The 483,162-nt window shown below is 42.8% G+C and overlaps 3 protein-coding genes and 5 long non-coding RNA genes across 29 annotated transcripts in view; 4 read left to right on the top strand and 4 right to left on the bottom strand.

Annotated features, from left to right (window-relative positions):
* Positions 1–877: 877 nt before the first annotated feature.
* LOC123569846 (uncharacterized) lies at positions 878–292,075 on the bottom strand. 2 transcript variants are annotated; one of them, XR_006693670.3, is made up of 5 exons: positions 291,791–292,075; positions 255,966–256,038; positions 245,823–245,937; positions 13,502–13,661; positions 878–2,378 (listed from the first exon to the last, which is right to left on the bottom strand). It is a non-coding gene; the product is annotated as an uncharacterized lncRNA (long non-coding RNA). The 2 variants fall into 2 exon arrangements; XR_010582471.2 differs by lacking the exon at positions 245,823–245,937.
* LOC107127983 (uncharacterized) lies at positions 46,335–51,213 on the top strand. The gene is made up of 3 exons (XR_001486460.2): positions 46,335–46,513; positions 49,575–49,705; positions 51,124–51,213. It is a non-coding gene; the product is annotated as an uncharacterized lncRNA (long non-coding RNA).
* Positions 292,076–320,291: 28,216 nt separating the features above from the next.
* On the bottom strand, positions 320,292–322,058 carry LOC123569845 (uncharacterized). Its single transcript, XR_006693669.3, has 2 exons — positions 321,944–322,058; positions 320,292–321,758 (listed from the first exon to the last, which is right to left on the bottom strand). It is a non-coding gene; the product is annotated as an uncharacterized lncRNA (long non-coding RNA).
* A 136-nt stretch (positions 322,059–322,194) lies between these two features.
* Positions 322,195–392,418, top strand: TMTC4 (transmembrane O-mannosyltransferase targeting cadherins 4). 7 transcript variants are annotated; one of them, XM_045377335.3, is made up of 19 exons: positions 322,319–322,397; positions 328,405–328,620; positions 332,952–333,067; positions 334,100–334,316; positions 340,727–340,814; positions 355,079–355,179; positions 358,237–358,410; positions 359,062–359,154; positions 359,381–359,545; positions 360,352–360,554; positions 361,877–362,048; positions 362,442–362,573; positions 371,169–371,248; positions 371,427–371,534; positions 371,644–371,785; positions 381,520–381,634; positions 384,071–384,183; positions 389,924–389,993; positions 391,202–392,418. In XM_045377335.3, exons 2-19 carry the CDS (start codon positions 328,459–328,461, stop codon positions 391,348–391,350), a joined length of 2,400 nt encoding a protein of 799 aa, XP_045233270.2. In that variant the 5' UTR covers positions 322,319–322,397; positions 328,405–328,458; the 3' UTR covers positions 391,351–392,418. The 7 variants fall into 7 exon arrangements, with proteins under 7 accessions (XP_005586237.3, XP_045233270.2, XP_045233266.2 ...); XM_045377331.3 differs by lacking the exon at positions 358,237–358,410 and adding an exon at positions 326,647–326,845; XM_074021345.1 differs by lacking the exon at positions 358,237–358,410 and adding an exon at positions 326,647–326,922.
* Positions 392,419–408,055: 15,637 nt separating this feature from the next.
* Positions 408,056–465,656, top strand: GGACT (gamma-glutamylamine cyclotransferase). 13 transcript variants are annotated; one of them, XM_045376856.3, is made up of 4 exons: positions 408,056–408,103; positions 412,809–412,980; positions 462,498–462,574; positions 463,252–465,656. In XM_045376856.3, exon 4 carries the CDS (start codon positions 463,262–463,264, stop codon positions 463,721–463,723), a length of 462 nt encoding a protein of 153 aa, XP_045232791.1. In that variant the 5' UTR covers positions 408,056–408,103; positions 412,809–412,980; positions 462,498–462,574; positions 463,252–463,261; the 3' UTR covers positions 463,724–465,656. The 13 variants fall into 13 exon arrangements, with proteins under 13 accessions (XP_045232791.1, XP_015294968.2, XP_073877439.1 ...); XM_074021338.1 differs by having other exon boundaries at positions 408,062–410,146; XM_074021337.1 differs by having other exon boundaries at positions 408,062–410,146; positions 462,493–462,574.
* On the bottom strand, positions 433,681–462,254 carry LOC141408903 (uncharacterized). 2 transcript variants are annotated; one of them, XR_012426485.1, is made up of 3 exons: positions 462,119–462,249; positions 460,795–460,886; positions 433,681–434,811 (listed from the first exon to the last, which is right to left on the bottom strand). It is a non-coding gene; the product is annotated as an uncharacterized lncRNA (long non-coding RNA). The 2 variants fall into 2 exon arrangements; XR_012426486.1 differs by lacking the exon at positions 433,681–434,811 and adding an exon at positions 457,119–457,702 and having other exon boundaries at positions 462,119–462,254.
* Positions 465,419–483,162, bottom strand: part of PCCA (propionyl-CoA carboxylase subunit alpha) — a 436,745-nt gene continuing 419,001 nt past the window's right edge. For both annotated transcript variants that reach the window (XM_005586175.4, XM_005586176.4), the window contains 3 exons: positions 479,692–479,832; positions 468,077–468,154; positions 465,419–465,738 (listed from right to left, as the gene is read on the bottom strand). In XM_005586175.4, coding sequence (XP_005586232.3) covers positions 465,670–465,738; positions 468,077–468,154; positions 479,692–479,832 — 288 coding nt within the window. In that variant the 3' untranslated portion in view covers positions 465,419–465,669. The remainder of the gene's footprint in view (positions 465,739–468,076; positions 468,155–479,691; positions 479,833–483,162) is intronic.
* The window catches only part of LOC141408905 (uncharacterized), a 5,100-nt gene continuing 2,117 nt past the window's right edge, over positions 480,180–483,162 (top strand). The window contains exons 1-2 of the long non-coding RNA XR_012426488.1: positions 480,180–480,306; positions 481,571–483,162. The exon at positions 481,571–483,162 is cut by the window's right edge and continues 2,117 nt beyond it. This is a non-coding gene — a long non-coding RNA (uncharacterized lncRNA). The remainder of the gene's footprint in view (positions 480,307–481,570) is intronic.

Below are 483,162 nucleotides of genomic sequence, written 5' to 3'. Positions count from 1 at the left end.
AGGTTGCTGGATTTAAATATTCAGCATGGGGAATGGTAGGAAAAATTGCAGAAGATTCCAGGCTCTGCCACTTAAGAAGGATGTGCCTCAGAACAGATATTCCTGAGCACCTTCCTGAATATCCCTGAGAACTGGTACAACTGGCCCAAGATAAGTGTTGAAACTGAGGGTTGTTTTGAGTGCTTAATAAGTAAATAGATGTGGAACACTTTGTAAAATAAAAGGTGCTAAATATTTTTAGTATTATATAGTTGATATTTCATGATCATTAATCATTAATGCTTTGCACAGTGCTCCATAAATTCTACATATTTTACTTTGTCTTCATTCCTTATAATAATTGTTAGTGAAGGTGTGCTATTAAGTAAAACAGCAACTACCCTGAACTTTGATTCAGATATGACAGGTGGCTGGTCCCATAAATCACTTTGTGATATTTTAAATCTAATTTCTTCATCTTCCAGTTTCAGGTCAACATAATTTCTACAATGAATTCTTCAGAGTCAAAGAAAACATTTTAAAGAACTTTACTCTTTTCCTATGCAAAGTTGGTCTTATGAAAATGACTTTGCTCTTATCATATAACTTGCATGCTGGATTTTATCACGTGGTGTTTTGGCATCTATATGAAATTTAAAGGAAATTATTTCATTCACCATGAAATGTCTCTGCATACATCTCATATAAGAGGCTCCCTAGAATTAAAATACACCTGTGAAAAGAATAATTGCTCCTTCCAACACCCTAATCATTCATAATATCAGGTCACTGAATGTTTAGAAACCAAGTTGTAACTAGCTTGCAATCCTATGATCTTTGGCATGGCTGACAACAGGCCTTTTAACTACACATCCTACAATAAACAAGAAAGCAGGCCTCATATGTTCCCTAAAACTTTATTATTGTGCTAACCTTTCAACAAGAAATGGCATTTTGGAAATGCCACATGCATTTTAACTCTTGTTCCAGTTACTGATGGCAAGAATGACCTACCAACAAAGATAGAGGATCAAGAATCTCATCATTACTCACATACTAACCACAGTCATTCGAGGTCATTACAACCCCATTTTTCACTCAGGAAAATGCCATTTTATTTGTCATATTGCTTTAAGAAATATTACTTTATATTACTACCAGAGAACTGGAGTGTCCTGGGAGAGTTTAAGTTATAAAGTCCTATACGGACTTTATTTCCAGTATCTTCCTGTATCTCTTTTGTTAAATTTTCTCTTTTCAGGTTGATCAACAGGAATTGCTCTAAATGTCCAAGCCCAGATTCACATACGAGTGAAGGAAGAATGGAGAATTTTTTTTTCTCCTCAAATATATCTTCGAAATATCTGCAGAGATTCTAAAAAGAGGGGAAATCTTCTTGTCTATTCTAGTCTGAAGAACAATCTACAGGCAAGAAAATCTACTCCCCTGGACCATGCAGATTGGTAAGGATGTAATTAGCATAATAAATAGGTTCAAAAGACTCTTGCTGAATCATTCAAATTAGCCAAATCAACTCTGACCACTAAACCGGATGATAGTTGAAGCTTCCAATGTGGTCAGCATTCGGAACTGCCAAGGGTTCAAGTCCAAGGGCCCCGTTTTAATAAATACTCTAGCAAATGCATTTATGTTTTATTCATCAAACACCAATTGAGATGTAAATATTTATGTCAACCATGACCATAGGTTGTAGGAACAACAGTGAACGAGACACCAAGTCATTGCCAAGTCAGTTCCCATTCCTGATGGGGCATAGAGATCAATAAAGGAGAGCAAGGGGCTTTGGGGTGTTTCGTGTTAGAGGATGTTGTCATTTTACACATGGTGGTCACAGATGTCCTCTGGGATAAAATGACACTTCAGTAAAGACCCAAAGGAAGGGAGACAGTTAGCCATGCGAATGATGAATTCAGAGCAGACATCTCTCTTGCCTCCTTACTTGTCTTTAAAAGCAAAGTTTCTGTCACTTTTGTTTATATTATTTTGATATGGAAAATAGAGGATAAGCTAAAATAATAATTATTTTTCTTCTACTGCATCCATTTTTAACTTTCAGAAGCTAATTGCCTATTTCCATCTTCTCACTTCTGCTAAGTCACCTTATGATTCATCACACACAGAAAACGTCAACGACAATCTCAGTCTTTGAGAGGACAGGCCATTAGGATCAACTCAGCGGCTGTGTGCTGTGCTCCAGTGAAAAGCTGGATGAGAAATGCATGAGAGGGACATGAGAACTTACTGCATTTTCTTCATGCTTTTCTTGAAGCCTCTTGCCATAGATGATCCATTTAGTTGAATCTCCACACTACACATGCATCATAGAACCAGGGATGACAGCCAGCAACCCTTCTAGGGGCCAGGACAACTTTTCATTTCTTTTAAAATGAGAAGAAAAAAATGAAATTTCAGTTTTTTCAAGAGTCTTCATTTGGACACTTAGTTCTGATTTCGTGGTCCTCTTCCTTTCTAATGCAAGCATTTAGGATACAGCCATCTTTCCAGTTACAATTTTAACTGCATCCCATGAGTTCTGTTCTGTAACACTGGTGCTGTCATTCACTTCCAGATATCTTTAGATTTTCATAATGGACTCTGCTTTGACCCTTGAGATACTTAAAATTGTGTTTTAAAATTTTAAATTGTGGATAAGGATTAATATTTTATATGGCTTTCTAATTTGATTGCACTGTGGTATGACTACACTGAGGAAACATGGTATGTTTGATATTCGTTTTTGGCATTTATTAAAATTTGCTCTAGTGTCACTATTTAGGAAATTGTTTAATGTGTCATGAACATTCAAGAATTCTTTACATGTTGGGAACAAGGATGTGTATCCATTATATCAAGCTTTCAAATTTTAATCTCCTATATCCTGTCTAATATTTTTGTTTATACTATGCATTACTGAGCACAGCATGTCAAATCCCTCATCATGACTGTAGATCTGTCCATTTCCAAATGTAATTTAAAATGTTTGCATCATATAGATCCAAGTGGTAACATGGGGGAACACAGGTTTAGAATTCTAGTATCTTACTAGAAATTTTTCTTTTTTTCTCTTTGTATAGTGATTGTCTCTATCCTAAATTTTGTTTTATCATTAAAGTCTGTGTGGTCTGGCATTAACGCTGCCAGTCACTCCAGCTTTCTTTTGGTTTATATTTTCCTGAAATACTGTTCTCAGTTTCAACTCAACTTTTTTCTATTCCATATTTTAGGATTAATTCTCACAAACAGCAGTCATAGTTAACTCAAAACAAAACTATTATTCACTGGTTTTTCTGTGCCAAGTACAGTTCTAGGCAAAGGGAGAACAGAAGTGAACTAAACAAAGTCCCTGCAATCAAGGAGTTTACAGTCTGCAGGGGGCAGTCAGAGGGCAGGGGAGGAAGAAAGACAATAACTAACAAGGTAATACAAGAGGTATGAAGAAAAACAAATTAGAGTAAGAGGGTATGGGGGAGTGGGAGGGAGTACTGTTTTGTGGAGGGTAGTCAGTGAAGAATTTGCAGATATAGTGGTATTTGAGAAGCCAGGGAAATCAGGGAGCAAGCCAGGGAAATACCTAGGAAAACAGATCCCAGGCTTATAGAAGAACTGGGGAACAAGCCCAGTCAAAGCAGGCTTGGGCACACTTGGAGATAGCAGGCGGCCAATCCCACTTCTGTAAGTAGAGTGAAGAGTCACAGGGAGAGCACAGGAGAGGAGGTCAGTCTGGGGTGGACCAGTGAGATGGAGGGATAGCGCCCAAAAGGGCCTGAGGTGACAATAAGGATGCTGGACTTTCCTCTGACTAAAATGGAGTGCACGAGTGACCAGATCTGATTTCCACTGAAGAACAGATTATGACAATATTCCAGGTGAGAAACTTATATGGATGGCAGAGCAAGGGTGGGCAGCACTGAAAGCAGGGAACCATGGTCAGATTCTAAATGTATCTCGAAGGCAGAACCAAGATGATTTGCTGTTGGGTTGGATGTAAGATGTGATGGAAAGGGCACATCAAGGATGATTCCAAGTTGATGAGAAGAATTGAATAGCCATTTTCCGAGATGCAAGACTACAGGAGGAGCAAGTTTAAGAAGAAAACCCAGAGTACAATTTGGAAATCTTGTTGGGTTGACAGGAGGCTTAAAAACCAACACCTCAATTCCAATTTTGGGTTTGAAACCAAAGGCTTCTAGGGTCAAGCAGAGAGATCAACCATCACCTTTCCTACTAAAGATGTTTGGAGAATATGGCTTTGTTGTGAAAGTCAGTTGGGCGGGTTCTCTCTCTCTCTCTCTCTCTCTCTCTCTCTCTCTCTCTCTCTGTATGTGTGTGTGTGTGTTTCTCTGTCTCTCTACCTCCACCTTCCAGTCCAGACCTTAGAAGAGCACACCCAAGGAAAAGTTGAAATCTAAGGGAAGACATACTTCCCCAGTATTTCTGCCTCATACAGATCCAAGACAGAGAGAGAAGAAAAAAGTGGATTTCCAGGCTTTGCAACATTTCATTAGATTAGTTAGACTCACTCAAGAACTCCTGAGCCATTGGTTATGGGAAGAAGCCATAAGCACTAGGGCCAAAGGCTAGAAACACTACTGTAGTAGGCCTCTTGACATGGACACATGAAGAACCGGGAAATAAGTTTTGTTTCCTAAGTTTGAAATGACCATCACACACTCAAGTGCAACATATTTACAGATTTTGTTTAACCAATCTGATTCTCTCTTTTAAAAATAGTGAGTTTGTTTACATAGATCATAATTATTGAAATTTTAATTTCTAAAATATTTTGTTATTTCTGTTTATTATGCTTTTATCTGCCCCTTTCATTTTCTCTTCTCTATATTACATTGGCCAAGTTCTCTTTATTTCTTTTTTTAACCTCCAATGATCTGGAAGTTTTATTTTTTAGTGTTACATTTAACAACCCACACACCTCACTAACAAATATCTCTGATCATCAGAGAAATGCAAATCAAAACCACAATGAGATGCTATCTCACACCAGTGAGAATGACTATTATTAAAAAGTCAAAAAATAACAGATGCTGGCAAGGTTGAGGAGAAAAAGGAATGCTTTTACACTGTTGGTGGGAGTGTAAATTAGTTCAACCGTTGTGGAAGACAGTGTGGCAGTTCCTCAAAGATCTAGAAGCAGAAATACCATTTGACCCAGCAATCTCATTACTGGGCATACACCGAAAGAAATATAAATCATTCTATTATAAAGATATATGCACGTATATGTTCATTGCAGCACTATTCACAATGGCTATCAATCTAAATGCCCATCAGTGATAGACTGGATAAAGAAAATGTGGTACATGTACAACATGGAATACTATGCAGCCATAAAACAAAATGAGATCATGTCCTTTGCAGGGACATGGATGGAGTCAGAAGCCATTATCCTCAGCAAACTATTGCAGGAACAGAAAACCAAACACCGTGTGTTCTTACTTATAAGTGGGAGCTGATTGATAAGAACACGTGGACACATAGTGGGGAAAAACACACACTGGGGCCTTTTGGTGGGGGTTATGGGGAGAGAGAGAATCAGAAAGAATAGCTAGTGGATGCTGGGCTTAACACCTAGGTGATGGGATGATCTATGCAGCAAAACACCATGGCACATATTTACCTATGTAACAAACCTGTACATCCTGCACATGTACCCCTGAACTTAAAATAAAAGCTGAAGAAAAAAAAGAAAACAAAATCTAATCAGTAGTTCAATTCTAGTCAGAATGGCTGCAAGAAACTTTTAACTTTGATTATCTGTTTCTGATCTTATATATTATTACGGCCAGCAATTTACCTCTATCTTTTCCCCATAATCTGGATCTGTTATTCTTATTTTTGTTGTTCTGTGTATTTATTGTTTGGTTAGATTTCCCATATACTTGTCTTTTCCCCGCACCTCACCATTGGTTTTTGCAGCTCACTTAACTTCCTTCTTCCTGCAATATATTCTTCAGAAGATTTTTTTTTAAGTCTGCCTGAAAATATCTTTATTTTTCCTTTGTTCTTGAATGATAGGCTAGCTATGCAGCATGACAGTTATTTTCTCTCAATACCTTGACAATTCTAGTGCTTTTAGTTTTTATTTTTGCTATTGAGAAGTGAACTGTCAATCTAGTTGACAATTAATCTGTTTTTGCTTTTTTTTTTTTTTTTTTTTTTTTTTCTGAGACAAGGTCTCTCTCTATTGCTCAGGCTGGAGTGCAATTGTGTGATCTCGGCTCACTATAGCCTCCACCTCTTGGGTTCCAGCGATACGCCCGCCTCAGCCTCTCAGGTAGCTGGGATTACAAATACATGCCACCATGCTTGCCTAATTTTTATAGTTTTAGTAGAGACCAGGTTTCACCATTTTGGCCAGGCTGGTCTCAAACTCCTGACCTCAGGTGATCCACTCGCCTCAGCCTCACAAAGTGTTAGGATTACAGTCCTGAGCCACTGTGCCGGCCTCATCTGTTATTTTCTCTGCTTTTTAAGATTTGGGGGGTTTATTTGTTCTAATCTTCAATTTCACTCTGATATATCAAAGAATACTTTCACTTTTATTCACTCTGCTTGATAGTCTCTGGATTTTCTAATGTACACATTCATATCTCTCATTAATTCTGGAAAACTATTAGCCATATTTTTTCCAAGCATCATTTCTTCTCCCACTCTTCCTATCTTCTCTTTCTCCTCTCTCCTTTTGACATATGTTGGAGCACCTTGTTCCTTTCCTCCAGGCCTATTCATCTGTTTCTTATTTCTTATCGTTTTATCACACTTTGCCACATTTTGCATTCCTTCAAACCAATCTTCCAGTTCACGAATTGTCTCCCTAATTGACCTTAAATACTAATGAGTCCTAAAATTATGTGTCAGACAATTGTCACCGAAGTCAGACATTGCCTCTGAACTTGAATCCCCCATAACCAACAACTAACCTGACATCTCCACTTGGATGTGTAATTAGCATATCAAGCTTTCATGTCCAGAAATAAACTCTTGAACTGCCCTATACACCCTGGCCCCTCCCACATCTTTCTTCTCTCATTGAATGGCAACTCCAACTTTCTAATTGCTCAGGCCAAAAATCCGGAGTGGTTGTACCTTTAAGTCTTAATCCATCTTGAGTTAATTTTTGTATAATAGTGAGAAATAGGAGTCCAGTTTCATTCTTCTGCACATAGCCAGCCAGTTACCCCAGCACCTAGAAAACCCCATAGTCAACTTTGTCAAAGATCAGATGGTTGTAGATGTGCAGCTTTATTTCTGGGTTCTCCATCCTGTTCCATTGGTCTATGTGCCTGTTTTGTGCCAGTGCAATGCTGTTTTGATTACAGTAGCCTTGTAGCATAGTTTAAACTTGGGTAGTGTGATACCTCCAGCTTTGTTCTTTTTGCTTAGAATTGCTTTGTCTATTTGGGCTCTTTCTTGGTGACATATGAATTATAGAATAGTTTTTTCTAATTCTGTGAAAAATGACATTACTAGTTTGATAGGAATAGTGTTAAATCTTTAGATTGCTTTGGGAAGTATGGCCATTTAATGATGATTCTTCCAATCTATGAGCATGAGACATTTTCTATTTGTTTGCATCATCTATGATTTATTTCAGCAGAATTTTGTAGTTCTCCTTGTGGAGATCGCTTACATCCTTGGTTAGATGTATTTCCAGGTTTGTGTGTATGTGTGTTTGTGGCTATTATAAATGGGATTGCATTCCTAATTTGGGTCTCAGGTTGAACGTTATTGGGGTGTAGAAATGCTATTGATTTTTGTACATTTATTTTTGTATCCTGGGTCTTTACTGAAGTTGGGTCTGTTCCAGGTTTTATCTTCCTTAGACTTGGGAGGTTGTATGTTTTCAGGAATTTGTCCATTTCCTCTGGATTTTCTAGTTTGTTAGAGGTGTTCATAATAATCTGAGAATCTTTTATATTTCTGTAGGATCAGTTGTAATTTAACCTTTGTTGTTTCTGATTGTGCTTATTTGGATCTCCTCCCTTTTTTCCTTTGTAAATCTAGATAGCAATCTATCAATTTTATTTATCCTTTCAAAAAAGCCAGATTTGGTTTTTGTTGATTCTTTATATTGATTTTTGTGTCTCAATTTTGGTCAGTTCTGCCCTGATTTTAGTTTTTCTTTTCTTCTGCTAGCTTTGCAGTTAGTTTTTTCTTGTTTTTCTAGTTCCTTCAGGTGCAATGTTACATTGTTAATTTGAGATCTTTCTAACTTCTTGATGTAGGTGTTTATTGCTATAAACTTCCCTCTTAACACTGCTTTAGCTGCATCCCAGAGATTTTGGTATGTTGTGTCTCTGTTTTCATTTATTTCAAAGAGTTCTTAAATTTCTGCCTTAATTTAACTGTTTACCCAAAAGTCATTCAAGAGCAAGTTGTTTAATTTCTATGTAATTGTGTAGTTTTAAGAGATCTTCTTGGTACATATTTTTGTTTGTTTGTTTTGTTTTGTTTTTGTTTTTGTTTTGAGATGGAGTCTCACTCTGCTGCCCAGGCTGGAGTGCAGTGGCGCGATCTCGGCTCACTGCAAGCTCCGCCTCCCGGGTTCCCGCCATTCTCCTGCCTCAGCCTCCTGAGTAGCTGGGACTACAGGCGTTGCCACCACGCCCGGCTAATTTTTTTGTACTTTTAGTAGAGACAGGGTGTCGCCGTGTTAGCCAGTATGGTCTCCATCTCCTGACCTCGTGATCTGTCTCCCTCGGCCTCCCAAAGTGCTGGGATTACAGGTGTGAGCCACTGCGCCCAGTCTTATTTGTATTTTTATTCCACCGTGGTCTGAATGTATGGTTGATATGATTTTAATTTTTGAATTTATTGAGACTTGCTTTACGACTGAGCATGTGGTCAATCTTAGAGTATGTTCCATGTGCAGATAAGGATAATATGTATTCTGTGGTTGATGGATTGAGTGTTCCATAGATGTCTCTTAGATTCAATTCGTCAAGTGTCAAATTTAAGTCCAGAATTTATTTGTTAGTTGTTTGCCTCAATGTTCTAACACTGTCAGAGGGTTTCAAGTCCCTCACTATTATTGTGTGGCTAAGTCTTTTCATAGATCTAGAAATACTTGTTTTATGAACTTGGGTGCTCCAATGTTGGGTGTGTATATATTTAGGATACTTATGTCATCTTGTTAGATTGAACCCTTTATCATTATGTAGTGCCATTATTTGTCCCTTTTTAACTGTTGTTAAAGTCTATTTTATCTGATATAAGAATAACAACCCCTGCTCTTTTTTGTTTTCTGTTTGCATGATAGATCTTTCTCCAGCCTTGAGTCTGTGAGTGTTGTTATGTGTGAGATGGGTTTCTTGAATACAACAGATGAATGGGTGGTGGTGGTGGTGGTGTTTTTTTAATACAACTTGCCACTCTGTGCATTTTAAGTGGGGCATTAAGACCATTTACATTCAAGGTTAATATTGATATGTGAGGCTTTGATCTTATCATGAAGTTACCAGCTGGTTGTTTTGTAGTTTCTTTTGTATGTTGCTTCAAAGGGTCTGTGGATTATGTAGTTAGGTTTGATTTTTGTGGTAGCAGGTGTTGCTCCTTCATTTCCATGTTTAGAATTGCCTTAAGGATCTCTTGCAAGGCTGATCTAATGGTAGTAAATTCTGTTAGTGATTGTTTTTCTGAGAAAGATTTTATTTCTCTTTTGCTTATGAAGCTTAATTTGGTTGCGTATGAAATTCTTGTTTGGAGTTTCTTTCTTTTTTTTTTTTTTAAAGATGCTGAAAATAGGTCCTCAGTCTCTTCTGGCTTATAGGGTTTCTGCTGAGCTCAAAGTCTGCTGTTAGCCTAATGGGGTTCCCTTTGTACATAATCTGACCTTTTTCTCTAGCTGCCTTTAAGACTTTTTCCTTAGCATTGACTTTAGACAATCTGGTGACTATATTCCTCGGTGATGTTCAGATTTTTATAGCATCTGGCAGGTGTATTTGGAGGTGTATTTCTAGCCAAAGAAATTCAAGAATACTCTTCTGGCCTTATACCTCCACCTCCACCGTCTTTTCCAGGGTTGTTGCTAATTCTTTCACATAATACCAGTTCTTTAGGCTTTAAGAAAAGCCAGTCAGCATCTGCTCTGTCTTCTCTCTTCCTTGGTACTGTCACCACCCATAGAGGCCACCCCCAGAGATGTTGGTATTTTCACTGAAGCGGTACATTAACATTCCTTTTCAACTTCACCATGCATTCCCAGAAATTTGCTTTCTCTGGATCACCATGCATTCCCAGAAATTTGCTTTCTCTGGATCAAAGTGAGGAGAGATTCTGGGGTTTTCTTATTATTATATTACATTTATGTTTTAAACAGTATTTATTCCACAATTAACTTCTTTAAAAAACCAAGTAATTAATTCGAAGCCAAGAATAACCAAGTAATTAATTCTTAGATTCTTTACTTACTCCTAAAGTTATTACGGAATGGCATACAAGACCTGAGGAAACCTGGAAAATTATCAGTTTGTCTTTAAATTATCTTCGTCAGACGTGCAGAAAATATATGGGAACTGAATAAAGAAAGAGCTGAGAGCTGGATAAAGAAATAGTTGAGAATAGCAGAGGGACTAAGAAAGGTTCTTCAAGCTTGGCCTTTTTTTTTTTTTTTTTTTACGAGACAGAGTCCCCTATGTTGCCCAAAGCTTAGCACTATTGACTTTTGTGCTGGTTAATTCTGTATTGCAGATGTTTAGCAGTATCCCTGGCCTCTACCTAAGAGATGCCAGTAGCACCCACACACACCAGCTGTGATGACCAAATGTATCTCCAGATGTGGCCAAATGCCCCCTGGGAAGGGTAAGAGTTGATCATCCCATTGAGAATCACTGGCCTAGAGGTTCAAAATCCATTTTCACCACTTACAATCTGAATGATGTTATCCAATATCCATTCTTTCTATCCTTACTAATAGAACCCCAAATTTGATCAGGTTTGCTATGTGCCCAGCTAAAAAAGTTAACATAGTTCTGCCTATTGAGACCTAAGCTGAAGTTTTCTGGAAGGCTTTTGTTGATCTGATCTAGGCGACACTCCTTTTCCTTTCACCCTCCCCTTTCTCTTTGCCTGAAATGCCAGCACAGTGAATGGAGCAGCAGCAGTCACGATGTGCCCATGAAGACCAAGTCATGCACTGAAGATGAGAATGTAGGAAGGTGGAAGGAAGCTAATACAAAGGCCAGCAAATCCAGCTTGCCTGTTTTTATACAGCCTATAAAAAGAATAGCTTTTACATGTTTTAATGGTTACAGGAAATTTTTTTAATGTATAATATTTTATGACATAAAAATAACATGAAATTTGTATTTCATTGTCCATAAATAAAGTTTTATTGGTACACAGTCATTTGTTTACATATGATCTGTGCTGCTTTTGTGCTCTAAAGGCAGAATTTAGTAATTGCAGCAGAGATGGTACAGCCCACAAAACCTAAAATACTCTCTGACCTTTAACAAAGTTTATCAACTTAGACAGAATAACATCCTTGACAACTCAACTCCAGACTTTTTGTGAGAAAAATAAGCTATTTGCTTATATAATCCACTATTTTTCAGGCTTTATGTCACTTCCAGCCAAAGGCAGTCTAATTGGTGCACAGCTAAATGAGATTTGATGAACTGGAAGAACCAAGGGCAGCGTAATGAGGACAGTGTCTGGAGGACATTCTGCAGATGTCAGGACATCTAATTTATTTCCCTATAATTTCCCAGGGATTTTAAAGCTTTTGTTGGAATAGACTGTTTCTATAAAACTGGAGAGGAGGGAAAAGATGAAAATTTTAATGAATGAATCTTTATAGAACTCAGCAGACAACTAGGTGCACAAAGCAGATAAGAAGGTGCAGTAAAATAATAATAACTCAGTGTATTAGTTATGTATTGCAGTGGAACAAATACTCCTAAGCAACAACACTTTTATCTCACATATCCTGTAACTCAGGAACCTGGCCATGGTTTAGGACTTGCATTTGCTGAATCACAGTGACAGTAGACTGGAGCCATCTCAAGGCTCAATAGGAGCCACTTCCACACTCACTCACAAGGTTGTTGCCAGAATTCAGTTCTTTGCTAACTGTTGGGCTGAGACCCTCTGTTCCTTACAGCTATCATCCAGAGGCTGCCCTCAGCACCTTGCCACACAGCCTCTCTGCAGGGCAGCTGGCGATGTGGCAGTGGCTTCACCAGAGTGGGCAAGTGAGGATACAAAAAGGAGGGTGACCCAGATAGAAGTCACAGCCTTGTACAACGTCATCCAAGAATGACATCCCAGCACTTCTGCTGTATTCTGTTCGTTAAAAGTGAGTCACTATATCCAGTTCCCACTTGAGGGGAGGAGATTAAGCAAAGGTGTGGGTACCAGGACATAGGGTCATCAGGCACCTGTCAGAAGCTCCCTACTACACCCAACCAAGTGTTCAAATTCATGGATTATTTTCACCTGGATTACTTTTGCTGCTAATCTTGGGACCTTCTCTGAAAAGCAAAGGAAGTGGGCCCAGGCCCACGAGCAAGTCTTTCAAATGTCATCCCTGTGTAAAGATTTGTGTCCTAAATAGAAAGAGGTTCCTGCTCCCACCTCGCTCCAGCCGACACGTAACCATCTCCGCCCTCTCCGCTCTTGTCTTGGGAGTCTGTTATGTTAGCCAAACACCAAGAGAACAATTCTAATCCTGTCACCTAGAATCTAAGCATTTTTAGGAAAGTGTTTCCCATAGGTAGTTTACCCTTTATCTTTTGTCTTAAAAGTGTTTGTTGCTTTTCCCACGATGTGAGTTCAGAAATGCAGGCTGGCTTGCTCGTGAGTACCTACCTGCCAGTAAAGGCAAACAAGGCTCCCTTGGCTTAGATCTTCTTGCCCTGCGGTCTTTCCCACTCTCCCTCACTTTTCCTCCTTAGCCTTCCTCCTCCAAAAGAGGGCTCCCTCACTTCACATTCCCCTCTCCCAGTGGGAAGTGCTGTCTGAAACAAAGAAGCCCTTGCCTATCCCTAAGACGGCTCAAGTGGCCACTTCTGACCAAATAGGCTTCAAGTTGGTGTTACAACTAAGCACCGAGGGTCTGTGAATTAGACCCTTTAGTATGTGCAGTGCTGCTTTGATCTTGGCAGACAACAGCCCTCATCTGAATGCCCCCTACCTCTTCTTCTAAGCGGACACTTCAGCTTCAGCCTCCCTTTGCTGAGACAAACCAAAGAGTTAATCAAACTCCTGAAATGAGTCCCGGGGAGTTGGAAACATGGCATCTTGCCCTGTCTATTCTGCAAATTTAAAAACACTGGGCTTCCAAAGAGCTGATACTTGAGGGTCTTTTAAATGCCTAGAATACTAAACGGGCTGGGGGTTTTCTGTTCTTAGGCTAAAACAGCTGAAAGAAGAAAGAAATATAAAATCCTTTATTTTCACCTTTTGGACAGATCCATTTTTCATTTAAAAAGCAATAAATCAACAGATTCAAAAAGGAAAATATGCATAAATGTATACATACCCAATAATTACACTCAGTTGTTTGCAGAGCTTTTTACTTAATTCATCTTTTTCTTTTCTTTAAATGCAACACAGTGGGAGACCTTTCCTGCCTGTCCATTCAGAAGCAGGTCAGTGGGGCAGCCACCAGTAGACCAGCTTGCATGAGGATGCCACTGCCCCTGGGAAAAACAGAAACAGTGAAAAAGATGTTGAGGACTGATGGGATTAAGACTTTCAGGAAGGCAATAATGCAGACATAAATTTTACCCCCAAATCTCTGGAAGAGGTAACCCAGGAGGGCAGAGGGCTCACTCCCAGGTAAGGAGGGCATTGAATTTCCTGGCACTCATCCTCAGGTACAGGTTTATGATCAGCAAGGATGGAGGCTTATTAATATGAAAGTGAAGGAAGCCAGTCAGCTGTCCTCTGCAAGGAAGGACGGAAAGAGTCTATTTAAAATAAAATCATCATAAAAATGAAGAAACAAATGACAGACTGAATGTATAAATGCACAATCCCTGGACCATCTAATAAGAATAGAACTATCACCCTAAATCTGCAGCAGCCTGCTTAGGAAACCAAGCCCCTTATCTATGATAAACAGCCCAGGAAGACAGCCTGCTAAAGCCAGACTTGCAGGAAGCTAGTCTGCTATCTTTAGTGATAACCCAGGAAGCTGAACAATAACTTCTGTAACAAAAGACCCAAAATGTTCAGGACTTAATTAATAATTGTATTAGTCAGGAATCTCCAAAGAAATAGGACCAATAAGGACCAATACATATATTACATATATATATGTATACACACACATATATATTACATATGTATTACATATACATGTATGCCTGTACACACATACATACATATATATGTGGATATTTATTATGGAAATTGACTCATGCCACTATGCAGGCTGAGCAGTCCCATGATATGCCATCTGCAACCTGGGGAACCAAGGTCGTGGTGGTTGTATAATTCAGTCAAAAGCTGAAGGCCTAAGAACCAGGGGAGCCTTCCCCACCTGCCAACTGCTGGAGTAAGTCCTGGAATCCAAAGGCCTGAGAACCAGAAGCTCTGATGTTTAAGGGCAGGAAAAGATGGATGTCCCAGAAGAGAGAACTTTCTGTGTCCTTTTGTTCTATTTGGGCCGTCAAGAAATCAGATGATGCCCATGTGGGTGAGGGTGATCTTCTTTACTCAGTCGTCTCATTCAAATGCTAATCTCTTCCAGTAAAACCCTCACAGACACACCCAGAAATAATCTATTACAAGCTATCTGGGCACCTCTTAGCCCAGTCAAGTTGACACATAAAATTAACCATCACAGTAACTGATGGCCTCCCTAATTTTTGTGCCTGCTTCTAATTTAGGACCAACCAGAGAAAGCCAACTATGGCCCCAACCAATCAGATAGGCTTCTGTGCTCCAGGGTGGCCACCCTGGGCTACCCCAGGCCAACAGCTTCCAATAAGGGCACACCTGAAACCATCCCTTTTGCCCACTGTAATGCTCTCCCACTCCCCTGCCTACCTTTGAGTCTCTGCCAAATGAAAGTGATGGTGGCCAACTCCCTTGCTATGGCAAGCGCTGAATAAATCACCTTTGCTTTTCTCATGTGAGTGGCATTCAATTTTTTCTACACAGGCAACTTAAAAGGACTAAGGTATATTTCAGGAGTCTAGCTTTTAAAATCTCCAGGAAGACACCCTCCAGGGTGAGGCCTTGGGTAGAAAACAATGTTACTTTCACTGTCACTGTTATCCATCCTTTTCTGTGTCCCCCAAGCCTGAGGCAGCCTCAGAAGGAAACCAAAATCAAGTTAGCTCCATGAGTTCAAGTGCTGATTCCTCACCTTGAGTTAGCTTCAAACTTTTCAGGCAATATTTGGCAAGTCTCAAAACTCCTTAGCCCCTCTTATAACAATGCGCTTTGAGTTCTGAATATTAATTTACATGATGTATGTACTTTATTCACTTATCCTTGTTTTCATTTGTTTCTTTAGTATATTCGTGTAGGTTTATTTTTCCTCTTCAGTTAGACAGCTCATCAACCTTTATCTATGCCTATCATCCCTACCCAATACCCTTAAAAGTGCTTCACACATGGAAGGCTTCTGATCACTAACATTAACTGACTTTTAGAAATCTTGTGTCTTTCAAAGATTTGAAATAAATGACTCTTGTAAATATTAATACATAGACCTTTGTTTGTTTTAACAAAGGTGAATCTAAAATGGCTTGCCACTATGAATCAAATATAATTTCAGTACACATTAAATATATGCATATACTGGTTCAATGTTTTAGGTAAGGAAGAACTAGCTAAAGATATAACAGATAAAACGCTAAATCTTAGTGGCTTCAGAGAATAGATACGCATTTTGTTCACAAACGTTATTCCCTATCAGAGGGCAGATCTCCAGTGACTTAGGGACCCAGGCTCCTTCTGCCTCACAGCTTCGTCATCTCCAATGCCAAGTTCCTCAGGTTACTACACTTGTCTGTATCAAGCCAGAGGGGAAAGACCATGGGGGGCCATACTGTGAAGTTTTTATGAGCCAAGCCAAGAGACGTGAACACGACTCTTAGCACATTCCATCAGTCAGATCTCAGTCACGTGGCCACACCTCACCACAACAGGGCTGGAAAATAATTTAACTCTGGGCTCAGAGGGAAGATAAAATGGCTTTGGTTAAGAACTAACCAGTTTCTTTCACACTTATCAAGGCAAAAAACAAAACAAAACAAAAAAACTCTGCTGTCAAGACCTCTTTAGAAATATCACTCCCCTAACCCAAATGACTGGCTTAGTCACTGGAAAATGTGCACAGACTAAGCTCTAAATTGGATTCTTCATACATCAAAGGGTACAGTAAAGCTCCTGACAGCCCCTGCTTCTCAAACATGAAGGACAGTTCACAAGGACAACAGCAACAACAGAAAGCCCTGCCACTTCTCCCTGCCTTTTTAAGAGAGTGCTGTGGCTTTAATTTTATTGCTTCTAGAAGCATTGCAGCTTTTCATGAGCCAGTGAACTAGCTAATTGGCTAGAGCAAGGACTGCATCTTGGAAGGTGGCACTTTACAAAACAAATATTAAGAAACTATGAATCTCTGGAGTATGAGCTTTCAAGGGTGAAGAGTATATCATGGGTCAACATGATACAACACGTGACAGTTAAGGACAGGGAGGAAATGACACCTTAGAAAGAGAGAAACTCAGTGAGAATGCCTACATTTGTCTCACATTGAGAGTCATTAAAACCATAAGCTCCTATATAGCTGATTTTTTTTTTTTGGCTGCAATTAAAATATAAAGAGCTGATTTCTTTGACGTTCTGTGTCTGCCCTTTTTTCCCATTTATGTATATATACAGCCTAAGCAAAACTGACAAAAAAAGTAATCGAGATTTTGGTTCTGATGCAGATCTTGATTTATTTTGACTTATACACAGGGTCTAGTAAAATGATGCATGCCTTCCTACAGAAATGAGATGTCAAGCTGCAAACAATGCTGCCTCCCTTCAACAAGCAGCACAACCCATTCCACAGCCATCTTATCTGGTGTCCCTCAAGGGCAGTCAAGATCTCAGCCCCTTCATCAGACTGACACCTGCCAACCTTTTTGTCCATTTCTGTAAGAGTCAAAGTTGAAGGCCATGCTGAACTTGAATTTTCCCTGAAGTTCAGCAGAAAAGTAAGATCTACTTGCAGGTGATTCTTGCAGAAAAATAAGTCATAGACTAAAAATAGTGCAGCAATTTTTTTAATGAGAAAATGAACAAGATACGTGAACACGGCTCAGATATACCCATCTGTTTTCAATTGTAGTTGGCGGCAAATCAGCTCTCAATTTTCTGCTTGTTGTGCTTTCTAACACAGCTTCCCCTGCATTTGCCAATGACCAAAATGCACAGCAACCCTAGGTAATCTTGCTCTACCTCTTTCCTCTTCCCAGACCACAGAACATCCAGTTGAATTGCAACATTATTAGGGCAGATATTTACACATTTATAATCTTTTTTAAAGTATGCATATGTTGTCTTTTTCTTGCATTCATCTCTTATTATTTGCTATCTTGTATTGCCAATGCCTCGTCTCTCCTCCATTAACACTGATAAATCGCAGTTGATTATAGTTTAGTTCCTTTTCTCGTGGGTTAAATGCAGTAAAATGAGCTGAAAAGTAGGAAACAAGGCCTCAGGGTGACATCAACACCCTATAATAGCTTATTTTTACCTCTAATATTTTCACAGATGATTCTGCCTGAAATTCTCCAATTTGGGGTAATGATGCTGAAAGTGTGTAATATGAGATTTTGGAGTATAAGCAAACAGATGATGATGATGTTGACAGAAGGGTTATGTTTGGATAAAAAACCAGCTCTGTATGAAAGGCTGGTCAGGGCTAATAACCCAAGAGCTAAGATGAATCTTGATTCAGTGCTTCCATTAGTAAAAAGAGTATGTTTGAAGCTTACCTTTTACAAAATACAAAGAGCATATCTGACAGTGTATTTAGAAATGAGAGACCTGACACCCAGTTTAAGAAAAGTATTCTATTCACAGGTCTCTGGTGGCACAGGGCTCTTGTACTTGGAGTAATCGACCTTTGTAGAACCTCTTTTTTGGCACTGGAATATTAGGCCTGCTGTCTTGAACCTCTTAGAGCTAATGGGATGTCCAGATGTAACTCCATATCTATATAACCCTGAGGACTGCTATACAGCTGCTACAGAACATGAGGGGCTCATCTCTGTATTGAAAAAAAAAATGCCCCAAGCTTTTGTTTCCTAAGGTAATTTTTGTAGAGAAATTATAGCCATGATGACATGCTCACTCTAGGATAGGGGGAGTGAGGCAATTAAAATTTAGAAAAGACGTGAAGTCTACACCAGGTGGCACAGAAAGTGTTGCCTGGCTTCTCTCCCCTCCCCTGCAGAGATAAAACATGGTACCCACTGTCCTCAACCCTTAATCCCTTGGACCCTCTCTAAGTCTCCAATTTTACATGTCCCACTGTACTTCAGTGAATTTCTGCCAAACAACTTTGGAGACTGTGTGGGGTTACCATGTACAGGTCCTTCACAACACCCTGATACCTCACCCCTTAGAGCTTTACTTATGCCCAGCATTGAATGGGCAACCTTCCTGATTACTTTCCTTTGGTTTCACCCTGAACTCCAAAGCACTGCACCATAAAACCACAGTGGCATTCCTAATGGAACCCTGTAGCCATTCATGCAAAACTCTCATTCCTATCTTGTCTCACAGATATGTCCTCTGAGAACATTTCTGTTAATCCCTCATGCTTCTCAACTCCCACTTCCACACTCACCTCCTACACTTTAATATCCCAAATGGACTTAGACACATATAGAGCCTCAGTATCTTTCCTCCCATCCCTGCCATTTCTAAGGAGAGAATCTGATCCTCTTCTAACGGCCCACACTTTCTACTTTTGCCCTGATCCCATCCTCACACCTTCTCTAGGACTTGGCTGCACCATTATTCCTCACCTATACTTCAGACTTCTCCCCCCTTGATCCCTTTCTGTTCTTGAGTAATTCCCCACATTAAATCAAAAGGAACAAAGTGAAATGAGATAAAAACCTCTTTCCCTGGCCCATCTATGCTTAAGTTCCTTTTTAAAAAATTCCTCCTACTGAGCTAGACACAAACTCTCATATATCCTCCCCCATCTCACCAAAAAAATTTACAGTCTTCTCTCTGCAGAAATTATCTGTCAAACACCACTTTTTAAAACTTTTCCAAGGTCAGATTATCAGAATATTATATTTTACTGAATATCATTACTTAGGTTTACCTGTGAACAATTAGCAGTTCCAATTCACAACTCCCAAAAGCAACACTTCTTAATTTTGATTGCTTTTTAAAATTTGTACTGAAAAGCAATATGCATAAGTGAAACCTGCAATGAATGTGCACAAACTGAACACGTCTTTGAACCAGCACCCAGACCAAGAAACAAAAAATTACCAGAATCCTGGGCTTCCTGCTCATCATATACAGTGAAACTAAGTAGTTTAGAATGGATGAGGCTAGGCTGTGATAGAGAATAGAATCATGAGGCTAGAAACATATATTGAAGGGCTTCTATATCTTGCTGAGAAGCAACTGAAACAACAAATCAAGAAATCCATGAACGTATTGGGGTAGTGCTGTCTAATTTACTGAAGAGATCGTGTCTGAATATGGGATTCTATTTTAGTACCCAAACTAAGACAGCCATATGTCCTGGCTTTTCCTTGACTCCACTGATTTAAAATATTTTGCCTTATCAAACCATGTGTCAGAACACAGCCCAACTTAGGGTCAGGAAAATTTTGTTACCATAACCTCATTCCATCCCACACACCCACACACCATATTGTTTTTCCAAAAAATAGTATCATTGCTTCTGGTTGGTATCCTATACAGAAAATAATTTGATTTGTAGGCTTGCAAATCGTACTTATAAATATTCAAATGCACAGCTCCAATTAAAACAAGAGCCAAAAGCCTGTGCTACAGGCAATGAAAATATTCTTCCCATAGCTACATTTACTTTATTAACAGGCTGTAGCCTAAATGCCTAAGGAAAAAATTGTTATAGCCTTGTTATCTTGCCTCTAATTGAGTGATTTTGTTTCTTCTTTTCATTTACTGAAGTATTACGGACTTGGCTACCATAATGTATGAAACTGTAGTTACTTTGACCAATTCAGACCTAGCTCTCATACATTTAAGGGCTTCACACGACTCAGTCCCTGCTGCGAGTCAAATGCCAGGAAACCCAATTCAACCAAAAGGAATTAAAGAGGAATTCCAAATTTTAGGTTTACCTACAAACAATTAGCAGTTCCAATTCACAACTCCCAACAACATCACTTCTTAAAGCTCCTGCCCCTCATGTGCAGCTTCCTCTCCTGCAGTGGCCCCAGCACCTCTCTCTTGCCAATCCCATGACATTCTTCTTCTCTCCCCAGTCCTACATTTTTATCAAGATTGTTGTCATTCTTGGCTTCATTTATTCTTGTCTAGAAGCATTTAGCAAGGAGTCATTCTAAATAAGTTCAGCCTAATAAGGTTTTCTTTTTTAAAACAATTTTTAAGTAATTCTTTATAAAATACATTACATACTTATATATTAAATCTTGTACACAAGTGCAGGAGAAAGAGACCTGGGGAAAGGCGAACAGATTTAGTGAATATATGATAATACTTATGAGAGCAGATTTTCAGAATGAGAAGAGAGATTAATTTTAAAGATTCTGAAACAAATTGGTAATAGGAAATAAAGGAAAGTTAGTCATGCCTAAACTTAAGATTAAGCTTTAAGTGGTTCCAGGTTCAAACAGTAGCAGGAAGAAAAAAATAAGTCACTCACTGAGACATTGGTTACGTTTCTTAATTTAGTCATTCATAAATGGAAGATAAATCATATCTACTTTATAGAATTATTAAGAATATTAAATGAAATCAAATGTGCTCATTTTTAAAAACAGGTATTAGAACGAAGCACACACTCATTAAATTCTAGTCATTCTTTCTACTCAGGCTTCTACTGACCCTTAATAAGAATGTTATTTGGAAATTCCAGGCCTTTTTTGAATATATTAATTCTTGAAGTTGCACTGTGGTAAGCAAGAGAGGCTTGGCCAGCAAAAGCCATTCCATAAGACTGTAGGGATTATTTAATTTTATGCATCCATACTTTTGCCTGGGCATCCAAGAAATTCTGAGCTAAAAGTAATGTCATAGGAAATAAAGAGGCTTGGGGTTTTGGTCCATTTATTTTCCTTCTAACTGTATGATAATACTTTCGGTTTTTAAAAGTTTTGCTAATATACCAGCATCAAACTGAAAACTTTAATTTTCACAACAACCCTAGGATATAGGTACAATTGTTTACATGTTTTAGTTTACATGTAAGAGACAGGGACTAAGAGAGGTTAATTTTCCTAAAGGTCCCTGACTTCAAAGCCTGTTGTTTATAATATTACCTCTACTACACGGCTTTTAACATCTGACTTCTATTTTTAAGGAGTTATTATTTCATCTTTTACTGGGTGCTGCTCAATTCCTTTTAGGAAGTGAAAGTGATATCAATTATAAATAAATGTTTCCAAGACAAATCAAAGATAGAAAACACAAGTAGGCAAATGATGAACTAGGCCTAGACATCAAACGCACTTACATGAAAATACAACCTATGGAAACAACTGTCAGTCAAATGCCTAATGTGTACTGCCACAAGCTATGTTACTTATGGAAAATGATATGGCACCTGTTTTCCATCCAAAATAGCATGTAGGGCTCCCATCAGATACCTAAGAATGAGATTTTTAAAAAGGAGAAACTTGAGAAGTGAAAAAGATATACAAAGTCTGAAAAGACTGGAAATAGCTCTCAGATTCTGTCCCCTGAATATGACAGTATCTAGAAGGGCCATCTGCCTTATCCATCTTCTTACTTGGCTGGTGACAAAAATGATATCATCTCATTTTTTTCTGCTTAAGACCCTGATCCCTTCTAAAATAAAAATAGTCCTGGGAGGGCTAACAACGTTTCTATCTGTCATTGAGAACTTGATGATGATGACTTTCCATCTCTCAGAACAGAGCAGGCAGAAATGGGCATGAGACACCGTGCGCCTCAATTTAGAGACAGGAAAAAGCCAGTTCTCAATTTTGCCTGGAGTAAGCTCAGAGATACCTTTGCCCTGTTTGAGCTGACATTCACCAATCCTTAGGGCTTCTATGAAAATAAGTCAATGTTTTTAGAAAGCTAAAGTCCTCTTATTCACACAGCAAAATGCTGCCAATAACCTTAGTTGTGAGTAGGATGAACACAGTGATTTGCCTTTTTCTCTGTGACATATTATTAGATGTTTGCAGACTGACTGGAAAGGGCAATTCTACAGAAGTGGCCACAGATGTTATTACATCCAGTAATTCTGCTACATCTGGCTCAAAAAAAAAAAAAGTCACTAAATGGCAACATAAATGCACTTCAGCAAATTTGTTTAGAGTAAGTTTTAGGTGGGTTTCCCAAAAATATGATTGCAAAAGGAGAAACAATTGAAAGATAACACATTGAAGTACACTACAGGAATAAAATAATTGGAACATAGCTTCAAGAACTTTCACGACTGACAAGTAGGCCCATAAGTGAGAAAAATAACTGCTTGGTTGTTTTAAGTCACTGAGTAATAGTGCAGTTGGTACACAGTGTTACTGGAAAACAAAAGAAAGGATCAAGAAAACCAAAAGTTGGTTATTTGAAAAGATCAACACAATTGACAAACTTTTAGCTAGACTGACTAAGAAGAGAGAAGAGGAAACTAAAACCACAAATGAAGGCAAGAACATTACTACCAACTTTATAAAAATTAAAATAATTATAAGAGAATAATATGAACAATTATATGCTGTGATATTTGTGTGTGTATATGTGTGTGCATATATGGGTATATACATATATGAGTGTATGTGTGTATGTGTGTATATATGTGCGAATGTGTGTGTATATACACACACATATACACACATATGTATGTATGTATGTGTGTATGTATGTGTATATATGTGTATATATACATAGAATGTGTACATGCATACATGTGTACATGTATGTGTACACATACACATACATACACACACATATGCACATATATACACACACAAATATATACACACATATACACACACACACAATCTGGACAGGTCTTGCTAGGTTTAGAGCATACCTTTTTTGTCCGATCAAATTTTGACATGGTTGTCCATGCTTCAATCATGCCTACATGATGAAGCTTCTATAAAAACTCAAAAGGACTGGGTACAGAGAGTTTCTGAATAGCTGAACACAAGGAGGTTCCTAGAGGGTGATGCACCCAGAGAGGGCATAGAAGCTCTCCACCCATTCTCTCTTACCTCACTCTATGCATCTCTTTATCTGCATCCTTTGTAATAGCCTTTATAATAAAAGGGTAAACATAAGTGTTTCCCTGAGTTCTGTGAGCTGCCCCAGCAAATTACTCCAAAAAGGAGATCATGGGAATCCAAACTTGAATTCAGTCAGTCAGAAGTTCTGGAGACTTAGATTTGCAACTGGTGTCTGATGGGGCCTGAAATTTTGGGGACTCAGCACTCAGCCTGTGAGATCTGACACTATCTCCAGATAGATGGTGATGAAATTGAATTGGAGAACACCCAGTTGGTGTCTGCTGCAGAATCAATTGCTCACTTGGTGGTGGGGAGAATCCCACCCCCTACATTTGATCACAGAAGTATTATTCTGTGTTGATGATTATTGTGGTATGAAAGCAGAGGAAAAGTAGTTTGAGTTTTTTCCAAATATATGCCAACAAATTAAATCTAGATGAAGTGGGAAAATTCTTAGAAACACACAAATTACCAAAATAGACTCAAAAAGAAATAAGAACTCTCAACAGACCTATGACAAAGAAAGAGACTGAATCAGTAATCAAAAACCTTCAGAGAAAGGCAAGTCCAGGACCAGACAATTTCACTAGTGAAGTCTATCAAATATTTAAAAAGGAATTAACACCAGTACTAGCCAAGCTCTTCCAAAAAAAAATGACAAGGAAGGAATACTTCTTAAAATATTATATGAAGCCAATATTCCCTGATACCAAAGCCATACAAAGAAACCACTAGAAAACTAGAGACCACTGTCTCTTATTAATATAGATGCAAAATCCTCAGCAAAATACTAGCAAACAAAATCCAACATAACATTAAAATCACCATGACCAAATGGGATTCATCTCAGGAATGCAAAGATGTTTCAACATTTTAAAAATCAATACACTATATTAAAAGAACTTCAAACAAAGGGAAAAAAACCACATGGTGATCTTAAGAGATACAGAATACGCTCTTTACAAAATGCAGCACCCTTTTATGACAAAAGCACTCACCAAATTAGGAGTAGAAGAGAGCCTCCCTAACATGATAAATGGTATATATGAAAAACCCACGGCTACTATTTTCAATGGTGAAAAACTGAAAGATTAGGATTAGTAAAAAGACAAGAATACCCATTTTTGCCACTGCTATTAAACGTAGTACTGGAAATCTTAGCCAAGCATTTAGGCAAGAAAAAGAAATAAAAGTCATCCAAGTTGGAAATAAAGAAATAAAGCTATCTATATTTGCAAATGGCATATTCTATATATAGAAAATTACAAAGAATACACACACACAACATACAAACTACTAGTGCTAATAAATGGGTTGGGCACGGTGACTCATGCCTGTAATCCCAGCACTTTGGGAGGCTGAAGCAGGTGGATCATCTGAGGTGAGGAGTTCGAGACCAGCCTGGCCAACATGGTGAAACCCCGTCTCTACTAAAAATATAAAAACTAGCCAGGTGTGGTGGTGGTGGGTGCCTGTAATCCCAGCTACTTGGGAGGCTGAGGCAGGAGAATCACTTGAACCCAGGAGACAGAGGTTGGAGTGAGCTGACACGATCCACTGCACTCCACCCTCGGTGACAGAGTCAGACTCTGTTTAAAGCAAGCAAGCAAAAAGGGAGGGAGGGAGGAGGAAGGAAGGGAGGAAGGGAGGAAGGGAGGAAGGGAGGAAGCGAGGAAGGAAGGAAGGAAGGAAGGAAGGAAGGAAGGAAGGAAGGAAGGAAAGAAGGAAAGAGGGAAGGAGGGAGGGAGGGAGGGAGGGAGGGAGGGAAGGAGGGAAGGAGGGAGGGAGGGAGGGAGGGAAGGACGGAAGGAAGGAAGGAAGGAAAGAAGGAAGGAAAGAACGAATGAAGGAAGGAAGGCAGGCGAAGTCAGCAAAGTTGCAGGATACAAGAACAACAGACAAAATCAGCTTTTTGTACACCAGTGATAAACAATCTGAAAAAAAAATTAAGCAATCAATTCCATTTACAATAACATCCAAAGAATAAAACACCTGGAAATAAATTTAACCAAGGAAGTGAAAGGCTTGACCACTGAGACCTACAGGATATTGTTGAAAGAAATCAAAGACAATATTAAGAGAAGACAGCCCATGTTCATGGAATGAAAGCTTTAATATTGTTAAGATGGAAATACTCCCCAAAAGTATCTACAGATTCAATATAATCCCACTAAAAATTCTAATGGCCTTTATTGCAAAAATAGAAAATATAATCCTCAAATTCACATGAAATTTTAAGGGACCCTGAATAGCCAAAATAATCCTCAAAAAGAAGAATAAAGATGGAGGACTCATACCTCTCAATTTCAAAATTTACTGCAAAATTTACAGTAATCAAAATAGTGTGGTACTTTCATGAGGACAGACATATAAACCAGTAGAATTGCAGTGCAGAAATAAACCCAATATCTATGGCAAATTTATTTTTGACAATGTTTCCAAGACCATTAAATAGGGAAAGAATAGTCGTTTCAACAAATGGTGCTTTGGCAACTGGATAACCACTTGCAAAAGAATAAAGTTGGACCCCTACCTCATTCACAAAAATTAATTCCAAACGGATCAGAAACCCAAATATAAGAACTAAAACTATAAAACTCTCAGGAGAAAATGTAGAGTAAATCTTCACAATTTGGCAATAGATTCTTGGATTTGACACCAAAAACAACAAAAGGAAAAAAATAGATAAATGGGACTTCATCTACATTAAAAATAGATGAAATTGACATTGTCGAGAAAATGACAGACAGCCCACAAAGTGAGATAAAATATCTGCAAATCATATATCTGATTAGGGTCTAGTATCCAAAATATTGAAAGAACACTTTCAACAAAAGACAAAAATTCCGATTAAAACATGGGCAATGCATTACTGGGTATATACGCAAAGGATTATAAATCATTCTACTGTAAAGACACACGCACACATATGTTTATTGCAGCACTATTTACAATAGCAAAGACTTGCAACCAACCCAAATGGCCATCAATGATAGACTGAATAAAGAAAATGTGGCACATATACACCATGGAATACTATGCAGTCATAAAAAATAATGAGTTCATGTCCTTTGCAGGGATGTGAATGAAGCTGGAAACCATCATTCTCAGCAAACTAACACAGGAACAGAAAACCAAACACCACATGTTCTCACTCATAATTGGGAGTTGAGCAATGAGAACACATGGACCCAGGGAGGAGAATATCACACACAAGGGCCTGTTAGGGGGCGGGGGGCAAGGGGAAGGATAGCATTAGGAGAGATACCTAATGTAGATGACGGGTTGATGGGTGCAGCAAACCACCGTGGCACATGTATACCTATAGAACAAACCTGCACATTCTGCACATGTATCCCAGAACTTAAAGTATAATAATAATAATTTTTAAAAAGGGCAATGGACATGAACATACATTTCATGTACAAATAGCCAAAAAGCACACAAAAGGTTAATCAACTTAACTGGTCATTAAGGAAATGCAAATGAAAACCATAATGAGATACCACCTCACCCACATTGGAATAGCTATAATAGAAAAAATAAAAGGAAATAACAAGTGCTGACAAGGATGTAGAGAAATCGGCACCTTCATGCATTGCTGGGGGAAATGTGAAATGGTGCAGCCACTATGGAAAACAGTTTGGCAACTGCTCAAAATGTTAAACATAGAATTATCTTATGACCCAGCAATTCTACTTCTGGGTATATATCTAAAAGAAATGAAAACATATGAATACCAAACATGAATGTTTATAGCAGCATTTTTCATAAAAGCCAAAAGGTAGGAACTACCCAAATGTTCCTCGGTGGATGAATGGATAAACAAACTGTGCCATATACATACGGTGGAATATTATTCAGCCATAAAAAGGAACAAAGTACTGCTACATGCTACAAGTTGGATGAATCTGGAAAAGATTATGAAGTGCTCACTGTAAAATGGTAAACCGTATGCTGTGTGAATTTCACCTCAATAAATATGATCATATCATTACAGAGATGAAGATAGCCAGTTAAAGGAGGTAAAAAGTGGTTGCTTCTGGAGACCAGGACTTGGAGTGGTGGAGAGATTACCAGTAGGGAACTATCACTTCCTATTTTAAGTCTTTGCATATATGTATTGATTGATTTGCATATTTCCATATTTTTATTTTAACTCTGTGCATGTATTACTTCAATGAGAAAAGTTTGAATTATTTTTAAAAGACAAGTGTTCCAAGATGCTGGAAGTACTGGCAGTTCTCTGTGATCCTCAGGAAACACCTGAGAATGAGCCCTTCTTTGACACACGTAGAATAACCACTCTCCAGAAACCTCTGCAGAAGTGAAATCCAAGGTTGGCATTTGGCAGGCAGGGGACTGTAAATGCCAGATTGTGAGCTGGAATTCAAGAGGTTGATGAAATCAGATCCCCGAGGCTTTTGTCCCATGGCGACCACCCAGCTAAAGCTGCTGAATTCATCATGTCATCGTCCTCACTGTGAGTCTGGATTCCTTCCTGACGTTCCATTAGGTGTCCTCTTGTAGTGTCTTTTGAGCCTGTTCCAAAAGTCATCTCAACACTTTCTGGATAATAAACTACACACCCAATACATCAGCAAGACTTGCCAGTTTTACTTCCAAAATATGTGTCCAGCGGGCTCTGTTTTCACCATCTTCACTATCAATTCTTACCACTACTGCCACCACAAAACCAAATTATTTATGTTGGGACATGTGCAGAAGCCCCCAAGTGCTGCCCCCCCCATCCACACTTACCTCCAGCTCAGCCTCCACTCACCAACCATAGTGATGCTTTAATAAAACTGTTATGTCACACTCTCGCTGGAAACTTTTCAATAGATTCCTCTTCTTCTTCAAATATTCCCAAATTCTACCCGTAGCTGACAAGGCCCCACATTATTTGGCCCTCTCCAGTTTATTCTCTCTCTCCTCCTTGGCCCTCTCTTTTTTCCTACTCACCCCAGGACCATCACTCACGCTCTTCAACTCTCCAGGATGCAGGTTCATCCCACAAACACCTGCCCCGTTCTCCCCTGGCTGACTCCTTCATGTCCTAGGTGAAAAGGCACGTGCTGGGGAGACGCTAGCCCCACCCCAACCAGCTCAAGTCTGCTGCTGCTCAATGTACTGCTTTTCCTTAGTAACAGCCTGATATTAATTAGATTGTATTTAATTACTAGTCTGATTTCTCTCTCTTTCACTAGACTACACACTCCATGAATAAGGGTAAGGACTGAACTACTGTTCTTCACCCCTTAACACAGGGTTTGGCACATAGTAGATGCATCAGAGATGCAACTGAATTAATAAATGCATGAATGAATGAGTAAAGATTACTTCTCCCTCTTATAAGGAAAAAGACATTTGTGGTTGAATGTCTACTACATTTACAAGTAAAATTAAAATTTTTATTTATAAGCTGCTTATAAATCTTAACCAGGATGAATAAAGGCATATATCGTAATGCCTAAAGGTAGGAAACTCATTAAAAATGAGGAAAAACACTTTAAAATAGGACTCTCACAATTGTATGCACCAGTGCATCTGTTCCAATCACAAATCACCAGTTTGAGAAAGTGACAAGTAATTCTGATGCAAGTATTTTTAATAAAAAAACTTATTCAAAAAGGTTAAAACCCGAGGTAGCAATAGTTTTGGACTTCAGAGAATAGTCACATCATTAACACAAGGTTGGGTCACAAAGCCCGCAGTGAGTTGCTGTGTGATTTTAAATAATTCAAGGGGCTGCTGTATCATTCTGGTTGGTCACTGAGAATGCTACACATGTAAAGCAAAGTGGAAAGTTCCCATCGCAATGACTTTTTGCCAGGAGCGTTTACCATTATGGCTCCCTCATCTTTTCGTGCTCCAAATTCTTCCTGATACAGTCAGACTATAGCTACGTATTAGCCTTAAGTTAGAATTTGACAAGAATTTATGATGCTAACTTTCCAGAGGAGAAATACTGAGCCCTGGGTGTGCAGCCAGGGCAGCTCCAGGATGAGGCACAAGCCCACTGTGCCACTCACACCCTCTGCCACGTGTGCCCCGAACCATGTTATATTTGCATAGTGCACATTTTGGAAGGTTTTTAATGTCTCCCCAAAGTCAGGAATTAGGAGTTTCAGACCTCACCTCTCCAAAAGCGAAGAAACCAAATTTCAGAAGGTTGAAGTGTCTTGTCCACAATATCCAATCCAGGTCTGGAGCTAGCTAGGACATTCAGCTTACTCATTTATTAAGCTAGTAGGTAATGGGTGCCTACTAATTCCAGGCACTATTCTAAGTTCTCAGGAACACATCAGTTTTTTTGTTTTTGTTTTTTTAAAAGACAACTATTTTTGCTGTCGTGGAGTTTATGTTCAAGCAGAAAAATATGCAGGTTGTAATTTTATTTTTTTGACATATCAAATTATTTTGAATTTTATTTGAATGCAAAATTCCATGGTTAATAAGTAAAATTATCTTAATAAATTTTCAATTTTTAGATTCTAGAAATCCTAGAGTTTCAATTTATGATGGAGAAGTGAAATAGAATACTTTCTAAATTTCAAATACGGAGGTCAAGATAGGCCTCCGTGAGAAGAAGATATCTGAGTAAAGAGGTGTGAGAATTGCGCTGTGAAGATCTCCGGAGGCCCATCTGAGCGGAGCCATAAGGCCCTAGTTCAGACATAATAACTGAGGGGTGGGAATGAGGATTACTGACAGTGAGGTTGGTGGAAAAAGAACCTGCTAGACACATATTTTGGAAGTAGAGCTGACTTGTCTCGTCAATTAATTGGACTGGTGGTTTGCACTTTCTCCAGAAGGTGTAGAGATGTTTGAAACAGGTTCAAGGCACTAGATGGAGACACTTGATGAAATATCACTAATGAATCCGGACTCAGGCCAACATGGAGCCGTTTGGTGGCTGAGAAAAGGAAGGAAGCCTTTGCTGAGCAGAAAGAGAGAGGGAGAGAGTCGTAACAGGGGAGGCCAGAGAAGGAACAGGAGCTAAGACTGCAGAGTTTTGTAAGCCACTAGAAGGCCTGTGGCTTTTATTCTAAGGGAAATGAGGGGCCAGTAGAGAGTTCTGACAGAAAGATGCATGGTCTGCCTTTGGTGTTCACCAGGCTGCTAGTCTGATGTCAGTCTGTTAAGGACAAGCATGGAATAGGAAATCCAATGAGAGGCAGCTGCAGCAATCCAAGCTTGAGATGATGGCGGCTTGGACCAGCATGTTGGCAATGGAGGTGATGAGAAGTGGTCAGAACTCAGATGTATTGTGTTTTATGGAGACAAAGGCAACAGAATGTGGTGATGGGTTGGATGTGAGAGAAAGACAGGAATCAGGGATAGCCATAATGTTTTTGACCTGAGTAACTAGAAGCATGGCATTGCCAAGCACCGAGGGGGATAAACTGAGTGGGCAGGTTAGGGGAGGAGGAACAGGAGGTCAGTTTTAGACGAGTTAAGGTTAAGATGCCTGCCTGAGAGATGTCCAGGATACTGTTGGATGTACAAGTCTGGGCTTCTCCAGGCACCCGCTGGCTGAAATGCTAATTCCTTGTGCAGTGCTCATCTAAGCTTGCTATACTTCTCCATAGCCACAGCTTAGATTTCTCCAGAATGAGAAGCACCGTAGTGAAGCTAAATTGTGCTGCTCTCAAATCTGCGCTGGCCTTATTTCCAAGAAAAATAACCAGTCATCCTGCATTTCACCTAAGAAGACCTTTAATCAAGGAGACTCCTGCCCACCTTAGTATGGCAGAAATCCATTTGCAGAACTTCAGACACAGTGAGAAATGGAACTTAATACACTGGCACTGTAATTGAATGTGGTACCATTTCTCCAATACCTACAGTATATTTAATCATTTTCCTACTCTATCAGGAGGATGAAATTTTGTTTTTTGTATCCTTGTAAGACAAAATTTTAAAAATCTGGTGAAGATCAAAAGTAGCTGAGTTGATCCAAAAGAGCCACACTCAATGCATCTAAATAACCTCGTCTTTGGTTAACAAGGAACTGATGCCAGTGGAATGATCATATTTTAAAACTTCCCCTATAAATGTGACATATGCATCCCCATGTGTCAGCATAATCTCTGCTGAAAACATTTCAGTGAATGACGAGTTGATTGGCCCCAATTTGAAAAGCATAGTGTATAAAAACATAATTTCAGGGGGCCAACATTATGACAGATTCTATATTCTGCTCATACACAGAACTGGTTTGAACTGTTTTGAGGATTCTGATAGTCTGTAAATGCCTGCAGCCAAGAAACTTGGCCAGATCAGAGAAGGAGGAAATGGAAGGAAGGAAATTCACAACTGTTGGGCAACTATTCTCAGCCAGGCAATGCTTGAGAGAAAATGGCAGGGCAAGGGGACTGATAGATAATCATTGTTTTCACCACCAAAGGAACAGCAGCATAGAGATGAAAAGAACACTGGTTTTGTAAATGCAGACCCCTCGTGCAAATCCCAGCTCTTTTTCTTACTGTGAGATGTCAGACAAATTATGTCACTTCTCTGACCCTTGACTTTTACATCTGTGAGAGGAGGGTAACAATAGATGCTTTCTAGATAGCTGTGAGAATTGAACTAGGTTTTATTTGCATATTCTCTTTCTCTCTCACACACACAATGTGCTTGACTTATTTCTAACCTCAATGTATTACGAATGGCATGTTAGTAGGGCTCCAATATGATACGGAAGATATCTGAACCACACAGAAGGTGTACACCACGGTGTAGAGGACCGAAGAAAAAATGAAAAATGCAGGTCATTTCTGCTAAGATGCCATACAGGGTATTGTCAGTCAACAGCTTAGAGACTTGAAAGAATAAACAAAGCCCAACACAGGTCTTTGTTTTCTGTCCACTATACATGTCAGCCACGTTGGAGCTCTCTCCTATGGTCTCCTCATTCATTCTAGTTGAGTGTGTCTCAAAACCTATGGCCTCAGTTAAAAGCCACCAAAAGAAATTCTGATTTAAAATGTATAAGATATATCAGTGAAAAGGTTTCCTGATTATTTGGGGGAGTGGAAGACATAAAAAAAAAAAACTTTGTAAAAATTCCTCCACAGTTTTCTATCCATAAACACCTTGTCCAGTATTAATGAGAAGCATCCTAAGAGAAGTCTGCTCTGCAAATTGCTGATTCATAAGGGATTTTAATTCCTTTCTTACTTTTTTTTATTTTATTTTATTTTGTTTTGGCCTGCTGTGAAAACAGGAAGGACAAGGACCAATTCCAAATCCTGGATCACAGCAGAAAGTCCAGAAAAATGGATGGCATATGGAGGCTGGGGATTAAGCAGGAAGGTGAGAGGGTAGCGAGAATCAGAACCCTGGAGAGAGAGAGAGGAGGAGCCAAAAACGAAGTAAGTTGGCTTGCCGATCCCATCCCAAGGGGACCTTAACTTTCAAATGAGAATGATGCCTCTGATTTGCTCTTTAAGCAAATATTGATTGGGTTTTTCAGAGTGACTCTAATGTGACAAATTCCATGACTCTCTGCTAGAAGCAAAAGTGGATACATTGGCACCTTTTCCATTGAATTTGCCATCAAGCCGGATGAAGAAATAAACAGCAACAAGGGAGGGGAGGAAAGTCATTGCTCAACTCTTCCACAATTTTTTTTTTTTGCACAAGTCTTCTCTTGCATAACAAAATCATCTCAAGAAACAGCGTCTGTTTTGGGGGAATTGAAGAAAGAAACCCAAAATGTGAGACTGCGGCATACTTGCTGAGTATGAAGTGCTTTCATTTTAAAACTCTGATCTACCTACATACGGTGAACCTCCTTGGGAAAGATGGGACACATCTTGTATAACAAGGAGGACCTCCACCGGGACCCACGCAATGGCATGCACTGAGCAGAGGGACAGCTCAAAGCCGCATGCAGGCACACCAGTGAGAGGTACGCTGCAATAGATCAAGGTCAAGGATACAGGTCTGTGGTGCTAGCGGCTCCAGTTTAATCCATGACCAGAGAAGGCATTCAAAACCTGGGCTCTATGCAGTAAAGTCTCTGTCATGAAGCAACCTCAAGCTGCCTCCTGCCTGGGAGAGGGAAGGAAGCACTTAGGACAACTTTGCTCTGGGCCTTAATGGACAATACTGTTTGTCATTGGTGTACTTTTCCTTGGTTTCATCTTTTCCTGATTCTTTTGTCATCAGAGAGTTAAGATTCAAGAGTAAGATCAGGTGTGAACTGAAGGAAAAGAAGTCACTTATAGCCTGAGTCCCATGCCAGAGAGACAAGGGTAATCCTTGTGACTCACATGTCCCCAGCCCAGCCACCCAGGGCTCCCTGCACACATGGAGCAATGCCCCATAAGGGGCACGGGAGAGAATCAGAATCTCCTGGGGAACTTCTCTTGGCAAGGAAGGGAATGTATACTTTTCACTTAGCAAACTAGCTGCGTGCACACACACACACAAGTGTGTGTGCGTTTTCGCACCTTCTGTATCTTCTACTACAAACATATTATTTTGACATCATAGAACCACAACAAGTGTTATAAAGTGAAGATGAGCACCTAAAACACTTAAACCCTAAGGTATACTGACTTACTCAGCTAACCACACTCAATAATTTTTTGAATTATCTCTCCCACTGTTTCTGAGGTTTGAACTGTTCAACGAACAAATGCTGCTCACTGTTCACTGTAAAATATTCATTTATTACCATTGGGTTCTGAAGCAGATGCAACCTGTCTTCACATTACCACATCCCTTACTATGGATCCATTGAAAAGCACTACATAGTTGCTTTTGTTTCATCCTACTTAAACCCTCTTAAAGCAAATGTCAAAAATTATTTTGTGAGTTTAAAAATGCACTGATGGGTATATACCCAAAATAACTGAAAACAGGGTTTCCAAGGGAGACAGTTGTACACCCATGTTCATAGAAGCATTGTTCACAATAGCCAATGATGAAAGCAATACAAGTGCCTGCTGACAGATGACTCAATAAACAAAATGTGATATATGCACACATGAGAATTTTCAACTTTTGAAAGGAAAGAGATTCTGACACATGCTACCACATGCATGAACCTTGAGGACATCATGCTAAATGAAAAAAGCCAGTCACAAAAAAAGACAAACACTGTACCATTCCATTTGGATGAGGTACCTAGAGTAATGCCATTCACACAGACAACAAGCAGAATGGTGGTTGCCAGGGCCTAGGGGTAAGGGGGAATCAGAAGTTTTGTACAATGGGTGCAGAGTTGCAGTTTTGCTAGATGAAAACAGTGCTGGAAACTCATTGCACAACAATGTAAAGGTACTTAACACTACGAAACTATATGCTAAAAATGGTTAAGATGGTAACTTTTATGTTATGTGTGTTTTACCACAATTAAATTTTTAAAATTTAAAATGTATAGTACAGGGCCAGGTGCAGTGGCTTACACCTGTAGTCCCAGCTACTTGGGAGGCTGAGGTGGGAGAATTGCTTGAGCCCAGGCAGTCGAGGCTGCAGTGAGCCCTGACTGTGCCACCACACAGTCTGGGTGACACAGCAAGACCTCATCTCAAAAAAAACAAAAGTAAAAATAAAATGTATTGGGCCAGGCATGTTGGCTCATGCCTGTAATCCCAGCACTTTGGGAGGCTGAGGCGGGTGGATCACAAGATCAGGAGTTCGAGACCAGCCTGGCCAAAATGGTGAAACCCTGTCTCTACTAAAAATACAAAAATTACCCGGGCATGGTGGCATGCGCCTGTAATCCCAGCTACTTGGGAGGGTGAGGCAGGAGAATCACTTGAACCTGGGAGGCAGAGGTTGCAGTGAGCCAAGATCGTGCCATTGCACTCCAGCCTGGGCAACAAGAGTGAGACTCTGTCTTAAAATAATAATAATAAATAAATAAAATGAAATGTATCATATAATTTATCATTCTATTAAACAAAAAAGACTTTAGGAAAGAGGTAAAATTTCAGCTGGTACCCTTGGCAAAGAATGGGGCTGGGAGAACAGAAGTCTTGGGAAGGGATTCAGAGGCAAAGGGAGCAACACTGAGAAATCCATCTGGAATCCACTGGCATGCTCCCAATCGATTTTTGATGGAGTGAGCGTCTCTAAGGGCTGGGAACGTCCTTGTGTGAATGTACTGTCAGCAGAATGCTGGCTAGGACTGGAGGGGAAAAGGCTTTTGAGGGAGTGAGGGTCTTGAAGCTAAGGGGATAGTTTTAGGTGTGGATGGACATGAGGGGTGATAGTGACCGTAAGGGTTGGATGAGAGAGGTGACGCTGTCAGAGCAGCAGGTGAGAAAAATGAAGTTGGCAGCTGCATGAAGGATTGACTGCAGGGAGCCATGCCAGAAGCGGGAAAGCCGGTGAGGAATGGATTGTAATTATTGGTCTTGGAACATAAGCATTTCCTTGCCATTAAATTGATCTGACCACAATAAGTCACAGTATTTACCCAGTCCTACAATAAAATGGTACAGTATTTTACAGTAACAAGTCTCCAAGGAAACCCCAATATTAAAGTCCCAACAGATGCAAAAGGAAAATATTGAAGAAAGGGAACCTTGGAAGAGGGTGAAAAATGGAGGAGAAATATAAAGACTAACATATAGGGAAATATATTGCAAAACCACTTTGTATTGGCAAACTAGAAATCCCTTTTTTTTTTTTTCCAAACACAGCTGAACTATGTAACACTAGCTAAGGCAACATATTAACATATCACACACTGATGAGTATTTCTTCTGAAGATTGTGGAATAAGCAAAAACTATAATAAGAGAGAATCATGTGCATTAAAAAGAAGCACAGAAGAAAGAAAGCATCAAATATTTCATGGAGGAGTAAGGGTCCCATTCCTAGTGGAGCATGGGGTATGAGTGAGGGAGTGGCAGGGAAAAGTGTGTGTATGTACATGCGTGTCACACACATGCTAGAGTGCTACAGGGCTGGTGGCTGCATATGGCAGAAAGTACAGGGTAGAGCCCCAGACCAAAGGACAGTGCGATGGTGCTGACTTACATATAGACCTGATTGTCAAAGATATTTGCTGGTGAGAATGAGCTTATTAAAGAGTATGGATATGGCTAAAAATAACTTGTATTTAAACCTCAGTTCAGAACACTTTTGCTGTGCCTTGGACAGGCAACTTAACCTCATGAAGTCTCAATAAATACATGTCTAAAACAAGATGAATGCACTTAGTTGAGATGATTAGAAATAATGTACATAGAGTGCCTGGAATAGTGCCTGACACATAGTAGGTGCTCAAACAAACAAACAAAAAAAAACGGTAACTATAATGAAAATAATGTGGTATTACTTATATATGCATATATAAACTACTACTGATCATTTCAAGGAAATTTACCTTGTCATATGCCTTTTCAACAAAACGCATTTCCTGAGCATCTGTTGTATAGAAAGTGTTAGGTGCTGAAGGGATGTAGCACATCTCCGCCTTTCACAAGCTTAGAATGTACCCTGATATACCAGTATATGTACTCTTCAGAGCCTCCTATGTGGATACCAAGATGGTCAGGTGCACAGGTGAGAACCTCAGCTGATGGAGGATGGGAGGACTCGAGTCACTGTCTGCCACAGGCCCAGGCCAAGGTCAAGGTCACCCTGTGATGTGCAGTGCTGCCCCTACCGGAAGGAGGGCTCGAAGACCCTGGGGCCGCAATTCCCACAGAGTCAGAGATGGACCCACTCAGACTGCTCAGCCACCATGCTTCAGAAAGTGGAAAAGAAGAGGAGCAACGTGAAGAAGTGAGTCCTCAGATGTAGGAGGGGCGGCCAGCTGACCCACAGAGGAAGGCTGTCAGCTGGGTCTCTCTTGGCAGCACCGCCACATCCCAAACCCACAGGGAGTTCCCGGCCACAGCAAAGAGTCAGAGGCCTGAGGGTGCTGCTACCAAAAGAGAAGATAGTTGTGAAGAATGAGTGAGTCTCTCCATCCCCACGGCCCACAACACAGTCATTTTGATCTCCTTTTTCAAACAGATATTCAGCAACCTCCGGGGGCCTCTCTCATGGACCGTGTCGCAGTCAGCCAGCTATTTTCATGTTCTGCAGCTGCACGAGCTCACCCCTGTCGAGCTCACTCCCGTCACGTTGGATGCCCCCACCTCTGTGAGGGAGGGCAGAACATCAGGGAAGACAGACATCGAGCAACACAGAATGCCATGTGGTGCCGCTTGGGGCACAGTGACATTCAATGGGGTGGCACGGAAAGTCATGAGGATGGAGAGGCTGGAAAGAGGCTTCAAAGGGAAGATACTCACAGATGAGGGGCATGAGTAGAGAGGGCAGCAGGAAGACTGCTGGGGGTTCATGTGGAGGAGGAGGTGGAGAGGGAACAGAAGAGCAGGTCAGGAGCCAGTTCTCGAAAATACAGAACATCAGGCCCACTCTGTAGACAATGGGATTGTTCCTGTCACACAGAAAATGAATGCAGGATTATTCATTTGGCAACTGCAACTCAAGATGCTGCAGGGGAATTCTTGTCTCTCCCCCATTCTATATGCACCTCTGCTTCCTGAATTCTTGTCTCCCCTAATGATACCACCACCCACCCATTTCCCTACATAGAAACTCGGGAGTCATCCTTCACTCCTCCTTGTCCTGGTCCCCTACATCCATGTAGACACTCATCCCTCTCTACACCAATTTCTCTAAATAACTCTCAGCATCCTCTCCTCTTCTCCACCCCTGCTGCTACTATGCCCATTCAGGCCCTCACCCCTTCTTGGGTCAATTTGCCTCTAACTTCAGTGTTACTCAGTGTATTCTCTGCATTGTCCATCTCCTGCCACCAAGCTGGTTGCTCTCAAATTCAAAAAGAGCCAGGATGCCGCCATCTATTCACGCAATTTCACCAGCTCCCTATGGCTTTCATAAGAAAGTCCCGGCGTGTCTTGGGAGACCCTTCAGGATCTAGTGCTCACCTATCTCTCCTGTCTCATCAACCATTCTCCCCGCCCCCAGACACCTTGTGCTCTGGCTTTATCAAACTCCCTGCTGCCTCTTATACCAAGAACGGGCCAGGTTGCTCCCACCTCAGGACCTTTGGCTTGTGCTGTTGTTTTCAGACCAATGTCCTATTCCCTCCATAGTCTTGATTCACTCAACAAGTATTTCCTTCCTCCTGAGGAAAGGAATCCAGACACACACACTGCCTCTTACATGAAGTGCCTCTGACAGCTCAGGCTGATTTAAGTTCCCCCCTTCTCTCTCTCTGTGGTGTACCCTGTGATCTTCATAACAGCATGTATCACACTGGGCAAACCTGTAGACTAGCCTGAGAGCTTCCTAAGAGCAAGGACTGTTTTATCCAGCCCCATGTCATCAGCATCTAGCAGGGTACTTGATTCATGGTGGATGTTTAATAACTGCTTTGCATTTAATGTATGAATAATGTAAACAAATGATAAATACTTGTGCCAGGCAGAAAGAAAGCTTGGAATACTTGGGTTTTATCATCTGAGCTTCCCTCTAAATGGTAATTTCTAGAAGTAAAATAGAGCACAACATGAAAAGAAGTTTCACTGAGGCCTAGGTGATTTGGCGTATTGTACATCACCACTTTTAGGGTCAGATTATAAAGGTGGAAATACTTATGTGCCCACATGTATTTGAGTTCAATCTGGTCTCACCATTCTCCGTGTTATTGAGGTTAGTGTGCCCCGCAAGTATTTCAGTTTGGCATCTGTGGGAAAATTGAAGTTATCTTGCAAGTAACCCAATATGTCTGCTCAACGTCTTTTGTCTGTTCAAACTGGTGCCCCATTGAGCCCTCTCTCCCACCATTGCCACCAAATGCCCTTCCCATCCTTGGATGTAGAAATACACCAGAATGTCAGGACAGATCCTCTCCTACCATGCCAGGCTTTGAGCCATCCTGCAGTCTTTACAGAGCCAAAGGGCTCCCTGGATTGCCTCAAGTGCTTCAAAATGAGCCCAGAAAGACGAGTGGAGGACAAACATAACAAAAATATGCACCTGTAAAAATAGCCTTGTAATAACAGCCGCCCGTGAGTGAGGTGGAAGCGGTAACAGATGGCTACGTCTGTCTAATTTTCCAATCCCTGAGGTTGTACCTCTCTGCTTCCTTTCCATCTCTTCTCCTGGAACACAGTTTTGGCAGGCAGTGGGTCCCTTAGAATCAACAGTATTATTCAAAGTCATTCCAGAATCTTACAGCAAACAAGGCCAACCTACATGCAACGTGGAATCAGAAACTCCAAGTTACAAACGTGAGCCATGCCCAAAAGAAGTCAGTGACCTTGTTAGGATGTCCCTTGCAATTTAGCAAAGGACATTCATTGAAGATCAAGGTGCCTTGTGAGTGAAAACAGGAGAAACTGCGCTCCGTTGAAAGTCAAGAAGTATTTAGGCAATATTATCTGCTGATGACCTGCCAGGTGACTGGGCTCAGATTGGCCATGCCGTACTAACTCCCACTGCTGCGTTGACCCACTTCTGACCCCCACCAGGGCATCACTCGTGGGCCAATCCGTCTCCTCACTTTGAAAACAGTCTGCAACTTTAGGCAAACATTGACTAAAGCTCTTCCTCCTTATCAGTGTTCCCTAGAACAGACTCCCAGTGTCCTGAGAGTTATTGATATTTATAAATATTTCACAGTGAATACAAAATGTAAAACACAATGTTTTCAGAATCACTCAAAATTATATTTGAATTCTATTCTTACAACTTCCTTGGGCCACTAATTTAAAGAGGTCTTGCTTTGAAGCATTATACAAATAAAATATTTAATATATTTCTTAATACCTAATTTTCTTTACCACAATTATATAGGATAAAGAAAATGGGTTTGATCTTCTCACCAAGCACCACACTGATGCCCTCACATCCCCGCCAGGTTATCCATACAAATATTATCACTTTCTATGAGCACCAGGAGGTAAACAAATTTGGGAGGTAACAGTCTAAGGAAATTGGAATTAATATGTCAAACATTTGATGTGCACTTACTAAGAATGGTGCTAGGTCCTCTAGGAGCATGTTATATTGATAAGGGTATTAACCCTGCACTCACAGAACTGCCCATCTAATGAGGATGAGGAAGCCAGTAGCCCTAGTGCCCAGCAGATGCAACGGGTCAGGGTGAACTTAGAGAACACGGAGTTCATGTAGAGAGTTTCATATTCCTCCTCCCCATCCTCACCATAGTCCTCTGATTTGGGTATTATTACATCTCCAAAGGTGGGAGAACAGAGGCCCAGAGAAGTGACTCAGCCAAGGTCACACAGACTAAATCATCAATTGTGCATGAGCCTGAGTCTGCCTGACTCTATAGAGCCCACAGTCTTTCTCCTAAACCAGTTCTCTGAACCAGTTACTTCTCAGAAAAAGTATTATAGTAACACAAAATGCTGAGGCAACTAAGCAAGAAGGAGAAATCCATTTCATTGAGGTTGCTGGTATAGGTATCAGAGAGGGCTTTGTAGAGGAGGTGGCGTTGGAGCTGGGCCTTGAAGGAATAAGAGTTCAATCCAAAATTCATAAGAAAGGTAATTTCAGGCCAAGGAACCTGGAAGGGTGTGAGGTTAGTGAGCTAGCAGTTAATATGGTATGTTTTTGAAATGCAGGGAATCTGGAGGGATGGAGCAGGAAATTAGCAAAACAACACTGCCTGCAAAAGGCACAATGCACCAGTGATGGTGTTTTCTGCCTAGCAACCAGGCAAGCACATCCATCCTCCAGCCCTCCTTCACCACAGACTCTCCTCTAGCTATTTACCACTAGTTCCCACCTTCCTCTTGCCAAAATGTTTACCTCTCATCCTTTCTTCCTATTCCAAGCGATTTAATGAGTGTGTAAAAATCAGAAGTCTTTAAAAAAGAATTCAGGCCAAGTGCAGTGGCTCACACCTGTAATCCCAACACTTTTGGAGGCTAACAGGGGCGGATCACTTGAGGTCAAGTGTTTGAGACCCGCCTGGTCAACATGGTGAAACCCGTCTCTACTAAAATTACAAAAATTAGCCGGGCGTGGTGGCGGGTGCCTGTAATCCCAGCTACTTGGGAGGCTGAGGCAAGATAATTGCTTGAACCTGGGAGGCAGAGGTTGCAGTGAGCCGAGATCGCACGACTGTACTCCAGCCTGGGCGACAGAGACAGACTCCATCTCAAAAAATAAATAAATAAAGTTAAAAAATAAAAAAGAATTCAGTTGAACTTGCATAGCATTTTTTTGTTGTCAAGCCACTCAAAACCATCTGTCTCTAGCCATCTGCAGCAGATACTTTCAAACTCCTGGAGGAGCCTTGGGTCACTGTGACCTTCTGCTCTTTCCATGAGACACACATGGGGCCCAGACAACCTGTGAAGTCTACCACAGAGATAAGACTGGGCATCTGCTTTACAGTTACATAGAACATATGGATCCAGGCACAAGAGAAAACTTCCATCCTCAGGTCATGACTTAGGGGGGATCTTGTGGGAAGAAGGCACCCAAACGCACTCTTTTCTAGATCTTTGCCAAGCTCCAGATCATTCCCAAAGAAGAAGCAGGGATTGCCGTAGTGAGGCAAACCATACCATGTGCTCCAGATGAAAACAGCAAAAAGAGGCGGGTAGGGTGGGTGGGTGGAAATAGAAAGGCACCACCTCCTGAGAATGATACTGGTCATGAAGGTATAGGGAAGGTAAAAGCAAATGTGTGGCTACTGGGCTGGTTTCCCTGAGAATTCTGGGTCTTTGTACCACTCGGTTCTTAGGAGAAATCCAATAAATAGATGGAAAGCCTTTGCTTCTTTAATTCCCCAGAGTGGAGCTGAGACAATGGCCTACATGCACTGCAACCTAAATTATTCATCAGCCTAAGAGTATTTGGTTCCAGAAAAGCAGGGGTCTTTAGTGTGGTGGGGGCGGAATGAGATTGTAGAGGATTTCAGAATGAACAGGAGTGAAGGCATTCAATGAAAAACATGTAAAAAAAGGAAATAATTGAGAGAAGAAATAATCTAAAAGAAACATTGGTGAGAGGGTGGGCTTGAGGGTTTGTTTTCCTTTTTTTTTTTTTTTTTTTTTTTAGCAACTGGAGAGGTTTGATCATGTTTAAATACTGATGGCAAAGAATCAGTAAGAAAGAAGCTGTGGAAGCCCCAGGAGCAAGGCTGCCGGATGGAGGGAACCCCTGAGCAGGTGGGAGAGCACAGTGGAAGGTGTGTGCTTATGGAGGAGAAGGGAAGGACAGTCCACACCACATTGAAATGACTGAAGAATGTGAGGATGGATGAAGACAAGCTGATGGACAAGTTGAAGACAAGTTGAAGATAAGTTGATGTGAGGATGGATGAAGACAATGGGAGCCTGGACAGTTGAGCCAATTCCCATCTGATATCTTTCACTTTCCCAGGTAGGTCAGGAGGCACAGGGAAACTAAGGAAGCCTTGAAGTAAATACGGTGGCAAGTGGAAGAGAGATGACTGAGACTCACAGAAGAATGTTCGCCCTCAGCTGAGGTTGGGGATCATGGACTGGTAGCAACTGCAACCCAAACATTGCATGATTTCCTCCAGCCATGCTCAGCAGGCCAGGTTAGGGGCAGGAAAAGGAGATGCAGATTGACCAAGATTGGCTTCTAGATGGATGGGTGGAGAAGGCATTAGAGGGCAAGAACACTGAAGACATTGGCAAGGGAATTGTTGAAATGTCTTCACTCATTCAACACGTGTTTACTGAGTGCCTGATACACGCCAAGATTTAGCCTGAGCATTGGAGACACAGTGGTGAGCAACACAGGCAAGGATTGTTCCAGTACTGTGCAGTGGAGGCAAACAAGAAACAAGAAGATCAACAAGGAAATCAGAATTTCAGATGGTGGGTACGGGCCATGACAGACATGGTGCGACAAGGAAGAGCCTGCTGTGTTTGGGGTCATCCAGGAAGACCTCTCTGAGGAGGCTGAAGTGATCACCCCTAAGGTATAGGCAGGGTGGGGAACAAGGGCAAGTCCCTAGAGGCTGGTAGGTAAGGAGGCTGACAGTCTTGCAGTGGCCCAAGAGAGTGGGGACACTGGAAAGCCAGGAAGCTGAGGCCAGAGTGGTGCATTCATTGTACAGTCTCAGCAGTTGAGCTGTTCCTGGACCTTTAGTTGAAAGGATGATACTGGGGCTTGGTATGTTTTCTCTGCTTTTCTCAGAATTGCAACTAAGGCCCAAAGCTGAGCCCAAAAGTCCTAAGAACTCAACATTTTAAGTTTAGAAAAACTTTCAGTTACTGCACAGGCTTGCTGAGACATGTCCTTGCCAAGAGGGCAATAACAGCACAGAGAGCCCAACAACTCTGACAGCTGCTGGCTATGAGGCGGGAGACATCTGCCTTGTCACCTTCATTTAGTTCCACTCATCCCTGCCCCATAGAGGGGAGAGAAGACTCAGAAGAGAGAACCACAACTCTCCTCCATTCTAAATGGGGACCAGCCTCATGGGCTGGCCTATGCCAGGTACCAAGGAGTCCTTTAGAGGGTAGACAAAAGTTTAGAAGAGATAGGACTGGAATGAGCCCAGCCTGAGACCTGAGAGTGACTGCACTGTTATGAGAGTCATGCCGAGAAGGGGCGGAGGAGGTCCACTCTTCAGTGGTAGCACTTTGGGAGAAGAACTGCTATTTTATGTCTCTAGCCCAACACGTCTGGATGCCACAAGGACTTATTTTATGGCTTTAAGACAAAGTGGCTGGAGAAGAGTGAATTGGCTACCTTGTTCCTTCATCATCCAACAGGGGTTTATCTGGCACACAGGATGTACTCAGTTCTACAGCAGGCACTGAGGAGACAGTGGCGGGCACGGCACGCAGATCCCCACCTTCCAGGCACTTAATGGAGGACAGAGATGCTAACACACCCAAGGAGATGATAATTTTGGTTCTGATGTGTGCCCAGCATCAGGATTGAGAGTGGTATTGAGGACAGGGAGAGGAAGGAACTCTTGTAGTTAAAGTGACCAGGGCGAGTTGGCATTTGAGTGGGGAAATGGATGGAGCAAGGGGTGAGCTCTGTGGATGACTGAAAGAGGAGCTCTCTCTGGAAGAGGATGCTGTGGGGGAGGGAATGAGCTTGGTAGAGTTGGGGATGGCTGGAGTAGCCTGAGTAAGATGGATGTGGTAGGAGATGAGGGCAGAGAGGGGCCCACCCCCGAGGCCTTTCCAGACATGGTAAGGCTTAGGAGTTCAGTCTTGGTATGAAGAAAAGTCCTGGAGGGGTGACACAATGTGACACTTTTTTTTTTTTTTGAGACAGAGTCTCGCTCTGTTGCCCAGGCTGGAGTGCAGTGGTGCAATCTCTGCTCACTTCAAGCTCTGCCTCCCAGGTTCCCACCATTCTCCTGCCTCAGCCTCCCGAGTAGCTGGGACTACAGGCACCCGCCACCACGCCCGGCTAATTTTTTGTATTTTTAGTAGAGACGGGGTTTCACCGTGTTAGCCAGTAGTCACGATCTCCTGACCTCGTGGTCCGCCTGCCTTGGCCTCCCAAAGTGCTGGGATTACAGGTGTGAGCCACCACACCTGGCCAATGTGACACATTTTTAAGACATTCTTCTGGGTACCATGGAAGATGGATTATGCCATATAGGGCAAGAGCAGAAACAGGAGGCTGATTCCCAAGGCTGCATCAGCCCAGGTTGAGGACTGTTGGGCCTGGAAGCAGGAAGGCAGAAGAAGCGGTCAGATGGGGGATAGATTGGGATGGTGAGTCCTGCCATGTCCTGGTCTGTTGAAGTAGAAAAGAAGGTAAGATCCCAGGGTGGAAGGTGAGTCACACATGCTTGAGACAAAGAGACGGGCAGCAGGACCAGGGGCTCCCTGAAAGAAGGGAAGTGACCAGGAAACATGGTGAATGAGTGAAGATCTGCAAGGGACTCTGAGAGCAAGGAGGACCCCAACCCAAATGAGAGCATCCACTTGAGAGCAAAGGTTTCAGTGAGAGCCAAGAAATGGTGAAACTTGCTATAACTAGGTGAAGAGTGTGCATGAAATTGTTTGCAACTAATAGAGGTTCCACAGAGCACAGCGGAAAAGTTTAGAAGAAGAAGAATTATATCAGGTCCAGGGAGAAGGAAACACATGGCCACGTGAAGAGGACAGTGACCAGAGGACTTTGTTCAGCTTGTGTGAAAGACATGGATGAGTCATGGGGGAAAGAAATGACCTAGAAATGTCCACAGATCTGGACTCTGAAGTCTCTGATGGATTGGAGGAATTGGGCCTCTCTAGAAGAAGCCGGCTGCTCCTGGAAATCCTACACCAGGTGGGCTGGCAACAGGATTAGTTGGTTCTCAGGAGCTACCCTGAGTGCTGGAAATAATATTAGCTCCAGATGGATGGGGGCCTTTCTGGATGGAATCCTTCACAGCTTGTCTTAACTGTGACTCCAAGGGAATACATGGAAAAATGGCATCATGGATTCTAAAATAACTCCAAGTCAGATCATTGTATATACTTTCTCTTTCCTTTACACAACCCTTACTCACTTCTCAACCCACAGAGATATGATTTCTGCTCACTCCATTTCACCAAAACAGCTCTTGCCAAGTTCTCTAGTGGTCTCCATATTACTTGAGCCAACAGACCTTTTTCAGCCCTCATCTTCCCCAACAACTCAGCCCCGTTGGCCACACCCTTCTTGGTGAAATACTTTCTTCCTTTGGATTTCTATAGTGATGTCACCCTCTCCTAACTGTGCTCCTGCCCCCAGCTACTCATTGGCTCTACGTCTCAAATCCTCATTTACATAGCCTGTAAGTGTTGGGGTGCCTTAATGCTTGATGGTAGGCCCTCTACTCTTCTCAATAACCTTTCTCCGAGGCATCTCAATCAGATCTGTGGCCTCGACTGCTTAATATAATAGAGGCATGTAATGAGTGCTGCAGGAGTGTTCAGTCGAGTACTTGACTATGGCATGTGAAAAGTAGCTTGATTTGGGGTCACTGTTATTCAGTGGAAAATGTAACCTTGGGACAGATAATGCAGCCCACATTTGAACTCTGAAAGACCATTCACTGGATTGAAAGACCGATAGGTACCAATAATTGCTGTTTATCCTTCATCAAAATTACCATTATTCCACAAGGTAAGTGCTTGTCTATACATTACAAGCCCTGTATGTATTGCCTATGCATTCACTATGTATTAGCATTCCCTACATTCTATCCATTCCCTTTATTCAAAATATTCACGCTTACCTTTTACTCAGCAGTCCACCAGGCTTTCCCATCCTCAGTAGCGTTTATTGATTGCCTTCAGGATCTATAGTAATGTTTAAAGCACTATAATCCATCTCTATCCTCAAAGATCTTGATGGAGTATTACAATAAGCCTATTACTTATTGTTGTCAGCTTTTCTATCAGCATCAATTAGAAAGGCATGAAGGGACCATATGTTGATCAATTACTTTATCAAGGGAACAAGTATGGAAGAATCACTTGCAAATTATCAACAATCATTAATGCATGCAACTAAAAGGAGTATGTTTTATTTTTATTTTATTAATTTTTTTTTTTTCTGAGGCAGAGTCTCACTCTGTTGCCCAGGATGGAGTATAGTGGCACGATCTCGGCTCACTTCAACCTCTGCCTCCTGGGTTCAAGCGATTCTCCTGTCTCAGCCTCCCAAGTAGCTGGGATTACAGCCGTACACCACAACGTCCAGCTAATTTCTCTATTTGTAGAGACGGGGTTTTGCCATGTTGACCAGGCTGGTCTCGAACTCCTGACCTCAGGTGATCCACCTGCCCCGGCCTCCCAAATTGCTGGGATTACAGGTGTGAGCCACTGCACCTGGCCTGTTTTACTTTTTAAAAAATCCACAATATAGCCAACTCTCTTGTATACACAAAAACAGTGATCTGCGGTGCATCTCATGGCAACCATGCTGTTCAGCCTACTGATATTCTTTATTGAATTGTCTGCTTTGTTGACATTTGCACTCTGCAATTCCAGAATTGATCATACATTTCCCTCATAAGCCCACCTCCTCATTTCCATTAATTTTACATACTGTCTGCAGAGATAATCCGCTGTAAAGGAGGTAACACTCACCTCGGAATCAGAAGTCCTGGGTCCAAGGTCTGACCTGTAATTCACTGGGTCATGCAAAAATCTCATTTTCTTCATCGCTATATCTGCCTGAATAACCCTACTGTCTCTCCACAACCCTCAAAATAGGTAGGTGGTAAGAGTTATTACTTATTAGAAGAAGCTTTAGAAATCCAAATATTTCACCATCGTCCTTGATCAATGGAAGGTTTAAGAGAGACAGAGTCATCTATTCTCAGTAGCATGGACTGCAGGGAACTGCCTCACCAAAGACCCTGTTGATTTATTACATTAATTTATTCCAGTTTGTGTGCGGAATATTAGACATGCCTAGCTTCAGGTCTCAACCTGAAGCCATGTTTCATCCAACTAGATCTTCAGAATTATCCTATGAGATAAGCAGGGCAGGTGGTACTGTTTTGATTTCACAAATGAGGAGAGGTTCAAAGTTTAGCAAACTGAACAAGATCACACAGCTAGAAAACGGACAAACCAGGGCTTCATATTTCAAGCTTTCTAATCCCTAGTTCTTCACCTTCCAACACTTCTAGCCAGAAGGGAGAAAGCAGTTCTTAAGTCCCTTTTCAGTGCAAAGAATGACAATTTAATAACCCGAGAGAGTTAATGCACCTTCCAAAAGATTCATTTCTCCCGTGTTCACAAAGAGTCAGGCAGAAATTGATTTAGAACAATCAGGAGAAGACTCAGTAAGCTTCATCTACACAATAAAAATAATACACTTAGCATTCTCATGTAACTTCACATTTTGTAGTTATTGACAATAAACAATTAAAAATTTACCTCATAGATAACCAGGTGGCTAGTATAGTTATTTTACAACACAAAACACTTAGACAGGCTTCCTTTTTATTGGGTAGAGATGATTTAAAAATCAATTTAACAATGCCACTTTAAATGTACAGAGTTTCAAGCCTCGTGGTGGTGGGATACGTCCTGGAAATTTTGGGCATTTAATTTACAATAAGCCTCAATAAATTGCCCTCATGAGATGTCCCTCATGACCAGAGGTCATACATACAGGCTGAAGCTTAGTTGTAAACAGACTTCACCGTACATTCTAGCCATTTCCAGCTTGAGACACAGGAAACTCCTCTTATCATAACCAAATGCTGACAAGTCCCTTTGACTTAGAAAGTGACATACAGTGAAATGGACCCCAGTTTAAATTCTTCTCAAGTTTGCACGGAGAGAAAGCAGTTCCAAAGCAGCCCATTAGAGGTATTTGTCTGCATGCATAAGACATTAGGCAGCCTGACATGACTCGATGTTTGCAAAGGGAAGGATGGGTTTGAGGCAAGAGGATTTTGTATGTGCAAAGTGGTACAGGCCAAAAGAGCCACACATGTAACTGCTTTACATACAGCTGGCCAGGTCTTTGCTTGGCTGCAACTAGCTGATTTTTTATGAATGTTAAGTTCATGGGCAAATGAATAGATGATCCAAACCTACCTTTTTAATTACAAAATGCTTTTTCCTCCCCCACAATCAGAATTCTACTCATTTCAGCACTGAAAAAAAAATGTAATCATCGTAATTCCTAGTAGCTTGCTTCTGTTTCCGCTTCAATAGATACCCCGTAGATGGGAAGTCACATAACAGCTCCATGTCCTATCAAGTTGCTTCCACCCGAAAACAGCTGCAATGCTTATCTAATTAAACCCCAGCACCAAACTGTGAGCTTCTGCATCAATCATTAATATTGTATTTTGGATCATTTTAAATTCTGACTGGGGTAGGTGGCTCCCCACGCACTGGTCTCTGAAGGAGATTTTTCAAATAATCTTTAAGTGGCATTGAAAAAATAAAACAAGCTTCCTGCTGTTTGAGGAAAACTCTGCCATCCTGCTGCACCCTGATTAGCTGTTAACACTAATTGAGAGATGAATATTGCTTATTCCAAAAATGCTAAAGATGGGTTTTTTTAATTATGAAAAGGAAAACGCAGTTCTCCTCACCTCAAAAATGTGTCTGTGGCTCCTTGCCCAAATTCTAAACAGCGCCAAAAGAATGGTGGTTTCTGGGTCTCTGGTCTACAGTTTGCAGAGTGATTATCCCGAATCACTTCTTTTCTCTAGGTGGCCCTCCAGAGTTAGTGAACCGTGACCTCCACGTGGGATTTGCACATGCGAGCCCTGCATCTGGAATGCAGAAACACTCTTCACAGAACTCTGATGGCCCAGAAATATTCATGGAAATCTCTGTCCTGGTAAGGCACATGTTGATGTACTTAGGCTTAAGCTCATAAACCGAGAGGAACAGTTTCCTACATCCCTCTTCTAATGACTAAAGCCAACGGCCTGAGCCAAATGGGACAATTTAGAAAAAGAGAGACTGGCGAAAACCAAATGAATCTCTGCTTCCTTCTAGCATTCTAGGAAAAATACCAAGCGGCTGTGCCAACGTGCACTGCTTGTCTTTGTTAGGAAAATACACTCAAAATCAGGGGAATCAGTCAGTCCCAGGTTCAGGAAAGATGTATGCAAGAGGGACTCCCTGATGAGGAAAAATCGACTACAAAAACACAGCATGCACCCAGCTCAGCATAAACACAGCTTAAAAATCACAAGGAACTAGGAAGACGTGCAGAATCCCGAGGTTCTCATTCTTGTTCCCATAAGCCGGGATTGGCTGAGACTTAGCCAGGATACCACCTGGCAATACAGCCACATCAGCTAAAGAGATGAGGAACCTGAGAGGAAACAAATGTGAGGAAGAGGATGATTCAAGAGGACCAGAAAAACAAGGAAAGGACAGAGGTCCTAGGATATTCACTGCAGGGAAGACAGGCTGAAAGATTTAGGAACCAGTTGAAAGTCAACATGCTGGAGCCTCGCGAAGGGTGCAGTCAGGGATCTCTCCTGCTATTATTGTATCAGCAGCCTCACAGCTACCCTCAAACCTGAAATTTGTGTTAGATTTATACACAGTTGATAGAGTCCTGCCCATGCTACTTTCCTACTATCTCTGTGTTTCCTAGAACCAAGGCACACCCCTCCTCATGGCTCTCCCACTGCCATCACATTCTAAGCATATGTCCAGTCCTAGGGAGCTATAAGACCTTGAGTGTATTGGTGAAACTCTCCAAGTCTCATTTTCCTCATCTGTAAAATGAAAATAGTGGAATATATTTATTCTACTAAAAAACTGACATTTTTAGTACTTCCTACATATCAAGTTAAATGTGTAAATGTGGGGGGTTTTTTGTTTTGTTTTCTTGTTTTGTTTTTTGTGGGGTTTTTTTTGTTTTGTTTGTTTTGTTTTGTTTTGTTTGAGACAGAGTCTCACTCTCTCACCCAGGCTGGAGTGCAGTGGCGCAATCTCGGTTCACTTCAACCTCCATCTCCTGGGTTTAAACAATTTTCCTGCCTCAACCTCCCAAGTAGCTGAGATTACAGGCACACACTACCACACCTGGCTAATTTTTGTATTTTACTAGAGATGAGGTTTCACCATGTTGGCCAGGCTGGTGTTGAACTCCTGACCTCAGGTGATTCACCCGCCTCAGTTTCCCAAAGTGCTGGGATTACAGGCATGAGCCACTGCGCCCAGTCAAATGTGTTTTGATATATTAGTATTATTCTTGTCCTACAGCACAATGTGGAAAATGTTATTTCCATTACGCAGATGAGAAAATGCAGGCCACAAAACTTTCCCAACGCTCCCAAAGTCATCCAGCAAGAAGTACCAGAATCAAAATCTTCTTATCCTTGCCAAAAAAAAAAGAAAGAAAGAAAACATAAATAAAAGTGGAACAATAAGAATAATAAAAAAGAGTGAGGGAGACAGAGAGAATCTGGAGGTACTATAAGAAGAAGAAACCTAAATCTAATTTATCTCACTTTGAATAAAGGACAATTTGTAAAATTTAGCAGTAAAGACTGTAATATGCTTGAAATTTAATAGACTTGAGAGATGTAATAAGAACAGCCTTTTTTGCAAGTGTTTATTTTCTAATAAACAGGAATCAGGAAATTTGCCTCTGGGCAGTTTTTCCCCACAACTAGTAATTGAAAATGTGAAGTTAGCAAACAATTCCTTTACAACAAACATTGCTCTTTTATTCAATTGTTCATGAAAGAGAAACATCTATTGATTCCCATCTATGCGCCAGGCATCGTGCACTCCATTTGCCAGGCATGCAGTTTAGAGCCAGACAGTCTGGTATCTGAGCTTTAAAGGCCAAGAATCAAGTGTTTATGTCTGGCATGTTGTAATTAATTAAACCATTTTTCTGCAATAATTGCAGGGTCTCAGAATACAATGCATTTGGTGACAAACTCACTGGATTCAAAGAGAAGTTGCTGTGGGATTTCTGCAAGACCAGAGTCTTAGAGGAGACGGTGCCCAAGTCCAACTTGTTCACTCTTGGAATGCCGGGCACCAAACATGGTGCCTGGTCCACTGCAGACAGTTGGTTCTTCCCACGTGCCATGCATTTGGCTCTCTTAGGGAACTCCTTTAAAACAGAGGTATCAAGCACCCACTCCTTCCCAGAAGATGCTCATCCTATTGGTGGAAACAGGACCATGATGAGATTTGTTTGTATTCTCCATGGGTGAATTTTTTTTTTTTTTTTTTTTTTTTTTTTGAGATTGAGTCTCACTCTGTCACCAGGCTGGAGTGCAGTGGCATGATCTTGGCTCACTGCAACCTCTGCTTCCCAGTTCAAGTGATTTTCCTTCCTCAGCCTCCTGAGTGGCTGGGACTACAGGTGCGCGCCACCATGCCCAGCTAATTTTTGTATTTTTAGGAGAGATGGGGTTTCACCATGTTGGCCAGGATGGCCTTGATCTCTTGACCTTATGATCCGCCCCCTCACCCTCCCAAAGTGTTGGGATTACAGGCGTGAGCCACCACCCCTGGCTATACATATCCAGTGACAAGAACCACTCAATGTGAGCTTTATGCATATTTTTCAATGTATAAAAAAGTAAATCAGGCCAGGTATGGTGGTTCACACCTGTAATCCCAGAACTTTGGAAGGCCAAGGAGAAGATTGCTTGAGCCCAGGAGTTCTAGGCTACAGTGAGCTATGATCTTGCCGCTGCACTCCAGCCTGGGTGACAGAGTGAGATCCTATCTCTAAAAACAAACAAACAAGAAAGAGTGAACTAGCATTATTAAAGTAGGTAGATACTATACTTTTTAAAACCATGTGACACCCTTATGGGTATAAATTCTAAAGCAAGAAAGGGATAGGAGGAAGTGTTGGATTAACATTATGTGTAGGGGCAATATATACTATAATAGGATAAAAATCTTACTAGAAGAGGGAAGGAACATGGAATCTCTTAGGGTGAACATGAGGACCTTTTTTAACACCTAAAATAAAAGTTTAAAATAACATTTTTTTGGCTACGATTAAAAAGTCAAAAAAAAAAAAAGCAAACAAACAGATGCTGACAATGTTGTGGAGAAAAAGTAATGATTACGTGCTGTTGGAGGCAGGGGTGTAAATTAGTTCAACCATTGTGGAAGACAGTGTGGTAATTCCTCAAAGACCTAAAGACAGAAATATCATTCGACCCAGCAATCCCATTACCAGCTATATACTGAAAGGAATATAAATGATTCTATTATAAAGGCACATGCATGTGTATGCAGCACTGTTCACAATAGCAAAGACATGGAATCAACCTAAATGCCCATCAGTGGTAGACTGGATAAAGAAAACATGGTACATACACACCATGGAAGACTATGCAGCCACAAAAAAAGAATGAGGTCATGTCATTTGCAGGGACATGGATAGAGCTAGAGGCAACCATTCCTCGCAAACTAATGCAGTAACAGAAAACCAAACACTGCATGTTCTCACTTATAAGTGGGATTTAAATGCTGAGAACACATGGACACATGGAGGGGAACAACACACACTGGGGCCTATTAGAGGGTGGAGGGTGGGAAGAGGGAGATGATCAGGAAAAATAACCAATAGGTACTAGGCTTACTACCTGGGTGATGAAATAATCTGTACGACAAACCCCCATGACACAAGTTGACCCATGTAACAAACCTGCACATGTACCCCTGAACTTAAAATTTAAACAAAACATTTCTTAGACCCCTATAGTATAGGTAGCATTTATGTTTATTTTCTTTGTATTAATAGATAAAAACATACCTCTATGAATTTGATAATGCCTTTAATTAATTTGAGTTCTATTAAGTGTCTACTTACATTTTTAAAATACTAACTCATACATGTGCAAAACGTTATTTATTCAGCCTACAGATACTGCTTAGTAGGCACGTGGACTCAAGAAGAAACTCATGATACACATGGTCTGCATTTCACAAACCACAGACGTAGACCATCTAACTAGTAGTAAGACTAGAAGGAAATTTTTCAACATGAGGAAGAGGCAAAATTAGACTCTTTAGTGGTAAGGAACATTTTAAATTTCTATGTAGTGGCAAAATCATTCGCCAGGACCAAATGCAAAAATGTGTGGTGTTTTCTTATAAGTTACCATTTTATAGAATAAGTAATTTTAGCATGCCTAAGGAAAAGAAATAAATTAGATAAGATTTGGAGCAATAAAAACAGGATGCAGAGAATAACTGAGGTAGAACAACTTTGCAATATTTGTAAGATTTTCTCAGAATGGGATTAAACTTAACATGATAATATCTGAAGAGACAAGGCCAGGGAGAGAAAATCCATTTGATTATTCCATTTTGGGAAGTGGTTAGGGAAGTACAATCAAATGCATAGCTAAAAAAGTAAAAAAAAAAAAAAAAAAAAAAAAAAAAAAAAAAAAACACACACAAATCCCGTAAGCCAAAAGACCTTTTTATAAAACTTACTGATAAATGTACACCCAACATCAAGATCAAAAAGAGGTTCTTAACTAGAAATCATTTGTTATTAACAGGCAAAGTAAAAGAGGCTGTTATATAGAAAACAGAAAAAGCATCTTTTATCATTGGATGGATAAGCTGCTGATACCTGAAGGTCACATAAGATCAAAATGTAAAAATAGCAACAAATGTTGCTGGACTTCCTTCTTTTCCAGGTTTTGCAACTTAGCCCTCAGTTGTTCTCAGGAAATTACATTTCTCTAAAATAAATATAGTGATAAGATTAGGATTCAACAACACCCAAGGCTCTCATATTACTATTACACCTTTCTCTGTGCACGCCTCACAATATTATTGGCCATTTAAAATGGATTCTCTTTTAAGGGGGCATATCTAACATTCTGCAATATCTGCCTGTTTATATGGACTCCAAATCACCAAAAATCCCAAGCAATCAGACTCGTCCTCATTTTCTATTCAGCAACAATCCCCAAGTCTTTTTCTCTGAATGTCGGTCAAGATGTTCCTCAAAAATGAGGAGAGGAGGGACTATGATTTGGATAATTCGCATCTTGAAGATTCTCAGAAATCCTACATTGAAAACATCTGTTTAGCCTTGTTCGTCCCATTATTTCTCACATTTATTTGACCTCAGAGGCCCTTTATCATGTAACATTGGTTAAAATTCCACAGAAACAGCCTTCCAGGCACATACTTTGGACAGTCTAACTCTTTATGACCCTGAGACACTCTGAAATTGACTGCTCTGGTCCACAAATAGATGCTGAGCTTCGACATCGCCCAGGAACTGGTCGAGCTGCTGGGGATACTGCGGTGAACAAGATGAGCACAGTCCCAGGTCCCCCTGGAGCACACTTTCTAGCATATGACGGAGTAAATGCACCTGACGGTTTCAGGGGAATCTGAGAATAGTGATTTGAATGGGAGCAGGATGTCCCTTTAGACAGGATGGGCACAGAAAGCTTCTTCCCGAGGTAATGTGTGAGACCAGATCCTGATTCTGTTCACTCTTGTTTTAATACTAAATAGACTTTTCCAGTTGTTTGAAAATCACTGATTGAAAAGTAGTAATGCAAGATTTGTGTTTTAGTAATTTTCTGTTAATAAAAAAGTCAATTAAACAACGCTCATTCCCCATCCATCCCATTTAAATAGGCATGCATTGCATATGGGTTAAAAACGTGTGTCTACTGGGATCTTACACTCAGTTCTCAGAGCAAGTGCACAGGGAACATCTCCGAGTCACAGCGTAAGTGGTAAAACAGTGTTTCTGACACAGCCCAGAAGTTCATCCACACAGAAGGCACTGAAACAATTCCCCCTTTTTACTCTTTTTTAAACAGGATACACACAAATAATTGGACACCAGGAAACTCCTGTACGGCACATTGACAATGAATAGTTGTCTTAGTGGCTTATAATTAAGGAGAGTGATAATGCTGGGAATTTAACTTTGGTGATACTTAACTCTGAAATACTTTCCACTAGCTCGATCCCTGCTGATTGCTTATTAAAATGACTCCTGAAACTCCCAGGAATATAACATGGAAGGCTGAGTAAATGCTTTTGTGTTGTGAAGATACTCTTTAATGAAATACTTCTTCCCCACAGCAATAGACCTACTCTATAATCCAGGAAAATGGTTTTAATAAATGCTTCGATAATCATCCTCATAATGATCATTGTGTTATTGGTTAAAATGGTGTTGCATAATAAAACCCCCTTCAAAAAGGTTCTAAAAGACAAGGTACTAATTCAAAAGAAGGTGGTGGTGGTTGTTTTTAATTCCAACATGCTTCTGGGAGATCCACTTAAACATTTGCAATAACAGTGGAAAATCTTTAAGCAGACCAATGAAAATTTTCTTCTTATTGTGTTTTGAGTAGTCAAATTGCACCCAGTATTGTAAAATCAAAGTGCTTTGTTGCTAGGCAATTCCATGAATCATCCCAAATCAGGTTTTAACCAGATTGATAAAAGTGTTACCCCCTTATTTTGTCTTTTTACTAGAACACAGTTTTTAGCTGAGCAACAAAATATGTGAACTGATCATATGGGAATAGAATTTTTATAGCAATAAATAAATCTTGCCCCAATGATAATATTTAGTGATATGCATAATTATTGTTATAACGTATGGGAATCAGATAAAAATGATATAAAGCCCGAGCAATGATTGCATTTAGCATTCTGTTGACATTGCAGATAAAAGCAGCTTTGAGATCAGCATGAAGGAAGAAGGAATAGGAAGAAGCTGCTCTGAACTCCCTCCAGAAACACCTACATTCACGTCCAAGGCACCAGCTGTTGAGTTTCCCTGACTTGAGAAATGACATCACTCTTGACTGACATCTCCCAAGGAGACTAAGTAGAATATTAATATATTAGTAGAATATTAATGTTAATATATTAGTAGACTATTACTAAGTAATATATTAGACTATTATTAATATATTAGAATATTATTAAGTAACATATTAGTAGAATATTAATATATTAGAATTAATACATTAGTAGCATATTCATATATTAGTAGAATTAACCAATTGAATGGTTTGTAAATTCTAATATATTTATTAAAGTTTAATCATTTCATTGATAATTATATCTGATAGTAAGAAATTCATCACTTCATTTTATTTAATAGAAGAATAAACAGATCATTAAGCACACTGAATTTAGAATAAAGGTGAATCTAACAGAAATATTATTGGTATATGAGTATTTATGGAGTCTTCATATTCCTCACTACCTACCTGCAAAGTTGAAGTGTTTATTTGAGGATGTAGACATGGAGATCCACACAAACAAGTGAAGAGCTATATATTGAAGACAACAGCCTTCAATCTTTAAACCAAATACAAAGCTCTTATACATTTATAGTATGATATAGCTCCTACTATTTCTATGTTTATGTCGTATCTCTTCCATAAGCAATTGGTGGGTCTGAAACCTACTTTCATTGAGATACTTACTTGAAGTCAATACAAATAATCAGTGAGGATCATTCTGCCCTTCCCCTGAAAACACAAATGGAGCTTTAAAACAGGCTCTCACACTGGATTTTAGGTGGATTTGGGTTTTAACTCTGGGTGTCTATCAACAATAAAAAAAAAAAAAAAAAAAAAAAAGAAAAACCCACAGCAGAACAATTTCCAAGGATATTAGAGGATTTAATGAACAAGGACCACATTTAAGGCAACCGGGGTAAAGAGAAGCACAACGAACTTTTCCTGCTTTTTCCTGTGAGAAGTATCATTGTAATTACGTATGTATCTAAATTAAAATTGCATATTCATGTTTTGCATTTTCAACTGGCCTTGTATAATTAAAACTGCATCACATTTGATGGATTTATAATTATGGCTAAATGGTTATGTTAATGTTCATCTCTTCCATGCTGAAAAACATTAAAACACAAGAACGTTTCTTTAACTTGTTTCTTACCAGAAATTCAATCTCCAGATACAATATTCAATGACCACGTGTCCTGAAAATAAAATATCTTTGAGATCAATAGGCACAGCTTCAAGTGTGAGATCCAAAAATCCTGATGCTTGCAAAGCACAAACCCAAACTGCTTTAAAGAATAATCTATAGAGGAAAAAAATAGAATGAATTGTAGAAGGTCTGATTAAGGTCTTATAGAAGATACCTTACTAACTTCAGTGAATTAGCAGGAGACAATCATATCTCCTCAGGCTATAATCATTGTACTTTAAATCCCCAAATATTTCCATTTAAAAAAAAAAGAAAAAGAAGGAAAAAAAAAAAAAACTGTGTGCTGCAAGATCAGAGCTTTCACTTCTGAATGTAAAAATGGTGACTACATCAAACACCCACTATTCATTCTTTACTGGGAAACTCTTTCCTAACTTTTCCCCATGAGGGAATCACAAAAACAAAAGCACAGTAGATGATAAAAGTTTATGTCGGAAATAGAAACATGTTATTCCGGGTCTCTGTCTTGGCTGTTGGGAACATTTCAGGTTCAAGATCTCCTGAACAAACATTTAGTGCTTAGATATTGCTATAAGTTGAATTGTGTTCCCCCACAGTGTTGAGCCCTAGCCCATGGAATCTCACAATGTGACCTTATTTGGAAATAGGGTCATTGTAAGAGATAGGAAAAACCAAACTGTTTCTACTATTCTCACACTCAACGCAACACAGAACCTTCTGTGACCAAAATGTATGGGGGATTTTCCCTGCACTCCAAGCAATTCTCCAAGCAGACACCAACTGAGTGTCCTACAATTCAATTCAATTCTGATGCTATCTACCTAGAGGTGATATCAGGATCTACACGTGAAGGGCTCAGTCTCACAGACTGCCCCCGACTTCAGATGCCAGTCACAAGCCCCAGCTGTGACCTGTGCTTCTGACCAACTGGCTATAAATTAGAGTTCCCAAGACCCGCTCTATGGGTTTGATTTATTTGCTAGGACAACTCATAGAACTCGGGGAAATGCTTTACTTACATTTACTCATCTATTATTGAGAATATCACCAACGACACAAATGAACAGCCAGATGGAAGAGATGCATAGGCAAGGAATGAGGGAAGAGTGTGGAGCTTCTGGCACCTACCAGCACCTCCTCAAATTCAACAACCTGAAAGCACTCTGAATGCCGTCTTTGTGGGTTGTTACACAGGCGTGATTGATTAAGTATTGGCCATTGCTGATCAACTCAACCTTCAGCCCCTCACCACTCCCCAGAGATCTCAGTCCCCAGGTGGGACTGAGAGTTCCAACCCTCTAATCACATAGTTGGTTCCTCTGGCAACCAGCCCCCAAACCTGAGGCTATCCAGGAGCCCCCAGCCATCAGTCATATGCCTAGAATACACAGACACATATCACTTTGCAGATCCCAAAGATTTTAGGTGCTATGTTTCAGGAAATGAGAACAAGAGCAAATATGTACACAGTCCCAACTCACGATGGGTTGACTTAGAATTTTGACATTTTGACAATGTGAAATGACACGATGAAGTGGAAACTGAACTCTGAGTACCCATGCAATCATTCTGTTTTTCACTTTCAGTACAATAGCCAATAAATTACATGAGATATGAGAAAGAAAAGACACATAATATCGGAAGAATGCAAGCCCCCTTTAAATGATTGGGCCCAGAGAAGTGTTGGAATGGAACAGCAGTCACGTCCCACCCCATTCTGACCTGATCTCTTCGAGGTGCTTGCCACATTGACTCTAGACTGACTGATGCCAAGTAACTATAAATTACCCTGACAATGCTGCGCACTGGACACCACAACTCATAACCTACAGTTCAACCATGTATAGCCAATCACTAATCAATGTTATTTCTGTAAATCAATATGAATTGTATCAGCCCATGGCTTGTCCACCTTTGCCCTTAAAAACCTCCTTGTATCAAAGGCTGAAAGGTGCACTTCTCAAGGCAACTTAGAAGTATTTCACGGGCAGTTGTTCTCATCTTGGCTCAAGTAAACACTTTAAAATTATATTTTGTGCCTCAATTTCTTCCTTCAGGTCAAAATAAATTCAACACCTTATTTAAAAATAGGCTTTGTATTAGATGATTTTGCCCAACCACAGGCTAATGTAAGCGTTCTGAGCATGTTTAAAGTAGGCTTGGCTAAGCTGTGGTGTTCAATAAATGCGGTGTATTGAATGCATTTTTGATTTACAATATTTTCAACTTACATGGGTTTGTCAATTGACGTAGTTCCATAGTAAGTCAGGCAGCTTCTGTGTACTTCTGGTTATAAATCACAGTATCACAGTCATTAAAAGTGTAATTAGTTAGATTAAATGGAAGCTATACTGTAGTACGTGGATACTGAATCCAGTGTAACCAGTCTCCTGATAAGAAGAGGGAAATTTGGACACAGAGACAAACAGGGAGAATACCACGTGAGGATGGATGCAGAGACTGGAATGATGAGCCTACAGGACGAGAAGCGCTAAGGATCACTGGTATGAAATAAGAATGAAATTCTATGCCTGGGCAACATAGCAAGACTTCATCTCTACCAAAAACAAAAACAAAAAAAAAGTTGTAAGTAGCCAGGTGTGGTGGTGCATGCCTGTAGTTCCAGTTACTGAGGTTGAGGTGGGAGGATCACTTGAGCCTGGGAGTTCAAGGCTGCAGTGAGCCATGATCAGCCACTGCACTCCAGCCTGTGTGACAGAGAGAGATCCTGTCTCAAAAGAAAAAAAAAATGTTCTAACCCCCTACAAGCAACTTGACAGACCTCTCTTGGCCAAGGGGACCCCAGAGAAACCTTGAAAACTGAGTTCCTGGTCACAGTGAGATGGGAGGTCAGATACGCCTCTTTATACCCTCTCCCCAACAAATTGCCATTAGACTTTCTTTCCCTTTCAAAAGACTTGCTCCACCACTGATTTTAACCAATCACTAGATGCCATACCCAGACTTTCTACTTTTCTGTGGTTTCAGCACAGCAGGTAACAAGGACCACATCACATTCCTCCACAGACCATGGACTGGTTCTAACCAGTCTACAGAAGCTGCACATGGATGCCCTGTGTCCTCCATTTCATTTTCTGATGCATAGAGGCTGCTTTTAATGCATTTAAATGTTGTCTCCACTCCCAAGTGAACGTGGGATGTATGCAACATACATTTTTGCCTATTAAGCATGCATGCCCCCTCTTTGTGAATATTCATAGTTCCTCCTATAACCTGTTGAATATGTCTACTTAACCAACCCATTCAGCATCAATTCCTGTCTCACCCTTCCTCCTTCAAAGTGCCTGCTTTCAGTCTCTGCCAGGGGCTGTGCTTCTCAGCCTGCAGCATGGCCAGCTTGCAGGTTGCAACCCTTTATTAAAAAACAAAGCTTTCTTCTCCAAATGTATGGATCTCATGATTTTAAGTCAACATCAGCAACATCAGAAGCTAGAATAAGAGGTAAGGGGCCAGGCACAGTGGCTCATGCCTGTAATCCCAGCACTTTGGGAGGCCAAGATGGGTGGATCATGAGGTAAAGAGATTGAGACCATCCTGGCCAACATGGTAAAACCCCATCTCTACTAAAAATACAAAAAATTAACTAAGTGTGGTGGTACACACCTGTAGTCCCATCTACTTGGAGGCTGCGGCAGGAGAATCACTTGAACCCGGGAGGTGGAGGCTGCAGTGAGCCAAGATCTTGCCACTGCACTCCAGCCTGGCGACAGAGTGAGACTCCATAAAGAAGAAGAAGAAAGAAGAAAGAAGAAGGAAGAAGGAGGAGGAGGAGGAGGAGGAGGAGGGGGAGGAGGAGGGGGAGGAGGAGGGGGAGGAGGAGGGGGAGGAGGAGGAGGAAGGACCCCTTACCAGAGCTATCAGAGGGAGTGTGGCAGCCCTGGCAATACCTTCATTTCAGATGCCTAGGCTTCAAAACTGTAAGAGAACAGATTTCTGTTGTTTTAACATACCCAATTTGCTGTACTCTGTTATGACAGCTCTCAGAAACTAATACAGATGTCTGCAGAACTTGGAAGATTATCTTCCCAGAATTTCAACTTGTATCCACGTACTGCAAGCTGTGTGAACCAATGTCTTGATGTTTTATGAAACTGAAGCTTCTGGCTTAGAATTCCAGCTTAGAATTCTTTTCTTTCCTTTGTTCTCAAAGAAACAGGTGAGGAAATGTTCTCCTTGCAGAGTTTATTCTCCAGTGCTAAGATCACTAGCAGTACCTGCCTGCAAGGTCTCTAGGTTTGAGCCATGGGAGCCAGGATGTGGTATTGGAGGCAGCAGTGAACCTGTGTTCGCTGCCCCATCTCCCTTATAAGGGCCAGAAAATGCAGCCACTCAACAGCAACATAGGTACAAGACACTGGACAGACAAACGTACCTAGGTGTCTGGCAACCTTTTCAGACTCCCACATCAAGTCTGAGGGAAATTGTCTTGTGAAATGGCAAAGAGAACAAAGAAAATAAAATCTTTAACATGAGTATCCATTCACAGACATTAATGCAGACTAGACTGTGATCTGGAAACAAGGAATCCAAAAGAACCACACAAGTTGTTCTTGATTACTATGTACAGATCAACATATTGATCACTCGACCGGCCGTCAGCACCTCTTACCTTCCAATATTTTGTTAATAAATGTTGTACAGCAGGTACAAAGAGAGGCTGAATGCACAAGCCTATATTCTAACACAACCAGGATGCAGATCAACAGAGGCTTTGCGCAGAACGTGGTATGAATCACAGTTTAGATTCTCTAGCACTTTTCATTCTACGACTCACTTTAACAAACATTTCTGGGTTTAGTTCTCATGTGACCCTGTTAATTTTAGAAGTAGATAGTCAGAAAAGTTAAATGACTTCCCCCGGTCACAAAGAAAGTACAACTCAAGCCGTTTCTTCTGACTTCATATCTCCTGTTACAAATTCCCTGGAGAGAAATTTTCATTTACAGAAATTTTCATTTACAGTGGATCAAATGTCCACCCCTGGTCCATTGTCCGCAGCATGGTCTAGCCTGGAGCATACTCACTGCCAGCTCACTTGCTGCTATGATCTGGAGATCTGTCCCCCCAAAATTTATATGTTGAAACATAATCCCCAATGCAATCATATTAGGAGGTGAGGCTTTTGCGAGGTAATTAGACCATGAGGACAGAGACTTCATGAGTGATATCAGTGTCCTTATAACCGAGGCCTGAGAGAGCTTGTTCGCCCCTTCTACCATGTGAGGAACCAGCAAGAAGGTGCCATCTGGGAAGCAGATAGCCCTCACCAGGCACTGAATCAGCGTGTGCCTTAATCTTGGACTTCCCAGCCTTCAGATCTGTGAGCAATAAATTTCTACTGTTTATAAATTAGCCAGTCTAAGGTATTTTGTTACAGATGTGCAAACAGACTGAGACACCTGTCCTCCTCAGAATTGTGACATAGCACTGTTACTGCAACACCACTTCTGGTCACATCCTTTGCAGGAAATTTTTTTTCGACTTCAAGATCATCAACAAACAGTATTTTTTCCTGCCCCGATGAGTACATTTTCTACTGAACTGTTTTCTCCTCAAAGTAATGTTCTAGGCACCACTATTGTCTTCATTTGTACAGCTGCCTTAAATAAAAGGCCATAGACTGGGTGGCTCATGAACAACAGAATTTATTTCTCACAGTCCTGGAGGCCAAGAAGTCCAAGATGAAGGCACCAGCAGATTCCCTGTCTGGGGAAGGCCCTCTTCCTTGTTTATACTCAGCTATCTTCTCCCCAGATCTTCACGTGCCAGAAGGGATGAGGGATTTCTCTGTGGTCTTTTTTACAAGGGCACTAATCCTATTCATAAGGAACCTACTCACATAACCTAATCACCTCCCAAAAGCCCCACCTCCTAATACCATCACTTTGAAGGTTAGGATTTTGACATATAAATTTTGGGTGCACATAAACATTCAGTCCATTGCAACTGTATTAGTCAGGGTTCTCCAGAGAAACAGAACCAATAACCAATAGAATGGAGATATATATGGGTGACCAGCAAAAATATGAAGCATATATATACACATACAGAATATATGTATATATATGAATATATATGTATTCTCTCTCTCCCTCTGTGTGTGTGTATGTGTATATATATATATAATTTCTCTCTCTCCCTGTATGTGTGTGTATATCGATATACACACACAAATATATAGATATACACACACACATATATTTGTGTGTGTATATCGATATACACACATATATATCACATACAGAATATATATATACACATACAGAATATATATACATACAGAATACATGTATATATATGAATATATAGTATGTATATATTGTATGTACATATATGTACATATGTATATATGAATATATATATTCTGTATGTGTACATATATTCTGTATGTGTGTATATATATTCTGTATGTATATATATATTCTGTATGTATATATATATTCTGTGTGTATATATATTCTGTATATGATATATATATGTGTGTGTATATATACACACACATACACACACACACACACACAGAGGGAGAGAGAGAGAAATTATTATAAGATATTGGCTCAAGCAATTATGATGGCTGAGAAGTTCCACGATTTGCCATATACAACCTGAAGAGCCAGGAAAGCTGGTGGTATAGTTTGAAGTCCTGAGAGTCAGACAGCTGATGATGTAGATTCTAGCCCGAGTCGGACAGCCTGAAAACCAGTAACACCAGGGCCAGGAGGTTGATGTTCCAGCTCACGCAGTCAGGCCAAGAATGATTTCAACATTCCTCACATTTTTGTTCTATTCAGGCCCTCAACAGATGCCGTGATACCCATCCATATCCCATGACACTGTCAAATTGACACATAAAATTAACCATCACAGTCACTCTCACAGAACTGTTTCTAGAAGAGGGAAATTGGAGTTTTAGCAGCCCCCAGCCCTACAGCAATACTAGATGTCACAAGAAGGCACCAGAAAAAAAACAGAGGTCCACATGCTTCTATTTGACCATCCTATAAAACCATCCTAAAACCACGACCATCCTATAAACCAAAAGCCTTCAAACTTCATTGCTCACATACCTCTTTAAATTATTTTGAAAAAATTATGTACCCCTGTGAACACATTTAAATTGACATCTAAACATTTTCTTTATAAACTTAAATAGTTGTAAAGAATGTGATCTTTAGCATATTGTAAATGTTGACATTTAAAAATTAAAGTTACAACATCCTTCTAAATGTATGCAATGGAATCTAAATTGCATAATGGTTGGAAAGCCATCTGTTGGAAAACAGTTGCCTCTTCTTGACACTTCTGCCTCTGATGATGACAGTATCCTGCAGAAGCCGGAGTCCTTCATCCCAGAGGTGAACACACACATCTGGCCCTGGAGTCAGAGAAACTAAAAGAGGATCTAGTGGGAGATGGGATACAATACCTACAGGCCCAGTTACTACCTCACATCAACAAGGTGAATCAGTAGATCAGGAACAATGAGGGTCATCTACAAATGGCTGTGACTTCCCTTCAGCCCTGCACATCTTCCATATCAACCAGAAAGACACAGTACAGGGAGTTCTGGGAACAGTTTAGCCCTAGGCAAATAGACACAAAGCCTTGGCACCGTGGACCTTGCCGGGCATGGGGAGCCCAAACATGAAGCTCATGCTGTCTTCTGTACCCTGAATAATGAAGTCTTATGTCCCTAACCCAGGAGTCACACGTCTTCTACCAGCATCCATGAACCTGTTACAGACTAACCTACTAGGTTGCAATGAGGGTAAAATCTCAGCCTCTTCACAGTTTTTGGTAATACTATTATCAATTCAACACTCCATGAACTAGCTCTTTCTTGACCTTAGAAATGTTTACATTTCCTTTCCTTTCTTTATTTGTTTTTTCATTACTCTTCATTCAGACTTGTATCTTCAATGCTTGGAAGTCTTCTACTGATCCCACTACCACGGTTTACTCAATAAAAACATGTTTACAGAAACCTAAACTTTTTGTGTTTTATTTTCTATAATCATGTTTCAAGCATTAAAACTTCTTTCCATATTATATAATCATTAAAATTATTATTAGTAAAAAACAGATCAAAAACGTAAATATATTAAATATCTGAATAAACAAGTATTAAAAGAAATTTAATTATTGGAAATTAGTCATCTCTTAAAGCAAAACTGCTAAAAAGCAAATCCATTCAGAAGCTACCATATATATTTTGTTAACAAGAAGTTGAAAATATTAAATATTTCATAACATGAAGATTAAGACTAATTATACTTAAATACTATATATATAATATGACAAAATGATTTTTAACTACCTAACTGGATAACATATCCTAAATCTGAAAAAAATCACATAAAGATTTAGCCAAGGGTTTTATTTAATGTATCCTAAAATCTTTTGTAGTTTTAGATGCCTTCCAGTGACATTTAAAAGATTCTGCAATACTAACCTACTGTTAGCTTCTTCAACAGTCTCTTCTTTCCAGCTAATAAAACAGACTAAAAATGAGTCCTAAGAATAGCTGAAAAGACTTGCTTATGGTTAAATGCATGAAAAAGGTCATTTTTAGCACTCAGTATTTTTTAAAGTGCACTTTGCTTTGCTCTCACAGAATTTTACATTTTTTTGGCAAAAGGAGGGGGATGGAAGAGATAAAGTCATTATTAAAAACGTCTTAACTCCCACTATTCCTATATCTGAACCAGAACATGTAACCCAGAGCTGGAACACCAAATTTCACCCTTAATTGCACAGTGATTAAGACAGAGAAATACAGGGAATCTCTATGCGTTCAATATGTCTTTACTAACGTTTAAAGGAGGCCGAAGAGATTTTCATACGTCTAATCTGTGGATAAGATTTGAGATGCGTTAGGGGTCGCCTTTTTGTTTACCAATTGGAAGAAGAACTATTGTGAATTCAGGCAAGCGCACCAGGAATGAGGTTTAGGAAAGAGGACCTATAGAATTTAGGGACCTAGACACTGGTTTCTTCAAAACTCTCCATGTTCTTACACCCCCTACAAAGCACATTCCAGTGGAGACCATTGTATAAACCACCTTGAGCTTCCCCCAAGGTGAAGCTCCTTCTCATTTTCATACGGCCTCCATCCTCTTGAGGTGCAATTTCAACTGTTTCCCAGAGCTATGTATATACTATAAATGCAAAGAAGAGCCTAGAAGGATGCACGCCAAAGAAAAATCATTGTGATAGAAAGTAGAATTGGGAGGAGGGGATTCATATTATTGTTTTTGCCAGAAAAGTATATTTATGCATTGTTTGATTTAAAATAAATAAATAGCACAACAGGGTAACTATAGTCAATAATATAACAATTGTACCTTTTAAAGTAACTAAAAGGTTATAGTTGAACCGTTTGTAACACAAAGGATAAATCTTTGAGGGGATGGAGATATATATCTATATGTAAAATATATACTATAAGTATTATATTATTATATATGTAAAATATATGTATTATTTATGTAAAATATATGTAAAATTTATATATGTAAAATAAAATGAATAATTTTAAAGGAAACATAAAGCAAAACATTTACAACTGGGAAAAATGTAAAATGTTGGGAATGAGGAATTGGGGTAGGATCAAATGTGGTGTATAAGGAAGTAAGATAATGGCCAGGAGCAGTGGCTCCCGGCAATCCCAGCACCTTGGGAGGCCAAGGTGGGTGGATCACTTGAGGCCAGAAGTTTGAGACCAGTCTGGCCAACATGGGGAAGCCCTGTCTCTAATAAACGTACAAAAATTAGCTGGGCATGGCGGTGCCTGTAACCCCAGCTATTCCAGAGGGTGAGGCATGAGAATCACCTAAACCCGGGAGGCATAGTTTGCAGTGAGCCAAGATCACGCCACTGCACTCCAGTCTGGGTGACAGAGTGAGACACCATCTGAAAAAAAAAAAAAAAAAAAAAAAAGAAGGAAGGAAGACAATGAAACCATACGGCAGATTTGCAGAGCTCCAGAGTTTAGACTAGACAAGCCACACACCAGAGAATGATTTCCTCAGAGTATTTTTTCAACATTTTTCTCAAAATTCTATTTATTATGTACAGTTTCTAATCTCGTCATAGTTAAAAACTGAGTGCTTGCATTTTAAGTGCAGCATCTGGGTGTGATTATATGGTAACCCTAACCCTAAGTCCCCCACAAATAATAAAAAGCCAATATAACCAGGATGACTTAAACAATCAGAAATGGTAGCTATTGAGCAGATGGAGGCAAAGACAGCAGCCCTGCTGATATTTGCATCCTATCCACTCCATAATGAAGAGGAGATACAAATTCTGTTTTCACAAAAGCCTTTGGTTTGGTCTTTATTTAAAATATTGATACTGTGGGAGGCCAAGGCAGGAGGGTTGATGGATCCCAGGAGTTTGAGACCAGTCTGGGCAACATAGTGAAACTAGGTCTCTACAAACAACAACAAAAAAAAATCTAAAAAATACTAGGCAGGCATGGTGTCACATGCCTGTAGTTTCAGCTGCTGGAGAGGCTGAGTCAGGAGGACTGGAGGATTGTGGGAGCCCAGGAGGTCAAGGCTGCACTGAGATACGATTACACCACTGCACTCCAGCCTGGGCAACAGAGAGAGACTGGGTCTTTGGAAAAAAAAAAAAATTGTGGAAAGTCAAGTGTGCAGTGGTGTTTTCAGTGACATTTGTTAATGCTGATGCGTGTCCTTTTACAAACACCGAGACTCTGAAACACTAGATGAAGTTGAAACTCGGAGCCCTCTAGCAAAGTGTCAGAAAGAACTTCATTAAAGGACGCCCAACAAAAGAAATGTCCAGCCCAGAATGACCCCTTCTTTCATGAGACCTACCTGCAACCCAAGAGGTGAGGGGCAGAAGCATCGGTACCTCTTTGAAGATACTCAGGGGAATTGTGAAGAAAACGCAAAGGAGACCATAGCTCTGTACCTGTGATGCCAGTCGCATCACGTCAGCTGCAGAGGACAATAAATTGGGTGCATTGAATGATGTAACAACTAAATCACAAGCGATAAACAGTTTTTAACAATCAAAAACAATTTAACATCATACTATACATCTGGCATTCGTGCTGGTGATTTGAAGGCGCATGACCCTTCCGAATTGTTTGTATAAAGTAGCAATTACAAAACAGAATGAAGTGTAAGACATGCAATTATCGGAGGGATAAGTGTTCCTGTATCTCCTGGACCACAAAATTGTTTCAAAACCATTTGTCTCCAAAAACCTTATCTTATTGCGTGATAAGGGAAGTGGAAGAAATAACAATATTTTGAGTGGCTGAGAGTGATGTGGATGTGTGCTATATCTTCAAGCTCAGGAGTGAAACCAAGAAAAAAAAATGCCCTAAGGTTTTCTTCCCTGCCCACATTCCCTCAACCCCTACTAAGCCCTCAAACTCTGTGCTTGATCATCCCACTCTTATAACCCCCGGATTTTGTGCCAACTTGTGGCCCTGGACGCATTGATTTCCATCAGAGATGACCAAAGGAGTGTTCATTTATTCATTCAGTATGTAGGGAATGCCTTTTACGTGCTGTTTTTGGTCAGCTCTCCTAGAAAAGAAGTCTGAGACGAGGACTCACTGGAGTGATTTATTGGGTGACAGGTCACCAGAGGAGCATGAGAATAGTGGGATAGGACTGAAGCATAAAGAAAGCAAGGATGCAGCCATCTGAAGCTGGTAAAGAGTGGCTCTTGGTTGGCCAAGGGCAGCTGTGAGCTGTGGGCACTAAGGCTCCCAGCAGCTGGGGCAAGTGCACTAGCTCAGTGACCAGATCTGGGTGGGGCCCTGACTGCACCCACTGCACATCCATGACCTGGGCTCAGATGCACTCAAACAAAGGATGGATACATGCAAATAAAAATCCCCCTTAGATTTTTTTTTTTAAACAATGCTCTTTCTGCCCTGCTCTTCAAGAGCAGGCAGCATATCTTTTATTTTATTCAATAAACATCTGTCCACCCACTGTTAGTCAGGCACTCTACTCAGAACTAGGAAAGGATCATAAGAGAAAGCAGCTATAAAAAGGAATGATTCATAGAAGAGAGAATGCCTGCTCAGAAGGGTAGAGAGAAGAGGAAAATCAGGAGAGAGTTTTAAAGGATATAAAATTACAGCTATGTAGGGAGAATAAGTTCTAGCGTTCTACAGAACTAGGATGTACGCTGACTGTAGTTAACAATAATATATTAATTATAGTTTCAAATAGCTAGAAGGGGGATATTGAATGTTTCCAACACAAAGAAATGATAAATGTTTTAGATAATGGGTAGCTAATTACCTTGATCCAATCATTACACATTATATGTATCACGACATCACTATGTACCCATAAATATATACAATTATTATGTGTTAGTTTAATTTTTTCAAGGAAAGAAGACAGCATGGCTATCCCAAGCAATCTTTACCATCCCCCACCCAGTACCTGGCGTAGCGTTCCCTGCTTAACTAACATGTGTAAACTAACCTTGTTCACTTGCTTACTGATTTTTTTTATCCATTTGTACCATGGTAAACACATTGTAATGAAACATATATAACATAAAAATTTATTATTTTAACCATTTTAAGGTACAGTTCTTGCTTATTCCTTCTAAAAGCAGTGTTCTATCAAGGGTTGTACACGTAACGTAGGAAGAGAGTCAGATGACCCTACCTTTGGCCTTTATGGGGAGAAAAAAAAAAAATCCCTTAAGCTCTGAGTCCTTACTATAAAACAAGCTTTCTGCAATGTTACTAGCTAAGATATTTGGCACTACCATCTCAGGCATTCAGCATTTCCATGTTCATAGGGGGAAAAAAATGAAATTGCCCCTCCCTGGGCTAAACAACCTTGGCACTGCATTTTGATCCTTAAATCTATGCACATGCTATCACCAACAACAGATAGGGGTTCTGTTTGCTGAAAGAATATAAATAATTAAAATCCTGCAGGGAACAGATTTTTATTTACAGAGCTCCATTGTCATTCTTGTACCTGGTGGGGGTATGGTCAAATTACACGAGTTTATTAAAAAACAAAAATTGATGGTTCCGGCTCCATTCCTCTACCCCATGGAATGAGATCAAATAGAGGCTGCACAGAAGCAAACACTGTCAGTATTTAAAGAGCTATCATTGGAATGGGGAGGGGAGCTAACTAACATTCGAGGGAATGAGTTCTCAGATGCGTGAGCTCCCTATCGCGCCCAGGGCTTCCTGGACATCACCACATCTTGGAGTTTAGATGTTCATGCTATGAAACATTTCCAAGCCCACCCTTCGCCCTTGTTGGATGTTCCGTTTTATCATTCCCTTTTTATTTATGATTCCCCACTTTTCCTAAGATAAAAGCTTACACTGCAAAAACAGTCTAAAGCATACCCCCTACATACAAACTGATCTCCAGATTTCCAGCGAAATTGCTGCCTTTGTATACTTATGGACTGACATGATAACTGAAAATAACTTCCATTAGCAGTATAAAAACTCCAGCTGATACCAAATGAATTTCATTTGATACCAGCAGAGAAAAATATTGGCTACTGAGATATTCTTTGTTCATGGTTATTTACAGTTAGCTAGAATCCATGTACAATTCAGCCAGCCAGAAGGCCCCAGATGACTCCCTTTCCTGGAGGACCTTGTGTGGAAGTTCTTCCAAGAAAACTGGCTCACCTTCATTGGGTGAAATACAAGGACCGCTCATCTCACACCTGGTCTACCACTACATGGAAATGTCTGGTGATTAAATTCCTTGGAGTAAGAAAGATGTCAACAGATGTTTGAGAGATATGCATTACTTCCCCTTCCACCTCCAACCCATCACCAGGCTATCTTGTAAATGTTGGAAATGGTCGACTAAATTATCAGAAAATTTCCCCAAATCATAGTCCTGGTGATTTCTTTAATGTTAATATTTCAAAGTTGCTTGTACCACCGCTAAGAATTATGTATCAATATTTTGTTAGGTTTCCTTCAGAACTTTGACTTTTTAAGAAACATCACATGCAGTTAAGGCTTCATTTCACTCTTCCCCTGTCCAGTAAAACCACTGTCTTGCAACTATGTACACCCTGGGCACTCATGAGTTATACTTTCAATACATAGGCATGTATCATAAACAATCTTAGATATCCTGAAATATATATACCTGTCTTTCTACAAATTTCTTTCTCCACTCCACATTATGGATTTTTAACATTTTTATTGTAAATATACACAAGATATCTATTTTAACTATTTTTCTGCATCCAATTTAGTAACCTTAAGTATATGCACGATGTTCTGTAACCATCATAACCATTTCTAGAACTTTTTCATCATTCTAAATAGAAACTCTGTACTCATCAATCAACACTCCCCTATTTCTTCCCTCTCCCTAGCCCCTGGCAATCATCATTCCACTTTCTGTCTCTATGAATTTGACTATTCTAGGTGCCTCCCATAAATGTAATAATCACACAACTTCTGTCCCTTTGTGTCTGGCTTATTTCACTTAGCATATCAACATTGTTTTTAATATCAACCCACATTGGTACATACTGATACACATCATTCATCTTAAATATTGTATAATAGTCAGGAGATTCTAGATAATAATTTATCCTTGACTATATTGGTGGACATCTAAGTTCCAATTTTTTGCTATAACAAAATCCATTTTGCAGTGAGCATCAGAGGCACTCAGCTGAAGTAGAAATGCTGGGTGTGTACATCCTCCGCTTTACCAGGAAGCTGCCCCATTGCTCTGTTAAGTCACAATACTAATCAACAGTCCTGCCAGCAGCAGATCTGAGTCCCTGCTTCTCCGTGTCTTTATTTGTACCGACAAATTTTCCTTTTTAATGTTTGATAATTTGATGGGTGGGAAATGATATCTCAATGTTTTCTTACTTGACATTTTTTCAATGAGCGGTGAGGTTAAGCATCTTTTCACGCTCATTAACCATTAAAGTTTCTGTTTACGTGAAATGCTTGCTAATAACCTTTACTCTCTTTTATATTATTTTTTGCTTTTTTATTGATTTCTAAAGGGGAGAGATACATAGATACATAACTGCATAGACACCTAGATATTCTGCATAATAGTTATTTGACCAGCATAGTGCATTAATTTCTGGTTGTATCCTTATTGTATTTTCCCTTCTGCTTGGGTTTACTCTGTTTTGTTTTAGTTTGATTTTTTTTGTCTGTTTTCTTGATTTGGATACTTGTTTGTTTTATTTTTTGTTTTGTTTTCTAACTCATGCATGTAAGGCTATAAATTTCTCTCTAAGTAAATGGTTTATCTCATCTCACAAGCATTAACATGCAATGCTTGAATTTAATTTAAAAGATTGTGCAATGTTCCTTCTACAAACATACAGCCTTTGTAAGTTCCGTCAGAGGAGACTGGACAAAGCACATTTTCTTTCTCTTTGTAGATATGAAAGTGTCTAATTTTGCCTTAACTCTTGAATTACAAGAACAATGTGTGTTTTTCCTCAACCTCTTAAAGACCATTTTCACCCCTCCTGCTGCTGGGAACAGCAGCTGTCCCTGCAGGCATCTTTCTAAGTCATCAGTCTTCTTTCTCAGGTAGAGTGGAGGATGTTCTCTTTGTCTTTGATTTTTTATAATTTAACTTTGATGCATCTGGGATTACTTTGTTTAATCTTTTAGGACAGTGTTTCCTTTAATCTGAGAATTTGCATCTTTCCTTGATATGGAATAATCCCCCATTGCATCTCTCCTCCATTCTCTCTGTTCTGTCATCCAGGAATGTCTATTAGGCATATCTTGGAACTGGCTTACTCTGCCCCAAGCCCTAAAATGATCTCAAATTTCCCATCTTTTGGTCTCTCTAATTTACTTTGCAGAGTTTTTATTCAGTTCTCTTTCAAATCTTGTCACAGTGTCATGTTCCTACTCTGGTTCCTATCCTTCATTTAAATCTTTGAATGTTTAAAACACACTTACTTTTAAGTTGTCTTTTATACTGTTCTGTTTTCTTTTGCTTGGGCCCAACCCTCCCTCCCTTCCTCATACGATTTGTCATATTGGCTGCAAACTCATATTCAGAAAGCTTTCAAATCCATGGGAATCCCCAGAAGCTAGTTACACAGGAAGCTCAGGTCACCTCCAAACGAATTAAATCAGAATCTCTGGGGATGAAGTCCAGACACGAGTACTTTTGGAAGCTCTCCAGGTGATTTTAACGTGCAGCTGAGGCTGAAACCACTTCCTATAGCACAGAGCAGCCTCCACCTGCCTCACAGCCTTATAAGGCTTTTCACCCACCCTCTTCGTGCTGCTGCTAATTCTGTCTTCAATTTTGACACCTATGGATTTCCCTTTCTTGTTTTCGGTTTAGATATATTGGGGGGAGTTCCTGTGATAAAATATACCTAACATAAAATTTACTGTTTTAATCATTTTTAAGTATATAATTCTGCAGCATTAAGTCCATTCAGAATGTTGTACAACCCTCATCACTGTCCATTCCCAGACATTTTCATCATCCAAAACAGAAACTCCATACCCATTAAACAATAGTTCCCCATTCTCACCACCCTTAGGGCCCTGGTAAACTCTCATCTACTTTCCATCTCTATACATTTGATTATTCGAGGATCACAAAGGAGTGGAATCATATAGTATTTGTCTTTTCATGACTAGCTTATTTTATTTAGCATAATGTCTTCAAGGATCATTCATGTTACAGCACTATCAGAATTTCATTTATTTTAAAAACCAAGTAATATTCCATGTCAAGGATCTCCCGTTCATCTGTTGCTAAACACTTGGGCTGTTTCCACCATCTGACTATTATGAATACTACTACTATGAACACGGTTGTACAAGTATCTGTTTGACTCCTTGCTTCCAATTCTTATATAGCAGGAGTGGAATTGGGTCACAGGAGTGGAATTGGGTCATAGGGAATCCTATGTTCACTTTTATAGGAACCTCCAAAGTGCTTTTCACAGAGGTTGTGCAATTTTACATTCTCACCAGCAATGTATGAGGGTTCCAGTTTCTCCACATCCTTACCAATACTTGTTATTTTCCTTCTTTATTTTAAATAGTAGCCATCCTAATAGGTGTAAAATGGTTGGGTGGGTGGGTGTGTGGGGGTGTGTGTGTGTGTGTGTGTGTATATATATATATATATATATATATATATATATATATATATATATATATACACGTATACATACACACATTTTTTTAAGATGAAGTCTCCCTCTGTCACCCAGGCTGGAGGGCAGTGGTGTGATCTTGGCTCACTGCAAGCTCCATCTCCCGGGTTCATGACATTCTCCTGCCTTAACCTCCTGAGTAGCTGGGACTACAGGCGCCCATCACCATACCCAGCTAATTTTTGTATTTTTAGTACAGACGGGGTTTCACCATGTTGGTCAGGCTGGTCTCGAACTCCTAACCTCTTGATCCACCCACCTCGGCCTTTCAAAGTGCTGGGATTACAGTTGTGAGCCACCTTGCCCAGCCTATTAAATAGTTGTAATTGTTACCATATTTCATCCAGCATCTCTATGTATCATTGAGGAAAGCGACTTTGGATCACCCAAGCCAGAGTCTGCATTTAGCTTTTGAGTTAAAATAACACAAACAACTTCACATGAAGACCTCTACTATAAGTTAAGGGATTAATTACCTCTCACTCCCCTCAGGGACTCCAAATGGCCATTTTAGGGTCAACAGGGGATGGGTCAAAGCACATGAATAATGCCAGAAGTTAGTTGCAATCAATTTACTTGTACCTTGAATAAGTAAATTCAAGAATAGAATTTTATAGTGTGATATATCAGTCATGATATTAACCAAATGGCACACTTATAACAATTTGCAGAAGCTTATTTAGAAAGGGTCTGTTTACCAAGGCCTAGGTGGGGAGGGCAGTGAACGGCAGAAGATAGTACAGTGACCTGGTGTTAACAACCCGAGCGCTATCACCATACCTGGGCCAAAGAGATGGATGGAGAGAGCAGTGACATACACCTAGAAAATAGTTGTGCTTAGAATATCACCTTGAAATAAGCAACGACCTTTGACCAAGGGACACAGCCAGCCTGAAGTGACCTCACAGGGAGGGTGCCAGTGGTTTTTAAAAACTACTCTAACTTCATCCTCCTGCCTCCCTCCAGTGTCCTGCCGGGATCTCCATTGGTTGGACCCAAGTGGAAGTCAGAGGGCAAGGAAGAACTTGATGTTGAACCTGCAGGTCAGCTGTCCAGGGCTGAGAGCGTGGCTAAGAGGAGGACCGGTCTAGACGAACAGAAGGAAAATATGCATTCATATATTTATCTTCTTGAAGTAGATGAAGCTCCCAGTGGATATTTGAAAGTGTCTGCTTTCTATAAAACTGTAATCGCGGAAATTAAAAACAAATTGTCACATCTGAATTCTGCATCTCTGAGCACACATGAACCCAGCTCATATCCCATCACTTTATAAAGACACAGGAAATGCTGTGCTTTCTTGGACTAAGTCTCCACGGATCTCAGAAAGCTTCTTTGAGAGGGGATCAGGAGACATTTAGACATTTTGTTGGACGACATAGTCATTCTCCATAAAATTACTCCCAAAGTTTAGAGCTAGGCTCTCCAGTCATCCACAGCATTGATAGACTCTCTCTTCAACTTTTGTCTTTTGAGTCATGTAATGTAATCAATCGGTTTTCTTGAATAAATTAATAGAAAGACCATTTTTTTAATTCCTAAAAAATCCTTCTCTCTCCCAATGGACAATTCCTTTTACCCCCAAATTCCCAATGTGGCCATGCAAGAAGAGATGCCCAAGGGACCACATGCTACCTCATAAGAAAGTTTTTGTTATTGTTGTTATGGTGCATGACAGAAAGGAAATTCTGAACTAGTAAGTAGATGACGCATTTCCCAGGAAAGGGACAAAGTCTTGTACTTCTCTTAGATTTTCCATTTATCAATAAAGCAGTAACATTCTTCCCAAAATATTCATGTCTGGATAGTTGGTACCAGTTGTCAATGTGGTTCCTAAGAACCTGACCCAGTACTCTCAGACACATTAAATTAATAACTAAAAGATGAACAAGAATTTTTTTTATTATTTCCCAAAAATTTATTATAGTGATCTTCCATAAATTCTGATTTTGAGAGTCTGCAATTTGTTCAATTCCCTGAAGCCAGAATATTATGGTATAATGTTCTCATAAAAGGTGATCTTTGCTTTCAATTCTGCACATATTTAATGAACTTTTTGGAACTGTAAAATAAAAAGTCATCACGAATTGGTAGAAAAACTGTGCGAATGTACAAAATGGACTCAATTTCTCATCAGAAATAAGAGGAAGAAATGGCAAATAGCTAACTATATTGGACTAAGAAGCTGAAAAAAGATCTTCCCTAAAGTCTCCTGTTTAGAAGATTTCTACTCTGAAACATTTTTACATACAGGGCCCCAGCATGTTTCATATCAGCGCTTTAACTACAGTAAGGAAGACAAGATGCATTCCCTGTCCTCAAGGAGCTAACACTCCGGGTGGTGAGACAAAACCTGCAGGGATAAAGCACTAAACGAGAGGAAATGTCTGATGGCACGCAGATGAGTGTTGTAAACAACAAATGCCGCAGTCACTCAGCAGGGAGAGAGATCAGGTGCATTAGTTTGTTCTCATGCTGCTAATAAAGACATACCCGAGACTGGGTAATTTATAAAGGAAAGAAGCTTAGTGAATTCACTGTTCTACATGGCTGGGGAGTCCTCACAATCATGGAAGAAGATGAACGAAGAGCAAGGGGACGTGTTACATGGTGGCAGGCAAAAGAGAAGGACAGCCAAGCAAAAGGGGTTTCCCCTTACAAAACCATCAACTCTCATGAGACTTATTCACTACCATGAAAACAGCATGGGAGAAACCACCCCCATGATTCCATTGTCTCCCACCGGGTCCCTCCCACAACACACGGGAATTATAGGAGCTACAATTCAAGATGAAATTTAGGTGGGGACACAGCCAAACCACATCACCAGCAGCCTAACAGGTAGAGCCAAGGTGAAAGCATGGAGTGTCAAAGAATTATTCATGATGCTTTTTTGCTCTGTTTATTTAAATAATAAATATTTGTGGGTACATAGTATACACATGTAAACATGTATACAAGTGTATACTATGTATACATATAGTACTATATGGGTATATATAAAGACATACCTGGAATGGGTATATAGTACTATATGTATATACATTTATGGGGTACATGAGATGTTTTGATGAACGCATGCAGTGTAAAAAAGCGCATCATGGAGAACAGGGTGTCCATCCCCTCAAGCATTTATCCTTTGAATTACAAACAATCCAATTACATTCTTTAAATTATTTTAAAATACAATTTAGCTATTATTAAGTTATTATTGATCACAGTCACCCTATTGTGCTATCACACAGTACGTCTCATTCATTCTTTCTATTTTTTAACCCATTAACAATCCCCACCTCCTTCTCAACCCCTCACTACCTTTCCCATGCTCTGGTAACCATTCTTCTACCCTCTATGGCCATGAGTTCCATTGTTTTGATTTTTAGATCCCACAGGTAAGTGAGAATGTACAATGTTTATCTTTCTGTGCCTGGTTTATTTTGAGATACTTTTTAAAGAAATGTAATGCAGACTTTATTCAGGACCATTGTGATGGGTATAAGGATCCCTGCAATGGGATTTTGTGGTGGGACAAATATTGAGCTCAACTCTGAATACAAGAAAAAGTGGGAATTTATAGCCCAGGAGAACAGTAGGGGTCGGGGGATGGAAATTACTAAGAGGAAACATCACGGGGAAGGGAAGATTCTGGCTAAACTCACCCAGCATGATTCTTACTGCAGACAGACCAGGGCAATCACACACAACCTGAGGGATGGCAGTGGACAAAGAACCCAATCAGATATCAGGGTGCTCAGATATAGAGGATGGAGGATTCTTGCTAAACTGACATAGCAAAATTCTCGACAAAATTGGACACTGACCGCGGAATTCAGGAATTAGTGGTGGAAAGCGCTCAGAGGAGCCTGGGTAGAGTTTAATGAAGAAAACAGTCTTTGTCAGGAGTCAGGAAAGAACACAGCACTTCAGGAAGCTGATGAGGATACCAACTTTCTGAGAGCAAGAGATGCTGCAGGGGTGGGGGCAACGACACAGCCAGCCCAAGGACTGAGAGTTGATACTTCTGTCCACAGACTCTGGCTCATGGCAGGAATTATTTGAGTGGGGCAATAAGCAAACTACTATTTCTATACCTACAGCAGATGAAAGACTTCTATCCTAAACATATAATGAACTCCTATAGCTCAACCACAAAAAGAAAAACAATCCAACTTATTTTGATGGGCAAAAGACTAACTAACACATCACACCAAAAATACACACACACGCGCGCACACACACACACACACACAGCCAGTGGTCACATGAAAAAGTGCTCAACATCATTAGGGAATTGCAAATATAACGGATAATGATATGCCACTAGGCACCCACACCATGGCTAAAATGAATCAAATGACAATACCAAGTGTTGACGACTTTTGTGAAGCAACTGGATTTCTCACACATTGCTGATGGGAATGAAAAATAGAAAAATCGCTTTGGAAAAAAGTTTAGCTATTTCTTTTATAAAAGTTAAATATACATTGATTTTGCAACCCAGATATTCTACCCCTGGAAATTTTCTCCCAAAAAAGAAAGAGAACATGCCCAGAAAAATCTTGTACATGAATGTTTATTATTAGTCTTGTATATGAATGTTTATTACTTACTAATAATCCCCCAAAACTGGAACAACTCAAATTTCCATCAATAGGAGATTGGATAGTGGTGATATATCTGCCTAATAGAACACACAGTATAGAAAGGAACAAATCCCTGTACAATATAGAAGAATATCAAAGATATTATGCTTAGAAAAAGAAATCTAGAGTAGGCAGTTACTGATACTGTTCAACAGTTCGATGATTCTCATGGTTGGTCTCTTTCTTTTTTGTTTCACCACCCTTATCATCCTGACTTTCAGCCTCATGGCCACAAAAATACAGACCCACACATCATATCCATGCAAAAGGCAGGAGAAAGAGGGCAAGGGAAGTACCAGTTCCATCTACCTACTTCTTGTCAGACTTGTACTTCAATATTTTTTGCCAGAACTAGGTCACATAGCAATCTCAATGAAAGCTGGAGTCAAGGATTTCAATCTTGATTTAGACCAATTTTGATTTCTTTTCTTAGGGCTGGGATATATTGCTGCCCAGAGCAAAATCGGAGTTTTGTTTTGTTTTGTTTTGTTTTGTTTCCGGCAAGACAGGAAGGATGGTTATCACATAGACAACTAACAGTGTCAACCACACAACTTAAAGTCTAAAGAAGCCCTTGTAAATCCCTTGGGCCTGAACACACAGAAACAATGAGCATGAATGGCTTAAGCCATGTTACAGGAACCCACAAGGAGTCAAGGTACTTTCTCTCAAGTAGAGACTAAGAACTTCACTTAACACCAAAGGAAGAAAACGAGTGGCATAGCCAAATAAGATGTGCTGAAATAGCTGCCGAGAAATGAGAAGCAAAGATTAAGATGCTGGAAGTCCCACTGCTAACGGCATTAAGAAAAAGTTAGGTCCAGGAACTTAGAGAAGAAAAATAAGGATTATCAGCTTTGGTTGCCATAACAAAATACCACAGATTGGGTGACTTAAACATCAGAAATGTATTTCTCACAGTTCTGGAGGCTGAGATGTCTAAGATCAAGGTGCTAGCCAATCTGGTTCTTAGTAAGAGTTCTCTTCCTCGCTTGCAGGTGACCACCCTCGCCGTGTCCTCACATGGCAGATAGAGCAAGCTCTGGGATCTCTTCCTCTTCTCATATGGACAATGGCCCATCACATTAGGGCCCCACTCCTGTGGAACCTTCACCACCTTCTCACAGGCCCTGCCTCTAAATATAGTCACAGTGGGGGTGAGGGCTTCAACATATGAATTTGGAAGGGTGGTAAATACTCAGCCCATAACAAAGAGCAAGCAACTATTTGGGAGGCTATGTCTCATTTCCAGTGAACCCATGACCATGGACATCAGAACATCTCTCCAAATTAAACTTCTAAGTCTGTTGAGAGAAAAACCACAAAAGCAGCACCTGGGAGGAAAGAAACCCTAAATTGTTGTTCCCCACTAGAGTCAGCAGGTTTGGTCTGAGGCATGGCCCTCATGTGTTTCAGACACTCAAGATGCACATCCCAGCATTAACCAGGCTGCTATGCACGACCACAGCCGAGCTCCCAATCCCTGCCTGCAGCAGATGTGTTGTTTACAAACAAAGTACACTGGCTGGCACATAGCAGCTGTGATTAAGTTAATGACTAAGTGCTGTTTTAAGATGGCAAATATCTGAAACCCACACATCTTGCATGCTATTATTTGGTTCTGTAAATGTTTAGACAGCTGGTAGAAGTTTGCCCTGACACTGGCATTAAAACGTATGTTCATAAAGTCGAGTGCACTGTGCATTCCTAACAACTAAGATTCTGTTTCCTCTCTTATGTATGAGAGATCCGCTGTTCTGAGGCAAAGCCATCCAGGATTCAACCCCCCGTGCCCCATGAGTCATTATTTATGTTCCGTACAACGAAAAGACGATAACAGTGTCCCCCTCATTATTGCTTCATAAGAAAGAACATGGACATATCTTAGCTGAAAAAGACTTAATGATCTTCCAGGCCTCAAACTCCCATTAGCAGCAGAATCCTGTTTTGAAATGAAATATTCCATAAATTCCCAGTAATTAAAAGAGATAAAAGGAGCAACGCTTGGCTAAAGCACAGATGTGGGTGATGTTCACAGCACTCCGGGGAGACCCTAAGTGCCTTTTCAATACCTTAGATCTCAAAAGAGCCTGGTTTAAAAACTCTTTATCTGGTCTGTTTCTGAGATTTCTAGAGCCTCTTTTGACACCTTATACATCTTGGGAAATAGAATCAGGCCCCTCCTGCCAATCTTCAGAACCAGGAGCCTAGTGGGAAAGACCACGCAAGGGAAATCAGGACTAAACATTTCCCATCATAGCTGGAACAAGTTGTGAACTCTGTGTGCTAAGACAGTTGAAGGGAAAAACAGAACCTGTCATTCCCAGGGAGCATGTGAACATTAAAAACGAATAAAAACCAAATAGGTATCCATAGATTACCAGCTAGAATGGGGCAGGTGTGTTCCAGGTTTGAATCTAGTGAGGTACCCTGGCTGAAGAGGGTCAAGGGTGAGAGGCCTGGGACCCTATTCCCTAGGTGCCACCCCTACCCACCAGGGGTAGAAGTCTCAGAAACATCCTCCCTGAAGGCCAAGGCTCCACAGAACACAGATTGAAATCTGCCATTCAATGCTATTGCCTGTAGTAATAATAATGGGTGTCATGAATTACCAGTAAAAAATAATGCTTCTAAAAGGACCACCTACAGAGATTCAAATCCAGTTTGTTTTTAGCATTCTTCACTCACTCCTTCTGCCCCTTTGCCCACTCCCCAAATACAAAATATTCCCTCCTGCCAGCGAGAAAAGCTACAAGATCAACTCCTTGACACTCAGAGGTCTGGGGCTATTGTGGCTCCCCTCTCAAATGTCACTTCTAGAGAGGCAAGAGGAAAGAGAGAAAATCTTAAAAGAAGTAAAGTAAGGGTTTATGAAGAAATTGAAAATATCACAGAGTGTGAAAATTCACAATTCCCCTCAAATCACAATAGGGGAGAGAGTTCCTAACTTACGGGTAAAGTGGAGCTGAAGAAGCTGGTATAAAACAACCTCAAGGAGATCTCTATGCACCTAGAGTTTAATCAAAAGTTCAACAAAGATTTATCAAGCACCTACTAGATGCAAGCCACTCTGTTCACACTGGGGAGACAAAAGTTAAGGATGCTGGACCTTCCTTAAAGGAACTCAAAATCCAATGAAAGAAATTACAAAGGAACAAAAATTATTAAAGGAAATAAAAGGTAAAGATAAATTTCTAAAGAGGAACAGTAACTCATTCAGGGAGGGGACAGGTGAGATATGTCTTAAAACCTTTATTTATTATTCCAAGTTTAAGTTTAAGGAGACCAAGGAAGAAAGTCTATTCAAGGCCCGCACACATGTACAACTGGGAAGCTTTTGAAAGCATGAGTGGCATGCTGTAACCCATCTTCCCAGCAGAATGTGGAAGATGCGTGTAGGATTGTAAGAACACACCTGGGTGCAAAAAGCCTGGTTGGAAAGTGAATTTAATAGTGCAGGCAACAGGGGATGGAAGTGTGAGCTAAGGCAGGAGCAGAGCAGTTGGCTTCAAGACACATTTAAGAGATGAGATAGAAATAATTTGATGACCAAGAGGGTATGAGTCGAAGAGAAACTAACAATATCTATGGATATCTCCTCCATCTTCCCATCACACCAAATTACTTTTTATTTCTATGTCACTGTCTTCATTTGCACACTGTCGCTCACTCAGTCCCCAAGTTAGAGACTTGGAGACATCCTTAATTCTTCTCTTTTCTTCATTCTGACATTCAATCTATCAGCACAACCTGTGAACCTACCTACTGCTGATTATTTCTTAAATAAGTTTACTCCCTCCAACCCACTTGACAATGGTGAGTTTTACTTGAGTCCTGTGCTTCTAGAGAACAGTGGTGATTAAGAGATTTCCTATTCTTTTGTGTTCTAGAAAATTACTTATTGCAAAGGATTCCCTTCCCCATATAACTGAAGACCCTCAGATACCCCCCATCTTTGTTTACTATGGCAAAGTCAGGCTCAGACCCTCCAATTCCAGTCTTTGCTTCATAAACCATTAGATGAACTGTGTGTCCCCACTGATCAATCAAAATAAGATGTCCATTAATCTTATTTGGCCAAACTTTAGTTAGGTTTCTTTCTTTCCTTCAGTCCCTAACGTTGACCCACCCTCAGCCTGAGGAGTGTGGCTCCAGCTTGAAGGCTCCTCCTGAGAACAGGCTGACCCCAGGATAAAGCATTCTCAGATTTAATGTCTGATGCTGCCACCTGCCCCAGTTCATCCCACTTCCCCCACACCCAGTTCTTTTCAGCCTTATTCACTCCTCCCTACAAAAGAAAAGCCTTTTTCCTGGGATCCACTTACATATCTCATGGTCAGAGCACTCTCTCTCTTTCAATAGTTTTCCTCACCGCCTACTGCAATCATCCTTTTCAATAAAGTCCCTCCTTACCTAACTTAGATTTGTTTTTGTTTGGTACACTGCACCACCCTTGGTCAAATCATCCTTATCTCTCTTCTGAGGTTCCACAGTGGGCTCCAAACTACTCTCGCCACTTTCCTTCTGACCAGCTTTCAATTCATTCTCCATACCTGCACACAAGACTATAAACACAACTCCTGCCTACCTCTCCAGCTTCATCTCTCACCACTCCTCCCTTTGCTCTGTCCATGCCAAGCTGCTTTCAACCCCTCAAACACACATTTTCTCTTGCCCTTGGGTCTTTGAATGTGCTGCTTCCCATACCGGACTACTCACAATGGCCAACTGGCTATGACTTATCTTTTAGATATGAGTTTTGAGGTCAACCTCCCAGAATTGACTAGGGTCCCTGGTGATATATTCCCATAACTCCCTTTAATATTTGTTTATACCACACTAGATTGCAAACTCTTTGAAGCAGGGATCATGTGTATCTTTTTTTTTTTTTTTTTTTTTTTTTTTTTTTTTTTTTTTTTGAGACGGAGTCTCGCTGTGTCTCCCAGGCTGGAGTGCAGTGGCGTGATCTCGGCTCACTGCAAGCTCCGCCTCCCGGGTTCACGCCATTCTCCCGCGTCAGCCTCCCAAGTAGCTGAGACTACAGGCGCCCGCCACCACGCCCGGCTAGTTTTTTGTATTTTTAGTAGAGACGGGGTTTCACCATGTTAGCCAGGATAGTCTGGATCTCCTGACCTCGTGATCCACCCGCCTCGGCCTCCCAAAGTGCTGGGATTACAGGCTTGAGCCACCGCGCCCGGCCGGGATCATGTGTATCTTATTCCCTTGTCAATTCCATCTCAAACATAGAGCTTGTTAAGTATTTGTTAAAAAGATGGAGACAGAGAATGGGAGGATGGCTGAAGAATAAGAAAAACGTTATTTGGTGGGTTGGGTACAGTGGCTCATGCCTGTAATCCCAACAATTTATAAGGCTAAGGCAGGAGGACCGCTTGAGGCCAGGAGTTAAAGACCAGTCAAGGCAACATAGCGAGACCCTGTGTCTACAAAAAATTTAAAAATTACCCAGACATTGTGCCACATGCTGTAATCCCATCTATTTGGGAGGCTGAGGCAGGAGGATCCCTTGAGCCCACATGGGTTACAGTGAACCATGATCACACCACTGCACTCCAACCCAAGCAACAGAGACCCTGTCCTTGGGTGAAAAAAAAGAAAGAAAAAAATGAAAGAAAATAAAAGAAGATATACGCCAATTGGAGAGAAAGAAACTATTTCCCTGAGAGGAAATGGCTACAGAGATAGGAGGAAAACCAAGAAGCCAAGGCATGGAAGAGTTTCAGGAAGGAGGTGGTGTTCAACAGCATCCAGTGATGAGAGGCCAGGTGAGATGAGAATCGGAAGTAAATTTTGAATAAACTAAAAGATAATTAATGAACATGGTGAAAGGTGTTTCTGTGGAGTGTAATGGGATAGAAACCAGGTGGAATTGCGTTGGGAACTGAATGGGTGATAAGGAGGCTTTCAAATAGAGCCTGATCTACCAAATAGTGCAGATGGCAAGAACAGCAGAGAGAGATAATATGTCTGGAAGAAAAAACTTCCCACCTACCTGCTGCCCAATCCCATGTACTACTGTCCTGGTATGGACATCCTCTGGATAGACTATGATTTGGAGTTAAACATGTCAGAGTGCTTATTTCAGACCTTTCTACCCATGGGAAAGAAGTCTGCACAGCTTTCAGGTGAAGCCTTTGTTGTGTGGCCCCGAGTTCAGCAGCAGCCCATCACCAGAGCACTGCAAAGGCCAGAGTTGTCCAGGATCACTGAACATGCACCTTGCACTCTTCTTCCCCATCCCTCAGCCTAGGCTGATGACACTGGCTAAGCAGAAGGCAAGAAGCACCTGAGTTTTGTGTCAGTGCTTCTGACCCATGTATGCAGTTGACTGCTAGGAAACTGACAACAGGGACCCTCTTCCAACCAATAACAAGGCCAAGATATGAACCTAGACTTTTATTTTTGGTGAAATGGCTAAGTAGGTAGACTGAACAACTCTCCCACTGAAACCACTAAAATAAAGGTTAAGGCTTGCTAAACATCTCTTTAAATGAGTTGGCAAAAGGCAAAGAATCCACAACGATCAAAAATAAAATAAAAGCAGGAACCCTGAAGACAAGAAAATACCAAAGCTACCTCTTTCTTTGTGAAGGTTTCTACTGAACCCTGAATATATTGAATTTACACTCTGACGATGGCAAGATGAGACAGAGGAAGAGATGAAGCCTAGGACTCACCAAATATCAGGAGGCTAAAAGAAGAATCGCCGTGAGACATGGAAGAACTGTGCCTGATGGTAAAGACGGAAAGAAATAAACTTACCATCTAGAAGAAGACATCAAGGAAATATGTCTTTGGTGCTTGGTAAAAGAAGGAAGAAACTTCCCCCGAGAATGCATAATCAAAAAACAAGCTCTCATGGGCCTGTGATCTAATCCACAATAACTGAGAGTACAAAAACAAACTCAAACTTATTTTCAATTCATCCCAGGTTGACAGTATCTGCAAGAAATAAATGCGAAATTACTCTGAAAAAACACAATTTCAATCAAATTTTCAAATTAATTCCACAAATGACACTCCAAGGAAAAAGACCAGCCAGCTCGCAGTCAAAACTTAGAAAACACACATGAAAATAATATCATGAGTGAAGCAAAGACAAAAATAGCAGAATCAGATCAACAAAGACTTCAGAATTTTGAATTAACAGATGCAGAATGTAAAATAACTATTACGAGTGTTTTTAAAAAATTGTTGTTGAGATAAAATTCACATAACAAAATTCACCATTTTAACCATATTAAAGGGTTTAACCCTATTAAACATTTCAATGGTTTTTGGCATGTTTACAGTATTATGGAACCATCAGTGCTGTCTAATTCCAAAATATTTTCATCACCCCAAAAAGAAAACTCAGATATCCCAAAGCTCCCCTCCCATTTACTAACAACCACTAGTCTTTTTCTCTCAATGGATTTGCCTGTTTGAACATTTTATCTACATTGAATCAATACGTGATTTTTTTATTCCTAGCTTCTTTCACTGAACATAATGTTTTCAAGTTGTAATTTGCATCCATATTTCATTCCTCTTTATGGTTGAATGATGCTGTATTGTAGGGATATATACATTTTGTTTATCTCTTCATTGGTTGATGAATATTTGGGTTGTTTCCACTTTTTGGACATTATTAATAATGCTGCTATGAACATTTGTGTACAGATTTTTGTTGGAAGATGTTTTCAATTGTGGGGGGCATACACTTAGTAGTGGAAGTGTTGACTCATCTGGTAATTCTATGTTTAACTTTTTGAGGAGCCACCAAACTGTTTTCCATAGAGGTTGCACCATTTTATGTTCCCACCATCAACCTATGAAGGTTCCAGTTTCTCTGGATGCTCATTGATACTTGTTTTCTGGGTTTTAGTTTTGTTTATTATTTAGCCATCCTAGTTGGTGTGAGGTGGTGTCTCCCGGATGTTTTGATTTGCATTTCCCAGATGACTCACTATGCTAAGCATCTTTTCATGTGCTTGTTGGCCACCTGTATATCATCTTTGGAGACATGTTTATTGAAATTCTTTGCCCATATTTATTCATAAATTGGGTTGTCTTTTTGTTGTTGAGTTGTAAGAGTTTCTCTATATATTCTGGGGATTCCATTCCAATTTGACTGAACAAGAACAGCTCTGGTCTGCAGTTCTCAGCGTGATTGATGCAGAAGACAGTGATTTTGGCATTTCTAACTGAGGTACCTTCTTCATCTCATTGGGACTGGTTGGACAGTGAGTGCAGGCCATGGAGGGAGAGCCAAAGCAGAGCAGGGCATCGCCTCACCTGGGAAGCACAAGGGGTCAGGGGATATCCCTTTCTAGCCAAGGGAAGCCATGACAGACTGTACCTGGAAAATCGGGACACTTCCACCCAAATATTGCATTTTTCCAGTGGTCTTAGCAAACAGAAAACCAGGAGATTATATCCCAAGCCAGGCTCAGCAGGTCTCACACCCATGGATCCTTGCTCGCTGCTAGCGTAGCAATCTGAGATCTACCTGTGAGGCAGCAGCCTGGCAGGGGGAGGGGCTTCCACCATTGCTGAGGCTTGAGTAGGTAAACAAAGCAGCCAGAGAAGCTCAAATTGGGCAGAGCCCACCACAGCTCTGCAAGGCCTGCTGCCTCTGTAGACCCCACTTCTGGGGGCAGGGCATAACTGAACAAAAGGCAGCAGAAACTTCTGCAGACTTAAACGTTCCTGTCTAACAGCACTGAAGAGAGCAGTGGTTCTCCCAGCACAGTGTTTGAGCTCTGAGAATGAACAGACTGCCTCCTCAGGTTGGTCCCTGACCCCCATGTAGCTAACTAGGAGACACCTCCCAGTAGTGGCCAACTGACACCTCATACAGGTGGGTGCCCCTTTGGCATGAAGCTTCCAGAGGAAGGATCAGGCAGAAATATTTTCCGTTCTGTGATATTTGTTGTTCCACAGCCTCCACTGGTGATACCCAGGCAAACAGGGTCTGGAGTGAACCTCCAGCAAACTCCAACAGACCTGCAGCTGAGGGACCTGACTATTAGAAGGAAAACTAACAAACAGAAAAGAATAGCATCAAAACCAACAAAAAGGACATCCACACCAAAACCCCATCTGTAGGTCACCAGCATCAAAGACCAAAAGTAGATAAAACCACAAAGATGGGGAGAAACCAGAGCAGAAAAGCTGAAAATTCTAAAAACCAGAGCGCCTCTTCTCCTCCAAAGAATTGCAGCTCCTCACTAGCAACAGAACAAAGCTGGATGGAGAATGACTTTGACAAGCTGACAGAAGTAGGCTTCAGGAGGTCGGTAATAACAAACTTCTCCGAGCTAAAGGAGGATGTTTGAACCAATCGCAAGGAAGCTAAAAACCTTGATAAAGGATTAGACAAATAGCTAACTACGATAAACAGTGTAGGGAAGACCTTAAACCGACCTGATGGAGCTGAAAGCCATGGCACAAGAACTACGTGACACATGCACAAGCTTCAATAGCTGATTCGATCAAGTGGAAGAAAGGATATCAGTGATTGAACATCAAATTAATGAAATAAAGTGAGAAGAGAAATTTAGAGAAAAAAGAGTAAAACGAAATGAATAAAGCCTCCAAGAAATATGGAACTATGTGAAAAAGACCAAATCTATGTTTGATTGGTGTACCTGAGAGTGAGAGGGAGAATGGAACCAGGTTGGAAAACATTGTTCAGGATATTATCCAGGAGAACTTTCCCAAGCTAGCAAGGCAGACCAACATTCAAATTCAGGAAATACAGAGAACACCACAAAGATTCTTCTCAAGAAGAGCAATCCCAAGACACATAATTGTCAGATTCACCAAGGTTGAAATGAAGGAAAAAATGTTAAGGGCAGCCAGAGAGAAAGGTTGGGTTACCCACAAAGGGAAGCCCATCAGACTAACAGCGGATCTCTCGGCAGAAACTCTACAAGTCAGGAGAGAATGGGGGCCAATATTCAACATTCTTAAAGAAAAGAATTTTCAACCCAGAATTTCATATCCAGCCAAACTAAGCTTTGTAAATAAAGGAGAAATAAAATCCTTTACAAATAAACAAATGCTGAGAGATTTTTGTCACCACCAGGCCTGCCTTTCAAGAGCTCCTGAAGGAAGCACTAAACATGGAAAAGAACAACCGGTACCAGCCACTGCAAAAAAAAATGCCAAACTGTGAAGACCATCGATGCTAGGAAGAAACTGCATCAGCTAACGGGCAAAATAACCAGCTAACATCATAATTACAGGATCAAATTCGCACATAACAATATTAACCTTAAATGTAAATGGGCAAAATGCTCCAATTAAAAGACACAGACTGGCAAACTGGATGAAGAGTCAACACTCATCAGTGTGCTGTATTCAGGAGACCAGTCTCACGTGCAGAGACACACATAGGCTCAAAATAAAGGGAGGGAGGAAGATCTACCAAACAAATGGAAAGCAAAAAAAAAAAAAAAAAGCAGGGGTTGCAATCCAAGTCTCTGATAAAAAAGACTTTAAACCAACAAAGATAAAAAAAGACAAGGTGATTACATAATGGTAAAGTGATCAATTCAACAAGAAGAGCTAACTGTCCTAAATATATATGCACCAAATACAGGAGCGCCCAGATTCATAAAGCAACTCCTTAGAGACCTACACACAGACTTAGACTCCCACGCAATAATAATGGGAGAATTTAACACCCCACTGTCAATATTAGACAGATCAATGAGACAGAAGGTTAACAAGGATATCCAGGACTTGAACTCAGCTCCACACCAAGCAGACCTAATAATAGACATCTACAGAACTCTCCACCCCAAATCAACAGAATATACATTTGTCATAGCACCACATCACACTTATTATAAATTTTCCACATAGTTGGAAGTAAAACACTCCTCAGCAAATATAAAAGTACAGAAATCATAACAAACTGTCTCTCAGACAACAGTGCAATCAAATTAGAACTCAGCATTAAGAAACTCACTCAAAACCACTCAACTACATGGAAACTGAACAATGTGCTCCTGAATGACTACTTGGTAAATAATGAAATGAAGGCAGAAATAAAGATGTTCTTTGAAACTAAAGAGAACAAAGACACAACATACCAGAATCTCTGGGACACATTTAAAGCCGTGTGTAGGGGGAAATTTATAGCACTAAATGCCCCCCAAAAAAGCAGGAAAAATCTAAAATTGACACTCTAACATCACAATTAAAAGAACTAGAGAAGCAAGAGTAAACACATTCAAAAGCTAGCAGAAGGCAAGAAATAACTAAGATCAGAGCAGAACTGAAGGAGATAGAGACACACCAAAAAAAAAACCTTCAAAAAATCAATGAATTCAGGAGCTGGTTTTTTGAAAAGATCAATAGAATTGATAGACCGCTAGCAAGACTAATAAAGAAGAAAAGAGAGAAGAATCAAATAGATGCAATAAAAAATTATAAAGGGGATATCACCACTGATCCCACACAAATACAAAATACCATCAGAGAATACTATAAACACCTCTATGCAAATGAACTAGAAAATCTAGAAGAAAGGGATAAATTCCTGGACACATACACCCTCCCAAGACTAAACCAGAAAGAAGTTTAATCTCTAAATAGACCAATAACAGGTTCTGAATTTGAGGCAATAATTAATAGCCTACCAACCAAAAAAAGTCCAGGACCAGATGTATTCACAGCCGAATTCCACCAGAGGTACAAAGAGGAGCTGGTACCATTCCTTCTGAAACTATTCCAGTCAACAGGAAAAGAGCAAATCCTCCCTAACTCATTTTATGAGGCTAGCATCATCCTGACACCAAAGCCTGGCAGAGACACAACGAAAAAAGAATTTTAGACCAATATCCCAGATGAGCATTGATGCAAAAATCCTCAATAAAATACTGGCAAAATGAATCAAGCAGCACAGCAAAAAGCTTATCCACCATGATAAAGTGGGCTTCATCGCTGGGAAGCAAGACTGGTTCAACATACGCAAATCAATAAACATAATCCACCACATAAACAGAACCAACGACAAAAACCACATGATTATCTCAATAAATGCAGAAAAAACCTTCAACAAAATTCAACAGCGCTTCGTACTAAAAACTCTCAATCAACTAGGTATTGATGGAACGTATCTCAAAATAATAAGAGCTATTTATGACAAACCCACAGTCAATATCATACTGAATGGGCAAAAACTGGAAGCATTCCCTTTGAAAACTGGCACAAGACAAGGATACCCTCTCTCACCACTCCTATTCAACATAGTGTTAGAAGTTCTGGCCAGGGCAACTGCAATCAGGCAAGAGAAATAAAGGATATTCAATTAGGAAAAGAGGAAGTCAAATTGTTCCTGTTTGCAGATGACATGATTGTATATGTATAACTCCCCATCGTCTCAGCCCAAAATCTCATTAAGCTGATAAACAACTTCAGCAAAGTCTCAGGATACAAAAGCATTGTGCAAAAACCACAGGCATTCCCATACACCAATAACAGACAAACAGCTAAATCATGAGTGAACTCCCATTCAGAATTGCTTCAAAGAGAATAAAATACCTAGGAATCCAACTTACAAGGGATGGGAAGGACCTCTTCAAGGAGAACTACAAACCGCTGCTCAACTAGATAATAAAAAAGGACACAAACAAATGGAAGAACATTCCACGCTCATGGATAGGAAGAATCAATATTGTGAAAATGGCCATACTGCCCAAAGTAATTTATAAATTCAATGCTCTCCCCATCAAGCTACCAACGAGTTTCTTCACAGAATTGGATAGGAAGAATCAATATTGTGATAATGGCCATACTGCCCAAGGTAATTTATAGATTCAGTGCCATCCCTACCAAGCTACCAATGACTTTCTTCACAGAATTGGAAAAAACTAAAGTTCATGTGGAACCAAAAAAGAGCCCGCATTGCCAAGACGATCCTAAGCCAAAAGAACAAAGCTGGAGACATCAATCTACCTGACTTCAAACTATACTACAAGGCTACAGTAACCAAAACAGCATGGTACTGGTACCAAAACAGATATATAGACCAATGGAACAGGACAGAGGCCTCAGAAATAATACCACACATCTACCATCATCTGATCTTTGACAAACCTGACAAAAACAAGAAACGGGGAAAGGATTCCCTATTTAATAAATGGTGCTGGGAAAACTGGCTAGTCATATGTAGAAAGCTGAAACTGGATACCTTCCTTACACCTTACACAAAAATTAATTCAAGATGGATTAAAGACTTAAATGTTAAACCTAAAACCATAAAGACCCTAGAAGAAAACCTAGGCAATACCATTCAGGACATAGACATGGGCAAGGACTTCATGACTAAATCACCAAAAGCAATGGCAACAAAAATCAAAATAGACAAATGGGATCTAATTAAACTAAAGAGCTTCTGCACAGCAAAAGAAACTATCATCAGAGTGAAAAGACAACCTATAGAATGGGAGAAAATTTTTACAATCTACTCATCTGACTAATAACCACAATCTACAAAGAACTTAAACAAATTTACAAGAAAAAAAAACAACCCCATCAAAAAGTGGGCAAAGGATATAAACAGACATTTCACAAAAGAAGACATTTATGCAGCCAACAGACACATGAAAAAAATGTTCATCATCACTGGTCATTAGAGAAATGCAAATCAAAACCACAGTGAGATACCATCTCATGCCAGTTAGAATGGCAATCATTAAAAAGTCAGCAAACAACAGATGGTGGAGAGGATGTGGAGAAATAGGAATACTTTTACACTGTTGGTGAGAGTGTAAACTAGTTCAACCATTGCGGGAGACAGATTCCTGAAGGATCTAGAACTAGAAATATCCTTGGACCCAGCAATCCCATTGCTGGTTATATACCCAAAGGATTATAAATCATGCTACTATAAAGACACATGCACACATATGTTTATTGCAGCACTATTCACAATAGCAAAAACTTGAAACTAACCCAAATATCCATCAATGACAGACTGAATTAAGAAAATGTGGCACATGTACACCATGGAATACTACATAGCCATAAAAAAAGGATGAATTCATATCCTTTGCAGGTACATGGATGAAGCTGGAAACCATCATTCCAAGCAAAGTATCACAAGGACAGAAAACCAAACACCGCATGTTCTCACTTACAGGTGGGAACTGAACAATGAGAACACTTGGACACAGGGCGGGAAACATCACACACAGGGGCCTGTTTTGGGGTGGGGGGCAGAGGGAGGGATAGCACTAGGAGAAATACCTAATGTAAGTGACAAGTTAATGGGTGCAGCACACCAACATGGCACATGTATACCTATGTAACAAACCTGCACATTGTGCACATGTACCCTAGAACTTAAAGTACAATAAAAAAAAAAAAAAATTCTCTATATATTCTGGGTAGTAGGCTCTTATCAGCTATACTATTTGCAGATATTTTCTCTAAGTCTGCAAGTTGTCTTTTCACTTTCTTGATCGCATCATTTGATAAATGAAAGTTTAACTTTTTGACAAAGTATAACATCTCTTTTTCTTTTGCTGCTTGTGCTTTTGGTGCCATATTTAAGAAACCATTGCCTAATCAAAGGTTGTAAAAATTTACACCTACATTTCTTCCTAAGAGTTTTATAGTTTTATCTATTACATTTCAGTCTTTGATTTATTTTGAGTTAATTTTTGTATATGGAGTGAGGTAGAAGTTCAATTTCATTCTTTTACATGTGGTTTTCCAGTTATCCCAGCATCATTTATTAAAGATACTATTCTTTCACCCACTGAATGTTCTTGGCACTCTCACCAAAAATCAACTGATTATAAATGTATGGGCTTATTTCTAAATTCTTGTCAGGCCTCTGAGCCGAAGCTAAGCCATCATATCCCCTGTGACCTGCATGTATACATCCAGATGGTCTGAAGCAACTGAAGAATCACAAAAGAAGTGAAAACGTCCTGTTCCTGCCTTAACTGATGACATTACCTTGTGAAATTCCTTCTCCTGGCTCATCCTGGATCAAAAGCTCCCCTACTGAGCACCTTGTGACCCCCCACCCCCCCCCCCCCCCCCCGCCACTGCGTGCCAAAGAACAATCCCCTTTGACTAATTTTCCTTTACCTACCCAAATCCTATACAACAGCCTCACCCCATCTCCCTTCGCTGACTCTCTTCGGACTCAGCCCGCCTGCACCCAGGTGAAATAAACAGCCTGGTTGCTCACACAAATCCTGTTTGGTGGTCTCTTCACATGGACAGGAGTGAAAATTCTTAATCCTATACCATTGATCTATATGTCTATCCTTGTACTAGTTTAACACTATTTTGATCACTATAGATTTGTAATAAGTCTTGAAATCAGGATGTGTAAGTCCTCCAGTTTGTACTTTTTCAAGATTGTTTTGGCTATTCAATGGTCTGTTGTATTTCCAATGAATCAAAAATTCGTTTATTCATTTCTGCAAAAAAAAAAAATTGGGATTTTGATAGAGATTGCATTGAATATGTAGATCAATTTGGAGAATATTGCATTTTAACAATATTAAGTCTTCTAATACATGAACACAGGTAGTCTTTGTTACTTTTGGTCTTCTTTAATTTCTTTCAACACTATTTTGTAGTTTTCAGTGTACAAACCTCGCACTTACTTGGTTATATTTATTCCTAAGTATTTTATTATTTGGTGCTTTTATAAGTGGAATTATTTTCTTAATTTCATTTTCAGATTGTTTATTACTAGTGTGTAGTGATACAACTGATTTAGAATCTGTTGACAAAAAGAATCAAACTGTAAAATATTTTAAAAGATTTATTCTGGCCCAAATACGAGTGACATACAGAGATTTTAAATATTTTAAGAGACTAATTCTGACCCAAATATGAGTGACACAGCCCTCAGGAAGTCCTGAGAACATGTACCCAATGTGCTTGGGGTACAGCTTAGTTTTATATATTTTAGGGAGGCATCAATCAAATACATTTAAGAAATACATTGGTTTGGTTCAGAAAGGCAGGACAACTCAAAGGAGGGTGGGAGGGGGGTGGGCGGTCACTTCCAGGATACAGGTAAATGTAAATCTTTTCTGGTTGACAATTGGTCTGAAGACCTGGGATCTATAGAAAGGAAATGTTCAGGTTAAGATAAAAGGTTGTGGAGACCACAGTTCTTTTGAAGTCTTACAGTGGCTGCTCTTAGAGACAATCGATGACAAATGTTTCCTATTCAGATCTTTAAAAGGTGCAAGACTTTTAGTTAATCTATTCAGGATTGGGAAAGCCTGGAAAAAAACAATCTAGCTATGTTAGTAGAGATCCTTTACAGATGCAGATTTCCCCCCATAAAGGATAGCTTTGCAGGGCCATTTCAGGATATGGCAAAGAAACGTGTTTTGAGGTATTTTTATTTTCTTCCTTGTTATGCCAGAGTCAGAGTCAGATTGGAAAGTAAGTCATAATATACAAGATTAAAAAAAAAAAAAATTCTGATGAGAACTTATGGTTTGTAGGGCATGACTCCCCAGACCCCTTAGAAATTTGGGCAAGATAAAAAAAAATCAGAGCTTAGTCCTCAAAACAAAAAACTAAAAGTTTAACTAAACCAGAGACTTCCAGTTTCAGCTCTCACATGTGAAGATCTTAGAAGCTGTCACCCCCATCCTTACAGCGAGAAGCTGGGCAAACTGGAAACCAATATTGCTTTCTGGCCTAACAGAACTGAGCTCATTGGCCAAATCAACATCCCCAAATTAGGAGAGATAGGCACATCCAGGGATAAACAACAGAGATCTTCTGAGCTGGAGAAGAAGCAACTAGAGCCATGACTTGGTAGGAATACTTACTTAAATGGCAATTGTGACAAACTTCTGGAGGTTCGGTGTGAACTAGCACAAAAGTGAGAAACTCCTGGATACCCTGCAGCTCTAGGAGGACCTGCAGGCAAGTGTGGGCTTTACCTCCAAGAACCCTACAAGGCTCTTCTTACAGTGAGGACCCAACAAAGATCTTTTCAAGGCTCTGTCAAGGGGAGGGGAAGAGTAATCACTGTGAGATATGCCCAGAGCCTTCTCCATAACAAATTGAGAGAGCCAGGTAAAAAGGGCTCCCTGCAGACCTTCCCACTGGCCTGTGCACTGGGAGGAGTGCACATGAGGGTAGAGCCTTGGGAAGTCCATGTCGTTATTTGCAGAGGGGAGGAGACTGGCCTCTCCTGGTCTGGGTGGTAACATGGAATTCAATCTGAGAGGCGAGAAAATGGTTAGCAGGATTCTCACTTTGCTGAGAGTCCCTGTTTCCCTCTCTTCTTTCCTTTTCACCCAATAAATTCCATTTTTCTCACCTTTCAAAGTATCTGCAAGCCTAATCTTTCATGGCCGTATGACAAGAACCTGACTTTTGGCTGAACTAAGGAGAAAGTCCTACAACAAAATGCTTACCCTCCAGGTGAAAGGACTTGGCCAGAGCACAATTCTGATATCTTATCCCTGATGGGGGAGGGAGATACTCCCCATATCAGTGCACTCTAGCCTTCCTGTCTCACCTAATGAGGGTTAAGGCAGAAAGCAGTCAACGAGGGTTAAGGCAGAAAGCAGTCAACAAGGGTCAAGGCTTCAGAGAAATTGTTCAGGGTGCTGCAGCCACGAGATGGAATAGGGGGAAGGGGAAGAGGGCAAAAAGCTACACCATGTGAGGAATACTTATGAAAGTCGCAGCTCCAAGACAAAGGTCCATCAAAACACTGATGAGTAATTGGAAAATTATAAAACAATCTCCCTCTCCCACCTTCTACCACCACACCAACAAGGCTCCAGTATAATAACAGTGGATTATAACCAAAAGAGACACAGACTGTCTTTGAGGAGAAGCACATAGGTAAACCCAAAGTCAAGAGGAGAGACACAACAAGGACTCGGAGGTACTAAACGTCTATGGTGCACACAGCCGCAGCAGACATTAAGCACAGCCCAACAGCAAGTTCAACATATTAATCCTCAAACAAATAGCTTATTTACCTCCATTTCTACCCAATACAACACATATGGCTTTCAACAACATATTGCAAGGCATGCCAGATGGCAGGCGAAACAGTCTCCAGAGAGAACGCAGTTATGAGAAACATACTCAGATTTTATTCAGACCTTGGAATGATTAGGGAATTTTTAAAAATGATTATTAGTATGTTAATGGTTGAAATTTAAAAAGTAGATCACTTGGAAGAGATGGGGAGGTAAGCAGAGAGATGGAAACTCTAAGGAAGGAGGCTACAAATCGAAAACCCAGTCACAGAAAGGAAGAATGCCTCCAGTGAGCTCACTGGTAGATTGACAAGGCCAAGGTAAGATTCGGTGAACTTGAAGACAGGTCAACATAAACTTCCTAAACTGAAATGTAAAGACAAAAAGAAAAAAACAGAGCAGAACATTCAAAACTGTGTGACCATATCAAAAGGAAATGATATATAGATAGGTACAGAGATACATAGATAGATCTGCAATATATACATAATTGGAATGCCAGGACTAGCAAGAGAAAACAAAGCAAAAGAAATATTTGAAGTAAAAATGGCTGAGAACTTTCCAAAATTCATGAGACCCAAAGCATGGATTCAGGAAGCTCCAAGAACACCAAACAGAATAAAATACAAAAAACAAACAAACAAAAAAACCTAGCAATGCCTATGCCTAGGCTTATATTCAAACTGCAGAAAGCCAAAACAAATAATACTGAAAGAAGGCAGAAGAAAAAAAGTTACCTACAGATAAACAAGGACAAGAATTACATACAAGCAAGAAAAGAGTAGAATGAAATATTTAAAGTGTTTAGAAAAAGAAAACACTAACCTAGAATGCTCTATACAATGAAATTAACCTATAAAAGTGAAGAAAAATGCATTAACAGTGGAAATTTAAAATAGTATAGCACCTGTGGAAAATGGTTTGGCAGTTTCCCAAAGAGTTAAACATAGAATTACCATATATTCCCAGCAGTTCTACTTTTAGGTATATACCCAAAGGAATTGAAAGCAAGGTCTCAAAAAATACTTGTATACAGTGATTATAGTAGCATTATTCACAATAGCCGAAAGGTAGAAATAACCCAAGTGGCCATCAGGAGATGAAAGGATAAACAAAATGTAATCTGTCCATACAACAAAATATTATTCAGTCTTAAAAGGGAATAAAATCCTGATGCATATTACAACATGGATGAAACTTGAAAACATTGAGCTCAGTGGAATAAGCCAGACACAAAAGGACACATAACATGAATGATGCTACTACACACCTACTATCATAGTTAATATCCAGAAAACTGACAATGATAATTGCTGCCAAGAATTCAAAGCAGCAGGAACTGTCATTCATTGGTGTTGTGAATACAAAATGATATAACCACTTCAGAAGACAATTTCATCAAATGCATAGTATTTCACAGTACAAAGAAGGAACCTTAAGTTATGCAAATTTAAAAAATATTATTTAGAAGGTCAAGGTATCTCAGGGTGGAATGGAGACAGAAGAATCTAACTGCATTACAAATGTATGAGAAAACCTCACAGAAAGAGGTTGTGGGAAGGGGGAGTGGATGACCTAAATAACTTTGGAAGTGAGTGTAGAATACAAGACTGAAGACAAAAGAAACTGTATATAAGCATGGTACTCTCCTAGATAAAGTTTTTCCACAAGTTACAGGTTAACAATTCTGAAACCATGATATATGTATAATGGAATTAGATAAGTGGATGCCTGACGGTGGGAAACAGCTTTCTTTCTGTTGGAGTGGGAGATTACAGATAAGCAAAAGAAGGTGGCTAGAATGATCCATGTAGTGATCCATGTAGTAATCCATGTGAACTCATGTTTAGCTTAATATACATACAGATGGATACATATAGAAATATTTATAGATATGTGTATACTATATACATGAGTTAGCATACCCACATATATTTTCTTGCTCTGTCAGTTCAGAGGGCCTAGAAGCATTAACATCCCAGTAGCAATGAGCACATCTAGTTCCCAGGTCTTGGTTTCTAATTCCATTCTCCAACAAAAGGAGCCATGGTCCCTTAGAGAAATAACTGATTCTAGGGCTGGGGCAGGACAATAAACAGGAGGAGCCTGGAACATCTCATGATGCCAGAAGGTAAGAAAGGGCTCAAGAAACCAAAATGATGTTGAGGGGGCGGAGGCATGTCAAAGGGACATCAGAGCCAGCCTGAAAGAACTATCAATAGCTATAGCTGGAACAATGTAAGTAACAAAATAATGTAGTATTAGATTCTAAAACCAAAGTATCAAATAAATCTCCACGAGTCCAGACTTATATAGATGGGGTGAAAGAGACAAATCTTCCATAGAGATTAATTTCAAATAATTTATGTCTATATCCTCCTTTCTAGGAGGTGGAGTATAACTCCTCACTCTGGCACAATATGGAAAGTAAGAAAAAGAGTAACTTTATAGCAGAGAAATCTAATAAATACTACCTAAGCCAAGTGATCAAGATTAACATCAATAGTGGTAATATATGCTGATAAAATGCACTAATATGCAATTTATCTCTGTGGTCATCCTTCCAAAATCCCAGTTTAATCATAAGAAAAACATCAAACAAATTCCCATTGAAGAATATTTTATAAAACATCTAACCAAAATTCCTGAAACCTGTCAAGGTCTTAAAACACAAGGAAAGTATAAGAAGCTGTCAGTCCAGAGGAGCCTACAAAGACATGACAGCTGAATGTAATGTTGTATTCTAGATGAAATCCGTGAACAGAAAAAGGCCATTAAAGGTAAACTAAAGAAATATGAATGATGTGTGAACTTTAGTTAATAATAATGTATTGATAGTGGCTCACTAATTGTTACAAATGTACCATAGTAATGTAAGATGTTAATAACAGAAGACAATATGTTGTGTATATGGGAATTCTCTGTACTCTCTGTAACTGTTTTATGAATCTAAAACTATTTTTAAATTTGTTAAAATTGAAATAAATAACAAAATGACTTGGGATATATTTAGAATATAAAGAACATACTTTAGGCAGAGAAAAAATAACACTAGATTAAATATCTGAGATGGAAGAAATAATCATGAAGAAAATATAGATAAATATAATACAAACAAACATCAATTGTATTCAATAAAATATCTAATATATGAGAATAGAACATAGAAGTATAGATGGTCATAACATAGGACTTAAAAGAGTTTAAAAGAAGTTAAAGTATTCTAACATCTTGAATTATTATAGAATACAGTGAGCATGTGATAAACTTTAGACTTTGATAAGTTGAGTAAGCACATTAAAAAAAGTTACTGTGAACACTAAGAGACATAGAGCATCATAATCCTATCAGTTCTTCAACATTTATCCAGAATCTGACCATTTGTCTTCACCTCTCTGCCACCTACTCAGGTCCAAGGCACTGGATTCTCTCACCTGGGTGAGTGCTGCAAACTCCTAACTGGTCTCCCTGCTTTTACTCTACCCTTCTTGAGTCTACTGTCAACACAGAAACTCGAGTGGCCCTGTGGGAACATAAGCTAGATCTTGGTGTTTCTCTGCTCCAAGTCCTACAATGACTTCACTTTTCATTCAAAGTAGAAGCCAAAATTATCACAATGATTTGCAAGATCCTGCATTAACTGGCTCCTAGTTACTGCAATAACCTTGTGTCCTACCACGTTTTCTCACCTCCCCTCCATTCCACACCCTCGGGCCTCTAATGTCTAACATTCAAGACCCACTCTCACCTCAGTCTTCACACTTCTGTCTGCCCAGAATGCTCTTCTCCATGGCGTCTGTATGAGTCATTCCTTGGTTTACTTATATATGAAACATTCCCTAACTACCCTATTTAAAATGAAACCCCTTCACCAGAATTCACTATCCTTCTTCCTTGGTTAATTTTTCTTTGTCACCAATAAACTTACCACATAGTTTAGAGAAACTTTGTTCTCTAAGATCATAGACTATCAAAAACTTTGCTGTTTGAAATTAAATCAATATGAGACATTCTTCTCTTGACTGAGGATCTAAGTGACTTTGACACAGAGCAGTATTCTTGATTCACAACTCAGCTATAGAGCACCAGATAAAGGATTTCTGGACTCAGTCTTCCATATCTGTCTTAACTTTGTAGATTCCAAGGAAACAGGACCTTGGGTTACCTGATGCTGCTTTGAGCCTAAACTCCATCCTTCCCCCAAATCCTATAATACTTCTATCTTTTCCTTTGCTTGGTGAGACATCTTATGATTCTCAGTGTGTGGTTTTCCTCATTGCAATGGGCCAGTGAATCTGATTTTGTCAGACTAGAGCTCACACAGAGAAAATTCTAAAGTGCTGGTCCACAGGTGTTCATTTTATTGTTATTCTTTATACATAGATATTTTATTGCACTCTGACATTGAGGTATATTGGTTATATCAGTAAACTATGTTATCTTTCATTACTAAGAGAAGTCAAAATTAAAATGAGCATCTCTCTAAATTAGGTTTTCAATTACATTATGACATATCAAGATTTCCTAATGATTTCCTATTTCATTCTTAATTCATGGAATATCTGACACTCCCAAAGAGCAGTGCCTTCTTCTTTTGCTGACATAATCTGACTGCGAGTGGCCAAATCACACTGTTTGGTTCAGCTGCGAGGATGACAACATCCTCAAGTGGGTATTTTCTCTCCTCCTGAAGCAGGTGTTGAGGCTGTGGGAACTTGGCCCCATCACCTCATTCCTTCCATCATATCCTTGCCAGATGTTTCTACCAGATTGATAAGGCTTCTCCCATCCCTCTTTTTGTCTCATATTTCTTTAGTAGTCATTACACCAACCTGTCTACTTTCTGGAAAAAAAATTCCTATCATTAAGAGCCCAGACATTGTGTACTTATTACACACAATGGTGTCTCAAAGACAAATTAGGCACATTAAGTGTTTTTCCTGTGACTAGTTTATTGAGCCTCTGTGAGCACTAGTGACAACATAACAGGGCCATCTTTTAAATGAATCACTGAATTGCTGAACATCTGTTGAGTTTAGTCAGAATTAATCATTTGATGTCCTAGTATATGTCCTATATTTGTAATCTTTCTTCATGTTTTCCTCAGAACTTTTTGACATGTTTCAATATGTAAATTTCAAAGGTTTTTTCTCCCATGAAATAAAAAGCTGTTTCCTTCCAAGAAGAATTATAAATTTGACTAAGTATTTTTACCATTTTGATTCTTTGTGAAAATTTTCCATAGTTTCCTGCTCTCTAACTGGAGTTATTTAGAAACCCTATTAAAAATCCTATTTAGAAAGTGATATTATATATCTTTGTTCTTTTCAGTAGTAATTATTAGTATGGCAATAATAATAATGATGTGTAAATACACTTGCTGTGAATTTCCTATGTGCCAGCTAGCTTGCCTACCTTCATTGTCTCATTTAATCTTTAAAAAATCCTGCAGATTTAGTATCCTCATCCACATCTGAGGGTAAGGAAATGGTAGCTAAGAGAGGCTGAGTGACTTGCTAAGGGCACAAAGCTGAGTCAGTATTTGGACCAAAGTCTGTCTGATCCAAAGGTTACCTACATTCCAATATACTCAGCCTCCTGCACTGATGGTGCAGTTAATTAAGAGGGTAATTAACTGATAGCTAAGCCTCAGCCTCCCTATGTAGAAACAAGACTCCATTTTAATTTTTTATTTTTACTGTCATTAGGACATTCCCAAACATGCACATGATAGGACTTCTGAACTATGAGTTAGAAAGGCAAGGAAACCAGGACCGAGCTGATGGAGAGTGAACAACCACCCTGGTACTAGGAAGACAACTCTTTCCAGTGTTCAGTATCTAGTATAGAGGATGAAGGGGGAAGATAAACAGGCTTCAGTCAAGGAAACCCAAAAGGATAACTGTGATGGCTAATTTTATGTACACCTGGCTGGGCCTGGCTGCCCAAAGATGTGGTCGAATATTATCCTGGATGTTTCTGTGAGAGTGATTTTGGTGGAGATTAACATTTAAATCAGTGAACTAAGCAAAGCAGATTGCCCTCCATAATGTGAGTAGGCCTCATCCTGAAGGCTTAAAAAGAGCAAAAAGCTGACCTACCCCAAGTAAAAGAGAATTCTCCTGCCTAATGGCCTTCAGACTTGAAATATCAGCTCTTCCTGGGTCTTCGGACTGGCAGCCCACTGGACAAGCTTTGGACTTGCCGGCCTCCAGAATCACATGAGCCAACTCATCATAAATCTCTCTCTCTCTCTCTCTCTCTCTCTCTCTCTCTCTCTCTCTCTCTCTTTTTCTCTCTCTCTTATTGGTTCTGTTTTCCTGGAGAATCTTAACAAAAACAGCCACTTTGGGTTTAGTTAGCATCTCCAGGACAGCAGCACACAATGCTTCAAGTCAGATGGCAGCACAGGGGCTCTAGGGCCTCACAGCAGCTGGAGGGCATGGGAAGTAAGAAGCAGCCCTGTAGGGGCACCAATAAGAAGCTCGGGAATTAACAGGGTAAGTGAAGGATCCTGGTGTTGTGACTGGATCTGGCCAGCAAGAAGCTCTCAACGGGCTCTGACACCAGCTGGTGCACTGAGGCTGCTGCTCACTTCCTCTGGTCAGAACTGTTCAGGAAGTAGGCAGGACAAAAGCCACAGGTGAAAGACACACACGACTTGAGCCTGGAAGGGGAGGAAGGCCAGCAACTGACCTTCGGTGGGGATGGATGGGGCAAGTCTTTTGTTGTTTAACATCTTGGAGGAGAAAAGTTTTTGAAACCTAGTGCATCAAGAAAACACCTCAGACCCCAAAAGGCAATGCGCTAGGATTTGAGAAGACTTTCACCTCCTCTCTCCCAAGCATAGGAAGTAATGAAGACCTCTTCCAACCCGATCCCAAGCCCCTGCAGTCTGCAGAGCTGGTTTCAGGAGACTATTACATCAATTCCAAAACAAGCAATCACTTTCAGAATTATTTTTCATCCACAGAAATGTCCATGAAGTGAAAGTTTCCATCAACTCCCACAATCTTTCCCAACTCCACCTGCCACCCTCCAAACACTTCAGATCTATTAATGAAAATATTTTTTCTAATTTTGATGTGATATAAATTCTAAGTCTGGGAACAAAAATACAAATATTATCATGTTGTAAATATTAATACTTCAAAAGACCATCTGGAGGATGCTCCCTTGAATGCTCTGAAAATCACAACTACTGATAACTGCATTGTGCATAATTACCACATTTTATGAATAATCTTTTATTTATGTGTCATATCATGGGGGTCAGTTTAATTATTGTTTCCTCTTAACAGAAAAGAAAAACTGTCTCCAGAGGTATTTACTGACTTGCCCAAGTTTCATGCAACTAGGAAGGTCAAGGCTAGTGTATAAGTCCCAGTTCTCTGACTCTACAGCTTATACTATGTCCCTTCCCACCACACTACACTACCTCTACACTTCAAGAATCTCTCTTCCAAAGAAATAGACGTCAGGTTACCATGTCCACTGCAAGCCCACTCTTCAAGATGTGGCTCTTTGCTTGGCATTGAGCCACCACCGCCCCCCCCAACTTTGGTACAACTGAACAACTTGTTTTTGAAGGTCCTTCAAGAAAAGACTAATAAGCCCTATGGCTTAGTTAAGACCTAAACATGATGTGTGAGCTATCAAAATTACTGTTCAGCCTCAAAAAGAAGCATATTTTATTTCAATGGTGGCACATTCATTCATAGATCACACTCCTCTGGTCTGGTGTGTCATTCCTTTTTAATTTCCATGTAAATCGCAATGTCACAAACCACAAAAACTGTGAAATTCTGAGCCTGCCATGGAAATATGACTCCTAAAGTATGTCAAGGGAAACTGGCCAAATCCAGCAGGACTTCTTCCAGGGGAAGCTTTGCTCTTTTCAGCCCACTGTTTTCACCTCCATATCTGCAATGAACACAACGTTGCGGGGTAATGGTTACTTTTACTTGTGTTCATTAAAGATGCAACATTTATCTATCTGCATAATTTGGGTGTAAAAGAAATTACTCTATTCAAGATTCTCTCTTCAAGAGTTTCTTTCCATTACATGTGACAAACTGCAAAATTTGTCATTTTTTCCTCAACGACACCATAAAATCTATTGTCTTTTTTCATGGTTTCCATCTTTCCTTCCTACTTTATAAATAAGACAGACTTTTTAAAGGAATATTAACAATTATATCAGTAGCCTAATGCATAATTTAATGCCTTTGGATAAGGAAAATGGCTAAGATAGGGACATGAAAATATTTCCCTTCCCATTAAGGTGCTTTGGCCCAGGGTGAGACAAAGAGATCACTGATTTATAAAATATACAGTCAGATTCAACCTGAGAGGTCCCAGGAAATTTTAGGACCTACTCGCCAATGAAAATCAAATGGTTCAAAGACCTACCCTTGATGGCAGCTGAAAGTAATTTGTCTCAATGCACATTCAAGACTGTAACTACCCATATTTCAGTTATGAAGGATTATGTACAGGATGCTTCTGCCTTATCTAGGGTAGTTCTGGCACCAGACATGGACCTTAACCTGAAAAGCAACCCCACAGCTTTCAATGATTGATTGTCAAAAGGTATTGATTACAAGATAAGGACTTAGGTCACTTCTATGAGTGCTCAGGGTAAATTGTCATTTCTGCCATAAGGTAATTTGAGAGATCAGGTTATAAAAAGACCTGCTTCCCTCTTGAGTGCCCTCCCTTGCTCTCATTTGCTTATTCTGAGGGAAACCAGCTGCCATATGGAGAGGTCCATGTGGCAAGAAATTAAGGGAGTTCTTCAGCCAACAGCAAGCAAGAAACAGGCCTCCATTCACCAGCTAAAAGAAACTGAATCTACCAACAATCCCATGAATGACCTTGGAAGCAAGTTCAACCTTCAGTCAAGCCCTCAGATGAGAATACACTCCCAGTTGACACCCAGATTGCCGCTCTTGGGGAGAAGCAGAGACACCCAGCTAAGCTTCATCCAAATTCCTGACCCACAGATATTGTGATATAATAAATGTTTGTTATTTTAAAGCACTAAATCTTAGGTTAACTTTTTAATGCAACAATAGATCACTGATACACACACTCTTATCTTGTCCCATATCAGACACAGGCATCTCACATACCAGCCCTGACCTAATTCCAGCTCTCAGGCTAGAATAGGGGCTAGTAAACCTTGACAAGCAGTCCCAGTACTACACGGTCCTTCGAAAAGACTGAAGATGGTCCAGGCACAGTGGTTCACACCTGTAATCCCAGCATTTTGGGAGGCCAAGGCAGGTGGATCACCTGAGCCCAAGAGTTCAAGACCAGCCTGGGAAACATGGTGCAACCTCATCTACACACACACACACACACACCCCACATACACAAATGCACACACAGAAGACTACTGACTGCATCTCACATCCTATCCCCATTTCTTGTAGACTCAAGCCTCCAGGGCCAGTGGAACCTTGTAGCAAGTATCTGAACCTCCTAGGGTTCTCTTCATCCCTACGTTACTTTTATAAAGAATCAGATCTTAGAACCACTTTCTCTGTTCTTCTTAGCATTTCTAAGGCAGATGGATAGGATTCATCTTGCAAGATGAATCCACAGAGTTTCAGAGTCAATTCCCAGAAGCTTTTTTTAATGTATTTTCATGAAGTTGAGAACCTTGTACATTTCTAAGATACTGTGGTAAATATAAAACCAAGTAAAAATACCATTGTTTCCATGCAGGAATTCATGCTCTTTAAAAAATAAATAAACCCAAAGTCATATATGACAAGGAGCAAAGCATGAACTGCAAAGACAGTCCCCCAGGAAGAGCATAAGTCAGAAGGTGTAGGTGTTTACACGACGTGGAACTTTAGTGTTGGTGGGCTTCACGCTGCAGAGCAGACTGACTTCTATGAACATTACATCTTATCCTCCTACAGGAACAATTCGCCAACCATATAAAAGTGTTTGTGCATCCATTAATGCATTACTCTGTCTGAAAAGCCCAACTACAACAAAGGGAAAAGCTGAAATCTCATCTCACCCTGAACTCAGCCACTTAGTTAGAGATGAGAAAATAGAACTTTCTTTATGCCAGTGCAAGGGAGAGAGCTTTTTATACTCGTATGTAAGAGCAGAATCACAAAGAAGCAGAATAACAGTTCCTTTTGGGAAATGATGTCTTTTACCTAATGATCACAATTGTAAATACTAGGTCAGGTTCCATATCCCATGCAAGGCCCAGACACAAAGTCACTGAGAGTCGTTGAGAGTCAACAAGAGTGAGAAGCTAGCTACTCTAAAAATGCTATAAAACAGAGTTTTCCTCCATTTGCACTGCATTCTCCTGGGATAGCTAAGGCAGCTTTGTCCTCAAGAAAGAATGGTGACAACTATGTGACCTTTATCAGAAACAATGTGTTTGTGTTTTATGAGAACACAAAGGGTGACTAAGCAAGTTGGGTGACCCTCAGTCCTACTCCTTCTAGAACTCATGTCCAGTTGGGAGAGAAAGGCTGAGACACCACCATGAAATTGCTTGTCCATTTCTAAAGCATACACAGGTAAACTACCTATCTCAAACAATGTTTTGCAGGATCTGAGATTGAACAGAGGCAGCGGTAGAACAAAATCCAAGGCTCAGATAGTCCAAAGTTCCAACCTTAAGAAAATGAAAGGAAAGAAGCCGACTTGAAACCTTTGTCCCCTGAGAGCCTGACACTGCAATATCCCACTCAATTTCTGGGTCTGGAAAGGCTGACAGGGCCAACAAAGAGGGTCTTCGATGTTCCATAATATGTGGCCCTCTCCCCCAACTAAAGCTTGCTGTTCCTCTTGGGCTATTCATTACCTCTGTATTCTCTTCTTGCCCAACTCAAACACATTCCCCCATCACACATACACACACACACTCTCTCTCTCTCTCTCTCTCTCTCTCTCTCTCTCTCTCTCTCTCTCTCTCTCTCTCACGCACAAGCCCCAAAGCCTGTTACAGACCCTTGGCTCTCTCAAATCTAACCCAACCAAAAGTAAACATGCCCTCACCATAGCTAACTACACAAAAGCATCAGTATGTTGGTCTTCATGTCTTACTTACACAAGACACCTTGAAGCACAGGGATCACTGACTCCAATTCCCAACCACCCAATCATTTTACAATTTTCATTCGATTAATCTCTAATAGTTCTTCAAGCCAGGAGAAAGCAGTGACCTAAATAGTCAATTAAACCAAAATACCATCTTTTTTGTATTTACTTATTCATAATATACATATTTGCAATTACGTATTTTTTGCATTTCTGCATTTATTTATTTGCACACTGAATGCTCAGGCAGCCATGTTCCTCACCATGTGAACTTCACCTTTCCAAGATCAGTATCTTCATCTGTGAAGCTCTTATGAGGACTAAATGAAACAATGCACATGAAATGCTGGCCACTTCCTGGCATGTGCAAAGTGCTTGGAAAGTGACAAAGCACTGATGGCTTCAGAAATCCTTGACTTTGATAGAACATGGATATAAACAGCAATGGCACTAAGAAAATAATCTCTCGGGATGCTGCAAATATCGATCTTTGTAGTTTACAAGCAGCTCAATATCAAGGGAATCACCAGTCATCATGGATTGAAGGAAACTTGAATAAATTATGAATGGTTCTGTTGACAGACTCATACGTTAAACATCATACTTTTGAGAATGAATTGACACTATGGAGTAAATAAATCTTTACAATTTTTTCCAAAGAGTGTGGAAAATTGAGAGATAACCTTTAATTGCAAAATCATTTAGGTCCTTTACATCTCTAGCATCTAATCCAGCCACTGTGCCTTATTGGATCATGGCTCACGGTTTATTGGATGAAGCCAGATTTCTTTTTAGCTTCCTCAACCAAAAATGGAGGATTCTTTCACCTATCAAAGGGGACGTTCTGGCTGAAGGCTTTTTCTTTACTTTATGGATTTTCTGACACTGCTCTCTTTTTACCACTCTACACAGTGCAATCCAGCAAACCAGAAAATCAAAAAACAAGAGTAAATGTTGTGACAGGAAAAGGAAATGTATGTCAGGGCACAAATATTCTGCTGGTAAGAGCATCAGTGGTCAGGGGATAGTGTTCTGGTGTCCTTGGTTTTTTTGTTTTTTTTTTTTTGGCGGGGAGGGTTGGTTGTTTTTGTTTTATTTTGTTTGTTTTTGAGAGAGAGAGAGAGTTTCACTCTCGTTGCCCAGGCTGGAGTGCAGTGGCGTGATCTTAGCTCACTGCAACATCTGCCTCCTGGGTTCAGGCGATTCTCCTGCCTCAGACTCCTGAGCAGCTGGGACTACAGGCATGCACCACCATGCCTGGCTAATTTTGTATTTTTAGTAGAGACAGGATTTTGCCATGTTGGTAAGGCTGGTCTCAAATTCCTGACCTCAGGTGATCCTCCTGCTTTGGCCTCCCAAATAGCTGCGATTACAGGCATGAGCCACCACGCCCAGCCTTCACCTTATCTTGAATGTGCTCACTTACATCCGCCAAAGAGGGCAGTACCTTAGTGCAGTCTGTAATCACACCAATATTTCTAGGCTAAGGTTGTTCAAGCTAGTTGGCCCAAGCTCTTCCCAATCTTCTGGTCCCTGGAGAAGTATGGATAAGGGGGAAGTCAGACAAGCAGTTTCCAGTGAAAATTTAGAATCCAAGAAATTACCTATTTGACCTCCCCCTTAATCCTCCCCTTTTGTCCACTGTAAAGCTCTCCCACTCCCCTACCTACCTTTGAGTCTCTGCCAAATGCAAGTGATGGTGGCTGACTCCTTCATCCAGGGAGACTGGGTATCCGGTTAAAGAGCAGGGTGGATGGAAGTGACTCTGTAGTACAATGCACTTGAATGAATTATCACAGGATGCTCAAATGGGAAAGACTGAAGCAAAAACAACCCTCAAAACTCATCAGGGATGTGGTCTGGTAAACCCTACCCTGAGTCCCCTCAAAGCCTTTTATATCCTTGGATGATGAGGAAAAGAAAAGACAGGGAAAGCCTGCTATCCCCTAAGGAGGAGGCAGGGATGTGAAAGACAAGGGAGGACCATTCCAATGGGTTAATCTGGCCTGGCTGCTGCTTGGCCAACACCCAGCAGTGATAGGCATTGATGCCATGAGGAGCAAAATTGAAAAGCTTCCAAAAAGGGTGTGGGATGGGGCAGGAGTGTTGAACACAGCCCTTCTGTGAACTGTGAGTACAGGATTGGGCATGCTGTCTACAGCCTGAGAGATAGTGGGCCATGTGGGATGGAACTTAGCAGAGAGCATAGGACTAGAAATCCATCAGTTTCGATGCCTGAGCTCTGAGCAGTGCCTTCTGTTTTCCAACTACACTTACAGGCTGGTAAACCCTAGAGAAGCAAGATTCAGTTATTACTCCCTCCAAGAGCACACACCTAGATTTAGCCTTGTATGGGGAGGAGCTAAGCATGGCATGTGGATGCTTTAGTTTGACCTCCATGTATATGCAATGCCACATCTCAGATGTGATCCTGATTTCACTCCTCTAGGGCTGTAAGTCTCAATCAGAGGTCAGCACCAGAATCATCCAAGGAGTTTTTCCAGTCTGCAGGTATCCACTTCCCATCCCAGACCTATAGGAGCAGAAACTCTGGGGGTTGAGCCCAGTAATCTGGGTTTAACAAGCCCTCCAAGTGATTCTGGAGTTCATTAAAGTTTGAGAACCACTGCCTTAAAGAAATAGTTTAAACTTGAGGGAAATTCAATAGGACCAACGTCCGGGTCTCACTCAACAGTACAGCCTACCTAATAGGAGTTTTATAAACTACCCAGATGTCTTTAATATGCAATCCAGGTTGAGAACCTCTGCCTTTAAAAGTCTATATAAATGGATTCCTCATTTATGAACTCCTTGAAACAGTGTGTAAAATTGGGTGTATATGTATATGTGTATTTTTCTGGGAGAGAATCCATAACTTTTATCAAATTCTCAAATGGGTCTGTTATTCCAAAAATGGTTAATAATATGAAGACTTAAGACAGAGCATGCATTTTCCCTTATTTATTTTGTAACTGGGACACTTCATGAAGAAAGTGGTTCAGATATTAGTGTATGCCAAAGATGATAAATAAACATGAATTAACCTTTTTCAATCAAGTACAATATGGTTTCATATGTCTTAGAGCAGACAGGGCAAAGGAAGGATAGCTGTTATTCCATACTGGTCTCTGTCATTGTCATCATTAAAATTTATTCCCTGCCCTACAGACGAGCTACCATATTGCATACAATTTTTCTCATTTGATATACATACAACCCTGTGAACTATGCCAGGCAGGTAATAAAATCCTATTCATAGATGAAAGGTGAAGTCATACAATTCTTAGTAAAATAATAATTTAAATGAAGATCTCCATTAGTGTTTGGTCTTAACTATGGGAGACTAATACAACATGAAGAATGGCTAGACCATCTATAAAAACAGAACTCTGACTTGCAACTGCAGCAGCCTGCCCAGGAAACCAACCCCTTGACTATAATAAACAACAAAGGAAACCAGCCTACTCAAGCTAGACTTGCGGGAAGCCAGACTGCTATCTGTAGTAACAATCCAGGAGGCTAAACAATAACTTCTTCAACAACAATAAAAAATGTTGAGAATTTGATTAATGAATGACAGTTTCCCTAATTTTTGTCACCACTTCCAGCTTAGGACCAGAGAGAAAGCCAAATATGCCCTCAACCCCTTACGTAGACTGTTCCGCTCCTAGTTGGCTGCAGCCGGCTTCCCTATGTCAACAGCCTCCAATCAGGACACACTTGAAACTGTCCTTTTTGCCCACTGTAAAGCTCTCCCACTACCCTGCCTACCTTTGAGTCTGCCAAATGCAAGTGATGGTGGCTGACTCTCTTGCTACCTCAAGCTCTGAATAAATCACCTCTGCTTTTCTTATTTAAGTGGTCTTTATTTCCACAACTAACATTATGGGCTCACCCTTTATAGTTTCAAAAGCAAGGAACACCACTACTTATTGCTAAACACTGCATATACCTTCATACAGATACACTGATGGGATGATGCCTTTTCAAGTTAGCCCAGGGTAGAGTTTTTCCCAGAGAAATATCTACAGACTCTACCAATATGTGAGTCAAAGCGAAAGACATCCATGGAATAGATCCTCATCCCAACATGGCTTCCAGACTGATGATTCAAATGGATCTGGGATGAATATCTTAAGTGACACCTCCCTCCCCCAGCCCAGGTCATATTTAATTCTGATCTTCACCTTTGGATCTAGCCCTAAAGCATGTATTGGTGATTTTTAAATAATGTATTAAAAACTGTGTGTTTTTTCTCTTTTTTATACAAAGTATTATTTATGATCATATCCTCTCATTGAGTATGAGCTAGGTGGGGAAACTGATCTACAGAGAGATCGCATGACTTGCTTGAGGTCACGTGACCATGGCCTCAGTCTCCCAATATGGCTCTGTGTTATCCCAAAACAGGATATGCAGGACACTGCTGTCATCCCATTCAGGAATGCAGGACACTGCTGTCATCACATTGCCAGCCCATATCTTGCTCATGGGACCCTCCTGACTCCAAGGAAAGGCACTCTCTGCCTTCATTGCATGCTCACCTTGTCCCAAGGGAATCTGGAATGAGTTTCCTTCACAGCCTTTTAAAGACACAATGGGGTTGAGAAAGGACATTGCTGAGTCATTTCCAGCCAAAGGAAAGTATTATTTATAGCAATCTGCACAGACCAACCTTGGTAATAATTGAAATGACTTCCTTCTGGCACAGGGTAAGTACCAGGCTAATTGTCTCCCATACCCTTTAAAACAGCTCATTAAGTATATATGGGCTGCTAATTGCCTCCCCCAAGTTTTCCTATCTCTCTACTCCGGACACGGTCAGGTTCTTTAGCCTCATGGGCTGCATTTATACAGCCTCAGAGGGTTGTTCTTCGAATGTAATTTAAATCTATATTGTGCATTTTTGGCAAACTTTGACTATGGGGGAAAAACTGAAAATTTTGCAGGACTTCTATCACATCAGTGCAGTCTCTATATGTTTACCTTTTATTATTGGAAACTCCCTGTCTTGTTTCCTATCACTCAGCTCTTTGTGTTGCTTTTTTTTCCCTTGCACATTACCCTCCACTATATTCACCAAGTCCTTCATCTTTCCCATAACCAAACTGACGTTGACAACTCATTTCTTGTCCTTCCGCTTCACACCAAAGTGTCTACTTGAAATATATGGGCCATAGCACAGTGAAAATTGAGCATTGGCAAGAGATCTTCCTTGACATTTACCATATTACTCAGATGATTCCTAATTATGTATTGTCTTGCATTTTACCTTTTTATCCTCATATGATTTGTATGCCCAGAGAGACCATAAACCAAGACAGTACCACACCTTCCACTTATATTAGCCCTGTTAGCCCTCACCATATCAGTGCCCAAATAATTTGGTTGAATCAATGTCTTTCTTATACAGCATGCCCAGGTCCCAGTATTTAGAAAATAAACCTGCATTTATTGTTTTAAAGATTCAAATAAAATCTCTTGTACCACATGTCAAGTTTCTCACTTCGCTTATTCTCAGATAGAAAGTAAATAGTAAGTTTAAATGTTCTCTCAGTACACACATATACTCTATGTGTGTATACGATATGTACACACATATTTGGAGTACACATATAAGTACATACAAGTTTATATACACATGTAAACATGTGGATATGTGTACTCCAAATTTAAATTAAACCTTTGCTTGAGATTTCAAGCATAGCTAAATGTTTGAAACTCCCATTTCTACATTTGTAGCACAAACGCTACAAAAATTACTCAGTAAGTAAGACTGCCCTTCTAAAAGAAGGAAATGATCATTGAAATGAGAATCTACCTTGGATAGATTAATGTTTGAGGTCTTTAAAATATTCAAATAAAATGTTAAATGGGAGTAACATGGAATATGTAGGACACCACATATGGAATAATATTATTTGTCCTATAACAAATACACAAACATACGTATGTATGCATACAGATGTATGGAAATTTACTTTTACTTTTCACTTTTTTTCCTGAAATTTTACCATAATCATTAACCACATTTTAAGAAAAAAATACTAGCTAAGGCCAGGCACGGTGGCTCATGCCTCTAATCCCAGTACTTTGAGAGGCCGAGGCAGGTTGATCACGAGGTCAGGATTTCAAGACCTGCCTGGCCAAGATGGTGAAGCCCCGTTTCTACTAAAAATACAAACATTAGCTGGGCACAGTGGCAGGAGCCTGTAATCCCAGCTACTCGGGAGGCTGAGGCAGGAGAATCACTTGAATTCGAAGAGTAGAGGTTGCAGTGAGCCGAGATTGTGCCACTGCACTCCAGCCTGGGCAACAGAGTGAGACTCCATCTCAAAAAAAAAAAAAAAAAACTAGCTAAAAAATTACTAATATCTTAACATATTTTTCAAGATTAACATTTTCCATATGTGCCCAATATGAAGTATCTCTAGATTGGCATGACTGCTTTTGCCTATTCTCCATGGGTCCTACTCCATTGAACATTGATCTAGACCAGGGTTGACAAGCTTTTTCTAGAAAGGGCTAGATGATAAATATTTTAAGCTTCACGGACTAGTCTCTGTTGTAACTATACAACTCTGCTGTTGTTTAAAAGCAGCTGCAGCTACATGTGGCTATTTAAATTTAAATGCAATAAAACTAAATACAATTTAAAATTCAGTTCCTCAGCTGCACTACCTACATTTCAAGTGTCCAGTGACCACATGTGTCTAGCAGCTACCATTTCAGACACCACAAATAAAGAATATTTCCATCATCAGAGAACAGCTAAATTTACCTCTCAAGATCTTCAAACTACATTAAAATTCTTTGGAAAAGAATGGGAAAAAAACATTTCATTCCCTAAGCTACTAAATCCTAGTCATTTTTGACACTTACTCAATGGGAACGATTTATAATAGCATCAAATAGTGTGAAAGTTTCATATTTTGCACAAAATTGCCATGGTGTGATTTTAAACAACATTTTAATTTTCACCAGAGATGAGGTGTTAAAAAGTAAGATAGGAATTGTATTTAGAAGAGTTAAGAATGGAAAGCCAAAACTATCTATACAATAACAATGATGGGGCTGGCCTCCATTTATTTTTTTAAACATCTTATAAAACTGAAATCCAAAATACAATCATTTTAAATACATCCAAAAATGATGAGGAAAGAAAAAAAAACAGGTAAGAGAGAAAGATATCAAGCAAACCTGTGTCTAGGGAATGTGTCATTTAAAGCTACCATCTGCTTTCAGCAGTATTTGAAAGGGACTTTGTCCAGTTACTACTTCCCATGATATGGCCACACTTCTATCCCGAAGCTTGTTCTGGTTTCCTTAGAGCATAGGAGTCAAATATGGACACAAGATGGGACACAGACACTTTCTTTTTAAAAGCAAGCACTATAAAGGTTGCCAAATGATGCAAAACTAAGCAGGACATGAAGAATAAAAGGAAGAACTTTCAGAGAAAATTGCACCTAGCATTTCCAACTTGTTATCGGATTTGCATAAGCTTTCATTTTCCCCATGCATTTCTTGGTGGTTTAGGTAGACACACTATTTATTGCCTACCTGCAATTCCCTCTGTATAGAGGGAGAATTCACATTCCAAGAAAACCAGTGGAAGAAAAAAAAAAAACCAATGGCCTGAAAGAAGCGGCTCACATTCATCTACTCACCAGCAGACAGATGAGCTTTGTCTCTTCTGCAGCCCATTTGAAAGTGGGTACAAGAGCAGCTGCCCCTAGCAGCAGCAATACACAACTGTCCTCAAAAAATTATGACCACTGACAGCAGAAGAGAGGATGGAGAGTCTGAGAACAAGGCAGTTTGCTTATTGATTTTGAAGTCCACAGTGTGACAAGAGACCAGACAGAAATGTGTTAAGTTAAACTTGGCACAGAGAGGGGCCAACAGCCACATTTGAAACTGCATCATTTTATAATTAAAGATCAGCATGCTCAAAATAAATAGAACAACATTAATCAAGTCTTTAAGAGGCCAGTGTACAAATCAGCCTCTTTCATGGCAAAGAAACTTCGACAACTTTCAGACGGCATCATCTTGTGCAAATGGCACACTATATTATAACTGTTTAATTAGCTCAGGTATCAAAAGGTACGGCTGAAATGGGAATCCCAACGTTACATATGGCAACAGTAGCCTGAGCACGATTGTGGTCGTATTCTCTATGCAACAGTTCTCCCCAGTCCTCAGCAAGCCCTTTTTATTCTCCAACTCAGTTTTTCTTTATAAAATGGTCAAAATGTGAGCCTACCCACAAGAATTTGATGAAATTTTATGTGGTTTCCAGAGACACACTTTGAAGCTGAAGGCAGCGAATTTTATATGAACAAAGAAGAGCTGTGGTTTTTAAAGCAGGGCTTCTCAGACTTTAATGGGATATCCATCACCTGGGGACCCTGTGAAAATTCTTCTTCAGGAGACCTGGGTAAGGTCGAAAATTCTGCCCTTCTAATCAGATCCCAAATGATGGTCCACAGACCACACTTTGGATAGCAAAGCGAAGTAGCACATTAATTCTCCATGATCAAAGACTGCTCTTTAGGCTTGGGATTGACAGAGGGTATTAGTCTTTAAATTCAGAGTTCTAAAATATTAGAGTGACATAGGACCTAAGAGATTATCATGAATAAACTCTTCCCCTGTTACAAGCACTTAAGGGACACACTCAGTTACACCACAGTGTGGCGGCAGTTTCTGGACCTGGCTTCTTTTTGACAGCCACAATAACACATATCTCAAGCCCTGTGCAGTAGAAAAGCATGTTCACTGTGACAGAGAAGAAGGAAAAGAGGGAAGGAAGAGAAGAAAGAGGGAGATGGTTTATTTCTCACATATCTGTGTAACTGAATTCCACAAAAAGCATGGTGCACGACATCAAGAATCATTCGGAAGAGTTGTAGGCCTAATGAGGTTCCAATAGAATTAATCAGTTCACAAAGACTTTATCATTCCTATCCAAACCTTTCCTTGTAATCAATACTATTGCCTTCTGAAAAACCAGGTGAGGTGATATGGCTCCCATCCTAACTGTCTTGCTTCTCTCCACCAAAGCTTTTATATAGCCCCTATTCTGTACCTAACACACTGCTAGTTTCTTCATGTATGGTATCACATTCAGTTCTTGCACAAATCTGTAAAGTGGATAGAATTACCCCTTTTTTAGATGAGAAAACTGAATTTGATAGTGATTAAGTACCAAGTATGTGGTAATACAGCTAGTAAGTGGCTCAGCTAAGATTCAGAGTCATGGCCCCTGTTGCAACCCTGAACTATTTCTTTGTTTTCAAGCCTGAAATCATACCAGGCCTATAGCTTAAGTCAACTTGTAATTAGTTTACAAATTTATTATGTTCCGTTTGAAAGCTAGCGTTACTTCTAAAAGAAACTAGCTGTCCCACATTGCATCAGTTTGTAAATTTAGGATTTTTAAAAGGTAAGGAATAGCTCAACTCCTTTTTTTTTTTTTTTGCCTTTAGGACCTCAAGAACAGAGATTTGAATTAATCATACGTATTAGTCAGGGTTCTCTTAGGGGGCAGAACTAATAGGATATATATATATATACACATATATATAAAGGGGAGTTTATTAAGTATTGATGCACATGATCACAAGGTCCTACAATAGGCTGTCTGCAAGCTGACAAATAAGGAGAGCCAGTCTGAGTCCCAAAACTGAAGAACCTGGAGTCCAGCATTCGAGGGCAGGAAGCATCCGGCATGGGAGAAAGATGTAGGCTGGGAGGCTAGGCCCGTCTCATCTCTTCACGTTTTTCTGCCTCCTTTGTATTCACTGGTGGCTGATTAGATGGTGCCCACCAGATTAAGGGTAGGTTTGCCTTTCCCAGCCCACTGACTCAAATGTTAATCTCCTTTGGTAACACCCTCAGAGACACACCCAGGATCAATATTGCATCCTTCAATCCAATCAAGCTGACACTCAGTATTAACCATCACATCATACCTCTGGATTTAGAACATGCTAAAATAATCATTTTGTACAAGGACCTACTCTTCTTTCGTTTTTCCCTGCAACCCTCATCCCTACCTCTCTCCTCTCCACAGGTTTCCACAGTGATATGTTGGATATGCATCTTTGAATAGTTGTACAGATACACACAAATTTTAATTTGCATGTATAATGCTGTTCTATTTTTTTAAACAAATTCTCTCCAAAGGTGTTTCACTTACTACTGCAAATGCTCCCAGGAAGCAGTTTTAGGTGTTTCAATTGGGCAGCATGTCCCTGAAAGGAAGCAGAGAAAGGCTGGCACTCAGGCATGGAGAAGAGTCTGGAGAAAGGGGCATTAATTTCCCTCTCTACCCAGTTATGCCTGGTCCTCAGTGTCTTCCCTGTGGGAAGGTTTATCTGAAGACCTCCTAGAGATGCCAAAAGTGTAGATGCAGCCAATGGAAACCCAGAGATGGATACAGGGGAAAATTCTGTCCATAATCCAGGCATATAATTCAGGCATAAGAAATAATCATAACTGATTTATTTTACTCCATCTATTTCAATTTTTTATACTTTTAATATTTTCAGCATGAGGGCCATTGATATTTTACCTCTTTTCACTTAAAGAAAAGTCAATTATAAAGACTCAGGCCATAATTTCCCAGGAAAGTGTCGGGATGATCTAAAACGAGTCCCAGGCCTTTCCCATGAAGCAGACTCTCACGGATATTATGAAATCAATATTTGAACAATGTTTGCACATTCATTTCTCTATTGCTTCGAGGACATTCCAACCCAGGAAGGCAGATGGGCTTCTGAGTTTTGATCTGTGCCAGCAGCTCTCACTCTTGAGCTGGCACAAGAGCCCCCAGAGGGCTTGTTAAAGCTGGGCCCATCCCTGGAGCTGCTGACTCAGTAGGGCTGGGGCTGGGGCCCGTCAGTCTGCATTTCTAACAAATTCCCGCGTGGCACTGATGCAACTGATCCAGGACTTTCACGGCAAGAACCACTGCTCTACGCGACGTTAGGACCAGATGTTTCAAAAGATCAGAAAACGAACTGGGATTCTCAGTTGACTCTGTTCAGTGTCTATACAATGTGTGATAATTTTTATTTTCTCCACATATGTCTTCTTGTTTCTTAAATCCTCGTGATCCTCTAGATATATATTTGGAGCACAATTTTCACTCAGTGCCCCCAAAAAACCTGTTATGGTTTTCAAATACTCTGTATCTTCATTTTCTGTCTACTTGATCTGTTAGTTTCTAAGAGTATTAAAATCTCTCACTATGACTATAGATTTTCAATTGTTTGCTTTATTTATATGTCAAAACTATGATGGATACTGTAAATTGCTTTATGATTCTTTTATCTTCATGGTGTGTTTTTGATTAATATAAGGCATCTTTTCTTTTTCCTTCTTAATGCTTTTACCCTTGAGTTACATTTTGTCATTTTGGCATTATTACTTCTGTTTTCTTTTTATTAATGTTTGCCTGGTTTGTATTTTTCCTTCTTTTTATTTTCAACCTTTCTGTCTCATTTGGTTTTATATTTACCTCCTGTAAACAGCTCATAACTGGATTTTTTATTCAATCTGACAAAGCTGTGTTATTTGCATAGATTGTGATTCTTGACATGTTTTTCCTTTTTGCAGTTCTGTTTCGGTTTTCTGTTTATTGTGCACCCTTTTTATTTTTTTCCCTGTTTCTTGTTAGTAAAGTTTTCTTTATTCCATTTTTCTCCTCTAATTACTTGGCTATTACCTCTATTACTTCTATTCTCTAAATAATTACCTTAAAATTTTTAACAGGCATATTTAAACATATTTTCCAACACTGAAAATTATTAGTTCATTCAACAAATATTCAATGCCTGCACACCCTGTGTGAAGCATTGTCCTGGGAGCGGGGGTTCCACAGAGCAGGAACAATAAGCTCATGGAATTTTCATGCTGGTAGGAGAAGCAAGGCACTAAGGAAAGTAAAGCTCACCTGCGGATATTTGCAGAAGAGCCAGGAGGCAAACGTCTGGAGCCACTGAGCAAGATGGAACGCCATGGGAGATGACATCAGGGAGGTAAAGAATGTTGCCAGGGCTGTGTGAGTCAATGTGAGAAGCTTGGCATGTTATTATTGTCATTGTTGTTTTTTTTGTTTTGGTTTTTTATTTGTTTTTGTTTTTGAGACAGAGTCTTACTGTGTCGCCAGGCTGGAGTGCAGTGGCGCAATCTCAGCTCACTGCAGCCTCCAACTCCCTGGTTCAAGCAATTCTCCTGCCTCAGCCTCCTGAGTAGCTGGGATTACAGCCACATGCCACCACACCCGGCTAATTTTTGTATTTTTAGTAGAGACTGGGTTTCGCCATGTTGGCCAGGCTGGTCTGGATCTCCTGACCTTGTGATCTGCCGCCTCGGCTGTGCTGGGATTACAAGCATGAGCCACCACACCCGGCTGAGAAGCTTAGTTTTGCACTAAGTTGGGAACCACTGGAGGATTTTGATCAGGGAGAGAACCAAACTGACCTGGGTTTAAGCAGGTTCACTCTGGCTGTGGAGGTGAGAATCCAATGACAGAAAGCACCAGCAGAAGCAAAAGCTGTTAGAAAAATCCAGTGAAATCCAGTGGTGGCTTGGATCAGAGTGGCTGCAAGGAGTAGGGAAGTGGCCACATTCTAGATATATTTTGCAGGTACAGTCAAAAGTAAGATTTGCTAAAAACCAGATTATTGGTGTAAGCATAAGAGAGGAGATGAAGTTAACAGCAGGATGTCTAATCTGCAACACCAGAGGACCAGACGTGCCATTCAGCAGAGCAGAAACTGGTTCCTGCAGGGCAGGGTGGGAAATGTGGGGGCCACGTGCAGGTCATGTTCAAATCTGAGGTATCTACTACACATCCCAGTGAGACAGAGTGTGCAGTTATAGAAGCGACTGCAATTGATGGGAGGCAGAGTCCCCGACATAGGGATAATATTCAGACAGGAACTTGGATAAACTATCCTAGGCAGGCAGAGTAGATGGCAAAGAGAAGAGTTCCAAGAAATGAGTCTTGGGGCAGAGACCATGTAAGAGGCCAAGAAGAGGAAGAGAAACCTGGAAAAAAATAAAAGAATGAGAGAGAAAAAAAGTGAGAATGACTGCAGGAAAATCAGCTGAGATGTGTTCAGGAAGCCAGGGGCAAACTGTTTCCAGGAGAGAATGTCAATTTCTGTTGATAGGTCAAGTATAATGAGCTTGGAGGTTAACCACTAGATTTTTCTAGGAACAGTTTCAATGGAGGCAAAAACCCGTTTGGAGTATTTTCTAGAGAGAATGAGAGGAGAGGAATTGGTAGCAATTATAGATGATACTTTGAAAGAGTTTTGTTGCAAAGAAGAGATGCCCTTGGTAGCCTCAGTCAAGTCAGGTGAAAAACTTTTTTAAGACAGGAAAAATAATAACATGTTTGTATGTTATGGCACAGATTCATTTGAGAGGTAACAACTGATTTCTGCAGAAGAGAGAGGAAAGCATTGATGGAGAGCAGGTAGAATACATGGGCGCATCCCTTTTTTCCCTTGGAATATATCTGCTAAAGTGGCCAGACCACTTATCCTGTAGAGTTTCCTGAAGTCTGGTTGTTGCTCACTGCATTTTCATGATATAATTTAGAATGTTCTCAATGGTTTCTAAACATAACTTTGTAATAACAAAGCTTTTTCGTAAAATCAAATTTTATCTGGAAGCACAGTAGAAAAAGCCTCAGAAGGTGCAGCTTGCATGTTGGAGTGGGGCCAATTGGACAGTCCCAAACGTGATCCAGTGGCTCCACCACAGCTCTTAGGGCCTTGTATCTGAACAACTATGGAATGGATAATTAGTAGAGAAACACAGATTTCTGTTAAAAGGGAACTTCTGAACACCTCCACTTGTTCATAGCATTGAGCCCAAACGAGACCAAAATCTTACCTCTTGAAATAGCCAGAATGCAGATTTTCCATTTAAAGCTATTGTCATGACAAGAGATTATCTCCCATAAAGTGAAAACTATAGGCAACCATGCTGTTTGGGATTTGTCTAGTCCTTTGCATTTCGAGAGTTTTTCACAGACATGACATCCCTAAATCCTAACTGCTGACCCCCTGAGAAGGAAGCTGAGGCTTGAAAGGTCAAGGGAGGCCAATATCATGCAGATAAGTGGGGTTCTCTCCATAGACTGTTCTCTCTGGGTTTGGAGATAACAGTATTGACCACAGACGTCAATAGGCCTTGCACTCTTAAGTGGACTGGCCAGAAGTGGCAATGCCCAAGTGTTCAGATATTTGGTTTCTTTAATGATGAAGCAGACATGTTCTCTGAATGACTTTGCAGAGCCAGGGACACAAGCAGTGATTACTGAACTCAGCCAAATTAACTGGCCCTTGGGAAAGTCAGAACGTGGCCTCTTCAAGGGGCCCTCACTAACTCAGCTCACCAGCCTGGGAAGCATTCTAATTCAAATAATGTTAAAAAGGGGTGTTTTTCTCACTGGTTGTCCATTCCATGTGGGACATAGAAACTATATATTTATTTACTATGCATTTTGTATCATGTATCATGTTGTTCCCAGTTAGAGCATATCTCGGTTCTGCTGCAGCACAGCTTTGGGGTTTACTAGAAAAGTAATGAAACATGGGAATCAAACATGTCAAAAAGGAGAGGCAATTTAACAAGAACATTTCCATGTAGAAACAAAGATCTCCTTTTTTTTTTTTTTTTTTTTTTAGAACTGTGAGTTTCTTGTCTTTTCCAGGCTTATGTAATTGCTAATTTGCAATCAGGACTTAAGTTATTTTCACACCCTCATGTCAAAAAGCAGAGAATTCATAAATATTTACCAGATAATTGCATGTGACACATAATTTCTTCTCTCCCCATAAATTATGAATACATTTGATACATTGCTAGGAGGAAAAAGTTTAGGAAGACAACAAACAAAAATGGTCATTAAAATGGCTGGTCCCACTTTGGTGACCTGTCCAATTCTTTTTCCTCATAAAACCCCACTACAGAAAAAGAAAGATTCTCAAAATTCCTAAGGCAGTGGCTTAAATTAAATATCCACAGTCCAAGATGAAGCTGATTGATCCAGGTGACTTCCTAACTCAGTGTTCTCACACTTACAAAGGTTCCAATAATCAAACATTAACTACTGTAGCTCCCTGAAGTAAGCTTTTAAATGGCCAAAAGTCACATTTTCTAGTTTCTCCTCTAATACAGAAATCTTCACATTGATTTTCCTCTTCTCATCAATTCTAACCCCAACATCCCAAACTCATTTTTATTATCTTAAATAATCAAAATAATCTCCAATAAGACATAATAGCCAAAAAATAACTAAACTCTTAAGCTATAAAGGATGCATTGCTTGAATGCTACAGCATAAGAGATTAAAAAACATACAGATTAAAAACCAATAACTCACCATTGCAATCTAGCTACAAACAGGTATTGTCTATCTCACACAGTGTTTCAAAATGTTTAGATGATTACCAACATTGACAAACTGGGAGACTGACTATAAATCTGCTTTCATGGCTCAATCTCAAAATTTGGAAAATCTGGCAAAATTGGGTTCACTGATTCTCTTGGGGTCTCCACATTGCCATAGTTCCTACCATTCCCTCCTGCCCTTATACTCAATCTGTTTCCCTTTGTAAGCATTTGAGCTTGCAATCCCTTTCCAAATGTGATCCCTGTCCAAATGCACCCTGCTTTAGTAACAGAGGAACCTCAAAGACATAAGAAGTAAAATACCCTTTTTTTGTCCTATTTTGTTATTCATTGATATTTATTCCAACAACAGCATGACCTCTGCTAGACTAGAACTTTGAGGATATTAATATACATCTAAAAGAAAGACTAACATCCAAAAATTTGACAGCATCAAATGCTGGAGAGGATGTGGAGCAACAGGAACTCTCACTCATTGCTAGTGGAAATTCAAAATGGCACAGACACTTGGGAAGACTATTTGTCAGTTTCTTATAAAGGTAAATATAGACTTACCTAGCAGTGAATCTGGCTCACAGTTGAGGTACAATAAATAGGTTTGGAAAGAAAGGAGGAAGGAATGAATGAGGGAAGAAAGAAAGGAAAGAAGGAGGACGGGGGAGGGGACGAGAGGAGGAAGGTAGGAGATGGAGAGATATGGGAGGAAAAGATGAGGAAAGGGAAGGATACACATTCTGATAGAACAATCATCATGGGATGAGGAGGATTTGACTGTACAAGTTTGGGTTCTCAGTAGAGCTTACATATGAAATAAGATTTGAAAAATAAATAGGAATTAGCTAAGCAAAAAGGCAGATAAAGCAGTCCGATGAGGTACTTAGTAAACACATTTGCTCTTTTCCTGGGCACTTGAGTAGTCATAAATTCAGTTGTGGTTGGATTCATGTGACCAAATTTGGCTATCACAATATGAGTGGCTAATAGAGTGAGTTGCCACTTGGTTTGCCCAGGAATTTTCCTTTTCAGTGCTGTAAGTCTGACTTGCAGAAAACTCTCTTCACAACACAAAGAGTCTGGATTTTTGGCAATGAGTGCACAAGTTTGGGACGAGAAGTACAAACCCCCAATGGATAGGGTTTGAAATTCCTGGGCAAACCGGGGTGGTGACTATACGTTGAGTCCTTCAAAAAATAGAGGCTGAAAGCAACCCAGTTTTTAGTGGCAAAAAGATATGGCAAAGATTATCAGCCTTCCGTAGTTGTCATCACTGTTTTTTCCCCCAACCACTGATTTGACAACCTCATTTGTGGTTCACAGTAATAAGTCATTCATCTTTACAACATTTTGACTGACATGACTCAAGTTTGCAATTTAAGTGCACTGTAATTGTGAACCTTCACAGTCCTACTTTGCTGTGAATTACCTATTGTGCCTTGCATCAAGATGGTGGTATTTTACTATTTAACAGTGTGAATGTCGTGATTAGGATTAGAATTAACTAGTTCCATTGTTGTGCATGTTTTCTAATAGTTCAGATAATGAAAATGAGAATGAGTACAATACCAACACCAGCGTGAACCAGACATCACTGAAAACAAGGCTAAAAGACTGTTATTTTAATGCCAGTTGGAAGGATACATAGAACTGAATTAGCAGGTAAACAATCAAAAGAAATAACAATGCACAATCTGTAGAAAAGGATTTGGAATAAGATCTGGTGGAGAAGAGAATAGGAAAGCATATTTGAAGATGGAATCTCACAAGTTCAGAGGGACACAGGCAGATATTTCTAGATCAATCAGAAGTTGTCTTTTCTCGCCAAAAGACACCAATTCCCTATCAAAAACTGTAGCTGCTAAATTAGCTAGTGTGGTAATTAGTGCTAATGCTCTAAGTTAGGGCATAACACAAGAATGAACACACATACTGCATGGTTCCCTTGATTGCTCTATGGAACTGAACAAAGCCAAACTTTCTGATTCAGAGTTGCAACTAGACTGTTTCACGGATGAACAAAGAGGAGAATTTTGATAACAGATGTGTTAGCCTCTCTGAGTAACGGGCTGATTCTGTCAGATCTTACGAGTGATCATATTTTCTATAGTAAACCAAGTGATGTATAGAATCATGGCAACACAAAAATGTCCTCTTGGATCTTAGATACTTTGACATGAAAACATTGAGTTTCAAACCAACTTCTTGATTTCTTTGAAGACATTAAGGAAACCACAGGAAATACAAAACAAGACGGTTGATATATCGTGTCCGAATACAAACTAGGCTTTGCTCATCTGTCTGCATGTTCCGGAGACAGTGCAAATGTAAATTTGGGAAAATTCCATCCAGTCTGTAAACTTCTTACCAAATAAAGTAAAAAGATCTGACTTCTAAAGGTCCTACATCCTTTGTCCATGACACTGCTGAAAAGAGGTATGATTTGCTTACCTGGAATACTGAGGCTTTCCTAATCAAAGTTTTTGGCCACTTTACAATTTACTCAAAATATGCAAAAACACTTCATGAGACTTTTTGCTTTCTGGAAAAGTGAAGAGATTACTTCCTAAAACATGTCCTACAAGATGACTATCACTGTGCTCCACCATAAAAAAGATGTTAAAATGTTGGCTTTCCATAAAATCATACTTTCAAAGACTGGAACAAGAAGAACGTCCTTGTCTAATTTGGAAATACATCAAGGATAAGAATAGAGAAAAAGATTATAATAATACAGACATTTATTTGCTGTTTCTCCAAAATTGTTTGATGACCTTTAGAAGAGGCCACAAGAGTTTAGAAAGAGATGAACTCACTGTATCTGAGTTGTTTGATGCAATGTGTAGGTTGTAACAAAAATTCATACAGAAAAGAAACCACAGACTTTTCTAAAAGTTTGTTACCCTAGGTGGAAGTGATGTTTGCCACTTCTAGCCCAGCCTATAAAACCTCCCACAGAATCCTCCATACTCCCAGTTTCCTCATCAAGTGAGTACAGTGATTGGCCAAAGGGGTTCAAGGGCCTAGGACATGGCAGAGCCACTAAATCTAAGGAAACTGGATCCCTGAAGTTCTGTGTGGAGCAGAGTTTAACTGCCACCCTGCAATGGACCCTGGCATGTGCAAGGCATTAAGACTCTGAGACTCTGGGGCTGTTCATTACAGCGGTTGGACTGCCCAGACATAGAGGGTGGCATAATGCTGTCTCATTCAGGACTGAGAAGAGGAAGCCACAGCATGAACCCTGAGGATGTGAAAACCTCGGTGCCATCAGGAAAAGTGCTTCAGAGCAATTACTTCCCCAGGCGGCAGCAGCCAGAGCCAAGTCTGTAGAAGAGGCAGCAATGGCCCATAATTCAGGGCCTGTACACCCGCCATGGGGGACAGGAGCACGCAGAAGCTCTCCCAATCAGCCCTGGGGTGCTCCCCAACTCAGCAGCCTGGGAGGAGCAGCACGTTCTCTTATTTGCTGTAGCTTGAGCAATGGGAGCCATTGATGGAACCAAAACAATTTCTCTTTATTCTTGTCATTGTAGGAGAGGTGGCCAATCTCATCACCCTTCTTGGGATTTAAGGTTTTATGAGTAAACGTCTGGCACCTGGAACTTCAGGGACCCAGAAAGATTTAGCAGTAAGGCAAATCAAGCCAAGCCTGCTGTGTGGTGTTTACATCAAAAGAATGTTTACATACGGTGAGGACAGAAAACAGTAGGTGGTGAGACAGTCCCTCTGAAACTTCTTCATCCTCCCTCCCTACTTTCTAGCAGGCCACCTTGCCTGACTGACCAAATAAATGAATTAATAAACGTCTTCCAGGTACAATTAGAAAGGGCTTTCATGGGGGCTGAGGAGGAGTAGCATGAGAGTAGAGAAAAAAATGGTGCAAACTAAAGGAAACAAAAGGGAGGAAAAGTAAACTTACAAATTATTTTTATGTTGAAGGTAAAGGAATAAGAAGGATAGAGGAACATAAAGACTGCCTCACAATTTTCTGCCATTTCTCGCTCTCTATTTTATTAAAATAAGTTTTCTCTTGGCAGCACACAGCAGCTCATGCCTATAATACCAGCACTTTGGGAGGCTGAGGTGGGAGAAGCACTTGAGCACAGAATTTCAAGACCAATATGGGCAACATGGTAAAGCCCCAATTCTACAAAAAATACAAATATTAGCCAGGCACACACCAGTAGTCTCAGCTACTTGGGAGGTGGTGGTGGGAGGATGGCTTGAGCCCAGGAGGTGGAGGTTGCAGTGAGTCGAGATCACACCATTGCACTCCAGCCTGAGCAACAGAGTGAGACTCCATCTTAAAAACAAAACCAGAAGGGAGGTTCCAAGATGGCCAAATAGGAACAGCTCCAGTCTGCAGCTCCCAGCAAGTGAGCAACTCAGAAGACAGGTGATTTCTGCATTTCCAACTGAGATACTGGATTCGTCTCACTGACGCTTGTCAGATGCCATGGAGCAGGGCAGGGCATCGCCTCACCCAGGAAGCACAAGGGGTTGGGGAATTCCCTTTCCTAGCAAAGGGAAGCCATGACAGACAGTATGTGGAAAATCAGGTCACTCCCACCCTAATACTGCACTTTTCCAATGGCCTCAGCAAATGGCACACCAGGAGATTATATCCCGCGCCTGGCTCAGAGGGTCCCACGGCCATGGAGCCTCACTCACTGCTAGCACAGCAGTCTGAGATCGAACTGCAAGGTGACAGCAAAGCTGGGGGAGGGGCATCCGCCATTGCTGATGCTTGAGTAGGTAAACAAAGCACCGGGAAGCTTGAACTGGATGGAGCCCACCGCAGCTCAAGCAGGCCCACCTGCCTCTGTAGACTCTATCTCTGGGGACAGGGCGTAGCTGAACAAAAGGCAGCAGAAACTTCTGCAGACTTAAATGTCCCTGACAGCTTTGAAGAGAGTAGTGGTTCTCCCAGCATGGAGTTTGAGATCTGAGAACGGACAGACTTCCTCCTCAAGTAGGTCCCTGACCTCCGAGTAGCCTAACTGGGAGACACCGCCCAGTAGTGGCTGACTGACACCACATACAGCTGGGTGCCCCTCTGAGACGAAGCTTCCAGAGGAAGGATCAGGCAGCAACATTTACCATTCTGCAATATTTGCTGTTCCACAGCCTCTGCTGGTGATACCCAGGAAAACAGGGTCTGGAGTGGACCTCCAGCAAACTCCAACAGACCTGCAGCTGAGGGTACTGACTGTTAGAAGGAAAACTAACAAACAGAAAGGACATCCACACCATCCAAAATCCCATCTGTACGTCACCATAACCAAAGACCAAAGGTAGATAAAACCACAAAGATGGGCAGAAACCAGAGCAGAAAAGCTGAAAATTCCAAAAAATCAGAGCACCTCTTCTCCTCCAAAGGAACGCAGCTCCTCACCAGCAACGGAACAAAGCTGGACGGAGAATGACTTTGACGAGTTGAGAAAAGAAGGCTTCAGACGATCTGTAATTACAAACTTCTCCAAGCTAAAGGAGGATGTTTGAACCCATCACAAAGAAGCTAAAAACCTTGATAAAAGATTAGACGAATGGCTAACTAGAATAAACAGTGTAGAGAAGTCCTTAAATGACCTTATGGAGCTGAAAACCATGGCACGAGAACTATGTGACAAATGCACAAGCTTCAGTAGCCAATTTGATCAAGTGGAAAAAAGGGTACCAGTGATTGAAGATCAAATCAATGAAATAAAGCAAGAAGAGAAGTTCAGAGAAAAAAGAGTAAAAAGAAATGAACAAAGTCTACAAGAAATACGGGACTATGTGAAAAGACCAAATCTACGTCTGATTGGTGTACCTGAAAGTGATGGGGAGAATGGAACCAAGTTGGAAAACACTCTTCAGGATATAATCCAGGAGAACTTCCCCAAGCTAGCGAGGCAGGCCAACATTCAAATTCAGGAAATACAGAGAATGCCACAAAGATACTCCTCGAGAAGAGCAACCCCAAGACATATAATTCTCAGATTCACCAAGGTTGAAATGAAGGAAAAAATGTTAAGGGCAGCCAGAGAGAAAGGTTGGGTTACCCACAAAGGGAAGCCCATCAGACTAACAGCGGATCTCTCGGCAGAAACTCTACAAGCCAGAAGAGAGTGGAGACCAATATTCAACATTCTTAAAGAATTTTCAACCCAGAATTTCATATCCAGCCAAGCTAAGCTTCATAAGTGAAGGAGAAATAAAATCCTTTACAGACAAGCAAATGCTTAGAGATTGTGTCACCACCAGGCCTGCCTTACAAGAACTTCTGAAGGAAGCACTAAACATGGAAAGGAACAACCAGTGTCAGCCACTGCAAAAACACGCCAAATGGTAAAGACCATCAATGCTAGAAAGAAACTACATCAATTAACAAGCAAAATAACCAGTCAACATCATAATGACAGGATCAAATTCACACATAACAATATCACCCTTAAATGTAACTGGGCTAAATGCTCCAATTAAAAGACACAGACTGGCAAACTGGATAGAGTCAAGACCCATCAGCATGCTGTATTCAGGAGACCCATCTCACATGCAGAGACACACATAGGCTCAAAATAAAGGGATGGAGGAAGATCTACCAAGCAAATGTAAAAAAAAATAAAAATAAAAAATAAAAATAAAATAAAATTTTAAAAAAACCGAGGTTGCAATCCTAGTCTCTGATAAAACAGACATTAACCAACAAAGATCAAAAGAGACAAAGAAGGCCACTACATAACAGTAAAGAGCTCAATTCAACAAGAAGAGCTAACTATCCTAAATATATATGCATCCAATACAGGAGCACCCAGACGCATAAAACAAGTCCTTAGAAACCTACAAAGAGACTTAGACTCCCACACAATAATAATGGGAGACTTTAACACTGTCAACATTAGACAGATCGACGAGGGAGAAAGTTAACAAGGATATCCAGGAATTGATCTCAGCTCTACACCAGTAGACCTAATAGACATCTATAGAACTCTCCACCCCAAATCAACAGAATATACATTCTTCTCAGCACCACATCGCACTTATTCCAAAGTGACCACATAGTTGGAAGTAAAGCACTCCTCAGCTAATGTACAAGAACAGAAATTATAACAAACTACCTCTCAGACCACAGGGCAACCAAACTAGAACTCAGGATTAAGAAACTCACTCAAAACTGCTCAACTACATGGAAACTGAACAACCTGCTCCTGAATGACTACTGGGTACATAACAAAATGAAGGCAGAAATAAAGATGTTCTTTGAAACTAATGAGAACAAAGACACAACATACCAGAATCTCTGGGACACATTTAAAGCCGTGTGTAGAGGGAAATTTATAGCACTAAATGCCCACAAAAGAAAGCAGAAAAGATCTAAAATTGACACCCTAACATCACAATTACAAGAACTAGAGAAGCAAGAGCAAACACATTCAAAAGCTAGCAGAAGGCAAGAAATAACTAAGATCAGAGCAGAACTGAAGGAGATAGAGACACAAAAAACCCGTTCAAAAAAATCAGTGAATCCAGGAGTTGGTTTTTTGAAAAGATCAACAAAATTGATAGACCACTAGTAAGACTAAAAAAGAAGAAAAGAGAGAAGAATCAAATAGATACAATAAAAAATTATAAAGGGGATATCACCACTGATCCCACACAAATACAAAATACTATCAGAGAATACTATAAACACCTCTATGCAAATGAACTAGAAAATCTAGAAGAAAGGGATAAATTCCTGGACACATACACCCTCCCAAGACTAAACCAGGAAGAAGCTGAATCCCTGAATAGACCAGTAACAGGTTCTGAAATTGAGACAATAATTAATAGCCTACCAACCAAAAAAGTCCAGGACCAGACGGATTCACAGCTGAATTCTACCAGAGGTACAAAGAGGAGCTGGTACCATTCCTTCTGAAACTATTCCAATAAATAGAAAAAGAGGGAATCCTCCCTAATTCATTTTATGAGGCCAACATCATCCTGATACCAAAGCCTGGCAGAGACACAACAAAAAAAGAGAATATTAGACCAATATCCCTGATGAACATCGATGCAAAAATCCTTAATAAAATACTGGCAAACCGAATCCAGCAGCACATGAAAAAGCTTATCCACCAGCAAGGCTGGTTCAACATACGCCAATCAATAAACGTAATCCAGCATATAAGCAAAACCAAAGGCAAAAACCACATGATTATCTCAATAGATGCAGAAAAGGCCTTCAACAAAATTCAACAGCCCTTCATGCTAAAAACTCTCAATCAACTAGGTATTGATGGAACCAATCTCAAAATAATAAGAGCTATTTATGACAAACCCACAGCCAATATCATACTGAATGGGCAAAAACTGGAAGCATTCCCTTTGAAAACTGGCACAAGACAGGGATGCCCTCTCTCACCACTCCTATTCAACATAGAGTTGGAAGTTCTGGCTAGGGTAATCAGGCAAGAGAAAGAAATAAAGCGTATTCAGTTAGGAAAAGAAGAAGTCAAATTGTCCCTGTTTGCAGATGACAAGATTGTATATTTAGAAAACCCCATCATCTCAGCCCAAAATCTCCTTAAGTTGATAAGCAACTTCGGCAAAGTCTCAGGATAAAAAATCAACTTGCATAAATCACAAGCATTCCTATACACCAATAACAGACAAACAGTCAAATCATCAGTGAAATCCCATTCACAATTGCTTCAAAGAGAATAAAATACCTAGGAATCCAACTTACAAGGGATGTGAAGGACCTCTTCAAGAAGAACTACAAACCACTGCTCAATGAAATAAGAGGACACAAACAAATGGAAGAACATTCCATGCTCATGGATAGGAAGAATCAATATTGTGATAATGGCCATACTGCCTAAGGTAATTTATAGATTCAGTGCCATCCCTACCAAGCTACCAATGACTTTCTTCACAGAATTGGAAAAAACTACTTTAAAGTTCATGTGGAACCAAAAAAGAGCCTGCATTGCCAAGACAATCCTAAGCCAAAAGAACAAAGCTGGAGGCATCATGCTAACTGACTTCAAACTATACTACAAGGCTACAGTAACCAAAGCAGCTTGGTACTGGTACCAAAACAGAGAGATAGACAAAACAGAGAGATAGATGGAACAGAAGAGAGCCCTTGGAAATAATACCACACATCTACCATCATCTGATCTTTGACAAACCTGACAAAAACAAGAAATGGGGAAAGGATTCCCTATTTAATAAATGGTGCTGGGAAAACTGGCTAGCCCTATGTAGAAAGCTGCAGCTGGATCCCTTCCTTACACCTTACACAAAAATTAATTCAAGAGGGATTGAAGACTTAAATGTTAGATCTAAAGCCATAAAAATCCTAGAAGAAAACCTAGGCAATACCATTCAGGACATAGGCATGGGCAAGGGCTTCATGACTAAAACATCAAAAGCAATGGCAACAAAACCCAAAACTGACAAACGGGATCTAATTAAACTAAAGAGCTTCCACACAGCAAAAGAAAGTACCATCAGAGTGAACAGGCCACCTACAGAATGGGAGAAAATTTTTACAATCTACCCATTTGACAAAGGGCTAATATTCAGAATCTACAAAGAACTTAAACAAATTTACAAGAAAAAATCAAACAACTCCATCAAACAGTGGGCAAAGGATATGAACAGACACTTCTCAAAAGAAGACATTTATGCAGCCAACAGACACATGAAAAAATGCTCATCATCACTGACCATCAGAGAAATGCAAATCAAAACCACAATGAGATACCATCTCACACCAGTTAGAATGGCGATCATCAAAAAGTCAGGAAACAACAGGTGCTGGAGAGGATGTGGACAGGTAGGAATGCTTTTACACTGTTGGTGGGACTGTAAACTAGCTCAGCCATTGTGGAGGACAGTGTGACGATACCTCAAGGATCTAGAGCTAGAAATACCATTTGACCCAGCCATCCCATTGCTGGGCATATACGCAAAGGATTATAAATCATGCTGCTATAAAGACACATGCACACGTATGTTTATTGTGGCACTATTCACAATAGCAAAGACTTGGAACCAACCCAAATGTCCATTAATGACAGACTGAATTAAGAAAATGTGGCACATATACACCATGAAATACTATGTAGCCATAAAAAAGGATGAGTTCATGTCCTTTGTAGGGACATGGATGAAGCTGGAGACCAGCATTCTGAACAAACTATCGCAGGGACAGAAAGCCAAACACTGCATATTCTCACTCATGAGTGGGAATTGAACGGTGAGAACACCTGGACACAGGGTGGGGAACGTCATACACCAGGTCCTGTCATGGGGTGGGGAGAGGGGGGAGGGATAGCATTAAGAGATATACCTAATGTAAATGATGAGTTAATGGGTACAGCACACCAACATGGCACATGTGTACATACGTAACAAACCTGCACGTTGTGCACATGTACCCTAGAACTTAAAGTATAATAATAATGATATACCTAAAAAAAAAATACGTTTTCTCAAAAACTAAACAATGAGTACATTCCGTTTTATTACTCATTAATTCTTTTAAAAATACAGCTATTATCAAGCCATGAAAAAACATGGAAGAATTTTAAACGCATATTACTGAGTAAAAGAAACCAATCTGTAAAAGCCACACAGGCTGTGATTCCAACTATATCATGTCCTCAAAATATGGTGACAGTAAAAAGATCAGTGGTTGCCAGAAGTGCAGGGACAGAGAGATGAAGAAGTAGAGCACAGAGGACCTTAGGGCAGAGAAAGTGTTCTCTGTGCTACCAGAAAGGTAGATTAAGGCGTATGCATGCCATTATACATTTCTCAAAACCCAGAAAATGTACAACACCAAGAGTGAGTCCTAGTGTAAACTATGGACTTTGGGTGATAATGACATGCCAATGTAGGTTCATTGATTACAACAAATAGACCATGTGGTGGGGGGTGTTGGCAGTGGGAGATAATTGGCAGGGGGTACATGGGGAATCTCTGTACCTTCCTCTCAATTTTGCTGTGAACCTAAAACTGCTCCAAAAAGTAAAGCCTGGATTTAAAAAAAAATACTTTTGACTTTCCAAAATATAAAATATATTGTATAACATTAATACAAACATATACCACTTACACACATATACATTTTCATACACACAAAAAAACACTTATGCAAATGTAGTATGTATATAAAATGTGTACAAAATCTCCTTTCCAAAATATCACCATCAGACAGGGTTGAATTTGTTTCTTTGTGTTTGTTTTCTTTTGTTTACTTTTTTACCCTTTAAAAACAACACTGCAAACTGTAGGTCCAAAGGTTCATGGAATCCATACTTGGCTGAAAGGCAACATTTTATTTCAAAGTATGCCCATTTTTTAGTGATGTTGCCAGTCACTTTATATATTTCCTATATGTCTCTACATTGCAATTAAATCTTCAACAGATACAGTTCAACAACATCCTGGGGCCGGAAGGGATGAACTGACTCCTAGGCAATAAAAATTCACAGTAAAGCCACAGATGTAGCAGAGTGAGAATTACGGCACCAGCAGGAACTGAAGATAAAAGAGGATTACACAGGATGAAATACAGTAATTGACTAGAAGTCACTGAAAAATACCAGATGGATGTCACTGCTCTATATAACTCTAATGTGCCTGTAGGCTTTATTAAGCATCACTAGAGATTCACTTTTAGTATTTTCTTGAGTGTAACTGAAGTTTATTGATACGCTCTTATTGCCCAGTTTAGATGTGACCATAAAAAAATACAGTTTGATGTACTTATATCGCCAGAGAAATCTTGGGCTTTGCAGCTTAAAATAAAAGCTCATAGTAATAATTGCCATAATATTTATTCCTCTTCCTCCATTAGTCCTGTACGTAGAATATGGACGGTAACTGCTCCAGATAGCATTGAAATTGCAGGGATATTTTCAGGAGTGATTGGTACATAAAAGATCAGACATGCAATTTTGGATACTACCAAGGGAGACTTACAAAGGATTTTTATGTTGAAGGTAAAAGAAAACAAATGTATGTGCTGAAATGAGTTGCCATAGGTGGTGTGGTCCCCTATTAGACTTCATGGGTTTATTTCCCATTTAGTTTTCAACATAGGAATGGGATAAAAATAACTGTCCATCCAAGCTAGCATATTCATTCTGTAAACACAGAAGTCTCAGATCTCAGCAAAAGACCTCCCAGCACAAGCAAAGGCCATTTCCCTCAGCAACAAACATTTTAAATTAAGCTGGAAATAATGGGTGCGAAAACTAGTGTTTCTCAGAACAGGAAAGAAAACCTCTTCCTGGGAATTCCAAGGACAGCTCGAACCTTATCACTGACAAGGTAGTCTAAACCGGTAAGAAGCTGCTGTAGGCCGAAGTCAAAGGGCCAGGCTGCTGGATTATATTTTCACAAGCTGAAAATCAAATTCCGTTAAGAAAGGAATCAATTTAACTCTGAAATCTGGTGAGCTGTATCGAGCAAAGTAAATCCAGGAAAGGAAGAACGCAAACCCTGGCCATTGGAACCCAGGACTTCTCAAGGAAAAGAGAGGCAGGGAAGGCAGATCCCAGCTGAAAGAGATCCCTTTCATTTTCCCCACAGCGCCCCCTCTCCAACCCATGCACACATACTCCATTCCTATGGACATGCCCTATAGGTCCTGCCCCAAACATACTTATTTTCTATGGGCTGCTCAACTTCAGTGTTAAGAGCAATGTGCTAATATGGCTAAGGTAAGGACCACTCCCTCACCTGTACATCCAACCCTACAGTAATATTCTCAAAGGGTATTTGTCCATGGGCCGCTTGTATGGGGATCTCCTGGAGTATTTGCTAAAAATTCAAATTCCTAGACTCCACACAAGACCCACTGACTCATACTCTCTAGGAATAAAGAACAAGCAATCCACATCTTTAATAAGCAACCTGGGGAAATCACATTCACAGAGAAATTTGAGAAGCATTCACTTAGAGTTTACAAAGACCTGTAAAGCCAAGTAAAAGGAAGAGTTGGTACTACATTATAAAAAGGAAAAACCTCCTAGATATATGGTGCCTGACTGTGGATCTGGCACATAGTGGGGTCTCAATATGTTGAATACTAGATGCATGAATGAAAAACTTCAAAAGAATAAAGGACTCAGGATAGAATGTCAGCAAGATAGTCAACTAGAAGCTCCTATCACTCTCCACCACCACCCCCTCCAGCCAAAAAAAGTTCAAAACAATAAATAAACAACTCCATTTCAACAAATAACTAAAAAAGAGCACAAGAGAAGAGCAAAGAAGCAGGAAAAATCCTTCAGAACACAGAATCACGTGGTGGCCACATAGCAAAAGAAAGGAGGCACCTCTCCTCCACCACCCCAGCCCACAAGTGGGGATCAGCCTGAAACCAAGAGGGATCCCTTCCTGCAGGGGAAAGGTTGGCAAGAGGACCTCAGCAGCCCCCATCACCAATGTAGACACCTGCAATTTTCACTCCTGGAGACTCCTGCAGTCCTCACAGCCTCAGAGCCCCATTGAGAAAGCTCTCTGGAGCCCACACACTGAGGTACCCACAGAGAAGGAGCTGACACTCTTCCCTGCCCTTCCACCATGGCTCATGCTGTTACTATACTGTGCCAGCTTGGAACTGGAGACACGCTACAGTGCACCCTGCTCTGGGGGTGAGTAGCTACTGAATTCTTCCATCCCTCAGGCTCAGCCACCAGTGTGCCATATCCACTCGGTGCCATCCCAAGCAGAGCTGCTGCTACACTTTATTCCCTAAAATCAAGCTATTGAAAAGCTGCTACATCCTCCACATCCTAGTCAGTGGTGCATCCTCCCCTTAGGGCTAAGTGGAAATGGTGTTCCACCACTGGGGACCCGGAGCCTCAAACTACCAGAGCAATCATACTCCCTGGCACCACAGTTGAGGCAGCACCCCACCCCCGAAGGACCTCAGGCCTTCCACACACTGGAGCTGTCTTGCACCCCCACCCCATGCCACAGGTGAAGCCGCATTCTACCTCCAGGGGCTCTAAGTCTCCAGCACACCAGAGCAGCCGCACCTCCCAGAACTACAGCTCATCCACATCTACCCACAGGGATCCAGAGGCTCCACTGACCCACAGAGCTGCACTTTTTAAGGCCAAGTAGACACAATGCCTCACGTCCCAGGAAATCAGAGCCTTGGCTGAGTTGTGCCACCCTATCCTCCAAATACCCACAGAGCTCCACCTACCTAGAACTGGACTACCCCCGTCTAATCCAAGTTGCTGAGGCTCTCTGCCTCTCTGAGGAGCGGAGCCATCATTGTGCTGCTCCCTGCCTCCTAGGACCCAAGCCACAGTGGCATCTTGCCATTCCTAGTTCATTCCTTCTGCTATACCTGGCCTCACAGAGCCTGGGATACTGCTGTATCAGGGTCCAGAGATACCAGTGCATGGTATCTTATACCCCAGAATACAAGTTGTCGTGTCTGTTGGCTGTGGGTCACAAATTGCAGCTGTGCCCTGTTCCTCAGGGCCCAAGCCTCCAGAGTATCTCTTATTTCCTGGAGCCATGTCAATACTATATATACCCGGTCCTTAAGGGTTAGAAGCATAGTTCTAACCCTTAGAACTATGCTGGGGTGTGCCTCAGAGCAACAGATCCTGGCTTGGTGAAAGAACTGCATTCACTTATGCCTTGGAGAGTGAATCTGTGCCTGACATCCCAGGAGCTATAATAGTTTTTCAAGACCCTCAGCCCAAGAACCCAGCTCCACAGCCCCTCTGAGCACCTGTGTCTTGGATTCCAGGGCCACTGCCTGTGGCTGCCTGTGAGCTGTGTCAGACCCAATACTAAGAGACATACCCTCAGCTAAGCCTCCCCACTTTGAGAAAGACAGTAACAGAGGATATTGATATTATCTTTGAGAAAGGCAATAACCGAGGATTCCCTAAAGCCCTTGCCCTGATAACCTATGCAGCCACAATGACTGCCACAAACTCCTGCAGCCTAGGCCACTAAGGCACCTGCTGTCATTGCTAACACTGATCACAGCTGAAGAATCTGCATGGAGACTACAGCATTATACTCACAGTGAACTAGAGTCACCACATTCTGCTCAACCAGTACTCTCAGGCCCATCTGCAGGTGAAAGTCTTCCCCTACAAAAGCCACTCTGTAAAGTTCAGAAGAGGTGCACCACCAGGTGCACAGACATAAATGCAGAAATACAAGAAACATGAAAAAGCAAGAAAACATGACACCACAAAGGAACATAATAATTATTTTGTAACTGACCCCAAAGAAATTGGGAATATTTGAGGCATAAATTTATGAGTTGCCTAAAAAATAACTAAAAATAATAATTTTAAGGAAACTCACTGAGATATAAGAGAATGCAAATAGACAATTGAATGAAATTAGGAAAACAATTAATAATCTGAATGAGAAATTCAAAAAAGAGATAGATATCAAAAAAGAACCAAACAGAAATCTTGGATCTGAAGAATTCAGTCAATGAAATAAAAAATTCATTTGATAGCTTCAGCTGCAGACTGGATCAAGTAGAAGAAAGAATTTGTGAACTGGAAGATAGGTCTTTTGAAATGACTCAGTCAGAGGAAAAACAAAAAAGAGAGAATGAGAAAGAGTGGATACAGACTACAGAATTTATGGGACACCACTAAGTGAACGAATATTCACATTATAGAATTTTCAGAAGGAGAGGAAATAGAGAAAGCAATAGAAAGCTTATGTAATGAAATAATTCCTGAAAAGCTCCCAAGTCTTGGGAGAGATATGGACATCCAAAGGTTCCCAAATAGATTCAATCCAAAGAGGTCTTCTCTGAGGCACATTATAATCAAACTGTCAATAGTCAAAGAAATGAGAAAATTTTTAAAGCAGCAAGAGAAAAGTGCCAAATCACATATAAGGAAATCTCTGTCAGACTATCAGTGGATTTCTCAGCAGATGCCTTGCAGGCCAAAGGAGAATAGGATAATATATTTAAAATTCTGAAAGAAAAAAAAATACTGTTAGCCAAGAATACTATACCAAGCAAAGCTATCCTTCAGAAATGAAAGACAAAATCTTTCACAGACAAGCAGAAGACAAAGGAATTCATTACCATAAGCCTGCCTTACAACAAATGCTTAATGAGATTCTTCAAGCAAAAACAAAAAAAGGAGAATATTTACTATCATGAATACATATGAAAGTATAAAACTACTGGTGGAAGTAAGTACGTAATCAAATCCAGAGTACTCCGATACTATAACAGTGGTATATAAATTACACATATCTCTAGTATGAAGGATAAAAGTCAAAATGGTCAAAAATAACTAAAATTACAATAAGTTGTTAAGGAATACACAATATAAAAGATGTAAATTGTGACATCAAAAATATAAAGTGTGGGAGGGCAGGGTAGAATATAGAGTTTTTTATATGATGTAAGTTGTTATCAGCTTAAAATAGTAGATTACAACTCTAAGATGTTTTATGTAAGTCTAATGGTAACCACAAAACAAAAAGCTACAGTAGATATATAAATGATAAGGAGAAAGAAATCAAAGCTTACAGAAAATTATCACGTCAAAAAATAGAGAACACGAGAGAAAGAAAGGAACAAAGGAGCTACAAAACAACCAGAAAACAAATAACAAAATGGCAGGAGTAAGTCCTTACATATCAATAATAACCTTGAACGTAAATACATTAAAATCTTTAATCAAAACACATAGAGTGGCTGAATGGATTTAAAAAATTAAAAACAAGGCCCAACTATATGCTACCTCCTTACAAGAGACACACTTAAGCTTTAAGGACATACATAGGCTGAAAGTAAACCAGTGGAAGAAGATATTCCATGCAAATGGTAATTAAAAGAGAGTAGGGGTAGCTAGTCTAAGTAAAAAAGAGAGAAGACTCAAATAAGTAAATCAAAAATCAAAAATAAAACTGAAGAAATTTCAAGACACCCCAGAAATTTAAAAAAGACAGTAAGGGACTGTCATGAACAAATACATGCCAACAAATTGGTATGATGCTGCAAATACATTTGACAAAGCCCAACAGGCTTTCTTGATAAAAGCTCTCAACACTTTAGGTATAGAAGGAAAGTTCCTCAACATAAAGGCCACTTATGAAAAACCCACAGCTAACATTATAAGCAATGAGAGAAAACTGAAGGATTTTTCACTGTGACACAGTAGAAGGCAAGGATGCCCATTCTTGTCACTTCTATTCAACATAGTACTAGAAGTACTAGCAAGATCAATCAAACAGGAAAAAGAAACAAAAGTAAAATGATCTCTATTTGCAGATGACATGATCCTACCTGTGAGAAAAAAATGAAGAGTCCACATACAAAAAAAAGAAGTTAGAAATAATACATGAATTCAGTAAAGTTTCAGGTTACAAAGACAACATGCAAAAATCAGAAGCATTTTTATATACAAATAACAATCTAACTGAAAAATAAATCAAGAAAACAATCCCATTTATGATAGCATTTTTAAAATCTAGAAATAGATTTTACCAAGGAGGCGAAAAATCCGTACATTGAAAACTATAAAACACTAATGAAAGAAATTGAAGAAGATACAAATAAATGGAAAGACAGCTCGTGTTCATGGATTGGAAGAGTTAATATTGTTAAAATGTCCATATCACCCAAAGCAATACACAGATTCAACACAATCCCTATCAATATATCAACGGCATTCTTCATAGAAATAAGAAAAATATTTCCACCATAGTGAGAACTTGTCTCTACAAAAATTAAAACAAAAAGGCCAGCCATGGTAACTCACACCTGTAATCCCAGCACTTTGGGAGGCTGAGGCAGGTGGATCACAAGGTCAGGAGATCGAGACCATCCTGGCCAACATGGTGAAATCCCGTCTCTACTGAAAATGCAAAAATTGGCTGGGCATGGTGGCGTGTGCCTGTAATTCCAGCAACTCGGAGGCTGAGGCAGAAGAATTGCTTGAACCAGAGAGTCAGAGGTTGCAGTGAGCCAAGATCACACCACTGCACTCTAGCCTGATGACAGAGCAAGACTCCATCTCAAAAAAAAAAAACTAGTTGGGCATGGTGGTGCATGTCTGTACTACCAACTACTCAGGAGACTAAAGTGAGAGGATCACTTGAGACCAGGAGGTCAAGGCTGTGGTGAGCCAAGATTATGCCCCTGCACTCCAGCCTGGGTGACAGTGTGAGACCCTGTCTCAAAAATAAAATAAAATAATATAGCAAAGCTATAGTTATCAAAATAGTATAGTACTGACACACAGTCTAGTAGAACAGAATACAGAGTGCAGAAATATATTGAAATATATACAGCCAATCAATTTATGGCAAAGACACCAAGAGGACACAATGAGGAAAGAATAATCTCTTTGATAAATGGTGCCGGGAAAACTGGATTTCCAAACGCAAAAGAATGAAACTGGACCCTTATATCATACGCAAAAATCAAGCTGAAATAGATAAAAGACCCAAATATAAAACCAGAAATTATAAAACTCCTGGAAGAGAACATAGAAAAAAGTTTTCTAGATATTGGCCTTGACAGTGATTTTTTGGATATCACACCAAAAGCTTAGGCCACACAAGCAAAAATAAATAAATAAATAGGACTATATCAAACTAACAAGCTTCCACACAGCAAAGGAAACCATCAACAAAATTAAACAGCAGCCTACAAATTAGGGAAAGAATATTTGTAAAAGATATGTATAAGAAGTTAATATCCAAGATTTATAAAGAACTCATACAACGCAGTAATGGGAAAACAAATAACTGAATTTAAAAATAGGCAGCAGACCTGAATGGACATTTCTTCAAAGAAGACAGAAAAATTATCAATAGGTATATGAAATGGTCCTATTATTTTATTTATTTTATTTATTTATTTTGAGATGGAGTTTCACTCTTGTTGCCCAGGCTAGAGCGCAATGGTGCAATCTTGGCTCACTGCAACCTCCGCCTCCCGGGTTCAAGCAATTCTCCTGCCTCAGCCTCCTGAGTAGCTGGGATTACAGGCACCCACCACCACGCCTGGCTGTTTTTGTACTTTTAGCAGAGACGGGGTTTCACCATGTTGGCCAGGCTGGTCTTGAACTCCTGACTTCAGGTAATCCACTTGCCTCGGCCTCCCAAAGTGCTGGGATTACAGGCATGAGCCACCACACCCAGCCCTCACTATTATTAATCATCAAGAAAATGCAAATCAAAACTACTATGAGATACAACGCTAGATGGCTATTTTCCAAAAGTCAAAAAAACAAATGTTGGTGAAGGTGTGGGCAAAAGGGAGCTCTTGCACACTATTGGTGGGAATGCAGATTGGTATAGTCATTATAGAAAACAATATGAGGGTTTCTAAACAAATTAAAAATAGAACTACCATATGGCCCAGCGATTCTTCTTCTGGGAATATACCCAAGGGAAATGAAATCACCACCTCACAGAGACATCATCTGCACTCCCACCTTCACTGCAGCCCAGATACGGAAACAATGTAAGCATCCAGCAATGGAAATGGATAAAGAATCTGTGCTACCTATATACGATGGAATATTATTCATCCCTAAAAAAGAACAAGGTCTTGCCATTTCCCACAACATGGATGAGGCTGAAGGACATTACTCTAAGTGAAATAAGCCAGACTGAGAAAGAAAATATTGCATTATATCGCTTAGAGTTAAAAATAAATTCAAATATTCAGAGATAGAGGAAAAAACAGTGGCTACTGGGGACAGGGGAGGAAATGGGGAGATATTACGTCAGAGGATTCGAAACAGCAGATATGCAGACGAGTAAGTCTAAGGATCCAATGTACAACACAAGGACTGTAGGTAACAAAGTTGTGCTAGAGATGGGACTCATGCTAAATGAGTGAATTTTAGCTGTTTTTGCCACACACGGAAAAACAGGGTAACTATGTAAGAGGATGGAATACTAATTTGCTTCATGATAGTAACTGTTTTACTATCTATATGTATCCTATAATAGTCTGTAGACCTGAAATACACATGATGAAATTTGTTTTTTAAAAAATAAAAGAGAATAAAATATCCACTTCTTTCATGTCTGCATCAACATATTTTTACAGGTCAACTACATCTGCTCCTGCTTATCTATCTTGGGGAACATGAAGTCATATTTGTAACTGGTTGCTTACAAATTCTAAAATTCTAAGAGTAGAATAGCCACAGGCTGGCCCAGCACCTCTGTGCATCTGGCTGGACTGGGACACCCAGCACTAGGGTGGGCAGAGGAAAGCAAAAGAGATAAGCTGTGGCTCAGCTCGCCCAGCTCTCACAGCACGGGCAGCTGGGGCTGTTTGGCCTCCCAGGCGGAGGCCATGTTTTCTCCCTTTGCTTTCTATCACATCGTGGTCTTGATTACAAAACAAGAATCATAATATGTATGTGGACAAATTTCCATTTTACAACTTTAACAGCTATGAGTATTATGCAAACAACAACAAAAAGACGTATATCATGACTGTTATTGCTATGCGCCAGCGTACCTATTCCCATCTGGTGTGTCTGTCTCGTCTCCCCGTTATCCTCATTTTCCCATACGCACATTTTCACCATGGACCCTAGATTTTACTGTGGGACTGAGGACCTATGTACAGTGAGCACAGAAGCAGAAACCAGATTTGTCCTTATTTTTCTTTTTCCCTTAAGAATCAAAGGTTTTAAGCACTGACTTTGGTTCTACATGAGGTTCTGCAGGTACCCAAGTGCACGAAACACAGTTCGTTCCCTCAACGAATATATACTAGTCAGGGGACTGCTAGGGCTGAAATATGTCACCCCCAAAAGTCACATGTTGAAGTCCTTACTTACAGTAACTCTGAACATCACTATGTTTGGAGACAGGGTCCTTAAAGAGAGAATTGAGGTAAAATGAGGTCACTGGAGTAGATCCTAATCCAACAGGACTGACTTCCTTCTAAGAAGAGATTACAACACAGAAGCACACAGAGGGAGGACCATATGAACATGCAGGAGTAGATGGCCATCCACAAGCCAACAGGAAACCAACCGTGCTGATACCTGGATCTTAGACTTCTGGCCTCCAGAATTGCGAGAAAATAAATTTCTGTTATTGAAGCCACCCAGTTTCAGGTACTTTGTTATAATACCCCTAGCAAACTCATACAAATGCACTCAGTCCTGTGAAGTGACCTCTGTAGATCTCAAGGAAGAGGCTGCAGAGGTCACTTTATAGGACTGAACACTTCTGCATTCCTTTGCTATGGCATTATAACAAAGCACCACAAATCAGGTGGCTTACAGCAATGGAAACTCATTCTCTTACTCAGGGTACTGGAAGTCAAAGATCCAGGTGTTAGCAAGGTGATGCCTCCCCTGAGACTGAATAGGATGCAACCTTGACTCTCCCGGCTTCTGAGGGTGGCCGGCAACTCTTGCAATCCTTGGTTCGCAGCTGCATCACTCCAGTCCCTGCCTTCATCATCCCCTTGCCTTCTCCCTGTGTGTCTCTGTCTTCATGGGACTATCTTCTTATAAGGACACCAGTCGTATTAAAGCAGGGTCCACCGTATGATGAGTATGACCTCACATAACTCATTACATGTGCAACTACCCTCTTTCCAGATGAAGTCACATTCTGAGGTACCGGGGGGTAGGGCTTTAGCATGTCTTTTAGGGGGACACAATTCAACCCACATCAGCTTATTGTAAACATACCCAGTGAGCTGAGGTAGAAAGAGAAACTGCTCCATCGCAGGAAAGTCACCTTAAGCCCGAGTTTTCCTGACTCTCAAAAGACACGACAGAAGCCACAGGCAAATGAGAAAATGTTTCAGTGTCCCCTGAGGCTTCACAGATTCCAATGGAACCCATGTCGCATTCAGTTGCTCTCCATTTGCCTTCCATGATGAGACTACAACCAGGGTAATTTAACTTCACCCTGAGTTTGAAGCGACTCCCTTGGGCAAAGGAAGTGACTCCGCTTCAGGAGCAATGGGGCCGCATGGCTACTTCGTCCAGTGTGGCCAGGAGAGCAGGTGGCACTGCCCATCTAATGCAGAGTAACCTGCGTTGAAACACAAAGCTAACCAGACCCACTTCAAAAGGTGGTTTTATAAGTGATCTGTACTAAAGAATCATAATTGCTAAATGTATGGCTCATTTAACTATCAGAAATTTTTGCCAGAGGCTGAGGAAGGAAAATGGTGTCATCTGCCAAAATTTACACTCCTAGAAATATTGTTCACGTATATATGTTTAAAGAGTTTTAAGAAAGGAGGAAACCTAAATTTATATAGTGAAATGCACAAAAGAGAAGTCTTTGTCTTTGCAATAAGCTGCGTTAAAAACTAAAATGATATTTAATCACACCTTCAGTCACCAAATGAATGCCAATTAATTGTATCAAATCCCCCTCCTATTAAAGATAACTACAGAATCCACTTTGGGTGCTTGGAGCCAAGGCTAATTATCTGCAAACATCAGCAGCCATGGTATTGGCCATTGGATGATGACTCTACATGTGGTTAATTAGGATTTAGGGAAGAGAGAAAAAAAAACAGTTGAGCCCACCCAGTCCTTGAATGGTGACTGCCTCACGCACAACCCCGTTCCAGCAGCACTGGGCCCCTCTGATGCAGATGGGTCATTCTCAGGACCTGCACACATGACCAGCTGGTGCTTGCCTGCCACAGTTCCAAAAATCAGAATCTCAAGAGACCAAAATCTATGTCCCTGGTACTGAGGACAAGGCTATGTGGGTTGCCTTTCTTGAGAGTTGTGAAAGGACATAGCATGTGGTCAGAATCAAATTATTACTATAATCTTTTACAATTATCTCCAGGGTCAATTTGTTGCCTAAAGCGTTTAAGCATTTATGGACTTAATGAGTGTTTATGGGGTGCCTGTTATTTTTCAGGGACAGGCATTTGTAAGTTTCTGCATTCATCCTTTCTGAGTGCCAGGCACTGTGATCTGCACCAGGCATTAAGTGGAGGATCAAAGCTGTGGCTGTTGTACTGTTTTCCTGCTACTGATTTTCGTGAGGAAAATACCCCAAACACTCCTGGTCTCCAGCACACCACTAGCTCCTCCTCATGCAGGTAGAATGACTTACCTGGTTGGTTTGGTTCAAATTCTCCCCCGTGTGAAGCTAAGCTATTAAAGATTCTCATCAAGCCGGGCACAGTAGCTCACACGCCTGTAATCCCAGCACTTTGGGAGGCTGAGGTGAGTGGATCTCCTGAGGTCAGGAGTTCAAGACCAGCCTGGCCAACATGGTGAAACCCCATCTCTACTAAAAATACAAAAATTAGCCAGGCGTGGTGGTACATGCCTGTAGTCCACCCATTGGGTGTGAGCTTCCTTGGCAAGGCCTCTGCACCTTCCATGATAATGTCACTCAGGATTTATAACGATGAAGGTGACAGAGTAACTCCAAGTTCCTTGATGAATTCTGGCACCATTGTAGCTTCTTATTTATCTTGTGTCTCGGGTTAGACAGAAATTTATGTTTTGATTATTCCCTGATAATTCATGCCATAATAGCAATAATTAAAACTTCACAGTTACAGCTATTCCCTTCTTCAGCTTTCAATTTCACTACCTAACAAAAAGTTTCCATCTTTTGAGGATTTCAGGCAAATATGGTACAAAAGCCATAAAATATGGGTCCTCATCTCACAACAACTTGGGATGCTAAAAAACAGGGAGAGGAGAGGTTGAAACAGTAGGACAAAGCAGAAACTAAAATTTAGGAGATTGCAGAATCACACATAAAATCTGTGGCCCTGCTTTCAATGTTTTTACTATAGCTCTAATCAAACTCTTTAGCAGACTGCTCTGTATATGATGGGCATCATTTCAGAGTCTCTCTGACCAAATCTCTTTTTACATTGGGAGAAATGCTGTGTTGACTAACTCTGGGTACCAGACTGTGGTCACATTAATGCTCTTCCAAGTGACTCATTTGAAGAACATATCATGTATTTAGCGCTCTCTTAGCTCTAAAAAGATATGAATTGCCAAGACCTCAGCATGATGATCCTGGTTTTCATGATCATCTAAAGTATTAGGAACATTCCTAGATGAAGTCAGTTGAATGTGTCAAATTAAAAAGCAGTAGAGACATGCAGACAAGGACACCTGGTGTGTCATTAACTGTCCTCACCTATTCAGTCATATTTGCCAGCCTGCCCTGCTCTACACGCAGATGCACACACGCGTGCATGCACACACATACACAACGCACACACACAACACACACAGACACATACACAAAGACTCATCTGCCACCCTGGCCCCCTAAGGCTGCAGTTGGCTGAACCAGAGGCCAGGCAATAGATCCAGGCTGGGGGCCAGGGTCCCTTCTCTGGAATTTGGAATTGAGGAAGTGAAAGAGTGACTGGGACAGAGACACACTGTGAGGCTGGATCAGAACTTGGGAGGTCTTGGTCATCTCTGCTCTCCCTGCCCTGAAGGCAGAGCAGTGGGGAAAGCCATTCTGCCAATAGAAGAGAATGAAGCACTCACCACAGAGGCAAAGAGGAGCCAAGAGATGAGCAGAACATTCCTTGGGTTTTTATCAAATTTCCAGTTTCTTTAATGATCATTTCTGAATCCCAGTGCCATCCCTGCCCTCAAGTTGCATGAAACACACTACCTGTGTCCCTAATAATGAACTTGTTTTTGTTACTTATAAACAAAAGAGATGGATACGGTGCAGAGCCACTGTAAAAAGTCCCTGGGTGCCCACGTTGTAGCAAAAGTCACAGTGAACCATAACGCCTTGTATATACCTGATGTCACTCTCCCTTGTTAATTCCCTTGGGCATAAGAATAGTGCCTGTATGCTACTCATTTTCTGTCAACAAAGACATTCTCAAACCCCTAATCTAGAGCCCTGAACCCCTTCTGGAAGACGGAGCTGGTTGACAATGCCTTGGATGTGCCCAGACTCTGCAATTGCCCTGAAAACAATGGACCGGTACCATGCAACTCAGATTACCAAACGAGAGGTTAAGTGTGTCCAGCCCAGATCATCAAAACACAATGGTAATTATTTATATCAGCCACAAGTGGCTCCACTTAACAGCTTTTTTGGAGGAAAAAAAAAATGGAGGGAAGTAGGGAGAACATTCTTGCTACTGCATTGAAAAATATGAGAATGATCATTTGGATAACGTAGCTTCTGCCTTAAACACTAATATGCCCACAATGGAAGTAGAGATCAAAATAACAGCACTGACAAACAGTGCAAACATGTCTCAAGAAGCACACTCAGGGTTTCATTTTCTGATTAACTTAAAAGGCTCATGGGTTGCAAGCATCTTTCCTTTCTCATTTCCAAAGCCTATGTTTGTCATGCCTGTTCTGGGCCAGTGTGACCGAGCCGGGTCTCCACTGCCCTCCTTTAAAGTATGCATAAAGCAGAGGTGCCCAGAGCTGTACCTAAGCACCAGACCCAGCTGCCACAGCCCTGGAATGCAAGCCACCTCGGCTGGGAGTGATGAAAGCCCAGGATCAGCCATCTCCACCGCTTTGATTTGCAAGAACAGCTTGACATCCATAGCAACATGGTTAACGTGAAAAACACAAGATAAAAACATTCCATTTAATTAAAAGCCCACAGTTCAATGGTAGTATAATTATTACAAGTGCATTTTATGGCTGTCTGCATTCATTTTGGGTACATAAATTAATATGCAAATTACCAGCCCCTCTCGTGTTCTTAAGAAGTCCCCCCATCAATCTTTTTTCCAACATGTCAATTGGATAAAGCATGGCTTTTTAAATGCAAAATAAAATTCACATTTATGGTCCTTCTGAAATCTCCCTGTGCTGGCATGCTTTGTTTTAGATGAAGAGTGTTTAATTAACAGAGTTCACCTCTCTCTGAGGGCCTTCAGGACAACAGAGAGGCCAAGACATGTCTATGGTCTTTGGGCTAGTCAGGATTAGAGACGATTTTCCATCTCAAGGACCACCTATCAAGGTATTTGTGATTCTCCACTCAGCCCATCAAGGACTTTGTTATGGGAAAATATTGTTCTGATTTGCAAAAAAGCAAATTCCCAACCGTAGACAGATGAGCTTAATATTATTCACCAGGGAAATGCTATAACGAATTATTTAACAGACGGTTTGTGGATATTTAGAAAACATTCTGCACACAGGCAGCAGACTCTGAGAAACAGTATGGGAAAGAATGAGATGGGCCGATCAGACCTCATTTCCTTCTTTGACAGAGTTGCTAAACTGGTTCATAGGAGGATCCCATAAGTACAACGTCTCCTGCTGTAAGTAAAACTTTTGGAAAAATCCTTCATAACTCTCTAGGAGATGTACACAGTGGATGAATCCACTATTGGAGCAGACACACCTGCAATGTATTCAAGCATCAGGGACTTGAATGTGGGACCTTGAGGTATTCGCTAGAGCCCCAAACTTGGTGCTATTCTGTCAATACCTCTAGTGTTCACCTGAATGAAGCCAGAAAAAATACGCTTGAATAATCCACAAGGGTCTCAAAGCTAGAAAGAACAACTAGTATACTTTTTGTCAGAATTTTGCAAAATGAAGGCAAGGATTTTATCTTATTTGCTGCTGGTGCCAAGCACAGTACCTAATGCTAAGGAATATTTATTGTCTCAATAGCATAACATATTTTCCATCCATCTTTTTTACTTATAAATGAAATTTGCACGGATTATAGAACATTTGGAAAGTGAAGAAAAACACAGCTACCCTTAATCCTGAAATCATCTACATTAATATCTTAGCATATTTCCAAGTCTTTTCTCTATGCACTTTTCACATGAATTTATTTATATTATAAAAAATTATTTTCTATACTATCAAAATCTTTATAACTGCAATTTATATGGGTATATAACAGGTGACTTTGCCTATGTAACTTGGTTCCCTTAGCTGACAATGTCTTGTTGATTATTTATGCTGCTTCCAGATGTTTTAAATATTTAAACTGCTGTGATGAGTATCACTGTGCAAAGCTTTCTCTATATTTCAGAATGAGTAAGAACTTTCTGGCAGTTGGATATGTCCCAAGGTAAAGTGAGTTCCCTGATGAAAATTGCCAAGGCAATTGCCCTTCCTAAAATACAGTCCTGTCAGGAAAATGTCAGAGAAGATAGTTAATTTTGGTGAAGCATGAACTTTGGAACCAGAGATTTCTGCCTGATTTTTGGCTCTGCCGTGTACCTGCTCTATCACAGATTGGGCAAGTTTTCTTGCAGTCAGGGCTATTTTCGGTTCTACAAAATAGTCGTAACGTGGACTTTGCTGGGTTGCTGTGAGGGAGAGAGGAAACTACTGCCTAGTTGCTCTTGGTGTAATAATTTAGCACAAGGTGACGACTGTGACTGAGCACATACTGACGGTTGTCACTGCTGCTTCTGTTACCGGCGTTATATGATTTGCAGGTGGATTCATTCTATTTCAATTTGGACAGGCTTGACCCTACAGAGGCCACTAGCAGGGATGCTGAGTAAGATTGTACAGGTAGAACCAGTTACAGAATTTGCAGGGCCCAGTGCAGAATGAAGATGCAGCTCTTCTTGTTCAACATTATTAAGATTTTCAAGACATCACCAGCAGAGCATGAAACCTAAACACAGGGGCCCTGTGGGATTGCACAGGTCACACATGCATGAGGCTGGCCCTGTGTAGAAGCTGCACGCAGTCAGCTCTGGGGCATGCAGCAGCTCTGATGGGCTCCTTACTCTGGGAGCCTGCTATCCACAGTGAAAGAGGAGCTCAGTGGCTCCACATCATCATTATTATTATTATTATTATTATTATTTGAGATGGAGTCTCACTCTGTCACCCAGGCTGGAATGCAGTCACACGACCTCAGCTCACTGCAACCTCTGCCTCCCGGGTTCAAGCAATTCTCCTGCCTCGGTCTTCCAAGTAGCTGGGATTACAGGCATGTGCCACCACACCTGGCTAATTTTTGTACTTTTAGTAGAGATGGGGTTTCACCATGTTGGCCAGGCTGGTCTTGAACTCCTGACCTGAGGTGATCCACCCGCCTTGGCCTCCCAAAGTGCTGAGCTTGGAGGCATGAGCCACTGCGCCCATTATGTTACTGTGAATGTGGACATGACTATCCAAGCCTCAACTGGCTCTTGGCAGAATCCTGTAACTTGGCCTCCTAGAATACATACCCACTCACTGTTGGGCAGAAAGTTCTTCCAAGTCAACTGAACAACCAGAAAAGCTAAGAACAAACTCATGGGGAGGTGGGGAGATGAGAACCACAAAAAAAGGCCATCTCTGACTTAGGGGATTTGAAAACTTCTAAATTCATCCTGAACTATGCCTCTCCTGACAATCTCCTACAACCTTCAATGGTACAGTATTGTGAGTCCTAAAATTTTCCAGAAGGTTCCAAAATAGTTTTAGAAATCTATTTATTTCAGTCTGTTCAGGCTGCTACAACAAACTCCCACAGACTGAGTAGTTTATAAACAACAAAAATTTATTTCTCACAGTTCTGAAGGCTGAAAAGTCCTAGATCAAAGCACTGGCAGATTCGGTGTCTGATAAGAGCCCATCTTCTCACTGTAACCTCACATGATGGCAGGGCAGAACTCTTTCATCCCTTACGAGGGCACTAATGCCATTCACGGGGGCTCCACCTTCATGATCTAAGTACTCCACTTCCTATTCCATAACCATGGAGATTAAGATTTCAGTATGAATTTTGATGGGACTCAAACATTCAGTCTATAGCAATTTTCCTATAATTGCTAATAACTTCAATTCAGTCAAGAAATCAGAAGGGACCGGTATAGTGGCACACACCTGTAGTCCCCGCTATTTGGGAGACTGAGGCAGAAGGAACCCTTGAGCCCAGGTATTTTGGGATCAGGCTGGACAACATAGTGAGACCCCATCTCTAAAAACAACTGAAAAACAAAATATAAAAAGAAAAATAAATAAACCAGAGGAGTTTTCTCTAAACTCTAAACGAATATTGTTGGGATTATGTGAACAATAGGTAGTTACTAACATCCAGCAGTTGTTGTAAGAAGAATGGCTAATTATCAACATTTATAGCTCTTTCTACATTTCAGAAAAACTACAATACCCTTACATTTTCTTCTTCCAAGACTTTATTTTCCAAGTTTTTCCCCATGTTCAATGTTTCTTTCTAAAGAGTCCACTTACAAGTATTGCTTCATCCATCAAGTTATTCAGACTCGAACTGGATCCATAATTCCATGCAGGGCCCCTGCCTTGCCACAATCCTTTTTCCTATCCTTCTTCTAACCTGGGTCTTACTGTAACTCTGTATCCCTGAGATAAGCTGAAAAATAGTCCCCAAAGGTGCCCAATCCCAATCCCTGAAACCTTTGAATAGTACCTTATATGACAAAAGAGACTTTGCAGTTGTAATTAGGTTAAGGATCTTGGATGGGAACATTATCCTGAATTAGCCAAGTAAGCCCTAATTGTAATCACAAACGCCTTTTAAAAGGGAGGTAGGTCAAAGGAAGGTCAAAGGAGAGATCAGAGATATGACAGCAGAACATGAGGTCAGAGTGATTTGAGGAAGGGGCCACAAGCCAAGGAATGTAGACGGCCTCCAGAAGTGGGAAAAAGCAAGGAAACAGATGTTCTTCTAAAGCCTCCAGAGGGAACCAGCTGACTGACACCTTGACTTTAGCCCAGTGATCTGGGCTTGGACTTCTGGCCTCCAAAACTGTATGAGGATAAATCTGTGTTGTTTTACAACACTAGTTTTGTAGTGATTGTGACAGAAGCAATAGGAAACCCTTTGACTATGCATTACCTTTTTCCCAGAAAACCTTTTCTTCATCGCCTATCTCCTCTCACCTCCTTCTTTCATCAACCTCATGAACAAATTTCTTCTATAGGGAAAAGGAATTCTCAAACATCTTTTTAAATAAGTTTTTGTTGTAATTTTTAAAGTATGTACAAACATTGAACAAGTAAAAACTCCTGTGCATATAGCTCTTAGACAGCTCTACCACCAAAATAAGGTTACAAAATAAATACGAATAAAACTACAGCCCCAATACAATTTTTCAAAAAATCATTACTGTGATGAATGGTGTTTACAGAGAGCAAATCACTAACTCTGGGTTTGATAGAAGAAAAAAATACATATATATACATCCCTTTTGATTTTGCTGATTATTGACTTGCTTCTTGCGACTTTAAGCAAGACAGATCATCAATGAAGCTCTCACTGTTATCTCTATTATTTTTCCTTTCTAACACTAAACTAAAATTGAACCCTGAACCATTTTATCGATAGGCCATGCAATGTAACAGTATACTCCAGAACAAAGTAGTGTCATCTTCTACGTGGTCATTTAAAGAAAAAAATCATAATTTCATATTTAACACTACAATTGCTACTAATAATTACAAAAACTTATGTACATATTCAGGTTCAGAATAATATCAATCACTACTTTCATGTGATGGTTCTTTTGTGTTGAGCAGCCACATCCCATGTGTTACTTCATTCGGCCTCCACTTTCTCCATAATTCAACTGCTATGAATTACTTTTTCATCCAGCGTCCTTTTTTTTTTTTTTTTTTTGCTTCCAGTTATCACAAATATGAAAGTAAATAGAAGTGCAAATGCAGACCTGAAATTGCCCAGCAGTACCCAGTTAAGAGATAGTCATCTGTCACCCAGCATATTCTTCAGCAAATTTTTCTTTAGCTTGCCATCAAATGAAAATGGTAAAGTCTCATAAAACTCATGGGCCCTGGAGAATATAACCATAGCCCACAGAGACAAGAAAAGCCAATCTGGGAAATTTTAGTCTAGCCTTTGCTGATTTCTCTACCCTTTTTGTTCTCTACTTCAGTTGCTATAATTAATTTGTTTCCATAAATTTCCTTTTCTTCCCTAAGGTAGTCCAATCTGTTTTACTTCCCTCTCTCTTGTCTGATAGCAAATCCCACAGCTGCTTATCTCCCACCTGGGAATCCTGTCCTCCTTTTCTCTGGTGGAGCCCAGGCCACCGGGATGAGCAGATGCGTTTGATAAGCCAAGAGTTGCCTCTGGGAGGCGCCATTCTCATTTTCTGGCTTAGAAAATGCACTGATGCAATTTCCTTTTTTCACTGTGCTCCCTCCACTTCGATTGCTTCCAGGGCCGTTAAATGACTTACACCACATTACTGCCTAATTGTGTTGATATAAATATACTGACTCCTTGTCAGGGGACATTCACTGTGGCATGTTCTCATGCCAGTCTCACATCAGTGAACATCTGCTGGTCTTTCCTTACCTCCTGCATGACCTGGAATATCTCCTGAGAGAATCTATATCCATAAAGCAGCAGCGACAGGTGCAGTGGACCTGGGGCCTCGGCCTCAGTGCAGTAAGCTGTGTCTCCCGATACTGGGTACAACTCATACCAGGTTGTGATCATGTGCACACAACGAATGTGATTGCTAATGCAGTTGTTTCAGAAAATAACTTTTTGGCCTCTTGGACAAGTATGCTGTTGCGCATTTCAGCACCTGAACAAAACTACTCAATGCTAAATACTCAGAAGCAAAATAAATATTCCATTCACTTCATGTCAAAGAAACTCCAGCCTGAATTTATGCACCCCACTCTTGGGATAGGCGGCATTACTGTTCCCAATTCTTCACGCCTCCCTGTGACCACAGGCTTTGTCTTGTGACTCTGCACTTCCTTCTTCTGGAGGGGGAGTTTATTTCCTGTCCCATGAAACTCAAGTTTGACCATAGGATTCGTGGTGGCCAATGGAATGTGGGTGATAGTGATGGTGTGCAAGTTCTGAACCAAGGCCTTGAGAGACATTGCATGCTTCCACTCACTCTTCTGGAAGCTTCCAGCTTCTCCCATCAAAGGAATACACCCTAGCTAGCCCACTTCTCCAGAAGACTGAGAAATGTGAGACCTGCCAAGCCCACCAGAACCCAGTTTAAATCTACTAAACCCCATCTGTTATAGGATGAATTACTTCCCCCACCAAAATTCATATGATGAAGCCTTAAGCCCCAGTACCTCAGAATGTGACTATTTGGAGACAGAACCTTTAAAGGGGCAATTAAAATAAAACAAGGTCATATGTGTGGACCCTAGTGCAATAGGACTGGTGTCCTCACAAGAAGAGGAAATTAGGACACAGACGTGTCTATGCACAGAGACCATCTGAAGACGCATCAAGGGTGCCACGATCTGCAAGCCAAGGAGGAAGGCCTCAAAACAAACCAAGCCTCCGACATCTTGATCTTGGGCTTCTAACTTCCAGAATGATGAGAAAATAATTATTTTGTTTAAGCTACCCAGTCTGTGGAATTTTGTTATGACAGCCCTACCGAACGAGTACACCATCCAACCACAGGGTAATGAAAAATACAGATGATTATTGTTGCAGCCATTCAGTTTTGGAATGGTATGTTACCCAGTATTATTGTGGTGACAGCTAACCATTACACGAATTTCCACTCTTCATCCACATTATGGTCCTTGTAGTTACAATACAAATGTTTTGTTTATACAACACAAAGTCAAAAGTTCCTGAAAGGCAAGGACCGTCTTTCATTTGGCTTTGTGCCCCTGTGTCTGGAATGATGCCTGTTACAGACCAGGCGCTCAGTGAATGATGGTGGAATGAGTGAACAAGTGAGGACTAAGGGGGTACACAATTAAATGGATGCTGCTCCTAGCTTTGAAAAAAAAATGGAGGAAACATAACAGATGAATGGTTTTGAAGGAAATTCAAGGGTAAAACTTGGAATATGTTTTACTGTCTATGTGCAAAGAATAATGGGGGGGGTTTGTTTATTTGTTTTTTGGGTTTTCCCCTCTCTGACCATGAAATTGCACATCCAAATCTGTTTTTCTTTACTCCAATACTACCTAAGGAGCAATTAACCATTTATCAGGCAGGAACAGGAGCAAAAGTCCATGAAATACATGCTCATGACCCCCCGAGACCTTGATCTGTAGCACACATCATAAAGGAGTCTAAGGTACTCTCCATCAACCAGGTGCTACATGATGGCAAGAGCGTATTTCTGGGAGAAGGGAAAATGAATTGACGACATTGAATGTTCACTGAGGCCATGCATATGACTTGTGTCTTTTAAAAATCAAGACTGGCTAGGCACAGTGCCTCACACCTGTAATCCCAACACTTTGGGAGGCCCACACAGGCAGATCACCTGATCTTAGGAGTTCAAGACCAGCCTGGCCAACATGGCAAAACCCTGTCTCTACTAAAAATACAAAAATTAGTCAGGCATGGTGGCACATGCCTGTAGACCCAGCTATTCAGGAGGCTGAGGCACAAGAATCACTTGAACCCGGGAGGTGGAGGTTGCAGTGAGCTGAGACTGCACCACTGCACTCCAGCCTGGGTGACAGAGTGAGACCAAGTCTCAAAAAAAAAAAAAAAAACTCAAGACTGAGTCCCTCTTAGTTCAATAGTCTCCAAATGGTTTCATAAACTCCATAGTAATCCTCATAGAAATGGTATTGTAGCAGTAATAAACTCACAATTATGTGTGCTGATGATCGAAGAGAACAGACTAATAGATAATGCAAGAGTAGTTTGTATTTTATAGTTGGCAGGCAGTTTGGCATAGTGGAAAGCATGCAAAATTAAAACAGGTCTACGTTTGAATCTCCTATCACTTAGTAGCTGTGTGACCTCAAAAAAGTTATTTCGCCTGAGATTTAATTCCACATCTTAAATGAGCATAGTAATGCCCATGTCCTACCAGGCACGTTATCTGGTATTATACTTGGGGCTTAGTAGGCACTTAATAAATCATAGCTTTTATTATCACTCCTATCATTATTCGGCTTGCTACATAAACAGAACTAGTTAGCACAATACAATAAATGTCCATTTTGCTACCAAACTAAAACCTCCTCAATGTTTAGGGATCATCATTCATTCAGTACATTTTTATTGGTGAGAGGATTTTTATTGGACATACTCGCACTCCTGCACTGTCCACAGAAAACAAGCTGCTATCATCACTGGAGATAACTAATGATGCAGACAACTGACTCACAGAATTTCTTCTGTTGGTAGCAATGAAAACTTTGCCAATGAAAAAGCTAATGTTATGGAATGCATCCAAGAGGGACATTTTAGAAGTATTGGGTAATTAATTCATTTGAGATTTAAAATGAGTTATTTATTGACTTTAGCTAGATAGCTTTGTCTTTTTATTTCTGAGTTGTTGGTTCCCTCTTCACAGTCTGATTCAGGCTGCATGGCTGTATTTCCCTAACTTGCAACGTTCTTATGTTAAAACCAAATGCTGGGATTAAACTTAAATTTTTCCATTTCCTTTATGGCAGACAACATTAACATATCTTCCACTCCCACCAAGGTTGTCTAACAAGACTTTATTACAGTATGAATCTAAAACTTGTATTTAACACAGGTAATGGCAATAATTGAATGTTTGGAAAGAGTATTAAGGGTTTAGTCAACTGTTTCCTACCTTCAAATTTGTGCTTATGACTTTTCTTTCCTCCTTCTTCATTTTTTTTTTTTTTTTAGAGACAAGGTCTTTCTCCATCACCTAGGCTGGTGTGCAATATCATAAACATGGCTCACTGCAGCATTGACCTTGGGCGCAAGCAATCCTCCCATCTCAGCCTCCTGCATGTTGGGACTACAGGTGCATGCCACAATGCCCAGCTAATTTTTTAAATTGTTTTGTGGAGACGAAGTCTTGCCATGTTGCCAAAGCTGCTCTTGACCTCCTGGGCTCAAACAATCCTCCAACCTCAGCCTCCCAAAGCGCTGGGATTACAGACCTGGGTCACCACGACCAACCTATACTGACAACTTCTTAAGATATGGAGAAGTTGTTGGGGGAATCCTGCTAAAGCCTTCTGTGTCAGGTATTACCCTAATCTATTATCTGAAAAATAATTTAACTTCACTTTATTTCCTACCACCAAATTGAGGTAGAATATTGAGCAATGAGCAATATTCTGTATAATAGTGCTTTGTTTTCTAATTTATTTGTGTTTCTTTTTTGGAGACATTGCAGTTTTTAATTGCTTTATGTTATTTTTAAATTTTGTAAGTAACACATGCTTATTACCTTCCCAAAATACAGAAATATTTAAAGAAGGAATAAAGATCACCCCAATCCACAACGTAGAGTATTAACTGCAGTCGATATTTCAGTCTGTAACCTTCAGACTTTGTATGTGCCTATATCCATATACAAAAATTGATTTTTACAAAAATAGAGTCATAACTGCATGCTGTTGTGTAGCCTGCTTTTCCACCCTTAGTAATCTACTGTAGATATCGTTCATGCCAATAAATATAGATCTATGTCATCATTTTCAACAGCTTTATAGTATCCCATGAGAGAGACCAGAGATGGACAAACTACTTGGCAAACTAAGTCCCAGGGGCCAAATCCAGCCCTGCCTGTTTTTGTATAACCCATAAGCTAAACATGGTTTTTACATGTTTAAATCCTTACTTTTAAATTATATTAGTGCCGACATATATCTTCAATTTTGCCTCCTGACCCCAAATATTTTGATCTCGTCCTTTAAGAAAAAGGGCTGACCCCTGTTATAGATATATCATAATTTGCTTAATTCATCCTAGACTGATGGAAACATTGGCATTTATAAGATTTCTCTGGGATAAACACCAGTGCAAGGAACAACCTATGTACAGCTTTTATCGCTGAATCAAAGTTTCCTTTAGGATAAAGTCCTATTACTGGAATTGCTGGAGCAAAGTAGCCTCTTTGTTAAGGTTTGGAAACATAACTACCTCATTGTTCTCCAAAAAGTTGGCCAAAGTAGGCTCTCATCAGCCTCTGCAGTACCTGAAGTGAGGACATTCCCTTCCCCCTCCCATTAGCCTACTGGGTAATAACAGATCTTTCCAGTCTTTGCCAATGTTACATATGAAAAATGATCCCACGTTTTCCCTTTAATTTTCATTTTTCCTGATTCCTGACATTGACCATCTTTTAATCAGGTAGAGCAACCATTAGTTCTTCAGAGAAAAATCTGTGTTCATCCCTGGCCCATTTGTCTTCTGTGGTGTGTAAAACACCTTTCTCTCTACTTTAGGGCGTTATTTCATCTCCTTGACCTTGCCTTGTGAATAATTACAGAGCCTTACTTATAAACCTTCTTTTCTAATATTTTAATCACTTTGTGTTTCTTCTCTGAATCCTTTCCAGCACTCCTTCTCCATCCGTAGGTCTATAGACAGGTGTTTTAAAAACCACTTCCATCGTGTTAAGTATTCCTCCTCATGGTGAACTTTCTCAGGCAGGTCAGGTCTCTCCTCCCATGCTCAATGCGGGCTCATGGCTAGACCCACTGCCTAGGCTCAGTTTCTGGAACTAGAGGTATAAAACCATGCAGCAAGAGCAGGGTGAGGCTACTTCACTGCATTTCCGATCTGAAACCAGCTCCAGCAACTTCAACAAACCACACCTCCTACTATGAAGATGAAGTGTCATTCCCCTTAGAAATTTTAGCCACAAGAAAACTCAAAGAAGTCTTATTAGTGTCGGCTAATTTTTACTCTTGGGAATGAGGGTGACTCTTTCCAGAATTTTCTGCAACATCTAAAACTATAAAGATTTTATTCTCTCTGCCTAGTGAAGGATCAGTGCATTCTCCAAATCTCAGAGTTCATTTGAAAACAAATTTCCACGTCAAATTACAGTATGTGACTCTCTAGCCTACTCGAATGACTATGGTGCATGTCTGATAGGGAATTCAGCAGCAGTAACAATTCCCAGACTCTACTGGGAACTGTCAGTTACAGCCCTCGAGTGTCATGTTTCACAGGAATGTTTGCACACTAAATATCTAATCTTGGCTAGAACAGAAGTAGTAGCAAGAAAGCAAATTTCCAATTACACCTACCTATAATATAAAAAGGTTGACTCCTGAAAGATGTTGTCAAAGAGCTTAAGGAAATCAGAGCATCTCCTCTTCCCATCTTCACTGAGGGGCTCATATACCTACCCTGCAAAAGCAAAGTCTGAAAAATCAATAGCTGAGGAATTAGTAGTCATTACCTGTCTGCCGTGCTTGAAAGACCAACCAGAATTTAGACAATAAACACCAGGAGATTTCACACACTGGTACTTTATTTTCAAATGAGGTCCCGTTAAAGATTGAGCTATTTTCAGAGTATTAGAGGAAGCTGCTGCAGCTTCCTTTATTCATTGTTTTCATTTGCTTCTTGACTGTTTTGCTTTTATCCAGTATATAAGCTGTTCATTTGTTAATTCATTCAATAGGCATTTTTTGAATCACCAGGCAATGGAGAAAAGCCTCTGTGCACCTGGATATAAGCCCCTGGTCATTTGTCATTGGCTCTTCCAGCCTCAGCAGCCGCCTCCCCATGTTTCTCCAGAGAACCTCCATGGCATAAGAATGATCTGTCCAAGAGCAACAACTTGCCAAGGGGTTGAAATGTAGAGGGAGGAAATCAATGAAAAGCTGGAGAAACTAGAGCTCAGTTTCCTCACCTATAAAATGGGACTATTACTTCCTACATCTCGGATGCCCCATGCCACTACGCCTCTGAGTCGGGACAATTCTCTTCTCTAGGTTTCCTACTAAGACACCTGTGCACACTCCCACTCCTCTAGTCAAATTTCCAGTCACGTACAACCTATAATGCTGGGAAATACCAACACAAAAAAGCCCTGATTCCTGACTCCAAGTCGCTTACAATCTAGAGCAGGGAGATATTCAAGTAAATTACGTACAGCAGCCCCATGTGGTAAATGGAACAACAGAGGCAGGCACAGGGCTGATGGGCATACACAGCCACGTGCCCAATGCAGACAGATGTGGAAGCCATGGGCAGGGCCAAGGAAGGCCTCTCTAAAAACAAGTACAACAGTCGCTATTTTACTGAACACTGAGTGCCTCCAGACCCCGTGCTGAATGCTTTATACGGATTATCTTATTGAATCCTATTAAATTCTATTCCTATCTTCATTTTATAGACCAGGACCCTGAGCTTTCAAGAGATTACCCAAGTCACTCCACGGGACACACCAGACCACACCAGGGACAACACCAAAGCTAGAATTCAGGCCTGTCTAGACCCAGGGCCCATCCATACTGTCTTCATGCCACACTCCACTTCCTTGAGCAGGTGACTCTGGGCAAGAGCAGTCTTGAGGATGGGCAGCTGTGGGTCCAAATAAGACGAGGTGGGGGACCCCATGGCAGAGGCACAGCCCTGGGGAGTAGGGAGGCAGAGCCGCTGTCTTACTCTGAGTCAATTCACTAATTAGCATTGGAGGGCTCAAAAAACATTCCAAAAGAACTTCTTTGAAGTTAAAATAGATAATCCCTCCAGTGGTAAAATATTGATTTTGTGAGTGTGGTGTGATACCCAGAGGGCTGGCCAAAGGGTCAGGAGAACAGGATTCTCGTCCTGGCTCATTCCCTGATTAGCTCTGTGAATTCTAGCAATTCCATTGTATCTTTGGGCCTTGGATGCCTCACCCAAGAAATGAGAGGCTGGACTAGATGGCCATAGGATGCCTCCCAGCTCTGACATTTTGTGACCTCTAACTGGTGGTTCTCTGTGGTCAGGATGTGCGTTGAGTCCACCAGGCCTCTGAGTCCGGACACTTCTCTTCATTACGTTTCCTACTAAGACACCTGGGCACACTCCCACTCCAGTTACTCTTTGAGCCGTTTCATTGACTATTTCATCTTTTCTCACTTTGGTTCCCTGGTAGGTTTCCCACTGCTGCTGTAACGAATTACCACAAACCCTGGGGGTTACAAACACCATGCATCATCATCCTACTTGAAACAGTCTCACTGGACTAACACCAAGCTGTCTACAGAGCTTTCTTCTCCTTTTCAGGCTCTAGTAGGGAAGCCATGTCCTTGCCTTTTCCAGCTTCTAGAAGGTGCTTGCATGCCTTGGTTCCCAGCCTTCCTCCTCTGTCTTCAAAGCCAGCAACAGCAGGTCAAGTTTTTCTCACTGCCATCTCCCTGGTTCTCCTCTGCCTCCCTCTTCTCCTTGTGTGGCCTCTTGGGATTACACTGAAACCACTTGAATAATCCAGAATCAGCTCCCTTTTTTTTTTTTTTTTAGAGTCAGGGTCTCACTCCATCACTCAGGCTGGAATGCGGTGTTATGATTACAGCTCACTGAAGCCTCAAACTCCTAAGCTCAAGCGATCCTCCTGCCTCAGCCTCCCAAGTAGCTGGGACTACAGGAGTGTCTCGCCACACCTGGCTAATATTTGTATTTATTTTTTGTAGGGATGGGGTCTCACTATGTTGCCCAGGCTGCTCTCAAACCCTTAGGCTTCAAGTGATCCCCCTGCCTCCCCAAAGTGCTGGGAATACAGATGTGGGCCACCATGCCTGGCCTCCCTATTTTAAGGTCAGCTGATTAGCAAACTTAATTCTACCTGCAACTTGAATTTGGCGTGTAGCAGGTTCCAGGAAGGATGAAGGGAGGGCCATGACTGCCCCCACAGTCTCCTGCATCCTTCATGTATAGTCTCTGTGCCAGTTTCACCAAGTAGTTTGGACAACACAAGAGTAGCTGTGGAAATAGCTGCTGCCAGGCCAGTCCTACCCAGTTAAATATCAATTTCACATGAGCAACACATAATTGTTTTAGTATAAGCATGTCCCATTTAATATTTGGAACATATTTACACTAAAATATTACTTGTCTATTTGTATATCGCAGGTAAGCTGCCACCTTCCTCATGACCTGTCCCTGAGGTTTGCCTGCGCCCCTGTGATGGGAGAATATGAAAGGTTCACAATGCTTTAAGAAGAAGACTCGGTATGGGAACTGGAAGTAATACAGATTCACATGGCCCATTCTTGCACTTCTCCTTTTCCAGAACATGGTGAACAACGCCCAGGACACTGTTCGGGCCTCATTCCCACAATGCCTTGCTCTGAACTAGGACCTATCAAAGCTACTATTTCCCTATACATAATGGAAGCTTAAAAACAGTATGTTAATAACTGATCTAAAAAACTAAAAAAATCCCTTAAGAAGCACAGGAATGAATTTAAAGTAGATCTTTTAGATAAAGGATACGGTTCCTTGTGTGTAGGGTTGCAACATAAAATATAGGATGTCCAGTCAAATTTGAATCTTGGACAAAAAAACAAATAATTTTCTAGGCCAGGCACAGTGGCCCACACCTATAATCCCAGCACTATGGGGGGCTGAGGTGGGAGGATCACTTGTGCCCAGTAGTTTGAGACCAGCCTGGGCAACATGAGACCCCATCTATACAAAAGTTAGCTAGGTGCGGTGGTGTGCACCTGTAGTCCCAGCTACTCAAGAGGCTGAGGCAGGAGGATCACTTGAGCCCATTAGTTTGAGGCTGCAGTGAGCTATGATCACACCACTGCACTCCAGCCTGGTCGACAGTGCAAGACTGCAACTCAAAATAATAATAATAATTTTTAGTCCCAAATATTGAATGAAATATACTTATACTAAAAATGTATTTGTTGCTCATCTGAAATTGATATTAACTGGGTGTATTGTTATTAGATAAATCTGACATACCTATCTACCTGAACCCAGTCAAATTACACTATACAAGCAGTTCCGTATTTCTCCCATCCAAAGGCCAGACATGTTTCCAAGGTCCACTATTCCCCAGCCCGGCAGAGACACTTCATAGAGATCTGCAAACACTAATAATTGTTACCAGTAATTTTTAAAGCCGTCATGTTTCATGTGTTATTTCCACATATATATTATAATCCTCCAAATAGCGCTGCAAGGAAGAAACTCAGTCTCAGAGAGTAACTTGCCTATGGTCACCCAGCCACTGAAATGCAGACTGAAAATGGAAACCTAGGTCTGTCTGCCAGCGGATGCCAAAGTCATCCCCCTCCCCCACCCCACTCCCAGTCATGCCCATGGGGTCCAGGTCTCTCGCACAGGGAACCAGGCCTCTGCCCCTTCACGAAGTTTCCATGGTTTCGCTGTCCACACATTTGCATTCTCGGTGCCAGAGTTCTCTTTCTCTGGCATTAATAAAGTCATATTTGATGATTATCAAACTTGAAATAAATGTACCTGTGAGCCCAGGCAGGAAAAGATGAAAAGCACAACCAGTCTGTAGGACAGAAGGGAGTATTTTCTGCTGTCACGCGGCACAGGAGCTTAGCTATTTCTGTATTTACAGACATTTCCTAAGTTGTTTTTAAAGTTTGAGGTTTATCGTTTACTAGGCCACCTTTGACTACATTGACAGGACCAACTTTTATTTAATTCCATTTGATACTAGATCTGCTCCAAAGCTCACATTTGATTATCCGAACTAAAGGAGGGTATTGGAAAATGCAAGATAAGTCTAAAATTAAATTTGCCTTCAGCATATATTTCTGCACTTACATTTTGTGTAACACTGCAAAGCAGAGTCAGAGGCTGCCCTGCCTGAGTTCTGCCTAGCTCAGCCTCTTCTCTCTGTGTGTGAGTAAAGCCCCCAAACTAAGGAATGGTCACTGTGCTGTGGTCTTTCCTCAAGAGGCAGGGATAGGGTTAAGCATTGGGTCTTCTGACAGTTGTCCTATTAGGTCACAGCTGAAAATGACAGTTTCATCTTTCAGGACTACAGATCTAGGCCTACTGTCAAGTTAAAGTGCCTCCAAGTGATGAATGAACTATAACTCTATGCCTACCATTGAATGATCAATAGACACCATTTGTCCTTTCTTTCCTTCAACTGTGGTAGGTGCTGGGAATACAGAGATATACTATACGTTATCTCTGTGCTCTGGAAACTCACAGTGTTGAAGGGAATCGGAACAAAAATACAATGTAATGTGAATGGGTAAACAAAATGTGGTATATACCTACAATGGAATATTATTCAGTTTTAAAAAGGAATGAAATTCAGAAACATAATATAACAAGAATGAACCTTTAAAACTTTATGCTAAGGGAAATTAACCAGACACAAAAGGGCAAATATTGTGTAATTCCACTTATATAAGGAACCTAGAATAAGCAAATTCATAAAGCCAGAAAGTAGAAGTTACCAGGGCCTGGGGGAAGGAGAATGCGAGGTTATTATTTCAGGGGCACAGAATTTCCATTTAGGAAGATTTTTTAAAGCTCTGGAAATGGATAGTTGTGATGACTGCACAATATCGTGAGTGTACTTAATGCCACTGAATTGTACACTTATCAATGGTTAAAATGGTACATTTTATATTATGTATTTTTACCACAATTTTTTTCACCAAACTGAAAATTCCTCTTAAGGTAACCAATAGGCTTATAAGGACAATTAAAAGCTGGTAATTTCCTTCCTAAAAAAAAAATAATAAAATACAATAAACACTATAATGCTAGAATTAACATACAAAAAAATCATCTAAAGAAATAAAACCAAGATGGCTACTTAATTCACTAGGAAGCCATATTAATTTGCTTTGCAACATTCAAAATATAGGAGATGATATCTTTCTTTTGCTTGGCAAACAAAATAGAAATGACTCAATTGCAACCTGCTACAGTTGGATGAAAATCCGGGCTCAAACATTTTGTGAGGGGGTTGGTTGGAGGGAGGAGCTTTCCGGAGATGTGGTGGGAGCATGGTGAAGTTAGTCTTGCCCTCCAGGGAAATCTGCTGGAGGCTGGAGCTTGCTGGAGGGTGGAGCTTACTGGAGTGTGTGGAGCTTGCTGGAGGGTGGAGCTTGCTGGAGGGTGGAGCTTGCTGGAGGGTGTGGAGTTTGCTGGAGGGTGTGGTGCTTGCTGGAAGGTGTGGAGCTTGCTGGAGGGTGGAGCTTGCTGGAGGGTGGAGCTTGCTGGAGGGTGTGGAGCTTGCTGGAGGGTGGAGCTTACTGGAGGGTGTGGAGCTTACTGGAGGTTGTGGAGCTTGCTGGAGGGTGAAGCTTGCTGGAGGGTGGAGCTTACTGGAGGGTGTGGAGCTTGCTGGAGGGTGGAGCTTACTGGAGGGTGTGGAGCTAGCTGGAGGGTGTGGAGCTTACTGGAGGGTGTGGAGCTTGCTGGAGGGTGGAGCTTGCTGGAGGGTGGAGCTTGCTGGAGGGTGTGGAGCTTGCTGGAGGGTGGAGCTTACTGGAGGGTGTGGAGCTTACTGGAGGTTGTGGAGCTTGCTGGAGGGTGAAGCTTGCTGGAGGGTGTGGAGCTTGCTGGAGGGTGTGGAGCTTGCTGGAGGGTGGAGCTTACTGGAGGGTGTGGAGCTTGCTGGAGGGTGGAGCTTACTGGAGGGTGTGGAGCTTGCTGGAGGGTGTGGAGCTTACTGGAGGGTGTGGAGCTAGCTGGAGGGTGTGGAGCTTACTGGAGGTTGTGGAGCTTGCTGGAGGGTGGAGCTTGCTGGAGGGTGGAGCTTACTGGAGGGTGTGGAGCTTGCTGGAGGGTGGAGCTTACTGGAGGGTGTGGAGCTTGCTGGAGGGTGGAGCTTACTGGAGGGTGTGGAGCTTGCTGGAGGGTGGAGCTTGCTGGAGGGTGGAGCTTGCTGGAGGGTGTGGAGCTTGCTGGAAGGTGCGGAGCTTGCTGGAGGGTGTGTAGCTTGGCTGTTTTTTCCTAGAATATGCACTCCCTTCACACCTAACTTAGTTACAAGGACTATCACTAAGATGCTAGAATTCAGCTCTCAGTAATATATGCAGTGACCACACATCCCCCCAAACTCTTGCCATGATGATCAGGAATTTTATTTATTTTTACATATTTATGCAATATATATATATATATATGCATACACATATTGCTGTACATGTTCTTTGTCAATAAAATCTAAGGTGAAACAATTTAATTTATTTTATTTTATTTTATTTTTGAGATGGAGTTTTTTGTTCTTGTCACCCAGGCTGGAGAGCAATGGCGCAATCTCAGCTCACTGCAACCACCACCTCCTGGGTTCAAACAATTCTCCTGCCTCAGTCTCCCAAGTAGCTGGGATTACAGGCCCCACCACCACACCCAGCTAATTTTTTGTAATTTTAGTAGAGACGGGGTTTCACCATGTTGGTCAGGCTGGTCTTGAACTCCTGACCTCAGGTGATCTACGCCCTTCGGCCTCCCAAACTGCTGGGATTACAGGCGTGAGCCACCGCGTCTGGCCAGATGAAACAATTTAAATATATGTATATCAACAATACCACTATATTATATACAATATTGTATATATTACACATAATGTATCTAATGTAATGTATATACCATATAATGTATATTATGTCATGCAATACATATACAATATTATACAGAGAGAAGTATTGGTGATATACATATTTCTAAATTGTCAAATCTTATATTTTATTGGCAAAAAACATGTACAACAATAAACATGCACGTGTAGTTTCCTGGTGAAAACTAGATGTTAAATATAAGTAAAATTCCATATGGCTTTTAAATTTCAGTTTGAGTTATATTATAAAGGAATTTCCTGTACAAGAGAACACGATATTCCTTTGTACATTATATGCAAGATATGGGCTCACACTGTGAGTCATCACAACACAGGACTCAATTCTCAATATGTGTGAAAATGATACTTGCAAATGGTAAGACAAAATTAGAATTCATTCTTTTAAAAAATCTTCAAGCATGCTATCAAGAAAAAGAAGTATAACTGAAATGATACTTAAAATACCATAAAAATAAATAAAAATTCTACTCAATACTGAATTTCTTGCAAAGCAAGATTAATGTCCTGAAGACATTGGATAGTTGTATATGACAAATCACTGGGCCTCAGTGATTTTTTTTTTAAAAAGTTATTAAAGATAAAAGCAAGACATAGTGATATATACTGCCTGTCTTTTCAGGAATCCACAATGTTGTACATTCTCTCCCTTAGTTTTAATTTTATCACCATGCTTAACATAATTTTCTTATTTGCAATATGTGTTAAACTATTGTCCTATTAAGGTTGACTTTATTAAATGTCAGGAAGAAGGATGTAAAAAATGATTAATTAAACTGATTATAAAATGCTTGCAAAGTATCACAGATTTTCCAAGTAATTAATTCAAAACACTTTGCTGCAATGTTAAATAGGATAGACACGGCAGCCTTTTGCTAATCAATGAATAGCTTACCTTAATCTGAATTTATTGAGAGCATTTTTTCCCAATTCAGATATGTATATTCAGGTCCCTGGAGCGAGATCAGTCTTGAAACAATCTGACCCTTTCTCAGGAGTGGGCACCCCACTCTGATTTCAACTGTGAGAGTACACTGGCCACGTTCCCTTAAAAAGGAGATTCCTACCCCAAAGGGAAGTTGTAGTAACATCTGCTGATAATACCCATATTGTTGATATCAGTCAGGATTATTTGTTGCATCAAATTTTTGTTGCAGAATAATCTCTGTCTCATTGAAGTAAGAACAGCATTTCTGAAAGAATATCAAGCATTTCACAAAACTGCCAGAAGGCTGCAGAATTACCGTCACACTTTTTGTTGTCTAAGACCATTGTCATACTCTTCTTCACTGGTGACATTTGTAGAGGCTTATTGTTCTAAAAGGTTTACAAGAACTAATTAAAGTAAATCTCACAACAATCCTATAAGGCAATATAGTAGGCTGAATAAAGGCCACGCAAAATATTCCACCCAAGAATATTACTCCTACTCCCCGGAACCTGTAAATGTCACCTTATACGGAAAAAATGTCTTTGCCGATGTGATTAAGGACTTTGGCTGGGGAAGGTTATCAAGGATCAAACTAAATCCAATCACAAATGTCTACATAAGAGACATTTTTGTAGTCTTACGTAGTAGGGAGTAGTCTTATGTAGTAGTCTTTTGTAGTAGGGAGAGGGAGATTTGACATACACAGAAGAAGACAAGGCAGAGATTCGAGTGATGTGGACGTAGACCAAGGCACACCACCAGAAGCTGGAGAGACAATGGAGGACTCTCCCCTGGGGCCTCTGGAGGGGGCATGGTCCTGCCAACACTGTGATTTCAGATTTCAGGTCTCCACAACTGTGAGAGAATCACTTCCTATTGCTTTTCTAAGCCACTAAATTATGGTAATTTATCACAGCAGCGCCAAGAAACTAATACAGGTAGATACTGTTTCTATTCTAATTTTGCACTGGGGAAACTAAAGCATGGAAAGATGATGGACCTTTCCAAGGTAAGTGGCAGAGCCAGGATTTGCACTCAGGCAGCTTAGTTGCAGAGCAAACCCAAATGCAGAATAAGAATCCATTCCACTGAGGACAAATCACTGCCATCTCCACAATGCAGGCAACCATCCACGAAGACACTGGCCCCCTACCCCACTTCCCAGTCCCCAGGATACATCAGAGGCTCTGAGCTGGACACTGCTATTAGCAAAGTGGACACTTGGCAATGGGGGTAGCCAAGTCACGACTCACCTTTTCCATCAAGGGCATTTCATCATGAGCGTTTTGACCAAACACCAGAGCTGCTGCAGAAAGACGCTGCCTGCTAGACACAAAGCAGGTCCTTCAGCCTCCCAGCTCTTGGGAGTCCACTACGTATTGGTTTCCTGGGGGCTGCCAGATCAAAGTACCACATACTCAGTGGCTTAAACAACAGAAATCTATTGTTTCACAGTTCTGAAGGCTGGAAGTCTGAGATGAGGTATCAGTGGGGCTGGTTCTTTCTGAGGGCTGGGAGGCAGAGTCTGTCCCATGCCTCTCCCATAGTTTCTGGTAGTTTGCCAGCAATCTTCTGGCACTCCTTGGCATAGAAGCATCAGCCCAATCTCTGCCTTCATCTTCACGTGGCTGTCCCTGTGTGCACGTTTGCCTCCAAATCCCCAGTTATATGGGATCAGGGCCCACCCTGATGACCTCACACAAATTTTTGATTTTATAGAGAAAGATGGGCTTTGCCTACCATCAAATTTCAACCTGTGGGAGATTCCTTAAACATAAAAGAGGATTCAATTTCTAGACGGCTGAAAGAAGAATGAAAAAGACATTTCTGAAAATGCTGGATATTCTGGCATCTTTTATAGGGAACATCAACCAGTCTAAGTAGGGTATATAAAAATACAAAGGATCTCTTTTCCAATTAGGAGGTGATATGGTTTGGCTGTGTCCCCACCCAGATCTCATCTTGAACTGTAGCTCCCATAATCCTCACATGTCGTGGGAGGGACCCAGGGAGAGAGAATTGAATCATGCTGTTCCCATGGTAGTGAATAAGTCTCATGAGATCTGATGGTTTTATAAAGGGCAGTTCCCCTGCATATGCTGTCTTGCTTGCCACCGTGTAAGACGTGTCTTTGCTCCTCCTTCACCTTCTGCCATGATTGTGAGGCCTCCCCAGCCATGTTGAACTGCGAGTCCATTAAACTTCTTTTTCTGTATAAATTACCCAGTCTTGGGTATTTCTTCATAGCAGTATGAAGAAAATGGACTAATACAAAAGGTATGCCTTCTTTGAGGCCACTGGTGTTGACTGCATACAGCCCAACACTCCATTTCTTCAGGGTGACTACCTTTCTGTAGTTGGAATATGACAAGCCGAGGACAGTAGGCTGAAGTTCAGTACAGAAGCGGGTCTTCCTGAGCTCATTACCAAGGAAGAGAGCCAGGTTCTGAGGCTGCTGAGATGGGAAGAGGCTCTAAGCATCAGAGGAAACTGTAAGCACAAGATTGTTTGATTGTAGATGAATGTTAGAATTAAGCCACTGCCACGAGAACTACTGCTCTGGAGACTTCAAGTCCAACGAGGACCTAGAGATGGCATCTCAGGAAGGGATGCAGCAAAGCCAAGGATGTGGAGGCACATACATGGTGCCCTTGACTTGCTAGTGACTACAAACAGAAGTACTGGAGCTTGAAAGCCCTCCCAGGGTGTGGATGACATGTGGTCAAAATATATCGAGTTTCAGTTTGTGTATGAGAATGTTCTGGTAGAGGTCTTTAGCCCAACACACATAGAAGAGCTTCCAGAGAAGAGGCTACGTGTGGAATGCCTGATAAGGCATCAGGAACATGACCCCCTGAGAACTATGGCTTATATATCCTTGGAAGTACTGATATTGATGGTGATAGTGACCTCACGGGCTTTAGAACTCAATGTGGGACTCAAGAGGCACGAGACAAGGTCAAAAAATACAGCACACAGTGCAAGGGTCTAGATAGATCTGTGGGCTTTGATAGAATGTTGGTGGTCAAGCTATCCTGGCTAACACGGTGAAATCCCATTTCTACTAAAAATACAAAAAAAAAAAAAAAAAAAAAAAACTAGCTGGGTGTGGTGGCAGGCACCTGTAGTCCCAGCTACTCAGGAGGCTGAAGTAGGAGAATGGTGTGAACCCAGGAGGCAGAGCTTTCAGTGAGCCAAGATCACGCCACTGCACTCCAGCCTGGGAGACAGAGTGATATTCTGTCTCAAAAAAATTTTAAAAATAAAAAAATAATAAATAAATAAAAATAAAAAAGAATGTTGGTGGTCAAGGAGCTAGAAATAATGAGCCTGAAACATGACCATGACTGGTTCCTTTTAAGGATAAGTAGATAAGAATAAGATTCAAATGCAGGTCTGACATTGAAGATCAGTCCATGAGGTAAGGAGAAATGGGATGCAAAATTTGCCAGGTACAGTGGCTCACGCCTGTAATCCCAACACTTTGGGAGGCTGAGGTGGGTGGATCACCTAAGGTCAGGAGTTCAAGACCAGCCCGGCCAACATGGTGAAACCCTATCTCTACTAAAAATATAAAAATTTGCTGGGCATAGTGGCAGACACCTGTAATCCCAGCCTACTCGGGAGCCTGAGGCAGAAGAATCGCTTTAACCCAGGCGGCAGAGATTGCAGTAAGCCAAGATCAGGTCACTGCACTCCAGCCTGGGCAACAGAGCGAGACTCTGTCTCAGAAAAGAAGGAAGGAAGGAAGGAAGGAAGGAAGGAAGGAAGGAAGGAAGGAAGGAAGGAAGGAAGGAAGGAAGGAAGGAAGGAAGGAAGGAAGGAAAGAAAGACAGACAGAAAGAGAGAGAGAGAGAAGGAAGGAGGGAGGGAGGGAGGGAGGAAGGAAGGAAGAAAGGGGAAGGGAAGAGAAGGGAAGGGAGGAAGGGAGGGAGGGAGGGAGAAAGAGAGAGAAAAAAAGAAAAGAAAAGAAAAAGAAATGGGATGCAAAACTCTAAACCAGCGCAGAGACAGTAGGCAGTTAGAGAGGCCCACATGGCAAACAACTGGTGGAGACCCAGTTAGGTGGCATTCAGACTCCAGGATGTCTAACCATTGAGGGGGGCTGAATTCTATACAAAAGCAATTCCCTCATTTAAGAAAAGGGATAGAAGAAACAGTTGTGAGAGATCTGAAGTACAAAGCAGGCATCAGTCACACTGAAGCAAGGCTAGATCTTGGTCACCATGTTTTGTATCATGTGATTTCATTTGCCCCAGCCATGTTGATTGACTCAGAAGTAAGTAAGCACCTGACCTAAGGGCAGCCAGTCCAGATATTGGGCAAGGACCAATGACACAGTCTAAAGTGAAATAATGAGCTGAGACCCTTGAATTCTCCCTCAGTGTATCTTAGGAAACATGGAGAACTGGGGCCAGTTCAGAGGCAGCTAAAGTTATGGGAACAAGAGATGGGCCAGGGCAACCACAAAGGGGAACATTCAAGCTGGAATTAAGAGAAACAAGAGTTATGTCTTAGCAGCGAAAAGCCACATGGTGAAAAGAAGAAAGAAAGGGACAGACAATGGAGCAGAAATGCCTGGAGAAAGAGAAGCTGTGTGGTCTGTGAGAGTCATACACAACTAGTCCTGCAAGCTGCCTTTAGCTTCAAATATGTCCTTAATAATAAACATCCTTTTTCATGAGGTAACTCAAGGGAGTCTGTTTCTTACAACCCAAATCCCCAGTTAAAACTGTAGAACCTAGGCCAAGCATGGTGGCTCACACTTGTAATCATAGCACTTTGGGAGGCTGAGAAGCGCAGATGGCCCAAGCCCAGGAGTTTGAGACCAGCCTGGGCAACGTGGTAAAACCTCGTCTCTACAAAAAATACAAAAATTAGCTGGGCATGGTGGTATGTGCCTGTGGTGGGTGGTAGGAAAGATTAAGTGAGCCCAGGAGGTTGAGGCTGCAGTGAGCTGAGATTGCACCACTGCACTTCAGCCTGAGAGACAGAATGAGACCCTGTGTCAAAAAAAAAAAAAAGAAAAGAAAAAGAAAAACTGTAGAACCTAGTGTCAGGGACCTTCTGACCAAGAACTCCTCCTACATTTTTATGATGTGCAAGATGTGCCTGGGGTCAGGGTGGGGTAACATCCAGTGAAGGCTGAGTGGCCCTAACTTCAAGGTCAAAGGGCTTAAGAAATTGCAAGTCAAGGAGGTATAGTTGATTCACATTATTTGCAGATTCTGTATTTGCAAATTTGCCTGCTCACTAAAATGTATTTGGAACCGCAGGGTCAATACCTGTCACTCTTTCCTTGGTCATTTGCAGATGTGCACAGAAAATCTGAGACACGTTCCCAACAAGTCAAACAAGTTCAACTCTTTGCCTTCTCGTTTCAGTTCTCATACTGCAAATGTGTCCTTTTCACGGTCTATCCAGTGCCACCTTTTTCTTACTTTTGTGCTTTTTCTTGGTGATTTCGCTGTTTAAAATGGTCCCCAAATGTAGTGCTGAAGTGCTAGCTAGTGTTCCTAATCACAGGAGGGCCATGATCTGTCTTATGGAGAAAAGATGCATATCAGATAAGCTTCATTCAGGCATGAGTTACAGTCCTGTTGGCCACGAGTTCAATGTTAATGAATCAAAAATGTCTATTAAAAAGGTGTCTTTAAACAGAAACACACATAAGGCAAAGTTATGGATTGATCAATTGATGAAACTATTATGACCAGAGGCTTGTAGGAACCTAACCTTGTATTTCCCCTAGGAGCAATGGCTTAGTATTTGCTAATTCAGTGTTTTTGGTGACTTCATCAAACAGAACTACCTTGAACACCAAAAACTGACTGTATATTACTTTAATATCTTGTTGGGGAATGACTCCATCAATCATACTCACTGCTGTATCTTCAGTGTTAAACATAGCACCTGGTACACAGTAAGTATGCAATAAATATTTGTTGAACAGAGGAATAAACAAAGGAATTCACTCACTAAGAATCAAAACAACCAGCAGCCTGGGTCAGAAATTTTCTTTGCTCTTGAGAATCAGTGGCAACGAGAGTCTTTCTAAAAATGATGAGCATCACCTGCATAAGAGTGATAACCCTGGGGGTTTTTAATTATGTCCTATCGTTACTACTGCTGCAAAACCCCCCAATCTGTACTCAGTGCTTTCATTTCTAGAACTGTTGGACAAGGTTTCACGGGCATCACATAAGCTTCAGACATGGCTTGTTGGTATTAGCTGTTGCCTCTAGAGGGGGAAACAGACATGATGAATCTCATCTGCTTCTATGGGGTCAGCAGTAACACAGGATTTGAAGCCCCTGGTGTGTGTGTCATGATCCTTAGCCAGGATTCATTTCCTCAAAGTGAAGCCATTTTCTAAAGAGAATTATTTAGCATTTTGGTAATTGGAGGTGTCACTATAGCCAGAATTGTAATTTTAGTGCTTCCGTGTTGGGGCAATTTGGGACTTAAATTTTACTTCATTATGTTTCATTATAAATATTTCCACTGTCAAAACAGAGTTCAGTTGGCAGTCTTTGCCCAGAAGCATCTCAGAACTAATTTAGCGTGAGGAATTTAAAGCTGTCTTCCTCCAGCCTTGTTTTCTAGGTCGTCCTGGAAGCAACAAGAACAGGAGGATGGAAGCACACAGCATCCACAGCTCCCAGCATGCACTTTAATCTTCTCCCCAGCACAATTATCTTACTAGGCATTGAAAAGTCTATTACCCCGATTTATGGCAGCTCTGGAATCATAAGAAAGCACAAATTGTTCCCATTTTGATTGGAAAAGATAAATTGCAATCACTTCGGAAGGAAGTTTAACACTGGAAGCTCTTGTCAACCAGTGTGATTTCAGTTGGAGAATAAAGAGCTGGTCACCGAAGACAGCAGAGGAAGAAACAGTTTCTAGGGTATCACGGTTCTGATCACAAGTGAGGCTGTACATGCTCACTTGCACAGGCTGGGCTGGAAGGAACATCGCCAAATGTGAATTTAGCAAGATTAATAAATGACTCATATATTGTATGCCATGTTCATATTAGCGATAATGAAACAGATTGCAAACACCAAGTAAAGTGATTAACACAATATTTGCCATGCCCAGAGAAGCCAGAAATAATATTAGAGTTCTCTCTTTGATTTTAAGCTTGGGTGTTAAGAGTACAGGCTAAACCATTAAGCACACATTTGCCCCATTCCAGGGCATATGGCTTAGGGAAGGGAGTAGCAAAACTAGAGAAGTGTTAAGTGCTTCAGTCTTATAGGAAGACAATTTGTAAAAAAAAATTTTAGAAACAGCCTGTTGCCCAGGCTGCAGTGCAGTGGTGCAATCATAGCTCACTACAGCCTTGGCCTCCTGGGCTCAAGTGATCCTCCCTCCTGGCAAATTTTTAAAAACATATGTTTTGTAGAGACAGGGTCTCACTATGTTGCATAGGCTGGTCTTAAACTCGTGCCCTCACGCAATTCTCCTGCCTCAATCTCCATATTAAGCACTGGAGTTACAGGTGTGACCACAGCACCAGCCGGAAGACAAATTTTAGAGTAAGCAATGGAAGTTGCAGAGAATATTAAAGAGAATACAGAACTAAGAGTACAAGGACCTAGGCTTGAATATCTACCTGTCTATCGAAAATGGCTATACCACTTGAAACAAGCCATTTGGATTTTCTGGGTCTTAATTTTGTCATCAGTAAAGTGAAGATAATTTAAAAAAAACTTTCCTCTCCATAAAACAAAGTTAGAAAAAAATGCTGGAAAACCATGTGCAAGGTTCTCAGAAGTCTGCATATTAGCTTCGCATGACATTTAAGGATTGGAAGAAAGTTATCTAATGTAAATTTAATTTTTTATAAATGCATTGTTCATAAAGAGACTGTTCACTCAGATTCTTGCCCTGTACACAGTCGAGGCAGTTGTGCAGGCAGAATACATAGTGAAAATAACTAGATTCAAAGTCAGGACACCTGAATGACTTTCCGAGCTCTGCCACTGACTAGCGGTGAAGTCTGAGCACATCACAGCCACTTCAGATATGAATTTAGTCATCTAGAAAATGAAAGAACTGGACTAGGTGGTTTCTGATGCCCTTTCCAGTTCTAAGATTTTATAGAGGATTTTTTTTCCATCTATTGTTCTTAGTCACAGATTCTTCCAATCCTTTCTCATGTTCAGGGATCTTGTTTATTTCAACTCCACTGGAAGCAGCAGGGCAGAGAAGACTACTGAAAGCAAAAGAATGAGTTTCTTTTCTTCTTCATTTCCGAGGTGCTATTCATGGGACGTGAAAAAGGGGATAATTAAATTCAGGATTTCTGATTTCTTGATAGGAAGAGTATTTGGAAGGAAAGTTGAATTTGCCATGTGTCACAAACTCCTGAAAGTGATCATATTTGAGCTGAGTGATTGTATAAACCTGTGTTCAATAAAAGCATATCGATTGGGCAAAGTAGTCTTCCAGGGCTGAAAGAAAGGATACAGTGAGTATCAGGCGGGGTAAGAGCACTCCTCAGACTTCAATAATGTATTGTTAACTGGAGTAATCTTCTGAGAAAGTGCAAGACCTCAAATTAACAGCACTGAATTGAGTCTAATAACTACATTTCACAACATCATATCTACTCCTCAATCAATACTTAATTTTCTCATACAGCCCTCGGCCTCCTGCAAGCTTATATTGTGTTTTGCAGAGAATAGCATTGACCTCAAGGAACGCCGGTCACCTACAACCCTAATACCCCCAAAAGCCAAATGCATCTTGAAATATTCCTGAGACAAATACAGTCTAAAATGCACACCCAGGATAAAAATTGTTCTACCCCATTCATTTCCACATTGTGTCAGATCTGTCTGATCTTCATCTTACTGGAAGCCTAAAGTGACTCAGGTTTGGAAATCAGCCTGCACTTTTAGAAGTAACTTTAAGAGACTTGGCTTGAAGTCACATGAGTCAAATCAGCAAATTCCTACTCTGAGGTTGCTTTTTGCTGCCTAAATTTCATATTCTACAATCCTGGAGCTTTGATGACAGAAGTTCAGCAAGTCTCGAGGGAAAATGACTGTTCCCATTTCAATTAACAAAGGTTACTCTGGAGTGTGACAGGAGGGTTAACTCTGAATCTTTGGGGACTTCCTTAACATTTTGCTCCAGCATCTCATTGTTGTACATTACATAGTACAGGTATTATTCAAGATAGGAAGAGGATTTTCCAAAATAAACAATCTTTTTTTCTACTTATTCAATTCATAAATCAGGTGCTGAGTTGACATTCCTTCCAAAGATAAATAATGTGAAGGGGGCAGCTATCTCTTCACATTTCCCAAAATGTTCCTTGGCTATAATCAAGTGTTGCTCTTCCCAGGGTCTGGTTAAATACCGCTTTAACATTTCTATTTATATTAGGTTTCTGTTGTCAATATCACAAATTACTACAAACTTGTCCACATCCAGCAGGAAAATGGGTGCATCATTGTCCCGGCCTTTGTAGAATAATTCTTAAGATTCATTATGATTAAATTGGCTCAGGTTGCACGATCCCCCCTGAACCAGTCTCTGAGAGCAGGGTAGATGGGTTAACCTGAGCCTCATGTTCCAATCCTGGATCCAGACAGAAAGCACAGCTCTTTCACCAAGATAAGTGTGAATGGATCTTGGGTAGCAAAAACATTGTGCAATTTCTGGATATCACTGTATTTAAAACTTTTCACCAGCTTCCTTATAAACTTATGAGTGCATTATATTCTTAACTATTACCTCATTGTTGGACATTTTAGATTGTTTCTCGTGGCTTATGATTAAAAAGTAGTCACCCAAACAATAACTTTGCCCTGGAATATTCTTTCTATTTGAGATCATCTTTCTAAAATATATTTGCAGCAACAGAACTACTGAGTTAAATAGAATAAACACTTTCAAGTCTCTTAACACGTATTGCCAAATTTCTTTCCAGCAAGCATTCTTCACTTTTTTTTTTTGCTACCATTCTGTGAGAATTTCCACATCAGTGCCCTCTTTCCCAACATGAAGCATATTCGTCTTCCTTCATCTGTGCCAATTTGAGAGGTTCAAAGAAGACCCAGAGGGAGCTTGATAAAATCAACGGATCTGATCATGTGACTTTGCTGTATACAGGATTTCAATGACATCCCACTGCCTTGAGGACCAAAGTCCAAACTCCCTGGGATGATGCACAAGGCTTTCTAGGATGTCAACCCCGATGGGCTCCCCACCTTTGTCTCTGCCGCTTTCCAATCCATCCCTGCAAAACTGAACAACTTAGAATTCCTCAGACTCTGCATCTACATTCATATTTCTACGTGTTTGCATACACTCTTCCTTTCTCTCCGTATCATTGTATTTCCAATCCAAGAATTTCCTCAACCTGTATATAACATCTAATTCAGGTCTCGATCACACAGTATTGCATTAACCCTTTGCATGATGACCCTTTCCCCACATAAAAATATTTTCTGTGGTGGGGGCCAAAAATATGTATTTTTATGCAAACACTAGGCCCTGGCACAGTGTCTGGCACCAAAAAAAAAAAAAAAAGACATACAGTAAATAATAGTCGAATGAATCACAAGTGGTGATGGAAAGAGAATGGATATTGACAAAAAAGAGTGAAAAGAAAATTGATAAGGTACAAAGAAAATCTGCATTTGTCCTCTGTGATCTTGAAACAACATCGAAGTGCTCTGAGCTTCCTTCTTTACAATATTATTTTAAAGATCATATTGAGTCTATCAAAGTGCTATATGACTCTCAGATGGTATAATAAATAATACATTTTAAGATATTCTTTAGGGTTTTGAGAAGCCCTGGCTCTGCAATGCTTCAGGAATGTCCCAGTGTTTTGTCACCTTCACAAACCTCACACAATCATATGGGGGAGGAAAAAGTGGCAGGTGGGAAAATAAAGAGTATTTAGGAGAAATTACAAGCAGACAGCACTCTGGGGGTTCTAGGGTGAATTCCAGCTTTTCTATATAGAAAGCAAATCTAGAGTTGTAGTAAACAGTGCTGCTGAAAGCCATTAACTCGACGTGCTGTTGGGGTTGAAATGACTAAAAAAGACATTTTACGCTCTCTGGATCAGGGTTGCATAGAAAATGGAACCCTGGAAAATGGAGTGTAATCAACAATGCAGCCAATGTAGAAAGGCTGCGTACCATCTCACAAAAAATAAACCCAGAAACGAAGCCAAGAAGGGCATCTAAGTGATCATAGGAACGGACCAACATCTAAGGCCAAAAAAGATTCATTTTGAAAGATAAATTGGCTGAAAGACTCCGAAACACGCCTCTACCTATCCGCAGGCTCCAGCCCTAATTGAGGCAACAGAGCATTATGCGGAAGAATGAATATTCAGAAGAATGAATATGCAGATTATGCATATCAGAGCTGATTGATGGCTTTTTGGCGCTTCAGCTGGCAAACGCTGACCCTGGCACCCAAGAGAGGCCATTTTCACGGCTTCTGGAAAGAGAGGCTGGGTAAGACAGCTGCTGTCACTTCCCATAAGCCACTCAAGAAGAGTGGCCACACACACCTCAATGGGTTCTGTCGGGCAGAGGCAGGACCTGGAGCTTGTGGACATTACCAGGATGTACAGAGGATTAATTAGACCATGTCTCTAAAGTACTTTGAAATCCTTGGAGGGAGGTCTTTTAATTATAGTATTGGCCGGGAGCAAGTGGAAAAACAGATAGGGAAATAATACCAGTTTTGTCTGGGTAGGAAAGAAGAGTCACCATTTGGATAATTTTCTTGCCTCAAGTAATGTATCTCTGTTCTTCCTCCTCCCTATTCTAGAACCTAGATATTGCTTGGATGAGACACAGTAACGTTATGTCTCCATTTGCTCATGGAGGGTGCTGTAGCTGTTCTTTTTTTTTGAGACAGAGTCTAGCTCTATCGCTCAGACTGGAGTGCAGTGGTGTGATCTTGGCTCACTACAACCTCTGCCTCCCAGGTTCAAGCTATTATTGTGCCACAGTCTTCCAAGTAGCTGAGATTACAGGCATGAGCCACCACACTCAGCTAATTTTTGTATGTTTAGTAGAGACGGGGTTTCACCTTGTTGGCCAGGCTGGTCTTGAACCCCTGGCTCATTTGATCCGCCAGCCTTGGCCTCCCAAAGTGCTGGGATAGTTGTTCTTTTTGTTGATATTATTATTCAGGTGTGTTCAAGTCAATTCATTTTTTAAAATCGCCTTTTAAGAAGCAAAGAGATCTCTTTTCTCTGCCCATTTAAACTTTATATTAGTTGTTTAGAAAGAGCATATTTACCTTCATTCAGTTACAAGGTTTGGTTTTAGATGTAATTTGTTTGCTGTTAAATTTATTCCGTATCGAGGAGTAAATACTGACTAGTAACTGCTTGTCAGAGGCACAAGATACTGTCTAAGTTTCTAGGAAATTAAGTTGTACTTCAAAATTCAAATGAGAAAGCCAGGCAGGGCTTTTTAGTTGTGACAACATGAGCAGGTCCGATTCTAAGTTTAAGGAGTTCGTATTGAGACATCCTCCAGAAGAGACTGAAGTAATCCGAATTTTGGCTCACAGAGCACTGTGCTGCATTTAGTCATTTGTATTTTGGAAATAGGAGATTTGACTTTGTTTCCATTATCATTTCAGGATTAATCATTTAGGATGATTAATCATTTAGGTTCAATTAATGATATTAATTAAGAGGAAGGAATTAAGACTTTCTATCATCTAGACTTAGGTTCTAATTTTAATAAGTTAAAAAATAATTTGGAGTGATGGGTCCTACCTTGGCATTATGGGCCTTAGAATTCAGAAAGCTGCATCGAGTTTCTCCAGGTTGATGTGCTAAACAGTGAGGGTGAAAAATGACAGGTGCACACTGGACTTGCAGGTTTGCACAGTGCTTGGCACAGATATATGCCTCTCATTCCCTGCAACTTGCCGTTAAGGCAGGAAAATGAATGTGGGTTGAAAGTGGATGAACGGAAGCTTGGAAAGGGAATAAGAGAAGCCCAGGGCATAGTCACTTCCTGTAGCTCTCCAATTGAAAATCATCCCAGGTGTAAGCCCACAGTTCAGGTTACGGCTGAGATGAACTACCAGGGAATTAAACTGCAGCCAGCTGCCTTCAGGCATCAAAGGTCTTCCCCTGGGGTGTCCAGAGGCCCTGTCTACATGTTAGTAGCCATATACCAAACTATGTGTGTCTGTTTGGGAATTATATATCCCCGGGGGCATACCTAAATGCAGGTGAGGGTGTCCAGCCAACGTTTGCAAGGTCTGCTCAAGGGACTGTTTTCCTGGCACTCTGCAATGCAACACAGGAAAATTTTTATCCTTAATTATAGAAGAAGCAACCTGAATGAGAGAATTTAGACCATTTGACAGATCAATAAAGAAAAATGAAATCTCCACAGGTCAGGGATTTGGATGCTTTTGCCTTAATTGCTTGAGGATCAATCTTTCTACGAAGCTTTCCAGAGCCCTTGTCAGGCCCTCATTATGGCCCCTCCCACCTGACCCTCTGGGTCAAGGGCATACAACACTGGATTGGATGATTTCCAACTATGGATCATCTTTTTCATTTGCGTTATGATTTCATCTTTGATCCATTGGGCTATTCAGACATGCAGTTTAATTTCTAAATATATGGGGAGTTTTTCAGTTTAATCTTCTTGCTATTGATTTCTAACCTAATTGCATTGTGGCAAGAGAATGTGGTCTGAATATTACCAGTTCTTTGAAAGTAATTGATAGTTGCCTATGGCCTACTATGTGGTCAATTTCAGTAAGTGTTCCATGTGTGCCTGTGAAGAATGCACACTGGGGCAGAATTCTACATATGTTCAATAAATCAAACATGGTAACTGTATATTGCAAATTTTCTTTTCCATTTTTCAGTCTGTTTGACATATCAATAACTGAGAGATGTGTTGGAATCTCCCACACTGGGGGTAGGTTTGTCAAATAGTTCTTCTATTTAGATCTGTCAATTTTTGCTTTATATATTTTGAAGATATTTTATTAGGTGCATACACATTTGAAATATTAAATCTTTCCAGTAAATTGAATCTCTGTTATTAAAAAGTGATCCTCTCATTCCTCAATAATGCTTCTTGCCTTAATGTCTACTTCGTTTGATAGTAATATGACTGTCACAAATTTCTTTTTAATTGTATTTGACAGGTATATATTTTTCCATCCTCTTTCAACTTTCTGTTCTTATAAGAAATATTTCTTAGAAATGTCATTGCACTAGATCTCTTTGTGTTTTTCCCCAAAATCTGTTTTTCTGGCAATCTCTTTTAAGTTGTAAATTCAGCTTATTTACTATTTTTTAGATAAATAACATACCAAAATTTGTTTCTATTATCTTATTCCTAAATTATTTGTCTCTCCTTTTCTTTGCCTCTTTTATTTCCCTTTCTTAAATTTTAATGCCTCTTTTTTCTTTTTTCTTGGTCTTTTGGGATTGACTGAAAATTTTTATTTGTTTTATCATATTTTCCATTTATTCCCTTTACTGGCTTGGAAATTAAAGCACCCTAAATCTGATATTTTACTGCCTTTGAAATTGTGCTATACATCTTTAACTTAAAGTTTAGTAATAGATTATATCTTAATCTCTTTTCCAAGGAGACATGGACTTCAGAGAACTTTTATAGAACCACTATTCTTTCCCTGACAAAACTGACAAACACAGTTGACAAGTGCTTCCTTTCTGGGACTTTTTTAACGACAAAAATGAATCCTTATTCTCTAATCTACAAACTCTTTGCTTCAGTGTATGTATTTGCTATTTTATTGGCTATGCATTCCTTTTTGCCTCTGAGACTTTCCTTATGTGATTTTTTTTTTTTCTTTCTGAAATATACCCTTCAGAGGGTTGTCTTATGCTGATTTGGAAGTGGTAAATCCTACACACATTTATCTAAAATAAAGGTCTCTATTTCTCTCTCACTTTTAAAAGATAATTTTTCTAGATAAAGAATTCTAAAATAACATTTCTTTTCTCTCATGAATATATTATTCCACTATCTTCTGTCTTCCATGTGACTATTGAGAAGTCCACTCACTAATTGACATCCTTCATAGGTGACCATTTTCTCTGACAACTTGAAAGTCTTCTCTTTGGCTTCAGTATTGTAAAGTTTCACTATGTTGTGTCTTGGTATGGGATCAATATATTCATCTCTTTCAACAGTCTTGCAGTTTCCCAGCAGTGATCTCTTCAAATGTTGTCTGGCTTGATTCACCCTATTCTCTTTCTGGAAACTCTTAGATTTTTGGTATACCTTTTCATTCTGTGCTCCCTCCTAAATTTTATGTTTTTCATCTCTCTTCTCTGCATGTACTCTAGATAGTTTCTTCAAATGTATCTTCTTGTAATTCTCTTTTTAGGTGTGTCTAATTCACTGTCTCATTATCCCACTAAGGATTTTTTTCAACAATTATAGTTTTTATTTTAAGAAGTTCTCTTTGTTCTTTTCTGAGTTTTTTTGGATCATCCTGTCTCCTGTTGCTGGCTCATGTCTGTGAGTTCATCCTCTATGAGTGGTAAGGGTTAACTTTCCAAGACAGACACCCTGAAAGTTGGCCTCTCAGAAAAGAACTTGGCCTCTTGAAAAGCTCCATGGAAACCAGCCATAGTTCAGTGCTTAAGGCAATCAATCCTAGTCAACCTCAAAGGTTGGCCTGCAGCCCTCTGGCCATGCCTGGGGATACGCTGCACTTCCTCATCCATGAACACTGAGTTGGCAGACCAGCGCTGAAGCCAAAGTTCTGCCATATCATACTGCTGTTGTATCTCTTCCCAACCAATGCAATCTAAAAGCCCCACAGCCCAAGGTTAGGGTCCTCCTGTGGACTCTGGTGTCTGCCTCTGTACCACCCTAACTCAGTGCATTTTACCCAGTAAACACTATCTCATCTCCATGAGTTGATGCCACATCTCAGTTTAGTACCAACTTCCAGATCAAGATGCTGCTGTTGGCATCTGCTCCGAAGACAACCCTTTCCTCCTGCTAGCTTACTGCTCAAGTCAGAGGTTAGCGTCAGTATTCTCCCTTCCATCACTTTCTCACAAAGCATTCCATCACTGACATGCTTTGTGAGTAAGTTGCCCAAGAACTTTGGAGAATGCTAAGAAAATGCTAGGATCTAAAACATTGATCATAGGCAGTTTGTTCTCATCCCTGCCTGCAGGTTAGAATCACTTGAGGAGCTTTTAAATATCCCAGTGTCCAGGCAGCACCCAAGATCAAGTATATCAGAATCTGTGGGTGTGGAACCCAAGCATCAGTATATGGATGCAAAGATAAATAATTCATGATCTCTGTCCTGGATGAGCTCACAGACACATGAGGAAACAGATAAGCAGACTATCAAAACAATGTGACACAGGCCATACTAAAGAGCTGAAGTGGATCAGAATATACCACCCCAAGATATGCCACTTTGGCGTATGCATTATTTTGAGCTGAAGGCAACTGAGAATCAACAGATACAGAAGGAAGACTTCTCAGAGATTTTCTTATCTGACTAAAAGCAGAAACTCCTGAGAAATGAAGACTGCCATAAATCCTCTCTCCAGCCGTTTTATAGCCATGAAGAAGATGTAAAGTCACCAAGATGAGTCTGCAGAAATAAACCTTACTAAAATAACTCTTATCCTCCATGAGTTTCTGCACATACATTCACCTTCCCACAATTTACCACCACTCCAGAGCCTAAACCTCCTTTTCTTTGTCTAGTCACTTCTCCACAATGTATTACCCTTTGTTAAAATGGTATATAAGCTTCCAATCTAAGTACTTCTTTGGGTTTTCTCTTTCTTGTGAAGTTCCTGTGCACAAAACATATTAACATCAATAAAGAAACATAACTTTTCTCCTGTTAACCTGTCTTTTGTCAGTTAATTCACAGTCCCCAGTTACTGAGTCTGAGTAGAGGAAACACTTTTCTGCCCCCCACCCTCAGATATGTGTATATGTGTTAAGAGCAGAGAGAACACAGTTTTGGAACAGGACAGGTGGTGTGGTGAATTCACCATCACATCCTTATCTCTAATGAAGAGTCAGGGGGCAGGGCAGGAATTTCGGGGACAGATTCACAGAAAAGGGAGGGGATGCCTGTGCTGTGTTGAAGGTTAAACAGAAATTTGGGTTAGGTGCAGTGGTTCATGCCTGTAATCCCAAAACTTTGAGAGGCTAAGGTGGGAGGATCACGTGAGGCCAGAAGTTTGAGACTCACCTGGGCAACATAGCCAGACCCTGTCTTAACTACATATACATATATATATATATATAAAAAATTAGCCAAGCATGATGGCATACACCTGTAGTCCTAGCTACACAGGAGGCTGAGGCATACTCCATATCCTGTCTCTAAAACAAATTTTAAAATAAAAAATAAGAATTTGCCAGGTAGGAATAATTCCAGGCAGACGGAACAGCAGAGGCAAGGCACACAGGCACAAGAGAGTGGAACGCCTCAGGCATTTCAATACAGCTAGAGAACAGGCAGTGTCAAAAGCCTCTTAGAAAGACAGGAAAGGCCTGATCCAGGAGCTCAGCCTTTTTTCAGAAGGCAATGGAGAGGTATTGATGGATCATAAACATTAATTACTTGGTTAGATGTGCATTTTAGTAACAGGGAAGGAAACTACACCCCCGCTACTGTTCATGTTGCCGTCATAAAGAGGCTGGACTATCGTTTTCAGGTGTGGCTTTTGGATGTGCATGGAGACCACAGGGCTAGGCCACACCCTTCTGGGTAAGGAGTGTGGTTGCCCCTGAAGAAAATAGAGTACCACTATCAGCCCCCTTAGGAAGATTGGAGATCCTAGGACAGAAATGGAAATGTGATACCAAAGGGCAGGGAGATCTCTATAACTGCCTAGAGGAGCTCCCTGCATGAAGAGGACACATGGTCTCTGCCATGGTGCAGCAGAGAAGAGGCTGAGCAGGGAGCATAAACACGTAGCAAGTACCACCCCCCAACCCCTGTCAAAGCATCTCTGAGCATCTCTGGTAGCAAGTACAAAACAGCTCCTTGTATTGTCATTCGCTGTTTTTCTCACGGAGACAAAAAGGCTTTTTTAAGTGCTTACATGCCAGATCTGGTGTCAGCTGTGAGATAGGAAATTAAAGAAAAGGGTCTATGTCCTGAAGTGGCCACGGGAAAATAGAGCTATAAACGCCAGCAGAAGTAGCAGCCATGAGTAATGGCATCCCCAAAGACAGGCTCGATCTCAAGGACAGGCGCAGGGAACATGCGGTCCAGCTGACCCTCCCACCCGCAAAGCATCTTTTCCACCATCTTTTAGGTAGACTGGGATGTCAGGTCATTAAGAGAGCCCAGGGGTCCTCAAATATAGTATGGGCCAGGGACCACAGGGGAGGAGACTGGAGGCAGGAAACTGTTAAGAGGATCTGTGCCTAGTTAGGAAATGACAATGACCTAAGACAGTGAGGATGGAAAAGATGGGAGGAGAGACATTTAGGAGGCAGACTGGCCAGGGTATAATAAAATAGGCCAGATGCTAGGAGCAGGGGGAGAGTAATGATCTTGCAAATGAGAATAAAGGGAGTATGCGTGAGAAGCAGCAGGGAAACTTCCTGAGGAGTGTAGCAGAGAAAAAAATTAAGTTAACTGGGATGCAGCCTTTTCTAGTTCAGAGAGCCAAGCTTCAAAAGTAAGGGGGCAGAGACTTGGCAGGAAATAAAGGATTCTACTCCTCTAGACAATGAAGACAAAAACCATGCCCTGTCTTCTCATCTGACAGGTCCCAGCTTGTGGTTGAATACGTGTTTAATGAATGAACAGAAGAAACGAAACCTTTAAACATATATACATATATTAGCAAATGAAAACGTATCAGTCTGGCAAAGTGAGCCTGCTACATAGTAAGAGTTAGGATTCAAACCCAAATTAGTCTTGTTCCAAATCCTGTGTTCTTTCCACCATGACATCCAAGGCGCTAGGGGAACTTGGGGCGGTTTTTGGTTTTCCATTTGTTTTTTTTTTCACTGAGAATGTGTCTCAGCTTTGTTCCAACAGCACAGCTCTCTTCATGAGGGCCACGTGCCCCATGCGATGTGACGGCCATGATATGTGTACAAGGAGATTGAACCACAGAGGTGCCAGGTATCACTCAGCTAATCAGGATGTGAAGCTGAATTCACACCGCCGGTCCTGCTCCAAAACTGTGTTCTTTCCACTATGAAAGGCAGATTCAAAGCCTGCCTTGGCTTCTCAGTGGTCATTTTCTCAGCCTCAATTTCCTCATCTACTCAACAAGGACACCACAAGGCCTGACTCACAGGGCTGCTGTGCAAGCTGAGTGAGGGGTTGCATGCAGTAAGCAGGGTGCAGCCCCTGGCACAGAGCAGGTGTTCTCACTACTGTCTGTCTGCATGGTGGGCAGAGTGATGGCCCCCAAGGACCCCACATCCTAATTCCCAGAACCTGTGGATATGCTAGGTTGTATGGCAAAAGGAACTTGGCAGATGTGGTCCACACTGTGGACCTTGTGACAGATCTAGAGGAGCCCGGATTATCTGCGTAGGCCCAATGTAATCACAGGAGTTCTTCAAAGTAGAAGAAGGAGGCCAGGCACTGTGGCTCATGCCTGTAATCCTAGCATTTTGGGAGGCCGAGACTGTCAGATCACTTGGGCCCAGGAGTTCAAGACCAGCCCAGCCAACATGGTGAAACCGCATCTACTAAAAATACAAACATTAGCCGGTGTGGTGGTGCATACATGTAGTCCCGGCTACTCGGGAGGCTAAGGCAGAAGAATTGCTTGAACCCCGGAGGCGGAGGTTGCAGTGTGCTGAGATCATGCCACTGCACTGAAACCTGGACCACAGAGCATGACTGTCTCAAAAAAAAAAGGCCAAGCTACTCAGGAGGCTGAGGCAGGAGGATCCCTTGAGCCCAGGAGGTCGAGGCTGCAGTGAGTTAGGACTACACGACTGCACTCCAGGCTGGGCAATAGTGAGACCCTCTCTCAAAACAAAACAAAGAAAAAAAGTAGAAGGAGGAGGAAAAAGAAGAGAATTAGAGAGAAAGATATAAAAATGAAAAAAGAAAAAAAATGTCAGTGAGAGACGACGGACACCACGCTGCTGGCTTTGAAGATGGAAGAGGCAGCCATGAGCAGAGGATGGCAGGAAGTCTGGACGCTGGAAAAGGAAAGACAACAGATTCCCCTAGAGCCTCCAGCAAGGAGGCTGCCGTCAGTAATTCTAAGCCATGCTTGACTGCCAACCTGCAGAACTACAAGATAATAATTTGTGTTGTTCAAGCCACCACGTTTTTGGTAATTTTCCCGGCAGCCATAAGAAATGAACACAGTCTGGAGGAGCTAAGGATGCTAGGCTGTTAGTTGCCCTGCACGCCAGAGTCAAGTTTCTTCAGAAGTTTTCTAGGGTAGACGACAAGCCATTTCAGGGCGGGACTATGGATGATATCTGCAAAGCTCTAGGAGCATCAGTTGATTCTGCCTGTGCAACTTCCTAGGAAATTCTGCCCATGCATCAGGCCGCTAGGAAATGCCTCTAAGGGAAGAGCCTGTCCCCTCAAGACCACTCCTCTGTCACCCCACCATCCAAATACAGGAGACTTGGATTCTAGCAACTAACCTCGGGCTCTGTCAGCAACTCAGAGCTCGTGGCATATGAGAGGATGATGGGCCTGCTAACATGTTACATACCTTGCACGTCCCTTGGGCTATGAGATGTGAGCAGGCTTCTTGCATCCCTTCCAGGAGTAAGCATGTAAGGGCCTGTGCCTCTGTCCCCCTGGGACAGGGGTCATTCAGGGTGGCTGCAGGAGAAAGACAATTCCCAGCAGCAGTTTAACCTGATTAGCAAAAGGAAAACTTGAAACAGCTGCAGAAGCTTGGGGTTAAGACTTTGAACAACCAGGGTGTGGGTCAAGCTAAGACTAAGAGCAACTAGACCCAACGTGGCACTGGATTGGACCTAGGTTTCTCCTAGGAGTTTGTGATAAACTCATTAAGACGCTAAATATATTAACATATTAAACACAGCCAGTGCTGTGACCATTCCGGGAAAACCCGTATTTGGTGTAAAAATGGGTGGCACCACAGTTCTGAGAAGTCTCCACCTTTTTCCAGGAATTGTCCTGAATATTCCTTTGTTTAAACAAACACACAAAGGCAGCAGCCTCAAACCTCCTGGAGCCTGGCTCTCTCTTGAGTACTCCTGCACTCCCCTTTCTTGAGTATATACTTTTCACTTTGCAATAAATCTCCACACTTTCACTACTTTACAACTCATCCTTGAATTCCTTCTCAAGATGCTGTCAAGAGCCTGGATACCACCGGCTGGGGTTGAGGCCCCACTACTGTTTGGGGACACCTCCCAGCCCCCTGGAATCCCTTTTTTCCCCACCTTGGAGGCCTCAGAAACACACATGTGTTACTACAATTGAAAAAAAAAGATTAGGTCTCTATTTGCCTGGTGCCTATGGACCCTGGAACATGCAGCATGAGCTAGAAGTATAGTTCTGCTGTGTTAAGCCGCTGAAATTTGGGGACTGCCTGCAGTCTTGATGCATTTTATTGAATGGGGGTAGAGTCAGCTTTCATAATCTCTTCCAAAAATTCTACTATTTAACCACAGTTAATACTGTCACTGCTTAATTCTACCACTTACTGGGGATTTCAGAAATAACTTAGTTAAGGAGGCTGGCAGTTTGGAGCTCCATGTCTCTCAACAGTAAGTAGTAAGGCGCTACTACAACATCAAGCCTTAAGTGCACGTTCTGCTCCAATGTTTATAGACCTCTTTTCCCCATGTTTGTAATGTGACCCACAAAATCAACCTGAGCTAGGAATCGTTCATTCTGTCCTCATCTGAGAGCTAAGAGCACAGCGGTTCAGAGAGACCATGAAGTGATAGAAGTAGGACTAGAACCCAAGTTCAAGGGGCCCAGAGCCCCCTCCTCTTACCCCACTAAGAGTGAATACCTCAAGGATTATGTTTTCATCTCATTTCTAAACACCAGTGCCCTATACTTAACATAATAAAACCAGTGTAAGAACTAAAAGTGCTTTACACCAAATTATAGCAATATATCACAAAGCTTAGCATAACATTACGAATAGCTCATTGAACCAAAGCAGTTTGTTTGCAGAGTAAGCAAGCAGATTTTCTGCATAATATAGCAGTGCAGCTGGTAATAGCAGCCACTGAAATAAAAGCTGGGGCCGGTGGGGGCAGCCTCATTTACGGACAAGTAGTAGACCCTAATGAAATTGCATTTTGGCCATATCATCCTCCTGAGAAAATTCCCCTTGAGGTTTCCATTTGAATCCTGGGCATATTTATGAAGATCAAAGTAATGGCTTTTTAAAATTAATTACATGAATTTGTAGCTCAACAACATTGAGTGAAAGGCGGGTGTTGTACCCCAGGCCTTGTTACAGCTGTACATCACACACATCAAAAGCCCAGGACGCCGCAGAGAGCACGTTCCCGACTACATCAGCCCCCAAGCTGCCGGGACGAACGTGGAAAGAGTACAAAAGATCAGTCCCCAAAGTTGTTGTGACAGCTTAATTGTATTATAGTGCTCGGATAATTCCCATTTATTTGGCTTTTTCCTCAGAGCAAATGCTGGCCCCCCAAGCATAGCTATTACCGGGAGAATTAAGATTCACAACTTTGATGGGTCTTCTCGCTCGCTCCCTCTAATACCAGCCCTACTCAAAAGTCCTGGTAATTGTTCACCCAGATCAGGACTTCCCCCAGCCTTCAGCCTGCTGAGACCCGACAGCAGCTAACTAATTGCAATTAAAATCTGCCACGTGAGTGGAAGAGAATAACATAAATTAATCAGTACATTAGCAGAATTACATTTAAATGTTCAAATGTGCATTCAACATAGTGGGACATTTTAAATTATAATGCAAAGTGCTTCATTATGGATGCTGATATTTTAATGAGGAAATGTGATGTTTGGTTAAATAGGAGTACAATATAGAGACTTCCTTAAAATTAACATCAATGATGCATTTTAATTCAAAAAACAAGTTGTGGTCTGTGTAATTCCTGCATATCAATGTGGAAAAATTGCCTGGAGCTGTGGAAACAGTTGAACATCTCATTCTCTGAAGAATTAATAATTTCAGCTGTACTAACTAGCACTTTATGTAAATTGTCAGATAAATCACAGCAATAAATAAAGGTTTTAGAAGAACAGAACAGTGTGCTTATCCTTAATTTATTCAATCATCAATTCATGTACACTGAAGCTAAGGGATATGAAAGATTCAACATATCAGGCAAAAAAAAAAAAAAAAAAAAAAAGGAAAAGAGGAGAAAATGTCTTTTATAGCCACACAGAGACTCCATCCAATTTTACCAAAATCTTGCATGTAAAAATCACTCTAGGATGCATGCAAACATAAAAGATAGATTAAAATTTATATTAAGTTTATTTTCAAGTACAGATGGTCAAGGCTTGGTAATCAACATGTACACTAGAGGTTCAAAAGTCCTCCTTATGAAATAAATATCTTATGTAATTGCATGAACATAGAGCCCAAACAATACATGTATATCAAAAGGACTGTGTCAGGCTGTCTTTGTCATTTCCATGAGCCATTTTTGTTTATGATGCTGCAGGCACAAATGCTAAGAGACATGGTAGAAGCTGACCTAAATTGGTCTGCCATTTCTGTCACTGATTAGAGATGGGGCAACCTCAAAGAAGACAACATCCTTTTCTTCTTCTTCTGGGCCATCTTCTGATTTTATTAGCAGCAAGACAAATTCTTGCTGGGTTTTGTGATACAACAAAGCCAGGGCAGGGCAGGATAAAGCAAGGAACTGCTGCTGTTATGGTACACACGAAAGAGCCTGGATTTATTTACAAGAAGTCAAGTGAATGTGGATCTGAAATGATCATAATTAAACAATACAAAACAAGACCAAATGTTAATGCAAAGAAAATCTGTCTTCTAGGATACCCATTGGAAAGCCCACACACGGCCTGTTTAAGTCCTGCTGATAATTCTCTATTACAATTGCCTTATTACACACAACTTTGCTCTTATTCAGCAAAGAACAGAAGGTTCTGGTATGTTCCTTCCTTGGGTTTCAGGAGAGAGAGTTTTTCTCTTTCCAGAACAATTTTTCTCCCTAAATAAACTTCTGTGGTTCCTCGTTTGGAAACAGATTCTCTCTCTTGGTGTCTCCGTGCTATGCGTCATCAGTCTGCCACTGCTGGTGGGAACCCACCTTCTCCCAGGGAAACTGGAGCATGACTTGGCACCCTGCCATGTATAAAGACACCAGTTCACTTTGTGAAAGGTGTCTGAATCCAAATCCTGACAAACAGAGCCAGGCAAGGCCATAAAGAAAGGGTTCTCCTACTACAGGCCTGATAATGAAAAAGACCTGGGTACTGTGCTTATTACCTGGATGACAGGATCAGTCACACCCCAGACCTCAGCATCATGCAATAGACCCGTGAAACAAACCGGTGTGTGTACCCCCTGAATCTAAAATTTTAAAGTTGAAATTTTAAAAAAAGAAAGACTACAAAAACCACAACCTTGCATAAAGGCCATCACAACCGTACCCACAAAAATACTACTGGAAGGACATGTGCCCAGCAGCTGCCTGTCTAACCCCGCATTGGCATCACCCTTGTTGATCCTTGTAGCCAAGAATAATTCTTTCAAAACAGTAATGTAATCCTCTTCATTTTTTCCTTTCAAAGCTTTTGTCTTCCTCTGCCTCCCTCAATATACACATAGTGTATTATGGCATTCATATTCCCGTTGCAATGCTCTCTTCCCAAATAAACGTCTTTTCTTTTGGAGAACCACGCTCTGTTATTTAGTTTAACAACTTCTAAGCATGGCCATTGACAATGTTGAATTTTACCTGAGCCCGCTGATTCTGCAAAACAGGGATGGTTAAGAAATCCCCTTACTCTCTTGTGTTCCAGAAAACAATTGCCTGCAAAGAACTCCCTGTCCCCACAGGACTTAAAGAAGACTCACGAGTGTTCCCTTTGTTTTACCTAGGATGACACAACACAGACACACCAGGTCCCATTCTTGGCCTCACAAAAGATTAGCTGAACTGCTTGTTCCCGTGAATCAAGCGGAACAAAATGCTTTTTAACCAAGCTTGAGTCAAGCCGCTCGCCTTCCACAGGAACTTTGACCCACCCTCAGCCTAAGCAGCACAGAGCCACCCCTTAGAACAGGCTGACCTCAGAGTAGAACGTTCTCTGATCCACTAGCCTAACACTTCCCACACCCACCTCCTTCCAGCCTTGTTTATTCCTCTCTGTAAAAGAAATCCCGTTCTGCCTCTCTCTTGAGTCGCCTGCCGACCTTATGGTCATAGCTTTCTCCTGATTGCAATTATCTTTTCTTCTCCCCACTTTGCAATAATCCTTTTGAAATATGGATTTGTTTTTTTTTTTTTATTTGACACCATCGACAGCTGGTGGTATCTAAGTGCTGCAACTCTAAGCATTATCAAAATCTATGCAAAGACATCTTATCTCATATGAATTAAGAGAACTCAACCCCAGAAGGAACTGAGGCTACTGGAAATTGGTACCAACAACAGGATTTTCTTTAGGTACCATCAGAGCTAAAAGCTTAGCGTTTTCTTGGTCTGCAAACACAGAAGCCAACTAATTGCACCTATGCCATTCAGTCTCCACTCACAATTGGACTGGGTCTGGTCCGAACAAAGAAAGGAGTGAATGCGCCTGTCCCCTCCACAGCGCCTGTCAGAGTAACAATGAATCTTGAACGGTCAGAAGGGCAGTAGGCACAATAGGGCTTTTGTATAAAAATATGACAAAGCCCCGAAGCAGCTGGGGGAACAATGATGTTGACAAAAGCTATCATTCCTTAAGGGTCCTAGGTCTACCTATTAAAGTGTGAGTTACTAAACTTGCATTCATGTCTGCATTCATGCATGTTACATTTATACATTATGTTTGTGTTTATTATATTGTATTTTTACATATTATACAAATGTACATAAAAATCTTCTCAAGAAATAAAATGACAGTATTAGTCACATCATTTTAGAATGGAGTAGTCTATCTCCTCCAGAAACAGCCAAAAGGGAATGAAAACCAAACCTAAGAATGCTTTTCATACAGTGACTTGGACGATGACTGTGTCCCCTGGTTTGGGCTTGATAATGTTATATCATTTTCCCCCAAGACTATATTTATTACGAGCTCCATTTCGCACCAAGAGCAAGAAATAATATTGAGCAAAGACGAAATAAGTCACGGCAAAATTGAAAATGGAGAAGTCTTGGTGTAGTTTATCTTTTCTCATCTTTCCAGTGGAAATGTTCTACCACATAACCCAGTTTAATAATCCAAAACAAAACCCTGTGTGGTCAAAGAAACACAGGGAAAAAAACCACTGGGTTGCATTTTCAGGACCCAGGAGAATAGCAAAAGAGACATGACTGAGAGCTTCAGAATCTAGTGACAAATTGGCCACAGAGAGCAAAACAAGGCAAATAGTAAATGAGAATCAAATATCTAAGTAAAGAAACTTTTGTTGTGTGATGCTGAGAAAAAGAAGCACTTCATGAGACCATTTTACTTTAACTTCTTCTCAATCATTAAACTTCTTGTTACTGTAGCCATTTTAGTGATGAGAGTAATATTCATTTTCTCCTCTCTCCTTTTGTTGGAGGAATAGGTAGTTGCTTGCAGAGAAAAGGATAGAACTCTTTGATCTTTCTCAAGATTTGGAAAGTACCTAGTTTTACCCAATCAGGCAAGAAAATTTTATAAATAAGATGCCAAATAACCCACAGAAGTGCAAAGTCCTGGTGATGCTGGAGACCCTGATTCTAGCTGGTCCCCTGTCCAGATTATGGTCACATAAACCCTCTTGCTGGGTTTAGTAATCAACATATACACTAGATATATGTGTATTTCTCCTCCGTTACATTCCACCTTTTGGATAAACTGATTCTACCACTTATGTATGCCCAAGAGTCCTCATGCATACTTGCTGCATGATCATTATTATAATGATCACCATCTGCTATCGCTTAGTAGGTTCCAGGCACTCTACTAAGTGCTTTTTATACACAACCAATCAAAGGGAGGTCTAGGCCAGGCACAGTAGCTCACACCTGTCATCCCAGCATTTTGGGAGGCCAAAGTGGGCAGACTGCTTGAGCACAGGAGTTTGAGCCCAGCCTGGGTATCATGGCGAAACTCCCTCTCTACAAAAAAAATATAAAAATTAGCTGGGTGTGGTGGCATGCGCCTGTAGTTCCAGCTACTCTAGAAGCTGAGGTGGGAGGATCACTTGAGCCCAGGAGGCAGATGTTGCAGTGAGCCAAGATTGCACCACTACACTCCATCCTGGGTAATAGAGTGAGATCCTGTCAAAAAAAAAAAAAAAAAAGAAAGAAAGAAAAGAAAAGAAAGAGAGGTCTAACCATTCCCACTAGGAATCTGAGGCTTAAAAGAGGTTAAGTATGTTGTTCAAAGTTACACAATTTATGAAGGGAGTAACGATATAAACCCAGGATCATCTAGCCCTTCACATTCAGCTACCCAGCTTCCCAGGACCAGGTCTGGGACCTGCAGATGCCCAAAAGATGTGCCCTTTGCTGTCCTCTCTGCTCTCCCTTTACTCAGCTTCCTCGGCTGACTAATCCGTCACAGCACTTACACACACACCATGTGCAGCAGGTTGCATCAGGTGAGTCTTAGATTAGGATCTGCCTCGACTCTTGGGTGGACTTTACACCGCTCTGCACTGAGCCATTAGGTATAGTTTAGTGGTCAGAGGACACTTCCCTCCCCTCTATTTGTAAGTTCTTGCTATAAATACCTCAAGGTCTTTTCCTTGTGTTCTCTATAGTAATGACGCAGAGAAAAACAACAGTAAGCAGAAAGACTACTATAAACAAGCTATTACAGATTGAACTGTGTCCCCTAAAAAGATATGTTGAAGTCTTAACGCCCCGCAAGTGTGAATGTGAGCTTATTTGGAAACAGGGTCATTGCAGATATAATTTGTTAAGCTGAGATCATACTGGAACAGGGTGGGTCCATAATCCAAAATGACTGTGTCCTTATAAGAAGAGGAGAATGCCATGGGAAGACCTCAGAGACACACGGGGAGAGGATGACCAAAGGAAGAGAGAGGCGGAGGCTGAAGTTATGCAGCCGCCAACTGAGGAACACGTGGAGCCACCAGGAGCTGGAAGAGGAAAGGAAGGACCCTCCCCTGCAGGTTTCAAAGGGAGCAAGACCCTGCCAGCACTGACTTCACATTTCCATCCCCCAGAACTGTGACAAAGAAATGTCTGTGGTTTTAAGCCATCAAGTTTGTGGTACTGTGCTGCAGCAACTGCTGGAAACCAACACACAGAGTGACCCACAGAGGTTGGAGGCAGATAAATTGGTTTACAGGCTTTTGTCTTTTGTAGTTCCAGGCTAAGAGGCCCCCAGTTCTGGGCCAGGGTGGTTGTGGGTGGTGAAAGCAGATGACCTGTTGACTAAGAGGATTTCTTCCCATTAAATCATTAAGGAAAATCTCCTCTTTAATAGTAACAAATAGAAACTGACAGGAGCAAGCACTCGAGTTAAGAATTCCCTGGAATTCAAACTGGAGAGCTTCTGTCAACTGCTCTCTATCTGCAAAGATAAATAAATACTGCATTTGCTTAGCTTCTGTTCCCGAAGGAAACATAATCATGCCCCTCAACGCATGAGATTCTGATAAAAGTTTAAAACCAAAAGAAATAGAATCAGAGGGATTAGGAAATTCTATCTAAAATTCTTGTGTATAATAGTGACATAGAATAAGACCCTGAGGAGTTGGGTCTCAAAAAAGTTCACCAAGCCAGACGGACACAGGGCAGGTCGGCCTCCAACTCCAAGTTCAATGCTATTCTTAATAAACAAGAAGAGGATTTGAAAATAGAAAAGCATCAGGGTAGACCACCAGGCTTTATCTCAGGGTGAGACAAAACTTACAGAATTTCCTTGCTCTAACAAGAAGTCCCTCCTCACTCTCCATGGATCCCTGGAGGGAAGGAGGTGAAATAACTCAGGAGGAAGAAGCGAGAAGTATTCTGTTTCCTTTGGGATAGGGGAGTGACTCTCACTATATTTTCAGGGGAAGTAGTAACACCTTGTGTTTCTAACGTGTGTATGTTTTAGTTTAACCTTTATTATTCAGATATGGTGAAATTAACAGACTAGGAGATGATTACCATTGAAAAGATTGTTATTCTCCCAGTTCCCAAAAGCTGGGGGCACATCCTACCATGTGGGATCCCATGAGAAAGCTCCCGGGTTAGCAGATGGAGGGATGGAGGGGAAAATGTGAGCAAGAGCCTTTCTTGTGTTTCCTGAGGGAAGGACCACGCAAGGCGGAGTAAACGACCATAGGGTTGGCTAGTTTGAATTGTTTTCAGCAGGCTGTGGGTCATAGGGGCTGTCCCTAGTCCACTGTCTGGCCATGGGTAATGAGGGGACAGTGATCCGCAGTGTGAGAGCTCAGGTGTGGGGATGTGGGCTCTGGATTGGTTGGTTGGCCTATGGAAGGTGCATTCACAGGTCAGTCATTTGCCATCTCTAGGAATTGGCTCACCCTAGGAGAGGCAGAGTCAGTGCCTGTTATAGGAAAGGGGTCCCAATACAGACCCAAGAGAGGGTTCTTGAATGTCACGCAAGAAAGAAATCACAGTGTCTGTACAGTGAAAGCAAGTTTATTAAGAAAGTAAAGGAATAGGGCCGGACGCGGTGGCTCATGCTTGTAATCTCAGCACTTTGGGAGGCCGAGGCAGGGGGATCACAAGGTCAGTCCAAGACCAGCCTGGCCAACATGGTTAAACCCGTCTCTATTAAAAATACAAAAATTAGCTGGGCTGGTGGCGTACGCCTGTAATCCTAGCTAGTCAGAATGCTGAGGCAGGAGAACTGCTTGAACCCAGGTTGCAATAAGCAGAGATCACGCCACTGCTCTCCAGCCTGGGCAACAGAACAAGACTCCGTCTGAGGGAGGGGGGAGAAGAAAGAAAGTGAAGGAATAAAAGAATGGCTGCTCCTTAGAGCAACCCCGAGGGCTACTGGTTGCCCATTTTTATGGTTATTTCTTGATGATATGCTAAACAAGGGGTGGCCTATTCATGCCTCCCATTTATAGACCATATAGGATAACTTCCTGACGTTGCCATGGCTTTTGTAACTGTCATGGCACTGGTGGGAGTGTTAGCAGCGAGGGTCGCACAACCAGAGGTCACTCTCGTCGCCATCTTGGTTTTGGTTTTGGCTGGCTTCTTTACTGTGAGCTGTTTTATCAGCAAGGTCTTTATGACCTGTATCTTGTGCCAACCTCCTATCTCATCTTGTGACTTGGAATGCCTTAACAATCTCGGAATGCATCCCAGTAGGTTAGCAATGCTCCAAGATGTCAAAACTTCAAAAATATAGAAAATAAAAAGGCACGGTTAATATAACCATCTAGGCCCTTCCTGATGGGCCCTCAGGCATCAACCACTTGGCCAACCTGAAAATAAAGTGGGGGCTCCAAGGGGAGCAGTGAAAAGTGAGTCAGGAAAAGTAGAAGGCCCTGAGTCTTTGGAAGCTGGACCCCTCAGCCTCATCCTGAGAACACTCCGGGGATGGGGAAGAGCAGAGCCTGTGTAGGAGCAAAGGTGTGCAGGGCAGGGCAGGGAATCCTGTGGGAATCCGGGTCTGGGTGACAGAACTCACCCCAGAGCCCTTGGGAATAGGGAAGTCTGGGAAACAATCAGGGCTGACACCCTACAATTTGTTAAATGACTCAGCACTATGGTGAGAGGTGAAATGATTACCAAGGCAACCATCTGAGAACTCTCAAGTCAAAAGAGAAACTGCATCCCCCGTATCACTCAGTACAGGTAAAATGGTATTAATATGAACATTTTCACTATCATAGGCCCACCGGGATGGATCAGAGCAATCACATAATGAAACGTAAAAATTCGTTCATTAATGATTAAGAAGTTGGTTTTTAAAGACTTTGCTTCCTCAATTTTGTTTATTTTTCTTTTGTGAGACAAAGTCTCCATCACTCAGGCTGGAGTGCAGTGGCATGATCTGGGCTCACTCCAGCCTCGACCACCTGGGCGCAAATGATCCTTTGGCTGGGATCATAGGCCTGTGCCATCATGCCCAACTAATTTTTAAATTTCCTTGTAGAGGCAGGATCTCACTATATTACATAGGCTGGTCTCAAACTCCTGTGCTCAAATGATCCTCCTGACTCTGTCTCCCAAAGTGCTAGCGTTACAGGTATGAGCCACCACACCCTGCTCGTTCCTCAATTTTATTTATTTATATTTATTTATTTATGTATTTATTTAAACAGAGTCTCACTCTATTGTCTAGGCTAGAGTGCAGTGGCGCGATCTTGGCTAACTGCAGCCTCCACCTCCCAGGTTCAAGCGATTCTCTTGCCTTAGCCTCCCAAGTAGCTGGGATTACAGATGCATGCCACCATGCCCAGCTGATTTTTATATTTTTTTGTAGAGACAGGGCTTCACCATGTTGGTCAGGCTGGTCTCGAACTCCTAATCTCAAGCAATCCACCTGCCCTGGCCTCCCAAAGTTCTGGGATTATAGGCAGGAGCCACCGTACCCAGCTGGTTCCTCAATTTTAAATACCTTTGTATTTTAAATATTTTTTATTGGTTGGATTAGAAAGCCCTGGATAATTGTCCATATCCTTGACATGGACAGGAGATGAATGTTTTTACCCTCAGGATAATCAGCCATTACAAAATCCTCAAACACTGTTCCTGTACTCATACAAGGAGCTCCACTCTCCTCCACTCCCTTACTGCTGGTTACTGTGACCTCCCATGTGGCCCGAAGAACTTACCAGAACACTGTGCTAAGAGAACTGACCACATTTTAGCCTGGCCTCCACCTGTACCAAGTTGTGTTCCTGAAGGTGACCCCAGCCTCCTATGCTGAATTTTTTGCTCAAGCAAACAAAATACTGCCAAACCATGAAATGCACATAATCCCAATCCACATTGCCAAACCACATTCAATAATTCTCCACCTACCCTTTCTGAAATTTTCCATTTCCTCATAGTCCCCCCAGGTCTCTTTTTTGTTCTGCCTTTCATTTCTCTAGAGTCCCCTTTCATTCCCTTTCTGTTCTCCATTTTCAAATCTCAGTCACCTTTGTTTTAGCTACAGCTCAGCTCAGCTGCTCCTGGAGTCTCTCTCCCCTACTGTAGTCTGAATAAAATCTGCCTTGCCCCCTGTCACAAGTGTCCTGTGCTATTTTTCTTTGACATTACTGTAGCAAATTAACCAAAATCATTCAGTCTTAACACCAGAAGTCACCTCCCCCTTTTCCCTTATTCTTGCCTAAAGACCCTTGCTACAAGCTACAGATCGGGAATTTAGCCTTCCGGAAGAAATATCAAAAGAATGTTAGCCACAGTAGAGTACAGTTTTAGATATGGAAGGAAATCAAAATGTTTTGCATCAAAATGTATTTCTTTGACACATTGTGAGATGGCTGTTCAGAGAGCCAGCAGGCAGAAGTCATCTTGCAGAGCTGTGTTTTGTGGGAGAGATTTGCACCGGCAGAGAATCTGCGTTGATGCAGCTAGGTCTTCCTGTGTCCGCATCTAGGAAAGATTAACTGAGAGTCTGATACCTTGAAATAACAGAAAGAAACATTTACCATCTATTCTCTCTAAGGGCTGCTACCTGTGAGGTTTCATCTATACAAGACCACCTTTGCTGGCCAGGCCTCTTCGTCTCCCCTTCCCATGACGTGTCTTGCTTCTATAACCTGACTTACCACCATAACAAAACCATGGCATGGTTTGGGCCATGCTCTTGTTAAAGCAAACTAAACATGGCCTAAGAAGCTAAATATGGCCTGAAAAGGACTCCGTACTTCTACATTTGAGTCCTTGTGGACGAACTGTAACATAGCTTAATAGGCAGACAAGATTAAAAACCTAAGTTAGGAGTATGCACCTGTAACAAGAGCTGAGTCTTGGTCAATCCCAGGGCCACACTTCAATCACTCATAGACTGCTAAGTGTTCAAACTGCGTTCAGATAAGGCAAACGCTGAGCTGTAACCAATAGAGCTGTTTCTGTACCTCACTTCTGATTTCTGTACCTCACTTCTGATTTCTGTACGTCTCTTCCCGTTTTTTGTCTATAAATCTGTTCTGATCACAACACATCCCTGAAGACTCTCAGAATCTGCTGTGATTCTAGGGGCTGCCCGATTTGCAAATCGCTCATTGCTCAGTTGAACTCCTTTAAATTTAATTCGGCTGACATTTTTCTTTTAATGCTTTGAACCTCCATTTTTTCTGTAACCTCGAGATGGCATATAAGTTTCTGCACAGCCTTGGGGCATTGGGGTGATTACTCTGTGATTCTCCCCTGTGGACACATTAATAAGTTTGCATGCTTTTTCTCAGTTAATCTGCCTTTTGTACATTGATTTTTTCAGCAAACCTTCAGAGGGCACAGGGGAAGTTTTCCCTTGACTCCCACAGTATTCACAACTCCCACTGTGAAGTGACGTCACGCCCCGTCAGCCTGTGCCGGAAGACTGAGGCAGGACTCCCAGGGATCCTGTGGCCCAGAAGCAGGTGACTTTTTACAGCCACCTGCTGACCCAAGCCCCCGCAGAACAGGAATTAATTGTGTAGGACTAAAGTGAACTGAAAAGAATAATGTAACTGTGGTTCATGTCCTTTTTCTTATGGGAGGCAGAGGAAATAACTTTTCTTACATCTTGATCTATCTCTTCTTTCTAGAATTTAGCAGACTAATCCTATGCAAATTGCAAGAACACACTCATTGGATGGTATGTTGCTCTAAATCTTACTTCAGAACTCAGGGGAAATACCCTGTAGAATATCTGGATACAAATTATAAGCTAATGAATCAGCAAGAACTTTAGGATGATGGGTGTATAGCAAACACTGGTAATGATTGCCTTTGTCTGCAAAACTGATCCAAACAATCAAAGTGCCTTCACTAAACCCTTTTACTTTTCACAGCAGTGTAGTTATTTGCATGGGTTCAATAAGAATCCATCTTTGGGCCAGGCATGGTGGCTCACGCCTGTAATCCCTGCACTTTGGGAAGCTGAGGTGGGAGGATCACTTGAGGCCAGGAGTTCAAGACCACCCTGGGCAACATAATGAGACTCCATCACTATAAAAAAACTTTTAAGTTAAATTTAAAAGAAAAAAATCTGTCTTATAATGATATAATTGGATAAACCAAACTTGTAACTGTTCCAGAAACGTCTCAATTAAATCTCATTTAACTGAGTTTGACCAGCCCATTACTAATGAGGGAGGAAAAGGGAAAGAACATAGTCAGACAGGTAGTTAGGGTGGGTCCTCAGTTGATGTCTTTCAAACAAAAGAATAGTCTGCAGGCACAGATAAGGGAATTTGCACAGAGGGGCTTGCCTAAGACATTCCCACCACTGCACAGACAAAAAAGGCTACACAGGGGCCAGGAGTGGTGGCTTAGGCCTGTACTCCCAGCACTTTGGGAGGCCTAGGTGGATGGATTACCTGAGGTCAGAGTTCGACACTAGCCTGGCCAACATGGTGAAATCCCATCTCTACTAAGAATACACAAATTAGCTGGGCATGGTGGCAGGTACCTGTCAGGAGACTACTCGGGAGGCTGAGGCAGGAGAATCACTTGAACCTGGGAGGTGGAGGTTGCAGTGAGCAGAGATCGCACCACTGCACTCCAGCCTGGGTGACAGAATGAGACTCTGTCTCAAAAAAAGAAAAAAAAAAGGCTACACAGGTGACTTGCCCAGACATCATGCCCACAATGGAAATTTCCATCCCCGACACATGCACAGTAAGGGGAACAAAGCAATATGGAGTAACTGAAGCTAAGGACTCACGTGATTACTAGGAGGACAGAGTGGAACTACCAGAAATTTGCACCTCATGCAAATGAGATACCCAGCCCTCACTGGTTTCCTATCAAAGCCTTTGCATTCAATTGTAAAAATGGCAACCCTCTTCCAGGTCCCCTCTCCATGGCAGAGAGCTTTTCTCTCTTACTTATTAAACTTTGTTCCAACCTCTCCCATTGTGTCCATGCACCTTAATTCTCTTGGTCATGAGACAAAGAACTCCGGGTCATACCTCACAATGAGACACTGCTGCGCACTGGTGAGACTGTGACATTAAGGAACAAGGACTGTATACTTCATGTGGAAATGATACCTACAGAATCCTCCTGGAAGACTACTCTACAGCCTTTCTTGGGGCTTACAGAGTCGCACCCTTACAGGAGGTCAAGACTTGTACTTCTTGGCCAGCCAGGACAAGTAAACATGAAGATTTCAGAGAAAGAAGATAAACTTTACAGTTAAAGGCACTCCAAGGGGAACCTGAATACATGTTTTTGGTTCCTGAAATGGAAATAGATGAAATACTAAAGGCAAAAGAAAATATTTCTGGCATAATAAAAATGATCAAAAATATGAATCTAGGGGCTTCATGAAGGAGTCACAGACACAAATTCACTCCTTAACTTTAATATCTTATGACCAAGCATACATGGAGGTCTTTATGTAATAACCACTACTTCTTTCTGTCCCTGTGTAAGTAAAACCAACCAAATAAAAAAGAACAAGTTAATTATACTAGATCAGAAAATCTAGAACAGACATATTTGGTCAAATTCATGCCTTTGGGGTAGAATTTGCTCATAAGACAACCTGAAAAAATAAAACTGACATTCTCATCCTTAGCTTAGCCCTGTCTGATACAAGAAGATGGCAACTACCAGAACCCAGGAAAGATTTACATTTTTAAAAGCCAAGCATTCCTGGAGGTAAGTCTTGAATTACAGGCCATTCTAATGCCTTACAGCCAGAGATAAGTTGTGATCCTTTTTCCTATTAGAGACAGGACTTTAAATCAAAATGAAATTGTCAACTGCTATATAATAACTTGAACTATAAATACAACCTTCTCTCATTATTCTGGGAGCCCAGTTGTTCTGAAAGCTTGCTTTAGGCAAGCAAACCTCAACTAGATCTCAAATTGTCTGAGTGGGATTTTTACTGGGGAGAGGAGGATAGATTTCTTTTAAAAAGAAACAATAAAAATTGAGTTAGGAGAAGTAAAAACAATTAAAAGAAAGGGAACTGCCCAGCTGTCATCATCAAAAACTAATAAAAGTTCATAGAGCTTTTATTACAGTGTAAAGAAAACCAGAGCTGCACCAGTATTAAAGCAGTAAAGACAGATTTTATTCAGGAACTACTACAAGAGGGGGAAATAATACCGGGGCAGAACTGGGCTCCATTCCAGATTCAGCATGGGCAAGCGGAGGCTTACAACCAAAGAGTAGAGTCAGGGTCAGTGGATGGAAAATTAATAAGAGGAAACAGGGGGGTGTCGGGGTTGAGGAGATTCTGGTTAAACAGACCTAACAGGGTTCTTGCTGAAGGATGGGCAGGGTGACCAGACATCCCCTGGGCGATGGTGTGGGATAAGGAACACAATCAGATATCAAGAGTGATCAGATAGCCATCTCCTAACATAGCAGGACTCTTTAAAAAAAATCTTGCTCTGTCACCCAGCCTGGACTGCAGGCTCAAGAAGTCCTCCCACGTCAGGTCTCGAGTAGCTGGGACCACAGGCATGAACCACCACACCCAGGTACATTTTATTTTGTGTAGAGATGAGGTCTCACTATGTTGCCCAGGCTGGTCTCAAACTCCTGGACTGAAGCCATCCTCACACCTTGGCCTCCCAAAGTGCTGGGAATACAAGCATGAGCCACTGTGCTGGGCCTAGGTTTCTTGTTACAACCAGATTCTTGAGGACAAGGCCTGAGGACGGGACTTCATCAATGAAGGGCTCAGGGGACCATGTCTGGAGCTTGGCCAATCAGAGCCTCGTTGTAGGCACCCAGCATAACTGGTGATTGCCCTCAAGGCATGGACAGCCAATACCAGTTAATCCAACAGCAAAATCTCCCACACTTAGGAATTTCTGCCATCTGGAATGGGAAAGGTCATACAGAGATGTAAGATTGTTCCCATCTCCCTGTGGTTCTGTGGTGTAGACAGGTAGACTCAGTAAAGAGGTGACATTTTCCAGTCAGGGAGAACCAAGAACAGGATAAAAAGAAAAGGAAACAGAAGGGAGAGCTGGGAGGACCCACAAGGGGAACATTAAGCTGTCAGCAGGAACGATGGGAGCCTGTTGGGTGTCGACCACTCAGTCACCTTCTCTGTTATGAAAACTGATCTCAGGGAAGCCTCAAACCTGAAAATCTGCCTTCTTCAGGGCAGCTTTCAAAGCAGAATTCCCTCCTCCTCTCTCCTCCTAACTCAGCAAAACAATTCCAGGGGGAGGAACATCCCAGGAGGCCAAAAACATAGACTAACACCCTGCCTCCCTACTCCTCCAAGTTTTGACAGCCCTCAAGGGGTAGACCGTTGGTGTGGCTTGTCCCCACCTCTGCCCTGAGGCAACGGACCCTCTCTGCTCTGCAGAAACCCAATGGATCCAGCCTGGACAGCAGATACCACACATACTCCAAAATGAGAGCTCTTAAGAGAAATAATTTTCTTCTTGAACCAAGTGGGGACCCGAATGTTCAGCTATGAAAGGGTGAAGCAATGTAGATGTATTCGTTCTTTTTCACACTGCTGATAAAGACATACCTGAGACCAGGCAATTTATAAAAGAAAGAGGACTTACAGTTCTACATGGCTGGGGAGGCCTCACAATCATGGTGGAAGGTGAAAGGCACGTCTTACATGGCAGCAGACGAGAGAAGAGAGCTTGTGCAGGGAAACTCCCCTTTTTAAAATCATTAAATCTCATGAGACTTATTCACTATCACAAGAACAGCATGGGAAAGACCTACCCCCAGGATTCAATCACCTCCCACTGGGTCGCTCCCACAACATGTGGGAATTCAAGATAAGATTTGGGTAGGGACACAGCAAAACCATATCAATACACCATCTTCTGTTGTTTGGAAAACAAAAGCTAGCAACCAAAGGCAAGGCATTTTGGAAAGATACGCAGACCCAAAAATGTAACCTTTAGCAATTTCTGAGTGCAGTGGATACTTTCAAGTAGAACCTGGTCAGTCCGAGGCTGCCTGGCTTTCCTGCTGAATCTGGATATTGGTTAAAACTGAGTATTGGTAGTTACCAGCTAATATTTATTAAATGCTATCAAAGAAACAAATCAGGACTTAGTAAGGAGAGACTTTTATTCAAAAGGATTCTTGCAAGGGAGGGAATGGGACTATTGTAATAGAGACAATGCCCTGATCATAACATTTGCAAGTGTCTCAAAATCAAGCTGAAAAGCTTTTGTTTAATAGGATGAAGGAGGTGGTAAGTAGAGATTAGCAAAATCTTTGGAGAAAACTGGACAAGTCAGGGGAAATGACCCATGGAGTTTGACTGGAAAAGTTGGGCTCACTGTTCTCAGCTAATTCCCAGGAGAAACTGACTGGGAACATGACAGGGTCAAGACAAAGCAGAGGGCAGGAAATGAGCAACTATGAGTGCCTTCCTGGGGTTTACTAAGTGGCAAGCATAGGTTAAAATTCCCATGAAGAAGGTGCTATTATTTTCCCCATCTTGCAGAGGAAAAACAGACTTTGAATGGTTAAGTGTGACATTAAATAATTCAAACTTAAAACCGTTGGAACTTTGAATTATTTTGAGCCTTGAGAGGAATGTGGCTATATAGCCTGGGTCCTGTAGCATGCAGCTGCAACCTCTGCTTCCCCAGTTATACATTAACTCCCTTCCTTATTCTGGTAGATCAGTGGTCCCCAACATTTTTGGGACCAGGGACCGGTTTCATGGAAGACAATTTTTCCATGGATGGGGGATGGGTGGGAGGGTGGTTTCAGGATGATTCAACCACATTACATTTAGTGTGTACTTTATTCTATTACTAAATTGTAATATATAATGAAAAATTATATTAATATAACTCACCATAATGCAGAATCAGTGGGAAACCTGAGGCTTGTTTTCTTGCAACTATACAGTCCCATCTAGGGTTTTTAGGAGACGGTGACAGATCATCAGGCATTAGATTCTCAGAAGGAGCATGCAACCTAGATCCCTGGCACGTACAATTCACAATAGGGTTTGTGCTTCTACAGGAATCTAATGCCACTGCAGATCTGACAGGAGGCAGAGCTCAGGTGGTAATGCAAGTGATGGGGAGTGGCTATAAATACAGATGAAGCTTCTCTGGCTCACCTCCTACTGTGCAGCCCAGTTCCTAACAGGCCCAAAACTGGTAAGGATCTGTGGCCTGGGGGTGGGGGTCCCCTGCTATAGATGATTAGGAAAGAGATCAGACCCCCTGGAGTCCATCTCTCCTCCTTAGGGGATGTTAAAGCAATCTTTCTTGGGATGCAGCAAACTGTAACCAATCAAATTACTGTAACATATGTATCGGCCTTGGGCAGAAATAAGTTTCAACTCTTAAATTTCTCTGCTTCTGGCTGTATAAGTTAAACCTTAACTTCCTTGCTTTGGGAAGTTAACTCTCCTGCACTGATTCCATTCTTTTGCAGTCTATGTTACGTGGGTAGCTATGCTCAAGATTTGCTCTCAAATAAGCTCTCTACTTAATCATATTTTCTGAATCTGATTATTTAAGGCTGATACAAGCAATTTTTCAGAGTCACACAGGTGGTAAAATTCATGTAGACTCTTGTTACCCAAAAGAGAAATAATCAGAAATACGATATTTTAATGTAAAGTGGGGGAGCTGGACCTTTTCTTTAACCCCACTCTCCGTGTAATGTTCAACACATGCTTTGGGGGTAAATTTGTGAATAGGGTTGGGAGGGTTATAATCTATATATCTATCTCCCACCCCACTTAATCTCACTGAGTCCTTTGATAACTGGGGTCATGCAATTAATATTTTTGCTGTCTTTTAAAATCTATATGCCTTTTAAATCTGTATGTCATTTTAAATCTATATGCCTTTCTCATGAGCTTCCCCAGGGAGGTAGGAGGGGGGTTAAGAACATTTCCCTGCCAAGTCCACCCTGTAAAGAACTGTGCACCCAGCCAGTGAATGTCCCAACCGTGTGGTGTCAGCTGCTGACTTCTATACTCTTGATGGGCACTTTAAAATCTAGATGTGCTTATCTTCATAGCTAGCCACTTGTTTCACTGCCAACACCACTGGGAGCTCCTTAGAGAGGCATCTGCAACCTTCCTTGCCCTGGGGGTAGGCTGACCTCTATCCCAGTAGACCTGCATTAGTCTGTTTTTATGCTGCTGATAAAGACATATCTAAAACTGAGCAATTTACAAAAGAAAAAGGTTTAATGGACTCACAGTTCCACGTGTCTGGGGAAGCCTCACAATCATGGTGGAAGGTGAAAGGTACATCTCCCGTAGTGGCAGACAAGAGAAGAGAGCTTGTGCAGGGAAACTCCCCTTTATAAAACCATCAGATCTCATGAGACTTATTCACTATCATGAGAATAGCACAGGAAAGACCCACCCCCTATGATTCAATTACCTCCCACTGTGTCCCTCCCACAACACATGGGAATTGTGGGAGCAACAATTCAAGATGAGATTTGGGTGGGGACATAGCCAAACCATGTCACTACCCAAATCTCATCTTGAATTGTACTCCCATAATTCTCATATGTTGTGGGAGGAACCCAGAGGGAGAGAATTTAATCTTGGGGGTGGTTTCCCCCATACTGTTCTCATGGCAGTGAATAAGTCTCACGAGATCCGATGGTTTTATCAGGAGTTTCCACTTTTGCATCTTCTTCATTTTCTCTTGCCTCTGCCATGTAAGAAGTGCCTTTGCCTCCTGCCATGATTCTGAGGCCTCCCCAGCCATGTGGAACTGTCTAATTAAACCTCTTTTTCTTTCCAGTCTCAGGTATGTACATATCAGCAGTGTGAAAACAAACTAATACAGGTGGGGACACAGCCAAACGATATTGAGACCCTAGCAGTCTCTCAGTTGTTTCAATAACCGCTTGGTTTATGACAGTGAAATTGAGCACACCTCCCCTCGTCAACGTGCAGTAAGTACAACCCTCTGTGCAAGTGCCAGTTAGAAAGAAATTAGATCCAGAGCTGATACAGACACAAAACCCCAACTCTGGTTCTTGAAAATCTCCAGCCCAGAGAAGGACAATACCCTCAAGCAAGTAAATCAGAATGATAAAGTCTTATCCCTTATGCCCTCCCAAAAATAATCTCACAGTCAGAAGGGCGTCGTTCACCAGCTGCCTTTACACAACGTCTAGCACCTCCCAAGTTTCTGGCTGCACAAATGCCCCATGGAAGCTTCCTGGAGTTAGGCGTCCCTCACGGGGTGCCTTTCCTCAGCAAGTCAGGCAGCTAAATGTAAGTGAGGTCTCAGAGACCCTGGATCACAGACAGATACGAATCAATCTGAACTCTGCTTAGACTGATAAATAGGAATGTTCATTATATATTTTTTTAAATTCATTTTGAGATGGAGTCTCACTCTGTCGCCCAGGGTGGAGTGCAGTGGTGCCATCTCAGCTCACTGCAATCTCTGCCTCCCAGATTCAAACGATTCTCCTGCCTGGCCTCCCAAGTAGCTGAGATTACAGGCACCCACCACCACACCCAGCTAATTTTTTGTGTGTTTTTAATAGAGACGGGTTTCACTGTGTTTACCAGGCTGGTCTTGAACTCCCGATCTTCAGTGATCCGCCTGCCTTGGACTCCCAAAGTGCTGGGATTACAGGAGTGAGCACCCGGCCCAGGAAGGTTAATTATACCAGCTCCTACAAAACTATAAAAACTCTGAGGATGAGACCAGATCCACCTTGCTCACCACTGTGTCAACAGCACCTCTGGATGTGCCCAGCATACCACTAGCAATTAGTAGGAATTTGTTAAATAAATAAAATAATGAAGGAATGAATGCATCCTGCCTCATTAGGCTTTTGTGAATATCAAATAAGATCATGTATAACTTATAAGCTACACTTCTCTGCAAATAACAGTTAAAAATAAATTAGCTGTTATTGTTACTCTCAGAGGTCTCTACTGAAGGCATGGTTTATCATCACAATTAAAATGAACCATATCTATAACGGAAATCATTCCCCAGAAACAGCATATTTTTCTCAAATGATAAAAATTGAAGAAATTTCTTATTTTGAAAGGTTCAATATTTAAGTCACTTGCATACAGTAATAAATAAACACATGTTATATTAAAGACATAAATACTATGTACAAAAACATAAACATTAAAATTAAAAGCATTTTCAATCTTTAGAATCAGTATAGAGAAATAAAGATGATAAATGTCATGAATAAAAAACTGGCCATAATTCTTCTCTCCTAAACAAACACATAAATAAACACACCCCACACACAAGTCAAAAAAAGAAATTCTGTAAGCCATTGTTAGATGCTACGAGTTGGGAAGCTAAATTGTTCTTTCAGAATGGAGAGAGAGATTACTAGAAGCAGCTAACCATGGCTACAATTAGCCATCTCTTAGGAGTGCAAACAGGTTATTGGAAAAAGAATAAAAAAGGCAGGGGAATTAGCCATGTCCAGGAACCTCCCCAGAAACAAGCCATTCCACAGTGTGATGCAGAGAAAATTGACTGATGACTTGGGGTGTCCAGAAGTAGCCGATGTAAAATGTAACTAAAGTAAATTTAGCTGTCCTCATAACTATGACACACAGGAAGTGAGTGACCCTGAAACCGCAGGTTTCTCTAAGTTGTAAGAAATGTTATCACAAAAAGGAGTGTTGGGGCTTAGAATTTCTCAGCATTATGCTGCACAGTTTCAGAAAGGAAAACTTTGTGCCTGATGGTCATTAGGTAGGTGGTGCTATCATAAAGTAGAGGGAAAAACCTCAAGCAGCCAACAGAATCCTCCACCAAAACATGCACTGATTCCACGCTCAGCAAGTGACTCTCTTGTAGCTAATTTCCTTCACCAGGTTCCTTGATACTGGGAGAGTTCCCTAGATCTTTCTTCCTTCCTGTGATGAAGGGTTTTTTCCTAGGGCTCATGCTTGTTGTGTAGCAGGCGATATTATCACATTCACACTCTCCTTCCTGGACAGATCATATGGCCAGTGCCTGGAAACCAAGGAACAGAGAGGCCACTTGTTGACATACAGCCAGACACTCAAGAGCAATTCATGCCTCTTTCCTTGACCTTCCAGAAGGAGAATGTCTCCTCTCCACATTCATCTTGCCCCAGCTGGTCTAGGACTAAGATCTGGAATTGTTCCCAGATCAAAGGGGTTGGTTGTTATGGGCTCAGGAAGGGGAGGTTGTGTGTGTTGTCCCCACTTCTAACCACTTGCCAGAGCTCTGACAAACTTACTCTATTCTGCCTCCTCCCTTGGTAGCCCAGCCTTGCTGAGATCTCAGGCCGAGGACAGGTTCTATTCACAGCAAAGGTAGATTCCTCTCTGCTAGACAATTATTTCATAGGCATTTTCCTTTAATTACAATAATTTCTAATTTCTGGCACATATTCTTTAAACTATAGTAGTAGGCATTTCCAAGTTGTAGGCAATCCCCAACTTACATGGATTGAGTTCTCAAACTTTGGGAGTAAGTTATTTGAAATTCCTCACAGGAATTTAATTTAGACCAATAAATAAAGGTAAATGAAACAGAAGCACCTTGTAACTTCCGAGGTGTCCAAAAGAGAAAGGACTCTGTCTTCAGAGACAAAGGACTTCCTGTCACCAGAAGAAAGAGCAACCACTCAACAATGGGGTGCCCAGATTCCTGCAGTGGTATTAGCAGAACTTGAAGCAAGGCAGGACAGAAGAGATGGCACCTGTATACATGCAAACCCTTGAAGAGAGAAAACTTTTAAATCCTTCTTTCTGTTTTACAGGGATTTCTAGAAAAACAGCATCTCTTCCTCTCTATTCTCCTAAGGGAAGAAGCCTTATTAAAACAAAATCCAAACCTTCAAATTTAGCATTTAGGAAAAAAGTTAAAAGTCACAATGGAGAGGGGTAACTGACCTATGGGATTGATCCTAATTTCTGAGTCCTTTTCCTCCATGACCTTAGCCACCGGCAGGAGCAGGCTGCTCCCTAGAGGGCTGTTTCCCCACTACTGGCTGGTTTAGCTTGCTGTGGTCACTTTCTACAAGCTGAGATAAGCTAGACCATTCAAAGAGAACACAGGTAGCATGGGACCTGCCCAGTTTACCAAGTGCAGATTTCTGATTCTACCACATTTAATCTCCCCTAGGTCTAGCAAGTCCTTTTCTAGTCTACCTACTAGGTAAGCTTTCACCAGAAGAGCCAAGAAGTGAACAGCTTCGGGCTCCCCTACATATTGCCCTCCCCTGCCGGTTGTGCATCTGCTTATGATGCTTATTAGTTTGTTAGGGCTCCCAAAACAAAGTACCACAGACTGGGTGGCTTGAAAATTGAAATGTCTGTCTCATAGTTTTGGAGACTGGAAATCTGAGATCAAGGTATCATCTGGGTTGGTTCCTTCTGAAAACCATGAGAAAAGAATCTGTTCCAGGCCTTGGCTTGTAGATGCCATCTTCTCCCTGTGTCTTGACATCATCTTCCCTCTGTACATGTCTGCATCCAAATTTCATCTTTTTATAAAGACATCAGTCATATTAGGTTAGGATCTATGTTAATGACCTCATTTTAACTTAATTATTTCTGTAAAGACTCTATCTCCAGATACAGTCACATTCTGAAGGAGGGTTAAGACTTTGTCTTAGCCCATTCTCTGTTGCTATAACAGAATACCCAAAACTCGGTCATTTAAAAAGAAAAGAGGTTTATTTCGGCTAATGGCTCTGGAGGCTGGTAAGTCCAAGATCAGGCAGCTGCCTCTGGTTGGCTTCTGGTGAAGGCCTTGTGTTCACTAGAAATGTGGCTCAGAAGCAGAAAAGGAATCAGGCACGTGCCCAAAAGGACAAAACATTAGGGGCAGCTTCACTTTATAACAACCCACTCTCACAGTAACTAATCCAGTCCTTCAAGAGCACACTCACTCCCATAAGCATTACCCAGTCCCACAAAAGTGGTATTAATCCCTCTTTCAACCTAACCACCTCAGAAAGGCCCCATCTCCCAATGCCACACGGGGGACCAAATTTATAACACATGAATTCTGAAGGATACACTCAAACTATAGCAGACTTTAGCACATGAATTTAGAAAAGACATACTTCAACCCATAACAATGCTGAACCTAGGAGCCCCATCCTGGACTTCCTGACACATTCACACCTGGTAGAAAGAAAGGAAAACACAAAAGAGCGGTTTTCTCTCTGCAGCCTACTGATGGTACACCATCCTTTCTAGTCACTGGGTGAGAATACAGGCTTTTCCTCAGGACAACCTTTTACGATTAAATAGCCATGCTCTCCACACATGTTAGTAGGCCCAACAGCGTAGCCAAAGCCTTCATGAGGCAAGAATTATTTATCTAAGTCAGCAAGAGAATGAGGTCCTCTTTTCCCCAAAATAACCGAGTAACCAAGTCAGTGACATAAACACAAACCTCCTTCAATCAAAATTAAATAAATAAAAACTGAGGCCTTAATTCAATGATGGAAATGGAAAGCTATCATGTGAATAGACAATAACCTTTAATACCCAACTCATTATTGATAACCTTGTTGAGCCCACTTATTTAGCTGGGAATAGTTGAGAGAAAAATATTGACAGGTTATAGACAACACAGGCATAACAGGCTCACGACCATGGAACGGAGTTTAGACATCATACAGTTCAAGTCCTACATTCATACCTCACCCTAAACAGTTGTTGCTTAATACTATTTCTTGTTGTTGTTGTTAATGTAGAGGTTGTTGTTTTTTAAGACTCATCTCCTTCCTGGAAAGATAAGTGCAAACCCAAAATTAGATACGGTTTCAAGTTTTTCCTTTAACATTATTGACATATTTCCCAAAGTATTTCAGCCAACATGCAGTAAGAAATTTCTCTCTTAACAATTGTCTTTGTATGTTCCCCTCATTTCTACCAGATTTCTGTCTCTGAAGGTTGAACCACAAGAATAAAACTCTTCTTCTAAAGATGGAAAAGCCAAAAGAGACTCAGAAAAGCCCAGAGACAAGCAGGAAATATGCAGTTTTAAGCAGGAGATAAGTGCAGGTTCCTCTTTAGAAGGTAGGGTCAGGTCTGATTCAACTAAGCACTTATGTTTTTATCTGCCTAAATTATTGGAGTCTGCTGAGTGTTTCATTTGAATATATATACTGAAAAAATATATATACATACTGAATATATATATACACACATTGAATATATATACTGAATATATATTTATATACTGTTCCCAAAGGATGGAAAAAGTTTGAAGGAAACTGAAATAGTCAAAGTCATGTTATAGAGTCACTTAATTTCATATTGTTCAATCACCAAAACATCAAATCAGATGCAGACGAGAGAATACTACTACCTAGGAAGAAAAAAACACAGCTAGTCCACAGAGAATAGCACAAAGGGCAGAAAAGAGACTTCTGCTCTAGGCCCAGACATGAGGATTCAGCCAAGAGACCACAACAACCATCATAAGACCCCCAAATTCCCATTTATTTCTATGCTCAATGACAGTAGGTGCTCAGAACCAAATTAGAATTATCACTGGTTGTAACCAAACCAGATATTTGGGTTTTCTTTTGTTTTCGTTGTTAAAATTTTTTTTTATAGAGACAGGGTCTCACTACATTTCTCAGGTTGGCCTCGAACTCCTAGACTCAAGCGATTCACCTGCCTCAGCCTCTCAAAGTGCAGGGATTACAGACATGAGCTACTGCTCATAGTCCCAAACCAGGTATTTGAACATGTATTTAAACATGAACAACTTAGGGATCTAGTTATTTACTCTGGACTGGCTGGTACTGAAAGAAATAAGACAATTCTACAGAATTTATTAGGTCAACTGAGAAAATCAAAATATGAATGGGGGATTACATACAATTTTTATGTCAATATTACATTTCCTCTAATTGATAAATTTACAGTGGTTGTAAGAGGATGTCCTATGTGTCATAGACCTAAAGGTAAGAAGTAAAACTATAAAACCCTTAGAAGAAATCTTCATGAACTTAGATTAGGCAATGGTTTCTTAGATATGACACCAAAAGCACAAGTGACAAAAGAAAAAAATGAGTACATTGGAGTTTATCAAAATATAAAACTTTTATGCTTCAAAAGACACCATCAAGAAAGTGAAAATTCAACCCACAGAGTAGGAGAAAATATTGACGGTCTGGGCACGGTGTCTTACAGCCATAATTCCAGCACTTTGGGAGGTCAAGGTAGGCAGATTGCTTGAGCAATACAAAATTAAAGCAAAAATTAGCCAGGTGTGGTGATGCAAGCCTGTAGTCCCAGCTACTCAGGAGGCTGAGGTGGGACAATCACCTAAGCCCAGGGAGGCTGAGGCTACAGTGAGCTGTGATCACACCACTGCATTTCAGCCTGGGTGACAGAGTGAGAACCTGTCTCAAAAAAAAAAAAAAGAGAGAAGAAAAGAAAATATTTGAAAATCACATATCAGATAAGGGATTTGTATTCCAAAAACATAAAGAATGCTTATAAATAACTCATCAATAAAAAGAAAAATAACCTAATTTTAAAACAACAAACAATTTGATTAGACATTTTTCCAAAAAAGATAATAAATGGCCAGAAAGTACACGAAGAGATGCTCAACATCATTCGCCATCATAAAAATGAAAATCAAAACCACACTGAGAGAGGCCAGGCACAGTGACTCATGCCTGCAATCCCAGCACTTTGAGAGGTTGAGGTAGGCAGATTGCCTGAGTCCAGGAGTTTGAGACCAGCCTGGGCATCATGGTGAAACCTCGTCTCTACCAAAAATACAAAAAATTAGCAAAACATGGTGGCATGCACCTGTGGTCCCAGCTACATGGGAGGACTATTTGAGCTCCAAAAAGTAGAGGTTGCAGTGAGCAGATCACACCACTGTAATCCAACCTGGGTGACAGAGGAAGACCCCATCTCAAAACAAAACAAAACACATTGAGAAACCACTTCACAGTCACTAGGAAGGCTATAATAAAAAAGATAGACAATACCAAAGTGTTACCAAGGATGTGGAGAAATTGAAGAATTGGTGTGACTGCTTGGAAAACTAGCAGCTCTTCAGATAGGTAAGCAAAGAGTTACCATATGGCCTGGGAATGCCACTCCTAGGTACGTAGGTATGCACCCAAGAGAATGGAGAACGTACGTCCACACAAAAGCAGTGTACAAATGTCCAGAGCAGCATTACAGTCAGTAAGTGGAAACAAGCCAAATGTCCATTACCTGATGAATGGATAAATCAAATGGGGTAGATCTGTGCAACGGAATGTTACCAGGTCATTAAAAGAATGAAGTACTGATATGGGCTACAACATGGATGAACCTCAAAATCAAAGACACACACCATATAAGCCCAGGTGAGATGGCTCATGCCTGTAATCCCAGCAGTTTGGGAGGCCAAGGGGGGCTGATTGTTTGAGGTCAGGAGTTCGAGACCATCCTGGCCAACATGGTGAAACGCCATCTCTACTAAAAATACAAAAATTAGCAGGGCATGGTGGTACATGCCTGTAATCCCAGCTACCCGGGAGGCTAAGGCAGGAGGATCGCTGGAACCCGGGAAGGGGAGGCTGCAGTGAGCCAAGATCATGCCACTGCACTCCAGCCTGCGCGACAGGGCGAGACTCCATCTCAAGAAAAACTAAAACAAAACAAAAACAAAAAGACCATATAGTGTATGTTTCCATTTATATAAAATGTCCAAAATAGGCAAATCCATAAAAACAGATAGTACATTAGTGGTTGCCTGGGGCTGGGGAGGGCGAGTGACTGCTAATGGGTATAAACTTTCTTTTCAGGGAGATGAAAATGTTCTGGAATTAGATAGTGGTGATGAATGTACAAGTCTGTGAACACTCAAAGCTGCTGAAGTGTACACTTTAAATGGGTGAATTGTATGGTATATGAATTACATTTCAATAAAGCTGTTATAAAAAGACAGAGAATGCCCTTGTCCTTGGGTGGTATCCTCAAAAATAATTAGAGGTAAAGAGCATCATATCTTACAACTTACTTTTAAGTGGTTCAAAATAAGGTAAAATATGCATATACATAGAGGGAAAGCAAATGAAAAGCAAATGGGGCAAAATGTTAACAGTTGGTACCTCTGAGTAAAAGGTATATGAGGATTCTCTGCACTGCTCTTGCAACTTTCCATAAGCTTGAATTTATTTCCAAATACAATGTTTTCAAATGCTTGACAGAAATCCATTTTTATTTACTGCACAAAGTTGAATTTTTTCTTCAGTTCACAAAACTTCATTTTTGCAAAACTAACTTTCTACTGCAGTTCAGTTCAACAACCAGTATTTATTAAGTCCCTTCTGTGGGCCAGGCAATATTGTGTGTTCCATGTTGGAATTCCAAAGACAATAAAGCTAAATGAAGTCCATCCTTCTAAAACATCAGTTACTTGAAGAGGAAGATTCACCTGAATCCTTCATGCAGCCTACTTATAGCCAAACTTATCTAATTTGTTTTTGTTCTACTTCAAACAAAAGGAAAAACACATAGACGGTACGTGTGTGGGTGTTTTACTGTTTAGCAGATAAGCAGATCAACATTCACTGCTTATTTACTAGTTCCTCCTCTGCTTCCAGTATTTGACTTGTCACAGCAGAAACCTTCATTTTAAAAGCCTTTAGGCAAAAGCCCTCCTAAGGAGAGAAGAAGAGAGAGATTTGGCAGATTTTAGAGGTCAGGCATTCTTGCAGCCACACTGGAATCTTCGGCTGGGTTATATACCATAGACATTAGCCCTGGACTTTCAGGTGAGAGTCACTCAAAGTTGCTGGCCAGCCTCAAAGCAAATACAGACCCAAAAATAACTGCTTTGAAAATGTAATCTTTGGGGCACTCTTGTATGCTGATTAATAAGTTGGCCTAAAATCTCTTCTCACTATGGCTACATGGTCATATTTAAAGGAAATGTTGCAATAAAATGTTCTTGGAGCATAAAATTTTAATTCATATTTTATGTCACACCATCCCAGCTTACAATGATGTAATTCTCAGAAGATAGAAAGCAGATACTATATTCCTCCTTTGTCATTGGATCACCAACGTGATGGCATCTTCATGAATATTTATATCTTTCCAAATTCCACCTGACTGCCATGAAATATAAACAATTCAGCTTTGTATCAAGCTGCATAGAATAGGTACCTTGATACTGATGTAGAACTATGACAAAGTCTGACTATCAGACATCATAATTTGCCTGTCTTTTTCTGATCTGAAAACCAGGGAATATCATGAATATGAAGATTGTTTCACCCTCCCCGAGTTGGAGGTTTGAAACATGGGAAATACAGGCAGAATAGGAGAAGGGAACTAGAGCAGAGATCAACAAAGCCCAACTCAGACAGCCAAAGCCTGCCCGCAGCCTGCTTCTGTACAGGTTTTGACATGTTTAACCATCATAAATGAACAAATAATATGCCACAGAGACTGTCTAGGGACAGCCAAGCCTAAAATACCTGCTATCTGGCTCTTCACAGAGGAAGACTGTCAACCCCTGAACTAGAATGTCAGAGAATAAAGGTGTAACCCAAATTCCCTCTGCTACAGATAAAGTTGATGCCACTCACATTTCCAAAGTGAAACATTGAATCAACTCGCCTAAACAGATGGGATAAAAGGACTACCAGGAGATAGGTATATATAATAGTCATTAGTTATTGACACTCTGTGTCATATTATGTGTAAATTGCACATAAAAAGATGTTATAGAGGGGAGAGGAACCTTCCCCACCATACCCCACCAAGAGACATCACATTCCTCCCTCATCCTAGTTGTAGCAATCCTGTGGCCACTCGAGAAAATAGCCCCTTGTCACCTGTTTCCTTTTCTGCAAGCAATGTCTCAGATGGAAGGAACACTCTCAAGGCTTTGGTAAAATCCCTGGCCTCTTGGGATTCTCCGAACACCATGACAGTTAGATCTACAGCCAGTTGTCTACTTAAGTGCTCTGATCTGAAAGGAAAATAAAACATCTCATCTCCCCAAAGGTCAAAAGATTAAATCCTGATATAGACACCTAGGTTAATTCCAAAGGTGCCTGGGATACCAGAGATTTATCTTCTTAGATGAAAGGTGTAAAAGCCAAGTCAACTGGGGCTACTAGGCACCTGAGGAGATTTTATTTACATGGCAAAGGCTGGAGTTAGGATTTCTTTCCTTTTTGTTTCCAAAAAGAGCCTTTCAGAAGGCAAGAGGAGTATCTGTCTCCTTCCCTTCACAAGCAGAGCAAATAGTTTCTCCTATCCCCTCACCTAGGGAATGTCCACTACTTACACCGGGAAAATTCCCATTGTCTCTTACGTGTCACCCAGGGGTAAGCACTGGGGCAAGGGGGTGACATGTTTATTATTTACTGAACTGTGATAAGAAATCTTGTCTCTGATTCATAATGCCTCATGTTGTATTCAGGATAAAATTAATTAAGACGAAGTTTAGAAACCCTACTGATGCCGAGGCAGGTGGATCACCTGAGGTCAGGAGTTCAAGACCAGCCTGGCCAGCATGGTGAAACCTCGTCTCTACTCAAAATACAAAAATCAGCTGGGCATGATGGCACATGCCTGTAATTCTGGCTACTCGGGAGGCTGAGGCAGGAAATCGCTTGAACTCAGGAGGTGGAGGCTGCCTTGAGCCAAGATCGTGCCATTGTATCCTGGCCTGGGCAACAGAGTGAGACTCTAAAAAAAAAAAAAGAAAAAGAAACCCAACTGACACCTTTTAACTGTCTCTGTTTCAGTCATTTTATTCAATTTCCAATATAATGAATCCAAAAAGGACCAAGTTTCTGCCCTTACTACTAACTTTGATATTTACTCAGTGAAAAAGCCCAAAGCAAAGATGGTTTGGTGAAACATCATAGATCTAAAGTTTTCCTAGCCCATTGTAAAGAACCTTTATTCCCCTCTAGGTTTCCAAGGAGACTTCTAACATAAAGATTAATATAATACCCACAATCTTGACAGCAATAGGGTTTTCTTTTTTATTTGTTTCTTAAATATGTGCATTATGGTATGTTCCAGGCCTTCCCAGTCTGCTGGGAAGGGCCAAAGCTATTGAAAAATATAAAAATAGTGACATGGGAATCTGGAGGCTAAAATTCCGCTGGAAAAAAATGTCCTCACCGAGGGCTTTTTAAATGCTACTTTAGTTTCATTTTCAAATAATGCTTTCCTTTCTCTGGAGAAAATTAGAAACCAAGAGTAAGTAAATAATTACAGAAAGATTATCTAAATATTCTTTGTGTCTCTCCAGGAAAAAAAAAAGCGGGGGGACTATGAAACACAAAACAGTAGGTTTTTGGTATTGGCATGAAAGGCCATGAGGGCAGCAATGAAGATTCTCATGTGTTTTCTCCAACTGATCTCAAACTGGGTCCTATTAGGTTCTTTAAGCCGAAGGCCATTAGGAGCCAAAACCCATAGTCCCCGCCTGTGCTCAGCCACCTTCACCTCTCCAAAGCGGACACATGAAGGCATTTTCCTTATTCCAGAGATAACGAGGATCTTTCTGGAACTGAGATGCGGTCTTCCTGAACCTTTGGCTGTATTAATAACCGCTGTGACTTTTTGGGTGCCGGCTCTATGCCAAGCCTTCTAGGCTATGCTATTTCTAATCCTCCTAACAACTGGCTGAGATAGCTATTATCATTCTTATTTTATAGAGGAGAAAACTGGGGATAAATAACTAATATTGATGAGTAAGAGCATGAGCTAAGATTGGGATAAGTGGCCTAAATCCATACTCTTTCCTCCATATCCCTTTTGTGTGGAAGTTTTATGCTTAGAATACCATCTAGCTAAACCAGGTAAGGCTTGCTGGCTTCTCGTTTATGTTTGATTGTTCAGGATATTTAATTTTTAGGATATTTAATTGGTGACACATCTATAATATAATACAGCCATTCAAAACTTGGGGGCTCTAACATAAAATGAAACTTCCTTTATGACAAAGCAGCCCTGAGGAGCAACAATAGTGGGGCAATAAATGGTGGCAGGTCAGTTGCACAGCCCGATGGGGAAAAGTGAATCTGTTCCTCTACCTCGCCCCATATAAAAAATCCTTCACAGGTGCCTCTAAATGTGAAAAGCAAAATATTACCTTTGTAAAAGATAACAAGGAAGAGTATATTTATTGCTTTGAGGTAGGAAAACTTTTTTTAAAACAGGACACGAAATGTTCTAACTAAAGAACTGTATTTGATTAATAGAATTAATATATCTTGTGATTAATTTTTATTAATCAATTAATAAGAATTAATAAGACATTGCAAAACACAAATTCTTAAATGAGTTGAATAGGCTTTTTACAAGAGGATATTCAAGTGGCCAATGAACATATCAAACGAAGTTTACATTTCTTAATCATAGCATACCTGCTATAAAAGTTGAAATCCAATAGAATCACAATATTGAAAGTCAGCAAGCATGTGGGGCCACTTGAGCACTCATATACTGCTGATTAGGATATAAATTGGTACAATCTCTGGAAAAATGTTAATGTCCAGCAATGGTGAACCTTTGCATATGACACAACAATTCCACTTCTAAGATCTGTCCCATAGAAATACATAAGAACTACAAAAGACATATACAAGAATGTTAGGTACATATACTCAGAACACTCAGATTTGGATACTCAGAGCCAAAACTGGAAACCACCCAAGTGTCTGCCAATAGTAGAATTTGGAAGTAAATTTTGGTCTATTAGTTCAATGGAATATTATACAGCTATGAAAATGAATGAACTACATACAACAAGCTCATAAAAAATCTTAAAAACCAACAATATAATTTCATAGTATATCATTTTATTCATGCAAAGTTCAAAAACAAGCCAGAAAAAAAAAATTGTGGCATTGAAAGGATTTTGGTTACTTTTAGAGAAGAAGATGAAGATAGACTAGGAGAGGGCTTCTAGGGTACTAGGAAGGTTCTGTTTCTTGATTTCGGTAAGGTGGTGTTATGATCTATACACATAAATATATTGGTTTTCATCCACAGTTCCTGGCTCATAACTCATATAACCCTTGTTAACAGTCTTTTGTTATAATGTTGGGTGTGTCAGGCCTCAGGAAACAGAATCTCTCCAACCTTCTTCTGCTCTTCTTCTGTCCCAATTAGGACTCTAATCTTCCTTGACTGTCTGATGGCGAGTCATGAGACCCAGCCTAGAGAGGGTCCCACCCTATACCATGGGGGAAGGAAAGCTGATGCCTTGAAGCTTCTTTAAAAACCCAAGAGGACTGGGTTCAGACAGCTTCTGGGTAGCTGAATACTTGCAGGTTCCTGTGTAACTGCCCAGTGGATTCACCTTGCCCACTGCCTAGACAGAACTGATTTATCAAGACAGGAGAATTGCAATAGAGAAAGAGGAATGCACACAGAGCCAGCTGTGTGGGAGACCGGAGTTTCATTATGACTCAAATCAGCCTCCCTAGGCATCTGGGGATCAGAGTTTTTAAGGACAACTTGGTGGGTGGGGGGAAGCCAATGAGCCAGGAGTGCTGATTGGTTAAGTAGGAGATGAAATTATAGGGAATTGAAGCAGTCTTCTTGTGCTGAGTCAGTTCCTGGATGGGGGGCAGGTGAGCCAGTTAATTGATTTGGTGGTGCCAGCTAATCCATCAAGTGCAGGGTCTGCAAAATATCTCAAGCACTGATCTCAGGAGCAGTGATGGAAGGTCAGAATCTTGTAGTCTCCAGGTGCATGACTCCTAAGCCATAATTTCTAATCTTGTGGCTAATTTGTTAGTCATACAAAGGCAATCTAGTCCCCAGGCAAGGAGGTTTGTTTTAGGAAAGGGCTATTATCATCTTTATTTTAAGCTGTAAACTATAAAGTTCCTCCCAAAGTTAGTTCAGCCTATGCCCAGGAATGAATGAGGACAACTTAAAGGTTAGAAGCAAAATGGAGTTGGTTAGGTTAGATCTCTTTCACTGTCTCAGTCATAATTTTGCAAAGGTGGTTTCACCTGGAGTGTGGTGCATCCAGGGAGGGCATGGAAGCTCCGTGCCCCTTTGCCCATACCTCGCCTGCACATCTCATCATCTGTATCCTTTGTAACATCCTTTATAATAAGCCAGTAAACCTAAGTAAGTGTTTCTCAGCGTCCTGTGAGCCATTCTTGCAAATTCGGCAAACCCAAAGAAGGGGTCATAGGAACCCCAACTTGAAGCCTGTCAGTCAGAAGTTCCAGAGGCCTAGATTTGCAACTGGTGTCTGAAGGGGTGGTCAGAGGGAATCTTGGGGGCCTGTGGGATCAACCTGTGGGATCTGATGCAACCTCCAGGTACACAGTGTTGGAACTGAACTGGAGGACACCCACCTCCTGTTCACTGCCTGGTGATGGGGCAACCTCCCATACATTTGGTCACAGAAGTCTTGTGTGTCGATTTTGACGGTGTGAGAAACAGAGGAAAAACATGATGCGAGAGTTTTTTCCTGAAACAGGTGAAATTTTCACTTTGTGACACTTCTCCAAGCTATACACTAAGAATATGAGCACTTTTTGGTAGCTATGTTATTCTTTAGGAGAAGATTTATTAAAAACAAAAAGAAGCAAATAGCTATGGCATAAGTAGACAACATTATAAACAGGAAGTGTGTGGGGGACAAACAAAGGCAAAGAGAAAGATAAGGACAGAGGCAAGGCCACCGGGAATCAGTGTGACTTGGAGAATGCAGTCAAGAGCCAACATTAGAAAATGAAGAAGGCAGCCGGGCACGGTGGCTCATACCTGTAATCTCAGCACTTTGGGAGGCCGAGGCGGGTGGATCACCTGAGGTCAGGAGTTTGAGACCAGCCTGCCCAACATAGTGAAACACCACCTCTACTAAAAATACAAAGATTAGCCAGGTATGGTGGCGGATGCCTGTAATCCCAGCTACTTGGGAGGCTGAGGCACGAGAATCACTTGAACCAGGAGGCAGAGTCTGCAGTGAGCAGAGATCGTGCCACTGCATTCCAGCCTGGGCAACAGAGCGAGTCTCCATCTCAAAACAAAAACAAAAACCAAAAAAAAAACAGAAAGAAAGAAAGAAAGTGAAGAAAGCAGAAGGGAGAAAGAAAATGAAATACAGGAAGTAGTAATGACTGAGGAGAGGAAATTAAGCCAAAGGCTCCAGTAAAGTTTGTTTTTTAAGATGAAAACCAAATGTATCTGGAAACCAAGAAGATGGAGGTCCCAACCCACTGATGAAGGAAGGAAGAAGGAAATTAGGGGTAGATGGCTAGACAAAGGAATCGTCATTTATTGTGGGCTTACCCTATGTCAGACACTGTTATTAGAGAACTTCAAGTGAAAAAGGAAAAAGAAAGGAGAAGAGAAGAGCAGTTTTGCTTTTCCAAAATGGTCAGGCTGCAGACCAAATCTATGAAGCCTCAAATGTTCATCATCTGTACAGCTAGCGTGTCAAGCTAAATCAAACTTGTTACCACAGATATAGCAAAAACCATCTTATCTGTAAGATGTACACGAGGGACCCACTGCCTCTGAGATAGCTTGGGGCAGACTCCTCTCGTAAGGGTTAGATTCATTTGCTCAGGCTGCTATAACAAAGTACGACACATTGGGGGACTTAAAACAACAGAAATGTATTGTCTCACCATTCTGGAATCAGTTGTCAGCAGGGCCACGCTCTCTCTGATGGCGCTAGGAGGGAGCTTGCCGTGCCTGCTGCAGCTTCTGCTGTTTAACCACAACCTCTGCCATTCTTTGGCTTGTAGATGCCACTCCAAGCACATGGCCATCATGAAGGGAAAATATCTTGGGCCCCCAAAATCGCTAAGGAAAACACACTGGAAACTGCGTAGGGCAAACCTGCCTCCTATGCTATTAAAAGTTATTCCTCTGCCCACCGAGATAAATGCCTGTCTAATTGCCTCCTTAAGAAAGGCTCATCAGAAACTCCAAAGAACGCAAGCATTTGTGTCTCACTTATCTGTGACCTGGAAGCTCCCTCCCAGCCTCCTGCCTTTGCTTCAAGTTGTCCCGCCTTTCCAGATGGAACCAATGTACTTCTTACACATATTGATTGATGTCTCATGTCTCCCTAAAATGCATAAAACCAAGCGGTGCCCCGACCACCTTGGGCACGTGTCGTCAGGACTTCCTGAGGCTGTGTCACAGGTGCGTCCTCAACGTTGGCAAAATAAACTTTCTAAGTTAACTGAGACCTGTCTCAGATGTTCTGGGTTCACACCATCTTCTCCTTGTGTGTCTTCACATGGTCATCGTCCAGTATGACATGAGTCATATTGGATTAGGGACCCACTCTACTCCGGAATAACCCCATCTTAAATTACATCGGCAACTGCCCTATTATCAAATAAGGTCACATTCTGAAGTAGAGGGGGCCAAGACATCAATACATCTTTTGCCGATGAGACAAAATTCAGCCCATAACCAGGGTACACACCAGGTTGCAACAAACCAATAACCAAACCTTCTCCTAGGAGCGTTGTAAGGGGTACACGATCCCAGCGTGTACTCCCTGAGCCATGCTGGACTGCATGTCCAGATCACTCTAACCCAGAGTACATGTTAGTATCCAAAGAGCCAGGACCCAGCGCATCCAAGAGTTAGATAAGGCAACTCACAAGCTAACCCAATTTTGTGTATTCTTGTGTTGCAGTTGCCTTGGCTGCAATATACAAGGCTGTACATTGCATATTGTATATGCACATATGTAGCTGTATAACAAATGATCCCAAAACTTCATGCTAGAAAATAATACAAATATGCTACACATTCTATGGTCATTAATTTGGATGGTCACAGTGGGGACAGTTTATCTTTGCTCACTATGCCTGGGGCTTCAGCTGAAAGACTAAGAGGTTGGGAATGAATCCCCTGAAGGCTTATTCACTCACAGGTCTTGTAGGTGATGCTCAGACTGTCAGCAGAAACAATACATTGCTCCTCCACACGGCCTACACTCCCTCATAAATGGTGCCTGGGCTCCAGGGATGAGTATGCTGAGAGACTGAGAGAGAGAAAGAGAGAGACAGACAGACAGACACGAGAGAACAGACTACGTAATGTCATATTGGCCTTTTATAACCTAAACTCAGAAGCCATGCAGTGATAGAGTCTGTCTGTATTTAACATTTTGATATTTTGTTTATCATGGAGTTTTTGCATTAACTTTGATTTTTTAAAATATTATGTTAAAATATTATTTCTTTTGTGAAAGGAAAATATCTTGGGCCCCCAAAATCACTAAGGAAAACTCAAGCTGGAAACTGCTTAGGGCAAAGCTGCCTCCCACGCTATTCAAAGTTATTTCTCTGTTCACTAAGACAGATGCATATCTGATTGGTTCCTTTGGAAAGGTTTATCAGAAACTCAGAAGAATGCAACCTTTTGTGTCTTACCTGTCTATGACTTAGAGGCTCCCTCCAAGCTTCCTGCCCTTGCTTCAAGATGTCCCACCTTTCTAGACCAAACTAATGTGCTTCTTGCATATATTAATCGATGTCTCATGTCCTGTCTAAAGTGTATAAAGCCAAGCTGTGCCCTGACCACCTTGGGCATGTGTCTTCCTGAGGCTGTGTCACAGCGCATCCTCAACCTTGGCAAAATAGACTTCTAAATTAACTGAGACCTGTCTCAGATGTTCTGGGTGCACAATGTCTATGACTGAGTTTTTTAGTATCCCCTATGTATGGCATCCAAGGAGAGACAATGTTTCACTCATGTCACCCTAGTCCTGTCCTGTCCGGTGTCTTTTCTCCCATATTCTATTTGTAGAGGTCACAAAATCCTGCGCAGTTTCAAGGGGAAGGGAAAAAGACTGCAGCCGTCAATGGGCCCCAGAAATATTACTATGGCTACTCTTGGAGAATACAATCTGCCACACCTTGCAGTAAAGCAACTCTGAGGAATCTGACTTAACAAGTACAATAGCTAAATTTTTAGATTCCAGGATCCAAAAGACCAACATGTCAAGACAAATATCCACAAAATTTTTAGAATTTTCCATAGCCTTATCTTAGTAAAATTTTTACTGACTATAGGCCGGGCACGGTGGCTCATGCCTGTAATCCCAGCACTTTGGGAGGCTGAGGCAGGCGGATCACAAGGTCAGGAGATTGAGACCATCATGGCTAACATGGTGAAATCTCATCTCTACTAAAAATAAAAAAAAATAGCCGGGCGCGGTGGCGGGTGCCTGTAGTCCCAGCTACTTGGGAGGCTGAGGCAGGAGAATGGCGTGAAGCCGGGAGGTGAAGCTTGCAATGAGCCAAGATCACGCCACTGCACTCCAGCCTGGGCGACAGAGCAAGACTCCACCTCAAAAAAAAAAAAAAATTGTTTTTTACTGACTATATTGTTTTTAAAAAGTCATCATTTCCTCAGATGTTCTATCACAAAGCAATGATCAGTAGAGTAAGGGCCTTGGTAAATATTTGCTGAATTCATTTGCATTGGAAATCTTGTGTTTGGGGATTTCTTTCAGGCATTATGAAATATTAAAAAGGAAAATCTCCCTTTGTTGTCTAGGAAAATATCATAACCATTGTGATTTACCAGGTAACATTATACATATAATAAAAACAAATAGATTCCAAGATCAATTTAATTTGTGTTGGTAAAGATAAAAAGGCAAAACATGACTTTTCAATAGGCATTCCAGTCGTTCTCTATTCAGATGCCTAACTGTGCGAGAATTGGAGATAGTGTGAAAAATAACATCTCCTACTCATTAGACACATTTTAAAGTTATTCTGTTACTTTAGAATGGAATTCTCTTGTCATTTGCTATTTATAAATCAAAAAAGTTGAGTTTACAGCATTAACAGGAGCAAAATGTTCCTTGGTAGTTTAAGAAAGAGGAGAAAAAGAACATCGAGGAAACAAATAAACTTGAAAACCATCCTAAGCAAAATACTTAAGAGCTTAAGTTTTGTCTGTGTGTCAAGAACTGTGAAGGGCGTGAGATTTGACCCCATTTAGAAGCTAACAAGTTAGTCTGCCACCGTTTCATGGAGGCTAGTAGAAGACACAAAATTTCTGGGTCAGCAACAGAGGAGAGTTTTTACTCAAAGCAGTAGCAGGAATTGGAATATTGGCATTTTAAGTCAGCCCCCCAAGCTCCAAATCCCACAGGGTGATGTGAGGAGGGCCAGATGCCACTTGCACGTGTAGTAGGTTATGTTTCTTGAGAAGAATGCTGAGTTTAGGGAATCCGAATGGGCAATAAGCATGCCTGCCCTCTGTTCCACAGGGAGACACCATCTCCCTTTTCCAAGACTGTTCACCATATAAACATCCTTGAAAAAGATAATCAGAAACAAAGAGCAGGGTGCGGTGGCTCATGCCTGTAATCCCAGCACTTTGGGAGGCCGAGGTGGGTGGATCGCCTGAGGTCAGGAGTTCAAGACTGGCCTGGCCAACATGGTGAAACCCCGTCTCTACTAAAAATACAAAAATTAGCTGGGCATGGTGGCAGGCACCTGTAAATCCCAGCTACTTGAGAGGCTAAGGCAGGAGAATCACTTCAACCCGGGAGACAGAGGTTGCAGTGAGCTGAGATCATACCACTGCACTCCAGCCTGGGTGACAGAGCAAAACTCCAACTCAAAAAGAAAAGAAAAAAGAAAAACAGAAAAATGACTTAGAAGGTGGAAATACCTTTCCTGTGCACTTTAATATGGTAGCCTCTAGTCAATTAAATGTAAATTAATTAAGATTAGAAACACTTTAGGATTTTTCCATATTAGCCATATGACTAATGTGGCATTAGCCATATTTCAAGTACCCAGTAGCCACATGTGGTTATTGGATACCACATTGGACAGCACAGATATGGAACATTTCTACCATCACAAAAAGTTATTCTGGATAGCCCTAAATATAATTCAGTGAGCCATAAAAAATGTAAATATAGATACAATTTGGTTATCCAACCATGTTTATTTAATTCTTCAATATGCCAGGGGAAAAAAATGTCATATTGACTTTGTTCTCTATAGTCTTAAAGTCTACAGTAAAGCAAGGAAGACAGACCCTCTTAAAATGATAACTAAATACAATAGTTAAACAAGTTATTGCAATTAAAGGAGACCTGACTTAGTATGGAAGATCTGGAATAAGTTTCCTGGAATCAGAGATATTTAAGGTCAGACTTTAGTTAGGTTAAAAAATATATATAAAGGAAGGAACGGAGACTTTTCCAGGTAGTTGAAACATTGTCAACATGTAGTGGCTGAAACAGTAGCATATTTCAGAAATTAAGAAGACTCAGGATAGGCGAATGCTAGATGTGGTGGAAAATAGTACTAGATGAGGTATGCAGAGGCCATAGTCATCTGGGTTTTTGTAGACCCATGTTAAGAACTTTGGACCTAGTTCTAAGGGAACTAGCATATTTCTGAAGGGTTTAAAGCAGGCAAATGATAGAATCAACTTGAGGATGATGAGTGATCTTGACAGAACGATACCTGGTAGTGGGACAGGAATGGATTCTTGAAGGCTCTTTCAGAGGGTTAGCTCACAAAGGATGACTGAGCACCTACTTTAAGAAAAAATTTTATTTTTTAAATAAAGGAATTTATTTTTGTTGTTCATATGTTAATGGATATATAATAGCTGTACATATTTATAGGGTACATGTAATATTTTAACATATGCATACAATGTGCAATGATCAAATCTGGGTAATTGGGAAACCCATCACCCCAAACATTTGACATTTGTCATTCCTTTGTGTTGGGAACATTACAAATCTTCCAACTATTGTGAAATATATGATAAATTATTGTTAACTATAGTCACCCTATTGTGCTACTGAACACTAGATTTTATTTCTTCTATCTAACTGTATTTTTGTACCCATTAGCCAAGCCCTAAAAAAGAAATGTTCAAATAATAGTGACAATAAATTCCTAAAAGATGGATCTAAGTAGGGTAAGTTTTATAGGGAAAATCAGAGTCCAAAAGAAACTGAAGAAGCTTCAAAGCTGGAGCCAAGGATCCAAACAGTGCAAGGGTCCGAGCCAGCTTCAGGGAAATATTGACAGATCTGTGGCACTCTCTCCCCTACCCTCAACCTTGGGTGGCTATCGCAGTCATTCAATTCAATACCTTGCTGGATCCCCCAGCCTAGAAAGGTGTCTGGCAAAGAGTTGTTGCTTGCTGAGTTTGAATGAATGAATGAGTATGTGCATGAGAGCAGAGAGGCAGGCAGGACTCACAGAAGGAAGAGGGAGCGCCCAAAAGCAAACGACAAACTCTCCAAATAATGCACCATCACCACCCAGGGTGAGCTGAAGTGAACCAAGCGGGCAGCATAACAGAGAATCTCAAAAATAAGTAGTTGAAATCCAAGAAGCAGCAGACATGTGGGGAAAACCCAACCTGTGAGAAAGTGGAGCTAAACTTATTGAAGAGCATAACATAATTCTAAAGAAACACAGTTAATGGAGTAAACAGAAGACTGAAATATGTATAACTCATAACCTCAAAGATGCTGAGATAAGATTATGGCAGGAATCACAGACAAGATGAAGGAAGCCTGGTCAGGGGTGATAGCAGTGGGGATAGAGAGAAGCTGTAAGATTCTTAACTATCTTTAGAGGCAAAATTGATAGAAATTGGTAACTGATTGAAAATGGAAAGTTACAAAGATGGAGGAGATTTCTGCTTACGGAATTTGGTGGAATGCAGCATGTTTGTTGATGCTGGGAGTGCTCGAAAGGCAGATTCCAGAGGGGCTACCATCAATTCCGTTTAAAGAATGTTCAGTTGGTTGGCAGTGCCATTAGACATCTTTGGAGAAACTGAGGGGTTACTGGCTATGTGTGGTTGGAGCTCAGGAGAAAGGTATGAGCTAGCTGTGAATGAGCAAAATAATCTACCTAGGCCATAACTGAAACCACATGCTTGGGAAGTGAGCTAGGGTGAAACTAGCAGAGGTCACAGCACAAAACCCCTGGTTTCTTTTTTCTTTTTTTTTTCTTTTTTTGAGATGGAGTCTTGCCCTGTCGCCCAGGCTGGAGTGCAGTGGTGCGATCTCGGTCCACCACAGCCTCTGCCTCCAGGCAGTGATTCTCCTGCCTTAGCCTGCCAGGTAGCTGGGATTACAGGCATGCGCCACCATACCCAGCTGATTTTTGTATTTTCAGTAGAGACAGGGTTTCACCATGTTGGCCAGGCTGGTCTTGAACTCCTGACCTCAGGTGATCTGCCCACCTTGGCCTCCCAAAGTGCTGGGATTACAGGTGTGAGCCACCACACCCAGCTAGTTTTCAAAGAAGCTGTGGTCAAGGGACAGAGTTGTTCAGGGGGAAAACAGAGGCTCCGTGAAAAACTGAAATGACTGCAAAACTTTTCTATTCTTCATGTTCTATTTTTCTTTGGTGGAGTCCATTGGTTCACATAACACACTGTAAAATGGGGATCATAATAGTACCCGTCCCAAAGGGTTTGATGTGAAGATGAGAAATGATGTGCTGTGACCACTTAGCTCAGCAGCTGACACATAGGAACCGTTCCACTAATGAGTTACAGTATAATCAAACAAATCTGACAGAAGGAGAAGTAAAATTTTCCCCAGGTTCTCCCAGAATGCCTAATAGGACTGAAGATATTTTTCTCAATATTTTATTATAGGTTCATTAGGTTTTTAAAAATTATGATTGTAAAAAAGTTTGTTTACTTATGACATGGAAATCTAGTATGTACATTTTGTATTGTTTAGCTTTTGCTTTGAAAGCATAAAAAAACCATGAATTAATCTTGTGTGAAATACGATAAACAGAATATCTGCAACAGCGAATACTCAATCGCATGTCCCAGCAATAACTGGTACAAAGTGTACTCTACCTCACCTGTCCTTAGGCCACAGCAAGTGCCTCCTCTGTTCTAGACGCACTCAATAAATGCATCTTTCACTAACTCAATTACGAGGCCCGTGTAACGAAATCACAAGCAACTAGGATTTCCGTTGTTTTTCTGACAACTGTTTAGCAGAATCCTCAGATTATATATAGACTGCATGTTTTTGCTTGCAATCAAAACAAATAGATAAAGGGACTCTGGAATCGGGCTCTAAGCATAAAACAGGAAGGTTTCTACACTGCTGGGAACAGTCAGTCCCATGAACAGCACGATGGAGCCATTTTCTCACTCCATTTCCACACCACAAAGCCAACAGGACACGTTCAAAACAACCAAGAATTCTTTTTTTTTTTTGAGATGGAGTTTCACTCTTTTCGCCCAGGCTGGAGGGAAGTGGTGTGATTTCGGCTCACTGCAACCTCCACCCCCCGGGTTCAAGTGGTTCTCCTGCCCCAGTCTCCCAAGTAGCCAGGATTACAGGTGCACGCCACCATGCGCCACTAATTTTTGTATTGTTAGTAGAGACTCAGTTTCACCACGTTGAGCAGTCTTGAACTCCTGACCTCAGGGGATCCACCCTCCCTGGCCTCCCAAAGTTCTAGGATTATGGGCACGAGCCACAGAGCCCAGCCAAAAATCAAGAATTCTTTTGAAAGAATGCACAAACCTGCACTGTCATTTTGTCTACTACCTCCACATGAGGGCCCTGCCTTTTCCAAAACTGGTGTGAAAAGAGAAGAAACAGAAAAGGCCAGAGGAGATGAACCCTTTCTCTGGGTGAGACGTCACCTTAGCTGAATTCAGAAGGACACACCGATTAGACTTACAAAAAGAAAAGTAGCAGCAGAGGGTAGTTTTTTTTGTTTTGTTTTTTGTTTTTAAAAAAAGAAAGTGACTGGATTTTAATTCCCTTACACAAGGTCCTTCTTCCTTTTTCGTGTTCACATTAGGGTGGTGTGGCCCATCTTGGCATATCCTCCTTTGCCACCCTGCCCTCTGCTTCTTTCTCCTGTAATTCAGTTTATAAACAGAATCACCTTCACCAAGAACTGCTTATCTCCTAGACTACACTACTTCCCACTGGCCTTTTGAATGAAATTGAAATGTAAATCAACTCAGATTTCCTCTTAATACATATGATCATATTAATGAATGTGAAGTCTTGCCCGGGTTACAGTTCTTTCTCCTGGCCATCCCAAACCCTGAGCCTAAACAACAGCCTAGTGACAGGCTCAGGACTTGGTTTGCCAGGAGAAAGAACTATAACCCAGACAAGACTTGGTTTGCCCTTAAGCTTGTTTTCCCTCACCTGCCTTCACCCCATACCCATTTGCTCATATCTCCCCCTTCAGAATGACTGATGTCATCCCTCTATGACTTAACAATATATATATATTTTTTACTGAAAAGCAGGATGCAGAACAGTATGTACAATATGATCCCATTTTCTTTCTTATTTTCTTTCTTTCTTTCTTTCTTTCTGATCCCATTTTCTTTCTTTCTCTCTCTCTCTCTTTCTTTTCGACAGGGTCTTTCTCTGTCACCCAGGCTAGAGGGCAGTGGTGTGATCACAGCTCACTGCAGCCTCAACTCAGTCTCGGCTCAAGCAATCCTCCTGCTTCAGCACTAGAGTAGTTGAGACTACAGGCACGTGATACCACGCCCCGTTAATTTTTTTTTTCTCTTGTTTTCTCTCTCTTTTGCAGAGACAGGGTCTCCCTATGTTGCCCACGTGGGTCTCCAGCTCCTGGACTCACACAGTCCTCCTGCCTCAGCCTCCCAAAGTGCTGGGATGACAGGCATGAGCCGCCGCATCCAACCCATCCCATTTTCATTTTAAAAAGTTGGAAAAAATACATAGTTGTCAGAGACATTTGAATTAGAGTGACTCCATCTTGAACAAGGGATGGGTACAACAAGACTGAGACCTACTAAACTGCACTCCTAGGAGCTTAGGTGTTCTTAGCCACAGGATGAGATAGGAGGTCAGCACAAGATACAGGACAAAGACCTTGCTGATAAAACAGGACGCAGTAAAGAAACTGGCCGAAACCCACCAAAACCAAGATGCTGACGAAAGTAACCTCTGGTCATCCTCACTGCTCATTATATGCTAAGAATAATGCATTAGTATACTAAAAGACACTCCCACTGGTGCCATGACAGTTTACGAATGCCATGGCAACATCAGGAAGTTATCCCATATGGTCTAAAAGGGTGAGAACCTTCAGTTCCAGGAATTGCCCACCCCTTTCCCAGGAAATTCACAACTAATCCACCCCTTGTTTAGCATATAATCAAGAAATAACTGTAAGTATACTCAGTTGAGCAGCCCATACCGCTACTCTGCCTATGAAGTAGCCATTCTTCTATTCTTTACTTTCTTAATAAACTTGCTCTCACTTTATGGATTCACCTCGAATTCTTTCTTGCATGGGATCCAAGAACCCTCTCTCAGGGTCTGGATCGGGACCCCTTTCTGGTAACATAATTAGATATGTATTAAAGAGGTGGGGCTCTCTGCACGTCACTATTTTAGGGGGTGGTAATATGGAAGATTGTCATTTTATCTTTTATATATTTATGATATTTAAACTTTATATTTATGTATACATCTCTCATCATTAAAATAAAGAGCGATTATTCTAGGACTACCTTCTCTATGACATTTTATCAGATTACTCCTTTCAAACTCCACTCACTCCCATTCCTTGGATAATGCTTGTAACAGCTGGATATTTTTACCACCATTTCTATGTGCGCATATATGTATCTGCATGTGTTTATACATGTTTCTCATTTTTTTGCCATGTGGATGGCCCTCTCTTCTCCCTTATATTAAAAATCTCCTGAAGGTAAGTTTTACATCGGATAATAGACATGACCGTCTACAACCAATACACACTCTTTGTTGAATAACTAAGAGTGAATCTAGTCATGAATGAGTCACATTAGCCCTTGGACTGTCGTAAAACCTGCTTTACTGCTCACTTGTTCTTCAGTAGTTGTATATTTTCCCCAAAACGTGTATAAAATGTACTAAGTTATACTGGCCCCACGAATACCTGCAAACCTTTTCTTTGTCTGCAGCTGCCAACAAAATCATGAAAGTCAGATTTTTTTTTTTTTTTTTACACCAATAATTTCAGTCATTCCTGACAACTGGTTGAAAACCCAGGCCCCTTTTTAAAAGATCAAAAGATGTGGCGACTTAAGAATTGCCATGCTAATGGAAGCTCAGTCGGGGTCAACAGTGATAGACTCCATTTAGCCTTCTTGGACCAGATGAAACAAGATTTTACAGTTTTTTATTAACGCCCGGCTTTTCCAGCCTTGTCTGTGTCTATCAATATCTAATTGTACTTCCAACGACTGGAGACAAACCATCTTTTCTTCTCTCCAAATGAGAATTTGTAGGGGTTTTCTGGTCCCATTTGCCACCAAGTGCACATCAGAAGATGAGTCTCCTAGCAGGAGATCAATGATAGCTAAGGAAGAAAGAGGTCTGCTCCGGGCCCAGTGGCGGCGCCGGCAGAAGGGCCTTCCCCAACTCGAGTTGCCATGGCAAACTGACTAATGAAAAACGCTTGCATTCTGAATTCATCACTGGAGGGTGATTAGAATGTAAATAATGATGAGATATGTCGGTGATAACATTTCTCTATTAAAAGAAACGCAAAGAAATGCACATCCCTGTTGGATAGTCAGTGGCAGTGGGTGTGGCTATGTTGATCACACGTGAAAACCATGAAGCCCTTTACAAAACCTACTGTTTTCCATCAGATCTTTCTGTAAACCTCCATTCTATTGCACTAGAAATACGCAGCAATTAAAGCAAGTTAAAATTTAAATGGATTTTGGGCAAGTAGAGTGAAGTGTGTCATTTTTCTCACTGTAGGGTAGGTGCAGTGTTTCCGTTAGCATCTGTTCTCAGTAATTCCTCCAATTCAATTATAACACATTTGGAAACTGCAGAGATATGCAAGGCATTATTTGAATCACAATTTATCTTTTTTTTTTTTTTTTTTTTTTTTTAGCTGTTTAGGGTATACATTGCTAACAAAAAGTGAACGTTTTACATTTCCCTTCCCATCCATAAAATGCCCCCAGCCTTGAACACCACATGGCCCATTGCTATAACATAGCTCCCTTGCCAAAGCTTTTGCCTTTGAAGCTACTCAGACACCTACCATAAGGATCTTTCTTCCACAGTGGGAACAGAGAGACTAGAATTGTACTTTGGCACGGAGATTAGGTGAGCAGAAGTGACAGAGGCACCAGCACACTAATCAATCCAAACAGAAAGAGCTCAGGGGCCGGGGGTGCATTGGCTCATGCATGTAGTCCCAGCGCTTTGGGAGGCCAAAGCAGGTGGATCACCTGAGGTCAGGAGTTTGAGACCAGCCTGGCCAACATGGTGAAACCCTGTCTCTACTAAAAATACAAAAATTTGCTGGATGTGGTGGTGCATACCTGTAATCCCAGCTACTCAGGAGGCTGAGGCGGGAGAACCGCTTGAATGTGAGATTCAGAGTTTACAGTAAGCCACGATTGAGCTACTGTATTCTAGCCTGGTTGACAGAGCAAGACTCCATCTGGAAAAAAAAAAAAAAAAAAAAAAAAGAGCTCAGGGTTTATGTCTTCCTGCATGAGTTTGTTCAGTATTTGCTGAGCACCTACTGTCATTGTCATCTGTACATGGACCAGAACTGCCTGTGTCACTGAAGTCTTGCGAGCATGGCAGAAAGTGGGAGGTACTTTCTTTCTTTTTGTAAGACACTATAGAGACTTATGAGGCACTTTCTTAAATCTTTCACCATTCTTTGTCCAAGACCATACAACAGGTAATAAATCTCATTATAGAATTCTGCCAAAGTGTCACAGGGCAGGGGAGCCCCAAAATCGGAGCTCCACCTAGAAGGTTCCTGGCTTCCCCCAGGAAGGAACTCAAGGGTGAACCAGTGGTAGAAGAAAACAGCTTTGCTGGGGCGGCAGAGTCACAGCTCCGTGACTGCTCCTGCAGAACGGGGCTACCCCATAGGCCGTGCATCGAGAGTAGCAGCTCAGGGGCAGGTCTGCAGTCACAGCCATACCCACTTATAATTACATGCAAATTAAGGGACAGGTTATTCAGAAATTTCTAGAAAAAGGGTGATAACCTTCGTGTTTTTACCAGGGAATGGGTGAACTGTCATGGCGCTGGCGGGCATGTCAGCCAGTCTTCAATTTGGTCGGGAGTTGAGTCCCACCTCCTACCTCATATGTACTTATTTTTGATGCCACAAAATAACTTTAGTTTTATTGTTTCATTTTATCCAAGACTGCCACAGTGGTCACTGCCAGCATTGTGTCATATTTGTGACAACTAGAAAATGGTGCTCTCTGAGTGACCAAATTAGAAAAGCCATCCCATTCTCAGGATTTTAGCCCCACCTGCCCCCTCCACCAGTTGACTTTGAGCATGTGCTTTCTGCACATCACCCAGGGAGGAATACTGATCCCACCCAGTGTCACCTACTGTCCCAGGCCTGGGCCACCTTCCCTGAAAGAAGTCATTTCCAGTATCTCTCATGTCTCTGGGGACTGGTACTATCCTGACTGCCCTACCCACACCCACACTGGCTGAGCCAATCGCTGGACTGCCCGTGGCTGCCACATCCCTTTGTTCCTTGGTCCAGAAATATTCCTGGCATCCCAGATATTTTCTAAAAAGCATCTTAGTTGATTCCTACAATTATTCGCTAGTGTTCTCTTCAATATTCTTCTATTCCTAGTTCAGAGAACCTCTGGATCCCCAAAATGCCTTGAGTTTTAAGAGTGCCAGGCCGGGCATGGTGGCTCACGCCTCTAATCCCAGCACTTTGGGAGGCTGAGGCGGGTAGATCATGAGGTCAGGAATTCGAGACCAGCCTGACCAACATGGTGAAACCCTGTCTCTACTAAAAATACAAAAATTAGCCAGGCGTAATGGTGGGTGCCTGTAATCCCAGCCACTTGGGAGGCTGAGGCAGGAGAATCACTTGAACCTGGGAGGTGGAGGTTGCAGTGAGCTGAGATCACCTCCACTGGACTCCAGCCTGAGCAACAGAGTGAGACGCTGTCTCAAAAAAAAAGAAAAAAAAAAATGTCAGTGACCTTGATTCTTTATGCAGCTTGCAGGATGTCTCCCTCACCCCAATCTTATACTTCTCCCAACTCTATTGATAGAAGGTAGAGCATTCCATCCCCGAACATGACAGAAGAGTAACACAAAACACACTTAGCACAGAGTTAGCCTATTTGCCACAGAATGCCCACTATGCTAAGAGCATGGGCTTGAGAAAATTGGGAGAAGATGGTGGTAGGAGCATATGTCTCAGATCCCTTCTCTGACTTAAAACCCAGCACTAATCAAGCTGGAAGGGCCTGGAGGGTTCATCTGAGGTCAAGGTCTCGCAGCATTCCTGGAGGAGAGGGCAGATGTAGATTCTCTTCTGGTTGGCATCTGGGGAAAGCTAAGGAGCCTGTGGCTACAAACAAGGGCGTGCAGCAACTTCAGGCCCTAGGCATACTTGGATTGCTGAGGACCTCAGGCGTCAGAGCCTGTGATTGTTTTCAGGAAAGCTCTTCCTCTGCCCACCTGTGACCCAAGTGGCTCTGGACGGGCCTGCCCATTCCTGTTGATCCCAGAAGGGCTGAGTTAAATTGTGCACACTGTGCAGGTCTGTGGCAGGGGAGGACCATCATCCCCACTGCACTCAAGGGGAATTAACAGCATTCCAGTTTTCTCACTGCGTGTTCACCAGCTTGCTACTGCTCAGGAGGCCTCAACATCCTGGCCAATGTGGGGACTAAAGGCACAACCAAGTGAGTAGGTTAAAAAAAATACACACCTGCAACTGTTTAAGAGGACTCAGTGCCCTGGGAAAGACAGAGAAAGAGACAAGGAGGAAGAGCCGAATATGGAACAATTGAATAAGGAGGCTCCCTTTGAGGGACAAATCAGGAAAGACCCAGATAATAACTTATAATAGAGAACTAATGAGAACCCCCAAGGTGATTTAAGTAGAGCACCCATAATATGTTCTAGAAGTTTAGGAGAAACAAACAAAAAAAAAAACTTGATGCTATGGACTGAATTGTGTCCCTCAAAATTCATGCGTTGAAGCCCTAATTCCCAGCGTGATGGTGTTTGGAAATGGAGTCTTGGGAGACCGTTAGATTTAGATGAAGTCCTCATAATGGAATTAACCCCCTTAGAAGAAAAGACATCAGAGATCTTTCTGTCTTTCTCTCCCTCCTCCCCCATCTCTTTCTCTCTGTGTCTTTGCAGAAAAGAGAGTCCTCACCAGAAATGGCTACGCTGGCACTTTGCTCTTGGACTTCCAGCCTTCAGAACTGCGAGAAAACAAATTTCTGTTGTTTAAGTCATGCAGTCTCTGGTATTTTGATATGGCAGCTCATGCTAAGATACTTGATATCTTTATTTTAAAATTCATTGTGAATTGAAAAAGAAGGTGATCATGGCTGAGAACCAAGTTAATAACCCAAAAGACCAAAAACTCACAACAAAAAGCAAAAACACAGTAAGATGAAAATCCTAAGGGGAAAGATCAGAGGTTTAAAGGAAGTTTATCCATGCTATCGGGCCATGAAATCTCTTACTCTCTGCCTATATGCAAGGATTCAGGATATCTTAATATCAGTGTTCCTAGCCAATGAAAATAGAAAATAGTTAACCAAATGTCAGTTGACTCAGACCAGACACCTGAAGACAGGAAAAGATCAGGGGAAAGGAAATGGGGGTGAGCAATGAATCTTTTGATCTATAGCTACACCAGATGGACCGTAGCAGTGTGTCAGGGGATCTACAATAGAATAGTGGAGAAGAGTATTTCAAATAGAAGACATATACTTATGGAATTGCAAGAAAAGCTTTTTTAACATTATAAAAGGAAATTTCAATACGCATCATTCAGATTTTGACAAAGCAAGCAGAGAAAAATCAGTAATGATATAGAGGATTTGAATTGTGTAATTGACAAGAACAATAAGCATGGAGAGAGAGCTGTGTTTCCTACAAGCAGAAAATACATCTTTTGTATCCATGTTACAAAAATTGATTGCGTAGGCTGGGCGCGGTGGCTCAAGCCTGTAATCCCAGCACTTTGGGAGGCCGAAACGGGTGGATCACGAGGTCAGGAGATCGAGACCATCCTGGCTAACACGGTGAAACCCCGTCTCTACTAAAAAATACAAAAAACTAGCCGGGCGAGGTGGCGGGCGCCTGTAGTCCCAGCTATTCCGGAGGCTGAGGCAGGAGAATGGCGGGAACCCGGGAGGCGGAGCTTGCAGTGAGCTGAGATCCGGCCACTGCACTCCAGCCTGGGGGACAGAGCGAGACTCCGTCTCAAAAAAAAAAAAAAAAAAAAAAAAAATTGATTGCGTGCTTGGCCATCAAGAAAACTTTCCCAAAGCAGAAATTTTAGAAGGCATGTTCTTGGTTCATACTCTAATAAAGGGAAATAAGCAATGAAAAGATAATTTCAAAATTTACATTAGAATTAAGAAACACTCCCTTGGTTGAACCCCTTATTTAAAATACGTCAAAACTTGTTTGTAATTTACCAGGAAATGCATCCAAAAACCAAGCTGGAGTGTGGGATGAGAGAGCTGGATAGTTAGATGCATAGGTGATTTGATAAGTACAGCAAAATGTTCCTTGTAGAATTTAGTGGTGGTTTTCCCTGTATGATTCTTTCAACATTTTTACAGGTTTGAAAACTTTTTATAATTAATTATGAAGAAATATATCAAAAACTGAAATAAACAACATCTACAAGCTATTGAAAGGAACGTTTCATACCAAAACCACAGTTTAAAATGTATTCAAAATTGTTCTATCCTTAGAGCTTACTGTTTAAAGGAGTTCATTTGTTTTCTTTCTAAAACTATTTATCAAGTAGATACTATATGCCAGGCATTGCTCCAAGGGCCTCTGTGAGGTCTGAATCAAATGTTCAAATGTATTCCTCTCCAGACTGGTGCTGAATTATTGTTGTCATTTTTGTTTGTTTATTTGGTTTGGTTTGGTTTTTGAGTCTGAGTTTTGTTCTGTCACTCAGGGTGGAATGCAGTGGCATGATCTTGGCTCACTGCAGCCTCCACCTCCTGGGTTCAAGAAATTATCATGCCTCAGCCTCCTCAGTAGCTGGGATTACAGAAGCGTACCACCACGTTCAGCTAATTTTGTATTTTTAATAGAGACGGTGTTTCACCATGTTGGTCAGGGCGGTCTCGAACTCCTGACCTTAGGTGATCTGCCCACCTCAGCCTCCCAAAGTGCTGGGATTACAGACGTTAGCCACCATGCCCAGCCTGGTGCAGAATTATTAAAAACTCACTCTGTACCTAACAGTAGCATGGCTCAGTCCAAAGTTTCCCAGCCTGATGATGAAAACATCATGCGGAAAGGCTCCAGAAGCCCAAATATCCTTTATACATGCCTTGTGTTACTCAGTCCCGCTCTCCCTCACAGAAATAAATTCATCTGCTCTGACATGTGCTACTTCACACAAAGCCAGCTCTAATTGTTCTGTACCCTCTTTTGCTTTTCTGGGTGATTACAAACCGATTTTGGGGCGATGCATTCTAGTCATTTCCAGGTACATCAGGTAAAGCAAGCTGCTCTGTAATTATTAAACTATCCTTTGTCCTTTTGAGAGATGGGCACAATAGCTGTCTCCCTGTGTAAAGGGAATTTCCCCCTGTTCCATTAATTCCCATGGTTAGTGGTTTTCACAATAAAATCCATCAGTTCCGTTAGATGAGTTCTTTCATTCTTGAAAGAATAGGCCCAAATCATGCCAGTCAAAGGTGCTGTAAATGAGAACATCCTTGGAAAATAAATGTTTTGTGCAAATGTAAGCACCCAGGGTGTGTATTTGTGTTCAAGCCAATGCAACACATCTATTGAGGGTTTACGGTGTTCCTGGCACATCACCACAGAGAAAACTGTCCTGCTGCCACATTCCCAGAAGCACTTACATTCAAGCTAGCCACAAAAACATATTTCTGGTTCTAACAGCAGATGTGAAACTGTGAAACACATGCACACAAAAGGCAGGCAGCTTGAGGACCTGCGTGGTGGTCTAGGGACGTCCTAGGGCTGCCAGAGGGATGGAGAGAAAATCTGTGATTGCTGCTCTCATCCCTGGGGAACTGGGGAACTCAGGCAAGAATTCTGACTCGCTCCCTCTTGTCTGTGACTGCAGACTGAAAGCAACGTTTCCAACCCAATGACACGATCATAAGGCTCTGTTTAGATAAAATGTTTTATCTTCTAAAGATGATACTTACATTGTCTACTATCCAATACCAGAGGCCAGCAACAAGGCTTTACAAATCCCACTTTCCCAGTTCCCAAACACTGTGAGAACACATGGGGAGCACAGTTTAATTTTTGATAGAATAAAAACACCTTGCATGCTTCCATATTTCTAGCACATGATATACTGGAAATAAAGTGGATAGAGTAAGAGAGAAGCTAAAGCCATATCTTTCTGGGGAAATGCCTCTGGAAACTGTTTTCTTCTGGAAATACGGGCTCTGTCTCCAAATGCCAACTAAAGTGAGTTAAACAGTCATGTATCTTAGTCAGCTCAGGCTGCCATAACAAAATGCCATAGACATGGTAACTTAAACAACAGAAATTTATTTTTCTTTGTTCTGGAGTTGGGGGAGCCCAAGACCAAGGTGCCAGCTGACTCAGTTTCTGGTGAGGGCTCTCTTCCTGGCTTGTAGATGGCTTCCTTCCCTAGGTCCTCATTTGGCACAGAAAGAGTGCATGAGCTCTCTGGTATCTCTCCTTATAAAGACATAAATCCTACTGGATTGGGGCTCCACCCTAAATGACCTCATTTACCCTTAATTCCTTCCTTATTTCTAATACATTGTGGGTGTGCTAGCTTACACCTATAATCCCAGCAGTTTGGGAGGTCAAGGCTGGAGGATCACTCAAGCCCAAGAGTTTGAGACCACCCTGGACAACATAGTGAGACCCCATCTCTTCAAAATAAATGCAAATATTAGCCAGGTGTGGTGGTGCACACCTGCAGTCCCAGCTACTTGGGAGGCTGAAAGAGGAGGATCACTTGAGCCCAGGAGATCAAGGCTACACTGAGCCATGATCATGCCACTGCACTCCAGCCTGGGTGATCAAGTGAGACTCTGTCTCAATAAAACAAAAAACAAATACAGTCACACTGGGGTTTAAGGCTTCAACATATGAATTCCGGGAGGACATAGTTCATAGCACCATATAATTCAAGGTTCCCAATTATTTCGACCAGAAAGAAATATCCTGCTGGTTGAGCAAAAGTGTTTCCTGTGAGTTAAATAATGTAGGTAATTTCCTCAATTCTCTGCTACATTTAGACTCTATCGACGCCATCCAGTTAGCAATGTGTGAATTAACGAGAGCTTCAAGTATATTGGCAAGGCAAAGGCTGTTTTCTGTCCATACCAATCAACTCCAAATTCTGCATTACGGTCTCGTCTGCTGCTGCAGGGAGCCCTGCAGTACTGGAAAACAGCCAGCAGCTGTCACGGGTGCACCAGCAGCTTCTGCTTCTCCATGTAATGCATGTCCCCCGTGCCCCTAGCTTTGGGGACTTGCCGTTTGCCCCAGCAGCGGCTGGCACATGGATGTGTCTGTGGAGGGGTCTTTGCTAGTGCTGCCCTCGCGGCAGGGTTTTGGATGATGGGATTCTGCACACACTCATCTTTCACTTCGGGGCATGTCATCCTGCTAAATGAAGAAGCCAGACAACCTTTGGGGTTCCTTAAGTCTCCAGGACAGAGGAACACATGTATTCTCACCTTACATGGCTTTGCCTGGCTTACTCAACAGCTGCTGCCCAGTCGCAGGAACAGCCCAGATGCCCTGGCAACCCAGAGTAGCAGTGGGCAGCAGATCTCAATGCCCCCCTGGCCCCCGTGGAAGGTTTGGAGACCTCTTCAGCTTGAGACCACCAGCAGAGGCAGCTGAGAGATGAACACCCAGCCAGGAGCCAGGAGCCAGGAGCCAGGAGGCACAGGGCATAGCACTGATGGAGAGTCCCGCCAAGGAAAATGAGAAATGATGTTTCCCTGACCTTCGCCCTGCCCTTGTCCATTGTCTTGGAGAAGTTCCAAGCTTTCAGCCTTCAGAGGAAGCTCTGGCAGAACCCAAACGTGCTCTGCATGTTTCAGAAGTTCACCAAAGTCCTTCTCGCCTCAAAGTCCCCAGGCCCCACGGAGCGGGAGAGGGGTGCGGAGGGGTGGGGTACAGGGAGGTTGGAGGGTGATGGATGGACTGCCAGGGAGGGACAGGAGAACGCAGGGACGGCAGTCGGGCGGGCCAGATGGAGCGCTCACCATTCTAGACCTTCACCCAGGCCAGAGACGAATTTCTTTCCATGTGTGAGGGGTCAGGGACATGCAGGATTACGGGGAACTAAAGGAGAACAAGAAAATATGATTACCGTCATTTATTTTGTCCAGATTCCACCTGGTAGCAGCAAGAGGCTCACGGAAGGCTACAGACTTGTTCCTCCACCTCAAAACCCAGGGGGGACATTTCGATTCCTAGTTGAAAAGCTAGCAGAAGAAAGAAATTTCCTTTTTTAAAAAAGCAAAGCAAAACAAAACAAAAAAAAAAAAGGTTTTTTAAACCTCTTTTCAAAGCAAAAAACCTGAGGCAGGGAATGAGGAACACATTGCTGTCTAATCGAGCCACTGTGATGGCTGACTGCAGCAGCTGAGTGCAACAGTGTGCGTATGTTTGTGTGTGGGCTTATGTGTGTACATGTATGTGGTTGTGGTTGCCTGTGTGCAGACGTCTGCTGGCAGGAGACTAGAGGTAAGTGGGGAACAAGATAGTATCTTTGTTAAATAAGATGATTTTCACATATTCGTCATGGGGGTAGGAGAGAATCTTTGTTTCATATTTGGGTGGTTTTCTCGCTTTCATGCTTGTGGAATCCCGGCAGTGTGCTACCCAGACCCCACACGTTTGACTATGCCTCATCTGACATGACCTAGGAGGGACACTGCCTCTCCTGGGCTTCCACCCCAACCTCTCCAGTCCCCAACAATATTCTGAGCAACACACATGAAAAGGCTTAGGAAACAACCTAGTCTAATGTACACTTCTGTAAAAGATGCTTATTCCACCACAATACCACACGTCCCTATAGGCCCTATCTCCAAACACAGGGGAGTCAGGGCTTCAACATATAAAGTGGGAGAGGGACAACCAGTCTGCAGGTGGAGTCCGGGCATCTGTCGTTTGCGATAACAACTCTCCCAGGTGATTCTGCTGTTCATCCAGGGCTTGTGCCTAATGGCCCTGGGTTGGAGAACTCTAATTCCTGCTTTACTTCCCATATGAGCAGCACAGGCTACCCGTGGGCTGCCCTGCCCAGTACCTGGCCTTGCTCACTCGGCTGTGTTTGGTCATGGCCTAACCATGGAGTTCCAGGCTCTGCTGCTGCCAACCTACTATTTACCAGCCTTGGAAAACTGGGCGAGTCATTGCCCTTCCTTTGGCCTCAGTTTCCTCATCTGACAATGAGGGGCTTGCACAGAAGAGTCTCTGTCCCAACTGACACAAAACTCTGATCCTTAATAGTAACATTCTAGGGGTTCCATCAGGCCCAATTCAGTTTTAGTATGGAATTTTAAAAAGCATTCAGGGCTCCTTACTCCATCCCAACTAAGAATACACTATCTCCCATGCAAAATGTCCAACCAAAAAAGTACCTGGCATGTCGCCATCCTGTGAAATCTAGGTGTCAGGGAGATCAAAACGGAGGTTGTCCTTTTTCTTTGAAGTCGGACATGCCATGTTCTTACCATGAGTCAAAATCCTTTCCTTATTCAGTTCAGGACACAGGTTTATCTCTGGCTTCCTGACTCATGGATTCTCTCCCCTGAACAAAGCATAGTGCTTCTCTACAACCTCTCCAGGCTCCTGGTAGAGATGCGACTTTGAGAAGGATGTTTAGCGGGCATGGGTAAGTGACATATAAGCCCTCCACACCCAGTATCGAAGCCAAGAAGCGGCGAAGGGGGAGGGGAGTGCACCTCTGCCCTTGCCGCCCTGGTTAGCTTTGTCCAGCCTCAGCAGACAAGACCCTTTCACTCCCTTTTGTCTTCCTAGGCCGCTTCCCGCTTTGCCTCCTCCTCTGGTCTTCTTGATGTTTGGAATGCTGCTCTCTTCTGTCTACCTAAATATACTTATTTTCCAAAGCCTAAAGAGTATATATGAGGGACCAGGGAGAGTGAGAGGCAGAAGGAGGAAATTCTCTGAATCATTCCAGCCTACGTGATCTTCCTCTGCTATAAATTACTGTTGCACTCATGATCCTGACCATTGGCATCCCCTATTCCAAGCCCAGAAAGGCAAGCACTGTGTAGGTTCTGCACAGCGCTGAGTCCCTAGGGTCTGATAGCACTCACCTGGCCCAGAGTGAGTGCTTGGTAACTATTTGTGAAGTAGGGGAATAAGGGAGCCCCACGAGTCATCGTTACCTTACAGTCCCTGCCTCCTCTTGCAGTCTTTTCAAGGACTGTCTTCACGCCTTGGTTCTAAGATAGACACAGACTGTTTGCTTTTTTCTTTTTATCTCCAGAACCTGCAAGGAGCCTGGTCCACTGTATGCACTCAATGAATGCTGGAGTGAATAAATGAAGAGCCACGTCTGAACTGGCATTCAGCACTGAATGGGAGACCCTCCTGGGGAGGTTAACGGTGGAAAAGCAAAAAGGTGTGGAAGGAGAACAGGCACCAGTCCACATCTAGCCACCCAGATGTCCTGGGGTGGTGTGGCCTCCATGGGAGGGCTGCGATGGAGCCTTCTTCCAGATAGTGTGTCAGCTGGCTTAGCAGGCACCTCCGGTGACCCCTGCTGCAGCTGTGGACAGCAGTTGTGTGTCGCTTTTAGGCTCTGCCCAGTATATCTGCCTTCACCCACACTGCTCTGATCCTGCCATGGGAGACCTGGGAAAAAACCCACTCCCTCCATCTCCACGCATTGCTTGAGAGTTCTAGGAGGAGCCACAGCTCCTGGAGCAACACAGGAGAGATGCCTCTGTAAGACCACTCTTGGGTGGACAGAAGGATTGGACAGGATGGAGTCCCCTTGCTGACAACAGTGGCCTGTCCTGTAACCACCCCTTATACTGACTTTTCCTCCTTCCATCTCTCTCTCTCCCTGTCCCCTCACATACACTATTTAGGCTCTGAAAAATAAGTACATTTAGGTGGACAGAGAGAAGAAAGCCACATTCTAAGCATAAAGAAAAGCAGAGGAGAGACAGAGGCAAGGAGCCTAGAAAGAGAAAAGGATGAGAGAGGCTGCTTGCTGCAGCCACCTGTGTGGTTCATGGTGGGGCTTGTACGCTAAAAGGGTCACAGTCTGCAGGACAATCAGTGCAGGTACCAGACCCATGCTGGTTATCAAAAATACAGAAACATAGCAGGAAGGGCAGGGAAGAGGGAGAGTCCAAACTCGCCTGGGCGCGCGTGTGTGAGCAGCAGCCCTGGCAGAGGAGGCACCTCCACAGGTTCCCTCCATTTAATAATGTGAGGCTGCATTGCCAAAGCCATCCATTCCAAAGCCATCACTTGTGGCTTTCAATCAGTTTTAGATTGGCTTGATCAATCCTAAAGAAGAGGAGCACCGTGCCATCTTTGTGATGCATGGACTAAGACATAAATATGTAAGCAGTTCTATATTAACATTAATTAGCAGCAGTAGCCTGGAAGTGGTTAGCATAACACTGGCAATCGCTAATGGAATTGTGTATCTTTTTCCTGCACCATGAGCAGTCAAGAATCATGCATAATGTAAAAGCATAGATTGCAGCTGGTAGCAGCAGGCTGGATCACAGGAGATGATTTTGACTTGTTTTTATGATCATGCAGAACTACCTTTCAATCAGGCCCCCAAAGCACATACTAGCCTACAGTCCCGGGAGTGCAGAATCACACTACATAACAGTAAATAACGATCCTGCTCAGAGGCCCAAAAGCTGGGCTTTTTATTTATGTTCTGTTCATATTTATAGAGTCTAGAAGGAGCGCAGGCAGAAGTGACAGTAAGCAGGTGCCACCTGACCATATGGGAGGCTGACTGAGACACGGGAAATGAGCTCAAGTTGAGAACAGACAGCTGAGTTCTGGCTGGGCAGAGGATGGTCAGCCTGGAAGCATCATGGACGTGCCGCCTTCTATACAGGAAAGAAGAGCTGCTGGAGAAGCCAAGCCTGTTTAATGGTTTCAGCTCATCTCCTGGTAATAGGGCCTCATCAGTGGGTTAGAACAAGGAAAAGTGGGGAAAATTCTGGCAGACTCCTCAATTTAGTCTTTTGGTTGCCGTCACCTGCGTTTTCTCACCCACTACAATCTATTGCACGGTTTTTTTCCAAAAGCGATATTGAGACATGATTCACCTACCATACAATTCACCCATTAAACATGTATAATTAAATGGTTTGGCATCTATTACATTATTGGCAAAATTATGATGAAATATACATAACAAAATATACCATTTTCACCATGTTTAAGTAGTATACAGTTCTGTGCATTACATACAGTCACACTGTTGTGCGGCCATCACCACCATCCATCTCTAGAACGTTTTCATCACCCCAAACATAAACTCCCTACCCATTAAACAATAATTCTCCATTCTCTCCTCCTCCCAGCCCCTGGTAATGTCTAATCTACTTTACCTCTATGAATGTGTCCATTCTAGATATTTCATATCAGGGGATTATATAGTTGTCTTTTGTGTGGTTTATTTCACTTAGCATAAAATCTTCAAAGTTCATCCATGTTGTAGCACATATTATAATTTCATTCCTTATGGCTGAATAATATTTCACTGTATACATATTCCACATTTTATCCATTCCATCCGTTGATGGACACTGGAGTTGTTTCTACCTTTTGGCTGTTGTGAATAATGCTATAAACATTGGTATATTAGTCTGTTCTCACACTGCTAATAAAGACATACCCAAGACTGGGTTATTTATAAAGGAAAGAGGTTTACTGAACTCATAGTTCCACATGGTTAGGGAAGCCTTACAGTCATGGTAGAAAGCAAAGGAGAAGCAAAGTCATGTCTTACATGGCAGCAGGAAAAAGCTTGTACAGGGGAACTCCCATTTATTAAACCATTGGATCTCATGTGACTTATTCACTATCACAAGAACAGCACAGGAAAGACCTACCCCATGATTTAATTACCTTCCACCAGGTCCCTCCCATGACACGTGGGAATTATGGGAGCTACAATTCGAGATTTGGGTGGGGACACAGCCAAACCATATCAATTGGCCTATAAGCATCTGCTAGAGGTCCTCTGTTTAGTTCTTTTGGATATATACACAAGAGTGGAATTACTGGATCATATGCCAATTCTATGTCTGGCTTTTGAGGAACTGTCAAACCATTTTCCATAGCAGTTGTACCGTTTTGTAGGAGGGTCCCATTTTCTCTACATCCTCACCAATACCTCTTATATTTTCCATTTTTTGTTTTGTGCATGTGTGTTTATAACCACCCTAGTAGGTATGAAGTGGTATCTCCTTGTGATTTTGATTTGCACTTCCCTGATGACTAATGATGTTGAGCATCTTTTCATGTGCTTATTGGCCATCTGTATGTCTTCTTGGGGGAAAGTTGCATGAGTTTGCTAGGGCTGCCATAACAAAGTACCAAGAGCAGGGTTCAACAACAGAAGTTTATTTTCTCTCAGTTCTGGAGGCTAAAAGCCCCAGACCAAGGTGTCAGCAGGACTGATTTCTGCTGAGGCCTCTCTCTTTGGCTTGTAAATGGCAGTCTTCTCCTGCATCTTCACATGGTCTTTCTTCTGTGGTTGTTTATGTGCTTTATTCTGTGTTTATGCTCTAATCTCTTCTTATGAGGACTAGTGCTCACCCCAGTGATCTCATTTAACCTTAATTACCTCTTCGGAGACCCTGTATCCAAATACAGTCACATTCTGAGTACAGGAGGCTAGGACTTCAACATATGAATTTTGGGGGATACATTCAGCCCATAACAAAGGTCAGTTCAAGTTCTTTTTGCCCCCTACCCCCTCTCTTTTGAGACAAAGTCTCACTCTGTTGCTCAGACTCAGAGCATAGTGGCATGATTTCAGCTCACTCCAGCTTTGACCTCCCAACTCAAGTGATCCTCCCACCTCAGCCCCCTGAGTAGCTGGGACTACAGGCACGCAGCACCACGCTCAGCTAATACTTGTATTTTTTAAGGGGATTTCACCAAGTTGCCCAGGCTGTTCTCAAACTCCTCAGCTCAAGCAATTCTGCCTGCCTCAGCCTCTCAAAATGCTGGGATTATAGGCATGAGCCACCATGCCAGCTTTGCCCATTTTAAAAATTGGGTTGCAATCATAAGTTTTGATGTTGAATGCGTGGTTTTATTATTCATTTTGGGGGTGGTGAAGGTGTCAGTAGAATAAGAAAGAGAAAGGTTATAGAGTTTTTAGTCTTGGACTGTTTAATGTGATCAGTTCTAAGCACAGTCACCGTCCCAAAGGAAATGTCTCCATTTTTTCCCCACAGAAACCCAACCATACTATCTATCTTCCAATAAGTAGTGCAATAATAGTCATCAGAGGTAAACAAGAAATCACTGTATTATGATTAAACCAAAGTCAAAGTCAGTTTTCAAATGTCTGCTAGACTGTAAATTTCTTGAAGGTAAGTGTAATTTTTTTTTTTTTTTTTTTTTGGAGACAGTCTCACTCTGTCACCCGGGCTGGAGTGCAGTGGTACAATCTCAGCTCACTGCAACCTCTGCCTCCCGGGTTCAAGCGATTCTTCTGCCTCAGCCTCCTGAGTAGCTGCAACTACAGGCACATGCCACCACACCCAGCTAATTTTTATATTTTTTGTATAGACGGGGTTTCACCATGTTGGCCAGGATGGTTTTGATCTCTTGACCTTGTGATCTGCCCACCTCAGTCTCCCAAAGTGCTGGGATTACAGGCATGAGCCACCACACCCAGCTATCATTTCTTACTCAACTTTGAGTTGGAGTATGCCTCAGGCCATAAAAACATTTTCTCATGTAATAAACCCAATATCCCATGTGGTAGGTATAATAATCCCCACTCCACAGATGGGGAAACAGGGCTCGTAGGGGTCAAGTGGCTTGCCCGAGTTGATAAGGCAAGCAGCAGAAGGAAAATGTGGGGTCCTGAATCTGTCCAATTCTTCTTTCCACTACACTACGATTCCTTCCTCCCTCAACATGGAAATAAGATATGCATGCTCTTAAATCAGGAGAAACACTCATTCCCATGAGATCTCTGAGTGAGCTGAGCTCATCTCCTACAAGTACATGTTTACCATTTAGAAGGTATCATTCATTATCTGTCTCCATAAAAGATTTTTCTGCCTTTCCCCACTCCCTTTTATTTTAGACCTTACATATGAATTAAATAGATTTTTTGTTAATAGACAAGAACTCAAGCCCAGGCAGTTTTGTTCTATTCATGATAATTGTAATAAAGACATGGGATTCAAAAGAAAAAAGCAATAGGATTGGGGGTGGGTAGGCAAAGGGAAATGAGATATAAGTTTCAATACACCAAGAAATGGAAAACGGTCAACAGTTGTTCTCCTCTTTTGTAAATGCTTAATCCAAAACAAGTGACTCACAAATTATACATACTGGTTTCAGCCCTCTGCTTCTGAGATAAATAGCTCTTTGTGTGGACATTCAAATAGACCTGGGCTTTTCTTGTAATGGACAAGCAGCTTCTGCAGGTAAGTCACAGCCCACCTCCACAGACTATCGGACAGCTGCTTCCCAAAGGGAACGTGTCTCTGTTTCTGCCACAGTAGAAGCCTGTGCCATGCTGAATCCAATCACATCTCTTCATTTAATAAAGCCTAATGGGCAGTCTTTCTCCAGTGACTACATCAACCATCAGTCACCAACATTGTTAAAGAGAAAATTCTAAAAATTCTAAGAAATTTTGCAAACATTACACATTCTTCTCATGCTGAGATATTTGTTTTTTGAGGAAGGACATACACAGCCATGTGGTAACTTGTTTAATAATCAGCATTCATATATCCCATCTTTTTGCCCAGGAAGGAAAAATAATCACATGCATAGAACCTGTCAATGAAGTCCGTTTCATAAGAGGCAATCTGACCAAGGGTGTCCCAGAACACCTTTTTATATCTATATGTGGTTTTTTGTGTGTGTTTTACTCAACATACTCATTGCTCTACAGGTATGGCCTAATACAGTACATGGTGGTGTGTGTTGTGAAGACATGTTACACTTTGAGGGCCTAAATGATTGGGGTCACATGCTCTGTGGACAGTTTTATAGCCCAAATCACATGCGCTGTATCAAAGTCATCTGGTTTGTACTTTATACAGTTCTTCTGGTGGGTGACTATTCGGGTGGGCTCAGTAACTAGTGGGATCACATGAATGTCTCTGACCAGCTTGGACACTTGTGTCCAGTGCTAGATTCAAAGCCTGGCAACATGTGTGGGCCTCTAAGAACAGGGATTCCAGAGCAATCCTGCAAAATGTTTTGGGTTGAACAGTCAGGCAATGTCCATTGCTGTTACTCACTTTTTATCCCGTTTCCCCTTTGATCCCATCCAGCCAGTGGTGTGCTAGTAAATGTTCAACAACCAGCTCTCCAAATAATGCATGGAAATATATACATACCTGAGGTGATTACTGATTTTACTGATATACAGAATGTGTATCACACAATTTACAAAAAGTAAAGTCTACATTGTAAATTCCACATAGCCAATTGATTCTCATAGAATGCTTTCCTTGATTTTTGCCAAGCTCTTGTTTTCATAGCCAACCTTTGGTTGCAGCTGATATATGAGTGTAGTTTTTATTAGAACGTTGACATTTTTGTTTGCATTAATGAGTATGGTGAAGGTGAAATAATGAAGATATATGTAGAAACACTACTTGATCATCAATGATCAGAGCAACTTCTTTGCTGATTCAGGTAACAGTTTTCTAATGCTAAAAGAATATTTCCTCAAGTTTTTGTGCTATTGACAAGGTAATGGCTACAGACATGACAATCTTTAAATTTCATATGGATAACATTAAGAGTCATCAGAACAATAAATCAAGCTTTGATTTATAGCAGTTGCCAATTTCCGTGGCACAAATATCCCTACTATGACTGACTTTAAGCTACCGAGGTGATGTCCTTGGACATGGATTTGGGAAGAGATGCCCCATAGTGCTCCAAGATATACTATTTGCATGATATAAGTGAAATAAATGTAAATAATTCAAAAGGTCAGATGATATTAAAATAAGTAGAAAGTACTGAGGGTTTGAGTACTATGTTTTTAATATAATTTAATTACAAGTTTAGACAATTTAATAAACCTGCTGTGTTTAACAAGTGCTAAAAATTCTGGAAAATTCAACAATCAGTTCTTGCATGCAAGCTATTAGGAGTCAGCTCCAGCATGCTATGCCATCCAACCCATAAGAGGTTAGGTTACACCATGGAGTTTTGGGAACGCTTTAAGCTCTAGGTAACAGGGTATATGACTAAAAGTGTCTAGAATACAGCTCTATGGAACTCAATGATTTTTGTTCATATTTGGAAAGTACTTAAAACAGTGACTAACAGATAATAGATGTCAATAAACATCTGTTGAATTGAATCTATTAAAATAGAGGCATTTAGTAATCACACATTGTGAGAAGTCTACGCACAGGTGATTCTAGAGCCGATCCCTCCAGGACTCTGGGTGAACCACTCTGTGAGGTTCTTGGTCTTTTCCCTTTAGCTGAAAGGTGGCCACCCTGAACACCATAGCCCAAACATAGCCCTAAACAACAAATTCTCACAGCACAATTTCTAAGAAAGGAAACAGGGAACAACCAGATTGATGGGTGATGCCTCCTTGCCATTTTCCTGTTTTCTCAAGTAGCTAGAACAGGATCCCCAGCATCTCTTTTCTAGACCCTCTGATGGGAGATGGGCAAAAAGAAGGAGGTTGGGTATTCCTATGACAGTCAAATAATTTCCCTGGTTTCCTACCAGGCCAATTCAATGCAAGGAATCAAGCAATACAAATATTTATTTCCGTTCAAATATCTTTTTCTGACTAAGACATAATCATTATTCTGGAACTTTCCATTCTCCTTGAAGTATTTTGAAAATAAAATCTACAATGACTCCTTCTAATTACCAAATAATTACCCTTAGAAAGAAATCTTTCTACCTTAATTACCTCTTCAGTATTTATGTACAACTTGACTGAATGTGGTCTATATCAGATTACAAATTATCATAGTCAAATTTTTAATAAATATAATCGTATTTTTAAATCCCTTATAAAAATTTCCAAGTCCATAAAACATTTACATAAGTTACAATAAGGAAATTTTAACATCTTTAGGAGTATATTTTCCTGGGTTTTGAGTACCATATATGTTATGATTAACAAAGAGAACAATTGAAAGCCATTCACACATAAAACGTTTGTACCCAAGTAATCTTCAAATATTTCAAAAGTTCCTTTCTACCCAGTACTCAGAGAGTGCCCAAGGAAATAAATGCAGCTTACCTTGGGCTCCCAGGCCTTTGGCATGGATTCTGGTCACTGGAGAAGATTCCCATCTGTCAACATCCAGACACATCTGTGGCAGAAAGAATTCCTGAGTTCAGGAAAAGGCAGCAAAGACATGCCAGAAATAATAGCGACCAGGATTGACCGTCTTTTCAAAATCAGAAAAGAGCCATTGGACTTAGAACCACAAGGGATCCTAGAGATGGTTTTCCTCACTTGCATCCAAAACTATGTTCTCCATGGTTAGTTCCTTCTGGGAAATGATTTTATAGAGAGGATATTAGATTTTTTTTTTTTAACTCAAGACTTCTCAGGGGGCTGGCCATGGTGGCTCACACCTGTAGTCTTAGCACTAGCACTTTGGGAGGCCAAGGCGGGCAGATCACTTGAAGTCAGGAGTTCGAGACCAGCCTGGCCAACATGGTGAAATCCTGTCTCTACTAAAAATACAAAAATAGCCAGAAATCACTTGAACCTGGGCGGTGGAGGTTGAAGTGAGCTGAGATCGTGCCACTGTACTGCAACCTGGGCAACAGAGTGAGACTCTGTCTCAAAAAAAAAAAAAAAAAAAAAAAAAAAAAAAAAAAACACTTCTCAGGGGATTTGTATACATGAATCTTTAAAATATATATGTATAACTACCTTTTCCAAACCTGATGTAACTATAGAACCTTTTTTTGAATGGAACACTTTAATTTTTCTGTTTTTGTGGTAAAATATGCATAACATGAAATTTACCCTCTTAACCATTTTTAAGTGTATAGTTTTGATAAGCATATTCACATTGTTGTGCAACCAATCTCCAGAAATTCTTCATCTTGCAAAACTTAAACTCTGTATCTGTTAAACAAAAACTCCCCATTTCTTCCCCTACCCCTGGCAACTACCATTCTACTTTGTTTCTATGGATTCGACTACCCTCGGTACCTCATACACATGGAATCATAAAGTATTTATCTTTTTGTGACTGGTTTATTTTATTTAGCATAATGTCCTCAAGGTTCATTCATGTTACAGCATTTGTCAGAATCTCCTTCCTTTTTAAGGCTGAGTAATACTCCATTGTATGAATATACTACATTTTTTTAATCCATTCATTCACGGTTGGACATTTGACTTGCTGCCACCTCTTGGCTATTATGAGTAATGCTGCTACAAACACAGGTGCACAAATATCTCTTTGAGATCTTGCTCTCGATTCTTTTGGATATATACTCATAAGTGGAAATTCTGGATCTTATGGTAATTCTATGTTTAATTTTTGAGAAATGACCACATTGTTCTCCATAGCTGCACCGTTTTACATTCCCAGCAACAGTGCACGAAAGTGTAACTCCTTTTTAAAGAATGCTTTAATTAACATAAAGCTTAATAAACGCCAGTCTAGTCCAAATCCATCCTTTTAAAATGGAGAAGTAGAAGTTCAAGAGAGGAGGGACGTGTGCAACATCCCACAGCTCCTCAGTGGTGCGGCAGCCAGGGGCTTGCCAGGAAACAGACCACTCAGCTAGTTATGGAGAGAATTTAATTTCGGAATTGCTTACAGAGGATGGGTAGCATTGCAGGGTGCCAGTTAGGGATATAAAGACACTCAGGAAGAGTGACAGTGAGAAACACTTACCACCCTTTGGCCTAAAGAGGAAAAGAGAGAAAATGGCGTAAGTGAACCCAAGGAAACCTAGCACCTTGAGGGCGGGTTGCTCAGCAGGAGCTGTGCTTGGAGGGTGTGGTCACCACCAGAGCCACAGCACAGAAGAAGCAGGTAAAGAAATACCCCAATCACTCTCTCTTTCCAGCCATTGATCTCCTGCCAGTACCTCCAATGGCCAAACAAACCCAAAGCCAGAGTGCAGGGGAACAGGGCACATACGGCTAAGTCCCCAGGTCCCACAGAAGAGCAGAAATAGGTGAGGAGGAAAGAGAAAGGAGGGAGGATGGTGTTGGATGGGCAATCCAGGGTGTCTGATGCAGAGGGTGGCTGTAGGTGGTTTTCTACACTCAGTGTGTATCATAGAAAATTAAAAGTTTAGAACGTTTAGGGCCAGGCATGCTGGCTCATGCCTGTACTCCCAGCATTTGGGAAGCTGAGCCTGGCAGATAGTTTGATCCCAGGAATTCAAGACCAGCCTGGCTAACATGGTGAGACCCCTGTCTCTACAAAAAATACAAAAATTAGCTGGGTGTGATGGCACATGCCTGTGGTCCCAGCTACTCAGGAGGCTGAGATGGGAGGATTGCTTGAGCATGGGAGGTCGAGGCTGCAGTAAACTGTGATCGCACCACTGCACTCAAGCCTGAGTGAAAGAGCAAGACCGTGTCAGAAAAAAAGAAAAAAAGAAAGAAAGGAAGGAAGAAAGGGAGAAAGAAAGGAAGGAAAGAAAGGAAAGGAAAGGAAAGGAAAGGAAAGGGAAAAGAGAAGAGAAGAGAAGAGAAAAGAAAAGGATGTTTTGGACATTAGAAAAATAAAAATAAAAAAATTACCAACAGTCTCATCACCCACAGATACCCAAGTTAACATTTCTGTTTCCAGTGTATAACATGTTGCAAGATGATATTGACAAATGAAGTTGGGCTTGTTTTCACTGCTGTGCAGCGGCAGCTCCAGAATGTCTACAGAAGGAATAAAGCAACTGAAAGGAAGGACTAGACGTGAGTCCTGACATCATACTTACAGAGCAGGCACACTGGTTTTAACTGGATTCCGTGTTTATTTGGGGACCTATCTGGAGCTGCCGATGGAGACAAAAGGCTTTATTTCGAAGCTGCCATGTGCAGAGAGGCCTTTTCATTTATTTGGGTAAGGTTCAGGAAGAAGGTGATGATTTATGTGGCAGATGAAAGCTCCCCTGCTCAAGGCACCCCTTGACAATGCTGTGAAAGAACTAATATGAGGGTTCTCGGGGAAGGGAGAGAACATACTTTACATGTAGAAGAATGTGAACTGTGGTGGCCAAAGGGCAGATTGTGTTGCATTGTGTCTTCCAAACGTCACCACCACAACCTGCCCCATCCCACTTGCCCTTCTGGCAACATCACCTTGACGCTTTTCTTGTGGTGGTAGTCTCAGTCCTCTCTTCTCGAATCCGGACAAAACTCGGGCTGCTGTCGCCAATATAGTAAGTGAAGCGGCTATGAACTTCCAAGGCTAGGTCTTAAACATGCCCCACACTCCTGCCTTGCTGTCTTGGGAAGCCAGTGCTTGGAACCCAGCCACAGTGAGGAAGCCCAAACAAGCCCATGTGGAAACAGCCCATGGAAACGACACCTCGAGGTTTTTAGGCTGATAACTCAGCTGATAATGAAAGTTACTTGTGGTTTATTCTCTGGATTTTTCCTTGCCCACCCCAAGAAAGCCTTTGTGTTTTCTTCCCCCATGAATAGAATCAGAAGTAGACAGTTCTCGAATCCTATCACTCTTTTGGAGATTACATCCTGAGAACAGAAAGGAGAACAATCGGTGTTTGGAAAAGGGAGAGGGGACATAAAAGGAATGACTATATATAAGGGAGAGTCCCCTACACTAGGAAACTAGAACAGAGGTAAGTACGGGAACTTCCAACCCACCAAGTCCCTCAAAATGACCAAGGACGGTGGCCATACCTCAGGGGAAATGGCTACTTGTTGTGTAGACACAGATTGGACTCCCAGCCCAGAATCTCTTAAAATTGGAAAGCAGGCAGGCATAAAGAGGAAAAACTGCAGCCCAGCTGGGAGTGGCAGAATTCTGCTATGAGCCTCAAGGGGTGCACCTGACCAAGAAGGGGGGGGATCCAGAAAGAGGAGGAGAAACTCAGAGTGGCCAAGGTGAGAGCAGCGTGGTAGGGCAGCCCCTGAGCTGGGCACCCATGCCCATGGATGCAAGTGCGTGCCTTCCCCACAGCAGTAGGTACAGGAACTCTGGGAGCAAGAGACGCAGTGCAGTGCCGCAGGTATGCCTTAAAAACCCACTGTGAGATGCCATCTCCTTACACACCACAGGAGCCTCTGCCAGGCTCACTAAAGCCAGTGTAAAGCAGCAGCGACAATGGCAGTTCCCATCCTGTCTCAATCATCTGTGTGAACTATCATAGCAGATCTTCTAACAGGGAACCTTGGCATTGATTTACATAAGCAGAATCAAATATTCCAGCAGATCCAGCATCAGAAGATAGAAATAAGTGAAAAAGGAAAAACTTTCATTAAAGAAGCAGGTTGGTGAATAGAAGCTCTGTGTGTGTGTGTGTGTGTGTGTGCGCGCGCGCGCGCGCGCGCATGTGCACTTGCACATATAAAATATCTTTAAATATTTAAGGACATAATGTGTGTGATCACAAGAATAGAAAGAGGCTGGGTGTGGTGGCTCATGCCTGTAATCTTAGCACTTTGGTAGGCCAAGGCAGGAGGATCACTTGAACCCAGGAGTTCAAGACCAGTATGGGCAACAGAGCAAGACCCCATCTCAAAGAGAAAAGAACCAATCAAAACTATTGGATGAACATTTTAGTGGTTGAAATGTAAAAACCTAGTATGTGGGTGAAAAACAAAATAAGCACAGTGGAGAGGCAAATAGATTGGAAAATGGAACCACGGAATTTGCTCAAAATGACACAAAAATTAAGAGGTTTGTAGAATAAATCTAGTTCCAGCATCCACGTAATAGGAGTTACAAAAGAAGAGCCTAAAGAAATTAAAAGTTAAAAAAAAAATTTTTTTTTTTTGAGATGGAGTCTCACTCTGTTGCCCGGACTGGAGTGCAGTGGCGTGATCTTGGCTCACTGAAAGTTCCACCTCCTGGGTTCACACCATTCTCTTGCCTCGGCCTCTTGAGTAGCTGGGACTACAGGCGCCCGCCACCGCACCAGGCTAATTTTTTGTATTTTTTTTTTTCAGTAGAGACGGGGTTTCACCGTGGTCTCGATCTCCTGACATCGTGATCCGCCCGCCTCTGCCTCCCAAAGTGCTGGGATTACAGGCGTGAGCCACCGCGCCCAGTCAAAAGTAAATAAAATTTTAAGAAATAATTGATTAGAAATGTACAGAATTGAAGTAAGACATGAGGTCTCTGAAAGAAGCCATCAATACCCAGCAGGATAAACATTTTTAAAATGATCCAGACACAGTTGATAAAACATTTGCATCCACATGGCTTAACTATTAGGGCCAAGGACAAAGACCACCTGTTTCAACATGACTTAATTATTTGCTCCAGGAAATCCTTGCCCAGAAAGATAAAGCTGTAAACCAATAAATAACTGCTATTTACTTTAGAAAATTCCTGCAAACCAATTTGTCTGGGCAAATAGTTTGGGCATCTGGCCAGTTTTCCTCACAGGACAACCATGTTTTCATCTGGGCAAAGAACTCTTTTATCAAACAATTTACTTATCAATATTTGCTTTGAGCCCGTAGCTTCACTGTGGCCACAATCCTAAACTATTAGTTACACAAACTTTGCTCATCCCAGTCAGTTCCCCAGCTTGAAAGAACTGCCTCAAATATCATGAGCTTAGACCCCAAAACATTATAAATATCCTCTCCTGACTTCTCCCTTTGAGCCACTGCTAAGATCTCAAAGTGATGGTCTCTCTTACGATAGTAAGTTTAATCAACTTAGCTTTGCTTTATCAAAAGGTTATTTTGATAGATATTTTGGAGAGTTGACAGTTGAAAATCCATGAAGAAACTTCATCATTAAAATAAAAAGAAAATCCTTAAAATCTTCTGGGGAAGAATAAACTGGATATCTACAAAAGAAAAATAATATGGCCAGGCATGGTTGCTCATGCCTGTAATCCCAGCACTTTGGGAGGCTGAGATGGGTGGATCACCTGAGGTCAGGAGTTCCAGAACAGCCTGGCCAACATGCTGAAACCCCATCTCTACTAAAAATACAAAAATTAGCCGGGTATGGTGGTGGGCACCTGTAATCCCAGCTACTTGGGAGGCTGAGGTATGAGAATCACTTAAACCCAGAAGATGGAGGTTGCAGTGAGCCATTGCATTCCAGCCTGGGTGACAACAGTGAGACTCCGTCTCAAAAAAAAAAAAAAAATCTGATTGACCTCAGCCTTCTTGACAATAACCATGGGCACAGGGAGACCTTGGAGCAATTATCTTCAATATCTAAAGGAAAAGAATTTTGAACCTAAAATTTTCTAGCCAGACAAGCTATCCTTTAAAATTGAAGTCAGCAAACTATAGCCAATGGACCAGCCCCATTTTTACAAATTTTTTTGGAATACAGCCACACCCATTCATTTATGTAGGTATCATTTGTGGCTGCTTTTGCGCTACCTTGGCAGAGCTGAATAATTGCAACTGAGACCATATGGCCAAAGTCTAAAATACTTACTATTTGGACCATTTAAAAGGGCTTGCTGACACCTGCTTTAAAATAAAGACATTCAAAAACTAACAGATGCTGGCGAGGCTGCGGAGAAAAGAGAATGCTTACACACTGTTGGTGGGGATGTAAATTAGTTCAGCCACTGTAGAAAACAGTTTGGAGATTTCTCAAATAACTTAAAACAGAGCTACCAGTAGACTCAGCAATCCCACTATTGGGTATGTGCCCAAAGGAAAAATAAGTCGTTTTACCAAAAAGACACATGCACACGTATGTTCACTGCAGCACTATTCACAATAGCAAAGACATTGAATCAACTTGGATGCTCATCAACGGTGGACTGGATAAAGAAAATGTGGTACATATACACCATGGAGTACCGTGCAGCCATAAAAAAGAATGAAAGCGTGTCTTTTGCAGCAACCTCTGTTATCCTAAGTGAACGCAGGAACAGAAAACCAAATACCGTGTGTTCTCATTTATAAGTGGGAGCTAAGCACTGGGTACACAGACATCAAGATGGGAACAATAAACACTGGGGACTACTAGAGAGGGGAGAGATGAAGAAAGCCAAGGGCTGAAAAACTACCCATCAGGTACTATGTTCACTCCTTGGGTAACAGGATCATGTGTCCCCCAAATTTCAGCATCACTAAATTTACCCATGTAACAAACCTCCACATGTACTCCTATATCTAAAATAAAAGTTGAAATTACAAAACTTTCTAAAAATTAAGATAAAGACATTTGCAGATATGTAAAATCTCAAAATTTGCTATCCAATGATCCTCCTTGGAAGAATTACTGAGAATTCTGGGGGAGTGGGAGGGAAGGTTCCATGAGGAAGAGATGAGAGGTATAATGCAATGAGTTATAAACACAATAGTAAAATTTATTTTTACATTAAAATAAGTGGTAAATGTTTAAGCTTTATGTTTTAAAATCCCATGCAATGTTAAATGCAATGGAAGCAGGTGAGATTTTAAGTAGAGAAAACTAAAAGATCAGTAAAGTTTGTCTTCTCAGTGGGACTGAGGAAAGCAGAGGAAAAAGATAATTGCAGACAAAGCTATTAATTCTAGATAATTTCTAGGTAATTATTAATTCTAGACAATGTTAAGTATTTAAGTATTTGATATTAAATGTGTACATTTCCAACTTACAGAAGGTAAAAATGGAAAAATGAAACACTAATTAAAGGCAACTAGAAAGCCCAGTAGGAGAACACAAATTAAGAAAATAGGAAAAGAAAAAAAGAAAAGAAAATAGGAATAAACCCAAACATACCAGTGAATTTCGTAGATATAACTAAGGGATTTAGTTCATGTATTAGTCCATTTTCACACATACCCAAGACTGGGCAATTTACAAAAGAAAGAGGTATAATGGACTTACGATTCCACGTGGGTGGGGAGGCCTCACAATCATGATGGAAGGTGAAAGGCACGTCTCACATGGCAGCAAGGGAAGAGAACTTGTGCAGGGAAACTCCCATTTTAAAACCATCAGATCTCGTGAGACTTACTCACTATCAAAACAATAGCAGGGGAAAGACCCACCCCCCCATGATTCAATTCCTTCCCACCAGGTTCCTCCCACAACACATGAGAATGGTGGGAGTTATCATTCAAGATGAGATTTGGGTGGGGACACAGCCAAACCATATCAGTTCAACCTTGTGCTGATGATGTGTATGCTTTGTGGCTGGCATTATTACAGGCACTAGAGACACCACAATTGATGGCTGTCATGAAGCTTACACTTGAGTAAGGAAACAGACCATCAACCAATAGGTATGTTATAGAATCTCGAATATAGGTGCTATTTTAGAGAGAGAAAAGGCAGAGTTAAGGGCTGGAGAGCAACACAGGTTGGCCAACTTGGAGGTTATTGTCTTAGTCCAGGCAATATGTGATGGGGACTTGGATTAGGGTGGTATTTGTAGAAGCAGTGACAACTTACAGAACTGGGGAGTTATTTTGGAAAAGATGACAGGATTTGCTGATGGAATCTATGACAGGTAGGGGGAAAGTTAGGTTAAATTGGTGTTGAAGGGGATCAGGATTTGTCACCCCAAAACATGCCATTTTGGCATAAAAATTATTTCGAGCTGAAGGCAATGGAGAATGAACAGGTGCAGGGAGTTCTCTGCCGTCTCCCATCCCCTAAAACTAGGGCAAACATTTCCCTTTGTGAAGGTAGCATGTTTCCCTTTGTGAAGGCGTCCCCCTCTCCTGTCCCAGGAAGAGGAGAATGACTCTTATCCCCTGAGATGGAGAGATGGCACCAAGATGAGTCTGCATAAACACAACTTACTAAAATAACCCTTTTCTTCGTTTGTTTCCCCCCACATATTTCATTGTCATTTCCCCACAATTTGTTACCCCTTTAAGCCCAAAGCCCCTTTCCTTTATCAAAATGATATTCAGGCCTAGTGTCTAATCCCCTCTTTGAGTTTTACTTCTCTTCTCTGAACTCCCATACACATAAATACTAATACAACTTGTGTCTTTTGTTTCTTTAATTCATGGGTCGCCATCACTAACGTTAAGAGGGTAGAGGAAAAAGTTTTTCCCTCCCTATGGCATATTAAAAGGAGTATTCAATTTATTATTAAAACACATACACACACAAACACAAAATCAACTACTTGTTTATAAGACACAGACTATAGTAGACACTTGGGACTCCACCCAGACCCCTTTTCAGCCTGGTGAAGCCACCCCCAGCTGCTCTATCTGTTCTCAAAGCCTCACGGGCTGCCAGCCTTCTCTAGAGAACTGCTGACTGCAGCTGCCCTCCCCCACCCCGCCTCCAGGGTGGTTACCCAACCAAAAGCCCTCCAGGTGGAAAAGAGGAGCTGTCTTCAATGATTAATCATGTCATAGGACACCCTGATAGGATCCAATTTCTTTCCTGAGTTACACACATTTCTGTTAACTATTATATTGTAAGAAAGTAGAAATGTTGAGTCCTGTTGGGGTGTTCTGATTTCAATTTAGAGTGGAGTGAAATGGTGGGAGTAAAAACTTTCATCTCCATTGCCACATCATTCTGAACCATTGTGAAAGGATAGTCCAATCTCAAAGAAGAATCCTCAAAAGAGCAAAGCGAAGAGAGCATTTACAAGAAACACTGAAAGCAAGAAGTACCTTTTTTCATTATAATATTTTTAAACATAAGCAATTATTTTCAGCTGCTCTCAATACTCATGCCTAGGATATTTTAACAGCCAGAAAGAAAAACCATTCAAATAGCAAGAGCAGTAAGAGTCGTGATGTTTTTGTTTTGGTTTGGTTTGGTTTTTGTTTGTTGTTGTTGTTTTTTAGTGTAACCAAAGGCTGGTTGCAGGAGCACATGCCTGTAATCCCAGCAATTTGGGAGGCTGTGGTAGGAGGACTGCTTGAGGTCATGAGTTTGAGACAAGCCTGGGTAATATAAGATCTCATCTCTACAACTTTTTAAGATTAGCCAGGCATGGTGGCACGTGCCTGTAGTCCCAACCATTTGGAAGGCTGAGGTGGGAAGATCCCTTGAGCCCAGGAGTTTGAGGCTGCAGTGAGCCATGATCACACCACTGCAGACCAGTCTGGGCAATAAAGCTAGACTCTGTCTATAAAAATAAATAAAATAATATAAACAGAATTTTTCTGGAAATAAACTTTTAACATATTCCTGACAAAACTCACAGATAAAACACTAATATGATTTCTTGCAGATCAACAAGACACTTAAATAAAACTTTTTTCTGACCATAGTCTCTCCTCATGCCAGTTTATCACATAAAGTATTTTATTTTCCACTTCCTATTAAATGAATTAAAAATAAAGTGGATGCTGTGTCCTCTCATTTTAGTAATAGACCATATTTAACTATCAAATTCGCTTACTGTTGCTATAATAACAAATTATTACAAACTGAGTGCCTTAAAACAACGCCAACTGATCATCTTGCATTTCTGGGGGGCCAGTCTGAAATGGATTTCAGAAGGCCACAATCACGGTGTCTGCAGAGCTGCCTTTCTTCTGGAGGTTCTAGGGGGAGAATCCATTTTCTTGTCTTTTCCAGCGTGTAGGGGCTGCCCACGTTCCTTGACTCATGGCCTAATTCCTCCGCCTTCAAAGCCTGCAACGTGAGACTGTCCTTCTCATGCTGCCATCTTTCTGGTTCTCTCTCTTCTTTCTGCCTCTTCCACTTATCAGGATCCTTGTCATTACACTGGGCCCACCTAGACAATCCAGACTCATCTCAAGGTCAGTTGACTGGCAACTTTGCTTCCTTCTAAAACCTAATTCCCCTATGTCATATAACTGAACATATTCACAGGTCCTAGACACTAAGATACAAACACCATTGGGTAGCTGGTATTTTGCCTATCACAGCTGTTAAGAAACAATTCTAATAACGTGTAGTTTTAGGTTTATTATTTATCAAAATTTGTAGTATATTACTCCATATAATACATTCATATATTATTTTGATCAATTGTATTCTAATTTGTTATAACTAAATATAAAATAAACTTGTCACTAAAAGTCTAATATTGATAAGAAATAAAGCAAGATTTTGAATCAATAGACACAATTTTACTGCAAACAAATATAATAGAGTGAGTACTAAAGACTTTCAAGCATAAAATTCCATTATATTTATTGGATAAAATTCTATGGGAGAAGTAGAAGAGAAATTCAAGCCAAAGAGAGAGATGAAATATACATTTTCCCAATGTTTAGGAAAGCTTTTTGTGTGTACGTTTGTAAAAGATGACAATGTATAACAAATCACTATAGCATTTAGGTTCCATTGGATATATTTAAAAGTATAATTGACAGGTTTGCTTTAAGATGTTGATACCATCAAATCTCACCAACTATTGCTGAGCAAAAGAAGTCAAATGAAATGATTCATTTATATACTCAGGACAGTCCTCCCTGTGATCTTGGACCAACCCAGCTCTCCCCTCTCCCCTCACCCCCATCCCCCACCCCTACCCCCATTCTCATTTGTAGTTCTCAAGAATAACTGTAGAATGTGCTGGGATGGGGGAGCTGGCTAGAACAGCCCAGGCTCTATTCTAGCCCCTACCCTAGAAACGAGATGTCCTTCAACACTTTAGCCCAGCAAGTCGCATTTCTCCAGGGCATAAAACCCTAGGTGCAAAGCCCAGGGCAGGCTGCTTTTCAGGGTCCCTCAGCTGTAATGGAAGTGGGTCATGCACAGTCAAGATTCCATCTGTCCTGGGCAGCTTTCCAGAGCTTGGGGGAATGGCTCATGGTGGATCCTAGGCTTCTGTCATCCCTTGCTGCCTATATGTGAGTAATGAACCTGCTCTATGTAATTTGTATGTGGGGGTGCTCTGTCTCACCAGACTCAGAGAAGTTGGTAACCAGGGCACAGTGAACTTATTTCACAAGATAAAATTCAAAAATAAGCAAACTAGCCAATGGTATTAGAAGTCAGGATGGGCCGGCGGTGGTGGTTCACACTTATAATCCCAGCACTCTGGGAGGCTGAGGCGGGTGGATCACTTAAGGCCAGGAGTTCAAGACCAGCCTGGCAAACAAGGCAAGACCCTGTCTCTACTAAAACTAAAAATTAGCCTGGCATGGTGGTGCATGCCTGTCGTCCCAGCTACTTGGAAGGCTGAAGTACAAGAATCACTTGAACTGATAAGGTGGAAGTTGCAGTGAGCCGAGATTTCACCACTGCACTCCTGCCTGGGCAACAGAGACTGTGTCTCAAAAAAAAAAAAAGTCAGGATGGTGGTTATCCTTGAAATGGAGCAGGGAGTGACTGGAAAGGGGACAGGAAGCTTCCGGGAGAGTCTGCTAATGCTTTGTTCCTTAATCCAGGTGCGGTGCTGGTTATACAGGTGTGCTTGCTTTGTAGAAATTCATGAACTGTACACTTATGCTTTATTTACTTTTCTGTATGTGAGTTGTAATATAATAACATCATTATTTAAGATGTCAATATAGCCTTTATGCATTATGGATATCTGTACACTGTTATTTATTTTCAGATATTTTTCTCACTCTGACAGTTGTACTTTAAATGCTTTATAGAAAACTGGACAAAATTGACAAGGAGGTAATTCAAAGAGGGTGCCATACATTAAATAGCCAAACAGACATGAAACGACATGCAGTTTCACTGCTAACCAGGGAAATGCAAATGAATACAACATATAACTCTTTCACTCAAATTGGAAGACTTTCTAAAGGTTTATAACATACACTGTTGACAATGAGAATGGGGAAAGAGGCATGCATATGATTTTGTTCAGGGTATTAAATAGTACAAAATTGCTGAAAGGCAGTGTATTAGTCCATTTTCATGCTGATGATAAAGACATACCTGAGACTGGGTAATTTATAAGGAAAAAGAGGTTTAATGGAGTTCCACATGGCTGGGGAGGCCTCACAATCATGGCTGAAGGCAAAAGGCACATCTCACATGACAGCAGATAAGAGAATGAGAGCCAAGCAAAAGCGGTTCCCCCTTATAGAACCATCAGATCTCGTGAGACTTATTCACTAACACGAGAACAGAAGAGGGAAACCACTCCCATGATTCAATTATCTCCCACCGGGTCCCTCCCACAACACAAAGGAATTATGGGAACTACAATTCAAGATGAGATTTGGGTGGAGACACAGCCAAACCATATCAGGCAGCTTGGCAGTATCTAACAAAACTCCACATGTAAGAACCAGAAGAGCCTTCTGACATTCTTGAGCAGCTGAATTGATGTAACCAACCATCTATCTGCAAATCTCTAGAGAAGAAAATAAACCCTAATAATTCTTTTATTCTTAATATAGATACCCCCACCTCCATCCAAATTCACACCTTGTGAATTCAGGAACCAAATAGAGTTTGGGTAAATCTCACTATCTGAACTCTCGCTACACAGCATCCAAAATTTAGAAATTGAATATTATATTTACTATTAATATTATTCAAACATTATATTCTTTTGAACCATTTAAACTTAGTCAATTTTTTTTTTTTTTTTTTTTTTGAGATGAAGTTTCACTCTGCCACCCAGGCTGGAGTGTAGTGGTGCAATCTAAGCTCACTGCAGCCTCCGCCTCCTGGGTTCAAGCGATTCTCCTGCCTCAGCCTCCTAAGTAGCTGGGACTACAGGCACCCAACACCACACCTGGCTAATTTTTTGTGTTTTTAATAGAGATGGGGTTTCACCATGTTCACCAGGCTGGTCTCAAACTCCTGACCTCAGGTGATCCACCTAACTCGGCCTCCCAAAGTGCTGGGATTATAGGCATGAGCCACTGCACCCAGACTTACAGTGAGTATTTTTAAATGCCAACTTAAAAATGTACAATGGGGAAAGGGTGTAAATTTTTGAAAAAAGTGTTTTAGAGCAAAAGCCTTTGAAGAAAGCAGTCTTAACATGCCTCTTTTGAAATATATTCTTCAAGCAGACCAAAAATAAATAAGCAAGCAAAAATTCAGGATTTTATTTAAACAATTAACAAGACTAAACAACTTATGTTTTCTGTTTCCCAAAGCAGAGGATATGCGTTTTATTTCAAATACCCACTTCATATTTTGAAAAATTAGCCCTATTATAGGCCACACAAAATTCAAAGTAGTTCAAAAAAATTGATATCATACTGTGCCAATCACTCCCCATGAAATAATGTTTTAGCCCCAATATATTTTTGCCTGGAAATGTTTAAACACACATCTACATAGCCTTGAATTAAACAGGACATCAACATAGAGGGAAAAAAAGAAACTAACATTTCTTACACTTCTCATGTGTCTGTGGGGTTCCCCTGGGTCTCCCCATGTTGATACCCAGCTGCCATGCTTGCCATGTCCCCTCCACTGACAGCACCTCCCTATGGCCAGGGCTCTCCCCACCTCCCCCAGCCAGTGTAACTAGCAGGCAAAGGCACCCAAGAGGCAGGGCTGCAGCAAATTGCTTGGGCCCTCCACACCCTCCTAGATAACCTTAAGGGGCTCTGCCAGTGGAAATTCCTGTCCTTCCGTGACCAATTAGTGCTGTCTTATTGTTACACATTCGATGCCTATAACTCCTCCTTTTCTTTTGAAAGGGAGGTTTTGAACTTCTTTTTAGTTGCCTCCAGAAAGATCTTAGTTCATTTTGTTCTTGGACTTCATATTTTTCCTCAGCCTAAATTTTCTCATGAAAAAATCTCTTTTTTGTTCTATTGTAAGGCTTCGGCTTTTGGCTCTTGTCTAAGTGACTTGACGGTATATAGCTCCTCAAATCATTTTTGGAAATAGATATGATATAAATATAAAACATACATATACAAACAAAACTTAAAAGGTGAAATTTTCATGATAGACTGGAGATCGTCAAAGATGACATTTTTTGGCAGCTAAGCTCTTGATGTATTGTACAGTCATATCAGGGATATGACCACTTTGTACAAGAAATTTTCTCCATTCAGAAACAGTATAGATTGAACAACACTGAGAAAACCTTGAATATGGTTATCTCCTGTCCTGAAAATGGTTCAAAATTGCAAAGGAAGAAATGCCGCCTCTGGAAAACTGAGAGTTTAATATTCTACAGACAGCCCTGTTGGGGACCCCACAGCAATTTCCTGTAGTAATTAATAGATTAGCTCTTGGGAGGTTACAACCGTCATTCTGTGCAGAAATGACTGAAAAAAAGACACAAGAGTTGCTTGGGGAACACAGTCATTTATTCAACCTTTGAGATAGAAGAACCTGCAATTCCAGTTGTATTATAAAGAGTCACTCAGAAAGTGGAGATAGCTGTATTTGCAATTTGGCACATTGCAACTTCAGTCATTCTTAACATGCTTTAGTTGGTTTTCCATCAAGTAGCCACTACAAAAACACACCAAACCTTTGGATCTTAAATATTTCAAAGTGACATATTCACAATAAATTTCACAAGAAATAAGTAGAAGTTGCTTTTAGACTTTCAGGTAAAAAACAATATAAACCTTAAAGCTCTGTTCTTGGGAAAATTTATTTTTCTGATGGTTTCCCAGCATGGTTTTTGAAAGCAATATAGAAGAGATGTCTCTTATTTTCCAAAATGCTGTACCAAAGAAAGTAGCTGTTGGCCAAATGAACCCTTCTTCTCAACCTGATGTTTCTTTCACAATGTGGTTTCCTGGAAGAAGGTTAGCTAATTTTAAGAGATTTATACCTGGAACAAGTAAGCCTAAAATGAAGAACGACCAAAAGTGGAGCTGATTGTTTTTTCATCAAGGACAAATGCTGTCTTTGTTTGAGTTGCTATAAAGTAATACCTGAGGCTAAGTAACTTATAAAGAAAAGAGGTTTGGCTCATGACTCTGCACGCTGTACAGGAAGCATGGCACCAGTGTCTGCTTCTGGCAAGAGCCTCAGGCTGTTTCCACTCATAATGGAAGGTGAAGGGGAGGCCACGTGTGCAGAGATCACAGGGTGAGAGAGGAAGCAAGAGACAGTGGAGGGAGGTGTCAGGCTCATTTTAACAACTGATTCTCATAGTCCTAAAAGAGGAAGAGCTCACTCACCCTTAAAGGAAGGCATTCATTGATTCATGAGGGATCCACCCCCATGACCAGACACTTCTCACAAGACCCCACCTCCAACAATGGGGATCAAACTTCAACTTGAGGTTCGATCCAAACAGCCAAACTATAGCAAATGCTATTTCCATAAAATGCTAGCATTATGATCCTGCTACCCACCAGGGTCAGGGCAGTGAGCTAGAGGAAGTCCTGAGCCAGCAAAGAGTTCCACCATCTTGAGTTACTGTCCTCTCCTGCTCTTTTCTGGTGCCTTCCCTCTGGCACTGAGCCTACCGATGCCCCTACCCACCACACCCCTATGTCACCCTCACCCTCTCCCCCACCATGAAGAACAACCTGGAATTAGGTATGACCTCAGGCCCTGGCCCCAGTCCCTTCCCACCCCCAGCTCTGTATTCCTCTCCTATTGCTGCTAGAACAAACGACAACAAACTCAGTGGCTTAAAATAACATAAAAATATTAGTTCTCAGCTCTGTAGGTCAGAATTCTCGGTGGGCTCAGCTATTTCTCTGCTATGGGTCTCGCAAGGCCAAAATTAAGGTGTTGGCCTGCATGGGCTCTTTGCTGGAGACCTGGGAGAACCTGCTTCTAAGCTTATTGAGGTTGTTGGCAGAATTCAGTGTCTCCCAGCTGTAGGACTGAGGTGCCCATTTCCAGGAGCCTCTCTCAGCTGCCTAAGGTCACCTGCATTCCTGAGCACATTACCCCCTCTGTCTTTAAACCAGCACTAGCACATGGTATCGTCCTCACACTTGAGTATCCTACTGCCCTCTCCTAGGACTCTCTGCTTGAAGGGTTCATGTGACCACACTGGTATCCCTCCAAACCCTCCATGACTCAGGACAGTCTCACTATCTTCATGTCAACTGACTTAACAGTAATCTCAATCACATCTATAAAATCCCATTTGCCATGTAATGAAACATATCCACAGGCTCCAGGAATTAGAATGCGGACACCTTTGGGGGACAATTCTGTATACTCCCCTCCCTCCCAGGATTCACTTGTTGCCAAGCACATCTGTCATCTCTAGTGCCTGGGCTGGGGCAAGCCCTCTGCACCCAGGTACACCTTATGCTGGAACTAAACCACGGAATCAGCCTCCAGCCTTCGTTCCTGACTGTGATACATCATCCTGCCAGGGGCCCAGGTCTCCTTCCCACCTGAGCACCCATATCACAGAAGCTGGGTTTTGGACAGAAGGGAGGCGGTTGGCTTCCTCTCCAGGAGCCTGCCACAGGCTGGTGTTACACTACAATTGCACAGCACTCTAGGAACTGACTGCCATCCATCAATATCCTCCATCCAAGAGTACAAGCCTCTGCCATGCCCTGCTCCCAGAATCCGGTACCAACGATGGCCAGAATTATCCCCCCTCCTCCATACTCCCGACTGCTGCCACCAAAGAGACTCTCTTTGCCAAAGCCAGCAGCAGGAGAGCAGGAACCATAGGAGGCTATGAAGCTGCAGGCTGCCTCTTTAAGCCACAAATCAAGACCAGTTAGTTTTTCTGTTGGAAATCCTGTAAATATTTCTGATCAAATCACATTTTTGTAATTTGTAGATGGTGATGTGTTCTCCCAAATATTGCTTGTTTAAAAACATTTCTCCCTAAAAAGAAATATGTTCTAGCTCTCTTTTCTCTAAAGCCAGAAACATAAACAGCACCAAGAATTTATATAAGAAAGATTTAATATTTCCCAACCTCCTCATCATTTCTACTCAAATTTCAACTCCTACTCAATGCATTTTCCTCAGGGAGTCTAAGTTCTTACCCAATTCACAAACATGGAAAGCTGACATAAAGAATCGCTGCAAAATCTGTAGTAAGGAAAAGAGACAGGAAGGGCAAAGAAATCTGCCCACAGAGGTAAACCAACATGCTCCTTGACGCCAGCTAGTGAGTGGCCAGATAATTCATCTATCTCCCCTACTTGATCTTCCAGCCCCCCCACACCATGAGTGTTTCCGTACATACAGCCCACCCTGAAATTATGCACACACACGTGAGATCGTTTGTATTAATTTATTCGATGACCCTTTTTTTGTTAATTTCATGTCAGTATCAAGTTCATACAGGAATTACAGTCCACAAACTCAGGAAACAGCACATCTATTTATATAAATTAATTTGATTTCTGATCCCAATGCTAATAATATCAGGCTGATAGAAAATTTAACCTCAATGACTTTCAGAGTTTCCGGATGGCTCCCTAAAGCTATCGCACGGTGAGGGAGGCCTCTGTGCACTGCTGCAGGTCTGTGACAGGCCCCCTGGACTAGCATCAGTTTGCTAATTGCTGAGACGTCTTCTTCCACCTGCATGGCCCCAGCTGGGCCCCATTGCAGCCATGAGACTCCATCTCCCTAAATGAGCTGGATGGCCCTTGGATTCTTGGGTTCTCCCCTGGGTCCTTTGGCACCTCCAGGTGCTTCCAGGAAGCCATGACCAAGACCCCCTCTCCTCCAAGACTCTCAGACTTCCTGATGTTAATTCACATACCTCTCCCTCTTGCCTCTCTACAGTATCACATCTCCAAGCAGGACACCTCATCATTGAGGTGCCTCTCAGGGACCTACAGTCTTATCTCCTCAGTGGGCTTAGAAGCAAGTCAGGCAGCCTCACGCCTTCCTGGGGGCAAAGAATCTAAGGGTCTATCTGCTTGAAGGAGGTGGGTAAAGGGGGAAAATTGGGCTGAAAGGCCATAAATATCTCAAAAGCCTATTTAGCCAATAGCAATGAAAATACATAGCCTTTCTCATGCATTTATGGACAGTTATGCTCATGTCCAGCAGAGAAATCCTGAAGTATACATGAGCCCTCCAGTGTCAGTGATGCAAGCCTTTCTTAGAACCCTGAGCTGGCAGGAGGCTAACCCTAGCCACCAGCAGCCTTAGCGTCGGTGACCTCAGAGGACTAATTTCTCCCTTTGGAGGTGGGACAACATGTCTCCCTTCTCAAAAACAGTCCACAAGTTATTTTAGCACTACTATATCAGAATTTAAAAGGAGGCTCTTTAGGAATGCACCATGGTGTTTTTCAGCAGATTGCTGCAAGGTTGCCTTCCCAACCTCCTAGGACAGAAGGAATTACTCTTTCCTTTGTTCCCACACAGTGTGAAATTTGTAGGTATTTTTAGCACTTTTTTATTCTGCCTTTTCTATGTAGAAATAAATGAACACCACCCACACGAGAAAAGCAAAGGCTATTTATTCAGAGCTTGCTCCATCAAGGGAGTTGGCCACCATCACTTTCGTTTGGCAGGAACTCAAAGGCAGGCAGGGAAGTGGGAGAACTTTACAGAGCACACAAGGGACAGCTTCAGGTGTGCCCTGATCAGAGGCTGCTGGCCTGGGGAAGCCCACGGTGGCCAACCAGGAGCATGGAAGCCTATCTGATTGGTTGGAGCCACAGTTGGCTTTCTCTGGTTGGTTTTAAATTGGAAGCAGACACAAAAATTAGGGAAGCTGTCAGTTATTAATCAAGTCCTGTCCATTTGGGGCTGACTACTAGAAGGGTTATTGTTTGGCTTCTTAGATCAGTTGCTAGAGATATCTTTCTTTCTAAATTTCTTATAGGAAGTAGCCTGACTTCCCATAAGTCTGGCTTTTAAAGGCAGCAGGTGGCTTCCTGGGCTGGTTATTGTATACAATGGGTTGATTTTCTGAGGTAGTTGCTGCAGATTTGGGGGTCAGAGTTCTATTTTTATATATGGTCTGGCCACTATCTATTTGTATATTCAGTCTCTCATCTACTACAGTTGGCTGTTTATACTGAAGGCTGTAAGATCCTTGAGGACAGGAGACAGATCTTTGTGTTTGTATTGCCAATGGACAGGGTCTAAGACAAACATATTTTGAAAATTGAGCTGAATCAATTTCACATACACATTTGTAGAGGTAAACTGAGTACATTTCATTTTCCCTAGTATAGTCATTAGTCTTATTTTTCCCTTTAGCACAAAATATTAACAGATAGCACTGTACTGTCTTCCATTTTAAGCAAGGCTTGCTCCCTGGCTAACAATACTGCTAACTCCACTGTATTAGTCTGCTCTCCCATTACTATAAAGACATACCTGAGACTGGGTAATTTAGAAGGAAAGATTTCGTTGACTCACAGCTCCACATGGCTGGGGAGGTCTCAGGAAACTTACGATCATGACAGAAGATGAAGGGGAAGCAAGGCATGTCTTACATGTCAGCAAGAGAGAGAAAAAGGGGGAACTGCCACTTTTAAACCATCAGGTCTCATGAGAACTCACTATCACAAGAACAGTATGGAGGAAACTACCCCCATGACCCAATCACCTCCCACCAGGTCCTTCTCTGGACATGTGGGGATTACAATTCGAGATGAGATTTGGGTGGGGACACAGAGCCAAACTATATCATCCATGTATGAATAATTTGTCCTCAATTGCATCTCTATCCTTTTGTTATTTTCCTGCAACTTCCCTTGCCTGCCTTCTGTCTGAATTAAGGCAACAGCCCATGAGCTGGTGAATACCACCTGATGGGGTTTGTCAATCTGTATTTTTTTATTGTTGTTATGAAATTGAGCTGTGTCTACCTTTCCCAAGTTGGCTTAAAAACAAGATGCATTTGTATTGAACCAATATTTTCCTAGTATATTTTGGCTTAAGACATACCACAGACTGAAGAGATTTGAAGAGGGCCTTCTCTCCCAGGTGAGAGAATTAAGAATGTATCATTGGTATCCCTTTGGCTTTGGTCTGAACACCCAAATAAGTAGTCCTCTCCTCTCTAATCAAAGTAAAATTCTCATATATAACATTAACCATTTGGAAGTATATAATTCAGTGGCATTTAGTACATACACAATGTTATACAATGGTCACCTCTAATTCCAATGCATTTTCCATCACCCCAAAAGGAAATGCCATACCCGTTAAGTTAATCTCCATTCCCTTCCCCTACTAGCCCCTGACAAAACTAATCTGCTTTCTATCTCTATGTAGTTACCTATTCTGGATTTTTTATGTAAATGGATTATACAGTATGTGATCTTTTGTATTTGGCTAATTTTACTTCACATAATGTTGTCAAAGTTCATCCATGTTTTAGCATGTATCAGTATTTTGTTTCACTTATGTTATCTGTTCATGTGTCAGAGGCATTTGAACCAGAGCAACCCCATCTTGAATAGGAGCTGGGTAAAATAAGGCTGAAACCTACTGGGCTGTATTCCCAGATGGCTAAGGCATTCTAAGTCTCCAGGTGAGATAGGAGGTCAGCACAAGATACAGGTCATAAAGACCTTGCTGATGAAACAGTTTGCAGTAAAGAAGCCAGCCAAAACCCATCAAAACCAAGAAGACCATGAGAGTGACCTCTGGTCGCCCTTACTGCTACACTGCCACCAGTGCCATGACAGTTTACAAACGCCACGGCAGCATCAGGAAGTTACCCTATTTGGTCTAAAAAGGGGAGACATGAATAATCCACCCCTTGTTTAGCATATCATCAAGAAAAAACCATAAAAATGGGCAACCAGCAGCCCTTGTGGCTGCTCTGTCTATGGAGTAGCTGGGTTTTTTTATTCTTTCTTAATGAACTTGCTTTCACTTTATTCTATCAACTTGCCCTGAATTCTTTCTTGCACAAGATCCAAGAACTTTCTCTAGAGGTCTGGATCCGGACCTCTTTCCTGTAGCAGATGGACATTTTGTTGGTTTCCACCCTTTGTCTGTTGTGAATACTGCTATTATGTATGTGGGCATAAATGCTTTTGTGTAGACGTATGTTTTCAGTTTCCTTGGGTATATACCTGGGAGTGGAATGGCAGGGTCATGTAATAATTTTGCATTTAACTTTTTGAGGAATCTTTTCTTGTTTTAAAGCAGCAGACGTAAAGAGTGCTGAATCCAATTGAAACATGCAGGGGGGCTAGAGAGAACTGGAATGGTTCTGCAGACGCTCCAGGGGTGTTCGCCTCCTCCCTGAAGCCTGCTGAGCCCTGTGTACCATACCAGACTGCACGATAATAATCTGTTTCCTACGTCTGTAACCCCAAGTAGCCTGCAAGTCTCTCTGCAGCAGGGGACACATTTTATAGGCACCTCTGTGTGTCCCCAGTGTTTAGCAGTTAGCACTGTGCCTAGCACATAGTAGGCATTCAAAAATGTGGGTGGAGTCTAAATCAATTTGTGAATGATTAAACTAATTAAGGCAGCATTGGCTTAGCAGTTTGGTCCTTGTTTAATAAGAACATACTTTTCCTTGGGATACCCACTGAGAGCTGCTGAAAGAGTACAGCACCATCATCTAACACAAAGAACATGTAAATTTGGAAAGCAATAAAGCCTGAGATGCGCTAACGATGATAGCAATCTCCACTCTGGGATGGTACATTGAACTTGTGTTTAAATTAAAAGTGAGCGCCTTGGAGCATTTCTCCATTCTTAGTACAATGGCTCATTATCTAAAGCAAAACACAATCTCCAAAAACACTGTTCAAATAAAGCTACGTATTGTGTCTGTAAGAACAATGATCTAAGTGATTCGCAGTTATATTGTGTCTTCATCATTCAGAATTTCTAGGACTAAGAGTTCACCCATTCTGCTTCTACAGAATGATCAGTACATCTTAGGATCATGAAGGACAGAGTTAATTTTTAAAATGTACAATAAACTCAGCCCTACTATTAAACGCTACAGTTTCACAGCTCAATCCTCACAGCTCACTGCTTTGTTGGCATTAGGTGTTATCTGAATGCAATACCATGCCATTCAAAAAGCTGTAAAAGAGGACTTAACACACCCAGCTCTGTGAAACTGGGTGTCATCGCAATGAGATCTTTTTCGTTCCCCTGTAAATTCTCCCTTGATGTTGAAGAGCCGAGACTAAAAATGATCAAACACCAATTAAGCCATAATGATCTAAGAATTATGCCAGATGATGACTTGGAAAGGACGGTCTGCTCCCGGAAGATAAATCAAGAAGAATGCGAGGGAAAGAAACATTAATGCAGAGTGAAAGAGTATGATTTCAGAGTGGCAGACAGGGACGGGAGATGGAATTCCCCCTCTCCCTTCTAGACCAGCCCTTCTCTCTGTGTTTCAGATTCCTGCCAATGGCACCGCCTCTCCCCTCACTCCAGGGCATCAGTGGGGGTGCCTTCTCTCCTGCCCCCTGGCCAATACAGCGTCTGAAGTCCCCCTCCTGTGCACCGCATTCCTCACCCTCCTGCTGCCACACCCTAAAAACTGATTTTAAGCTTTTGAGAACTCAGGATTATTAAAATAGCCTTCCAGCTGCCTTATTGCCTCCAAGTTTCCCCCACGCTAATGTATAGATTAACCCCCCTCCTGTAGGCTGATTGGCAGTTGAGGAGCTGCTGCTGACATCCCCTTCCTGCAGAATAGAGTGCAACCCAGCCTTGCCTGGCACTCGAAGCCGACTGCTCTTTCTGCACTGCAGTCCAAATGAGCTATTTCCACTCCCCAGACACTTTCCTGCTGTCTCAGGTGGGGTTCTGCAGAGGCCCTGAGATGAGGATTCATGTGCAGGTGACTTACTGAGGAAGCCAGACAGATGACAGGCAAAAGCCTAGACGGGGGTGACTTCAGACACAGACTTTGGAGGGAACAGAGGGGAGCTCTGAAGTTTATCTTTGTCCAGGCTGAGGGCACTGGGCCTTCAGACTCCCTATCGCCCACAGCCCCTGCCTGCCACTGGAGAAGGGCCAGGTGGGGGCGGGAGGGAAGACGGGCTGTAAACCCAGGCGCTCCCGGGCCTCCGTAAGAGAAGGCAACGCTAACTGAGTCCCAGGTACAGAGCTGTGGGAAGCAAATCACACAGAAGTTTGTGTAGGGGGATGAGTGGGTGGGGGTGGAACAAAAGGAATGGAAAAGGGGCCTAAGGACTTTGGGTGGAGTCACATGTCAGTCACACCTGCTTCCTACCTGATGTTTTATGGGTGACCATAGAGAAGGCCATACCTTCATCTCCACTTGCCTAAATCTAGACTATCTTTCATAGCCCAGCATCCACAAGCCTTCCCCAACCACCAGACACACACGCATGGACACACACATACACACACACAGAAGTAGGCCCAGGCAACACTGCCCAGCTACCAAATGGACAAGGTCCTGATGAACACAGTATTCCCAGGCCTGGCCCTGGGAGATGGGGGCATTGGAGGAAGAAGGGAGAGTGGGCACCCCAGCAGGGCACTGAGCCCAGCGACCCTGGGTCACCAAGGGTGGGTGGCACCTGGGAGTCCAGGTGGTTAGAAGAACAGGGCCAGGCCTCTTCGTGGGTGGTGGGGCTCCAGCTCCGGTACCAAGTTGGGAGCAATACCTACCAGTCTTCCTGGAGGGTGGTGTAGCTGCGGGAGGCAGAAATAAAATCAGAAACAGAAGCCAAAAACAGAAGTAAAATTACATGAACTGGAACCAACAGTGGAGACAGAAGGATGAGAGAAAGAAAGCTGCAACTTGGTAGGTGACCAGGCCCAACCAAGGTACCACAGCCCAGTCAGCCTGGCTGAGCAGGGGCCAGATATTGACCTCCACCCACAGTCAGGAGGACGAAGCTGCTGAAACGCAAAGAGGTCCTCTCAAGGATCAAAGAGGCTGCCTTTAAAGTTCTTGAGATGAAATGCCAAAAAAGAGACTAGTGCCTACTTGCTCATTTTCAATACTATGTCCCTCTACAGTAGAGACTGGCAAACAAAATATTCAAATTCCCCGCCTCCTTTGCAGCTAGAGGTAGTCACATGCCACAAGCCTGGCCACTGAAAAATAGGTAAAAGTCCCCAGAAAGCGTTCCTCTCTCCTCTTTCCTGGTCTCCTTTCTTTTCTGGCTGGGATGCAGCTATTGGTGGCTGGTGATGTGGCAAGTCATCTTATGACCATAAGGATGAAAGCTACATCTCAAAGGTAGACAAGGTAGAAAGAGACTAGTCTCCTGATGTAATCTTTGTAACTTAACAATAACTGCAGTAACAGGCAAACTCTGAACTCTCACACAACAATCGTTTATGATGTATGTAAAGTTCAACTAGCAGGGGATGGAAGGAATTGCTCTGCTCCCTGTCATGATTCAGGGACCCAGGCTGATGGAGGTGCTGCCATCTTCAACATGTGGTTTCTCAGATTACCCTGGGTGTGAACATCCAGCCAGCAGAGAGGAAAAGAGGGAATGAACCAATCCTTCAGTAAAGTTTTATGAACCAGAACAAAAAAGCAGCATGTATCACTTCCAACTGCTTTCCTTTGGCCAGAATTCAGTCATCTGGCCACACCAACTGCAAAGAAGTCTAGGAAATGTAGTCCAGCACAGGAGGAAGGGAAAATAATTTGGCATCTGACATAATACTCTCCTGTGGCTATGCAAACCCCAAACTGCCTCCCTCTTGCCTTCTGGTGGCAGAAGGCTGGAAGGAAGATATACATCTTCCTTAAGATATTGTTTGTTGGGGGTCCTTGCTATTCTCAGCCAAGTATACACCCAGGATAACAGACACTGTGGTACAGTTCAAACATTTACATGTATAAAATTAATCCTTTTAACATTCCTACAACAAATGCAAGATTGTTTTTTTGGTTTTTTGGTGTTTTTTTTTTTTGAGATGGAGTCCCGCTCTGTCACCCAGGCTGGAGTGCAGTGGCCGGATCTCAGCTCACTGCAAGCTCCGCCTCCCGGGTTTACGCCATTCTCCTGCCTCAGCCTCCCGAGTAGCCGGGACTACAGGCGCCCGCCACATCGCCCGGCTAGTTTTTTGTATTTTTTAGTAGAGACGGGGTTTCACTGTGTTAGCCAGGATGGTCTCGATCTCCTGACCTCGTGATCCACCCATCTCCGCCTCCCAAAGTGCTGGGATTACAGGCTTGAGCCACCGCGCCCGGCAGCAAGATTGTTAATCACAAGATAATTAAAGCATGTACTAAAAATATTAATTTATAATGCTATAGAGGTGTGGTTAGTAATAAGATGCAAGGTTCAATTTATATGACATCATTTTTTCTCTATCTTGTCAATGATTTCTGTCCCTGTGTGTTTAACTTCAACAGGAGAAGTGAAATCTAATGTCTGAAGTTTTTCATGGATGTGGGGCCTGGGCCAGAATGCTCCCCCTGCTCAAATTGGGAGAGGGGGAATAAAGGAAGAGAGGAAAAGAATTGATCTACCTCTGCCTCTGCCACTGGATTAAGAATAGAATTTATGTGACTCATCTTTATATTTCCAACACCTAAAACTTAAAAGTGGATAATGGATAAGACTTTCAGAGTGACTGCTACAATGTCAGATATTAGCAGCTACAATTTTCTACACAAAAGACATAATAACTTTGGAGACATGTAAAACTGAAGATTTCACTTTTGGTAATTTACGCATTTTTGAAATAAGGTATAATGTGGCTTTGTGAAATATGATTCAATATTCATTTCATAAATCTTAGGACTGGAAGGGATCTTAGTCCAGGCCCCTGTTTAAGAGGAAGAAAGGAGGTGAGAGGATGAGGTGACTCGCCCAAATTACAAGTGACTGAGCCAGGATTGAAACCCAGACTGGGCTGACATCCTTCATATCGTGTGTGATAAAAAGAAGTGCAGCAAGGGTTATGATCCAGCATCTTTTGGCTACATACCCAAAATAACTGAAAATAAAGACTCAAACAAATACCTGTACACCCGTGTACATAACAGCCTTATTCACAGTACCCAAAAGGCAGAAACCACCCAAATGTCCCTCAACTGATGAATGGAGAAGCAAACTGTGACATATACCTACAGTGGAATACTATTCCACCTTCAAAAGGAAGGCAGTTCTGATACCTGCTACAACACACATGAACCTGAAAACATGTCAAGTGAAATAAGCAAGACACAAAAGCACAAATGTTAGATTCCACTTATTTGAGATAGCCAGAAAGCAAACGCACAGAGACAGACAGCAGAATAGAGGATACCAGGAGCTGAGAGGAGGGGGAATGGGAGTAACAGGAACAGTTTAACAGGAACAGAGTTTCAGTTTAGGATGATAAAAAAGTTCTAGAAATGGATAGTGCAGATGGTTGTACAACATCACGACTATACCTAATACCACTGAATTCTTCACTCAAAATATGGTTTAAATGGCCAATTTTATGCTATATATATTTTGCTACACGAAAAAAAGGAACTACAAGAACTTTAAAAAAAATACTTCTGGCGGGCCGGGCACTGTGGCTCATGCCTGTAATCCCAACACTGTGGGAGGCTGAGGTGGGTGGATCACTTGGTCAGGAGATCAAGACCATCCTGGCTAACACGGTGAAACCCTGTCTCTATTAAAAAATACAAAAAATTAGCTGGGCATGGTGGCGGGCACCTGTAGTCCCAGCTACTCGGGAGGCTGAGGCAGGAGAATGGCGTGAACCCAGGAGGTGGAGCTTGCAGTGAGCCGAGATTGTGCCACTGCACTCCAGCCTGGTCAACAGAGCGAGATTCTGTCTCAAAAAAAACAAAAAAAAAAACAAAAAAAAAAACTTCTGGCTGGGCCCAGTGGCTCACGCCTGTAATCCCAGCTGAGGGAGGCTGAGGCATGTGGATCACGTGAGATCAGGAGTTCAAGACCAGCCTGGCCAACGTGGTGAAATTCTGTTGCTACTGAAAATGCAAAAATTAGCTGGGTGTGGTGGCGCGCCCCTGTAATCCCAGCTACTCAGGAGGCTGAGGTGGGAGGATTGCTTGAACCCAGGAGGCGGAGGCTGCAGTGAGCCAAGATCGTACCACTGCACTCCAGCCCAGTCGATGGAGTGAGACCCTGTCTCAAAATAATAATAATAATACTTCTAATACGTATTTGGGAGAGAGGGTTCTGCCTAAGAATTTGATCTCACCAGGTATAAGAAAGTTTCAAACACAAACTTTCAACCTGCTATTTGTTCTGAAGATGAGTGGTCCCTTGGCAGAACGCCTTGGAGGGCGCCTCAGGTCACTAAAACAGTGCCTGTCTCCTGGCAGGTGTTCAGGAAATCAACGCTGAATTATTTGGGGGTTTTCTGGATTTTTTGTTTTGAGACAGAGTTTCACTCTGTCGCCCAGGCTGGAGTGCATTGGTGTGATCTCAGCTCACTGCAACCTCCATCTCCCAGGTTCAAGCGATTCTCCTGCCTCAGCCTCCCAAGTAGCTGGGACTACAGGCATGCACCACCACGCCTGGCTACGTTTTTGTATTTTTAGTAGAGATGGGGTTTCACCATGTTAGCCAGGCTGGTGTCCATCTCCTGACCTCAGGTGATCCACCCACCTCGGCCTCCCAAAGTGCTGGGATTACAGGCATAAGCCACCATGCCTGGCCCAAATGATTTGTTTTTAACTCAAAAAGAAGGCCCAGAGTCCAGTTAGAGATGAGGATAGAGAACTAAATTGCTTTTTATAATTCAGTAACAGTTTTTTTAGTCTTGCATTGGTAATTGGAGAAAAATAGTTTGGAGGTGGATGTTAGAATGGAGGAAGGAAGTATGGGAGGTGATTTGAGAGAGAGGAGGAGGAAGAGAGAGAATAAGAAAGCACACATACCAGGAAACATGTGGAAAGCTAAATTTAGGAAGAACGTGGGCTGGCAGGTGAGGGATCCGTGTGCTCAGATTGGCTACAGAGCTTTCAGATGGAGATGTTTAGAATATGGAGCTGGGATGAGCACGGGATTACAAACTCCAAGGAAATTCCCAGAAGCATGTAGAGAAGATGCTCAACACCCTATTCTATGCTCAATGAGACACGTGCCATGTTGCTTTTGTGTTAGAGAAAAAGGTAACCCCAGGAGTCTGTAGGACCTGGAAACACCTAGAATATCAAAGGGGGCCAAGTGAAGTGGCTCATACATGTGATACCAGCTACTGGGGAGGCTGAGACAGGAGGCTTACTTGAGTCCAGGAGATTGAGGTTACAGTGAGCTATGATTGCACCACTGCACTCCAGCCTGAGCAACAGAGCAAGACCCTGACTCTCTCTATATATGTACGCATGCGTATACATATATGGATATCTATACTTATATTTGTGTGTATATATACATACACACACACACAAAAAGATATATAGTCATGCATCAAATAACATTTTGATCAACAACAAACCACATATACAACAGTGGTCTAATAAGATTATAATGGAGCTGAAAAACGTCTATCCCCTGGTGAAATCCTAACTGTCCTAATGTCATAGCACAACATATTACTCACACGTTCATGGTGATGCTGGTGTAAATAAACCCTCTGTGCTGCCAATCACATAAAAGTATAGCAATACAATTATTCATGGTAAATAATACTTGATAATAAATGACTATTACTAGTTAATGCATTTACTATACTACACTTTTTATCTTTAGAGTATGCTCCTTCCACTTATTTAAAAAAAGGTAACTGTAAAAGAACCTCAGGCAGGTTCCTCAGGAGGTATCCCAAAAAGGGACACCGTTACCATTGGAGATGACAGCTCCATGCAAGTTATTGCCCCTGAAGACCCTGCCATGTGACAAGACAGTAATATTGATGATCCTGACCTGTGTAGGCCTAGGCTAATATGTATGTGTGTATCTTAGTTTTTAACAAAAATGTTTAAAAGGTAAAAAAAAAATTTAAAAGCAGAAAAAATGTATAAGAATATAAAGTTATTGTACAACTGTGTGATGTGTTTGTGTTTTAGGCTAAGTGTTATTACAAAAGAGTCAAAATGTTTTAAAAATGTAAAGTTCATAAAGTTAAAGCATTACAGTAAGGTAAGGTTAATGTGTTATTGAACAAGAAATATTTTTCCTAAGTGTAGCCTAAGTGTCCAGTGTTTATAAAGTCTAAGTAGTGACAGTTGTGTCCTAGGCCTTCACATTCACACTCCACTGACTCACTGACTCACCCAGAACAACTGCCCATCCTGCAAGCTCCTTTCATGGTAAGTGCCCTGTGCAGATGGACCATTTTTAATCTTTTATATGGTATTTTTGCTGTACGTTTTCCATGTTTTGATACATCAATACTTACCCTTGTGTCATCATTGCCTCCAGGATTCAATACAGTCACATGCTGTAGAGGTTGGTGGCCTAAGAGCATAGGCTATACCATATATAGGTATATATAGGCTAAACCATATAGCCTAGGTGTGTGATAGGCAATACCATCTAGGTTTGTGTAAGTGTACTCTATGATGTTTGCACATGAAGAAATTGCCTAATGATGCATTTCTCAACCTATCCCCATCAATAAGCAACACATGACTATATACCATATATATATAAGACTGTATATGCAGATGGTCCCCAACTTATGATGGTTTGACATAGGATTTTTTTGACTTTACAATGGTGAAAAAGTGAAATGCATTCAGTAGAAACTGTTCTTTGAGTACTCACACAACCATTCTGTTTTTTCAATACATTACACGAGATAGTAAATACTTTATTATAAAATAGGCTTTGTGTTACATTACTTTTGCCCACCTATAGGCTAGTGGAAGTGTTTTGAGCACATTTAAGGTAGGCTAGGCTAAACTATAATGTTTGGTAGTTTAGGTGTATTAAATGCATTTTTGACTTACAATATTTTCAAATTATGGTGGTTTATTGGGATGCAACCCCACCAAAGTTGAGGAACATCTCTCTATATACAATCTTACTGGTTTTAGAAAGAATGTCCAAGGCAATTTTGCTCTTTGATTTTCCTCTGAAGAATTGCATGATGCCTAGAATTGTCATGTTCAACACACACTCATGGAATTCCCCGTATTTAGATGACAATAATTTATAATCACTACAGCTATTTGTTAATGCTTCAGTAATAGTCTGTCCTTACTGGTCGAAACATCAGCAAAATAGAGTTATGCACAGTTCACCCACAGCAACCTGCTCTTTCTCTGCAACTTTTATTCAAAAAGCATGTCAGCATATTAAATAAGTAGTGACCAGTCGTTAGTTTTGTCAAGTCAATCGTCTCCAGCTGATAGTGACACAACTCCAAAGTTGAGTATTCTTTAGAATTACCTGGAGAAGTAATTCTTAGGAACGTACAGGTTCCTAGGCTACAACCCTAAGAGATTCCTATTAATATCATTTCAGGTAGCCCAAGAATCTGCATTTCAGCAAGTACTCTAGGAAATACGAAGCTATTTGGAAACCCTTATCTTAGAGAGACTTTATTTTTAATACAATCTCCAGAGGTACTACCTAGAAGTGCCCCATCAAGGCTCTGGATGGTGGGGGTGAAGAAAAGGAAGAAAAGAAAGTCATATGCTTCTTCCAAAACCAATTCCTCTCGGCTAATCAGCTGTTACGGGCTAAACTGTGTCTTCCGTCACCCCCATATTCCGATATTAAAGCCCTAACCTCCAGTACGTCAGAATGCGACTGTATTTGGAGACAGGGCCTTTAAAGAGGTGATTAATTTAAAATGAAACCATGAGGGTGAGCCCTAACACAACCTGACTGGCGTCCTTATAAGAAAAGGCAATTTGGACACAGACATACCAAGGATGTGTGCACACAGAGGAAAGACCACACAAGGACACAGTGAGAAGGTGGCCATCTGCAAGCCAAGCAGAGAGGCCTCAGAAGAAACCAGACCTGCTGACACCTTGAAAAAATGTGTTTCTGTTGTTTAAGCTCCCCTGTCTGTGGTATTTTGCTACAGCAGCCATAGAAAACTAATAAACCAGCTGAAATGAGTCAGTTCTCACACTGCTATAAAGAACTACCTGAGACTGTGTAATTTTTAACGAAAAGAGGTTTAATTGACTCACCGTTCCACAGGTCATAGAGGAAGCAGGACTGGGAAGGCCTCAGGAAACGTGCAGTCATGGCAGAAAGCAAAGGGGAAGCAGCATATCTTGCCAGGGCAGGAGCAGGAGGAAGAGCGAAGGGGAAGGTGCCGCCCACTTTTAAACAACCAGGTCTTGCGAGAACTCACTCCCTATCACAGGAACAGCCAGGAGGAAGTCCACCCCCATGATTCCATCCGCTCCCACCAGGCCACTCCTCCAACAGTGGGGATTACAATTTGACAGAGATTTGGGTGGGGACACAGACCCAAACCCTATCACCAGCTCTCCGTGCCTGCCTCACCGTTGGCTCACAGCCTGCGGAGCTGGCGCACAATGTGTCACCATGATATAACTCTCTTCATTTTCCCACCTGGGATGCCAGAAATCAGGACCACAAAGCCCACTAATGTTCCTTTGTGGGTGAGTCACAGGTTTGTGGGAGAGAGAAACGGGAGATCGGCTCATCAACCACTGAGCTAATACAAATGTGCCAATGAGGGTCTGACCTAACCTCTCACTTTTGCATGAATGATGGAAGAGAGAGACACCTGAGGTTTTGAGGCTCGGCTATCAGAAGCTGGCTCAGCTCGGTAAAGCCTCTTCGTCAGCAGTTACATGCGGCAGCTCATACAACTGATTGATCTAATTGGAATCCCTCAAGTATTCCGCAGGCACCAATGATGTACTAGCCAATAACAAACCCCACTGTGAGACAGAGTCCATGGATTCAAAGTCTTATTGCCAAAGTTAGGATCTGTAATCCCTTCTTACTTATTTTGAAATATGCTGCTGCACTTCAGCGAAATCTGATAACATTCTGGCAGGTATTATAAAAGTAGTTGAATAATATTAGCTTAATTAGACTAATTGCTTGCTGTGATTATCTAGGGAATTTCATCCTTATCTTCGCTCTCCTTTCTGGGCTCTTTCCTTCCAGTGTGTTTCCTTATGGGTGGTATATTCAAGATTGCAGGACACTGAGTGAATGGGAGAGGGAGCAATTGCTGAGAGGCGTGTCACGCTAAAGACATTCACCTGTGCTCTTGCTCGCCTTCATACCCCTCTGGGCTACTGTGCCCCAACCCCAAGGGAGCCAGCACCACCACCAGGAGAGACATGGGGGCTCCTGTGAAGCTGGAAACGAAGGAAAGGCTGGTCTGGGGTGAAGGTGAATGAGACGGTAAGATACAACTGTGTAAAGAGAAAAGGGAACGGTAAAGAATGGAGTAGAAGAGAAGGAGGTTTCATCAGAGGGGAAGAGAAGGAGGAAAGAAGAACTTTGTGAGTGGATTGAAGACATGTTGAAGTCTTAATCCCCAGAACCTGTGAATGCGCCCTCATTTGGAGATAGGGTCTTTGCAGATGGAATCAAGTTAAAATGAGGCCATACTGATGACAGCCGGCCCTCATCCAACACGACTGCTGTCCTTCTAAGAAGAGAAAAATTTGGACACAGACACAGACGGAAGATCACATAAAGACGGAGGTAGAGGTTGGAGTGATGCTGCTACAAGCCGGGGAGTGCTGGGGGCCACCACAAGCTGGAAGAGGCAAAGAAGGACCCTCCCCTGGAGCTCAGAAGGACAGCAGCCCTGCCAACAACTTGATTTCAGACTCTAGCCTCCAGGACTAGAGAGAGAAAGTTTCTGTGGGTTTACGACTCCCAGTCTGTGGTACTTGGTTATGGAGCCTGAGCAAACTAACAAGGAGAGAGTGTATGGAGAAGCTTCCTGAAGGCTGTGTACTTCTCATGCTGCCTGGAACACGGTGGTACTCAGTAAGGAAGTGTGGATTAATAGACTAGGTGACACGTACACAAGGCACTGATGACAGACGTGTGAGAGGAAATAAAGTGCAAACTGATGCCATATCATATGTCTTTTTTTTCCCTCGTTGGCTAGCTCAGTGCCTTACAGAAAACAGGTGCTTAACAAATGTGTTGATGAACTGATTAAATCATTTCCATAGTTATCTAACATTTATAAACGCGGGTGCGCAGTTCTGCAGTGAGATCTTTTTTTTAAGAGGTGGAACGGCAATTCGCCTTGTAAAAACTGGGCATCTCATCATGGACAGTTTTATCTCTTCGTGGTTTGCAAAGGAATGAGGGGAAGGACAAGGAAGCAGAAAGACAAGAAGAAAGAGAAGGGGAGAGGAAGGAAAAGAAGGAAGGGAGGTTGTTTTCTCTCTGAATGTAGGAGAAGTGGTGAGTGTAGCTCATGCGTGGTACATGGATAGAGAAAATTTCACTCATCATAATTCTCTTAAAGGAGAGACTTTGGCAGGATGCCTTCCTAAGTTCCTGCCCACTGAGAACCTGGGTCAGCAGGCATAAAGTCCTCAGGGTGGGGAAAGACATTTTAAGTGAGGACAGAGGAGAAATTTGGCTAGTTTGACTCTTGAAGAGAAGTGATGGTGTTGGCAGGAGCAGGGGTAGAGATGGGGAGAGGACGGGTGGGGACCCAGCGAAAGTGGGAGATGTAGGGAGAGATGAAGGTTAAACTCAGTGGTGGAACAGCTACTTCAGTTATGTACTGTTCTGTATAAAACAATCCACCCTAAATCTGGAGTCACCTGGGTGTTTCTTTTGCCCCACAGGATGTGAGCTGGGTCTGAAGACATCTAGGAGCTCAACTGAAATCTCCTTAACGAAATCCACAAATTCATTGGCTACATTTCCTATCTCCCACATTATCATAAGCAGCTGGAGTTGTGACATCTGGGTACTCAGCTAGACTAGAATGTCCAAGAAGGCTCACTCACAGGGTTGGGATCATTTTAATGGTCACAGAAGACATTCTCATTTTTAAAACTCCATCAGCTGCCTGCTGTTAAAGATGGCAAACAAATTCTTTGTCATTCTCCTCATTAGAAGATAGAGTTTATATCCCCTTCTTTTGAGTCTGGGCTGGCCTCACGCTGCTTAGCCAATAGATTGCAGTACAATTGATCGATATCAGTTTATTTGAGGACTGGTGGCTTCTGTGACCATTAAAATCGTTTGCTTTGTTTCAAAATAAACCTCTTCAGCCTTCTTTGGGAGTATACATTGTTTATAGAAGCTTTGTATAGAGGATTTTTTTGAATCCAAATATTAACTTTCTCTTCTGGATTAATGTGGGATAAAATAAAAACATTAGATGCAGAAAAAGACAGCTGTAAGAATATGTATCCCTGATAATTCAGTGGAAGCCAGTCTGTTCTCTAACACTGATAAATAAATATAAATAAAATAGTATTTTCTTAACTTTTAGAAAGTCATTACAAACAATATAAGTAGAAGTATTTAAAACAGGGGATCCTGGGGAGTAGAACTGGATATCAGGCTGGTACAGATGACATATGAATTTTAAAATTTTCAGTGTTTTATTTGAAATATTTTTGAAAACAAAATTAAGCTTTTCTTGCCTATCAGAAAAATCATATATGGTGATAAAACCTGTTTGGGCAAAACATTGAGAAATGAGATTTTATGTATTGTTGAAGGAAATATAAATGGGTATAACCTTTCTAGAGATGTTTTGTAAAATGTTTGCAAAATGCCCCTTGATAGAGAGTTAATTAAGTAAATTATGTTACGGACAATGCGATAGTCTCCAAACATAAGTGATTTTTAGATTTAGATTTATCAAAATGAAAAGATGTCCATGACGATGGAGTAATGATGCTGATTACAGAACATGTATAGTATACATTTATAGAAAACTGTATACATATACTTAATGTGCCCGAATGCACCAATGTAGTCATCACTGTGAAGTAGAATTTCTAGTGTTTTCTTTCTTTACTTTCTGCTTTATTTAAATATTTTCCAATAGGTAGCATTTTCAGATATAAAGCTAAGTTTAAACATAGCTACGAAAACAACCATAACAGTATTTGCAACAACTCAAGGTTAAACCTAGGCTTTTGTATATCAACTACTCAGAAAAGATGAAAATATCTCTGTATTTTTGTAAAACAAAAACCATAAAGAATAATACAAAGTGTACTTTGGCAACTGTCAAAAACAAAGCAAAACAAACAAAACAGAAATTGTGGCCTCCTCTCTTCTGAATGAGGTTATTCTACCCAATTTTCTTAACTGGTTTTCCAGAAATAAGAACAGCACCATTCTAGGCAGAAAGCCAGATTTGTCACACCAAGAAAAGAAAAAGGAAGAGTCACTTACCTCGGGGGTGACTTATAGTGACAGAAAAACAGGCAAAAGAAAATGTTACTGAACATTATAACCAGTTGAGCCATTTTGTCAGCCTGGGAAACAACCAAGGTCAGATCATTTTTCTAATTTCTTGTTTGAGCCCCTGCCTGTGCTATTTATTAAAACTTTCATTATCTGCTTCTTGAAAGCTTCGCTATATTTGCCATCTCAGTGCCAAGAATTCAAAGTTCAATTGCTCAGCCCCAAAGGAGCAGGCAGAGAAAAAGCTCAGCTGTGCAGACAGAATCCAGCACCACTGCTCGGAGGCCACTATGCCCAGTAGACGCCCAGCACTTTCTGGTCTCAGACACAGCAGTGCCCCTTAGTGGGACCTTGAGGCGCTATCACATTTAGTGCAGCCATCTGCACAGCTGCTTTCCCCTGCATGATACTCGGCCAGAACAGCTGGATTTAGAAAGGCCACAAACAGCTATGGCTTGTGCTGAGCCTGGTTCACCAACCCAGACACCTCCTCCACCCGCATAGATACATACATGTGACGTGGGATTTGATTTCTGGTCACAACCCTGCTGACTGAAACGGAATCTGGTCCATATGGGCTGAAGTCAAGGAACCAGCAACTAGCAGATGGTGAAAAAAGCGATCCCTAGCTGTCCTCGTTGCTCATTAGTGTAAGACACTCCCACCAGCACCGTGACAGTTCACAAATGCCATGGCAACTACTTGGAAGTTACTGCCCCTTTCCATGATAACAACCCAGAAGTTGCCACCCCTTAAGGTTCTAAATAACTCCCCAAATTTGCATTAACCCACCCCTTAGTTTGCATGTAATTGAAAGTGCGTATAAGTGAGTATAAACATGGTTGCTCAGAGTCCATATGTTGCTGACCCTGGGATCACTGCCTATGAGTTAACCCTGCTCTGCAAGGAGCAGTGCCATTCAATTAAAGATTGCTGTTTAACACCACCAGCTCGCCCTTGAATTCTTTCCTGGGCAAAGCCCCAATTTTGGAGCTCACCTGTCTTGCATCATCTGGCGACCATGAAGAGACAAAGATGTTGGCAAATGGCAATCAGTGGACAGGCAGTGAGACAGCAGAGACAGTGGTGATTGGCAGAGAGATGAGATGACAAGAGACAGCGAGAGATGATGAGATGGTAAGATGTCAACCAGAAAGATGGTGAGAGGTGGTGCTCAACAGGGCAACAAGACACCAAGAGGTGGCGATCAGAGAGACGTGGCTAGTGGCGATCAGCAAGCAGCAATCAGTGATTGGTGAGAAAGCAGAGAGACAGCAAGAGACAGCAATGGGCAAGAGATGGCAAGACGCTGATAAGCGCTACAGCAATCAAACCAGCAGAGCTACAGTACCAACCATAGACTCTTTTAAGAGCCATTATCTTTCCTGACAAGTGGCAGCGCCAGTCCCCTTGCATCAACCGAACCCACGCAACTGGGAAAACCTGGAGAGACTTTCACCTGGGTCCCATGTTGGAGACTGGACAGCTCCATTTTGGCTGCATTGAAAGGGTGTTCCCTCTACCACTCACCTCAATATCAGGTGAGCCAGAAAATAAGGCTTTTGGCTAGACAGTCGATTCAAAGTCCCCAAGAGCAGGACAGATCAACTACATCCTTCTTGCAACTTCTCTCGGTCGTTTCTCCTGTAATGCCATTTTAATTTGCTTCACTGGCCATTTTCTTTATTTCTGCTCTGAAATGTATGTTTCATTTGCAATTTTTGCTGTCACTCCCTGTTAACTATACTTGGGCAATTGTTTACGGCAGGACACTTGGCTATAAGAGGTCCCCTGTTGTGTCGACCCTGGGATGACAGAGTCACATTGTTCTGTCACCTGAATGAGGCCTTTGGTGTTCACTGTTGGTCCCCTCTGGATGTTTCAGGGTTTTCAGCCTTTGGTGTGGGAACCCTAGTTGGCTAATACTTGGGTACTCTGGGTTTTCAGCTTTTGGTATTGTTGGCCACCCCCAGGATTCTCTAGGGTTTTGGTGTTGGTATTTCCTCTAGGATTGGGGGTTGAAGACCCATCCAAAGGAATCTTGGTCTACCTTTTCTTGTTTTCTGTCCTAAAGTTATTTTCCATAAAAATATTTTTTTCTTATTGTCACTGTATTATACGTTTCCTTCTATACTTTTATTAATCAATATACTTCTTTTGTCATATTTTGTTCACCGGCAAACACTTATAGTCCACTTTTGTAATGCCTTGCTGCCTATACTTACACCTTCTCTGCAGGAACTGGGAATCTAAAAGGGAACCTAATGAGCCCAATTGCTTTCCCTCTCACTAGACTTAGAAAAACTTCTGTGTCTAGTAGAAATTCTTGTTAGATATGGGACAATGATGAGCATCTCATGGGACTTGCCACTAGGGTGACTTTTAGGCTATTAGAGCAAATTCAAATCCAGCTTAAAGCAAAAGAAACTCATTTTCTTTTGCAACACCGTTTGAGTCCAACACAAATTAGAAAACCAAGGTATTTGGCCTAAATATGGTTCTATACATTATAATGCTATTTTACAATTGGACTGATTCTGTAAAAACAGAAGGAATGTGGGAGGAGGACATTTATTATGTAAAGGCTTTTGTGGCCCTTTTCTGGCTCATGTTACTTCTAGGTACCAGGATGCCATGCCTAAGGGATCCCCTCCTAGCGGCTCCCCCTAGAGGACTACGCCCTCCTCAGAGCCTCCTCTGCCCCACAATTCTGAGTCAGTCTGCCTCTTCTCTAACACAGGATTCCACTCCAAGGTCATCAGGCACTCCTCTCCCTTATCTGACTAGCCCCAGCTTATGTCCCCTGCTGCCCAAGAGAGTAAGCCCAACCAGTACCACCAGGAGTGGGACCTTATCTCAGCCTCTAAAATCAAAACTGTATCCGTTGTGGGAAGTAGCTAAAAGAAATGAGGAAACACTCAGAGTATGTGTGCCATTTTCTATCTCGAATTTGGCTTTATACAAGGAGAAATTTGGCTGGTTTTCAGAAAATTCAAGGAGGTTTATAGAGGAGTTTGTTCAGTTGACCACATCCTTTAACTTGGCATGACTTGCAAATTTTTATCATCCACTTGCTGTGCCATGGAGAAGATGCAGAGGGAAAAGTGTGTGGTTAAGCCAGTCAATTATGACAAGGTTAGAGAAGTAACTCAGGGGAAAGACGAAAGTCCTGTTCTGTTTCAGGGTCGTTTGGATGAAGCACTCAGGAAATATACTAATACAGACCCAGACTCCCCAGCAGGGCAAGCTCTACTGGGTATGCATTTTATTACTCAATCTGCCCCTGACATTAGAAGGAAACTACAAGATGTAGGAGTGGGACCTCGAACCCCTATGAGCCAACTCTTTTTTTTTTTTTTTGAGACGTAGTCTCACTCTGTTGCCAGGCTGGAGTGCACTGGCATGATCTCAGCTCACTGCAACCTCCACCTCCCGAATTCAAGCGATTCTCCTGCCTCAGCCTCCCGAATAGCTGGGACTACAGGTATGTGCTACCACGCCCAGCTAATTTTTATATTTTTAGTAGAGATGGGGTTTCACCATGTTGGCCACGATGGTCTTGATCGCCTGACCTCGTGATCTGCCCATCTTAGCCTCCCAAAGTGCTGGGATTAGAGGCATGAGCGACTGCATCCAGCCATGAGCCAACTCCTAAATATGACCTTTTAAGTTTACAACAATAAAGACAGGGCACAAGAAGTGAAAAAAACAACTAAAAATAATCAAAAAACACAATTATTTGTGGCTGCTTTAAGCTCTCTGCCACCTCACAGTTACCTATGCCAAGAAAGTGTCCTGAGGTCAGTGTCTGGGATCCCCTGACTCACCTCCCAAACATTTTGCTTTTGTCCTTTTTTGGTTTTTGAGACAGAGTTTCGCTCTTGTCGCCCAGGCTGGAGTGCAATGGCACAATCTCAGCTCTCTGCAACCTTCGCCTCCTGGGTTCAAGCGATTCTCCTGCCTCAACCTCCCGAATAGCTGGGATTACAGGTGCCTGCCACCACGCCCAGCTAATTGTTGTATTTTTAATAGGATGGGGTTTCACCACGTTGGCCAGGCTGGTCTCAAACTCCTGACCTCAGGTGATTTGCCCGCCTCAGCCTCCAAAGGGCTGGGATTACAGGCATGAGCCACCATACCCAGCCCGAAACATTTTTCTTTGGCGTCTCCACTGAGTGAGTTCTCCAGCAGCTCAGGGACTCTGAGGTCTCCCTGGAGCAATGCAGTTCACCCCCTCCATTCCTTATTTGAGGCTACAGGATCCCCTTCCCTGCATTGTCCTGTCTTCCATGTCTATTGGGGCAAACAAAATTTGGCCAGCAGACGAGTCCCAATTTTATAAATAACTTAGATCCAGTTATCTCGTGTAGGTCACCTCATTTGTGTGATGTGTGTTGAGTCCAGCGTGCTATCCAATTGGCTTATGAATAGAAGAGTGCTCATAAACTCAACAAATAAAACGAGTCTAAACTTACCAGTTTGAAAAATATGTGTCTTCTAGAATTTAAGAATTTTACCTGGATAAACCACTGAGGATTCATAGGCTTTAGAATGGTTTAAATGGCTTTGAGTAGAGAGTACTTTGTGTGGCTTAAAATCTTAAAATTGTTAAATGGTTCTCCTCTATAAAACACCAATAGGCATTTCAGGATTTCTTGCTCCCTAGGTTTATATAGAATATGCCAGGGAAGGTGTATTTTTTATTGTGAAAAAAATTTTGTTGGAAAAAAGAATAATTTTTGTTTAATTCGGAAGTTACTAAAAGGAAGGATCAAAATAGGAGAAAACCAGTCAGTAGAAAAGAGAGATGTGAGGAAAGCTATAGATGGAAGATATATTTTTTGCAGGGAGAGATGTGGAAAAACAGTGATTTTATATGAAGAGAGATCTTGTGTGGTAGATTCTAGTTTTAAAATAAAGTGACTGGTTGTTTGGGAGGTAGGTGGTACAGGCCAGGTTAGAGGGTCCAGCCATGTCATTGAATGGTCTTTGTGCGGTCATAATAGGGTTTGTGAAAAGGAATTTGCGACCGAAGTTTTGTGTGTGATTAAGCTGGCTGTGATTAAAGGGAAATTGTTTGCGGTAGACTTTCTAGAAAAATGGTCTATGTGTTGGACCTGGGTTTTCTTAAAATATTAATTTGCCAAATTGTCAGAAATGTTGCTCTTCAATCCCATGATCTATTTCTTTCAAAAGCTTTTCAAATTCGTGTCTTGAACATTCAGTTGTTATTGCGTCTTGAGGCTTTCAGATTTTTCTCCCTGTTAGTAAAGGCCTGAAATAACTCTTTCCTTTAACTTTTCCACCAGCTCCTGTGACTTTTTCTCCTGTTTCTGATTATTGTTGTTTCTTAGAGGTCTGGGGGAGCAGTGTTTTCCCCCAATATAGCTTGATTCTATGCTCTTGGTGTCTTAGTCTGTTCTCGTGCTGCTAATAAAGACATACCCAAGACTGGGTAATTTATAAAGGAAAGAGGTTTAATGGACTCACAGTGCCACATGGTTGGAGAGGCTTCACAATCATGGTGGAAGGCAAAGGAGGAGCAAAGTCATGTCTTACATGGTGGCAGGCAAGAGAGCATGTGCAGGAGAACTTTCCTTTTATGAAAACATCAGATCTCATGCCTGTAATCCCAGCACTTTGGGAGGCCAAGGCAGGTGGAGTACCAGGTTAGGAAATTGAGACCATCCTGGCTAACATGGTGAAACCCCATCTCTACTAAAAATATAAAAAATTAGCCAGGCATGTTGGCGTGCACCTGTAGTCCTAGCTACTCAGGAGGCTGAGGCAGGAGAATCGCTTGAACCTGGAAGGCAGAGGTTGCAGTGACCTGAGATTGCACCACTGCACTCCAGCCTGGTGACAGAGCAAGACTCTATCTAAAAAAAAAAAAAAAAAAAAAAAAAAAAAAAAAATCAGATCTCATGAGACTTATTCACTATCACGAGAACAGATTGGGAAAGACCCACCCCCATGATTCATTTATCTCTGCCTGGCCCTTCCCATGACATGAGGGGAATATGGGAGCTGCAGTTCAAGATGAAATTTGGGTGGAGACACAGGCAAACTATAGTACTTGGTTTTTCTTGATATATAACCTTGTTTGTGGCTTTTTGTTTTTGACTCTTATATTGCTTAAAAAAATTTCAAGGGCTGATGAGGGCCCACTTTCATTCACATCTCACCTGAAATATTTAATTGGTTATAAGTCTTTTGACTCTAAGTCCCTTAACCAAAGGGGGAAAAAAACAAACCTAAAAAAATGAATTCAGGCCATGATTGAAAATAGAGTATCAGACATGCCTCACCATGTCCTTTCTTAAATTTTAGGCCAGGTTCAAAAGGCCTTTCAAAATTACAAAATAAAGTATTGCCCTTCTCCCCCATCCACAAAAAAAGAACAGCTTCTCTGTTCAACCAGAAGACTTAGTCTTACTAAGGACACACACACACACACACACACACACACACACACACACACACACAAAAAACTAATCCCTCAAGGATTGTATTAGTTTATTCTCACACTGCTATGAAGAAATGCCCATTGACTAACAATTTCACATGGCTGGGGAGGCCTCAGGAACTTACAATCATGGTGGAAGGTGCCTTTTCAGAAGGCAGCAGGAGAGAGAATGAGTGTTAAACAAAGGGTGAAACCCCTTATAAGAACCACTTGAGCTTGTAAGAACTCACTCAACAGCATGGGGGAAACTGTCATTCTGGGGGAAACTGCCCCCATGATAAATTATCTCTACCTGGTTCCACCCTTGACACATGGGGATTATTACAACCCAAGGTGAGAATTGGGTGGGGACACAGAGCCAAACCATACCCTGTCCCTGGCCCCTCCCAGATCTCATGTCCTCAAATTTCAAAACACAATCATGCCCTCCCAACAGTTCCCTGAAGTCTTAACTCATTCCAGCATTAGCCCAAAAGTCCAAGTCCAAAGTCTCATCTGAGACAAGGCAAGTCCCTTCCTCCCATGAGTCTGTAAAATCAAAAGCAAGTTAGTTACTTCGTAGATACAATGTGGGTATAGGCGTTGGGTAAATAAACTCATTTCAAATGGGAAAAATTGGCCAAAATGAAGGGGCTACAGGCCCCAAGCAAGTCTGAAATTCAGCAGGGCAGTCAAATCTCAAAGCCCTGAAATAATCTCCTTTCACTCCATGTCTCATACCCAGGTCACACTGATGTAAGAGGTGGGCTCCCATTGCCTTAGGCAGCTCTGCACCTGTGGCTTTACAGAGTACAGCCACCTTCCCAGCTGTTTTCACAGGCTGGCATTGAGGGTCTGTGTCTTTTCCAGGTGCATGGGGCAAATTGTCAGTGGACATACCATTCTGGGGTCTGGAGGATGGTGGCCCTCTTCTCACAGCTCCACTACATGGTACCCCCAGTGGGGATTCTGTGTGGGGGCTCCCACCCCACATTTCCTTTCTACACTGCCCTAGCAGTTCTCTGCGAGGGCTCCACCCCTGCAGCAAACTTATGCCTGGACATCCAGGCATTTCCATACATCCTCTGAAATCTAGGTGGAGGTTCCCAAATCTCAATTCTTGACCTTTGTGCACCCACAGGCCCAACACCACATGTAAGCCATCAAGGCTTAGGGCTTGCACCCTTGAAGCAATGGCCTGAGCTGTACCTTGGACCCTTTTAGCCGTGGCTGGGACATAGGGCATCAAGACCTGAGACTGCACAAAGCAGGAAGGCCCTGGACCTGGCCCATGAAACCGTCTTTTCCTCCTAGACCTCTGGGTCTGTGATGAGAGGGGCTGCCAGGAAGGTCTCTGACATACACTGGGGAGATTTTTCCCACTGTCTTAGTGATTAACATTTGTCTTCTTATTACATATGCAAATTTCTGCGGCTGACTTGAACTTTTTCTCAGAAAATAAGGGACAGCATTAGGAGAAATACCTAATGTAGATGACGGGTTGATGGGTGCAGCAAAGTACTATGGCACATATATACCTTTGTAACAAACATGCACATTCTGCGCATGTATCCCAGAACTTAAAGTATAATTTTGTAAAAGAATATAAAAAAGAGTTTTTCTTTTCTATCACATTGTCCAGCCTGCAAATTTTCCAAACTTTCATGCTCTGCTTTTCTTTTAAACATATGTTCCAATTCCAAACCATATCTTTGTGACTACATAAAACCAAATGCTTTTCAATAGCACCCAAGTCACCTCTTAAACACTTTGCTGCTTAGTATTTTCTCTCACCAGATACCCTAAATCATCTCTCTCAAGGTCAAAGTTCCACAGAGCTCTAGCCCAAGGACAAAATGCCACCAGTCTCTTTGCTAAAACATAGCAACTGTGACTTTATTCCAGTTGCCAACAAGTTCCTTATCTCCATCTGAGACAACCTCAGCCTGGACTTCATTGTCCATGTCGCTCGCTATCAGCATTTTGGTCAAAGCCATTCAACAAATCTCTGGGAAGTTCCAAACTTTCCCACATCTTCCTGTCTTCTTCTGAACCCTCTAAATTGTTCCAGCCTCTGCCTGTTACCCAACTCCAAAGTCACTTCCCCATTTTCATGTATCTTTACAGCAGTACCCCACTTCTGGTATCAATTTAAGGATCAAGCCTAACCAAAATAAAACAGCCCTTATCAGGTATTATTGAGTACCCCCACTGTGGTTAAACTTCAGAGAATCAGTAGCTGGGCACACCTGTCCAAGATTAAACCTTTTTTTTATGAGTCCCTGCAGGCATAAGAGGACTGAATGACCTATACTTGTGAACCTGTAGAAGACTTAAAGCTGTTGTTTCACAAATGCACAAATAAATAACATGACAAGGAGGAGTATGTGCCATAATACACCACACTTAATATTCTCACCTAGTTTTTACCTTTCCTAAGACCTATGATAGCTATTTTATTATTACTAATTTTTGCCCCTTGCTTGTTTATTCTCTTAGTTAAGCTTATGTCTTCTAGACTACAATTCCACCTGAAGATGATGCTGGCACAACGCTTCCAACCCGTCCTGTTTTCTGATGCAGAGAATGAAAACATTCTGCCATTGGGTCCCTTAGGTTAGGTATCCAGAGATTTTTATTCTTCCAATGCCGGGCAGGGCCTGTGCCCAGAAACTCAGCAAGAAGCAGCTACAGAAGATGGACCTCCACCTTTCTGCACCCCCCTTAAGATTAAGAAGGAGTATCTAATCTCTGAGTAGGGAACGCAGTAGGATACAGGGAAGACTTGCTTTCTGGTCGCAACTCTGCTGACCAAAACAAGACCTGGTCCAGATGGGGTGAAATGAAGAAACTAGCAGGAACCAGCAGATGGCGATGAAAGTGATCCCTAGCTGCCCTCATTGCTCATTAGCATAAGATACTCCCACCAGCTCCATGACAGCTTACAAATGCCATGGCAGTGACCCAGAACTTACCATCTTTTTCCATGGCAAGAACCTGGAAGTTGCTCTGCCTTTCCTTGAAAATTCTAAATAACCCACCCCAATGAGCATTAATCTGCCCCTAAATTTGCATGTGCTTGAAAGTGGGCATAAGTGAGAATAAACACAGGTGCTAAGAGCCCATATGTTGCTGACTCTGGGCAAACTGCCTGTGAGTTAGCCCTGCTCTGCAAGGAACAGTACCCTTCAATAAAATATTAGCTAACACCACCAGCTCACCCTTGAGTTATTTCCTGGGCAAAGCCAAGAACTTTCCTGAGCTAAGCCCCAATTTGGGGGCTCACCTGTCCTGCATCGGATGGATGGATGGCTTGATAGAAGGATGAATGAAGAGATTCCAAATCAATCTCTGTCTCATTTGGGTTCTGAATGGCCTTTACCATCAGTAGAGTTCATCTGGGTTGAGGCCACCTTAATTCATCTAAAAGATCTCGATAAGGTAATATCTAATCAGTGAAAGATAGGAGATGCGTCTCAATCTTCTATCTCTCCAATTTACCCCTCTTCTTTTTTTTTTTTTTTTATTTATTTATTTTTTTTAATTTATTTATTATTATTATACTTTAAGTTGTAGGGTACATGTGCATAACGTGCAGGTTTGTTACATATGTATACTTGTGCCATGTTGCTGTGCTGCACCCATCAACTCATCATTTACATCAGGTATAACTCCCAATGCAATTCCTCCCCCCTCCCCCCTCCCCATGATAGGCCCCGGTGTGTGATGTTCCCCTTCCTGAGTCCGAGTGATCTCATTGTTCAGTTCCCACCTATGAGTGAGAACATGCGGTGTTTGGTTTTCTGTTCTTGTGATAGTTTGCTAAGAATGATGGATTCCAGCTGCATCCAAGTCCCTACAAAGGACTCAAACTCATCCTTTTTTATGGCTTCATAGTATTCCATGGTGTATATGTGCCACATTTTCTTAATCCAATCTGTCACTGATGGACATTTGGGTTGATTCCAAGTCTTTGCTATTGTGAATAGTGCTGCAATAAACATACGTGTGCATGTGTCTTTATAGCAGCATAATTTGTAATCCTTTGGGTATATACCCAGTAATGGGATGGCTGGGTCATATGGTACATCTAGTTCTAGATCCTTGAGGAATCGCCATACTGTTTTCCATAATGGTTGAACTAGTTTACAATCCCACCAACAGTGTAAAAGTGTTCCTATTTCTCCACATCCTCTCCAGCACCTGTTGTTTCCTGACTTTTTAATGATTGCCATTCTAACTGGTGTGAGATGGTATCTCATGGTGGTTTTGATTTGCATTTCTCTGATGGCCAGTGATGATGAGCATTTTTTCATGTGTCTGTTGGCTGTATGAATGTCTTCTTTTGAGAAATGTCTGTTCATGTCCTTTGCCCACTTTTTGATGGGGTTGTTTGTTTTTTCCTTGTAAATTTGTTTGAGTTCTTTGTAGGTTCTGGATATTAGCCCTTTGTCAGATGAGTAGATTGCAAAAATTTTCTCCCATTCTGTAGGTTGCCTGTTCACTCTGATGGTAGTGTCTTTTGCTGTGCAGAAGCTCTTTAGTTTAATGAGATCCCATTTGTCAATTTTGGCTTTTGCTGCTGTTGCTTTTGGTGTTTTAGACATGAAATCTTTGCCCATGCCTATGTCCTGAATGGTACTACCTAGGTTTTCCTCTAGGATTTTTATGGTATTAGGTCTAACATTTAAGTCTCTAATCCATCTTGAATTAATTTTCGTATAAGGAGTAAGGAAAGGATCCAGTTTCAGCTTTCTACTTATGGCTAGCCAATTTTCCCAGCACCATTTATTAAATAGGGAATCCTTTCCCCATTTCTTGTTTCTCTCAGGTTTGTCAAAGATCAAATGGCTGTAGATGTGTGGTGTTATTTCTGAGGACTCTGTTCTGTTCCATTGGTCTATATCTCTGTTTTGGTACCAGTACCATGCTGTTTTGGTTACTGTAGCCTTGTAGTATAGTTTGAAGTCAGGTAGCGTGATGCCTCCAGCTTTGTTCTTTTGGCTTAGGATTGTCTTGGAGATGCGGGCTCTTTTTTGGTTCCATATGAACTTTAAAGCAGTTTTTTCCAATTCTGTGAAGAAACTCATTGGTAGCTTGATGGGGATGGCATTGAATCTATAAATTACCTTGGGCAGTATGGCCATTTTCACAATATTGATTCTTCCTATCCATGAGCATGGTATGTTCTTCCATTTGTTTGTGTCCTCTTTGATTTCACTGAGCAGTGGTTTGTAGTTCTCCTTGAAGAGGTCCTTTACATCCCTTGTAAGTTGGATTCCTAGGTATTTGATTCTCTTTGAAGCAATTGTGAATGGAAGTTCATTCCTGATTTGGCTCTCTGTTTGTCTGTTACTGGTGTATAAGAATGCTTGTGATTTTTGCACATTAATTTTGTATCCTGAGACTTTGCTGAAGTTGCTTATCAGCTTAAGGAGATTTTGGGCTGAGACAATGGGGTTTTCTAAATATACAATCATGTCATCTGCAAACAGGGACAATTTGACTTCTTCTTTTCCTAACTGAATACCCTTGATTTCTTTCTCTTGCCTGATTGCCCTAGCCAGAACTTCCAACACTATGTTGAATAGGAGTGGTGAGAGAGGGCATCCCTGTCTTGTGCCAGTTTTCAAAGGGAATTTTTCCAGTTTTTGCCCGTTCAGTATGATATTGGCTGTGGGTTTGTCATAAATAGCTCTTATTATTTTGAGGTACGTTCCATCAATACCGAATTTATTGAGCGTTTTTAGCATGAAGGGCTGTTAAATTTTGTCAAAAGCCTTTTCTGCATCAATTGAGATAATCATGTGGTTCTTGTCTTTGGTTCTGTTTATATGCTGGATTATGTTTATTGATTTGCAAATGTTGAACCAGCCTTGCATCCCAGGGATGAAGCCCACTTGATCATGGTGGATAAGCTTTTTGATGTGTTGCTGAATCCGGTTTGCCAGTATTTTATTGAGGATTTTTGCATCGATGTTCATCAGGGATATTGGTCTAAAATTCTCTTTTTTTGTTGTGTCTCTGCCAGGCTTTGGTATCAGGATGATGTTGGCCTCATAAAATGAGTTAGGGAGGATTCCCTCTTTTTCTATTGATTGGAATAGTTTCAGAAGGAATGGTACCAACTCCTCTTTGTACCTCTGGTAGAATTCAGCTGTGAATCCATCTGGTCCTGGACTTTTTTTGGTTGGTAGGCTATTAATTGTTGCCTCAATTTCAGAGCCTGCTATTGGTCTATTCAGGGATTCAACTTCTTCCTGGTTTAGTCTTGGAAGAGTGTAAGTGTCCAGGAAATTATCCATTTCTTCTAGATTTTCCAGTTTATTTGCGTAGAGGTGTTTATAGTATTCTCTGATGGTAGTTTGTATTTCTGTGGGGTCGGTGGTGATATCCCCTTGATCATTTTTAATTGCGTCGATTTGATTCTTCTCTCTTTTCTTCTTTATTAGTCTGGCTAGTGGTCTGTCAATTTTGTTGATCTTTTCAAAAAACCAACTCCTGGATTCATTGATTTTTTGGAGGGTTTTTTGTGTTTCTATCTCCTTCAGTTCTGCTCTGATCTTAGTTATTTCTTGCCTTCTGCTAGCTTTCGAATGTGTTTGCTCTTGCTTCTCTAGTTCTTTTAATTGCGATGTTAGAGTGTCAATTTTACATCTTTCCTGCTTTCTCTTGTGGGCATTTAGTGCTATAAATTTCCCTCTACACACTGCTTTAAATGTGTCCCAGAGATTCTGGTATGTTGTATCTTTGTTCTCATTGGTTTCAAAGAACATCTTTATTTCTGCCTTCATTTCGTTATGTACCCAGTAGTCATTCAGGAGCAGGTTGTTCAGTTTCCATGTAGTTGACCGGTTTTGATTGAGTTTCTTAGTCCTGAGTTCTAGTTTGATTGCACTGTGGTCTGAGAGACAGTTTGTTATAATTTCTGTTCTTGTACATTTGCTGAGGAGTGCTTTACTTCCAATTACGTGGTCAATTTTGGAGTAAGTATGATGTGGTGCTGAGAAGAATGTATATTCTGTTGATTTGGGGTGGAGAGTTCTATAGATGTCTATTAGGTCTGCTTGCTGCAGAGATGAGTTCAATTCCTGGATATCCTTGTTAACTTTCTGTCTCGTTGATCTGTCTAATGTTGACAGTGGAGTGTTGAAGTCTCCCATTATTATTGTATGGGAGTCTAAGTCTCTTTGTAAGTCTCTAAGGACTTGCTTTATGAATCTGGGTGCTCCTGTATTGGGTGCATATATATTTAGGATAGTTAGCTCTTCCTGTTGAATTGATCCCTTTACCATTATGTAATGGCCTTCTTTGTCTCTTTTGATCTTTGATGGTTTAAAGTCTGTTTTATCAGAGACTAGTATTGCAACCCCTGCTTTTTTTTGTTCTCCATTTGCTTGGTAAATCTTCCTCCATCCCTTTATTTTGAGCCTATGTATGTCTCTGCGTGTGAGATGGGTCTCCTGAATACAGCAGACTGATGGGTCTTGACTCTTTATCCAGTTTGCCAGTCTGTGTCTTTTAATTGGAGCATTTAGTCCATTTACATTTAAGGTTAATATTGTTATGTGTGAACTTGATCCTGCCATTATGATATTAACTGGTTATTTTGCTCATTAGTTGATGCAGTTTCTTCCTAGCCTCAATGGTCTTTACATTTTGGCATGTTTTTGCAATGGCTGGTACCGGTTGTTCCTTTCCATGTTTAGTGCTTCCTTCAGGATCTCTTGTAAGGCAGGCCTAGTGGTGACAAAATCTCTAAGCATTTGCTTATCTGTAAAGGATTTTATTTCTCCTTCACTTATGAAACTTAGTTTGGCTGGATATGAAATTCTGGGTTTAAAATTCTTTTCTTTAAGAATGTTGAATATTGGCCCCCACTCTCTTCTGGCTTGTAGAGTTTCTGCTGAGAGATCTGCTGTTAGTCTGATGGGCTTCCCTTTGTGGGTAACCCGACCTTTCTCTCTGGCTGCCCTTAAGATTTTTTCCTTCATTTCAACTTTGGTGAATCTGGCAATTATGTGTCTTGGAGTTGCTCTTCTCGAGGAGTATCTTTGTGGCGTTCTCTGTATTTCCTGGATTTGAATGTTGGCCTGCCCTACTAGGTTGGGGAAGTTCTCCTGGATGATATCCTGAAGAGTGTTTTCCAACTTGGTTCCATTTTCCCCCTCACTTTCAGGCACCCCAATCAGACGTAGATTTGGTCTTTTTACATAATCCCATACTTCTTGCAGGCTTTGTTCGTTTCTTTTACTTCTTTTTTCTTTTGGTTTCTCTTCTCGCTTCATTTCATTCATTTGATCCTCAATCGCTGATACTCTTTCTTCCAGTTGATCGAGTCGGTTACTGAAGCTTGTGCATTTGTCACGTATTTCTCGTGTCATGGTTTTCATCTCTTTCATTTCGTTTAGGACCTTCTCTGCATTAATTACTCTAGCCATCAATTCTTCCACTTTTTTTTCAAGATTTTTAGTTTCTTTGCGCTGGGTACGTAACTCCTCCTTTAGCTCTGAGAAATTTGATGGACTGAAACCTTCTTCTCTCATCTCGTCAAAGTCATTCTCCGTCCAGCTTTGATCCGTTGCTGGCGATGAGCTGCGCTCCTTTGCCGGGGGAGATGCGCTCTTATTTTTTGAATTTCCAGCTTTTCTGCCCTGCTTTTTCCCCATCTTTGTGGTTTTATCTGCCTCTGGTCTTTGATGATGGTGATGTACTGATGGGGTTTTGGTGTAGGTGTCCTTCCTGTTTGATAGTTTTCCTTCTAACAGTCAGGACCCTCAGCTGTAGGTCTGTTGGAGATTGCTTGAGGTCCACTCCAGACCCTGTTTGCCTGGGTATCAGCAGCAGAGGCTTCAGAAGATAGAATATTTCTGAACAGCGAGTGTACCTGTCTGATTCTTGCTTTGGAAGCTTCCTCTCAGGGGTGTACTCCTCCCTGTGAGGTGTGGGGTGTCAGACTGCCCCTAGTGGGGGATGTCTCCCAGTTAGGCTACTCAGGGGTCAGGGACCCGCTTGAGCAGGGAGTCTGTCCCTTCTCAGATCTCAACCTCCGTGTTGGGAGATCCACTGCTCTCTTCAAAGCTGTCAGACAGAGTCGTTTGCGTCTGTGCAGAGGTGTCTGTGTGTCTTAGTTTACTGTGCCCTGTCCCCAGAGGTGGAGTCTACAGAGACAGGCAGGTTTCCTTGAGCTGCTGTGAGCTCCACCCAGTTCGAGCTTCCCAGCAGCTTTGTTTACCTACTTAAGCCTCAGCAATGGCGGGCGCCCCTCCCCCAGCCTCGCTGCTGCCTTGCCGGTAGATCACAGACTGCTGCGCTAGCAACGAGGGAGGCTCCGTGGGTGTGGGACCCTCCCGGCCAGGTGTGGGATATGATCTCCTGGTGTGCCTGTTTCCTAAAGCGCAGTATTGGGGTGGGAGTTACCCGATTTTCCAGGTGTTGTGTGTCTCAGTTCCCCTGGCTAGGAAAAGGGACTCCCTTCCCCCTTGCGCTTCCCAGGTGAGGCAATGCCTCGCCCTGCTTCAGCTCTCGCTGGTCGGGCTGCAGCAGCTGACCAGCTCCGATCGTCCGGCACTCCCCAGTGAGATGAACCCAGTACCTCAGTTGAAAATGCAGAAATCACCGGTCTTCTGTGTCGCTGGCGCTGGGAGTTGGAGACTGGAGCTGCTCCTATTCGGCCATCTTGCTCCGCCCCCCCTTTTCCATCTACCCCTCTTCTAATTTAGTAATCATCTCTGCCAACCAGGATTTTTGGAAGAAAGTCTAGCCAAAAAAGTTCCTATTAAATTAATATAGAATCTTCCCTGTGGTAGGGAAATGCAGTAGTGTAATGAATCCCTACTCACCTAACATTTGTAGTATTAAGAAGCACCCTGGCTGGGTATGGTGGCTCATGCCTGTAATCCCAGCACTTTGGGAGGCCAAGGCAGGCGGATCACAAGGTCAGGAGTCCAAGACCAGTCTGGCCAACATGGTGAAACCCCATCTCTACTAAAAATACACAAATTAGCCGGGCATGGTGGCACATGTCTGTAATCCCAGCTACTCAGTAGGCTGAGGCAGAATTGCTTGAACCTGGGAGGCGGAGGTGGCAGTGGGCCAAGATCACGCCGTTGCACTCCAGCCTGGGCAACAGAGAAAGACTCTGTCCCACGAAAAAAAAAAAAAAAGAAGGGACCCCACTTCCCCCAAAAAATTCTGCAGAGACTTGCTGCAGAGGCTAACCTTGATAAGTGCTGGTAACTTCTCTGTTAAAAAAAACAACAACAACAAAACTAAATTCTGCCCGACTGGACTTCCTACAAAAAAGCTTTTATTTAAACAAAAAATGGGAGGAGGTGGAGAGCTGCCTATATAACTTAAAATTTCCTCCCCTATTCTTAATGTGTGCCAAGACTGACTTTCCTGAGTCTGCCTTAATAATTCCAGGGACATGTCACACACCAAAACAGCTCATGAAAATGATTTTTCCCAAAATAGTAACTGAACAGCTAGAGACCTGCCCTGGAAATTAAGTCTTTTGTATCATTACATTCAAACATTTTTATTTGATCCATTTCTTACATTTTTTATTTGAAACATATGTAATATCTTTCCTTTGTGTGACATCATTAAATATAGAGCTAGCTCCAGCTGAATGGCTGACAACATGTGTGAGATGCCAGTGGAGAGACTGGGAAAGTGAGAGACTGGGAAAGTAAGCAACTACCCGTGGTAAGAAGAGTACTTAAAACTTGGAAATAGGGGAAAAGAGTAGGTAGGATGTCCCTTTCTCTGTGTTATGGAGTATATTGAGTTGAATAATCCCTCCCTCAAAAATAAAAAAAAATAAAAATAAAAATAAAAAATCATGTTCCTTCCAGAACCTCAGAATGTGACCTTATTTGGAAATAGGGTTTTGCAGATGTAATTAGTTAAGACTAAGTCATACTGGAGTAGGTTGGGCCCTAAATCCAACATGGCTGGTGTTCTGAAGAACACCATGTGATGACAGAGGTAGAGGGTGACATGTCTACAGGGCAAAGAATGCCAAGGATGGTGTGTTAGTCTGTTCTCGTATTGCTTTAAGGAATTACCCGAGACTAGGTAATTTACAAAGAAAAGAGGTTTAATTGGCTCACAGTTCCACAGGCTGTATAGGAAGCATGGCTGGGGAGGCCTCAGGAAACTTATAATCATGGCAGAAGGTGAAGGGGAAGCAGACACATCCTACATGGCTGGGGTAGGAGGAAGAGAGGGAAGAGGGAGGTGCTGCACACTATCACAGACAATCAGGTCTCATGAGAACTCACTCATTATTATGAGAACAGCAAGGGGGAAATTCACCCTCATGATCCAATCACCTCCTACAAGGCCCCTCTTCCGACATCGGGGATTACAATTCGACAGGAGATTACAATTCGACAGGCCGGGTACACAGATCCATACCATATCAGATGGCCAGCAACTACTAGAAGCTGGGAGAGGGGCATGAGACAGATTTCCCTCAGAGCTTCCAGAAGGATCCAACCCTGCCCACACCTTGATTTCAGATTTCTAGCCTCTTGAGAGAATAAATTTCTGTTGTTTTAAGCTACTCAGTCAATTATAGTTTGTTATAACAGCTCTAGGAAACAAATACCCTGGGCTATTATTTAATAGGCTCACCCAAGTACCCAAGTATTATTAAATTTTTTAGGGGACTGTGACTTTGCTGTTTCTACTTATTACAGTAGGTAAGGGTACAGTCTCTGTAAAGTTACATGTTAATTTGTAGACCTTGCCCAGTGGAGATGCAAATAATTTTTGTCTAGTGAAAAAGATAACCTTAAAAGTTATTATTTTAATATCCTGTAAAGTATTAACCAGTTTTGCTTCAAACTCAGCAGATGTACCAGAATGTGTTTTCTGGTGGAGACAGTTCTGATCCTTCTAATTTTCATTTGAATTGGTTTTACCACCTGTTCCCTTATTAGAAAGTGAAATAAAATTCTCGATGCTTCTTCATTCTACATACAGATTAGTCATGTTTTTAACTTTTTTGAAATTATACTTTAACAACCCAGAATCTTCACGGACCAGACATCTTTCTGAGGTGGTCTGGTTCAATGTCCCACTGAATGGAGAAATGCATTCTTTCATCTGTGCATTCATCAATAGGCTTGGTCAGTCTGTGCTTGAAGATTTTACTTGATGGGGAACTCATGATTCTTTTTTTTTTTTTTATTTCAATAGACTTTTGGGGGAACAGGTGGTGTTAGATTACATGAGCAAGTTCTTTAGCGACGATTTATGAGATTTTGGTGTACCCATCACCTGAGCAGTGTACACTGTAGTGTATACCCAATGTGCAGTCTTTTATCCCTCATGCCCCACTCTCAGTCTTTCCCCCAAGTCTACAAAGTCCGTTGTACCTCTTATTTTATTTTATTTGAGACAGAGTTTCACTCTGTCACCCAGGCTGGAGTTCCATGGTGCAATCTCAGCTCACAGCAACCTCCACCTCCTGGGTTCAAGCGATTCTCCAGCCTCAGCCTCCCAAGTAGCTGGGATTACAGATGCCCACCACCATGCCTGGCTAATATTTTGTATTTTTGGCAGAGATGGGGTTTCACCACGTTGGTCAGGCTGGTCTCAAACTCCTGACCTCAAGTGATCTGCCTGCCTCGGCCTCCCAAAATGATGAGATTATTGCCATGAGCCACCATGCCCGGACGATTGTATCATTCTTACACTTTTGCATCCTCATAGCTTAGCTCCCACTTATGAGTGAGAACATATCATGTTTGATTTTCCATTCCTGAGTTACTTCACTTAGAATAATGGTCTCCAATTCCATCCAGGTTGCTGTGAATGCCATTTCTTTTTCTTTTCTTTTTTTTTTTTTTTTTTTTTTTTTTTTTTTTTGAGATGGAGTTTCACTCTTTTTGCCCAGGCTGGAGTGCAATGGCGTGATCTTGGCTCACCACAACCTCTGCCTCCCGGATTCAAGCGATTCTCCTGCCTCGGCCTCCTGAGTAGCTGGGATTCCAGGCACACACCACCATGCCTGACTAATTTTGTATTTTTAGTAGAGACAGGATTTCATCATGTTGGTCAGGCTGATATCAAACTCCCGACCTCAGGTGATCCGCTCTCCTAGGTCTCCCAAGGTGCTAAGATTACAGGTATGAGCCACCATGCCCAGACAAATGCCATTATTTCATTGCTTTTTATGGCTGAGTAGTATTCCATGGTATATATACACCACATTTTCTTTACTCCTTGATGGATGGGCATTTGGGCTGGTTCCATATTTTTGCAATTGCAAATTCTGCTGCTATAAACATGCATGTGTAAGTATCTTTTTCATATAATGACTTCTTTTCCTCTAGACAGATACCCAGGAGTGGGATGGCTGGATCAAATGGTAGATCTACTTTTAGTTCTTTACGGAATCTCCACACTGTTTTCCATGGTAGTTGTACTAGTTTACATTCCCACCAACAGTGTAAAAGTGTTCCCTTTTCACCACACCCACACCAACATCTATTTTTTAAATTATTATGGCCATTCTTGCAGGAGTAAGGTGGTTGTACTGTGGTTTTGATTTGCATTTCCCTGATCATTAGTGATATTGAGCATTTTTTCATATGTTTGTTGGCCATTCATATATTTTCTTTTGAGAACTGTCGATTCATGTCCTTAGCCCACTTTTTGATGGGATTGTTTGTTTTGTTCTTGCTGATTTGTTTGGGGAACTCATGGTTGTTTTTATGGTAAGCTGTTCTATTGCTAGACATTTATAATTAGAAAATTATTTCTCAAACTAAGGCAAAATCTCCTTCCAACTTCTATCCACTAGTTTGAATTATGCTTTCAGGAGCAGCACAGAATCTGACAGCCCTTAGGATATTTGATATTATACTCTTCTTGTTTTTTTCTCCCCCAGGCTAAGTATCCTTAGATCCACGTGAGCACTAGAGTGTTCCTTACATATTTTGTCATCCTATTGAATTTGGGAACTGAATTAAATTCAACAACTCCACTCCTGTTTTTTGAGCTTCTACTGTGTTCAGTGCTGTGCTCAGTACTGGAAAAGGAATCAGATGAGAAAACACTACTCTTATAAAGGAATCTTTGCAAGAGCAATGAACAGATTGGAAAGACTCAATAGCTTTATGGGATCCATTGAGGAGAGCATGATTAATTCTACCTGAGGATTTAAGCAAGGCTGGTTTACAAAGAAAGTTCTCCTTGAACTAATTCCTGAAGGTGGGTGCGAAGTATCCAGGTGTGAGGGACATCCCAGGCAAAGGTAGAAAGACATATGAGCAAAAAAAAAAAAAAAAAGAACAGGAGAAAATTCTCAAATAATCACAAGGTATTAGAGCACCCTCCAAATTCCATGAGAGCTAAAAAGATATAAATGTGATTAGTGGGTAAAATAATAATTATGGAAATAAACCTGTCCCTAAAAATGTAGGCAGGAGGGTGGTAGTCTGCACAAAGACCATAGAACTTGAGCTAAAGAGCAAGATGTGTCAATGTTTACTCAGCCCAATCCAAGGAAAAGGGAGCATATTGGGAAGATTTATCAATTTGCAGGAGAAAAGCAAAAATTTGTAAAACCAGTAATCAAATGGTAGGAAATTTTGTGTGCCAATTTTACAATGGGATCTGATGTCAGTTTGCCTAGTGCACATCCCAGTTCTGACTCTTGCTCTCCACATGACCTGGAGCAAGCTACTTAATATCACCAAGATTCAACTTCCCCATCTGTAAAATGGGTCATAATAGGCCAGGCACGGTGGCTCATGCCTGTAATCCCAGCACTTTGGGAGGCCAAGGCAGGCGGATCACAAAATTAGGAGATCAAGACCATCCTGGCTAACATGGTGAAACACTGTCTCTACTAAAAATACAAAAAATTAGCCAGGCATGGTGGTACACACCTGTAGTCCCAGCTACTTGGGAGGCTGAGTCAGGAGAATGGCATGAACCCAGGAGGTGGAACTTGCAGTGAGCCAAGATCGTGCCACTGTATTCCAGCCTGGGTGACAGAGCAAGACTCTGTCTCCAAAAAAAAAAAAAAAGAAAGAAAAAAAGGGTCATTATAGCAAACTTCAAGGGATTATTAGGTTTCTATAACATAATTAGGTTCATACACATAATGGAAGTGTGTATCACGTGCCTGGCACATGCTAAGTTATCAGTGCAGAATAAATTTTATTATTATTGTCTCATTTATTTAAAATAGCAATTTAAGGTGAGGAAGCTGCAATTAAAAGAGAACAAGACCCAGGGAGGGGCTCTTACAATCAAGCTCTTAGAATCTTTTACTTCGTATGCACATTTTCCTTCTACATGACCTTCTGGGCCTTGGGATCCTCCCTGCTCTCCGGGGCTGTCAACCCCATGACCCACAAGTCACGGCAGAGACCAAAGTGTCCATTCTCAAGCCGGCTCATGCGGACCACTCGTTCTCTCTAACTCCGGTCAGACAGCTAAGATTGAAAGCAGACAGGGCAAGGGATGGTGCGTGGAAGTTAAATTCACCCACAGGTCTGGTTCCTTGTCTGACACAGATAAATTCTCAAATCTTCTTTCCAACAACCTTCATCTTAATCAAGGTTCCTTCATCTAAAAGGAAGAAAAGCTATTCAACATATCTTAAGAAAAAAAGAATATATTGGAAGGAAACAAAAGCATCTCCCCGAATCATGGGGCAATAAGATCTAGGAGGCCTCCCAAATGAGAGACTTTGGACTTAAGTCACCTCTCTTGGCCTCCAGTGCTGCATGGTATCTGGGCACCATGTCTCTCTAAACATCTGATTAATCCTTGTTTTTCCAGCAAACTCCCTGCTGCTGGAGAAAAACAGGGTTGCTTCAGCCCTGGCCTTATCCCATCTCACTGTGTACAATCTCTGCTGATTAATCCCCTTTAACATGGCTCAGTTAATTCATTCTCGCAAGAGAAATTTCAGAGACCTCCTACTGCCTATAGAAAAAAGTCCAAGTTTCTTATGACATTGCATACCCTCTTCAATCTGGAAAGTTCAACCCTTTCCAGCCTGCTTCCTCCACATGGATTCCATGTTTAGACAGTCTGGATTTCTATAAATATGGCCATAACTTTCCAAAATCTCATGCCCATTCATGGCTGGAAAGCTGTCCCTCACCAATCCTCTCCTATTAAAATCATACACAAGTGAAACCAAACTCATTTTCTCTTCTAGGCCTATAATTAAACTACATCGTCCAGCCCTCTTGCATCTAGACAGCATGACTGCTTTTCTCCAATAGAAAGAGAGTGGAAGTAATGTGTGTAACTTCCAGGCCAAGGCAGTTAACAGCACATGTGTCTTTTCAATCTATTCACTCTTTTCTCCCCTCCTCCCAAGGAATAATGTAAAGCAACTGTTAAGCCAGTTAAAGATGAAAGCCTGGAGCCACAACATGGGTGGAGTCTGGGTTCCAGAATGACTATTTGGAGACTGTGCATGGCTAGGACATGAGAAAGAAAACTTGATCAGGCTAAGTCACTGAGACTCAGCATTGTCATAATAGCAATTGAACTACTCTGATGGCACATCATACCTCGACACTTTGCTCAAATTTTATACCTTCTTATGTCACTCCTGTAGAAAATGACCACTCTGTCATCTGAGCATTTTTCTCTAGTGCTCCATTTACAGTATTTATCATTTAGCCTTATGTCATACAGGTTGTTTATGTGTTCTCTCTTTCTCTCTAGATTGTACATTTTTTGAGGACAAGTGTTGAGGTGTTCCTTGCCCAGCAACCACATTTTAGTCACTGCTAGTATATGGCGAGGGTTGTTGCTGCTGTCCAGTGTACATGCTGTTCCTTAATGGAATTTCTATCTGGTGAACAGGGGTGGCAAGCAAGAAGGAAATATGAGAGTCCCCTTACATTCTCCTAGGGCTGAGGGGCTCTCATGAAAGGAGTCCTCCAAGTCCAGGGAAGCTGCGTACACCTGGGAGAGCTGTTTCCTGCCCAACTCCAGAGGGCTCTATTCATGCAAATTATAGTGCACCTGTGTGCACATTTCAGAGCCCAAAGACTTCCCAGACACCAAAACCATTTCAACCACCCCCAAATCTACAACCAAGCTAACTGAAAGTAGTTATCCCCAAAGGCTCAAATGACTCATCTCCCTCCAACAACTTTTGACATCCACTCTTCATAAGGGAGAAGGTATGGGGAGACAAGACAATATGTACTCACTTTTTTGTTCCAGTTCTTTCCAGTCTGACATAACCTTATTAGTCAGGTAAGGGGTTCTTTAACTCTCTGACTACATCCCTTGGTTGCGTGCCCAACCTTGGCTTCATTGAGTAAAGTACTGACTGTTTAACCCCAGACCTCTCTCTGTGCTTCCTTCCTCATCTGTAGGATGAGGATAATGATATGCACTTGGAAGAAGTTGTTGCGGGAAGTCAGGGACCCCAAACAGAGGGACTGGTTGAAGCCACAGCAGAAGAACATACATTGTGAAGATTTCATGGACATTTATTAGTTCCCCAAATTAATACTTTTATAATTTCTTATGTCCGTCTTTACTGCAGTCTCTGAACATAAATTGTGAAGATTTCATAGACACTTATCACTTCCCCAATCAACACCCTTGTGATTTCCTACGCCTGTCTTTACTTTAATCTCTGAATCCCATCATCTTCGTAAACTGAGGAGGATGAATGTCGCCTCAGGACCCTGTGATGATTGTGTTAACTGTACAAATTGTTTGTAGAGCATGTGTGTTTGAACAATATGAAATCTGGGCACCTTGAAAAAAGAACTGGATAACAGCAATCTTCAGGGAACAAGGGAGATAAGACTTGGAGTCTGACTGTTGGTGAGCAGGACAGAACAGAGCCATATTTCTCTTCTTTCAAAGGCAAATAGGAGAAATATCGCTGAATTCTTTTTCTCAGCAAGGAACATCCCTGAGAAAGAGAATGAGCCCCGGAGGGTAGGCCTATGAATGGCCCTTGTGGGAGTGGCTGCCTTTTATGGTCGAAGCCGAAGGGATGAAATAAGCCCCGGTCTCCTGTAGTGCTCCCAGGCTTATTAGGATGAGGAAATTCCTGCCTAATGAATTTTGGTCAGACAGGTTGTCTACTCTCAAACCCTGTCTCCTGATAAGATGTTATCAATAACAATGCGTGCCGGAAACTTCATTAGCAATTTTAATTTCACCCCATCCTGTGATCCTGTGATCTTGCCCTGCCTCCACTTGCTTTGTGATATTTTATTACCTTGTGAAGCATGTGATCTCTGTGATGCACACCCTATTCATGCACTCCCTCCCCTTTTGAAAATCACTAGTAAAAATTTGCTGGTTTTACAGCTCAGGGAGCATCATGGAAACTGCCGACATGTGATGTCTCCCCCGGACACCCAGCTTTAAATTTCTTTCTCGTACTCTTTCCCTTTATTTCTCAAACCAGCTGAGATGCTTAGGGAATAGAAAAGAACCCATGATAACCGTCAGGGGTGGGTTCTCCCAATAAGAAGTTATGGTTTTTTTTTTGTTTTTTTGTTTGTTTGTTTGTTTGTTTGAGACAGAGTCTTGCTGTATCACCTAGGCTGGAGTGCAGTGGTGTGACCTTCGCTAACTGCAACCTCTGCCTCCCAGGTTTGAGCTATTCTCCTGCCTCAGCCTAAAGTAGCTGGGATAACAGGTGCCTGCTACCACACCCAGCTAATTTTTTCTTTTTTTTTTTTTTTTTTTTCTGTATTTTTAGTAGAGATGGGGTTTCACCATGTTGGCAAGGCTGGTCTTGAACTTCTGACCTCAAGTGATCTGCCCCTCCTCAGCCTCCCCAAGTGTTGGGATTACAGGTGTAAGCCATCATCCCTGGCCGGAACTTTTGTGAGAATTAAATAACACAAGCACAGTGCCTGGAGCACATTGAGTGGTCCACCACCATCATGCCTTCCATGTGTGACAGCAACCCCAGAGCTCCTGTCCAAGAGGCTGGGGGTTGCTGTCACATGCAGAAGGCATGATGGGGGCAAGGGGTTGTGGTCAGTTTAGGGGAGCAGGAACAGGGAAATTCTCCCTGCGTCTTATCCTTCTTACTAAACCATAAGATTGTAAGAGGTGGAATCAGTGTCATGTTTACCTTTATCCTCTCCACAGAGCCTGCCCCTATGCTTTGCACATAGTGTTATATCATTTTGGTCATGGTTGGCTTTGCAATTTACAGCACAAAAGAACATTGGATAAAGTCAGGAGACTCTGATTCTAACTCCAGTATTGCCAATAACATGTAATGCGACCTTAAGAGTTGTGCGTCTCTAGGAGATACCTTGTTAAATGCCTGCTGTGTGGTAGGCATGGTAGCTGCAGGGGTGCAGGAGTTAACTACACAGACATGGTTCTTGCCTTCATGGAACTTACAGTCTAATGAGATAGAGATAGACTTTATACAAATGGCCACACTGTCAGTTAATTATAGTTTTAATAAAAGCTATGAGAGTATATACAGATGGACCTATATGTGTTTGGGGAGATAATTCAGGGAAGGGTTTTCAGAGGAGGTGACACTTGAGTAGTGACCTGAAGAATGAATTAGGGCAGCGAAAGTTTGCTCCCCAACCTTTTTGACACCAGGGACCAGTTTAATGGAAGACAATTTTTCCATGGATGGAGTTGGGGCAATAGTTTCAGGATGAAACTGTTCCACCTCAGATCATCAGGCATTGGTTAGACTCTCATAAGGAGCTTGCAACCTAGAGCCCTCGCAGGCACAGTTCACAGTAGGGTTCCCACTCCTATGAAAATCTAATGCTGTTGCTGATCTGACAGGAGGTGGAGCTCAGATGGTACTGCTCCCTTGGCAGGCTCACTTCCTGCTGTGCCGCCTGGGTTCCTAACAAGCCATAGACAGATACCCATCCATGGCCCTGGGGAGCTGGAGACCTCTAAACTGGAGGTAGCCAGGTGTGATGGAGGAGGGCAGGAGGGAGCACTGCATGTGCATGTGCACAGCCCGGGATGGAAAGGAGCTCAAGCACACTGGAGGATACAAGAAGGCCGACATGGCTGGGGCCTAGGGAATGCAGGAGAGAGAGGCATGAGATGACTCAGGAGCAGCAGGCAAGGGGCCTGATCATGCTGTGGCACTGCAGATCATGAAAGATTGAGGCCTTCAATCCAAGAGTACTGGGAAGCAGGGGCCCACCAAGAGGGGCCATGTGGGGAAAAGCCATCCTGAAGGCAGGAAATAAGGGGTGCATTGTCTATAGAGAGTTGACAATAATAAAACTGACTAGGCCAGGCATGGTGGCTCGCACCTGTAATCCCAGCATTTTGGGAGGTCAAGGCGGATGGATCCCCTGAGGTCAGGACTTTGAGACCAGCCTGGCCAACCTGGTGAAACCCTGTCTCTACTAAAAATACAAAAATTAGCTGGGCGTTGCGGTGAGTGCCTGTAATCCCAGCTACTCAGGGAGGCTGAGGCAGGGGAATCACTTGAACCCAGAAGGTGGAGGTTGCAGTGAGCTGACATTGCACCATTGCACTCCAGCCTGGGCAACAGAGCGAGACTCTGCCTCTTTGGCAAACCTGACAAAAACAAGCAATGGGGAAAGGATTCCTTCTTTGACAAAGGTGCTGGGAAAACTGGCTAGCCATATGCAGAAAGCTGAAACTGGATCCCTTGCTTACATCTTATATAAAAATTAAGATGGATTAAAGACGTAAACGTTAGACCTAAAACCATAAAAACTCTAGAAGAAAACCTAGGCAATACCATTCAGGACATAGGCACGGGCAAAGACTTCATGACTAAAATACTGAAAGCAATGGCAACAAAAGCCAAAACTGACAAACGGGATCTAATTAAACTAAAGAGCTTCTGCACAGCAAAAGAACCTATCATCAGAGTGAACAAGGCAACCTACAGAATGGGAGAAAATATTTGCCATCTACCCATCTGACAAAGGGCTAATATCCAGAATCTTCAAAGAACTTAAATTAACAAGAAAAAAAAAAAATCAAAAAGTGGGCAAAGGATATGAACAGACACTTCTCAAAAGAAGACATTTATGCAGCCAACAGACATATGAAAAAATGCTCATCATCACTGGTCATCAGAGAAATGCAAATCAAAACCACAATGAGATACCACCTCATGCCAGTTACAATGGTGATCATTAAAAAGTCAGGAAACAACAGATGCTGGAGAGGATGTGGAGAAACAGGAACACTTTTACACTGTTGGTGGGAGTGTAAATTCGTTCAACCATTGTGGAAAACAGTGTGGCAATTCCTCAAGGATCTAGAACCAGAAATACCATTTGACCCAGTGATCCCATTACTGGGTATATACCTAAAGGATTATAACTCATGCTACTATAAAGACACATGCACATGTATGTTTATTGCAGCACTATTCACAATAGCAAAGACTCGGAACCAACTCAAATGTCCACCAATGATAGACTGGATTAAGAAACTGTGGCACATATACACCATGGAATACTATGCAGCCATAAAAAACGATGAGTTCATGTCCTTTGCAGGGACATGGATGCAGCTGGAAACCATCATTCTCAGCAAACTATCGCAAGGACAGAAAACTAAACACCGCATGCTCTCACTCATAGGTGGGAGTTGAACAACGAGAACACATGGACACAGGGTGGGGAACCTCACACAGCAGGGCCTGTCAATGGGTGGGGTGCTGGGGGGAGGGAAAGAATTAGGAGAAATACCTAATGTAAATTACGAGTTGATGGGTGCAGCCAACCAACATGGCACATGTATACCTATGTAACAAACCTGTACATTCTGCACATGTACCCTAGAACTTAAAGTATATATACATTAAAAAAAAAAAACCTGACTAAAATTTCATCTGCTTTTTATTTCCACCAGGCACTGGTGATTCTATATCAGTCAGCAGTGTGCTGGTAAATGTTCAACAACTAACTCTCTGGGGAAAATAGAAATGTTTTCTATTTTCCTTGTATATGTGCCTACATATACAACCAAATGTGTGTTATAAATGTTTCTGATATAAAGGATGTGTAATAAACAATACACAAGTAAAAAATAGGCAGACACTCTTTATTGTCAGTTCTGTCTACTTGACTGATTCTCACAGAAAGTTTTGGTTCCTTTTTGCCAAAGGCTTGTATCTGAATCGATTCAATGCTTGTAACTCAACCATGATGTGACTAGTGAAATTACACACCGATTTTTGCTAACAAATTTATTGTCCTTAAATCTGATACGTGATCTGTTAGACTACTTCTAACCCTCGTATAAACTCATTAAACTGCAATCTTTTTGTTTCAGCACTAAGCACAACACATTTTAAAGTTTAATCTACATTATTAACATTTTCCCCATCACTTTCTTAAGTCTAGAGACAATCGGCAAAACAAATCGATCCCTGATTCATAATGTTGGCTAACTTCCATGGTGTAAATACTTCGACCATGGCCCATTACAGTCTACCAATGAGATATCGCATGCGCAGTAAGCACATTATGATAATACTGGAAATGGAAGTGGACAGACTGCAGAGATATTTAGGAAGTAGAATCTTGGCAATTTGTTAGATGCCGGGGTGAAGGCAGAGTTTGGGAAACACTGGATGGTGGTGTCTTCACTCTCACAGGGAGACAGGGAGTTGAAAGCAAGCAGGGAAAGGACACATTCAGCTTTGGATGGGTTCCATTTGAGGTGCTTGTTACGAGGAATAGCTGAATAGGAAGCTAGACAAACGGATTTGGAGTTCAGAGGAGCAAAGATTAGAGTTGTAAATTTGGGATATATTGATTTAAATGTTGACAGCAGGTTAAATCATTCAGGGAAAAATTGTGGAGAGGAAAGGTCTGAGACCTTGAAAACTCTATTACTTGGTGGTCACCCAGAGCAGACATGCACGCCAAGACTGGGGACAGACAGGAAAGTGGAGCACCCTCCCGCCACAGGAAGACGTGTTTTAAGGAGGAAGAAGGAATTTTTGCTCAGATCAGGTAACACAAGAAAGGAGAGTGTCCTTTGACTTTAGTGATGTGGATGTTACTTGCGATCACTAAAAAGGCAATTTCACCGTGTGTGAAAACGAACACGTGAATGGAGTTGAGAGACGACAAAACTGGGGGGAGGCGCCTCTTTCACCAACTTCAGCGGTGCAAGGGGAAGTGGAGTAGAGTCTTGGGAATGATGAAATGCCGAGGATACGGATTCCAGCCCAGAGGGAGCAATGGATCGGATTCTTCGATACTGGAAAAACGGACGGTGGAGGGGCTCGGTGATGTAGGGAGCAGGTAGTGCAGCTTTGCCGGTGGAAAGTGGAAGAAGCTTCTCTTTTTTCCTGAAGCAGGCGGCAAAGACCTCTGAGAGTGGGAGTGTGGGGGATGTGCCGGTCACCCGGATGGGAGTGGAGGTTTGGGACCAAGTGGCCCGAGCCTGCGGTGAGTGGGCCCGCCCTGGGTGGCTCTGGCCGCAGCAGGGTCGATGGGGCAGCACGGTCTCAGCAGGAAGAACACGGCTTCAGTCAGTTCTGTTCTGAGAAGCAGAAGGTGGAGACACGCACATTTTAAAAAACTCCTCCCGGACAGGAAGAAGTGAAGTTCTGGCTGTTCTGCGAGGACGCCGCAGTCCCAGCGCGGAGACCACCGCGCGGGCGAAGTGCGACACAGGCCAGAAATAGGGTCCCGCACGTGGACCGCGGAGGAAGAAAGAGGGCTCACCCGGGCTCCCGCAGCTAGCCTCGCCCGACCAGGCTGGTGCCGCCTCTTCCCGCCCCGGCCCCGCCTCAGCTCCGCGCCCACAACCCTGCTTCCTCCTCTCCCGCCTGGTCGGTCTGCCCCTGCGCCTCCTTCGCCGCCGACTAGCGCCCCCTGGCCTGACGTCACCGGCGCGTCCGCCAATGAGCTGAGGAGGGACTCGGCTGCGACCTGAAAGTGACGGGAGCAGCAGCCAATGGTCGGGCGGAGGGGGCGGGTCGAGATGGGTGTTGGTGGGGAGCCCGGGCGCGTGGGGAGCTGCGGGAGGCGCGGGGCGGGGGGCAGGGGCGCGGCGGGGGGGTCGAGGGGGGCGGTGCGCGGGCGGCCCCTCCCCCTGTCAGGTCCGGGCGGGCGCCTGGAGCCGCCGGAGTTTCCGCACCCGGGAGGGCGATGCGGCCGGGGCTCAGGCTCCTTGCAGGTAACGCGCGGGGCGGCCCCTGCAGGGCCGAGCGCGCCGCGGGGCTAGTGGAGTTGGACGCGGAGCCGCTGCGGGCTCCCCGCTGCTGCCGAGTCCCGAGCTCCGCACGGTGGCCCGGGCCCGGCCGCGGCGCTGCTAGAGGAGTTGGTTCCGGGACCTGAGCTGCGGCCCGGGCTGGGGTCAGGGGAGACGCCGGCCCCTGTGTGAGCTGCACACGGGACAAAGGGCGCGGTGTTGAGGCTGCGCGCCCCACCTCCCCGCGCCCCGCTCGGGCCCCTGCGCTACTCAGCCCGAGCGGAGGTCGCCGCCCCCAGCCCCTGCCTTCAGCCGCGCGGGCTCCTTCGGCCCGGGCGCACCCGGCGCCTGCGGCGCGTCCCCGGAGCGGCCATCTGGCCGCGGGGCCCCGCGCCTGGCCGCCAGCTGGCCGCGGCGCAGGCGATGGCTGGACACAGCCGGGCCGCTTGGCCGCTTGCCCCGGGTTCCGCGGCGGCTCCCCCACCGCGCCGCGAGCGCCTGCTACTCCATGCTCGGCTGCGGAGCGGAGCGGCGCGAGCGCGGGGCCAGCGGCCCGGGCGCCCGGGGCCACCGAGCCGCCACTTCCCGGCGTGGGCTCGGAGTTTGGGGAAGCCGAGCAGGTGGCGCAGCCACTGCCCACCTCCTGCGAACTCTGCGGGGCTTCTAGTCATGTTGATGTTGTGACTATGGGCTGTGTGTGTGTTTTTCTTTTTTTTTTTAACCACACACAAAAGAAGGGAGGAGTTAGAGGAAAGATGTAGCCACTATGAGTCATCCCACACTTCGCTCTTTCTCCGGGATAGCAAATGCATGGGAAGAATGTCTTGAGAAACAGTTATAGTAGGGACTGCCTAGGTCCCCTCCCTGTCCCCTTTCTCTGCAGTCCTGTCTGCGCCGGGCGCGCCCCAGATGGAGGTGGGGTAAAATGACGGCCAGCGCACCTAGATGGGGGAAATGGCTACAAGCTAGCAAGCTGGAAACTTTCTGGGACAGTGGAGCTGTGAATATCGAACCACTCACATTCTTGCTATAGGCAGCCATGGCCCTCGTGCGCTACTGAATTATAAATGGGAAGGCCGTCACAGCAGGACGATACCTTAGCCTTCAGTAGCATGAATTCAGCACTGCACGGAGGAGGGCGGTGGTGGTGGTTCACGCCTCTGCCTTGAGGGGCCCAGGATCGGATCAGCCAGGAAACTGCCAGGACCGGGGATGTGGGGTCACAAGTGATCACGTTCTCTAATCTGATTCCCAGAGGTGCTGTCACCTCTCAGCGTGGCAGAGGATGGCTGGCTATGTGGTTGAATGTCACAGGTGAGGTAGAAAGGCTGGGCAGAGGTCAGCAGGCCCCCGGATGCATGGAGAGGAATATTCTTCTGTAGGTGGCTGCTGCTAATTTTCCCAAGGGGAAACATTTAGGTTTGGTGTCGCCATTCTGTTTACTGCAGTCCAGGCTGCTGTGTCAGCTGTCATTGGGTCCTCATGGTTCACAGCTGGATGACATTTGTTTTTCGCGGGTCCCTGTGTGGGGTCTTTTTGACCTTCTCACAGATAATTAGTTTGTTTTAACCTGCTGAAAACAGAGGCTTGATACGAGAAGTTTGAGAAATTGCAGGATAAAGGGACCTCTGCTTTGTTCCAGATTTCAGCCCCTGTAGAGGGGCCAGTTGATTCTGTTGCAGGAGTCAGGTAGCGAGCAGAACACTGACTTCATTCCTCCCGGGTTGTGCCCTCTGCTTGGCCTGTAGCTGAGGCCACAGTGGGTCTCTCTTGTTGCTTCATAAGGTGAGCTAACGATCCAGCTATGGCAGAGGAGCCAGGCGGGACATCACGTGGAGAAGAGGGACCAGAAAGTGCAAGCTAGGGCCCATCTGGAAGAAAACGGAGCATCCCTTCCTATTTCATGGCCTGAGTGTAAAAAACGGTGGAGGCTGGGCACGGTGGTTCACACCTGTAATCCCCATGCTTTGGGAGGCCGAGGCAGGAGGATCGCTTGAAGCCAGGCGTTTCAGACCAGCCTGGGCAACATGGTGAGACCCTGTCTCTACAAAAAAGTTTTTAAAATAGCCAGGCATAGTGGCATATGCCTATAGTCCCAGCTACTTGGAAGGCTGAGGTGGAAGGATCCCTTGAGCCCAGTAAAGTGAGGCTGTGGTGAGCTATGATCATACCACTGCACTCCAGCCTGGGTGACAGAGTGAAACCCTGTCTCAAAAAAAAAGGGGAAGGGGTGTAGAGAGGGTGGTCCCCCATCTCTACCACCTTACTCAGACAGGGCTGCTTTTACCTGAGTGCCAAGCCTGGCTCAGGTCATTGAGGAACAGAAGTCGTTTAGTGTTAGAGGAAGGAGAGTTGGGAACAGGGTCACTGTGTATGGTTGTACAGTTTGTACCAGACACCGGACCAAGGAAGCCATGTGCCCTGGGTCTGCCCAAAAGAAGGGTCTGCCTTTCTCAGTTGCACCAGGTCACGCGATGGGCTGCTGCTGGCCCTAGTGCTCAGCCCATCTGCATGAATAAACAGTCGCAACATGGGTGTGCGCAAGACAGGCGGTCAGGGACTAGGAAGCAGCGGCTAATTTCTCCAAAATCTAACAATAATGAGAACTAGTTGTTTGCATGCATTTTCTCCCTTTAATTCTTTACCACCGCCCTCTGAAGAAAGTAGTGGTGGTACCATGTTGTGCCCAGTGAGGAAACTGATTCTTAGAAAGACTAAGCAGTTCAAGGTCGTGCAGCCGGCAGGTCCAGGTTTGTCTGTCACCAGAGCCTTTGGTCTCAACCACTGGACTAGACTGATCACTTTGCCTGGCCTTCTAACAAATTGTAGCTTTTTTTATTTTTTATTTTTTTTTGCATTTGCTAGTGAAAGGCATTTTCCGAACTATTCCACTATGTACATTAACAGTAAATCCCTTGAAAGAAAAGAGCATTTGTGAGTATTTTCGGTGGCAGCAAAGATGTGGGAGGCCTTGGAGAAAGGAGAAGGAGCCCCCTGAGATAGAGAAGCAGGGGAGTCACAGCGAGGAGGGGAGAGCCAGCCAGAACTAGGAAATGATGTGGGGGCAGGGGCATTGGAGGTAGGCCAGGTTCTCTGCTGTCCCTGCAAGAGCAGAGGAGGAATCATCTGAGATCCACTGAGTCATCCATCCAGTTGACTTCCCAAGAGTTTGGACCTGGCCTACCAGGGTACCTGGTTGATGGTACGGTCCACAGTCTACCTTATATATACTGGGGCTGTTGCTTGGAACATATTGCTTGGAACATGATTATTGCTTGGAACATGATTATGCTTAGAACATATTATGCTTAGAACATATATTGCTTAGAACATGACTATGCTTAGAACATAGTCATGTTCTAAGCAATCTGAGGTACGGCTGCTAATTTAGGAGCACAAAGTATTTCCTGATTTAGTATTCTACTTAGAAGGCCATTTGAACCTTGACAAACGTGTGTGAAATAATTTTCAAATATTTGGGACTGAAGCAGATAATATCCAGGCTCAGTGGTACACTCCTGTAGTCCCAGCTACTTGGGAGACTGAGGCAGGAGGATTACTTGTGCCCAAAAGTTGAATCTAGTCTGGGCAACATAGCAAGACACCATCTCCAAAAATATATTGCATGAGCCAGTAAATTCACTATTGAAACAATAAAGCAGATAACGTCAAAACCAGTTACATGACCTTTTGTCAACTCATGATTCTATTGTGCATTTCAAATTGCTATAAATTGTTTGTTTTCCTTCACAGTAATTTTCTAAATTTTCTTATTCTCTCCATGTTAAATCATAGTATCTTCCTAACTATTCAGTGTTTGGCTTTGTTGGGGTTTGTTGTTTCCGACAGGGTCTCACCCTGTTGCCCATGCTGTAGAGCCGTGGTGTGATCTCAGCTCACTGCAGCCTGGAACTCCTGGGCTCAAGCAGTACTCCCACCGCTCAGTCTCCCGAGTAGCTGGGACTGCAGCCATGCGCCTCCACACTCAGCTAATTTTTGTATATCTTTGTAGACATGGGGTTTCACCTTGTTGCCCAGGCTGGTCTTGGACCTCTGGACTCAAGCCATCCACCCGCCTCAGCCTCCCAAAGTGCTGGGATTACAGGTGTGAGCCATTGCAACCAGCCTTGATTTGTTGTTTTTTAAGTAGCAGGAGTAATTTCTTTAGCTGAAATGTAAGCATAGATGTTGAGGCCTGTGTGCTGACCTGTGTTATGTTTGCGTTGTAATTTAGATTCGAGAAGTGGTTTATCCTTTGACTGGAAAAGAAAAGTAGCTGCAGTATTCCCCCAGCACTTGCTGAGAGCATGCCTTACGTGAGGCTGTGAGGCTTGAGAGACAAGCAGTGGAAGAGTTGTGGCCTGTTTCATCTCTGGATTATAAATCTGAGCCTCCTTCTGGCTCCTGGAAGGGGACAGCATCACCATGGAATGGTGTGTCCCGTTGCCTGTTGGATCTGTCTCCATCTTCACTCAGACAGAAGGCTATAGAAGGATGCCTGTGACTTCAGGTGGCCTATTTGGCTGGCTTTTTATTGATTCCATGGTCTGGGGTATCCACTTAGAGATCCAGAAACAAATACATCCAAACTGTCTTCCCAATCAGGGGGCTGGGATTCTCTTTCATCTCGGCAGGAAAAGAACAGGGTCCAGGTCCCTTAGTAAAGACAGGAGCCTCGGTACCAATCAACCAGATACTAAAAGGGATTTCCCACAGAAAATCATTCTGCGCCTCTGCTTTCAGCCTTCTGGAAGAAAGTATAATAGCTGGCCTCCCCTGAGCCTTCATTACAGCCAGGCGGTGTTGGGAATCCCGTTTAACCCTCATGACAACTCTAGAAGGCAGGCACTCCTACCACCCCCATGTTAGTGTTGAGGAAACAGGCCCAGAGAGGTCAAGTGAGTTGCCCAGAGGTACCCCAGGTCAGAACCAAGCAGTCTGACCCAAACCTGATCCTGGTAAGTCCAAAGAAAGCCCCTGTCCAGGATGTGGTGGGAATGGGGACAGATAAAAGTGTGAGTTTGGGGGTAGGTTGGGATTTGTTTTGGCGAATTCCAAGGCAGGAAGCTATCAGGCACCTCTCACCACTGACCGTTAAGATGCTTTGCAGAGGGCCGCAGGGGGTGGGCTCAGAGAGGAAAGAGGCTGTGCACAGGACCGCACAACTAACACATGGCAAGGATAGGGCACAGGCATCCCCGGTGAGAAACATTATGCCCATTTGAAAGAAAAGTTCAAAATAGTATATATTTTTATCTTGACTCTTTCACCAGGATTGAAGGTCATATCCTCACATCGAATAGCCTCCCTTCCTTTCCTTTGTATGGCTCAGCCTTTTCTGGGACAAGATATTGTCCCCACCAGTCATTTCCTCTATCTGTCCTCTGTGTCGAGCCACTAGCCTAGGAACCCAGCATTCGATCCTGTGCCCCGCCTTAGGGTTTCTCCATTCGACTCCCGTGTCTCTGTCTCAGAGTCTCAGCTCCCTGGCCTGTGTGCCTGAATGCTACAAATAGACCATAAGCTCTTTCAGAAGCAGGATTGTGTTTTACACACTACCCTCTCTCCTGCCACACACGCAGTGTGCTAAAACCCAGCAATGACTATTTATTGATTTTTCTTGATTGGATGAGGTAAGATGGTAACTTCTTTTTTTTAAGCTCTGTAAACTGGTTCAAGGATGATTAAAAATGATTTGCCTTGTGGGCTTGATGAGGATACCATTAAATTCATGTTTCTAAAGGGTATTCCAGCATCAGAAACCAAAGGGCATCTGATTTGATAGATCCTGTGGTCGGGCCCAGGTATCTGCATGTGTCCCGTGTGACTTTTCTGCCCACTAAAGTTTGGGAAGCACAGCTTCAAATTGTTAATGATCACATCCTATAAAATCATAGCATAAATGACTATCTAGCTGTTACTCACGGTGCCCACTGCAGAAACGGTCCTACCAGTGTTGATGAATATTTATATGGTGTTGTCTTTCCTGCAGATTCCTAACCAGCATAATGCTGGAGCCGGGGGCCACCAGCCTGCAGTTTTCAGAATGGCCGTGTTGGACACTGATTTGGATCACATTTTTCCATCTTCTGTTCTTCCTCCATTCTGGGCTAAGTTAGTGGTGGGATTGGTTGCCATTGTGTGTTTTGCACGCAGCTATGATGGAGACTTTGTCTTTGATGACTCAGAAGCTATTGTTAACAATAAGGTTTGTATCTCAACTCTCTTCTGGTAAACTTAACTGCCCACCTGTGTCTCAGTAATCATCTAAGTTTGTGTTGCATTGTTCTCCGTGGAACGTAGGTTAAGCATTGGCCTGGGCCCCAATGGTGCTTTCGATTTTTCTGTCTCTTTTCAACATCGCCTCCTTGATTTAGTGCCTTTCTTATTGCTGTCACCAAGGTTCCGAACCCCTGCCTGAGCTCAGACATTCCCCTCAAGAGCCCCAGTCCCCATATGGATCAAAGAGGCCGTTCTTCTAAGATGACAAGGCAAGGGTATTGCAGGGCATTGCAGACTTAGTATTTCAGATTTTGTGAAACATTTCCACAGTTGTTCAAAAAAAAAAAAAAAACCCATCATGCATTTGCTGCAGTGATGGACGGGTGTGATCCCCTGCCAGAAGGTGCGTCTTCAGCAGCAGGCAGTGAGCTGGCTGCCGCTTTGTCCTTCTCCGAGACTGTCAGGACAGCCTGCTGACAGCTGCTGGGGCAAGAGGAATGTGCTGCCAATGGGCGCTGCAGTTCCTGCTTGTTTGGTGTTCGGAGAGTCAGTTTTGCTGGACTTGCAGAATCCCAGTCAATTTTGCTTACCAGTGGTTGCTATGTATCAGTGCAGGAAAAATGGTCATCTTTTTCCACTCCCTACCCGGAGTTAGGGCAAAAGAAAGAGGTTTGTGGGAAAAGATGAAAAAGATTCAAGCAGGCTACAAACCAGAGCAAGAAATGCAGAGGCAAGCAAGACCCAGAGGAGAAAGAACTCGGAAATGGCACAAGTTAGTCTCTCGACAATCTATTACTCAGAAGATATTTTCTGTGTGTTCCTTAGCCAGTGAAGAAGACTTAGAGGAAAATACACATTTAGCTCCCTGCTAGATATAATTAGAGCAACTCTTTGTAACACTGTTGAATGCTCTTAAAAATCTGAAGTCATGGATTCTACCAAATAAGTGGAAAGTCATTTTCATGCTGAAAATGTTGAGAACTCTCTATATGACAAGCATTTATTGTATGGGGGGGAACATGACTGATTTGCGTATATTTATTTGTGACATAATATTGCAATCGATCTCCATTTTGATGGCACAGACTAGATCATTGTTAATGGGTTTTTGTTGTTGTTGTTGTTGTTGTTGAGACAGTCTTGCTCTGTTGCCCAGGTTAGAGTGCAGTGTCACGATCTTGGCTCACTGCAACCTCCGCCTCCAGGGTTCAAGCAATTCTCCTGCCTCAGTCTCCCAAGTAGCTGGGACTACAGGCATCCCATGCCTGGCTAATTTTTGTATTTTTTGGTAGAGATGGGGTTTCACCATGTTGCCAGGCTGGTCTCGAACTCCTGACCTCAGATGATCTGCCTACTTTGGCCTCCCAAAGTGCTGGGATTACAGGCATGAGCCACCACACCCGGCCAATGTTTATTTTTTTTATTTTATTTTATTTTTTTGAGACGGAGTCTCGCTCTGTCGCCCAGCCCAGGCTGGAGTGCAGTGGCGCGATCTCGGCTCACTGCAAGCTCCGCCTCCCGGGTTCACGCCATTCTCCTGCCTCAGCCTCCCGAATTCAAGTTCTTCATTTGTAATTTTCCTCAAATTCACTCAGCAGTTACTGTAGATGATTCTGTTTCAGTTCTTTTTTAAACCATGCTTAAAAGAACTAAGTAAGTCTACACAGCTATGTCAAACTGGTGGCTTTTTCGTGAGGTGGGGACAAAGTCTTACTCTGTTGCCCAGGCTGGAGTGCAGTGGTGCAGTCATAGTTCGCTGCAGCCTCCAATGCCTGGGCTCAAGTCATCCTCCCTTCTTAGCCTCCCGAGTAGCTAGGATTACAGTCACGCACCACCACGCGCAGCTGATTTTTAAAATTTTTTGTAGAGACAGAGTCTCACTGTGTTGCCCGGCTGATCTCAAACTCCTGGCCTGAAGTGATGCTCCCACCTTGGCCTCCCAAAGTGCTGGGATTACAAGCACAAGCCACCATGCCCAGCACAGATTGGTGGCTTAATGGCCACAGAATTGTTTTTCTCACAAAGATAGAGTTTTATTATTTAAATTCCATTATTCGTTTTGGTGAGAATATCTTGACTCTTCTACTCGTGTGAACCAGAAGACATATAAAGTGTTAATTCAGAAACCATGTTGAAAAATGTTGGTCAGCTAGGAAGAACAAAAACACGAGCCGTGTTGTGTGTGGAGGCCCTGGTGTCTGGGTGTAATTCTCGTTCCTTCTGTGAGGTGAGGCAGATGAAGCCATTTCGTGGTTCTGCTGAGCATGGTCTTGGCAGTGTTTTTGGGAGCATCACACTGTGCCCCTTTTGTTAACTTGCTAGCCCTCCCTTTTTCTTTTCCTAGTTAATGAAAGGCACTCCTCCATTCATTGGCACTGTGCCTACAGTAATGTGAAACAGGCTGTTACTGGATTTTAGTGATGTTAGAGACTGTTTTCCAGATGCTTCCTTGCCGTGTGGAGTTGCCGTTTTTGTTCCTTGAGATGATGATCTTTGAGACAGTGGAGTTAGGGGGAATTTTAGACACAATACATTTTTTCCATAAATCATTATGCGGAAGAATTGACCTTTCTTTCTGTAGCACACCCTGCTGTGGAGGCTCCACCTAATCAAATATTTAGAGCCTCGTTGGTGTTCATTTCCTGTTCAAAGGGAGGAAAAGATCCTCCACCCAAGCCCCTCACAGCTGACCGGGTGCTTCTGTAAGAGTGTAGAAGAAGGTAGGTTTCCAGGCTTGTCACTGAGTCAACGAAGGGAGCAGGTGACTCACACGACCTTCACAGAATCTCTAACCCATTCTCGGGGAGTGGTCAGTGCACTCCTGGCCTCTGAAGCTGATCACTGTGGAAGCAAATGTCACCCTTAACAGTGGACATTGGTGACCAGCTTTGCATCTGTCACCTCTTTTCAAGCCTTTCCCTTTGAGTCAGCAAGCGCTTAAGTCGCAAGTGCCGAGCTGCACGGTGGGTGTGGACTTTTATTGCTCTTTGGGGCCACCCATCATTTGACCCATTTCTGTTTGGGGCATTCTTAGGTGTTCAGAAGACGATTTGATTAGGGAACTGGCACAGATGGGCTGTCCCGTCAGGTGCGCCCACCTGTTGGAGTTAGGAACTGGTCACGCGAGGTGGGGGCCCAGAGGCAGCCGGGCAGTCTCTGCGAGGTGCCCGGGGCATGATGGGTGGCTTTGCTCCTGCCATGTGGCCCTGCCCTGGCTTTCCAGGCCACAGGGGACTCTGTGAGCTGCACACTGCCCTTTGAAGAATTCCCTTTTTGTTTAAATTAATCAGAGTTTGGTTATTGCAATGAAGAATCTTGACTGACAACCCAGGGAAATGATCAGCATGTTGTTATTTCTAGTCCCTAAAACGTTGGTTTAATTACGCTTTAAAGAGAAAGTTAATCTGTCATTTTTCTTACTTACTCCACTACAGTGCCTTGTTTGCCTCTCTTCTCTTTAGACACAATTTAAGCCATCTACTTTCATCTTTTAAATGTAAAAAAAAAATGCATTTTAAGCATCTGTAGTATAGTACCAAATTAAACTACCTCAGCAGTAAGAGAGGTATAGAGTTTTTTTAATATTGAGTGATTTTTATCTGTAAAAATTAAGGATTTTTTTCTGATTTCATAGTCTGCTAGCTCATGATCAAAAATGGAAACTTACGAAAATATGTTTATCCACTTTTGTGTTTTAACTGGGACATTTTGGTAAGTTACCCTATTTATTAGATGTGAGAAGTTAATAGTGATCTTATTTAGCTGTGTGGTCCACTTATATTTGACACATATTAAGCACCTTCTGTATATAGCCAGCAAACCCAGATGTGGCCCAGTCCTCGTGGAGCCCAGTCTAGTGGCACAGACAAATAGTCATGTGACTGTAAGTTGCCAGGGTGCCACGCACTGCTTGACAGGGTGAGATGCCCAGAGACCCATGGAAGAGGGACGGGATCAGCTCAGGAAGGGCAGAGCTGGGCAGCTGGGAGATGAATGGCGGGAGGAGTTGAGCCGTGAAGAGTTGAGGGTGACTGTCCAGGGACGACCCGCACATGCAGAGCCTCTGGGTTGGGAGCTGGCAGGAGCACAGCACCAGAGACATGGGCCTGCAGAGTTCAGGGGAAGCTGTCGGTCCCAGGAGGGTGAAAGCCCAGTGGGGTGAGCCCATGTGTAGTTTGAGATGATCAACATAGAGAACATGCTGGGCGCAGCAGCCCCGCTAGGAGGCCTGACTGCATCCCGGGTGAGAGATGGAGGAGCTTGGCTTAGGGCTGGTGGGAGACCCTTGTCCAGAACGTCCCATTTGTGTCCCTGCAGGACCTCCAAGCAGAAACGCCCCTTGGGGACCTGTGGCACCATGATTTCTGGGGCAGTAGACTGAGCAGCAACACCAGCCACAAGTCCTACCGGCCTCTCACCGTCCTGACTTTCAGGTAAGCCGTGACATCGAAGGGCCTGGGAAGGTCACTCCCGGCTTGTGTGTGACATTGGAGACAGGTGTGTGTCAGCAGGCTCTCAGCATTCAGGAGTCCAGTCAGTGACTCAGGTGGGGTCTGAGCTGCTCACATACATGGGTGTCTAGGTGCAGAGAAGGCGAGCGGGGCCCCTGTGAAGGATGGCATGCACATGGGTGGTGGTTCATATTTTTCTCAGTTCTTGGAGGTTTGACCCTTTGCTGGTTAACACCAATGGAATAATATGAGTGAAAGCGACATGAGGCCTCTGATGAAACTTATCTTTTTCACTACAGAAATAAATAAGGTATAAGTCTTCCTACTGTTACCAAGTCAATATGCAAAAGCAAGATGCAGCTTGCAAACAGTCCCCCCTCCATTAAACAGGGAGCCACTTGCACTGAATAGATGCATTCACCTCACAAAGGTTCTCGTCCATACCTGTTTCTCGGGTGCATTTAAACACTTGTGTGTAGACGTCCCACAGGAGCGTAGGAGTGATGAATTGGAACCACCAGCAGCTGAGAAACAGTCAGAATAGGAATCCCTGCCAGTGGAGGGTGTTTCGCTGGGGGAAGGCTGGTGGGCATACTGATAAGAAGCCCTTTGGAGGATAAGCAAGGTATAAGACTCTCTTAAATCCAGGTCCCTAGGGGGTAGCCATGAGTAATGTGTGGAATATTGTATCTTCCTGGAATGCAGCCTTGCCCCTTCTGCATGTAAAACATCGTCTAGCTTTCCTTTCGATTTTCCTCTGCAAGTTGTTTCAGTGCCACTCGCCTTGGACACATCCATTTCATCCCTTTTTCCCTGTAGTTACATTCCCACCTTTTCCACAGCCTTCTTAGCTCGACAGGCATTATTTATCTTGGTGCTATTTTTATCAAGCTGGCACAAAGTCTTCCACTTCTCCTTTTAGTATTTCCACACACAAGCCTTCCCCTCCAGACCGTTGCCATTTCTTGCCGCTTGCCGCTGCACGTGTACCCTGAACTCCCCGTGTTTCTGCAGGATTAACTACTACCTCTCGGGAGGCTTCCACCCCGTGGGCTTTCACGTGGTCAACATCCTTCTGCACGGTGGCATCTCTGTCCTCATGGTGGATGTCTTCTCCGTTCTGTTTGGCGGCCTGCAGTACACCAGTAAGGGCCGGAGGCTGCACCTCGCCCCCAGGGCATCCCTGCTGGCCGCGCTGCTGTTTGCTGTCCATCCTGTGCACACCGAATGTGTAAGTGTCGTCTGCACGAGGCATCTGTATGCACGTGAGAAGTGATGTGACACCCCCGTGTCGCCTGGTTTCCTAAAACAGGCTCCCTTTATGTACCCATCTTGGTTCCAGAGCTGGAGAAAGTCTACTCCACAGTATACTCTAGAAATAGAAAGGACACTACATAAATACCCTGCCAGACATTTGAAACGATTCTGTCTGGGGCAGAGACATGTCTCTGGTGAAAAAAATGCAGAGCACCATACTGGTGGAGACTGTGTAATAAGGTATGGTGTGATCTCTGCTGATACTTTCTGTTTAGCTTCTAGGATAACACCAGCGGTGAAGGCACGGATGTTAAATATTGCCGGGCTTTGGGGTCTGAAGTTCGGAGGCTAAGAACTGTTCTTCAATGGAGGGTCTGATGCAGTGTTTCTGTGTTCGCTGACAGTTTTATGATTTATAAAATCCTTTCTTAGACTTAATATGATTGTTACGAAAACGCTGTGACATCACCTGGGCTAATATAACCGTTTCCACTTTAGGAATGAGGGAAAGGCGTGGGGGGATAAAAATTTATCCAGGGTGAGGAGCAAGTGGATGTCGGGCAGGACTTAAATTCTGGGCTTCCCCAGCCTCCACTGAGGAGATGCTGACGGACTTGGTGTTGAACTGGAAAGTGGTGCCCGTGCCCTGCTGGGGAGCTGCTCGTGAAGCCTCTCCACCCTCCTCCTCCTCACCCTGTGTGATCCTCTCCCCAAGGTGATCAGGCAGCTCTGGTGGGTGCCCACCCTCCTGGAGGCTACGTCTCCATCCCATCGAGCTGCCTCTGTGTATTTGGAATAGGCTGTGCTGGGATTTCACTAGACATTTGTGAAGTTTTCAGGAACCACCCGCTGCACCACCACATGGACACTTTGAAAATGCAAAAGGCAGCATGTTTGCTGAGGGACGAGATTTGACTCGAGTCATTCATTCTGTGAGCACGAAGTGCATAAAATAATCACATACACTTTATAACTTCCCTCACGGTAGACTTCTCATTTCATCGGGATTGAAATCTCTACATTTAACCAGTTGCATGTTGCTTCTTGGAGTTTCAAGATGCTGAGCAGAAGTCCTGTTTTTAGCATCTGACTTTATTAAACTGTCTATTCACTCCAGTATCAGGAGTGTTGTGGAGTTGTTATCACACCCCCCTCCTGATATCTTTTTAAATCTTTATTTTTTACCTCAGCAAATTCAGAGGACGTTAAGGGCTGGATAGGCTGGGGACTGCTGTGTAAAAATTTAGTTATAAGCTCTTTATAGATAACTGTGACTGAATTAGACTTTGTTTCAATCCGAGTTCTCTCTGGGACCCAGATATAGTGTAGCCAGTGGTCCTGAATAAGGGACTGGAAGACAGGGACTCACTGGAGAAGTTCTGGTTCTGTCTTCCTTCTCATCTAATTTAGCGTGATCTCAAAAGCAAAATAATACTTGAATTATTAGCCAAGGAAAGTTTTCTAAAATTCTCATTTTAAATATTCAGAATTTGATTTATAAAAAGTTTCAAGTGCCAACAAGTATAACAGTGTGCTTACACACGTACACACTCACACACACACATTCTCTCACACACACACTCACATTCCAGATAAATGCAAGCTGGGAACATGTAATCTTAAAAGTCCACATTCCAGATGGTTAAAAGGAAACTGAGGCAGACTAGCTCTAGGAGAAAAAGGAGTATTTGAAAAACCTCTCTCTCTTCCCCTCCCCACCATGACATCCATTCAAACTCAGATTTCAAGAAATACTTGTGGATAATTAAGAGTTAGCATTGGAAGACAGATATTTTGTATGTTTACCTTTCAGTGTTTCTGCAGATAGTATTCAGTTTACTTCTGTCTGCATTCCCCTGTTATCTCCTACCCTGCAGTTAAAAATTCCAGCTCTAGGCCAGGCACAGGGGCTCACACCCATAATCCCAGCACTTTGGGAGGCCAAGGCAGGTGGATCACTTGAGGTGAGGAGTTCCAAACCAGCCTGGCCAACATGGTGAAACCCCATCTCTACTAAAAATACAAAAACGAGCTGGGCATGGTGGTGCACACCTGTAGTCCCAGCTACTCGAGAGGATGAGGCAGGAGAATCGCTTGAACCCAGGAGGCAGAGGCTGCAGTGAGCCAAGACCATGCCACTGCACTCCAGCCTGGGCAACAGAGCAAGACTGTCTAAAAAAAAAAAAAAAAATTCCAGCTTTAAAAACATGCAAAGAACGGAACACCCAAGGAAACGGGTGGCAGGCGAGCTCCTCCTAGGTGTTCAGCGAGGAGTCAGTCCCGCTTTCTGGCCGGCAGAGCCAGCAGCCTGAATCATGGCCTTGGGCACAGCAGCCCCAGCCACATTGATCCCTGTGGGATGAGGACAATGGGGATTTGGTTAGTAAACTGCCTCAGTTTACCCCATTTGTCTCAGCGTACATTTATTAAGAGACAGTAATAGCAGTATAGGCCCCTGCAGGTTTTAGTGACATGAATTTCTTTTTTTTTTTTTTTTTCTTTTTTCTTTTTTGATACACAGTCTTACTCTGTCACCTAGGCTGGAGTGCGGTGGCGCAATCTTGGCTCACTGCAACCTGCGCCTCCCAGGTTCAAGTGATTCTCCTCCCTCAGCCTCCCGAGTAGCTAGGACTACAGGCATGCACCACCACACCTGGCTAATTTTTGTATTTTTAGTAGAGATGGGGTTTCACCATGATGGACAGGCTGGTGTCAAACTCTTGGCCCCAAGTGATCCACCTGCCTCAGCTTCCCAAAGTGCTGGGATTAGAGGCGTGAGCCACTGCACCTGGCCTAACATGAATTTCATTATATTAACATTTACATTAATATGTTTTAGGTCTTTACACTCTCCAACATTTCACACTGAAAATGATTTTGCCCACTGCAAATAAGCACCTGAATTTTCCAGTCTTCTAGGGTGATCAGCCGTCTCGTGTGCCTGAGATTGAGAGGGTTCTGGGACTGGGGACTTCCCATTTGAAAGCAATGACAGCCGGGCAAATAGGGATGACTTGGGCACCCCACAGTCTTGCCCCCTCCTGGTCTTCGCTTGGTGATGCTGTAATTGCAGTCAGTGTTTTGTGCTCCTCAACTGACGGGAGTGTCTGTCTTTTTCTAATGAGCCACCGCACATTGCTGAGTGGTTTGTAGACACCCAAAGCCTCTGATAGGCCAGTCCCCACTGCAGAGAGGAGAGTCTGGGAGGGCCACACAGCCCCTGGTCTGCTGGTGGCTCTTCAGCTCTGTGTGGCCATCAGCAGGAGGATCCCAGCGCTTCCCTGAGGACAGAAGTGGCTTGTATGGGCTTTACTTTTTATTTTCCTCAGAGTGTTGGGGAAGATTTCACTTTGTCTGAATTCCAACATCAAGGAAAGAAGCTCGGGCCCCCTTAAGAGTTCTTCCTGTAGCCGGGTGTGGTAGTGCGCGCCTGGAGTCCCAGCTACTTGGGAAGCTGAGGTAGGAGGACCGCTCAAGCCCAGGAGTTTGAGGCTGCAGTGAGCTATGATCACGCCAGTGCACTCCAGCCTGGAAAACACAGTGAGACCCTGTCTCTGAAAGTGAAAAATGAAACAAAATGTTTAAAAAGAGTTCTGTCTATCTAATGAACCCAGACTTTAATCCAGAAGGAAGTTTCCCCACCCCCCTAATTCCTTTTCATGGCCCCCATGCAAATTGTACCTACTGGGGAAACAATGGTACCGCCTGCTTTATGGATTCAGAGGGATTGCAGTGATTTCTCCAGAAAACTCTGAGTGTTTCACGTTATTTGTGAGAAAAAAAAAATAGCCTTTGTAGAAAAGTTTGCCTAAAAATACATATTATGCAAATATCAGAAAAGGAAAAGAAAATGTTTTCTTGCTTATGTACATTCTCAAACAGTGATTGGATGCAGTCCCTCCTTGGGTAGCTTTTTAACATTCTTTTAGTGAAATCTCTCTTAATTACTATGCCAAAAACATTCATTGTAAATACTAAATGCTGTCTTGCTTTAAAACACTTCCCATACTTTAAAAATTTTGTTTTTCTTTATGTCAAGGAACATAATGTACATTGCTTAAAGTCGTGGGATGGTCTTCGACAATTAGCAGAAAGAAACATTTCTGTAAAAATAAGCTTTTGATGTTTAAATTTCATTTTTGGTGATTCTTCAGATCTCCCCTAGCCATCCAGATAGCAAGTGGTTTAGGCAGCCTGGCCCTCCTGGCCCCTAGCCCTAGTATTTTTCCAAACCACTTCCTTCCCCCTCTCTCACCTCACTTCCCCTTGGTCTCTGACACCTGCTCCCCCTGCTTCCTGTGACCCTGTTCTCTGTGGTCTCCTTCAGACAGGCTTGTCTGGCTCGGCATTCGTTGCTTTCTCTTCTCCAGAGGGTTGGGATTCCAGTCCATCCCGAGGTGCTGTAGATAGCCACAGCTCTAAGACGGTCCTTTCTCCTCTCGTGTCCTCCTGGCATGAGGACCACAGAGCCAGGATGCTCCAGCTGCCTCCTCACTCACCCAGGGCTGTGGAGATGACACCTGAGCTTCTGCGTCCTTTGTCCTTTGCCTTTCTGCTACTCCTGTTCATAGACACACCCCATAGGACCCACCGGGGAACTCACAGTGAGCCGCACCCACGCTGTACCAGGCTCTGTTCTGTGTGGCTCCATCTCTGACTATTTTACTGTGTCCCTGATGGAGTGAGTTTCCAGCCCTGCGTATTCCAGAGCTCTCATTGTATATTCATTTCATTCATAAAGCAATTGGATTGTTCCCCTCCAGCATACTGGCATACTTGTTCCAGATCTGTTAAGCCTTTGTTTTGTCCCTAGCTTCCTTCTCGGTAGCGTTTGTGTGTGTGTAGTGTTCATTGGGTGGATTTATCAGCTTATTCAATCTTCCCAACCATCACCTAACACCATAGGCTGCCACGTACGCATCATCGGGAGGTCACAGTTACAGTGACAAATGGTCCTTGGCATTTCATGTATAACCGGTGTAGGGGAATCTGCTCCTAAAAGACATTCTTTTTTAGCTACTGACTGCATGTGAACTTGAGAATCACATGTAAATATAGTAATTTCATAGTCAGTGTATATTTTCTTATCTTGATTTATAGAAAAGTCCTTTATTCTGCAGCTCATATATCACATCCCCATCCTCTGGGAAGGGATTAAACTACCAGCCTTTAAAGTGATACCTGGACAATCACAGCAGAAGCTTTGGTCCGTGTCACGTTCAGGTGCCAGTTAGTAAAGAATCCCACCTAAACTAGTCCAGTACTGCTGGGTGGAATTCTGTGTCTTTCATCACCGTACAGCATTGGGAGAACAATGACTGGAGTCATCAGCCTGAAAGAAAGAAACACATAGTTTATATTGCTTCATTCTCACTGAGGAAAGGAAGGGCAGAGTCACCATGTGGAAAATGTGGGAAAGAAATGGCAGAAATTGTATTCTGTGCTCATCCTACTTGTTAATCACTCTTGAAGCATTCGGCTTTCCAGGTTAACCCACTTAATCAGTTTTGGTCTGAAGGGAAAAAAAAGGGGGCAGAGGGAGCTTTGAAGGATTACTCCTGTTTTTTTTTTCTATCGGCAGGACAGCTTTTCACACTTCTCTCGCACCTTTATGTCCTTCATGTTTCCAATCACATTTTATTTTTTAAATATCATGCACTTTGAGCTGATAACATTTTCCGATTGAAAATCCACTTTGTGACCTCAGAAGACTAAGTCTTTGGAGCTCTTGGGTATCGTGTGTTAAAGAACACAGCTCACAGCTTTTACGGCACACACATATCGCCGTCTGTGTCCAGCAGAATAGCTAGCAGCAGGTTCAAACCAATCCGCTGTTCTCTTGAAGCAGTTAAATCAAGTCCTACACCCAAAAGGAAGGAGAGAACTGATTGTAAGGTAACACCAAACGCTGTTACACAGCTACATCATGTATTTATTTTAATATGTGGCAGAGTCTGGGAAGTTTCTTGTTTTATATGTCTGAAGAATTTTGGTTTTGGCCAGGCACAATGGCTCACACCTGTAATCCCAGCACTTTGAGAGGCAGAGGTGGGTGGATCGCTTGAGCCCAGGAGTTCAAGACCAGTGTGGGCAACATGGTGAAACCCCGCCTCTACAAAAAATACAAACAGTAACCAGCTGTGGCGGTGTGCTGGTGTGCGCCTGTGCTCCCAGCTACTCAGGAGGCTGAGATGGAAGAATTGCTTGAGCCCAGGGGGTTTGAGGCTACAGTGAGCCAAGATCACACCACTGCACTCCAGCCTGGGTGGCAGAGTGAGACCCTGTCTCAAAAAAAAAAAAAAAAAAAATGGTTGTGTCTCCTAAGTTTAGGATTTGCTTAAATGTGTTTTATGTAATTCTTTGTTTTCTTCCCCCTCTTTTAAGGTTGCTGGTGTTGTCGGCCGTGCAGACCTCCTGTGTGCCCTGTTCTTCTTGTTGTCTTTCCTTGGCTACTGTAAAGCATTTAGAGAAAGTAAGCATTCCGTTTGCCTCCTGAATTTTTCACCTTCTTCATGTTTTTGTCCTGTTGAGCAGCGTCTTAACAGGTGGGAAAGAATCCATCTATATGAGTGTGTCACTCTGAGGGGATGTGGACCAGAGGGTGCATAAACTCTCTTTAGATATGTATGTCTGTTTGCGCCATCGCTTTTTCCATAATGCAAAGCTCTGACGTTGGTGTTCACACTGTGGCCTATCCTATTGGGTATTGAGACCAAGAGCAGAAGCAGCAGCAGGATTGAGTTTTGCTATTTTATTTCCTGCAAAATTACAGGATTGCGAATGATTCCAGGACAGCCTTTCCTGTTTTGATGTTCTAGGTATTTATTGCCCAGCTATCCTTCCACAGCTTCCAAAGGTGGCTTGGAAAGAGCCAGGGAGATTTTTCATACACTGTCCCTCCTTCATCCCATCCTGTCCAGACTGAACCCAGGCTCAGGCCCTGTCTTGGAGCACCTGCGACTGCACTAAGGTGCAGCAGAAAAGTGACCCCAGTGGCCCTAGCCTGTGCCAGTACCCACTCAGGGCGTGGGTACACACAACCACACCCACCCCCTTTTATTATTATTACTTTATCACGCCTGGATAAAACCACCACGTCTTCCCATCGCTCGTTGGTTTTCTGATGCATTATAGAGAGTTTGGGGACAGCTTAGCAGAACAGCTTCAAGTATCGAGAATAGTGGTGGTAACTTTTCTTCCTATAACTTAGCGATAATGCACTTCAGTCTCTTCCTGGGGTGGGGGTCTCCCCACCTGTGATGATTATAAATCTCCCAAGAGACACGCAGCCACCAGAGACCTGGGGAGGTTGCATCGGCTGGCCCCATAATGAATTCAGTACCATCATGTGGCTCTTCATGAGACACTGAATCAGGAACAGGACTGGGAGGGAGGGGTGCCTTCACTGCCTGACTGTTAACATTCACTACAGATAATGGTTCTTCCTTTTCAAAAGTTGGCAATTAAATCTGAATTTACAGATACAGATGATAACAGTTTATCAGAAATCATATTTTTCCTGAAGAAAATTAAAAATTAGGAGTTGTGGGCCCGGCACGGTGGCTCACGCCTGTAATCCCAGCACTTAGGGAGGCCGAGGTGGGCAGATCACTTGAGGTCAGGAGTTCGAGACCAGCCTGGCCAACATAGTGAAACCCTGTCTCTACTACAAGTACAAACATTAGCCAGGCGTGGTGGTGTGTGCCTGTAGTCCTAGCTACTCGGGAGGCTAAGGCAGGAGAATCGCTTGAACCCAGGAGGCTGAGGTTGCAGTGAGCCAAGATTGCGCCATTGCACTCCAGCCTGGGTGACAGAGCGAGACTCTCTGTCTCAAAAAAAAAAGGAGTTGTGACTTTTCTCAAAGACAACTCTAAAGTTTCTGAAAGTGCCATTTTATTGATTTTAACATAATTTTAACATATCTTCCCTTAAAGTCACTACTCCCTATTCTGCATGGATTTCAAAGACATCAAAGTGATTTTTGAGGAAAGTACTAAACCTTGATAGATTTAACTTGTGGGGGACATCATTTAGTAGATATGATGGAACCTGTCACTACTTCTAAAGATTGCTCTTGTGAAATAATGAAAAAGCTATCATGATACGAAACACTCTTCCCTCAGGTGAACAGATACATGTATTGGCCTCCTTTAATGGAGTATTCTCACAGAAAAGTGAAAAGGCTAGATATTTTATATCCTTTTTCTGGAAGCTTTTACTAACCTTTTCTCTGTTTTAATTCACAAATTTGTATATTAGTATATATTACATGTATATTTTGCATACATTTGTAAATTATAAAATTATTTCCAAGTATCCATACAAAAGATACTTTTTTTATAAAGCTTTTGGCAAGAAACCAATACCAAAGTTAAAGAAATGTGTGGTGGCTGTTCAGTTAGTTAACACTTTGACTTATAAGAAATAGGCGAAGTATATTTCAGTACTGACATAAATATATTAACTGTAAGTACCAACGTGACCTTTCTTTTTTCTCCGATAACATTCTTTTAGCATTTATAATGTTTATTTTAAAATTGGAAAGAAATTACGAGGACTTTAATGTTAAGTTTGTAGATGTTTTTGAGAATGTTAACCTGGGCGTTTTTGCATTTGCAAACCGATAGCAGTGGTAGATGTGGCTTCCGTAGAAACTTTTTTAAGATGACTAGATTTTGATTTGGTTGAGTTACTTGGGGCAGTTAAAAGACGGATGGATGGACTGGGAAACCTTTGAAGAATGCTTTCTCTTGACCTCTTGTCTGCAAGCTGCCCCTTCTTCATGGGATCTGTTCTCTTGTTAACATGAACCCTCTTGAGGAAAAGGAAAGCGCTGATTTAAATGGAGCCGATGGAGTCGCCTCCAGACTGGTCTCTGGGCCTTTGCAGGCACCAACAGCTTACTGGGTCTTTGGAAAATACAAAACTAAAATACAATATAAAATACAAAATACAAAAATAAAAAACTACTTTGGACAGTAGTTTGCATCTTATGCTCATCCAGGCCTTGGTGTCTTGACCCCGAAACTGATTGTTCATCCTGCATTTTGTGTCCTTCCTCTCCCCTCTTGGTGCCCACCTGCCCCGGCAGGCTTTGAGTTACGGATCATCACAGTTTTTCTCGGCAGTGTAAATTGGACGGTTTGAAACACCCATCCTCGAGCTGCAGTTTCCATCCTTTGGAATTGGCTTTCACTGCTATTTTCTATTCCCACTCATCGCTTCCAGACTTCCGCCGGAGTGATCGGATTCTGCCTCAGTTCCATCGCAGGCCTGGAGGCGCAGAGCCACCTGATTCTTGAGAGAGGGCCTTAGACACACGGTGACTAGCTTACTTGGGGGAGTCCCCTGTGTCCCACATGTGAGCAGGTCTCTGACCCCTCCCCAACAAGGTTCTGTGCCCTGAGACCCACCCTCTGTCACTTCAGGACCTCAGGACTGGATACCCAGCCCCACCCACCTCGTTCCCTGGCCCAGCGACATCAGAACAGCCCCTCACGCTGCCAGCCCGTCTCTCCCCTCCTCCTCACAACTCCCAAAGTTCCCTTTGTCTGATCAACCCCAGAACCAGGGCTAATGAAATCTGCTGGAGCCTCTCCTAGTCTCTTAGCAGAGGCACTGTTTTTAGCAACTTTTCTGTTTCTGATTTTCCATACTCCTTTTTAAACATGCTAAGAATAGAATGTGCTTCTTTGTTGATAGATGACAACTCCTTGGAATAATCCTTGAACATCATCATGTTAATGTTCAATTAAGTTCGTAGGGTGCTTAAGAGTCTTTTCTAGGAGGAGAAAACTTTCTACAAATGAATAATACCTTTACAGAGAAGAAGCAGTAAGAGTCTCATATGCAAAAATAATTCTGGTTAACGTGTTCGTGAAAAGCCGTGGTTTCTGATTCTGTTCTAAAATAGTAGAAAGGCTTACTGATTTTAGTCATTCATTCCATCACCAATAGTTAATCAAACTTTAAGGGTGTTTCTTGTACCAGGTCCAGTTTCCAGTGCTGGGGATACAAAGACTAGAACAACAAAGTTCATGCCTCTGAGGGGCTTACCGTAACTCCAGTATATTTTGATTAAAATAAAGCTTCCGTGATTCAGAATGTCTACAGAGCAGAATATTCTGGTTTTCCTTCCTTTCCTGTTGACTTTTTCCTTCCTGTACCCCTCATAGCAGGCACTCAGTAAGGATCCTTTCTTTTCATGGTGTGTTTATGCAGAATGGGAGGCCATGGCCTTTATTCTACTTATTTCCTTCATCTTCTATTAAATTTCCTTCAGTACAACAAAACAGAACTCTTGATCCTAATGAAAATTCAATTGTATATATATTTTCATTTGGATCAAGAGCTCTGTTCCTTTGGAGTTTGAGATATCTTAAACAGTCACATGTTTATTTACTTATTTATTTTGAGACCAAGTCTTGCTGTGTTGCCCAGGTTGGAGTGCAGTGGTGCAATCTCAGCTCACTGCAACCTCTGCCTCCCAAGTTCAAGTGATTCTCCTGCCTCAGCCTCCCAAGTAGCTGGGACTACAGTCACCCGCCAACATGCCCAGCTAATTTTTGTGTTTTTAGTAAAGACGGGGTTTCGCCATGTTGGCCAGGCTGGTCTTGAACTCCTGACCTCAAGTGATCCGCCCACCTCAGCCTCCCAAAGTGCTGGGATTATGGCCTGAGCCACCGTGCCCAGCATTGTTTTTTGTGTGTGTTTTCTGTGGTTTTTGTTGTTGTTGTTGTTGTTTGAGATGGAGTTTTGCTCTTGTAGCCCAGGCTGGAATGCAGTGGCACAATCTTGGCTTACTGCAACCTCTGCCTCCCAGGTTCAAGCGATTCTCCTACCTCAGCCTCCAGCCATGTTTTTATTTTACCCTATCTAGTCAGTACAAATTGTACAAAAAGCCGAGTGGTAAACACATGTATTTATTGTCATTGCAGTGGTGATTTCTTGTTCCAAGTGCCCGTGTCTATAAATGTTCAGCAGAGAACAAAAACTAACTCTTTTGTGGTAGACAAGTCCATTATTTATTGAGATACAAATAATAATGCTATTTAATGTTTAAATTTCAGGTTTAAAGTAACCCTGGTCTTTATACTTTTGGGATCTGAACATAAATTCAAAGAAAGGCCTAACATCAGAGGAACAAATTTAATATTATTTTATAAGGGAACAAAAAATTAAGTACTCTGAAATTAATGACTCAACTAGTTAATAAGTTCTTTCAGAGAATGCATTTTTTTTGGTAACATCATTAACTTTTTTTATGGATGGGATGTCTTTATTATAAAGCTCTGGACAATTTTTAACTGCTTGAGTTTATCCACAAGCAGTCCTGTCCTAACCTCTGGAATCCTAGTATTTTCAGAAAATGAAGAATGTACTCACATTTCTGGGACTCTGCCTCTTTTTTTTTTTTTTGGTGCATAAATAGAATGTCTAGCAAGATCTTTGCAACAGAATTTTTTAAAAGTAGGTTCCTTATAAAGGAAGCATGCATTTTCTTAAAAAAAAACAAAACAAAACACTAAGTCAGATGAAATCAATGGCACACTGGGTATTACTTCTGAACGCCCAAAACAAAAAGTGTTATTCTTACAATGAGGTATCTTGTATTTACATCTCTCTTAAAGCCTGGTATTTCAGATTGGAAACAGATCATCTCTGCACATGAAACTTGCTAGAATAGCCAAAACAATTTCGTTTCCAAACTAATACCTTAAAATACTTGTTTCATGGGAGTTAAGACCTAAAGGAGAAATTTAATCTCATTTATAGTGGGGAGAAGAGAGTCTTTTCCGGAGGGGGATGGATTTTCTATATACCTAGAACAATCATTTTAAGTTCTAAATTCTTATTCATAATATCAAAGGCAGGATCTCAAATCTCCATTATTCTTAAGCTGTATAGCTTCCCTCAAGCTGTATAGTTCTATAGCTGTGTAGTTCACCTTAAGCTGTATAGTTCAGGCACTAAAATGGGATGACTCCTACTCTTGGGATATCATTCCCTCGTATTTTCATTCTGATTAAAGACACCTGTTTTTCTTTGACATCGAATCACACTGCTTACAAAATAGGGCAGTTGGCTAACTCATGTCCGATAGGACACTTGGTTTTAGATTTGGGGCCATTGCTGACTGCATTCTGACGGTGGGAGTCGTGCAGATTCTCTTTTCCCTGTTTCTTTGGTTCCTTCATTGCTTGATTTTCCCCCAAATGGACCCGTGTTTTAGAGCAGCAAGCCTGACTTCTTTCATTCTGTGCATAGAAGCACGGCTCGGTCGTTCCAGCTTTTGGAACGTGAATCTGATGCTCATTGTGTTGCTCTGGCAGAGAGAGAGTCGCGGCCACCTGTCGGGGTGGCGTGGTTCCCACACACAACATGACGTGCCAGTTTCGAGCGGCAGAGATGCCAGGCATAGAGTGGTGGAGAGGGGTAACTTGTATAATGTGATGCTTTTTCTGAAAGGAGATCTTCCCACTGGAAAGGAGTGCCAAATCCGAGGCACATGCTTCATTAAATGGATCACATCTGCTGGCACTTGTGGGTGTTAGCACTGACAAGTGTCTTTCTGTCATTGCATTTTTTTCCCTGTGCTCCCTTCACTCCATTAGCCTTTGCCTCCATTTACCCAAGTGAGTGAATTCTCTTAGATGCTAGAGACAATCTACTGAAACGAGAAGAACATTGCCTAGGCACGTCTCTAGTCAATTCTGGATCATAAACTATTGATGTTTGCTAATGCTGCGTAATTATCCTAGAGCAAGTTGTCTTCTTAAAGGATGAGAGAGGCAGCATGGTGTCCAAATGGTTTTTGGTTTTTCCCATCCTCTCCTGGGTCATTGGTACTTAAAATTTAACAGTCTTGATGGAGAGGAGACAGAGAATGCTGGGGAAGAGTGATGTCCTCAGATGCTTACCTAGAGCCATGTACAAGTTAGAATTTTAAATCTGGGGAAGATGTTTCTGAATAAAAATATTTATAAGCGCAGCTGTGCTGAAGGTGACATCTGCCACTCAGAATTTATTTGCACTGTTTTTAACAGTTACTTCTAAATTTAAAATGAAAATTATTGATTTTCTCCATGGTTTTTAAATATTTCTTATGTAATTTTCATTTATTTATTTATTTATTTTAAAGAAGAATATCTTAATGATGGCGATTCTTCCAGTGTGAAGGGGTTCAAAGATTAAAAGTGAAAAGACCTGAATTCTGGCAGTATTTGTCCACACTGAGCAAATGATTAACTTTTGGGTATTAAATTACATATCGTAATTGCAAGAAAAATGTAATATAGTAAGACTCTGATAGACATAGAAATAAATGAAACTATTTATTGATTCAACAGATACTTTTCGAGTGCCCACTATATGCAAGGTGAACTACTGTTACCTGTCTCAGTTGTCTTATTAAAATGCTCAAACTTGGAAATAAAATAATGGTTTGCATTTGTTACTGTGTAAGAACATAGTCACAAAAGCACAGAGTCTAAATTCCACTAGATTATATGTTGATAATTATTAGCATTAGTCACCTTCACAAACTAAGGCTTAAAATAAATCTTAATTTGGGGAATTATGTGGGCCAGACTTTGGTGGAGCAGGTCATATTTCCAGAAGTCCACTAGTCTGGGCCATCTAAACACTCAGAGCTAGTTTTTCACTTGAATTTTTGTAAGGCCTTTTTTGTTCACCTCCAAAAGTGGAAACATTTTGTCATCGCTGTATGGGCTGGCCTTGGTTTATCATTCATGCACATATATACTGCATATATATAAAGAGGGCCCCTTTCATTTTTATGAAATGGTTTTAAAATATTAAGCTTTCCAATTTAGATTCTGGGGAACTCAAAGTTATGTGCGTGCTTCGTCTTATGACTCTGGATAAAATACTGAGTGGCAGCTGGGCACAGTGGCTCACACCTGTAATCCCAGCACTTGGAGAGGTCAAAGTGGGAGGATCACTTGAGCACAGGAGTTTGAGACCAGCTTGGGCAACATAGTAAGACCCCCTTTCTCTACAAAAATAAAAATTTTTTAAAAATTAGCCAGGCCTGATGGCATGTGCTTGTGGTCCCAGCTACTTGGGAGGCTGAGGCCGGAGGATTGCTTGAGCCTGGGAGGTCAAGGCTCCAGTAAGTTGTGATCACGCTACTGTACTCCAGCCTGGGCAAAAGAATGAGACCTTGTCTCAAAACAAAACAAAACAAAAAAAAAACACCAAAAATTGTCAAGTGACGAATCTGGTAGGGATTGGAGAAAGAGTTGGATTTAAATAGGCAAACTCATTTCATATTTTCTGAGTTTTCAAGGACAGAGCTGCATACAAACATAGCAATGTCCACACTATGTCACCTGTGAGCTGGGTCTTTGATCACATGGTCTAGACACTGCCATGCAATAGAAATACAACAGGAGCCATACATGGAATTGAAAACTTTGAGGTAGCCATGTTTTAAAAAGAAACAGGTGAGATGGATTTTAATAATATATTTTATTTGCCTTGATATATCAAAATTATAATTTCAACATGTAATCAATATAAAAAAATGAAAATGTTCACATCTTTTTTTCATACTAAGCTTCCAAAACCAGGTGTGTATTCCACACTAACAATACATCCCACCTGGGTCTAGATACATTTCAAGCACTCGTTAGCTGTAATTATTACTTTCTTGGACCGTGGCGGGTCTAGAATGTGGTGCTCACCAGGTTTATCTCTGACCATCGAGCTTTTGCCTTTGATCTGAAATTGCCACAGTTTTGAGAAGTGATACTTAATATTTAATAACTGCTGAAACTGAAGACACTTCTTCAGCAAAGAAACATTACCTTCATCTTTCATATCTTTTCATGCTGGGTGCGTTTGAAGCAAAATCGGAAGTCTAAGGAAAAACAATAGGACTCTTCTGTCAGAATTGCAATAGAGGACGGGAGAGGTGGGGTTTAGAGTTTGAGAATGTGGTGAAATTATGAGGTGAGATTAGGGAGAAGGTTATCAGTAAACCTGAAGGCTGTGTTTCCTAGTTGTTATTTTTCTGTTTTCAACTAAGTCTCTGGTTTAGCCTTATAAGGAGAAAGCCATTTTAAATTCTAGATAAGAGGAATGTCTAGAATTCTTCTCTAGAGGAATTCTAGAGGAGCCCATCACTTTCCTGTCTGTGTCATAATTTAGCTTTGTGTAAATAGGGTGCTTTCAAGAGCCATCTTGGGCATTTTTAATGAAGGAACTGGGAATGTTTTTCTTTTCAAAGGCCTCCCAGTCTATGGAGGAAAATTAATCTATGTTACAGTCAAGTAAAAATACAAGATAATTCCTTTTTTCTAGGCAGAAATGTAAAACCAAGGAACTTGCTTTTGAAATTAAGAACAGAGACTATTACATTGGGGAATGTATTATGTTTAGTTGAGAAGTACCAACACATTCTGAGAGTGAGAGAAGCCTACAAAAACCCAATTCAGGTAACGGGTTGGTGGGATGGGGTGGGTTGGAGGGTGTCCATTTGGTTTCTAGTGAGCCATGGAGCCGAGCGCCTAGTCAACTTGAAAACAATGGATGGCACCATCTCCTCATGCTGGGTCTAGAGTGGCCAGTGGGGGCCCGGGGTCTCTTGCCCTGTTTATCTCTGGATGAGATCCTATGGTAATTAATCAGGTGATTTATAATTAAAAGTTTTGTTTGCAAATAAACTGCTAATAGGAGAAAATCCTAAAGGTAGTTTGACCCAGACTCAGGAAAATGTGTCATGGGAAGAGGGGCTGTACCCTGAGACTGAGTGGACAAAGCCCCCCATCTCTCATGACGTGGCGGAAGGCCTGGACTTCTCAGGCTCTGGCATGAACTTGTAAGCTGGACGCTGTGCTCTCCCCCTAAAGCTTGTGGCCCTTTCCCCAAATCATAGCCTAAAATAATTCATCAATCTGTTAGCTTTTGGGTTATTTTGGCTGTAATTTTTTTTAAAGCTTTAGTGCCTGCCAATACTTATCTGCCAATGAGTGCTAGCAAATGCCCACATGAAACAATAAATCCGTAAGTGCTCAAGTTGGAATTGCGTGTAATTTGAAAGGGTTTTGTTGTTGTTGTGGCTCCTTATTGTGATCTTTTGGCGTTAGATACATAGAAAGTAATTACTTTCTGCAAATGAAATGATCCTTCCTTTGCTTGATGGATCCAAGAATACTCATGTATAATGGTTTTCAGTGGAGGGATCCTGGCTTCTGGGCTCCACGCCTCCTGAACAACTTGGAGCAGCGCTGCCCAAGGGCACAGCTAAGGCCTGAAGTTTAGGGAGTCTGGCTTGGGCTCAGCATTTAGAATAATCTAGCAACCCAGAGTTTAAAAATGAAACGGGTTGTGGTTTGAAAATTAATCCCCATCACTGAAGTTCCTCAAGTCAAGACCAGGTGGCCCCCTGCTGGAAGCATCTTAGAAGGGATTCCAGCATTTCCGTCCTTGCAGGAGAGATGATGCACAGCCTCTAAGAAGCAGTGTTGACCCCTGCGTTTCCATGAGTTGTCAGGAGCTCAAAGCTTATTGCACCCCTTTTGATAGAGAGTAGATAGTCACTTCACTCACTGAACATGTTCTGCCCTTCCAGAGTCAGTCGGGCCTGCTGATTCAGTCAGAATAATTTTTAGTTGCTCCTATGAGCCAGGCGTGGTGCCAGCCGTCCAGCCATGAGCAGGCTTACTCTCAAGGGGGTGCACCCTGCCTTTAGGGAGCATCAGAGCCACCTGGAAAGCTTGTTAAAGGCTGATTACTGGTTCCCATCCTCAATTTCTGATTCATCTGGGGCCTGAGTCTAACAAGATCCAGGTGCAGGTTCGTGAACCATACACCTGTGAGTAGCACTGGTTTAGGGCAATGGTTCTCAACTGGGAGGGATTTCCTGCCCTCCCCACGCCCCTACTCACATCTGACAATATCTGTGACATTTTTGTTTGTCACCACTGAGGGGAGCTGTGGGGGTGGTGCCACTGGCCTCTGATGGGTAGAAGCTGGGGGTACTGCTAAACATCCTGTGATGCACAGGGCAACCCCCCTCCAAAAAAAGTAAGCAGCCCACATGTGATTAATGCCAAGGTGGAGAGAACCTTGACTTGGGAATGACAGAAAATCAAATGCTGGCGATAAACTCCATGAGGAATGTTTTGATAGACTGTGATCAAGGCAGTTTAGAGCACCACAGCTGGGCCTAACCTAATCTAGGGGGGCAGTCAGGGACATGGAGAGGTGAACGGGGCTCACCTGCTCACGGGGCAGTCAGGTGTGCATACAGCAGGGGTGTTTGCTCTTTTAACTGAGGAAGGAAACAAGTGAATTGCAGAGAGACCTGCCTGAGAGGGCGGGGTTTGGCATTTCACAGCATAAGTGATATTTAACAGCTTTATTGATTGGGTAGGATTCCTCCAGGACTGTTCTGCCCCAAGGGAACTCAGTAAGCACACCCAGGTGAGAACCTGCAAGTGGGCAGTGGTGGTGGGCCTGGAGTGAGTGTGTGCTGGGAGGGGCCAGAGAGGGCCCGTGGTGGCCACTTCAGCAAGGCCTTTAAAGCCACAGTCAGAAGAGGAACCATTATCCTGAAGGCAAAAGAGATAATTGGAAGGCATAAAACAAGAATGTTCAGGCCGGGCTCAGCGACTCATGCCTGTAATCCCAGCACTTTGGAGGCCTAGGCAGGTGGATCACAAGGTCAGGAGTTCGGGACCAGACTGGCCAACATGGTGAAACCCCGTCTCTACTAAAAATACAAAAATTAGCCAGGCATGGTAGCGTGCACCTGTAGTCTCAGCTACTCGGGAGGCTGAGGCAGGAGAGTTTCTTGAACCCGGGAGGCAGAGGTTGCAGTGAGGTGAGATCGCGCCATTGCATTCCAGCCTGGGTGACAGGACAATACTCCATCTCAAAAAAAAAGAAAAAAGAATGTTCATTGTGTTTCATGAGACAATGGTATCTCAGTTAAGAGGCTTTCCTGTCGATCAGTTGGCCTTGTGAAAAGCTTTTAACTAAGTGCCTCAACTATAATGGCCAAGTCAACTTTTTGTATAATAGCTATTCCATTTGTTTGTATTTTAAATCTAGAAATTTGATACACAGATTCTTCCCCCAGAAAGCTGAAAGGGCCAGAGTCTCTGCTGCCGCTGAAGCCTGTGTGGGAGTGAGGAGGCTGTCCCAGCAGCCCAGCCGTGTAGCTGGTCCTGCAGGCTGCAGGTGTTGGGCACATCAGGAGTTAGTCCTGCTCATGCTTTATTGAGAGCCAGGGGCCCAGCTGGGGACAGGCCTTCTCATCCTGACAGGGTCTCAACCCCAATGTAGAGCATTTGAGGTTAAGAGCACCTCCCAGCCGGGTGCAATGGCTCACGCCAGTAATCCCAGTGCTTTGGGAGGCCGAGGTGGGTGGATCACGAGGTCAGGAGATCGAGACCATCCTGGCTAACATGGTGAAACCCCGTTTCTACTAAAAATACAAAAAATTAGCCATGCGTGGTGGCGGGCGCCTGTAGTCCCAGCTACTCAGGAGGCTGAGGCAGGAGAATGGTATGAACCCGGGAGGCGGAGCTTGCAGCGAGCCAACATCACGCCACTGCACTCCAGCTTGGGCAACAGAACGAGACTCCGCCTTAAAAAAAAAAAAAAGAAAAGAAAAAAAGGAGCACCTCCCACCCCCAAGCCAGAACGCACTGGCTGTTTTTGGGACAGGAAGGCCTTCCATCCTGGTGTGTTGCTGATTCTGTCTCAAGTATTCACAAGTATTTTTCTGTCCCTCCATGCAGGGTCTGCAGGACACACACAAACACTTGTTAATTTCCCCAGCAGGCAGTTTAATGAGCTCACGGTGTAATTTTTACACGATCCAGTTGTCTGGCAGATTTTGGCTGATCAGCCACCCCCTTGACTACTGCATCAAAACCCCATTGGAAATTGCATCTCCCTCTAAGCTGATCAGGTTTGACTGACCCAAGTGCCACAAACATTAATTAAATGATTTCTGTAGTCCCAGCATTATACCAAGTGATTTTTAACATGTTTAGTTTTTAACATAGTTTTTTAATACATGCACATGGTTAAGATAATGTAAAGAGTACTGAAGGTTATGTAATGAAAAGTAAGACTAAAAGTAAACTTTCTTCCTCCTCTACCCCAATTCTTCATTTTAGAACTTCTTAGAAACTAGTCAATTTCTTTTTTTTTTTTTTTTTTGAGACGGAGTCTCGCTCTGTCGCCCAGGCTGGATGGAGTGCAGTGGCCGGATCTCAGCTCACTGCAAGCTCCGCCTCCCGGGTTTACGCCATTCTCCTGCCTCAGCCTCCCGAGTAGCTGGGACTACAGGCGCCCACCACCTCGCCCGGCTAGTTTTTTGTATTTTTTAGTAGAGACGGGGTTTCACCGTGTTAGCCAGGATGGTCTCGATCTCCTGACCTCGTGATCCGCCCGTCTCGGCCTCCCAAAGTGCTGGGATTACAGGCTTGAGCCACCGCGCCCGGCCAGAAACTAGTCAATTTCTTATGTGTTGTCATAGAGATATATTTTGCATTTGCAAGCATTCTTTATGAGTGTTTAACAAAAATGACCAGGTGTTCCTGTGTAATTTTTTCCTTTCAAATATATCCTGAGGTTGGTAACGTTGCCCCCACGTTATAGGTGAGTTCCTTGAGACTGTGAAAGTCACTTGCCCAGTGTCACACAGTGAGTGGCACAGCTGGCATTTAGATGCTTACGTAGAGCCATAAGCATTCAGACTGGGAGTTCTAGTTGTAAGTAGAATTGAACCGAGTAATGCCAGGCGAGCTAACAATTGGATTCTCCAAGAAAGTTCGCTTTTGTCCCACTTGATACCGATGTCTTTTTTATATGTTGGCTTATTTATTTAGATGAAGAATGAGGGCTTCGCAACAGAGAGGAGTATCCATGCAGCTTCCCTCTCCTCCCTAGCAGTTTAGTTCTGGCCCCCAAATTGCACACACCACTGACCAGTCAGTGTACAGCCAGACCCTGCTCCCAGAAGGCCACTTAGGGACCAGCGGTGGTTACTCGAGCTGCCGCCCAGCCCAGCTTCTTACAGTGTTCACACATCTGGGGATGTTTTGGCTTCTTGTTGGTGCTCGAGCCCCCGTGCAGATTGGCAGCCCAGCCTGGTCTGTGTCTTTACCTGTCCCAGGTGCTAGATAGGCGCCAGCTCTGTCAGTGGCCGTGCACCCTTTGGTAGAGGTTGGAGCTGTTCCACACAGGGAGCAGAGCAGATCCATTCTAAGCCACCTGGTGTCCAGAGGGCCCGAACTCCCGTTCCAGGAGGAATGGAGATTCTCAGAGGCTTTCCCAGCAGCTCCATCATGACAGCAGCAGTGACCACTGGGGGCATTTTGAAACCAAATGGACTGTTTGCAGTCTCAGTGGGAGTTCTCAAAAAGACTCATCAGAATGGTCTCGCAGGTGATTGGTAGGTTGGGAACGAGGTACCTGCTGCATGGGGACTCTGGCATGAGGTGTCTTTGTGGCCAGGGCTTCATGACGGTGCCTCCCAAAGGCCCTGGGCACCTCCTTGGGAGAGCTTTGAGAGGGGACATATGTACCATTTAGAAGGTATTGTCTTGCCCACAGAGAAGTGCTGTCTGAAGCCCAGACCCTGTTTTTAAGTTACGGTTGTTTAAGGTATTTGCTTAGAATTTTAGTTCCTGATGCTAAAAAACTGAGCTGCATTCCATGACTTTTGCACTGATCATTTCTCTTAATTGGCAGGTAACAAGGAGGGAACGTATTCTTCCACCTTCTGGGTGCTGCTGAGTATCTTCCTAGGAGCAGTGGCCATGCTGTGCAAAGAGCAAGGGATCACCGTGCTGGTGAGAGCCGCGACATGGCCGCCGGGGCCTGCTTTTTCTGTGTATCCTTTTCCCTCCTATAAAGACATCTGGGGCTGGCCCTGCCTTTGTGGCATTCTCCACGCCTTCATCCCATTGCTGGCCTGAGGTGATGACCTTTCTGGGCAAATGACTTTCACTGTCACAATTCTGGCATTTCAGATGGAGAACTGACTGTCTTCCTTGACAGTCATGTGCAACTGGCGAGAAATGGTGAATGAGGAGTTCTCAGGGAGCCACGATGAGTCCTCTTGAGAGGCCCTATCGAAAAAGATAAAAGAATGGTTTGAGTTTTCTGGGATGCTAGTACATATTTCAGCAGTCCTAGATCACCTAGGACTGACCTCATCAATCGTTTTGATCTCAGATCTAGAAAGGATGGCGGATAGTTTAGTAATGAAGAAACAGGGCCGGGCACCGTGGCTCACGCTTGTAATCCCAGAACTTTGGGAGGCCGAGGTGGGCGGATCACCTGAGGTCAGGAGTTCGAGACCAGCCTGACCAACATGGAGAAACCCCATCTCTACTAAAAATATAAAATTAGCCAGGTGCAGTGGCACATGCGTATAATCCCAGCTACTCAGGAGGCTGAGGCAGGAGAATCGCTTGAACCTGGGAGGCGGAGGTTGCAGTGAGCCAAGATCGTGCCATTGCACTCCAGCTTGGACAACAACAGCGAAACTATGTGTCAAAAAAAAAAAAAAGTAAGAGATGAAGGAACAAGAGTTTTGCAGCCACTCAAAGCCTCACGTGCACACACATTCTGTCTCTCTTCTCATCATTCCCCCACCGCCAGCGGTTACCTATGGTTATAGTTAACCATTACCCAAGTGCAACTTCAAGCAACGCTGGAACCAAAATGTTCCATGGTCGCAAATGTTTGACCTGAAATTAAAAGATTACTAACTAGTATTTAAAGGAGAATCTGTAATGCTGCTAATGTTTCTAGTGGGACTTTGTTCTCAGAAGACTTTTTATGCCAGATGTGCTGAGTAATCACGTGTTTTAACTTCGAGCCTTGAAGTCTCTCTCTGTGTAATATGGTGCATACACTGTATTCTCTTGGGGTACGTTGTTTTCCTGGAGAGAACCTGTACCTCGGCTTCCACCTCGCTCTGTCACCCCGGCTGGAGGGCGGTGGCACGATTATAGCTCACTGCAGCCTCAACGATCCTCCCACCTCAGCCTCCCAAGTAGCTGGTACTGTAGGTGCATGCCACCACCCCGGCTAATTTTCTAAAATTTTTTTGTGGAGATGGGGTCTCCCTGTGTTGGCCAGGCTGGTCTCAAACTCCTAGCCTTGGGATTACAGGCATGAGCCATCGCGCCTGGCCGAGTCGTGGGATTAGAATGATCATATAGAAATAGCTTGGAAAGGAAAGAACAATTAAAGCCGTTTGGGGCTTGATACAAGTCAAGGCAAAAATCAGTGGTTGTATTAGGTTGTATCTATTAATATTAAGCTAGCAAGGAGATGGCATAGGGAGAATTACCGTGGAAAGATACTTGAATTTCATGAGTTAATTTTCTTTAAATTTGCTCTAAAACAGTGTTTCTCAACCTTGGCACTATTAATGTTTTACAGCAGACAATTCTTTCTCGTGGGGGCTGTTCTGGGCTTTGTGGGATGTTTAGCGGCGTCCCTGGCCTCTACCTACTGGGTGCCAGTGGAACCTCTCAGTTGTGACAACCTAAAATGTCTCCAGACAGTGCCACACCCCCTGGGGGGCACAACCCTCCCTGAGAACCACTGGTTTTAGAACCTTTCCCTAATATGAAGTGTGGTTTGAGGACCAGAAGCATCAGCAATATCTGGGAGCGTGTTGGGAATTCAGGATCCCAGGCCCCACCCCCTCCCCAGGCCTGCTGAGTAAGAATTTCCTTCCACAAGGTCCTCAGGAGGCTCCTCTGTGCAGTATTTTATTTTATTTTATTTTTTATTTTTATTTTTATTTTTATTCGAGACAGGGTTCTCTCTTGTCACTCTCGCCGGAGTGCAGTGGTGCAATCTCAGCTCACTGCAACCTCCGCCTCCCAGGTTCAAGCGATTCTCCTGCCTCAGCCTCCCGAGTAGCTGGGATTACAGGCATGTGCCACCACGCCTGACTAATTTTTGTATTTTTAGTGGAGACGGGGTTTTACCATGTTGGCCAGGCTGGTCTCAAACTCCTGACCTCAGGTGATCCGCCCGCCTCAGCCTCCCGAAGTGCTGGGATTACAGGCGTGAGCCACTGCACCAGGCCTCCTCTGTGCTGTTTTTCAGGAGCAGGAGAGAATTCGGTTGAATTTACATGAATAAAGATACAGTGGAAAGTAGCTATTCTCAAAATTGGATTAAAATGGGGCCATTTTGGTGAAGCATTTAAGAGGGAAGGGGGCAGTCTTGTGTTTGGCTCAGGCCTGTTCACCACATGACCCTCCCATCCCTTGGTAACTGTCCTGCAGCTCACAGGAAGACTGAGAAGACAGTGGCTGCTACGCAGGGAGCATCTGCCTTCTAGAAAGTGGTTTTCAACCAGGCGGAAACCGTCTTCTGTGGCCCACTAAGATCATGTCTCACATGGGTGAATAAAATCAGGATTCTTTGAACTGATTAACCCAGCACTGGCCCATGTATCGGATAATTAGTGGCTCCCAGCATTTCCGGGAGAGGGTTAAGTAGGGATGTCATCCTTGCTCTGAAAACCACAAATTACCACTGACTTCTGATGATGTGTGATCTCCTTTGCTGCAAAGAAGAGCATATTAAAGAGACCCAAGTCATTTAGGGGCAGCTCTAACTATATCCACCGAGCATGTGCAGACCACGTTATCCAGATTGAGCAGGGAGTTCTGTCAATGACGTTGCCTGCAGCAGTGACATTTGTAGAAAGTCCATTGCAGGAGAGAGAATAGAATCCAAGGCCCATCTCTGCTTTCGCCTGTAACTACAGGTTTAATTTTACCTGCTAGAAAGTAACTATCGTGGTGCAACTGGAAACTGTTAACATAGGTGGACAGCTAATTGAAGTTGTTGTTCCCTTCATGGGTCATGGGCAGAGCTGTAAATTAATAGAGGTAGCCATCCTCCACACCACGGCCCCACCTGGCAAAGGCCTGCTCTCATCAATGTGTGGTTTCCAAAGTCACCTTGGGCATCTCCATTCCAGCCAGCTGGAAGGGGAAACCATGTGGGAATGTGTGCCCAGGTTTTACAACCAAACCTCCAAAATGGTACATGTCACTTCTCCCACATTCCATAAGGCTAGAACTCAGCCCCGCGACCTAGCTTAACTGCAGGGAAGGCTGGGAGATGTCATCTAGCTGTAACCCAGGGAGAAAACTACCAGACAACTAGATTTCTGCACAAGAGATCTCCAGAGCTCCATCAGAGATTATCATGTATGTTCATCCCGTTTCTAAAGATGCCGAAGTCCACTGGCACTTAAGGTTCACTTACGTGGCTGGGTTTTTGAAGTTGATGGCTGCCTTTATCTTCCAGTATGATTACTGCCCAGGAAAACACTCTGTTGCATGAACTAAAGGACTGTTTTATAGTGACCAAAAAAAGTGGGGGGGAGGGATCTCTTGAGGGCTTTTCCTAGGAATCCCAAATTTCTAGTTATCCTGAATCTTGTAGAACCCCTACATGTAGACTGTGAAATCATTACTATCAGGGGCTTACTAAATAATAAATATGATCTATTACCTTGAGCTAATTTCATAGAAACGGAGAGGGCTGTTTTGTGGTTTTTTAGAGAGCTGCAGAGGTCTTCCGTGATTATGTGTTCCTTGTCTAGATGGAGTAATGAAATTGTGAAGTCTAATTGCTGCCTAACAGAGCCACACTCTCCTGTGGCTGATTGTCTTGCTTTGCTTTCTTAGGGTTTGAATGCAGTATTTGACATCTTGGTGATAGGCAAATTCAATGTTCTGGAAATTGTCCAGAAGGTACTGCATAAGGACAAGTCATTAGAGGTGAGTCTGCACTTTTATCTCCAGCCCAGACATGGAAAATGTCAAGTACCAGCTGATTTAAAATGCCATTTTCAAATATTCCTTGTGATTCTGAATTCTACAATAACCAACCTTTTAAAGCACGGTGTTGAAGTAGTTCAGGCAGAATTGCTGCACATCTGTACCTGGCTCAGCCACACTTTTATTTGAAAATCAGCCACCTCTGGGGTTTGCGGTGTCCTTGCAGAGTCTCAGCATGCTCAGGAACGGGGGCCTCCTCTTCAGAATGACCCTGCTCACCTCCGGAGGGGCTGGGATGCTCTATGTGCGCTGGAGGATCATGGGCACGGGCCCGCCGGCCTTCACCGAGGTGGACAACCCGGCGTCCTTTGCTGACAGCATGCTGGTGAGGGTGAGTTCTGAGCCTGCCACTCCCTGGACTGTTTTCTTCCCCCACCAGATTCCCAGATCCCTCACCCCTCCTCCTCGTCTCACTCCCCTCCACGCCAACAGACTCCCCAATACACGGGCCACCTCCATGTTTGTTTGCGATCACTGAAGATGTTCTGGGATGAAAGCAGGTCTTCCTGAGGGGCTTGAAAGGGCGTGCGGAAGCTCTTCGCATTTCTGTTCTAACGAGGAGTAAAGCGGGTGGTTCCTTCTCACATAAGGGTCCTTGCCAGTCCCGTGAAAGGGCTCCCTAACCCTGCGGCTGGGTTAAGACTAAATATATAACCTTCTTGGTATCTTTAGAAGACTAGTGGTATAAGACTATTCTTTTAGATTTGCCTTTTTTCTAAAGGCAGGAGTATCAAGCCACAAATTCTTAGCTGTGCATTTCATAGAGACCAAAATCAAGAGAACAGCCATTGAACCCTGTTATGTTATTGGGTGCATAGGTGACCCTGGGGCCTCAGATTTCAGAGGTCATGGGCTTCAGGCAGCAAAGAGATCATAGCTTGGCCAGAAATATAATGAATGTATTGCGTAGTCTGGTGGCTTTGCCATATTTTTATATACCAAAATCTGAATGCATTTAACACATTACAGACTACAGCCTGTATTACAACTTGTAATACAAGTTGGCAACATTTTAGTTGATACAACTGCTTTCATTGAACAGAAGCATATGAGTGCCTCAAAAGTGAAGTTAGTGCATATATATATGTTTTTTAAGTTCAGTATCAAATAAATGTTTGTTTTCCTTTTGACCGACAGGCCATAAACTACAATTACTACTATTCATTGAATGCCTGGCTGCTGCTGTGTCCCTGGTGGCTGTGTTTTGATTGGTCAATGGGCTGCATCCCCCTCATTAAGTCCGTCAGTGACTGGAGGGTAATTGCACTTGCAGCACTCTGGTTCTGCCTAATTGGCCTAATATGCCAAGCCCTGTGCTCTGAAGACGGCCACAAGAGAAGGTAAGAGGCAGCACTGAATCTTAAGTTCCACGCTGGTTGAGTCAGAAGCGTTTTGTGAAATCCTGCGCTGATCATTTTAACGATTTTGTGGAAGTCACATCTAAGGACATTTGTTTCAAATGCATATTTATGGCTAGGATGAGTTCCACCATTCGGAATCCATGGCTGGCTTCCACGGGTGGGGAGCGAGGCTGGAAGAGGGGCTACGGATGACTGCTTCATCCCTCCCTCCCCCTTTCCCCGGGAAGTAGCATTTTGCGATCCTTTTCGCCATAGGTGGTAAAGAGTAATTTACGGTCAGAACAGAGAGTGTAATTGATGTGTGTTGTGCCCATTATTGCACAATTCTTCCTTAAAACACCCCAGTGAACGCTGCCGTGATTCCTTCTGTTGTTGCTGGGGACAAAACAAGCCACTGCCCCAAAGAGACTGTTCTTTCTTGATGGGGAAAAAAAAAAGTTATTGGGAAAATAATTGGGGAAAACAAATGTGTTTCATGAAAAAGAAAACTGTTTAAGGTGATTTCTTTTAAGCCTAAGTGTTTATGGAATTAGTAATTTCTCAAAATAAATTAAGTTTTACGTTTACCTGTGTCTTAAATCGGTTGGTAATTCTAAAGAGCCACAAACTTTCGTCCCCGTTCCGTTATCCACAGGAAATGGGATTTTTAAAGAAATACTGTAGCCACAGGGCCCAGGAAGGAGCCACCAAAATGGACCTAGAGTCTTAGTTTATCCTCTTGCATCACAGGGGACATTGGGAATGATCGAGTGGTTCTAGAAGTGTTTCAGTGCTCAGCTTCGTATCTCCCTGACTGAAATTTATGGTGACGTAGCAACCAAACAATGGTATTTGTTTATTTCAGATTTCATAAACTTTAAACTGCTTCAGTTATTATTCTCATTACATTTTGGAGGAAAATTTTTCCCCCATGAAAACTGATTGGGACAGTTTTTGAATTGAGACCTACAGTGTCCACTGAACTGTTCAGTACCTAAACGGGTTGAGGCATAGTAAGGAGTAGAGGAATTAGTAAGGCCTCAGAAATGTGGTCATTCTAACTTTCTCCATACAAATTGTATAGCTTTTAAGTTTTACCCTTAGACTCGCTGTGAAGTGCCTGAGGAACATTTTTATGCCTTATCCACATGCTGCTACATGCTAAACTCTCTACCGATGATATCCTTTGGCTGAAACAATATCTTTTCTCAGTTGATGCCATGGAAAAGAAAAGGTCTTTAGCATTAATTTAATGTGGAGTAGGACGTTTTTCTTGAGAAGTCTGGAAATAGCCATTTATTTAAATACTTTTCATCATCCAGGATCCTTACTCTGGGCCTGGGATTTCTCATTATCCCATTTCTCCCCGCGAGTAACCTGTTCTTCCGAGTGGGCTTCGTGGTCGCGGAGCGAGTCCTCTACCTCCCCAGTGTTGGGTACTGTGTGCTGCTGACTTTTGGATTTGGAGCCCTGAGCAAACATACCAAGAAAAAGGTATCAGCCGCCGGGCGCGATGGCTCACGCCTGTAATCCCAGTACTTTGGGAGGCCAAGGCGGTGGATCACGAGATCAAGAGATCGAGACCATCCTGGCCAACATGGGGAAACCCCGTCTCTACTAGAAATACAAAAACTTAGACAGGCGAGGTGGGGGGCGCCTGTAGTCCCAGCTACTCGGGAGGCTGAGGCAGGAGAATGGCGTAAACCCGGGAGGCGGAGCTTGCAGTGAGCCGAGATCGCGCCACTGCACTCCAGCCTGGGCGACAGAGCGAGACTCCGTCTCAAAAAAAAAAAAAAAAAAGGTATCAACCAAGAGTGGTGTTGATTGATGGACAAAACGACCGGACGCATCTCACCGGTGACATTTACCGTGTCTCTCTGTTCTAAGAAACTGATTGCTGCTGGCGTGCTGGGGATCTTACTCATCAACATGCTGAGATGCGTGGTGCGCAGCGGCCAGTGGCGGAGTGAGGAACAGCTTTTCAGAAGCGCTCTGTCTGTGTGTCCCCTCAATGCCAAGGTACCTAGCTGCCACATTTCTTTTAAAGAGACCTTACTAGGATATCTGTTAAGTTCTTGGGCTGAATAAGAACATTTCCTGTCGTACAGTATTTAATGTAAGACATGACCGAATACTTGGGTTTTTCTTTGTTGTGTGTGTGTTTTTTTAATGATTTTGATAAGATTCATTAAAATTCCACTCAGCCGGCTGGGCGCGGTGGCTCACGCCTGTAATCCCAGCACTTTGGGAGGCCGAGGCGGGCGGATCACAAGGTCAGGAGATCGAGACCACGGTGAAACCCCGTCTCTACTAAAAATACAAACCGGGCGCGGTTGTGGGCGCCTGTAGTCCCAGCTACTCGGGAGGCTGAGGCAGGAGAATGGCGTGAACCCGGGAGGCGGAGCTTGCAGTGAGCCGAGATCGCGCCACTGCACTCCAGCCTGGGCTGGGCAACAGAGCGAGACTCCGTCTCAAAAAAAAAAATAAATAAAATAAAATAAAATTCCACTCAGCCAAAATTGAAAAGAAATCATTTAAAAGCAGACAATATCAATGAAACAGATGACTCTAATGAGGTCTTACTCATCTTCCAGATGATCTACTCATCCTTTGAAGTAGCTTCAGGGGAGGTGACATTGCGTATTCAGACTGAGGGTGGCCACGGCACAGATTCTGACGTCTAGAGCACACTTTTCAAAAGCCACTCTCTAGTGATAGCATTAACTAGCCTCCTTCAAGCTATAATTTAAAGGGGTGGTAATACCTACAAATTGGCAATAATTTGGTTCAGGAAGTTTAAATTATGCTATGTGCTACACAATAGTACACATTTTTGTCACCTTTGGGTCCCCTGCTTGTGATTTTTTGGGGGTCAGATTAGGTAAACATAAATGTACATACAGTCATGTGCCATGTAACAATGTTTCAGTCAGCAGACTGCATATAGCCTATATATGACCATGGTCCCATAAAATTATACCTTTTTTTTTTTTTTTTTGAAACTGGGTCTTACTCTGTCACTCAGGCTGGAGGCCAGTGGTGTGATCTCGGCTCACTGCAGCCTCCTCCTCCCGGTTTCAAGGGATTCTCCTGCCTCAGCCTCCTGAGTAGCTAGATTACAGGTGCCTGCTACCACACCCAGCTAATTTTTGTATTTTTAGTAGAGACAGGGTTTCACCATGTTGGCCAAGCTGATCTTGAACTCCTGACCTCGAGTGATCCACCCGCTTCAGCCTCCCAGATGCTGCGTGAGCCACTGCCCCTGACCAATATTTTTACTGCCTCTTTTCTATGTTTAGATACACAAATCCCTACCACTGTGTTACTGCTGCCTCCAGCACTCAGTACAGTCACACGCTACACAGGTTTCTGGCCTAGGAGCAGCAGGCTAGACCGCACATAGCCTAGGTGTGTAGCAGGCTGTACCATCTAGGGTTGTGTAAGTACACTCTATGATGTTCAAACAATGACAAAATCACCTGACGATGCATTTCTCAGAATGTATCCTTGTTGTCATTAAGTAATGCGTGACTGTACTCTAAAATTGGCAATGTTTTTAGTTGAAGCAACCTGGTAGGAATTTTTTCACTTGTATTCTTGATGAATCCAAGCTCTTCACTTGACTAGCTGGTGCCTCTTTGGGCAAAACTACACTTTTTAAAACTTTTCATGCCCTTTTCTATCAGAATTGGATGATACCCATCTGCTGGGTTTGTGGTTAGGGCTGAGTGAACTAAAATGCCCTCACACGGTGGCCAGCACATAGTAGGTGCTCAGAAAGTGTTAGCTTTTTTTTTTTCTCCTCTGAGACGGAGTCTCGCTCTGTCACCCAGGCTGGAGTGCAGTGGTGCGATCTCAGCTCACTGCAACCTCCACCCCGGGTTCAAGCGATTCTCCTGCCTCAGCCTCCCGAGTAGCTGAGACTACAGGCGTGCGCCACCATGCCTGGCTAATTTTTGTATTTTTACAATACAAAAGGGGTTTCACTATGTTAGCCAGGCTGGTCTCAAACTCCTGACCTCGTGATTCGCCCAGCCTCGGCCTCCCAGAGTGCTGGGATTATAGGCATGAGCCACCGCGCCCAGCCAAGTGTTAGCTTTTGTAGGCTCATTTCAGTTTGGGTTTTGCATTATGTTGAGTAGAATGCTATTTGCTCAAAATGAGGGCCAAGGGAGTTAGGTTAGAAGAATTTCCTGTTAGTATAGATTATTATCATTAAATAATGATTCATTCTGTCTTAGGTCCTCAAAATAAGAGCTGCCTAGATTGCTTAGATGCAGTCCTTCTGGGTGGAGACGGGGCACTCTCTGGATCTGTTTCATGTGTATGTTCCATATTTAAGGGAAAGAATGATTTCAGACAAAATTATGTAAACAAAACTAATGAATAGTTGACATCTTATTATGAACCTTAAGTAAAGAATAATATATAAGAGATACTGGCTACTTATCTTTTTCTTAGACTAAAATCTCTCGTTCATATTTTACAGTTAAGAGACTTAGATAAAATAATGAATTACTTTCAGCTTTTATCTTTAGTTTGATTTGCTGACTTATCAATTTATTTTATGCTACCAAAAATAAATTGCCTGTGATTTAATTTCATAAACATTAATAGATCTGCTTTGTTTTTCCTTTACTGTTTGAATCATAGTAATTGCCCCTTCTATTTGTAGAGTTCCTTATCACAAGGAGTTCAGATTTCTTTACAAAGGCTCTATAATTCATCTCTGTTATCCTGTCACTCAGCTTTTTAGAGAGAGAGGGTTATTATTTTCTCTGTTTTCCCGGATGAGAGAAACTGAGGCATAGCAAGATTAAACTGACATTATCTAGGTTGATAATGTGGGTGGCTCAAGAGATACCTGGTATGCATGTGCCCAGGTGCCTCTAGTAAATAAGGGGGGTGTAACACAGGTGATGTCTGAACCCAAAAACCTGCCCAGGAAGTGATTTCATATGTGACAAGCTAGAAAACACAGGGCGTGCACTTGTGGGCATGCACATAAGTATTAGGTTTCCTTCAGTCCCATTATTATAGGGGACATATTTTCTATACTGGTTTCATTTGCTATCTATTGAATATAAAGTAAGACATTGGCAACTGGCTCTAGTGTAGGGCCAGATGTATGAATTAAGACTCATCTTTTCCGAGAGATTGCAATGTCAGTGTAGGTAGTGCGGGTGCCTGGTCTGCATGTAAATTACCCACAGTGCCTTGCATATGGTAGACACTCAATGTTAGTTATTGAATTGAGCCAAATGGAAATTGAATTCACTGAGACTACTATAGATGAGATACCAAGTATACTTATAATCATTTTTATAGTTTTTAAGGCTTAAAAGTATGTCACACTATCAACTCTGTGATACAATTCTGTAATAAATTCTTTTAACAATGAAACAGATCATATGCCACAATGAGGTATTTTCTTAAGGAGTAAATGACCCAGGATGCTATAGGATTTTTATGCTTTCAAAACATTTTAAGTTTAACATTAGATGTTGCCAGAATATTTATAACAAATCAGCCCTGGTATTAAAGGTGCCTTTCATAACCAATGCTCTTACTTTCTTGCGTTTACATGTCACTGGGTTGTAATGGTTGTTTCATCTTCAACTTCTCCTGTGCTAGTTCATTGCCTCAGCGTGTGCATCACAAATGCTAGGGGAAAGTTGAAGAATCAATAAGCTTTTCCAATCATTTGTATTTCAGGGAAACAAAAGTCACTCTCTAAACACTATTTTAAGTGACCTGGTTGTGAGATTTTTGTTCTGTTTTGTTTTGTTTTGCAATCTAGGCAGCTATTTTTTATTCAAAGAATTCCCTCTACCTAACCCATAGGATAAAGCTGGCCTCTGGGTAAACCTGTTTACCAGTTCTAAAGGATGGCCTGCCTTCTAAGGCTGTATCAGATTTTTAACTAGTTCCTGTTCCAGAGTCCCACATCCTTCTCCCTTGATCTTCTGGTCTCTGGCATTCTGAGTGTCTAACAGAACACTGTCTATACTGCAGAGGGCGGTTGAACTCTTTGTCTGGGCTTTTTATTGAGAAAACAGAATTTGCCTGGAACAAAGGGAAACAGCAGGAGCTTGGGGCGGAAGAGGCGGGCGTCGTGTTGATGTCTGAGTAGAAGCTATATTTGTATTCTGTAGACCACAAAGACATCACTGGCAGATTGGATTATCTGACCCTAGGTTCTTTTGTGCATAGGAGAGGAGGTAAAGTCATATGTCCAAGCTGGGTTGGGGAAAGCTCAAATTCTAATCATTTAGAGCACTTTCCTCAACACACACTTTGGCAATAGCATTAACTGAGCCTCCTCCAAGATACAGTTTAAGGACGAAAATGCCTATGAATGGACAATAATTTGATGCAGTAAGTTTAAATTCTACTGTGTAGTGCACAGTAGTACACACATTTTTATCGCCTGCGATTTCTCTGCTTGTGAGTCCTTTCATCAGAGTGGTTAAACATAAATCTACATGCTTTTAAATTGGCAGTTAAGAAAACCTGTTAATAGGCACTACTGCATACTCTTCCAGAAATCTAAGTATGTTTGAGGAAGTGCTGAAACTGTAGGTTAAGATGGATAAGGCAGGATGTGGTTGTGTTTTCAGGGGTCATTTGGAAGTAGTGTTCCGACATAATGTTACTTGAATGTGTTTAAACCACTTCTGTATTTAGAGATTTTATTAGTCTTCTCAGGCTGCTATAAACACACACACACACACACACACACACACACACACACACACACACACAGAGAGACACAGAGATTGGGTGGCTTAGACCACAGTTTATTTTCTCACTGTTGTACATGCTGGAATTGGCAGATCAAGGTGTCAGCAGGGTTGATTTCTTGTGAGGCCTCTCTCCTTGGCTTGCAGACGGCGCCTTCCCTGTGTCCTCACGTGGTTTGTCTTCTGTGCACACACATCTCTGGTGTCTGTGTCCATATTTCCTCTTCCTATAAGGACGCCATTCAGACCAGATTGGGGTCATGGATGGGGGCCCAACCATATGACCTCATTTGACCTTACTTACCTCTTTAAAGACCCTACCTCCAAATACATTTTCATTCTGGGTGCTGAGGGTTTAATGTGAACTTTGGGGGACAATACCATATAAAAAGAAATGTGATTTTACTTAGGAAAAAGGCCAGTGGTATGAATGAATGGATCTAGAAAGTGCCTCGAGCAGTCACCCTCATCGTCCCCCAGCACTGTAATCAATGTGTAGTATCTAGTGGGAAGAAACACAGGCTTCAGAGCCTGGTTCCAGTCCAACTTCACAGCCTAGATGAGATGCTGAACGGCCCCAAAGCAGTTTACCAACTCAGAAGAGAGGGTCACAGCAGCCACGGCCTTGAGCCACCGTGAGGAGAGACTGCGATCACACAGCACGCAACACCGCACCCGGCTGGTGGGTGCCACTCGAGGCGTGCCAGCTACACACCATCTTACCATTCACCGTGACTGTTGTTAGCAGCACCCACACTTCATGCTTCTGATTGAGTTTCTATAGCATCACCTCCTCTGGGCTTGCTACTCCCTTTGTATTGTAAAGTCCCAAAAGGAGCTTTTGGTCATCAACAAATACTTTTTATTTTTATTTTTATTTTGTGTGTGTGTGTGTGTGAGACAGAGTCTTACTCTGTCACCCTGGCTGAAGTGCAGTGGCTTGCTCTCGCCTCACTGCAACCTCCATCTCCTGGGTTCAAGCAATTCTCCTGTCTCACCCTCCTGAGTAGCTGAGATTATAGGCGTGCACCACCACGCCCAGCTAATTTTTGTATTTTTAGTAGAGATGGGGTTTCACCATGTTGGACGTGCTGGTCTCGAACTCCTGACCTCAGGTGATCCACCCACCTTGCCTCCTAGAGTACTAGGATTACAGGCATGAGCCACTGCCCCCAGCCAACACATTCTTTTTATTGTAGTCTTCTTGAGCGTGTGTAGTCTTGCTGCCCTGGGCTTAGTTCAGGTCCCTACTTTTTTCTTTTGTCATTTATTCTAAGCCCACATATACTTGAGAAACTACCAGACGTTGGCTTCCCTGATGCCCTCATTCCAAGGAGACCTGAGAATCCCTAGTAAATTGGCAGCTGGGAGCCCCGTTCCATCCAGCCTACTTCACCCCCTCTTCAATCATTGAAAATCCTTTCCTCATTCTCTCTCTTTTTTTTTAATGGAGGTAAAATTCCTATAACATAAAATTATCCATGTTAGTACCTCAAAAAATTAAAAACAGAATTCTGTTATCCAACAATTCCATTTCCAGGCAAATACCCGAAAGGACTGAAAGCAGAGACTCACAGAGAGATTTGTGCACCCATGTTCACAGCAGCTTTATTCACAACAGCTAAAAAGTAGAAGCCTCCCAGGGTGTCCATCCAGGGACAAATGGACAAACAGAATGTGGTGTACTCATGCAAGAGAATATTATTCAGCCACAAAAGGAAGGAAATTCTGGCATAAGTGACACAAATGGACAAATCTTGTACAATTCCACTTACATGAGGTACATGGGAGTCAAATGCGTAGAGATGGAAAATGAACGGAGGTTGCCAGGGTTCGGTGGAGGGGAGAATGGGTACAGAGTTTCAGATTTGCAAAATGAAAAGAACTTTGGAGATGGATGGTGACCGTGGACTTCCACGTCGGCCTATCCTGTCCCCCTAAACAAGCCTGATCGCCCATCACGTCTCTTGAAAGCCATCACACACATTCTGTCCTGAATGTTGGGAACCTACCATTTGTTCTTGACACACTTCCCTCTCTCCTATCAGTTGGTCACCAGTTTCTATGCTTTTTGTTTCCTCACTGTTCTTCAAACCCCTCCACAGATTCACCAGCACCCTAGTTCAGTATGCTGACTTCTCTCCTAGGACTGCAGCCACAGCCTCCCCAGAGGCCCTGACATCTGCTTCTCCCCTACTCACATCCCTTTCCCACCACGGGATTTGTTTCCTATGGACATAAACCTGATGACGACCTCTGCCACCCCCACCCCGGCCTCCTGCTCTGGGTGGAATTGTGCCTCCCAAAAGCTACGCTCCAATCCTAACCCCTGGGACCTGGGAGTATAGTCTTTTTTGGGAATAGGGTTGTTGCCGATGTAATTAAGATGTCAGTTAAGATGAGGTCATCCAGGAGGATGGTGGGCCCTTAATCCAATGTGACTGGTGTCCTTTGAAGACAGGGAGACAGACAAGAGGTGAGAGAGTCATGAAGACAGAGGCAGAGGTGGGAGCGAGGCATCTGCAAGCCAGAGATTACGGGCAAGCACCATGAGACAGGAGAAAGGCAGGGAGCAGTCGCTCTCTCAGCCTGTGATGGGACTGGCCCTGCCAACACCGTGATCTCAGCCTCCGGGACTGTGAGAGAAGTGGGTTGTGTTAAGCCCCTCAGTGTGTGGTGCTTTATTGCTGCAGCCCTGGGGCACTCACACACTTACAGACCCCGCCCCGCCCCAGCCTCGTGGCTCTGAGGACAACGACTGATCCAAGCCTGCCCTTGCCCAGGGTTCCCTGCGAGCACAGCTGCTCCTCCTGGGCTCTCTAGCGTGCATCCCTGCTCTGCGTGCTCCAGCCACACTGAGGCCTTTGCTCAGACCCTGTGAGAATAATACCAGAGACAGGGTGGCTTCAACAGCAGACACTCACTTCTCACAGTGCCAGAGGCTGGAAAGCCCATCAAGGTGCAGGCAGTTGGTTGTGTGGTGAGGGCCTGCCTCCTGGTTCACAGACGGTCTTCTCACTGTGTCCTCACGTGGCAGAAAGGGGGCATGGGAGCTCTCCAGGGCCTCTTTGACGAGGGCACTGATCCATTCATGGGCCTCCACCCTCATGACCCAATCACCTCCCACAGGCCCTGCTTCCCAACACCATCACATTAGGAGTCAGGATTTCCACATTTGGATTTGGGGAGTCCACAAACATTCTGCTTAGAACAGATACAGAGTAAAATGCTCTTGATGCTAGCTATAGAAGAAAGGTGTCATCCAAGAAAGGGCCATATTTGTTTAAATGGGTGGACAGAATCATGCTTTCTTCCACTCATGTCCACATGAGATTGGACTTTGTTATCTCAACTCTCGTGGAGTGTGTAGGTGAGGGGGATTTGAGGTTTTGATGATAAAAACAAGCCAGGTGTGGTGGTGTGTATCTGTAGTCCCAGCTACTTGAGAGGCTGAGGCAAGAGAATCCCTGAATCCCAGGAGTTCAAGGCTGCAGTACGCTATAATTGCACCTGTGAATAGCTACTACACTCCAGCCTGGGCAACATAGCAAGACCCCATCTCTAAAAATCAAAAGTAAAATTTTAAAAAGCCAAGCTTTGTAGTTTTCTGGCTTTCTCTAGTGAGGTCTTTCGTTATTTCCCTTCTGTTGTACTTTAGAGATGTACCATGCCTGTACCCCCTTTCTTCTGATCCTCTTACAGGGTTGGAGATGAAAGCACAAGCAACTCCTAAACCCTGTAAGGTTTTAGCTAAAGTTCTGGTGGGTGATTTTTTTCCTCATCCTTTTGTCTTCAGTTAGAAGAGATGATGGGGTCCAGGCTCTGAACAAGAAGTCTATCTGCTGATGGCCCAGTTATTCTCTCTCTGCAGGTTCACTACAACATTGGCAAAAACCTGGCTGATAAAGGCAACCAGACAGCTGCCATCAGATACTACCGGGAAGCCGTAAGGTATGGCGAGTATGTCTTACAGAGGAATTATGTACACAGATCGTTTTCGCTTTCTGGTATGAAACACCCATTCCTTTAAAGACCCCAACTTTGCAATATCTTTGCCGATTCCTGAGAGTTTAGTAAAAATTTACACTGAGTATTTAATGGTCAGCTTGGTTTTTCTCTCAACTTCCAGATTAAATCCTAAGTATGTTCATGCCATGAATAATCTTGGAAATATCTTAAAAGAAAGGAATGAGCTACAGGAAGCTGAGGAGTTGCTGTCTTTGGCTGTTCGAATACAGTAAGCATTGTTTTTTATAATTATGCTAGTGACAAAGAAAGGAGCTCCTGCATTCTGTCGTCTAAGCCTTTTGTCTTCTTGTTTATCTTTGTGAAAACTGCTCCTCTAGGCCAGACTTTGCTGCTGCGTGGATGAATCTAGGCATAGTGCAGAACAGCCTGAAACGGTTTGAAGCCGCAGAACAAAGTTACCGGATGGCAATTAAACACAGAAGGAAATACCCAGATTGTTACTACAACCTCGGGCGTCTGGTAAGCTCGGGGTGCCATGCCTGCGGAAGGAAAGATGGGTTCTTTTTCTTATTTATAATAAAATGACATAGTGACACCCACCTACCCCATACATTTTATGAAGTTCTTTCACATGTTTTTATCTCATTTGAAGGTAGCTATTTGATTTCCTTATAAGTAATTTTTTAAAGCTCTCATTAGAGAGCAGTGCAGTGTGAAATAGTCAAGTTTAAGAGGTCACCCAGGCAAAAGGTTAAACCAAGGAATAAATTAAAATGTTAAAAATCCCGTCCGCCCTGTAAAACAGTGCTACAACGGGTAACTTCGTGATAAACATCGGTTTCTCTGTTTTTAAAACAAAAATTGAATAAGAACAGAAATTAAATAAATCCGTAGTATGATTTCTGAGCTCCCTTGTTCTCCTTCTTCAAGGGAGCAGAGCTCTTCATCTGCAGGGAGCATTTCTCCCAAAAGCAGCTTTGGAGGGCATGGGATTTACTTAAAAGGGCTTTGACATTATTTGGTGGAAATAAAAAATAATGTGTTCTATAGTAGCTTTATATTTTTGGTTATTGACAGGATGTTTGTGAAGATCTGATTGCTCTTGATTTTCTTGACAAAAATAAAATGAGACACACACATGGCAAAATTCTTAAAACACGAATGGTTGTATTCTTCCTATAATCAACCATTTAATTTGGTTTCAAGAAACCAGATATGTACGTTCCTAATATATTTAGATGTATTCGATAAAAATTGCTAATTAAAAATTTTTGTTCATTTTAACCAAACTGGAATATATCCATAGTGATGTGACTTTCACGGAAGTTTATATGTAGATTTCCAGATTTTACCCAGCTTAGCCTTACAGGTAGGAAAGCATCCTCGTGTTCTAAGGAGATACCTGCTTACCCTCATTTTAAAGGCCTGAAGCTTCTTGGTTTTGTTTATTTTTTTGTTTTGTTTGTTTTGTTTTGTTTTGTTTTTTGAGACAGAGTTTCACTTTAAAGAATTCTTATGTTGTCAAAACTGGTAGTTCCCTTTGCTGCTTGTTGTGGGTGTGATGGCTTTCAAGGATACTTCATGGAGCTGGAGCGCTTGGCTGCACACAGGCCCTGAGAGCCGGCTCTCCCAGTGGCACGGCCACGGTGCGTGCCATAGCTTCTGGAGGTGGTGTTTTGTTTTGTTTTGTTTTGTTTTGTTTGAGACAGAGTCTCGCTCTGTCGCCCAGGCTGGAGTGCAGTGGTGCTATCTCAGCTCACTGCAAGCTTCGCCTCCCGGGTTCCCGCCATTCTCCTGCCTCAGCCTCCCGAGTAGCTGGGACTACAGGCGCCCGCCACCTCGCCCGGCTAATTTTTTGTATTTTTAGTAGAGAAAGCGTTTCACCGTGTTAGCCAGGATGGTCTCAATCTCCTGACCTCATGATCCGCCCACCTCGGCCTCCCAAAGTGCTGGGATTACAGGCGTGAGCCACCGCACCCATCCTGGAGGTGGTGTTTCTACTGATAACAAGTAGGTGACTGGCTTAGAGATGGAGGTCATGATGACCACAAGGAAGGGACTGGACCCATACAATGTACTACCCCCCAAGACAGCTTTAGGCACCAAGGAAGACCCTAATTTAGCCCCCTTCTTCACCAACAAGAAAACAGTGGGTGCATCTGTGAAGAGGACAACAGTGCTGTCATCTGGTTTTGGCTGCACGAAGGCAAGACCCAGCAATGCCCCAGCTGCGGAACCCATTACAAGCTGGTGCGTTGAGCGCCTGCACCAAGTTACTCAAAACGTGCTGTAAAGTGTCATCTTTCCAGTAAAGACTAGCTGTTGCATTGGCTCCTTTTCCCTCTGTAAACAAAAACAAAAACAAAAACAAAACCCTAACTAGTAGTTTCCAAACTTGACATGCATCCAGACTGTCCCACCCCATCTCACATTTAGGGAATCAAAGACTCTATAGAGAGTCTGTGTTTTTAAAATAACAATAATAAACTGGGCCCAGTGGCTTACACCTGTAATCCTGGCACTTTGGGAGGCCAAGGCGGGCAGATCACTTGAGATCAGTTCAAGACCAGCCTGGCCAACATGGCAAAACCACGTCTCTACTAAAAATACAAAAAATAGCCAGACATGGTGGTGTATGTCTGTAATCCCAGCTACTTGGGAGGCTGAGACAGGAGAATCACTTGAACCTGGGAGGCAGAGGTTGCAGTGAGACAAGATTGCGGCACTGCACTCCAGCCTGGGCAACAGAGCGAGATTCTGCCTCAAAAAAATTAAGTAAAATATCAATAATGAATCACCCAGGTGATTCCAGTACCCTGTCATTGGCCCTGCACCTGGGAAGCAGCTCTGTCTGAACTTGGATGACAGGGTAATCACGTCAGAGAGAAGCCATGGTTTGTGGGGAACAATCCTAGAAAACATTGACTGCTTTACATTTATTGGAAAACGAGGCTTTGGTTTTTACCATAATGTGAATGTCTTTGGTGTTACTGTCTTTGTTTCTGGACTGGGTAGCCATGATTTTGCGAGTTGTGGAGATAGAATCTTATGAATGGAGAAAACAAGATGGCAGGAACGTCTGGCTAACGGTAAAATGTGGCCTTTCCCCCTCTGCAGAAGTCCCTCTATGTGGACGAGTAATGCTTGTGTTAGAAATATTAAAGTAAAGTGGTTGCATGCATTAGTCTGTTTTCATAATGCTGATAAAGATATTCCCGACACTGGGTAATTTATAAAGAAACAAAGGTTTAATGGACTCACAGTTCCACGTGGCTGGGGAGGCCTCACAATCAGGGCGGAAGGTGAAAGGTACAACTTACATGGCAGCAGGCAAGAAAGAATAAGAGCCAAGCAAAAGAGTTTTCCCCTAATAAAACCATCAGATCTCATGAGACTTAGTCACTACCATGAAAACAGTATGGGGGAAACCGCCCCCATGATTCAGTTATTTTTCACCAGGTCCCTCCCACAACACATGAGAATGATGGGAGCCACAATTCAAGATGAGATTTGGGTGGGGACACAGCCAAACCATATCATTGCATTTTTATTAAAAAATGCAAAACATGTTTCAGTTATGATATGCCATAGGAAGATACATCCTCTATGTGCTGACTCCAGTGTGGAAAGGAGGAATTATTTCTTTCTGGGGACAGAGGCAACGGTGGCAGGAATGTGGCCGAACCCATGGAATGGCATGATGCTTGAACAAGGAAGATTAATGGCAAGATACTCCTTTGTCTCACATTAACTTTCTTCAGAACCACTGACCTTGCGTGCATTTTTGTTCTTTTACGTTTTAAAATTCTGTGCTTTATGACCTAGTTACCTGCTTTGATGTTGAAACTGCTTTCTCTGTGAGACCTGAAGATTCCAGGAGAGCTGAAACTATTATAATGATCGGCTGTTTGTTCCTGGGGGGAAGGGGAGGCTGTGAAACCTCAACATAATGTAATGAGTGGTGACTTCAAAATTCAATCACATACAAAGGAGGGACGATCCTCACAAAGTTAGTGAAGTGAGAATAGGGGTGGGGTGGAGGATGGGAACACATGAGGTCTTACCTGAATTCATGCATTTGGGTGGTTATGAATATATGGGTGTAGGGATTACCATTTCTGTTCACTATCTGTTAAACTAGTAGTCAAGTGACTAAATATGAGACTTGATATTCATATGAATTCTTCTTTTGTCCCTTTTTTTTCCTTTTCTGGAGGTTGCTCTTCTGTTACTTTATTGCTCACAAAGTGAATGGGTCTGCCCACAGCCTCCCAGGTTATCCTCTAGGCTCTACAGCTTAGTCTTCTCCCCTCTCCTAGTAACTGCCCATCACTGCAGTTCCTTGGGATTTGGAAAATAGAGGATTTATAATAAATGCTCTTTCTGTAAGAGTGATGTCCAAAGGGAAGAATGTAGAGTATAAAGTACCAGCTTTCATCATGTGCTGTAGTCCTTGGGATTCATTACACTTTCACTTGGAAGATCATCTGTAGCATTGAACAGATTGAGACCTTGTACTGCTTTTTGTTTATATTGTTTACTAATTATGCTACTGTGAAATGGTCTTCCTGTGTTCCCTTCCGCCAACTGTTCCTGCTTATTTCGGGCTTTTGCTCTCCATTGTGGTTTAATTATCCAGCTTTTTCCCGTTTGACAGCTTAAAAGCATTAAGAGCTTAATCTTTAACAACTCGACCAACCCATTTATATATTGGCAAATAAGAACTTAATAACTTAAGAGGGTTTTTTTTAAATTGGTGGTGTTTTAAGAAATCACTCTCTAGTAACAGGAGACAGAGATTTGTTTTGATTTCTAGACCCCAATATGGAAAGAATATAAGGAAGTTCTCTTGTGGAACAGGAAATCAGGAAGAGCGCAATTACTGGGACATATTACTAATCTTAGAAAGTTACAGTAATAGTGGCTAGAGGGATTACCGAAGACAATGCATGATGGAAGGACTGGATGTGTTCAAGAAAACAGAAACCATTCTAAGTGTTTTAGATAGAGAAGACTTAATATGGGGAATTGGTTAGACTATCATTGGAAGGCTGGCTGAGCAAAAATGGGATGGTAACATGAACTCAGAGGTTAAAGGGAATCCTATAGGTTTGGGAACAGACAGGAGAAAGTAGCACTACCAGGATTTAAGAAATCACAAGAGGTTCCAATCTCTGGAGCTACCACAGCGTCAAGAGCTGTGATCATGGGAGACAGACCACTGCTTCCACCCTGGGACGGTGGAGGAGGGGATGTAGTCACTTCAGAGACACTGCCAGGGGAAGGAAGGAGAGAGCGAGAGTGGGAGGAAAGGACTGCTCCCCTCTCCCCACCACCCAGCACCTGTTGACAGAAAGGAACCAAAGGGTGAAGAAACCTGGGAAATGTAGTTGCAGACTCCCAGCCCCTGCTTCTCGGAGCAGAGTACAGAAGGGTGGGCGTAGGACTGCTGGGTAACTGATGTTACCCGTCTACTTCCTGGATGAGCAGTTTTGGTTAAATCACCACTTTTCTCTGCCTCCCTGAAAGTTTGTTCCCTTTGTGTAGATGCTATAAGATGAGTAGAGTTTGAGACAAAATGAAACCAAATTTTATCTGATTCAGTCTATTCTTCAATAAATAGCAGTAATAATTGTAGTAGTAACAGTAAAGTAGTAACGAATTTTGTCATGTTGGATAAATGAAGTTATGTTGGTTGTTCTGGGTGTGTTCAAATGTCACCATGGATTTTGTCCAAGTGACTCAAACGCATATTATGGTGGAGTGAATTGATCTGAGGAATCACTGGAACATCAAATAGAGATAATTAAGTGTTAGAATAATTAAGCATCCCAAATTATTTTAATTTTCTGAACTTTTCCTATCATTTCCTCATTAAAGGGGTAAAAATATTGTAACTTGAGTTTCTGAGTCTCATGGGAAATTCCAAGAACATCTTAGCAAATGGATGTTCATAAGTGTTTCCATAATTCCATTAAAGCTTTCTTTTTCTTGCATAATATGCTATCTATTTGCTGTGTAGCATAGGACAAGTCAAAATGGTTTTGTCATCTAAAAAAAGGACAGACTTGCCAGTGAGTAAGTAAACAGTCTTAAACTCTGACAAATTGTGATCATTTGTACTTTTTGCAGAGTTAAAGGATCAAGTACACTCAAATAAAATGTGCATTTGAACTGAGATAAGAGGGCAACAGGGTCACCTGGTAAAAAAAATCCATCTCTCTCTCTCTCTCTCTCTCTGTGTATGCTTTTATTAACTATGCAAATTGAGAGCTAGCCATTTTATATTCTGTTACCAATGTTAACATTCCCTCTCAAAAGAAGCAACAAAAATCTGGAAGCATTCCCCTTGAGAAATGGAACCAGGCAAGGATGCCCACTGTCACCACTCTTAACATGGTATTGGAAGTCCTAGCCAAAGCAATCGGGCAAGAAAAATAAATAAAAGGCATGTAAATAGGAAAAGAAGAACTCAAGCTATCTATCTTCATGAACCATGTGATTCTACACCTAGAAAACCCTGCAGACTTTACCAGAAGGCTCCTAGAACTCATAAACAACTTCAGTAAAGTTTCAGGATACAAAGTCAGTGTACAAAAGTAAGAAACATATCTATATACTGATAACATTCAAGCTGAGAGCCAAATCAAGAATGCAATCCCATTTACAATAGCCATAAAAAGGGTAAAATACCTGGAAATTCAGCTAATCAAAGAGGTGAAGGATCTCTACAAGGAGAACTACAAAACACTGCTGAAAGAAATCAGAGGTGACACAAACAAATGGAAAAACGTTTCATGACCATGGATTGGAAGAATCAATATTATTAAAATGGCCATACTGCCCAAAGCAATCTACAGATTCAACACTGTTCCTATCAAACTGCCAATGTCATTTTTCACAGAATTAGAAAAAAGCTATTCTTAAATTCATATTGAACCAAAAAAGAACCTGAACAGCCAAAGCAATCCTCAGCATAAAGAACAAAGCCAGAGGCATCACATTACCTGACTTCAAACTACGCTATAAGGCTATAGTAACCAAAACAGTATGGTACTGGTGCAAAAACAGACACACAGATGAGTGGAACAGAATACAGAACCCAGAAATAAAGCCACACACCTACAGCCATGTGGTCTTCAACCAATTTTTTTTTAAAAAAAGCAATGGGGAGAGGGCTTCCTAGTCAATCATGCTGGGATAGTTGGCTAGCCACAAAAGAGTGAACCCACGATACACAAAAATTAACTCAAGATAGATTAAAAATTTAAATATAAGACCTCAAACTACAAGAATCCTAGAAGAGGCTGAGCTCAGTGGCTCACAGCTGTAATCCTAGCACTTTGGGAGCCAAGGTAGGCGAATGGCTTGAGCCCAGGAGTTTGAAACCAGCCTGGGCAACATGGCAAAACTTCATCTCTACAAAAATCCCAAAAAATTATCTTGCCATGGTGGTATGTGCCTGTAGTCCCAGCTACCTGGGAGACTGAGGTGGGAGGATCACTTGATCCCAGGAGGTCAAGGCCATAGTGAGCCACTGGTTGCACTACATCACACCACTGCACTTCCGCCTGGATGACAGAGTAAGACCCTGTCTTTTAAAAAAAAAAAAAAAAAAAGAATCCTGGAAGAAAACCTAGGAAACAGTATTCTAGACATCAGCCCTGGGAAAAAATTGGTGACTAAGTCCTCAAAAACAATTGCAACAAAAACGAAAATTGACCTAATTAAACCAAAGGGTTTCTGTACAGCAGTAGAAACTGTCAAGAGAGTAAACAGACGACCTACAGAGTGGGAAAAAATATTCATAAACTATGCATCCAATATCCAGATCTATAAGTAACAAATCAACAAGCAAAAAACAACCCCATTAAAAAGTGGGCAAAAGGCATGACCAGACACTTCTCAAAAGAAGATGTACAAGCAGCCAACAAACATGAGAAAATGCTCATCATCACTAATCATTAGAAAAATGCAAATCAAAACCACAATTGAGATACCATCTCACACCAGTCAGAATAGCTATTATCAAAAAGTGAAAAAACAACGGTCACTGGCAAGGCTGTGGGAGAAAAAGGAATGCTTGGACACTGTGTATAAATTAGTTCAGCCATTGTGAAAAGCAGTTTAGAGATTTCTCAAAGAACTTAGAACTGCCATTCGACCCAGTAATCTCATGACTGGTTATATACCCAAAAGAAATCATTCCACCAAAAAGACACATGCAACTGGGTGCGGTGGCTCACGCTTGTAATCCCAGCACTTTGGGAGCCTGAGGCAGGTGGATCACAAAGTCAGGAGTTCAAGACCAGTCTGGCCAAGACAGTGAAAGCCCATCTCTACTGAAAATACAAAAATTAGCTGGGCATGGTGGCGGGTGCCTGTAATCCCAGCTACTTGGGAGGCTGAGACAGAGAATTGCTTGAACCAGGGAGGTGGAGGTTGCAGTGAGCCAAGATCGTGCCATTGCACTCCAGCCTGAGTGACAGAGCAAGACTGCGTCTCAAAAAAAACCCAAAAACATGCAAAAACATGCATTCATATATGTTCATCACAACACTATTCACAATAGCAAAGACACAGAATCAACCTAGGTGCCCATCTACTGTAGACTGGAAAAAGAAAATGTGGTACATATACACCATGGAATGCGACACAACCATACAAAAAAAATCATGTCCTTTGCAGCAACATGGATGCCACCGGAGGCCACTATTCTAAGGAAATAAATGCAGGAACAAAACCAAATGCCACATGTTCTCATAAGTGAGCACTAATACATAAAGATGGCAACCACAGACACTTGAGACTACTAGAGTGGGGAGGCGGGGAGGCAAACAAGGGCTGAAACACTAACTATTGGTTACTGTGCTCACTACCTGGATGACAGGATCATTCATATCCCAAACCTCAGCATCACACAATTTACCCATGCAACAAACCTGCACATGTACATTCTGAATCTAAAATAAAAGTTGAAGGCCGAGCGTGGTGGCTCATGCCTGTAATCCCAGCACTGTGGGAGGCCAAGGTAGGCCAGGAATTTGAGACCAGCCTGGGCATTTTCGTGAAACCCCATCTCGACAGAAAATACAAAAATCAGCCAGGCGTGGTGACACGGGTCTGTGATCCCAGCTGCTCAGGAGGCTGAGGCACGAGAATTGTTCAAACTTGGGAGGCAGAGGTTGCAGTGAGCCAAGATCATGCCACTGCACTCCAGCCTGGGCGACAGAGCAAGAGTCTGTTTCTAAACACATACATACATACATATGCCTGGCGCGGTGGCTCCTGCCTGTAATCCCAGCACTTTGGGAGGCTGAAGCTGGCGGATCACAAGGTCAGGAGTTCAAGACCAGTCTGGTCAATATAGTGAAACCCCATCTCTACTCAAAATAGAAAAAAACTGCCGGGCATGGTGGTGTGCACCTGTAATCCCAGCTACTCGGAATGCCGAGGCAGGAGAATCATGTGAATTCGGGAGGTAGAGGTTGCAGTGAGCCAAGATCGCACCACTGCACTCTAGCCTGGGCAACAGTGCAAGACTTTATCTCAAAAATAATAATAAAAGTTGAAGTTATAAAAAATAAGAAAGCAACAGGTATTTTTCTCCTTCCTAAATGAAGCAAACAAACTCGAAAGTGCCAAGAGGTTTTACCTTACCATAGGAGATTTTTCCAAGGAGTTGACAAAGTATGTCTGATATGCTCCTGTTTTTGAATTTACGTTAGACGCAGGCAGGAAGAGGCCCCGAGACCACCCTTCAGAAGGTGAATTGGACACACAGCTTTAGATCACGAGAAATATTTTGTTTACGATTCTAAGTAATACTTTATGAACAATGAACTTATGAAGTCTTTAGTGAAAAAGACTAATGATGAGGCTTGCTTCAGTATTTCAGCAGTCTGAAATATGATTTGATTCCTAAAATCACTAAATAACAGGAAATGGGATATTACAGGTTTGAACCTTGTTCTTATTCCTGCTTTACCCTTTCTAGTCTATAACTTTGGGCAAGTTCATTTCCTCGTGCCTTAGTTGCTTCATCTGTAAAATGGGGATAACAATAGTATTTACTTGATTGGTATTGTTTGGAGGATTCAGTGAGTTGATAGGAAAAACTAGAAGCTACATAAATTAAAGTTAGGTTGGTTTTTTATTTTTGTTTGTTGGGCTTTTTCTTTTGTTTCATAATGTCTTGGAACGAGGAAGCAGGAAACTTGGAATACTAATTTTTTGGTGTGTTTTATTTTCAGTATGCAGATCTCAATCGCCACGTGGATGCCTTGAACGCGTGGAGAAATGCCACCGTGCTGAAACCAGAGCACAGCCTAGCCTGGAACAACATGATTATACTCCTCGACAATACAGGTACAGAGAGGTGGATGGAACAAATCTCAGGACATGGCTCCACAGTAAAGTACCACTGAAGACTTAGGAAATAGAGATTATTGTGCTTTTTCTCCTCCTGAGTTTTAAAAAAAAATATGAAGTTAAATATTTTCTATTACAAAAATGTCTATTCTTCTAGAAAATGGAATTTCTAGGCTGGGCGCGGTTGCTCACACCTGTAATCCCAGCATTTTGGGAGGCCGAGGCAGGCAGATCACCTGAGGTCGGGAGCTCAAAACCAGCCTGACCAACATGGAGAAACCCCGTCTCTACTAAAAATATAAAATTAGCTGGGTATGGTGGTGCATGCCTGTAATCCCAGCTACTCAGGAGGCTGAGGCAGGAGAATTGCTTGAACCCGGGAGGTGGAGGTTGCAGTGAGCCAAGATAGCGCCACTGCACTCCAGCCTGGGCAACAAGAGCAAAACTCCATCTCCAGAAAAAAAAAAAAAAAGAGAAGAAAGAAAATGGAATTTCTTTAGACATACTGGAATGTGAATTCTGGGAAAGTCACACTTCATCTAGAACTGGTGTTGAGTAATGGGGGAGAGGTATGACAGTATCTTGTTTCTTCTGAAGCCTGTTATCTGCCATTGGCCATCCTTTAGGGCGCTGGGAGCACCCAGAAGTGAGCAAGAATGGCCTTGGGGCTAATGACATGGATAGTGCTAGGTCCATGCCCCAAGTTAAGGGACTTCACTCAAATGAGCCCCCTCAGTCTACACTCAGAGCCATGGATTCTTACTTTTTATATGATGCTCATTGACTTGAAGATCTGGTTTCCTATCCCCGAGCAGACCAGATTCAATTGATTAGGAGTTACTCTGCCTCCTTCACTTTAAAACTCAAAACGTCTTTTAAGAAATGATGGTGTTGCCATGGAATACTATACAGCCATAAAAAAGGATGAGTTTGTGTCCTTTGTGGGGACATGGATGCAGCTGGAAATCATCATTCTTAGCAAACTATCACAAGAACAGAAAACCAAACACCGCATGTTCTCACTCATAGGTGGGAACTGAACAATGAGATCAGTTGGACTCGGGAAGGGGAACATCACACACTGGGGCCTATCATGGAGAGGGGGGAGGGGGGAGGGATTGCACTGGGAGTTATACCTGATGTAAATGACGAGTTGATGGGTGCTGACGAGGTGATGGGTGCAGCACACCAACATGGCACAAGTATACATATGTAACAAACTTGCACGTTATGCACATGTACCCTAGAACTTAAAGTATAATAATAATAATAATAATAAAAAGGAAATGATGGTGTTGGCCGGGCGCGGTGGCTCAAGCCTGTAATCCCAGCACTTTGGGAGGCCTAGACGGGCGGATCACGAGGTCAGGAGATCGAGACCATCCTGGCTAACACGGTGAAACCCCGTCTCTACTAAAAATACAAAAAAAATTAGCCGGGCGAGGTGGCGGGCGCCTGTAGTCCCAGCTACTCGGGAGGCTGAGGCAGGAGAATGGCGTGAACCTGGGAGGCAGAGCTTGCAGTGAGCTGAGATCCAGCCACTGCACTCCAGCCTGGGCAACAGAGCAAGACTCCGTCTCAAAAAAAAAAAAAAAAAAAGAAATGATGGTGTTGGGAACGGAAAGGCAAATATCACATGCTGTCAAGCATGGAGGATCTGAAAAAATGGACCTTGTGGAGCTAGAGAGCAGAACAGTAGTTACTAGGGTCTGGGAACGGGGCAGGGACAAAGAGAGGTTGGTTAATGGGTACAAACACAGATAGAAGGAGTCAGTTCTAGTGTTCCACTGCACAGTAGGGTGACTGTAGTTAACACTTTATGATATATTTCAAAAAAGCTAGAAGATTTGAAATGTTCCTGACATAAAGAAATGATCAATATTTGAGGTGATAGTTGTCTTAAATACCCTGATTTGATCACTACACATTGTATGCATGTATCAAAATACCACATGCACCCCATCAATATGTAGTTATGTGTCAATAAAAATATGTTAATGATGGTGTTAATTTGATCATCTGCATGGTATAGAGCAGATACATGCTTGTTTCTAGGGAAAATACAGAATGTATACTTCAATGTGATAAATTCTCAGTTATGAAAGTGTTACTGTCATCCTCTTATTTTGCAGATTTGTTTGGGTGTAACTGGTATCTGAGGAAAAATTAAAACTAGGTTTTAGATGGTTTTACAGAGGTTAATCAAAAGCTGTTTCTATGTTGTGTCAGAAATGTGCTGAATCGCAGTGGCTTTGCCACTGATAAGGTCGTGTGTGTATTTGTATGTGGGTGTGTATTACATGATCTACACAGATTTTCTTCAGTAGTTTATTCATAATTGTCATGTGCTGTGCACATAAACCCTGTCAGTTAGAGGCTAAAATGCGAGTACAACATTAACATGTCTTTTATTTTTCCATGTTTTACTCCCAGGTAATTTAGCCCAAGCTGAAGCAGTTGGAAGAGAGGCCCTGGAATTAATACCTAATGATCACTCTCTCATGTTCTCGTTGGCAAACGTGCTGGGGAAATCCCAGAAATACAAGGTGCGTAAACCGCAGGCTGTGAGTTCTTGCAGTTAATGCCAGCATCTGACAGAAGCCGTAAGTGTTACTTCTGCCCAGTTAAATTAGGAATCAGGCCAAAACAGTGGCAGCGGTGCACCAATGCGGCTTGGCCAGTTTGTTTCCTGGAAAAGTTGCTTCAAAGACAGCAGTGTGGGGGCCAAACCCAGTGTCCTTTCTCATCAGAATTAACCACCGTTGTTCACACGTGGAGAGAGGAAGAGAAGCCCAAGGAAGGGGCAGGAGCAGGCAGGGAACTGTGGAATGGTTGGCCGCAGAGGCCGGGCAGGCTGGTGCGAGAGGAGGACTCGGGGCAGCCACAGTGCATCCCCGGAGGTGCCTGGGTCCCGCCCCGGCACAGTGGGGTTTGACTCTGTCACTTGCACATGGGCTGGAGCTCTGGGTTTTATCTGCAGGTTCCATCTTCTGCACAAAAGAATAAGCGACCCATGGAGGATGCATGATTGGTTCTTGCTGCTTCCAGGTTTTTCTTTATCTGAGTTTTACAGGCCACCAGCAAGGCCCAGAGTTTTCTGGCCAACAAAAACCACAAGATACTAAATCTTTGCTCCAGTTGGCAGCCAGGGTGGAGCAGGAATAGGCTGTGCGTAACTCCCTGTGTGTTGAAGGGGACTGGTTGTAAACTTTAATTTTGTCTATCAGAATCACTGAGGGAGCTTGTTAAAGCAGAGATGCCCAGATTCTCCCTACAAGGGATTGGCTTCGTGGATTAGGTCAGGTCAGGGAATATACATTTTTACCTAGCATCCTGGGTGTTGAACACAGATATCACAGAAGTAGTGCCTTAGTCATTTCTTAAGGTCAATACTTTATTTCAGAATCAGGGGCTATATCTTATTTTGATCACTCAGCCTATGTATAAGACCTAAAGGCAGCAACTAGCTAACATCGGTCCAGTGTTATTCACTTCTCTTTTTCTGTTTAATACATGTCGTTATTAGTAGAATTTTCTATAACAATGGTGAGATAATTTCATGCATTTCTCTAGTTTTATAATGTTGGGGAGTTCAATAGCTTTAGTATACATTTTTAAAATTTCTAGGTTTTGCTCTAGAAATAGCTTTTTGAAGAGGGTTTTTTATGAATCTACTTGTGTAGCAGGGGAAGGAGGTGAGGTTTACAGGTTTCCCTTCTAATGACCTTTCCAGCCATCTGTCAGCCTGGGACAGGTCCCAAGTCTCAGTTCTCTTCCAGTGACCCAGCTATAGCGAGTCTTCTTGAAGACTTGGCTTATATAATCGTATTGATTTTTCTATCATCACACAGTCTGTAAACTGCTGGAATTTCTATTAAGGGGACAGAACCCAGAGTTCGTTTGGCTTCCAGTTCACGTTGTTCTTCCCCCAACCCCCAAATAAACTAGAAAATACTCTGTAAAACAGAATGAAGAAATCAGCTTCCTCTTTCTCTACACATTTTGCATTTTAATTATCAAGGCCAAGGCGCTGGGCCTAACGTAAGGAAACAGAAGGTGAAATCTGAAACACAGAACTCACGATGAGACTTTCAGGAGCTACCAAGTAGGGGGAACATGATGTGACTTCCTGAGTCCTGGCATTGGCTCCAAGCAAGCATTCCATGTATTTTTTTTTATTAAGGGTTTAAATTTTAAACAACTGTTTAGGTTTTCCTCTTGTAATGCAAAAATGATACCGGTTGCTAATGGTCAGCTGCATCCCTGGCACTGCTTGTTTCAGGATGGAGTGAAAGGGTCTGTTTCCTTGCAGAGCACTGGGCAGGATGTTCCAGAGAAGAGGGGATATGGTGGTGAGTTGCAGGGCTGGGTGAACAGACCCTTCAGCCCAGCTATCTTGATGGCAGGGCAGGTGTCTGCTGCCCGGCAACTCACTTTTTACCCAAGCGCGTGTGTTTTATTTATCATCCACTTGGTAAATCTCTTCAGAGAGCCTGGAGGCTTCTTGAGGTTGGAGCCAAGCCTTCAGTCCCGGTTCTGTACCTCCATTGCTGTCAGGCAGTTACAAAGCACCCAGTTAAGTAATTGTAAAATGATCGCATGCCTCTCTCATTTGACCCTGAAATGTTCAGGCTTCCAGAACCTATTTTGAGGTGTTGATAGGCAGAGGGAGTGTTCTTGTTACATCTGCGTGGCTCTAAGCACCTTTTTATCCTATCTAAGCAGCCTTTTTTAAAACCTAAGAGCAGTCGGCCTCTCTGGGCCTCAGTTTGTTCATCTATAAAACGGAGATAGTGATCTGCCCAACCTCTTGACAAGGTGATACAAAAAAATGCACAACATAATTTGCAACTATCAAATGGTTAATGTGTATATGCATATATATATATATATATGTATAGTGAGCATTCAATCATTCAGTGGATCTCTAGGGATCATTAAAATGTATTAAAACAGGCACCTGTAGTCCCAGCTACTCAGGAGGCTGAGGCAGGAGAATGGCGTGAACCTGGGAGGCGGAGTTTGCAGTGAGCAGAGATCGCGCCACTGCACTCCAACCTGGGCAACAGAGCGAGACTCTGTCTCAAAAAAAAAAAAATGTATTAAAATTTATGTTACTTCTTGCCATTTAATTTCCTATTTCAAGCTAATGTGGTAAAGCAAAAATAGAAAAGTAATGTTTTTCAGTGCTTAAATCATTGCTTCTCGTACTGATTTCTTTTTTTGTAGTGCTAATTCCAATGGCCCGGTAGCTTAAGTGCAGGTTATGTTGATAAAGTCAGTTTCCTAAGCTCCCGACATTTATGTCACACCTTTATGATTTTTTTTTTCTTGCCACATCTAGATGTTACTTTACTAGACATTTTTATTTAAATAGATTTTTAACACGAATATATTTAAACGAGAAACAATGCATCATTACTATAAATATAGGGTAACTGAAAGTTAAATAATCATACTAAATCCCAGCTAGATACTATTGCTGGCCAAGGCTCTGAGCTCTCTTAGCTTCAAGGAGAGATTGGCTGGTGTGTTAGAGGGTGGGGCCCACACACCACCACCAAGCGCAGACTTCAGCCTGATGCAATCAGAAGGAAGGAGGGAGAATAGAGAATAACTCTCTTCCTGTGTGAGTCACGGTTTCAACTTCACATCAGATCACCCATGTTACCCTTCCTATTCTAGCAGAGGCACAGTGGCCCCTGTGTCCCAGAGTATTCTTGAGTGGCTGCTGTGGCTGAAATGACCTCCACCCACCCGGGCTTCCTCACCTAGACGTGGAGACTAGTGCTTGTTCCTACCTAGAGACACAATTTGCAAGGCTTTCTCAAGTCCTACGCCTTTGTTAATTACATTTTGTCTAATATGCTTTAGAAAATAATACATTATTTTTCCCCTTTCTATTGAGAAAAAAATATCCCCAACTCTAAATGTGAGTTTATTGGTTCATTGGCATAAATCGGCTCATTGCCTGGGTCTTTACACATCCAGAGACCTCCACAGAAGATCAATTTATAAACAGTTCACTGCTTTCCTGAATGAGGCCATTAGAAGCCCTGATTTAATAGATGAACGTTTCATGGGCTTTGAATACTCACAGATGCTGCGTTCTAAAGAGGCCCATCCAACCCCACTCCCAGGCCCAGGTACAGGCCCAGAGGCTGCCCCCGTGACTTGGATAGAGCCAGGCCGGCCCACCCGCACCTCCTCTCAAACCAGCCCTTCCTCCTGATACCCCTTCTTTTGTCCACATGCTGTCATGTTTCTGTTGCCCTGGCTTGGAAATCTTGACTCATTTTTCCTCCCTTGTCCCCCTGGCCCAGTGCTCTCTGCCTGTTCTTCCTCATCCCTGTTCCTTCACACCAGCCTCCTCCTCACCCTGCAGAGTTTGGGCCCAGGCCTGCTGAGAGCAGCAGCTCTCTAACAAGTTGTCAGATCTGAGTCCTTCCCTGTCTTCAGCACCACTGTGTCCCCCAAACTGCTGACTCCTCAATGTCCTGAATGATGTTCGTCCTCACAGGCATCTGAGAACTTAGCTGAATAAATAAATGAATTTAGCAACACTAGAAAACTCCTCACTTTTTGTCCCTAAGCCATTTCTCTCCAGTTAACACTACTTCATTTACAGGTAGGGAAGCATTTTTGAGTAGATTTGGTTCCCTGACCTTCCTGTGTCTCAAGTTTTAGGTTTTAAATGGAAATGTTTGAAAATCATCAGAAACAGCCCCGCAACTCAGAAACCCCTGCAAAGCTACACAACACATTTGACTGTCTTTCTGCAGCCTTCCTGATATGGCCAGAGTCTTAACCCTCTTGGAAGGAGTTTCAGCCCTTGAAACTTGGAATGTAGACACTGACTTTGAACTGACATCCCATATGTTATCCTGGTGTCTTTCTTAAGTCCCTCTTGGATGACATTTTTAAAATATACATATTTCTCTGCCAGCTCTGTCCAAAAGGTCATGGTTTTGGAGGTGGTTCCCCCACATTTCCCAGCCGATTTATCAGGGGTACCACAGGCTGTAACAGGGCAAAGGAACTGGTGGTCTTGCACATTATAAAATGCACAGTCCCAGATGTGGGAAGCCCACCTGGAAAAATTCATGTATGACCCAGGTAGAAGGCACTAGAACTCTCCCCACACCAACACATTTGGTTGGTTAAGCTCAGTGTGTGATACCGATTTTTTTTTTTTAAGGCAGTGTCTTGCTCTCTTGCCCAGGCTGGAGTGCAGTGGTGCAGTCTCAGCTCACTGCAACCTCCACCTCTTGGGTTGGAGCAATTCTCCTGCCTCAGCCTCCCGAGTAGCTGGGACTACAGGCACGCACCACCACACCTGGCTAATTTTTGTATTTTTAGTGGAGACAGGTTTTCACCATGTTGGCCAGGCTGGTCTCGAACTCCTGACTTCAAGTGATCTGCCTACCTTGGCCTCCCAAAGTGTTGGAATTACAGGCATGAGTCACCATGCCCAGCATGTGATACTGATTAAAACATGCTGCCCTTAAGGAATGTGAAGGTGGATGGAGTGAACAGCACCCCTGGGGCACATGTCGGTAAAAACAGGTTAGGCATCTTTATTTATCAGCATTATGGTAGAAGGGGCCATCCAGCCAGCAGTTCTCAGCAGTGATCAGGGTAGGAAGACACTTTGCCCTGCCTTTTAGTGGCCAGGCTGGAAGTGAGGATGACTTGGAAGAAATGCAAGGTTGTACAAGAATCAGTTCACCCCCATCAGGGGCATTTGGTCATGGTCATGTCCGGTACTGTGACAGTATAGTTGACAGGTGGCCATTCCTTCCTCTTTTCTGCTCATCCTTTCCAGATGGATGCGGCTGCTTTCTGGGCTGCCCAGAGTGTTGTAGGTTCTTGGGGGAGAGGAAATGGGCCTCAGCTCCTACCCTGGGAGCTCTGGAAATGGCATTGGCATGGGTGTGCTCCACGGCTCAGCCCTCTCCTGTTCCCTGGGCCTCCTGTCTTCATTACGCACCCTGACCTGGGCGACTTGCATAACATTGCGGAAGTCCAAGCACTGCAGGGAGGCAGGTGGTGGCACTCACGAACATGTTCGTCCCCTCTCTGCGGCCACTGCTCCCTCCCGCTGCCCCTTGTCAGCTTCTCTCTGGCAGAGCGTGGCCCCCCCGGGCCTTCTGAGTGTTTCTAGAGGAATGCAGTGATACAAAAGGAGGTGGTTAAAAGTTTGAAAACCATAGGTGATAAAACTGGGAACTGCTTTTGGTTCGTGTACAATAAATACCTTCCTTTTTATATTTCTCATTTTTTTAGGAATCTGAAGCTTTATTCCTCAAGGCAATTAAAGCAAATCCAAATGCTGCAAGTTACCATGGTAATTTGGGTAAGAAAAATGTTCAATTTGAATCGTGTTGAAATTCTGTTACTTTAATGAAGTGGGTGCATGTCTATAAAATTGATGTTGGGAGAGTAGTTTTTTCAAAGCTAACCTGGCTTTACAGTGTGATTCTGTTATTACATTAAAGATAGCAAAGTGATAGCCACACTTCCAAATCTTAATTGCATGACCAGAACGGCCCTAAAGTTGCCCACTCTGTTTATCACCTTCTCATGATGAAACTCAGATTGTCCTTCTTTGTGTTAAGCTGAGAAGGGTGAGATCGGATCAAGAGAATGAGGCTATGGTTACGAAGGGTTATCCTAGTAAATGAATCGTATGTTCTTTGGAAGCTTGCCATTGAACTTACCTCCTTTTCCTTCCTTCTTACAGAGTAGACCTTCCCCTTCCAGCCTGGTCTTCTGCTTTCTTATATCCTCTTATGCCTTGGCTAAAATGCATTTATAATCATTTATTCCCTAGAATTCATTTCTTGCACCCTTTTGTGTCTCCGTGGTTAAGATGTTTAGAGCATAGCATGGTGATGTTTAGAATGCCCAGAGAAATGTTTTTGGACCAAAGCTGTTCTCTACCAACTCTGAAGCTTCTCTTCACAAAAGCCAACAAGCATCCACAGGTGCTCTTCTGCCCATATAGAAAGTTAGTTTTACTAACAAAATCACTGTCATGATCAGAGGCTAATCATCCTAATGATTAGGTTTATTGTAACTATCATTTTGATATTAGAGGCCTTATTTCCAAATGGCCCCACACAAGCTTTTACTTCCCCAAATGGTGTGGGGAAATATCTATTTAAAATAAACAGCTGAACTTCTGCATAGTCAAGGCTCTAGGCAGCGCCTGGCATCCGTCACCCCCACCTCCCATACCCAGCCTTGCTTCCTGGAAATTTCATGGCAGCACTGAGACATTGCATGTAGTCTTCTTAGTTCTTTATGTAACAATGTTCCTACAGGCAGATGTATCCTGTCTAGTGCTATGAAGAGCCCTAGGAGTAACTGGCAGTAAATGGATAATCATCAGGGAGTGTGATTACAATAAATAAAGTTTTCAGTACAAACAATATTGTTTCATACAATTGACTTTTGAAAGCTGTTTGCATAGGATCGGTAATATTTCTTTGTCCAAGAGGGTAGGAATTCGGCACGTTACTCAGAAGCGTTCCCAGTGAAATTTATCTCCTGCTATTTCAGCTGTGCTTTATCATCGCTGGGGACATCTAGACTTGGCCAAGAAACACTATGAAATCTCCTTGCAGCTTGACCCCACGGCATCAGGAACTAAGGAGAACTATGGTCTGCTAAGAAGAAAGCTAGAACTAATGCAAAAGAAGGACGTCTGATCCTTTTTCCTTCATGTTTTCAGTTTGAGTGTGTGTGTGCATGAGGCATATCATTAATAGTATGTGGTTACATTTAACCATTTAAAAGTCTTAGACATGTTATTTTATTGATTTTTTCTATGAAAACAAAGACATGCAAAAAGATTATAGCACCAGCAATATACTCTTGAATGCTTGATACGATTTTTCATTGAAATTGTATTTTTTCAGACAACTCAAATGTAATTCTAAAATTCCAAAATTGTCTTTTTTAATTAAACAGAAAAAGAGAAAAAATTATCTTGAGCAACTTTTAGTAGAATTGAACTTTCATTTGGGATCTGAGCCTTGTCGTGTATGGACTAGCACTATTAAACTTCAATTGTGACCAAGAAAGGATAGACTGACCCCTACAATTTGTATAAATATTGAACGTGTCTATATATTAGCATTTTTATTTAATGACAAAGCAAATTAGGATTCTTGTTTTTTTATCTCCTTTTTTAAAACAATATACTGTGAACTTTGTAAGGAAATATTTATTTGTATTTTTATGTTTTGAATAGGGCAAATGGAATGAGGAATGGAAAATGTAACATGTAGTATATCTAGATCTATATGCTTTTCCCCATAGGAAGAAATTGACTTCTGCAGTAGTTTTTGGATGCTCTGACTTGTGCAATTTCAATACATAGGAGGTTATGTAATGTAATATTTTACATAAACAATTACTATCAGTTGAAAGTTCAGGCCATGCTTTAGGCAAAAGCAGGCAGCCTCACATCTTTATTTTTGTTACATCCAAGGTGAAGAGGGCAACAAATCTGTGTAAGTTGCTTTTTAGTGTTTTTAACTGAAAAGCCGTTTTCCATTTTGCTTAATGAAACTGCAGACATTATCCAGAAAATGCAAAATTTTCTCTCAAATGGAGCCACATTCGGGGAATTTGTGGTATTTTTAAGAATGGAGTTGTTCCTGCTGTTATTTGATCCAAACAATGTTTTGTTTTGTTCTTCTCTGTATGCTGTTGACCTAATGATTTATGCAATCTCTGTAATTCCTTATGCAGTAAAATTATTACACAAACTAGCATGAAAATGTCAAATTGCTTTCTTAATCGATGATTCTCAAGTAGTGAACTTTATATCCTCCTTTACCTTAAAATGAAATCAAAGTGACCATATCATCTTTTATGTGGCTTCTATTTGACGTGGGGACCATTTCATAGAATTGCACTACAGTGTTTTCCAAGTTCAGAGAACAGATGAATAGATCCACACTGAGAGGAATTTGATTCTCTGGACTCACTTTTTGGGGGCAGATCTGTGTAGTGTTTAAGTTAGTAATTGTAACTTCTGGTGGTTGAAATAGATCAAGAAATAAAGTGCTGTGTGTAAAATATTTCTTTTTTTTTCTTTCTTTTTTTTTTTTTTTTTTTTGAGATGGAGTCTTACTCTGTCTCCCAGGCTGCAGTGGCACCATCTCAGCTCACTGCAGCCTCCGCCTCCCAGGTTCAAGCGATTCTCCTGCCTCAGCTTCCTGAGTAGCTGGGATTACAGGCGTGCACCAACACGCCTGGCTAATTTTTGTATTTTTAGTAGACATGGGGTTTCACCACATTGGCCAGGCTGGTCTGGAACTCATGACCTCAAGTGATCCATCCACCTCGTCTTCCCAAAGTGCTGGGATTACAGGCGTGAGCCACCACACCTGGCCTTCAAATATTTCTTAAATGGTCCCAAAACAACAGTAATAATTTATAGCTCTCTTCAGTGGCGAAGACCATCTTCCTCTTATTTATGTTCCTATAGTGCTTCACTTGTCTTACGATAGATGCACTATATGCTTTGTTGATTTTTTTTAAAGCAAACTTCTTTTTTTGAAACAGTACTAGTCTATTGAGAGTAATCAAAAAATGATGTTTCTTACAAAAGCCCCTTCAGGATCCTCTTTTTTTTCCTACCGATTCTAAAACTAGTGCCAAATCAAGTTATGCAAACCTGGACCCCTGCCTACCTACAAATTCCCTTAGCTTTCACTGCTTCAGCTTCCAGCATTTCCATCGTAGCTGTTTTCTTTCCAGAGAACACAGTGATTGATTTGATTGATATTTCAGGAAGTCTTTGATCTGTGCAGATTTTGGAAGCATACCACACTGGCTCTCTTTTCTTTTTCCATCTTAAGGCAGCCACCCTCTTTGTTTCTTGGCTTTCCTTTCCAATGAGACTGAAGTGGAAGGCCGCCTCGCAGTTCTTCTCTTACTTGGAGTCTTTTACTCTTTCAATGTTTTTATCACTAATGACAGTTGGGAGGCAGGTGTCAAAACAAACATGGGGAAGTCAGAAGTTTGAGAAACTTCATTATCCTTCTCTTCCTCCATAGCAAACATCAGCAAACCTGGAAAGAGGCTTGGAGCTGGGTGTTGGTTTGTTGGGTGGTTTAACATATGTAGCACATGTGAAAATGCAGCACTTCTTCCCTGTTCTTGTTTGGATTTTTAAAAATTTAAACGCAGGCTTACATTTGTTTCTCTCCCAAGTTCATCCTGTCAGGCATAGCCTACAGGCCTTGACAGGGCCCCTTGAGGGTCTCATCCTGTCTGTCACATTACTTACAGATGTTCTTTCTCTCTCTCTTTTTTTTTTTTTTGAAACAGGGTCTCACTCTGTCACCCAGGCTGGAGTGCAGTGGTGCGATCTTGGCTCACTGCAACCTCTGCCTCCCGGGTTCAAGTGATTCTCCCACCTCAGCCTCCTGAGTAGCTGGGACTACAGGCATGTACCACCATGCCTGGATAATTTTTATATTTTTTGTAGAGACAGGGTTTTGCCACGTTGCCCAGGCTGGTCTTGCATTCCTGGGCTCAAGTGACCCGCCTGCCCTGGTCTCACAACGTGCTGGGATTACAGGCATGAGCCACTGTGCCCGGCCATTCTTCACATTTTATTTCAAATTACTGACAAAATATCGGAACAGAAGACTGAGGCCTCCACCAAAACACTGGACGTCTATGTCCATATTCACACCCAACCTGCCTGGACTTTGGGGTGAGAAAACCCAGACTTGGACCTTGGTGTCTCCCCCTGCGGTATCACAGGTAAGGCATTGAGCATTGCTCAGGCCCCAGTTTCCGATCTGTACAGTGGGGATAAGAAGATCTCTCATAGCCATAACTTAGAGAGCCCAGTAGACCCTCCATAAGTGATAGGCTGGACTTTTGAAAGAGGGGGTCGGTTGGGAGCACACAGATCTGGCCTTAGATACCTTTATTCCCCATTCACTCAACACATACTAAGTGCTATGTACCAGATACTTTCTTAGGCTGTCTAAATACTAAAGTGGGTGGAAGAGGACACCAGTGGACAGTCCAGTGAGAAAACAATGATCAAAGAGTCGCGTGAATAGTAGCTGAGGAGGGAGGCCTGCTCTAACCTGGAGAGTCAGAAAAGGGCGCCCTGGGAAGGTGGCTTCTGAATGGAGATTGATAGGCAGAGAAGGGGAAGGTCACTCCAGGCTGGCTGTTCTCAACCAGGGAATTTCTTGCCCTTTGGGGCAGGGAGGCATTCAGCAAGGCCTGGGGATATTTTTGATTGTTAAAACTGATTGGAAAGTGATGAGGGAGAGAGAAGCTTCTGCTGTACATGGAATATGCACAGGACAACCCCCCACAAAAATCACCTGGCCTAAAACATCAGTAGTCCCAAGGTTGAGAAAACCTGGACCACACAGAAGCAACAGCATCTGCACAGGCCGTGCTGTGGGAAAGCTGAAGTCCGAGGAGGCCGGGGAGGGTGCTTGAGAAGGCTGGCCTTGGTGATGAGCCGGCTCATACAGGGTTCACAGACCACGTGGTGCTTACTTTAAACTAGGGGAGAATCCAAAGCAGGTCAGTGACATGATCCAAGTTAGTGAGGTTTTGACAAGGTCACTTGGCTGCTGGTGGGAAGGGAATTGGAGAGAGGCTAAGAGGACATGAGCAGAGAAGCCAAGAGACCATCCCAGGTGTCAGCGTCGAAATGAAGGTGGCTCTGTGCAGCCAAGTGGCAGAGGAGCTGGAGAAATGTGGACAGTTAAGAGTAATGATAAAGAGTCAATCAACTAGTCACGGGCCGGAGGTGGGTGGTGGGGGAATGAGAGGTGCTAAATAAAATTCGGCACAGAAGCCACTGAGGGAGAAGCTGGCCTTAAACTGGAGAGAGAAGGTTCTTGAGAAGAAATGAGATAGGGCCCCAAATCAGGTGGAGTTTGGCCCTACAAAAGAGGAAGTAAGGCTCCTGTATATTAAGAGGTCCAGATGGGAACAGAAGTAGGCACCTCTGCACATTCATACAGTTGGCTAAGCCCCAGTTGCAGCATTCAGTGGTCATATTACAAGAAGTTCCACCTCTCCAACTCTCAACTTCTTCATATTTAAAAAAAAAAAAAAAAAAAGGCCAGTGCAGTAGCTCATGCCTGTAATCCCAGCACTTTGTGAGGCCAAAGTGGGTAGATCACCTGAGGTCAGAAGTTCCAGACCAGCCTGACCAATATGGTAAAAATACAAAAATTAGCTGGGCCTGGTGGCATGCACCTGTAGTTCCAGTTACTCAAGAGGTTGAGACAGGAGAATTGCTTGAACCCAGGAGGCGGAGGTTGCGGTGAGCCGAGATCGCGCCATTGCACTCCAGCCTGGGTGACAGAGGAAGACTCTGTCTCAAAAAAAAAAAAAAAAAAAAAATTAAAAAAAAAAAGCAGGTAATGTTTAATTTGCAAGGTTGTTGTGAAAGTTCAAGTTAATATAATAAAATGTCTACAGCTGTCCTGTACAGTAAGGTAGCCACTCACCACATATGGCTAGTGACCACTACAAACATGGCCAGTCCACATCAAGATGTGCTATAAATGTAAAATACATGCTGGATTTTGAAGACCTGGCATGAAAGATTAATGTGAGATCTCAGTAATATTTATACTGATTACATGTTGATATATTTAGATATATTGGGTTAAATAAAACATAAAATTATTTTCCCCTTTTTTTAACTTTTTAATGTGGCTACCAAATTTAAAATTATACCTATGGCTTGCTTTGGAGCTCATTTGATATTTCCAATGGTTAGCACTGATCTGGAGTATAGTAGGAGCTGGGTATATGGTACCTACCTCGCAATCTAATTTGTGTTTTTAAAAAGAATATTTATTGCACCTAATTATTGCAATCTAATGTTTTCATTCTTGGACTCCTACAAGGTCTATATTTCTCATCTTGTCCCTAAACCTTTCCTAAGTGGACCAGTCTGATGCCCTTTGGAAAACTGGATTCTGCAGGCCTATCGTGATTACATGATTAGCAAATAGCCATAGCTGATGAGGGAGATTCTTCCTTGCAGACTAATTATAGCTAATACATGTTGAAAAAATGGGAATTAGGAAATCATCCTTTTTTTTTCTCGTCCCCAGTGAACCAATTGATTCAAGCAGAGATCAGCAATAAATAAAATCATTAGATGAAAGGTTGATGGGAAACCGCGCTGGAAGGACCAGGCTGTCACCAGCTGAACCCACTGACCAATTTCTTCTTTTTTCTTTTGAGACGGACCTTGCTCTGTCTCCCAGGCTGGAGTGCAATGACGCAATCTCTGCTCACTGCAACCTCTGCCTCCTGGGTTCAAGCGATTCTCCTGCCTCAGCCTCCTAAATAGCTGGGATTACAGGCACGCACCACCATCCCCAGCTAATTTTTGTATTTTTAGTAGAGACAGGGTTTCACCATGTTGGCCAGGCTGATCTCGAACTCCTGACCTCAAGTGATCTGACCACCTCGGCCTCCCAAAGTGCTGGGATTACAGGCAGGAGCCACTGTGCCTGGCCCCACTGACCAATTTCACAATCATTAAGAGTGGGACACCCAGATACGTGTTTCCCACTGTGGTGCTGCATAAAGTACATTGTGCCTCCCAGGAAGTATCCTTGCCAAAAAAAAAAAAACCAAAAAGGCAGTTCCACCTGAATCTAACCAAAATTTGCCTTTTTTGATTCCTAATGTTAAGAAAAACAAAACAAAAAAAAAAAAAACTGCAAAATGACATTTCTGAGACCATAAATATTAAATTTGTCATGATAATGCTATTATTACATAGAATATGTGTATTTTTTAAGATAGAAATACATACTAAATCTGTAAAGGTAAAATGATAGATCTGGGATTTGCAATAACTAAAAGAAAAAGGAAGGGAAAGGAGGGAAGAAAAAAGGAAGAACGGACGGATCTCTGCTTATTTTTCCTGACACCATTCTTGCAAATGGTCCCTTTCATATTGTCCTGGGGCAAGTCATATTTTTGTCTTTTGGGTAAATCTTTTAAATATCTTTGTTTAATGGCAAACTTCCTGATTTTATTACTTTAGGTGCCTGCCCGTCTTTTCCCTCCCTTGAATCACAATCGAAATTGCATTTTTGAGAGCTGAGTGCCTACCTATCCTCTTGAGATATTTACTTAGCTTCTGGAAACATGCCTTCCTGAAGCTTTTGATTCAAGTCTAATTGCACCCGCACAGCCATTTCTGCTTTGGCTTTCAGAAATTGGCTGTACAGCCACTTTCTCCCGCAGTTGCTGTTATTTTCACTTTACCAACACACTTCCAGTTGTGGATTAGAAATAGTTTGTGCAGTGGCTCACACCTGTAATCCCAGCACTTTGGGAGGCTGAGGCAAGTGGATCACCTGAGGTCAGGAGTTTGAGATCAGCCTGGCCAACATAGTGAAACCCCGTCTCTACTAAAAATACAAAAAATTAGCCGGGCGCAGTGGCAAGCGCCTGTAGTCCCAGCTACTCAGGAGGCTGTGAGGCAGGAGAATGGCGTGAACCCGGGAGAACTTACAGTGAGTCAAGATCGCACCACTGCACTCCAGCCTGGGGGACAGAGCGAGACTCTGTCTCAAAAAAAAAAAAAAAAAAAAAAGTAGCCAGTCATGGTGGCTCAAGCCTGTAATCCCAGCTACTTGGGAGGCTGAGGCAGAAGAATCACTTGAACCCGGGAGACAGAGGTTTAAGTGAGCTGAGACTGTGCCACTCCATTCTAGCCTGGACCACAGAGTGAGACTCCGTCTAAAAAAAAAAAAAAAAAAAAAAAAAAGAGTTTATTCCAGTTGTTATTACTCCAAAACTTAGTGGCCTAAAATGACAGTTTAATTTCCTTACTGTGATGGTTTTGTTTTGTTTTGTTTTTTCAGATAGAGTCTCACTTTTTGGCTCAGGCTAGAATGCAGTGGCACAATCTCGGCTCACTGCCACTTCTGCCTCCCAGGTTCAAGTGATTCTCCTGCCTCAGTCTCCCAAGTAGCTGGAATAACAGAAGCATGCCACCATGCCTGGCTAATTTTTGTATTTTTAGTAAAGGTGGGGTTTTGCCACGTTGGCCAGGCTGGTCTTGAACTCCTGACCTCAGGTGATTCACCCACCTCGGCCTCCCAAAGTGCTGGGAGTACAGGTATGAGCCACCTCACCTGGCCTGTGATGGTTCATTTTATATGTCAACTTGAGTAGGTAGGTCATGGGGTGCCCAGATATTTGGTCAACCATTGTTATCCTGATTAATACACTCATGTGTCTGCAAGTTGGGCTGGATGCATCCCCAATAGCTCCTCTCTTGCTCCATGCCATGTGAGCTGGGGTGGCACAAAAACTGGGGTCTGGAATCATCTGTGGTCTTGGTCATTCATGTCTGGCAGTTTGTGCTACTGGCTGTCAGCTCATCTGGGGCTAAGACCCGGAATGCCAACACGTGGCCTCTCCATGTGGCTGCTTAGGCTTCCTCACAGCATGGTGGCTGAGTTCCAAGAGAGTCAAACAGAAGCTATGTCACCTTTTCTGACCTAGCTTTGGCAGTCACAAAGTATCTCCTGCCATCATCACAGGTCCATTCAGATTCCAGGGGAGGGAACACAGACCTCACTTCTCCATGGGAGGCATGTTCACATCACATTGTAAAAAGAGCACATGGAATGGGAAATTTTGTGATGGCATCTCAGAAACCCAATTTCCCCCATAGACCTACATAGCATCTACCTTCCTCTTCTAGATTATTCTGGGGGAATTAAAACACCAGCATGGCAAGCCAGAGTCTTAACAGAGGAACTGCCAAAGATGACACCCAGCAGGTGTTGACATCACTGGAGCATCCCTCTAGGCACTTTATGTTGCATTGGTGCCAATTTAGGGATTTGTATTCTTTTTTTTTTTTTTTTTTTGAGACAGAGTCTCGCTCTGTTGCCCATTCTGGAGTGCTGTGGCGCAATCTCGGCTCACTGCAAGCTCTGCCTCCCGGATTCACGCCATTCTCCTGCCTCAGCCTCCCAAGTAGCTGGGACCACAGGCGCCCGCCACCACGCCCGGCTACTTTTTTTGTATTTTTAGTAGAGACCGGGTTTCACCGCGTTAACCAGGATGGTCTCGATCTCCTGACCTTGTGATCCACCCGCCTTGGCCTCCCAAAGTGCTAGGATTCCAGGCGTGAGCCACTGCGCCCGGCCGGGGATTTGTATTTTGAGATACATCACTCATTTCCCCCACTCAACCATGCAGGCAGTACTGACCTCCCGCAATCACATCACAGATCTCCATTTCTCTCTTCATCCTCTTCCTGTTGGCTTCCACCTTTAGTGTCACACATTTCCACGCAAGTGCCTATCTTTTGGATTAGTGAGCCTCCCTCCCTAAGCAGTCTCTTTAAAACAGAGTATAGCTTTTCAAAGCCAAAGTCCATCCTGACTCATATCCTACCACATTCTGGGTTGATGACACCAGAGGCAGAGATTAGAGTGATGCTACTACAAGCCAAGGAATACCAGGGGCCACCCAAAACTAGAAGAGACAAGGAAGAATTCTCCCTTAGAGGCTTCTAGGGTAGCGTGGCCCCTGCCAATACCTTGATCTCAGATGTCCAGCCTCCAGAACTGCAAGAGAATGCATTTCTGTCATTTGAAACCACCCAGTCTGTGGGGCCTTGTCATGACAGCCCTAGGGAACTAATAGAGCAAGTCACTGAATTTTCAGCACCTTGGCTTCCTTGTCTGTGAAATGGGGAATATAACTACCTTTTTCACAGAATTATTGAGAGGTTTACATGAGAAAAGACATAGAAAGTCCTGGACCGGAGCTTGGTATATCAAAATATTTGATAAATAACGGAAGGAGGGAAAAACCCTTCACTTTTCTTGTTTCTATCCTATAATTAAATGACCCAGAAATAATTTCAGATTTATACATTGATTTTTTTTTTTTGGTGGGGTGGGGTAGACAGGATCTCGTTCTGTCACTCAGGCTGGAGTGCGGAAGTGCGATCTCAGCCCACTGCAGCCTCAACCTCCTGGGCTCAAGCATTCTTCTTGTCTCAGCCTCCTGAGTAGCTGGGACCACAGGCATGTGCCCCCATGCTGGGCTAATTTTTTTTTTTTTAGTAGAGACAAGTTCTCCCTATGTTGTCCAGGCTGGTCTTGAACTCCTGCTTCAGCCTCCCAAAGTACTGGGATTATAGGCATGAATCACCACACCTGGGCAATCACTTATTTTCTGACTAGTTCAAGTACTTTTAATCAGTCACATTGTTTATCAAAACTGCCTGAGTGTCCTACATTTCTAATCATTTATTTTTAAATATGTAGCACTTCCCAAAGACCAATAAAGTTTTCTTCTTCCCACTTGTGATAAGTGTTTGAGAAAATGTTCTCTCTCTTGATTTAAATTATACTTTTATCCACCTTTTTTAAACAATTATGTCTCAGCAGTTAAATTTTGATAGCATTAATTATGATGGCTAGACTTGAGATTTGTCTTGAAGAATATCAAAACTGCTCATTTCTATAATTTTCTGACAAAGCATACAGATGATAACTTTCACAGTACTGGCCTAGGAAACTGCAGACCTTGCAAACAAGGTGACAGGGTAGAAAAAGCATAGGAACAGGTGTGTGAGAGCTGTGCTAGGGTTAACGTCACTGGCATGTATCTTTTATTTTTAAGTTCCAGCAAACCAATTAGATACAAACAACTCCAATCCTTCCGTTAGTTACCTGGAACCTGGGATGAATCTGTTAAGTGCTCCATGCCTCAGTTGCTTCTGATTAAAATAATGGTAGTGACACAGGATTTTCTTCTCAGTCATTTTGCAAGATGCAACATCCCACCCAGGCCTCACTCAATCACACTACCTGCTGCAGGAGGCAGCCTGCCCACTCAGCCTGCCAGGGCCCAGTCAGGCTTACACACTGGTTCCCCAGTTCTTGTCTTACACCCAAGAAGAATGAGGATGCACTGACAATCAAGGCGTGAGGAAGGCAGTGTTATTGAATGATGAAACAACTTTCATGGAGCGGGGACACCGGGGTGGTCCCCCTACCCAAAGGTGGGAAAGTTCCCCTAATATGGCTGAGTCTGGGGCTTTTTATGGGCTCAGAATGGAAAAGGGGCAGGCTGTAGGTAGTATTGGAAAAGGCAACATTTGGTTGGTTAAAAGACATAATTCAGAAAGAATCAATTGGGAAAGGGTGGGCAAACAGGAACAGAAGTTCTCACTCTGGGTTGCAGACTTCATCTGGGACCAGCAATCCAGTCTTTCAGTTTTCAGGCTGTTTTTGGCTTGAAGGTGGGGTTTCACTGGGGACCTGCCCTATCTGCCTAGGCATTTGGCTGCCTCCTGTCACTATCAGTAGTTGTCCTTGCTTTGGTTAATTTCTCCTCTATGAAATAAGAATGGACTAACCCAGGAGCCTTCAAAAATATTTAGATGCTTAACCCTTTTTTTAAAAAAACAACTCTTATAGAGAAGTCCACTGGAAGAAGTTAGAAAGGTGAGTTGCTTTGCATGCTTATGCAAATCCTCATCAAAATCTGTTGTAAAATGTCGTAATGTTTGAAATGCCAACACCTGCATGGAAATAAATATTTTGAAGGTTTCTAGTCCTGATATGGCCTGATAAGTTAAAAAAGTATCTCAGACTGAAAAAGTAAACTTCTGCCCCCTGCCATCCATTAGGCTGAGATAGTACAGATAAAGACGGCAGCTGAGGGAGCAGGAAGCATGTCCTCCAAGGACACACTGATGTCATATCAGGTCAAACAACCCCCGTCTTTGGGTGCTTGCTGCTTTCTTACTGAGAGGCCTCCTTCTGGAAAAGCATTGACTCTCAGAAGCTTTGCTGTTTGAAATCATCAGGAGTGAAGCATCTGAACTTGTCTGGGGGATACAAGTCTCCTTGAAACAAACAAGCAGCCTCTATTTCCAACCTGGGTGCAGAGCTTCCCTTAAAGGGTTTCTGGGTGTGCCGGTCTGCATCTATATTAACTCTGTAGTCTCCAAGGACATAGACCCCCAGACCTGATGCTGACCTGTACTCACAGCCCTGTCTGCCTTGAACCTGTCAAAATACTCTTTCCTTTAAATTTCACCTACACGCCACCCCTCTCCTAAGTCTTCAAACTTTACCTTTGCTGAGGCATCCCAGGATTCCTCTGGCCTCAGTCTTCTCTCCTTGCAACGAGCCAATAAATCTGACTTCATCCGACTACAGTTTTGCACCTGGTGGTCTTTGACTGGGCTCAGACAGGCCACGTGCCTATCAAAGCAGAAGAAATTCTCCCTGGTCTTTACTATTTCGTGCAAGAATAAGGATCAAATAGATCATGTGTGTGAAAGAGCTTCATTGAAAGAACTACATACATAGGATTATTTACTGGAACTAATAATTTTAACAAAGAGGTTCAAACATAAATGATGAGTCCTGATAATATACATTTCAAGGTATATTACCCAGCTTCCCCATTTAAACCTCACGTTAAGAGCATGGGTTTTTGGCTCAGCTGCGTGTGAGTTCAAGCCGTTGCACTCTCATTTACTGGCAGTGTACCTTTGAGTGAGTTATTTTACCTCTCAGAGCCATTTCACAGATAGAATGGGGATAATAATATCTGGTTCATACTATTCTTCAAAGGATGACACAAGAAGCATCATGAAGTGCCTGGCATATGAGGCCCACTCAATATGCATTCATTCCCTACATTGACCACTCAAAGGGAACCAAGCTACATTTCATTGTGTAATGTTTACATTTCTAGACACCAGATTAGCATTATTTCCTTTTAAAAGTTACTGTTTGGATAGCAGGGCCCAATGACTTGATTGGCAGCAAGGTGATAGGGTTAGAGATGGCTGTGGCCTGCCTACAGCTCTTTCAATGTCATTAGCTTTGAGCATGGTGGATAGTATACTTGGCTGGTCAGATTACTTCTGAGAATTCTTAGTTATTCTCCTATTCATGATGAGGGATTTATTCAACAAAGCTGAGGAAATAATTTCATAGTGCTTTGTTCCGGTCTTTGCTTGTTCCTGAAATTACAGAAGATGGCAAGAATAGCATAAACCATCTCAACTTCAATTTCTTGGAAAATTTCATATACTTTTTAAAAAAGATACTGCGTATCTTTTGTGGAGAAAAGGTCAATGTCTTATTCACAAAAACCTGACAGCAACCCGCATCATCTTTAAAACATTAATTCTAGAAATACTGGGATTGAATTTAATGTGAGTGAACTTAGCTTCGTGAGGTTGGTTTTCTCTGCTCGTTAATTCGTCGTGGGTTTAAATTGTTCGGCAGTGAGACCTGTTGTAACAAGTAAAATAATCACACAGGAAGAATAATCCTGCTGTTTTCAAATTTAACAACTTTTTAGAGCCAGGTTTAGAAGTGGAAGTAAGGAATCCAATGGTTTGCAAAATATACACTATTTGCTGTCTTTTGCACACACATTTTCTGAATTAGCCTAATAATCCTATGTTGAAACTTGAAAGTCTTCTTATTAAGTTCATACTGATTTGCAAAGGGAAATGATCAGAAAGTAAACCTCATGGCATGAGGTCCTTGAAACATACACACAAAGCATTAAGGTCTGTGCTCGTGAAACTGGGTTCAGTAGGGAGACAGTTACAGAAAGGAGAGGAAGGTGTTGAAACAGACGCAAGAGCAAGAAACACAGTTTGCAGGGTGGGCAAACTTTCTGTAAAAGGGAAGAAGTTAAGTATTTTAGGCTTTACAGGCCATATGGTCTCAGCGGCAGTTACTCAGTGCTGCCGCTGTCCTGTGAAAGCAGTCACAGACAGTGTCAACAAACCAAATTTTTTTTTTTTTTTTTTTTTTTGAGACGGAGTCTCACGCTGTTGCCCAGGCTGGAGTGCAGTGGCGCGATCTCGGCTCACTGCAAGCTCCGCCTCCCGGGTTCCCGCCATTCTCCTGCCTCAGCCTCCTGAGTAGCTGGGACTACAGGCGCCCGCCACCGCACCCGGCTAATTTTTTGTATTTTTTTTTAGTAGAGACGGGGTTTCACTGTGGTCTCGATCTCCTGACCTTGTGATCCGCCCGCCTCGGCCTCCCAAAGTGCTGGGATTACAGGCTTGAGCCACCGCGCCCGGCCAACAAACCAAATTTTATATACAGACCCTGAAACTTAAATCTCATGAACTATTATGATTCTTTTGTTTCCAAAATGTAAAGTGTTTAAAATGTAATTTAAAATTAAAATTAAGTATTTAAAAATGTAAAACTCATTATTTGAAGGCCGCAGACAACCAGGTTGGATTTAGTCTGCAGGCTATTTAGGCCCAAAGATGATTATTGAATGGTTTACTGGAATAATTTGGTAATACTTCAGCAGATTTTACGGTGTTATTCAGTTGGACTTCAAGCTTCTTATATAGCACCTCCTTTCGGTTGTTTATTTCACATTATAACTAGAGTTTCAAGAGACGCAGGGAATATCTTCCCCTCTATTGAGTGGTACTTGCAATGCTGGAGACATGCAGGAGAGGTAACACCCAGAGGAGGTTGACCTCATTTACATAATATTAAGTGGCAATGTATTTAAATAGGAATGTAAATTAGACATTACACCCAGGTCTAGAAAACAGAGATCAGCAATTACCTGCTCTGATTTAGGCAGTACAAATGCCAAACTGGTTAATTCTGGTTAAAGACAATTTGCTGGTTTAAATCCTTGGAGTTGATAAAGAAAACGTTTGCTGAGCTTTGAACAGGTGCTGATATGATTTGGGTCTATGACCCCACCCAAATCTCATGCCGAATTGTAATCCCTGGTGTTGGAGGAGGGGCCTGGTGGGAGGTGATTGAATCATGGGGACGGATTTCCCCCTGGCTGTTCTCGTGATAGTGAGTGAGTTCTCACAGGATCTGGCTGTTTAAAACTGTGTGGCACCTCGTCCTTTACTCTCTCTCCGTCTGTGGCCATTTAAGAATTTAAGATGTGACTCTTTCCTTTTCACCTTCTGCCATGTCGTAAGTTTCCTGAGGCTTGCTTCAGGAAACTTCCCCAGTCATGCTTCCTGTACAGCCTGTGGAACTGTGAGTCAATTAAACCTCTTTTCTTTATAAATTACCAAGTCTCAGGTAGTTCTTTATAGCAATGCAAGAACAGACTAACACAGGTGCATAGTGATTTGCTGACTGCATGACCCGAAGCCTAGAGGATGTGGGAGTTTGTAAAAAGGCAGAGTAAAGGGGCCAGAATGAACAGAGCTGAACCCTTCACTCAATAGTACCATTTGGACGCAACCAAACAGATTTGGTGAGTCAACCCACTTCCTAAAAGCCACCAGAGCAGTTGGCTTGCCAAGGGATCCTGAGTAACTGACCACCCCTAAATGTGACAAGCCCGGGACCTGCCTAGACTGACCAGTCCGTTTCCTTGAAACACTTTGTGAGTTTTATCTCTATGAGACCCTTGCTTTGCTGTGGAGCTGTCTTCACAGTGACAGCACCCTGAGTGTGTCCATACACAAGAAAATCCTTACTTAGCACCCTCTGTCCACCTGCAGAATCTCAGACCCTACTCCTGGCTAGCTGAACCAGAATCTACACTTTTCAACAAGATCCTGGGTTGATTCACATGCACATTAAAGTTTGAGAAGCACTGAGGTACATCCTCAAAAGACGATGGTTCTCAAACTTGAACTGGCATCACTCATTAAAATGTACATCTCTGGGCCTCACCCCCAGAGTCAGGACACCTCCGGTGTGGCTGGAGATTGTGCATTTCTAAATACCCAGATGCTGCCGATGCTGCTGGACTGGGACCACATTTCAAAAACTGCTCTTCAAACTGTGAGTTGTTTTCCAAGAAGTTAATCTGAAGGCTTCATCCCACAGAGCCTATTCTATGTTAAATTGGGCTTTCCCAGCCTTACCTGGTGATAGATGCAACTTAACATTTGTCTTGACCAGGTGCTGTGGCTCATATGTGTAATCCCATCGCTTTGGGATTGCCTGAGCTCAGGAGTTCAAGACCAGCCTGGGTGACGTGGTGAAATCCTGTCTCTACCAAAAATATAAGAAATTAGCCGGGCGTGGTGGTGCATGCCTGTGGTCCCAGCTACTCAGGAGGCTAAGGCAGGAGGATCACTCGAGCCTGGGAAGCAGAGGTTGCAATGAGCCAGCACATGCTACTGTACTCCAACCTAGGTGACAGAGTGAGCACCCATCTCAAAACAAACAAAAAATTCATCCTGTCATCTTTAATTTTCCTTTATCAGAAGAATTAATCTATTTGCCTTACTTTCCTTTGCTGACATGATTTTCCTCCCTCAAAAAAGAAATGAAAGTGGAATCATTCTTTCGCTTCAAAAAGTTATTACTGCTCCCTTTAAAAATATTAATATGAGCTAGACAAGTTTTTTTAAAATACATTTCAATTTAATCATGAAGTGTCCAAGACAAGAAAAAACTCTGTGAAAACCAACTACTTATGTACCTGATGGTTTAGATTTCTTTTGGAATTGTACATCTGTTCAAAATGCGATCACATCTCATTGTTGGAAATGTTTGGATAAAAACCAATTTATATAAAGGTTTCAATCAGTCCACGTCCATGAGAAAGTAGAAAGGGCAGGAAATGATTAAGGGGGATTATTGCTAATCTGATAAACACAGATTTGTGGCTTTCGGAGAGACAGAAGTGTCACTCTCTCCATATCTGTACCATTCCTACCACCTGGCCCCCAAATGGCATTGCTTCAACCCAATGTCTCTAGGGAAAATTTTCTCTTCTGATTTTGGTTCTCAGTCCTGTAATTTCTGGGGCTTAAATTAGTCCTGGAGCTAGGGAAGAGGTGATGTCATTCTTCCATTGTCTCCTTCAACCACAGTTTCATTTTAAGAGAGTATTGGTAAATAAGTGGGCAGTGTGACTAGATGACGGTCTGGACTCGGTATCAGGGCTGTGTGCATGCTCAGCTGGGGGCCCTTGGTAATGTGTGATGTGATAGATACACACATGGTTTGCATCCCCAGGTGTGTCTGAGCTTTGGGTTCATTTGTGTGTGAGTGTGCGTCCATCTGAGGTGCTGTGTCCTCAAGCTTGTGGAGTCGTGAGTCTGTGTTTTGTGGGGTGTGGCCCAGGTGTCTGGGTCCACCATGCAATCGGGGCTTGAGCCTGAGTGCTCAGGTGTGTTAGGGTGGATGTGACTTCTGTGGGGTGTCCCCAGGTGTGTGAAGCTGGTTGCGCTGTGTCTGCGGCGGGGCGTCTCCGGCGGGCATCGGCGTGGGTGGGTCTGGCTCTTAGGCGGTCAGTTGTGCGTGCGGCCAGGTGTGTGCGAGGGCCCAGCAGGGGCGGGCGGGCCTCGCGTCCCGCCTGCAGGGGGCGCCGCCGGGGGCGGCCTGGGAGCAGAGGCGCGGGCCCGGCCCTGCATTTCCGCCCCGGTCCGGCCCTCCCCGACGCCCCGGCTGCCGGCAGGTGAGGCGCTGAGCGCGGGAGGGGGTCGGGGAAGCGTCCGCTCCGCCCCCCGCGCGAGGTGTCCTGAGCCCCGCGGGAACTCGGGGCGCCGCTCCCTGCGCGGCGTCTGGGCCGAGGCCGCAGCACCCGGCGTCCCCGGGGGTGAGGGAGGAAGCCTGGGGCGCCGCCGGCGAGGCCAGCCGGAGGGAGAGGACGGTGGACCCCGAAACGCGTCCTCCATTGCCTCGCGCGGAGGCCATGGGCGCGATTGCCAGAACGGGCGGAGGGCGGCCAAAGCCAGGAACCGCCTCACGCACGGACGCTGCTTCCTTGTAAAGGAAACGTGGCCGCCCACACGCTGGCTTTCAGAGGACCTCGGCTGAACCAGGCTAACGCTTCTCAGAAATTGTTCTTAAAGATTTCCCGTTTGTAAGGAGACTGGAAGCAGCAAAAGAAATCTAAAAACGTCTCCTGGCACTTGTGAATTTCTGATCTAAGGTTTCTTTGGAGCCGTTAGTGAAAATTATGAAATTTTGAAGAAATTTATTAACTTGATTATTAATTATGGTTATCATTGCTATTTTACTCCGTGGGCCAAGGAGAACGCCATAGGCTCAAAAGCCGACTTAAGTGTTTTTGGAACACAGCTTCTTAACTCCACGCTTAGTTGATTCATATTGAAGTGATAAGAAAATGTACTAGATTTCTGGCCTTTTTTGTTGTTGTTTGGGATGGAGTCTTGCCCTGTCGCCCAGGAAGGAGTGCAGTGGCGCGCTCTCGGCTCACTGCAGCCTCTGCCTCCCGGGTTCAAGCGATTCTCCTGCCTCAGCCTCCCAAGTAGCTGGGATTACAGGCGCCTGCAACCACGGCCAGCTATTTTTGTGTTTTTAGTAGAGACGGGGTTTCACCATGTTGGCCAGGCTGGTCTCCAACTCCTGTCCTCGTGATCCGCCCGCCTTGGCCTCCCAAAGTGTTGGGATTACAGGCGTGAGCCACCGCACCCGGAATTTGTGGCCTTTTTTAAAAGCATGTGATTTATTTTGCTAAATGTCCCAGGAAAAATGATTAATGGAAAACTACAGGTGAGCTATATAAAGTGTAGGTCTTCACACACGTACGTGTCCTTATGTACATTTACCTGTAAATGAAGGCGACTTTTCCCTGGCCTCATTCAGTTGATCGAAATGCTCAGATGAGGAGCACCTGCAGTTTGCCCGTATTTTCCCAAAATGCCTTGTTTGCCTGCAACTATTCCCAGGAGAAGCCAGACTTTCCTCCGTAAGCAAACCACTGTGCTCTCGCAGAGATTTGTACTGTAAAAGCTGAGTTTGCAAAGTTAAATTAATTTCGAATTGGTGGATTTTTGTATGGAAATACTTTGGGCTAGTTGACTTTACTAACCAGGACCTACCTACTACTAGTCAGGAGAGGGTGGTGGTTTGTGGTTCTCTGGATAGTGGGTAGCCGTAAGTAGAACTGAAGAGGGATTTTAAAATGATCTATTCATTTTTCTCTTTACTAGTAAGATTTCCAATCTGTGTCCATTCTTGAAGTCATTGGGAGGCTTTGTACCCACCTGGAGCCAGGGCCCTTACCAGGGATTAGGGCACCGGCAGACTGGTGTGGAGGTGTAGTGCAGGCGTGCTTGAAGAGGGACAGGACCCAAGGAAGGGTGACAATAAGAAGACAAAAACACGAAATATTCGCAGCCCTCTTTAGAACATCCTCCATCTAGGCAAAATCTATTAGGAATTTTAAGAGGCTTCAATTAAACATTAGTGCTCAGTGTCTTGCTGAAGAGGAATTCATTCTTCAGTCGAAGCTCTATTGTCAGTAAAACTGCTCAGGATAAGGCAGCCGTGTTTAGGCTGTGAGGAGCTGCCCCTGGACTGCGGAGCTTGCTCCGTAAAAGGCGTCTTGATACCCCCTCAAATGGATTTACAGAAAAGACTCAGCTGTTGGAAGTCTCCGGGATTGTATGGCATCATGAGGTAACAGACCTGGTAAATAGCTAGAACGTAGAGAAGAATGAAACCAGAGGCAGTGTGCTGTTGGAGCTGAGAGGTGAGTGCTTACTGGAGGGCCAGGAGAAGGTCACAGTTGGACAGACCTTAAGCAGAGAGTGGATTTTTATAGGCAGAAGAGTGGAAAGGGTGGCCGACACCATGAGCAAAAATAAGAAGCTGAAAATGACAGTGTGTTCGAGAAAGGCAAACAGCTGGCGTGCTGAGCCTGGACTGCGCGTGAAGAGGGGTGGGGTGGGGGTGGGGGTGCCTGGAAAGCAAGGCTCTCTGGTGATAACCTCTACTTTTCAATCATGGTTCTGATTTTTTTTTTTTTTTTTTTGCTTGTTTATTGGGAAAATTTTAAGCAAACATGAAAGCACAGCAAAGTAGTAGAATGAATTTCCATATATCCATCAAATGGACTTCACAAGTCTCGTTTGGCCATATCCACTTCATCTTTTTTTTTCTTTTTTGGTTGTGGCTGAAGCAGTTTAAAGCAATTTATTCCAGACAACATAACATTTCACCCCTAAATTGTTCAGCATGCTTCTCCAGGGAAAGGGCATTTGCTTGTGTAACCATAATACAATTATCACCTCCTGATGAAATTGACAATAATTCCTTAATATTTTCTAAAACCTAGCCCATGATCAAATTTACCTGATCACCTCAAAAATTAACTTATTTTTACTGTTGGTTTGTTTGAATCCAAATCCAGACAAGAATTTGTTGACTATCTGTTATCTTTTTATTTTTTGAGACAGGATCCAGCTCTGTTGAGATCATGGCTCACTGTAACCTCAAACTCCTGGATTCAAGCCATCCTCCCACCTCAGCCTCCTGAGTAGTTGGGATTACAGGCATGTGCCACAACACCCAGCTAATTTTTTTTTGTTGTTGTTGTAGAGATAGGTATTGCCCAGGCTGGTTGGTTGTTCCCCTAACCCCCAATGGAGTCTCATTGACTCTTGTCACCCAGGCTGGAGTGCAGTGGCACAATCTTGGCTCACTGCAACCTCTGCCTTCTGGGTTCAAGCGATTCTCCTGCCTCAGCCTCCCAAGTAGCTGGGATTACAGGTGTATGCCACCACGCCCAGCTACTTTTTTTGTATTTTTAGTAGAGACGGGGTTTCACCATGTTGGCCAGGCTGGTCTCGAACTCCTGAACTCAAGTGATCCACCTGCCTCGGCCTCCCAAAGTTCTGCGATTACAGATGTAAGCTACCATACCCAGCTGTTGTCTCTTTCAGTCTAGGGCAGGGGTGGCAAATTTCTCTGTGAAGGGCCAGATACCAGCTCTTTCAGGCTTTGCAGGCCCTATGGTCTCTGCCGTAACTGCTCAGCTCTGCTATTGTCATGCAGAAGTAGCCAGGGGTGATAGTAAATGGATAAGCGTGGCTGTGTTCCAATAATACTTAATTTCCAAAACCTTTGTGTTTTAAAATCCACCCACAGGCTGGACTGACCCGCAGGCTGTGGTTTGTCGACCCAGGTCTAGAGCAGCCTTGGGGGGTTTCTTTAATGCCAATGACTGTCGATGTTGCTTGGTTGATTGCCTGTAGAGTGCCTCACGTTCTGGATCTGTTGGGCTGCTTTTGGTGGAGTATGGTTTGGCTTACTTCTCTATCCCCTATATTTCCTGTAAACTAGAAGTTAGAGTTAGAGGCTTCATTAGGTTCATGCTCGCCATTTTTGGCAAGTCTACTTCAGAAGTGGTTTGACTTTTTTAAAATCTAAATTTATCTGACTTTAAAGACTTGGAAACCCTCATCAAAGAAGCTCAACATTACCAAAATAGGAGCTCAGCATTACTAAAATCGGCTTTGCCTGATGGCTGAGAATACATTTTTTCTCTTTTTCTTTTTACTTTTCTTACTTGTGGGAGAGTATATAGAGCTGTTATTTCTCAGAGTTCTTTCTTGATTAATTTTTGTGGGTACCTAGTAGTAGGTGTATATGAGATACAATGTGTAATAACGCTCATTACAGGGTATATGAGATACAATGTGTAATAATCACATAAATAATCAGGGTAAATGTGGTATCCATCACTTCAAGCATTTATCTTTTGTGTTACAATCTAATGATACTCTTTTAGTTATTTTTAAATGTACAATTACATTATTACTGACTATAGTCACCCTATTGTGCTATCAAATACTAGATCTTATTCCTGCTTTCTATGTTTCTGTACCCATTAACCATCTCTACTTTCCCCCAACCCCCCACTACCCTTCCTAGCCTCTAGTAACCATCATTCTGATCTCTATCTCAGTGAATTCAATTGTTTTAATTTTTGGCTCCCACAAATGAGTAAGAACATGCAAAGTTTGTCTTTATGTGCCTACCTGGGTTATTTCACTTCACATAATGACCTCCAGCTCCACCATATTGTTGCAAATGACAGGATCTCCTTTTTAATGGCTGAATAGTACTCCATTACATATGTGTGCCACATTTTGTCAAGGAGGTCTTGAGAACTTTGAACCCTTTCTCTAGGTCACTGGAAGGTGCCTGTATTCAAGGCATTCTTTGGCCCCTCAAGCATGTGAACTACATTTTTGCACTGAACAAAAATATATTCCTTCCTTGGGCATATGCCCAGGGTCTCAGATTGCCTTCTAATGGGAGTTAGGTCATTTATGTTTGTTTTTAAGCCCCTTATTGCTTAAATGTTTAATTTTCTTCAGTTGACTTCCTCTTCTCTTACCTCCCAACAGGACCGAAAACTGGATATTTGGTCCCCGTGGACTTTCTGGTCACCCTATGAGGTAGATTTACTTTGTCTTGAGTCATGTGGAAGGACTCTGAAGTCACAAGTTTTTAAGACTCTCAGGCTTACTGTGGATCTGGATTCTAAGGCAACACTTCCTTGAAGAAACAAGCTTACAGGTGAGAACTCTTACTCTCTGTTCTAGAGTGTTCATTGCTCAAGTTCTAGAGCACCACAAGAAGTATGCTGACAAATAGTGTCAGTTGGAAGCCCTTGTCTCTTTGTCATTTAAGAATAGTGGTGGGGGGCCAGGTATGGTGGCTCATACTGTAATTCCAGCAGTTTAGGAGGCTGAGGCGGGAGGATTGTTTGATCCCAGGAGACTGAGGCTGCAGTGAGCTGTGATTACACTGATTATGCCACTGTGCTCCAGCCTGGGCAACAGAGTGAGACCCTGTCTCAAAAAATTAAAGGAGGAGGGAAGGGAAGAATAGTAGAGAAACTGTATGTTCATTTCTGCATCTATTTTTCTTTGGGGTGTGTGGTCTTTTGACTTACAAGAATTATATATTAAGAATATGAATCTTTTGTCATATATACTATAACTATTTCCACCCTATTTTTTTTATACTTTGTGTAATACAATCTCTAGGCTTTGCAAAAAATTTTAATTTTATGTAGTTAAAATATTGATCTCCCCTTTACAGTGTCTTTGTTTTGTGTTTTGCTTAGAAAGACCTGCCCATTTTAAGGTTTCTTTTTAAAATTCATGTTGACACAGATAAATGAAAATGTAATGAGAGCTGGGAACATGTGATTCTGAAAAAGACTATTGAAGGGGGAGTATTTCCAGACAATATAATACCAAACTAATGTTGGCATTAAGACTGGTCCTATGTTGCTAAGTGTTGAAGTTGGGCGATGAGTATTTGAGAGCTCCTTCTATCATTACCCTAGTTTTGTACATATTTTACTTTCCATAACAGAGTTTTTTTTAATTTTATTTTAATTTTTTTACCAAGAATAGCAGGGGGAAATTGTATCTTTGTCCCATTCATTCATATTCAGCAGCTATTTATTAAGCTGTTCTGAACACTGGAGGGTATCATGTTAATAAATGAAAAAGGTATTGAAATTTCTGTTATGTGGGAGACAAATATTAGCATCATGGTTAAGGGCACCAACTTCTGTGTCAGACCGCCTGGCTTCTCGTCCTCCCATTGCCACTTACTAGCTGGGTGATTTTGGACTTTTTAATTAAAAAGATGTGTATAATAACAGCTGTCTGGAGGCTCTAGGGAGAATCTGTTTTCTTGCTTTTTGCAGCTGCTAGAGGCCACCTGCATTCCTTGGCTTATTGGCCCTTTCCTCATATTCCAAGCTAACAACATTGCCCTTTTCTGACCCTGCTTTTGTCATCACATCTGTCTGATCTGATCCAGGACAGGTTTTCCAGTTTTAAGGATTCCTCATTTGATTAGATTGGGCCCACTTGGATAATCCAGATTAATCTCTGCATTTCAAGGTCCTTACATCTGTGAAGTCCCTTTTGGCATAGGAGGTAACATATTCATAGGTTCCAGGGATTAGGATGTGAACACCTTTGGGTGGCCATTATTCTGCCAACCACAGATTTGAAGAGACAAAAGAAAGTGAATGTGACTGAGTCCTTGGCAGGGAGGAGATGGGACTGGAGAGGGAGCCAGGCAGAGAGGATTCAGTAGGTCATCATATGTTTTGAAGTTCCTCCCAACAGTAAGAGGAAGTTATGGTCAGATTTATTCCCTCAAATCTGGAATCAGCTGTTTCTCCAAGGAGCCCTAGTTAGCTGTTTTAAAGTGAAAAATGATACTTAAAGACCGTAATCTGGACCTAACAGGGTGCTCATTACTGTTGGATTGGCAGTTGTTTTTAAGCCATTTCAACAGACAGGGAAAACCATTGTTCAAGATAAAATATTTCATGAGTGCCTACTGGTAACATCCAAGTCTGTTTCTGGACTGCAGCGTTTTTGCTTAATGTCATAGAACTTATATCCATACCCCTTTCTTCCACTCCAGAAATCTCAGTTCACAGCAACCCAGTGTAATTGATGATTTGCTTTAGCCCTCACCCCACGGAGTCAGTGCCACAGGGGTGTGGGGATTGGGAGGAAGACCACGGAGGTAAAGTGTCATTTTTGTTACATCGTATCAAGCCTACATACCGTCTACAAGACTTCTCTCTTTTGCTGTTGACCTTGCTTACCTGACTGAAATAGTGATTGGCAGGTTTCTCCACTGTAAAGTCACACTTTCCCCCTCCCTTCATACTGTGCTCTGAAAGGAAGTCATAGTGAGCAGCCTGCACTTCTGGAGGGAGGAGTTATTTAGACTTCATCTCCTTAAGGGGAAAGTGTCTACATATGTTATTTGGAATTCTTCCGTGTAGGAGGTTTATCTGTTTTCTTGCATTTATTTACTCAGTCATTTATATCATTATGGACTCACAGACACTTATTTTATACTTTAGGTTCTAATCCAGTACTCCTTATTTTGTTCTCCAGTTGTTCCTGCTTTGGTCATTGGTAGCTTGTTCTGTCGTCTCTTGTGCCCCTTTGACTTGCCCCATCATTCTGGGCTGGTGGGTTTGTTTATTTTTGAGCACTTCCTTGCTTTCCGATATTGCTAGATGCCCTAGATTCTTCTTGTGTATTTCCTGCTCCAGTCTTAGGTTCAGCCATTTCTCTAGGGAACCCTGGTCCCCTCTGTTGGAGATGTTGTTGGAAACCACAAGCTGGATGCTGGTGTGCTTATTTAGACTGTGGTGTCATTGCTTTTAGGTCCTCTCAGCTGATGGAGCAAGGAAATGTCTGTGTGTACTGACCTGTGTGTATACACGTATCAGTAAATACTTCTGTATGGAACCAGCTGTTTCTGTGAGTCCACACTGGTGTCTCCAGCCCTAATCCTTTACCCCATGGATCACTCTCGCCTTTTCCCTGCTGTCTCTCACCTCCCACTCCAACAGTGAGAAACCTGGCTCCCATCGCCTGTGGCTCATTTGCCTACTTTTCAGTACATACGTGTGTATGACAGCATTGGAATTGCCATCTCGCCCTATGGGAACCAGTGAATCAATGAGAGCCTGGTTTTTATTAATATATACAGTTCCTTTTGCCTTTAGTCTTCTAACTGTGGACTGGGCCAACAGGTGAAACAGTTTCTTTGGGCAGGCTGAATGAGATCCTGCTACCTTGAGAACATCTTACCAGTCAGATCTACAGGGTGCAGATTCCATGGCTTCCCCCTGGCAGTTCTTCCATCACTTGGCTATTTTACTCCGCCTGAGCCAAGGCAGGCTTTGCTATCCTGACTTGACACAGAAGAGTTCCTTAGTAACTGTGTTCATTTGCTAGGGCTTCCATAGCAAATTACCACAGACTGGGAAGCTTAAGAAAACAAAAATGTATTCTCGGCTCACAGAATCCAAAACCAGAATTCCAGGTGCTGTCAAGGCTGCCCTCCCTCCAAAGGCTGTATGGAAAGTCCCTCCCTACATTTTTCAGCTTCTGGTGATTCCAGGTGTTCCCCGGCAAGTGGCCGCACAGCTCCTGGTTCTGCTCTGTCTTCACATGGCCCCTCCTCGGTGTCTGTCTTCTCTCCTGTCCCTCATAAGGCTATCTGCCATGGGATTCGGGGCCCATGTAGGCTGCCCAGGATGATCTCATCTCAGCTTCCCTAATTAATCGCATGTGCAAAGTCCCTTTGCCGTGTGAGGTGCCGTAGTCAAAGGTTCCAGGGATTAGGGCATGGAGATGTTTGCGGGAGACCTTTGTTCTGTCAGTCTCACTTTGTGATGCTGCAGCCATCGCAGGATCAGAGCAGATCCCAAGGCATTTTTGGCAGAGTAAGACCAGGTGCCAATCCCCGAGGTGTGTTTCTGCTGCTCTTATACACCGAGGCAGTGCCATCAGGTCGAGACCCAGCAGGCCCCTCCTTCCTCAGCGCTGAAGGGAGGGGGCTTTGGGCTGACAGGAGACATAGGTTCCGTGCGTGAATTCCATCAGCAGAACGGTGCTCAGAACCTTCTTTGATTCACTCAGTAGGGGCAGAAAGGGGGTGATCCCTCTCTACCCCATCATAAGGGTCATGGCTGACACCCCTATGCCAAACATTAACAATAGAAAAGCAAAACACATGTTCAGTCATAGTTTTACATGACACAGGAGCTTTCAGAATGAAGACCAGAGACCCAGGGTGAACTCTCCAGATTTTGCTTAGATTTGAAGAAGCACAGACGGCCATGTGGAAATCCAATTGGAAAAAAGGGTGTGAGCCGATGGAAATAGACCGAGTGGGGAAGCCCAGCAAGGCCTGTCTCCAGGTTCTTCTTGGCCTCTCTGTTGTAGCATTTCTTCCTTCCAGGAATGGCGCAGGATCCTCTTGTCCAAGGTCTTTATGGCCAGCTGTTACACGGAAAGGCGTGGGGAAGGCTAGAGTAGTATTTTTAGGTTTTATGGCTAGCTTTGGGGAAAGGGGTTCTGGTTCCTGTCACCTGCATTGGGGAAGAGAAATTCTGGATCCTATAGTTTGCCTTGCGGAAGGATGAGAGGGGCAAGACACGCAGGAGAAAGTCGGAGAGACTGAGCTGCTGAGCCCCACAACTCCTAGGCCCTCCCCTCCCGACAGCTGCCAGCACTCCTGCCTCCACACCCTGGGGGTGGTTTTGCTGCAACTGCTCTTTTATTTGAATTTCATGTTATTTTGTCTTGCATAATTGTTTTTGGATACTAGCCTAAACACTGCTGGGCTGTGAGCTCTGACTGGGTAAGAAACATGCCTTCCTCATTCGGAGTCCGCCATCATGCCTTCCACATAGTGGGGACCCAGTAAGAAAGAACTCACTTCCAGTTAGTCGAGAGTGTTTTTACAGAACTCATGTTCTGAGTCAGGCCAGAGTAAATTAGAGTAAGGAAGAGTATATGCGGGAATACTCCTCATATTAAGCTGTGTTCTTGTCCATTTTTCAAACGACCACATTTACTTTTCAAGCTTTTGAGTGTTAATTACCTCTTCCTGCTGTTGTCATCTGTACTTGGGAGTATGAAGAGGTAAGTTTAATGAAAATTAATATTTTTACATCTCATGATGGTTTTATTAACTTACCAGCATTAAATGAGGTTTGAAAAGTGTTCTTTGAGCCATTATTGAAAATCATAACTGCCTGCTTTGAATTACTCTTCCTCCCTTGATTTGGTGTTCTGCAAAGTTAGATCCAGATTATAAAAGCCTAATAAAAACTTAGGAGATTAGTATATCTCATAAATGAACAAAGAATGGTTTGACGGCATTGCGGGGAACATTTACGAAGTCTAAGTCATGGTTAACATGGTAATTTTAGGAGGAATTGTGAACAGCAAGATCTTTTACAATAGAAGTCAAGTAGACTCACAGGTAAGCCAGCAGTACCAGGGTTCCGGGGCTTAAGATCAGCTGGGATATAACTGAATGTACTGACTGGGAGCTTGCCAGAAGCTCAGTTACCTGCCTCTCACTGGGTTTCTCCAGCCTCTGTGTCACTTTCCATCTGGGCTATCTGGCAGATACCTTACACAAATGCGACACATTCTGGTCTCTCGGGCTTCAGTGTAGTGGTGGCATAAGTGGATGTTTTCATTATGTAGAATAAAAACAGTACTGGCAGAATATCTATAACAGAGACATCTTCAACAAACTTGTGTCCAGGGAGGCGCTCTCCATTGGCAGTGTTTGGGATTAGAGCTGTAGAGGTGAAGGTGGCCGCTACTGTGGGAGGAAAAGAGGAGTGCACTTGGTGTTCGGACATTTCCCTGTGGACGCGCAGATGCCAGGATCTCCTTATCAAATGAATGGCTTTCAGAGTCAACTTTGTGGTCAGGGCTCTCAGAAAACATCCATTTCCCTTTCCTATCTTTCCCTTCTGATATTTTAGTTGTGCCTGAGTAAATAACGAACCCCTGGTGAAGAAAGGCAAGTGAAAATGTCATTCCCACCCTTTGTTCATAACAATTAGGTACAAATTGGCCTTGAACTTGGTTCCTGCAGTGATAGAGACACATCCCAGTTGATGAACCCTTCTTCCGTCCCTGCTGCCCTCCCTCCTTTCCTTCTCCCCTTCATCCCTCCCTATGGCCCTCCCTCCTTTCCTTCTCCCCTTCATCCCTCCCTACGGCCTTCCCTCCTTTCCTTCTCCCCTTCATCCTTCCCTATGGCCCTCCCTCCTTTCCTTCTCCCCTTCATCCCTCCCTACGGCCCTCCCTCCTTTCCTTCTCCCCTTCATCCCTCCCTACGGCCTTCCCTCCTTTCCTTCTCCCCTTCATCCTTCCCTACGGCCTTCCCTCCTTTCCTTCTCCCCTTCATCCTTCCCTATGGCCCTCCCTCCTTTCCTTCTCCCCTTCATCCTTCCCTACGGCCCTCCCTCCTTTCCTTCTCCCCTTCATCCTTCCCTATGGCCTTCCCTCCTTTACTTCTCCCCTTCATCCCTCCCTACGGCCTTCCCTCCTTTCCTTCTCCCCTTCATCCTTCCCTACGGCCCTCCCTCCTTTCCTTCTCCCCTTCATCCCTCCCTGTGGCCCTCCCTCCTTTCCTTCTCCCCTTCATCCTTCCCTACAGCCCTCCTTCCTTTGCTTCTCACATTCATTCCTCCCTACGGCCTTCCCTCCTTTCCTTCTCCCCTTCTTCCCTCCCTATGGCCTTCCCTCCTTTCCTTCTCCCCTTCTTCCCTCCCTATGGCCTTCCCTCCATTCCTTCTCCCCTTCCTCTTTTTTTGTTTTCCCCTTTCCAGCATTTTACTGTGAACATTTCCAGACATACTCTACAGTAGAGTGTAGTAACCCTCATGTGCCACCCACCCGGGATCAGAGATCACTGCACCATATTGGCTTTGCCATGCTTGTTCTACGTGCCCTCCTCTCTTTGTGTTTTGGAGTTTTATTTGCTTGTTTCTAGAGAATTTTGAAGCAAATGCCAGAAATCATGTCGTTGCACTCCCAAATATTTTAGTATGAATTTTGAGGGTTTTTTATATAAATATAATTCAGTCCAACAGTGAAAAAAATACTTAATATCTTTTAATATTGTATCCCAGTTTCCTTTTTTTTTTTTTTTTTTTGAGATGGAGTCACCCTTGTCGCCCAGGCTGGGGTGCAATAATCTTGGCTCACTGCAACCTCCGTCTCTTGGGTTCAAGCGATTCTCCTGCCTTCGCCTCCCAAGTAGCTGGGATTACAGGCACCCACCACAGGCCTGGCTAATTTTTGTATTTTTAGTAGAGACGGGGTTTCACCATGTTGGCCAGGCTGGTCTTGAACTGCTGACCTCAAGTGATCTGCCCGCCTTGGCCTCCCAAACTGCTGGGATTACAGGTGTGAGCCACTGTGCCCGGCCTATTTTTACAAAGCAAGGTCTGTGCAGTTGGTTTATTCAAGTCAGAATTTTTGTTGTTGTTGTTGTTGTTGTTGTTGTTGTTGTTGAAACGGAGTCTCACTCTTGTTGCCCAGGCTGGAGTGCAATGGCACGATCTCGTCTCACTGCAACCTCCGCCTCCCAGGTTCAAGTGATTCTCCTGCCTCAGCCTCCTGAGTAGCTGGGATTACAGGCATGCACCACCATGCCCAGCTAATTTTGTATTTTTAGTAGAGGCGGGGTTTCTCCGTGTTGAGGCTGGTCTCGACCCCTGACCTCAGGTGATCTGCCTGGCTCGGCCTCCCAAAGTGCTGGGATTACAGGCGTAAGCCACCGTGCCCGGCTTCAAGTCAGAATTTTAAAATCCCATCTATTGTATTTGGTTTATGTATCTCTTGTCTCTTTTAAAAATAATTTTGTATGCCAGGCATTAATTTGATTCAGTTCTTATTCTTTTACCTTTCATTTTTAACTATTTTAGAGTAGTTGCATGCTCTCATGCTTTCATTCATTAAGTTTATATACAGTAAAACCAACTTGTTTGCACAATGTGAATAGATTTAAAATGTGTGGATTCTTGTACTGACCATCACCAACGGTATACAGAGCAGTCCCGTCACTGCTTTTGTAAAGTCAAGCCTCACGTGTTAACTGCTATGGTTTCGGCTCTCAGCTGGTGGTAGTATTTAAGAAACACAGAGTGGAGATTCCTGTCATCTACTTGGAAGAACGGTAGCATATAGGTTTTATTTTGTCACTTGAATCTCCCTGTTTTTCCTCTGAAAAGTTGCTGGAGGGTTCGACCTATTGACAGACCTTCCTTTCTAATATAGGAACTTCACAAATGAAGAACAGCTGACAAAGGAGACTGAGGACAGACGTCAGATGGGCTCTTGAGGTTGCTGTGGCTGAAGCCTCAGAGGCCAACTGCAGGGAAGATTTGGTTTCAAGTGTTAAAGAAATGGGATAGATTTCTTCCTCTTTTTTTTTTTACACACAAGTGTGATTTATGTATTATATGATATTCTGGAGGAAGCAGTTCTGTTAATTTCTTTTTATTATTTCAGCTTTTTTTTAGATACAGGAGGTACCTGTGCAGGTTTTCTACAGAGCATATTTTACCCAGGTAGTGAGCATAGTACTCAGTGGGTCGTTTTCAACCCCTGCCTCCCTTCCTTCTCCGATCTAGTATCTTCAGTGGCTCTTGCTCCCAGGTTTATGTCCATGTGTGCTTAGCATTTAGCTCCCACTTGTAAGTGAAAATGCGGTATTTGGTTTTCTTTCTTTTTTGAGATGGGGTCTTGCTCTGTTGCCCACACTGGAGTGCAGTGGTGTGATCTCAGCTCACTGCAACCTCTGCCTCCCAGGTTCAATCGATTCTCCTGCCTCAGCCTCCTGAGTAGCTAGGACTACAGGTGCATACCACCACACCCAGCTAATTTTTGTATTTTTAGCAGAGACGGGGTTTCACCATGTCGGCCAGGCTGATCTCAAACTCCTTACCTCAAATAATTCCACCCGCCTCAGCCTCCCAAGAAGTGCTGGGATTACAGGCATGAGCCACCACGCCCGGCCGGGTTTTCTCTTCCCTTGTTAATTCTGTTAAGCTTATGGCCTCCAGTTGCATCCATGATGCTGCGAAGGACATGATTTCTTTCTTTTTTATGGCTGTGTAGTGTTCCATGGAGTGTATGTGCCACATTTCCTTGTCCAATCCACTGCTGATGGGCACCTGTGTTGCTTCCATGTCTTTGCTGTTGTGAATAGTACAGCAATGAACATATGAGTGCATGTGTCTTTTTGGTAGAATGATCTGTTTTCCTTTGGATATATACCCAGTAATGGGATAGATAGGTAGCTCTGTTTTAAGTTCTCTGAAAACTCCAAACTGCTTTCCACAGTAGCTGAACTAATTGACATTTCCACAAACAGTGTATAATCATTCCCTTTTCTCCACAGTCTTGCCAGCATCTTTTTTTTTCTTGACTTTTTGATAATGCCATCCTGACAGGTGTGAGATGGTATCTCTGTGGTTTTGATTTTCATTTCTCTGACTAGTGAAGATGAGCTTTTTTTGGTATGTTTGTTGGCCACTTGTATGTCTTCTTTTCAGAAGTGTCTGTTCATGTCCTTTGCCCATTTTTAATGGGTTTATTTGTTTTTTGCTTGTTGATCCTGTGGTCGAGTCGTTTTTGGTTTAAAACTAACGTATTAGGCCAAGTGCAGTGGCCCTCACCTGTAATCCTAGCATTTTAGGAGGCTGAGGCGTGTGGATTGCTTGAGCCCAGGAGTTTGAGACCAGCCTGGGAAACATAATGAGACCCCATCTCTCAAAACAAACAAATAAAAAACCTAACGTATTAATTGACCATTACATCTGTTGGGATTGGAATAAATCAGAAATAGTAAAGGATTAGTAGGGATGTTATGTCCATTGGACTCAAGTCTTCGTTTTGTTTAAAAAGTTATGTATGGGTCTCTTTCAAACTTCTGGCTTACTGAGATTGTTTCAATGAAGTCACATATATGCACATACATTTCATGGGATGGGGGAAGGGGTAATGGAAGAGTATTGGGCCTTTAGTCCAGGGTGTTTAGAATACCAGACTAATACACCTGCTGCCCCCTGGTGGCAGTGTAGTAAACAGTGAAGTTCAAAAGTAAGGACTTGTGGAGAGCTAAGTCCAGTGGACTGTGGGTGTCAAGAGGATTGTAGAGGAAACTGGGAGATGCCGCTTCTCTCCCACTCTTCTTGTGATTGCTACCTATATGGTCTTAGAAAAATCATTTAGTTTGATTGAAGTGTAGATTTCATGTTCTTCAACTTTAAAATGTACTTTCTAAACTTTTTCCAGCATTAATACCCTGTTCTTCTCCAAGGGTATTAATAAAAGATGCCATTGTATAGCAAGAGATGTCAAGTTCAGTTTTTTCCTTTAGCAGCTGTTTCCTAAGAAACCCCAGATATTTATTCAGGAAAGCAAGTTCTAGGGTACACCCTGAAGCTGGATACAGATTCAGCTCTGGGCAGCAAAATGCATAAACCTACCTGCAGCACAGTTCATCATTAATCATTATGAGGACTCTGCGTTCTTATGAAAAGCTTATATCATCTAAAAAACGTTTTTTTCCGAGACGGGCGGATCATGAGGTCAGAAGATCGAGACCATCCTGGCAAACACAGTGAAACCCCATCTCTACTAAAAAATACAAAAAATTAGCCAGGAGGAGGTGGCGGGCGCCTGTAGTCCCAGCTACTCGGGAGGCTGAGGCAGGAGAATGGCGTAAAACCCGGGAGACGGAGCTTGCAGTGAGCCGAGATCCGGCCACTGCACTCCAGCCTGGGCGCCAGAGCGAGACTCCGTCTCAAAAAAAAAAAACAAAAACGTTTTTTTATCCTGGTGTGGTGGTGCATGCCTGTAGTCCCAGCTACTCAGGAGGCTGAGGCAGGAGGATCCCTTGAAGCAAGGAGTTTGAGGCCACAGTGCACTATGATCACACCTGTTAATAGCCACTGCACTCCAGCCTGGGCAACATAGCAAGACCCTGCCTACAAAAGTAAATAACTGTTTTAAACATTAACACATACATTTTACCATCTTAACCATTTTTGAGTATACAGTTCAGTAGTATTAAGTATATTCACATTGTTATGCAACCAACCTCCAGAACATTTTCATCTTGCACAACTGAAATTCTATATCCATTAAACAACTCCCCATTTTCCCCGTCCCCCATCTCCTGGTAATCACCATTCTGTTGCCTATCTTTATGAATTTGACTACTCTAGGTATGTCATAAAAGTGGACTCTTACAGTATTTGTCTTTTTGTGGACTGGCTTATTTTGCTTTGCATAATGTTCTCAAGGCTCATCCATGTTGTAGGATGGGTCAGAATTTCCTTTTAGCCTTTTCAAGGCTCTGTAATATTCCATTGTGTGTATATGCCACATTTTCTTTATCCCTTCCTCCGTCAGTGGACACTTGGCTTGCGTCCACCCCTTGGCTGTTGTGAATACTGATGCTGGGAGCGTGCATGTGCTATGTCATTTTTAGTGTACTGTGCTGACTAATGCAGAGAAGGGCTTATACAGGTTTTTCCTGCACATAAAAGGTTAAATTTCATAATAAAGAACACCAGTCAACCATATCAGATAACTAGTGTATGGCTTTTTGTATGTTTGAGTGAGTTAAAAAAGGATAACATTTATTGGATACAAGATATATACCAGGCATTATTATATATGTGATATATTCTATTTAGTCTTTATAATTCTGTGATTTATCCTTCACTCAGAGGGACTAAGAGTTATTGAAATCATGTGTGTGCCAGAATGTGTATATACATACATTATCTCCATACCTCAGTGTTTGAGGTGGGCATTATTATTCTGATTTGTTGGGAGTTGGAACTGAGGTTCAGAGAGATGAAACACCCTGAACAAGGTCACACAGCTAAAAGATGGCAGGGTTTTACCTGACTTTGAAATGAAGTACATCTAGTTCTAAAGTGTGTCCCCTGGGCTGGGTGTGGTGGCTCACGCCTATAATCCTAGCACTTTGGGAGGCTGAAGTGGCAGGATCGCTTGAGGCTAGAAGCTTGAAACCAGCCTGGCCAAATGAGACCCCGTCTCTACAAAAATTAAAATTAAAAAAAGAAAATGTGTTCTCTGCCCACACCACACTTTCTTCTGCTGCACAGCATATACATCTGTGTTCTGAAGGATATTAGAGTGATATCAAAGAATGGCACTTCTATATTGTCACTAGAAAAACTGTAATATCTTTGCATTAAATATGGTCTTTTCAATTTTCCTTGCAAAGACACAGCATCATTTTGGATGAGTTCATCTGAAATGTATTGCCAAGGCTTGCCTGCTGGGGGATTTTGCAAAATAAATCTCCCTACTTACAAAAGGGTGCTTCTCACGTGCTAGTTCCCATGTATCTGAGGTTACCCTCCTTGACACTGTTATCTTCCCTTTTTTCCCTTCTTTCCTTTGGATTGGCAGAGAGCTAGGACTGTTGTCACTGCTCTCTTCATCCCCATCTCTTTAATGCCATGGTGTTTTGGGCTGGAGCTTTGATCTGTTCTGGCACCGTGTTTTCACACAGCTCAAGGGCTATAAACTGTCCTCATAGGGGGTCGTTTTCTTGGAGACTCAGCAATCTCTCAGGGAGGCCAATTGCAACATTTTCTCACATATGGAATTACTAGATGAACAAATAAGTTGTGATACATCATCTGAGCAGGCATTTAAGCCTAAGATTCCACATTTTTGGGTAACCTTATAGCAGCACCCCACTCTCTGCAGTAAAAATTTACTGTATTTTAGTCTATTCTCATATTGCTAATAAAGACATACCTGAGACTGGGTAATTTATAAAGGAAAGAGATTTAATTGACTCATGTTCAGCATGGATGAGAAGGCTTCAGGAAACTTATAATCATGGTGGAAGGGGACATTGCTTGGGATTTTTTAAACTTAGAGGATGGGTAAGGACCCAGACTGTTCCAGAGATTAATTTGAGGTCTGATATAATTTGGCTGTGTCCCCACCCAAATCTCATCTTGAATTGTAGTTCCCATAATCCCCACGTGTCGTGGGAGGGCAGGTGGAGATAACTGAATCATGGCAGCAGTTCCCCCCATCCTGTTCTTGTGATAGTGAGTGAGTTCTCATGAGATCTGCTGGTTTTATAAGGGGCTTCCCCCTTCACTGGGCACTCATTTTCCTTGATGTCATCATGTGAAGAAGGACATGCTTGCTTCCCGTTCCACCATGATTATAAGTTTCCTGAGGCCTTCTCAGCCATGCTGAATATAAGTCAATTAAACCTCTTTCTTTTATAAATTACCTAGTCTCAGGTATGTCTTTATTAGCATTATGAGAATGGACTAATACAGTAAATTTGTACCACAGAGAGTGGGGTGCTCCTATAAGGATACCCAAAAATGTGGAAACAACTTTGGAACTGGGTACAGGCAGAGGTTGGAGCAATTTGGAGGGCTCAGAAGAAGACAGGAAAATGTGGGAAAGTTTGGAACTTCCTAGAGACTTGGAGGGCTCAGAAGACGGGAAGGATGTGCGAAAGTGTGGAACTTCCTAGAGACTTGTTCAGTGACTTTGTCCAAAATGCTGACAGCAACATGGACAATAAAGTCCAGGCTGAGGTGGTCTCAGATGGAAATGAGGAACTTGTTGGGAACTGGAGCAAAAGTGACTCTTGTTATACTTTAGAAAGAGACTAGTGGCATTTTGCCTCTGCCCTAGAGATCTGTGGAACTTTGAACTTGAGAGAGGTGATTTAGGGTATCTGGTGGTAGAAGTTTCTACGTGGCAAAGCATTCCAGAGGAAGCAGACCATAAGAGTTTGGAAAATATGCAGCCTGACAATGTGATAGAAAAGAAAAACCTATTTTCTGGGGAGAAATTCAAGCCCACTGCAGAAATTTGCATAAGTAACAAAGAGCCAAATGTTAATCACCAAGACAGTAGGGAAAATGTCTCCAGAGCATATCAGAGACATTCTCAGCAGCCCCTCCCACCACAGGCCTGAAGGCCTAGGCGGGAAAAATGCTTTTGTGGGCTGGGCCCAGGGCCCACCTGCGCTGTGCAGCCTCGGGACATGGTGCCCTGCCTCCTAGTTGCTTCAACTCCAGCTGTGGCTAAAGGGGCCAACGTAAAGGGCAGTCCATTGCCTCAGAGAGTACAAGCCCCAAGCTTTGGCAGCTTACATGTGGTGTTGGGCCTGTGAGTACATAGTGGTCAAGAATTGAGGTTTGGGAACCTCTGCCTAGATTTCAGAGGATGTATGGAGGCACCTGGATGTCCAGGCAGAACTTTGCTGCAGGGGCAGAGCCCTCATAGAGAACCTCTGCTAGAGCAGTGCAGAAGGGAAATTTGGGGTTGGAGCCCCCACATGGAGTCCCCACTGGGGCACTGCCTAGTAGAGCTGTGGCAAGAGAGTCCTTCAGACTCCAGAATGGTGGAACCAGCAATGGCTTGCACTGTGCACCTGGAAAAGCAGCAGACACTCAATGCCAGTCTGTGAAGCCAGCTGGGAGGGAGGCTGTACCCTGCAAGGCACAGGGGCGGAGCTGCCCAAGGCCATGAGAGCCCACCTCTTGCATCAGCATGCCCTGGATGTGAGACATGGAGTCAAAGGAGATCATTTTGGAACTTTAAGATTTAATGATTGCCCTATTGGATTTCAGAGTTGAATGGGGTCTGTAGCCCCTTTGTTTTGGCCAATTTCTCCCTTTCAGAATGGGTTTATTTATCCAATGGCTGTACCTTCATTGTATGTAAGAAGCAACTAACTTGATTTTTATTTTGTGGGCTCATGGGCAGAGGGGACTTGCTTTGTGTCAGATGACGACTTTGGACTTCACTTTTGAGTTAAAGCTGGAATGAGTTAAGACCGAGGAACTGTTGGGAGGGCATGATTGTGTTTTGAATTGTGAAGACAAGATTTGGGAGGGGCCAAGGGTGGGATGATATGGTTTGGTTGTGTCCCCACACACATCTCATCTTGAATTGTAGTTCCCATAATCCTAATGTGTCAAGGAAGGCACCTGGTGGAGATAATTGAATCATGGGGGACGGTTTCCCCATCCTGTTCTCATGATAGTGAGCTCTCACGAAATCTGATGGTTTTATAAGGGGCTTGCCCCTTCACTGGGCACTCATTCTTCTCCTTGATGCCACTGCCTTGTGAAGAAGGACATGTTTGCTTCCCCTTCTGCCATGATTGTAAGTGTCCTGAGGCCTCATCAGCTATGCTGAACGTGAGTCAGTTGAACCTTTCTTTTATAAATTACTCAGTCTTGGGTATGTCTTTGTTAGCACCATGAGAACAGACTAATACAAGGTCTTCAGTAAACCGTGACAGCAGGATGTTGGCCAATAAATGTAAAAAGTGGGATTGGTAGAAATTGCTGATTGCAACCAAATATCCATTTTCTTCTTTCTTAATTACTGGTACTGTTTTATTCAGTGACCCATGTGCCTAATTATGGTGAATGAGAGGTAAGCAGAAATGCGTGAGGCTTCCAGGGAGGTTTTAAAAAGGAACCTGATTCAGTTGGAAGTAAGGCCCTGGGATTCTCCACCTGCCCTGCCTCATGCCACCACCTTTGAATGTGACATTATGCTAGAGCTCCACTAGCCTTTTTCTCTTGTGAGGGGAGATGGTAGTACCTGAGATTAGAAATTAGTTAACACATAAAGGGATCAGTCAGATATGTAATTGCATTCAGGCTAGTGGGAGCCAGGTTTCCCAGTGTCAAAGAAGAGAGTTATAAATACAGAAATGCAGAAAACTGGAATAAATCCTGTGATATGCGTTGGGTTGTGTTTGTGTGAATTCATGATTTTCAGTAAGTGTAGACAGATACAGAAGTGAACATAGATGTAAAGGTGTAAAGAAGTGAATGTAAGTGTGCATGTGTGTATGTTTGTATGTGGATATAGGCATATATTCTGCTGGCGGGGGGGTTGCAGACAGATGCAGCCCAATGACAGCACACCCCGCACCCCGATCTTGGCATCTAAATACCATTTTCTACAAGAGAACAAGAGCTCCTTGGAGAGAGGGCTGATGCCAGGGCTGGGACAGGGAAAGTCTAAGATGAGCCTGGAACGTCTTGAACCAGAAAGCAACGGAAGAATGAGGAAGATCGACCAAGGGGACAGAGAAGCTTGCTGGAATTCACCCCATCTGTCCAAAAGGGGACAATGTAAGCATCAAAAGAAATAATGATAGCATTGGATATAATAGGAAACCATAAGTCCATACAGATACAAATAATGAACAAGTGGCAGGTCTGATGGTGAATGAGATGTTGCGTGGTTTCAAAATCCCTCTTCATGAAATACTTACCAACTATAAAGGGCAAAAGAGTAACTTCTCTGTGGAGAAGCCTGGCAGTCACCACCTTAGGTGATTGGAGTGAATGTCATCAATAATGGAGCAAGTTGAAATCGTGAGGTGTCTGATAGGCAGTGAGAAGAACATAGCATCATTTCTGAAAGATTCCTGCTCCGGCTACACCATCTAAATCTAATCAGGAGACAGCATCAACAAAACCAAACTGAGGGACATTCAACCAAATCAATGGCCTGCAATCTTTAAAAGATCGTGAATGCCAAAGACGGGCAGGAATTATTTCTTGGATGGAAGGAGGCTAAAGGACATAGCTACATACAATTCGGATTGTGCACTGAGCCCTTTTGCTGTAAAGTACATTATCAGGACAGTTTAAAAAGTTCAAACGGTCTGCGAGAAGGTAGTAAACCTAGTCACAAATGCTGATGCCCTGATGTCACACATGTAGTGTGGTGAGATCAGCTGTCCTTGTGGGAAACAGACATGACCATGTTCAGGGATGAAGGGCATCAGGTTGGCAACTAACCAGTGGTTTACTCTCTGAGCAGACACTTCTTAAATACCCACCACACCCAGGTACCAGGGCTGAGAGCCGAGGAGCATGAGTTGCTGGTGCCCGGGCCGGCAGTGATCTGGCAAAGGAGACCTCAGCAGCCGCAAGGCCAGGGGCAAAGGGCTGCGGTGTCCCAGGGTCAGCTCTGCCTCTAGGGCTTAGGGTCAGAGGCATGCTACCAGGATGATGGTGTTTGAAGTAACCTGGAAGCACAAGGAGGATTTTGCCAGGCAGAGTGCTGAGGAATGAAGAGTGAGGGGCCTGAAAGGCAGTAGCAACCTAGAAAACAAAGAAAGTACCACAGGCAGTGTGAGGCGTGGCTGAGCGGCAACTGGCCTTTGTGAGCAGGTGAAGACATTTGGATTGGCTCTCTGGAATTATCCACTGCTGAGGAACAAATCACCTCCAAAATTAGTGACTGAAAACAACAAAAATGATCCCACAGTTTCTGTGGCTCAGGATCTAATAGTGGCTTAGCTGTGTGATTCTGACTTGGGTCTGTCACAGGCTGCACTCAGGTGCTGGCTGCACTGTGGCCTTCTCCAGGCTTGACTTGGGGAGGCCCCGAGCTCACTTACCTGACAGCTGGCATGCCTTGGTCCTTTCTGGCTGTTGGTGGAGACCTCGCTGCTTCTCTACGTGGCATCTCCATGGAGATGCTCATAGCATGGCAGCTGCTTCCTTCACAGTGGGGGATCTGAGAGCAAAGGAGAGCCCCCAGGACAGAAGCCGCAGTCTTTTTATAACTGAATCCCATCACTTCCTCTGGATTGTGTTTGTTGGCAGTTAATCACTAAACCCATGCTCAGCGGGGCAGGAGTCACACAGGGACAGGGATGCCAGGCACAGGCTTGGTGGGTGCCATGTGAGAGTCTGCTTGCCACACAGAAGTCCCCACAGCTGGACAGGCAGGGGCACGACCGGGCATGCATCTTGGAGATACCACTCCAGCTTTGAGGGGGAGCAGCAGTGAAACGGTTTGGGAGAGGATCACACAGGATAGAACTGCGTGGGGAAGAAGAAAGGGGCACCCTCATCAGTGTGAAACACTGCTCAAGCAGTTGGGAAGGGAAGGGGGGTTAACCTGAGTGGTTAGAAACCAGCTTCTGCAGAGAGGCTTTTGCAGGAACTCTTTGTTGTGAAAGCTACAAGGCAGCGACTTCGTTTCAAACACCTGGTGTCACCAGCATCACGTTTTAAAGTTGTGAAATATCAGGGCTGTTATTTTTTTAGTTGTCTCATAAGCACTACTTTGCCTTGACTGTCAGATGTCAAATGTGCAAATGAAAGCTGTTTACGTTGTCAGGTAGGTTGACTGGACCAGGCTTTAAAATACCAATTCATCCCTTTTGAGAGGTGACACTCTGATCTTTCAGCATGATGGTTAAAGGATTGTGTCTTTCCTTTTGAAATCTCCCAGTTTTTTGAAGTCTGATCTGAGCAAAAATTATTTTAAAGAATGAAGTTTTCCCTGAGATTTTTGATTTTTGATTTCACCAAGCCAATCTAAACAAGATGAGCTGTGAATTCTGGGGGCAGAGCCACATATGCAGTGGGAAGAAGGTCAAAGATTGGGAAGGGGAAGGCAGCCATCCCCTGTGAAATACTACAGAGAGAGCATTCCAGGTCTGCATCACAACAGGCTTTTCCTTGCATCATTGTGCTTGAAGTTAAAAACAAACATCACAACCACCCTTTAAACCTGTATGTTCCTTGGGAATAACCGCAGTCTGGAGTGTGGTTAAAATGCTGCTTCTGGAAGGGTGACCTGGGCCTCGGGCTTCCCTCCCTCATGAAGGCCTGGCTTCTGCTGGGTTCAGGCCAACCCTCCCCACCCGCCACCCTGGGCGTGGAGCACTCAGAGCCGGGTACTACATGATGCTGGTGACACCAGGTGTTGAAAGTAAAAAATGGAATGTATTCCACGCTTTTCAAATGGCCATTCCTGTGGCTTAGTATTTATACTTCGGTCGACCTTGAATCATGAGAGTAAAAACATAATGCTCTTAGAAAATGTGTCCTCCGCGTTATTTAGGCAACAGTCTCATAGTTACATAGAATGATGGGGAAATTTAAAGGTGAATATGTACTAAACTTGGAAGGGCTACCTGTTAGTTATTCTAAGGCTTTTTGTATTATCTTCATTTTTATGTATTTTGTTTTGCTTTTTGTATAACTTGGATAATTTTTTTAAAAAAGATATGTTTATACAAATCTTCAATCTTTAATACTTGGAAAATTAGCTTTTCTGGTTCATTGAACTTGCCATGTAGGTGAAGGTTGAATGTAAGTCTTTTTTAGGAAAACCTGTGAAAATGAAGGAGTGTCCCTTCTCTGTTTTTATGGTATACAGAGCATCATGAATCCTCTTTAATCTAAAAGTTAATAGTTCGAGAACGTCACTGTAAAACAGAAAGACCTTCCCACAATCAATGATTTTTCCAAAGGGTAATTACCAGAATCACCTGGAGACCTTTGAAAAATACTGTATTTTATTTGAAATGCCCCCAACTCCTAAATTACTAAATCCAACTCTCTTGCGAGGGGCCTAGAAAATCAGTGTTGAAGCTTCACATGCATTTTGGGAACTCAGCAGGCGTGGGGAGCCCCAGCCACAGGTCCAACCAAGGGTGGCCACAGGCACCCAGCCTGCTTCCCTCTGGGAGGAGGGAAGAACTGGGAGAGGCTTCCCTCCACCCAGTCCCTGTCTTTTGGTTTGCAGTAGCCCACAGGCCCCCAGAGGGTCCAAATCCCTGTTCCCTGCACATGTCTGGGCTCATGCTCCTTGCCTGGAAGGCACCCCATCTCTTCCTCTCCCCTCTTTCCAGCATGGTTTTTACCATCCTCCCCAGCAGGGGCAGTGCCCAGCCCTGTCGGGGGCTGCATCCAAGTCACCCACAAGCAAAATCCATTCTTTTTCCCGTTCCTTATGATGCGCTGAACAAACCCCTCACTGTGGCATTCCACACATCATATTCTTATAGTAGATTTTATCTGTATCATCTCTTAAAGTTTAGTTTAATTAATGTAAAGACAGGGTCTTACTATGTTGCTCAGGCTGGACTCAAACTCCTAGGCTCAAGTGATCCTCCTACCGTGGCCTCCCGAATAGCCAGGACTACAGGCATGTGCCACCATGCCCAGCTTGGACCATTTTAAAAGATTTATTTACTTTTAATTTAGAGGTTTTTTAATTGAGACAAAATTCACAGAAAGAAAACCATTTAAAAGTGAAGGATTCAGTGATTATTTAGTATATAATGTTATGTGACCACAACTTCTGTCCAGTTCCAGAACGTTTTCCTCACCCCAAAAGAAAGAAACTCCGTCCGCACTAAGCATCCCTCCCATTCTTCCATCCCGAGCCCCTGGCAGCCTCCATCCCCCTTCCCTTCACTGTGGCTTTGCCCGTGCTGGGTGTTCTGGGTCAGTGGATGCATGTCACATATGCTCCATGTGTCTGGCCCCTCTGATTGAGGATAATGTTTGCAGATTCATCCTGGGGCAGCGTCCATCAGTGCATTCATTCGCTAGAGTAGCCACAACCAAGTGCCACAGACCAAGTGGCTTGAACAACAGAAGTTTCTCACAGTTCTAGAGGTTCAGAAGTCCAAGATCAGGGACCAGCAGGGTTGGTTTCTCTGGAAGTCTCTGCTTGGCTTGATTTATAGAAGTAAGATTATGTGGAGTTTCCTTGCAATTCAAGGCAAGTAATGCTTTGATTTGCTTTCTTTTTCAGCACATGACAGTGGGTGCCCAGGCAGGGGAACGGGAGCTGTTTTTTGGGGGTTAGGAGCTTGAACTCTGAAGTCAAGAGCCCACACAAGTTTAAGGCCGTGCCTTTTTTTTTTTTTTTTTTTTGAGACAGAGTCTTGCTCTGTTGCCCAGGCTGGAGTGCAGTGGCGTGATCTCAGCTCACTGCAACCTCCACTTCCTGGGTTCAAGTGATTCTTGTGCCTCAGCCTCCCAGGTAGCTGGGATTACAGGCGCCCGCCACCATGGCTGGCTAATTTTTGTATTTTTAGTAGAGACGGGATTTTGCCATGTTGGCTGGGCTGGTCTCAAACTCCTGACTTCAGGTGATCTGCCCGCCTCAGCCTCCCAAAGTGTTGGGATTACAGGTGTGAGCCACCACACCTGGCCTCATGCGCTTCTCTTACCAGTGGTGTGACTTTGGGTGAGTTGCCTGCGCTGTCTGTCCCAGTGTCCTCTGAGTGCTGTGAAGGTGGGTGAAGTATATGTGGTGAATCATAGGTACTGCGTGAGGTGCTAGGCATGATCCTTGCTGGTGCCAGGTTTGGAGAAAATGGTGTTCATGCAAGGAAAAATTTTTTTTCTGTGCAAAACTAAGGTGTATTTATGAAAATGGAAATCAAGTCTTACCCTCCACCGAGCTTAGTTGTAGAGAATATCTAGGGTAGTTTCTGTCAGGATCCACACAGGCAGTGGACAGGGGCTTGCCATTTTATAGAAGAATAAAATTTCACAACTTCTGTGTACTTGCAGTAATTTGAGCTTTAGGGTGAAACTTGCGAGGTAGGCAAGGTAAGAGTTTCTGTCCCCATTTAGAGGCACCTAAACCCCAGTGAGGCAAAGTGAGTCACCTGGGAGCTGTCTGGAATCTGGTCCTTTTGAACCCGCTGTTGCACACAGCCTCCTCTGGGGCATGGAGACTCTGCAGCATGACCTTTGAGCACAGTTAATGATTTCCTATTTGTTTTATTTCATTCAAAACAACTGTCATTGCTTGAACCCACCTGTGCTGGGCACTCGTGTACTCCCCGGGGATACCCCCACCATCTCTGGGAAGTGCTGGGGTCTCACTGGACAGAGAAGGAGATCCAGGATGAGAGGTTCAGTCATTTGCCAAGGTCGTGAGCCCAGCCCGCCACTGAGCAGCACCTCTGCCCCTCCAGGGTCCTGGGTTGGAGGTGTGAAGGGCATCCCAGGCCCTCCCACTGCTGGGTTCTTCTAAGTACAGGAATCTTTGCTGCATACATCTTCTGAAGATGGCATTCTCTTGATCTGAGAAGGGAACCAGTACCACTTGCTGGGTGTTTAGCCTGTGCTGCACATTGCAGAATTTCATCCTGGTGTTAATAGCCCCAGGTAAGACAAGGCCACGTGTCCAGGAAAGCCTTCTGTGGGAAGACACAGCATTAAGATAGCTCAAAATCAGGGTGAGGAGGCAGGAGGCAGGGCTAACCATCTTCATCCATCAACTATTACCTTTACGATAGAAACCATTTCAGTGTTATTTTTATATTTGCTATGGATCGATACAGAATTGCATTATTTTAATGCTTTATTGAGAAATAATTCACATGCCATACAGTTCACCACCGTTATGGAGTCAGATATAAGCAGCTCTCTGGGGCTGTTCCTAATATGGAAATGTTGCTTATACCAGAAAACGATAACCAAAAGGAAATATAACACAAAGTTCAAGGAAAGCTTGTAGATAATCACTAGTAAAATAATAGCAGTGGAGCTGGAAATACTGAAATGGAGAGGTTAAAATGCCCTGGGAGGGTATTGATGCTTGATGAGACTTAGGTGGGTGTAGCCACAAGCTTCACCATGAATGCAGAGTCAGGAGCTGGGGGAAGAGGCGCGTGTTCCTGAGCTGTGTGGATGAGTGGTGTAGGAGGCGTGTTTGTGATGAAATGACAGCCCACCAGCCCACTATCCCAGGCCCTGAAGGAGATGCGGGGTGCGCAGCCTGGGCTGTCAGAGATGTTTGCAATTGCAAAGATTCTGACCCATATTTTCCCCCACACACATCCGTCTTGCTAGAGCACGTGTCCTGGTTCTTTAGAAAATCACTCCATTGTACTTTAGGACACCATGTCCTAGGAACACACTGACACCAAAAACCTTGGCCAAGAGTCAGAAAAACAAAGCTAGATTATGTGAGGGAATGGAAATGTCCAGAATAAAAGGTGGGGAGGCTAAAGGGATCGCACAGAGCTCAACGACAGCAGAGCTGCAAAGCTGCAGCCCTCCTCAGCCAGGCGCAGCCCCAGCGAAAGCAACGGATACAAACCCAGAGGGCACGTTCCTAGCGCAGCCCTCGGGGCCCGGGAGAGCCACACAGCTCCCACAGACGCTCACTCCCTGTCCATTCCCTTTTGGCCCTGGAAGTAGACTTGAGTTAAGCTCCTGCGTAAAAAGCTAAGAAAGGAGAATATCAAGAGACTTCCAGCCATATTCACTCAAATAGGAAGAGAGAAGAACAGACTCGCCTATGTGGCAAAGAAGAAAAGGCTTAATGTTTATGGAGCAGCAACACGCTGCAGAAAAGCGAGTCAGATCCTGGGGTGTTGAAGGACTTTGTTCAGATGCTGCTGTTTGGGAGGGGCTTCTCCCCAAAATAATTCAGCTTTTTTGATTTACAGACAGAATTTACTCATTTACTGTTTCAAGTTCAGTGCATTTTTTTAAAGGGTCAACGAATCTTGATAAATATGTATACTCATGTAATCACCACCACACTCAAGATATAGGCCCTGTCCATCTCCCCAGAAGCTTCCTGACACCTTTTTGCAGTCAGTCTCCCTCCCCAGCAACAGCCCCTTGCAGCCTCTGCTCTGCCCCCATGGCGTGGCTTTTCCCAAATGTAATGGAATCATACGGAATATAGTCTTTAGTGTCCGGCTTCTTTCACTCAGCTCATGTGTTTGAGATTTATGCATGTTATTGTATCTGTACACCTCAGTTTGTTTAAGCATTCTCAAGTTGATGGACATTTGGGTTCTTTCTAGTTATTGGCTGTTAAACTGGTGTACATAACTGAATTACATGTAACACAATCTTTTAACAGCTAGATTTCTATTTTTAAGACTTTTATCTTGGCTAGGTGTGGTGGCTCATGCCTGTAATCCTAGCATTTTGGGAGGCCAAGGCGGGTGGATCACTTGAGGTCAGGAGTTGGAGACCAGCCTGGCCAACACGGTGAAACCCCATGTCTACTAAAAATACAAAAATTAGCCAGGTGTGGTGGCACACACCTGTAATTCCAGCTACTCGGGAGGCTGAGGCAGGAGAATCGCTTGAACCTGGGAGGCAGAGGTTGCAGTGAGCTGAGATAGTGCCACTGCACTCCAGCCTGGGCGACAGAGCAAGACTCCATCTCAGAAATAAATAAATAAAAATAAAATAAAACGTACAGGTTGGGCGCGGTGGCTCATGCCTGTAATCCCAGCACATTGGGAGGCCGAGGTGGGTAGATCACTTGAGGTCAGGAGTTCAAGAGCAGTCTGGGCAACATGGTGAAACCCCATCTCTACTGAAAATACAAAAATTAGCTGGGCATGGTGGCACATGCCTGTAATCCCAGCTACTCGGGAGGCTGAGGCAGGAGAATTGCTTGAACCTGGGAGGCAGAGGTTGCAGTGAGCTGAGATAGTGCCACTGCACTCCAGCCTGGGTGACAGAGCAAGACTCCATCTCAGAAATAAATAAATAAAAATAAAATAAAACGTACAGGTTGGGCGCGGTGGCTCATGCCTGTAATCCCAGCACATTGGGAGGCCGAGGTGGTTAGATCACTTGAGGTCAGGAGTTCAAGACCAGTCTGGGCAACATGGTGAAACCCCATCTCTACTAAAAATACAAAAATTAGCTGGGCATGGTGGCACATGCCTGTAATCCCAGCTACTCTGGAGGCTGAGGCAGGTGAATCGCTTGAGCCAGGGAGGCGGAGTTTGCAGTGAGCCAAGGTTGTGTCATTGCACTCCAGCCTGGGCAACAGAGTGAGACTCCGTCTCAAAAAAGAATGAATGAATGAATGAATAAATAAATAAATAAATAAGTAAAATAAAATGTATGGTCCAATGGTTTTTTGGAATGTTGTGCAGAACTGTATTTACCATCATCAGAGCTGTGCTCTGACTCATAAAATGTATCACCACGATGGGTTTAGAACACTTTCATCATCCATTAAGGAAACTCCATAACCATTAGTGGTCATTCCCTATTTCTCTCTTCTTCCATCCTCCACACCCATCACCCCTACACCCCAGCCCCAGGCAATGACTTGTTTTTGTTTCTGTATGTTTGCCTATTCTGGACATTTTTCTTTTATTTTTTTTTAACTCCTCTCATCTAACTGAATGTGTGCCCTCTGACCAACCTCTCTCCATCCCCTCTCCCCCTGGCTACCTCAGCCTCTGGTAACCACCATTCTGCTCTTAGGAGGTCAGGTTTTTCACATTCCACATGTGAGCAGGAACATGCAGTACCTGTCTTTCTATGCCTGGCTTATTTCACTTCACATAGTGTCCTCCGGTCATGTACAGGTCTTTATGTGGATATATGTGTTCATTTATCCTGGGTCTGTTCCCCAAAGTGAAATTGCTGGGTTGTATGGTAAATGTATGTTTAACTTTATAAGACACTGTCAAACTGCTTTCCAGAGTCGCTGTACCATTTTGAATTCCCAGAAGCAATGTATGAGAATTTCAGTTGCTCTACATCTTGCCAACACTTGGTATTAATAGTCTTTTCAATGTTAGCAACTTTCATGGTATCTCTTTGTGGTTTTTATTTGCATTTCCCTAATAACTAATGATAGTGAGCATCTGTCTGTTCATGTGCTTACATGAGATTCATAGGTCTTTGGTAAAGTGTCAGTTTAAATCTTTTGCCCATTTTGTTTGGTTTTGTTTTTTTTGGAGAGGTAGTCTTGCTGTGTTTCCAGGCTGGTCTCTAACTCCTGGGCTCAAGCAGTCCTCCTGCCTCAGCCTCCCAAATAGCTAGGACTGCAGCACCCGGCTGTTTTGCCCACTTTTAATTGGATTGTTTTTCTTCTTCAGGTGTAAGAGTTCTTTGTATATCCTGCTTAACAGTCCTTTATCAGATATCTATTTTGTAGATATTTTCTCTTTCTACATTTGCCTTTTCGTTTACTTACCTGAGTCTTTTGAGAGCAGGTGTTTTAAAGTTTGAAGTCAAAACTTATTCGTGTTTTCTTTTTATTATTTGTGCTTTTTGTGTCCTATCAAAAAATTTCTAGAAAGTTTAACTCTTAACATTTGGATACATTTTGAGTTAATTTATGTACAGGGAGTGAGGTAAGAGGTTTTTAAAAATCTATTTTTTTTTTTTTTTTGCATATGGATATGCAGTTGTTCCAGCACCATTTGTTTAAAAGACTATAGATTCCCCATTGAATTACTTTGGCATCTTTATTGAAAACAGTTGACCCTACAAATAAGGGTCTACTTCTGGACTCTGTTCTGTTCCATTGATTTTTTTTTTTTAACTAGTTTTTTTTTAATTGAAGTAATTCACACAACATAAAAGTCACCACTTTAAACTATACAAGTAAGTGGCTCTTAGTATATTCAGAGTTGTGCAGCCTGCACCACTAATTCCCTATCACATTCATTATCTCAGAAAGAATATTCCATCAACCTTGATGCATATCTTTTCTCTAATTCCACACTGTCTTGTTTATTGTAACTTCGTAGTAAGTATTGAAATAGAAACTTTGGCAGCACTTTGGGAGGCCGAGGCTGTTGGATAACTTAAGGCTAGGAGTTTGAGATCAGGCTGGCCAACATGGCAAAACCCCATCTCCACTAAAAATAGAAAACCATTAGCCAGCATGGTGGTGCCTGCCTGTAGTCTCAGCTGCTTGGGAGGCTGAGGCATGAGAATCGCTTGAACCTGGGAGGTGGAGGTTGCAGTGAGCCAAAATTGCACCACTGCACTCCAGCCTGGGCAACAGAGCAAGACTCCATCTCAAAAAAAGAGAGAAACTTTGTTTAGCTTTTTCAGTGTTGTTTTGGCTATACTAGATCCTTCAGATGTTTATATAAGTTTTATTTTTAATTTTTGTAGGTAAATATTAGATGTGTATATTTATGGGGTACATGAGATGGTTTGACACAGGCATGCAATGTGAAATCCGCACATCGTGGAGAATGGGGTATCCATCCCCTCAAGTATTTATCCTTTGAGTTATAAACAATCCAGTTATACTCTTTAAGTTATATTTTATATAAATTTTAGAATTAGCTCATCAATTTCTACAAAAAAACCCTGGGATTTTCATTAAGATTATGTTGAATGTCTAACTCAATTTGGGGAGAATTAACATTTTAACTGAAAATGATCCATCAAAACATGGTATATCTCTCCATTTATTTAGATACTAAAATTCTCTCATCAGTGTTTGGAATTTTCAGTACACAGGTCTTGCATGTATTTCGTTCAGTGGCACCGTAAGTATTTCAGATTTTTTGGTGATACTATACATGATACTGGATTTTTAAATTTCAGGTTCCAGTTTTCCCCTGCTAGAATATATAAATATAATTGATTTTTGTTTATTGGCCTTATATCCTAAAACCTTGCTAACCTCATTAGTTCTAGCAATCTTTTGGTAGATTTTCTTAGGATTTTCGATGCTGACAGTTATGTTAACTGCAAAAAAGACAGTTTTCTTTCTTTCTGAAGTGTATGCCTTTTCTTTCTTTTCCGTCCTATGTTACCCTGGCTAGAACCTCCAGGATTTAGAAGTGGGAAGAGTGGACGTCCTTGCCTTGTACAATCTCAAGGGAAACTACTTGATTATTCACTATAAAGAGAAGGATGTTAGCTGTAGGTTTTTCAGAGACTTAGCCTTTTTAGTAGATCGAGGCTGTCCTCTTTGATTTCCACTTTGCTAAGAATTTTTATCTTGAATTTGCTGACTTTCGTCAAGTGCTTATCCTGTAATGAGATCATTATGTGGTTTTTCCATTTTAATCTGTTTCTATGGCAATTCATTGACTGATTTTTAAATATTAAACTACGCTGCATTCCTAGGATGAAACATTAGTAATGCTGTACTACCCTTTTTACATAGTGTTGAATTTTGTTAATATTTGTGCAAGACTCTTACATTTATGTTTATGATAGACAGTGGCCTGTAAATTTTTCTTTTCTCTTTTTTTACTTTTTGAGACAGGGTCTCTCTCTGTTGCCCAGGCTGGTCTTGAACTGCTGGTAAGCGATCCTCCTGCCTCTGTCTCCCAAAGTGCTTGGATTACAGGTGTGAGCTACCACACCCAGATTTTTTTCTTTTTTAAAAAAATCTGAGATGGGATCTCAGTCTGTCATGCAGGCTGGAGTACAATGGCATAATCACAGCTCACTGCAGCCTCAACCTCCTGGGCTCAGGTGATCCTCCCACCTCAGCCTCCCAAGTAGCTGGGACTGACTATAGGCATGCATCACAATTCCCACCTAATTTTTTGTATTTTTTTGTGGAGACAGGGTTTTGCCATGTTGCCCAGGCTGGTCTGAAACTCCTGGACTCAAGCAGTCCACCTGCTTTGGCCTCCCAAAATGCTGGGATTACAGGCATGAGTTACCATGCCTGGCCATAATTTTCTTTTCTACCAATGTCTTTGGTTTGGTATCAGATACTACTGGCTTCATAAAAGGAGTTGAGAAGTGCTCCTTCCTCCTTGATTTTCTGGAAATTTGTTTGGTATTATTGGAAAACGTTGGTATTGTTTCTTCCTTAAGTGTTCGATAGATTTCACCAATGAAGCCATCTGCCTTTGTGCAAGGGTTTTTAACTGTGAGTAAAAGCTTTTAAGTAGATACAGGGCTTTGCAGGTTATATACTTCTTCTTGAGTGAGCTTTGATACTTTAGACCTTTTGAGGAATTTTTCCATTTCAGTTAAGTTGAATTTATTGGTATAATGTTGTTCATTACATTCCCTTATTATCCTTTTAATGTTTGTTACATAGTGATGTTCCCTTCTTGATTTCTTATACTGATTATTTCTTTTCTCTCTCTCTCATTTACCTATAAAAGTAATAGAGCAGTACAATGATTCCCATATATCCATCACCCAGTTTCAGTAACTATCAAGCCTTTGCCACACATGCCTTATCAATTCCGTCTTTTCTTTGATATGCTGATGTATTTTAAAGTATGTTCCAGACATTATGATATTTCTCAAATGCTAGATACTTCCATATGCATCTCTAAAAAATAAGGATATTTTCTTACAGGACCACATGCCATTATCATACTTTAAAACATCAACCATGTTCCTTGGTAGACTCTTTTATTACCTAGATATACCTGTAAGATATTCCTAAGTGTCTCAGAAAAGTCATTGTGTAGGTTATATCTTCAAATCAGAATCCAAACAAGGTCTGTACATTTACCCATGGCAGTACCTTAAATCGTTAATGTAAGGGAAATCACCCTCACTTTTTCTAATGCAATAAACTGTCTTACAATCATTTCTCCCCTAAAATGCCTCACATTCTGGATCCGTCTGCTTCCAGTTGGTATCATTTAACTATTCTACGATAGGAGTTTCTTCAATCTGAGAGGACTAAATGATGACTTGGAACTTTCTGAACCCCTGAGAAATCCACTTGGCTTTCATCCCCTGGGGGAACATAAAGGAAGGGTGGGCAACTGTCCATTTCAAGACCTGGGAAATATCTGGTTTCTGTGTCCAGTTCAGGCCAGGCAACGTCCATGAAGCCTTTTTTCTCCATCACCTCTGAATTCCACTTAATTATGTGTAGTACTAATCATATGTAGTAATTATGTATCTTTGTTCATTGTGTTTCCTGTGTGTAACTCTTGCCCTTGAAAAATCCATCCTCTACTGTTACTCTGTGTTTTTAAGGCCCAGTGTACATTTTATGAAAGTATACCATAGATTAGAAGAGTGCAGGATTCCTGCGGACACACTGTGTACCTGCCCCTGGCACAGAGGTTTGTTTTGGCTGTTACTATTTTTTTTTTTTTGAGATGGAGTCTCGCTCTGTCACCCCCACTGGAGTGCAGTGGGGTAATCTCGGCTCACTGCAACCTCCGCCTCCTGGGTTCAAGTGATTCTTCTGCCTCAGCTTCCCGAGTAGCCGGGACTATAGGTGCACGCCACCACGCCCGGCTGATTTTTGTATTTTTAGTAGAGATGAGATTTCCCTTTATTGGCCAGCCTGGTCTTGAACTCCTGACCTCGTGATCTGCCTGGCTGGGCCTCCCAAAGTGTTGGGATTACGGCATGAGCCACCGCGCCCGGCCTGTTACTTCTTTACCTTCAGGTAAACTTGTCCTACAGTGTGTGCCCTTGTCTGGCTGCTCTCAATTGGTGCTGCTCATGGTGAATGCCATCGTATCGTGCCCCTATTCATTCTTGTTGCCATAGAGTATCCCAGGCATGCCACAGTTGACTGGCCCATTTGACTGTTGGTGGACGTTTCGGTTGTGTCTGGTTTGGGGATGTGACACCCAGTGCTGATCAGCACATTCCCATCCTTGCGATTTTGGTGAACCTGCGTTCACATTTTTGCTGTGCATCTGCCTGGGAGTGGAATTGCCGCTCCTTGGGGACACAGGCTCAGCTTTCCTAAAACTGCCACGCAGTCTTCCCGGGGGATTCACTGCACAATATTTTAAAACCCAGATCTTACCATGCACCTCCCAGGTTTAATACCCTCGAATGGCTCTCCTCACACAGAAGCTGAAATCTGGCTCCGTAAGATACCATGGAAGGCCCTTGGAGGCCCGGGCCCTGCCTCGCCCTGCCCGCTGGCATGATTACTGTTCCCCCAACAGCCCACCATCCCCTCTGCTCAGGTCCCCCCCACCCAGCCACCCGCCGCCTGGCCTGCCTGCTCCTGGGTATCCCCAGAGGCTCTGCTGCTTGCCTGGGTCACACTGTCCTGCAGGACACTCGACACCTGGTCCTGATGTGGGACTCATGGTCCCCACTGCAGAGCGCCCTCTCGTCAGCACTCGGCGTCTCTGCTGCCCACCAGGCTGCAGCTTTGTAAGAACAAGGACTGCTGCTTTTTCTGTCTTTGGATGCCTGGCCCGTCGTAGACGCTCAGTACCTCCTGAATGAATGGCCTGTCAGCCAGCCTGGACGTCCTGAGCACTGAGCAGATGATCTTAACAGAAACGTTAAGTGGCTGGCAGGCACTCCTTGCCTTAGGAAATCTTTACATCTAGCTTTGGTTTTTAAAGTTGGAAAGAAAAGGACTCAAAGCACAGCCCCTTGCACAGGAACAATAGGTGGGGATTGGTAACAAGGCTCATGACAGGTCACCGTCTTTACATCTCAGAATGTAGTGTTTGCTGGGAGAACCAGATAGAACTTCAGTCTTCTCTTCAACCAAGAACCTCCCCGTCTGTTTCTCCTGGTTGACCACAGAGTATGTTGGGGGATGGCGTGTGGATTTGGAATCAAGCCCTGGCTTAAATCCAGCCCATTCCATGTAACAGCTTTGCTGTGTCAGTTAAATAACTCGTCCGAGCCTCAGCTTCCCATGTGTGAGATGGGACAGTAACTCCTGACTTGTCACGGGGCTGTGGGAGGCCCAGTTTGTGAATTCCTCGTTTCCCCAGGAGAGAACAAAATCAGTTCCTGAAGAGCCCCTGACAGCCCCCATCCAGTGAATTTTCTTCTTCTCTCCTGAGGAAATGAGAAATTCATAGAGCAAGTTTCCACCAGGCTTTGTCTTCCCGAGAGATCTTGCCTGGACCACACTCAAAGCTTGCCCTGTGCACAGCTGGGAGAAGGGTCAAGGGCCCCTCAGGTGTGGGTAGCTATAGAGCCAGCATGGTCTGGAGGGAGCGTGCCCACAGGGAGCTACCCTGGCCAGGCAGCCCCTCCTTTCCTTCCTGGGTGCTAGGCCAGGGGAGGAGGTATAGCCTACCTCTCTGTACTGGTCTTGCTCCCTCTGAGAGACGGGGACCTGCTCCCTAAGGAATTGCCTTTAGATGGGGGCAGAGGGAAGGGAGAGAAATTCCTTAACCTGAAAATAAGTGAAACATTGTTATATTAAAACAACGCCAAGTTTGCATGAATTTTAAAGAAAAACTCTGAACATCCAAGGGATGGGAGCAGCTTCTTTGGGCAACTGCGCTCTGCTCCTCAGCCCTCCTCTGCCTGGGCACAGGTGCTCCCTGGACAGCACAGCCTGGAGGTCCTGGATTTTAGGGGACCCATTCAAAGGACCAGTAAAGAGTTGAACTTTTTTTTTTTTTTTTTTTTTTGAGACGGAGTCTCGCTCTGTCGCCCAGGCTGGAGTGCAGTGGCCGGATCTTAGCTCACTGCAAGCTCCGCCTCCCGGGTTCACGCCATCGGAATAGCTGGGACTACAGGCGCCTGCCACCTCGCCTGGCTAGTTTTTTTTGTTTTTTTTTTTTTTTTGTATTTTTTAGTAGAGACGGGGTTTCACCGTGTTAGCCAGGATGGTCTCGATCTCCTGACCTCGTGATCCACCCGTCTCGGCCTCCCAAAGTGCTGGGGTTACAGGCTTGAGCCACCGCGGCCGGCCAATAGAGTTGAACATTTTTAAGGTGCTGCTTAGCTATTTTGTGGTTACCGAAGCATGGACCGCTTGGAGAAATCCCGTTTTCCTTTTCTGGGAAGTTCCTGGGAGCCGAGTAAAGTCTGTTAGTACCAGTTCCAGCAGGTGGGAAGAGGCTAGTGGCCTCCTCACCTTGTCACGGGCACTGGTCCCTCCCTGAGGAGAAGGTTTTCTTGGCTTGGACAGCTTAGGGGCAGAGAGGAGAGCATCCTTGGTTTTATCCTCTCTGTTTATATATACATTATGGGTTTGTTGTTGTTGTTTTTTAATAAAGTAGTTTTGGATGAGAGAAATGACAACACTTTTATATACCCCTCCCAGAAAAGCCAAATGCCTCACATGTGTGAGCTGTTCGATTCGGAAAATGGCTGAGTAAACACGATTTCAACTTCATAAGTGAAAGAAAGAACACTGTAAATCTGGGGGGAAAACAACTCCATAATGAAAAACACAGCGGCTGTTCTACTGTTTCTGAAGCAAGTGGATTGGAGAGAGAGCCTCAGCTGGAGGAGCCCCGCTCTCCCTAATAACCACACGGCAGCAGCTGGGGCTTTGCACGTTTTCATGGCGCATTCCGCTGTCTCGGGAGTGGTCCGTGCGTGGGCATTTAAGTGTTTTTTCAAAAGCCAAGTATATACCCAAACGTGCTTTTAAATAATATCCAGGGTCCTGGGATCCACCCCTAACACTGGGGAGACCAAGGAGTTGTAAATCCAAAGACTGGCGTGTTTGGCTGCAGCCTGGCCTGGCTTTCATCAGCGGTTTCTGGCTATAATGGAGCTTTTAAAAGTGAGTTTTGTTTTTTTGTGTGTGTGTGAGGGTATAGTGTATAATCGGCTTGGATTTAATTCATTCAGCGCATCCAGTTTCTTCAGAAGGGCCAGTCCCTCCAGCTCAGTGCCTTTTTCTGGAAGTTTTGGCCTCAGAATTCAGGCTGCCGCCAGCACACAGTGGCCGGCCGTGCGTTTAGGACTCACAGGAGTGTGGCAGATGGGCCCACTCTGTGCAGGGGGTGTAGAAGCTCGCTCAGGGACAGCCCTGAATTGCCTCCCCCACTCCCTTCTTCCTTGTAGTTCAGTCTTCGCTCTCAGCCATTTTAATTGAATTTAACTTGGGGTAACTATACAAGCACTGAAAGGATTTGAATGCTTTGGGAACAAGATAATGCATACAAAAAACTTAATCAGGCTTAATTTTGAGTTCTATGCTTTTATCTTTAAAAATGTTTTTTTTCAAATGTGTGAAAATGGCATCGTGTGTGTGCGTCCACGTGTGTTGGAGACGAGGTCTCATATCTTTGGGTGCACTGATGTAAGCAATGGACTTTTCTAGAGTTGCTTTCCTTTCCTTTATCTGCCACCTCTGGCAACATGATCTCCAGGTAGTTAGCATCTTTTTGGAGGGTTTAAACTGGTTTTAATAATGTTCTTAGCGAAAGGTGATGCTGAAGCACGCCTGTTATTGCTACCAAAAGGAGTCCTGCCTTACAGAGCCCACTGGAGGCAGAGTCTGGCTGGGCCTGGACCCAGCTACCTGCCGCTGGCACAGCAGACCAGGTGGCTATGATATAACTTGTTGTCCAGTTTTCAGTGGCCAGTTGGGTTCCTTTTAGCTCCTGATTTCATGTTTCTGGGCAGTGGGATGTGGGGCCCTGGCTGGCAGTGCCAACCAGCAGCAAGCCCCAGGTGAGGATGGTACCGTGCTGGTTTGGACAGATGTGCAGGTAGGGCCACGTGGGTGGCTGTTTGCTTATTTATCGAGACCGAGTTTCACTCTTGTTGCCCAGGCTGGAGTGCAGTGGCGCAATTTCGGCTCACTGCAACCTCCGCCTCCCAGGTTCAAGTGATTCTCCTGCCTCAGCCTCCTGGAGTAGCTGGGATTACAGGCACCCACCACATCTGGCTAATTTTGTATTTTTAGTAGAGATGGGGCTTCACCATGTTAGGCTGGTCTCGAACTCCTGACCTCAGGTGATCCACCCGCCTCAGCCTCTCAAAGTGCCGGGATTACAGGCTCGAGCCCTTGCTCCCAGTTCTTGGGTGGTGGTTTCTAAGCTATGCTCAGGCTGCACGCATAGTGGAGGTGGCATTCCTAGGGATTTAAATTTGACATCTTGCAGTTGTATTTGGGTGGTTATCTTTGAAAGTATTCTCTGAAATACTTTGACTAATTTATGCTGATGCATCTATTCTGCTCCACGATGTTGGGTGGTGGCCTCCCTGGTCGGCTCTCCTGTGGACCCTGTGTCCCCTGGATGTCCCTGCAGTCTATCCCACCCTGTTGTGGCTTTGCCTTGCTTGGCCTGGGTCAGGCGGGCCTCTTCCTAGATGTTTGACAGGAGTGTGGCTTTGACCTCTGTTTATCAGCTCTCAGTTCTTAAATTTTTTTAATTTTAAATTTGAAGGGCACATGATAATTGTTCATGTTTATGGGGATCTCACTATTTTTGTACCTACTGTGTCCAGTCCCTCTCCAGGGACTTGATCTTCCCAAAGCAACCAGATGGCTAAGCTGCAAAATACAGGGTGCACTGGCCCAGGCCTTGCTAGGCCCCACCTGCATCTTTAATTTCTATTTCTTCACTCTGAAGTAGGTTTAACTTCTTATTCTTATATATTCTCATCCTTCTAGAATACTGTCAGCAAACCTAGAGAAGGAATGACTGTGACATTTTGTAGTTGTTTTATGCTTCTTCTAACTCAAAGTTGGATTCTCTACTTCTCACTTAAGAAGGCAAAGCAGTGATATAAAACTATGTTCATCAATACAACCTTAAGATGTTTCTGAAAAACAGAACACTAATGTATATTTTATTCCTGTTTCAAACTCAAAGTATTTCTAGCCCAAAGGTTCCAAATGAAAAGCAGCCATGCTCTAGAAAAATGAACAGCAGAAAGGCACAGGTGGCATTCCCAGGCCTCCCCTGCCTTCTGCCGGAGTTGAAACAATCCAGACCTTTGGGAGCACACAAGGTAGACAGAAAGTTGCCTGCCATCAGCCAGACCTGGGTGTCCTATTTAACAAGCGGAGAGCGGGCTGGGACAAGCCACAGATTCTTGGCTTTTCCCAGCTGCCCGGGGTTTTGCTGCCCCAGGCAGAATAAACATATTTTGAGCAACTGCCAGCGTGTGATTGCTGTACCATCTTCCAGCAGGCCTGGAAAAATACTCTAAAAGGCAAACCGTTTGCTGTGTTTCTTCATGGGAACTCACTGCTTAGTCAGCAGCTGGTGTGCATGGGACCCTGGGTGGGCAGAGAAAAGCCCTGGTCTCCACCCCAGTGCCCAGGCCTGCAGGGATTACAGCCACCTCATGCTTCCGGGCCTGCTCGACCTTGACCCTACTGCCAGAGGGCTTGTTCTTGTCTTGTTTTATTGACTGTCTCCAGAAAGCAAGTGAGTGTAAGGGAAGCCAGCACAAATCTGTAGAAATGCTTTGGACAGGCTTGGGTGCTTGTGGAAACCCTAAAGATGAGGAGCTTCAGCTTCTGATTTGGGGCTTTGAAGCCTGCTGAGCTCCGACAAGAACGCACACGAGTGACAGTAAGTGCAGACCAGGCCTGCACAGGGCCGGCCTGCCTCCTGTGAGCTCATTCAGTCTTGTTTTTAGGTCATCTTTTTTGAGGTATAATTTACATACAACAAACAAAATCCACAGATTAAGTGCATAGATAGGTCAATGATTTTGACAAATGTATCCCCCATGGAATCACTGCACAATCAGCATAAAGAACATTTCCATCTCCCCAGAGGGTCCTGTGTCCCTGGCAACGAGTACCCCACCCCCTCTGGTCTGGGTGCTGTCCCTGGAGGTGAGTTTTGCAGGTTCATTGTCTGGCTGTAATGGGGGCTGAAGCTCGCCTGGTGCCATCCTGCCTGTCCTCTCTGCACATCCCGCTTCTTGCCCTGCTCCCAGGCCTGGTCTGAGGGTCTGGAGACCTGGTTGTCTTGTGGGAAGGAAGAGGTGGCAGACCTAGCACCGAATCCAGGGCCTGTGAATGTGCCCCCAGGGCTGTGTTTGAACCTGTGGGGTTTGAGAGACAAGGAGAACCTGAAAGATTCCTAACAGCCCAGAGGCCCATGGTGCCTCTTTGGGAATCTGGGCTGAGCGGGATGACCCCTTGGCTTCCTGCAGTATTTATGAAGTGCCTACTGCATGCGCCGGGCCATGCCAGATGACATAGTGGGGTGAAAGGAAGAGAAGGCAAGACCTCGCCCTCGAGCTGTGGTTTAGAGGCGTGAGGATGGGCCATGTGACATCCTTGCTCGAAAAGCAAGAAAAGGCGCGGTCGAGGGACCTAGAAGAGGCAGTAGCCCTTTCCTCTGCTGACTTGCAGCTCAGCCTCTCAACTTGGCGTGGAGGGTTTTAGTTGTTAAAAGCTATACGTTATTTTATTACATACTCCATATTTATTTATTTATTCAGAGACAGGGTCTCACTCTGAGGCCCAAGCTGGGTGCAGTGGTGAGATGACTTACTGCAGTCTCGACTTCCTGGGCTCATGTGATCCTCCCACTTCAGCCTTCCAAAATGCTGGGATTACAGGTCTGAGCCATGGCACTCAGTGGCTGACAGACTGAGCCACGGCACCCAGTCTATTTCCTTATTACAGAATTCTCAGCACGGAGCTTTTCATTCATCTTTATATTGTGCAATATCAGTTTTAAGTTTCAGTGCATGTATTCAATGCATTTAACTCGTGAAATCACAGAAATGACAGTTTTCATAACTTACACATGCTTTTTTTTTTTTTTTTTTTTGAGACAGAGTCTCGCTCTTGTCGCCCAGGCTGGAGTGGAGTGGCGCTATCTTGGCTCACTGCAAGCTCTGCCTCCTGGGTTCCCGTCATTCTCCTGCCTCAGCCTCCCAAGTAGCTGGGACTACAGGTGCCCGCCACCACGCCCGGCTAATTTTGTATTTTTAGTAGAGACAGGGTTTCACCATGTTAGCCAGGATGGTCTCGATCTCCAATCCTCGTGATCTGCCTGCCTCGGCCTCCCAAAGTGCTGAGATTACAGGCGTGAGCCACCGTACCCATCTATTTAATTCTTATTTAAAAATTAACTGTTTTTCATCTCTTGAGGTGCACATATTCTACCAACACTGTCTGCCATTACCTACTGATAATGGAGGAAAGCGGAGGGGGAAAGGCACTCTGGGTGGCCTAGCAGGTTGCACTGGCTTTCTGTGTCATTTTCCAAGTATGTGGTTGGCTGACGTGCGGGTAGGAAGGGACATTATGGGACCTCTGGTGTCTGAATTCTCCGAACCCTTACTTCCTTCTGCAGGGGGAACAGGTTCTGCTTGCAGTGGGAAGGGCAGTGGCTCACCCAAGCCTCACCCTAATGCTGGAACCCCTACCCCCTGGGTCCACCATGATCCCACGCTCCTGGGCTCTTTCCTCACGGGAGTGCTGTGTTACCCAGCAGGCTTCGCTTCACTTACAAAATACAAAGACAAAATCGAGAATTTCAGGATAGTGGCAGCTTCTCAGTGTCAATTCCATGGCACATGCCAGGCAGGCAGCCCGGGGTGTGCTTAGTAAACCCTGAGGGCACCTTCTAGATTCAGGAGGCCACGGTGGATGTGACCAAAGCCTGGTATGAGGGGCAGCCCAGGCCACTGGCTGCCTGGGACCCTGGAGTGGCTGGGGGCAGTGAGGAGGGTACCCTCCTCCAGGGGCCCTGGGGGTCAGGGAGGAGGTGTGAAGGCTCTGCTACCCTTGCCTCGGTCGCCTTGTTTGTGAGTCACTTCCTCTCTGCCCCAGCTTCCCCATCTGCAAAATGGGGGAGAAGCTGGGAGTGCAGTGACCTCACCATGTGGTTTGGAGCACCAGATGGAGAATGTAAGTGAAGCATTTGGCATGGGGTGGGCATGGAGTCAGGGCTGTCCCTTGGGGGCAGCGTTGATCCCCCGTGAGGCACAGGTAGGTCCGGCAAGTGGAGCCAGGTTCCTGAGGCCGTCCCCGCAGGTTGAGGGCCCTATGTGATCAGGTTGACAGCATCTCTGGTGTCAGGCCGCTGGCTGCCTGCCCAGCATGTGTTCCTGGCTCTGGCTCCTGCTGCCGGCCTCTGCTGCACCTTCTGAGCGTCCCACCAGGAGGCAGCAGGGGCTGGCAGCACCTCCGGTCCTGCTGCCGCGCCTGGAATTTGGGGCCATGGCCCTGGCCGGTTTTCTATCCTGCCTGTTTGCATAGAGCTCATTACCTGGCCTGGCATCTTGGGATTTTCCAGCAATTCCTTTCCATACTTGAAGCAGACATGGGGATGCAGGGGACGGTCATGTCTGCATTGTTGGTCACTGAACATTTTAAAGGTGGCAACACAATTGCCTTTAAAGTGATGTGGCATGAAAAAATCGTTATTTATATTTGGCATGGCCAAAGAGTAAAACCTCAAGGGATGGTTGCTGAGGAGCGTTCAGGGGGCCTGGGGTGGCATCAGGGACCAAGTGTCTGTTTGCTTTCACAGACCCGTGAGTGTTCAGTGTCTTGAGCGAACTGGGGAGAGGAGACCCTGGCCTCTGATTACAAAGGCGCCAGCGTTTTACCGGGGCCTGTGCAGATAATGGGAGAAAGGTGTTTTGCCAGGGACTTTTCCGGGGTATGCAGTGGGGCTGGTGAGGGGTCTGCCTTAGCAGGAAGCCCTTGCCTTTGCTGTAAAGAAACCAGCAAGCGACAAAATGAAAGCATCAAAGAGCCAACAGGATGCGGCCCGAGCCCTCCCTGGCACGTCGCCCCGAGCCGCGCGGGGAAGAGTGACCTTAGGGACCGCCTCACGCGCACAGGCCAGACGCAGGTTCAAAGTTCAAGGCATTTTGTTTTTTCACCTGTTTCCTACAGTTCTAAGAAACTTCTGAAGAATTAATGTGTAACTATATCAGACACTCAGCGTTTTCTCCAGGGAAAATAATGTTACAATGCGGGGAGGGGAGGGGAAGTGGCTACTTGATGAGACACAAGAAGGTTTCCATAAAATAAGAAAAACCCTCTCTAGGGGAAACGTGCACAACATCGCATGTGCTTCTTACTCTGTTTCCACTATGTAGAGTGGCTGCGTTTGCTCAGGACTGGCGCAGTGTGTGGCTGCTGGTGGTCACAGAAGGACTAGGGCAGCAGTTGGTGTCCTTGAAACCAGGGTACAGCCGTGATCGCCATGCCCTTTGAGAGTCTGGTGGGCCCAGGATCTGCTGGGCCAATTTTGACACGAGATGTTGAATGACAAAAGCAAATTAAAGCTCTTTGCCAGGCCATCTTCTGGACCAGGAGTTTGAGATTCTGAAACTGCTTCTCCCTGGCCAGTGGCAGAGCCCCTCTGGCAGGGGCCTGAGCTTCATGCTACCCAAGTCCAAATCATTTTACTTTTTTCTAACAAAGTCTTAACTTGCCAAAGGGCAGTATGCATTGTTAGTGGCTTGATTTATCATGTGGAGAAAACAGATGCTTTGACATGATGACGTACAGATTTTACTAACATTTCCTCCTGTCATGAAATTTTCATATATATTGAGAGGAATATTTTCTTGAGGCATCTTTTTATAAAGGTGGTTTTTATGTTAGAAGCTGGTATTGGCCGGGCGTGGTGGCTCACGCCTGTAATCCCAGCACTTTGGGAGGCTGAAGTGGGTGGATCACAAGGTCAAGAGTTCGAGACCAGCCTGGCCAATATGGTGAAACCCTGTCTCTACTAAAAATACAAAAATTAGCCAGGCGTGGTGGCGGGCATCTATAGTTCCAGCTACTCAGGAGGCTGAGGCAGGAGAATCGCTTGAACCCAGGAGGCAGAGCTTGCAGTGAGCCGAGATCACACCACTGCACTCCAGCCTGGGCGAGAGAACGAGACTCCGTCTCAAAAAGAAGCCGGTGTCTATTTAAGATCCTTTTGTAAATTAATTTAAGAAGAGTTAAACACTAGCCCTTTCCTTGTTCGGTTCACCTGGTCTGCATATGCATGCTTTTAAATGTGTACCAGGCATATGAGGTGGTTGTGATTTGTAAACTATCATCATAAACTCTTAAGTCCTGCCTTTTACACTCTTACCACCAGGTGGCTAAGAAAAAAAAAGCAAGCAAGAAAAAAAATTTAACAGTTATGCAAAGGAGTCGTAATCACTTTCAAGTTCCACTTTAGTGGTGAAATATGAAACTATAGATGGACTGCATTTCAAGGAGAACTGTTGAATAAGTGACAGGCATTTCAGGCAGCGCCCAGCCAGATGGATAGCTCATGAGTATTCCTATTTTCTCAAATATTGGCAATGGGAAACCAGATTTCGCTGAACTAAAGCTTTTGGAGACTCTCTGAGCTTGTTCCACCTCCGTGCTGTCCCCTGGATGTCACGATTGTCCGGGCCAGTTAGGTTTGGGACACAGGTTCAGCTTTGGCATCTTGGATTTCCAGAATGGAAGATGCTTGAATCCTGACCATAGCAGCAGGCCGCCCTTATCCTTAACACATCAGCATCAGGGAATGACATCTGCAGAGATGTTCAGTGCCCTCAGAATTGGCTGTAGGAACCCCCAAAGTAAAATTCTCCAAACTGACGTTAATGTCTCATGCATGTCTTTCTTTGATTCTATGTATTAACGGTAAGATGCTATAAGGAAATCCATGCACGAGGGATGATGGTGTGGCAGGCTGAAACACACTTTTTAGATTTACTTTTGTGGACTGGATCTGTTAGAGTAAGGCCAGCATCCTAGGGCACAAACCGTGCTCTCCCCGACATTTCCACAGCGTCATGAAGGATGACTTTGTCCCATGAAACAAACCCCACCGTCTCCTTGCTGGTGGGTCAGCGGCTGCTCTGCCTGTCCTGTGCACCCTGGGTCGCTCTTCAGTTCTCTAACTTAATAACTTGGACCGGCAGCCTCTTGGTTGTACACCATTTTATTCTTCATTCGCTTTTCTGATTCAAAGTGAACCTGAGTGCCTTAATCCTCTAAGGGGAATTAATTGCTTGTTTCAGTGCTTAACTCTGATCCTGGCTCAGTCCCCATGGGGACAAGTTTCTTCCTGTTAGGATCTGTGTGTGTTGTTCTAAACACAATCAGAAAGGCAATGAAGTTTTTCTTATGACAGAAGCCAGAAATGCAGGCTATTTTCTTTTCTGTTGCATAAGTAGTGTTCTCTAACTTTATATTATGAAGGATACTATTGAACTCAATATATAAAATGTAGAAAATTTTAATTGGTCATTCTAGCAGGCTGGATTACTTCCTAGAAATGAAGGTTAACTTTTATTGCCTGGTTTTCTTTTACAGAAATAAGCTATTTATCTTTTGCAGAAAACAGTTACTGAACTGATTTTCCAGAGTTGGAATTAACCTTCTATGGCCTAATCACCATCATTTCTATGTAATGTCACCCGCCCAAGCATTTTTCTTGGTTTTGGAAAATCATTAAGGCCACAACCACTACTCAATATGCCTGATGCCTCTCCCACTTATAGTGTGTTCATTTCTATTTTTTATGGGGCTTCATTGAGAAGACTATAGCTAGTAGATATCTCTAGATGATCTTGATAAAGGATGGAGTTAGGTGGAGACCTGAGGAGGGAGCAGGATAAGGAAGGGCCAAGGGGAAAGGAATCCACATTCATCAGGTGCTCGTGCCCTCCCGGCACAGTCGGCAGTCAGTGGAGGGTAACTCTTTGGGGTAAATAGGAGGAAACGGAAGCTCAGGGACTTGAAATCACTTCCCCAAAGTCCCAAAGTGCTCAGGGGTGCAGGCAGGAATTCAAGTCAGGCCTGTTGTGGCACAGTGGATTGTTTGATACTTGCCATGTACTGTGTCCCTAAATGCCCGTCTACAGAATTCTGAGGTTGCCTTTCCTGATGCTGGCCCTGCAAGGGCTGGGCTCACACTGTGTCTGATGCAACAGGGCTGACTTGGGGGCAATTATTTCACATTAAAGTAGACACCAAGAGAAATATTTGTTTTAATCTAGAAAAACCCGGATGGCTTGCCTACAGCCGTTTCTAACCATTACTCATTAAACCAAGCCCTTACATTTTATCTAAGACTGTGACTCCTAACCCTGTGCCATGGGGGAAAAAAAAAATTAGCATGGTGAGAGGGGGCAGGGTTGAAGACACAGTAACATGTGGCTCTCAGAAGGTGGCATCCCCTTCTGCAGTGGTAGTGTCACCTCTCCCAGCCTGGCCCAGGGGCCTGGTGCACCCAAAGAGCAGCCCGACATCCTCCCAGCCAGAATGAATCACAGGCATGTTCTGCTGTGGTTCTGAGAGGCATCTGGCCAGTGTCATAGACTTTTCATGTGTCCTGTTGGTTGTGATCCTCACAGCAGCCCTTGGAGATGGGCTGAATATGAGACAAGAAACAAGAGTACAAGGAGATGAGAAGCTCAAAAAACAACAAACAAAACCCGAAGCTAACAGAAGGAAAGAAACAGTAATGATTAGAGCAGAGATAAACAAGAGAGAGAATTTTAAACAACAGAGAAAATCAATTAAACTAAGAGTTGGCTGTTTGAAAAGACTAACAAAATTGACAGACCTTCAACTTAAATAAAAAGAGAGAAAAAAGCTAAATAACTAAAACCAGAAACGGGCGAGAAAACATTGTGTCCTACAGAACAACACAGCTTGCAGAAATAAAAAGACCAAGAGAATATTATGGACAAGTATGCCAACAAATTGTCTAACCTAGATGAAATGGACAAATTCCTAGAAAGACACAACCTACCAAGACTCAACAGACCTACAACTAGTAAAGAGACTGAAGCAGCAGTCAAAAATTTCCCCAAAAAGAAAAGCCCAGGACCAGATGGCTTCCCTGGTATATTCTACCAAACATTTACAGAATTCACACCAGTCCTCCTGAAACTCCTCTAAAGAATGAAAAAGAAGGAACATTTCAGTGTTGAGCATTAACCTGATACTAAGGCCAAAGACACTCCAAGAAAGAAAACTACAGACTAATATTCTTGATGAAGACTGATGCCAAAATCCTAAACAACACACTAGCAGAGTTCAACAACACATTGAAAGGATTATATGCAAAGGCCAAGTGGGATTTATTCCTGGAATGCAAGGATGTTTCAATATAAGAAAATCAGTCAGTGTAATACACCACATTAACAGCATGAAGGAAAACACACAGTCACTTCAACTGATACAGAAAAAGCATTTGACAAGATTCAACACAACTTCATGATTAAAACCACTCAACAAAGGAACAGAAGGAAATTACCTCAACCTCATAAAGGCAGTATATGAAAAGCCCACAGCTAACATGATACTCAGTGATGCCAGAATGAAAGCTTTTCTTCTAAGATCAGGAACAAGAAAAGGATGCTGCTTTCATCACTTCTATTGAACATAGTCCTGGGAGTCCTAGCTGGAGCAATCAGGCAAGAAAAAGAAATTTAAAAGGCATCCAAATCAGAGGTAAGAAGTAAAATTAACTCCGTTTGTAAACAATATGGTCCTGTATAGAAAACGTAAAAATTCCACCTTAGAACTTTTAGAACTAATAAGCAAATTCAGCAAAGTTGCAGGAGACAAAATTCATACAAATAATTATTGCATTTTTATATACTTAATAAGCAATCTGAAAAGACAAACTATTCCATTTACAATAGCATCAAAAAGAATAAAATACTTAGAAATAAACTTAACCAAGCAGGCAAGATGTGTGCACTGAAAAGTACAACACATTTCTGAAAGCAATTAAGGAGGACACATAGAAATGGAAAGACATCCCATATTCATGGATTGGAAGACAATATTGTTAAGATATCAATACTACCTAAAGTGATCTACAGATTAATGTAATCCTTTAATGCAAAAAGAGGAAAACCCAATCCAAAAATTTATATGCAAATATCAAAGGACCTTAAATAGACAGTGTGGTCTTGAAAAGAACAGTGTTGAAGGTCTCATACTTCCTGACTTCAAAACTTACCGTAAAGTTCCAGTAATCAAAATAGCATGGAACAGGAATTCCTCCTCATCTGTGGTTTTGCTTTCCATGGTTATTGTTTAATGGGTACAAAGTTTCAGTTTCGCAAGATGAAAAGGTGCTGGAGACCTTTTTCACAACTCAAATATACTTAACATTACTGAACTGAACACTTAAAATAGTTATGATAAATTTTATGTGTATTTTATCACAATTTTTAAAACTCCACAAATTAAAAAAGAGGAAATAGAAGGATTTGGTTTAGCAGGTAAAATTTAAAACAAGTAGGGAACAAAAGCATAGGGAAGTGTAGGGTCCTTTGCAAACCATCTCTGCCATTGCAGAGCCTGAGTTCTACACCATACTTGACAGGGTCACCTCCCCTGGGCCTCGGGGTCAGTGCAAGTGACAGAGCCAGAAAGGCTCTTGGAGTCCAGCAGGCCCAGGTTCAGTTCCTGCTGCGGCCTCTCACCAGCTCCAGGCCAGAGCCCTCATCTTAGTTTCTTCATCTGTTAAATGAAGATAATACCACCTACTTTATAGAGTTGAGAGCATTAAATAAACTGAGATGACACAAGCTACTTAGTGCGGGACCCAGTACAACCAGGTAACCTCGGCCGTGCAGTAAGCAAGGTCCCAGAAGTCCTTGCTGGGAATTAGCCCTCTTCAGAAACACCATCCTCCAAGACACTCTTCTACCTCTCTCCTAAGCCTGCTTGTCCACTCTTGGATGAAATATTTTTCTTCCTTTGCAGTTGAATCCCTGGAATAGTGAAAACAGTGGCCATTGCGTGTCAAGCACCTGCTCTGTCCTAGCATCTTACAACTCTATTCTGAAGTCAGTGCTGCTTCCATAGGACTGTTCTCACTTCTTTCCATTTTGCAAGTTCTGAGCCTGGCGGCAGTCTCCCTGCCTGAGTGGATGGTGCTGCCCCCTCTTACTGAGGGAGCGGTTTCCGAGGGAGAGCGCCTGTGCTGTGCAGCTGCCTCCCACAAGGCGCCCTTTGACAAGTCTGTCTCCTGTCTCCCCTCAATGACACCGTGGCTTCATGGAGTCTCACTGCACGCCCAGCGCTTAGCACAGGGCGTCCCCGCACGGCTGCGTTGTTCCCTGCATGGCTGCATTAGGCTTTCCTTTTCCTGCGAGTGCTGCCTCGTCTTTCCTTCCTCTCGTCTCAGCAGCAGGAAGAGCAAGTCCTTTCTCTGCCTCCCCGCTGCCTGGCTCCTTCAGCTATCACCAGCCATCCGCCCTACCCAGCCCTCACTCTGGTGCCACAATTGCTACTTTCCTGCCTTCTTCACGGGGACCTGACATACCCTTGAGTCTCCTATACCTGAAGGAAACCTCCTCGCCATCCTTCTAAGCAAGCAGTTTCTGTCTTGTCACTTCCTTTTGTTTTTTTTGTTTTGTTTTGTTTATTTGAGACGGAGTCTCGCTCTGTCACCCAGGCTGGAGTGCAGTGGCGCGATCTGGGCTCACTGCAAGCTCCACCTCCCGGGTTCACGCCATTCTCCTGCCTCAGCCTCCCGAGTCGCTGGGACTACAGGCGCCCACCACCCCGCCCGGCTAATTTTTTTGTATTTTTGGTAGAGACGGGGTTTCACGGTGTTAGCCAGGATGGTCTTGATCTTCTGACCTCGTGATCCACCCGTCTTGGCCTCCCAAAGTGCTGGGATTACAGGCGTGAGCCACCGCGCCCGGCCTGTCTTGTCACTTCCTTTCCGGCTCACGTCAAGTCTTCCAAAGAGGAAGGGGCTAGGCTGGCAGTACAGCAAGAGAGAAGACAGGGAGGACAGGCTCTGTGTCCAGCTTCTTCCTAAATGCTACCCAAACGACCCACAAGGACAGCGGAGGAAAGCCGGTGACATGCTTCTGGAAGATGGAAAACAGAAGTGAGTGACAGCTGACTTAGCCTGGAGACACGCAAAACTTAAGCTCCTGCACAGTGAGAGGCTGACAAGCAGTCAGCTGAGCAGTGTCTGCAACGCTGGAGGAGTCCAGAACCGAACCGCAGGCCACAGAGGCAAGGACAGGCCAAGACAGGGAAAGGCTGGGAGTGTGCACAAGGTGCAGGAGACGCCACTGCCTCCCCTCACACCCGGCAGAGGACGGTGGGTTCCTTTCTGGAGAGCTTGACAAGAACACCTCCATGCTGGGGACATGGGCCTCGCTGAGTGGTGGTGAGGTGGCACCCTGAAAACGAGCATTGAGGGAAAGCCTGCAGAGCTCCCAGCGCCTCTCCCCAGAGCCCCGTGTGAGGCCTGCCACTTTACAGAGCTCAGCCTCACTTCCAAAGAGTGGCTCAGCTTTTCCAGCCAAGATCATATGTGAAGAAAATCTCTTGAAACACAGACACCAAAACAGAGGAAAGAGGGAGTTGGGAGAAATGGAGGCAGTGAAGGGAAGGAAGAAAACGTAAAAAAAAAAAAAAAAAAAAAAAAAGTATTGAGCCTGTGAATGAACAAGAAGTTGAAAAATATATATATATTAGAAATAAATATGATGGCAAAAAAAATTTTAATAGAAGAAATGCAAGATAAAGCGGAATATAAAGACCTGGAGGAAAGGAGTAAATATAAGATCCCTGGAGGCTGAAGTCAGGACCTCCACCGCGGGAGTATTGGGAGAGCCAGAAAGAGAACAACGAGCAAGGAGGGGAAGAAAAGGCCGCTGCAATCCAGGATAAGGAGCATTCAGATGGAAATTCCAGCACAATCAATGAAAACAGAGTCCACATCATCAGAAAATTCTAAGAGCCTCCAGGGAAGAGCTCGAGTCACACACAGGGGACCTGGATCACAGCACACTGACTTCTCTTCTGCAAGAACTTGGAAAGTTAGAAGACAATGAAGAAATGTCTTTAAAGTTCTGAGGGAAATGATTTCTAGAATCCTCTACCCAGCCACATTATTACCCAAAAGTGCGAGGGAATACACTTCAGCAAACTGCGACTGTCAGCCCAGCCCGAGGATGGGACACGAATGAGGGTGGCCTGGATGGCAGCGACAGAGAGCCCAGACTAGCACTGGGCAGGGAGGACCTTCCAGCAGATGGTCAGGACCCAGGTTCTGACCACGCTCTCAGAAAATGTGAGGCTGAATTACAATCCTAGAAACCTAAGCAAAATGCAAAACGAAAAACCAAATTTGAAGCAATTTTGAATTTCAAGAAAAACAAAAAGTTGTCTAAGAAAGGAAATGTAATCAAAGTGCACTCTGTGTCTCATCTGAGAGCCATGTTTGCATGGTTCTAATGCCAAAATAGATCTGGGTCTGGCCCAAAACTGTGATGAGTCTGTTGGGAGGATGGCGGGATGTGGTAGGAGAGCCAAAGGTCAGGCTTCTACAGTGATGGCAGCAGCAGCACACGCTACATGTCAACAGACCACACAGGGCCATGTGTGCTGGTAACCCACCGCGGTCTCCGAGGCAGGCTGCTGCTGTGACTTCAGTTTACAGTTGAGGAAGCTGAGGCACAGAGAGGTTATATGATCTGCCTAAAGTCACACAGTTAAAGTCTGCTTTAGAACCACTATGCTTACCCACTTTTTGAGTAGAAAAGCAAGATATGATTTAAGACATCAAGAAGTAGCAGTGTAAGTAACAATACGGAGAGAAATGCCAAACACAACAGTTAAAAGCCTTAAAAGTGTTGCCTCCAGGGAGTGGAAAGGGGTAAGAAATTTCATTTTTCTATAAAGCGATCTATTGACATGGACACATGCCATTTTGAAAAACTGGATCAGGGAAAGCCAGGCAGGCAACTGGCTGTGGAGAGCTGGTCTGCAGTGTGCCTACGGCCCTGCCGGGCTGGCTGGTCCTAGGTCGCCACCAGCCTGGGACTCGGCTCCTCACCTGCAGGCGCTGGACTGAACGGTTCCCAAGTTCTCTTCTGGCTCTTCATGTTCCAGCAACAAACAAGACCAGTGATTTAGAGAACATGTGTGCTGTAACAACAAGCAGACAGAGTGATGCGACAGACTAAGTAGGCCCTGCCTACTACTCCTGCCCCTCCAGGTCAGGCGCTGGCGGGGGCAGGAGCCACCCGGATGAGGGGAGAGAGGGTGCAGGAGTTGAGGTGGGAGAGTTGAGTCTGCAGCAGGAGATTAACAAGGACCCTCTGGGTGGTGCACTGGGGACAGACCCCAGGGGAACAAAGAAGACGGGGAGGCAGGCAGGCATTGGGGGAGGAGAACAGGGTGGGAGACGTGGCAGGAAAGTGCTGATGAGTCTCCCTGGGGGCTGCTGGGATGTAGGTGAGGGGAGGGATGTGAGTCCTTCCAAATGCTGAGTCCCCAAGGCAGCTGCACAGCGGGGTCCAGACCGTCATTGCCCCCCAGGTGCTCGTCTTTTGGGATGGCAGCCGCTTCCATCCAGTGCCCTCTCCAGACACCAGCGCTGCTCTCAGCCGGTGCCTTTTGTCATTTTCTCGTACACCGCCGCTCAGTTTCCCCAGCAGCTGAGTCCTGGCAATTTCAGGCCTGAGCACTTGCCTCTTCTCTTCCTTCAGCACCGTCCTACCCCAGGCTCTCCTTAATTCATCTCAACTTTCCTATCCCAGCATGTCCCCAGGTCTAATCTGTGTCCCCACCCTGGCTAGGGTGTCCCAGGACTATCACATTGCCAGGCCCACAGGGCACACATATCTGGCCAGCCTCGTGTTTTTCCCACGGCCACACCTTTCCTAGGGCAATGTGCCTGAAATCTGGGGAACACTGATGTCGCACAGGCTGGTGACAGAACCAAGAGGCAGCAGACATGCCTCTTGAGCAAAACTAAGGCCTAGAGCCCCCCAGAGCAGCTCTTGTTTGCTGAGAAGAAAACAAGTCCCATGAGTTCAGTGTGACTTCTTCAGGGTCTACTTGTCCACAATTGGTGGCAAATGCCAGTGTCCAGGGCCATTTCTGGCGGGTCACGAGCCACTGCTGGTACCTGGACAGCTGCATTTCTTGTCTTCCTGCACCTGCAGTCCCGTCTGCAAAGCCCATCTCAAGGAGTCGCCCCACAGGCTGACACCTCATGGCAGGGGCACACAGGGCAACGGAGGGGGGGCCAGGAAGAGCAGCCCCCACCCCTGTAATACTCATTTCCATTTTTGTTTGAGTCACTTTCAGGCAAATCACTTCTGTCCTTATGTAACAGTCTGTGGCCCAGACCCAGGCAAGTGGTAAATATTTACCTTCACGCTGGAGCCAAGATCGCTGCGGGGAGTCCCACGAAGCACCACTGCCCTCTAAGACCTTGGAAAGGGAAACAGCAGAAGGTGTGGGTGCGGGTGCTGGAGCTCCGCTGGGTCACACGGTCAGCACCCGAGTGGGAACTCAGAGCTGAAACCTGGGTTCTCACTGCAGCTGGATAACAGGTGTTTACAAAAGTGTATGTATTTTTTTTGGCTTATTTCTAATTTTAATAGTTATTGGCAATTTTCAAAGTCCTTTAAGAAACATTGAAAATTGCTCAAGATAATGGCAGTTCTGCAGGGCTCAGGTAGCAGGGCAGGCTGTTGAGACAGGTTTGACAGACTGTCCTAATAAAAGGAGTGCCTTTTCCCAGAACAGCAGCTCTAGAGGGCGGCCACCTTGCCTGGAACCTCCGCAACTTCCGCACCCACCGCACAAGGGCTGAGAACAGTGAGGTAGGGGCTTTGCTGGGCTCAAGAACAGGGGCAGTTGTTCACCTCGACAGGGTGTGTCTGGGAGGCCCGTGCTAGGACCGGGACAGGGCGTCTTCTGGCCTTGAGCTGCCACGATGGGGGTAGGGGTTGGGAGGGGCGGAGGCTGGTGCCCTCGGAGTTGGGGAGGCTCCGCTGTCAGCAGGTCAGGACTGTGTTCCTGGGAGGAGGGTGGCCTGTGCAGGCGAGGCAGGGTTGGCGCTGCAGGGCTGAGGAGTATCAGTCCATCCAGGTGGTGCGGGGAGGCTAAGGGCGCGGTCCTCCTGCCTAGAACGCAGGTGTCCTGTCTACTACAGACACATCAAGGAAGTCGCCAATGTGTGCCCCTTTCTCTAGCCTAGGGATTGGCAAACGACACCATGTCCACAGGTTAGAGCGGACCTGGTGCTCGTTTGTAAACAGCCCACAAGCTAGGAATGGCTTTGACATGTTTAAATGGCCGAAAGTCAAAATATCTCATCGTGTGTGAACACTGTAGGCCATTCTCATCTGCGTGGGAAAGTAACGCCTTATCTGAGCACAGCCAGGCCCATTCACGTGGTACGGGCTGTGACCTGCAGAGGGGAGCAGCCCCAGTGCAGGCTCTCAGGGCGGGAGCCGGGGCCCCAGGTGCTGACCTGTGGCTTCCCTTCTCCCCGCAGCTGTGCCCGGATGGCCCTCGTCTTCCTGTACGGCACCTTGAAGCGGGGTCAGCCCAACCACAGGGTCCTGTGGGACGGCGCCCACGGCTCCGCAGCCTTTCGGGCGCGCGGCCGCACGCTGGACCCCTACCCGCTGGTGATCGCGGGGGAGCACAACATCCCGTGGCTGCTGCACCTGCCTGGCTCGGGGCGCCGCGTGGAGGGTGAGGTCTACACGGTAGATGAGCGGATGCTGCGCTTCCTGGACGACTTCGAGAATTGCCCGGCCCTGTACCAGCGCACGGCGTTGCGGGTACAGCTGCTGGAGGAGGGGGCCCCGGGCGCGGAGGAGCCGCCGGCGCCCACTACGGTGCAGTGCTTCGTGTACAGCAGGGCCACCTTCCCGCCGGAGTGGGCCCAGCTCCCGCACTACGACAGCTACGACTCCGAGGGGCCGCACGGGCTGCGCTACAACCCCAGGGAGAACAGATAAGGGGGGCAGGCAGGGTGGGCCTATGCCTGAGAGCCCTGGGGCTCCAAGATGTGCCCAGCCCATGCTGGGTGAAGGCCGAAGCAGAACAGGGCCTTTTCCAAGGAATCAGCGGGAGAAGGAACCAATCTTTCAGTGGCAGCTGATTTTACAAATAATGTTGACACACAAATAGCAAGGTGGTTCCCTCCCATCTTTCCACCTGGTAGGAAAAATTCAGGATTTTAATACCCCTAAATGACATTTAGAGAACTTATGTTATGCCTAATTCTTCTGCTCTTCTTCCTTGTGATTTTTGTTTGCTCAGCTTTGAGCTCAAGATAATATTTAGGATCAATGTAAAGACTTGGTGTTGCAGCTAGATTTTAGCAGCCCTATTACACTGATTCTGGCCTGTAGCCCCTGAGAAAGCTGATTTCACACGGCTGGGTAGAATTTGTAAAGAAGGTCCACAGGGCAAGCATGCTGTATATCAGAGTGCGTACAGCACCATTCTTCATAATTTTCAGATCAAGCTTCATAGCAGATATTAAAGATTATTTAAATTTGAAGTTGATGTTTTGGGAAATCAAATATAAAAGTGTTGGTACTGTGTTTGACCACCACTTCTTTGGTATACTTACTTGGTAGAAGGTTCTCTACATTCTGATCTAGCAAAATAATGAATACCCACTTGCCGGTAGACACAGCTGAGCATCCAGACTTCAAGTGCAAGTTTATCTCAGCCCAGATCTCAGCAGCCAGGCCCGGTCCCTGCCCCCTGAAGGGAGAGCATTTGGGGGTAGTCCTTTCAGAGAAGAGCCAACGCATTAGTAATTTGTTCTTTAGGCCTGACAGAAGCTTAGCTTCCAAATACAAACAGCACTTAAAATAATTTTAGCAAGGCACGAAGTACCAATTACTACCCACCTCCATCTGATAATAATTGTCAGCATCGATTCAACTCGATGCACGGCTCTTTGCTTCTGCTTCCCAGCAAAGTCTGAAATGTATTCCAAGAATTTCAGAACCAAATGAAAATGTAGCTGCTGTGATCCTTAGTAACCTTGTTCTCTGTTGGGAGAGCTCACTTACTCTTCAACTTAATGGTAGACTGTGATTGCTAACTGCATCTGGCACAAAAACATGATCATTATTTTTAGCTTCTTTTGCTTAATTGGAAACTTGCTTCACAAAAAACACAAAAAGGCTAGGAGGGGTCTCAGCTGATGAGTTCGTGGCAGCCCTGTGCTTGACGGGGTGGGTGATGCAGCCCAAGCTTCCTGCGACTGCCCTGGCTTGTGCAGCGGGAAAGGGACCAGGCAGTGCGCTCATCCTCAAAGTAGTGCAGACAGCACCCCCGGCCAACATGGAAGCTTCAAGGTGACCTCCAGGAAGGTGACCTCCAGGCGGTCAGCCAGCAACACTACACCCACATAGAGACACAGCAGGAAAGGGATTGCCAAAATCTGCATTTGCAGTCTCCCATCCTTAGGAAGTTAGGAAAATCAGCACCAGGAGTGAGGGCCTCACTTCCAGAAGAAGTAAGGCAATCAGATGAAAAAATGGCAAGTGCTAATCTAATAAAGCAAGGCAAATAACTGACATATCAATCTTTTAAAAGGATCACAAAGAAATGCTGGTAGTCTACTGGCAGAGGCTGTCGCCTATGTGTACACTGTCTTCAAAGAAAGGGCAAACTAATATTTAGACAAATGATCAGTTTGATTGATTTAATTTTCATACTAGGAAATCTCACAGAAGTACAAATCATATGTACAAGTATTTATATCAGTGAAAATTTCCATTGGTGATTTTTTGGCAGAATATTGGTCTTGACTCTGGAATAAATGACGACGTAAACGTAGCTGCACAGGGGTGTTCCTGTAAAATGCTTGAATCAATTGTGTGTCAAAGCATCACACAAATGGCTAATTAAATTGGGTGATGACTGAAAGGTTATAAATCCTTCATTCCAGCTCCACGAGCAGATCCCCTTCTCCAACTGTGTCTCCAGCTTGACAGTGCACAGATTTCACCTTGAATTTTAAAAAATGCAGGGGGAGGGAAGAGTAAGAATTAGTAACCAGAACCAGGAGGCAGCAGGCTCCTAATCCATTTCTAGAAATGCACAGTCCTGCAGGCCCAGCAGCACAGGCACACGCCACCCCACCAGAGCCCAGCTAAGGGACCCTGGTGAACAGGGGGGCGCCATGGTGGCTGTGGCTCACCCCTCCCTCTCCCGTCTCCTCTGTCCTCGGCACCCTCACAGTGGCTGGTCTGAGGGCTGCTCTCCGGGGCACTTGTGTACTCCGGCTCCTCGCGCTGGACACCCTCAGGTCTAGGCGGGCTCTTCACTGCCTGGTGAGTTCTAACCCCTAGCCTCCCTCTCTATGGTTTCAGGTTGTGGAAATGTTCTCTGAGAATTAATGGAACATTTAGTGTAAAAGAAAAAAAGGAACAACACACACGACAGTCAGATCAGCCGCTGAGTAAGAGCAGGACCTCCCTAGCCTGGGCGGCACCTTCCTTCTGAAGGGAAATGGAATCCTTGGCAGGTGGGGCTGTGCCGTCGTCCTTTCCGGCACCATGGGTGTGTGGAACTGTGCCTTTTTGTCCTGCCGGTTTCAGTCAATCTTTATCAAGTTTTGCTTTCCCAAATTTGGGTTCCGACTTAAAATTAGCAAGGAGGGGGTTAAGGTGGGGAAGAGACAGTCATTTGACTTCTTGGAGGCTCTTGCTTGGGCCTGAAAATGAACAATGGGCTAGAGCTAATCGGCCACTGCAGACGCTACTTGGACTGAAGAGGCTGCTTTCCACGATGCTCCTGCCTCCATTTAGCAGCCCTACTAGAGGACGCAGCGTTAGTGATGCTGCGACGACCGGAGTAGAGAATGTTTCCTTTGTGAACTTTTTCTCTGGGAGGAAAAGTGGCCTCGCAGGTAGAGACCAGGGCCTGCTACTTTGCACAGGGGCTTCGGGCCACTTCTGCTCTTCCTGGTTGGATTGGAACTGAGAGGCCTGGGGATGGGGAGAGGTGAACACAATGCACAAGGCGGCTCCAAGCAGGAGGGCTGAGGGAGACCTAGGCCACGAGGACAGGAAGCCCACTAACGCATGGAACCACACCCCTTCAGGGAACTGAGGCCAAGTTCATTTCTGCATCAGCACCTCAGACCCGCAGCACAGGGCCCTTGGCATGCGGCGGACACACGTTCTCGGTCCCCCACAACTAGGCCAAGTTCTCATCGCAATGGATGTCATGACGCTAGGGCAGCACAAATGTTAAATCCCGAAGAACGGATACAAATTTTTATACGAACAGAAACCAACATTTTCTTGTTCACTTTTTAAAAAAAGTAATTTAGAAAGAATTCCTTAAAATACCAAATCATGCCATTCTACTCTCCATACCCCACCAACACAGGGCAGCCGTCCACACCCCTCCAGACTGGCTGGCTGGGCTCAGGGGCCCCTGGCATCCACCTGGGCCTCTGTTCTCCCAGCCGGGACCAGGCATGACACCCCTGCTGCCCCTTCCTTCTCTGAGAATCCGTTTCATCGCCTTCTGCAGTGACAGAGCATGAGACAGGTTGTGTCTCTCTCTGATGCAAACCTGGTTACGAACTGATGGATCTCTCTTTGCACCTGATGTCCCCAAGGCACGGCCACATGCAAAACACGGCCAGCCTTGCGCTTCCGATCATGCTCCACCATGAGACACTTCCAAACCAGAACGGCCCTCAGAAAGGGACCCTTTACCCACTAACGGCATCTTTTTCGTCTTTTTAGTCACAGGAAGAATAATGAAGTTATTGCTTAAAAGGACTTTTCTGTTTTCTTCAAGAAAAAAAAATACACTTGAGTTTCACTATTAATGAATTTCAGTACTAATAGATATTCTCTTTCTCTCCCTAAATAATTAAGTCCCACATGTACATGGGGTTTCGGCTCCTCTTGATCTGCAACTGAATTGTTCTCTTTGTAGAGAAATTGTCTTGAAGAGTTACATTAATTTTTGCAATCTGTAAAACCGTTTCCTGCTGTGTCACCTAAGTCTCAGATAACTAACTGCCTCCAAGACAGATGTAAACATTAAAAATTAAAGACCCCTTAATTTGAAAGACATTAAGGTGAAGAACAATTGTTCTCTGACTACCTGAACATAATGCACAGAGTTTTTTGGAAGGCACGCTCTCCACGAGGCAGGGACGCATCAGGGCAGAAAGGCAAAAGCTCCCAATCCTAATGTCCTCTGTAGGAGCGAGAGGCAGAGGGTGCCTCTGTGGCCCTTTCCAGCCAAACCACCCACGATTCAAAGGTGGGTGTTCCTCCATCACAAGGCCAGCCTGGGCTGATGGGGACTTGGGGACTTACCGTGCCAGTTTTCCCAGCTGTCATACTATTCTGCATTTTCATGGCTTCAATCACACAAATTTCTTGACCTTCTGCTACCTGGAAACAAATTTTAAAAAGGGCAAAAGTTTTAAAAGCATTCTAATTTTGCAATAACGCTTAGGAATGAAGCCATTAAGAAATTCTTTGTCAAATGCCCCAAAATATGTGCCTATGAACAGCAGCAACAATCTCTAATTAGTTTCCTATTCCGAGCTCATCTTTAGGAACAGTAAAGAAACACCATTCTCTCTCTCATAAAGTCCTTGTTGGAAAAAAAGCCCTGGCCCTGGAGAACTGGGGGCCCTGGCTGTGGGGCCTGCCCTGGGGATCTCTGAGTCTGGCTCTGCCACTAACAGAGCTGCTGGGAAATGGGAATGTTTTCCACTTGCCTGAAATGTCCAGATAGGCAGATCTCTACAGACAGACTCAAGGTTGCCTGGGGTTGAAGAGGGAAGGGGAGTCACTGCTGAAGGGTACAGGGTTTCTTTCGAGATAAAAAAAGTTCCAAAATTGATTGTGGTGACAGCTACAGAAGTCTGAATTGACTGAAACCACTGAATTGTACATTTTAACATCTCACTATAGCTGTTACCCAAAAAAAAAAAAAAAAAAAAAAAAAAAGCCCCACCAAATACACACATTTCTGTCTACAGTCCCGGGGAGCTGGGAACAGCTCAGGCCTGGCGCCATGAGGACCACTGGTCCCATCCTCTGCAAGACACAGCGGGTACCCACGAGTACCCACAACGAGGCACAAGGCAGCTTCCGGAAAGCCCCTCCCGACACGGGAATGACTTCCAGAGCTATACGCTCTCCACGCTAGGAGACTGGGAGCGCCCACGGGCCCTTGCTCAGACTGCGTTCAGAGCTTGCCTTTCATTCTGCGGGGAAGCCAGGCTGAGCTGGGTGTAAGCCCACTGGGGTTAAGCCCGAGGCTTCCCTGCAGGAGTTAGCTGCAGCTGAAAACCATGCTGTGGGCTCACTCCGCTCTGCCTAGATGGGTCAGCATCCTGAGCCGGCCAGGTTTTTCTTCTGCTTTTGTGAAAAAGGGCCTCCCAGTCTTTGAAACGGGCAAGTCCAAGTTCCTAGGGCAATGGCTATGTGGGATGGGTAGGTGTCCTGGCATGGGGCTCCTGGCCCTTCACACCACTGTGGCCGTATTCGTCCAATGCCGCAGAAGCGCCTAGAGAATGTTCTTTCCTGAAATCCCCAGATGATCTCCAAGTCCCCCTCTGGGCCCCCCGTGTGGCGCAAGCTGTCCTGCTGGCACTCTGGAGCGCCCGAGCCCGATGTACTCTTTTCCTCTGCTGTTCAGGTGGTGGGCTGCTTTTTCCTGGCACAGAAATATAGCAAGAGAAACGATGCCAAGGCTTCGGCGCTGGCATGGAGGAGACACCGCGCTGAGGAGCTGGGCCTGGAAGCACTGCCCGCGCTGCCCTTTTTGATTCATTTTCACCTGGCATCTGCATTCCAGGGAGAGCGAAGAGTCGGCCTCGAAGGCTGTTTGCAGGGCACAGGAGGGGCGGCGCAGAGACAATGCAGTCGCTCCCTCCAGTCGGCATTTTAGAGCCTTTTTTCTCTCTTCAAAGGCAGGCAGAGACCAGGGAAGCCAGGAGCAAGTCCGGTTCACTGCAGCGCACCTGCCAGCCAGCTCCACACAGGGGGACCCTGGAAGCTTGGCTGTGTCCTCTTAGAAGCTGGACTCACTGCGATCGACTCTGACCCAGGACTGAGCACTCAGGCAACAGGACTGGGGGCTCTCTGGGAAATGGATCCGAGACTCAACAGAACATAGTAGAAATGCCATCCAAAAATGAGGAATCCACCCTCCCGCTCTGGGCCCCGTGCTCTCTCCAGGTGGAGGAGCTCCCTGGGGACTGCATGCCGGCCTCCCACACACCCACCCAGCCCTTCCTCTGCAGGCATCTGAGGGCCCAGGACTGGCCAGAGCCCTGTCCCCCCGCCATGCACACTGGCTTCACATGGGTGGCACAGCCCCTGCCCTCTCTGCCAGCAGGTGTGCCCTTCTGCCACTCGTCCCCTCCCATCCCATTGCTCAGAATCTGCGGGCCAGACAGGCAGACAGCTCCTGCTTCTGTTTTACAGGATCTTCAAGTGAGCGAGTTGGCAACTAAACTGCAAATATGAAGAAATGCGGCCTGGGGATTTCCAAAGGCCACGCCAGGGGCAAAGGCCAATCTGACCCCGTTACAGCTCTACTCTGGGCTCTGCCAGGGCCTGGGAGCAAGCGGGTGGTGGACAGGAGCTTAAGGGGCTCTGCTGTGGCTGCCACTGACCATCTTTCTGACTGGCTCTGTGCTTCTAATGTGAGCAGTTTGCAAAGAGGTAACGCACAGGTAACCCCAAGTGCTGGGTCCCCAATTGTTCATCAGAATAAAACCTCGGATTTAGCCTGAGACAATCAGGAAAAGCGGGGAGGCCTGAAATTCAAACAGTCCTTCCCTCTGATTGTGAGAGTCCGGCAGTTCAATTCAAAGGACTTTAGAGAAAGCGTGTCCCCACTGAAGCGATCCCACCTTCTGCCCCATCCAAGCACAGCACCAAATCATAGAATTAGATCCTCCCTGCTCCATCCACCTTTCACTCCGGTTTCCCTCCCTAGCTCCTCTCACGGTGCCTACTAGTCTCCTTAGATTATTTAGCTCTATCTAATCTATCATCTGTTTTAGAGAGTCTCGGTCTGTCGCCCAGGCTGGAGTGCAGTGGCACGATCTCAGCTCACTGCAACCTCCACCTCCCAGGTTCAAGCGATTCTCCTGCCTCAGCCTCCTGAGTAGCTGGAATTATAGGCGTGCACCACCACACCCAGCTAATTTTTGTATTTTTAGTACAGATAGGGTATCACCACTTTGGCCAGGCTGGTCTCAAACTCCTGACCTCAAGTGATCCGCCCACGTTGGCCTCCCAAAGTGCTGGGGTTACAGATGTGAGCCACTGTCTGGCCTAGATTATTTAGTTGTAAATGAAAAACTAAGTAACAAACTTCTCTATTAACTTTGCACCATCTGTTTTGGAGACCATTTTCACTAATTCATCCCTAAGAGATGGTGCTTAAAAACTTCCTTGATGCCCTAACAAAATAGTGAGATACATCTTGTTCAACAGAATCATGTTCTACCCCAACACACACACACACACACACACACACACCCCCAACACCCACACACACGTGAACTTAATTGAATTTCAACTTGTTTCATCCTTTGGAAAAAATCGAGCTGGAGAACCAAATATGGTACAAACCAAATGTGAAAGAATATTGCAATGGAAACACAAACTACACCTGCCCCAGTCTGTGGGAAGAGGCTGGCACTCGAGGTGTGCTCCAGGGATGGGTGAGCATCCAGCTGGGCTCCTTCCAGCAATAGCAAAATGCTCTCACTCGGCTCCTGGGAGCAGGGGCTCTCACCCTAGGGCTTTGGAGCCCTGCTCCCAGCCGCGCTGGCTCTTGCAGAATGTGCCGCACACCGCAGGGTACACGCAGTGCACACCAGGGAGCTGGGCAGCGGGCCCAATGGAAGCAACACCTTCCGGATGGCCCGGGGTGCCTGGGAAGCCAGGCAGTAACTGGGTGCACAGAGAGGGCCCTCCAACGTGCTGTGTCTCTCCGACGCCCCCGGGTGCGGGGCCCATTCCTGCAGGATGTGTGCGCACACTTCTCCAACAGTTTTGTGAATCATCTGATCAAGACTTAATGATTGTGACAGGATGTCTCCAGTGTTGGGCTTACAAAATGGTCACAAGCCTCGCAAGTCTTTTTGATGAACCTAGTGGGCCTGATGTGTTTCCCCACTCCCTGTCTAATTGGTGTAAAGTTTGGAGGCCTCGATCCTGTATCTTTCATCCAGCTTACTGCGTCCTCTCCTTTGACACGAGGTCAAGGTTCGCATTCGCATCCGATTATCAGAGCGGCACTCATTAAGCGGGAGTCGGCCTTGCCCCAAACGAGGCTTGAGAGGAACCTCGGCCCATTTACTCAGCAGATTTTCTCCTGTCGCGGGGCCGAGTGTCGCCAGCATTGCTCTGTGCTGAAGAGCACAGACACCTCCAGCTGATGATGACTTGTGAGTGATGGGAATCAAATCCCGTAAAGCCAGCTGCTTGCCATGGTCGGCAAAATGACTCTAATGGATATAGGCTGCCAATTTTCCAGTTTTCCTGGCAAGTCTTCCAAGGGTAATTAAGGGAAGTTATAAATGATATGGAAATCTCTCAAGTTCCATTTATTTTCAGAGGACTCTTTCCCCAGAGACTTTTATCTTCAAGCTTATAGTATGCTTTGTTGTGCTAATGATTTAAACCACTTCTTATTTCTGATTAAAGCCCCCAATATCCTTCTACCAAGTTCTCTTCACTCCTTCCACAAAGATTAAAAGACAGAGACCCTTCTCCCGCACATGCCCCCTTCTCAGAAAACATGCTAAGACGGGGACACATTTGGCAACGCGGATCATTCAAACTGCAAACTGCCATGACCACTAAGAACGCTCAAAGAAAGTGCAGGAAGAAAAAGAGAAGAGAAAGGGGGAAAAAAGACCACCAAACATAAAAGGAAGCCCCCACAAGCACAGACTTGAAAGCGGTGCTCAATACCAGATATCCATCAGAAGGTGGTGTAGCTCACTAATGTCATTTGATTTGGAATAAAAGCATGAAAATGATGGCAAAGGCCTAAAATTGGAGATGTAAGGGATGACTGCACAGTATTCCATTTCTCAATTTCATCCTTCAGAGCCACAAAATGGGGGTGATACAGTGAGTGGATGAGATTTACAGTAACAGCTGTGGTCTCCCACACAAGGGAGGCCCTTCTAATGGGCTGAGGTCTGTTTGGAACAGACGGGGAGTAACAAAACAAGGTTCCCTATTAAGAGTGTGCAGTTGTATTTCTGATAAAGAAAATGACGAGGGAGTCAGGTCTCCTTTAAGACAGCCTCATCCTCTTTTTGTTGCCCAAGCCCAGGGCTGTTTTAAATGCGTTATCGTTGAAATAGAGGCCAGGGGACGTACACAGCATCGAGTCCCCCCGCCCCCCAGGAAGCCCACTCTCCAGCAACTGTAAGGAATGCGGAGGAAGCGGTGCCAGTGGCATATGGCTTTCCACTGTGCTAAACATTCACACAAAAGACAGGTTCATCAGTCATTGCAGTGTCTGGATAAAAAATTAGCTCCTGATGGATGGTATTTTGAGCTTACCTGCTGCTAGTACATTACCAGAGAAACACAGGTTTTGAAACCCACATGACATTAGAAACTGCAGACCATGAAATACGACACGTGCAGGAGCACACAATGTACGCCAGATTATACAAAATAATAAATAAGCTATTTAAACCCTCTGCCTAAAATTGGGCCCGCTGCAAGGAACCCTGGGTCACTTCTACGCAGGCCAATTAATGCACAGCATCTGCTGTACAGAAGCAGGGCATGAAGCACTTCCGAATGATTTCGGCAATTAAAAGAAAACTGTTTCCTGCCTGTTCAGACAGCAACTGTTTCAATGCAAGAGTGAGCACCGAATCACTGTGTGCAGCTGAAAAATTAAGTCCCCTTTTTGGGGAAGAAGGGTGGGTGGGAGGAAGAATTTTTATGGAAAAAGAGGATTCTTTTGTTGTTCTATGTTCTGTGTTTTTCTGCCAAATTAGACAGAAGGCTTGGAGGGCTTACCAGCCCGCTGCAGTTCCCCCTTCTGCAGTACGGGCCACGGGAAAAACACGATCAATATCAGCCCTGCTGACTGCGCCACAAACGTGAAAATCCCTCCATTTCATTAGTAAAGGCTGCTCTACTTGAACACAGGTGCCTGAATGCCACATATTTTAGGGCCCTTAGATCTGAAGAAAGATTGAGTTAACAGTCACAAGAAAAGGCATCTCACATTGAGTGAAAAGGCACTGCTTGCATCTGATTATATTAATAGCAACTTCCTCTGAGATGATAAGACAGGCTGGCAAATATCCCGTGATATTTCCTGAAGAAAAGTGTATTCACATCCCAACAGCTTCATGTAAAGCGAGGTGGGGAGGCGGCCACGGGAGACTGCAGTATTTGAGCAAGGATGGAATCATCATCAAATTACAAAGAGAGACCAGGCGGCAGGAGATGGGCGCCCAGCCCTTTCTCCGGCTGAAGGCTCCTTTAATGGCCCATGCACGAGCGGCCTCACTCTGGAGGGCGCGGGAACCCAGGGGCCACCCGTTCAGCCCCATGCTGGCTTGGGACTTCAGGCACACATGCCGTCTGCACGGTGCTCCCCTTTTCTCTCGAGTGGAGCTCCCCAGAACTGGGCAGCACTTGAGGGGCTAAGGGCAAGGGTAAAGACTTGTGGCCAATATAAAACAAGTCCAGTTTCTTTCAAAATTTCTTAAAATGAAGAAAAATATGACTCCCTACTGCCCAAGTTAGCTCAAAATCAGAGCCAAAGCCTGTAGTCACACAGAGAACTAGTGAAAACTGATGTCATTGACAACACCTTGGAAATCAGCCGGGGTCGTCTACCTTTGTAAAGCGTGCTGCTGGAAAGGCTCCGTGAAAGAATGATTTTTTTGTAAACTTCTATTTTTATTAAAAGAGTGAGAAAAAGTTTAAATCTTGGTAAGGCTGAGAATGGTCACTTACAAAAAGGTTGAAAACAAAGACAGCACACCTTGTACTCCCAAGCAGGTCACTCCTGAAACATAAAGTCACACGCCAAGCTTGGGGAAGACCCTCCGACAACACTGAATATACCGCCCTGCGTAAACATGGTTGATTTTACATTGATACTTGAGTACAGTAAACTGTCAAAATCCCCACATTGTTACCTCCAACAAAAACCAACTCTTCACATTTAAAAATAAACGTTATCTGGAAAAGATTAAAAGGCCAAATCCTGGGGGCGTCGGTACCTCTGGAGACAGGACAGGAATGGGGTGGAGGAGCTTGCTGCGGGGGAAGTTCGTTTTATGGGTAATGTTTCGTTGTCAAATACAACTTGAAACACGTGGAAATGGTGAACAGCGGGCACAGGAGTGCTTGTTGGATTCTTCTCTGTAATTTTCTGCATGTTTGCAGCATTTCATCATTTTAAAGTTTTAAAATGTTAACGAAAGCATGGATCTCTGTGGCGTGCTGTGAGATACAATCTGAGGTTTGGGTGAAAACTGGCATCCTGTCCAACTGCTTGAATAACCATTGCTATAAAATGTATAAATGTAATTATTACAATTATTTTATGACTGTAAATCGAGGCATCCAGAACCTGGAAAGTCTGTGACGCAGCTAGGCCGGTCCCTCTGCCAGGGAAAGATGCAGCGAGCGAGCCTGGGCTGCATGGGGCACACCAGCGCAACTCGCGCCAGGCAGACGCGCGTCCAGAGCGCCTAGCCCTGCCTTCTCGTTAGGATACTTGAGAAGCTTATGACATTTTCAAACCTTGCTTCTTTAAGAAATAAAAAATAAAGGTATCTCGCCAAGTTTGCCAGTTCTCCATGGTCGGCTATAAGCTCAGTTGCATGAGGCTTAGAGACAGAGGGGAGGTGTGGACATCATACTCTGAGATGGGATGGGGTGCCTGTCTGTGTCTTGTGGCCCTGACTGCTACCTGCGTGGGAGCCCGCCCTGTCAAAGCAGCACGTGCGAGGAGGAAACAGAATCGGGGAGAAGTGTAAGTGGTGTTGCTACAACGCTCACCAGTGTGATGCTCTCACCGGCACACTGTACAGTGGCTGTTTCTTGCCTTTAAGGCGTTCACAGAGGAGCAACCCTAAACGCCTCACTGCCCCGCTGAAGGTCAGTTCCATCACGAGGTGGATCTTCTCAGCTCCACCAAAATATCCCCACGTCTAGCTGATATTGAATGGGCTAATTCGCAAGAGAAAGCAGCAACAGGTATTTAATTTCAATCTATTCTTTCACCTGGTTTCACTAATCCTTAAGAAAAAAAGAAATGCAGATGAGTAGCCAGCTTACGGGTTCGTTCCTCATTTAATTGTTTGGTGTATTAAATGAGTATTTTTGATGCAAATCTGCGATGACTGCAGAATACAAACATTACTTGAAAGGATCTTAACTAAATGCAATATTAAAACGCCTCCTTGGGTGACTATCTTATGGGGTTGTTTTGTTTCTGATATCAAAAGGCTAACAAAGTGAATGTGCTTATCATGACTTTATACTTCAAAGTGAAAATTATGCAATACATTCAGCAGCTATAAGTCTAATTTAACATATGGAAAAATGTATTCTACCATTATTCTGAAAATATATATATTTTTAACATTTCTGTTCAAGAGTATCATAAAGATAGAAGGTTGAAACAGTTGAGTCATGCTAACTTTGATTACAGAAATGCTCCCAGTTTACAAGAGTGTTACGTGTCTAAGAAAACAGGTTTGTTTTCAAACTGAAATGAGTTACTGCAGAAACATTTTCAGAAGGCATATAGAAAGGCACATAAGATTTATTCTATGAGTTGTTTCCTAAATTATATTAGTGATTCCTGACTTTAATCATCCACTGTACTTTCTTATTGATTTGTTTGGTTACCTGCATTTTACTGTGTATTAAGATCCTCTCGCCACGTGTTCAAAAAAACTATTACACAATCATTTCAAATGTGACCTGCCACATCTAATGTTAAACAGTATATAATAGACACTGACAAAGTTCTCAGGAACTTTCGCTGTGTGAACCCTACAGAAACCCTTCAAATAAAACACAGCTTCTGTGTTTAGGGCAGGGTGTTTCCAATGAATCAGTTCACAGGCCTTGGCACATCAAGTCCCCCAGGTGGATTCATTACTTCTCAACAGCCATCCCACATCTCTTCTTCCTGAGGTTTTTAAACTGTGTTCAAATTGTTTACTTCACAAAACAGATTTGTTAATTACGATTTATGTGACACTTTTTTAGAACTTATTGCCAGGCCCACCATTCTAAGATTGGTCAAGTTTTACTTCAGCTAAACAGAAACATGATAGATTACTGGAATTTAAAAAATGAAAAGTAACATTTCAGAGAAAAACAGAATACTTGTAAGGCCCTTAGCTGTTTTTGGGTCCTTATTTTCCTTGAAAATACACTAAGGAGATTGACTCCATTATCTTCCCAGCCATAAAAGGGGAACCTCCTTCGGCTATTGTTAAGTGCGGGGGGCGGGGCTCACAACATGCCCCCGCGGTGTTAAAATCATTTAAAACCGCAAACCTTCAACATGACAAGTAGTGTTTTCTCACAATGGCCTCAAGTAAGTGCCGTGCCTCTGGTCCAAGGAAGCTTCTTGTGTTTTAATTACAATAAGCAGAATTTAACTACAGAAGTTGTTCTAAGAGCCGGCGATGAAACTTCTCGGGCTGCACTGGGTTTCGGTATTAGTGGTTTGGGACATTTTTCACAAGCAGTAATTCAAGTGAAAAGACTGTTTCATCAAAACACAATGGCACAGAATATGAAAGGAAGTTCTGCAAGTACCAAAACAGACAAATAAAAGCAAGTATACACCCCACCTGAGCAGGCCCCGCAAACAGAACTTAGGAGCACGCTGACAGATCCCGAGGTCCTGAGCCTGTTCACTACGTGTGCCCCTCAGGTACTCTGACTTTAAAGGAATGCATAAAATACTGGCCCCATTGCTCTGCAGTAATGTATTTTTAACAGTTAGTTCTCAAACCATTCTTAATGAGTACACACATTTAATTATTGGTGGGTGTTTTTAATATCTGAGCTACATCAATGAACCGAGGACTGATATCACATTGTTCCCATTTACGAAATGCCTTGCTTTTCTACATTCAATTATCAACCAGGAAATGGAATGTACAAAGGCCAGACCCTTTCTGTATGTGGGAAAAGTCAGATCAGGAGCCAGCAGCTGTTAAGAAACCAGAAGGCTGCGCTCATCTGGCCTTGGGAGTGCCCCGTTTCCTGCCTCTGAGCAGCCTCCTTGAGGGCCGCTGGGCTGATGGGCCAGGGCTGCAGTCTCACCCTCTTGCCCTCCAGGCTTGAGGCAGGAGCGGTCTCCCTCCTCCCTGCCCTCCCTCCCTCCACTGCGGTTTGGATTCAGGTGTTAGAAGAGGATTTAAGGAAAACATTTACTTGAAACACACACACAACACACACACACACATGCACACACGATTTTATAATTAAAGCCACATAATTAGGAGTGACAAGCTCAGGCTGGCAGTATGCAGACTATATGACTTCCAGTAAAAAACTTAAGAAAAATGAAACAAAACAAAACCCTTACATTGTTTACCAACCTACATATCTAGCACTAGAAGATTCCACTGACAGCTCTGATAATGTCATGTGCAAGTGAACAATTCTTTATGTCAAGGCCAAGAGACGATCCTCTGATGACCCTAATTCTGGAGACGGAAGATGCTCTCCCTGAATTTTACACACCACACACACATACACGTAATTTTTCTTATAGCCTCTCCCAAATCCTTAACCCGTGGGCATTAGACAGTCTTAAAGAGGGCTTTCTTCCAGCAGTCGACGCTTTCAGAGCAAAGAGCAACGCGCAGCCACGCAGCCTCTCTCACACCTTTCTGAAAAGGCGGATAGTTCTATTTCTGTATCACCAAGCAAAGCAAACTTTAAGTCGTTTTTCTAACCTCTCATATTAGTTTCAGGGCTGATCATTCGAACAACTAAAACTGATCATGTTTTCTTAATATTCACATTTATGGCAAATATTTTTCTAGAAGCCAATGCCAACTACTGATGTTTTCCTCAGTATTAAGCGGATATTTTATCTATACTAATTGAGCAATCAGGAGGCATTAAAATGTAAGCCCCAGTGACCTGAGATACAAAATGGAATCAGCACCTCATCCATGAGAGACAGGAGACAGTCACGTCTGGCTGCTATTTTCCTGCACGTGAATAAAAATGCAAGTATTTCAGTGTCCCCGGAAACCTTCCGGGTGCCTCCTAAATTGTTTTCTTTTCACTTCTGCTGCTCATCAGTAGAGATTTCTATCCACGTTCTAAGAAAATGTGTGCATCCTACCAATTCATCCATAGTGGTTACCTCGAGGAAATAATACAGCTTTGATTTGTGCTTTAATGTCACAAGATCAAGATGAAAAACTTCAAACTGTGATGCTACATTTCATTTACCAACTAACGGAAGTGCTCTGGTACTGTACAGATTGCAGAATTCACCTTTCCTCCGCTCTTCTTCCCAGTTAGACATTTGTTCCAAGAAAATCATGCAAAAAGTTCCTCATCAGAGTCTTATTCCCTGGCATGATTATCTTCATGGACGCTTTGAGCACAGCATACTAGAGAGTACTTTTAGGGCAAATACTTCCCAAAACACTGCATTTGCAAAATGACAGAATGAATCTGGCCGCCTTTCTGCTCCACTCCCAGATCATTTGGGAGGGGAAGTGCTGAGGGTCCTGGCACAAACCTAATGCAAACGTGAAACAGGTTGACAACACACAAAATCGACTTTGCTGTTTGCTGGAGGTCAGTTAAGAAAGAACTGCAAAGAGCTGAATCGTGCTGTTCCGTTAGCCATCGTTCTGGAGGGGGAGTCTGAGACCAGCATGTCCTGCAGAGACACACACAGCCCTTACCGTGTCTCCAGGCTTGACAGAGACGGCCACCACCACTCCGGGCATTGGGGAACGCAGAACACTGCTTGTGTCCTCGGTCACTTTTTCCAGCATAAATTTGTTTAATTCTGCGGCGAGTTTGGTTAAGATATTCACCTTGTACTGAAGGGAAAAATAAAATGAAACCATAAATGAGTTCAAATGAACTTTTCCTCAAAAGTAACATCCATTCTAAATCAATTTTTAGCTTTTAAGTTCGAATTACAGTAACATCCTTAAATTCAAATGGTTCTCAATTGCTGTACACATCAAAATATATTTGTTCCTGTCATATATTGTGAGCTAGTTATTTCAGAAATATCTTGAAATAAGGACTATTCCAGTTATTAATATTAATCATTGATAAATATCATCCTATATCTTTAAGAAAAACATCTCAAAACGTTATAAAGAAAACTGAGAATTTTACTTGTATTCCCTTCACCGCCTACAAACTTATCCCCATCAAGGAAAATCCCGTGAGCTGGGCAGGCCCCGGGGATGGAGGAGGTGACATGTGGACAGGCGCCAGTAGATGGCAGCAGATGGCTGTCGCAGCTTCCCACAGCCCTCCAAGAGCGGCTGTGCTACGTATCAGTAAGTTAAGACAATGGGGTTCAGTGTTCATTTTGGGCAACATAGTATTTGAAATTCCATTTTTTCAGTGACAAAAACTGCTATATTCATGACTAAAAAAGCTGGCTTTTCTTAAAGGCACTACATCGTCTTTCTGATGTAACAAGATGGTTAGGAAAAGACGCAAGATAATGAGAATGCCTTCTGCACTAAGAGACAATAACATCAAGATGTTATAAACACTGATGGAAAATACACACAGACAAGTATATTCACGGCACCTTCTGTAGGTGGCTCTCAAATAACCGGGCGTATTCAGGGCAGTTCAGTGAAGCAGAACATTTCAAAAAAAGAGAATTCCTATCCTGTCCGTGAATAAATCTATGAGCCACAATTTGGTCTATCCAAACAGAAAAATGATAAAATGGTTTGAGGAAGTGTCTCTCGGTGAAATTGGAACCGCCACCCGAAGGTTCTGGATCCCTACCAGGTCTGATTTCTCTTGGGTAAGAAAGAAGCAGCAGTGAGACAGCTCCATTTTCTTCAAAAAAAAAAAAAAACAAACAAAAAACAAAAAAACAACCTGCTGTAACTCAAAGCCTCCTGTGGGCATCATGATGGCAGGGATGCAAAAACAAAATATAATTCCCCCTTTAATTCTGTATGGGGATGGCGGGAATCTGTAAGTGCCTCTTCACAGGGCCTACTGGAAAGGGTGGGGAGAGAGCTTTGATGGCCAAAGTTCCAAGTGGATTTGCGACACTGTGACAGGTTGAATAATAACATCTTTTGCGTGTTTCTTTACTCCTGAGTGTGTGTTTTGCAATCAAGGCATAGAAGCGTCTGCCAGTTTCTGAAGGATATGATCCTTAAGTGAAATTACAGTGCAAATAAAAGCTTTTTGCTCCTATTAAAATTCATCTGAGTCATAAGTGGTGAGGGAAAAAGCGAGGAGAGTGCACGCTGCTGTCAGTCTAACAAACATTCTGGGCAGAGGGACTATTTATCAGTGATGAATTGTACCTCCAAGTCCTTCATTAAATCAATGGGGGAGGGTGTGGAGGGACAGAGGGGACTATAATTGGACCAAATTGCAGTTTTTGTATCTGTGCTGTCTGCCATAAGGGAAAAAATCCAACATCACTAGAGGCATCAGACTCAACAAAAAAAGTTACTTTTGTAGTTGGTATCGCCCTGAGCTGCGCCTTCTATACGACTGATTTGCAACGTGCCTCGTTCAGTTTTCGGTGTAGCACACAGATCTATTTTTTTTCTTGTTTTGCAGAATTCGACTTCAAATTGTGAAGCCTAAATCCAGGAAAAGTATCTTCATACATTGAGAATATGATTTATACCACATTTCACCACAGTGGATATACTCCAGAACTAAGTTTAGTTATATCACAGATCAGCCTGCATATGAACAAAGTGCTAAGACTGTATTTAGCTTCATTTCTCCCCAGAAATTACAAGATTCTGACTAACACTGGATCCTTTTACTATTTTTATAATTTTCATCTTTCGGATTCCTTTCTCTGTAGGACTCCTGCTTTGCTTGGAAGGAGATGTAAAAGAGTCACAAACTCAATGCCTTCAGATGCAGTCTTTGTTACTGATGAGATGTTCCTTTTCCTTTTGTATTTGTTTATTGTTCTTAAATCTGTTTGGGGGATAAGTGACTTATTGTAATAGCAAGTAAAAATAACAACGGGGTAAACTCCTCCAGAGAGGCCTTGGTGCAAATAGTTGGTTTAGAAATGACCTTTCTGAATATAAAAAGAGAAGGCAGAGAGAGAGTCTCTTTTTAAGATTACCTTTGATGTTGTCCTGACCCCGTGAGTGTACCACACAAACACGCCTTCTTAAAACAACCTCTCAGCTGGCCTGTGCTGTGCCGCACGGGGCGCGTGCCGGGATGGGGCCCAAGCAGGGTGCAGCACATGGGTCCATCAGAATGAACTGCCTGGCGAGAACCGTAAAAGCTTTTTGATGCCCCAGAAAAGAAGTCATTTAAGAATGTACACCAGGACCTTCCAAGCTGATGATCAAAACTGCTATTTATTGGCGTCTCTGGATTCTTCGGGGGCACAGAGCAGCCAATGTTTTGTGCGACTTCAGGAACGCGCCCCTACCTGGACCGCAGGGTACAAGCTCGGTTTCACCGTGGGCATTTAACTATTCCTCAGCGGTTGTGCGAAACTCCCCTAGAGAGTTTTGATTTTAAGTTTTTGTGGTTGTTTTCAAGCCGATAAATCACAAAGTTGATGTCCGAGGGCAGGAATCGAAGACTCTGAAGGCTCGTGAACAGGACGGAGTAGCAGGATCCCAGCAGCAGCCAGGTTTTCCCGCTGTCTGGGTAGGGTGAGGAAAATGCCAGCATGGGTGACAGGCAGCTGCCTGTGGGTGGGGCTGGGCTGCCACGGAGCCAGAAGATGGTCCACTCCAATGAGCTCAGGGCTGGTCAGTGCGTGGAACGTCACTCCTTCACTGCGCTGGTTCAGGAAGGCGCTCTCCACACCACACAGCCAAATGAAAACAACGTTCTTGGAAAACAGCTCACCATATAAGTGAGAACAGAACAGGTGCTCTCTGGACTTGGCCCGGTGGGACTCCTCAACCCACACACGACAGTAATGGGAGGGAATTAGGTGTTATCTAATGACCCAGTGATGGAAAAGTGACCCCAGCCCTGGTCTCTAAGCAAATTAATTTTATGGCTTCTGCAGTGTGAAACCATGTCTAACAAGAAAATTTCTCCCAAAAATTTAGAAGAAAGAAGAGTCACAGCTGACATGAAAGGGTCAGGAAGAAAGCCACAAGAGCTGGACAATGATAAGACACTCCAGTGGGATTGTTTTTAAAATTGACACGCAGCTC

This window comes from Macaca fascicularis, chromosome 17, assembly GCF_037993035.2.
Source record: "Macaca fascicularis isolate 582-1 chromosome 17, T2T-MFA8v1.1".
Classification (NCBI taxonomy): Eukaryota; Metazoa; Chordata; class Mammalia; order Primates; family Cercopithecidae; genus Macaca; species Macaca fascicularis.
The sequence above is the reverse complement of the archived record's forward strand: the minus strand, read 5'-3'. Positions and strand labels throughout refer to the sequence as shown.

What these genes read in the sequence shown, in the direction of transcription:
- TMTC4 (XM_045377335.3), top strand. Translation starts at nt 328,459, where the DNA reads ATGGCCGTGTTGGACACTGATTTGGATCACATTTTTCCATCTTCTGTT. An exon ending in CTGTAAAGCATTTAGAGAAA is followed by an intron (nt 340,815 to 355,078) that starts GTAAGCATTCCG and finishes CTTAATTGGCAG; the next exon opens with GTAACAAGGAGGGAACGTAT. An exon ending in ATAAGGACAAGTCATTAGAG is followed by an intron (nt 359,155 to 359,380) that starts GTGAGTCTGCAC and finishes GTGTCCTTGCAG; the next exon opens with AGTCTCAGCATGCTCAGGAA.
- GGACT (XM_015439482.4), top strand. Translation starts at nt 463,262, where the DNA reads ATGGCCCTCGTCTTCCTGTACGGCACCTTGAAGCGGGGTCAGCCCAAC.